Genomic DNA, 505,002 nt, shown 5'->3' with positions numbered 1-505,002 from the left:
GTGTGTGTGTGTGTGTGTGTGTGTGTGTGTGTGTGTGTGTGTGTGTGCTTTGTGTGCTCTGATAGGCCTTTTCTTGAGTAGCCATGTGGGTGAGTCTCTGATACTTAAGAGACAGCAAGGTTGCTTCAGTGAAGCGTCAAAAAACCTGAGAGTTTGCAAGCTCTGCAAAAACCAGACAGAATTTAGAAGTTCATGAAGAGATACCAGAGTGGCTGTGATGGGACTTCCTTCATGTGGAAGGGAGGAATTTGGCAACGAGCAGCAGTAGTAAGGACAGAGCTCTGTGAACCCTACATACCAGTGTTGCTAGCAGTAGTAACCTGTTCCTTTGAATCATTGCAAAATAAGAAACTAACAAATAGTACAGAATGATCTTAGCATGGAATGGTTTCTGTGCTCAGTGTGGAAAAAAAACCAAAACAAACAAAACCTGAACACCTGGGCAGTATCGTTTTCAAAGATCCTTTAAAAGGAAGGAGAAATGCCATTGTGACACTCATAGCACCAGGTGTGTTAGAAGGAAGTGGAGCTTACCTTTCTCATCTCTGGTCTGATGAAGAAGGATTTTGATTTTATTTACTAAGAGGGACTTTTTTCATGTAAAGGGGATAGATCTGCTAGTGTAAGTTTTTCCACAAGAACTCCTCAACTCAGGAATTTTCTGTGGTTTTTAACTCATGTATAGTATTCAAGAGAACTAATGTTTTAGCTATCTAGATATGGTAAACACTTCTCATTCCTTTCCCTTTCAATTAGTGTAAGATGGTAGAGAAAGGATTTGAAATAGTTATTTCTTAGAAGGGGAGAGGTGGATTTGGTGATCATTACTAAGATTGTGGTTTAATGGGATTTGGTGTTATTGGAGAGCTGGATATTTTGGAAAACATGCCCATACTTTGGATGGCCATTCTAGAGCCTGTTTTTAATATATTCCAAAATTAGGAATTAAAACCAGATGCAGCACAAGATTAATTAGTTTTCATGTACTTTCCCTTGTCATTATGTAGTCTTCCTATGAGAGCTGTATGCCAGAAAGCCAGGAAGAGGGCAGTCTCACCACAGGCAATTTAATTTTACAAGAACAAAACCTAATTCCCAAGTTTCTTCACAGATACAATCATGTTAAATAGAGGATCTTTTCAGGATTGCATAACTAATTCTGTAACAATTACTGAAAAACAGGGAAAAGCAACAGTAGGAAAGCATTTATGTTTCTAGCTTGTCTCTCTGTAAGGTTTCCTTTTCTGTTAATCTAATACAGATACAACTATACAATTCATTTTTCTCTTCACTACAGTTTTTTCTCATTTTCTCAATTGTTGTTTCTCTTCCTGAGTGAAATGAGTGGAGTCAACTTGACAGAGCTAGCCAGATTTCTGTGGATCGAGGGCATGTGATTTGTGGCCCATAGTTGGGAAACCACTGGTATTAAGTTGTTCATGAAATCTTTTCTCAGCAGCAAGATGACTATAGAAGGATGTCAGCCTTCAGAAGGGACCAGGCTGGATGCAGTGCTAAGGAGCAGGGGGGAGAAATCCTGTAGCTTGACTACAGGCCGCTTAAATCTCTCAAACTCTGGTTGAAACATTGATCTCCCTGGACATTTAATTATAGATGCTTTCTGATAACTCTTTGCCTTGCTCTCTGACTTACTGTGGCAAAAACAGGATCTCTATCCAGTTTATTGTTAAATAAACACCTGCTGGAACAGGTGATATGAACTTCATTTTGAACCAACATTTCTGTTTTCAGTAGCCTGGTAACTTGTTAGATTGAGATATTTAGATCTCTCAGTCAAGACGTTTCAATCAGCTGTTTTCTTAGAGGCAACTGCTCCTCACAGACCTTGCCTGTACCTTCTTTAAGGTGCAGGATGGGGCTGGGGCTGCTAGGACTCTCTGAGCCTCGCTGAAGGCAGAAATAGTGCTGGGCAGCACATAATGATAAATTCATGGAAAGGCTAGGATCAAAGAATTGTAGTATGGGAAGCAGCCAGCTGGGAAATAAAATCAGAAGCCAGTTCAGCAATCCACTTTTTCAAAAGAAAGCAAATGAGCCAACTGAGAGCTCTCTGAGGGAGCCAATGCAGAGGCCAAGGCAAGGAAAGGGAGGAAAAGTTGGTGGCAAACTGCTTCCTGCACGTAAGGTCCCAAGCTTTCTTCCCCACTGAGGCTGAAGGGGACACACCTAAATGGAGTTGGTGGTGTGAAAAGCCCTGTCCCTACATGAGCAAAAAGGGATCTAATGGAATACCCTTGTGACTGCTCGTGGTACAAGGTGAGGTAATGAGAGCTGTGTACTGAGTGTAAAGGGCCTCTGTACATTGATAGGGTAAGAGACTAAGACACCTGATGAGGTCCAGGTGTACAGCTGTATTTGTAGTGGAAGTTTTCCTTTTGTGTTCTCATTCCGAAAGGGGAAAGAAAGAGTTATTTGGCTGGAGGCCAGGCCATTTCACAAGGCCTGAAGAGACCAAAACATCCTGAATGAAAACTCGTATGTGTTGGCACTAGGTGTTGGAAAGTTACTTGCACACACGTTACATATATTGTAGTGTCTCTTGGAATTGCTGTTCAAGATAATTTGTTGTCTCTCTCATCTTTATTTTTGCAGTCATAACAACTACTCTAATTTTTACATCATATATATAGAGCTCCTAGAGCTATGTCAAAAGAAAAGATACCAAAACAATAACAATGACCAAAAAAACCCCAAACCTAAAGAAGCCTAGTTCTACTATCATTTAAAGTTAGCAGCTGCTTTTTAATTGAGGAACTTGCAAGTTTTTCTGAGAAGGAAGAGGTGGGACTCGCCTTGTTTTGCCCAGATGATGACTCACATGCCAGTTCAAAGGAGAATAAAAATTAATTGTCTGTCTTTCCTCCTATACAGAACGTTTTAATGTAACTTGATTTCGCAGAATATATTTTATAAAATAGAAGTTGAACAGTTCTTCCCAGTCCTTAGAGGCAGAGTCCTGAAGGTGTGCGAGGACACCGTGCTGCTCTCCCAGCCTCCGAATTCCTTAGGAGTAGAGTTCGGTTGAAGTCACGTCTCTTGACCAATCTGTTTACTGTCTCCCATTTTCAGCATTCTTCTCTTGACCTTCAGTGGTAGTTTATGAACTCCGTTACAAATTCCAGTACTGCAGGTCAGTAGGTGGCGTAAAGGTTTTAAGTAATTCCAGACTGGTTTAGTGTGGGGGTAGATGGGGGTGTGTGATTGAATCATACTCAAGTTAGGTGTAGTTTATCTTGATTTTACTCAATTGAAGTAAAACAAATGACGGGGAAATATCCTAACATAATTGTAATTGTGAGGTATGGACAGTCAGTGCCAAAGTTATGGTTACAGGAAGCTAAAACATTAATGAAATTGGGGTTGTAGCTGGATCAGTTTTCAACCTTTAAGTGAACAGTGATTTCCAAGATAGTTAGCATACATTTGTAAATAATTTTCATAACTCAGTGGTAAACAGTACCTGTGGCTTATTTCTAAAACTGTGAACGTTTTAAAGACAATCCTTTTTTACTGCACACTTTGTATTTTTAATGCTGCAGGTAGAGGTCTTCAGATCTACATTCATAAAGGACAGTTGAACCAAAAATCAATTCCACCCCATCCTGCCTTTTGCTGAAGACTGGGACAGCAAAACTTTTCTGTGCTGGGGAACTGAAAAAGGGCAGTGGCTCTTCATTTGAAATCCAGACTGTTCTGTTTCTTGGTTCTGTGTGAACATGAACCATTTGTGGATTGCCAGCTAGAAGGCAAGAGAGTCCTTCCCATCACATGTTCTCAAATTTGTAGGGGACTAAACCTGCTGTTTCTGCAGCACCAATTGTGATGTAAAATTAAATAAAAAATGTGACTTGCCGTCTGGTATTTGAAAATGGACAGATTATATTTGTTCAGAATGTCTTTACACAGATGACTGGCTGCTGCCTGCCTAGCGCTAACCACTGGGCAGAAAGGAATCCACACCTGTGTGTTGTTACTGCTCCATTTGTGATCCCAGTACTCAGTAAAGATTATGGATGGGTATAAGGAAATAGAAGTCATAAAAATCTACTAGAGTTGTAATGTATTGTAGCAAGAGCAAAAGGCAAAGAGTAGATAAGCACTGTAATCATAAATTTTAGGTGTACAATGTACTGAACTTGGTTCTCTTTTTAGTAATCAGTGTCTTTTCTTGAGCACCTTGAGTGGAATCTGCTGACGTAAAAGCTGCAACACAAACACAGTTTGCTCCATGTTTCTTGGATTCTAATGTATTGCATTAAAACCTTTTCAGTCGTTATGGAGTTTGTAATATCTAGTACACAAGTTTTAGCTTCAGGACATTGTTGTAGCACATACCAAAAAGATGCCATGCTTCATCCCAGAGTTGTGGGTGGGTTTGTGTGTGCGTGCCTGGGTATACCCAGGCCTGTGTGCAGGTATGTTAGTTTGAATCTACATTCAGGTCTCAGTGGAGTTGCTCTTCTGAAGTATTAAAAAAACTAGTAAGAGTTGATGAGAAACTTATTTTTACTTTTAATTTTGAGATACAGTAACATCAGAAATTATGGTTTCTACTTCTCCCAAATTTGCATTTTCCCTAAGTATGAAGTAATGACACAGTAGTAGCAATGACATCTGTGCCTGGCCAGTGCTTTTCACATGAGTGTTTATTTCTGTGGATTTGGCTTCCTCAGACATCTCCCCTGCTGCCCCCCACCCTGCTCATGGTCCATGCCTGACATCTTGTGGTTGCATTTCTGTACTGCACAGTAGCCTGTACAGCAATTATTGAGGAACATTATAGGGCCCTAGAGCTTAAAACCCCCCGTAACTACTTCTGTGAAATTGTCATACTAAGGTTTTTTTCATAACCATCAGAATCACTGTCATTGTGTTCTGCTTCATCCCCTTATTTATGTATGCAAAATCTCACACAAGTTCTGTATTTGCAGTTATTCCTCGAGGTTTCCTATGCAGAATTCTTGAGATTGATGACATTAAAAGACGGGGGGGGAAGGTGTGTATTTTTAAAAATAAGTATGAAATAGATAAGATGCATTGTAACTGTATTGTAAAGTCCAGTGAACTTCTAAAATGCATTCAGCATCTAACTTGCAGCTTTGGGACTTCTGTCATGTAACAGCAGAGCCTCATAACAGCACAGGCTTTAGACTCTCAAAAATTAAATTTCCTTAAGTAAAGCTTAAAGCAGTGGTTTTTTGATGCTAGACCACTGGATCTGATATTTATTGGGAATTTATTGGGCTTCTATGCATATATGCACAAAGCAGTGGGAAGATAGGTATGTGTTTAATTTAAAAGAAGCTGATGGTTTTGTTTACAGAAATTACATTCTAGTCCTTCATCTCCATTCCTCTCTGCATTCCTTTCATTCAGGAACTCAGACTGTTTACATGGTCCACTTCCCTGGCATTATGCTAAACCCTGGAAAGAAAGATGATTTCTCTAGAGAGGTCTGCATGGGAAACCCCCCTCCCAAATGAATGGAGAGTTGATGGGAATTTAAAACTCGAGACTGCCAGCATTAGCATGGGGTGTTTGGAAGCAGTCCTGAAACAAGGGTTGTTGCTCAGGCTCCAGATGACTGCTTGCTTCTTAATGTGGTTGAGAATATGGTGTCCTTGGGCCTGGGACACACCATAGCCACTTACTAGCTATATTCATTCCTTGAATTTCTTTAAAGTAAACAAAATATTTTAGAACACTTTCTCCTCCCAACTCGGACTTTTTGAGCAGGCAGTCCTAACCAGAACTTTGTGTGGTTCCCTGTTTCCATCAGTGCCTCTGCTGTCCTGCAGTACAAAGAAGCTTCAGGCCTTCTGGCACTGTCCTGCAAGAGCTTTCCTATGATTGTAAGTAAGTGAGGTATTCAACCTCATGTTCTTCCTTTGAGCCACCATTAATTTTTGAAATGTTCTCCCTGCATGTGTTAGCCCAAGCAGAGGGAGCTGCCTGTTGCACTGCTGCAAGGTGTCCCTCCCTTGATGTTATGTGTAGTGTAGTCTTCAGAGCTCCATACATAGTTGAAGTTGAAATGCCCTTTTCAGTACTTTCCATGTCATATAAAAAAATCTTGTTACTTTCTTCCCTTACTGTTTGCCTTCCTGAAAGTCCTCAAATGCCTTGTGAAGATTGTTCAGAACAAGTCTATCTTCTGCTCCTCACAGAAACCTGAGGCTTTCTCCTCAGACAAGGTCTTCCCTGAAATGAAATTAATTACTAAGGCAACAGAGTCATGGGTGAGCATTAAGAATAATTTTGGCTGCTTTCACTTTTTTTGTGCTGGGTCTGGTTTGAGTACAACCTAAAAAGCATTGAAAGCATTGGCCCTAAAATCCAAAGCTAAGATAATACCCTCACCTCGTAAAAGGATAATCCATCTCCTCTCTCTTTGTATTATTCTGATGCGGTTTTGATCAGATTAATGCGACCAGCACTTAGTGAGACTTTACAGCTCTTTCCACAGTCTGACATTACATGAACCTGAAATTGAGAGCATGCTGTGCTGAAGTGCAGAACACGGCAACAGTGAGAGGGGTTCCTAAACCCATTCACAGTCACTTTCGAGCTAAGTGCCAAAGTAATGTTTTGTCCTGTGCAGGGCCAACTTGTTGGAGGGCAGGTCTGAATGGTTTGGGAGAGATTAATTTCAAAACTGGCATTAAACTGAGGTCCCCACTTAAAAGTCTCTTGTGCCTGAACTCCAGTGTAGTCACTGGAGCTCATTTAGAGAATAGTGCTGCTCCCTAATGCACACACCTTGTGCATGGAATTGTCGTTTCATTGACCAAAATTCTACTTGGAATTAAGCAGCAGCTACATTTGTAGATAACTGTATGTGGATATCTGTAGTCAGATGTCTTAAGCCAAATCCCCATCCTCATTACAAAGTGATCTTCATTTTGCAGCATCCAGAAGTACCAGCATTTTCTAAAGAAATTCTGTTCCAAATCGCCTTCCTTGAAAAATCGTTTTAGTTCTGTGCAGTCAGTAGGTAGCCCTGTTGGAAATCCACCCCCCTTCCACTGTATGAAAAACAAATTTAAAAAAGAATTTGTAAATGTAATTGAAATATTTTTAATAATTATTTGCTACCTTTGAAACATTCATAACTGTAGCTTCTGGACACTCAAAGCCATGTCAGTTCAGCTCCAACTTGAACTGTAGGACTGGAGAATTTCCCGAGAGTTGTAGTACATTAATTTCTCTGAAAATACTCAACATCATCATGAACAGGTTGAAAGATTTTCCACCTTCTTTATGAAAAATGAATCTGTGATCAGGCAGTTTCCATGGCTGCGTATGTAGGTATACAGGAAATACATTTCCCTTCAGTTTTTTGCATGCTGTATTTTACAGTTGTTTTTGTATGTTTATACTAGGTAGGAGGAAGTAATACAGCAAGATGTTGATTTGAATGACTTTTGAACTGAATGAGAAATGCTGTTAGTCCTCACTAATCGTTATTGGCTGATCCTGAAGACCCACGTGTTTTGTATGCCTGCTAGTTTCAAAAAGTCTGCACCATTCTGTGGTTAACACACCTGGGTTGCTCTCTGCTTTCCTCATCTTCCACAAAGTGGAGCTACAGCTGCACTAAGAGAAGGGAATGTGGAAAAACAATTTAAGCATAAGGAAATAATATTCTGCAGTGAAAAAAAGTTGAAGCATGACAGCTGAAAGTGAAGGAGAGAGAATTCATCAGTCTAGCTTTGCAGTGCTCTAGATCCAGAAATCATAAAGGCTTTTCATCTTAATCCGTCTTGAGTGAGCAATGAAGTGCCCGTACAGCTTGCACATGGCATACCCTTTCTTTAATTTGGCACAAACCTTACTAGGGAGTGGTAGGATGTGTTTCTTGTGGAAGACAATGGTTAGTTTTCAAAACTTTCGTTTCATTTGCAGGTAGAAAGGTGTGGTGGCACGTACTGCAACACTGAGCAGTGGTGACTAGTTTCTACTGTAACTACCCTCAAGATCCTGTGCAAGCAGCCTTGTGAAATCTCTAAGAACTCCTCAGTGATGCTTTACAGCTGAGTGAGAGTGTCCAGATATTCTTGAGGTTTGAGCTGTGTCAGGACCAAAACTCTAATCATTGCTGCAGCCCTGTGTGGCCCTGATGACCTGAGGTCAGATAAATGGCATTCGGTATCTGCCTACAGAAGAAGTGTAATAATGCTTACCAACTCATTACTGAAATAATGCTTTAGATGTGATGGGCAAGATTTATACAGCAAATTGAAAATAAGTTCCTAATTAGGGAATTAATGGCATCGTTAATATATAACTCTGTTACATAGTATCTACAAAACTCTCTTCCTCAACTTTTCAAAGAGTGAAAGATTTTAGTTTCCTGGTTACATAAATGGGATCAGAGGGAGCAGACATGCAAAGTAAAATACATAAGATTCCTTGAAAAGAGGCCAATCAGAAGTAAAAACTGATCATCACAATGTAGCATTGTGCCAGTCAGGCCATCAAGTACGTAATTATCTCCTAGGCACACAAGAACTTCAATTAACTAGGATGGTAAACCTGACCAAAAACCAGCTGCAGCTGTGATTGGAATCAGAGAAGATTTGAGAAATGCAGCCATGGACTGAAAAGCAAAAGAGACAATACAGGGCACATCCAAATGTGGGGCACAGGCAAAGGCAGTGTTTCCCTCACTTTTCATTGGCAGAAATAAAACAGAAGATGGGTTGGCTATCTTGGTATGAATTGATGCTCATTGATTTGAAGGGAAGAAGCTTGGGGGGTGAAAGATGGTGGGTGATGGGATCATAGGACTGATGGGACTAATCACAGAATCCTAGAATAGATTGGATTGGAAGAGACCTTTAAAGGTCAGCTAACCTGACTGCCCCACAATGACCAGGAACATCTTCAACTAGATCAAGTCGCTTAGAGCCCCATCCAACTTGACCCTGAATGTTCGCAGGGATGGGATATTTACCATCTCCATGGACAACCAGTTCCAGTGTTTCACCACCCTCATAGTAAAAAATTTCTTTATATTTAGTCTGAATTTACCTTCTTTAAGTGTAAAACCACTGCCCTGTCCTATTGCAACAGGCCCTGCTAAGAGGTCTGTCCTCATCTTTCTTACAACCCCCTTAAATGTTGAGAAGTCACAACTAGGTCACCCTGTAGTGTTCTCTTTTCCAGGCAGAACAATCCCAATTTTCTCAACCTTTCCTCATAGGAGAGGTGCTGCATCCCTCTAATCTAATCATCGTCATGGCCATCCTCTGGACTCACTCCAACAGGTTGATGTCCTTTCTGTGCTGAGGACCTCAGAGCTGGATGCAGTACTCCAAGTGGGGTCTCTCACAAGAGTAGAGTGGAGGAGCAGAATCCTCTCCCTTGACCTGCTGGCCATGCTGCTTGTGATGCAGTCCAGGATGTGTTTGGCTTTCTGGGCTGTGAGCACACATTGCCAGCTCATGTCCAGCCTCTCATCCACCAGTATCCCCAATTCCTTCTTGGCAGGGCTGCTCTCAATCCCTCCATCCCTCAGCCTGTATTGATACTGGGAGTTGGTTACCCCAACCCAGGTGCAGGACCTTTTACTTGGCCTTGTTGAACCTCATGAGGTGCCCATAGGCCCACTCTTCAAGCTTGTCCAGATCCCTCTGGATAGCATCCCATCCCTTGGTTGTGTCAAGTGCATTGCTCAGCGTGTTGTCATCTGAACACTTGCTGAAGGTGCACTAAATCTGTCTGATATTAACCAGTGCTTGTCCCAGTATGGACCCCTGAGAGACACCATTTGTCACTGATCTCCATCTGGAGCCAGTTCCAGTAGACCACTACCGTCTGGATGCAACCATCCAACCAGTTCCTTATCCTCCTACCAGACAATCCATCAAATCTGTATCTCTTCAATTTAGAGAGAAGGATGCTGGATGTCCCTGCACTACAGATACCCTGGCTTCTTGCTGTTATGTTTACCAGTAAACTTCTGATCTCACTCTCTGATATGCCTTTTAGCCCAAGTAGGCAGGAATGGGATGCAAAGGGGGCTGGTGCAAAATCCAGTTCTGCACCAGCTGAAGTCAGCTGTTCCTCATCAGGACCTTCTGTGTTTCATTCTGCACTTCCGGTGAAGAGGAAGACCTGACCTTATGTCTTTGCTAAGCACTGGACTTTTTAAACATGGGAAATCTGCTTGCCTGTATCTGCAAACTGAGAAAATAGCTCACTGCTCCTTACAAAGTCCTTGGTTTCTGTTATTGTACACCTTGAGCTAAGTCTGGACAGTATTCTCCAGGCAGTTTGGGAGCCACGTGTTAGGAATCATTTATTTCATGGTATTATCCAGATCAGTAATTTCTAGTGCAGGGATTTTTTTCCCCCTCTTGATGAGTACCCTGTGGCTGTGTTACCAGACGGGTTGAATCATATTGCACGACAAGGAAGAGACTGTGTTTCTGCTAATAAGACCAAATACACTCTATGGATAACTGTTTTAGATAATTAACAGGATCAAATGTTTTCATTATGTTCCAAAGACTTCAGATGAAAAGGATATAATTCTTCCAAGATTTTAAAAATTATCTAGCTCTACAAAACATGTCACAGTAAGTTGCTGTTCTATATAGGAAACATATTGTTAATGAGATGATCAGGAAATGACATTAATCTTCTCTTTTTAAAAAAAAAAAATTAAGGAAGAGTACAGCAATCTCTAAGGATATGCAAATCCAGATACTTTTGAGTAACATGATTTGGTTGATGATAATATGATTGTTTATCAAATTACATCAATAGTAATTTCAGATTTGCAATGTTAAAAGCTATGGATCTTGAAGCCCTTTGCTATGGCTTTGGAATTTAAATAGCTGGTATTTGCAATGCAGTAGTGCCCAGATGCCCAAACTGTGGACCAGAAGTCTGTGTGCTACAAACATTAGGAAAAGCGAACATAGCAACAACGTGAGTATAAATGAAGTATGAATGTGGTATATATGCCGTGTAATACACTCATCAAGGAATAGTGTGTTACTGCTTGCATGTGGAGGAGACCCTATTTGAGATGCTGAGGAATACAGTGTGCCAGTGCATACTTGTGTTTAGCAGCCGCTAGTCAAGCAACATGCTGTGTAATTGTGTGGGGATGTGAAGTATTTTGTCGTGAAGAAGCTCCTCATCTATCCTTGAACATAGCAAGAGTCCGGGAGGATTTATGGAGCTGTCACCTGGGAGATAATGAATGCACACACATACAAAAGAGTGAAGACACTATAAAACCCTTAGCCTGGCTGGCAGGAAAATGAAGAACTTCCTCAATAGTGCTTTTAACTTGCTTATCTTTTCAATGCATTTTAAAATCTAGATTCACTTCCATGAAGTTCACTTCCATGTCACTTGTATTGACATTGTTTAATGTTTGCTGTCTACTCTGTATCATGTAAATTTTTCTTTAAGATAGCTGAGAGTGGGTACAGGATAGTGACCTGACCAAGTTTGCTCCTCATGAGATGCCTTAAAAAGAGAATGTAAGTCAGACCAGCCTAAGTCAGGTCAAGAGCAGAGACAATCTTAGCATGTGATTAGAGAAGTATTTGTGCTGCCAACCTCAAAAAAGGCTGGGAGGAGACTGGTGAGGCTCATGTGCAGTCCATATTGATTGTTCACCTGCCTTAGTTATAATGCAGTGGGCTTGCATTATGGTGCTAGGCAGGGAGAGTATTCTCTCTCTCAGGGAAGACGTTACAGGAGGTTTGATGAAGACACTTGAGATGATGAAAATCGTGGTGGGAACTGATTTAGAATTTCTGGTAAGGGGGGAAAAAAAAGCCCTTGGTTTTGCCCAGTCCATCACATTTCTTCTCCATTAAACGTGCTACTACACTTCTTTCAAGTGCTAGTGTGACTTATCCTTGCTAATAAGTTATGGAATAAGATCATGAAAAAAGTATACTTTACAAGGAATGTGTACAGAGTGGTATTATGCTGTGAGAACTGATTAAACACTGTAGCATCTTTGTAGTTTATGTTCTGAAACGAGTATTAACTGCTTGAAAAGGCTTCTGCAACTTGGTGTTTTTCCCCGAACCCATGTTCCCAAGAGATTATTAGGCACCAATTGTCGTAGAGCGGTTGAATAAAACTTTACAAAGTTGGCTTGGCAGAAGTGGAGCAAGGGAAGCATGAGAAGAATCAACAAGGGAACACCTTGTACTCAGCTGTATTAGGAAACATGGTAAATATAACATGAACAGTAGCAAATATGGGATCAGAAGAGATCTTTAGGCTCTTATTGACAGAACAGTGACATGGGGAAAGACAAAAACAGGTAATGACCATGGGCTGGGGCTATATGGCAAGAGATAGAGATTTGGCCCCCTGATCTGCAAGCAATTTCTTTTTCTTCCTGCATTTTTGCCACTTTATTCCTCTCTGTTATCTGTACTTCAAAAAATGTCAGTTGAAGAAGTTTGCCTGCTTTTCTTGCTTGCTGTTGTTGCATTACTAATTACTGCAGATTTAATTATGGTCACAGTGCTCAAACCTTTCAGGCAGCTATTTGTGTTAAATCCAAGGAATAAGAGCATTAACCAGTTCTCTTCATCACTGGGCTGGAGTGGGAGAGGTGATTCTTTGTGTTGGGAAAAAGGCTCTTTTTGGAAGCATGCAGGAAAGCAACAATAATAACCTGAATCTTCTCAGATTTTTATTCTGGAAACTTGGAAGGCTCAAGCACAAGGTAGGACTCATCTTTGCTCTGGTACAAATCTCTAGGTGCATACTTTTTCTGTAGTATAGTAGAAGTCTGTATAGCTAGGATACATATTTACTTCTTTGCCCTACTGTATCCCCTGTACCTCAGACACACTCCTACACCCTACATTTTTCTTGTTACTGTTCATTTATATAGTCTCTGTAAATGTCTTTGTTTCCCTCAAGATTGGCTTTTCTTAGATTTACTTTTCAGAACTTCCTGCTAAGGACTCCCTTAAATCCTTTTTATATACCCTGTGTTTCAACTACAAAGACTTACCTGATTCAGCTGCCATGGAAGCTTTTTACTCTATACCAGACCACATGACAGCTCTTAATGGGGCAGTATTTTTCAGCTTTTCCAATATGTATTTTCCAAGGTTTAGTTTCATCTTTGAAAAGTACTTTGAGACATTTGCATGGAGGGTGTTATGTCTCAGTGGCAGCAGGAACTGTAATGGACAAATGCCCATACTGAAGTCAAGAAACATCCTGGCATCTGTACATGTGCTGCACTGAGACACAGAGCATGTTCTCTGGATGTGTGAAGTGTGTCTACAAATAAACATATTCTAAATAACGTATATGAAGGCTATATATATATATATAAAACTATATATATGAGGATTGTAATTTGAACATCCTTTGTGTACTACCAGTTCATCATAAGCTTTCATTATGTCCTTAGAGACTACTGAGAAGACAAATCTATTTTTCTGTAAGCAATTCTTGTACATAAAAGAGGTTCTGCCTTCATTTTCCATAGCGGCTTAACTAGCTCTTACCTTGTCTTCTCATTTGAGATGACATTTTTTGTACATTTTTTGTTCACAAATCTCTTCACAATATTTGGTATCATTTGAGTTGAAGTACCTGTCTGGGTACTGGATTCTTAATTTATGAAATTAGAGATGACCTCATAATTTAGATCTGTTCCAGCTAAAACAATTTTACAGCACAGGTAGATTTTGTCACCTCATTCATCTGTTTTCTAGATCATTAATAAATGTTCATCTGCAACAATGAACATCTTTAGTAATACACTATGTTGAAATTTGACCATTTAATCTTCATTTAATCTATGAAAAGGGTTCTCTAAGTCACTCTGATTACTAAATTTCCTTGATAGGCTTCCATCAGAGCTTTTGTCTATTAATCAGTGTCAGATCATGGTGTGTGGCTGGAGAGGAGTGAGTGAAACTGAGGTTTGATAAAGCTGGGAGTTAAGGCCAATTAAACAATTCAGCCACTTACTTTCTTTGGTGAGTTGGCTTTAAAATTCTTAAAACTGAGTTAAACAATAGAGGCAGCCTTGTATTTGAAAGAAGAAAATATGTAAGTCTGAATGTCATGGACTTATCTTTAAAAAAAAAGTTTAATAATAATGCCAGTTTCATGAAGGAAAAAACCATCTTGAGCAGGATGCAAGTTACTGAGCTTCAGTCTGTCTTTCACCAGAACAAGTGGATGAGAACGTTTCTGACTAAGCGCGAAATAATTGACTTCAGCATTCCATTTTGGGTTCCAACCTGTCAGGCTTTCAATCAGGATGTTCAGCCAGGAATCCTCGTCCTTGTGATGACTGGTCCGAGGGAGAAGAAAAATATAACCTAAACTCTTCAATGACAGATCCATGTCAGGGTTTTGAAACAATTTCTTGATGCCAGTGCGCACTGCTCCTTCGTAGGAGAAATCTTCTAGGCTAAGGTACGCGTTCGTGAACACAATAGATAAAAGAACTGTCCCTAGGCTCAGGGAGAATGCAAGAAAATTAGGTCTGTGCAGGACTGTGGGATAATCTTGATTAGTGGAGCAGAGAATATTTTGCCACTTTTGTGCATTGGTCTTTTGTTTATGAGGAAAACTGATGTCAGCTCCATTTGGTGTATAACATCAGTGCATTATCGCCCACATTGTGCTTTCCTTGTTGTAAGTAATAAGACAGTGTACGAAGATATGAAATGGTTGACTGAAATTAAATGTGAGCTGTCAAACTGATGAGATTGATTCTGTCAGAAGATGAAACTCTTTGTTTGGTATGGTTGGGGATTTTTTTGTCTAAATGGCTGTTCAAAATCTCAGCATGTTATCACACAGTGCATGCATAGACCAAAAATACTGTACTAGCTGTACCCTCCACCTTTAGCCCAGAAGCCTGGAAGAACTGTCTTCACTTCCCCAAGCTATTTGGCCTCTATAGGCTCCCTTAAGGACATTTGTATCATCCCCTGCTTTGTAGAACTTTCTTTTTTATTTTGAATACAGCATAATCTTGATGTAGATCTCGTTGTGTGGCCCTTTTGTCTTAAAATGTTGCTGCAGGTATCAGTCACAAAGTACCACATAAAGTGTTCTCTGTACCAGTTTGTCACATGCTTTTGGAACTACTTTTTGATGCAGTATTAAAAGTATTCTCTGTATTCAATATAAAGATTTAATGCGTATAAAGTAAATGTCATGAAGGCTGCATAAAACCTTTTGTGGTATGTCAAGAAAAATCCTTTTCCATGCTTTAATGCTTGGATGAACAGCAGCACTTGAGCTGACACTGAAAATAGGGGCTGGACATGAATTTGGTAGGTTTAGGTTCTGAAAACAAGTCAGTAAGCGTACAACAAACTGAACTGGCAGCCTGGAGTGAAAATGTTAAAGTGTAAATAAATAAATAAGGGAACTGACTGTTAGAGTAATCAAAAAATATAATGTTTTAATTCTTGCTTTGCATAACTAACAGGCAATTAACTTTCATTGACTCATGATGTGAAAAGTGATGGAGAGACAGATACTTTGCTTGGGTAACAGTCTGACAGTTGGGAAGAATGTTTTTTTTGACAGCTGATTAGGGGTTAAATGAGCTGAATAAAATTGGTAATTTTTGCTGCTTTCCCCACTTAGTAACAGCTATTATATGAAGCGTTTTTAGCATTTTTCCTTACATTAGTTGTAATGACTGACTTCAACTGATTACTCTGTTGAAAGAACTGTTTTTGACTGACAAAGGTGTCTCTTTGGTATTCTCAAGATCTGCAAAAAATGTTGGTGCATACAGAACCTGCCTCAATGTATTTTTATTGATTGTCTTTGATAGATTTGGGTCTGCTCTTAAGCAAATTGCTCCTCTTATGGAAGTGTGTGCTTAGTCTGATCATGCAACAGCTTAGATGGTGAAGAAGGGAGCAGAAGCATCTCATACCTCCATAATGTGGTACCTGCCTGTATCTGTGGGGAATTACTGTGCTCCATAGGAGTGTTACCTCAGCTCCTGCAGAGCAAGCAGGCGTCATGGTGAGACCTTGGATTATTATATTAATTATTACCTTGGACCAACTCAAGTGCATGTGCATGTGGGGGGGAAGGGACAGGTCAAATTTCACGAAGGTGAGGTGGTGCCCTGCCCTACTCCAGCCCCTTGGAGCCTCCTTGGGCAGCCCTGGTGCAGCCATCAGTCACTGGACACCGGGAGCACTGCCCACACCCCACCCCCTGGAGCCCCAACCCAGCCCCGGATCGGCTGGAACACCCAAGTAGCACCTGGGGGGGGCAGTGGCCACAGGGGGCCAGAGCAGATAAAAACAGCATCATGCAGCCATTCTATGGCTCTGCCATCTCCCGGACTCCTGGTAGCTGGATCTACGCTGGATCGGCATGGTAGCTATAATTATCTCCTTTTCTCTCTCTCTCTTTACTTCTTCTCCTTATTTCCTCTCTTAATAGTCTGAGTAACTTAAAGCTGGATGAGTTGGATTTTGCCAAGTTGTATGTGTTAGCATGTGCTAAGTCAATACTTTGTGGAATGCTTTATTTTGGTTTAATGTTGCCCTTTAAACTTTTGCCAAGTTCCCTTATTTTTCAAAGTTTGCCATAAAAGTGTGTTATTTGACCTCCTGAGAAACATGTGCAGTGTCTTCTCCTGTGTGCTCTTTCATGGTATTAAAAGAACTGAAGGCTCTTTTAGTAGATCTGGCGAGCGGACTTTTGGAGCCTTGTGCATTTTAAAAGTAAAACCTCTTCGATGAGCTTGTAGCTCGAACCTGGGGTCTTACAATCAACCCCCAGCAGTTCTGTAAAGCCACAGAACATCAGGCATTCACGGTTTTGGAGGAGTAACTGCTCTTCACATCACCAGGCCCACTGTGAGCAGAGACACCTTCCACTAGATCAGGTTGCCCAGGGCCCATCCAACCTGGCCTTGAACACTTTCAGGGATGAGGCATCCACGACTTCTCTGGGCAACCTGTTCCAGTGCCTCACCACCCTCACAGTAAAGAATTTCTTCCTAATATCTAATCTAAACCTACCCTCCTTCAGTTTAAATACAATGCCCCCTTGTTCTATCACTACATGCTGTTGTAGAAGTCCCTTTCTATTCACTTCCTCCAACACCGTCTCCCCACTGCCCCTCCTCCCCAGTTTAAGGTTTTATTTAATGATCTTTAGTCTGTAAGAGGCCTGATTTTATGGTCAGCTTAGAAGTAGCGCTTGGATGTAGGTTAAAATATACCATCTGTCTCCAAATGAAAACTTCAACCACAGCTCTAACACAACTGTCTGGAAGAAAAGTGATGTGTAGGTAACTACTTGGCAGTTTTTGTCATGGTATAGAAACTAGTCCATGTTTGGATAGAGAGTGATGGGTTTGGAGGCAAATAATCAGGCTCTTGGGTAAACAAAGTAATAGTCCTTCATCTGCAATAGAGGTGAAGAATTCATCTACTGGAGCGCTGCTGGCTGTGACCATCTTACTGATGAAAGCAGCTTTTCACAGCCCCTCAAAAAGTGCTGTGCTATTTCACTTGTGATACTTCAAAGTGTATGATATTATGTGAAAGTCCTGGAGTGAAATGTCTTTTCAAAGTTTTAGATCAAAAGAGAAATGCCAGAACATCAACAGGAAATAAAACATTTTTATTGAATATCTGTGTAATATGTATGTTATTTTAACGACAATTGGAAAACTCTACTGTGGGAAGTCACTACACAAAGTGAAACAAAATATAAACCACCTCATCAAAAATGAAGGTAAAATACGGCTAAAGTTGTCAGCTCGCGGGCCACGAGCGATATGGCAGGATAAAACACCCCAAACATTTCTACAAGATACAGAGAAAACCCACACAGAGAAACACTCAAGCAGGCAGTAAATATACACAAAGGCAACTAGGATCTTTCTACAGCATCAGATTCTAATACTTCACACAGCTTTGTCAGAAAGGTACATGTGGCTTCTTTGAGGATGAAAATGTCATCTTGGTCACATGGCAGGTTCAGTCTCTGAGAATCATCGTACCTTACAAACCAGTTCTAGGGTGATGTTCAGTCTGGCAGTGTAGGAAGAGAAAGCATTAAGAATACCTTAACACAATGAGTCAGTCCTGGCATGTTGAACTTGCAGCTATCCTGAATGAACAACTGAAAGCTGGAGACCATGAAGCTCATAGGCTGGAAAGCTGACTGTCTACTTCTTCTCTTTGGTGGGGTTTGGTCCTTAAGGATAAGATTTTAAAATATTCCAGCTTGATGCTTTGCATGTATGTGCCTGTTTCTATCAGAAAATGTCTCGCTTGTGTTTTTTCTGTGTTTCATGTAAAAAAAGAAAGAAAATGCATCTTGCTATCTCACTTTTGGAGGTGGGGAGAGATCCAGGCTTTTATTCTCTTCCCACATCTTTGCTGCTGCTGCTTTTACCCTGAAAGTACTGAAAAACAGTGGTGCTTGGCCATCGCTGCACTGACCCCTCAGGCTGTCACACCTCTCCCAGAAGCAGAGCCTTGAGGGAGGCTGTGAATTTAGTTTTCAGTGCACAGTTCTCTGATTACATTCATCTTTGTTGTTTCAGTAGTTTCTGTTAGATGCAGCAGATTGGTAAGAACATTAATGGTTAATCCTCCTGCCTCCCTCCAAAAGCAATAGCATTTCCACATTTCTGGGGTAGTTTGCATTGCTGAAAATAATGGGCTCTTTGAAGAATTATAAATATATTCACAGCTTGGAAAGATAAGCGAGGGGCCTCAAAGGACGGTACATGAGATAGAAGTGATGCCCTAAATGACTTGATGAGATGGTACGAGCAGAGATGACATGCTGGGTAGCTATAAGATGACTGTCTACATAAAGCAGCAGGGGTTGAGGGCAGTTGAAATGTAGAGTATTGCACAGGGCTTGACAAAATGCTGCGTGGTCAACCCATTCACTATAGCATCCTTGTCCCCCGCATAGCTCTCCAGTTCTAAATTGGTCCATAATAACTAGAACTGCTTGTGCTACGCGTTCCTTCGGCAGTGCAGTAGAAGGGAATGGCAGTATTATTACAATATCACTACGGAATAAATTGATTGCTATCCACTGAGAAAACTACATTTCTAAGCACACACGGCAGTCACAGTGATACACAGAGCAGTCTTTCAAGACTCTTATGGAATGACTAATAGCTTCATAATAGTGCCATTTACTACATAATAACATTTAAAACATTTAAAAACTCCTCCTGAAACGAGCATCTAGTATACAGAAGAGGTTACTTCAGTTTTCTAGAACTTGTTCTTTGTTTTCACTTTTTTTTTAAAGGACAAATTAAAACTTAAGTATAAATAGTATATAAAAGGTCACTAGCTGTTCTCTTTTGGCTTACTTTGAAGTGCATTTAGAACTATGGCTAAATTTTGTCATCTTCTGATGGGATTACAATACTGTCTGTTTACCATGAAACTATTTTGTATAATAAACTCACACGGCTGTGTCTAAAAAATATTCTGCATTCCTTCTAATCTGAGTTAGTATAATAAAATATTTTGTTACAAATTCTAATGTGCAAACTCATTATAATGTGAAATCGTGGATGGAATTCACAGTATGCAAATTTTGTATAAAGGTGATAATGGAGAGCTACTCTTCAGGGCAGCATTTTGCTACTGCTGCATCTCCCTCCTCCCCCTCCCTGCACAACCTCTGCAATGGTCTTTTTATGTTAGATGAAATTGTTGCCTCCGATGGAACTGCTTCCTCAACTTTCAATCTAAAGCCATTTCAGTCTGTTATGTATTTGCTTTGGAATATATACAAAAAAATTGTATCCTGGCTTCTGGCTACGTCTCCTTGAGGTCAGCCACGGAACTGCTCAGATCATGCTAAGTTGCCTGTGAAAGATGTCTACCCAGTTGGATTTGCCCCTCCAAGATTCACTGTGGATGTGAAGTGTGTTATTAGGATGGTCCAGTTGAAAGCTCAGATTTAAGTTGTCCTTTAAGATGTCAGTGTAACACTACTAGTGCCTTACAAGTTGGATTTTTTTTTTTTCTGGAATGCAGACGATACAATAGTTACCCTATAATATATTATCAGCTCTCCTATATCTCAGTCAATTTACATAATTTAAAATAGAACATCTTATTAAAAACATCTAGATATACACAGATTAGGAAACGCTTACAACATACAAATACACAAACTAGAAATAAATTCTCAGCATACTGGTGTATATATACAACTGTGTGATACAATAAATAATTTCTGTCATGCTCTATCTACACATCATATTGCTTAAAAGAAGAGTTGATCGGGGGGCAGTGGTGAAATGAAGCGCCTTTAAAAGGCTCTCTACATTTAAATTTGTGCAAATTAAAATGGCAATTTAAAAGTACAACTGATCTGTGTCAGGAACACATGGCTGGAAATTAAAGGACCCATATTACTGAGGTATTTACAGATACTGGCTAAAGAGCACTATGTGGGCAAATGCAGAAAGGCTTCTTCTTCTTTTTCTTCTTCATGATTTAATTTAATTTAATTTACTTCTTGACTGCCAGCATGGCATCTACCTCCTCCTCAGGCTGTAAGGTGTGCCACTGTGCAATGGGCCGCCGGGGGTTGGCCAACATGTCTGACCAATGCCGCAGCTCCGCTCCAGTGCTGTTGTAGCCCACAAAGACTTTCCCGATGGCATCGTTCTTGCCAATCTTGTCATAGTCCAAAACAGTCACAACAATTTGCACTTTCTACAATGAGACAGAGAAAGAGCAGTGAGCGTGACCTTAAAGGGAAGGTGGGCAGGCATGAATGTGGGAAGAGACAACCACAGTGGAGAAGCCATGAGGGGTGTGTGTGACACCCTGAGCAGATTCCCCTAGTGAGAAGCAAATTCAAACTTTTGTCTTTGTAAGCCTTTCAAATCAAATTAAGTTTACAACCTCCCTGTTAACCTATAATTCGCCCCGTTGCATCAAAGAGCTTCATATGGACATTGGGGTTTGATTGTTTTTCCTTTAACAGATTAACAACTTACAGGTAAGGTAATTCAAAAGTTGTACAATTTAACATATCATTATTGTTTAAGTAAATAAGTTAACAGCTAAAGCTCAGAAATGGCTCTACCCCAAATTAATGTTTGCAATGTTGTGCTCCATTTTGTTAGTTGCCTTTCTGCTTCTAAACAACTCTTACCCATCCATCCAGCATGCTAGTCAGGTATTTGCAGATAAATTCAGAAGATAGCCCTTATGCTTACTAAACACACACACACACACACACACACACACACACACACACACACGTACCCCTCTCTTTGTGTGTGTGGGTGTGTGCATGTGCACGTGTAAGTATGTATGTATACCGTGTATATTCTGTATATTTATAAAGAAGTCTAGAAAATAGGCTGCATGCTCATGAAAGTTAGAAAAGATGTGAAAACTCCACTGTCTCGGGGCTCTGACATACTGGCAGTGCCTATGAGCTGATGCTGGAGTGCTACTTCTGCAGGAATGGTGATATCTGGCAAAGAGAGTTAAACTAGTCCCACAAAGTTTGTGCAAGCCCATCTGTCACAGCTCACAGACAAATTTCCATTCATTTAGACTGGGGCACAATGGGAGATATTCAAGCCAAGCTTTGGGTATGCATTTGTGTGCATTCCTCTCCTTCAGGTCTTTAATATTTGTCAAAAGAGCATATACAGCTATTCCTTCAGTGGAGTGGTGTTCTTCCCCAACAGCACCTAAGATGTTCACAGCCTTGGGCTGATTTTACTAAATTGTAAACACTTCTCCTTACAGAGCTTTATTTTTAAACATGGACATACAGTTCTTTTCCTGATTTCTTATTACAGTGTGAGCTTTCTGAATAGGAGCAAGAAAAGCCCTGAAAAACATTTCTTCTAGAAAAACGTTTTATTCTCAGGAATCAGTTTTTTAAACTTAAGGCTTTAAGTATATCTACAATCTGGACTTCTTACTAGAATGATTAATTTCAGTGCTTGTAATAGGATTATTTTTTAAAAGTAGCAAGACCAGGCTCATGAGGTTTATATTACAAAGTCCATTCCCTTACAGGATTGTACAAATCACTGAGCCAGAGAAAGAGATGATTCCAACAGGCACTAAAGTATTTATATAGTTGCTGGTGACAAAAGTGTACATCAAACTCAAGACTCTCTCTCCCCAGAGCACTCAGGATAAAGGCAATATCCTGAAGCAAGTATTTCTAGATGCCAAAATCATGTTTCAGTGTTGCTGTTTGCAATACACTCTCTTTTAATGGTACCTCCCCAAACGAACACTTATGTTTTAGATGCATAGTACAATTACAGATATAAAAAGTAAGCATGAGACTATTTATTTACAGTACAAAGAATGCTTGCCTGCTGTGCCTAGAAGCTTGGGGGCTAGTTACTGTTGGATTTTTGTTTTTAGTGTTAATTGTAAGACAAAAATGAGCACTGTAAATGAAAGACCCTTTTCCTTGCTCTATAAAAATGTAAGAACAGCTAGCTCAGATGATTAACTCCAAGATGATTCTCACCTCGTGGTGTCTGGCCTAAACCTACAGAGAAATGTGAGCATCTCTCTGCCTTTGTACCATATATTAAAGGAGCAGCTGTACTGCAAAACCCAAGAGGTGCTAGTAGAAAGCACTGCCTCTCCTAATAAACACTTGGATTAGCAGTTTCCCAGTGTGATTAAGCCCTTTGGACTGAAAGGGCCTGGAGACATTGCTGCCTACAGAGGCAGTCTGTTTTGCTGTGACAAAACACGTGCCTGATCTGCCTGTAGCAACAGGATTTGACTTCCCAGTAGTGTTCTCCCATTACCCTTAAAGACATCACTTTCTTTCCCTTAAGAGCCAGAATCCATAGTCTCTATTAAATTGTTGAAAATGTTAATGTTTGGCTCATTTAAAATTATATATATGTACTGCTACTGAGCTGCTTTCTCTTCATGACCTCCCTTCTCTTTGTTCTCCAACAATCAAGAAATTTGTATGTTTGCTTAATGACTTTTACTTGAATTTCCCAAAAGTCCCAGTGATCCTTACCATATTAAGTCTAAATATAATTTAAAAAGTGTTTTTCTAATGATGAAATCACTTCAGTATCCATAATGAAACTTCTAAATACAGTCTTTTATAACTAACTCCAAAATACATTGGCATATGACCAAAGTCTATAATTGCAGATTTAAAATTGGGGCTATATACTCAAGTAGGAGCTATAAAGTAGTTCTAATAAAATTATATATAAAAAAAGACAAAAATTTGAACATCTAAACCACAATACTTTTTAAAGGACCTATATCAACCTTACAAAAATGACTTAGGATTAGAAGGCAAAATGGTCAAGTACCTACAGAATGCCTCTAACCATGCCAAAGCTCTTATCTGGTTATTTGGAGGTGCCCATTCCAGTTCCTCAATCTTGTCCCTATTTGGAAATCAAAATATTCATTGCCTAGATTGCTAAAGAGACTTGATTTGATTCATCTTTTTTTTTTTGCCTCTGGGTCTCTGATGCTTGTTATGAGGTCTTTCACAAGCACATAAAATCAAGGGAAATAAGGCCCCACTGGATTTCTCACTTTTTGATTCCTAGAGTCCATAGACACCTGTTTATGCTGAAGGGCATGAGGAAACTGTAAACGGACTAGTCATGCATCCAAGTCACTGTTCCTACTGCCTCACCTTGTCTAATTTTATTACGTTTGTCAGTACCAAGTCAATAAAACGCAAGCACACAGTTTTACTTGAAATGTAGGCCTTGGCTCCTGACCTTCTCTCCAGTACAGTTACTATCAAAATCCAAGATACAGAGTGTGAAAACCCATACCATCCTCTCATCTAATCCAGAGGGGGCTCTCAATTTTGTCCAAGCCATTTAAACCCATTTAAACTTTTGGCACCTGACTCATACCTAACCCTCTCTTACAAGCCACAAAAGGATGTATTACCAGATATTTTAATTATGGTCATTCAAACTGGGAGACCCCTGAAAGGACATTTTTCCCACTCAGCTCCACCCAGAAAAGCTGTTGGATTGCTTAACATTTCCATGGTTCTGGGGCAACATGGGTGGGTTGCAAGCCACCATGAAGTTCTTTTCTCACATGCCTCCTGAGATGGTTAAGAAGAGCTGCTCTCTTACGATAAAAGATTAGTTAACATCTCCCTTATGAGAGATTACTTGCCTGCTAGTAGCCAAAAGGCAGGTCACAGTCCCTGAAAAGAATTACACAATGCCTTGTCCTGGTATTTCCCACTGCTAATGTAGGTGACTTCCAGCTCACTGTGCTGGTTTCTGAGACCCTTAATTTTAGGCTCTGGACAACTGCTGGAGCTCTCCTGAGGTGCCAAGAGAGCAGTACTGACCCCTGAGATTCTCAAATGCCTTTTTCCAAGGGCCGTAGGAATCACTGAAAAAGTTGTCAGTGTAGTGAATAACTGAAAAAAAAAGTTGTGGATGAATTAGGTGTTTTACTTAAGAGGTATGCTGCAGTGCTTTCAAAGAACAGGGCCAATAAATGCGTAAGGAACACAATTTAACAGAGGATGCCAATTTATTATTTCAAATAATTTGGGGAAAAAAATGCTATATATGCCTTTTCTTTTATCCCTATACCATTTTGCTGGCACATTCCTTCACTATCTCCCTGTGGATTTTTTTTTCCAAAATCCATTTCTGTTGACAGAAAATGTCAGTTATGCATTTCTCACTGATGAATCAAAACTTCATAAGTACTTTGCATTTTATCATTTCCCTCTTGAAGCAGTCACACTCAGCATAGGATTGGCACCTAGGTGCTAATGAAGGCATGCACACGTGATAATTAACAAGATTCCTGTTAAATATTTATAAGTGCTGAGAAATGGAATGGAGAGGGAAGACAAAACACTGTTTGATATTACCTGAATTTGCTCGAAGGGTACTTCAAAGCTGAAAGACTCGTTGTAGTAGGGATTCAGAGTGTTCTTTTTAATTGTAGTCTTTTTCTTCTTCAGCCTCTTACCGTTCTGCATCAGATGGATCTTCACATAGGGATCTAAGCATTCAAGAGAAGAAGTAGAGCTTAGAAGGATAGTTCTGTGTCTTTTCTATAAATTTTAATCCCACACATGTAAGAGTAGATTAAAAAAAAAGAAAACCCTTACAGCTTGTATTTAAACAAAGTCTTAATTTCTACTATAGAAAAAGTCCTGTATGATTGTGACACATTCCTGATGGAAAAAGGTACAAAATATTTATTGCATTATCTCCTTAACATGGCGAAGGAGAGGTAAATTCCATCTAACTTTGTTCCATAGCTCATTAACCATCCTGGAAATGTTTTTACTTTAACATTATTTATGTACTGCAAGCATTTCTTAGCAATGGGTTGTGGGGTGGTTTTCCCAAGACTGGTGAGTGCTGCCAAATGCACATACAATGGGTACAGGGCTGGGGTGTCTGGATGCTCTGCAACCTCCTGGAAGCTATTCCCATTGTTCCTTGGGCAGGTGCTGCACCATGGTTTTTCCGTCCTGTGAGCTCCTGGTGGTGAGCTGTGACACAGCGCAGGGTCCATGGGTCTGCACACGGCCAGATTGCTGTGCAGGAAGGGTCTCTGCCCCTTAAATACCAGCTCTCGACCTTAGTGCTGCATGCAACCAGAGTAAGGTGGAGGCCGTGGTATCAGTATAATTTACAAATGCGGTTTGCCACTCGCTATTGAATTTCCATTGTTATTTTGAACGACTTCTGGTGGTGAAGTAACAGAATTCATTTGGTACCTAATCAGGTATTTCTTGTGTAAGCAAAACTTTCATGGACATTACAGCAGTGAAGAAGTATCTTGGTGATTAGAATTTCAATGGAAATTTTGCCTGCTTTAAAGAATAGTGCTGTCAGTCCTTAATCTGTTACAAGAGCCATGTGGCTGTTTAGAGAATTAACTAGCATTCTTCCATGGTGGTGTTAATTAGCAGTACCTTCACTGAGCTCAGTTATTTTTCTGTTTAGGAGTACTACAAAGCACCATTTGAAACATCTCAAGCTCATCGTTTTTAACAACTTGTATGGTACTGTCAGAAAAATTTGGGTAGGTATCTCTTTGGCTTTAGACAGCTGAACTGTGCTGCAGATCAAGGCAAGCCTTCCCTCGAGTGACATGGTAAAGGCTATGTAAAGTGCCTGCCAGCCACAAGTCACCTGCAGCATAAAGAGCCTGAATGCAAACTATCAAAGGAGAGGGCTTCTCCTTTCCCTCTTGAGAAAAGGCTAGGGCTACAGAAGAAGCACAAATGAACACTGTACTTACTATGAGCAAACCATGCTTTGTGACTCTGAAATTTTGTGCAATGAAATTAACGTTTAGAAGAGTAATTGCACTCTTCTACAGTCAAAATATGCCTTTCCATGGAAGACCCAGATGTTTGGGATAGTTAAGTTACTGGAGTGACTTCATCCTCTGAAAGGAGCATAATTTTGGTAGTGGACTCTTCAATGAAGGTAGCAGACAAAGGTAAAATAAGATCTAATGGCTGTGAAAAGAAACTAGACAAATTCTAACTTAGAAATAGGCATATATTTTAGCAGTAAGATTGAAACAGCTGGAATAGCTTCTCAATGTCTGTGGTGAACTCTCTGTAACAGAGGGTTAAGACTCCTTCCCCCTCAAAAGACTCAAGTTTAAACAGAAATTAAATTTGAGTAGGTTTATGCTTGAGGCAAGACAGGGGATTGTAAGGGTTCCGTGTGGCTGCACAATGAATTAAGGAGTATCATGTGAAGAGCAAAATGCTAGCAAAAAGCCAACAGAGGTCTACTTTTTTTTAATACTGAGTTCAACATCACTACACACAGGGTTTTGAAGATCGAAAAATGGGCAATTCTGGACTCCTTCAACATTACTTGATACTTGAGAAAAGCTTATCACTTTTGCTGAGGCTCCATGCAGAATGCAAAATTGTGTTAACATGAAAATGATGGTTTAGGTGTAGGTAATACATATTAAGAAAGTTCAGTAGTCAAGGAATAAGTGGTAGAATGTTAAGATATGAAAATGAGATAAGATGCTGTCAAAATATAATTTAAGTAACTAGAATGAGCTGGAAGGCTAAACAGTACAGTAAGACATTATTATGAAGGGGATTAGAATGGAATAATTCTATTAAAATAAATGCAGGCAATATAAGCCAATCCTTTACTGATCTGTGCCTGTGCACAGACAATATACACAGATTTGATGATTATTCATATGTCCATTAGGAACTGTTGAAATCATCAAGGATAATGATCTTATCATCTGCTGGTACCTTTTGGGTAAGGCAGCGCAGGTCAGTGTAAAATTTATCTTTTTCAGCAGGGTCAGCTTGGAGAGCTGGGGCGTATATACTAAAGATGACAACGTGATGCTTGTTGTTTAGTGGAAGGCGTAGGGAGATAATGCGGTCAGAGTGACCTGTCGGCAGATTTTCGAGTTTAGGGACAATAGAGTTTTTGATCATGAAGCCGACGCCTGAGAGATGTTTTTCGGTTCTGGACTTACCTGACCAAAAGAGTGTGTAACCGGCACCATGTTCTCTGAGGCTGCCTTCCTCATGAAGGCGAACTTCACTGAGAGCAGCAATGTCAATGTTGAGACGGGCCAGTTCATGGGCAATTAGGGCAGAACGTCACTCAGGACGTCTGCTATTCGCAGAATCGAGCATGGTTCTGATGTTCCAACATGCTAGAGTTAATTTAGGTACACCTTTGGAGGCAGGTGCATGCCTTTGTCTTTTGCTCTTTGTGCGACCGCATTGGAAGAAGATGCCCGTTGGTCTGCGGTTAACCAACCGGGTGAAGGTGGAGATGAGCTTTGTTTAGGCCACCTTTTCTAGGCCCCTCTCTGAGTGGAGCAAGCAGTGCTGTCCTTGAAAAGGCTGCTTGGTCGTTCAGGGTGCTGCCCCAAGAGACTGTCATCTCCGTCAGTCTCAAATGACCAATATCCTGAACCGCCTGCATGCAGGGTTGAGTCTGCAGCTCCCAGTGCACCTTTCACCTGCCGTTTTGACCCTCGCCCGTCGCTACAGGACTTTTTGCATGTGGGTAAAGCCTTCAAGCCTGCGCAATGGATTTTTTAGGTGAGATGCAGTATGCGCGGAACTGAACCCACCCTTTAATCCTAAGGTTCATCTGCCAGGGCCGAGCAAGCTTGGACGGAGTCAGCTTAAAGAAGACAGAAGTTCTCCATCAGCCTGCACCTCAGGAAGCCTTCCATCATCCCCACATCACCATCGGCCAATCAGAACTCAAATCAGTCCAACAGTTTAATTACCTAGGCAGCCTCATCTCCTCAGATGGTAAGATTGATGGGGAGATAGACAATAGGTTAGCGAAGGCATATAGTGCTTTTGGAAAACTCCATAAACGAGTATGGCGTAATAAACACTTGAAGAAAAGTACCAAGATCAGTGTTTACAGAGCCATAGTGCTGTCTACTCTTTTATATGGTTCCGAATCATGGGTCATATACCGCCACCACCTGCGTCTCCTAGAACGCTTCCATCAACGCTGCCTCCGTACAATCCTTAACATCCACTGGTCAGACTATGTGACCAATACATCTGTTCTCGAACAGGCAGCAATCACAAGTATTGAGGCCATGTTACTGAGAACGCAACTGCGATGGGCAGGGCACGTCTCCAGGATGAAGGACCACCGCCTCCCTAAGATCCTGCTCTATGGTGAACTTGCCACTGGCTGCCGCAAGAGAGGAGCTCCGAAGAAAAGATACAAGGACTCCCTGAAGCAACATCTCAGCCTTGGCCATATTGATCACCATAACTGGTCTACTCTGGCCTCTAATCGGGAGGCCTGGAGACACACCATTTATAACGCTGCTGATGCTTTTGAGAAAGCACGCAGGTTCACCCTTGAGGAGAAAAGACAACACAGAAAGAATCGAGCCTTGCAGAATATACCCTCTAAGGAGTCTTTCTGCTGTGCCTTTTGCAACCGGACATGCCTTTCTCGTATTGGCCTTTTTAGCCACCAACGCGCTTGCAAGAAAAGTGGGTAGAGCCCTTCCCAAATCTTCGTTCGCGAAGCCTAGCCATGATTAGGAACTGTACAGTAATGATTTATAAAGTGATGCAGAAATATTCCTATCTTGATTAACAATCCATATTTTGGAGAAAAATATTTTTAACCTAGAAATCAGTATATGTGAGCGCTTGTACATCTACGTGTATGTTTACTTTAAATGATATGCTTTTAATTGACTTTCTATGGTTTCTGTCTTCATGCTGGTATTAGAGCAAAACCTGACCCCAGAGAACTCATGACCATGGGACAAGACCCAGAAGATAGGTTTCTGTGGTTTCTTTTTCATGTTCTGATCAGTTTCTTCTGTTTGTCACTCTGGGGATTTGAGTTAGGCTCAGTCAAATGCCAGTTGTTTAGTAGGAAAGATTCAAATGGTACCACCATAGTGCAGAACTGTAAGTGGCAGAGGTACCAAATGGAGCACAGAAGGGGGCATATGATAAAATATTCTAATATTTTTTCATCTGAGTGTAAAATTGTTGTGCCAATCCAAATACAAATTGGATGTCACTTAACTGAAACCATGTTTCTTCTTTTCTTGTTTCAGAAGAAAGTATTAAATAAGTTTACTTATCACAAACATTTAAAATCATAACAGGGTGTCCAGCTCAAGTAAATAGATGGGCTATTAGAGATTTTGGCTGAGTTTATCCTCAGATTGTATATCCACTTCCTATTTTTTGAAGTATCCTGGTCTTGGCTAATTCTCCCCTCTCCTCATTCTTCTGTGTTCTACATGTAAGCCCCTCTACCACTGCATTATCTTCAGTTACAGTCTCCTATATTCCATGACATTAACTCCCTCAACTCCCCAGTAATCTATTTGCTTGCACTCCATACAGAAAACCTGATACCTAAGCACAGACTTTCTTGTGATTTCATGAATAAATCTCTGAATAATTCTCTTCCACCAAATAACAGAAGCAGAACTGCTTGGAGTCAATTATTGGAAGAAGGGATGCTAATCAACAGAAAGCAGAACCTTTGGGAAGTGTCAGTCTACAGTGATTTTTGTGAGATGAGGTTTAGTGCAAATGGAAACATCTCTCCTCTCTACCTGCAACATAACCTCTGTGCTGACACCATTACTCATGCTGAGTAATACTTTAATATATAAATAGTCTCACTGAATAACTGAGACTAGTAAGGATGACAGAACTGATATTACAGCCCTGCAATGAAAAATTGTCTGTTAAGTGCCTAGCCTGGCACTTAAAGGGCAGAACTTTTTTGACCATGTAGAAATGTCTACATCTGATGCCAAAGAAAATAAATAAGCATTTCTTTATGTACTCTGGATGTTATCTTATTCCAGAGTAAATATCTATCTTTACTCAAATAAATTGTACCCCAAAATACTAATTTCTCCCCATGAGCGAACATCACTGTTTTTTCAAACAGTTTTATTCTTTTCAAGTAAACAGGGATTTAGAACCACATTACATCCACAAGTATCTGTGGCTGGACCTCACCCATCTATCTGAAGGAAAGGATGTTGCATCCAGATGTCCCTGTGCCGAAGGGGACAGAATAGCTGTGTGTCCTTTGCTTAATAATTCATTTTAACGAGTTTGTGGGATTAAATAAAATTGTGCTATTTATTCCCTCATTAACGGTCTACCCATGAATGCTAAAAAGATGTAAAATTCGTAACTAATTGTGCATTGTAGACTTTACAGTAATGTCTCAATGGAGGCTAGCTGAACAGCTTTTAAAGCACTGGGGAACCAGTTGACACATTTTGTTTTCCTGAAATTTGCAATCAGATGCCAATACATTATTTAAAAGATAATTGAAATGGTATGTTGTATCAAGACTTCTGGAGTCATTTGGACCATGAGGCATATATATATACACACAATTGGAACCCTCTTATAATAATGACTAGTTGCAGACATAGTGTAAACGAGATGGACTTCATTGTTAGAGATTTTACAAAAGCAAACTTTACAGTGGCAAAAAAATACTACAACTTGAGAAGAAAATTGTGGCAAATGACAATATGTGAGGAAAAGGTGGAACTTGAGAATAATTGATTCTCAGTGGGTTTTAAGACAAAAAGTTTGGTATAGGGATCAGTAATCAATGAAAAATCATTTTCTATATAGGTAGGAGAGAATTCAGCACAAAAATTTCCATTTTTATGGATCTTCAGCAAAAAAGCATCAACAACATACTTGGCTTGGGATGGTTTTAATACAACGGTTTATTCTGAATGCAAACAGAAGGACAGTGCCCATCTTTTTTTAAATAATCTTAAGGCTTCTATAATCTAATCAAAATATGAAAAGAAAACACCTAGAAGTTGATAAATTTGAAAAATGATATAGGAATAACACTAGCATTGATTGGGTGTGCAAATACAGTCCCGAGACTGTGTGTGTGGAGCTTAATGGTTTAAAGAAAAAAATGCCATGCAGCTCTGTGCAGTGGGATCATAGAAAACCCTCTACAAGCTTTGAGTAAGCCTAACATGATTAACAGGAAAAAAAATTGAGCCAGAACAAACTAGTCATAGATACAGCTGAATAGTCTCATATGACAAAACACTGTAATGAGATGTTCTCAACTAAAATGTAGAAACAGAGAAGAAATATGATGCCAGAAATGCCTCCAGCTGTATTTTTGTCTTCAAAATGTTTGAGATAACTGGGTGCTCATTAGCATGTTTTTTCCCCCATCAGAAGAAAATTTAGGCCCAACCCATGCCAAAGCACACATCACTGACATTTAGAGCAAAGGTGTCAGCAGACAGTAGAGTTTCCATTCCAGGAAGCAGAATGAATTCCCAAAGAGCTTGGAAATTGATCCAAGAAGTAAAGAAAATCTGGTTTGGAAATGCAGCTGTACAAATAGCTGTGAAAATGCATTTAGGACAGAGGTGACTTGCAGGATGGATCATTAGTTCCATGCTAAAGAGCCATAATCAGCTGAGGAAAGACCAAACCAGGGCCTTAGACCGGAGCTGGAGCAGGGCTGGATTCAATACTGCACCCTTCACCTGTTCCTATTTGGTACAAATAGGCTTCAGATAAAGCCTTCTTGGCGAGCAGCAGAGAGAACAGCCATTTAATACAGCAAAAGATTCAATTTTCTATAGAGACTCTGCCTGGGATGAAGGCTGACAGCATCAGCAATACCTGCATGCTTCTGGCTTTGTAACAGCAGCATATGCCAGAGCTGTGCTGTGGAAAGCAGCAGGGCTCTAAGAGCAAAGCAAAACAGGAAACACTTTCCAGGGAGTTCCCATAGATTTGCTGATTTTTCCCAAGAATCATGGGACATGCTTCCTCTGTGGGCATATAAATCCTTCCTCCTGAGAGAGAGGGATGATTCACATGATGCCTGTGGCGTCCAGGCCATGGATAATTTCCCCTGACATTTTTTTTTCTGTTTATTCCTGCTTGGATGAGAGGGGTTAATTAAAGTCTCTGAAATAATGAGTTTAGAGTGATATTGTGCCTGGATTGTCTGAACTAGTATTTTTCAGATGAATGGAAAGCTTTGAACAGGAAGAAAAGCCAGAGGGGGAAAGAAACAATCTGGGGAAGAAACAATATATGGTACAATGACTAAGAAGTAGTACAGGTGCTATGGTACCTTCTAGCCTGCATAGAAGTTATAGCTTATATTCATTGACACAAGCTCTTAGGCCTTCTACCTTCCTCCACAAATGAGCAAATTAAAGTTGGGACATTATTTTTATGGAGCAGCTGATGTCTCAAGAGAAATATTGGAAAACACTCTCATTAGAAACAATTCTTGTGGCATAAAATGTATGGTTTGTGAGTTTTTTTTCTAAACAGATTTCCTTAAAAACAGGATTGTTGTGATTATTTTTTTTTAAAGCTTATCTGCTACATAATGTCTAATTCTCAGCTAATGTTGGTATTTAGCTACTCTCATCATAGTTTCCATAACCCCACCAGGCTGCAGATTACTTGATGTTATGGGCCAAATCTTTAGCTGTAGCCAGTATTTGATCAATACAAGGGAGAGGTAGGTAGCAAGAAGTATTTGCTGTAGGTTTCTGTGCAGAATCTATGCCAGTCCTGACTCCAGCAAAACACATTTTAAAATCACGTTTATTATGGGGCTGAGGATTGAGTGGTGTGCCTGGGAGATTCTCCCAACACCACCCAGTAGGGTACTGGCCATGAATGGAGTTGATAAACTGCAAGCAGTCCAAATGGGCTGTCTGAATGGCCATGATAGCTGTGAACAGTTTAGCTTAAAAAGACTCATACTACAGTTGCTAATGCCTGTCTGTGCCCCATGGATGGACTGCTCCACATGCAGTGCACACACACACACATAAAGCACGCTCCCATCGGGCCCTTTTATGCTCATATTATATGTCATGGTGTAACAAGTTAGATGACTTTGGATTACTTATTTCCATCAGCATCTTCAAAAGAAGATGCTGTAAGACTGGGTAATTTATAAATGAAAACATTTGTAATTTCACATTCAATAACATTAGACATATCCTCATAGGAATAATGGAGTTTAGGAATCCTTTTATGATGGGGAATGCCTATAATGGAAAGAGTTAAATGGAGAGTGTAGCAAAGTAGTCTCAAAGTAACAACTCTGCACTGATGTACAGTTAGATGACTGTCAAGTTGCTATTGAAATGCTGAATTCAGAGAACAAGGGAGCTTTGAGAAGAAGGAGGTGCTATAAAACAGACAGACAGCTGATGATTCCCTCACCCAAAAATCCCAAACTGAGGTTGCTGAACACGTAGAGCTGATAGTGGAAACAGAAACATTCACAGTGGCCTAAGGGCTATTCAGCCAGCTCTCAAGTCTGAAATTCCACCCACAGCGCTTCCAACTGGAACATAACAAATGTTATAGTGCCAGATGGGGAAAGTAGCAGAAAATTGAAAAAAAAAAAAAGGAAGCCAAAACTCTTATTTAAAAACAGCACAAATTAGTGCTTATGAGCTTATGATTAAGTTTACTGCCAGAGCAAGGGCAGCTGATCTGTCTCTTGTATCCAAAGGGTTCATTTCAGCACAGCTACATACAGGTAATACAAATAGTTTTATAAGGTGCAACAAATGGGGTTGCACCAACAGGAAAATGCACCTTGAGTTTTGGCTGTGGGTAAACACAGAAAACTTGTGGAAAAGCAAAGCAACTCAACCAAGCATCTTGTGTGATTACATGGAAACTACATGCATCAAAGCAGTAAACCTTGTTCCCCTGCATTTGTACCAAATGGGAAGGAACTGACTGTTCACGAAGCTTGAACATAGTTAGGAATGGGGAGAGACAGTATGACATTTTAAAATGTTAACATACTGGAGAAGGACACCTGCAATCTTAGATAAGGAATAAAGAAATAAAAAAATCATATTGTAATGTAAAGCTTGTATACAAATAGAAAGAATACAATAGCAACTAAGATGAAGGAGGCATTTATATCAAATGGTGGGGAGGTATTAATTTGGGCTGCTGATATAGGCAGACTCTCCAGTATAGGAATCCAGACTGAAACCAAAGCAAACTGGCAATACCTCAGGCAGCAAATTCCAGCAGACTGCTGAGTTAGAATTTAGGTAATGCCTTTTGATGGTATAGAGTTAAAAAAAAATGAAATTTTTATTTATTACATTGGTGGCACTGAAAATACCAGAAGATAATACATAGAGGCTTAGAGAGATTCAAAAGACTGTCCTCAAGCGAACTTGGGAGGAGGGAAGGGGAATACATATGGACTGCAGAATAACAACAGGCAGGAGAATGAAGAGAGAAAGCAGAAGCACAGAATACAGAACATCCCAAACAACCCAAGGTTAAAGAGCAGACGTTGTGGGATGTTTTAGCAGAAAACAACAGCAGCTGGGTACATAATGATGTACTGCACTGGACTGTTAGTAAGTACCTTGAAGTCCCTCAGTCCTAGCTGGTTTGGGGGCAGAACTGCCCTGCCTCACTGAGGCATATGCTGCCAAGTGGAGGCTGCAATCCAAAAATCAGACTGAAAAAGTGAGCACATAGGGAGCATCAGGTGACAAAGGCTGGGATTTGGAAGGGCAGACACCTGGGTGGAGAGCTGCCTCAATACGCCTGAGTAAAGTATGATGTAGAGGAATTACACTTCATGTTTTCCAGTCTCCACTGTTTTCCTACAGCTATGCCAGCTTAGGTTTTTTTTTTGTTTATCTATTTTCTTTTAGAAAATTAAGCAGTTAAACACCGGCTTTTGCTTTCTACCCCTCTTTTGCTATTAGCCAAGAGGTTAAACTGCTTATTGCTGATTTAGGAAATGTTCTCCAGAGCTCTCTGTTGGCTGATGGAATCCAAATCTACATTTCCCACCTCTTGACAGAGCAAGATGAGGTTATAATATAGGTGAAATGGGTTCTCAGTCTGCTCTGCCGAGAATAACATTGTATTTTTTGTGCTCCTTTCAGCTACTCAGTGGAGTGAAGGCTGGTGCCAGGTCCAGGTTCATTAAGTGCCCTCATTCACCTTGCCTGTGTGATCAGCATCTTTAACCCTCTGCTCCTGAGGATATATACTGCATAGTACATATATACTGGAAAGGCATCAACTTTAGGAATCCCAGTAGGTGATGCTGCTGAGTGGTGATGTGAACATCAAGATTTTAGGGGACCTGAATGAAAGAAACTCAGGGGGATTTAAAAGGTTTGGTTAGTCAAGAATTTCTATTTGCATGACAATATTTCTCTGTGCTTCCGGGCTTATATAGCTAGGAATGAAAATTACTGTGCCACACAGAGACAAGGGTAAGGAAAGACACCCAAAAATAACTGGAAGAAAGCAAAAAACTAAACCAAAACAGGGCTTTCTTTCATGTCATGAAAGGTTGTGCCAATAGAAAGAACTGACTGAAAGGAAGTAATGCCAGTCAGAAAGAAGTGTAGATAACACCTATTCAAGAAGAGTATTTTGCCATGGCCGAGCACTGAGACACCTTTACTTAGGACAAATGTAATGGAGACTTAGTGCCCTAGAGAGTAACCTTCCATGTTCATTTCTTTCCTCTGAACACAGCTGACACATTTTTTTCCCTTTTATAAAGTTCTGACTGGTAACAAACATACTCCTCTTTTGGTTACTTCCCTGATCCCAAAAACCCACCCACCACAAAGGTCCCAAACCCCAAATCCAGCAGCTATGAGGCAAAACAAGTCCTAATCTCAAACTGCATTGAGGACAGATAGGTGTTCCAGTATTACTGGGTAATAAAGAAAACCACATGGGAGTGACTGGCAGTTTTCACTCAAAGGAATTACTCAAACCTGAAACACAGAGAAAGTCTATTAAAAACAAAAGCTGGTCTAACTAGTGTATTAGCAATTGACTCTAGCAAGAACATACATTTTGTGCTACTGACTCTCCATGTCAACATTGCCACAGTAAGATTTTATAGCTTGACTGCATGTCAGCATGGCACTACTGTGATTGTCTTTACATGGACAAAAGCGAATACACCCAGTTCAAGGGTAATCTGTATATTCTTCCACAGAGGCTTAGAAGGAACACGCTCAAAAACTAGCAAACTGAGTTATAAGGGCTGCATCAGATCAAACCCACCAAACTATCATATTTTTTACACATGAGAATTTGCTTCAAATGCAGCAAACTCAGTCATGACCCTGTATCCCATACCCTCACATCCAACATAACGTTAAGTGAGCTGGGAGGAGAAGCAGAGGATAGCAAAAAAAGAAAAGCAAAGCATGCAGGGTGTTTTATCTACATATGATAGAAAGGGTGGGAAACACCCAATTACCTTAGCTCATACAAATGAGTCACCAGAAAAATGCAAACCAATATACCACAAAATAATTCTGTTGTTTTTAATAAAAACCTAGTGCTTCTACTTTATAAACTGTTCTTCTCATTCAGGTAAGTTTTCAGTCTCAAACAACCTAAAGGAGACATGTTTTTTTAATTCAGATGATTTAACTAGAAATAGCACTGAGAGCTAATACTGCAAGAATGCTACAGTACAGAAGGAATAGAAAAAACAGTCTTACAACAGTCTTACTTACTGGTGTAAAGCAGCCTGATCTGAACTCTTCACTGCTGAAAAACCAATGCTAGTTATGCTTTATCCAGGTTGATATTTATTTTAAGAACATATCAAGACTTTCAAACTACATTTCATTTATCAGTGGCTGCGTGTATAAAGGGAGTCTATCAGCATCCAGTTCTCAGTTTCAATTTGAAATAATACTCAGTACTTTTTCTACCTGAGAAGTTTATATTTATATAAATCTTAGTTCTCATTCTGTTTTCATTATTTTCATCTAATGTTAGATTTAAGCTTTAAGGAAAAAATGTAAATGGAAGGAGGGAGATACATGGCTGTAGTGTTGCTTTTAGCTGACAAAAACATGCATTCAGAATTATTTAGAGAAAATACTTAACAGCTCTCTTTCTCTCCCTTTCTCCTGCCTTCCAATTCATCTAGTGTCTGTTAAGCAGGATTTTGGAAAGTAGTTTGGGAATTCATATAGGCTATTTGTGGCACCTAATTTTAGTATGACTTGGAGGATCAAACTCTTTACTGTCTCAACACACACCCCACCAATCCCATACATGAAACCTAAAGCAACCCATGTGTCATGGTTTCAGTAGGCTCAAAGTTCAATTCTGATTCCTAGCCCCCCACCCACATCTCAACTCCATGTGAGATGGGTTTTCCAGACAAAAACACGAGACTCAATATGGGGGGAAGGAATATATTACAAAGACTATACACGTGAATAAATACTATAATACATTACAAACAATCTTAACTCTATATCTATCTCTACCATGACAATAATATTTACAATGGGCCAAATCTCTTCTCCCTCCAAATAAAAGTCCAGGAGAGAAGAAGAAGAAAAGACCCCTTCCAGTCTGTGAGCAGCAGGTCTTCCTCTCTAGGCAGCAGGCTCTCTTCTTCTCTTCCACCAGAAACAGTTGCTGGCTCTCTGCCAGCACACACGAGGGAGGTTTCCAAGTCTCTCTCGGCCCCCGTCTCCAAACAAGGGGTCTTTCCATGGGCTGCGTAACCCCAGACACGGCCGCTACACCATGGTCATATCACGAAGCACCGGGGTCTCCGTGACGGTCTGGTATCCTCAGGGGAAATCAAGCCCCTGTGCAGAGCTCCCATGCTCTGCCTCAAAGATGGCTGCCAGCTTCTCTGAAGCTGGAGCAGGGGGGGCCAAGGTCACCCCCCACACACACACATTCCTTCGGCCGTCCTGGCTTATCTCTCAGGAGGCCATGAGCTTCCTAGCTCCTCTCAGCAGTGCATACTGCACTTTAGGACTCCTCTCAGTCCACCACCCCCTCCTCTTTCTCAGAGGGGTCTCTAGCGAGTTTGGGGGTTTTGGTTTGTCCAGTTCTTACCCTCCGAAACTCTCTTCCTGCTGCTGGCTCGGGTCTCTTGTCCTGCTTTTCTGCTGTTGGCTCTTCTCTTTTCCTTCTCTTTAGACAGCTCTCTGTCTGCCCTGGTTGCATACTGGCTTATGTTGTTCCTTTGGTCTTTATCAGTTGGCTCTTTGCCACTGTTCTTCGGACGCTGCTGTCCCTGCTGCTCCGTCACCCACTCGCAGTGGAGAAAACTCCTTCGGCATCTCAGACACAGGCACTTAGTTCAGTTCTGAGTCCCTGCAGCCCCCCAACCGGGGGCTGGGGGGGGGCAGAGGCCCCCAAGGGGCCGGAGCCCCTTCTCCTCGTGGCTCACCACAATATGGCCACCTCTTCTTCTCACAAGTACTACTGCTTCTTTTTTCGGTCTCCAGAGATATGTTTATATTTTGCAGGAGCACTGATTGGTCAAGCCCCAAGGGTCACCACCCCCTGGTGGTTACCATTTTCTTAGTTTCAGGGGGAAAACCTGGTTCAAACCACTACACCATGATACAGTTGTTTTTTTGTGCCTGTTTAACCACAGAGGCCACGTGAAACCTTTCACTATTCCCTGCTCAGAGCCAAGGCTAAAGACAAGCCTGGCTGATGTGCTTCCCGATGGTGAGAAGATTCTTGAAACACTGCAAGGCAAGAACTGCATCTGCTCAGGGAGTAGAAGGGGCCATTCCAGATGACCCAATTTTGTTAGGAAGACTGGTTTTGGTTTGGATTAAATTTAACCACAGTAAGGAAAAGAAGATCAAAAGTAGATTTTATTGGGATGGACAACACCTTCATCTCAATCTTGGAATGAGAAGTTACAATGTAGGCTAAATTTACCAGCAGTTTCAACTAAGTTCAGCTATGTTACATCTGTTTTTCAAAAATGACAGCTGAGTGAAAACCTATTTTTTACTATCACCAAAAACCCCAAGGTTTTAAAGCCTGAAGGTCAGATTTTTAACTTGGGCACTTGCAGAGGAAGGGCTGGGAGGCTGAAAGCCTGCTCGCATTCCTGTTGATTACACATAATGAGAAGCAGTGACCTGAAACTTAAGGCAAATTTTTACTTAGACAAGAGTAACATCGAGATTATGCCCACTGGAGAGTCATGGAAGTACTGAAGTCCTTGGGAGATCAAATGATTGACCTTGTTTTTTTACTCCAGACAAGTTACAAAAAACAAGACTAGGAGTTATTTAAGAGCTAAGATTCAAGGAAAAGAACAAGCATTCAAAGCCAACAGCATCTGCATTAAGAACGCTCTGCTGCCGAAAACATTAGTCCTGCTCTAAGACAAGAGGACAGATAATTTGAAAAATGGTGCCATTACGTGAAAGATGGAAGTATTTCTGATTACAAAACCAATAGCTCATGCCTCAAGGTACCCAAATTGTTCTTCAAATTGCCCCAGTCAGTTAATGGCACAAATGGACATTTGACTGGCAGATTCAACACTGACTGTACACCACTTTAGGTTAAAAGGCAGTCAAACATGACACAACCTGTCAGAAATCCAAAGGTACATGATAGTTTTCAGCTTGGATACCTGCTACAAATTTATACAGCAGATAGCCAATTTGGTACAAAAGTGGTGAAGCAATCTGATCTTGTGCTTCACTGACAAACCAGATCGAATCCGGGCAGCTCAGCATATTTCTGCGTGCTACTCTATTGAAACAAGATCTTCCTTGTAGTTTAGTCAAGGGATCATGATCTGTAATTAAATCAAATAACCCAGGAATCCATAAAGCACATATGAATTTCTGAAACCCTTTGGCTCTTCAGAATTGAAAGGAGGAATATTTGAAAAGACAAACCAGAGTGTGGTTATCAGATGAGGAGAGGAGAAAGAGGATTACAGAGGAGTGAAACTGATAAGTGTTTTTATTTGGAATCAATAGATTGAAACCACAGTAAAGGAAAGGTGGATGACACTGCTTTCAAACCAAGGCAGTATTTGTTGTATATAACACAGAATATAAATACTTTCAGTGAAATTAAGCTCGCAGAACAATACTCTTTCAAGCAATGTTCACCAAAATTAGAAAAGATTTTCAAAGGTATTAAGTATCTGGAGTATAGATGGGTTAATTTCCCTAACATCTGTTAAAAAGCACTGTTTACGTGAAGTAAACAATTTCCCTGGAGTCCCAGGCTTCAGCTTTCCTCTGGAAACTCCTATTGAACATTTTTCTGCATTAGTCAGTACCTAGGTGACAACAGACCTCTTTTATTTCTTTGTCTGAAAACAATCAAAGTCAAGACAATCACTCAACAGCAGTAAGAAAGAATTTAAATTCTGTTTACTGTACAAGTCAGCAATGGCAATCAGCAAGCAATGATATTAAATTTGTGGGCTTCAGAAAGACAAAATATTCCCCTGTTAAAAATGAAGATCACAAATGTTAAAAAGAATGTGGTAAAGAGAACTGAGGTTTCAAGTAAAAAAAAGACTTAGCAAACAATAAACTTGCTTTTCTGATACCCTCAGGAGAGAAAAAGAGAGAGGGAGAGTCTCTGGGTAGCTTGCCATTAGCGCAGAGGAAAACAATTGCAGGGCTTAGGGAGGATTTAGCTTTAACAAATGCTTATCACAAAGTCATGTCACTGCACACTATTGTTCTGTATTTGGAATGAAATTAATTTCCAACTCCACATTAACCTTTTAGAAACCCTGTTTGGTAGAGGAATTTAATCCTTTGGATTTTCATATGTCACCAGCAAAGGCCATTTCAAGATTTGGTGAGTTTGATAAGATCTGAAGAAGACTTTATTAAAAGGAAAAAAAGAATAAAATAAAAATCAGTTTACTGACAGCAGATATTTAAGAACAATAAAAAGTTGAGTGTTGAATCAAATAGGTAAGAAAAACAAAATAAAAGTGAAAATACTAAGTTTTTTTCAATTCCCATATTATTCCTCTGTTCTATAATTAATCCACTGATACTGCAACAGCATGCTCTCAAGCCATACACTAATATAAAAACATTTATTGTGATGAAGTAGATATTTTCTGAATTCTATGAAAAACAGGCCTTCTGATGTGACCCAGAAAGACCAGTCAGCTGGGTAATGGGAAACAATTCATAGCTTTACCATAAAGTAAGAGAAAAGCGGTGATTTAAATAGTAGTGAAAGCAGGAATTTCAGCACATGTGGGGAAGCCCATTTTCTGGTCCTTATTAGTCTTAATTCTACAACTGTCTTTGTTGGCCTCCGCAGGACTCTTTCCCTGCTGCATTCCAGGAGCTGAGAGGAGCCCTCTGGAAGTCAGACAAAATCTGCTGTTGCTACCATATTAGGAATCAAACCGAAAAGCGAAAGCCCCTGGCTGCGCGGAGATAAATCAACAGGGAACGCGTTTGCCTCCCAGCCAAATGACTAAAGCTAAGTGATTGAGGAAACAAAATAAATAATACTTAAATAACAAATCCTTAGCAATAGGAATGACTGCTTCTTTTTTACTTTTATCATGCTTTTTACTGAAGTGTAGCTCAAAAGCAGATTGGCAGATATGAGCACACCCTGTTCCTTACATGTCTTCATTGCTGCGGAGTGAAATAATCCCAAGATACATATCAATAATCAGCTTCAAATGTTTTTTACACATTCTTTTTGGCTGGAAAGGCATCATTATACTGCAGTGGAGCCAGTTTAAATTACTCTCTATTGACATAAATTTCAGTTTACAGTCACTCTGGTTTTTTCACCAAGATTTCCCCTAATCATAGACGTAGTCACTCTTTCACTAGTGATCAGCCTTGTAGACCATAGAAAATCTCACCTGAAATATGTTTGCTAATGATTCAGCTCTTTGTTTGTGGAGGCAGAACACAGGACTTGCTATTATACGTCCGTATATGTGCATAGATCTATTCTGAGCAGTCCTTATTAGAGAGGGTCTATAAGGTAACTAATCTATTATGGCATTGGCAGAGGCATTCAATTCCATGTAGATGTGATTAAAATCTATAGATTTTGTATCTTCCATGTGTGAATGAGGGCCAGAACTGCAAGGCATGTCAGTTCATAGACTGTAAAACGTGGGAAAGTCTTACTTCTGTTGCATGGCATTTGGGAGTCCAAACTCAGCATAATGAACTGTCCCATGAAAGATCTCTGGCTCTACTCTGTGCACTGCAGATGCTGTGAGATGATGGTTGCTCACAAGATGCAGACACTCCAGATGCCATCCCAAAAGAGAGGAAGGACCGCTGGTGGACTCACACACCAGCCCCACATATCTGGCGATGTGCCATATCCCCTCCTGCTCCTCAGTGGTCCACAGCACAATCATCCCACTTCCTCTCACTTGTTGCACAAGTACACACCCCACTGCATGGTAGCATGCTTAACAAAAGCATGGTATAGGTAAGGTTTGGGTTTCTATTCTCAAATCCAGAGAAGTTTGGGGTTTAGTATGTTATTTCACAGAAAGAAAACAGTCTGGAAAGTAACAAAAAATGAGGAGATGGATACATTGTTGAGCCATTGTTAACTGGTGTTAAGCAATACCAGTATTTCAACCTTAGTAACCTTGCATGTCACTTCTGATTGTTGTCTTTGCTTGCAATGGGTAGGGAACTGCCATATATACACATTTTTCTAATTCTCAGCCATCAGGCTCCCATGTCATCCCTTGTCTCACACAACCAAAATGAATGGGGTTTTCTCCCCACAGAATTTAGTGCAAAGCATTGTAAAAATAGTAGCAGAAATCATATTTTGCCCATGGAAATATTACCGCCTCTTCTGAGAGGAGAGGTGGTTTCTGGAAGGTGGTAGTCTAACAATAAAAAAAGAAGATTGCATGTACGTCTTGTATTTGTTCAGGGGAAGAAAATCAGTAAGATTCTGTCAACCAGCATGTTGTCTCAGAATGAAAATAAGCAACAGCTGAGGGAATGCAGAAATAGGATGGTAGTCATGGCTTTCTACAGCTTTTGAGACGAGAATAAAGCTGCAGATTCCTAATTATATAGTGCTTACCCTCTAGCATATTGGTTTCATTTTTATATTTTCTCCTTTCTTGATAAGGTATTGTTGCATGCTGTTGTCAGCTCCAACCGTGTTGCTTTTCTGAAAACCTGTCTTAACTATTCGAATCCACAAACTATATGAACATTAGCAAATAAAATACAGCTGAGGCTGTACCAAGATACCCTTATCCACCCTTCAAAAGCAAAGGAAGGTAAAACAGAACCTCACAAGTCATGACACCAACCAGTGGTGGAAGACCAGAAACATTCATAGGGCATCACACCTTCAAGTACTTATCACCAGTGGGAGCCTGGAAACTGGACTCTGGGGCCTGGGTGAGCCTTCTGGCTGTAGCTAAATTCAGACTGATTCACTCTGAAAGGCAATGAGTATGCCTAGAGGAACTGGGTAACTCAGCCTACAACCACTTTTCTCCTAATTTGAGTTAATTTTGTTTTTTTTTTTTAGCTGGAATCAACAAGGAGGTTGTATCCCATTTTCTCAGTTATGTTTGTGGCTGATTAGAAATGCTGGTGTACTCGATAGAAATTTAAGGGGAATAGGGAACAGTGGGGTTTGAAGCCCTGTTTGCTTCCATTTCAGGTTATGGAGCAGAGTATTTAACGAGGACCCAACTTTGCATTAAGTCCACTAGATTTTCCTTTGCAAGACAGTTACCACATATTTTGTCATAGATATTGCTCACCTTCACTGGATAAGTATTATTCAATTAAGAATTGGTGTCTAAGGAGTAATACCATATTTACAGAAAAAATTGCAGATTGCAAGAAGAACAGTAAAAGAGTGAAAAATAGATCTTTCATACTGCTACAATTTTCTGTCAATTAACTTTTCCTCGAATCAGGTAGAATATAAACTCTGAGTCACACATTTGGTATCTCAATTAGATTTTCACAAAAGAAAGGCTTAGAGTGCCTTTTAAGCTTTAAAGTGAGCTCTGTTATATAAATTTGCCTACAACATGTTATGCAGTGCACTGCAGCATTTCAGACTTATTTTTCATACCATCCCTCTCACTCTATCCATAGCGAATTCCAGACAGGGATCTAAGCAAAACCCACAGAAGCTTTTCAAAGGCTCTGTATTTTCCAGCTTCTCCTGGAATTATCAGTGTCTTTGTTTCATAAACTTTTGAACTTGCCATAAACATGTCTCAGTATGTTAAAGTATTGTTCTTCACCCAACCCCTAACTGTGAAAATACAGTAGACTACAAAAAGAATTGACACTTATTAAAAAAAAACAAACCCATATACTCCAATTTTATATGTTTTACTTTTTGTAAGCAAAGAGGTGACTTTGCCGACCATTTCTAAAGGATTAAAAAGCCTGCTGTGCCATCTCATATATCTTCATTCAGTTTCTCATGCAGCCAGAGAACACAAAGGCTGAGAGAAAACCTTTCATCATCTGCAGTTATCGACTAGGCCAGAATACTGTATTAGGAACCTCAGAAACTTTAAGCTAAAACTTCTTTGCTTTGAAAAATGGCTAATCTCCTAAGTGAAGGAAAGCAGTCTCATCTCAAAAAGGTTGTTATTATTATCCAGAAACATAACACATTTTAGGGAAAAATTGATGGGGGCACTTTAAATGACAACCTACTTTCTACCGAATTGCCACAACAGACAAAAAGTTTTTGGATTTCTAAATCCCTTTATACACCAGCATAAAAGCTGCTTTAGGAGAGTTTTAGCTGCCTTCAGGTCTTTTTTAAAAAGAAAATTATATCAGAAGGCAAGGGCAATTTAAAAAAATTGTTGCTTCAGTGAGAGCAAAAGTTAGTATTTTGTCCTGAGGCTCTTTATCCAAGATGCAGCTGATCTTAATGTTATGGACTTTCAGGAAAATGTAGGCAGAATCCTTTTCTTCTGACAACCTCTTGCTCATGCACCATGGCATGAACAAACCAGAAGGTAAGAGATAAAGGCTGATATTAAACACAAGAGTCCTGCCCCAAACTAGGTGCCAAGTACTCAGCAAAGTAATCATATGAAATTTTATACTTTTAACTTTGGAACTTTTATATATACGCATTTAAATATAGAAATGTATTTTTAAAATCTTTCTACTTGCTTACGATTCTTGGGATTAGGTTTGGTTTTGCATCCATCTTCCCTTTCAGTATGGATCAGAATTTTGACCTTGTTCTAAGGCATCCTGATCAGGCATAGCCCACTGAAGAACTCTGGTATTTGAAGTCAAGCCAGCAACCAGCTCCTGTAGGTACTGTATCAATTGAGAAGTAAGACTGAAAAATCATCTGTATGCAAACCTCTGCCAACTCTTGTGATTTTACCACAATCCCTGAGATATAGAGTACATTTCTTGAAGCCTTAGTTTCTCCGCATTATGCTGTCATCAGAGATTTGCAGCTTGTATTTCAAATAAAAAAAATAACTTCTCTAACCCTCATGGCTAGAAATAAAAGTCTGAAAGCATAGAATCCAAAGCTTCAAATCAAGAGTAATTTATTCATTATTACTTCAAGTATATTTAATTTTAAGTCAAGAGCAAAAATTTGGGAACCTGGGTTTAGCAACATCACTACTCTCCTCTCTTTACCAATGGCATGCTCTAAAACAGAGCTGCTGGTGACCTTTTTCTTTATGTATTATTTCCCATTTCAACCACTGTCACCTTGCAGTGATAAAAGCTTTAAAAGCATCATCGAGAAGGTCTTTTACTTGTGGTTTTGCCTGACGTTTTTCACAGGAAATTTTCAGAACTGAGTGAAGTCATAATCAATCAAAATAAAGTCTTCAGAAAATTCTTGGTGTCCTCTTCGGAGCTAGGATAGTGGCATCACTAACATACTGAACTGAGTAAACCATCAAAACAGACATGGAAACCCAACCAGAACTGTACCAGCTGACTGACTATCAGATCACTGTGAACTCATTTACACAGGTATAGTCACCATTTTGGTAGATATTTTTCTAGGTACTGCAATCTATGTTACACTGTTTTTACTGTTGGGAGAAGATTTATCACTAAATTTTCTGTAGCCCTCTTCCAGATTTAAGTGTGATAGAAAGCTCTTTTCTCCATTATTATTTAGGTTTCCTCCTGGGGAGAAAATAAAGCAATTTAGAAGACTAATCAGATGAAAGAAGAGTTTTGAAGTGCTGGACACAAAAATCCCTCTCTGCAGTTTCCACAGGAAAATAGCTGTGCCACGTAATTCTTTTACAGTGCTTGTTTATTTTGCTTTGGTTTTGTTGAAAATCAAACTTTGGGCTCAGGCAAGTGTGAAAGAAGGGTGGAAAGCAAGAAGAAGAGATACCAGACAGCACTGACTCATAGCACATGATTCCTCAGACAGCTGGTCTCACACCGTCATGAGGTGAGCAGGACCTGGGTTATGCTCTTCTTTTGGATCACTCAGAATGAGTCTGTCCTCTGCTGTTTACAAAGGGAGTAGGGAAGGAGCACGGGAAAGGCTCTGTCTATAGTTTAACTATTATCCCAAAGACTCCTGACTAGTCTGTACCCCTCATCCAGATGTGCAGCACCTGTGGGACCTCTGTATTTTATCATACTCAACTACAAACACCAGGTTTCTTGCCCTGGTTTGTTAACATGGATTAAAGACTTGGATCCCCTTAACCACATTTCTTCTGCTTTCTCTTTATGTCCTAAATGCTGAAGGTAACTATCTCATGTCTGTTTATATTGTGCTCTATAAAATTGGATCAATCTCTTTAAGAGAGACTTTGAGGGAGCAGTAAATACCCAGATCATCATTTTATTGCCTTGATTCATAGCACAGGACATTTGAATTCCATGGATGGTTGCCCATGGCTGCAACTTGAAGGAAGAAATTTCGTTCCAGAATTCAGTGGATAAGTTCCCTTGTTTTTTACTTTTCACTGAATATTATTTGTACATATAAAAGAAAAGGGGGAATACTGATCAGTCAGTCTGTTCTTTAGCATACATGTACTCTTTTACACCAAATGATTACTTCACCAAGATAGTATCTTCTGGACAAGCTGAAGAGGAACTTCTAGAAAGACAACAAACCAGATTTACAGACTTCAGCCTGCTCTATTAGCTCATATGCTCTGTCTTTGTTTTCATATTAAGTCTTGTGGGATGACTCTCTTATTACTTATATTATCAACCATCCTCACTGCTACAAGGGACTCTGATAGAATTTAAAGAAACCCAGCAAACTCAAAAACTTCTTAATAGTGATGAGTGTCTCTGAAAATAATAGTCTTTCTTTATGTAATTATTCTGGAAGTTTCAGCTTATGTGGCAGCATTCACTAATAACTTGGTTTTTGCCATTCAATGTTAAGAACTGAAAATAGCACAGTAATACAGCTATTGCAGAACACAAAAATTTGATTTAGTAATTGAGAAAAATTTTGTAGTTGAGCTACATTACATGAAGTAACACTTCACACAAGTATTCATAGCTATTACAAGCTACTCATGTCACCACAGATTCAGTTTGGTACAATGACAATACAGAATATACTCAGCTTTGTATAAAGAAGGTAACCTTTCTTACCTGTTGATTGCAGTAACTTTTTCAAAATAATAATCAGGAGAAGCACTGCAAAGGTTCTCTCTATCTTTGTGTTACTCTGTAGGTTTTCCAAAGGATTAGATGAAAACATGATTTAAGTCCTAGCAGAATTAATCAAATGCAATTGGAAGAACAGCAACCCATTCCTGTCCAGGCCCAGGGTCAATAAAATCAGTTGATTGGTTTCAAATGTGATGTTTCTTAAGAATTGCAAGAGGCCAGCTACCTAGTTTTTGCATCATATTTCTTTTTCATAATTTAAAGGGACTGTGGAGTTGCGTGCCACAACTTGTTGGGCCTTTTCTTAGCAAAAAAAAAAAGCAACCAAAACCCCTCACCAAACCAAACCAGAGTGAGAAACAGAAAGCTGAGTAAGGACCATTGAACCTAATGGCTAAGAAGTTTACCTGAAAGGAGGGTGAAAGGGGTTGAAGTTCCTCTTCCAACCAATATTTTGTTATTTCTAAGAGAGGAATAATTTGGGCATGGTTATGCTCTAGTAGCTAAAAACCTAGTGTAGAGAGGACTCCCCTGGGAAGGAAGAGATGCAGTTCCCTGCTCCAAATGGAGTTTACCCTCTCCAAACACAAAATTTGAAAATCCTTCTGTCTGTGCTCATTCTCAGGAGTAGAAATCTTAGGAGTGTGAAGTTTTGAGGAAGTCAAAGAGTTCTGAGGAACTCAAAGGAGCCTAAAACTAGCCCTTGTTCTAAACTGTTATCTTGATTCTTAAACACTTCTGTAAACATTATTTTCATGCCATTCTCTCCTATAATGGAAATAAAAATTTCTTTCCACAGTCAGTGTTAGACAGTTCTCCTCTGGCATGATAAAATAACTCTATGTTTTGCACAAACAAGGCATCCCAGATTGGATTTACTGCCAATTAAAAATGCTGCACACAAAATTTAGATAAACTGAGAAGTACGTATTGTCTGAATCTGTCGCAGGCTGTGTTGCGGCAGAACAGGCACACAGGCAGTGCGCACGAGGTGAGTCAGTGGGACTTTTGTTTGAGTAACAGCTCTGCGTGACACACATAAAGTAAAGGCAGGCACAATTCTAACATTTATGCTCATGGAAACACAATTCCCCAGCTAGTGCTCAAGAGACAAAGACCGCTGATCAGTGAAAATTATGTGGCACTCTCTTGCAAAAGAAGAATAAGGACCATGCTGTGTTACATATTTAGATGCTAGCCAACACCCTACTAGGTCCTGGTCCCAGGCTCAGTCCCCACGCCACAAAAACTAATTGTGCTGCCCAAAGCTGTCTTTGAAGCAAACTCAGTGAGAAAATGGTGAGAAACTGATTCTAACATGGCAAAGACAAGGAGGCACTTCAGACAGCATCAGATAATTTAAAACTGTACACAGTTCCCCACTAGAATAAATGGGCACATTGTCATCGCTGGTGAAATTTTATCTGTTCAGATAAGCAGAGAATTAGGCCAATAATTGCCTACCAGACTAAATTATGCAACTACTTATCTGTAAAGGTTACTTTTGTTATCTTTATAATGGAATTATCTCCATAAAACCAGTTATTTAGCCACTTAGTTATAAAATCATGTAGGAACACCTATTTCTCTCATCAGTTTAAGATTGTCTTTTGTTACTATTAATTCCAATCGTGCTCTATAGTGATAATGAATCACAACAGGGGCACTGCTTCAGATATTGTAGCAGAGTATATCCACCAGACCAGAACAACTACCTGCTGCATCAGGATAATTCTGACACTCTTAGTCTTTTTTCCTACTTTTTTTGTTTTGTTCCCTGTTTATTTTATCTGCTCTCAGCTTCCTAACATAAGAAAAAACAATGATAATATATTCCTCTTTGATAAAAGCCCTAGTGATATCTCAATTTATTTTTGAATCAGTCTACTTGTTTCTATTCAGATAAATAATCAGGTTCACTAGACATGCCAAGAGTAGCAAGTAGAAAGGCATACTTGCTTAAATTTGAAAAGTCAACCCTAAACATACTACCCAACATCTAAAATATCAGGAACACTCCTTGAACAAGTGATATGACATACTTCGTTGTTCCAAATAATGGGATTACTTTTGTTTTAGACCTGGTCACACTGCTTTGCATTTGGCTAAATTATTTACATTTTTGCTGAATTTATATAGAGCCATGCATTTACAGTCCGGTAGCACTCTTTCACACACATCTATATGACAAACAAGTCTTCTGTTGAACTAGAAAATCAGGTTCATGTTCATCCCTGGACCAATTCTCTAATAATGATTTTTCCATCTTGCAATCTGAAGTTCAATTTAAGGACTGAGGAGAGATGAAAACTGTATTTTTCCTCATGAGAATTTGTCTTGTTCAGATCTAAGCAACAAAATACATGTTAGGAATGTACTGTCTTAATTTATATGTGAGTAACTTTTTAATTATTCCTTCTTCCTCTCTTGAGGAAGTTAGTCCGTGTCCCCATCCAGCATCTAAAATCCTTACCTTATCTTGCACCAGGTAAGTCCTTTACTGTTGAGATTGTAACCTCTTTTTTGCAATCTACTTCTTATGCATATTAAGCATGACAGATGCTGCATACACTTTTCAGACCCTTACAGCATCAGCTTCAAGTCCATAAAAAGGCTGCTTAGGTCTAAAGTCAGCAGTGCTTTGTGAAACTATAGAACCTATGGATACATATCTCCTTCAATATGTAAAATATACTGCAAATGCTACTCTATCCATTGAAAAAGGATACTGTTTCAATGTACCTGTTGAATACTGTTGCAGGCATTTAAAAAAAATTATGGCACCATTTTCGTAAAGGAATCTGCTAATATATTACTGACTGGATTTTATACTAATGTAATTTTCTTGGCATGTCATCTGTCAGAATCAATGATCATACAACCATGATCATAAAATGTCAAATTAATAAAATATGTTCTTTGAACATAGTTTCATTTCTCTTTGAGTACTTAAGTAAGTACTTAAGGATGCTAAAACTGAACTTTATCAAAATATCTAGAAGAGCCCTTGTCTTCAGCAGAAACAAAAAAAATATTAGTGGTTGTTTTCTATACTTCCACAATACACTTGTTACAGCAAAATGAGCATTTTTATAGCCATTTAAAATGCTTAAGTGGGAGAGAGTATGGTAGTATTTTTGGAATGGTTAAAATACTCATTAGTTCATCAGCACTCTCAGTACCAGAGCATATTAGCCCAAAGACTGTTGTTATCTCAGTTGTTCTGGTGCTCTATGACCCTGCTCCTAGCTTCAGCTATCTGCCATACATAAGCTCAGGTTGTTGCCTTGCATTTTCTAACATATTTTGCCCTCCCAGGCAGGCAGTCTAGGATCTGCTTTGCACAACAAACAGAGTAGCCTGAACTAAAAGAATCTTCCGCTATTTCCTAATCTCATTTCTTTTAGTTACACAGTAATATGAAATTTTTATGCTCTATACTTGGAGGTTAAGTAAAGACTGTAATAATTCTTACAGAGGAAGTCTTTCTGTTCTGTTGGAAATCTTACCCATTTATAGAAATAAAAAGAAGAGTCCATTTTAGCTGTTGGCCATTTTCTTGATACATATTAGACCTAAAGACCTGTGGATTTTACCTTTTTCTGTTTTGCTGTTGTTTGTTTGTTTCTTTATTTTTCTTTTCAAATTACTGGCATCTCAAGTTTTCCCTACACTGGAAAAATGTTTTTCCCTAACTTTCAGGATTGTTCTTTTGTAGCATATGATTATCTGGAACAATGGTCTGTTCATACTGATGTTCAGATGTTTGGTTGGAGGCTCATTTTGAGACTGATACAATTTCAGAAAGGGATTGCATATACTTTAGCACTGGACAAAAGCAAACTGAAAAACTCATACTGCCTTTTTTATCTGATTGATACTTGTACTTGCATAGCAATATTTACATGACATAGAAGCCAGAATTTACTCACAGCTGGAGGCTAGTATTCACAACACTGCTAGTTTTCCATCATAAACTGTCTCTTTACACAGACTAACTGAGTTGGAGCCTGATCCATGACAAAGACTACTGTGCACAAATAAACAATAACATGATCGCTGTATGAAGAATCATTGGCTAAACTGTTAGGATAATGTCAACTACTATTGCATTGCAGAATTTGGTTTTTTGTATACAGAAGACGTTTTTATTTTGCACTTGAACAAAAGCATTCATTAGCAGCTCTCAGAGTTATGCTTAGTTTAATCCAAGTTGGGCATTCAATATCCGTATTCCAGTCTGTCCATGAATCACTATTTGAGGCTAAGAATCAGTTGGAAAAGGAGAACAGCCAAACAGTATTTCAGAATTTTGATATTAAACATCCTTTATCCAAATAAAATTATAAAAATATTGTCTGCATAAGCCAGGAGAATGTCATGTAAGTGTATCAGATAAAGTGACACACTTCTTTCACACATACCATAAAAACAGAACAAACGTGATAGACTGTTTTCTACTGTTCCAATTCTGTGATGGTACTGTAAATATGGTATATTAAACTAACATAATAAAAGGTGGACATAGAGTTCTTCAAAATAAAGGTATTTTTATGTAAAAAAATTGTTTTATTTCATTCACAAGGTAATTCATAAAGTGATAAAAGAAGGATTCAGCCAAAATAATTGAATTGCATATAAACTGGCATCATTACTGGAGAAGCCATAAAAATGAGAAAAGGAGGAAAACATGCAAAAAGCATTACAAAAATGGTTTGCCTGAATTTCCATAAAGCATGCACCTTGCCAAAATAGATGGGAAAGCATTTTCTGTTCCTGGTAATAGGCAGCAGTTTTCTTACTATGCTTAAAAATACCTGGAAATCAGCCATAGTGCAAGCTTCTACCAGATGCAAGTTCCTGTTGCTCAGAGAAGTGCAAGTTTCCACTATAAACTTAATAATATCCTGAGTCATGAGCAGTTTAATTTTCCCTACCTCCACCCCAATCCTGCTGTTGATCACACAAGAGACAACCATGTGGATCTACTTTTTAATGTTGGATAACAGTACTGTGTGATACCAAGTACAGGGGTAGAGATGTGATTTTTGGTACTGTTTGCCTCCAACTCATAAGCCCCAAGCACCCATGAACACGTAACATAATTTGGATTTCTGACCATTACTATAAAGCACGATATATAAATCTCACATAAACCTTATTTTGCTCTGGTAATATAGTCACAGTCTTGATTTTTTTAATCCCAAGTCAGAAATTTCCAGTTGTTCAGTTTAAATACCATCAATACTTCACAAACTAGAAGATTGTCACTTAGCAAAAAACTCTGCATCCATGTTTAATAATTTGATGTATACATATACCGATACCATACCATACCATGCAAATGTCTTGTAGGACTGGTCATATATGATGCAGAATGCTAATTTAATATTGTGCAGAGGGCATGTTTATTATTTTTTCCAGACTGTCTCGGTTATAAGAACTACGAATTATTCTGATTTAGGAGCAGCGTGGGAGTGAGCTAGGATGACACCTGTTCAGTACCACTCTTGCAGGAGCATTACTCCCCCACAAGGGATTTGCATTGTAATAGAAAAGCAGTATTTCCAGGGGTTTATTTACTACAGAAATAGTTGTATACTATAGAATTATTGACCAAAGCACTGAGCATAACAGACTGGAACCCACATCTCTGCTCATGCTTTCATGTGTCATAGCTATCAATCTTTTATGTTCACTTCCATTATTGCTACAACAGGTATGCTGCTATATACATATTCCAAAAAGTCTTACACATTGCGTGATTAGTCATATAAATCATGAAACACTAGCTTCACAATATTGTACCTATTACCTGTGTGATGTGTGTAATCTCAGGTACCCATGACAGACCAAAACACTGTCCTGGCAGTGCAAATTTCCTTAGATATACCTAGTGTGATTCAGTGACATTTAGCCAGCTGAAAAGTTTTTGAAAAATATTTTCTAATCGTTTGACAAAGTGCATGTTTGGCTGATGCCCTTCACCACTACTGGATGATTCATAGCCGCCTACCTCCGAGAAGCATTCACAGAAATTGCTGTTGCTTTTCTGTATCAAAGAGAAAGGGCTGAAACTGATTTCTCTGGAAAATGCAAACCAAATGCACACAATTTGAAAAAGTAGATGGCACTACCTACTCCTAAAATGATATAGTTATTTTAAACCTACGCTTATCCTAATGCAAAGCACTCCCTCTCCCAAATACATGGCCATCTTGCATACTCAGATCAATAGCAGCTCCAATGCTTCCAGCTCAACCAGCCAAGTCTTTAGTCAGGACTAAAGACTAAAGAATAAAAATCAGACTGATTTGCAGAATAAAAATCAACCTGAAAGCTAGAAAGCCATTCTGTGCTTTGGGGAGTGTGTGGATTGAACCCTTTAGGAAATCCACAGTTCAGCAGCCTGGACTGTAAGGTCTTCTCCACATCTCCTCTGGGAGGGAAGGGAGCGTGGCAAGAGCTGCAGGAAGAGCATGCTGTCCTTCTTGTTATTCACTTTCCTGCAGGCTTACAGAGCTCCTCTTATTGCCAGACAACAAGCACATTCATTGTATGACTGCAACATTTTCTGTCCACAGCATGTGAACAGACAGGCAGGGGACACCAGCTCTCTGGTTGTGTGGTGAGCATATTGCCAGTTCCGTGATAGGAGAAAGATTGGAGAATTTAAGCCCTGGTATGTTCCCATATAAGGTGAATAGTTCCTCATTGCTCCTCTAAATTATAGACTTCAAGCTTTTTGGGAGATCTGTGAACATGTGAAAGCTGCAATGCAGTTATTTTTCAGTTTCCTATCTATTTTTGCATTTCACTTTTTAAATTATCTTGTTACATAAAGTGAGCTTATCCCCACCCACTATTCAGCATCCTTAATTTCATATCTGTTCCCCCCCCACACACACTTACTACTAAATCTTCTCCCAACATAATTTTGTCTTTTTTTAAACTTTGAGTTATTTTATTTAGGGGGCCTTCAAATACATCATTAATCTCGTGACTGATCTCAGTTCTCGCTAAAGCTTTCCTATATTATTAATTTTACTCAGCTTAAATATTTTGTCTAATTTCAAAGAGTTAACAACTAACACCTCATACTGCTGTACAAAGTATTCTCTTCCATACATGCACATCAGTTGACTCCATGTTCCACATAACTAATAATACATATCTAAAAATATATGGATTTCAGATTAATCTGATATATTTCTGTAATAGAATCAATCCATTTGTCTTTAAATATCTTTGTATGTGGTTATGGCATTTGGGTACCTGCCGTGACTAAAATCTAACACTAAATTAATGATACCCATAGAGAATTGTCAGGCCCCAATTACTTGTATGCTGCTGTTGTCACTAAATTGAGTAAAAAGTCCGTGTTGCAATACAGAGAGTGGAGACAATGTATTGTAATGCAGATCCCAGTCGTGTGCATTAGCATAGCAGCCAAAAGTATGAAGGGTTTATAGTGTGCTAACTTAAAAGAACAGGCTGCATTCTCACGTAATACACAACTAATAATTACATTGAAAAGGCTGCAATTAAAGCACTGTCTGAAAGCTTTCCAGACCTATGGAATCGCAAAGAAGGAATGGTCAATGCCAAGTAAAAATAAAATTAAAAAGAATTTGATGAAAACCTTAATTAAAAGTGTGTCAGAACAAACACATCTCACTTTATGTCCTGAAGGCTATTAAATTTCAATATGACAAAGTGCCACTGGGTGTGAACGTCAGAGATTCAGTGCTGCTACAGACTCAGTGCTGGTTTCCCCAAAGCCCTTTTTGGACCTGTAAACTTCCTGTTTTGAATCTGATTGCAGGCAGCCTCTGGGATGTGGCAGCGAAGAGACTGGTATTACTGGTTCCCAGCCCCTGACATGCAGGAGCTGTGTGGGAGCTTCTGGGCAGCTGGTAAAGATAAACAGCAATACTATTCCAGCCTTTGGTCTTCTCTGCATTGAGATTCAACATGCACACGAGTGACCAACTGGAGCTGGCTAACCACTGAAATGGACCCTGGTTCTGCTCCTGTTTGGCAGGAGAGCAATATTAAATTGAACCAGCAGCAACCAGGACAAGTCCAAATTGTCTTGAGAAGAGTGGGTACTAACTCTCTCCTCTCAAAAGGAAAACAGAATAAATGCCTGAAAATTTCCCTAAAAATTTCCCCTACCAATAAGCATCTTACCTCATCCTACTCTCAGATGGGACATGCTTTTTCAGACCTATGTTTTGGCCACTGAGGAGGAAAACAGGGTTATCGTAGAACCTAAGTGCAAAATATATGCTGCAAAAATCTCAAGCACTGTTAGCCAGAAAGTACAAAAAAGCCCAATCCAACCAACCAAGATGTCAAAGAAAAGTAAAGCAGATAGGTTTTATTCAGTTGTTGTTTAAAATTAATAGACTAACACAATTGAAAATCACTGTCATTTCCATACCTTGGTATTTTTTTGCAAACACAGGGTGTATGTTGAAATTTTTTTGATAACAAAATGTTGAATAATTCATTTCCCTATTATAAAAATCTACCAGAACTGGAATCTCCAAACCAGTGGCAAAACCCACAGAGAAGAAACTCAAAAAGTCATTACAGCACTATATAATTACTTGATGATTTTACCACTGTGTGTGTCAGCAGGAGCAAGAAAGAGATTGCTCTTCACAGAGACAATTCTATCACAACAAGGCTTACAAAGATATTAATGTAAAAGTTTCTCATTGTCTGAAAATCCTTTGCCATGGCAACTTAAAATCAGCTGCTTCCAAGTGATTTTAGAGCTTAGCCATCCCTCCTAACCTTTGAGCTTCAGACCCGGTATTTCAACCACAACTAATAAATCTTCCAAAGAAGATTATCTCTACCAAGACCTGCATGATGAGCAGGTCCATTTACCCTACAGGGACAAGTAATCATTTTGGGTCTCATGTGTGGCAGAAATTGTTGTATCAGGAATCCTGTACTCAAATCACGCAAACTCTGCACGTGCATTCCCAGAATGGCTGGGGTGCTGAGATGTTTTTTGCATTACAATGAAGCTGTGTTACATCAAACTGTATTTTTGTGCTACTTTGCACTTGCTGACAGTATTGATCCTCTTATCATCTTCAAGGATATCTGATAAGAATTATCTGATTCAATAGGAGCTTAAGACAGTTTCAGCTACAGATGTACCAAAATTTGCTTTGAAATCCACGGACACTCCTCTGTTCAGCTGGTGAGACTGATTATGAAGATAAGCTGAAAAAAAACTGTTACAAATACAAACGGGAGAATTGTGTACCTCAATTTCTGTGAACATAAAAACCTGAATAGTACATTTTCAGCTGTGAGTTTTAAACTGTTGGCTAATGGTTTTCAGGCTTGCATCATACCACTAGCAGTGACTGTAAACAAGTTAACCCCCCTGAGAAAATACTTGACTCTACACATTGATAAGGAGTGCTTACCATCTCCTGTTCATCCTGATATTCCTGATTCATGCTCAGGTGACGGCATAGAAGAAAGAGTATTTAAAATTCTGCTATATGGCTTTTGTGAGAACATGTTTAAGGGCATGAGCATGATCAAACTGACTGGAGATCTTAATTAAGTACAGCCATGATATAAATAATATACTATAGTCTCAGGGAAGAAAGAAATCTGAGCACAGATGAAAGAAGGAGGGAAAAATAAGGAAATTCAAGACTTACTATCATTATTACTGCTACAGGAGCACTCAAGAAGTCCCCTTTAGTTGAACATTGGCTCTATATGATAAGGGGCAGTCCTGTCACACACTGGAGATGATATGAGTACAAAGAAAGGCACAAAGAAATACTCTCCAAGGTCAGACTTAGCCAAATACCTTTACATACGGCCAAAACCCAAGTTATTAGTAAATCTGGGAAGAGTCAACTTTAAGGCTCAAAGTACCATTTAGGTGCATACAGAACAACATTGGCACATCTTGGGTTCTGCAATGAGTAACTGTAAAAAGAGCTTACACATACACGTGAGAGGACATAGCCATCAGTGTTTTCTGGAGGAATATTTTTTTCTAAGTGTCCAACAACATACCACTGCATCTCCCACAGAATATGTTCACTTAGTCAGCCAATGTGTAAACATTTAGGGATATGGAAAAGTGCACACTTTAGATCCCTCTGGGATGCACTCTGGTTGGCTTAGCTCATCCTTAGCACAGAGACAAACTGAGCGGTTGCGACAGAGCTTTGCACAGAGCACAGCCTTTGCAACTTCGTTAAAAAAATGTAGCTGCCCCTGGAAACAGAGAAGGTGGTTCTGAGGACTAGGTTTTCATGAGCAGAACATGCACCAGGAAAGCAGGAACCCCAGTCCTGTTTCTATTCAATACGAGGTAATTTAATCCTCCACCTTCTCCAAGCATTTCCTGTCTTACCAGGGTATAGTCTTAGCTGGTGACTAGGAAATTAAACCCTCTTCTCAAATCTAGACACAAGGAAAGGAGAAGGCACCGGGACAAGGACACATGGTAGGAAATGTCTTGACTTTGCAAAGCACTGGATAGGACACTTAAGTGGATGAGGACAGATGAAGGTCTTTAGTCTATGAGATTTTAGTTCCCTGGGATCATGCAAGCATTTTATGTTAGAAAGTTATGAGTCAAAGCCCACCTACAATATATACACTAAAGTGGGAAGCAGAAAATAAGATTCAGAGCAGAAGCTCAGAAGTTAAATTAGTCAAATTCCCAAGCCACCATATCCCCACTGCCTCATGCAACTGCATTTGCAGAGCCATTTGGAATACTAACATTTAGAGACTCCCTGAAAAATGCTAGAGGTACCTCTCAGACAAATACAGTTGAATTTTTTTCTTTTGGTTTTGTTATGTTGCCTTAGAAAGTAAAGTGTACCTATCAGTCTAAGCTCTCCTTAAAACATTTTTATCATATGGTTCATTGTCATCCTGGAGTCAGCTCCTGGACAAAAGAGCTCAAGGGAATGCACATTTTTCTTCTGAGTGCTCCCTTTCAAATTTGGCTATTCAGGTCACCTGATAGATGCCTAAATTCACATGCCCTCTGTCATCTTCCTATTGACCACATATCTAAGAGACCAGGTAAGCATTAGCTTAAGACCTAAACTATCTATTAAGCTTACAGTATTAGAAAATATTTTTTGAATTTAAGTCCTCTAATTCACTGAAAAAAACATTAACAGCTTCTCTGTGCTGTCAGAGCTGTGTAAAAGACTTTTGATATAACTGAGACAACAACCTTCTGCTTTTCACTTTAGCAAGGCTTGGTTCTGAATTGCTGATTCAGTGAAAATTTGGTCTCTCTGACTGATAGAACCAGGAAAAGTTGATAAAAGTACAGTTTAAAATGTATTGAAAAGCCTCAGTATGGATGGGATTTTCAGCATCTTAAGCATCTTTCAGAGAACTACTGAAAATCCCATCTGACTTCTAATTCTGTTTCTCAAGACAGATAAACAACTTCTAAAATGCTAGCCAAATTTCTACACTCCTGGTTGTAAAAATCACAGTCAAATTCACTATTTTACTTGGTAATTTTCTTCCACAGTTAAGTGCAAAAATGTTTCTATATGGTTATTCATTCTATTAAAAATCATCTCCCTAATAAGAATGCCACTTTTTGGGTTTGCGAGAGGACAAATAAAGATGTACCAATGGTCTGTTTATGCTTGGAAGAGAAAAAAATCCAGAGCTCCTGTCACCCACTGGAGTTTAAATTCATGAATTGTCCTTATTTGAAATAAAAATGATAGCAAAGTTCCTGCTCATTTTAGTAAGGCTTGTCCTACCCTTCATTGCCTTTATCATTACATTATCTATTGAGCTTCATGGCTATAACAGAACTGGAGGTCTGATGTCAGCATATGCTGTCAAATCTGTTTATGTAAAGTTTGAAAATATGCAGTTAAACCAATTTTAATGCTTCAGCTTACCAGGACTTTGGAGCTGAAAAGGCAAGATGTACGTGGATTTAGTGTGGTTACTGAAAATCTAGTGCTATTCTACAGTGGTTTGTGTTCTATGTGACATTGTCAAAACTGTGATATGACTGTGTTAGCTTGCCCAGTCTTCAGTAATGCATAGATGGCAACTCTCTGCATCTTTTATGACCCAAAATTTTTGCCTTTCTGGCAGCTTGCATGCAATTTCTCTCAAAAACTTTTCACTGTAGTTATTCAGGGTTTTTCCCATCTTGCCAAGTATCTTTATCACCCTAACCTGATTAAGACATTAAGTGATATAATGTTTTTTATATGCCTTATTTCTTCCATTCTGATTAGTTTGTGAGACACTAATTGCTGCATTTTTTCTCTTTACAATGGCTTTCAGATCATTTAGGAATATGTGCTATTCAGACTAGTTTATTACTCCCATATAAAATTCACATAGAAGTTGTTGACAAGAAATAAAACCCTCAGACAGTGATAGTTGTTGTTTCCTAGGGGCAAAAAGGTGGCATTCATTTAGGCACAAGCAGACCAAACACCTAGCAGTAGACAAAGCCTTTACTAATTCTGTGGCCATGTAGATGCTTAAACAAAACAGCATTAGAACATCCAAAATCTGAGTTCTATCACTCTTTACATAATAAAACAGACACTTCACCTAACAGAAATCAGTTGGACAATCTGAAAATAAACCTTATTGGTATGTTGTGAAATGGCAAAATCTGTGCATTACAGCTGTTTTTCAGTTCTCCAGATATGTGTGCAATCTGAGAGACAAGGAGGAAAATAAACAGTCAGTGTATGTGGAAAGATAAAACTGGCAGATGGAGAAGCTGGCTTTTATGCTTCTGAGAATAAATAAAAATCAACAGAGAAAAACAAAGGTAAAAATAAAAAACTGAGCATGAACATTTTGCATCTGACCAGAACACCATCTTTCAATGAAACAACACTGGAATTAATACAGAACAGTATCGTACCATATGGATGCTTGGATCTTTGCCAGAAAAATTGCACCATCTGTCCCTTTACCAAAAAATGGACTGAAATGCTATGAGTTTCAGCAATGTCATCATTCTTTTCAATATGCCAGACATGATCTTGACTAGCAAAATACACTTGTCAGCCCAGTAAGACCAGCAATGGTCCCAAAACAGTGCCTGTAACCAAGACTGACCCAAAGAGACTGTAATTAATTACCATATCACACTTCAGAAACCCAGGTCAGTAACATAAAATTTGATCACTATTAATGAGGAATTGTCATGTATCGTATTCAGAAGCAACTTAGAGCTCTTCTCTTTAGTTACAATATAACTTTATTAATATTTTAGACAAGAAGTCCAAGCTCCTCCACCTTCATCATCAAGCTGAGCACAAGAATGCTATTTTGTCTATAGATGGCAGTGCTATCAATTGCTTCACTCCGTTATCAAACACAACATAAACAGCTATAAACCACATATAGAACATGCACTTATACAATGCATTTATCTCGTTTAGTATGCCTGATTGCTATAAGTCAAATGAACAAAAAAAGTCACAACATTCCCACAGGGTTCTTCACTTTTGAAGCCTATTTCATGGAAATTTAACGCAATTTCAGGAATATAATTGAACTAACAGTCTGTTGTCTCAGACAGGATGTCCCTGGCTTCATACTATGCAGGCTGGACAGATGCCAAAGCAGATTTGATTGTAACTCAAAGTATTGGTGAAAAATGACTGGGCTGTTCTGAAAGCAAGATGCATGTGCTGGATGGGTCAGGCACTAACTGGTTGATGCCCATCTTCTCTTCCATTTAACCTATCAGGATTCAAATATGCTGGAATTGTAAACAAAAAGAAAATACAGCAAACAGCAAGTAAACAAGAAAAGCCAAAGTGCTTATCCTCCGAATGCTCTGCATAAAGCAAACCGGTATAAAAAGGCACAGCAACAGAATGCTTGGGGAACCATGCTCTTTGCTGAAGAAAGATGCCAGCAGCCAACAGAGGCAAAACTTCATTTCTAAAATCAGGATATAGCTTAGGTAATTCAGATTCAGGAGAGGAAGTAATGGAATGATTTGGATTATTGGAATTATTGGAGTAGCTATCTAGATTAAAAAAAAATTAATTTCCTTTATCCAGAGATCAGAAAGAAAGAAAAAACCAGCACGTAGCAAGAAAATGAGAATAGATTTAAATACGAATCATCAAAGCATGTTTGTCACGCTTTTTTTTTTGTTTGAGTTCCCAAGGAAACACAGTGTAGGTTACTCTTCTGTCTTCTTTGTGTGCAAGTACCAGCCTGGTGACTGACTAGCCCCTTTCCATGCCTTTTTAGTATATTGGCCAGGATCAGAGGCATCTTAAGGACATTAAATTCCTAAAAGTTTTGTGAAAGTAGGCAGCCAGATGGAATACAGGAAGACTACTAGAGTATCCCTATATAAGCTGAAAGCTCCAACATGGTCTCAACTCTCATTACACATCAGAAAATACATTTGTGAAAGAGATACTATGGATGTTCAAACTGTGGAAAAAAGCTTCAATTGAAGCATGTATTTTATTAGATATAAGAATACCCAGTCACACTCCAAAATTTAAAGGAAATCATGCCTTATAATCCACTGTTCACAAAACTGTATTTTAAATTACCAAAGGACTACTGTTGGCCTTGGGCTTTTGCCAGCTCTTAATGCAATAGAACATTTAATCAGTGCAAAACCTACCTCAAGGCTGAAAAGTGATCAAGTCACATCCTCTGCTACCTCATGGAACCTGAAGATGAAGACCATAATACCTAGACTCCATAGCAATTGGTATTTTATAATATTACTGATATATTAGTTACACAAAGGAAAGTGTGCACTGGTGTATGTGAAAGACATGATTGTACAAATAATTTAATTTATAAGCAAATGATTGTCTGTGCTTTGTTGTGGATTCTCTTACACTACTCTATATTGTTGTGAGAAGAACTCAAACCTTGATCAAAGACATCAAAGCAATCAATGTTCATATTAGACAAAAGCAACATCTATCTCATACTTGAGCCTATTTCTTGACTAATTCATGTCAAAGAACTCAATCAGTAGGAATCATTCACTTGCTTTCCCACAGGGACTACCAGACACAAAAACTGAGCAGAGCAGCAGATGTAAAGATTATTTTTGTCAAGTGCTAGTTTCCTGACCAGAATCCAGACAGTAACTTCCTGAAGTAGATGTTCCTTAGCAATGGGGTGCTACATATAGTCTCCAGAAATGACTGAGCCAGTCCCTGACTTCCATCCTCCAGGAACCAGTTTGGTCCAATACTCTTTAAGCTTCTTAGCCCCAGTGAAAGTGACTTTGAATAATAACAGCAGAAATCTGCCCCAGAAACACCTTTGCTCACACAGCTTTCCAGATCCAGATCCCAAATACTTTATTTCTAAAGTAACATGCACTTTTTTTAAATTAAACATTTCCCCCCTTCTACTTTTTATCCATGAGGGAGCAGCCTGAATTAACTTAGCTTCCAACCAGCTGAAACAATTTGCAGCAGAAGACTTGCTTATGCTGTCATATCCTTACATAAGCATTTCTTCACATCCTACACAGTCAGGATTCCTGAACTTAAAAAACCCGTTATGTTGCATGCTCTCATAATCACTACTTTTAGCACCCCTCAGATGTTGACAAGCATGTGATGGTTTGCTGATGGGAATCAACCGATACAGCTGAGTATTTCAACTCAGCTTCCTGGAACTTACTGCAGGAATGTATTCCCTCACAACAGTGTTGTGATGAGACTGGCCCTGGAGCCAGTTGTACTGCAAAGATTTCTGGAGAGGCTCAAAGAGAATTTAAGATGCTTTTTTCTCATTAGGGTTCAATCAGGACATTATCATATTCTCTCCATTGGAAAGGTGGATTTAACCTGCAGACCCGTATATATAAATTGTTCTGTGATACCATTGGGAATCTGAAGAAAAAGAGATCCTAAGAATTGGCCTTGATAGCTCAGATTAAACAGAACCTGTTACTTCTCTGACCTGAAACAGTTCCTACAAAGATGCTGCTGAGCTGCAGAGATTATATTTGGATCCTGAAACCCTCATGTGACACTACTTACAGGACAGGAATTAAAATTTGTATTTGCCTACTATTAGATAATGCATAGCTTTTATTAGATCATGCATAGCTCTATAATGTATATCTCTATCATTATTTGATTTTTGACAAACTGAAATCTGACAGAGATTATATTGTGACATAGTTCACAAAACCAGATCTTAGAAATCCTCCTTTCTGCCTTCAAAAAAAGAGGTAGAAAACAATGGAGCTTTGCAGTGGGTGAGATTCTTTATGACAGATTTCTTTTTAGGCCTGTTTGGTTAGAAAATCTCTAAATGTTACCCATTTCACATTGGTCAATTGCGTTACATAACATTTGATCTTTGCAGTCAAATGAAGAAGTTTATGTCTGTCATTGCCCAGACTAGACAGATTCTATGTGATCTGAGCTTTATTAGTGGCTTTCCCTAACTAGAGTTTTACTGTTCAGTAATTATTTCATTAATATCTAATGTGATGGGATGCAGCAAGAAGCCCCTGCACAGAAATTACTTTGATTTAAATATAGTAAAAAATGTTGCTATTTGTAACTCGAAGACAGCTCAGCAGAAATGAAAAGAATTCATGTGGGGAATGAGCAATAGCATATTCATCAAGAAGACAGAAAAAAGATAGCTTAATAAACACAAGAGGACTACAGTTACCGCACTAACAATTATAAAACATCAGGAATTGTTCCCTCCATACTACCAGTTTTACTATTGTCTTATGTTGGTGATAGATGTATCAGTTGAGAGAAACACAGCTGGCTCCATCTTATCAACAAGACTGGTATAATGGAGGAAAAAAACACACAGTTTTTACTTTAAAACCAATCATATTGTTAAAGGAATGAAAAAAAAATACCAGATTAATCTTTAGCTTTCTAAAACAACTGTTTAGCACTTTAGCTATCTTAAAGAAATTAGATATCTAAATAAAGGTGTTCCTTGTGTAGATCCTTCCCTCATACCCATACTTATCTTCCCCTTCAACACATCTGAAAGTTTTACAGAAGTGACACAAACACGTTAGTGATTATAAAGAAGACCCTTATTAAGGCAGGACTGTGTTGACTTTCACAGCTAATAAATAGAAGCAAAAAACGATAGCCAGGAAGGAAACACAGATAATTCTCACATGAATTTCTTGACAGGGGAAAAGTGGCATTTCTGGGCTTTGCTTTTCTACCCTGTTGGCAGCTAATCTCCAATTAATCAATCTTGCCTCCTGTCCCATTACTGACTCAAATAGAACAAGATGGGACTAAGGCAGAGTGGCCTGTGCTGAAGGGGAAAGAACAGGGCTCAAATGCTGGCTTTTCTGTCTCATCGATAGCATCATGGAAGTAAAGTAAAAGTGAGGGATAAAGTATTTGGAAAGAGAATCCCACTGAGATTCATATCACTATACTGGGACAGACAAAAGTCACAATGAGAAAAACTCAATGTTGGCATCTCACAACTGAATGTTGGAATCTCAGTCAGCAACAAGATTATATTTCTCTTCTGTTACCTCAAGGAGGGTAATGGGGAACTGCATCAACAGAAGAGAGGGCAGGACTTGAGTTTCACCTTTAGTTAGAATGGTTTTGGAAAATTAACTTTGGAATTGACAAGGGGAAAACTTCTTTTTCATTTTTACTGAATAGCATCTTGCAGCTGCCAATGGAAAGCTTCACTTACAAAATGTGTGGACAGATTTGAACAACTGTCACCCATAAAGAATGTATGTAAAGTAATGATACCAAGAAAGAACTAGAAACAACTGTTTTCTTATCTGTCTCCTTACGCTGAAGTATGTGCTTTCTTTTTTGTCACAGACATTTTCAGCACAGTGTACTAGAGGAAATGTGCAATTCCCTTCTTAGCATACAACCCTTGCTCCTTTTAGGAATAATTCAGGATCAAGGGTCTAATTTCTGAAATGTTTCTTTCCACTGAGATGTGAACACAAAGGAGTTACACATTTGGAAACAGAGTCAGAAGGTCTATAACACACAAAGATCTAGCCAAAACTAATTATCTTTCTACCCAGATGAGATTAAACAAACAAAGGTGCATGTGGGATTTAAAGTAATGTAAAAACTTGATTTTAAAATTGTTTCTATTTCTTCAGACAGTCCCACAAATTTCATCAAACCTCAACTGCACTAACAGTGTAATAAAATGATCATCATGCTGTCTTAAAAACTGATTTTACAGTTGTGAAAAGGAAATAGCCTCATTTATACTTTCCTTACTTTCTGTGCACATTTAAGCACTTATCTAAACTGTATTTATAGAGATGAAAAAAGTACATTTTCTTTTTGAATCCACTTTTTTTTTTTCTTCAAGGCCATTAAAAAAATGATATAGGCTGCAATTTTCAGAGAGTAAAAATAAATTAAACTTACTTGTTAGAGAACTGACTAATTTCCCTAAGGACTCCAGACTATCTACAGTATTTCTACATCCATTTTACAGCCACTCACATTGCTATGGAATTCTTGAGGAACTTGAAAACCTAAAGCATTAATTACTTATAAGAAAATGAGATGGTTAACACATACATTTTCACATTTGCTTTGGGACTGCATGATCTAATAAAAACTTACTATAATTTAATCAGGGAGAAATATACATAAAAACACATGCAAAATTCATTATTTAGATGTGGCTCTTCAAATAAAAGAATAAGAATTCTTTCTGCTCTTTGTTTTGGGGAAGGAAAGGTGGGCGGATATCAATAGAAATGACAGAAAATGGTGACTTGGTGGGCAGAGTCCAACCAGCTGGGTGCTGACCACCTGGACCTTCGGTCAGTGTCTACAATTAAGGAGATGTACACATGAAATAACCTTTCCTTTCTCAAATCAAGAAGCTGTTCATATAGCTCTTGAGCCAAGGTACTTTTTCAGCACAGTGATTGTCCTAAGGTTTCTCAGAGCAATGCCTACAGGTTTTTTACAAATTAACTGGCAATCAGCAGGCATGGTCTCTTTTTCCTCATTTTAAGCACAGGAGAACAAAACCAGCAATTTGACTCTCTTTCCTTGTACGAATCATCAAATTTGATGGTTCATCTAATACAAAATATTGTTGTGTGCAATAGCCTGCAGCATATGATTCAGTGGAAACTGTGTATTCACTACAAAATGGACAATTACCTGACAATTTGCTCATAAGTCTTTCCAAAATGCCCTGGAATATGAGAGTCTATGTATCCTTTAACATGGCTTCTATGATGAATACACTGTAGTCTGGAATATATTCCCTAATACCTTATTTATCTATTGAAAGAGGACCATTTCAGACGACCCCCCACTTACTGCCCAGTCTTAAGGAAATTTCACCAACAGGGATGTTCTTTCAGGCAGGAGAGAAAGATTTTTAAGTGATGGAGATTTAGTGACTGATGTCCTCACCACTGTAGGAGCCCACAGTGAATTTACTGGAATGGTGTGAGACCACTTTGCAAGCATTAGAGAGATGTATTACTGCAGCCACCTACTGTTGGAAGTTCTGCCAGCACAGAAGTAAAGAGACTGAGATATTACATGATGTAGAAATCCTCAAAGTAAGTAGAGATTTTAAAATATTTGTTGATACTGATCTCTGTTGGATTCCTTAGGATCAGGCTAATTGCAAATGCAGCTATTGTGGTGGTGGTGTTTGTTTGGTTTTTTTTTTACTTTTGTCTTTTAATATGGCTGTTTTCTTTTCCCTTAATACTCACTGAGTTATGCTTACAATATGGCTTACAGCAAGACCATGGCATTAACGGTGTATTTCTCTTCCCGTAATATTGCATTTGTGTTAGCCAGCTTTTAAGTTTTCTTATGTTTTAATGAAGTTATTAAAGTGAATGCTCTGACTGCATAATTCATGAGCATTCACTCTGTCTTCAAAGAGCTGGTCTCTAAACAATTTTTATTTTTTCAATTCTTTTCTAAGACATCCAACCAAGCCTTTTGAATTTGAATGCAATATTTAAAATTGTAGAAAACTAGCTGTATTTCTGCTAGAGTACCATTTGGTTCCCAGAGATGGTTCTGACTTACAGTATTTGCTTGGCAGATACAAAGAGGTGCTGTGTGTTTTCTATTTATAACTCATAAATATTGAGATTAGCTTTCACACATAATGGGCCTGATTATGGCTGCTTTCTCTCCACAACTATATCTGCAGCTTTCTGTAAAAGGAAAAGCACATGGATCCAATGACAATCCTCTTCTTGCAGTTCTTCCTAAGCATTAATTTGAAATAAATAGTACAATTTAGGGTCTGCTGTAATATCTGTTACCTGGCAACAGTTCCTAAGGCAATACCTTAGCCCATGCCAGCTAGGGCATCTCCTCCCCATTGAAACTCTAGGTCTGATTGGGAGGAGTGATGAGAGGCAGCAGTGGGGAGGAGATAAGAGGAAGGTATATTGCTTGCTTCTATACAAATACAAAGAGAACAAAACCACATTAGCTTTCAAATATTTTTAGAAGAATAAACCATACTGAAATTAATCCTGAAAAGATGATGTGTTAAGGCTTACACTTATTGTCAGCTACTAAAAGATGACTTCTTGATACAAACCAGTCTTTCACCAGAAATACACAGAGCCACTGAAGTTCTTAAAAAAAACAAACCAAAACCAAAAAAGGCACTTAAGCTGAATGGCCTGAGTGGCTAAACACCCATAATAACAGTCTGTTCAAGAGCCAGCCTCAGCCTCTTCTGAAGGTTCAGAGGGAAAATGCTTTTCAATTTATTCAGGTAGTTTATTTCAAAGATTGGTTTAATCAAAGCAGGGAAAGTTGATGGAAGTTGAAATGAAAGTTTTTCTTTTATGTTAGGAACAAAACTGAATGGCTATGGCTAAATACACGGAAACCTATAGAACTGCCTGCACAAATGTATACATATATATTTGGAATTTTCCTTTGTAATAAAAAGAAGTACCATATTTATCACATAGGTCACATTTAGGTAACAGTGAGATGCGCTGAGGGTTGAACAACCAATTTTTCTTTGAAAAATAAGTTAATACAAAACAGGATTAAAATGAATTTAGATAGAAGTTTTATATTCATTTAAATCTGTATCTGAAATCAGTATCACTTTGATTTAAATTAATATCTCATAGAGGAGCTGCAGATAAATTGTGCTGTCTTTCTGGAGCAGAAGGGATTGTAAACCTGAATAAAGTACATAACAACAGACAACCTTTGCAAACTGAATGGTATTGGTAAGCTGCATTGTGCCCTCATTGATGAATTAGTTGGATTATGTCTCCATGGCCTGTTTGGAGAGATTAAACTGCAAACTGGTTTTGAAATATTCCAATTCTGCAAATGAAATAAATGAAATAAAAAACAAAATAAAACTAAGAGAGTAACTTAGGAGTCTCAGCTCCCTGTAAGACCTAAACTTCTAAGTCTTGTAGACATTTTGGGTGAACAATGCTTATAAAGCCACCCAAGATCACCACATTCAGATAAATAAAAATAATCTCTTTATAGCTTAAATTCCTACCTATCACCTGCCAGATGTCAGATTCATTAAAAATGCATTCAAATATAATTCAAATAATTAAAATGCCATTTTAGAATGTGCAAAATTACTTCCCAGAGGCCCTTGCTCACCAGAAGTAATAATTTTCACTTGTCATGGTGACTTGATGAGCTCAGGCTAAATAGTTCCAGTGTTTGAGCCAAGGTTTGCTTTAGTCACAGCCTGATGTTGCAATTAAGTTTAAGACCTGGGAGTATTTTGTTCAGATGAGTGGTGTGGTTTTGTTACAAGAAGTGTAATGAATTTGATGATCAGTTTGTTGTCTTTTATTGTCTGTTTCCACAGCAATTTATGCTTGGCTTTTGACTGCTAATAAAAATTATGGAAAAGTTAGAAATGATGGTGATAAAAGTTTTTATAGAGGTGTCTTCCCTCCCCCCCCTCCCCCCCGGCTCCAGTAACCATTAAATATCGTATAGATGCTGACTAGGAAGAAACCCTGTAGAAATGCTAGGAAAGGTAGTGCTCAAGCTACTTTGATCTTTCTCTTGCTCTGGATAACGTAATGCTTTTGTAATGGGGCTCTCTATCTGTACAACATAAATATACATGTTAAAAAAATCAAGCATGTATTTAAGCCCGATTGACCACAATTACAGAAATAATAAATTTCTAAATAGAGGTTCAGACGACTATGGAGCCTCAGTGACTGGTTCTTTCTGTTGGGACTAAAGATAACATAAACACTAAAACCTCCCACATCATCGAGGTGCAAAGGCATAGCAGATATTTACTAGCAACAGTAATACTCAAGATGCAGAGAGAAGCAGCCAGAAGGAAACCACAAAGTTGTCCACCACTGTGCTGTGAATGCTTGGCAGCACTATGTCAGACCTCCTGCAGGAGCCTGGGCCTTGCTCCTTCTCTCTGTGAGGCAGGGAAACTCCCCAGAGAGGCATAAAGGCTGGGAGCAAGAGAAAGCAGAGCCCTTACCTGCCTTCGGCTTTTCCAGCATCTTCTCAAAAGTAGGACAAAATAATAAAAACACATATTCCAAACTCAAAAAGATATTTTTTGCCTATTTTTGACAAACTTCTAAGATTTTTTCCCCCATCTCTGTCAACTACATGATTTCCACCTCTTGCTAATGGCTTTCCCTTGGTGACAGTAAGTGCTGTGGAATATATAGGTAACATTCAGTTTGAGATCACATTTGATTGTTACCATTTTCCCACCTCCACCGCCATGCAAAACTTTCAGTTTTGCAAAATGAAAAGCCATTTTATTATCTAGAGAAAATAACAAAACTAGTGGGAAAGTATTTGCTAATTGAGATGAAATCCTGTCACCTTCATTACTACTTAGAGAGTAGGTGTTATTTAGTGTGAATAATGGCAACAGAATCTCAGCTTGATTTCCAAAGTTGTTTCTGCATAATTTATTCAAAAGATAAATTCCCTAATGAAATATACTGGATCTACTTTAAACCAACATCATTTCATCTATAATTACTGCCTCAAGAATACTGTACTAACTGCCATTTATCACTGTCAGTGACTTCTGAATTCCTGCTACAACCATGGTATCCCATTGGGTTTGTTTGTCTCCAAGAGAACACAATGTTTCTAGTTTGGCATGGCCCTAAAAAGGAGAACAAAACCTGTCACTCCCCAGAAATATATTTAAATGTGCTCTCTGTGCATTCAGTAGAATGCATATAATGCATTGTATTGGAAATAACTATGAGGAAATGAATGAGGCTGAACCACATAGACAAGAGTAAGCCCCATTCATTTCCTCATAGTTATTTTCAATACAATGCATTATATTTTTTATCTGAAGTTTGTAGAAACTCTTCAGTTCATTAGTGCTTCCCCAGCCCTTCTCTTTTGTTTCTTGAAAGCTGAGTACCCATTATCCATCACATTTCTTGCAAAGTTTGGAAAAGAATATAGATGCTCTGGCTCTCAGAGCTATACTTCAGTCAAAACCCCCCAAATTTTTTCATTATGAGAATCTAATCTTTCGTTAGGAAACCATTAGGAAGTAAATGTGCTTAAGAACATTAATTTGCAATTTGTTCAGAATGAGTGTTAAGGAAACTATTAGTGGTGAGTCCTAATCCAGTGTCTGTTTTGGACAAGAGTTAGACTTTACTGAGGTAATGACTACAACAGCATTTGGATGTCTTTTACTTTACATCTGTTGCTCTGCAGTGGATGAATTTAGAAGCAAATAACACAAGAAGATAACTGGTTACTGATAAAACACTTTGTTTTCCCTCACTTTGTGAAGGTCCTCCAGTTATGGTTCATAAAAAATGGTAAATAAAACCTTCAGGCTTGCTTTTAGTAAGTTCCCATTTCTCCGTTTATTTTGCATATAACTCTTATCTTGGTCTAAGATTATAAGAAAAATAAAAGTAAACCACTTTTTTTCTTGTCACTCGCTAAATCAAAATCAGCAATTACATCATCTGTGTACTAGCGGCAGCAGTAAAAATTTTCAGTTCTAGAACTGCACTGGAAATAGCATCATTCTCAATGGTGGGCAGAAGCTGTTTCTTCTAAACAGAGGGTATACAAAGTAAGATTTTCTGGGAAAGACCTCACCTTATAAAGCATTTTGTTATTTAATTTGGTCTCAGTTAATCGGCAATTTAGACAGTAATTTATGTCCAAATTCTAGATGTACCAGAGAATAGAAACCTGCACGGGGGTCCACCAGGTCCCTGGGACACAGTCCTCATGCCACCTGCGCTGACTGCACCCTGTTCCTTACAGATAGCAAACATCATGTCACTCACGGTGTGTACAGCCTTACCACACGGAAAGAATATGAGGACTATTTGTAGGTACTGAGCGTGTTGGATATATCAGCCTCACTGACTACCCCACGTGCAAGACTGTCATTTTGATTTCTGATGTGCATGCAAATACAGTGCACTCCTAACTCAGAGCATGGAAACAATTGCAACGGAGCCCTTCAAATGTAGAAACAATTTTCCTAGCACCTAAAACAGCAGTCAGCATGGTAACCTGTGGCGACTTCCTTCATTATGCATTATCAGTAACATTGCAGGGAAATGCTCACATTTTGTGAGATTAAACAGACAATAGGAATTGTAGTCAGATTTTTTTCTCTTGCCTGAATAGTCCGTATTTATCTCCAGGTAACAGGAGAGAAGAAAAGTACAGAGAGCTTGCACTGTCATCTGATCATTTAACTTTCAGACCTTGTCTTGGAATGGAATGCAATGTATTCTGGTATTCTTTTTCTTTTTAAGCTAGAATGAGTTCTGATATACTCAACCATGCCCTAACTTTCAAGGAAACACAAACCACATTTTTCAGACAGGGAAAAAGAGTCCTTACCTTCTTAACCAATAGATCTCCAACAGAAAATGAGTTCATTTTCTGCCTTTACAAGCCTGCAAAATCTACAAGCGGATTTTCACACACATACCTGATAGTCCACCGACATCCATCTTCTTCAGGTTCTTTGCCTCCAGAATGACAACAGTCAGTTTGCCAGCAGTAGGCACATAACGGAGGGAGAAGCAGATATCACCCAGCTTTTCTTGCTGTGAAAGCAAACAAGACATGATGTAATATTTTATTCATTTTTTGTACCTTTTAAAAATGCAATTTTGAAAGCCCCATAGAAAACTAACAGGATTACATTTCCAACTCATACTGGTAAAGAAAACAATCAAATGAACAATATTGAGATGTCTACCACAGATTGTCCAGATTAAATCCTCGATAACCTCAAGTCTGTTGTAGCAACTATTCTGGATGGAAACAAAGGACAAGATAGGTGCTGGCTGCAAAGTGAGTAATACTGTTCAGCATTTCACCTCTAACAATCATGGTTCCACAAATACTGTTGTTCTTTAAACCAAGTCAGGATTGTTTTGCTTTCCCCAGGTTGTTTTTCAGTGGAAATCAATTAACACAACTACTAGGCTGTTTCCCATGAAACAGTAACATGGGTCTCTCATCCCACTTGGTCAAAAAAGCAAAAAGTATAAAAAACCACAAAGCACAAAATATTCAGTATAAAAAAAGACTTGTCTCCTATCTGTTATAAAAGAAAAAAAGGCAGATATAGACCACAAAAGGACACAGTACATCCCTCCTTTCATAAGGAATGGTTGGAAGGATTTGGTTTTGCCTTGTAGCCTGTCCTCTGGGGTCCTGCCAAATCCAGCCTTTTGCTATTTTATGTATTTTCATTGCTTAGTACCTTCCTAGCAGTCCTGGCAAAGAGAGAAGGGATAAAGTATATTCAGAATTACAGGAACTTTGTTTCAAAAGGAGGAATAAGATATATGAACTTGCAGATACGAGAAAGGGGGGGGGGTGGAGAGGAGGAGAATACTGCTTAGAAATTATCAATACCATGATCCAAGATGCTTTCCTCCTTCCCTTCAAGCCCAACTGTATCTCTACGGGGCTAACAAGGCTGCTTTTGAGACAAGAAGGATTAGATTACACTGAACAGTCCAATAAAGAATTTCAGACAGCAATGTTTCTCTTTCAAAGGCAGTAGTTCTTATGGCATGTCTACTTCCACAGTTTATTCTGACAGTGGAGTATAAAATACATTTCTATGACCATATGTCTTTGGTTCCAGTGTTTTCTTAGAATAAATTTGAAGGTTGTTTGTTGAAATTTCAGGGGGTATATTAAAGCTTTTCGTTAAGACACCAGGTAATTTTTTGCAGGAATTATGCACCATTTCCCTGTACGACAAATGCAAGAATAATATGGCTATTTACCTGGTTCAAAGAGCCAAGGGGAAAGAGGCAAAGTCAGCACCTTACCTAAAGAGCTGGAGGGACACTACGGAGAGCAAATGGCTCACAATGGATGTAGTGGGTATTTCCCAGGGAATAGACAGTCCATGTGCAAAGGACTTTACCTAAAAAGTGACAGACCCTAAACTGATTATTACAAGTTGGGACTGAAACCCAGGGATTGCAATAGATAGTTCCCTGTCAGACATCAGCTCAGTGATCACCAGGGGTGAGGAAACATACAGAAAAAACACAGTTATGTGTAGTTAAAAAATGCTCAGACAGGACATAACAAAATGGCTCATGATGTTAAACATGTCTATTGTATAAAAACGCTGTCAGAATGGATGTGTGCCAGTATTTTGAAAACTTACAGTGCCCTACCCACCTCAAAAAGGATACGGTAGAATTGGGAAAGATTACAAAAAAACCGTGTAGGAATGATCAAAGATATGACACAGTTTCTGCAAAAGGAATAGGTAAGTAGATTAGGACTCTTTAGGTTGTAAAGTGGGTAGCTGGGGAGCACTATCAAGCCCAGAAGGGCTAGAATGACATTATTGCCTTGCTCAAAAGAACTGATACAAATATCATAAAAATTACATTTTTAGCTCATATCTAGAATAACCTAAGATGTCTTTCACAACGTGGACTGCACTGCTATGGAATAATTTAGTATTCCTCCCTGACTTCATATACTGTTATAAATCCCAGCACAGATTCAGATTATGAAAATGCAGACTTCAGCCATGCAATCTGCATAGCTCATGCCTGGCTTGAACTGAGCCTGCAGTGGTATGGTGACAGCAAAACACTCTCCTGTTCACCTGACATTTGGTGAAGTTGATCTATCACTTGCAGGTTGCTCAGAATGGAAGAAATCAATTGTTTATTGATTTGTGTTATCACGATCACAGCTCACCAGCTGCCTGGTGTTTTCTGTGGTCGCTGCTTTATTACATGGTAGACTTGGTTTAAATTCACCTGGTTGATTCATGGGGCTCTGAGTAAGACTGAAACATGGTATATATGAAAGCTTATTTTAGTCACCCCATCTTGTAAGCCTTTGTACTCTCATATCACCCAATATTCAAGGGTTCTGTCCTTACCTGTAGATTCTCTAGGTAGAGCTTTAGTCGTAGCAGCACGGGAACTTGTATTCCCCTTCAAATCGATACCATGCTTCTAATTGTTTCTTTGAGTGGATATTTTAAAATTTTTCTTTTTAGTTTTTGTTTGTTTGTTAGATTGTGTTTAGTAGCATAAAATGATGTTAGGATTATTTTTTCTGATGTGAGGGCTTCAGCAGAGGCTGGAGAAGGTATTGCCACGGAGACCATCACCTCTCACCAGCCTTTCTCCATCTGTAATCATGTTATGCTTCTCTGCAAATAATGCAATTGTCTACACAGAAGAGTAATTTTAAGAGAGAGTTTAATGCCTTTTTAGTATCTTCTAATGGAATTTTAGCTGCAGGAAGCGCAGAGAAAAAGCCAGCCTCATGTAAACAGCCAGTTTTCCATAGATCACCAGCAAACCATGGGAAATGGCAGCAGATGATAGCCTCATTCCAGTGAATAATCTGAAGACAAAGCACAGGCACCTAATTAAGTGCCTCCAGAATCAATTCTAGTACCTTTCTTGTTAGTATTAAAATCTGTATTAACTGCAGTTCTCAATACTTCTTTTACTTGTAACCTTTTCTCTTTGTATGACTGCCACACTTTTTTTTTTTTTTTTTTTAATTTAAAAAGTATTTGTCAGGCGAAATACTGCAAGTGGCAGCATTGCAATGAAGCAACAAACAGCAAGCACTAGAGGTGTGGTTTGCAGGAGATAATTACAAACCCCTGCAGGGCTACACGCTACAGATGAGTGCTGCTGGTATGGTGATTATCCCATGGAGGTGCCTTATTGTTATTATTAATTTCTTTCAGCCCTATATATAAATAATTTATGTTAGTAAATTACTTTGATCTCTGATGGAAACTGTAAGTTAATGTTAGAAACTTCCAACTGGGAGGCTCATAGACATTAACCTATTCATGTATAATGCCTAAACACCAATCAAAAGATTCTCTCCAGCTAAGCACTTCATAACTTCATTACATTTAAAGAGGATCCAATGGAGCAGAACATAAATGACACAGACAGTGCTGTTAACACTTCTTCAGCTTAGGATAGGCTATTTGAAGTCCTGTTGAGAACCTGGACTTTTTAGAGATGATTCTTAAGTGGCTCCTATCTGTTCAATGTTTCTTCTATTTGTCAGTAGTCATTTTTGCCTTGACAGTATACTCTCCTAATGAGCTACAGAGAAAAATGCTATTATGTAGATTACTCTCGTTTGTACTGCAGAATGTCTAACAGAGATATCTATCTTATTAATATAAACATTCTCCAGATTTTTGTGGAAGATATTATGAGAAAGTTGATGCTTGCAGCTCTCTTGGTAAAACAATACCAAAAAACCAAGAAACAGCACCATATGCTTCTATGACTCCAAAACAATCAGTATAGGAAGGACACAAACAGAGTGAAGGGGGTTTCCAACTTTAGTACCCAGTTTTCATTGTGAATATTTGCATAAGCCTGAGAGAAACACAATATGATGTGGTTTATGGACAAAGACTCAAAATAATACCATCTTACCCTAATAAATATTTACAATGGAAGCTCATAATGTTCACTGTATGGTTTTCACAGCAACTAAAATGCTTTAAAACCTTGTAAAGAAAACAGGGACAGCATAAAGGTGGGTTATAAGTTAAATTCAGGAAGCCCACGTAAACTGTAATGACAGAATCTCTAATCCCAATTCCCACACTGACGGGCTTCAGACAGTTTTGAGGCCATCCCATTCTGTCTACACAGGGAGATCTCAAATCCCATAAATTCCTTTTCTTGGCATGTAAGGTATGAACACACTAAGCCTCAAAAAGGGCCAAAATAATACTAATTACAGAATCACATGGATGCAGTAATTGTGACATAAAATTGTGACATAGACTGGTCACAACTTCAATTAAGCCACGATAGCAAGTGGGCAGAATTAGAAACTCATACACATAGCTGGGATCTACAATTAGGAAAGTATTACTCCCCCATACCCCATAGAATAATTAGGGGACACACTGGGAAAAGGAAATACTGATTTGTTGGGCTCCCTTTATTTTTTTCTTTAAAACTGACATTTTATTTCTACCACAGCTGTTCAACAGTACCAGCTTCAAAGGCATAGCATTTTTGATAAATGCATGGTTAAAGAAGAAAGTAGAAAATTTTAAACTTGCAATAGGTATAATCAGTAAAGAAAGAATCTTTTTCTTCTATGCTGGCAAATCAGGGCACAGATGAGCCCACAATATGAAGATGATTCTGCCACAATTAGGCAAAGGAGTGGGAAGGGACCAAGAGGCTCTTAAAACTCAGTTTGCAGAAGCAGGCTAGAAATAGCAAGGAAAGATAAGGAAGAACTGGAAAGAGAAAGAAAAGCTGAAGCTAACGTGTCAGCCCATTATTACAGCACTTTTGGAGACTATCACATGAATATGTATACAGACCAAGTATCACTGTACCCCAAAGTCTTGGCACTACTTTTGGGATAAAGTACTGACACCAAATAGGAGAGGCAGAGCCCTCCTGACCTTTTCAGTCAAAAGGCTGATTGCAGAAGAAGCTATTAGAAGTTATTTAGAAGTCCAGTCAATATAAACTTAAGGCCTTTAACAACTAAACCATTAATCTGACAATCTTTTGCTGTCTAAAATGAATATAGAAGCCATGTTGGCAATAAATAGGTGCTAAAAGCTTCTGGAGAGAAGGCAGAACCTTCTTTCTGATTGTACCTACTGCACTTTTGAAGAAAATATTTTAAAACCATATGAAAATGTGAACAATCAGGTGCCCTACTGCATGGTTCCTTATTCAAGGATCAGTCTTTATTTCACGAATAACCCATTTGTCTTACAAAACAGAAGTACAGAATGCCTGTGATCAAAAGTCTCTCCTGTTTGCTTTTACTTTTTCTTTCAGTAGTGTCTTCATAATGATACCCTCTTCAAATATACAAAATTGGCCATAAAAGGAAGCTCCTGATAATGTAAACTGTTTGGTTACAAGCCATGTAACAAGTAAATTAAGCAGCAAAGTGAAATAGGTTACAGCAGGAGACCTCGGAAGAAACAGAGGGTTCTTGAGGCACGGTCTAGAGAGCTCATTTTGGATCCTGTAAAAAAGGAACTAGCAGGGAAAACAACTAAAGAAGAGATGTAAAGGAGACTGATACTAGGGGAACAGAGAACAGAAATAGAAGCAAAAGTCCATGATGCAAGTTTTAAAGGGAGAAGTTCTAGGGCAGACAGGGAATAATCTTTCAAATGAATTTCTTAAAGTTATTGGGCGGTGATATCTGTAGAGATACAGTCATGCTTTAAAGTAGGAGTGAGGAAAAGCCCAAAAAAATGGTTTAATTGCATATTTCTCTTGACAGATTTCCCTACTACAGTCCTACTCTCTGACTCTTTTGTGATACAACTTCTGTATGCTAGCACTACTGTTTACCCTTTCTTATAGGGAACAGAACTAGCAAGATCTTTCTTTGGAACAACAAAAAAAAAATCTACTTTTTTTTTTCCTTCTTCTCCCCCGGTCCCCCTCCAAACAGCACTATTTGACACAGAAATTCATGATAAATCTCTGTCCTCTTATTGCAATATATATATATATAAGTAATAGATTGCATTTCTTTAAACTGCCATAACTATGTAATATTCTCCAACAAAATGGTAAACTGGACTTGAAAGCAAGTGGGCAACAATCTGAACAAGCCAATGTTATTAAAAAATTAACGAGCTAAATTTTGTCAGCTTCCTCCTTTTAGTCCTCTCATTACATTTTTAACTGTTTAGAGAAAGTACTTCGATTACTGCTTTCTACAAAGCAGAGGAAATGGAAAGAGAAAACACTGTTATTAGTAGTAGAAAATGACACTTCACGGTCATCAATTTAAAAGCATTACAATCAGCTGCCTCTTGAAAATGAGAAATGCCATGGCCAAAGGCAGTTGAAATCAAAGATTAGCAGAAACACACTCTGATTTCCAGACAAAAGACCATGCTACCAAACATATCAAGTTCTTAAGTAAACAAGAAGAAAATTAATTTCTTAAATAAATGAGAAAGGGAGGAATGAATTAAAATAATCATACATGGCTGAACATCACAGTCTGGTTTCCTGTAACTCTTTGCCTACCCACAAATGCTTGCAGCTGGCTGTTCTGCTTTAGTGATTGCATCTCCCTCTATATTGCCACTTGGCTTCTCTGAGCTCCTGCCTGATTGTATTTCTAAACGTCGCTCATGTCTATGCAGGCCAGTGCACAAAACAAAATTAATTTAACTGAATGGCACATTAATATTATTACTTTTGACAGCATGGAAAACTTATTAAATACAGGATGTCATAAGGTTAGTCTTCTAGTGAGCGGTCTAAGTACAACATTGAAAGGAAATGTAATACATCTGAAAGATTTTTTTTTTGGCTTATCAGACATTGTGAGAAGTCAAATCATGATGCTTTCCCATAATTATTAGAATATTATATATACACTGCCGTCACTCTACAGAAAGTTGCTGTCCTCTTGTGATAGGGTATAGGAAGCCACAATACAGTACCCTTGCTTGACTTGAAAACATCTTCGGTAGTAAGTATGAGCATCTTAATGCTCAGTTAATGTAGTATCTACTATCAAGAGTGTTTTAGTTTCCAAAAGCGATTGAATTCATAGCTTTAGATTATGGATTGGAATTACAGCATACAGGATCAGTAGACAGCAGAGAACTGTAATTAAGAATCAAATCAATTAGCAATTTCTTACTTTTAAAACGTAGGGCTGGATGTGATACTGTACTAAAAAACTTGCTACGATGACCATAAATTATTGATTAATGAAATACAGAACAAAGAGATTTAAACAAACCAGTAGGTGGGAATGATCGGTATGATGGAACAAGTAATCACCTATGGCTGCTGGTAAATACTGTTGAAATTCAACAGCCCCAGGGAAAGACTATCAGGTAAAATCAGTGCTTCCATTACTGAAGCCATACAATATATTTCTATTTGTTCTGCAAGAACCACAAAGAATTCAGTGGAATTTATGGATTATCTTCACAGCCAGCCATCTTCTTCCCTTTCCTGAAACTGTAACAAACTACTAAGACATAAAGACCTTGCACCTCATACTAATTCCAGCTATGTTATAAATAAATGGTTCTTTTTGCAGTGTTCCTACAGATTGGTTCACTCAGCTCCTGTTGATTTATGTCCTGTTTTTTCTCATCTCCTGCTTGCCAGTTCAGCTTTCAAGTTCTTCCATAATAACTCCTAGTAGTACCTTCAGCTTCCTTCCATGATCTCAATCGCAAATCCCACAAAATACAGCAGCCTCCTGCAAAATCTCCTGAAGTTGCCAACTGGCCAAGAGACAGTATGTAAAGTCATTGTTTTAAAACTGGAAACTTTCAACCTAGTTAGAGGTAGGCCAAACAGACCATGTGATGACCTGCCATGTGCTCAAGAGTTTCCCTGAACAAGGCAAGAATCTGAGTATCTATCCTCTTTAAGGCATTCCATTCCTTTACATTTACAGGAACCTTCTTATCATGCTCTCCAGCTTCCAGGGCAGCATGCAACACAATTTTGTGCCAAAAGAAGCCTGTGCCTTTATTTTCACACAAAAACAACTCAGCCACACAGACAAACGATGATCCTCACTGTACTGCAGCCACAGCAGTGACCCGAAAGGGCTGCAAACCAGAGGACTGCACAGCAAGATGAAAAGGAACTGTATTTGCTAATGGGAAAACAATATACTAAAACAGCTGGTCTAAGTTAACAGCTGATAGGTGAAAACTTATAACAAGACAGTGCTCTGCCTGTAATTTATCAAGGTGAAGTAGATTTTTCTTCATGTATAATTTCACTCAAGTCAATGTCATCTTTTTTTTTTCCATTCATTGCTTCTGTGCTACAAGCACAGGAAGGATTTAAAGTCCTTTGATGTATCATTGATTTCCATTGCTCGTGTTGTCCTCTTCTACTAATTTTTGTACTGGAGATTTTTCCAGAGCATCAAAACTGCCTAAAAATATGAGATGGGGTAAATGATATGCAGCTGGAAAAGAGGCAAGCTGAAAACCTCAGAAAAGCTCAGAGAAAATCCTGTTCTAGTGCTCCCTAGTTTGAGGGAAATCAGAAATATGTAAAATACTCTCTCAGATAATTTCAGTATTTTTTTCTTGGGCTGAAATGAAGAAACTAATATATGCCTCCTTGTACAATGCCTTGCGTTATATGTCTTAAGTTCAGCACATTAAATATTTGTGCTCAGTTCAAGAATGAGGTCCTTTGAACTAGTGCTATATATTCAAATCTATTGACTTACCAGGCTCATATCCACTTCTTAAACTAAGCATTCAAATTTTTATGAAACTACTGAAAGATATTCAAGTTTTTGGATAAATACATAGTGGCAAACCCCTCTTTAATTACTCCACTTCTTCTGACTATTTCACTTTGACAAACTCTCTTAGCACATTCTTTAGGAGGACAAGGCAGCTCATCAAAGGTCATCATAGCAATCAGTACCACACAATTTCATTAATCTCTTCAGTAAAAAGAGGTCACTGTAGTCATCTATAAAATCTAGGAAAGAAGACTGCACTTATCATAAAATCTCTGGCTCAATGATGTTCATTTTAATAAATCTTAGACCACAAGGGAAATTTCAGAAGACTGAAACAGTGCTAAAGTTATGCCTCTCTTACTCAGAAAAAGGCCAAATGGGATGAAGGTGGTATCTATCAGCCATTTGCCTTTTATCAAACCCAGATGAAAACAAAGAAGAACTCATAAAAGTTTGTATTAATGCTGATTTAAAGGATATAAAATATAATGAATGTGAAGTCACATTGTTTTATGGAAAAAAGGTCTTTTCAACTAAAACCAGATTCACCTTTGATAACATTGTAAATTTGGTTGATGAAGGGAACATGCACATTTTTTTCTTTTTTCTCTTCAAGGTCTACTGCTGTTTTTATAGATGGGGAAGGACTTTTGCTGATAAAGTAAGCAGGTGATATAAGTACTGTCATAACAGTAAATAATAATGCAACAAGTTGGTCAGAGAGAAAGTGCTTAATCACTTAGCTGTAACCAGTCACATGGAGGACATTTTCATACAGCCAAAAGCAAAAATTCTACATTCTGAAATAAAGAACCCAAGACTCTTTCTAAGCATCTCCTGAATCAGAAAATGTATCTGTAATGGTTTGAGAGCCCCAAAATCCAATTCTTGAGTCCAAGCCCCCCTCCCACCTCTCAACCCAGTGTGAAATGGGTTTTCCAGACACCACACAAGACTCAATTTAGGGGAAAGGGTTATATTACAAACACTGTACAAATAAATATTACAATACATCATATACAATCATAACTATCTTTTCTATGATAAAGCAGTATTTACAATGGATCAAATCTCTTCTCCCTCCAAATAAAAGTCCAGGAGGGAAGAAGGAAGAGATCCTTTCCCCTCTCAGAGCAGCAGTCTCTCTAGGGCAGCAGTCTCTCTCCTTCCATGCAGCAGCTGTAGCTGGATCTCTGCCAGTACACACGAGGGGATGTCTCCAAGCCCCTCTTGGCCCTTCGACTCCAAGCGAGGGTCTTTCTCTTCCGTGGGCTGTGTTCACCAGGACAAAGGTCGCTTCACCGCGTCATACCACGAAGTGCAGAAGCCTTCGTGATGGTCCTTATCCTCAGGGGATTCAATCTCCCTTACAGAGCTCCCATGCTCTGATCTCAGGCTGCTAGCTTAGCAGCAACAGTGGGTGGGCACAGCCCTCCTCCGCATTTCTTTCGGCCGTCCCGGTCCAGCTCTGGGAAGCCTGAGCTTCTCAGCTCCTCTCTTTTCAGTGCTGTAGCACTCCAAGACTCCTCTCAAGTAAGAGTCCATCTCCTTCTCCTCTCTAGGAGGTCTCAGAGGGGTTTGGGGAGTTTGTTTCAGTTCTTACTCCAAACTCTGTCTCTGTAGGACTTAGTTCTGCTCTCTCTCTCTCTCCATCAGAGATCTCTGTGTCTTCCTGCTCGGCTGCATGTTTGTTTTGCTGCTCCTTCAGTTCTTATCTTCTTTGGCTCTTTGCCACTGTTCTCTGGTCAGTGCTGTTCTGCCGCTGCTCTGTCTGCTGCTCATGGTGGAGGAAAAAATTCCCAGCTTCTCAGCTACAGATACTTAGCCCAATCTAACACTGTTCCAAGTCCCCGTAGCCCCCCAGCCAGGGGATGAGGGGGGGCCCAGCCCCCAGTGGGGCTCCGGGCCCCTCAGCGCGTGGCTTAGAACATGGCCACCTCTTCTCCAACCACAACTACAACTACCTTCTTTTCCAGTCTGGGTGATATGTTCACATTTTGCAGAAGCAGTGGTTGGCTCAACCCCAAAGGTCACCACCTCCTTTTATAACTTTTTTATAACTCTAGGGGGAAAACTGTTTTTTCCCCCACCACAGTATCTTACAAGGCAATGTCTCCTGCTGAGGTTATAGGGTAATAAGCTACAGACCACAAACTGCTAGTGTAATCCTGTGCAAAACATTCAATAGTAGACATGATCAGAAGCAGATGTTGACTTTGCCTGCCTGGCAAAGAAATAAAGTATACTGCACACAGTTCTTGTGTACATTTTTTTCTTTTTTTTTTTTTTTTAGGATGCAGAAAACTACGAAGAAGGTAAAAAGTCACAATTCTTATTGGAAAAAAGTAGAAAAAGCCTGATTGCAAAAAACATAAAAGATTAAATTCTGCAGCTTTCTGAAAAGAGGATTGCAATGCATAAGTACTGTAGAGAAGAGGAAACATCATGTATTAAATAGCTTCAACCTGTTGAAGAAGGGTGCAACAAGAAACAACGACTTGGAGTAGAATCCAGTAACATCCAATAACAGATAAAGTACACATTTTTAAAGCAGTTAAAGTACTTGCTGAAGCTATAAGGGACATGTTATTTTCTTCATCTATTTATGTCTTAAAATTAGACACTTTCAAATTCTTTGAGTTTGAAGACCTTCTAAGAGTTTTCCAGTGCTGGTGCAAAGCTGCCTCTAAACAAATGTGGGTCTCCTGTCAGCAACCTTCTCTTTGTACCCTTTGCCAGTAAGGTCTCACTCAGAATTTTTGAATTTTTTTGGAAGTCAGGATGCCATGAGGAAATCTGAGCTTTCAGAATTTGCAGTCTATGGCCAGGCAGCCAGGACAAAATGCCAAGGGCTAAGAATCAGACACTTTCTAGATTTTTGCTCTAAAGCCAAGTAAGGTCTAACTTTCAAGCCTGTAAGGGGGTTTCCTTGTGCCCACTTCCTCCCAGCTTGGCACTGGGAGAACATTACTATCTCCAGGATGCTGCCTGTTTCCTAGACTGAGCTTGATTATAGGAAGTTCTTTAAAATGTTCCTTGAAGATCTAGGAGTCCTCCAGATTTAGGGCAGGTAACATCACCTAATTTAGACAAATGCCTGATTTGACAGAAAATAGCACTATTTCTAAGCAAAAGGTTTTTTTGGAATGGGATTTTTTTTTCAGAAACGAAACTTCAATGTTAGCTAGTCTAGGCCCAATGCAAATAAAGTATATCATATTTAAAGATATGTCATCCTCAGTGACTCATAAAAGCTCATATAGTGGTGCCTTCTGGCAACAAACCCAAGGAATCAATGAACAGGTGGGCTAAAAATCTAAGGAGCATGTCCCAGTGTTTATACACAAGATAGTCACAGTGATTATGCTTGAAGGGCTGACTAACAGCTATTTTTCATGACCAGGAACATATAAACAGAAAGAACTTTAAATTCTTATATAATGTGACTGGTATTGGTGCTTGCAGGAACATATGCCAGTTCTGGAACTCTACAGCTGAAATCCAAGCAGGAAGCCAATACTCTCAAGTCATTCTGGAGCATATGATTGCTGCAGAAAATGATATTAATTAAAATCTCTTCTCATTTACAATTATAATGTATCAGAAGATACTAATTTTTGGATTTTATGCTTTTAATAATAAAAGCTGCAACTTTCAATACACTATAAATGTGTATATTTTCCTTCAGGCTGATGAATTAAACTAAAAGCAGAGAGTTCTTCATTAAGAAATCAACTAATAGTTTAGTATTACTAACAGGCATTCTGAAGAAATAATCATGTCTTTTAAGAGATTTTAAATGATTTAATAATTTAAAGCTTATATAGAAAATTATGATTCTATATCTACAGAAACATTTGCTATATCAAATTGTAATGACAAATTGGTTCTCATTGTAAAAAAAAAAAAAGAGGATGTGAAAGCATGCACAAATTCGGATGGCTCATGAAGTTACAAGTGGGGTTTTTTTGAGAGCTTTGGTGTATTGTCATATACAATTGTACTATGACAAGAAAGAAATCACGGGTTACAGATACGTGCTGTGGAAGAACTGCAGCTCTTAGGTTGTGTCACAGACTTGTAATAGCTGTATCTATTTTCTGTACAACAAGTACAAGCAAAAAAATCAGAGTAATCAAAATTAATACAAATGACCCACATATCATTGAAAACTTGCCTGCTCTAAAACATCACAGAAAATTAATGTTAGGCCTGACTGATTAATGTGAAAGTCCGAATGAGTAAAAACATTTTCAACATAATCCACTGCTATCTAACTCTAGGCTGGGCATTTACAGACGGGATGTCAGCTACAGACCTTGGGGCACTCCCACAAAAATGAGCTGCTGCCAGTTTTGAAGCCCAGGCTCTACTCACCAACAAGAGATCCTCTGGGTAATTTTCACAGTTAATGAAGAAGATATGGAAAAACAAAGGTAAAATAACGAGATTCCAGACAACCAGAAATTACCAGAAGTAATTTCAGTAGCACCCAATATTAAGCACCGAATGATAAGATCAGATGCTGTCTGCCCATTGCCAGCCATACCATTGTGAAGCTGGAGTGGCATGTTCTATGCTGGTGGCATCAACAGCAAGTTATAAACCCCACATGATGGTAATTGTACAGGGAATTGCTTCAGTTAGAATTTTATGACAAGGTCTTTAGCTAAGAGAAAGAGATTTGAACTCAAGGTCAACCACAAGCAGAGAAAGGCAGAGTGAAGGGTTCCCAGATTTAGTTGCCTTTATCAGTGTCAGTGGAAATTGCAATACCTGCTAATTCTGTTCCGTTGTAGGCAAATGCATGCGGCCAATCAAGCAGCAATAACATACCACTTTCAACTCCCTCACTGCTAGTTAGGAAACTCCCATCTCTGGCATTATTTCTGTAATTGTAATTGTAGACATAATGCTCAAGGAAAAAGCCGTGGCCTCCATCTCCATGGATTCAGTTTCAGGTACATCTTTTTATCTTGCTTTGGCCAGCAAGAAGCACATACAGAATTTACCTGGGTCCAAAAGGAGATTGGAAATGGATTTCGTCTATGCACTGATGATTGTAGCTCAAAGTGAGTTGTGTTCTGCTCTAATGACACCATAGTAATTCTGTTGCAGTGACCATACTCAAGCCTTCCACAGAAAAAAATCATACTCTGGAAACTCTGCTAGTGGAAGGGACCAAACAACTACAGTACCCCTCCATTCATCTAGTGAGTAAGGTAGCCAGGCAACCAGGTGAAACAAAAAGCCCCAGTTAATGCAACTTAAGATTGTTCACGAAACTTTCATCCCCAAAGATGCATCCTAAAAGAGAGATGTATTTCTGCTTTATGCTCAGGTCTACATCTCATAAGCACAGATACACCAAAAGTGAAAGAATATATGCTGAGAAGTGAGGAGTGGAGTGATTCACAAAAGTTTCATCTCTGGTCAACTTAAATACTAAAAAGCAACAGCAAGTTTTGACTGGTGGCTACAAAATGCAAGTTAATTATTCACTGAATCACTCAGGTGTATAAAATGATGGTAGAAGTTAAAAAAAAAAAGAAAACTGAAAACAATAAGAAACTGAGAGAAGAATTAGCATTTTATTAATTTCTCCCCAAAATGTGGCCAGAAATATGGAAGTCTGGGGAGGTGGATGTGGGGGGCTAAGGGGAGACAGAGGGAGATGGAGGGGAGAGATAGAGGAGAAATGGTTTGATCTTTCGACAATGGTGTCGTTCTTGGAGTAAAATTCCTTGCTATTGGAATTTTAGATGACAGAGAGGTTAAAAACTTTGAACTGTAGAGCACCAATATTATAAATCATGCTCAGATAAGGTACAGAAAAGTATTTTTGTCAATCTTGTTAATCTCTTAAATATTATGTATGATGTAGAGTTACTGATGAGCATGAAAGAATAATAATATTTGCTATGATCTGTGAGATAGAAAATGAAAGACTGGCCATAGTCCTTCAAAAAGAACTGTATGCAAGTCGTAGATTGCAAGATATTAAAACTAGAAATGTCAGTTCTCCATTAACCTACAAGGGGAGAATGAATCAAATGCAGAAACGGAGATGTTCTACGAAAATGATTTTTTTTCAGCAACTTATGATTTTGTACAACAGCACCCTGCCCATAAAGAATTAGACATGAACAAGTGAAAAAGACTATGCTATTCCAAAGGTTTTTAGAATCTAATTTAAATCATCAAGTTCTGAGTGTTTCTCTAGTTATGACGGTAACAATCACAAAGTAAGCTGCAGAAGGCCATGGAAAAGAAGGAGGAGAGTAGTACAGGGTTGACTGCACTAAAATCACCCAGCTGCATCAACACACTAACAACACATCAGCCACTGTAAGGGATTTCTTTGGCCTTTGGTTTCTAGAAGGCTGAGTTATATGATACAATTGAACAGGTAACTGTAGGACTGAGTTATTGCTGTCTGTCATCCATTTAGCCTAGAAATAAAACCTGGTAATACTTCCTAAATTCATGTACTCTACCTCTTAAAACATTAGCATAAACTAAATAAAAGCCTAATACCACTGAACTTAAAATACAGTATTATGTTCTGGATTCTAACTGATTTGGGCATTTGGTGCTAATTCCTGTCACAGGTATAATGCAAAGTGCTTCAAATTCCAGTTAAGCTCATTGTTGAACTAAATGGAAACACAACAGGCTCTGAAAAGAGGTTAAATGGTTACTACGGTAATCTCTGACATGGTCTAAATCAGTGTTTAAAAGCTGACAGAGGAAAAAAAAAAGAAGAAAATGGCTAATAGCTTTCTTTCCTGGACCACTATTCCTAAATCTTTGACTTTTTCCTCTTCAAAAATACATTTTTCTCTGATGCTTCTGGAAGCAAAATCTTTTAGTTCTACATGAAGTGGACTCAACAAAGTGATTATAGTGGTATATTACTCCTCAACCTTCTAGTGAAAATGCTGTCATTGTCTTTTCGAGACTTGCTCTTCCCTCATGATTTCTATTAAAATCTTGGTCTCTTTCTGAAGGTTCTTCTAATGACACTTATGATGGAGTAATTTGATAGTGTTGTTTTGCAGCTTCCCTTAGCTCTTGATCCTGGTTTGTAACAGCAATCAGACAACCATTTTTGTCACTGTTGATTTGGAAATGTAAGAGAGAAAGGGAAGGAAAGTATTATCCCAGACTACTGCAAAGCTTCTGCCTAGAACCTAGTGAGGCAATTTCTGCCTCTGCATTATGCATTCACTTGATGCTGGTAGTCAGAAAAATAAGTAAGTACATGAAAGCTGAGCTGAAGACCAATGCTGAAAAATTTCAGATATAGCATGTTCTGTGACCCTTTCATTGGTTGATTCTGCAGGTCCATTTGCCATTCCTCTCAGACGACAAACCTTTATACCTGGGAGTACTCCACAATTATGTCTGGATTTCCTGGAATTCCTACTGCAGTTTCCATCCAAAACATCTCTTCATACTCTAGCTTCAGTACATTCCACTTGGAATATACTTCAACCCATGCAATGACTGATACATCAGCTATCTGAATAAAAATTCTGTTTAAATCTTTCTAAAAAGAACTCAAAGATGATTTTGATCCCTCTCAGTATCTTTCTCAAAACCCTGTAAAAACACTTTTCAGAACACTGCTTTCCAACTGCCATTGTATGAAGCAGTGCTTTACAACTTTAAAATATCCTATACTTGAGCAATACACTCCCGAACATTAAGAAGCGGAGGTTGGGAATTGTCCACTGTTCCTTTCTTTGGCCTTGTAATTTTCTATGAAGTTTTTAGGAATATACCTGGTCTAAAATGAATGAATGAATGAATAAATAAAATAATTATGATAATTATAAGTAATAAAATTAACTAGTATTTTTTAATAGACTTACTATTAAATTTTGTATGTTTATTATTAATTTGTGTATGTTTGTGTATTATTAAAATCTTGTGTATTTTTTATATGTGTATTATTATTTTGTGTGTTACATTATTTTCTATAATGTGTATATATTACATATATGATACATAACACATAAAATATATGTATTTTATGTACTATATTAGATGCTCAGCACCAAGTGTAGGATCTATTTTGTTAGCACAGTTTAACCTCAAGATGCTCTTCCACACTTGGAAGGAAAATGGTAATAATTACGTTTTTGACAAATAAGCAATACAAGTTTTTCTGATCTCAGAATGAATGCTGTCCAGAAACAGAGAGGGCCCAGAAGAGCCTGAATGTAACACTGTCACTGAACTTCTCCTTCTTTCTACTGTTCTATGTATTTGAATTTAATACCTGTAAAGCCAGACAGCCCGAGATGAATCAAGAAAAGTTCCTTTTTGATTTCAAGTATGCCAATTATATTCTTTTTATTATAACACAAGAATGCCTCTGACCTCCTATGGTGTCTTTTCTAGCCAGGGAGTTAAGAAAGAGAATACTCAATAAAAGTATATAGTGGGATTGTCAGCAGTTTGAGTATAAAAGGCAAGAAAAGAAATGCATAATTTTAATAGCCTGAAACAGTACTCTAACTGCTCTACTCAAATCATATTGTTTTCCCTTTAACATCACAACATTTTAACATCTTCAATTTCGAGATAAAAAACAACTAATTAACTGCAAAAGAATTTTAAACCAGGCTTGCTTATTCTCAAACTTGAGAACCTGTTTTGTTCCCTGTCTTACTATGATACTCAGTTCATTGGCAGGACAGATCCTGTACTTACAGTGTTGAACAGGCATTCAACACTGTGAGTTTACTCTATGGAACTCTCCACAAAACCTGAAAATTAAAACCCCCTTAGATTTTTAATTTTTAATTGGGTGCGATAAGAACTGAACTTGAGGATATGCGAACACTATGAAGAAAACATCATGATCCAATATGCAGCTAAATAAAGGAGACCTCACATTTTAAAATTTGTCTGACACTGACAGCATCTCCCTAGGGATAATGATACTTTCGTCTGCAAAGCACTGTGCTATCTGCAAAGCTGTAAAAGAACTAAGTGTTATTATCGAGATGGGAATGGCCTATTAGATCATCTGTCCATCTATCATACAACCATAACAGAAAGTAACAGTGAATTGCTGCTGTAATTTGACAGTGATTTTTGTAAAAATGTCCTTTAACTCTTAACTCTCTGCAAGTTTCAGTGCTAGAGTCAATAAGCTTGGCGGCTCACTAACTTCTATGAAGTATATGAAGGTATTAAATATATTCATTTCAGGTCCACTTTCCACCTCATTCCTTTAGCTTTTATTTTTTCATGAGGAAGCAAAGAACAATCCTCAGGTATTGCCCACATCAAGCTTCACAGAACTGGTCTTCCACTCTCCAGCTGCAGAATCCTTGCATCTCACCCATTTCCAAGGCAGTAGTGTAGCATTTCTCCTGCTTGCAATTGTGCATCATGTAGGAGAGTGAAGCTGGTGTTTTCCAGCAGACTTCCAACTCAGAAGTCATGTATAAAATATACCCATCACAATGCACTGTGACATGAGCAAGCATCCATCATGTAACCTATCCATGGTGGATGCCTGATCAGATAATGCAGAGTCTCATTTGAAGGTGTTATGATCAGGTTCTTAAAATTATTAGAGAGATGCCTCTGCATGAATTAAGGTGCAAATGAGACCATATGCCGAAGTCAATAGTTTTTATTTAACAGTAAATATGATGTAGAGAGACATAGAAAGAAACAGGAAAAGGAGAGAAAGGGGCAGAGAAGGATAGTGACAGAGAGACAGATTAAATAGAAAACAAATCACCATTCTGTGGATTCTGACAGCATCTCAAGCTCCTGCCACAGTCCTAATTAGTACCCATATTTGGGGTGGACTTCAGTGAGCAGCTGCTTCTTTGAACAGTTTGCTGCAGTGGAGAAAAGTCTTTCAGAGATTTTAACAATATTTAAGCCATTAACCAATATCGGTCTTTCATAGATGGCAGTCATAAAAGGTTTGCAGAATTCTTGGTGGTGGATATTGTCAGGTCAAGGATCCTTCTCCTTATGCTTCTCCACTGCTTCCAAGGGAAAGAATTGTTTCTGCTCCTCCTTATATTTTGTAAAATTTCTTGGCGTGTTTGCTACAACAGGTTTTCAATTTAAGTGCCAATATAACAAAATGTCTGGAGGGAAATCAGCTGAAGTATTCAGAAGATGACTCTCAGTATGATTCACACCACCGTGAGCAAAGAAGAGGTCTGTCTCGCCTTCTGTACTGGAGTGATAACAGATATTGGATGCAGTGTGTACTCAGATAAACTTAATGGCAGTGACATCTGGTACATGACAGAGACGAGCAAGCTCCTATGATCTGCTTTTTAACACTCTGTGCCCAAACCATTATATGTCAGACTTGGTAAAAGTGAATAACCTTTCAGTATTTACCACTCGTCCTTCCCATGCTCTCAGTCAAATGAGACTGAAGGACTACTGGTTAAGTCAACTCCATATATTCACAAGGAGACCACAGGTAAAAGCAGACAAGAAAAAAAAGATTCAAGGTATGAAGCTCATTAGTAGTGGTCTCCGCAATATTTAGCAGTCGTTGCACAGACTTTTACATTCCCAAAGCCCTGTCCCAGTCGTAACAAATGCTCATATATAGGCTTGTACCTTAAAAGTGCTTCACCAACATAAATATATTAATAAGACCTTTCCCAGAAGAGAAGGCAGTGTCAGAGAGATGCCATTCAAATGGCTGGGCTGTGAGAGGTAGAGCTTCAAATTAGTTCATTAAACCTTCATCCTCAGCCATCAATTTCAAGCCCATTTAGAAAAAAGTATGGAAAGTACAGTGGAGCTTTATGAGTAAAATTATTTTGCCCCCTATGATTGAAATGTTAATTAAATTGTAATTCTATGATGTGCATCAACTGAATTTGACATAAAGAAAACTGAAAAAAAAGATTTTTATACTCCGTTTGACTGAGGCCACCTAGATGGTTCTTTTAAAGTGACTGGTGACAACTGCCACTGATGTGCTTTGGTAAACATCTTGTTTAGGGGTCAAAATTAAAACATTAAGACATAAGTCTGACATCTGATACTTTATTTCAAAAATATTCAGAATTCTGATTATCACTAGGTTTCTAAGAATTGCCAAACTTACCTAACCTCTGCAAAGGCAAAAAAGGAAATAAAACCTATCTTTCTTCAAATATTGCAGGCCACATGCAGAAGTGCTTTTCAAGAATAAATTCATTACACAATTATACCATGTAGAATAGTCTGCAAAAGACTTTTTGGTAGCAATAAATTTACATTTGTAATAAATTTTTGCATGAAATCCAGTTGCTTAGGTTTCAATTTGCTTTTTTAGTAAGCTAGGCCACCATATCATGTTCATGATCACTACCAAGAGACAAGAATGCGTCTGTTGCTACATATCTGGCATAGGTAAATCATGTTAACCTTCATATGTGTGGTGATGTATTTACTAATACTGAAACCAGGGCACTTCTTGGTCACAGTTATATCTGCTGTGAATTCTGCAACATCTGCTGTCAGCTGATAACCCCTTTATGGAGATAGGATTTCTGTCCCCTATTTATTATCCCTTAACATATACTAGAATTTGCTTAGCATCTTTGCTGTGGAGCAGGGACTGGCACATCAAAGATGGTGAGGTAGTTGAGTCAAATATGGAATATGAATGACATTTTGTGTGAACATAACTCCCAAACCACTGACAGATGCAACTCTCTTGGTTCTTGGTAGAGATTTCTTTTTCAAATTGGGCTAAGCAATTCTTTGAATCAGGCTCAACATACATATGACAGAAGTAGAGGTTCCATAATGGAGCAGAAATAAGTGAAGACCTTGTGGATTAAATATACTTGGTGGGTGAGTAACAGGTTTCTGTGGGGTCACTTTTTATTTGTACAGTGAGCTAATGAGCTGGTGTAGAAAAGCTACACATAGTATATAGAAAACTAAGATTAAAAAGTCTCCATATAACCCAAGTTATGATATTTTTCCATATTGATTGGATACCTTGTATGCTTATAAACACTGAGATGCAAGAATAAAACAGAAGTTCTCCTGTAGTATGAAAAAATATTTAGGATGTTGGTGTAAGAACAGTTTTTCATGATGTTTCATAAGATCATATTACCTAGCTCCTTACAAATAAAATAGCCATGCTTGGTAGCAACTTCAAAAAGACCCTATCCAAAAGGTATAAAAATTACAATGGCTTTCCTGCATACATAGTACCTGACATATGCAGGAAGGTGAGAGCAACCTAGATTTTGTCTCCACTGCAAACTATTCAAAGCTTTTGTAATACTCTTCTAATATCCAAATACTTCCAGAATTATTAATTTTAATTACCTTCTTTTTTAATAAAAGATGTTTTCCAAATCAGAAAGCATTTATGCAAGTAGCTCACACTGCTCAATATCTGCTTCAAGTAACATTTTCACCATATTGCATTAGCAGAGTATGAACTTTCTGAAGCTGTTGCAGAAAAGTGACTGAGATTTAACTGTGGATGTTAGCTAGAAAACTTAAGAGGCAATGTTCTATGCCACAAGACAGGTGAAATCCCACACTAATCTATAACGTGTTATCTGTCAGCTGCATATGGGGATATAATTGTTTATTTTCTTAAAGCTTGAAGTTAAACTACAAGGGTTAAGTTTCAATTCCTCTTTGTGCAGTATTTGGTTTATTATATGTGTTTTGATACAGAAAAACATGAAATACTTTGAAATCATACATAATAGTGCAATAGAAGACCAATTTGCTGCTTAATAAAATTTGCTGCTTAATGAAATAGAAGACCAATTTGCTGCTTAATAAAATTTCATATTTTCAGCTTTCAGGTGGGCTGAGGCTTTAAAGGAACAGGGCCCTCAAACTACAAACTTCCTTTTTCTCTTTTTTTCATTTTCATATTTGGCTCTAAGAGTGAAAGAAAAATGTCCCATATAGCAAGGGTACCAATGTACCCTGTAAATGCTGTCATTATGAAAAAATGCCATCACTATGAAAAAATGCCATACAGAAAAGTTTCAATGTAGCAGTGGCTTTCAAATCAATAAGCAGTTGAAAAAAGCCATCTCAAAATACAGTCTTTAAAACAAACACTCAAAAAGGCACCACTGAAATCTACCATTTTTGGAAATCTGAGAAGCCTGCATGGCTCTGCATCTGCTGCATTTTTTGCAACTTTTAGTCTAAATCCAATATTCATGTTTTTTCACTAGTAAGAAGGAAAGATTTAATTCAGGTTGTCCCTTTAATTACAGAAATTAGGGTTTGAATCCAAAGCAGTTTATTATCTAAATTACACGATGAGAAACACAGACTCACGATTCCCTCTCCTTAAACAAGAGCATTGAAGTACACCATGCACTCTGACTATTATGAGTAGGCGAAGTACTATCTATCGATCAAAAGGAAAAATAATGTAAAAATGAATACAAAATGGTCTTATAATAAGCAGAGAGTCGGATGTATTAGTATGAACAACCACATAGGGTGCACAATTCGGTGATGAAATATTTCCAAGAAGTGTCTTGTGTACATATAGCACTATACCTACTAAATAATGAATCCATAGGATGTTGACATAGAGACAAAAATAAAAAAGATGATAAATATTTAAGTGAGATTCTATTCCAAGGTTTTTGTAAAATTCATAATTCTAATCAATGAATATTTTTGCATCAGCTCAATAAAACTATAAGATATTTCAATGAAAACCTACCATTATCATCATGCACAATAACATGTCTTGAGATGCAAACACTGAGAACCACAAACAAACCTAAATGCACACCACTCTTACAATGCAAATACAAATTCTACATACCCAAACTGCACCAATTCAAGAAAAAGTAAAATTCGTGAAAACTTTTTCAATATGTTGCACAAAGTATCATTGATCAGATTAGCAAAGGAGAATGTCCCACTCAATGAGTATTGAAAAAGATGCTTATCAAAAATGTATCAGGCAAACCAAGTCTGAGAAATGCTGATAACAGATGGGAGCTGTCTCGGCAAAAAAAAAATGTTGCTAGTTTGTCTGTTTCTCTAGCTAAGGATAAAAGTGTCCTGGGGGGAAAAAAGTCTGATTTTTCTTACCTCTTCTTTCTCTGCACTTTGCAAGTCCCTCCACTCCTCAGTGACATGACCGAAGTCCACGGTGTTCATTGCAACTTTATATTCCCCAATGATATCATGTTTGGAGAAACGATCAAAGTCATAAACTGCCATCACTAAAGTTTTTCCACCCAGTTCAGAGTATGGCACCTGCAAAGATGAGAAAATGACAAACTCCACATCTGAGACAATAAAGATTGGTCCACTACAATGCAAATCTATTTCTTTGGTTTGTCAGCTGTCATCTCAGGTATATTGAACTGCAGAGAAAATTATGAGGTGTATTTGTTTCAGAGTCACCAGACGCAGTATTTCTTGAGACAAGGCTCTGGCACTCGATAGAACAATGTGGCAGCTCACTCATCACTCCTAGGTTTTTCTCATTCTACTTCAAATCATTTTGTGGGTGATGAAACTAAAACAAGAAGCCCAATTATTTGCACTGAAGAGACATGAACTTTTCACACAATGGTGTCTTTTCCTCAATAATTCACCCATCATCACTCAGAGATGGGTAGCTCCCAGACTGATGTAAAAAACAGAACTGGCTTACTGTATCTGACACAAAGTAAGTAGACACTAAACAGTTCTCTTACAGTACCACTACCTATTACTTACCAAGGCATATTTTTCATTATTACACCTTTCACATGGTAGACACTAAGGTGCTTTCTAAGTCACAGTGTATAGCTAGAAACTGTGGTGGCAGAAGGCCAAGTTCTGACTAATTCTGCAGCTGTTCTGATGTGGTTCGGACAGATGCTGTGGGTTAGGATGTTTATAAGTCACATTTTTAATATTCAGATGGAGACAAGCAGTTCAGGTAAGCTACACTCGAGTGGCTGTCTGAAAAGGTCTGACTTAGGAACTGTTTGGATATATGTGAACACTTGGTCAATCTGAATATATTCTGCAAGTATAAACGGTTTCCATGGGCTTCATTAAACATTTATCTATTAATTGTCTATATATAAAGAGAAATGAAAGCATAGCATTATCATTGTCCTTGTTAACCTCTGCATGTTCTGGTCTGTTTAAACCCTAGGACTGTTGTGTTCTGTTACTGTTTGGCTTCCACTTGCTTCTTAAAATAACTTACTAATAATGTGAGTAGTTTTCCTTTTACGTAACATGTTATATAATGTTTAAAATAAGCTTATCAAACTGAGAGCCAGGTCTAGCTTCCATTATCAAGTAGAATAGTTTCAGTAGTACATGGTTTTGTATTTTAGTAAATACTACAGCAAAATCTATTTTCATTCTGTAACTTATTTGTAGCTTCTAAAAAGCTACAGAGGGCAATTATATGTGGAAGGAAAAATTCTAAATAATGTTAGTTCTATTTTTACATAGCCTCAAAAACAGGAGAAGAAAAATGTTCTAAAGTTTATTTTTCTGTTAGTTTATACTGGATCCTGGTCATTTGGAATGCATGCAAAGACTACATTCATCATTACTTACTTTTTGGTAATCACTAACTTGACCTCAGTAAAGCTCATTTAAGCTATCTGCCTTTTAAAATTCTTCCTTCATTCATTACCTCTCAAGTAGTTTCAGCCTCTGTCTTTGTTCTGGACTACCAAGGATGGCCTCTGCTTTTGTGAAGGATTGCTCCCTCTCCCTGCTTTCTGCTCAGACACAGTCTTTTGACTTAAAGCAGGTGAGACCATGGTAAAAGAATATGTTCTGGCACAGACAATGTCATTCCTCCAGACATGAACCCTCTTCCCACTTTGGACCTGAGGAGGAACACCTCCTGGTGTAGTCCAGCTAGGATTTCTTGGTTTCCTTTTGGTAGTGCAGTGTGGGGATACAATTCAGACAGCTGGAGCCTGGTAAACACTTGCACCCTGGAACAGCACCATGGATGTCTGGGAAAAAGAAATGAAAGAGGGACTACCACAGAGAATCACCCAAAGAAGGGAAGAAATAAAGTTCAGGGCTCAAGATGCAATACAGCAGAAACATAAGTCATCTCATTCCTATTAGCCCACTTTGGGAGGAAGGCAGGCAGCTCACAGCTGTGCCCTGGGAGAAGGCAGCAAAATGGGCCTGGGCTGCCTGGTGGGCAGTGCTGCCAGAGAGACGGGAAGGATGCCAACAGAAGATGTACACCACCTGAAGTGGGTCACAGGAATAAAGCTCTGCCCAAGTAAACACGATATTGTCAATAGTTCCATGGAAGTTATTATTACAGTTGCAGCACTAGTTAAATGGTCATTTGTGGTTTTCACAGTAGCCCTTAGAACAATGACAGTACTTGGCATCCTCTGTTGGTTTTCTCTCAAGTACAGACCACAGTGTGCAGGGGATAATCAGTACCACATTGGGATGTGCTTAAACACTCTGTCAGGTCCTGTGTGGAAAGCAAACTATTCTCTGGGGCACAGAATTTGAATATTAAAGATGAGACTTACAACAAGTAGACATTATAGCCCAGGAGTGGCTGATCTGATTTATAATTTGTGTTTTCATCTTAGATGACAGCATTATTGGTTCTTTGCTTTTGTGAGCTGCATGGGAATATGCAATTTAGAACTCTGTTTTCTTTTAAATACTCTCCTAGGAAAGCTCGAGAAAAAAATAACTTCCCACAAAAGATTACTTTTATGAACATCTTCAAGGAAAGAATAAGCTTATATATGCAGTAGCAGTTGTGTCCTCCAGGGATATCTTTCTCATTGAATGATTTCATAGCCTGAGTCTTTCACTGTTCCTGTTTTCAATCTGTAGCTGTCATTATAAGATTGGGCACAGAGAGAAAGGCCTAAAGTAACAGCAGAGGAACTAGGAACTGTGAAACATGCTGTATAGTATTCCTTTATTGTATTTAACTGGAGTTTAAATTTGGCTACAGTTTTAGAAAAACACTAATAATAGATATTATTGGAAAGACGTAAATACTGCAATGTGAGCCTTAGCTAGATTTATTTAGTTCATATGTTACTAAACCTGACACAGGATTTCTTTTCATATGTAAAGTAGCACAGCAAAGAACTGCTATGACAAAGTCTAGCAAGATTAATATGCCATATTATCCTCACCCATTTACCTTCCTCGAGTTTTAACTTATTTTTGAGGAAAAGAAATATTGTGCTGAATTTCATTAAACTGGACTACAAAGTTATTTAAAGAAAGTGCTTGCCTAGTGTAAGAATTGATATGCCCGCAGCTAAATCCAGATACCAAACCACAGGTAAGGTATTAAGGAAAAGTTTATTCCAAAGTCAGAAACCCTAAATACACTGATAAAATCATAGCAGGTGAAAGAGCAGCCCAGGAAACCCGTTTTGGTGCTTTTATAACAATGCCTTTCGCATCTGCATAACTTCAAGGCTGTATTCTCCCCTGCGCTTTTATGAACTCCATCTCCCCAAGCAGGAGCCTCAGGTATGTCTGTGAGTACTTTTAGCTCTTCTTGCAACAGGGGACATAACTTCTCAAAACAGGCAGGCAGAGAAATAGATAGCACTATTCATGGGAAAGAATTTTCTCCCACACTGGGTTTTTCCTAGGCCTAGTTCTCCTAGTAGTGAAAGCCTCCTCGAGTGAAAACTGTTTTTCCTCCTCAAATAAATTTTCTGTCTATGACTTTCTGTCCCTACATGTAGTAAAATTTACATGACATTTGTCCAAGTGTCACTGTTTTCTGAATTTCTTGTACATTTTATTTATTTACTACATTTATTTATCATTTTGCACATAAAATATGGATCAGATTGTCATATATCAGGTAAACCAAAGTGCCTAAAATCAAACTGTGCCTTTTAAACCTACTGAAGGCTGAGCCTATGTTATAAGAAGATTGAGTATCACAGGTTTCTACAACATAAAAAATCACTATATTGCAGTTACCAATTAACTAAGACATCTAAATTCATAGCCAAGCATGAGACACATAGTGGTTAAATTTGAAAGTTTCAATAATTATCAAGAACTACCTTGAAAGTAAATTGTTCATTGAAAACAGGGTTAAGGGTCTTTCTGTGGACTTTTGTTTCATATTTCTTCTTCTTATCAGGCAGCAGGAAGACTTTTACATAGGGATCAGATGTACCACCCATATCTAATGCAGGCAGCTCAGCTGCTTGAATAATCCCAACAAGAAGCTGGAAAGAGAGACAAACAGCACAATGAAATTTCAAATAGATATTTATAAAAAACCTGTAACAGAGATATACACATGCAAACGCTATTTTTGGTCTATGAGAAACTATTGCCCTGTTCCCCCCCGCACCCCCTTCCCGCTCCATTTTTCAAGGAAGGCAAATGAAGCAACACTATTGACTTTAGAAAACCAATTATGGCAGATTCAGACTGTACAAAGGCTGCTTTATAGCAGAAAAGAGGTTTTCAAAGGGCAGTTGATTACAGCTAAATACAGACTTCATCTTTTTAAAGACTGCAATCAAATAACTTTCAATTGCTCTCTCCTCTTGTGCATTATTTTTCTATGCTGAGCACCATGAATAGAAATCACATTATTAAACAATCAACAATGTCTAATTTTGACGACAAAATCTGTATTCTAAACCCCCAACACATAACCTTCCCCCCAACCAAACACAAAAAGGTGATAAAACCAAATGCAAATCCTCTGGAGGAGCTTTATTGAAAACAAATGCATCTTTCAGTCTTCCTTATATTTAAGTTCTCTTGCTATGTATTTAGATGGGATCAGTCAGTAATTTAAAGACAGCATTTTCAAAAATACTTCATAAAAACTAACCTTTGGTAACCTAATCCTAGTAACAATTTGTAATCTTATTGCAAAACAGAAAAATTAGTTTTTAAATCGCTTATACACTTTAAAAAATAAAATTGAAGCACAGATGAAACTTGTAAATGCCTTGGCCATTTTTTAAGTGTTATAAATGAAGGCTTATGTTACATGTAATGTCATGTAGTCTTGACATCCCAGCCTGTATTAGGCCTCATCAGCATAATGGAGCTGAGAAACAGAAAATACTTTTAATCTTGTTCCACAGATATAGAACTAAGGTAAACATTGAAATGACTCTTCAAGGTCATTCTGAAGACAACATATTAAGAAGTGGGAATGAAATCTGAGAATATTTTCTTCTAAATCAGTGCTTCAGTCACAATATATTTGCTTCTCTCATGAATGAATTGTTTAAAATTGGAAACAGAGGCTCTAACAATTGGAATGCAGAACAATATAGTCAATCTAGGAAAGAAGCTTCTGGCTTATGAGAGATTCCTGAAAGTTAGACTTACTTTTACTGGTTTTAAATTCACAGTATGGCCTGCATGCTTTCCCTCCTATAGGACTCTTAAGCTCAATGAAACATTTTCCTTTAGCTGCACAAAACATTTCTCCTTTTCTGCCTCATTCTTATTCTAGATGCATAACACTTCATAAATACATGGATAGGCTCAGGATCTACATCAAGTTTTTCACATCAAAGAGTGAAAAACAAGGCTATGATTTTTAGTTAACAGAGTGGAAAAGCAGTTCAATTCCCCTTTACAATTTCTCTCCCTAAAACTGAGGTACAGTGCTCTGGAGAGTACATCAGTCATCTTGTCTCCATTTTTAACCCTGTGCAATACATTAGCCAAATTTTGGGACTTTAGTTTCATGCCACTGCACTATACTAACCTAACTGAATCCCCTCTCCTACTCTTTTATATCATCTATCCTTCAACAAATTCTAAGCTGCAACATAGTTTAGAGCAGCAAAATAAAATAGGAATACATAACTCAAATAATTTATTATGTTAATGAAATACAACACATTTTACAGATTTGTGGTTTTTCCATCCTATTTCCCTTTGTAAAATATGGTTCACAAAATCAACATTTCCTTTAATAAAATTCACACAGAAAATTTGTTTTCATATTCTAAGGAAACTGAAATCCATTTGTCAGAACACATTTGCTGCTTTTCCTTTACCCCTCTTTAAATCTTCTGCTTCTGAAGGGTCTAACGTTTCATACTGATTTCATACTGATTTCAAGTGGGATCAATGTGACTCATCACATGGCCAGGGAATTTGCTCTGGGAGTTGAGGAAAAGCTCCTTTAACCACAGTTTCTTGAAAGGTTTCAAAACTCTTTAGCTCTTACATTGAAAACCAAGCACTGATAGTCAGAAGACAGTTGAAAATACAGGCAAATACTATTTATTATGCCAGGTCATAGCTATGTGTAAATACCCTCCTACTGACAGAGAAATTTTTCTTAATTTCTCTTATTTTGTCTTGCAACAATTAAAAGTACCAGATTCCATGAACAGCATCAAATAAATTATATGAATGTGGAAATAAATCACAACTACATGTGGAAGTCAGTTCAGGTGATTAACAAAAATTAACTGGGATTTAAGTTCAATAGTAATTTCTTTCCATAAACAGGAAAGAATTATGTGGTTCTGATTGAAATTGTCAAAAAATGAAATGCAGGATATGTGTTCTCAAGTTTACTGAAAGATATGCAGCAGAAGTGAAGAACTTAGAAGTGTTGGGGTACTTTGTGCCAAAGTTAAGCACTGTGAATTTTAATGTAAGGTTGTGAATTGGTATAATTGACAAAAGTCATCCCTGGCAAAGAGGCCAGGGAGGGGAATTAAGTATGAGCTAGTTCATGATGTGGTCAGACCTGTTAAGTAGGTCGATTTTAGGTCTACATCACATTACAGTATCTATTTATTCTGAAAACTTGGGTAAGTATGCCAAAGTTTGGTCTTACCAGCTTCAGAGTAGGGTACTGAATAATTATCAGTCCTTAACTTCTTGTTCAACTTTCCTGGGGTTTTTTTTGGGGTGCTGACCTGTTTATTTGAACTTTTATTCCAAACTAGAATTTTCTTGGCTATTAAGTGTACTTTCATGGAGAGCAACAGAACATGAGGCAGCTAGTTATTACAGCAAAGTGCACAGTTGATGAAGTGAGAGAAAGGAACTTCTGGCAATCTTACCAACTTGCTAAAAGGCCCACAGTGAACCAACTTACCTTCTCTTTTTCCTTCCATCTATGTTTGCTTACATTTTAAATACCTGAAGTCTGAAGCTACATTTTAGTTTCTGCATGCACACCCCATAATATAATGTGGGTGGACATTGATTGGTGATGTCTTAATATAAGTTATTAATAACCATGAGATAAAACTGTGTCTTCAGTTTTTGATTAAAGGTGTAATATAAACTCCAAGTACATTCAATACCAATTTAGTAGTACCTCTGTAATGAATATTCTGTCTTGCTTTCTCCTTTTACTCTGTGCAAGCAGCAAGGATTTCAGGAATATCTACTGCAACTAAATGTATTACTTCATTCTCCCCTTGCACACACAGAAATGAAATGCTACAAGTTGGTTATTTCAAACCTGATTGTTCTGGAAGTCATAATCCAAAGAATATTGGATTTTCCCTAGCTTCTCAACTTCTTTGGGTTCTTCCTTCTCTTCCCCATCAGTCAGCCCAGTCTCAGCATCATCATCCTTAAGAGCCTAGAGAAAAGGAATGTAATATTCATAAATGAGGCAAGCTGTTAAGTACAGTTTAAAATAGATACTGTGCTCAAATCTATTTTAAAGCCATTAAAAGCAAGCATGACAGCAGAAATTCAAATATGCAGTTTACATATATATTTATACTTTTTGGGTTGCTCAATAAGATGTTATAAATCAGCAAGCAAGCAATGGAAGTAGGAAGAATGCTCCTTGGGCTATAACAAGCAACGATTGTTATAAAACCTGAAAGTAGAAACAAAATATCATCTCAATGTAAAAAAAAAAGTTATTCTGGGCTCAAACTGGCTCTTAAAGAGGCACAAGGAGGCAAACATGCTATTAAATAAGCAAAGTCACGCATTCATTCAACTTAAGAATATCTTGGCAATGTCAACCCTGTTTGTGCATGCTGTGAATTGTTTGCATTTCGCAACATGTTTCTGTAAGACTACTATGATCAAGTGCATGTGCTGTGGATGAGCTCTTCCTACAATCATATGCCAAACATTTTTCATGTTTATTTAGAATGAATATGGAAGCAAAGTTTCTACCATGCCATTAGCAAACGCATGTTCCTCCTTTTCCCTCCCTCCCGAGACCAATTTCCTTTTTATTCATTCTCACTATAAAGCTCGGCTGAACCAAATTGATTGCAAGTTGATTTTAGTTTGCTTAGAAACAAACACAGAGAAATACAGAACTGCTTACATCTTTGTCTGTGGAATAAACCCTGTTTTCTTAAAGGATACCTCAGTTACCTTAGATTTTATATATAATTAAAATACTAAATGATATTTTTTTTCTGTACCAGAAAGCAGAAGTATTTGCACTGTGGAAAAGGGAATTCATACAATTATTAAACCATATGAACCATACCTAACTACGTAGATCTTATTTCAGCACATTCTTACCTGAGTAAGAACTGAAAATGGGCAAAAGTGAAAAAATGTGGAAAATGTGAAAGTAAAGTTGAGAATGTGAAAACACAGAATCAATACTGAGCATTCATTCAGAATTGCAGAATTGTTGTTTGCATGTTATAGTAAACAGTGTGCTTGTCTCTAAGACCCCTATCTGGATGAAAGTTCTTTCTATATGGAGCTTCTTGCACAAACAAGACTACTAAGTGCCAGAACAAGATTTATTCTCTCTTTTTCACAATGTGACGTAGTCTTAAGAAACATACAGCATTTCTAAACAACAGGTTGCAGCTGGGACTCTCTATCTGAAGAGATAGCAAGGCCAGAAGTAGCTATATATACACTAATAGTGGCTGAAGAAAGAATGAATGTGAAAGCACTAACATCCTCACTCAGCCCTGAACACAGTAGGGGCCATGTAACAGTTGTGTGGGGTTGGTAAGAAGAAAGATTGATCTCTGAAGTAGAAAATGCTACTTTTCAGAAGCCAGATCTAAATTCAAAAGGTCAGACTCAAAACTGTATGGTATTAAGCAATTATTTCTCTACTTTTTGAAACAAGTGAGAAATTCTGCTGGCATAGCTCAACTGAAATCAATGCAACAGCACTGATTTGTGCAAGTGGAGGAGCTGGGTCTCAGGTAAATATCTGAATGTTAGTGAGTGATGGACTTTTTACCAGGAACTTAAATTACAGTGTACCTGGATGACATTGGTGGGAAAGGTCGGTAGTGGATAAGAATCACCTGTGAGACTGGAAGAGTAATACCTTTTGAACTAAACCGTTTCTATCTGGAAGGGCTGAACTGCCTGAAATGAAATTTGGTTTGAGACATTTTAATCACTGAGCTGCTAGCAAGTTCCCTGACTGTAGTGCAATATTTTTGTTAGTTCAACAAGAAGCGTTCAAGAGACACTTGAAAACTGACAGGTTCTTTGACAGACCATATGCGGGACTGTCAGGATACCAAGTGATGTGATTATGCCAAACACCCTTGCTTTCTCTGGTAATAAAAATAAGCTTAAGGTTTTGTGATCATACAAAAAGATGTGACTCAATCCCACTGAAGCAACCAGATTTATCTAAGCCTGGAGACAACAGGAAGCTGTAAGTCAGTGTGGGATGCTAACTCTAAGATCCACTGCTCTGAATGATCCCAGGAATGTCCTAAAAGAAGACTCCATGATAAAAGACTAATATACAGCTTCAGTACATTATTGTTTCTGGGATAAGTACTGGATTTGCTGCTGTTCCATCTACTTTTGACCTGGATTTTGTTTGAGAGGAACTATCCTATGGCCATTCCTGAGGGATAAAAGTGAGAATGCAAAAAGAACCTTATATGTTAATTTCTAGGTATGCGGAATTTGTAACTGCTGCATCAAACCAATAGTTATATATCCACACTCTTCTCTAGGAGAGCTATATACTCTTCCGCAAAGCTGATCAGTCCAGGAGATAATGGACCTGTGGGTAAGTCAAAGTGTAAAAAGTTCTTACTGTGACTAAAGAATGTATAATGGAAAGCTAACATCCCACTTGCAAAGGAGTTTTGAAATGCAGGCAGAAGACACTGTATGGCTGAGAAACTCTTCTCCACAGGTTATGAGAAGCCTATTGGAAGGTGAAAGCTATTTCCAGAAGGGATGGAAAACATTGCACTTTACTGACATCAGCTGAGGAGCTACATGATTCTTCTTGACCTTGACTGAGAAACACTGAACTGCTAAGAAAAACACTAAGAAAGAAATAGTGTTTGGATATGGACAAGGTTGTGGCATGGGGGAAGACATGACAAATTATTATCTCTACAGCAGTATGTAAATAATAGTTTTTACTGTGAACAGAGAAATTTGCTTTCAGACTACAGGCCAATGCTTTAAGAAGTTGAGTCAAAGGAAGCACAAGAGTTTCTCATGTTTGATTCAGCTGCTGAGTTTCAAAGAGGAAGAAGAATTGGATTGCTTCAAAGTACTTGAAACACCCCAGAGGGATTTTAATTTTGTATTGAGATTCTCTGAAAGATCAATATTTAATGGAATAGTACTGCAACCCTCAATTTATAGCACACTGTAACACACTATATTGTGTCTTACTGATGTATTGCTGCAATCAAAATAAGCAGCTATATTTTATTTGTTTTAGAAACAATAAAATATTTTTAATTATAAACCAGCTTTTTCCTCAAGCCCTCTTCAACTGATAAACTGTAACCGGAAAGCCTGGACTTAGATGCAGAGAAACATAAGCCTTGCCTTTCCTAGTATTTCCTTTAACTTCATGACATTTTAAATGCTTTATCTGAGAAATATGCAACATGGAAATGCATTATTGTATTGTGCTGAAGACCAGGTTTATCTCTTCTAATTTAGGATGACTGCTGAACTTCATTCAAGTGGTTTCTTCATTTCTGCATAACACATGCAGAAACACACAACAGCGAAACATCTATATCCTTCCACATGTGTATAAGTATCGGAAAAATGTAGGCTTATATGTAAGCAGGTGTAGGAATGTACAAAAAAAAGGGTTAATCCAGTACAACCATTACAAGGCGATACATCTGCATCTAATGAAATCAGCAAGTGGGAAAAGTTACTTTGTGCCAGGGATCATAACAGAGCCACACAATATACAATAAATGCTTTCTTAGACCTGGAAGACAAAATTAATTTTTGAGCCACCTCTCAATCTACATTTGAATGAACTATGTGAACTAGATCTAACCGGGGTGCAGACATAAATCTACATATGGCATTAGGATTCTCTTTTCTGTGCCATGTTTAGTTAATTGTTTTCAAGCTCATCTACTCTGCAGTGATTCTTATAACAAAAAGGGCTAAATTACAGCAATCTGGGGATCCACTGTTCAGTCTGATGGTTGTTTCTTCTGCAACATAATTAAGAGTGGTTTTGCAGCCTCCTCTTTTCTTCTGAGTTGTTAAAGGAAATGCCTAATTTTAATTTTTTTTGAAGATGCATCTTTTGCATTAAAAAAGGAACGAAAACCCAAAGCTCCTTGTAATTGCAGCTCTGCAAACTCCACACCCTTCACTGGGTTTTTACATTCCTGGGTTTTGTCCCTCTCTTATTCCCCTTGCTGACAAAAGCCTCTCCAGTGATACTGCCTCCTGACACTGCAAACATTCCTTGCTTCCAGCTGAGTTCCATCACCTTGCCACTGGGTTTACCACATTACTATCCACCACAAACCAGAGAAGAGATTCTGGGGCTTAAATCAACTTTATGTATACTTTCATTTAATCCCTCCCCCAATTATAAGTAGAAAATGGGAGGGTCTGCAAGGGTTTTTGCACAGTTGCTCTTCTTGTTGCCTCCAGATTCCACATGTGTCCAAGCTTCAGGAAAGCAAAGTGGGAGGAGACTCGTAACAAAACTGCTGGGGGAGCAAGTGTACGTCCTTGCCTCCTGAAGAGAGAGGCAGAGGCCGCAAGCATGTCTGAGTCTCCAAGAGGATGCAAAGACCCACAGAGGTGTACTTTAGACTTTGATTCTGGTCTCAGTTATCATATTCATATCTAGTCAATGACTAATTCATGTCACAAATTATTTAAAATGCAAAGTGTCTTTCACTGTTATATGTAAAGAAATGCTTTCATTAACAGAGTTTTTAGTGTTCCTTCCATGCTTTTAAGGAAATAAGCTATCAGTAAGCAAGAAAAAGAGACACTGGGAAGGAAAACAAAACACTGACTGCAGCCTGTAAGTTTGTTTGTTGCATGGTGCATGTTGCTGTCCTGAGTTCCATCTCCACCTGTCCCATCCATCACTCCTTTTGTTCATATGGTGAAGGAGATATTTTTTTTAACGTGAATGATGCCCAGTCCTCAGGCTTGTGCAATGCCTGCTGAGTTGAAGGAAGAAAACAATATCATTTTGTAGCAAGAATGTTCTGTGCCATGTCCAACAATTAATTTATCAGAAAGACAATTTTTCCTCCACACCTAGGAATGACTGCATTTCCACTAATGGTGGTGCAGCTCATCAATTTCTTTCACATTCAAGAACACCACAATTCTCATCTGGCCAATTTTTATCCCGAGGGAAAATAAAAGCCTTTAAAAATTCCTGTCTGATGCCCTATCACAAAGCAGAAAAGCCTGCAATTTTAACATGTTCTCTATCAGAGTCCCCCAGAAGGAAAGGCAACATTTCATTCATTCAGCATCTGCTTTCTCTCCATGAATTAATTCAAGGAGCATGTTGTGCCTGGGTTTCCAGTGGCTGAGCCAGGCTTTGGTCATTGTGAAATCTACTTTGCCATTACTGCTGTAAGAATGTTGGCTTCACACACCAGCAGTGGGCCACACTGATGCACAGAATGAGTAAAAACCCTGCTGGGTTCAGCATGCAATGCCTTGACATTACTTCCTTGCTTGTTATACAGTTTTCAAATGGTCTGTTGGATTATTCAAAAGACTTTATTTCTTTAGGAGCCCTGTGACATAAGGTCATCATGTTCAGCTTAAAAGCTTACTGAATTACCGAATTACCAAAATACTAACTTATTCTGGTACAATAGAAGGATACAGAAAATTCTAGAGGTGTTCAATGTAAAATATGAATACACACATTTAAGTCAGAGATGTTAAGCTCACAAATCAACCTGTTTTTCTTATAGCCAGTGTTGTCTGAAAAAGACGAAGCTGATCTCAGTCTGGGAGCCTATTTTGGAAGTCAACCCTGCTTTGAATGCAGGGCCCATGTGTATGAACTAAAAGCAGTAAGCCTTTCTGCAAGCATGCTGCCATGCTCTGCCCCCACTTTCCATATGGCAGGCAGTGCTTGGTTGCTCTGAGCAGCAGGCTGTGAGTAGGAGGCAGCTTTAGGCTGCTTGGCCAGTGCATGCTGCTCCATCAATTGTTCTTCATCCTCCTCAAATGAATGGCAGCAGGCCAGATGGAAGCATGCTTTGGGACAGAGCTGGCTCCTTGACAGTGGAGGACCACTCAGAATACTACATTTATTTCTGTTTGAGAAATCTGTCATACTACATAACTAGGACTACATCTATTTAACAGTGAAAATTAAACCTAAATACAGCCAGACGTGATTTACTGAGTGCCACATTGATCTACGGAGAAAAAGTTGGCACAGACCTGTTTTTTTGGCTTAGTTCCTTAAAAAGAGATAATTCTCTAAATAGGATTTTATCAAGTAGCTGAAATTCTCATGCTTGAAAGTTATTTTGCTATTCATATTTGTAGTGGTTTGAACCACGTTTTCCCCCTGAAACTAAGAAAGTGGTAACCCCCAGGGGGTGGTGACCCTTGGGGTTTGACCCAATCAGTGCTCCTGCAAAATATAAACATATCTCTAGACCGGAAAAGAAGAAGTTGTTCTTGCTGTTAGAAGAAGTGGCCATGTTGTAGAGGCCATGAGGAAGGGGCTCGGAGCCCCTTGGGGCTCCGGCACTCCCCCCCTTTCAGCCCCCGGCTGGGGGGTTACGGGGACTCGGAACAGTGTTAAACTGGGCCGAGTGCCTGTAGCTAAGAGCTGGAGGAGTTTCTCTCCGGTAAACAGCAGTAGGAGACACTAAGAGCGGCAGAGCAGCAGTGGACAGAGAAAAGCGGCGGCACAGAGCCAAGAGATAAGAGAAGAAGCAAAACAAAACATGCAGCAAAGTTGATAGAAAAACTTCTGCGAGCCGAGAGAGAGAAAAGCAGCAGAGAGAACTAAAGTACTACAGAGTTTGTTGGGGTAAGAACTGCAAAACTCCCCCCAAACTTTCTTTGAGATCCCTCCAAAAAATGGAGGGGGGGAACTCCTATTAATTGGAAGTCCTAAATGTAGCGGTCCTGAGAGCTCAGCCAGGACGAAATGTATGAGAGAGGATCTTGGGTCCTCCCTTGCTGCAGCTTCAGAGAAGCTGGCAGCCATCTTGAGGCAGAGCACAGAGGCTCTGACAAGGGGCTTGGATCCCCTGAAGATACCAGACCGTCACGAAGGCTTCTGCACTTCGTTGATATGACCTTTGTCTGGGGTAACGCAGCCCACGGAAAGACCCTTTGTTTGGAGACGAGGGGCCAAGAGAGACTTGGAGACTCCCTCGTGTGCATTGGCAAAAATCCAGCTGCAACTGCTGCTTCATGAAAGACACAGAGAGCCTCCTGCTCTAGAGAGACCTGCTGCTCAGAGACTGGAAGGGGTCTTTTCTTCTTCTTCTCTCCTGGACTTTTATTTGGAGGGAGAAGAGATTTGGCCCATTGTAAATATTATTGTCCTGGTAGAGATAGAGTTAAGATTGTATGTAATGTATTATACTATTTATTTATGTGTACAGTCACTGTAATATAATTCCCTTCCCCCCACGTTGAGTCTTGTGTTTTTGTCTGGAAAACCCATCTCACATTGGGTTGAGATGTGGGAGGGGGCTAGGAATCAGGAATTGGATTTTGGGATTTAAAACCATGACAATATTTATTATTCATTTATTATTAAATATTCCCAAGTATTTAACTTTGAATTTTATTTTTTTAAATTTATACCTCATTAAAAAATGTGTACATATACATTTGAAATGTATTCCTCATTGATTTGAACTGCTGTTCCTGTTGTAGGTAATGCATACCCACTAACTTCAGACACTTAGCGTAGGAGTTTAGCTCTCCATGCAGCCTGTGGATATAGGAAAATGTCTCAAGAGCGGGATTCAAATCACTTAATTTAGGGACTAATTGCATATTTCCTAGACACTACTCATTAGGACCCCGAAGACCCTGGTCTTGAATAAAGAACTCAAAATTTGGGCTGTTAGAGAACACAAGAAACGTCCTTGACAATGGAAGCTTCCTTCAGACCTTCAGTATAGAAACAAGACATGTAAGAAAATAAGCAGGATCTGTTTCTTCATGTAATCCGAATAGTACAATAGGTTACAACAGAAGTAATAAATTAATTACTTTACAGAAAAAAAGAGTTAAATAAAGGAGGAAAAACAAACTCAGGAGGCACGCAAAGCAAGCTCCTGTGTTTTCTTGGAAGTGACTGAGAGGATGAGACAGGAATGCAAATAAGCCCAGCCTTGCATCTCACAGCTATTGCTTCCATATTTTCAGGTTTCTGAAGTCTAATATAAATCTAAGTTTCAAAAGAGTTTTAGAGAAAACCTGTTTACAGTACACAAATGCTCATCTATAACATTTTATATTCATAAACATGTTATTTTCACATTTTTCAGGAAGTTTTATGCATACTGCACAGTTGTCTTCTGAGTCAGGAGAAAAAGCAGGACAATTGGTCAAGCCTGAGATTGAATTAATGTAAAATGGGACTCAGTCAATTAATTTTGACTGCCACAGTATATATACTTGTCTCCATTGTTTCTAACTAACTTTCTATACTGTAGTGGCTCTGCAGCACACATTGTCTTTCTGAGTGTGAATTAGGATGTGTCATTGCATTGTGGACGAGCCACAGCGAGCATTAATGCCAGCATGGGCTGAAGATGCCAATAAATGGGAACGGGCATGCTGATACCAAGACAGGTGGTGCTGTGGAACAAATACACTCACTATTCTCTAGGCATTCAACTGGGAAAACAAACAAGCAGACAAGTAAATATTGCAGAAGAAAAGACCACTGCCAGCAACAGAGCTCCTGATCCTTAGAAAGATCCTCTTGGATTATTTCTGGCAATAAAGGCTTGAGTTCATTCAAGAGAAATCCAGGCTCTCTAGATGTCAGTGTGGATTCTACAGACTTAAGTTTGGCTATCATCTTCATGCTGGTGGGTAAATGCACACTACTTTGAAATATCTCAGGCACCTAACATTAACAAGTTTGTTCCTTCAGCGTTTTGTCTCCATGAGGGCAAGGGTGTTTGCGGATCAACAGCTAGAATCATAGGGTGAATTGGTCTTAGAAAATCATTATATGTTGAAGTTAGATTAGGTACAATTGCAGTTCTCATGGTCATATCACTTTATAACACCTGCTATTAATAGAGGAACATTAATCAGAATATTCTGATTAAGTTAGTACATAACTTTGATATAAAAAAAAGGCCTATGTAAAGGAAAAACAAACATACAGAGAAGTCATATTGCTGACTGAAGGCCACAGTAAGTCAGTAACAGAGCTAAGAATATACTCCTCATATTCCAGGCTGTAGTACATATACCTAATCCCAAATCTCCTATTTCCCCTAACAGATACACTCATTGTAAGCCAAAAATCTTGCACTAGTGACAGTGTTTTAGCCTGATGCAATGAGAAAGGGTCTGAGCTATTAAATCTCCTTTTCCACAAATGCTTTGTGACCTAATAAAATGTTCAGAGAACAACAATTATTCTTCAAGCAACAGGGCTAAATTTTAGTAAGTTCTCAGTGCGGCTGTTCATGACTAAAATCATTATGTCTATTCCTTTCCTTAGCCCAAAGGCTGAGCTAAAGCAAGAATTTTGCTGCACCAATGTATTAAATTCAGACCAAATAAATCAGCAGCTATTTTAGTGACTCTGGAGCTGAGTGTTCAGGGGCTTATTTTTTTTACCCCTAAAGAAAAGAATAGTGGGAGCCACCAGGGGCATTAGTAGAGATTGGAAAGTTCTAAAGATGAAAACTGTGATGGGAAGATCTCACAAAAACATTAGTGCCAGTTGTCATTAGGTTGCACCAACAGAAATCTGTAATAAGACCACTCAAAAGAGATTGGTATGGAACACTAAGAACTTACTGCGTGGGCACTGTACTGAGATGATGTGAGAACCCAGAGCAAGTTTTGTGAGATAGCAATTATTTTAGCAACACTTAGAAACTAAGACATTAAAAATGCACACTGCTTTTGTCTACTTTTGATATGGTGACATTTATACAAAAAGGAAATAAAATTAGCAAGTTATTTTTATGTGCCGATCAATTTTAAACTTGAGCTTTCTAGTACAGTTTGACTTAATATTTTGACCATAGTAAGAATGACAACCTCTTTTCTTTCACCCTCCTCTAGCCTTCCCCCAAATACATACCCCACCAAAAAATGCCCAATCAATTTAGTTCAGCCTTTTGATGTTTGTATCAAAGCTACTACATACACATCTCTGCTAAGGAGACAGAGCTGTCAGAAGACTATGAGAGCTTTAGACTAGGTGCGTCCAAATATCAAAATAAACCTACCGCAAGTGACAATCCAGAACAGTCATGAGACACAAACACAGACAAGGAGGACATAGGAGGAAGAAATAAAAATTAAAACATCCACACACAAACATTAGTAAAAAACATGGAGAAATGACCTTTTTATAGCAGTACATTCACTAACAATTTGCCTCCCCTAGAAGGAATCTAATCCTCCCATTGGCCCTTGGCGTAGTTATATACTCTACTTGAAAAAATTAGCCTTGCTTGGAATGGAAATGTGTCTCAAGACTGAAAACCTAACCCTATTTTAAACTCATCTCCCACTCTATGTCAGCTACATTTGTTCATAATCTTCACATGAAAACAATTTCTCATTTGAAGTTGTGTTCAGGGCAGTGGATGTTTTGAAGCACAAATATTCTAACAGAGACCAAATTTTTCCCCCCTTTCTGTAATATCTATCAATCATGTGTGACTTTTGAGCTGACTGAACCTGTATGTCAAAAAGATCATTAATTATGTCAAGCTACATGGGTCTATAATGATTTGGCATGGATGTGCAGGCCAGCATGTTCTCTTTGACAAACAAATCCAGATTAAGAAAAAAATTATATTTTCAGGATCTGATGCTTGCAATTTACCAAATGGCACTCCCTTTCAACTTTGTGTCCCAGGGGAACTAGGATCCTGCAAGATGCCAAGTGCTTATCAACTGTTATTATGCACTCTTAGCTGAAGGCAGAAGGTAATGAGCACTTCCAGGTTCAGGCCTAACAATGACTGAAGTAAGTTTTTTGGGTTTTGACAACATTTCAGATATTTGGTACTGTACACTGCCTTTTTTAATGGCATTAGATTTACATCCTGGTCTTCAATTACTTTTTTTAACAATTTGCTGCTTTGAATCGCTAAAAGACATTCTTAATATTCCACTTTCTATTTTATACCAGAGCCTTTAAAGTGCTTCAATTCTCTTAATTGAAATATGCTACATTTAGCATTGCATTGAGTTCAGCCAGGTATATTAAAACTTGCACTGATAAGTTAACTTAGAATAAAAAATCCATCATACAGACAAAAAATGACAGCCAAAATGTTGCTTTAAGAATTAAGTTGGTAAAAGTTACTGAACACCAAGGACTCAAAATATGTATACTGTCAGACTGCTAGGAATGAATTTGAGGTGTTAATTTAAGAAGTCTGGTTTTGAAATCTCAGACAATGAAGAGAGTTGGCTGGAGAGCTGGTGAACTACTTATTAAAAAGGTCTGACTTTTGCATCAACTGAGAATCTAACCTCCTCAAGTTTGACTGTTCAAAACAAATTATATTAGTTAAATCCCAAAATGTCTCAGCAGAAGTAGGTTTGAATAACTATACAGAGTATTTTGAATGGAATCATCTTAAAATACCTATCTGTGCAACACTGCAAAGTTTGAGCTCTCTTTGTAGACAAGAGACACAGAATTCAGCTTTTTATCAAATTTTCCCATGAAAAAAAGCAAATGGAACTCAGTATTAATTACATCATGTAATTTTCCATGTAAAATACTTATTTTCCAAGAGTCCATGGTCATTTATCCAGGTGCTAATGAATATAATTAAAAACACTTAATATATTATAACTACAACAATGACCTCACGATATGGAACAAATTCCACATATTCCAAATATCAATCAACAAATTACACATTATTTGTCCTATGAAAAAGTAGGTTTGTTATCATTAGCAGAACATAACGAAGTTCTCAAGTGATTTTTTCACAAGCATAATCGAAGCATTTCTTCCAAATTATTCTTGGTTCAATTGGAGGAGTTGGCTAACAGTAGAACCAACAAGTGGTGATCTGATTTTCCATGCATTGTTGAGGGGTAAATATCTCACAATTACTAAATATCTCAGAACAAAGTCTATAAATCAAATACAGGGAATCTATGAATGCTAAATTAAAGGGCTTTAAGATAAGGAATTCATTTCACGTTCATAATATGGAGAAAAGAATCCCAGCATAATACCTTCTTCAAAGGAGAACTCAAAATTTCTGCATGGTTTTTGAGCTCAGCCTTGCTAATCTTTTTAACTGTGGAATAGCTCCATCTACATTAGTGATTTTGTGTACTGAGGAGGTTGTTTTCAGGTGTGAATTTGTCTTGTGCTGATGTCACACACTCAAGTATACCCGTGTGGCACACGAAGCATCTTCTCTCCAGGAGGAACCAAGGTTGAAACTGCACACCAGGGCACTACCTGAAATACTTCACTTGCAATGAAGATGCAAGGGTCTCCATGTCTACTCTTTGTCCTCCTGTCTCATAACTGAACCTGGGAAGAGTTCTGATAGCTCTATACACCTTTGAAACTTATCCATTATTTTCCTCCCCTTATCTGAGATCCTTTCTGACTCTACTCGTGATTCAGCTGCAGCCAGTCATCAGGCTTGTAAGGCTTCCTCATCTACTCTCCTGATTTTGCTCTGCTCCTACTACATACTACATGCCTGGAGAATGCTAACCTGTTCCAGGACTCTTAAGACTGACTGATGAGCCACACTGGTGGCTGTTCCATCACTGAACATGGCATTTCACAACTTGTTGTAGACTGCTCCATGGGCCTCTTTAGCTACTGTGCTCTAAGCTTCTCTTCTTGGATCTTGTCCTTGATCAGCTGGCCCTAGTCCTCAAGTTCCCAGCTTTGACTTGTATGTCTAATCAACCTGCCTTCAGCCCAGCTTTCTTCTACAATAGATCCCAACTTGTGGATGGAACTGCTTATCTTATTCCTGACCACGCTTTTATCCTCTCTTTTTGGCTGGGTAATCGCTCCTGCACTGCTTTAGCTCAACTTCACCAGAAGTCCTGGGAGCACAGATTTGACCATGCAATATCTTTACAGTTATTGGCTCCTACTTACAAGGGTTTGCAAAGCAATTCTCTAAATTTCTTCAGCATTTCTTGTTTGAAAAATATAGCCCTTTGTCTTCTTAGCTTAGGAAATCTGTAAGCTGTGAGGACAAATATATACTTCACATTTATTTCCTTATTCTGCTACTTATTTCCAACAGTTTGCTCCGGGAAGGGCAATACTAAAACCCTGTCAAGAGAAAGCTTTATTTTCTTTCAGGAACATATTAGTCAAGTCTGCAACCCTCAGTATTAGGTCCTGCAACCTTCTGCTTCTCTTGAACGAAGTAGATCTGAAGGACAAGTTTTTCTGCCCTTATGAAAATGATGCTGTTCTCAAAGGGCATTATACTAATCTTCTTGTCCATGTTAGTCAGTTGACTTACAGATCTAAGCATGGCCTGTTTCCTTTACCTTACTCCTCTGTTTACTCGTCTCTAGTAAAAAATGAATTCTCCAAACATCACTCTGTTGAATGTCCCTGTGCTTTTCCTTCTTGGTTGTTTTCCCTTCCTTCTATGACTCTCATTTTTTTTTTCTATGGTATTGTTTCCTTCTCAGATGTAAAAAGATATTTAGAGTTCAAAGCTACTCATGTAAGCTCAGAAATACTGTTAGTAAGATATACAAACACTGTACTAGGTCCTGGGCAAAGTCACTGTAGTGAAAATTGCACACATTTGCTTCATTTTGCAGGATACCTTTGATAAACTTGCCCATTCCAGAAGAGTCATTATATGCCTGCTCATGTTTTTTTCAGCAGAGCAGGGAAATTTGCTCACTGCTTCATCAGAAATGCCACACCCAGGTTCATCTGTTGTGATACCACCAGGAAGATGCTGTCAGTCAGTCCCCTCTTCACAAAGCCACTACTTAGACAACAAGCACAACTTTTTCTAGACACATAAAACAGAAACTTTCAAATACAACCCAAAAGTTTGAGGAGAGGTACTTTACCTGGTCTTTCATGGTTTTCCCTAAATCTTTAACATCTTTCATGTTAATAGCATTCTTCCCTCCCTTCTCCTTTCCCTTCTTCTTGTTCTTCTTTTTGAACAAGCATTTCTTACAGAGACAAAAGCAGCAGGTGAGGATTAATAGGACTGCAACTATGGCTATGGCTATTAAGGCCCAAGGTGGCACTAGAAGAGAAGAAGACACACACACAAAAAGAAGGTGGAAAACTGTTAGTAGGGTTAAATTTAGAAAAAAACACATTTCTTTCACAGATAAGCCTTCTTCCAGGAAAATGCCTTGCAGAAATACCTGAGATCCTTTCTAAAACATCCTGCCATCATTTATATATTTCTCCCAGCTGAGCATTTGCACATAAAATGCCAATTTAACACATCTATCTATTTGCATGTCTGGTGACACATATCAAACTCGCAGCTATTTTGATTCATCAACCATCTGAAAACAGTATATCCAAAATATTTACACTGTGCAATCTGTAAAATGTTAGGTAATTACTTGTTTCTTTCTTTAATCATCTCCCCAACCCACCTGGCATTGTGTCTGAATTGGGTGGAACTCACTGGAAATCTCCTTTTTCTGGAATGAAATGGCATCTGATCCAAGCAGTCAGTTCTAATGAACAGCCTCTGCTCACTGCTGCACTTGACAGACTCGCAGACTCCTTGAAACAGCTGCAGGTCAAGTGAAGACTGACCAAGGACAAAGGACTGTCCAATACAAGGGTATTTGCCATATTCGTCATCATGCCCTTAATGCTAGCAAAGTTTCAGCACATAGCTATGTTCTCACCTACACTTTCCTATAAACAAAAGCCTGTGTTGTGTTTTTTCATCCAGTCCAGGATGCAGGCCATGGCTGAAGCATGAATAAATAACAGAGAACACTTACCAGGATAAAATGGTCTTGTTAAAGATCAGAATTTTTGGAAAAAAAGGAATTAAGATGACACTTAAACACAAGTACTCCAGAAGGTAATTATCTTCATACAAATCAGTTTTAATGACCACTGATACCCACATTTAACCAGAATACCTGACAAAACTTTAAATCCAGTAAATTATCATTTCCTAAAAATCTTGAAATGCACTCAGCCTATCAGGTCTGCAAGATATTCACTCAGTGCATTACCTAAAGGTCTCTAATATGATACAGAGCAAAGCTGAAGAGTGAATCGAATTTGACATGTTGACGTCAATGAATCACAAAAGGGAATGGACATTATAAATAGAGAAAATTAACTGCCTAAAGGAGCTAAGCAGAGTGCGAAGCATTGTCACTGGAATTTCCACTACAAATTACCAGTTCAGGAAGACAACAGAGCACCTACACCTTCCTTGCTCTATATTTAAGGACTTTTTTCTTTTATTGAAATGTCCTCAGTGACAGATACAAAAATAATGCAGGAGAATAGTTAAACAATAATTTCTGTAATACATTTGTGCCTCCAACTGTTCATTAAATGCAGCTGCTATAAAAGAGAAGCTCTACCATATGTAGAACAAATGAGAACTGATTACTAAACAAATGAATGTTGAGACAAACAGTGAACAGATTAACAACTGTTTATGGGATGTATTTTATGAACTCAGCAGTAGCAATTCTGCAGTTAAAGTTGCATCACATCTGCACTTATCACAACTTAAAATCTGTACTTCATGCATTAATATTTCACTTTGTCTTCAAATCTGATGTAGTAACACTTTTTAGCACAACTGACTCTTCCAATTTTTTTTTCATCCAGCATGTACAAATGTAAAATCATCACCTTTTACAGGCACTGTATGATCTACTCAAATTCTAAACTTTATGTGTGTACTTTGTCTGTTAGACACCCAGCATCTAAAACAGTATTTACATAACACTGTATCTAAGCTAATCCACAGGAGTTATGCCAATACGAAATGAATGATGTGCCCAAATTTATCAGCTTTTTGTTTCGCTTACTTGTCAGCAGTGCCTTAGGCATGAATATGGGGAGCAATAAGAGTATGGGATGGTGTTGTGTCAGCAGGATGGCACGGTGTGAGGAAAGAGAAGAGGGACACATCAAGTGTGGGTAAACTGTGAGAACCAATGGGTTGAGGAGACAGGGAATGTGGGCGTTAATAGGATATATACATATGCATCAAACAGATGAAAAAGCCTGTGTAGGCAGTGAAGTCAGGTGCCTTTATGCTGAAAGTCTTGTGTCAAGTTGTGTTCTGGCACTGCTGCCGTCATTTTCTGGAGCATGAACAATGTAGGGTGCCTTGGGGAGCATTTGAAACACTTGCAGATACCTCAGCTTCTTTTTTTATAATACATTGTCTGCTTTCATCTGTTTGTAATTTAATTTCACCCAATAGCTCTTGTGATGCAATTAAATGATCATCAAATTAATATCTGAAACACCAAGAATTATGCAGAAATCCCTACTTATCTCTTCAGAGGAAATATGCTTTCTTTTTTTATTAAACTAAGCATAAGCACTGAAGGAAAAAGAATGGGGTAACACAAAACATCAACATTTACAAAACCACTTCAAAATTCAAGTTTGAAAAAGCAAAAAGGAATGCACTGTTCTTCCCAATAAAAGTGTACTATTTGTGTCAGAAAACGGCTCATCTGAACATTGCCACTGGCAGGGATTGCCCAATCAATGGATGGAAATATTAGATTTAAGACAAGTGAAACACAGTTATGACTGGTTTTCGAATGATGTTTGTTTCCTTTTGAAAGCATGATATAAATACTTTTAAATGTTAATCATTTTACATAATATGGACAAGATTTTCCAAAATTACTAAAGACTTTGAGAGTTTTCATATCTGTGCTCCACAATTTATGACACTGCCAGATGAACTTGAACTCCGGAAAAAGCCAAGGTTTTAAAAGATATTTTTCTATGAAGTCATCTCAAGGTGGACAGACCAGAATGAAATGACTGAAACCACTAGCCACTTTGGAAGACTTGTTTGCAGACTTTAATTTTTAACCCTATTTCTCAACTGTGACTAGTATCTGCAAAAATCTTATCAACAGTATATGAACTTTCTTGTGTTATGCACAGTGGCTCATTTTGAAGATTCATATTGGTTAATTCCAGTTGGACTTTACCTATGCTTATACAAGATTTTCAAAGAATTTAATTTTTCCAGTGTTTAAATGAACAACAATGGAAACCTACAGTTTGAAGACTACCTCCAACTGTATTATACCAGTTTGATCAGGTTCAGTAGCGCAGTTTGAAACCTCAGGAGGTCTTTGGACATGAACTATTGAAGAAAAGGCCTCTGTGGCAGACAAAGCAGGGTGGGTGACATGGAAAATGCAGATCATGTCCCAGGGACCAAGGTGTCAGGGAGCCAGAGAAGCTTCTTGTACAACTTGTCTTACCTGGTGCTTGCACAAGGGGGTGCTTTGAAACAAGCAATACTTACCTATGCAACCAAGGAAAAGCTATTGGTTTAAGGATAATTAATATGTGTGTAAACTTACTGGTGTTCCAGTGCTATTTTCTTTGTTCTAATCCTGTGGGAAAATACAGAATACTTATTTTGAAGAATCTATCATGAATCGCTACATTATTTGGAGATTCTACAAAGCTCTTAAAGATAAATCCATAGGAGGGGATCTGCTCAGTAGCAGTTAGTAAATAAGGTCTTGAATTAGTCTTATTGATCCAATCCAGAGTATGCTCTAGGACTTTACTCTGAAATGCAGGAATGAAGCCTATTTGTAAAAGGAGTGCGTAGAAAAAACGAAGCACATGGCTTGCTCCTGAGCAATAGCAGGGCACTGAAGAGAGTAAGCTCTAGGACTGTGTTGATAATCGAGACATTTTGGGTACCAATTTTGCATAATTCACTCATGATGAACAACAGTCAAACATGGATGCAGCTAAAGGAGATGTGAGCTATCTCATCCCTCTCTGTTGCTTCCTTCCACTAATGCCAGCCAGAGTTGTGTGCATAATGTGGGTTATTTGATGCATTTCATACAGTTCACAAATACAGCAGCTGTGATGCACTTGGATTATAATTTTAGTTTGGGCGTGCATTTACAAGGCATATCTCCAGACCATACCCATACACTATGCTTGTACTCATGTTCTGCAGCAATCTGGGAGGGCAAAATGGAGTGAGTGGAAATATACGCTCCCAGAGCTCAGCTAACAGTGCTCCAACTGCAAAAGGAAACTGGCCCATGGCAGCAAACCTAAACCGAAGCACTGCCCCACAAACTTTGCAGTGTGGAGCCGGGTCCTCAGAACCAACTGCTTCATTTCACTGACTTGCTTCTACTGAGCTGTACTAAGTTTGGCTTGTGTCCCAACCTGTCATTAAATCTTGTTCCACTGAACATGCTAGATTCAAAGGAAAGGATGTGTTATTGAGTTATTCAATTTTAAAGCCACAAATTTTGTCCTTTATATAAAGCTATCCTTACTTGGCCTTACAAATGATACTTGGAGAGGTACACGCCTTGGGTCTAAAACTGGCATTCCCATTAGACGATCTAAAATTATCAAATGCCTTGGAGGCCATTTGACTGCAGAGGAAAGACTGTAAGGGGGAAGTCACAAAATAGTGTAACACCATCAAAGTGCTACAGTCTGTGAAACAGAACAGAGTCCTTAATCCTAATGATTTTCTTCCCTTTCTGTGTGCGATGCCAGAGGTATCTTTACTAACTTAGAACCCAAATAGAGGGAAGGTCAATGAAGAACTAAAAACCTGAATGAAAAAGTGAAGACTTCCATACCAAAAATACTGTTCACTGACACTCCCAATCAAGCAATTAAGCATTCCCATTTAAACTCTGACAGCAAAGGACTATCAGATGATGGCAGCTTCCATATTATTCTGCAAAGGAGTCACATGGCACTTAGGAATTGATAAATATTAATAATCTATATTTCAGAGAGAAGGCATGATGTTTAACAGAAAAATGCAACTGCCAAATAGCTGTATGTGAGGCGCATTGCCATAATCTAAAGTTCCGGTAGCCTGAACATGGGAGCATTGGCAGTTTTAATTTATTAAACCATAGTTTGATCTTAGCTTTTTTGCACTTTCAGCTTCTAATCAGGAAGCAAACTCCATATATAGCCATGTTAAAACAGTCTATACAGAAATTCCCCAGGGACCAAGTTCTGGGAATCAATTTGACATTCATTAGAAATTACTTAAAGAAAATGTATTGAGAGTAAGGACCCAGGTAATGGATACCACTATCAGAGCAGAAGGCATACAAAGATGATCAATGTAAAGAAAAGAAAAAGCTGATACATGGTAAAATAAGTTGTGAAAGAGGAAAAGAGAAACTGAAAATACATACTTACATATACTGATGATTTAAATACTAGCCTTCGGGCTTATACAGCTACATTTCCACCCCATACACTCTTATGTGTGACCTCTTGTTTCAATAGCATGTTTGCAAAATATTATTTTTACTTTCTTATATTTACTGCAAATTTTTTATGTGCTTAATGATGCTACCTTTGACCCATCACTAGAAAGAACCATTACTAAATAACTTAATGAATGCTCTCATGCTGACATCTCCTCCCCTTTATTTTTTTGAGCATGTGCAGTTGCATAAGGCTATCTCTATGAATAGTTTATGGAAGTTACTGAAGCCTTAACTGAGCTAAGAGATGTGTGTTCTGGCAGTGAAAGTTCCCCACATGCAAAACAGTCCGTGAAAGTGCACTGATCAGATGGGTTCACTTACTGAATATACTCCTGCCTATAGCTTCTTTCTTAGACATTATTATGCAAAATTATCAAAACTTCATATGCCTGAACATTCTACTCTTTGCAAGTCAACTGACACTGAATTTAGCAATAATCCTCGATATGGCTACAAATTTAGTCGAGGTGCTTGGGCTGTTTGAGAATATGATGCACCTATTGTATGCTCATAAAGCTGGAAGTCAAAATGCATAAAATGACTAAGATATTTACCTGAAAGCAAAACCACATCTACTATTGTAATTTGCAGGTCATTTATGTTTATTACTGCTGGTATTAATTAATCTTTTAGGGCATATGATATGTTCTCTGTTACAGTAAAACACAGCTACCCAACAACTTGCCTTGTTGGTCTCTCTCTCTCTCTCTCTCTCTCTCTCCCTCTCTCTCTCTCTCCTTCTTCCCAATGTGTTTCGCTCCCCCTCTCCTCCAGCTCCTCACTGCTCAGTATCATCAGCTCCTCTGCCCATTATCTCTTGAGACACATGGGGGAGAAAGCAAGAGAAAGCAAGACAGGGGAGTTTCCAGATGAGATAGGATGGTGATGCAGCCTGAAAGAGGAAGTGAAGCTGCTGAGTTGTCTCCTTGAAGGAATTACCTCAGAGAGATCGCAAAGGCCTTCAAGCTTAAATGTCAGGTTTCATCTGTATAAATACTAAAATGAAAATAGCTCCTCTGTTAACTTGCACATGCCCTCCCACTAATCAAAATTAAACAGAATACGAGCAAAGGAGTGTTAACACACCCCTAGCCTCTGATGGCTGTGTCACTGTTAGTTTGGGCTGCTCTCTTGGGCTCGTTATCAGCTCAACCATCAGTGCACAACTTCCTTGCTGGCCACAGGCTCCTCAGGAAGGTCCCTCCTGTGATCTCTGGCACCTGGTTGTCCTTCCCAGCAGTGCCATGCTTCTGCGGGGATGCCAGCTCTCCTTTCACCCTATCACAGCTCTCAGCCCTCCTGCCTGCTCCTGCCTCCCACTTCCTCTAGCAAATATACCCGTGGGGTATAGCATCTTTCACAGAGGCCAAAGGAAAAAAGCCTTTTCTTCCATTTCGCTCTGTGAAAAACAATATATCCCACTTGGCATGCAACTGCCCAGAGGAAGAACCAGAAGCCTAACTTCCTGATGCACAGCATATCCTTTGGGAATGACTGTAATGCTGGCCAGTGTGACAAATAAAACAGCTTTTCCTTTCCAGCAAAACCTCTAGGTCACTTAAGACAGAAAACAGGGTAGGGAAAGGACTGGCTTTGGTGAAAGATGATTTCTAATCCAGTAGATAATAATTTTAGACTAATGATTCTTATCAGTTCATATATCTGCTGCCATAAAGCTTTTAAAATAAAATAAGTGAATTCAGGATCTAGATAATTGCCAGAGACAGTGCTGGGCGCACTGAGCATCTGGGAAAGATGAAGAAAGCTGGAGCCTCCAACCAGACCTGGAAGCCAGACAGGTTTGCTGAAGACTTTCCAAAAACCCTATGTACCAACACCAGCTGAGGCCAAATACTTTCTAGAGAAGGGACAAAATAATCCATAAGGCTAATATTCAACTCTGACAAACAAATCTGTAGAAGTCTGAAATGACTGCTTTCTATCATGTGGAATTTTATTTTGTGGTTAAAACACCTTTCACTTTTCTTTTGGCATACACAATATATTGCATTTCAAACTTCAATTGATAGACTGTAGAAAAAAAAACAGTTAAAAATTGTCTGATATGGGACTGTAATTTTCAAAGGGACAAAATACTCAAGTCATATCAATTCCACAAATCAAGAGAATATGCCTCAAAAGTAATGAAATTGATGGGAAGAATCAATTATGCCTATATATGTTTGATTTTCTTGTGTATTCTTTCTTGCCTATATATCTTTGATTTCACTGTATGCAATGAACACTGGTCTTAAATTCTTTTTCAGTTTTTGAACATTTGGAGATGTTATTTGTGTCAGATTTTCAAGGTTCACCCTGCAATTATGAGAGTCAGGGTTGTATTTCAATTTTCAAAAGTGGAATCACATTTCTTGCATACTAGAATTAGTCATTCACAGTACATGTGAATGTTATAAATTCCCACACAAGGTACAAACTCCACTGCCTAGGAAGTAAGAGCTAATTTGACACATCTTTATGCAGGAATAAAATCCTTTAAAAAAGGACCCAGTTTGTGAATTCTGACAAGATGAACTTATAGAAACTCTATCTGTCTGTTTGCCAATGTTCTGTTAATATACACAATCTTAACACAGGATGCTATGACATGATGACTTAGGAATTAAAGGAGAACAGCTACTATTAAAAGATAACAACCATTGGAGTAATACACTAAGTTCCCACTGAAAGTAAGAACCAGTTTTATTTCTGTCTAAGATTTATTATTCATTTAAAAGGTCTCAAATAAAAATGGCTCATACATAGTAATTTTTATAGTAGACCACAAAGTGTCTTAGAAAGGAGGTAGGTAGTAATATCTGAACAGCACAGATGCAGATGTTCATATATACAGAATAAAATTACTTTGGTTAGAACTCAGAAAACACTGTGGGAGCATTGGAGCAGCAAAGTTCATGTCAACTGCAGCTCCTAGGCAAGCACACAAGTACAGGGAGCTAAGAGCTGGAGGATGCCATGTGCACAGTGCAAGCTAGGGCACCAGAGAGAAGCTTGGGTGCAGTGGCAACCTTGGATCTCACCAGACGAAGCACCTCAAGCACCACCTTGGTGCATGCACAGTGTGTGGGCCCTCATAGCACAGAGGCAATACAAACTCAAACCCAGAAGGAACCCCTCCAGCACATTAGCTTTGTGTGCCGTGAGTGGCACCAGAACCACACATTCATCAGAGGTGCCCTATATCCTTGCATCAAGCCCCTCAAGGCTGTAATCTTTCCGACACATCTCACTCGCACCTCAGCTGCTGCAGTGCCAGGAGCCTTGCTCAGCCCTTAGGGTACCTGCTTCACTCTGCTTCTTCCCAAGCAGCAAGGTCAGAGGACTACTTTCAGATTTTCTGCATAGATGTTTCATACAAAAGAGTGATGCTGTTGAAAAGGACTGCAACAGATCTGTAGCATAAACAAAGAGACTTCATTTGCCATGCTGTTTCATTTGCCATGCTGTGCTGCTGAGGTGCATTGATCCTGGCTAGATCCTAGGTGCCCACCAAAGCTGCTCTATCCCTCCTCTTCTCAGCTGGGCAGGGGAGAAAAAATAAAACCAAAGGCTCCTGGCTGAAGAAGGACATGGAGACATCACCCACCCATTACCATCATAAACCAGATTCAATTTGGGGAAATTAGCTTAATTTATTACCAATCAAGTAAGGTAATGAGAAATAAAACCAAATATTAAAATACCTTCCCCCTACTCTTCCCTTCTTCCTAGGCTCAATTTCACTCCAGATTTTCTCCATCTCCTTCCCCTCAGTGGTGCAGGGGGACAGGAATGGGGTTTGTGGTCAGGTCATCACACATTGTCTCTGCCACTCCTTCCCACTCCTGGAGGAGGACTCCTTACACCCTTCTGCTGCTTCAGTGTGGGGTTCCTCCATGGGAGACAGGCCTCCACACACTTCTCCAATGTGAGTCCTTTCCATGGGCTACAGTTCTTCACAAACTGCTTCAGTGTGGGTAACTCCCATGGGGTGCAGTCCTTCAGGATCAGAATGCTCCAGTGTGGGTCCCCCATGGGGTCACAAGTCCTGCCAGCAAACCTGCTCCAGTGTGGGCTTCACTCCCCATGGGGTCATGGTTTCTGCCAGGAGCCTGCTCCAGCCCATGGGGCCGCAGCCTCCGTCAGGTATCCACCTGCTCTGGTGTGGGCTCCTCCACAGGCTGCAGGTGGATCTCTGCTCCATCAGGGACCTCCATGGGCTGCAGGGCAATCTCTACTCAGGCACATGGAGCACCTCCTCCTCCTCCTTCTGTCCTGACCTCAGTGTCTGCTTCTTATTTAAAGCTTTAGAAACAATCTTTTTTCTTTTCTGATTCCTGATTGCCATTTTATTATCCAGACAGCAATACTGTAATCAGAATCCATACACTTGGATGAAACACTGAAGTATGGGATAGAACAGAATAAATAGAATTCCCTCTTCATACACACCAAATTGATAAACCTATTGAAACAGGTCTGCTGTTCCTCAGCTTTTTTGCCAGTTCAGATTTTAATTTCCCACCTCATTAAAAAAATCTGGTAAAATTCTCAGTGAAATTCACTTTCTCTCCATGTGAAATAAGGTCAAATGTAAAAATGTAAGTTACTTCTATTTTGTAAATAATCAAATTCTTTCTCTTTGCAAAGGTATGGCATAATTTCCCTTTAGGACTTGATCTTTTGCCTCTATCCGTTATACAACCCAGTAGAGCCATAGTATTAACTTTGAACGCTAAGCAGGTTCTTATTTCTGTTTTAATCCAGCTCTCAAAAAGGCCTGTGATGAACCTGGTTTCTTTTCCCTCCAATAGGTAAAGACAGATTAAAAAGATTCTTCTACAGCACAGAATGTAATATATATATGAATTATATGTGCCACCCACTCATTAAAGAAACAGATGTATTTTGCATTTAAGAATTTTGGGAATAGTTAATTTCTAAAATTGATTAATATTTTCAGACATAAAAGCCTTTGTTGGTGTTTTTCATTTTTTTAAATCAGCTCAACAGGAAGCATTTGCATACTTTAGTATAACAAACAGTGAGAAAAGCAAATTTTTCATAGGCTGGGGACCTTTTTCATATCTTCAGTGTCCAGAATGATTTAAAAAATTAATTGGATAGCCGTAGTAGTGATCAATCAATCAGTGATAATTAGCCGTAGTAGTGATAAAAACAATCAAGGAGCAAACCAAAACCAATCTCCTTCTTCCAGATAGAATTGTGTTAGGCCAACTGCAGTACCTAGGCAGCAGCTGCCCATATGAGAAGCCATATTTCTTTTTGTGACGGTAATGTATCTGTAAAAGTGTATTGCTTTTGCTGGGCAATAGTGTATGTTCAGTGAAACCAACCAAATATCTTGATCTCTTATTTTAAATGTACAGCTAAAACTCTGAACAAGATTATTTCATTAAATATTATCATTATTAATAGGCATTCATTTGTGAGTGGGTAGTGCCTACAGGCACTGGCTCAGAAGAAATGCCTCACCAGATCAGATGTTGCACACAGATGAAATGAAATGACAGCCTTGCCTGAGAGGCTTTTCAGTGAAAGGTCTCAAGCCTATGTGGTGGGCATGTGCCCATTTCAGTCTAACTGACTGCTCACAAGAACTATTCCCTTGTCTAACCATCAGCCTACCAGAATGTACCAGGCATATTATACACTACCAGGTCCAGCCTGTCCAAGCACATTGCCTAACATTCCCCTGTGCATGGCCCTTGCTAAATACCCCTTCTATCATTTCAACAAGATCCTCCTAGGATCCTTTCCACCTAGGACATGAATACCCTCTTTCTAGATGAAACACAGACACAGACTGACAGCTCCATATCTCACCAGTGGCCAAGATTATGGCTAAGACTAGGCCCTGAAACAAAGGACACAGAAAACCAAGTGACCTTCTTTGCCAGGACCCTCCAAAAGAAGTGCCCAAGCTGACTTTGTTATTGAGGCACTAGCAGTTTATCCCAGACAAACCATATCTCAACCATGGCTCACTCTGGTGTTTCAGGTGACAGCTTTTAGAAGGAATGCCCCAACTAAAAATGTGGTATATTCAATAATTCTTTGGGTTACATAGTCTTGCCTATTTTTTTTTTTGCATAAATGGTTGTATTGTAAGCACTTTCATGCTGAACCTTTCAGTGTGAGAATTAACTCCCTATCCCTAGTCACAATGACTGGAAGATCTCACATGGTTCATCATTTTTGTTTGTAGGGTGTCTGTAACACCAAGAATGGTCCTAAAATACTTATGTGCCATTGATGTAGGTAGAATTAGCATGAGCCATGCACATGTTGACAGAGACCAAAAATAGGATATACTTTGTTGGTCCAGTGTTCTCTCAAATCTGAATGCAAGCAGATGCTAAGATTGCCAGGTAATCCTGGTCTTCATGCACGGCCAGCAACGCTCGACCAGGTACACCATACACAGGCAAGGGTTCATACCATATATCAGTTATAGAAAGCAGCAGAGTAGGGTGCTGGAATTGTGACTGCGCTATTCCACCTCTGGCTGGCTCTGCTCACCACAGTGGGACTAAGCAAGGCTGGTTGTGATTGTATGTATGCATTTTTCCAAGGGACCTCAAATTGTATATCAGTAATGTTGTGCAGCGGTATGAGGGAAGAGAATTCCTGGCAGGCACCACTATCCTTGATGTCGCACTCTGCTCAGCTCAGGAAAGGGCGTGACACCAGTTCGTGAGACTTGGGGCATGATGGTGTGGGCTCTGCTGCACCTTTATATGACGCATGCCTGGTCGGCCAGGGCAGCAAGGTGATCTGTTCTGCAGAGAGCAGTCTGTCAGACTGCCTGGGGGGTGCCCACTGAAGGACCGAATGGTCCCGGGCCTACCCCAGGCATTCAAACTAAAATCTTTTCATGACCTCCATCTATTAAGCAGATATGCTGGTCAGGATATTCATAGCAGTTGTGCAAATTATGAGAGAGCAGATACTGGCAGCCCAGCTATACTAAGTCTCGTGGGATGAAAAGACAGACCCGTTCCTATGGCAAGCCTCACCTCTGCCTCAAAAAGCACCGCAAAAGACAGATCCCTTTGTTCCCTCCCTGCCAAGACACATTTGCCAAGAAAGCACCCCTGGTATAAATGTGCACAACAGCTTTTGCAGATGCCTCTTCTGTTCCATCAGCACACAGCTGTCACCATGGTGTGTATTAGAAGATACTATAAATCTGAATGTTATTAGACACACTGCTAATAAAGAAAAATGAAATTTGATTATTCACAGACTGTATACAACTCAGACAGAATGTTGTTTTCATCTGCTGTTTAATAAAATAGTAGGCTTTGACCTTTCTTTCTCTTTTTAAGCATTCAGTTTTATTTTAAAAGACTCAAGCAAAGAATCTAAATATAGGTTGGGCCCTTGCCTAGTATTTTGAAACTCCTTTATTCCGCAAGAAGCTACCAAGGCTGCAAGCCCATATCAGTAGTGGCCTTTGTAGTAAAAAATCTATTTTCAAGGTACAATTAAGTTTAATAGCCATGTTGCTCTTCTTTTTCAGAAGCTCATTTACCAGAACAATCATGATGAGGATGATGATGATTGATTACTAACTTCTGCCATTTTGCACAAAAAGCACCATTCCTGACTGGCTAACTATAAATGCTGTAATGATCATTAACGTTGTTGCAGGAACCACTGCCAAAGTGATAAATAGATTTGGTTTACATTAGCTACCAGTCTAAAAGCATCATTTGACCTCATTAATAGATATAATCAAATCTGGAGTCATGCTTCCTAAGAAGGAAGACTGTCCTTTTTAGAACAAGAACTCCATAGCTTTTTTCTTGTCTCCATAAATACAAAAGCTGAAATTTTGTTCCATTGAGGTAAGGTCAAAATTCTCTCCAAAATGCTTTGTGCAAATACTAAGCATAAGTTTGTCTTACTTCTTGTTCAGTCTGGAAGAAGTTAAAAGTGCTCGTCAAGCTAAAACTGCTGCTAGGAGGCATTAAAAGCTGCCCGTACAAGACCAGTGAAGCTGTGTTTCTTGGAAAAGTGGTCAGTTTCCTGAAGGAACCAAGAACACAACATTTATGTATTCAGGCCTGTAATTTCATGTTACTATGTTGAAATTAGTGTTATATGGTTGATGTATAGATGCAGCTCTTTAGGTCTGTCGAAAGACAAAGCTGCAGACTGCATTTGAAGCCTTAATCCACATTTCCTACATACTACTGTTTCTCGCTTCCTTCGTCTTTACTTCTGTAAGGCACATATATAGCACACTTCTCACTGTTGCTGTGCTTCTCAATTTGCCTACCTAGCAATGTTATAAGTTAATAATTCAGCATGCTGGAATATGTTTTCTTTTGTGTTGTGCTTCAGCCTCCTGCTAATTAGCCTGAATAATTAGTTTACATGAGCTCTAGTCAGGCCTTATATCCAGCTAGGCCATGAGTGTGTTACAGCTGTAATTCTAAGTTGATAGTTTTAGTTTAGGGAATGATGGGGATTTGAAAAAAAAGCCTGGAAAAGACTGTTTTGTAGTTCCATATCATCCTGAAGGACAGCACAAAATGTTCTTGTACGGTGTGTATTAATACAAGTAGTTTGTATCAATGCTTTTTTTGTTGACTTATCAAACAAAAGCAACTACTACCAGTTTGTCTCTTAAGACAGCAACTCTCCTTAAAAATTTTATCCAGTACTTTGATCACCCTTTAAAAAAATGACATAGAGCGTAAGGTGTGACTCTGCAAGGGACAAAGGAAGAACTATGACTAAGAAGACTTTTCATCAACTTCTATATTCTATTTGGTAATTGCTGCTGATTCTAAAATGTACCAGTGTTGATAATGGGAACCAGAAATCTGTTCTCCCCTCTCATTTTGTCCTATAGTTTGAATTATTTCCTACACAATGCCATGACTGCAGCATGAGTTAGAAGTGCTGTCATACATTAGAGCTTCTGGCTGAATGAAGGAATTTATTCTAAATCTCCATTTCCTGCAAGAGCACTCTAACTATCAGATTAATATATAAAGATTATATATATTATGAGTGGTGAGCTGTGCTACCAGTTTAGTATCAGAAGACCCAGCCTTGTTCTACCCCCCCATTCATCAAAAAGAAGGGCTGTAGGCATCTGTCCTTCAAAGGGGAATTTTCATTCCCCCATGTTAAGCGGACAGGTGAACCAGTATGCTGCTCTGAGACATGTGCTAAACTTCCATTTTAAATCCCTGTATCTGGCTTGCTGCTGGACAGCCAGCCTGGAGGCTTTTCATTGTTCTGAGACCCCTTGCCTCCCACCTGTGCTAAGTCTGAAAGCCAGCCATGTAATACTAAATGCAGGGTGCAAGGTTTTCTCAAATGATGTCAGTCATTTTTCCTGGATATGACAGAAGGAAATAAATCCCCTCTCTCAGTACCAGACTCCATCTTTGATTATCTGCAGTAGGTGTCAATTGTGCCTTATGCTGCCCAAATGAAAATCAGACGTTCTAGGCACTTTCATCCCTTATGGGATCTAATTGTCCAGGCTCAATTCACAGAAAGAGCATCCTTTCCTCCATCCTGTTGACACTGACTGTGCTCAGCACAGGTTGATCCTACAGGTACGTCCAGGTCAGACTTTTTGTACTAAGTCAAGCATTCCTGTAAGGCACAATGAAAACTCAATGTAGAAATGTCACAGTTGCTTCTGCTCACTGAGAAGAGGACAGGAAACAGAACCTTATGCCAGCTCTGAAAATCAATTACTAGACATTCTTGCTTGACTTTACTGCAGTAAACAGTCATCAGGGTCTGACTCTAAAGCTGTAGGCTTTGACCTACAGTCCTCTGGTTGACACCACTCCATGTTCATTGCTTCTTATATTTGAATTGCTTTCTGAAGGATGATTTGTCAATTGCATAGCCAGAGAAAAGTATTATTTTGCCTTTAAAAATGGGCAGCCAGCAGACTTAAGGATCGCAAAGAATGCCACTAAATCTTGAGAGCAATCAACCTAACCCCACACCCTGTGAGTTCCTCTCCTGAGACTGGTATACATTTTATTACCAAACAAATTTTTCACTTAGTAATATTTCGCTCCAGTATTTACAGCTAGCCTTAGCAGCTGCTCTTAATGAGCACATTTTCTTACTGCTATTTAACAACCACTGCATCCCCTCATTGTCAAAAGTGCATTGTCAAGAGTTATTAAAGTCATTTAATTAAACCCTATTTCTTCTTATTGGATTAATTTCACTGTCACTGATCAAAGAGGCTGAAAAAAATAATCAAATCTTAAAATTAGAAGTACATAGCAGAGTTCTTGCTGTGTTTCTATATAAATACAATTAGATTTGAAGTGACTAACCTCAAGTTTGGCCAGAAAGAGAAATTAAAGTTAAAAGGGAATGCCATAACTAAGCCTAAGAAAAATAACCACTTCTGGAATTACAAGTCAGTCTGCTGAAATCAATGGTCATGGTCCTGATAACTTCTGCCCAGTGAGGTTTCTGTCCTAGCTTTCCAATTGCTCTTGCAAGTAGTCTGCCATTAACTAAAGAAGCAGCTCTGCTCTCTCTTAATAAGAACTCTTCAACAGCTGACAAACAATTCTTTCAAACCTGTAGCATCACCAGTACTGAACAATTAATCCTCCACCTCCTCAGAACTGAGTTAAGCTTGGAACAGAAAGAGAGGGGCAACAAAAGAAAATGGGCTCTGTGAAGCATGAAGAAATAAAAACAAAAAGATCATAAAGAAAATAAACATTAATGGTAGATGAGCAATCAATAAAGTCCAAAGCTTGCAAAGATTGCCTTGGAAAGTAAGAGCTCTAAAGGAATTTAAATAAGTATAAATAGAACGTCAGAAAGATTTATTTAAGAGTGAATTAATTCTCCAGAGCACTTTCCTTTTTTCTTTCCTTGCATGATTGTCTCTTAGGCTACTTCACTTTCTGCATATGCTGCCACAGGACAATAACACATTAATCTTTAAGTTATACATGTTCTTCCATAGTGATTATTCCAGCAAGCAAAATGTTAACCCATTTAAATTAATGCAAATTAGATGGTGGTTTGTTATTGGCTGAAAGTGCCTCAAAAAAGGCTAATAGTGATTCACAGATGCAACTTTGCATCTGCAGTCTAATTAAAACTAATCTAATTAAATATGACGCATCTGTAAAGCTGCTTGAGCACTGCAAAGAACACACAGAATTCCTTTTATAGCTGGACAGAGCTTCCAAGAGCAACTGTGTCTGCCATTTCACTTCATTTGGAACCACTTTAATAACAGGTGAATAATCAGCAAATAAATTCTCCGTAGCTGCTTTGGAATTGTTCATTCACAAGGTATCCACAGATACAATACAACAGCAATGGAAACCACATTGACTGGGGGAGGTAATGTCCTTTCATTACACAAAATGATACCGTTGGAAAAAAGAAAAGAGCTTAAAGCTATAAATCATCCTTTAGCCTCACTTATTAAGGCAGAACTCTACAAAAAACACTTTTGCAAATGTGTTATGTTACTGACAGCACACAGCAAAATCAGGCATAATCAAAACCTTGTGATTTCTTCTAAAATATTATTATTTCAGATTTTTTTCCTGGCAAATAAACATTCCACAGACATTGTATTCAGTATGAAAACTTATTGCTCTCAATTGAAATTCTGCCATAACAGATTCTAGCACTGAGAACTAAAATGGCCACAAGGTAATAAAATAATGTCTTTTCTTTCCCTCTCAGAGATTCAGGTATGAAACTCCATGTTAGAAAACTGTCTTAAAATGTGTAAACCAGCTATACTCAGATGAAGGAAGGTCAAAGGAGGACAAATTTTGATAAAAAGAAAATATCATCACAACATACTTCCATGAGATATTCCAGTAGACAAAAATACTCTGTGCATTCCCACCTTAGAGAAGTAGTCTGAACTGTCTTGATCCTATTACAACCTAAAATAACTATGTTTATTGAAAGCCAAAGATAGAAATGTATGGTGCTTGGCAGGAATGTGAACCCATGCAGAGTAAAGAGGCTCTCCAGATCTCATTGTTTTTCTTCTTTTGCCCTTTCTCAAGGCTCACCAGATTGTCAAAATGGTGAATTTAGTAATATCCAGATTGATAAAATGGTGAATTCCAATATGTCCTAGACACTCTGGGACAGGCATGGCTCTGTATTCCTGGGCAATTCTCCACATTCAATACAAGACTTTGTATCAAAACAGATTAATGGAGTGAAAGCATGCCAGAACTGTAGTTATGACACTCTCCTAGAAGGCCAGCAAATTGACTTTTCCTAGCATTTTAGATGAAATAATCACTGCATGAAAAATTAAAATAGGCTTGAGAGCAGAGCTCTGAAGATTTCTCATTCCTTGGTTGGAACCCTAACCAGTGAGCTATTTACCCCACACAAGCCAGAAACTAAGCCACTTCTCCCACAGGACAATGTTTTCAACTCCCTGGGTATCCCATGCAGGATTTCTGCATCAGCCTCAGTGAGACAGAATGCATTCTCCATCCAGTTTAAAGAGCCATAGGCTCTTTCTCTTCTCTGTGGAGTGAGATACATGGGCTTAAACTTGTTAAGGGTGACTAAGATGCAAGCCATGTTCTTCATCTCATGACAGTGCCTTAGCAACTATCCCTACTACAAAATAAAATTAGGGACAACATTAATAGCATTTCTTTTTCCTCCTTTAGCCCTGCTGTAGCCTCACTAGCTCTAAGGATGAAAATACAGTCTCCAAGTAAAAGAACAGCAGACACGTGCCGGGTCCTCCACTTTGGCCACAACAACCCCATGCAGCACTACAGGCTGGGGACAGAGTGGCTGGAGAGCAGCCAGGCAGAAAGGGACCTGGGAGTTTGGATTGACAGGAAGCTGAACATGAGCCAGCAGTGTGCCCAGGTGGCCAAGAAGGCCAATGGCATCCTGGCCTGGATCAGGAACAGTGTGGACAGCAGGACCAGGGAAGTGATTCTGCCCCTGTACTCAGCGCTGGTGAGGCCACACCTGGAGTACTGTGTCCAGTTCTGGGCCCTTCAGTTCAGGAAGGATATTGAGGTGCTGGAGCAGGTCCAGAGAAAAGCAACAAGGCTGGTGAAGGGACTCAAGCACAAGTCCTATGAGGAGAGGCTGAGGGAGCTGGGCTTGTTTAGCCTGGAGAAGAGGAGGTTCAGGGGAGACCTCATCACTCTCTACAACTCCCTGAAAGCAAGTTGTAGCCAGGTGGGCGTCAGTCTCTTCTCCCAGGCAACCAGCAGTAGGACAAGAGGGCACAGTTTTAAGCTCTGCCAGGGGAGGTTTAGGTTAAATATTAGGAAAAAATTTGTTACGAAGAGAGTAATCAGGCATTGGAATGGGCTGCCCAGGGAGGTGGTGGATTCACTGTCCATGGAAATTTTTAAGATGAGACTGGATGTGGCACTTAGTGCCATGGTCTACTAACCACAGCAGTGTTGGATGAAGGGTTGGACTTGATGATCTCAGAGGTCTTTTCCAATGCAGTTGATTCTATGATTCTATGACAGATAAATCCCATAGGGAAAATTGGGTCTGCTGTTCAAAAAAATGTAGGTAGAGGGCTCTGTTATGAAAAAGAAATCATAAATGATGAAAAATCTCAAAATTATCCCATTAAAGTAATTTTCTTTGCTGCTGATAAGTAGAGCTCCAGTTTGAGTCCTTTCAGTTATAAATAGCTACATTAATTTCAGCAAAACTATGCTGGACAATGTTTGTAGGATTATGTCTTGAGGTGAACTTAGTAATACACAGGAAAAAAAAGGACTGTATGTTAGTGACTGCATTCCTTTCAACTAGGAAAGATAAGCATGGTGATTCACATAGAAGGGATATTTTGCTAAGTCATAACTAATTTTCAGTCTGAAATTGCTAAATGGTATTTCATGGTATTTTTCTATACTTTGGTGTGAAATTTACTCCATTGTAGAAGATTGAAAGAGGCATTTTTCACAATACTTGTATTAAGGTGGGGGTTATGTGTTGCACAGGGTGTCAGAGGCCCATGCAGCAGAATGAATATGTGAATATGTGCACCAATGGTTAACAGGACTATGCACTACCCTAAAAAGCCTCAGGGTAACAGACTTCTAAAAGAAGGTGTTTTCTTTCTCCTAAATATGTACACATGAAGGTCACAAGTTTTAACTTTATACAAGGGAAATTTTATTCAGACATAGATTTTCTTGATGTATTTATTGATGTATCTTGATATTGCACTGGTGAGGCCACACCTTGAGTACTGTGTCCAGTTTTGGGCCCCTCCCTTAAAGAAAGACACTGAGGTGCTGGAGTGTGCCAGAGAAGAACAACAAAGCTGGTGAAGGTTCCAAAGAGTAAGTCATAAGAGGAATGGCTGACAGAGCTGGAGATGTTTAGCCTGGAGAGAAGAAGGTTCAGGGAAGACCTTATCACTCTCTCCAACTGCCTGAAAGGAGGCTGTAGCCAGGTGGGGACTGGCCTCTTATCCCAGGCAACAAGCAACAGGAGAAGAAGAAATGGCCTCAAGTTGAACCAGAGGAGGTTCAGGTTGGACATCAGGAAGAATTTCTTCACTGAAAGGGTGGTTAAGCATTGGAACAGGATGCCCAGAGAGATGGTGGAGTCATCATTGCTGGAAGTGTTCAAGAAACAACTGGATATGGCACTTGGTGCTATGGTTTAGTTGACATGGCGGTGTTCAGTCAAAGGTTGGACTTCATGATCTTGGAGGTTATTTCCAACCTAAATGATTCTGTGATTCTCTGATTTCATCATGGTATCAAACATTTCCAAAGGAATGGAAAGGGGACTGTCAAATATATTATTATCATTAAATACATTATTATTTTTTACACCATATTTTGATTTCAGTGCAATTTGGAGCTTTTAGAGTGTGGTACAAACATCACGTTAAGGACATTATATTTACTTTCTTTACTCTTTTTATATATTATTAAATTTACTAATTAGTCATTATTTATTGCTAATTTTTATTTATCTTTACTTTTACTCTTGTATTACTTCGATCTCACATTTCTCCTGTGTTCACTCAACGTATAGTATTCATAGGACAACCTGCTTTTATAACATATGAAGGCTTTACTATGGCTCAGCCACCTGTTAATTGTCTTTAAATCAGCACAGAGATTTAAGCCACCACAAATACAGAATGGTAATTTTTATATGGTAAAAATCAGATAAGATACAAGATACAGTAAGATAGAAATTATTTTTAGAAACAACATAGGACATCTGATGCAAAGTTTCTAACTTCTTGAGTTCAAAGTCAACTGTATTAGTGAGCACAATGCTCAATAAAATTTGAATCTTAACCTTCTGCTGCCTTTTTAATAATTTCAATAATCAAGGGATGCAGAAAAATAATATTGGTTTGCCCAAATTATTTCAGAAAAAAGTCTACAAATATTTGCTTTACATTCTGATTGTTGACATTAGCATATTACTCTGCAGTACAGCAAAATTAAGGTTTGTTTGGTGAAATCTCAAAGATTTTTCCAGAAATCAGCAGAAAACTTCTGCTTATTTTGAGATGACGGTTTCTAATCTGACTTGTCACAAATTCCTGGATCGGCTAGGTGGTGAGGAGCCTGTCCTTGAGCTAAGGAAAAGGAAGACCTCATCAGTATTCCTTTTCAATGGAGCTTCACAGCCAAAGTTGTGGCTACATAAACGAACACTACAGTATACAAGAAGTGAAGCTGGCAGGTAAAAATGGGCCAATAAATTTTATTGTTATGGTGAAATAGCCCCTTAATAAGGATAAAGTTTTTGTCTCTGCTACCTGCAATATGTGGTAAGCTTGGAAGGTAATATTTTTTTGTGCTGTGACTAGTATTAAACCCATCTCAAATCATAAGTAATTTATGTTGGCAGTGTTGTCCCAGGATACTCCACTAATGTAAGTGATGCTAGTTATATTTATTTGGCACATCATGGTAGAGGTGACACTTAATGAAAGAAGAAATCCTTTGCTGGAGCAAAACTAAATGCCATTTACCACTGCTAATGGCTTAGAGATCCAGTATCTCTGCAGTGGATGCTACAGATTCAACCACTGAGGAGTTAAAAATAACAACCCAAAATAAACCTTATTAAACAACTCTCTAGTCATAGTATTTTAACTATGGCAAACATGAAGACCACATCTTTTGATCGATAGCCCTTTTATCCCTTCATGAAAGTGGTTTCTGAGACATACCCCCTGCAAGTGGCTCAGAGTTATTTAATTGGCCTCACATGCCTTCAAGTTGAGCCAGCTCATGCCGGGGAACAACCTCCTGGAAGCCAGCACTGCAACCAATTTTCCTTTGGCTTCTCTCTAAACTTGGCAATGCTGCAATTTATCCTGGCTTGTCTCAATTGTTGATCCTTATCTGAGGTCACACACAATTTTGCTGACTGCCACTGACATCGCAGGGTCATATGCAACATACTTTTCTATTCTCCTTCCAAAAATGTTTCTTGTCCAACTAGCAGTAATTAGCAGCAGTTAGAAAACACTTGAGCAGGGATATGAGATTTCTAGTTCATGGTTCAGTGCAGGAACATTCAACATATTCGTGGGATAAAGAACAACCACTAACAGGAGCCCTGTTAGTCTTGAGCAAAAGAACAGCTACCCTCATGACTTCTGCCACCGTGAGAAGAAAAAAATATGCATTTTACAGTACATTAGTCTTGAAGCTACTAAAAAAATACACATCAGTATTCAGTTTGCTTTGCTAAAATGTTAGCTGAAGGCTTTTCAGTCCTTCTTAGCAAGCTTTGTGTGAAGTAGAGGGAAAAGTAGACAAATATTGGTTTACATTTATTCATCAGAAGTATCCTATGGCGGACAGACAGCCTGGAAAACAGAGCAGAGACTAGCACTGTCGGGGAGCCTTAAGCCTCTCAGCCATATGTCAAAAACATTTCAAAGGCTTTAACTTTCCTCCTTCCTTCTGTGGTATTCTCCATGCAAGTCTTAGTATGGCAAAACTGAGTTTTTTTCTAGAGAGGCAGGAGCTGTAAATGAGAGGAAGAAGGTGTTGTGTGATGAGGGAACCAGGAAGAAGTAAGGATAAGAGAAAGTAGATGAAAGAGAGTGAAAAGAACTGGAGATGTAAGTTACAAATTGGTTATCACTTACTTTCAGTTCACAGACATGACCTCTAATGTTTACAAGTCACACATCCTGTCAACATGCTCTGTAATAGTAATTCTCAGAATATCAGACCTATTGACGTGATGATTGTGAAGACATATACTGACTGTCATTAATGGTCATCTATCTGTTGGAAGCAAATGCTGCATCTTCTAGAAGAAAGAATAACTGTTTTTTTTTTAAGAGAAGAGAATTTTATATTCACCCAGCATCAGGACAAGAACAGAGATATTTTACAGCTTTCAGTTCTCTACTCCCAAAATGTCATTACAGATCCTTTATTTTCCTTGCCTCATAAAATTGTGGGGAAGCAGGGAATATCAGCATTGCTGTGCTACATCAGGAATCCTCACTGACACTTCAGTCTGCTAATGGCTCCCATCTCTCATGATGACAATGCTGTATGAAGAACAAACTTCTGTAATAAAACATTCTCACAATACAGATGTTAATGAGGACTTACTAGAACTTGGTCTAGTAAGTTAAGTTTGTAAACTGGACGGTAAGTGCACACCCCAACAACATTTATTTATTTAAGTCCTATGTTGATATATTACAGCTTGTTTTTACCTCTCACAAAAAACAAACAGAAGTAAAATCAACTTTGAAACAAGAGAGACATAGTAGCATTTGTTAATCTAGTAAATGTGATCCATTTTAGCATACAGGACTGATACAATGTATGCTCCTAACACTTTATAATTCCCCTGATAGCAGGGGAAAGATCAAAGAAGACTGCCCAAACAGAGGCACTATCAGTAGCACTGGAGGCAATCCTATAATTTTGTCTGTAAGGATTAAAGCACTGCTGAGGTCCAGCCAATGAACTCTGTGACAGTCTGACGCAGACCTTGAGATGCTTTTCAGTGCCAATCAATGCTGAAAGGAGGGAGGAATTAGTGGGGCATCACATCTACTCCCTGCTCTTTGCTACAGCACTCCAGTACATCCATAGAAGAGCTGAACAAAAAGCTCATAGATGACCTAAGCCCAGAAGAAAGCTAAACAACATCATCTGCCAGTATCCTGGATTCCTGTCAGGCACAGAAAGCAGCACCATGGTGTCCTGCTTCCCCCTGAGCCAGTAATGCTAGGGAACAGCAGTGGAGACCCGCTGATGCAAGGGCTGCTGTACTTTGGGGGAAGCATAAAACCAACATCCTCAGCTTTTTCGGTGATGAAAGATCCCCCGAGACTTTCCCTAAAGGATTATAATGCCTTACAGCCCCATCCAACTCTCATTACACTAAATGGAAAGAACTTCAATCACATCTGTGGAAATTGGATGTTTGCAGGGTTGGCTAATGTCCAAAGTGAGGTAATTACATTCTTCCAATGGCTTCCATTTCCATTTCCATTTTCCAATGGAAAATTTCAGTGTGTGTCCCCCCATCCCAAATGATCTCAAAGTAGCACTCTACTGATCATTTAAACTTAACAACTGCCCTAAATGCTCTTTTTTTGACAATAATCATGAAAATGTGTGTTGTGATAATACACCACGTGACAAAAGCATACACAAGTCTCAGAAAGCAGCCTACTAAAATTAAATGGAAGGTAAAATAATTATACTGGTATTTATGAAGGTCTGAAAAGAATTTGGCTACTAGTACTACACGTGTGTGTGATACATGTCTCTAAAACTGTATCACTTGTAGAGTTACAAATTTTTAAAATAACCATAGGAAAAGTAAAATTAATTTACATTAAAATACGAATTAATGTAGCAGTTCATTGGTAAATTATAGGACATATTTAAAAGTGTTTACAGTTTTGATCCTCCAAACCACTTGTGTGTAGCAAATTTAATTCGATGCACTATTCAGGAGTTTAGAGTATTTAAATACTTTACCAGATTAAACCTTTTGAGATTCTAAAATCTGCTGTGTATCATTTCAGTACCTGGACTCAGCCTGCATACTCATGTCACTCCTGCATTGCTCTATCAAGTTAAGAATGTAATTCTGTTGCCTTTTGAGTTATTTACAGGAGTGGTATTGGTCAGTTAAGAAAAGAGATTTGAAAACAAGAAAACACTTGTTCACCAATTTGCAGTCATCCAACACTGCAAGGTTCAGCTAGTATTGCTATGCCTTTAGGGATTTGGTATCACAAACTATTTTATGTAATGGGGACACAATTTAGGGGTTTGGTTGTTTGTTTTAAAGCAGATATATTTTCTGTTCCTTTTCTAACAGGAATTATTCAGATAAATATTTGGTTCAACAGAATAAAAATGCTTTGTCATTATCATTATAAAATTTTAGCAGTTTTCTGAGACGTAGTAGTGATGTTGGACAGATCCATGCATTCTGCAGAATCAAAGTCAGCCCAGCTGTCAGCAGGTTCCTAACAAAAATGAGCTGATGCAAATCAAGAAAGAATGTTGCACAGTTTAAACACTTCAGTTAATGCATTAACTGAACAGAAAAAATATTGTTGTAAATGATTTTCCTTTTCATTTTGTCTCTTCCTGCATATCAAGAAAGGCAGTGTGCAGGAGTATTTTTGAACCATACAATAATTGTTAAATAAATGCATGGCTGTTTCAGAATTGTCAAGTCAACACTGACATTTCTTTATGCTATGTTATCATCGTTAATGCTATGCCCTGAGTTCAGGTAACATTTTTTTGTCCACTGGTCCTCTCCACCCAAAATACTACTTGCTGTCATCCTGGCCACCTCACTGTCCTAGGACTTAAAACTCATCAATAAATATTTCATGAGGCAAGAGACTTTAGAAATCGGTATTCTGGAACGGTTTCCCATAAAGTGATTGCTATCACCGAGTTGTAATCTAAAATGCTATGCTAGGCTGAAATTTATGAACAGTAAGCTTGCCTTATCTTTGTTCTCCTTCCCCTGCCCATGCTGCAAGTAAATATGCACCCACGGCATATTACAAATAATTGACTCTAGTGTTGAGACATGAAATGCAGCTTCTAATAGAGCATGTGTTTGCTGAAAATGGGGTACTGAGGTCTTAGGAAATATGTTAAAATAGCTGGTTTGGGAGGAAACATGAGATCGAAGCCCAAAGAATAACAAGTCTGATTGAGGGGTTAGTAAGTATATTGCTTGTGCCAATTTTTTCATGTGAGTTCTGGCTAGAAGAAAAGTGTTAATAAATACATAAATGAAACAACACAGAAGGAAAATAGAAAATTCAATGCAATCTGGTAAGGAAGGAAGGACCATAAAAGTATGTATAAGAAAGGAGTAAAAATTATTGTCAACATTGTTGACTATATAAAGACTGTATTGCCTCTCTGTAAACTGTTTCCAGTAAAGAAAAAATCTGATGCCTGTCCTAGTCCTGGAGGTTTCTTCCCCATTGGGGTACAGCCATATGGGTGATGACATAGGTCTAGGGGAAAGAAAGCTTCCCATGTGAAAATGGCTTTCAAACCAACTGGCAGCCCACCAGCTTTTGTATACTCCTTCTCCCTTCCTCTTCAAGGAACTGCCACCCCTATTCCACCCCTATGTCAAACGAATGGTTTGTGTGGCTGCTTCAAACTCACAATATAGGAGCTGCCAGCAAGGACTGCAGACTGAAATATCTGAGTCTCAGACATTTCTGAGACTGAAGGAAATCAAGAGATCAAGCTGGAAAATGAACTTGGATCTGCCTTTCCTGCAGGAACAGGTAGGAAAGAAACACAGGATTCATGTGGTCATATTCTGTAGCCTAGTGTGAGATAGAGACATTTGTTTAAGAGCAAGGAACTCTAAATACTCAGTCTTATTTACTCATTTTGTCCAATGGCATTTCACAGCAAAATGCAGATGCTGTCCCTTCAGCCAGGTCTCTGGTTCTGTGAGTTCCCTTGCTCTTCATCAGATTGTACATTGACAGAAGACAGAGAAACAATCATTCTCAAAGTGAGAGAAATCAGGTCTCAGAGCCCAGGGAAAAGTGTTTTCAGGCTGTGAATCTGCCTATTAAAAGGCCTTAACCTAGAGCTCTTCCTAGATATCAAAGTCTATGAGACCAGTGCCATTGAAGACACCAGTTTTTTCCTTCTGGATAAACCTGGGTCTCTTGTTTCTGTGTCATTCTGAAGAGGACCAATGCATTTAACTTAGATTCATAAATTCAACTTCTAGAGCCTGATTCCTTAAAGGTAAGTGTAGAAAGCCTGGTAATTTCTGGAGGTCCTTTTTAAGATGTGGGTTGACATGCCTTTCCCATTTAGAATGACAAACTTCATCTTTCATTTTGGTAGCTCTCACTGCAATAGGAAAACAGTGCCAGCTACCTTACTGAAACATGCCCCCAGATGATATAGGCTCTGTGAGCAAATTAGGGAGCTCTTGCTGAAGTTGATAATTAAGATTAGATTCAGAACTTTGCACAGGAGTAGGCAGATGGCTTGTTCAGCTACCAGCTGGAACTCAGCCTTCATGAGGCAGTTATTCAAGTTCAGCAGCACAGCTTCTTTCTATGGAGCCAGAGCAAAGTCTACGCATACCAAGTTCCTTCTGAAGATTTGAGGCCACCTCCACAGCTCTTGCAAAGTGGTTGCATGTTCTGGAAGCAGCACCAATGTTCAGATCTAGACCAATTCAAGATCTGGCTTGAAATACAAACTAAGACTAAAAAGATAAAAGGAATATATGAAAGGATGCTATGGACCTACAGCATTCCTGAAAGCTCCAGTTGGTGGTCAGTGGCTTAGTATTTCACCCACCTTGGCAATGTGGCAGATGACCAGATATTTTAAACAATTCATTTATCAGTAAAGGCATTCTTTTCTCTTTCAAAAAAGTTTAAACACATTAAGAAACATATGACAACCAAAATAAGGAAGGAATTATATATTTATGATCCCTCAGGGAAGGCTTTAGTTTGGATAATTCTCAGCAGCAAACTCATGCAGTTCTAAGCAGAACAGTTAACAATAACAACAAAGAATGATATTCTGTTCTTCAGCTGTGCCAACTGACAACAGTTGCTCAGAATAACAGAGCAGTCTACTCTTGGTTCTCACAAAAATATGAGAGAATATTTTCTAGTTTACCACAGTGCCTAGGCACAAGTAGCTGAGGTAAGGATGGAATATCCATCTTAACAGTAATTCCTATATTTTCACTGTCCGTTTAAACCATACTTTTAAAATGTAAATCTACTAACCATAGTCATAAGTGCTTTTAATCTTTTATGCAGTACACTGCTGAGAATCAATCTTTAAATTTATTCTCAGTTTAAAGTTCAGAACAATCATTTCATGAACTCTCATTTTTCAAGCAAGATTACAAACAACTATAACAGATAATGTGTAATTCCATAGACACTTCATATGCAGGTAAGTATGGAAAAGGTTAATAAAGATTGTGTTTCTTTTATGCATTTAAACACAATTTTAGTGCACTTTCCCTCACAAGAAGTAATGAAATTTTAAGATACATTCCCAAAACTCAAAAGAAGACAGCAACTATGTTCAGTTTTCTGCTTGTAAATTGAATTCTCTACTCAATTTATAAGGCACAGGCACAACTTGACATATCTATAGTGCAATAAAATACCTGCCAGAGTTGTTGTAACATATAAAATAATAATCACAGGGATGTGGTAGAGGACACCCTTGGGGGTACTCTGACATCCCTTGTTAAAATACCATCACCAAAACAAAGGTAGATGCTCACCCTTGTCTCTGCTACAAATGAATTTAATTCCCTTGGCTTTAAAAGTTAATATGAACACAGTTTTTTGTTTTATGTTTTGCTGAAATGTTTTTGGCATCATGTATTTTATAGGAGAACTTGCTTCTCCTTCCCTTCCTTTCAGATTATACAGCCCAAAACCAACTGCTGTTTCTGAAAACGGTGTTTCAGACACATACAATCAATAATGCATAATTCTGTTGGACACTGACGTTACCTTCCCAGTGTGCTTCTGGCTCAGAGACAGTATTTCCTTTCAGACAGGACAGTGCATTCTCAAGGGGATGCAGAAGAGGACATGAGTTTAGCCTGTGACAGGCTCTCCCTGTGCTGGGAATGGAGGGTGCTGCAGCTGGTGTTTCGGCTCAAGTTGTAGGAGTCTGCTTTTCTGATTTCTCTTTTCTTCCTCGGTTTATCCAAGGAGCAAGACACTAGCCAGTGTAGGAACAGGGTCCTCCCTCAGACCAAAGTGTGTCAGATGCATGAGTTTGCTTTGATTGAAGGAGATTATGGCCCTGCCCACAGTTGGGGCATTGGAACTAGATGATCTTTAAGGTCCTTTCCAACCCAAACCATTCTGATTTATGTAACCTCCTGGCAAGCAAATCTGTTTGCCAGTGCTTGATCCAGCTACAGTCTGCAGCAGCACTTCTAGGTCACGCTAGAGCATCTTGTACTTCCAACAGCCTGAGGTTCCTCGCTCAGTCCTATATGAGGATCAAACTGGCAGCTGTCATGGATCCAAAAGTTTAAGCACAGGACATGTTAAGGGGATCCTATCAGAAGGCATACAAAAATAACTCATGGATTGTAAAAATGTAACAACGTAAAAAAAATAAAATCTTCATGACAGAATCAATCATTAAAATATCGATGGTGTATAATTTGGTGGGATCTGAGACTACATGATATTCTTTCCAGACAAGGATATTCATCTGCTTCATGAGCTTTTCACTTCCATTCTTCCACCCCTCAGTATCTATTTAGACACTTGAGAATTAAAAACTGTATTTTCAGGATTCCTAATTTAAAGCAATCAAAATATTCTGAACCCCAAAAAATAATGTCAGCATTTTCATATTATGAGTTTCTTAAATAACAGAGTTGAATTGTTTTTGTCTTATGATATTTGTGGTATCTGGATGTGTGTGGGCAGTATTTTTAAGCTTTTCCCTACCAACAGGAGACACAGTAACTTCTACTGAATGAAAAAAATTATGACGTTCTCTTGTAATCACTGCACTCTGGGACTGGGGGATTCAGGGAGAAAAAAAAGTAGCCTGAGATTTGCATTTAAATAGTTATATTTAGAAATAATGGTTTTCCCTCCCTCTAATATTGTACTGCAATAGCTCTGTCTTGTACTTGTTCTGTGTTCCAAAATAAATCCGTATTTGTAATTTTCCCTGTTTCTTCCCCAGCGTAAAGCTGCATGAATTTGCTTGGCATGAGTAACTGCCAATGATTTGATGATAGGAAGGGCAACAAGAAGACTTGAATTTATGCTGTCCCACTTCCTCTAGTACTGTTGTTCAGACCTTCCTGAAGAACAAGAAACTTCTTTATTTTCTCCTAAATCTCTCCTTACAAATGTTCTTTGTCTTAATAGAGTTTGCCAATGTCAGAATGTTCCTAAGCTGAGAACTCTACTTACTGTTTTCACGAATTTATGTGTGCACATATATATATATATATGTGAACATATGTATATGTAGTTCTCATTTCTGCAGGTAGTTAGCTACTAATCAAGATGATATCTGAAGCAGAGACTCAATTTTTTTCCAGCTAACCTAAGATTTTAGACAATAACTAACACTAGTATGTTCTGTGGAAATATAAATTATAGCTATTGCTCCAAACTTTATTCTGACTTTATGGTATGTCTACTCTATTAATCCAGTTTTTAAATCTGAAATTATTCTATTATCAGCATTTTTTTTCTTTTTTATGAACTTAGAAAAGAATGTGCCCCCTCCTCCATGTTCCAGTGACACCTTGTACTCCAGGAACCATTAGGAGAAGCCTAATGAATTAATTTTCTGCAAATGAACAAGTTTCATAAAAATTCAGTTTCACAAAGACCCCATGCACAAATTCCTCAGTTTCTAATAACAGACATAATTTGGTACTATCTCCTTTATAATCTTGATGCTACCCAGGAATGAGAAATTAAGGAATTAACTTTATTGTCATTTATAGAGGGTAGTAACCACTCTTAATACAACCTCAGCCGATCAATCAAAAAAGGCAGAAGGGCAAAACAGTAGATGCCCGTAGGGAGGAAAAAATGATGAGGTGTGTCTAGGATGACTGCTGAATGCTGAAATTTTAACTTAAATGGCTAAATATATAAATCTAGAATTATTTTATTTGATAAATTACCCAAATATACCTACAACTCAGTACATCAGCTTACTAAGCTATTATTATTTAGTATTAAACCAGACCTGAGTCTTACAGTTATTTTTACCTTTTTTATTACAGTTCCCTCTACAGCCTTCAGTCCCATTTTGTTTTGACAGTTAGTCATGAAGCCAAGGAGAGTGAACAAAACCCTTTCTCTGTAAAAGAATGTGAAACAAGTCTGCATAGAGCATCGGGTTTTAGCCTGAATTATCACAGAGTTTTAAGCTCCTGGTTTGGGGGATTATTAGTCAACTGTACATGACGAATCAAATTTAGGGCTTTTGAGCACCAGCTACTGAGGCCAAATGGAGTTGCAAGCCAGCCATACATTTCAGAATATGGTTTGTATCGAAATTTAGGATTTTATCCAATTACAATATAAGACATCAAAGAGCACTGGAAATATGCAATATCTTCCTATTATACAGGTACTGATAGTATCCTGGATTCAATGCATTCAGCTATTACAGCTATTCCAGTACCCAATGCATTAATAGTATATCATTATTCAGTCAGACATATGCTGGAATTTTATTGCAGTTTTGCTGTCTTATTTACCTTGCTGGCAGAACGAGATCTCCTGTTCATACAGTAATGTGTTCTTAGAAAACACACCTGGATCACTTTGCTTTTACAAAGATGCTTATTAAGTAATCTAACATTGATTACCGTCAAGTTTTATTTGTATATGTTTAGTATCAGTATCTTGACATTTAAAGTCTCCACTCAAAAGCTACTGCTGCTATTCCCACAGTCTTGCTGCAACACGCTTACTGTAAATGTATGGTAGATATTTTCCTAGTCTGTAGACAAAGACCCAGAGCAGTGAGAGGGAGGAAGGAAACAACTGATATATCTCATAAAGTGTTTTCATGCAATTTTGTTTTCAGATGAGTAAGAGATGTTTTATCTGCTTTATTTTCCCCCTCTTTTCAGGAATAGGATTTACTACATTTAAGATGCAAAGTATAAAAGCAGTGATGGTACCTTTTTTCGCCTTCTGGTAAAAAGCTTAAAAATTCTGCAGATTAAAGATAAATAGGGGTAGAAAGTATAAGAACCAATTAAGTTAGAGTGACTTTTATACACAGTGCAGTTACGGAAAAACAACTGTACTGTGATTATGCAAATCAGACACAGCCAAAATGCAGAAATTCACACAGTAGAGAAAAAAATTCCTCACAGTTATGCCTCAGTAACTTACAGGATTCTTGTACTTTAATTGTACGACTCATTGTAATAAAAGTATCCCATTTGCTTTATCCAGAGTGAAATGTATGTTAGCACATAACTATTCTGAATGATTTGTGTGCTTTTGGAAGCCTACACTCTCCTGCTACAAAATATGGTGTATGTTCTATTTTAAAGAGATACAAATCAATGAAAAAAACAGATTTTCTGCTTGTATAATTGAAAATTTTAACCTGGCTTACATACTGCATCACTGTTCTTGAAACATATGTATACTAATACAAATAGGCCTTTTCTTTTTCTTGGAATTTTTATTTTCTTCTTCTATTCAATTCATCCTTTGTTTGTTGACAAAATAAGACTTCTCTTATGCATACATTACAGAAGGAAACATCAGTATAATTTAGATTGCACTGACCCTATCTTGTAGGTTTGCAAAGCAAACTCTTAATGGGACTCTTGATATTTTTAGTTAGTTAGTATGTCTAGACTATTCAACTTCTGACTTTGGTGTGTACTACAAAACATATTATTTTAGAAAAATGAATGTTCTATTATAAGTCACATGGAAGGAATAGTATTTATTCAGCCCTACTGTGGCCTGGTCTTTTTAGCACTCAAACCAAGTTGAATTGCAGGTGAGCTTTTTCACAACAAGGGTATGTTCTATCCTATTATACATCCATTAAATCATTATGGCTTATTTTCCATCTGCAGACATCTTAGGCAGAGGTAACTAAAACATTTAATTATTTATCTCTTGCACATAAACAACAGGGCACTGAAAAAAATCCTCTCACAGTAAGTACTGAGATTCAAAGCCTTCCTTCTCATGTGGGGATGAACGAGACCTTTGGAAATTTTAAATGATAAAAAGCACTTGAACTAGAAAACAGGCTTGACACTGATCTGCAAAGATCAGAGAATCTGTTGACCCTAATGGCATTCCTCTGCCATGTGTAAGTCTTAACAGTTTGAACCTACTAGAGGAAAAACCTGGTCCATGGTCTTGGAAGTGTTCTAAGACCCAAGCATCTGTGCTGTCCCAATGGGGCCCATGCACCATATTTCTTCTCTCTCACACAGCAAGAAATTCCCAGAAAGGCATTATAAAAATGATTTAGTTGGAACTAATTTACATTTTGCTGTTTTAAGAGAGATTCTCAAAAAAATTGCAGCCAGCTGTAAGAGGTAAGGTCTGACAACTTTTCTACCACAATTAAATCCTCAGCTTTGTAATAGGCTGAAGACACCTTGCTGACAACTCCCCACTGACATAAACGGACATATCATAAGGAAATGCCAGAATCTTCCAAAAGGGAAATGAGGTCTCCTCTCTTATACTGCCCCAATATTTTGTAGACAGCCTATTTAAACTTACTTGGTTTATCTTTATGTTAGCTTATAAATGAAAAATACGTACAGACCTGTATGTAATACAGTACATTCATGTAGGATTTATTATTGAGGAAAATGGGGAAAAGAAAAGTTATTTGGAATATAAAATGCTCCAACATGCCAGTGGAACTAATTAATATTTAATTTAAAAAAAAAACAAACACACAAGTCCTTTGCCCTTTGTAGTACAATGAACATTCAACTTTCTTCTTGAAATGGCAAAAAACCCTCAATATAGTCATGTTAAATAGTCCCAGTATTTGATGGAGATCCTGGGAAGATCCAATCACATCTGCAGCCTTTAGAATAAGAGCAGATGATTGGCATGGGATTTTTGACTACCTCAGGTTCATAACTCCACCGCAACATTCCTGCATGATCTTGTATAAGAGACCAGATTTCTGACATAGAGGCAATATGTTTTAGTCTCACTATAAGCATAAGGTACCACATTTTAGAGATAAAATATTATATTTCTTAAGAAATAAGACTTGTCTTATGGCCTAGTATACTTTTCTAAGTAATTATTTTCATTATGTAACAGTTTCGGGGTTTTTAATTGCATGAACAGAGAATAAAAGTTTGAGTCAGTCTGACTTGAAAAGATTATCCAGATTGAACTTTCTACTTGTTTTCATTGTTTTAAAAAATTATGCAGCATTGCATTTGAAGATCCTCTCTATCTACAGACCTTTTCCTAGACCTTAAAATTATAGAGTTCCTCTGAAACATACTGAAAACCTTTTTTTTTTCTTATTATTAAAGTTTTGTTTTCCCATGATATTATCAGGCAATTTCATTTCATTATGATCTGCACAGTCCAGTGCAGATCACCAAAATAATGACATATGGACTTCTTACCACTGTAACACCTCTATTCTTGCAAGTGAGAATTTCAAGTGACAGAGCTAAGCTGTTTGCTATCAATTTTGCAAAAACTGCATCTGCCATATTGCTAAGATCCATTTCAGAGATTAAAAAATCGATTAATATTCTAACTTGTTATTTGTCTTTATCAGTCACAGAACAATCTTTACAGAAATGATAACCTTCTAAAAATGAAAATTCTTACATAAGTTAAAATACTTCACTGAAAATATTTTATATTTACTTATTCTTCTGAAGCAAAAAAATTATTAAAGATCGAATGACTCTCTAATGCCTGCTATTAAAACAGACATACACACACAGCCTTCACCTTCACATCTACAAAAGTGCCAAAATTATCTAATTGAGGTATTAGGTAATTTTTCAGTCAGTAATGAAAAGGATTTTTTCTGTATTATGTGAAATGCCATTAACAATGTTGAAAAAGTTCCATATTTGATACCCGTGTATAGCATCAAATACATACCAGACATTCTAGAACCCTAGTCTTATCATAAACAACAGCTCAAAGCTAATGCTTGTATTTTTTTTACAAATGTGAACAAATTGAGGCCTCAACTTTGAATCTATACTTTCTAGCACAGACCAAAAGAACCTGCTGACTTTAGTTCTACTTCACAGAAATACATATTAGTACTTTCAAAGTATTCTGCATAGGTACATGGACTCATCCAAACAGCGTTCAGTGGCTGATCTAGAATTCCTGAGTGGGAAAAGCATGGCTATCTTCATACATTACTGATGTATTAACTATTTTCTTGTTAAAAAGCCAGTTTTCCATTTTTTTCTGCATCTTCTAATTCCCCAAAGATACAAAGTTCCCTTGTTTCTCAATAGTTACGAGCTCTGGCTAAATATTGCTTTAAGGCAGTATGTCCACACACATTTGTCATAAACATGAAACCTTAAGTATTACTGCTAGGAAATATTTTGCTTATTGGTCCCAGAGCCACTGTGAAGTTCTGCAGTTTCAGTTTTAATGATTCAGCAGTAATTAATCAGTAAAATTTACCAAGATAATCTGACATATCAAGAATAGACACAAATTTCATATGAGTTGGACTCTATTTTTTCTACTCTAATCAATTTTGAGGACCTTACAATACCAGGATTATCTTTTGATTTTTCTAGCTTTGACTAGAAAACATTTAGTATGCTGTCTAAATAAATGTCAAAGAAGAAAAATGTCAAGTTAAATCTAGTCTGCCAACAGAAGCTTTTTTAATCAATCAAGTTTTACTTACGTGGAATTTTGTTCAATTCATTCATGAACTTCTCTTTTAGCTTAGAAAATGCATCTTCTTTTCCTCCCCCTCCTCCGGGACTGGCTGGCTCGGTGACATTACTTGGAGGGGCTGCTGCTACTGTGGTTGCTGGTGGTGCTGCCAGGGCCTCATGATGACTTTCACTCACCATTTTAACCCCTGGAAAAGCTGTTCGAATAAAAAAAACACAACAGAAAACCAAAAGATAATATAATTGAAATGTATATCTCATCAATAAAGGGCTAAATGCGTGCTCATGCTTACTGGGTAAATATGATTGCATTTGCATATAGTTTCATGTTCTTCATAAAATATTTACTAGACAAGAGAGAAAAGTCTTTCGCAGGGTAAACTTCAGCCAGAACAATTTTATTGCTCAGAGCACTTCTCCAACGGTGTTGCATTTTGGAACTGCTAAATTTGAAACCTCATAATTCCTGTAAAACTCTCATGCAGATTTACCTTTTGGTCTTCGATTTGAAAGTATAAGCGAATTGGGTAATAAATGCTCCCTATGTGCAAATTTCAATATATTTACAGAATTATTTTTCTATGAGAGTTAGAAAGTCTAGAGAGTTAGAGGTGTGGATCATGGTCCAAGTTTCTGTATAAAAAATAAATGAAGGGATAAGGACATAATAACAGTTTGAGATTTCCTGTCAAAAGTAATAACCTACTGTTTCCTATTTAAGAGTTGCATATTAAATAAAAATTGATTTGCATCCATTTTAGTCTTCACTTAGTGAAGACAATTTTCCTTCCAATTATTTCATGTGACACGTGCTACTGAGAATATTCTCTTAAATATTCACGTCTCGGTGTATTCATGAAAATACAACATCTGCAGTGTCTAAATGCAGCCATTTTGAAGTACATTATGAGGCTGTCACAAGCATAATCCCACATCAGCATATTTTTAATTTCATATTGTTTAATGAGCATTAGGAAAACATTTATTTGAGCATACATTACTGTATTGGTTTTCCATTGGTGGGTTTTGACTGTGACAGTAATGGGTGAGTGATCTCTCCCTGTCTTTATCTTGATCCAGAGGCCTTTGCTTATATTTTCTCTTCCCTGCCCAGCTGAGAAAAGGAGGGATAGAGCAGTTTTGGTAGGCACTCTCTGTCCAGTCAGGGTCAATCTGCCACAGTTACAAAGCAAAGAATTTTGGGCCAATGGGATGAAGGTGAGAAGACACGCACAAAGAAATTTCAGCATCACAGGAAGGGTAACTGAAATGTTTACAAAGGTTCTGAAAACATTGTTCTGATTTTCTGCTGCATCCTAAATATCACTGATCTGAATAAACATTTTTCTTCAGAAAACCAGAGGGAGAAAGGACTTCAGAGATAACAAACATTCATTATTGCTCTGAGTGTACAATTGCTCTCAGCCCTGAAAGACATTTGGCCTTTGACCTTTTCCTGAGAAATTTAAACATCAACATAGGAATAAAAGGCAACACATCAAAATCAAAGGGCATAAGAGCATCTGACTGCATACAATATGATGAATCATGAGCTTTCTTGCCTTACGTGACTGTTTTCATGGATGTTGCTGAGAGTGCTCAAATCCCTAAATCAAGATGAGAATTGGCTTTTTGTCCTTTCACTTTAATTCTACAAGTCCGCAGTCACGAAGACATGCAGGTGCAGACCTGACTGCAGGCAGAATGAACCTTCTGAAATCATCCTCACCATTCTTGCCACTAAACAGGGGTTTGCACACAAGTATAGGCTGGAATACAAAGCCATTCTCCAATATTGCCATACGACGAAAAAGATTTTAACAAAATAAGAGGTTGGCCTTGTTCCGAAGAAGCAATTTGGTGGATATTTTGCAGCAATTTTATTGATGCAGCATTGAATGAAGTGGTTTTCCTAGCCTGCCCATCACTTCTGCCTTTGCCCTCACAGTCTCTAGCCTAATATAAAATCATGTTGATGTTGACACAGAATATGTATACGATCCAGCTCCATAAATATTTTATAAGCATGTGGTCTTAACTATTTCCCTGTAACAACATGGGAGCAGTTCTCTGTCAAAAGCAGACCGAAGTCGATGGAAAAATTCCAGTTAATATCCATGAACTTTGGCTCAAGCCCGATGTCTGCAATGATTTCCCCGCTTGCCTCACAAAATGACAATTGGGAAAAACATGTAGTACATAATTTGGGTAGTATGAAATAATGTGCCAGCTATTCCAGACTAGAAGACTTTTTCCATATGCTCTGATGAATGCCAAATACTATGAAGCAAAATACGCAGAATCATCAGCTGTAAACACTAGTGCTGTTTTATATTATAGTATTTTGTCAATGAATGTCACTTAAACCAGAAGAAAAGTTGTATGATATATCATAATTAAATCAAAATTAAATTGCTTAATTATAATATATTGCTTAATTATTTCAGGCCTGGCAGTTGACTATTTTATTTTGTAATAGAAGACACAATTTGCAGTGATGACTTTCAGCTAATTAAATATTAAGGCAAATGTAATTCATTTGCTTCCAGTTTTGGAACTATATTTTGAAAATATATTCGGAGAACAAGTTTGAAGCATTATACTTTCATTTACCCAAAAGAAGGAAACTCCAAGAAAACAGAGTATTCCTGTGATTTTCAGGAACAATCCTCAGTAGAGTCGCAGTGCAGTTAGAGGCCACTACATCTAATGCACAAATGGGTTTGAGACTTGCTACAGAACCTTTGACCTTTACACACCAATGACACTATCCTGATACTTTAAATAGGTGTGAAGGGTTTGAAAAAGAATCTTGATTCAGAAAAAGCTTTCTGCAGAAAAGAATTTTTTAAAGAGTACATGCCTACTTGCTTATAATATCTGATGGCTTCTGTTATTGTAATGCTGCAGTTTTCCACAATAATAGTATGAAGACTGTGGTTTTATTAGAGTCTGCAGAATAATTAGATTAAAACTGGCCTTTTACAATAAAAAAAGAAAAAAGGGTTTACTTGAATGCTGCAATGCATCTCTGAAGGTAAAGATCTACAAATCACTAGCAGATTACCTGCCATTTATGCAATGGTAGTTGCAAGCAAAAATTTCTTATAGGTTAAAAAATGAAATGTCATAGAATTCAACTATGATTTCCAGTTCAATGTTCATTACAATGCTTCAGTGCTATGCATGAAACATTATGTTTCATGTGCAACTTCCAGTCATAAATAAGAGTAGATTTGTAATCATAAATAAGAGTACAATTTAATTTAAATGCTTTTATAAAACACACCATAGACTATATTTCCTGAGCATGCCAATTCTTTGGTATACCACTGCCCATATATAGTGCCATATAATTATTATAAGACATGTAAGACAAAATAATGAACAAATACATCGAATACTTCAAGGTAATGCTTATCTCTATGGAGAAGTAGGTAAGTGTTCACTGAAAATGCAGAGTTGAACCCTTAAGGAGATCAGGCATTTAGAGCTTCACTGTTTCCTATGCAAGAACAACTCTGACAAACATGAATTATCAGCTCAAATTTCTACATAACTTCCTCTGTAAATGAAGGATTTGAGTAATACACATATGCACTCTGGAGATTTGTAAGAAGCAAGAGATTTTGTTAATGGAGGTACAAAGTATGTACCTTAGTATGGTGCTATGGATCCTGATGGTGAGAGTCCCATTAGAAAGCACCTCTTAAGAGCATAGTAAAGTAGCAACTACTCTTAAGAGAGAAATAAAGACAATAAGACTTCAGACATGGGTGATTATAGAGCATGGAGTGGACTCTGGAAATCAGAGTTGAAAGAATGTGTTCAAAGGGCAACAGTCTCTCTGCAAACATTCTGGGATATGCAAAGTAAGATGTGGACAGCTTGGGAAGACTAATCCCATGGAATATTTTTACTTGTTTTAATTTTAAAAAAACACAAACTGAATAGTCAGAAAGTTAGTGAGAACCCTGTGGGATGTTCACAGTGCTTCACATGAAAGTGGGATTTTTTTGGAAAGAGCAAAACTCAAGAGTAGTGTATCATCTTCTTGAAAATCATGAGGAGATTTATGATAGACTTACCAAAACCAGAAAAACAATAAAACCCCAAAGGGCAGCAAAGTTAATGTGTATGTTTCTACGTGGTAAATTACATCAGGTTTACCATAGCAGCTGCTATGGTGAATACATAATCTCATAGATATAAAATTGGTGACATTCTTTTTTCATGCTGGATTTCAGACAATTTATTTTTGCTCATTTCTTCTCTTATCTGCTGAATACAAACTGAGTGGAGTGAGACACCAAATAGGTCAGACACCCTATGCTGATCAAATAATTTCCTCCCAATGAGGAATTTTCCTGAATGTGTCCTTTTACCTTGCTGTCTCTCTTTTTTTGCCATACTAAAAATTAAAATTAATGAAAGTATTAAAAACATAGAAATATAGTGTTGCTATAGTAATTGTTTAGGTTTTCAGAAGTAATTGTCACCATTCCTTCAACATTTAGTGCTGGAACTATAGTAGAGCTAGTGACTGTACCTCAAGATGCCTGTAAATGGGATCTATACTGTTAAATGGTATTTCCTGGACAGCTTATCTTTCCAGCATCCAAAACATGTTCACCCCAGCAGTTACATCCAATGTAATAGAAGTAATATAATCACAAAACTTATCCAAGAAAGAAGAAACTATTGCCTTTCAGTGCTGGTATATCCAGGGTAAGTATGCAGTATTACCAGAGAAAGGTTTGGATCACACAGAAAATTTACCCTGTCTCATTTGACTGTTTTTGATGAAATTAATTCATCATTAGGAAGATGGAAACATTAGCAGAATGTCCAAAGATATCTTCAATAAATGATCTCTTCCTAAATGTAAGCATTCTGGGATGTTAATAATATATTTTTTACTCATTCATCTTCCTATTAATGAAATATGCTATCTTTCTAGTGTCAGTTATGGACAGTTATTTTAAAAAGACAAGCTCAGAAAAGAGACTTTCTTGGCTTTTTATAAAGATTGGTCTATAACTACATTTTCAGAAGAATGGAGGGTCATGGTAAAAGATTACATCAAAACAGCCTTTTCACAACTACCACAAAGGCTTACAGTGCAATCCAGATTTAGTAATGCTTTAGAGAAGGTACATAAAAGGCCCAACAGTTCATGGGGAAAAAGGTTCTGATGAAGAACGCTGGTGGGGAAATTCAGGTGTCCTCTCTGCTTCTACCAATGCACAAGAAATGTTCCAGCAACATCCCCACCCCACCCCACAGTCATCCCTGCACCTCTTTCAGTGGAGGAAAGACATTTCTTCTGTTGCCATATGTGAAACATGAACCGACACTTTCCAGACACCACCTGTACATCAGCTCTTTAAAACATCTTTCCAATGCTTGCTACTAACACCATACCAATAGTTACATTGGCTTGACTGAACGAACAAGATAAAGCAGCTAAATCTCTCCCCAAAAGCTAATGGCTACTCTACTATTGCTCAGTTTTAGAAATGTCCATGCCTGTGCGTCCTGCCAAAGGAGTATCCTGGAGCAGGCTGTAGGAGCATGGTGTTGCAGACAGGAAAAGCATCATGAGGTGGCGAGTCAGGAGGGACGAGGGGGACACGTCTGAGCTCAAGTTTAAGCAAGTGTGGGGGAAAACCAACATCACATACCAAGTCAGGCAGAAGTACTGCAACCCCAAGGCAGTAGAGAGGAGAGCTTGGTAGAAATATTTTGTGACAGTTAGTAAAAATTTTTAGTTTTGAGGGTGAACAGCAAGCTAGACTGAGTTATCTACAGCACAGTCCTGGACCAGGCAACAAATCTTCCCATCATTAGACATGAGCTCTGTATCAGTCTCCAGAATTTACTTAAAATAGGAACAAATATTTTTAGAAAAACAACTGAAAGACAATAACTTGATGGCCAAATATAAGTTAATTCTTATGAGAAAATGAAATGTTGTAAGATTTTCAGTCTAACATGCACATTGAAAATGTATTACTTGAGTATGAGTTATATCCAAATAATAGCCAAGTCTCTCTGTACTCTTCTTAGCCTAATTCACTTTTTTAGCATATCTGATAAACCTAGAAAATATGTAAAATTAGCACAGAATAGTTGACAGTTCTCTGTCATGATAAAAACATTTTATTTAATTGAAATCATTACAATGTATCATTTCATGACTAAGCATGTTTCAAAGCTAAGCATATAATGTCACAGAAAACAATCTGCCCAGGGGACAGCAAACTGACTATTTTGGGAAGGATATGGACACTGTGAACACTGGAGACAGACAAATTCTTCAGTCCATGGCACAATTCACATGCTTCTCTCTCAGTTTCCTGCTTGCCCATTTATTAAATATGGCACAACTGTTCAACATATAGGGCTCTGAAATATCTCACATTGCACTCTGTTAAAGAGAAACTTTGCCTCGAATTTCCAGAAAGAATCAGAGTCTGATATATAATTTATAAACAGCTAATCATCCTATCTTTTGCAGCACCAATCTATGCAAAATGATATCTTCAGACTCAGTCCTCAAGATATTGATAAGACTGTTGTTAATTTAAATCAGAACAGTGAAGCCAATACTATTTTCTTTAATCTAAAAGCCATAATTTTTTAACCACACTTCTGCTCCTGCAATGCAGAAGAGCACACAGGAGCCAGAGAAGTCACAGCAGCTTACAAACATCTCTGTTTAGGTAACATTGCAAAGAGTAGTGCTGTAAGTCAAGATTGGTGAGTTCCTTGCATAGTTTCACTATAAAAATGCTTGTTCTCCTGACCATGTTCTGAAACTTTTATTTCCCATCATTATATGATATTTCTTAGTCATGTATTTCTTTTGATATTTAGAGGTAATGGGGCTAGAGACAGTCCTGTGTCTCTGAATGTTGATGTTGTTGTCATGTTTCAGCAGCAGTGAGGTTACCTGTCAAAGCATCCCAATATGTATAATTTAAACCCTCTGTCTTCCTCTACTACTGCAAGCGCTGCTTCAAAGTGTCTGAGGTCCTTGATAATAGCTTGTTATTAATAGAAATAAGGGAAAGAAAGAAACTACAGTAATTTCCTCCCACATGAGCATTCTGTCATCTTTCACACTTGCATCTTGTTTCCTAAAGCTGCAATCTGCATTTCCACTCCCCTGGTACTTACTTTCAGATTTCCTTTATATAGCAGTGAAAGACAAAAGAATTCATATAAAAATTAGTGTTCAACTGACTTTAAGCATGTAATTCTAATACAGTCCACAGAGAGTTCTTGCTGTTCCAAAATAAGTGTAGAGTAATCCTACAAATAATGAAGCCCCTTATATCAATAAATTTCTTGTTGAGTACATTGCAAAAATCAATTTATATTCACATATTTGGCTCTTGTCCAATCAATGGTTCTAATAAAGCCTATAAACTAGTGAAGTACCACAGAGATTAACTACAATGATGTAAAATTCATACAGAACAACATAACAGAAATTGTAAAATAATGCAGAAAAATGCCATTAATATTCTTGCTTTGGCATAGCCCTAAATTCACTATTTGCCCTTTGGTATTTCTTCTATATCCCAGTTTCTGCAGTTAGTAACTATGAGGTTAGTAAAATTAATTAGGAACGAGCAGGATGGTACATGCACTAAGGAACCAAACACGGGGAGCTGAGATGTGCAATTCAGGGCTACCTCACAGATTAGTTCAGTCTTGGACTTAGCTTGTGAAATAATTGACACCTCAGAGTGTAATTCTACTCTGACAAGTGATTATATAAAAATGACACCTTCTTTCAGAACAGGATCTGGTCTCTAGATATATTCAGTCGTATATGCTGAATTTAATGAGGACCACATTTAACTTCATCACTGAGTGTTTTTACACCATTACATCTGCAGAATTAAGAAGTTAAGAAATCAAGGAGAACACAGTACAATTGTATTCCTCATCTGCATCATGAATGCAATTACAAACTAAACTTCAAACACCAACTGGTTATATGTTTGAAAACCTACTGCAGATTACAGAGTAAATACAGGAAATTTGGGCTGCATTACTTGGTGGTAGGTGGGAGAAGGAAACAGCTCAGCTAGTTTTTCAGATCCTGTGATAAACTGACATGGATGGCATTTAGAAAAATGTAAACAGTTGGTATTTGGCATTAAAGCTTTCAGATGCATCACCAAAGTGTGCTAATGGGAAAAATACTCACCTGTAAGTGAATTTTGTACATTAAGCTTTGCAAATTCTATGCAATCAAGATTCAGACTTTTCAGGTACATTCATTCTAGTTTTAAAAAATCTCAGTAGTCATCACACAGATATCAATCAGATACATGTAAAGTACCCATGTGTACACAAATATATCTTTCTCTATATATGTATCATAGGTATATTCCTACCAGGTGAGCATATGCTACTATACTTGCTATAAGGTGAATACACGATTATTATGACTTCACTGTCAATAAAGCAAACATTGACAGTTTGAGTCCAAGAATTTTCTTGTAAACAGATAGCAAGTTTGTGGGGAAATACAGTTTTCATAAATTGTGATGCTGTAAAAAGGAATTTTCAAGGTTTTCTTCAGCCATATCATATCAGTACTGAAATCAGAAACAATGATGCAAAATTATGAACATAAGCTGATTGATTGTGACAGGTTCTGTTAATTGCAGGTACATGAAAATTACCGTTTCATGACTGTTACTAGCGCAGGAAAGAAGAACATGGGGGCACAGGAAGCATCCACATTTAGATTATTTTTTTAAGTTAAAAATAATGTTTTTTAAAGTTTTTTTTTTTAAATTATTTGATATTTATGGTTAACTACTATACTTAGATTTTTAAGGAAATCTTAGCTTATGGAAGAAAAATAGTGGAAACTGGAACTAATTGTCCCATAATGACTGCTACTTTTTCCTCCCGTTAAGAACGATATGGCATCATCCAATAGCCTTCCGCACACAGCAGGAGGGAAAATTACTAATCAATTACATGGCAATTAATTCCCAACTAGGAACATTTTTCTACTTAAAAGAAAAAATCCTAATTTGAGATTAAGAACCATGCATTCCCTACAGTGTTTTGGAAAGACATCTTTTAAAAAGATGCCCTTACACATATCTGATTTTTTTTAACAACTGATAACCTTAAACTGAGGCAGTTTATAAAATATTAGTATAAGCACTTATTTCTGCTGTTAGTACAACTGTTGCTTGTTCTGCAATTATTTCTGTAGATGATCAATTTAGCAAGGATCCTATCCACAAGAATGTTGAATCCAGCTTATGCATGAGCAGTAGTAGAGAACACAACTTCAGCATAAAGATGAGGAAGTAACAAAACAAAACAAAAAAAGAAAACTACTTGGACTGAATGGCAATTTAGGGATTTTTCTAAGTTTAAAAATGTCAGGGTTTTTTGCACATGGAAGTGCTTGGTGTGGCAACATTCCCATCTCTTGTGTAGACCAGAGAAAGCTCACATGATGTAGCTTTGAATTCCTTTGGACACATGGCAGAGCTTAGCCTAAGGTATCTTCATTGAGTGAGTCTCCCACCACTTGAGTTTTGCATACACCAATGTTAATACCTCCAAGGGAAGAGTCATCACTGTTCAGCTTTTGCAAGGATTTGCATGCCTGCCTTCAGGAGAGGACAGAAACATCACTGGGTTGAAGGTGCTGGAGATAGTTCAGAGGAGGAGAAAGATTTATGAGTGACTTCTGTTTTTAGCATACCCTGTTGACTAAGCAGCTTCTCAGCATGCTGGCTGCTGAGCAACTCATTTTGAGGTACTCACATCTTCCAGATATTATACAGGAAGCTTGATCTAAAGCTGTGATAGAGTCCAAGGTTGTAGGGAGCAGGGGTATTTATAAGCACAGCATCAGGGATCCTCTAATCAAAATCCATAACCTCAATTTGCTCTGCTTATATAAACAAGATGACAAAAGCAGTCTGGTGTCTCTGATGGCACGAGCCTTCTGGGTCATGCAATATTCCCAACTTCCCTCTGGAAGTTCAGCACAGCTTTGAAAGAAACTTGGTGGACTGAGGCCAACTGAGATGCTTGGGCTGAATTCTGAAAGCAGTCCTCCTGAGTGCCTCTTCCAGGATGGCAGATAAATTCCCAGAGCATCATGCCCTTTTAGACTGAGGGATGAATCTACCCCAGATTTGGACAACAGTGTGCAGTAGCATTCTGACTGAGGTAGTGATTGATAGATCATTCTGCCTCATTAGCCACTTACTGCTGCAGGAGGGCAACTAAGGTTAGTGCCATTGCCAAAACAACCTGAGGGAAACAGAAATCCTACTTAATAGGCAAGGCTGATTTATTGCTATTGCTGGCTTTCCCAATTTTGTTCTGAGCACTTCTTTCTTCTGCCCAGTACAGTGCTCCTTGTTTTAAACCATTGATTCAGTGCTTGTTGAGGGGAAAGTGCTGTTCATCAAAAGCCTGTAAGAAGGACAATTTTGTTTTTCAAGTTTGTGGATGGAAACTTGAGCAAATTTTACTTAACCTACTGGTAATACACTTGGAATGCTCTGAACACCTCACTGGTTACAGGATGCTTACAGGAATGTTGTCTTTAACCCAGTGCAGTAGGTACTGCTACTGCAGTTAAATATCTGGTAGCTTAGAGAATGTTGTCACACAACCTAAGTCTTTCTGTAGATTTAGCTGATTGAGCTAATTGTACAACTGGGACAACAGAAGGGCTGAGCGTACCGTAAGTGTTATACAATTAACACACATACAGAAAAACAAGTTTCAAGAGAGCAAATGAACATGAGTGAACCTAAGAGTTCTAGCTTGTATAGACATCTTATTGATAAAAGTTAAAAAAAAATCTATTCTGTTTCAGATATTACTTGTTTTGATGATCATGTTGTCTAATTGAATGCTTCAATTCCTCTGATAATGCTTTGTTTGTTTGTTTAGTTTCGTTTTTTCTCCCCTATTTTGTTTATTGTAAAACTCTACATTCAGATATGGCATTATAACCATTTACTGGATACAAACCCTAACCTATAGCCATGATCCATTTAAAAAAGCAAACAAATAAACTTACTGATCATATTTGCATAGGCAATAGGATTATCTGTTGTCACAGAACACAGAGCAAAGACAATTAGTTATTTGTTCAGTTCCCACACTTTTTAGGTCACTATAGCTAGTGCACAGCTAGGGGATATTTATCAAACTTTTAACTGAAAACTGTAACTTTTGCTATTATGTGATCTCTGTCCTGCTGGGCACTGTGTGATATAGCAGACTTGCAGCTGGGGAGTTTCAATACTAAGGATACAAATCTTCTGAGGTCACATGCTATCCACTGTTTGGCTGGTAAACTGGGCCAACAAGAGGTTCATGCTTTCTGCTGCTCAAGAGGAAGGAGTGGCCAGGACAGACAAGTGATAATTTTAACTTAATTTAGAGTTTCTGGTAGCTGTTTTTTTGTCCTCTGCAATCTCTAAATTAAAGTGTATTGGTCTGGAGAAGGATGAGGATACTGAGCCAAACAGAAGCAGGATGTAGGGAGGCTAGAGTGACCTTTAAGCCCCTTTAAGTACATGCGTTTCTGCTTCGTGACATGGGCATTTTGTCTTCATGAAAGCATGTAAACATAGGACTGGAATCCAATGATAATGCCAGCACTACTTGCAAGAGCCTGGTCCTCTATAATGAATGCAGCACTAATTAAAGCAAGACTTGGCTTTCTCTAAACAAATTGAAGCTAAGACCTTTCCAGAGATTATACCTACATTATAAAAAGGGAGCACAAAAGGATTCAACATGATTGATGAATTTTTTTGCTTTATCTTCAGAAGAGAGTAATAAATAAGTTAGCATTTCAAAGTTCTGTGAAGAGAAAAGCTATTTGAGAGAAAGCACACGGATGCATTGTACTGTAGCATGAGCATTTGATGAGCTCCAAAAATCTCTTTGGAAGAGAAAAGATGTATTATAGTGAGAGAAAAGAAGAAATCTTCAGTATCACACTGTTATCTGGTTGCTAAGGGCTGGTTCCCAATGAAAACAGAGCAGAATAGAACAGATAGTTTAAGCACTGTGAGGTAAAAGCAGAAAATTGGACTTAGAGCACAAGGGACTTTCACAATGGAAGGAAAGTGGATGCAGTAAAATGTTAAGAATGTGACAAGAAAAAGATTATCATGAATATGAAGAGGCGAAAAATCAAAGTTTTGCCTTTACTTCAACAAAGCCCTAGGAGAATGCTGGAATGTACATTAGCAAAGAGAAAAGAAAGATGAAAAGCAGAATACCAATTCAAGGTCATTTTAAACCAAGTAGCAAATACTAAACCACTAATTATAAGCCTGCAATTCTTGTTTATTTATTAGCAATTGCTAGCAAAAAAAGAGATAAAAACTTGAAACAACATAGTTTTGAAGTTCATTCTGTTCATATTTTTGCTGCCAAAAAAACAAATAGGGTAATTTAAAATTGTTTAAACCTAGAAAAAAAGACATGTTTGTAAATAGAAAAGTGTATTATCTAATTCTTTTAAAACACTAAGTAGCACATTTTTCTTGTCTTCTGCTCTTTACAAAAATAACAGCTTTAACTTCACTGAACACCTAAAGAACAAAAGGCCAAGGCATCTCCTTGGAACTTACTAACAAGTGCAGCTTCCTTGCTGTACACACATGCAGTCTGTTTTCCCTTGAAGAATTCAGCAAATGTGGAGCCAGGTTGAGAAATCCCCACTGAAAGTCCCTTCCTACTGAGATCCCAGCAACTGTGTTTCAGCCATTATCAGCTGTCACAGTAGGAAAGAGAAGCAGCATTTATGGCAAGGAGTGATATTTGTTTTTAATCCACAGGCGCAAGCAATAACTGGAATTTTCATCACCTTTCCAACCATTTGAAAACAATAATTGTTAGCTCTGTTAAATACCTTCTCTTTCTAAACCAATAGTCTCAAAATGCAAATTGTAGTCACAGCTGCAAAGGAAATTTACTGCCAAAATACACCACTGTGAAAGAAGAAAATATAGTGGCAGCTGGCTGTCTCCAAAGTGGAGAGTGCCATCTCCCTGAAACACTGTTGGCTTTTGTAGAAGAAATGCTAAAGAGCAAAGAACTACAATATCATCCAGGCACTGTCTGACAGTGGATGTTGCTAATGGGAACAAATTGGAGGCTGTACCTTTAGTAGAAAAAGAAGGAACTTTCTTCTACTTATTCGGTGGGTTTAGCCTCTTCCCCTCACTCATGGTTGTTGTTTCACACTCCTTTTCCTTATCCTGGTGTGTGACTCACGTTGTCCTAACAATCACATTTCTCTGCTTCATTAACCGACTTTATTCTGTCTCCTTAAACCCCTTCTCCAGATGTTTTCCTGTTCTCTATTCTTCCCCTCTTTTTATATCTCTATCCCTATCCCCTCAGTCACTGTGCAATCTTAGTAAGAGATTTTCAGAAACAAAGGTGAAATTTAGATACTTGGCTATCATTCATGCCTTTGAAAAATCTCTTCCTATACCTTTATAATTCTCCTGCTATGCAGCAAAACCCTTTCTTACTTTTAACTCCCCTTCCTCTCATCAACTCTCCCTCCCTCTATTTATTCAGTTTTGCTTTAACTAACTGAGACTCTAGTTATGTCTGCAGATCTCTGCAGTTCATGTCAGCAGAACTTCTAAGGTATGTCATTATTCTAACAGAAACAGCTTTTGTCAACCCACGTTACCCAATTTCAGAAGACTATAACTCCACCAGCAAACGTGCCTCCTCTTTAGCACTTATTCTACCTACACATGTGGGAATGGGTCAGCATTTTACAGAACAGTCAGGCTGTTCAGCCACACTTGTCAGACAGTCCTTGATGCAGAGACTTTACTTTTAGAACAACAACAACAAAAAAAGCAACAAAGAATGGTAATTACAGTGCAGAAGAAATACTTGTTAGAATGGGTGTATAGATCCTCATATTCTGTCTATCTAATGGGCTAAGGAGGGGGTTCAGTTTGCAGAGTATAGCCTCAACTGGCTCAACACTTCAGTAGAAGCAAATAAATATATTCATTTAGCACAGTTGGAGTGAATAATAACCAATTATTCTCAGGTCTTCTTTCATAAGTTGCAACTGCTTAAGAGTGATGGAAATTTTAATTTTCAATGGCTCTCATTAGAACACAGGACTGTAAAAAGATTTGTGTAAGAAAATACATTATAATAGCATAGAAAATAAAGGACTGGATTTAGCAAACCTGTTCATCTCATTGTGTACTGCAGCCTAATGATGCTGTACAACAGTTAATTGACTATATTTTGAGGCCACCAGTTCCACTTCTAATGGAAACAAGTACTGAGAAGGTAAAAGGAAACTACATCTTGGGAACCTATCAGGAATGATTTTTAAATTTTGTTAATATACATCTCTGTAAACTCTTTCAGGTTTCTATTTCAAAAAGTTCCTTAGATTATGTTCTAAGCATACACAACCAAGACCCTCTCTATCCTGAGACATGTGAGCTAAACAGTCTTCTCCCACCCTCTTTTGAAACTACCTTCACAACCCTCATTCTCATTCTCAAAGTCTCATTCCTTGGTCCACTTATCAAACTGTCAACAGTAAAGGGTTGGAAGTAACTTCCCATATGAGAGATCACTACACAACAAGCTAGTTTAGGATTTCTTGCATGCCTGTTTGAAGCATCTCTTTCTAAAGACTGCAAGCCATTATATACTCCAATGGATGGGTACTAACCTATATTAAGCTAGATGGAATATAGGTTTTTATCTACTATGGCATATCTCTATATTTCTGTATAAACAGCACTTGGCCATATTCCAAGATCTACTACATTTCTATTGCATACTTTATACACAAACCATGAATCATGGTTAGGCCCTGTAAATATGGGAAAGTAATAGTCATCCAACTCATCTTCATTTAATTATACTAAAATGGCTATAATGTTCAAGAAGCTTGGAAGTTAACCCAATTCACTTCTGATGTTAGAATAATTGCTTGTTCCACCCTATAGTAATGTATTAAATATTTCTTTGAAGTAATTTTAAGCATCACCACCTCGTGACTGGTATATTCAAAGCTAATGACATGAGGGTTTTTGTCTGTTTCTGCCTATCATCCCTTCCTTTAAATGAAACTTCCAAATTTTATTGCCTGGTGTGGATTTTTTTGCTTTTTTTGTTTTGCTTTATTTGTATTGAGTAAGACAGATATAAAGCAGAAGAAAAAGGAAGCGCTAATGTTTGAAAATAACCTCTTCACATTAGCCACTAGATAATAATCACAAATCCTTGCTTGCAGTGCCTGAAGACAGTATTTTCTGAGTAAATCTCAAACTGCAGATTGTAGCAAATTTGTCATGCTTTGGGTAGACCTGATTAAAATGCTTAGCTGTTTAAAGAGAATAAACTGTAAATAGTTAAAAATGGGATGCTTATTCTATGCAGTAATATAACATTCCTTGTCTTGGGAGAACCCATGAGAACTGTGAGTAAGAACTAAGTAAATACTATAGTTAATATGCATATTTTGTAACTGAGCAGAGCTCTGGGCAGGCAAATATTATCTGTCCAATACAGAGAAGAACAGTTTCGAACAAAGAAAAACTTACTTTTAGTAAAAAGGGAAGCAAAATCTTTTTTGACATCTTTGTTCTGCTGCATGGCTTGTAAACTGCACAGTAATGGGTTTTTTTCTTGGTTCAGTTTCCCAGCACAGAAAAGAAAGACTTGCTCTGGTATACTACATAATCACTGAAAGAGCAAACTGGTGAAAATGAATTCCACAAGCTGTAAACATCGGACATAGTTCAAAGATCTTACAACTTTCACAAACTTAACAACCTTGAATTATCCCCTTGAAAACAGGAAAATAAAATACAAGACTTAAAGGTACCAAGACTAGGACTAAAACTGTTTGCAAATTTTACCTTTGGCTATGCAGTTCTGACATTTCTGTCTGTTCATATTACGATGCTTATGTTTCAAAATTTAAAATAATTTCTACTTAGTAATTTCTGGTTTTATACTAGCTCTAAGTAACCCATTATTTCATTTCAATAAGCATATAAACATAATAGGTTTCACAATAGAATCAGTTGGTGTTTTGTTTTTCTTTTTGAGAAGTCAGACAAAATATTTGTAATACAAAATACTGCAAAATTTAGTAAGTATAGATTAGCAATGGGCTGTGGTATTTAATTTACATTTTAAATTTCTAATTAAAGTAATTTAATTTGTAAAGACTTTAGATTTGTACATCTGTGGGAACTGAAAGTTAATAGAAAATTTCCAACTTTACAAAAACTCAATGTATTTTCACCTGTTAACAAAAAAAGTATTTCCAGTAAAGTATGTATAATAATGTAATATTATATATTAATAAAGCACTTCAATACTAAAATTTATTTATGTCAACATATAGTGCTTACAGAAATTTTAAATCATGACACTATCTCAGATTTTCTTTGTGTTTCAGTTAATTCTGATATATAGAGCACAGATTATTCCAGGACACTTCACATCTTTAGTGATGTAGCATGAAAGAAAAAATACATAATCATATTAAAGCTATCTCAAGTTACAAACTGTAGGCAGCACAATTGTCATTTTAGCTTATGTTTTGTATTTTTTGTCTCCCAAATACTAAGAAGAGTGCTTGGGATTTAGACAAGGTACTTTCTCTCTCTAAAGACACATTAATAGCACCTTTTTTATTGTCTACATTCTAGAGGTCTCACATGATTTCAATCCCAAAATATCTTATCAGAAATCTTCATTTCTAATTCATCTTTGAAGTTTGGATGCATTTTTCATAAGTTCTAAAAATAAGGAGTTCTGTCTTTGACAGAGGCATGTCATGCATATGTATGAAGGCACTGTGACAAAATTCCAAAGCATTTTAAGAAATGTAAATGGAAGGGAAAACATGTAGCAAATTATGATGCAGCATTTTAGTCTTTGAGTATATCAATACAATTATAGGCAGCCCAGTGACAACGGCAGACAAAATAGGGTCATGCACTGACATTACAGACTGGAGACTGTTAAAGGTACAGTCTAAAAGTGAATTACTCATTTTCTGGAACATAATATCTTATTGGAGTGTGTGGATAAGCTTAAACAATGCTAATCCCAACTACACCAAAAAACAAGCAAAGGGGAAAAAATAAAGCTTCTGAAAACTGCTATTATTGAGAATGACTGATCCATAGAGTTGTGCAAGCTTAGTTCGCTGTTTCTGTGTTAAAAGAACTCAGCCTGTGTCAGATGGGCAAGATCCTGTGAAGGAGCCAATATACACATATTTTATTTTTAGAAAACAAGTCTGCGCTGATTTCAGATGCAGATTTTCTTCTCCTCTTTGTAGGTGACGGAATCTCAGGACAGAATTAGCATCTGCCCACTCCCATTCCTCCTACTGCAGAGGGAATTCAGTACTACTGCTGATGCAGAGCAGACAAATCTGAAGGGAAAATGCTAGTCTAGAACTGCCTATGATGGGAAGGAAAGGAAATCCTGAAAGGGGCAAGTATCAAGGGATAAACTGCAAGATAAAGAACTTAAAAAGTGCTAGAGGTATTAAAATAGTCATGGAAAATGGTGACAGACAGAGAGGTGTGATTGTTGACTGTAATTCAGGAGAGAGAAAAGAAAAACAAAAGGAGAAGAACAAAGTGAAAGAACATTCTAAAAAAAAAGTTGAAATATGGAAGAAGGGAAAATGCAACAAAAGAACAAGTCAAAGTCCTACAAAAGGTCACAAGAAAGAACGTAAAAATTCCAAGGAATGAATGAATGAAAATTTCACAATGCTGAGGTTCTTTCATGTGGTCTAGATATTTTAATCACCATCCTTAGAACACAGTCTACACATCTTTCAGTTTAAAAAGTGAGAAGTCTTGTTTTGATCCCTCCTATTGCACAATACTGTTGAATATGGTGGCTTACATATTTAAATCATGAATGAAGGAGAGAGAAATAATAATCGACTTTTACTTTTTGCCATCTTCTGGCAAAGGTAAGAACCTTAGAACTGGGCACTTTAACACTTTGTGAAGTCACTGCACACACCACATCATGGATCTGGGGTGCTGGGTGGCTGATTTCCTATTGGAAAAGAAACATAGCCAGGGATGAGAGAGAAGTGAGGAGAAAGCAGGCTCCTGGTTGTCTAATGCCATGTACAAGGTGTCTACGTGAGGCATTCAAAGGACAGCAACAGATTCCTCCAGGGGCTTCTCTGAATCTTCGTGAGATAGAACATCTCTCAGTTTCCACTGACAGACTATTTGGCAGGGTGAACAGCCTTCCATAAGCCTGTATGAGAAGCCTTGCATCCCTCTGACTCCTTTTTCTTGCATGCAGCTATACAGACGTAGGAATGCAGTGGTCACAGGCACCCCAGTAGTGAACTGGTTTCAAGGAATTTCATTTTCAGCACCAACACCTGGTCCTTAGGGAGCAATATTCATTAGAAAGACAAACAAGGATAACAAGGCCCGTGCACAAGCAAGTTAGGTACAGAAACCACACAGGTGCTGGTTTGCAAGCAGGAGAAGCAGTAGAAGCAGTGAGAGTAGGACAGCTGTGAGGGATGGGTAGCTTTTTCATCCCCATTCAAGGCTTCTGCTCTGCCACAGCCACTGGAGGATTCTTGCTGGATTCTGCCCATTAGCTGGTATGATCCCTGGTGACCCACTTCTGGTCTGTGCCTCCTACCTACTAAGTAATCCTGCTCTAATCCATGTCTCTAGAAAACAAGGAGATTGGCTTATTTGGCACAAAGGTTCATTTAAAGTCATCAAGTTTTATGAAGCAGTTTTAAATGGGCTTTCATGTTCTATTTATAAATACAACTTCTTTATGGATTCTCTTTGCGTAATCTTCATTCATCCTTCACAGTTAGCCATTATCACATAATTCTAAGCAGTTTTTTCTGAAACCAGTACCCCAGTTTATAACAGCTAATAAAATACTCATGTTTGTAAATGCCACCCAGTTTGTAAGAGAGCTGTTTAAAAACTCGTAGATACAGCAAACAAGAGCGAGTTGTCCATCAAATACATTGCTACTGTGAGACCTTAAGTATTTTCTCCTCTATATCCTCTGTGAGTACCAGAAAATCTTCTGAATATAAATAATTTGACTAGAGAACATACACGATTTTATAAAACAAAGAAAACAACAATATAATCAGTTAAACAAATAAAATCTTCCCCCTATCTTCATTCTATTGCTTTTAAGTACTAAACCAATGGGGAAAAAAATCTCACTTGTGCCAGAACCCCAAAACTTCATGTTAACTACAGCAAATACCAGAAAATGTTTTAGCTTCACACAAAAAGTACTGTACATTTGTATAAAAAAAAGCTTTCTGCTTAGGAAAACTTCAGTATAGTAGAGTATCTTGGTAAAAATATATATAATTAAGATTTATATATGTAGATAGATAAGTTCTTTGTCAAACCTCAAAATAAATACATTCTCAATCTCTAAAAGAAAAGGTTCAATCAAACACAAAAAGAATGAAATGAGCAGTAAAGTCTACAGAAATTATCTTTGGGTCCACGGAATATAACTGAAAACAAGAAATCTGATCCTAGAGATTGCAAATACAGAGTTTTGGAACCACGACAGATATCACATAATATCGAATTACACGAACATTTGAATCCTTTAATAATTATACAGAAAAATAGTATATTCTAGGCAAATTGCAATCACATTGTAATTGTTGTAGTCAGCTTTATGCAAACTTGACTTAATTCACAGGCGCAGGAGACCTTAAGTTGTCAACCGAAGTTGACAGCTCCTACAAAGTGAAACCCAATGCAAGACTATCTGAGTTGCTATTTTGTACACACCTCTGAAACAGTACCATGACATTTTTAAAACAATATGTATCTTCCTTATATAGAGGTGGATTGAAAGCTATGAAAAAAAAAGTTGCAATGATCGCTATTATTCCACTATTCAACATGCTTACTGCTGAGACATACTGTCCACAAGATACATTTTAAATTTTAAAAGTAATTAGAAGTCAGATCTCAAGGGGTGAGAAACAAAAATGAATACAAAACGTTTTAATACAAATTTACATGTCTTTTTGACTTGTTCTCATCTATTACCGACTGCAATAAAAACAAACCAGATAAAAAAATCTGTAGTAAAATTGAGAATTGTAAGGAGATTATATGAGTTTTTAAATATCTACTACATAACACACTTAAGGGAAAGAATCACATGGAAGCAGTGGAAGATACCTTTTAAAATGTTAAATATTATATAATGACTTCAGGTTTGGATTTTTATTATAGATATTAGAATAAATTTAAAAGAGTAAGTAATTAGGCCACGGAAGGACTTTGGTCAAAATAAGAATTACTCTGATCTGATGTAGTTTGGCAAATGTTACTTCAAGTCAGGAATGAAGACTACTTGGTAGAATGTCATACAAATTTCATATAGTGGAATGAAAACAAATGTGGCACAGAAAGGTAAAATTATGTGAAAGTGGACCTTGTGAATGAATTCTATTTAATTGAACTTACTCTTTGAATTATAGTAGCTGTAGAAGATGATCAGAACAACATCAACTAAAAATACTGGATTCCATATAATAGTTCATATCCTATTACATTATGACACCTCCTTTATGATATTCCTCTTCCTTGTTTCCTCAAAATGACTGAAGGTCCTTTTGTCTGAAAAAGTGGATAATTTGTGAAAAGTTCCACAAAATTTTAAACTGCCTCTGTATTAAAGCTACAGAATGAAGCAGTGGTCCAGAGGCCATGAATAAAGGATGCAGGACCATTCTGGAATATGAGGGAATGTACAAAGTTGCTGCAAAGCTGCTGTTGCAGATGTGAGCTCTGGATATTTGATGTACAAAAAACTGACAGAGAATGATAAATAGTGATCCAGTGCTTTAATCCAGTCAGGATTTTGCTGGGTGAAAGGCACCATCTCTTTCTATGAAGCTGTCAAGCTCTACATGATCAGCAGGATTTTACCTCAGAAGTGGTAATATTTTAGCACACACAGAAGTGACACCAGTAAAAATGACACCACCCCACTTAAAAACATACTGAAGTACATTGTCTGCTTTAATGAGACTTTGATTTATAATTTGTCTAAAAAGAGCTGAGCACACTGATTTGCTTTACTGTGTAGAGGTGGCTATTCATTATTAGAGAGAATGTTCTCTGTTATTAACCTGACGAATGCTGATATCTCACAAGTAATCCACCTTGCTCAGTGAATGATTTTTAGCAGGAAATGTGGCACTAATTTCAAATGCAAATTTCTCTGCTTATTGGATCAAATTAATATATTTGTTAATATAGACACAGAAAAAGATATTTTAAATTAAGTGGTTATTTGTAGATATCATAAAGCAGAGACGTATCGAACACTGATCATGTCTTTAGATTGAGGTATCAAAAATAAAAAGCCCAGCCTTACCTCTGAGATGAAAACAATCATCTTTATAACTCACTTGGGTATAATTCATTGCAACAATGAATGGTCATGGAAAAGGGTAATTTTTTTTTCTGTTTTAAATGCCATACAGCAAATAAACTATCTTTAGCAAACCAGTATCAGCAAGGATTTTCAGAGATTCTGAGAAGATACAAATCACCCTGAAGACAATGGAAGAGAAGGTACTCAGCAATTGAAGAGAAGGTACTTAGCAATTTTAGTCAGGTTATTGAAAGGCTTTCTAACAACAGATTGTTTTAGCTTTCTTGCTGCAGAACAAGCTTAAGACAAATGAATCCTGATTTCTGAAGAATCTGGTTTAACTTCTCAAGCTCATCTTATATTTAATCAAAGAGATGTACATAATGTTCTGATTATTTTTAATGCTACCAGCCCTACAAGCTTCTTTAGAGGCTGACAATCCTGGTGGTGGCGTTATTTTAGTCAGTAGATGGCATTAGCTGCCTCAGTGTTAGTTATGCTGTGTGATTTATCAAGAAGTGGGTCAGATACAGCCTGTGGCTGTGTATGTGTTCCCAGTAGGCTGAGAAAAAAAAAAAAGATTTTGTTTTCTTTTGTTAATTACCCTTGCCATATTTCAGTTGTTTCACTGGAAAATATAATTAGACAATAAGGAGCAGATACAACAGCAGGTACACATCTTCAGAAAACAATGTAAGAAGTAGATAGGATAGCACAAGCGTTTGTATTCAGACAGCAAATCCTTCTGCTGTAGATATTGCTCAGGATTACAGCGGGCTGGCTCTGAGGACAGCAAAACTGTTCAAAGCCATGAGAGGAAAGACAGCTGACACAGCTCTAATGCTCTTTCTACCTCTGTGCTCTATCAGACTCCTCCTAGCTCCTTCTACTAATGAAGAAAGGGACACGTTAAATGTCAGAGCTAGATGTAAATTGATCAGCATGATTTATATTTTGCAGATATTTTAGATCTAGCTGTTCTCAGAAAGGATGCATTTCAGTTATTTCAATGATAAAACTTAGGCTGTAAAATACGACGTATATATACTATAGAAGCAATCTTAATCCTGTATTATTCAAATATCCAGTGGGAATGTTCAAATATTCCTCTGAAGTGATTCCAACCCAAACCTTGCAGTTAAACACCATGAAAGTGTGATTGTACATATTTGAGACCCACAATCTGAAATTGCCTAGTGCTGAGTGGAAAGCAATTCTCCCCTCATGTAAAAATAATTCAAACTGGTTTTTTTTCCCTTCCATACCAAGATGAATTTGACAAACTGCAAAGTCTTTTTTTGGAAATTTTTAAATACTTCACTCCCCACTTCCACAGCCAGGGATTAGAACACACACTGGGAATGGACGAGAAGCCAAAAAACATGTCAGTGGGTTTCCCACCCCCCTGTGTAATGCTCTGGCCACCCTGATGGGGCTGCAGCTATTTTGCAGCCTGGAAATCTCTGTTTCTTCCTCAGTCCTCTCAAAACAATGTACGCATTCCCACTGGCTCTTTTCAATCTGCAGATGCCAGCTGCAGAACTGAAAAAATACTTGCATTTTGTGGGAAGTGGTTGGGCTTTGGGAGGGCATGAGGAAGGTAAAATGGGTAGATGACAAAACTGGCTTTCACTGTGTTGCAGAACTGTCTGAAAACAATATTTTCTAGCATATTTCTCAATTTTTTTATTTGATATTTGATTTTCTTGCACAAATTTTGTGGTTTTTCTCACTTGTATTTTAAAGGTAATAACTTAGAAAAAGTATTTCTCATTTGCAGTTATTGTTTCCTCTTGAAATTCCAAGTGTTTATTTTGGTTGTAAATCAGAACTTGAGAAAACTTTCAGCAACAAATGTAATCATTTTTCTAATGAATATATTTTTTAAATTCACAATGAATTTGCATATTATATGTTTTACATTTTATGGCAAAAATAGTTTTCTCTCAGAAGTATAGCTCCAGTCTCTTATCTTACTTGCCAACTCGGATTACTGCTATATATGTCAGGTGAATTCTTATATAGTCAAATGGTTATATGCTTCAGCAAATCAAAAGTGACTGCACCAGTACCTTTAGTCCAGATATGCACAATAAGAGTCTCGCCTAAATTTGCCCTTGTAATATATCCACCCAAATGTCAAGCCAAACCATGCTAGTGTTTTTCTCAAACTGGCACTGCACCTAAGTGCAATGAATAAGTTATAAACAAGTAACAAATGTTCCCTTTTCTTAAAACTGTAGATTAGCAGGATTACCCTCTTCCAACCCTCTAAATAAAAATGTTTGGAATTCCCTTACCTAACTATTCAAAGTATCCTCTTGTTGTAGGGGGAGTGGAAGAATAGCATAGCTGGAAGCAGGGAAATATTATCTCAGGTTTGTATGTGGGCAACTGAAGCACAGAAAAATTAAAGAACTTTATCAGGCTTGTACACAGTATTATTGAAAAGCTTATTCCCATGTTCCCCATTCCAGTATCTTTAAAAAAAAATACTGCAAATATGCTGCCATCCATAGCTCTCTAAATGCCGGTATAAAACAGAAATGTTATACTGAAGATAAAGTCAGAACATAAAAACAAATAAGCAAAATCAGCATCACTGTCAAACAGACAAACCTTAAAATGCTGCTTGATGCATTTTCCTCGCAAGCACATTTCCTCTACTTCACATTTCAGCATCTCTGATATTTCAGCGTTCTATAATAACTAGCAGTGTACCACAGCATCTTCATAACTTGGGACGTAAACATGGGTTTAATGTTTAAATGAGACATTAATATAAAGTCAGCTAGCTAGAACTCAGGGGTGTGATGCTGCTTTTATTACTGTCAGTGCTCCAGACAGTAATGTGAAATGGTGAAAAATGAGTATAAAAAGTTCTTATACATACAGAAACGCAGGACACCATTTCACCAAGGGTAAAAGATTTTGCTTCCAGCCATTAAAAGAGTCAACACTGGAAGCATGAGCCCTGTTGCCACTCTAAATATGGCATCAGCGTACAGAGTTCATAACACACAAAGCTTGTTTCCCACAAGGAATTCTCAGTAAAAGACCAGAAAAAAATTATTGCTAAAATAAACCAAGAAAACAGAACTGGGATTCTTTAGGACTGTAACCCATCTTGCTCTGTTCTCACAAAATTTATGTCACATGTAAAAATGGCAAACTATGTCAGGAGAATTATTTATTCTCCAAAAAAAAGGACTTTGGTTTCAACTTTCGAACATCACATTTTTGTCAACAAAAAACAATGACAATTTTGGTCCCAAATCACTGACTTGGCAGAAGAGCTGCTGTTTGTAAATTCAATGACATTGAAAGCTCAGTAAAGTAACTTCACCTTGGAACTCACAAGACAGAGAGAACAAACGAAGAGACTCAGTTCTGAAGGGAAAAGAAGAATTTACAAAGATTCACAACAGTGACTGTTCTGGAAATATTTTTCAGGGTTGAAACTCATATTTGATATTTGATTTGATATTTTAGATAGAAAATTGGAAAATATCAAGCCATTTCAGATACAAATGCACGTCTAGATAAAGACAGATAACCATCCATATATACTTCATTCACTGAACAATGTGATTACGATAAAACCTCCACATACATTAGGCCAAGAATGATTAGATAAAACCAGTATCCCGAGCCTTTTCAGAACAGAAAAAATTCCTCCAGCAACTCTTCAAACATGAAATGGCAGTCATTATAAAAGATTAATTTATTTTTTAATTGGCAGTAATTTCAAAATTTGCAATTTTCAATGACTTCAACATCTCCTGAAAACTAAGTGCTCTGTCTGAATACCCTATTTTACATGATGTGCACGTTAACATTACTAGGCTATTAGATATGAATTTGTAGATATGAATATGTATCTTAACACACTTGAGCACTTCAGAAAGTGTAGTCCCTTTCCTATAGAGAAGCAGGGCAATAAGGTCAATTACCTGGGTGAAATTATTTATTTTTCTAGGTTTCCTTTGTCGCTTAACCAGCTGCATCTCCCCAGGAAGGCCAGTGGTTCAGTCTGATACAACCTTTTTATACCAGCTGAATTTCAATCTTCTCGCAGAAGTACTTGCCATTCTGGAAGACTTGGCTTGAGTTGTACAGATAAACATCACAAATATTGACTCATATCTGGCATTTCCAGAGCTTCATAATGTGATTCATAGAGAGCCTGTAGTCCTGGAGCAATCTTGAACAACAAATAATATGTAGGAGGCCCACTTCAATGTAAATATAAAAATAAATAAATTACTGGACTACATCTTCAAAATATGGCCCCAAATGTAGCAGTAGCCCAATGTTATTCTGAAATCTAATTATTTAGTAGAGAGGGTATTTTCCCAACAAGTTGTAATGCAGTTTTTCTCTTTTATCATTTAGCTAAGTGCTGTACTGGCCAGTCCCTTAAAAAATACTGAAATAATACTACTAGGCAATACAGTACTTAGAAAGGATATAATTGAACTCACAGGGATTTTCTACTGCTACCTTTTACTAATGAAGTAGCATAAATGCAATCAGGAAACAAATGTCAATCTTGTATTTCGGATTCAGTTCTGTCATAGAAAACTCATATGAACTTGATGGGTCAGTACTTTTAAGCATGTTTTAGCAGATGCTGAATATCTCGGTGTATCACACTGTGAAGATGTCCATTCCTTGATGCAAGCTACTAAAATGTCAAACCATGAAGATACTGCTTAATGACACACACCTACACAAAGTTTAATGTAGGGTTTATAAAAAATTCCTACAAACCTAAGATTAGGAAATTGCCAAAGCTGGCACCATATAATTTCTTATATGGAATACTAAGTAACATAGAAAACACAGGACAAGGATTTGAAAACTACATGAAAGTTATGTTTTCCATTTGAGATCTACTGGAATTAATTTTCCAGCCTGTTCTGACCTCCAGGATCCCTGTCCAAATCCTGGCTATTGGGACAACTGTGACAGACATCTGATCATTAACTGATTTTGCTTATGCAATGAGTTTCCCTCTTCCCTAATCATTTTATTAACCCTCCTCTTTGTCTGCTCTTATATGGATCTATCTCCATGAAACAGCGACGGCAAGAACTTCATATAGCATTCCACGTGGAATTTCACCTGTCTCTTTCTAAACTAACACATTTCTTGAATATCTTGTCGAGTAACTCCTAGAAATCTCTCAGTTTTCCATGATGGTATCTCTATTCACACACAAACTGATTCTTTTCCCCTTTTCTGTTGTTTTCAAGGGATGAGAACCAGATTCAGTAGAAATTTTTTATCACTGGTTACCTTTCATTCTGTACTTATACACTTTATTTCCAATTATCTTCTCCTCAATCTCTAGACATATCATTCCTTCTACAAGCTGCCAAAACCCTCCAGTAGGTATCAGAAGCAAATTTTCTAAGTTTTTTGAGTTTTAGAGGCCAGTTGTTAAATGAATAATATTGATTCAAGACCAATGTTCCTTGAGGAATCTCACTAATAACCAGTAACTTTAAATACAGAGCATGTTTACCCTTTCTGAGGTTTTTAGTCACCTTTTGTACACATTTACAACAAAACTAAGACCCTATTTTTAAATGTGCTTCCACATCAAATGCTAGAAAGACCATATAGATAAAATTTACTGAGCTTCGTTTCTTATCAAAGAACATGGTCATTTTAGTCTGGTATGGTCTATATTTGGCAATTCCATGTGGGCTTCCATTACTTCCATCCTCTAATTACTGCTTTGTTACAATATATTCTAAATCCTTGTATTTTACTGAGGTCAATAGTCTACTATTGCCTGCATCATCTTTTAACATGAAAATAAGAAAAAAATTTTTGTGCATTACATAGTGCCTTTTCTAGGCACACTTTAAATCATAGATTCTTAAAACACCATTTTCCAAATCTGAGACATCTCTAAATTATTTACAGTTTTTGAAAAAAACACTTTGAAACCAATATGAAACGAAAATAGGCACGATAAATCAAAAAACAAGTATGTTACAATTTCTGAAACTTATCAGTGCTCATTATTGAGATAATTTTAAAACAAATACGTATTTTAATTATTTTACTTTGCTTATTAAAATGGTTTTAAAGTAACAAACAATCAGGAAATACAAAATACCTTATCTTTAATCTTACTTTTCTGGAGAATTAATATTTTTTCAAATATAACTCTTCTCTCAGGCAAAAAACCTCAGATGTGGAATTTCTAGATTATAGTGTTTTACAACTCAGCTGAACTTTATGATTAAGCTGAGCTGAATCAGTTTATCATTTCATGATGTTTACTAAGAAGACTTCATTATGAAACACAAAGGTAACCGGTATCTTAAACTGGTAATCTGATATTTTAAACCGGTATCTTAAAACTGGTAAACTGGTATCTTAAAAATAATTTTCAAATTAATTTCCAAAGAACAACGGCGTAAGCGAACAATGTAATATTCAGAATTGCTGCATACACAGAGGGTTCACCATTGCTGCAAAGAAGGTCTCTCACTTGGGCAGCTTCTGTATCATTAGCTTTAAGAATTCAGAAAAGTTGTCTTTAAATAGCACACGATAAGTATAGAGAGTACAAATCAGCAATTCTTAATGCAGACATAATTTCCATAAAGTAAACAGTAACATGCTACTTGTAAAATGCTTTAGATGTGGTTCGAAGTGAAAACTGTATATACATATAAATAATACAGAATACATATAAATAATACAGAATAATACATCCTTGGCTATTAGTTGTATATAATCATGTCCACTCATAAAACACCTTATATAAATAATTTATACTTTTCTTTAGTGGCAGTCAGTGCTATTTTACACTTCTGTATGAAGGTTTGAAAGATGTTAGCTACACCCCTGTGAAGGGGTGTTAATGTCATATTAAAAACTGCCTATGGCTTTGTTTTCAGTAAATCTTTACAGGAGAACAACAAGAATATTACTTATATCTGTAGTTAAAGTACAAGTATATGGGTTATTGAAATGGAAAGCACAATAAATATACATGTGCTGTTTGTAGTGACAAGCTGCAAAATAGAGTGTTATTGACCCTCCCTATGACAAACACTGAAACAAGCTCACTCATGCCTCTAAAGACAAGAAATCTGCGCCTCAAAAATAGCTGGCATGGAACTACAGAATCTTTATTTAGAGCCATTGTGGAGGACTCAGATGCCATCTCATGTGCTTGTAGTAGTACAAAGAAAGTATCTGCAAAAAAAGGGGAGCTATAGGATGAGGATGTACAGGGTGAGGTAAAAGCAAAGTTCTTTAGTTCTTTAAAGCTGGATGCCTTCTTCTGAGACTCACTTGTATCATAAACTTCCTTATCTTTTCATTATAAAACTGTTTTACAAATCACTATTAGCACTTTTATGTCCAGCTCAACAACCTTTCATCCATAATATCATAATTTATATGCAAAAATAATGTGCTTGATTCAATATGCTTATCGCTCCTTGTACTAATTAATGCACACATATTTCCATCAGCAGTTGAGTTTATTAACAGTAATTTATAAAAATATACCAACTGTATTTCAAACTAATCACTAAGTCATCATGAACTCTTTTTTTATGAATGACAACATTCATACCCTTGCAAGTGTGCTTAGGATAGAATTCAGTAATTTTTAGCACAGTAATTTAAATCACAATGCTTTTGACAGGGAAATGGAAATATGACTACTACATATATTGGTCATCTCTGGAATCACATCAGCTAAAGTACAACAGATACATACTTTAGAATCCTTTGCCACAATAAATACAACAGAACAGACATTTACAGAAGAAGACTGCATCAGCTGTGAATAAAAGGATCTGAAATGTCAAGGATTTAAATTACCACCTTTGTCTGCCAGCAGGTGGCTGCACAAAGACAAATTTCATGAGTTGTAAGGACCCCCAGTTAAATGGCCCAATTTTGTCCAAATTCTTCATGTTATTTTATCTGTTTCTCTACAGCACAACCTAATGTGTTGAAGATAGTGGCTACAGCACTGCACCAAGACACAGACTTCCACTTGCCTACACAAATAATGTACTTGAAAGTTACTCTGGGGGGAATAATTTCTTTGAACGCCCTTCAGCTACAGAATCCCACCACAAGCAGTGTTTATTTTCATTGTTGTTGGTGGTGGCATGCAGGTTAAAAGCTGTACTTCTAAGATAAGGTGTACTTCTTGTCCCCTAAGCTGTGCTCAAGGATTGTTATTTAAAATGTTGCTCAGGCACCTTACAATGCTTTTGCAAAACACATTTCATTTTACTCGGAAATATTTTATTTAAACTTTTATGTATCCCATAAAATACTATGAACTTTTGCAATATATTTCATATACATGATAATGACATCATTAGTAATTAGCACTGTGTGCTGTCTCCTAATTTCACACAGTTTCAATAGTCCTTAGATAGATTAGTATTTTAAAAAGACCTCTTGGGGCACTGAGGACTTTAAAAGTGGGATTTGTCTCACTTGAGTGGGATTTGTCTCACTTGACTTCAGATACTAAGTCTGAGCTAAAAGCAGGCCAGGAGTAAAAGACACCTACAGAGGAAAATTTATAAAATTGTACCTGTTTTATTAATGTATTTATATGATGTCTGACTTCTATAGATCTAAAATGAGGTAAGATGAATCCAACTATAGCAAGTTTATGAGACGCCATACACTGAAGTAATGATTGCCCAAAAAGAAGAGGGTGGATGAGTTTTATGAGAATATTAAGTGAGGAAAGGGGAAAAGCATAGCACAGGTCAATATGAGTCTGTGAGAAGCTATTTTACAAACATATAAACAGAAAAAGTAAATTTCGCTTTGGCTTAAATTATTTTATGTATAGCTTTAGTATCAACTAAGAGGGAGAAAAATGGACCTGAAAAATATGAAGCAGTTTAAAGTTTTTTTATTTTATATATTGCATTTAGACTATGGCATACATATATATATATGCATGCATATATATATATATATACACATAAAAGATTTAAAGAATTCATTTTATTTGTTTAGAAGGATAATGAAAAGGAAGGTTTTTTCCATACATTTGGCTTTTGGAAGCATTCACTGTAATTGAATCCATGTCAAAAGGTGGGTTGCTATTTACAAGTTTCATTTATATGAAAATGACCAGCTGCTAAAGTAATAAAAAATCTGTAAGTTAAAACATGAAAAATATATTTTTATGAGCTATTCCTTCACCATCCTTACAAACATCACAGAATGGTAATAAAAGCTACTTTTCATGTTTTCTTCTTGAAGTTTGAAAATAAGATAAGAACCCTTAACATAAAACAATACTCTAGTAAGAATGGGAAAGAATGATTGCACCCCAGTATTCCATCACCTCCTCAAAACAAAACAAATAAAATACAATGAGTTTTTGGCTACTACTAAAGCAATTCCCCATTTTGTATTCAAGAGCTGTAATGCTTTCATATAGCTCCAGATAGGAGAAACTGAGAAATGGTCTAGAAATCTACCTCAATCCCTACTGCCACATAATCCTATGCAAGTGTATGAAATCCTTGGTTGAACAATATTGCCTTCATTATCAGTCTGTCATCTGTGAATTCTTTTCCACTTACCTATTACTTGCTATCAGAAGATAGATATGTTAATACCTGTTACAGCTAATATAGTCCTGTTCTGGCAAAAGGTATTTTACACTGGAGGTACTGTAGATGTCTGCACTTACAGGATTGCAATTATGGTTCAGTAGAAATAGTAAAACAACAGTCTTGACTTGGAGGAAAGGAAGCCAAGGGAATACTGGCAAGTATTTTACTTGCCTTTGGAATTCACTCTTCTCTCTAGTTTACAGGGAACCTGACTTACAAACTCCCAGGTAGACTAGAGCATGTGGCATTTCAAAACTTTGAATTTTGAAAATATTTATTTTTTTCCTTTTTTTTTTTAATTTTTTTAATTTTTTTTTTTATGTTGAATGTGCTTTTCACAATTTGGAACCCAAAAATTATGCAGAGGTTGGAAAATTCTATGAATTAAACAAAATAGGTATTTATCACAGCATTTCTAAAAAGACCAAACATAGACATACTAGCATTGGGTATTTTATTAAGTTATTCATTTGCTACCTGGAGATGGCCATAGCAGTAATACCCCTTAACAAGGAGATTTCAATACAGAATCTAAACAAATTTTGGAGATTTAGGGTTGAAGAAGCTTACAGCAGCAGAACTAAATCACTGGCATGTGTTTGACACATTAGCACTGAATCACAGTAATAAAAAAGTAACAAAAAAGAGGTATAGAAATGCTTAAAAAATAAACCCAAACAAATAATCCCCCAGAAAGCAAGGATGAAGGGTAGCTCTACCAGAATCTAGGGCTCACAGATATAGAAAATATGTGATGCTGTTCTTATACAATAAATCTGCTCAGATCTCATGCTGCTCTTATTAGAACCATTTAAGTTTCTCTACAGTTCAGTGGCTTATTATAAAAATGTGTATAATTTAAGCACTAAATCAAAGTTTGGCTTCTATTTTCCCTATGAGGACATGGAAATTTTAAATATCCTTTTGGTCCTGTCGTCATTTTGTAGAGCTTTTCTGTCTTCTCAAGAGTCATAGTTATATTCTCACTCTTTGGAGCACCTCCGTAATCTACTTCAGGTAGAAGATTATTCCACTAAAAGAATTACCTTTGGAAATTTGAACATCTTTCTGAAAGAGCTATCATTAGACTCAGTCCCTCTTCCAAGCACATGCCACTGAGGCACCAAAGCAATCATCAGCCACCAATCCAAGAAAGCAGGTTCAAAGCCCCAGAGGCATTTGTTACAGCAGATCTTTAGGAAATCTGAAGTCTAGACAAGGTGTATCATATTTTTAACAACCTGCCACTTCTACAACCTGTTCCCTAACCAGAATTTGCTGAAATAAACATAAAAGATTCCCATTGCCTTCAATTAACTTTTTATCAAGCTTTAGCTACTTCCTCTTATCCTCACCCTCCCGCTCACCTTCCCAATATATGTACCTCATCCTTCTGCTCTATTTTGCTGCTTCCAATTAGCCGTGGTCTATCCCACTGACTTTCCTCTGTTGGCTCTTCAGACTGATTTTTTTTATTCCTTTTTCTTTCTGGCAAACTTTACTTCTCTTACCCTTATGAGTCACACGCTAATCACAATCTCCTCTTACCACATCCATTAAACCCCTTGCTGTGATCATCTGAAAAAAAGCACCAGTGAGACCGCATCTGGAGCGCTGTGTCCAGTTCTGTGTTCCCCAGTTCAGGAGAGACATGGACATACCGCAGTGTGCCCAGAGAACAGACACAAAGATCATCAAAGGACTGAAGCATCTGTTATATGAGGAGAGCCTGTGAGAGCTGGGACTGTTCTCTGTAAGAGCTGCAGCTGCTCCATCCCAATAAGTGGAAACCAGACAAAAATGCCAGGAGGCTTGCATGGATGAAAAAGGAGCTTCCAGCTCAAACACAAAAATGAAGCATGCAGAAGTTGAAACAGAGAGGGCCATCATGAGAGAAGTACAGAGATACTAGCTGAACATGCAGAGATGCAGCTAGGAAGGTGAAAGCCCACCAGGAATTGAACGTGGTAAGGGATGTTAAAGACAACAAGAAGAACTTCCATAAGTACGCAGCTGACATAAGGAAGACTAGGGAAAATGTGAGCCTACTGCTGAATGTAGTAGGAGATCTAGTGACACAGGACACAGAAAAAGCTGAGGTACTGAATACTTTCTTCATTTCAGTCTCTACTAGCAAGACTGACCTTTAGGTCTCCCAGGTCCCGAAGACCAAAGGGAAAGTCTGAAATAAGAACACGTACCCTTGGTGGAAGATGAACAGGCCAGGAAATATTCAAGCAAACTGGACATATGTAAGACCATAGCCTCTGATGGTATGAACCCACAAGTGCTGAGGAAGCTGCCTGCTGCCATTTCTAGGCTACTCTTGATAATCTTTGAAGGACTGTGGCAACTGGGAGAAGTGTCCAAAGACTGGCGGAAAGGAAATGTCACTTCAGACTTTAACAAGGGCAGGAAGGAGGACTCAGGGAACTACAAGACTGTCAGTCTCACCTCCATCCCTGGGAAGGTCATGGACCATGTAATCCTGGAAATTATTTTCAGGCATATGAAGGACGACAAGAAGATGACCGAGAGTAGTCAGTATGGGGAAATCTTGCTTAACCAACCTGACAACCTCCTATGATGAAATGCCTGGCTCTGTAGATGAGGAGACAGCAGTGGCTATTGTCACCTTTGATTTCAATAATGCTTTTAGCGTTTCTCCTGTAAATGGCAGTGAGGTGGACTGAAACACTGTCCAAACAGCCAGGGACAGAGGTGGTGATCAGTGGTACACAGTCTAGTAACTAGCAGTTGTATGCTAGTCATACAACTAGGGGTCAAACCTGGGTCCAGTCATGTTTAACATCTCCATTAATGATCTGGATGATGGGGCAGAGTGTACCCTCAGCACATCTGCAGTCAGTTGAAAGCAAGTATCTCAAACAGAAAGTGGTAAAAGGACAGCAGGTAAACAATAACGTATTCTTCCAAAACTCCCACTCCTAGAGCCAACTGCTATCATCTGCTACCTCTTTTGTTGCTCTTTTGTCTAATTTTAGATTGTAGACACTTCAGGGCATGGATGACATTTTTTATTTGCCTAAGATGTGAACAACAGATACATGTTAACTATATAAATGATTAATAATGATAACAGCAGCACCGCAACAGAAAATACAGCACTGTCTGTACCCCCCATTTAATAATCAAATAATCCAAAATGGAAAATCAAATAGTCTATAAAGAGGTAAACATTTTTATTAATTTTACATTAGTTTTTCCAATACTCTTTATTTGGATATAATGGAGAGTATTTTCTACCTTAATAATGCTACAGAAAGTTAAAAAAAAAATAAAAGCAGATCCTACATTTCACAAATCCAAAGAAAACTTGACTTTTTCTGATGAATAAAAAGGTTCTCTAATTCAAAAGTTCAGACAGAAGATGTTAATGAAAACAGAACCCAGTCAAGTCAAATAAAATACGAAAATAAATGGGGATTTCGCTTCAGGCAGCTTGAACCTGATTGAAGCAGCACTCTTGGAAGAATCCAGCTGTTGTTTACTGAAATGTAAAATAGTGTACTTATTCTTTTATGTGACAGCATTCATGATCCTTCTAATCACGATGTAACATACTTCTCCTCATCAACAATAATCATTTTATGCACAGTTACTAATCTGACCAATTACCTGAAAGCTAATTACTCAGGCTTTACAGAATGGGATAGCTAACCCAATGTATTTTGATTTTAATTACTGATATTTAATAGGGAGCATTGCCAAATACATCCATAACATTAATGTTTTACAACAGATTTACAGATATTTTGATAGTGATTGAACCAGTCTACGATCATCTTTGTTTTATAGCCTCAGAGCTTAATCTAATTTTAGCTAGTGCAGAGCTGGACTACGCTTTGGCAATTACAGTGTATTATTCATATTAGCAATTTACCTCTTTTCTCTATATGTACACTGAATTTTCACACTGAGACATTATAATTCTGAAGACAGCAGGATAACCCAGAGGGTTCAAAATGATGCATTATTAAGATGAAGAAGACACAGCATTCCCCAGGAATATAACTTGGGTCAAGTTTAGACAGGGACTTACTGAGTCCAGAATAAGTCAGCCCTCACAATCACAAGCTGCAAAACCCATCTGTGCTTCTACCTAACAAATCTTTAAAAACAAGATGTAGCCCCATTTACAGTTCCTGATTTTTATAGAGAATTAATGAAAGCCTAGCGCTACTACAGAAAACAGTTTCCTTTCTATATCCCTGTGCTAAGCAATGTTCTATATAATTGCCTATATTATATATTCTATATTATCACACTAAACATTCAGTGCAATTCTGTGCTGCTTATAAAAGCTAAAAAAGGTCAACAGAGAGAGATACATTCCCACAATCCATGCTAAATCATTTATTTCAGTCTCATGGTTTCCAAGCTTTCACAAGTGCTTTAAGAGGAGATGGGAAAGAATTTGCTGCCCACTCATGATGATGTCTCATAAAAGGTTCTTCAAAAACGGATCAAAGGCTGTAATTTCCATGCCATTTCTGTCCAATTTCCTTTTCTCTTATGTTTTCATTTTTGAAATGGCTATGATTGTGATTCACTTTTGCCCACACAGCACTGCAGGTCTAAATGAACCATTTATCACAAACTTTTTGTCTTTTGTCTGCTTGGGATTTTATTTCCTTTGCAATTTTAAAATTTCATTTTTGGTACTACTTATACTGTAATTACCTTCTTAATTACACCTGCAGTGATTTATGGTTTTTTGCACCCAGATGCATCGTCAAGACTTCTGATCCAAACCAACTGCACTTTAATATTGATGTCAATTCCCCCCCCATCACCAAAAAGAATTTCATATGGATCTTTCCACAGGAAGAACTTTTCTTTTTGTCCTTCCCAAAGCACACACAGAATGTTGATATCTTGTATTGTTTTTGCTGAGTGGGACTGCCTTACTTTGTGAACTTCACGTCTTTTTTCTCCCCCCTAAATTTTCATGTATGAGAAAAAAATCTGAGATGATAAAGTTTAGCATATATTCCATTGATTCTCATTATCTCACAGAATGTCATCTTTTGAATAACAATTCTGTTGCTCTTCTTTAACATAAAATAGTCTCAGTCCTCAGTAGACAGGTTCTCCATCTTTTATCTAAATGTGTTCCATTTCCTTGCCTCCGATTTCCAAAAAATGTTAGATGTAAGCTCTTATGACTCAGTTTAGACAAAAATGGCCCTTCAAAAGAGATTCTAAAACCCCTTAATCTGTTGCCTTTTCAAAGTTAGGAAAGAAATTTCAGAATTCACATTCATCTAGCCATTTATAAAAAGGCCAAAGACCAATATATTTTACTTCAACATTTACTCTTTTTCTTCAGTTTTCCTCTCTGTTCCAATGTTTAACCTTTCATAATAATATTATGTATTATAGCTTATCAATACCAAAAGATTAAATATTATTTCAAGGATAAATTTTATTGCTATACTTTTCTTCAAATTTATCTTTCAATATAAAACAATATGGTGTAATACAAAATGCAAAATAAATTTGTTTCAGATTTAATGGTCTTTGAAGTGAGAAAAAAAAACTATATCTAATCATTAGAGAGACAATTAAATGATTAAATGAGACAGAAAATAAAGCAATAAATGGAGCAATACTAAGAAGTTCCTGCAGACTAGTGTAGAGTACCTAAATTTTTTGTTGCCACAAAAAAGTGTTCACATCACTGAGTCTCGTACCTCACAATATTTCAGCTACATAAGGATGTCTGGGAAGGCTAAATGAAACTGTGGCTGGAATTTTCATATTTGAAGGCAAAGGAATAAATAGATAAATAACTATATGTAAAACATATAAAAATAAAATAAAATCATACATATGTACCTATGTGCATATATGTATGTATATTTGTTTATTTTACATAGAATATATCTAACAAAATATATATCTAACAAAATCTCAGAATACATTTTAAAAAAACAGTGTTTACTACTGATGTTGTAAACAAAATAAAAGTTCCCCATAAACTTTCATGGATGGATCTGTTTTACAGTTGGCCAGACTGACACAGCTCAAAACCTGGTGTACCATTTGGTGAGGTGGTGGAAATCACTGGATGCCATGCTAAACTTCTGTAAAGATACACCCACTTCACACATAACTTATAACCAAAGTTATAAGCAAACAACAGTATACAACAAAAGTAAATTAGAATTCATACGGAAGTGAACGGGAAAGAACAGATATCAGATAAAATAAAATTTATTGTTGTTTTAATACAGACTTTTCCCATAAACAAGAATTCTTGTTGTTTCATAACAGAATGAACAAAAGTGATGGAAATTGATTGAGATACTTTGATTTGGAGATAGAAGTAGGAGACATATGGCACACAAGACATTAGGTGAAAGACTTCTCTGAGTTATTTAGCCTGGAGAAAAGGAGGCTCAGGGGGGACCTCATTGCTGTCTACAACTACCTGAAAGGAAGTTGTAGCCAGGTAGGGGTAAGTCTCTTCTCCCAGGTAACAAGTGGTAGGACAAGAGGAAGTTTCCTCAAGTTGTGCCAAGGGAGGTTTAGATTGCATATTAGAAAAAAAATTCTTCACTGAAAGGATGGTCTGGCATTGGAACAGGTTGCTCAGGGAAGAGGTGGAATCACCATCCCTGGAAGTGTTGAAAAAAATCTGAATGTGGCATTTGGGAGCATGATTTAGTGGTGAATGTGGTGATGCTACACTCATGGTGGGACTCAGTCTTTTCCAACCTATGATTCAGCAACAATGAACAGGCAAACAAAATTATTAGAATGAAGTAAAGTTTCAAATGAGAGAAACATTCTGTAGGACAAAAAAGAAAGACCTTCTGTAGAATTCCATACAGTACAGAAAGAAATAAACAAGCACTTTTACCGCATCTCAGTGCTTGCAAAATCAGCTTAACAGCAATGAAAATAGATACGTAAAGGAAACAACCCTTTCACTGTTTCTTTACTTAATTTAACCAAGTGAGCTTATGAGGGTGTAAATATTAGAAGTTGTTTCTAAAGTTTCCTTTTATATTTTTCATCTAAAAACATGCATGCCACTTTCTATTATCAGAAATACCACTAAAACACATAAACTGAAATATGACATTGATTTCAACAGTGCAAATCCAGATTTATACTTAAATAACTAAAAGAAAAGTCTATCACAGTATTTTATGCACTGTTTGATGGAGAATGAGAAATTAATCTATACATTAATTACTTTCTGCAACACTACATTCTTTTCTTTAAAGAGTAATTAAAATAAGTAATCAATGCAATAACACTAGACCAACATGAGAAGATGTCCCTATTTACCTTTAGAAAAAAACCTAGGGAAACAACAATTAATTCAAGATTGCAGTTTTGGATTCTTCTGGTGTCATGGAGACCAGCAATTGTTTCACAGCAATTGTCAGAACGTCTATTACTAGAAATGTGATTTTTTTGCTCGCAGATAATTATGACCCATACTGACATAGGCCATTCAGAATTACTAAAATCTACTGAATCTAGATTAGTATCAGTTTTCCCAGTTCTTACAATTCTTGTTCTTACCTTTTCGTGGACAAAGATAAGACTATGTGATGTTTTGCCCTCTTGACTTAGAAGACAAAATGGCCAAAATGGTGGCTGCAGTTTCAGCAATGACAACTGCTTTGATTTCTGTCCAAGCCTACTAATCACAAGCAGATTATAATGGTAGAGATGTTTTCTTCATTAAGAAAAGGAAACTTATAATCAATAAACAGTTACTGCAATACAGTAAGAAGAAAAAAAGAGTAAAATAAAATATTCTTATTTATTTTCAAGTTTTATCTAGTTTCAGCTCTTTCCCTGCCAGGTGTGATGCCAACTTTTAAACAGGAAAAAATACTAAAACGTGGCATACAGGACAGTGTAATATGTAACAAATGTAACAAAAGACAGTCAATTAATTTAACACACAGAAAAGCATATGTGCATATACTGCTGCTGTTTCTTACACAGGATATATAAAGCTCCTGGCAACATTCCTTACTACAAAATTCATGGAGCCAAACTTGTTTAGGATGTCATACATATGTAGATACAGCAACACATAGTTCAAATAACTTGTTCAACAATAATAGATCTTATCAATTGAGAAGTAAGTTTATAAACAAATTGTGTGATTGGCTTTTTGTTTTTTGTCTGTTGTACCCACATCTGTTGTCTTAGGCTGTGTTTACCTTAGGTGTAAAATGGCATACGTTCCTTGCAACCTTGCAGCATGTCATCTTTTATTACCAAGGTCAAAGAAAAATTTTATACTTCCTTCTATGTCTAACATGACTACCATAAGTAAATATATTAAAATACGTTACACTGTATGCAGATGCAGACATTTTTAAATTTAAATGATAGAAAAAAACACTGAAGAAAAAAAAAGCCCTCAAGTATGGATATTTCAATGGAATTCTAATTCTAACAATAGTCTTGATTAAAAGTGTGATGAGAATAAAACTTTAACCTCACAATGAGATTGTGCAAGAGCTGAATGATGAATAATGGGAGATTGTTACACAGTCATGTTCCTAGGTTTCTATGAGATTTTTCACCTAAGTTTCACTAATGTTACTGTATTTGATTGATTGCAATTTTCTCCATTTCTAAGCTTTGTTCCTGAAAGGAACATTTTGCTCCATTCATCTTAGCAAGTGACACTATGTTCCTTGGCATGTGATTTTATTAAAAAGTCATGTTGCTTGTCTCTCTTGGTTGATCACATCAAGGTTGATTTTTGGTAGGATTTAATATTCAATTAGATTGGCAATTAGATTTAAATATCCATATTTAAATTTGAAATAAACTTCTGAAAAATAAATACCACTATGGAAAAAAAGCCAAATTTAGATAATTTACATTTCACGTCTTCCCTCAGCACATCACATTTTGCCCTCACCCTCTGTACAGAAGTAATAGAAAGGCCTACAGTTTGCTTTTCATTCCTTACTGGTATCTACCTGGCCTCCCAAATGGACTCTGTTTGAAGTTCTACCAAAATGCTTTGTGAAGTGACCCAGCACTGACTTCCCAGATGACAAACCTGCCCATCACTGTTGCTTGCTATTCATTCTGACAGTCTGAAGATCTTCCCTGTGGTTTTAAAATAAGCACAGCAACACAGGATTACTTCATACCGTTTGAAACAGATTTTCACCCTTTCTGCAAGCAATGCTGCTCACGTCTCACACAAGACAGCTACTCAAGCACATTCAAGGGCATTCCCCAAGAAACAATATGCTAATTCTCTACCTCCAGCTAAGCTGGGTCCTGGTGCACATCCAAATACAACTAAAAAGGAAACTAAAACTGATGATATAGACTATATAATGAACATATAATGAATTATAGTGGCAACATAAAATATTATTACCATATGATAATATAACACATATACATATGCAAAACTATATTCACTGATGAGTAAGTAAAATTCTGTTGAAGAGCACAAACCTTTACTACAATATTGGATTAACTACAATATTAGTCCAGATCTGATTTCAGTCCACTCATTTCTTATGCACAACTTCTGTTTAAGTTATAGAACTTAGAGTTTTACCATTCTAATATAAAAAAAACATAAAAATTACACATTACCAATTTTATTATAGACTTGCAGCAAATTTGTAATTCCTCAGTATTTATACTAGGGTAAAGCATCAGCCTACTTTTGGCTGGTTTTATTCTCTTCTGAAGCTTGTCTCTATGTGCCATATTTAAGCTCACCTGAATTTTATATTAACACTTACTGAACACTCTTGCAGTGGTATGAATATGCACAAACACAAGGAACAGTAAAACAAGGTACTTTATAATGGAAAAAAGTCAACCAACTATTTTCTTCAGGAAGCTACACATTCCTGTGTTCAGGGATAAAAAATATAAGCTCTAGGACTAGCAAATCATAAAAGACAAAGGTAGAAAAGTACACTGCACTGTAAGGATGCAGTAGAGAACTTCCGGAAACTGAGCCTGTTCCTTCACTGATGCAGCACAGATCATTTGCATACAAAGCACTTACCCTGTGGGCAAACCTAAAAAATGTACTCTCTAACTAGCAATCCCACAGCTGACACCAGAACAAGGAACAATTATTTTCCTCTAGTAAAAACTACAGCTGTGTCTTCTTACTGACTTATATTATTTTCAAGACATCTGGTTACGAATGCCAAAAAAAATTAATTATTGCTAGAAGGAAATACGTTAAATCTACTGGGGTGCCTGTCTTGACCTCTACTGTTTAAAGGCGTAGTACGAAAGCTGTGGCTCTGTGGTTTAAGAAAATGGAAGGGGAGGCAAACACTGCTCTGAGAGGATATATATTTCAGGAGACAAGATGTGGTTTCAGAGAAAAGGGCGTGGTTTCAGAGAAAAGGGCATGGTTTCGGATATACAAGATCAAAATTGGGGAAGGGGGGCATGTAAGGAACTGACCTGATTTAAGGGCTTACTGATATAGAAAAGAGAATGTTTTGTCTTCATCCCTCCTTATTCTTTCCCAATTCCTGGCTATGTCATTTCACAAACTCTTTCCAGTCTTCTCTGTGTTCAGGGGCTCCTGCTATGAAATAATTGTACTTATTAGTACAGCTCTAAACTATCCACCTTCTTCTGCTACGTTATCTTTTTGCTAGATTAGTAAAACGTATTGGCTCACAGCAAGTCCTAGAGTTTTGAGAATCGGTGAGCACACAGATAGGGAAACTAGATTCTCCTGACTTTGGGGGCAGGGAACTGTTAGATTAGAGACAGAAACAATGAGGGACAAATAAATAGGCAAAAAACACTAAGTATCAACTAACATTAGTAACTTCTATATCTACTGGCAAACATTTGGCAGAGGGAAGGATGGGGAGATACTTCTTTCTTGTTCTGGTAACACTACACAGTGATGTAAAAGATGTCTTAGGATTTTGTATACTTTTGATTCATGCCCTGGCCCACGCCCATTACACCATGGATACCTGTGCGGAGTTAATCTGAGCCCTCTAGATGCATGTAATTCCAAGCAATTCCACATCACTTCTTTAGGAAAACTGCTAATGGCTTGGACCACCCTGTCAGACTACAAACATGAGATACAAACACAATGAAGTCTCTTTTCTCCCTTTTTATTCATACAGGAAGAAGAGTGAAATGCTAGGAGAAGCCAGATACAAAGTGGCACAGAGCCATGTATTCCCAGGGCTGGGCTGACACTTGGGTTACAGTGAGCTAAGATGTCATGACACTGCATTGGGACTTGCCACATGGTGATGAAATGTAGAAGGCAAACATGGCCATTTTACATGAGAGCAGCATGCTGCAGGTTGCTGTCTGCTGCTGCATTTGAAAGGAGAACTCTGTGTTTATTCTCACCGCTACTTTCACACCACAGCTGAAATTTTGTACCAATCGACACAGGCACACTACTTTCTTATCACTCAAGCAAAACATCTACCACTGTGAATCAAAGATGTAACTCAGATCATAGTTTCCAGTGTTCAACCTTTTCTGTTCTCTTTTTTACCTTTACTACTCACTCCCTTTTATTATTTTCAGTTAGCCTTTTCCCACAAATTCTCTCATTTTCAATAAAACTTAAAGTAAGCAGCTACTTACTACAGTAATTACTTTTTTACAACTAATTGATACAATGAAGCAATATGATGAAAAACTTCTTAATTATTTGAATAGAAAAGATACCACAAAAGTTGGGGGCTCTTTTCTGAAGTATACTGTAGTTCAAGTGAACAATGCAGTCTCTGTACCATGTATTTATAGATAAAACATACATTGTGGGGAGTCAGGAAGTCATTCAGTATCTCCTACAGATAGAAAAGCAGAGAAGAGTGGAGATGAAGTCACTTGACCACATTCGCCCCGTAACAAGAATAGACACAATTGAACTTGGCCCTCCATAGCTTTGTGATTCAGAGAGCTTCAGAAAAGGGATTTTTTTTTAGTTAGGGTGGTGATACAATAAGTTTGTTGTTAACCAAAACATTGTTTTGGCTTCATATTTGCTGTATAATAGATGGTTCAACCATTCCAGTAGCTTCAAATTATAGTCTATGGCAAAGATTTCAATATTTTATCAACAGTTATCACAAGATCATGAAAACTTACTGTTTTCTTCCATAGGGTTTTATACACCTAAGATATCCATTTATATCCTCTTAAATGCTTTGTCATAGGCTATATGCTCAGACAGAGCTTTTGTGAGCATCAATGAAAAAAACTAAAGTACCTGAAAAGAAAATGCAACAGATCCTACAGCTCCATGGGTTCTATTACAATTCATCATGGGTTTTTGTAGTTCCTGTGCCAGACCAGCAGTTCTGACTGGTGATGCTAAAAGTAAACCCCTACCCTTTTCTCTCTCAACTAGCAACACTAGGAAATGGAATCAGGACAAAACCATCAAAAGTAGTTACTTTACACTTTCTCTGTCTCCTTCTCAAAAGAAGCACCAATAAGAGCTAAAGAACCTGGAGGAAATCTTGCATGCTGAGGCAATAAGTATCAAATTCTGATTGCTACTCATATCATGGTATTTTGGCCCACAGAGAACTTGTTAGCTACTCAGAGGCTAGGTTAGGTGAAATTTTTACCATGCTACAAATATTTGTATATTGATTTGAATTCTTTTTTTTTTTAACCAGTCAGAGATCGTTGCTTGAAATGTTCATCTATACATATGTCTTCTGAACCTGAAATCAAGGAGAGAATATTCAGTAACAATAATGACAATAAAAAACTTCGGAGTTTGCAGAAATATCTCTTCTTAGACATTATCTTGTTGTTTACTGTTATTTTCAGGTTCTTCTTTACTTTAGTGCTCCTTCCTCATTAAGGATTCTGTTCAGTAAACAGAATACACAGGGTAGATAAAGATACCAGTGTTCTCACACATCTACATAAGCAATTTTTATAACTGATGCAGAAACTGCCCAATCATAATGTCTACCTTCTGGAGTAGTCTAAGAGAGTTGAAAACCAACCAGATGCAAACAAATGTGAATTCCCTTCACGTTCCTCATTCTCATGTTGCTCCCACCTGTCGGCATGACCAGAGTAGCCAAGCAAACTTCACACCAGCTTGCACATTTGTGATGGTGTTATGGCCAGGTGGCATGAATTTTTACAGTTCCCCTGACGTTTGGACCTAACCTTTGCTTCAGCATAGCTTCAGCATAGCTTCTGCCACCAGAGCCAGAACGCTGTCATTACATCAGTGACATGAGTAGAGCAAAGTCCTAACTGTGGCATGTTTTCACACAAAAAAAAGTTAACTCAGATAATAAAAAGTAAAATTCTATTAATGATAATAAAGTGTGCTCACCTGATAGATTTTATTGCCTCAAGGCCAACACTAATCTGATTAGTATGACACATTAATACTACCAGTCATTTAACTACTCTTTCTTACTTAAGAGCCAAGAAAGTGAGTAGAAAAATAAAGTACATACAAATTTGAAACATTCTTGAATATTTTCTTACTTCAGCGCATTTACTCACCACAGTCTTTTTGAGATCATGCTCGCTTAACCACTTGAAGAATTCTTACAAAGATTTAAAATGGGACAGGGGAAAAGAAAATCCCTAAAAAAATACTAACTCATACCTTGTAATATATTCTGATTCATTTAGAAGGTACTGCAATATAAACACACAGACACAATCAAGTATTACATTGTAAATATCTATTTTTCTCACAGGGTAAATTAAACTAAATAAATACTTGAGTAAAAGATTATTTTTAAACAGAGGAGATATATGTACTCTGTAGTTGAAGTCTCTAGCTTAAAGCAAATGGTTGCAAATCCCTGTACCATGAATGATCAAATGTAATTTGTTCTTAAGGCTGCTGTGAGTTCTCTATCTTTCTGTGTTTATGCATGTATTTTCAGAGATCTATGCAGATACTTGCAATGGTACTATTTAAAACTCATTTGTAAAGAAAAAGTATACTATTAGCCTAAAAAGGAAAAAACATTAAAATATTTCATTTCAACTAAAATATGCTTATTCTGAGAATCTAAAATATTTCTGTGAGAGATATAAAATGTGTTCAGTTTTGCTTTTCATAACACTTTCAACTTTATTTTTACACTGTGATCAGTAAGAACTCATAAAAACTTTTAACAATAACACCAGAAGTGATGTAAATAGTAATGACTGCAAATATCATACTATAATGCTGCAAGCTGGTAACTGTGCAGAGAAGCTAATATCAAATGGGTCTTGCAAAATGACCAAGTATTCCCCACACAGTACATGGAAAGGTTTGATGGGAGGTCACCTGCAAAGTTGGAGAGATATTCACCAATAGTTAACTAAACTTAATGGAACAAGCATTCTGTGAGGTGGTACTGATATTTGTAAAACCTTCTTCAAGAGTAAGCAGACCTTTTCACATTGTTACTTAGATTTAAATTTCTTACTTGTCTTATTCTTGGCTCTGAAAGTAAATTGCTGAAATTAAAATACTGTGTTTATTGTCAGTGCTAAAACACCACGATTTTTCAGTATTATTCTTGTGATCAAGACTCAGTTAGAAGGTATCACTACCCTGTGGGTCAGTGAGTATGTACAGAAGCCTATTCTAGCTCAACACCATGTGTTTAAAGACCTGATTACAGCCACACATTACTGTCAGTGCAACTCAAAGCCATACCTGCTTTGCCGACACACTGAGGCAGATTAGAAGGCCAGAAGGGATGATTGTTATAATGCAGTCTGTCCTGTTGTATAACAAAGAGCTTGGGAAATCCCTGAAAAAATTCCTATTTGTAGCAGAGATTTTGTCTTAGAAAATTATGATTTTGATTTATAAACTGTTTCAAAGAATTCACCATTTCTGTGTTCAGGTGCCACCATGGTTCTTTATTTATGATATGAATTCACCCACTTCCAATTGCTAATGTATTAACATCTTTGCTAGGTTTTAAGGCTCTTGTTTTCAGTTTTCTGTTCTCCATGTATACAATTATAGACTAATATCAAGACTTTCTGTAATGATTTTGGTTTCAAAGTGAATTGAATAAAACTCATCAAGATAATATGTCACTATCCAGAACATTTTCTAAGAAGTCTCGTAGCTCTTCAAGGCTTCAAGTTTCCAACCTCTTTCCTGAACGGTGGGAAATACAATTAGGTTTTGTATTCTCTAACTGCTCAGAGCAGAGAGATAAAATGATCTCCTTAGTTTTATTCTATATTGCCCCTTTTATACATTCCACTATTACATTAACTTTTGTTGGCTGCTGTTCTGGATGAAAAACTTCAGTTATATCCATTATTATTACTCATTAGAGCACCTAAATGTTTTTCCCGGGTAGCATCCCTCCTTCTGTAACTTGAGCTGCCTTTCCTGTTATATCTTAACAGCTGTGCTTATAAAACATATTGTTTGCCTCAGCAGAGTTCAATCCTTTATTATTCAAGTCCCACACCTGCATTTCCACTACTTTGCCTCAGACTGATGTCAGACTGACAGGCTTATAATTACCCAGGTTATCTCAGCCATTTTAAAAAAAATGTTAGCATGACCTTAATTCCCACAAGCTTTTGGAACATCATCCCCAGTGCTCCAGGCTATAATGAAAATCAATATTAAAAATCCAGAGTTCTTCTGCCAATCCTTTGAAAATATTTAGATATCTGTTACCTCAATGTACTGACTTAAGATTTCCGGCATTAGTAGCCTTAGTGACTGTTGGAGTAGAAAGAATTTCATAATGACAATACACTGTGAGTATGGCAACCTGCTTATCCTCACATATAGAACAGAAGTATTTATGAACACTCCTGGCTTCAGCTCCAATTTAACTGCTATAGATTCATTATTCACTCAATCAGAGCCATCAATTCTATAAAGCTTAGTGTCCTTTAGAAATGGGGCCAAAGCAGATCAAACTTAGAAAACTCTAAACATGTATGTGAACATGTATGTGTAAGTGATAACATGCAAGTGGCAGGGGTTAGCCACAGAAAAACATAATTAAAGATACTTTTAAGAGAGAAGGAAGACTATAATAAGAAGACTCATAGTGACAAAAATCAGTAACCAAGAAACTTTTCCTCAAAAACTCTGAAGTTCAGAGTGCTCATTCTTTACATCTGCAAAATATTACACTCTTCTTTCCCAAGAGCTAAACTCCTGCCTAATTACGTACAAAAGCAAAATGAGCTTTTGAGATTCTACCTAGTAGAATGGCAGTAAATTTATTGCAAAGTTACAAGTGAGTGAATTTCATAGAAGGTTCAAAATATCATATACTGGGCCTTTAACACTGAGAAATGGTAAGTAAACGGGTCTCAGAGGTACTTCTAAACTCAACAAACTCTTCGCAATACACAGCTGGAGAGGCTTTCTTAAAAATATAACTCTTTACATAAAAATCCATTCATCTTTCCTGTTTGTAAATTCAAAATGCATGAACAGTCAGGTTAAAGCTTTTATAGTAGAGATGTGGTGCCACTAACTACAAAGGAATTAACTGCCTTTGTAAGGAATTGGTGACATTCACAAGCGGTAGGGATGCTTAACAGGAAGATCTTTGGACTAATACCAGGCCCAGGATGTACAGCAAGAATAGAAAGATTATCAACTATGTATTTAATTTTTTTAATACAAATGGTAAATAATTCATTAAAATTGGGGGGCAAGTAATCATTTCACAGAAAAAGCAGTTGTAATAGGCTGATTCTATGGTGTTCAAAAATATTTGTAATGGAGCCTGAGATCCCTCAATTTTCACTGAAAGTGTCAACAAAAGAGATTCCTATCCTGGTTGCACCATTAGACCCACATATGCAATTGCAAAGCTGTATCTTTAAAAACAAAGCACTATTCTGTTACAGGTATTTTCAAGCACCTGACCTCAGCATTCCCTGAAAATCAAACACAGAGCATGTACAACCTCTATATATATACTCAGTCATATTCACTGACATTATTTTCTAACCTTTTGCTTGATACTATTCCATTTGAATACAAAAATATTTAAACTGCTTGAATTAACTATTTCTTTACTACTTGCAGTTCTGATAATATTAAAACATGATACTGCCTGCCTGCCTTTAAATTTTGTCCTCTCAGTTATTATGTAGTAACAGACTACTAACAACAGCAAACTTGCTAATATAATCACCGACAACAAACAAAAAGAATATAAGATTTAGAGAACTATTCCAGTTCCCAGTCTATTCATCTGATGATGCGTTCTTTTTGAACTTTAAGCTGCTAACCTTTTAATCTCACAGAGAGAGTGAGTGTTAACCGTGACTGATGAGGTAGACACATCAGTAAACACCTTTTCTAGGTGCACCTGCACGCACCTGGTTTTGACTGACACACTGTTACTTTGAAGGGATGTTCCACAGAAAGATGTTCCCAAATAAAAACACTCTCAGAAGATGCCACAGCTAGCAGTAGTTGAAACCAAACCAGGACAGATGGGGGGAGTATTTTACATTGACTAAGAATATCACGCAGAAAAAAAAAGTAAAAAAAGTGTTAACACCAGGAGATTAACACTCAAAAAGTTGACAGTTTGCTCTTTTCACATTTTATCTAGATTCGTCTTATACTAATATTCAAAACATATTTTTCTTTTTGCATAGGAAAAACCAGGAATTTATGAAAAATTAACTGTGTGTTACAAAGTCTTCAAGGAAATTATGTCCTTTCATTCATTTGAACGAAACAAGTAGAGAAACCCTAAATATTTTTTTTAAATGAAAGAACTTAAACTTTGAATTAGATACCATCAAATTTTCTTAAACCCAAAAACTTTTATGTGAATATTTACACTTGAATTATCAAATTGAAAAGCCATTTAGTTAATGTATCCATAGGAATGCACTAAGAGAATGGGTGAGTGAGTAGTGCAGTAAAAAACTAGGAGAGAGCTGGCCCACGTTGACTACAGTAAGATTATGGTAAGAACTGCTGGAGAAGAGAAATACCAGGATAAGACACAACCTAAAGAGGCGGGCAGGAGTGTGTATGTCAGTAAATAACTTGTGTGAACACACAGCTGCAAGTGAATACATGTTGGGAAGACAGTGAAGACCATGCTGCAGTAGAAACGTGGATGTGAGATCTAACTGTTCAATTAGATTGAAAGTGCTGCTACATACAATGTTGTTTTCCAGTGTCCTGAAAAATTAAAAGTATTTGTTCATTTTCCACTATTTTTAGTTTTCACTAACAGCAACAAAAAGGTTTTATCACTATTTATGCATATATTTCCTCTGAATAATTACTCCAACTTCATATAGGTTATACTGAGACTTACGTTTGCAACAAGAAATTCATCAATATTCAACATATAACACATGCACCCTGAATCTGTTTTTTAATCAGTTGACATTAGTTTTCATTCTGTGCTACATCAGCAGATTATATTTTTTCTAGTCACACTTGACTCTTTGATAGGATTATTTTTGTATGTAGATAAAATCTTAAAACATATCCTTTGTAGTATTTGAGCTAAATTTCATTGCTAGGTATTGGAAGCATAACTAAGCACACAAAAATAAAACAGTAGGTAAAGGAGGACAAGACATGGACAGGGAAAATCAAATCTCTTTCTTAAATTTTGCTGCACATGTCACACGAAAGAAGTCTATCTACATACTTTACTCCATATATATACTGTTTGAGAAATATTGATCCTGCTGACGTCACTGTCAAATGTCCTGATGAATTCAAGGCCATAATATCCAATACGTTGATGAATTTACAGAGAGAATTTAATAGTATCTGCAATGCTATTCTTTAGAAGAAGATGCTTCCTGTGACAGCCTCATGACAAAGGACTAAACATAGGTCAGACTCCCTGTTTAGCATTTCATGTTTTAAAAAGTATTCTCTAATCATTAATACCTTCAAAGCCAAACACCACTCAAAAGAGGGGTGTGTTTCCTCTCATGATCTGGAAAGAAAAGTAATTGCTTGCTATTAGATGTCAGCTAGACACACAGGAAGCAACAACAGTTAATGAAAGGTTTTTCACACTGGATAACCACCTAAAAATGATGAATAAGTGTATAAAACAACAACAGGATTTAGATGAAAAGAGAAGAGTTCATTACGGGATATTTTAGCTTGTCTACCATCTTTGTAAATTCTCTCTCTTCTCAAGTGCCAGAGTTCTTTAATAATCAAAAACATTTAAATAACTTTTCACACAAAAAAGACCCGCTTATCCATCACTTCAAAATTTCCTGTCTTACGCAGAAGATAAAGCCTTCTGCAAAGGTTTTGGATGAGTATGCCCTAGTTATTTATATACACACACATCTACCCAAGGAAGAACATAAATGTATTTTGCAAGTTACAATGTGATAAATGGTAGATTTATAGGAAGTGGTGCATTGCAAACTGGCTGAGTGCTCTGAACATAAAGTGAGAGACATAATTATTGTTGCTATAAATACTTTGCACCGTAAAATCATACTGTACTTTATGTGGCAATACAGAACAAATAATACCAAAATTGTCTCTCTTTCTGGTCCAACTTAAAATGTAATAACTTCTGAATGATCCCAACAGAAACTGAACTGAATAGGCACAAGCATCGCTTCCAGTTTTTACAGGACCCAAAATCCATTGCCTCATCACAGCTGCAACAGAGAAAACAGCATTATCTAATTTCCTAATTAAATCATCCAGATCTCTTTCTTGAAAAGTGAAATGTTTAAGGCTCAATTATAAGCCATATTCTTTCCTTCATTCATCAAACTCCACAAGATGCTTTGTACTTCATGCCTCAAAAGAAAAGTAGAGATGCAGCTCTTGTGTGCCTGACTTCTCTGGGACTTGAGAAAAACTATTTTTGTGAAGAATAAAAGGTGTCTGAAATATTCCAACGTCATAGCTAAGCATCTGAGGGTACCAGTACCCTCAGAAAAATTAGCTGGTAAGACAAATGTATACACCAGGGAGATAAAGACTTCCGGTGTATTAAGTTCATCTGTTCATTCCATAAATGTATGATTGTTCTCTACTTATCCTTTTTTACTGTTTCTTAGGCATGCTGAGTTCACACAGCTCTCAGCAGGTTCAGAGGGAGCTTTGAGGTAGTTACCTTGGTAAAGCTCAACTTAGAATTTGAGTGTCTAAAGGGCTCAGAACCCTACTTCAAAGGTATTTTTCAAAAACCATAGTTAAATGTATCTGTTCCACTTTTTCTATTATTTGTTGAACAATAATAATACTAACTCACATTTACAAATGCCTTTGGGATCTCTGCATGAAAGACGCTATTCAATTACTCTCATGAAATCATTGTTAAAAATGAGGTTCTCTATTATGCCCATTTTCTAATCAGCTGAAGAACACCAAGTTCAAAAGTTCACCTTGATTAATAATCTATTTAGGAAATTTAAAACAGAAGGCAGAAAAGAGGCAGGAGAAAGATGTCAAGAAAAAAATCCAGTGATAACTAAACAAAGGGAGAAGAGCAAGTAAAATTAAAGAGACTGTAAAATGACTGAGAAGGCAAGAGAAAAACAATCAAATTGTAAGTATGATTGATTTCACAGAATACTAGCAACGCTGGCTTTGTCTTTATTCCTACTATCATACATCATACACAATTCCTAATTTTTAAAAATTATTTAATGAACTTCCCTTATCAAAATTCCACAGAGAAGAAAAGGTTGAGAAACCAAATGATTTGTGAACCCTGGCTGCCCACAAAATACTTTGAAACGTTAATTTAAGAAATGCCATATTGTAGAAGGTTTTTTCTCTAATTATTATATTGATCTAATATAGATATAAAGCCATTCCCTCCGGCTCACAGCTTTGCAGTAACCAGTACAATCACTTCCCATGAAAAACAAGAGTAAAGTCATCTCGCACATAGCATAGAGCTGGACTTCTTGTTCATACCAAAATCCACATAGTTATGTTTTAAAGGTACTTTTAATTGTCCTTATTTGAAATTTCCACTACAAAACACATTAAATGGATATGATTTAAAGAAATTCTTAGGCACCAGTTTTTAGGAAGTAGATTACTGTGATCCAAGTACTAATCTTCATCAAACACCTAACGAAATTTTTAAAAACATTTGCTTCTAATATTTATTTTCTTAAAGTAACAACTTCACTTGGTTTGGCAAAAAAACCAAGGAGTTAATGTTTACACCAGATGAGGGAGTCATATGTCAGGATTTATACTTTTCAGATAGTTTCACATATTCTTTCTTCAAAACAACATACAACCATGGGGCAAAAGTGTGTCTGACCCATTCATGGAACCATCTGCTTAAGTGAAGACAAACATCTTCTTTTCCTCCTGATAAAACCCTATACACTGTTTATTGGGGAAAACCAGATAACTATAAAAATAAGATCTTAAAAAAATATATAAATCTTTAACTATAAATACAAATATAAACAGTTTCAATTCATTATCAATGCACATACAACTCCACCAAATTATTTCCTATTTCCATTTCTGTGAACTATTTGTGCGCTTTCCTTAAGCATTCTGAGTTTCAGATATGACTTATATTTCCAAGAGATGTACACAGCAAGCTGCATTGTAGGCTCATCTGCCCTAATTTAATTGACAGACACTATGTTCCTTCATAGTCAACAGCAAGAAACAGCTCCCTTAGAAGATGAGTCATCCTATCCTATAATAGAAGGTGAATTAAAATAAGATTAATTGCCTATCCGCTGGCTGCAAAAACAGCTCAGGTCTGTACGGTAAACTTACACACCCCACTAATAGGTATCTACAACTGGACAAAGCGAATCCCAGTCCTTAGTTCTCAAATCATTAAATTAAAAGGAGAGAGTTCAATAACTAAAAAAAAGTATACTGCAAATGATCAGTTTACCCTGCCCTAGTAATTTTTTTTTCCAGTTTCAGCAACAGTATTAATCTATTTTACTGACACTGCTGACTACAGTTTTCACCTTCACGCTTCACATATTAAAATATATCAAGCCAGCACTGCTGTCTGATCTCTTCCATATTTCAGAAGTGTTGTGTGGTGCAAGAGAAGCTAACCTATGGAAACGCAAAGGCTGAAAACACATTGCGAAAGCATTGTATAGGTGCATGAATGTTGTAGAAAGTGATGCTGTTGGAGAAGGGGCAGAATATTCTTGTAACATATTGCACTGACAATGTAGGTTTCAGATCTCTCAGAAATATACAGCAGTAAATAATACTACTTGTAAAAGAACTTATTCATATTGGGTAAGAATTTTTGAGGTGAGCTGACAGTACATCCAGGTAAGGTAAATAGAGAACACATAATACAAAGTCACACATCAACACGAGATGCTCACACTTGGCTATTTTACACATAACACATATTTGGGGAATTGACAACCACATGCAATCAAAGATGCAGATTTGGCAGACAAAGCATAATTATCTGTTCTATTAATCTGGTCCTGTGTGTGCTTTAAATCAGGAAGCGAAAAGTGAAAACTGCAACAAAACATATAGGAATTTTTTCTAAGGAAAGTGAAACAAAAACTTTAGAATTTGACCTTTACATGTTAGCCTTTAGCCTTCAAGCCTTTGCAATTATTTTTAATTGCTTACATTGTGCATTATTGCTTGCATTGTGCAATTGCACTTGCAGTGCAATTCAACAGGAAAGGAATTATGGTTCTTTTTTAAAATAAAACAGGTAAAAATATTTGGTATATAAACAGCCAATCTACCACTATACTGCAAGTATCTGGCAGGAAAAAAAGTGGCTTACTTCGGTGCAAGTTTAAAAGTTCTTCAGCAAAACTGATGCAATTGCCAATTCTTTTTATTTCGTTCTTCTTAGAAAGTAGTAGTTGCTTAGCAGTGTGATAATATTTAATCTTATCAGGCTGTTTTACATTTGCTCTGATGAAACAGCAGGTGAGAATACAAGAAGTATAATTTGATAATACAAATATAGAGTTAAATGGATTGATGGAACATTTTTTTCAACAAATTGTATTAATAGAAAAAGTCAGAACAAGACTTAACCATCATGTTGATTCCAAGCTTTTCACAGAAACTTTGGCTGATTTTTCTTTGAGGCTGTACTAACTTTTGAGTTTCCAAGATACAAGTTTAAGGCTAAAAATTGACTGAGGGATTGAAATTTGTCCAGTAAAGTTAATTGCTGAGACCTCTTCCACTGTCATCGGGCTGTGAAGTGGCAACAAACACACTTTTGAACCATTTCATCCACATTCTCAACTGGCAAAGGCAGTAATACAGTATGTTCAAGAACTACATTCCTTATTTCACTCTCAATGCCCTATCTGCATAATCCCCTATAACCTTGGGCATGGGCACCCCCTGACAAGCTCATCCAGAGCTGTGTGGGGAGGGATCTGCTCAGAGGCAAGTGCATGCACCTTAGATGTGCTGAGCTGTAAAAAGGCAGAACTAAGCCTACCCTGCTGCACACCTGGTGGAAAGAAATTACTTTCTTGCTTCAAGTCTGATGGTAGCAGAGACCAAAGAGTAACATGAAAATCAAAATGTGCCTGGAGACCACTACTCAGAATTAAAGTGAGGAAGAAACTGGCAGCAGGAGATTAAAGTGATAATTATTGGATATTTGATTCAGCAAACCATGACGTGCTTAGACCATGAGGTTGGTGATAGAAACACAGCATATGAAAGGAAATAATACATGCATGGGACCACGCAATATGTTAAAAATATAATCTTAAGACCCCAAAAGTAACAGCCTTCCAACAAGTGTTTGGAGGAACAGCCTCACAGGAGAAAACATGGAGACTCACTCGCTTATGAGATTAGGTCCATGACTTCCCTGATATGGCCATGATGTGGACTACAGATAGCACCCAACTGTAGCACACTCAGAGATGTCTGTCTGTGCGTTATATGTGTCACTATTTGTAATTCTTGTTGTTCAGGTAGAGTTTCTTTCAGCATTATTGCTTTACATTCTTTGCATCAGTCTTCACTTACAAGACCAGCCCTCAGGAGTCTTTGATCCAGTAGACCAGGGTAAAGGAATGTTGGGAAGAATCCTTTCTCTTGGTCAAGGAGGACTGGGTTAGAGAACACCTAGGCAAACTGGACATCCACAAGTCCATGGGCCTTGATGGGATGTATCCATGATTATTGAGAGAGCTGGCGGACACCACAGCTAGGTTGCTCACAATCATCTTTGAAAGATCATGGCAATTAGCCTGAGGACTAGAAGAAAGCAAATGTCACTTCAGTCATCAAAAAGGACAAGACAGAAGACCCAGAGAACTACTGAGCAGTCAGCCTCACCTCAATCCCTGGAAAAGTGATGGTGCACCTCATTCTATGAAAAGAAGGTGATCAGAATTAGTCAGCATGAATTCACTAAAGGTAAATCATGCTTCACCAACCTGATCATCTTTTGTACTGAAACAACTACCTGGATGGATGAAGGGACAGCAGTGGGTATTGTTTACGTCGACTTCATCAAGGTTCTCTGTCTCTCACAACCACTTCAGAAAGTTGGACTGTGTGAGTGGACAGTGAGGTGGATTGAGAACTGGCTGATCATCATATCCCAGAGGGTTACAATCAGTCTAGTTGGAGGCCTGTCACTAGTGGTGTCCTCCAAGATTCAATAGTGGGCTCAATATCGTTTAACTTATTCACCAATGACTTGGATGAAGGGGCAGAAGCCTCCTCAGCAAGTTCGCTGATGACATAAAGCTGGGAGGAGTGGTCGATACCCCAGAGTGCTGTGCAGCCCTTCAGAAGGACCTCGACAAGTTGGAGAGATGGGCAGAGAAGAACCTTCTGAAAATCAACAAAGGCAAGTGCAGGGTCCTGCACCTGGGAAGGAACAACCCCAAGCACCAGTACAGGCTGGGGGATGATCTGCTGGAAAGCAGCTCTGTAGAGAAGAGCTGGGGGTCCTGGTGGACAACAAGATGTCCATGAGCCAACAGTGTATCCTTGTGGCCAAGAAGGCCAATGGTATCCTGGATTGCATTATAAAAAGCATTTCCAGCAGGTCAAGGAAGGTGATCCCGCCCCTCTGCTCAGCCCTAGTGAGGCCAAATCTGGAGCACTGTGTCCAGTTCAGGGCTCCTCAGAGACATGGAGCTTCTGGAACAGGCCCAGTAGAGTGTAACAAAGATAAGGGACTGAAGCATCTCTCTTATAAGGAAAGGCTTGGAGAACTGGGCCTGTTCAGCCTCTAGAAGAGAAAACTGAGAGGGGACCTCATCAATATCTATAAGTATCTGAAGGGAGGTTGTCAAGAAGATGGATCTAGGCTCTTCTCAGTGGTGCCAAGCAATGGAGCAAGAGGCAACAGGTAGAAACTGATACACAGGAAGTTCCACCTGAATATGAGGAAGAACTTTACTGCGCAGGTGACTACACACTGGAACAGATTGCCCAGAGAGGTTGTGGAGTCTCCCTCACTGGAGATATTTAAAAATCATCTGGACACAATCTTGTGTCATGTGCTCTGGGATGACCCTGCCTGAGCAGGGAGGTTGGATGACCCACTGTGGTTCCTTCCAACCTTACCCATTCTGTGATTCAGTACTTTGAGATATCATTCTCTTATTAATATTAGTTAATAAAACAAATATTCTAATTAAGAGTGGCATGGTCTCACCCACATAGTTCACTATGACAACATAAGGTGTACCGTGTGTGGGTGGTAGACATTGAAGAAGGTCGAGAGCCGCAAAACAATGCCTGCGTGCCAGGTCCACAAGTGCCCCGTGAGGCAGTGACAGTGATGGCCAGCAGACTGTAGCTGCCCTGTGGGGGGCAGGCTACACGAGGCCACATCTCGTACTTCTCACCCTAGCGCTATTACTGTGAAACTTCCATCATCCTGTCCTCTATGAGGAGCAGTTACAATCCAAACTATCATTTTTAAGTACTACCACAACAAGTAAACAAACAAAGATATTTCTCCTTTTGTTTGGAAAAATACTTGCATTTGAGATAAGGGGGAAAGGGCAATACTGCAGAAAGGAAGAGAGTGGCTTCAACCTGTGATAAAATATCTCCTGTTTCACACTTGCAATGGAGACACTTTTCTGCTTTCTTGGAACAATTTCTTCCTTGTCTAGGTCTGATACATTGAAAAGCAAAACCTTTTCAGAAACTAGCAGTGGGCTAACTAGTGAGGTAAAGGAGATTGTCTACATATATACTAAGAATAGGGTAAAAAATATAACTGTATATGATAGATTCCTTTATAACCTCTTGCAGGATGCAGAAGAGTCAATCAGAAGAGAAGGGTCTTTGAAAATGTGACTACTGTACCAGTTCAGTACATGAAGATTGTGTGCCTTACCTAATACAAGTTAACAACAAGGTGAGGAAAAATCCTTCATTACAATGATGAAAATGAATGACAAAGCCATTGATTAGTTTGTACAAACCTATTTGTGCTCTAATGACACATTTGTATGAAAAGGTGTTTGTGCTACAGAAGCCTCATTTCAGTTATAATTAGGCAGTTCAAATAAAGCTGAAAATAGCACTGACGGTATGTAAATTAACCACTGCCCAGTTTTACTGAGTCCTCTACTGTTGCAGTCAAACACCCCTAAAGGTGCCAAGCAAATCTATCATGCAATGGCAAGAAGTAGTTCTTATTATTCAACGAATTTCTAACCTAATATTACTGAAAATTAAGGTGGCAGGAAATTCAAAGTTTTTTAGAATACCCCTAGAACTGAAAGATCCAGCCCACTAGGAAAAATGTTTCCCTCGAATTGGTTGTTAGTAATCTCATTCTTTTCAAAACGAGAAATGACTGTAACACGCACATGATATTAGAAGCTACGGCAAGTTTGTACAGATTTTCCTCGAATGTCATATTTGCTTTTGGACTTACTGCAGAACAAAGGTGCAAAACCACTTTTCTCGCCAGTACATTTTTTTTTCTTTTGGCATTGAAATATAGCTAGGTAAAGATGATGATGATGTTCATTCACAATCCCACTGAAGTTCATTCCTTTTCTTATTTCTGTTGATGCTTTTGAAAAAGTCTGAAGAAATTCTTTTTGTCTAATTTATATGCCCTTCCTATGCCTGCAAACTGCCAGTTTAGATACGTCACCTGTAATAACAATGAAAAATTGCTGTGTGCCTCATGCTCTGTTTTCTTCATCTTGCTCCAGCTACTGCAAGGGAGTTCACTTGTGAGTAGTAACAAATCTAATGTAGCCTTACTAAGTCACAGGTTTTTTCATCTTAATAGCTATTCTGCACAGCCCAGAAAACTCATTAATGGAAAGGCTCTCAAGTCTAGTTCATGTCTTTTATAGGAATGAACTAGATTACCAAAGCGAACACATTTCTTAAAAAGATAGACAGCTTAAAGACATCCTCAACTACAATCGTCAGTACTATACAATTATTGACACAAGCAGTACCTTTGTGCTGCTTCTTGTAGTATCCTGAAGAATCAAATGTGCTTAACAATGACACACAGAGAATTTAAACTGAAGACAAGTAGTAATGCTCAGTTTGGAGGGCATCTCAGGTACTCATATTAGAGAGGCAGCAGTATATTCTTTCATTTATCATTCTGACAACTGATACTAGCTAAACTGACATCCAGAAGGCATGAGCAACTTAACACGTCATCATTTAAATTCTAAGTTAACTAAGGAAGCAGCAGCTCCTGCTTCCTTCCATCCTGAGACAAAAATTGTGCTTCACTAATGTGAACCTGAGGATACTAACAGCAAAAGCTGAATAGCTAGGTCTAGCTTCTGAGGTCAAAGTTACCTGTGTATGCCAAAAATAACAACTGAATATCTGAAACCCTTTAATTGTAGATTCTTCTGAGAAAGGAAAAAAAAAATGAGAAGAGTATAGCCAGATGTGGAGGAAAGCAGGTGATTACCATAAGAAACATGTTTTCTGGGGGTGACTGAAGGGAATCAATGCTTTATACCTTTTTTTCCTCATCTTTGCTGAAGATGAAAAGTAGAAATATGCTCTGAATACACTAAGGAATGAGACAATTTATTTCACTATAATCTTCTGACACTTGTCCACTTCCAAAGCATATCCATTTCTGGTATGGTAGAAGCAAGGCTTTAAAAGCCAGTCAGTGCTGGACATAGCACGACAGCTTATGTTACTGAAGCAGCACCAAGACAAGCCAAAGCCAAAGTAAGCTTGGATAGAAGAGAGTTAGGACTATGGACATACAGAAATATATATAAACAGAAAAACTATACCCCACATTATGAACTATTGGTGGCTAATATAACCACAGAATTTTGTCATGGATGATGACAAATAAGTCAAATCCTATTCTTACAAAGCCTTACAGTAAATAAACTATTATTTTCAAAGAAGCCAAAAGGACTTAAATATACAATAGAAAAGTCTTTCTTAATCTTTCTTAACTTTGGATGCCTAGTCATCCCAAGGGATCTTTACAGTCAATGGACTACAAAGTTGGTACTGACTGTATTGGATGAACCTGTTGAGTTCTACAGCACAGCCTTCTCTTCTTAAAGTAGATATCAAAAGCAGACATGCTACTGAAGTGCCTGCTTCTCTCCACTGACTATGAAGAAACTATGGGTGACTAAATCATATATGTATACCATGTATTGAAAAATGTCTGCCTTACAGTCCACAATTGTGAACCCTCATGAAGTCCTACCCTGTTGCTTCTGTACAGACAGCGAGTTTTAGGATGGAGTAAAACCCTGTTTTCCACTCAATCCAAACTGAACAATGATAAGCTTGAACTTTTTAAAGATTTTAGATCCCTTAAGTTTTCATTTTCATGAAAACTTCCTGCATTCTGACCAAAATAAAAAAAAAGGAAAAGTAATAAGAGAATGATAATTCTGACTTTGTTTCAGGATTTTAAATGAAATTTGCCTTTCTGGTCAGAAATTGAGACTTTACCTAAGGAGAAGAGTTTATAGTTTTAGTTTGTGACAGAAACTTTTATTAAAGAGATGCCTCACAGCTGTAAAGGGAGAGGTATCATCTGTCAACCACAACTTTCAGTAGTGTAGTGTGGAAAAGCTTCCTAATGAGAGCTTTAAATCCTATCACCACATACTAACCAGTATTTTCATACCAGCACTGGTAGTAATTCACTAAGTGAACAATCAAGTAAACCAAGAAATGTTTCAGGTGCTGAATCCCTCCTTATAGATAGCCATAATCCTCCACAAGTAGCAATGGCTTACTGACTGTGATAAAAGTATTGTATTTGATTGCTATTCCATAGACAGAAGCACTACAATGATGAATACAGATCGTGGTCATATTTGCTTTGAGTAGCCAGCTTAACTATTAAAATACACAACACACAATAAGAAACCGTTTTATTGAAGAAGCTTCTTATGAGGATATGCTTAACAAGTAGTTTGAGTACTCTCCTGATTTCTGCTTAATCTGAGAATGATGAAATAATCATTAAGAATAGAAAAACTACTCTGTACCATTATCCTCATGTATTCAGAAGCTAAAAATCCAAAAATCATGAGACTGGTTTAATGACTTTTTTTTTTTAAAAAGGGTAACTATGTGATAATTTCCTACATATTAGGATTTTGACCTGTAAAAAAACAGACCTAAATTTTTATTTCCTTTTTTTCCCAGAAAGAATGAGAAAATTATATTAAAGAGAGAGCTGATTCTCATGTAAACAATTTAATTCCAGAAGCTGAAACTTTAAAAACCTTCTCACCCAAATATTGAGAGGTTTATACAAACCACATATGCTTGGTTTCTGCAAACAATGACCATTTTAAATTGCTCTGCATTTGATGAGAAATAGTATCTTCTCTATTTACTTGTGATTAAGACCTAGTTTTACCTTTTTCTCTTGTGTTAACTAAACTCCTAACTGCAAAAGTAACCATAATTCAATACAATACCTGGAGAAATGGGATGGGTTTTTTTTAGTATGTTTAGTTAAGTAAAGCAAAAAATCTCATAATTCTGCAGACAGAGGAAACTTCATTAGTTTTAAAAAAAAAAAAATCAAAACATGTATTTTGGTAATGAAACAAACAAAATCCCCCACAAATTTAATTTTAAAATTGCAATTTTTTACTTGATCCACATGCAAGTATAGGTTTTTTTGGTAAGCCTCCCAAACATTAGTCTATCAACAGAGAAATATCATCTTCTTTGCTTGTCAGAATCAACCTTGAACTCTCTGCAGATTTAATTCTGAATACAGCCATGGATAAATCCCTGCCTTGTATACCCAGACGTGCCACTTTGACTTTGACATAGAAGCAACACTTTTCATCGTAAACAGATGTCTAAGTGCTAATGTTAAGAAGTATCCATTTTAACTGAATTTCTCTTTCCCGCAGTTCTAGGTATATGCACTTTTTCCTGATTTTGTAGTCATTACTAACTACTTTCCACCAGAAGATTTGATTTCCATCAGAACAGCAGTAATAGTAGCCTCTGCTACTTTGAATGCTTAAGTTCTGATATTCAGGGCTGATGTTTAGATAGGAGAAGTCATATAAACAACTAAGATGCTGTATTATATTACAATAAATGTACAATGAAACAAATACATGTAGCATACACAATTTAAAAACACTTCTGCATTCATGTACGATAATACATATAACAATAAACCATAAGGTTGTTTCACAGGAATTATCTTGTATCGATAGCATGTCTGTATCAAGCTAAGGGGAACAAACAACTGCAGATTAAGACCCACGCTTCTCTTGATAGCTTGTTCCAGGAATCCTCAATAACTCAGTTAAATCTAGCTCTGATGTCTTTATACTACACTGCATCTATCAACATGGACTAACTATGCATGTTGATCCTGACTAAGGCTTTTAGGAGGTACAGTGAATAAAACAATAGTAGGAACATTCAATAGTATTACATGGCTAGCGGAGAGAGAGGCAAAAAATGTCATCCACAGTGTGTACCTTGGATCTGTCACTGGACTGCAAGAGTATTCATAATGGAAAGAAGAAGTTTCTCATTCTCCATGAGAGAACTCTGGCATTTCATTTTCATTACCAGAAATCATTTAGGCAGTATATTTCTGTTCTGAGTGTAATGCTATTTCCTTATTTGCCACACAGTTGAGAAACTTAACAAAATCTAATGAGAAACACAACCTAGAAAAGCTTAGAAAGAAAAATCAGAAAAAAAAGGTGTAAAAAGCAAAACACTCTCAAAAATTATCAGGGTAATATATGCTGAAGAATTTTGTATCACAGCTCTGTCTCAAGTTATACTGGTACCTACTTTGGTTTAAAGAATGCACTCAATATGCAAGGCTGCAGGCTTGTGTGTTCAGTTTTAATTGAAAGAAATCCCAGTAATTACTTATTAATCCAGTGCAGTGATTTTTCATATGCTTTGTTCATACAGAATAAAACCTGTGCCTTTAAAATTTTAATAGACGGAAGCTAGACTGAGAAGATTGGAGAATATAAACAGATCCTTTCACACTCAATCAGCAGTTCAAATCCATACTATGTTTCTGGGAACCAAGAGAAACCATCTGTTTAGAAGCCTACATGAAATGAGTTGATGATCTTAAATATAACCCTTAACAGGCGCATGTTCACCACCTGCTTGATTGACATACACACTGATAGACAGCAGAAAAAAAATGATCTATTTTCACATCAAGAACTGAATCTAGAGTGCAAAGATGAAGTATATTGCTATGACAATCAGCAGAAGCTTTTATTAGTACTGTTAATAGTGAAACTATTCTAGAGATAATAGATAATTTCAGTTGTCATCAGTTGTGGTTATGTACTAAATAACATAACAGAATTCGAATAAGGGACAGTCTGTTATTCTAAATGTCTGTGTACAGTTTTTCACAAATGTTTTTCAATCCATGTAACCAAAAATGTTTGTCTAGTTCAGAACAGTCAACTTCAAAATTTTATTACAGTGAGTGAAAGCTGGTTGAATTTTGACACAAGGTTTAAGTTAAAGTAGGCTGACCTAAATGCAAAGCATTCACTTTTCACATTGGATATGTTTCTTGTAGTCCAAGTCTTTTGCCTCCCCATTTACATTTTTCCCAACTCTCTTTCCCTTCTTTATAAGCAAATTTACTCTCTGAACAAACCAGATTTTACTTTTGCCAAAAAAGTAATTTGGAGTTAGTGCTTATATTTAATTTTCATTAATCCAGGCAGACAAAATCCCATTATGCAAATAGTTCTGAAAGTAATACAATAGCCAGAGAAAAACAGCTAACCTGGAAAAAAAGTTTCTGGAATCCACTGCATAAACATATTCTTCCTCTCTCACATTCTAACAGTATGTGTACTGTAGAGTTTGTGCACTCAAAAATGCTTTGCTACCACCACAACCCTTTGATGAGAAGTCATGCAGTCATAGAGAATGCTTTATAGATTTTTCCACTTCATCTATCTTCTCACCAAGGAAAGAAACTGTCTTTAGCAGCAAACAGGCATTGGAACAGTGATAAAGTCTAAGACATTCCACTTCACACCTTCACCTTGAAGCTGCCATAATCTGCAAAAGTGACTATGAAGTCTCCAGGCAATTTTTCGCCTGGACAGTTAAAACAAATAATTGCTAAAGGCAATGGTAGCCTGTGGCTTTCTTGTACTTGCTTCTGTTTTAATACAAAAAGGGAGATTTCAGTAATCTTAATAACTTTCCCCCGTGGCAATAGTCCTGTAAAAAAACCCTGTAACTAAGGTTTGATTGATTACGTGTATCCTAAAGTAACAATAAAATAACAGAGATCCTAAAGACAGACTGGCAACAAAGCAACCAAATTCTGTTACCTGTTAATTAAGTGTCTAGATCATGACATTACAAATCCACACTGGCACTATAGTCCCAGTTGCCAAAAGTGTCAGCAAGCCAGGTTTGATCCATACGATGTCCAGTTTTCTGTCCATGACTTTTACAAAGTGTTGCAGCAATGTGGTAGAACTGAATTTATCCTCCCTTTCATGGCTACTTCCTGCTATCTGGGAACCATCATGGAGGAATCAGTTCACTGTCTCCCTACACCCTCCTGGCAAGACTTAATACAGCACTTGTCTGGAACATGTGTACTTCACCACAAAATTATTTCAGAACGGGACAGCATTTCTTGTTTCAAGCTTCTAGAATGTTTGAAAAAGTTGATTCTTGATCTATCTTTGCTTCCTATTACAATAGTAAGCAAACTCCATTAGGCAGTAGCTGAGCTAAAATTCAGCTCAACTACTGAATTTATCCTGAAAGCAGAATGTTGTTTTTACAACAGGCTCAGCACAAAAAGAAAGCACAGCATTATCAGAAGAAACCTAATTCACTGTCACTTTAAATTTCAATAAGGAATGAAGACAAATACTTTTCCTTCAGGAGAAAACTCACCTATTCATAGGTAACAAAGAAAAGAATTCTGTATTCCTGTGACCTTGGAGCAATAAATGCATGAAATGTGAGGCCTCCAACTCAAAGCCTTGGTTGGAGCTCCAAAATGCAAATGATCTCCACTCAAAGGTGGCCTTGGTTTTCAACACTGATTGAAGAAAACTGCCAGCAGTGACTTCCTTCTACGTTCACTTTGTCCTTGACTTTTTGCTTTGCTTACAATGACGACGAGATGTTTACTTCCTTCTTCTGCTCATTCCTTAAAATATCACCATTATCTTATTGGCAAACATGATACAAAAATGCATTTTTTGCCCTGCCATCAACTGAGTTAAGATCAAGAATAAGATGAAGTCCACCTTTAAACTCTGAGTAAGGCAGTACCACAATGGTATATGAGTCATAGCAAAAGCATTCTCTTCATGCTGTTAACAAGCACAGTACCCTGCTTGGAGGCTGTTTTAATCTCAGAGGGTCTTTCTGATCACTTGACCATATCTACACTGGGAATACTCTGCTGGAATAAGTGTTTTCTCTGCCAGTGACTCCTGATTGGCCTTGACAGACAATCAAAGTCTCCCACCAGGTGATCCGTTACTTAGTTATCAACACACTAAAGTACAAACTTAAAAATATAGCTTTATGTGTGTGACTTCCACCTTTTTGTACTGCGGGTTCCAAGTAAATAAAGGAGCATCATGTTTAATGAGAGCTCAGTATCACACTCACCTGTAGCTCACTTCAAAAGGAAAGCACAAGAACAAACTGAGAGAGATCCCTGCTCCAAATGGATTTTACAATGTGAAAGATATACACAGAGCACTCTCAACATCAGTTACAGGAAGACTGCCACAGTATTGCGGATTACAGCAATGTATTAAAAAGTACCTTTTCCATTATACCTAGTATCTTGTTTAAATGTAGCAGGAGGAACTCAGGAGCAGTCCAACTATTGCCCTTGAATAATACAGGGACAGAGAAGCAGCTCTTTCAGTCTCCGACAAACTCAATTCTCTTCAGAATTGTAATTTTGGTATAGCACAATTTCATCTGAACTTCCCCAAAAGAGAAGTTGAGAAATGGAATATAATTTACGAAAGTAATAATGGTGAATATCATCACATGGCTTAAAATGGCTAGAGATTCTTCTAGACATAGTTTGTTTGCCAACTTTGCATTTGCTTCATATTAAATGTTAGATTGTTTTCTTCCACCAGAAATGTTCCAAACTCCTTTAATCACTATCTTATAATTACAATTTAATTTAAGTGGTATTTTATGGTATGCAATACCATCAGAAAATAACAGCATAAAAAAAATATATCCTGAGCAATTTATATCAAAGCAGTTTCCTGTAGTTCAATTCAATGAAAGAGTGTCTTAATCTTTAATATACACCCCCCCCAAGTCCTTTATTAGTGACTATCTAGTGTTTCTATAATAACCCTATAAACAGTTCCATTAGTACTTGATTTTTAAGTCTGGAAAACAAAAATTATTTTAAATTTGAATGGGATGCCTGAGCAATATGGCTATAAATATATGTACTGAAATATTAAATCAGTTCATGAAAACCAGGTTTAACCTAAGCAAAGTTGGTAAATTAATGATCTGGATAAGATGCTGCAATTTAGTGTTTATACATGTTTCAGGATTTAAATATCTTTAAATGATTAATTGATAGAGGATTTTATGAGTCAACTTGCTCTTAGTCTCTTTACAAATCCACCTACTGTCCAAACAGTGAAATTTCAATATTCTGTGGAGCTATTTTCTCTTCAGGCTGCTCATTTTTTTTCTCCAAGAAACTTCTAAGTCTAATCCTCACACAATGAGTACAAGGTATAGTGTAAAAGATTTCCAAATTAAAAAGAATTAGCCCTATAAAATCTGACTGCCTTTAACCCATTCTCTTGTCATCCATTCTTACTGTTGCTGATTCCGGTTCCCCTTTATAGTCCATTATAGGATGCAGTGCTGATTATGAGACAGGTAACAAACTAGATATATTTCCAGAAGAACATAACATTCTGAATCCACTTACTCCAGAACAACTTCCTGTCACAAAGGTATTTCCTTGGTGCTTCCAGACACCCAACACAATCCCAAAACCCATGAAGAGAATTAGGAACTGAAAAATGCAAGTGATAGAATCATCTGTTAATCACTAGAGAAGATAAATAGAATTATTTGAAAGGACATCACTAGTCACTCTGTCTTGTCTCAGAGCAATTCTGAGTTGTGGTCAAACAATAGGCTTCACACAAGTGAAGGCCTTACAAGCCAGCTAATCTTCTTAGAGTGATTTTTTCCGTTTTGTTTTTAAGGTTTACAAATTTTAATACAATTTTCAAACTATAGAGATGCACGCTCAGATCTTTAACACTAATCAATGTTCAGTTCTCTGATACACCCTTTTTAGGGATAAAAAAATCTTAAGGAATGTGAAAAGTTCCCCAATGAACATGTGAGAGGCTTCTGAAGTCCTCTAAGCCCTCCACCTGCCCAAGTTCATAGACCCTGAAGCAATGCAACTGCAGAAAACTCAGTGGCCTTTCCAGCACCCAAGTCCTCAACAGAAAGAATAAATAAGGTATTTTAACTTTTTCTTTTACAAAAAGAAGTGCATGCCTTCTTTTACAAAAATAAGTGCACTGATTTCCACACTGTTTCCACACTCATATACGTATTTCAATAGCAGCAAATACTAAATATTACCATAAGTCTAGTTCAGGTAGTTACATTGTACCTCTTACCTTTATTTCAGAGTAATGTATAAAAAGGGAAGTATAAGCTTGGACAATCCATGAAGAGATGTAAATTTTTGCAATATTCAGACATAATGAAGATGACCTATGCATTTAAAAATTCACAAATACTAAAATTAATTCAGTAGTCATATAAAAATAATGATCTTTACCCCATTTTGTTTGGTCTGAGTTATTATAGTGGATCTGAAATTTAATCAGAAAAATTCATTTCTGTCTAAAGTATTTCTACATTTATTATGTATTTCTCTAAGTACTAGAATCATAGCAAATTTGATGAATGAAATTAAATTGGAAAAAAAAAAGTCACTCCCAACTATTGTTCAGAAACCAGAAATTATTTACTATAATAAATATATCTATAGTCCAAAAAAGTGCAGTATTTGGAGAATGATTACTTAAGATTTCCAGGCACTTAAAAGGGCAAGACTACAAGGAGTTTCCAGACCTGAAAATCACACACTTAAGTTTTTTTCCTAAAAAAAGGAAAAAAAAGTCATTACCTCTGTATATTTTTTTAAGTCTCAAAATAGCACATTTCCAATGCTGTTGGGGTTTTTGGCAAATTTCCGATTTTCAGTTAATGTACATGCCAGGATTTGGATGTGAGGTAATATTTGAATGAGGTTGTAAAAAACTTTCCATTACATGTTGTCTAAGGTAAACTCTTTTCATGAAATTAAATAAAAAATGTTTACAATGTTAAAGCAAGCAATTTTCAAAACTATGGTCATATCTGACAGCCTGAAATTAATGGAATTTGCTGAAGAACCTGCTTTGCGTTGGACTGAATACTTACCCTGATTTAATCTTATTCATGTCTGGATATCAAACAACTACTAAACATAAGTAGACCCCTGCTAAGTAGTACACTTGCACTGACAGTGGGTGCTGGTTTTTGCTTCATAAGTTATTTCCACATTTATTCAGGGAATCTCAAAAGGACAAAAAAAATCAATACTAATATAGTGGACCAACTCAAAATGTTCTCCAGAATATCTTGTTTAGTGTGCTGCTCACATACTCTGAAATGGTATGTGGAAAGCCATCAGTTTGAGATCATGAAAAGTCTTGTTTTTCTTAAATTAGATTGATCTAAGGAAAGTGCGTACTAGCTCAGAAAAGAACAGAACTTAACAGAATTACAAAATCTTTAAGAAGCCACCAGTGACAAGTTGTAGTTCTCCACATGGATGACAACAAATGTCCTAAATCCACAACATTCTGAGGACTGTTAGCACCATTTAGCTCATGTAAAAGAATTGCTATTTAATATAGAACAATCTTCAGTGTGCAGTGACAATCAAGCTCCTTTAGACCCTCAGAAGTAAGATACTCAGACACCACTATATTTTCTGAACATGTTGGTAAGCATGCCTGACCCTGAAGTGGTTAGAAACTAAGAAAATGAAACCATCTCTTGGTAGAGACACAGCCATAATGGTTTGATGGCAAGTAGCTAAAGGGAAAAATGGAGTAGGGAGAGAAACTTTAAACTAAGAAAATAATGCCATACTTTTTTAAAAAGTACAGTTTCATAGAGTAACAGAAAGAGTGGTAGTTTATAAAAATTATGTCAATTTTCTTGCATAAGTGGACACTTACAAAAACAGTAAGAGAGTATGTCCAATTTCACTATTTTGGAAACCCAAAGAAAAGAAGTAGAATTTTGAAGCTTGAATTTAATGTGAAACAATCAATTTTAGAAGTCAAAAAGGTTAAATTATGAAAATAAAACGTATCACCTGGAAAAGGAAAAGTAACATCTAGTAAGAGGATGTATTTAAAAAAAAATGTTTTTCTGTTAAAATAAGAGTTGAAAAGAGCCATCATCCTTAGAATAAAGATTGCCTGGAAATCATGATATCTTCTGGAAGGGATAACGCACTGCCTCTTTAGAAAAACACTGTATGTAAAACTTAAGCAGTGTGGTTTGTATGTGCTCCCTTTAAACAATATTGAACCACAGTAAGTTCAAACTACAGAATAATTATTTCTATTTCAATACTTACCAGGATATAAAATGTTCTCAAGAGAACACTAAGTTCATGTTTGAAATATTTTTAACTCTAGAACTTATGTTCCAATATTGCTGGAAAAGATTGAAGGTTTCTTCTCTGGCTTCTGATCCAGTTGGATTATTTGGTGCAGTTGACAACAGCTGATGAATAGTTTCTATGCCATATACTATTCTTCTTCTACTCTTCCCTCCTCTCCTCCTCTTTTGCCTTTTTCATTCTTCATGGGAAGATAAGGTACACTGAAATAATGCTACTCAAGTAGCAGTGATATTCTTGAAACTACTTTAAAATAGAAATCATTATATTGGCAACATATTATATACTGATGGGGTACTTAGAATTACCAACTTGTAATTCAGTTGAACTAACAGGTGACAAGACGATTAATCCTAAATAGTCTGACAAGATGTCCTCATTAAACCTAATTTCTAGTTTGTAAAAAAATTTATTACAATATTTCTTTCTTTGGTATTTGATTTGGGAAGAATTAACACAAATAGTCCAAGCTATCATATGAGTTAAAAGTTAATGCAGAGGGTTTTTTTACCATCTTAACAACATAATTCAGAGGCTTTTATAAAACTGCAATTTCATAAACAGGGCTAAAAAAAACCCCCGTGTTTGCTGCTAGCAGCAAGCAGGAGGTATGGTGAACAAAATCTTACTAACAAGACAAGTCTACAGCAAAGAGCTGTGGGGTTTTGACCATTTTCTCCTCCTCTGTAGGGAGTTATCCCACACAAGACCAGACAGAGAGATCATTTTCACCCCCAAGTTGTTACTCAGTCATTACCGGGATAGTCCCTCCAGGTAGCAATCAATGAAACAGAAACGTTTCAATATGGATTGGCAGGTGTTTTTCGTCTCCATCTAAAGTGAACAGAAAAATAAAACCAGCAGAAGAGATGCCACAATTATTTAGTCCAGGCTAGTTGAAATTCAGCTACAATAGAAATACATGGCGAATTTGTCACACCTTTACTTGTGTGTTCTCATTGTCGACATCTATTCTTTACATCATTCACTGGGATAGGAGACTTGTACAAAAAGTAAAATATGAGAAGCAAACATCTATTTCATTTTAAATTTGCTCATCTAAGGCATCGAAGTTAATATACCTCTGAAATACTGCTTTTTGACTTCCAAAAGGAATATTCAAAAGAAGAATCCTAACAAGAAAGGAAAGTAAAATAAAAAAATGCTGTTAAAGCATCAGCTTGTTCAAAAATAGTGCTGCTTAGCTACACTAGCACTTCCCTATGATTTCTGTGTACATTTTGTTACATAATGGAGCTGGATTTCTATTTGCATTGAGGGCAGAGACAGCAAATGCCGTTTGTCTTCCCTCATAATGATAGCTAAGAGAAAGAGTTCGTTGCTTCATAAAAAAACCCCAAAACTTACAGGTCTGTAGGTATTTATGCAAGAAATAATTGGGGGGGGGGGAAATAACAAATCAAAAACCAAACCAAAACACACTTGTACAATTTAAAAGCTGCTCAATCACTAGTTTTAGGCCTTTTTTACTACTTCAGAAAACATATTTGCGACTGCTGTTAGTCACACAGTTAGATGAGATGCATTGGGAGTTATTTAACTCAAGAACACTATTTTGGGAATGATTTTTTCCAAGTGGCATATTAATATAAAATGAAAAAATTAAGTAGGGTAGGTGGAGGAATATTTTACAAATTCATGCAAATCACCCCGATGGATTATAAACGCAATGCATGTATGGGTGTGTATAAATATAAACATATAAAAATTATTTAACCGAGAGTCTGCTGTATGCAGCAAGTTATGGCCTAGGGAAAGAACCACATCAAATGCCATTTGATGCTGCTCAGCCAGGCACATATAAAGGCACATTGCACCAATAATATCTGACAACACTGGCTGTGCTTTTTCTGCTTCAGTGGCTAGCTTGTCTAAATTCCAGGCAAAGCAACACACAAATAGTTCATAAGCAGCTACACTGTCAGCATCATCCTTTCAAAGCAAGGACCATACTGGTTTCCTAATAAAAACTTAATATTTCAGGTTTGAACTGATAAAATAACAAGAAGGGGTAAAAGAGGAATTTACTAGCCTCAGGTCATCAAAAAGATGTCATTTGAAAACAAAGTTACCAGCAGTTGACATTCAACTTTAACTTTCAGTAAGCACTTATTTTTTTTCAATGGTGCTTCCAATACACATTTTTATTCCCCCAGCAACTACTGAGCACAGTTCCAATATCTGGACAGCAGGCTGAATTAAAATGTCTTACACTGGACAATCAAAAGTAGATATATTTCAAAGCACTGAGTTTAGTAGCTCCATTTTCCTAACTATTGGTAGGAATGAATATGCATTATGAGAATTATGTATGTGGAAGTCAAGAAGGGGCAGGCTTCTTCCACAACTTCCATAGCCAAAACCAAATAATTTTGGTTTCTTTTCTCAGGCTACAGCATCAGTTACAGTTTGGTTTCCACACCTTATTTCACATTTTCTCTCTTCTGGAGTCAATGGAGGAGCATGGAGACAGCTGATGTTTGACCAGAATTTCAGCCCAGCGGCACTGTCTCTCCCCATTCCAAACTGTTTGTCCTGAGCCATTAAACATTGTTTAGCCCAATCAGGAAAGGCAAGTCATCAGGACAGCACAATAATACTGCTCTTGGCAAAGACTGAGCTCCTTCTAAACTAGCAGATCACAGAAGCTGCAGTAGCTTCTGTGGTCCTCTGAGAAATAAGGGTTGAAGTTCTAAAAAGTTATCATGCCTCTGTCATTGTGTGGGGTTGTGATGATGTGTATGCTCTCCTATATGACTTCTGAGCAAATCAAAGAGAGCCGTAAACTGCTCTCAGTTCAGATATTTCTTCCAAGAGTATTTATCCATCTTCAGTCTGACGTCCACACTCATAAGCTGGGAAAGCCCCCACACTCACAAGCCTTTCTTCAGCTGTGCAGGAGCACTGACATGCAGCTCCAGGTGTGGCATGGAAGCCCTCGGTCTTGAATTTTAGTTAGCCCAGACTTAAATAGTAGACAAGCTCCAAGAATTCAGACGCAGCTCACGTGGTTTTTCATGTCCCTGACAACCAAAACCAATGGCAATGTTATGTGATCAACCATTCAGCTGAAGAAGTAAAGGATTCAAAAGCCTGTATGCGGTGTAAGCCATTCCACAAAACAGTCCACTGTGACCCACAATGTTCATGCAGTGCTCAAGGCTCTCCCTGTTCAGAAAGCACAATTTATTTCTAAATGTCCTACAAATCAATCCTTTCTTACCTCTGTTCTCTGTTCGCCTTTCTACTCTTAGCACTAACTATTATCCTCCTGAAGGGTGAGGGGAGAGAGAAGAAAGAATAAGCCTTTTTTATGACACATCATGATACAGATTCTCCCCAATCTTTCTGCTCCAACCTCCTGGGAATCCTACTCTGTTGCTCGCAACCTGCAACTCCACAGTAACAGTGGCTCCCAAATGCAACTAGGCTGAAGGAAACCACCCTGCTTATGCTAGATATGGTTAATACATGTCAAGTAGAAGAGGACCCAGCTATATTTTATGTCAAATTTCAAATTTGATCTCACTCCTCCTTCCTGCTCATCTTCACTCCTTCACACATGGACACAAAACAGCACTGTACTATGTGCAGTCCCTTCAAACCTGTGTGCTCATAACTAATAATCAACATTAAGCTACCACACTGAATACTTTCAAATTACCCCTGAGAAATTAAAATAAAAAATTATATTTACTTATAATCAAAATCATATCATGAAGTTATTACTATAACAAAATCACAAAAATTTAACAGTCACTTAGATTACATTATTTTTATGCAAGTGGAGTTGTTATTCATTCTAGGAAGGCTGAATCCTGCATGAGAAGCAGGACTACAGAAATTTGGGTCCAAAGTTTTCCTCCGAGAGCTATCCAACTTAACCACAATCAGTAGTCCAAAAGAATTACCTTTAGATTTTTGCTACCTACATTCATTGATGACAGAGACCAAAGGCTCACGGTACTTGTGAAGACAGATCTTTTGGTAAAATTCATCCAGCTATAGTGATGCATAGATTGACTAGGTGTGATTCCGCAATTGTTTAAGTTCATGGTAGGATAAGATTCTTTCTTTTGCACAGCTTCCCCTATTGAAATGGCATGCGAGGCTATATGGGAGAAGGGAGAGAGAAGGAGAGGGATGAGACCAAAAAGTGTACTTGGAAACTGAAAATATGTATTATTTGTGGTGGAAGAAGGAAAAGACATCTGACCTGTGTCCAGGTGATTTTGTTCTCCAATTTGTCTGAAATTATCCTGTCTCTAACTCAAAACTGTATCCTGACTGACAGCCCAGCCTCATTCAGTCTGCTGGCTGGGGACAGTCCGTACTTTCAGACACTCATTATGAGGACACTTTCACACAGTTCTCCCTCCCAGCTTCACTGTCACATATGGCAAACAGGATGTAGGGTTTAAATGAAAAGATAATGTGCAAATGAAAGCAAGGCACTGATAAACTGTTTGGATTTTCCTTCGTTTCAGAGCTCACCATCAATGATAACCTAAGACCACCACAGCAAATTGCTAAATCAGAGTTGTAGGTTTTCATTTGTTACAATTCTTTTGACAAGTCAAACAGCTCACAACATTTAATTTCTTTTCCCTCAGGAATTCAAGTACAAAAGAGAGCAGGAGGCGCCAGTGAAAGGTGGAAAATGTTGTCAGCTTTGTTCAAACTCTGATATCAAGTCTCTTAACTTCTAACCTCTCACTGTTCTGTAATACTGGGATCAGCAGTTTTTTCCCTTCCCACTATCCTACATCAAGCCTTTGTATTACTAGGATTTGAGTCAGTACATTACAAAAAGTATTTTTGCTAAATCAATCCCAAGCTCATTTCTGTTTACATTTACTCACACATCTCCTCTGACATTATACTGTCCAAGTCTTCAAAACAATTACCACTGTAGGATAACATATTGCACAAAACTTTCTAACCAGTATTGTGGCTTTATGTTTAAAAATTAACAAAGGAAAATATCTTTGTACCGCAATAGATTAATAATTTATAATTTTTATACATAAAGAGACCATAATAATATTTCCTTGAGACACTAAATAATTAACTACATATTTTATTTAACTTGTATTTTCAAAGGATAAAAAAAATTCACACACATGGACCCAAACACTTTTACTTCAGTTGAACAGACATTCTTAACCAAACACGAGGAAGGTGGGGGTGAAGAGAGAGAAAGTCTTCTACAACACAATTCTACAGAATGTTCAATTTTCAAGAGGAGATTTGGAGAACAAAGTGGAAAAAATAAAGATTTTTCTTAGAGAAAGTTGTTAGACCTGGTATCCAATCTTAAAAGTTTTTTTTCTAATTTCAGCCTTATCAAAATACCCATTACTCAGTGTTATAACCAGTATTAAATTACTATTCACTTGCTCTCATGATTTCCTAAAATATTCCTGTGATGTTCAGTGAATGGTACCATCTGTTGAGTCAATACTGGACTACAAGTGTTACATATTAGTTTGGTTGGTAATTTTTTTTCCAGTTCTGGACTGAATTACGTTGGCAGAGTTCTGTCAAAAAGTCTGCATGTCGCCCAAGTAAAGTGTTCCAACTCCAACTAATAACACTAAGCTATCATTTTCAACTCATTAAATTCATTCCTCTCTTTTAGAATTAAAAAATTATAAGTGTAAAAATAGGAACATTTGAGTAGATCATCTATCAGTATATTAAACACATTTTTGCATTAATTTGCAATTCTATGTTTGACCTTGATATTTTCCAAGGTTCTGACAATCAAAAAAGCAAAACAGCTTGCTGTAAACACATACTAACTAGATTTCTGAAGAAAGGAAGATGGCACAATATTAAATGAGTTTATTCAAATAAGCTTAAGTTCTCAATAGAAGTAAACTGTGACTTATTGACAGTCTAAAAAATACTTCACTTATCCTTTCATGACAGTCAGTTTATTCTCAACGCGATGCTCTATTAGACCTGGTAATTGAATTTTTTTCTTGCTTTGTCCTCCAGTTTAATAAGTATGATTTATATACCAATTTTAAGAAGTAAATTCAGCAGTTTACTGTAAAAGATGTCTAACTTCAATACACTTATGAATTTTGTCATATGGAGTAATATATAAGAAACTATTTTAAACACCATGTGATAGGCAAAAACCTCAGGCCTATTCTTATAAGCTGTCAATAGTTCTGACAATTTTCTAAGTTTTTTTACTGTCCCAAATTTGTTGGCCATTGAAATTCACACACTATGTATCTTCCTCAAATTGACTAAAAATATAACACTAGGGGAAAAAAGACATTTTGAGAAAAAAAATCTCACAAATATTCCAAGAAGAAGTTTTACTTCCCCACCTGTTTCCAGTCTGACAGAAGGTTCACCCTGGTACCAGAAAAGTGTTGATTTCTGTGAAGTATCTAAATCTGTCTAATCAACCGGCCTTCTGAAAAAAAATCCTCAGTTCATCTATTTGCTGTAGCGACTAAGTATCAGAAGTTATATCCCTATCACCAAATTTCCATCTGCAATCAACTTTTTCCAGTTAAGAACTTTAAGGGACAAGAATTTATACTAGCAGGTAGAAATGTAGAAATATTGCTACAGTGCTACATACAGAAATTCAGAATAAAAGAAGCACCTTTTCTTATGAAGCCTTACAGGCAACCAGATAGTATGAAAAAGCATGAAAGACAAAGACTTGACTAGCCTTCAATCACACAGAAAAGAATAGATGAACATAAGAACCATCTTCTAAGGGGATGGCTGATCAGGAGGTATAGGTTTGTATGCCCTGGGATGAACACTGGACAAGGAGACCGGATAGGGAGAGGAGATGGAAACTAGAGGCCAGCCCAACAGCCCAGGCAGGAATGCGAGCCAGAGAAGGGAGCAAAGAGACAGAGGGCAGGAAGGGACTTGGGACAGAAGCACAAAGGAGCAGATAGATGGACACAGTACACAAGCATGTGGCAAGCTAGCATGAAGAGCTCAGAGAAGACTCCATGTGTGAAGACAAGAACCATTATAGGTGGAAGAAATCCAGAGAAAAGCAGCTGTGGAAATAGAAGCAAAGAGCAATACCATAGAGAAGCGCTTCCCCACCAGTATCTGGCTTTGAACTCAGTTTCTCAGCACTTTTTTGTTCTCCACAAATAACTATGAAATCTGCTAACAGTGTGTCTCGCCTCCTTTCAACTTTAAGTCCCTCCAAGGGAGGCTTTTAATGCATTATGTGCTACAAAAATGTAGCATTCTGAAAGAATCAAGATGTTAAAGGTCTTGGGCTAATTGAACACACAAAATGAATGGATGCTCCTTGTGTATTATGTCCTTATTGGCCCATTTGTAAAATGGAACTAAAACCTCTTCTTCTTTTCACATCGGTGCTGCAAGTGTCTTAGTATTTAAGTACCATACCATTACCCTTACTAGATAATAATGTTAAATGTCACAGAAAAGCCCAGAGAAAAACAATAATAGAGAAAGATGCGAACACCACAAGTGAATATCCCACTAAACAATGATGAAGCAAAAGAATGAGCATCCGCTGTTTCCCTGAGCATTCTGCATTTTGCTTATATTCTGGAACCTTCTGCCTCAGTTACTTTCGGATATGATCATGCAACTAAAATTGCATATGCTGAAGCAATTCATATTTTCCAATGTTTGATTTAAACCCTGTAGTTCTAGTCTACCAAGATGTGGGGCTATCTACAGTTTATTTACAATTATACTACCATCATGGTTTAGGAATGGTATTCTCCAATTTAGCAGTCCCCTTAAAACATGTCACTGCTTGGTCCTCCTCCCCCCTGGAACTGAAAGCACAAAAGGCAAAGATCACTGGTTGAGATAAGAACAATTTACTGGAAACAGCAATGAGATAAGAAAACCTAACAGTAATAGCAACAGTATTAATAACAAAAGGTATAAGACAAAGAAAGGATTTACACAGAAAGCCCACGACAATAAAGAATACTGACTGGTTCTTCCCCACCACATTTTTTCCCCAGTGAAAGAAACACCCCTCACCTCCTAATCCAGAGTCCCTTACTCTGGTCCCTGGCAATCATGTGAGATTGTACAAAACAACCTCCCAACCACACCCCTTCAGCCATGCTCCCTCCCAGCTACTGCCAAAAAATTAAGTCTGTCCTGGCAGAACCAGGACAACTACATTATGATGAGATTGAACTAATTGTATGAAAATTACACGAAAACTTTGTTGGAGCCTTTTTCATGATAGATTATTTCCATTTTAGACTTTGATTTGTGGCCATTAAAAATAAAAAACTATTACTTTCAGCATTGTCACCATTGCCTAACTATAGCTTATTAATGTAGAGCTATGATGTCAAAATGGGAGAAAGTGTTCATTCTTACGGGCATGAACCTACATGTATCAATATCCATAGATTTAAAGATGCAGATGCATAATTTCATATATGTTTTCATAACAGAAAAAAAAATGTACAATGACTTCTCCCTCTGTCTCTCTCCCCTCCCCACTTCAATTTTATAATTTTATATAAATATATATATAAATATATCTCAATGGGAAAAAGACTACATTTGGTTGACAACCACAACCAAGAATCCAAATTTAATCTTTTTTTTTTTTTTTTGCACAGGACTGAAAATGTGTTTTGCTTCCTATGTTAAAAACACAATTGTCCTTTTCATTGAGAATACTTGTTGGATACACAATGAATAATGAAATATTATAATATGATGAATTTATAACACTTTGAACCATCTATAGAACATTACTTGATAATGCAGTCTGCTACGACACGTTAGACCCAGGCCCAGGCTCTCCTGTTTCTAATGTTGTTTCAAAATTCAGGATGGATATTTAAAAATCCAGCAACACAAAGAATATTTTGAAAAAAAAATATTTTCTTATCTGTACTAGTGACCTTTTCGTACTCATTATATCTTCACTAACATTACATTCTACTTTTATACTACTGTGCTTCCTCATGAACCTTTCGAAACTGAACTGGTCTTAGTCTGCAAATTTGAAAAGGAGAGTTGCAACCTTGCTTGGCCTTTCCTGATACATGCAAAGCATGTTTCAATGAAAAACCTAGGGGAAACCAATCATAGTGAGATACTCTTGTTTCCAAGGTAAAAACAGCAAGCAACAAATTATGTACAGAATGTAAGAATTTACAATGGAGCAACTGGTTAGCTGAACGAAGTCCGTGCTTTCAACATGCAGCAGCTTTTACAAAATTAGATCATTTGCATTTCAGCCTTAGGTTTGACATGAAGTTGTCAACCAAGACACAGAGCATTCTGGAGTATGGTTCTATTGTCCACTGTAGTGTATCATGTAATTTCATATAGCCAAACTGGGTTTGGCTGTTTCAGCCTTCTAGACCACAAGATTTTTCTGAGTCAGCTCTGTGGAATTCTGCAATCTAATTTTTTATGCTCAGGAAAAATCAAGTTCACAACATCTTGAGTGGCAAAATGGGTAAGTCCCTGTGCTCATGTTGTAGCTGCAATATGTAACTAGAGGGAGAAATGACAATAAGAAACTGGAACCAAGATAGGATGGAAGGAGAAAAACTGAGTATAGAAGTAAGATGAAAGTACAAAAAAAAAAAAAGGGAAAAATACAACCTTTCCTCAGTGAAAATCTGGTGTGGAGTGGACTGATGCAGAAAAATAAAGGCAGAATAGGTAAAGTGACTTGTTTTTCAGGAAGCTACCTTATACAACTTTTTGAATGTAATACTTATTGAGGAACTAGCTACTTCTAGTAACAGAAACACATGACAACTGATGACTTTTGACAAAGAAAGCATGGCATACCTCCCCCAAAACTGACTCTACATAGCTGTATGGTCACTCTTACTATTCCTGACTTGAAGAACTGACAAGATAGCAATGCTTATAATCCCCTTTCAAGTTCATTAACCTGATTAAAATCCAGATAAGCTTTGTATCTGTTTCTTCACTGTTTCAGAATGGAAGCTTTCCAGACTGATAAAGGATAAAGAATATATTGGTGATAAAGAACTTTCATTTTGCTTGAACGGCAAATCCAAATGTAATTTTCTTCATACAGCCCAGATGTTGTGATCTCATAAAGCAGTACCTCTGAAAAGCAGTGAGAGAAGCATCTTCCTGAGAATCTGTTTGTGTACATTTAGCTACGGAACTCTTCCATTGGAGATGGAAAAAGGATTTATTTGTGAAATTATATTGACTTTGATAAAACTATCCTAGTACAAAGAGATTTGCAAATGAAGTATGGAAAATTTAACATTAAAATACTATTCTTGAAAGTTTTATATTAAGAAAATTCATGGATTTTACCCTACAATCTGGTTTTAATTTTACACATCATACACTTCAATTTATACTTTTTGTATATGAATTCAGGTCAAAACATGACATGACAAACGATTTTGTTATTCTAACTGCATGTAATACTAACTTAAGTAAGCTGTATTTATGGAGAACGATGATTTTTATTTGTACATGAAGTGTTCTGTGGGAGAACAAGAGACAACAATAAATTGAAGCTTGGAAGTTCTAACTGAATGTGAGGAAAAACATTTCCACAAAACGACAATTAAGCATTGGTGCAGGTTGCCCAAAAGGGTTGCAGAAACTTCATCCTTGGAGGCTTTCAAGACTTGCCTGGAGAAAGTGCCAAGCAATCTGGTCTAAACTCAAATGCCGATCCTGCTTTGAGCAGGAAGCCAGACAGGAAGACCTCTCAAGATCCCTTCCAAAATGAATGATTATAAGATTCTAAGGCTTCAGAGCCAATCAGATTGTTCTCGTTTCCTTCACCAGATACCTTCTGATACCAACCTCCCCCTAAGAGGGCAAAATGAGGAACAAGTATTGTGACCACGTAGTATTTCCTCATCCTCATTGTTTTATGGTTTATCATCATCTTAAAAATACGATCACAACTCGTGCTAATGCGAAAGCACGATACTAAGATTCTGAATCAGAAAATAAAATAATCAAAGTGCTATGCAGTCAATTACTGTATTCCAGATCTCTGTGTTATGCTGAAAAAGAGCAGTTAATCTAATTAGAAACTGCTTATCATATTTTAAAAATAAAATTACATAAAAAGGTTAAATAGAATGTTATCATAGATATTAATTACAAAAATTTTGATTTATTGCCCAACTACCAAAACATCTTGATGAAAAAATGACAAGAAAGATAAAACAGGAAAAGTAGGGATGATATGAAATGACATACCTTGTTACGTCCATTTCTGACAAATCATAAAAATAATACTGCAAACATGAAAAAAATTCATACATATCTAAACAGGAAGAATTATCTGAATATTCTTTATACACAAGTGTCGAAATCTTTTCATGGTAGAAGTTCAGAATTGTGATCACTGTAAGTTTTAAGCTATCTGCTGTGCTTTCCTAACTCTGCAATGACACATACTGGGCAGTTCCAAGGCAGGCAATGTAGGGCAGCTACATAAACAAAACAGTAGCAGAGTGTTTGTTAATTTAGAAAAACTCGGACAGTTGAGCCTATTTGGTTTATTTTTCACATCATGGTAATATGGTATTACAAATATAATAATCATATTACTGCTATTATTAATAAGATAAAGTTAAGAAAAACTTATATTTTTTCTTAATGAAGTGCAAAAGAACAGCGGTCTCTTATAACCAACCTTCGTGGAAAGACGCATTTTCATCTTTGTGGTTTCCCTGGTAGGACTGGTTTTAATAAAATTAGGTGCACAATAAAAAAAGGCCCTAAGAGAAAAGAGCAAAACTCTTTTTAAAACAAAAGAAATGTTGTTTTAGAAATCAATAATTTTTCTCTAAAGACTTTCATAGCCTATTGCAAGACATGTGGAGATAAAAGAAACTATGATATTGACCTGATAAGATTATTCAAGCCACACAGAATTGCCTACCAATAGAAAAGCAGTGTGCACAGGTGTAATGTGTAGGCAAAGATGAATTTTGAAGATCAAGGCTGACAATTTACTTCTTATATAGTTAATTATAAGTAGCTGCTGGACACTTACCCGTCTGGAAGTAAGACTGAAAAAAGTTTTGCGTTTTTAAAACTGCATAATTATTTGCAAGTAACCATGGGAACCAGCATTAAGCAAAATGTCTTTTTCAGTGCAGTTTTCCATTATACATATAAACTTCATCTTTTCCCCCCCAGAGCCCTTTCTTTGTTCCTCAGGCTTTGACATAAAATATTAATTTAGTTTTAAAGAGTGAATTTAACTTTTACTGTCGAACTGAAAATAACAGCGTAGGCAATAAGAATTGATCATTTTCACAGCTGCCTGTTACCCTCACTGAAACTGGGATAATTATACACAGTCTTGGAAACAACTGCACTGGTGACTTTATATAGGGCTATTACATATTATTCCCAATCCTATTAAAGACCATCATTCACTCCCTTTTTTGTACTGAAGTTTCAAGAGAACCTGAACATGCCCTACAGAAAATAGACTTTTAAAAACAGACTCATAAATTAAAAAGTGTCAACTTGCAGAAGATTACAAAATCACAGAATTTAATTTGTATGGAAAAAATTGTAATTTTTTTGATTCTCATAGTCAGTAGCTAAAACATCATATTGGGACAAAATTCAAAGTTTCAGATATCCATGTATGAACTGTTCTATCTACATCACCCATATACAGAAATAAGGCTTAAAGAAACCAAGTATTTACTAAATGCCAGTAACCGACAGAATGGTGAACTATGGGGAGTTAATTAGTCAAAGACCTTTTGCTAGGTTACCTCAGATATGCATCTTTAATTAAAAAGCGAAAAAATTTACCTGTGTAGGGCTCTACTGGAATAAATGGGTGGCATTTTAGTAATTATATTTCAAAGGAATCACACAGTGTTTTGAATTGGATAGGCTCAGTCTCTGGGGAAGGGCCATCTAAGGAGCTTTCTTTAAGTAAGACTCAGCTGCTAGTTTAAAAAGTAGCATTATGGTAACCTGGGGGTGAACTGATTGCTTGTCCTGATAGCAAGTGCTCTCTACAAGCATGACAGAAAACACTGAGTTTCCACATCCAGGTATAAAGATAGATTGCCTAAGCGGGTAAGAGTGCACAGCTACACGCAGACAGACTTACGCCACGTTATCTGCCATTCTCCTCTGTATGTGACAGCTTTGGCAACTGCCCATCTTACAGTGGTGATTGACAAATGGAAAGACAACTTTCTGAAGCACAGGGTCTCCTGCTTCTGTAGCTATTTTCAAGATGTCAAGTTTCAAGGTTCATAAGGTTAAACAATGCTTACTGTAACTTATTTATTTACCAACAAATACTTACTAGCCAGCTGCACATCCAAATGCAATAAACAAACACTAAATATAAAGACATAAATGGAAAGATGCATAACACCAAGAAATAGCAAAAAGAAAAAAGGACCAAAACAACCACAGAGGAAAAAAAACAACAGATCAAAATAGAAGAGTGTAAGATCCTTTAGAACTGACTCATCTTTATTATCAAGGTTTACCTAGCTAGAAGTCACATCCTACCTAGCACCAACAATTAACTACAGTAGAAATGTGCTTTATTCTCCACTGAAGGAGAGAAACAATTTATCTTGGAAAATTAAATGAGGGTTTTGTAAAAATTGAATAGAATTTTAATGTTTCCTCACAAAACTTATCCTTACCAGCCTGAATTTTTTTCCAGTGCACTGTAAGCTACGCCAGCAGGTCTGTCCTGTGCAGGATCTCTCCCTTGCCACAGATCCCACGATTTTAATGGCAGGGCATCTGCTAGACACTCCTCCATACATGAGAAGTATAGCTGAGCACCACTCAAAGCACTTGTCATTTCTGTATGATATTGTACTTGATTAACTTTAAGAAATTGTAATGTGAAGACTACATTATTCTTATGGCTTAGTCACGGCTAGGCTTCGCGAACGAAGATTTGGGAAGGGCTCTACCCATGTTTCTTGCAAGCGTGTTGGTGGCTAAAAAGCCCAATACAAGAAAGGCATGTCTGGTTGCAAAAGACACAGCAGAAAGACTCCTTAGATGGTATATTCTGCAAGGCTCGATTCTTTCTGCGTTGTCTTTTCTCCTCATATGGCTTAGTAAGGCATTAGGGATACATGACCATGGAAAGTGAGTGAATCAAAGCAGATGACATCTTAAGTTTACAGTAACTATATAAATTCTTGTAAATTTTATTAGGACTGTACAGTATTTTATTGCTGATCTTATCAAAAGGTGATAAGACAATTAGCAGTATTGACATACAAAACTTCATCCAAAAGCAGAGCAACAAAACTCACTTCAAGTTCCTTCTGAGGAAAGTCTTGTATTGCAACTCATTGTTCCAGGGGGAAAAAGTGATGTCAGTAAATTTCACACAGCAGAGAAGCATCACTCCCCAACAGCATCAGAAAATGACAAGACAACCAAGCTCTTATCAAAAAAACTTTAAAAAGGGATAGAAGATTATGCTTACCAAGGAAGAGATGTTTGTCTAAAACAAATAGACAGTCAAGTCTTAACCCACAGAAATATATACACTCTCTTACGTAGTCAAGCTACTTCAGCACGCTCTCCAGAAAGGTACTGAAATTGAGTGATGTGCATGTACCATTATTAGTTCCCTAAAACCCAACTGAATTAAAATTGTTCATTAAGAGCGTACAAAACCTGTACCTTCAAAACACACTTGACACCATTTTAGTCTGTGAACAAGCATCAATATAAACCACAGATGCCTAACTGTGAAAACACCTGGGAACAGCATTCAATGTCATTTCAGAGTACAGTAACTGTTGCCTACAGATCAAGACACCATTTGTCACAGACAAATATTTCCACTTTATTTAACCAGGCAAAATCTCGAAGAAAAATGTAAATTTTCTGAATGGCTACTCATATTTTGGGTGAAAATGACAGAAGTTCTACAGAAAATATACTGAAGGTCTAGGCAACGACAAGAGAACCAACTAGTAGCAATTTTTCATCAGGGTATCTAGAGGAGCTTAATAGTATGTTGAGAAAATCTGTACCTTCTCTTCTAACTCTGAGTTGCCATTTCTCTTGTTTACCAATATATCTAAAGTACCAGTAAAAAATATCTTTTTCATTACATCTTTTAAGTGTAAATAAATAAATATTCAGCCTTCAGAATGCAATTCTTGGGCCTCTTCTTTTCTTACATATACTATTACCTCTTAACTTACCAAAGAACATCATCCTGCTCACCCTTATTTCTTTAATTTCAATCTATTGCCCTTTCTGAGATAAATCGATGGTACAAGTCAAATTCTAGGCAACCAAATAAATTTCACACAATCAGAGAAGTAAGAGAAGTATGAATTAATACATAATACATGTATTAAATATCTTAAATGAATGCCTATGTGGAATCCTTTTAAATCTAAATAATGTGATCTTTCATCTTTCCTGTTCTGTATTATCACTGCAAGTACATAATTCATTTTTTTTTCTGTTCAGTACAGCCTAGTATATTTTCTAACTATTTCTACATGTGGCCTAAGAAATATTCTGATGCCTTAAAAATAAATGAGCAAATCCTTTTTACTGGCACCACACCAAGTTCAAACATGATAACTGAACTTAAAAAGTCGTCACCGTGACAGTTGATGAGTGTTTCTATTTAGAAACATTCTGACATCTCCTGATGTCTAATTTTGGTGTTTTTTTTTCTTGGACTAGTCGAGTGTTTGATTGTTTGTGACATCTAAAATTGTGACTGAAAGCCAGTGTTCATCTGCTTCTCCTTCTTATTCCCATGAGAAGTGCTAACTATACTTCAATTACTTTAAGGAAGCTTATATATAAATATTATCTCCTTAAAAGTGTTTCTAAATCCCCAGATTGAGATAAGTTTCATAAGGCGGGTTGCACCATAGTAGAAAATAAACTGACACATCTCTGGCCATTCTAAATTGATGAGTTCCAAGCAGTTCCATGAATTGTCCAAAATTACCCTGCCATAACTTCCTGCTAAAGAAGATGTGACAGCCCTTACATTGTACTTCTAAGCTAAAAAAAACTGATGAAGCAACATTCTGGTAGCCAGAATACACATCCAGGAACAGGCAAGGCTAAACAGTCATGTATTGGTCTATGATGACTCATCTCCTGAAAGCCATACATTAAGTCTGGCAACACAGTGGGGTCGAGTGTTATGGAAATGCCTTTACTCATATCTCAATCATCAACTATTTAGAGAATCCTTAAAGAAGGCTTCAATGCATCTTCGTAGCCATGGTTTTTTTAAGAAGCAGCGATTCACAGTTGTCATACAGTTCTAGTGTTAACTGCTTTCCCTCTACCGTGCAATTCATGATAATCTATAGCTCATAACCTGTCTCTTTCTCTTTTACTGACCAAAAGATTAACTCACAAAACCAGTTCATCAGTCAGTATATAGACTGTTCAACAGTTTATTGAACCCTGTACACAATTTTTAAAGTCTCCTATTGATACTACATAGAAGTGGATGTGCTGTTTCTGAAAAACAACACCTTGCTTAATAATTCAAATTTATTTTCAGACTGTATCTGTAGCACAAGCTGACTGATGCTTGCATTTTGGTGATGTTCCTGCGAAGCTAATGTAAAAGAGATGCTGTAAATCCAATATAATATATTGCTAAAAATAAAGGGACAATTAGGATTGATAAAACAGAGCTTTATTTATTCTGTAGAAACAAGCTGATTATTCAAATAACCCCTCAAGGTTTCATAATCTTCTCACTACATTTCCTTTTTTATATGCTAAATATTAGAGATTCCTTTTCACAAGCCTAATACTGTATTTTTTAAATAATACACTTTTTTTTCCATTTAAGATTCATAAAATTCAGTTTCACTGCATAAATTAATAATTTTCCAGAGTTTCTGGTTTGATTTCTTTCAATTCAGTTTTGGAATTTCAGTTGAGAGAAAGCAATTTGACAACTGAGGACATAACGTTCCAGCAAAGCAGAGGAAAAAAACTGAGAGAGAGAGTGGAAGCGAGAAAGCACACACACATGCATCCAAGAGGGAAAGAAACACAAACATGGGGGTTTTTTGGTGCTCTTAGTAAAATATCTAATCAGCAGAAAACAGAGGCTCTTCAGACAGATCAGACATAGCGTGCTATACCCAGATAATTTGGAGAAAGCACTACATGCTAAAGCTAAGGGTTTAAAAACCAAAAAAAGGCACGGAGATAATGTATTCATATATCATTTATAAGTTAATTTACTGTGTCCAATCTGAAGTAATGTAGCATTATCCCATACCCACAGTAGACAGAAAAGGAAATAAAAATAGAAGCAAAGCTACAATGACAGCTTGCTGACTGGGATAAAGAGATACCCAAAGAGCTCTGAGCTTATGTTAAAGAAACAAACACAGAGGGAAAAGGTACAAACCTCAGGTTCACTCACTGTTCTATAATACAACAATAAGATATCTGAGCATGAGGAGGAAGGAACGTACATACAAAAACAAGTACTTTATGTCTAGACACATTGCTGATCCCATAAACAGGTACCAACTCAGCTTGAGCCCCTCTTTGCAAAGTCAGTCACAATCTACAGCACTCTAGGAGATATGTACGATGTATTTTATCTCTATTGTTATCTTTTTGAAAGCCCTATTATGAAGAAGATCAAGAACTATGGGAACTACAAGAAAACAAATTAAGTGACACTGTGTAATGAGGGGTCTTTTTCAGAAGAGTATGATCAAGGTAGCTCTAGAAGGGAAACTAAGATTTAATAGGCATATCCAGAGGAGGGCCACAAAGATGAGCAGAGGGCTGGAGCACCTCTCCTGTGAGGACAGGCTGATAGAATTGGGATTGGTCAGCCTGGAGAAGAGAAGGCTCTGGGGAGACCTTATAGCACCTTCCAGTACCTAAAGGGAGCCTACAAGAATGCTGGAGAGGGACTTTTTAAAAGGGCATGTTGTGATAGGATGAGGGGGAATGGCCTTAAGCTGAAAGAGTAGAGGTTTAGATTATGTATCAGGAAGAAATTCTTCAATGTGAGGGTGGTGAGACACTGGAACAGGTTGCCCAGAGAAGCTGTGGACTCCTCATTTAGAGTTCATCCTTGAAGAGTTCAAGGTCAGGTTAGATAGGGCTTTGGAGCAACCTGATCTAGTGAAAGGTGTCTCTGTCCATGACAGGGAGATTCAAACTAGATGATTTCAAGGTCCTTTCCAACCCAAATGATTCTGTGATAATATGACTTAGGTACAGCTGCCAATAAGACAACAGTAAGGGGAGAAACATGGGTATATGAATAAAAAATGAAAAGAGAAAGAAGAGTCAGAAACAGAAACAATATGGGGCTATATGTCATAAGAGTATGCAGCAGAGTAGTATAATCATTCCAGAGCTTTCCTCTTCCCTAACCCCATCTCATTATTCAGGCTTGTAAAGGCTGATTTTTTTCCCAGGAGAATGAATAGGGGAGGCAAGGAAAATTTATATTAGTAAAAAAGGCAGCAAGAAACTCTGTTTGATGTCTGTCGGATTTATTCACAGTCTTATACAGGTATTTTCAAGATTAGGAAAGACAGAGTAAGCTAATTTTTTTTTTTGAAGACAGTTCCTTAATAACAGATATAATTTCAGTTTAATTTTACATTTATCAAAAATAATTAGGTACTGATGAACACATTTCTCAAACACACTGGCACCATCTAAGAAGTATGACCTGCTGGAGGAATCAATATTTAGAATAATCTCAGAGTCTGCAAAATAACGAGTAACAGCAGTACATAGTTCTGTAGTTCTTCAAGGTCTTTGCAACACTGAGATGGTAAGAGCTTATTCTTTTCATGCCAGTAACAATACTATCAATCTCACCACAGGAGCAAATTTCAACCCCCCTGCAAAGTTACTATGTTCCACCATATCGATTTTTAAAAGGAAAGCTACTCAAGAGGGTTTAAGCAAGTCGCTTACGTCAACGAAAAAATCTTTGGAAAATTTCAGTATCAAAGCTACTGATTCTATTCTCCTTGAGAAATGTTTAAGCACAAAATTATAAATTCCCATTTTAAAACCTACCTAAGTGCATTTTTGCCCAATAGACCATAACTCTCCAAAAGGAATCACTACAGGATAAACAATTAATAGTTCAATAGCTAGTGGTTTATTAACCAATTGTTTAATGCAGTTTAGAGTTTTTAAAGTTATTCCCCCTGAAGTAAAATTAGAACTTTAAATAAAACCTGTCTGTGTTAATAATTCATTTAAACTAAAGAATCAAACACTGAGACATGTTTCTAAGAGCAAAATCCGATCACAAATGGTTAAAAGGTTGCACAGTCTAAATGACATTTATTTCTTTTTTTTCATCCTTCTTCCTAAAACCAATGTTCTCACTTGGCATCACAACTTATAAGGATGAGTGAAATAGGCTTATAGTATAAGAGCAGCCTGGGCACTATTTCTGTTAGAAATGAAAAGGTATTGGAAGACCTATTATGTGAAAGATCAAAGTGTACTGCTGTGCGGTACTAGCAGAGACCTCCAGGCTAAAATGCATTTTACACACTACAACCAGACTTTGCAATAAATGTTTGGAAGTTATCCTTCGAAGCCCCAGCTCCTGGATCCATGTGATTGAATGAAAATCTCACCTTTCAATAAAAAAATACACTTCTAAACCTTGAGATTTTGGAGGCACTGAAGCAGGTATGAAAATTGGGAAGTAATGAGAAAAACTCCCAAATACAAGGCTCATGGAACAAATAGAATCCTGGTATCTTTAATGGCTTAACTAAAGCATTTTAACTGGTGAGACTGGAAACCTGGCCTAATGTTATGCACTTTATGAACTCTGTGTTCGAAAACTTATGCCTTCGGCTCAAAGCATTGTTGTTCCATTAATTAGTATAGCTACAAGAGTCACAAGTATGAAATACGTCAATCAATATTGCTCTAAGAGCATTTGTTCAGAGGCTCCTCTCACAGCAAAACCACGTCTCTGCCTCTTCAGCTTGCAGTATAAACTGAAGGTAAAGCAGCGGCACACTGCAGATACTTGATATATTCCAGAGCACTCCTAATTACTCCTACTTTCTAGCTTTTCCAATGTATATACTCCCTGCCCAAAAATACAAGAAATCATGCTTTTACAAATATACTTAATTTGGAATTTTGTATTTTCAAGATTGTTTACTGCAAGAAAAATTCTACAGTGTCTGTTTTCACGTACTTCAGATATTAATATAAACACAGAAGATTAACATCAGAAAACACATTTTATGAGCTACCTTTGATAATGGCTTCACAAAACCTTTTTGTACACATGGGAAAATTACTAAATTTCCTTTTACTTTGCATTTTCAGAGGTAGATGTCAATATAGTTGTAACTTATAATTGTAAACAGGTCTAAGATGCATATTTTCTCATTTTTGAATAAACTCTCCTGAATGAATTTTGTTCACATAAGGAAAGCTGTCAAAATGTGATGTTTACGATGGCTGTATGTCTTTGAAATAAGACTTACAGTATGAAACATTGAAAGAAGGAAACAAAAAATCATCACTGAAGAGCAAAGTCATTCTCAGAGAGGATCCAAAACTGCCAAATAATGTCAGCTGTAATTGCCAACTCCATACTGTGGAGTTATCTAAACCTGTATGTACGTAATCACTTGTATCATATGAGTTATTTTTTGAGTTAACCTTCATGTACCATAAATGCAAAACAGTGGAGTTGACAAGAAAGTCTATCCTCTTAGTTCCTAATCAATGCATAAGTCACTACAAGAACAGTGACAGAACAGGCTGTCTCGAGTTCTGTACGTAAATGTGCGCTGGAAGTGACCTACCAGGGATTACTAAGATACATATCTGAAGCAAACCTGGTAGTCTTCAAAAGCAGATTGTGCAAAAAGATTAAGAATTACAAAAAAAAGAACACCAATTTACTCCCCAAAAGCCTGCAACACTGCAGATGTCTACTAATTTTGTTTGATTGTATTTAGACAATGGAGTACAACAGCAGATATCAAATCAGCAAAGCTGCATTATGATGATACTATAATTCTTCTTACTGAGAGATTTTAATCACAAATATTAAAGACAGTAACTAAAAGTAAAAAATCCCAAACAGAACAAAATATCAACATACCCATTCAAAAATATGCAGAGCCATAATAAAAACTGCAGTAGCAAAGAAAATGTGACATTAAAAGTTCCTTGATATGTGGATCATAGAAGTAGTTCGTTCATTATAGTAGCTTCTTGAGAGTTGCCCCAGTAATGGCATAAAACTGCTGCAATGTGTACACACAGTAAGACTTAACGCAAAAAAACCAACCCTTTTTTAAATGGAAACAATGTTACTCTGAAAGAGTCTGATTTAAAATCAGTCAAGTTGATATTCAATGTTATGTTTCAATATAGCAAATGACAGTACAGGAACACAGTACATGACACAAGAGAATAAGCACATTAACCATACTGACTGAAGCTGGCTTATGAAATTCCTACAAGCAAATAACACTAATAAATATTTTGCTTTTAAAACCTCATGTGCAAAGGTGGTTAAAAGCTACTGCAGCAGCAGCCCATGCATTTGGCTCCTACACTTACGAAAGGTGCTCATTTCTTTCACTGTTTTTTGGTGGGCAAATAATTAGTTGGTAAATACACTTGTATTTAAGAATAAATTTATATAATAACATTGAAAAATGAAAAATATAACACAGATTTCCAGTTTAAAATTTCCAAGTAATAGACAAACTATTACCCAATAATTTACGGAGACCATTAAATGGCTCAAATGGTTAAATTCCTAGCTGAGAAAAAAATGATTACATGACTTCTGGAGTACCTGGAAGTACCTCATTTGAAAATGTGTCTAGAAAAGCATGTGTTTACCAACTGAATAAAATGCTTAGAAGCTGCAGTAGATAAATTAAATAGTAGAGAGTAATCAATCACAGTCCTAAAATGATAGATGACAAACTGAAGCCCTGGGGAACTACAACCACTGAGCTACTTTGCAAAATCAGGTTGCATAACTAGCATACTTCAAAGCAGTACAGAATCTAAATCCATGTCAGAGATCTCACATTAAAAACCACAAAGCTGTGTTTGCAATACAGGAATGATTAAAAAAAAACACCAAAATGAAGTTTTGAGGCACAGAATTTTGTAAGCATAGGAGCCACAGAGAATATATTCCTCTCAATAATCTTAACATGATAACCAAAACAGAGTCAATATAAACAACCTTGATTTTCAATAAGGGCAAGAAAAGGACTCTGGAAACTACAGGCCTGTCAGTCTCACTTCAGTGCCTGGTAAAATTATGGACAAGATTATTCTGGGAAGTATTGAAAAACACCAGTAAGACAACGGTGTCATCCGTCACAGCCAGCATGGCTTCATGAGAGGAAAGTCCTGCTTATCAAACTCGATTTTCTTTTATGATGAGGTAACCCACCTAAATTGATCAAGGGAAGCCAGCTTATGTAATCTTTTGGATTTCAGTATAGCTTTTGATATTGTCTCTCACAGGATCCTTCTGGTAAAATGTCCAGCACACAGCTGCATAAACATATCATGCAGTGCCTCATGGGTCAAGCACAGAGGATAATAGTGAATGGGGTAACATCAGACTGGTGACCTGTCACTACTGCGGTTCCTTAGGGATGTGTCTTAGGCCCTGTGCTCTTCAACATCTTCATAAGTGACTTGGACACAGGACTGGAAGGGATACTAAGCAAGTTTGCAGATGACACAAAACTGGGAGGAGCTGTTGACTCCCTTGAAGGCAGGGAGGCCCTGCAGAGGGACCTCAGTAAATTAGAGGACTGGGTAATCACCAACCATATGAAGTTCAACAAGGGACAGTGCTGGATTCTGCACCTGGGATAGAACAACCCTAGTTATGTGTATGACTATGGAATGAGATGTTGGAAAGCAGTGCCATGGAAAGGGTCCTGAGGGTCCTGGTTGACAGCAAGTTGAATATGAGTCAGCAGTGCCCTGGCAGTCAGGAGGGCCAACCGTGTCCTTGGGGGCATCAGGAAAAGCATCACCAGGCAGTTGAGAGAGGGGATTGTCCTGCTCTGCTCTGCACTGGTGTTGTCTCACCTTGAATATTGTGTGCAGTTTTGGGCACTGCAATATAAGAAAGATATTAAGCTTTTAGAGAGTGTCCGAAGGAGGGCAACAAAGATGGGGAAGGGCCTTGAGAGGAAGCCGTACGAGGAGTGGCTGAAGTCATTTGGTCTGTTCAGCCTGAAGGAGACTGAGGGGAGTCCTCATTGCAGTCTACAACTTCCTTGTGAGAGGAAGGTGAGGGGGCAGACACGGATCTCTTCACTCTCGTGACCAGTGACAGAACCCAAGGGAATGGCCTGAAGTTGTGTCAGGGAAGGTTGATGTTGGATGTTAGAAAAATGTTCTTCACCCACAGAGTGGTTGGGCACTGGAACAGGCTCCCCAGGGAAGTGGTCACAGCACCAAGCCTGACAGAATTCAAGAAGCATTTGGACAATACTCTCAGGCATCTGGTGCGACTCTTGGAGATGGTCCTGTGAAGGGCTAAGGGTTGGACTTGATGATCCTTGTGTGTCCCTTTCAACTCGGTATATTCTGTGAACCTTTACATTATGGACATGGTATTATATAATTTACCAGAAGTTCATACTTCTACTCTGGGAGAAAAAAAAACAAACTTGAAACTAATTTAGGGGGAAACCTCATTAAAGAATTAAGGTAGTGGGAACACTCCAATGAACAATTTTATCCAAGCCTGCAGCATATTGACATGAATTTTAATTTTCAATGACAAAACCTGAGAGGGAATGGCAAAAACAAGGAAGGAGGACACTTCCATGCTGCATCTAGATTACTATATTGCAGGAAAGACTGAAATCATAATGTAAGGGAAGGTTACTGTATTAGTATAGAACACTGGGGATCAACAGGCTCATTTCTTTTTGAATGCTCATAAATTCAACTTTTACAAAGTTTTTGTAGAAAAAACAAAATTGACACTTCCAAAATCAGCAAATCCTTCATTTAGCGACTTTATCTCTGGTACATTACATACCCGTAGATATAATATGGTAAATGGCAAAATATAAAACATGGCAGCTTTTGAAACAGATATTAGAGCAAACAATGTAATACTGCATGCTCATGAGCTAATGGTAAGTCTAATATAAATTTAGTTATTCTACACAAAATGGGAGTCAAACTGCCCATACAGTAACTTTCAGCAGGCCAAGTCTCCTCTCATCTGCTCACAGTAGAGTGTGTTTTTTGGGTCATGCTTCTTCTGTATTAGCATTTTGCTTGTGCAGTCTCCTAATTTATGTCACATTACTTGAACTTGCCTTTATTAAACAAGAATAATTAAAAACGTGTTAATAACCAGCCACCAAAGATATCAATTATTTGATAAAGTTTGTGGCAGACGAAACGTGGTTGCTGCTGACTATCTGAGGACAATGGACACCTTTTTTGGAACACATGTTGCAATATTTTTTACCTGCTCCACAAAGGATAAGGTCAATCTTTTGCAATATCAAAGACAAATGACAAAGGCCCTTCATTTAAAACAAAGTTGAGAACAAATAAAACCCACAAATCATAGTATAAATTATGACTTTTATTTTTTTAAAAATAAAAACAATATTTTATTTTTTCCCTATATGTGGAATCCATATTTTTTTTGCCTCACATCACTGGATATTTTAAATTTTAGATTTTAATTCAGGTTGAGGGGGAAAAAAGGTGTTTTAAAACAAATCCACAATGCCAATTTATCAATCCTACTGTCAGAAGAGTGACTGGTTTCTTAGTGTACGAATAACATACAGTTCTCAAGAGTGTGGTAAGAAGACCCAAAGGTAGCATACATGAATTTCCACACATGGATGAATATATATAGCCTGATCAAGCAGGTAAAATTGCTCCTCACTGATGATGGATGAGAGGTAAGTGTAATTTTGTTTCCGTTTTATTATTCTAATTTCCCATGTATATTCCAAAGAGAGTGTTAAATAAATTACACATTACAAATGTTAAATAACGACTGTAGAGTTTCATTTTTTAAATTATATATTCATTGTTAGATTATTTGTACTTTATAATTATAATACCATGAGTGATAAAATTAACTGATAGATTCAATGAAAAAGTTCTGTCAACCTATTCTGCCAGTGGAAGAGAGAGAATTTGTATCTGAAGGAGCACCAATAATATCTGATTAATTTTTTCTCACTATACACACATAAATTCATGCTATTCTGAAACAGTCCTGGCCAGTTGACACAGGAATACAAGAGGGGAGAAGATTTTCAAGTGTCTGCAGTAGCAAAATTTACTTTCTACAAGCAGGTCTATACATATATCAGTTGAATTATACACATTGCTTGGAACTGCTAATTTTTATGCATGTAACATGCTGCCAAAACTTAAGATCCAGGGGGAGTAAAGCATAATTGATTAGGTTGAAGGTATCTCATGTATTAAATAACAACTCCCAAAGTTCTACCATATCTACACTATGTTGCAACTCTCTGTGAATTTCTCAGATACAGGTATATGGCATTATTCTGTGCGTTATTACCTGATAATACCAATAACACCCTTAGTCTATTCGGTCCTACAAATAGCAAACTCAAAACCTGCCCAAGATCAGAAACACTCTGCAATGCAGCTCTGCCAACAGGAAGAGGAGATAACCCTTTGTGGGAGATGTGAGCCGAAAATATGAAATTCAAGAAGACGGACTATGTGGCAAAAAAAATGGAAAGATAAAGGGTGACAAGAGGTGTGATAGCATGTAGGGAACATAAACAATGGGAATCAAAGGGGAAAGAAGAGAAAAGGAAAGGAAAGTATGACTGATAGAAGAAGCAATGGAAAATTAAAAGGGATAGATAAACAGGAGTTTTGAGAATTTTTTTAAAACTGTTTTTTTTTCCTAATGATTCTCTGGAACATATGTATCATTTGCCATATACCCAGAAGACGCCTACTGCTAGCACAGTTTAGTACACTGTACAAATAACCATACAGATTTTCAAATTTGTATTATGTTGTCCTTGGCTTCAGTGAAATGTAACACATTTCCTTTCATGTTAAAACTCATCATCAAACTTGGTTGCCCAGAGAGGTAATGGGCATTTTTTTGCTATTGAGGTTTACATGCATTCTTTTCCAACAAAGAGTGTTATTTTTACTACTTGTCAAAAATTAGTCAAAATTTATTTCTATGTAAAACTACTCTGTTCCATATGCCAGTTTGGCTAAATGAATAGAGGTTTTGTATATGACAATAAAATTCCTTAAACTGAATTGCATGATATGCTGTCAAATGTATATTCTATAAGTAGAATAGTGCTAACGAACACAAATTCTCTGCATGTTACTTATCATCCACAATCTTCTACCACAAAAAAGTCAGGTTCTATTGGCACCTAGCACAGAGGAACTGTTTTGTTGGAACCATTAATAGAAATGCCTGAATGCCTTAACACATATCCATTTGCTTCGGTTCTCAAAAGATACGCCACCTTTTAATACTCACCCATATATACACCCGTATAACCAGCTACATTTCCCAGGGCATATTACTTTGGATTGGCAATGAAAGCAGTGTCTCCTCTCTACTTTGTCACGACTGGTACTTCACCAGCAGCCTAAGATTTTTTTCTAGGACAATGCTAATAATATCATCCACAACACAAACACGGTTCATTTTCTTGTCTCAGCAGGTAGTCTTAATTTCTTCATGTTTTAAAAAGCTGTAGTTGTCAAATGCCAGTGCATTGAGATTGGCTGTACTGTCAAAAGAGCAGCACAGCTATGACCAGGGCAGTTCAGAACAATTAGTCAGTGATTATGTGGTTAACACAAACCCATAAAACTCTCTTGCTCCTGCACCGATCCAACAGGATCAGACTACAGGGATACATCCATTCTTCTCCAAAATTTCAAGTGTGAGTAAATATTAGTGTAATGCTATTTTTAGCTTCGTACTATCTATCACAGTTTCTATTACAATCACTTTTACTGAGAAGAAAAAGGCAATAATCTCAGTATGGGCAGAGATGACATATCCTGTGGATTATGGGCCTCTTACCTAAAATGATTACAGGAGTAATAAAAGTCTACTCCTGTGAAATGAAACCACATTGGATAAAATGAAGAAATGGTCACTGCACTAATTTCTTTCACTCGTTAAAAGAACTGCGAACAAGAAACAATGAAAAATTTTAAAAAAGGAAGTGCAAGTAGTGTTTAACTTTGTAGTATGTAACTTGGTCACTTACTGTTCACAACAGAGAATGTGTGCTTAACTCTCTCCTCTTTGTTTATTCAGGGCTCCACGCTTCTGTAAGAAAAACAAATACATGCATTTATCATCTATATAAAATTAATTACCTAGTTTCATTTGTACCATAGAAGTTTACCATTTTCGTATTTAGGTCTGGCTTACTCCAAGATTTAAAGCTCTGGGCTTTTGTGAAAGCATCCAGCAGAGAAAATTCACATTGCTTCTTTTCCTTAAAGGACAGTTTCCAGTCTAAGGTACTACAGCAGCAGCACAGAAGGGAAATCCACAGGTTAAGGAAACAAATCTCTCTTGAAACCTCAGACCAAATTCAGCTGCAGGTGCTGAATTTCATCTGGGCAGCCGCAGCTTTCCCCAGTTCCAGGAAGGTGACAGGCTTTCACATCTCCGAGGCTGGCAATCCTCTGGTCAAAATTAAATTCTCATGCTGTATTAGATCTTGACTGGATTACCCCATTACACTGAGGACTTAAGGAAGAAAGAACATGTACGTCCAATGACAGCCATAGCCTCCCCCATGGCTTTTGGAGTAGAGTGGGACATGCTGCAGAGGGGTGTTTGATGCCTCACTCCCACTGCTTCATGCAGGCAATTAGCATAATAAGCACTGAACACAGAACACCAGCTGCTTCAGGCTTTCTTGGGCACTTTACCAGCATCACAACAGAGGTAGTTTTAAGGCAGGATTTGAAGGAACACAGCACACTGGCTTTGCAGATTCTTATTTTTAACGATTTTCATGAATAAAGGCTGCATGAGAGAAGGGAGAAAATTGGGACTGACGGGCAATAAGGGTTGCAATAAGGGCATTACCGATGTGAAAGAGTAAGCAGGATCAACCTGTGAAAGCATTAAGTGAGAAGATGACCAATTTTGGTGTAGTTAAACAAGGAAGCCAAATACATAGTTACCAAGATAGACAAACACACCTTTAATTTCACATCAACTTTGTCAGAGGAAAATGAAATTGCTGTTATCTAAAACTGTCAAACTATAGCACACCAGCCCTTACTTTTGTCTTTAAAAAAGGCAAATCATGATTCCATCCACCATCTCACTCTAGCCAGGCTACCATCTTTCATGACTCAAATAATAAAGAATTCAGACCATAACTGATTAAAAAAACCTAATTTTACCTTCTTTTTTAGCAAAAAAAAAAATTGCTTTCTGCATAGTTCTGCCAATATCTATGACATCCCAGAAATCCCTCATCTGAATGTTAGCTTTCTGAAAAAACCTGTTAAGTAACAATTATAAGCTGTTTGGAGCTGATGGCTATATAATCTGTGAGTTGGAAGGATACAATATTATGTATTAAGTTTTAAACTTCTTTGAGCCCTAGGGATTAGCTCTTCTAACAGCCCATTTGGTTACATCCTAGACATCAGTGAGGTGCTGAGCACTTGAATGATGCAAGGTTAGCTGGACGACAATTTGAAATCTTATTCCAAAGGGTTTAGAATAACTCCCATGCTGGTGTAAAACATAGCTAATTTCATTCCCACAGTTTGTAATTAATCTGTCAATAGCCTTAGCAGGCCTTACCTAGCTTGGTGTTCCATATTTAGCTGTATAAAATGTCATGGTACAGGCCATGACAGACCTAATCTGAACTACTGTACTCAAATATCTCTTGAATGGATTCAACCAAAACTTTGCCTCTTGTTGTCATGTCAAGTTTTCCCACACTGAGGACTTTGGAATTCAGACACACTCAGAAAGAGGGTTCAGTAAAAAAACTCTAATCCCCACCTTCTCCTGGGGTTCAGAGCCAGGGTTTTAGTTCAGGTCCCTGGGTACAACTTGCATTTGAGCAGAGATAGCTGCAAGTGCCTTAGAGAAATTAACACCCAGAGTAACACCTCCTCTGTGGTACACTGTCTTAATCTTCCCCTGTTTCTCTAAGCTGTCTGTGTCAAGCTGTGCCATATTATTATTGAGCCTTTCAGAAGATTTGCTATTTCCTTCTGCTGCAAAGACAGAAAATGGAAATGAGGGATAAATGTTTACTTCAGCATTAATTGTAAATAACTGAATAAAAATACAGGTTACTGCTAGAGAAGCAAATTTAAGCAAAACCATGAGTAAGTGTGGTGCTTCATTAGGTACAAAAAGAGACAGCCCATGTGCTCCTTTGAAGCTGACAGTCTGAGTTCCAAAGGATACAAAAAATGTAATGCAGATCTGGAATAAATAAACAAAACCCCATCAATAAAAATCAACGTTTATCAAGGAGTCTAAATAGCATCACTCCTCGCAAGGACTTGCAGAGTTGAAATATATGGAGAGAAATAAACTGGAAAGACTTGCATTTCTAGAGAAAGATTAAAAATTTACCAGACAAATTCAAATGTGTTTCTATTGCTTACTATAAAACATAGGTTATTTTTGATTAGATGTTTTGAAAGATTAATTCATTCACCCTTGGTTATGGATTCCTGTGAGTCTTCAGTGCAGGAGATCCCTGCAGTGACAATTATATTTCTAGAGTTAGAAATAGCATCTGACATACCACTAGTGTCTTGCAAGGGTCCGTTTTCATTTCACAATGTTTGCAAGGGAAGATGTTTCCTAATGAAACCACTGGAAATATCAACAAAAACATATTTTGATATATGTGAATACATCTTGCAATATCCTTTTAAAGCATAATGTATATTTAACAAATGGTATCTACAGAAGATACTTTAAGGTGTTTAATTTTAGAGTAAGTACTCAGTTAGCATACAGATATGCAAAAGTATATATGCAAAAATCCTATTTTTGTTAATTCTAAACTCTCTATTCCCAGCTACTTTTATGGTACCCAATTATAGAAACAGTCCCAATAAACCGGGGCAGAACTGGACCTCTAAAATAAAAGCAGTTCAGTCAGTAACACTGAATTTAAGACTATAAATGCATATCTGCTCACAAAATGAAACCCTACTCCACTGCAAGGAAAGGATTTTTTGCAGTTTTTCTCAGGAAACTCTTGTTTAACTTATAGAGAAAGAGAGTGGATTTACATTTATTACAGGTGACAAAGAACATTTTTAGCATACAGAATCATGGCAAAAATAAGCTCCTTTTATTAGATGCTTCACTATTCATTGTGAACTGCGATACAAAAAACGAAAGAGAAGTTGCAGGGTAATTTAAAGATTTTTCAAGCTATCTTGGGCCATCTGCAGTTTCTTTATTCCATTACTATTTTTAAATCCATGAAGAACTATGTGAACATTTACAAACTCCATAAAGAAACACTTTTTGTGTATTTAGGATTATGGGCTAAACACTCATTAGTAGAGCATATGGCTGTTATTTGAGTATTCTTCTCTCCTTTCAAACATCGAGGAATAATTTTGCAAACTGAATCTCTATACTCTGGAGTAATAAAAAGCTGCTAATACATCATCATTATGGCTCAGTGACAGTTCCAGAGCACAACCGGACAACATTTTTGTTATGAAGGAATATGATGGAAATGAAGAGGGTTTTGGTTTTGACAGAGCTGAAACTTAGCCTTAGGTTTGCTCAGTTTATCGACCATCTATCAAACCTAAGGACATCCACTTATTTGGTATATTTGGGAGATTTTGAATAAACCGTTTTGAAATTTAGGGTGGCAAAACAAGAATATATAAATTAAACCTCAAACAAAAAGCAGCTGGTGTTTAGCATACTGAATTTAGCAGCACAGCCTAAAAATCCAAGCCCAGTAGTATTAGAAGTGAAAATGGGAATTTCAAATTTTATTCTTTGCTTTAGAATTATTTATAAGAGAAAAAAACACATTAATTGAAAGTGGAAGTTATACAGTGTTATGAACAGACTGATATCCTGCAAAACATAGAACTGACAACTGGGAAAATGAGGCTAGCATTTGATTATGAAGTTTAAATTAGCTAATAACCAGTACAGAGTCTGAATAATTTTTAGTTGCACCATGTGCAACAAATTAAATGTATTTTGAAAAAAAACGGAGTTGTGGGCATTTATTAATAATTTCACATATTGAAATAGAAATTGTTATACATTATGAACTTTACAGTCCTTAATCATATGTATATTCCAATATTTTATGGGCTTAATTTGCTCAGCATCAACTTTTACCGTGAGTAACATTGATTTTGTTGAAACGTCAAATAACTCACAGAACAGATCTGAGGATTAGTTTAGAAGGGATTTAAAGCACACACTGTGAATCTCTATACAACCATCACTTAAAACACTATCCGTTCAGGCCCAGATGGATTGCTATGGCAACAGAATCCCAAATACCAGGTTTGTAACTAACAAAAATGTAAATTATTGATGAATTCAGAGTTCTCTCTATTGGACACCCTCCTATTCAAATACAAAGCTGTATGGTTAGAGTACAGAGAAAAGGTTGATATGCAATTTCCCCAGCCCAGTGAGCACTAATCCCAAAGGATTTCATTAAATCTTTTGGCTTAAATTTTTATTCTTGGAACAGCAGTCAGCAAGCAGGGATTACATTAAAACAGGCACTATTGAGGTCATTACTCACTGAATTCAGGTTTGTAATATAACAAACACAAACTAATTGTAAATACATCTTCACATACCAAAAACCCCTCACAAAATAGCACTACTCTAAGTTACTGCATATTTGATGACAGCATTCTTCCTCTCACACCATCAGCCTGCCTCCTTGCCTGTATGAAATGATGGAGAATAGTAGAAAACAGTAAAAACAACAGACATTTGATAAAGAGGTACATATCCCATGGTAGAGGTGACTGTGCATAAACAATTGAGTTGCAGAACAATGAATGAAAGGAGGCTCAGTAGTCTTTGATATTTTGTAAATCAAAACCCAGAATAAAAACTTCTCTAGCAAGTAAGCAAACCAGAAAAAAAAGAGAAATACTTATTGACATTTTTATTGCCAATTTCGTGAACAATCTGATAAAGGAGCAAATAGCGGTAGGAAAGCCAAGCTTCTATGGACCTCTTTTCTGGAAAGCCTCTCAGACTTTACACAGGACATGATAACACAGTAAATGTCACACAAAAATAGTCCCATCAGTTCTCACATTTTGGCTTGCAACAGTCCAGCTGGTTTTAAAAGAAACTACAGCTTTAAAAAAATAATAAAACTCTCAGATGTGTGCCTGCCATTAGGTGTCAGTGTCCAGAGAAGAGAGATGGCAAGCTTCTGGCTGTAAGAACTTGTTAGATTCAATTCCACTCAAAACTGGAAGGAAAAACCAGGACAGGGAGTAAGCTTGTGAAGATGGGTAAATATGGATGGATGCTTTTGCTAATAGAAAGGAAACAACTATTGAAACAGGACATGAAAGAGATAAACCAAGACATGGAGCCATTTTCTAAAACAGGGAAGAAGTATGGAGCAACAGATGAAAAGGAAGATAGTGGCTGTACCACACATTTCCTGGTGGGACAGGAGAAATTCTTCCATCCTCATTCATATAGATTGAGCATTTATTCAGCACAGTATGTAAAGACAGAGCATCTATATAAGGGAGCTGCCATTTGGATAGCTATTTAAGTTTACAGATATTAACTAGATGGCAAGCTTTTTTTAGGTCTTGACATGCAATATTTAAATATTTCAGACTACAGTTTAGCAGAATACACGTACAGAGTCACTGTGGCCACTAGAGACAAAACTAGTAATTAGGCCCTGCCTTCTCTGCCCATTCAGTCTGTGGCTTGGCCATTCCTACCCTGTGACCCATGTATTTCAAAGCCAAACACAGTTTTCAGCTCTAGGGATTTCTCTGCCTAGCGAAGAACTCTGTTCATTGTAGAATTTGTCTCTGGGATACTTTTTACAACACTAGCAATGAAGCTGCTTTTTCAGCCTGTTTTCACTTGTATTGAGTTACCTTCTACTGAATGTTCAAAGATGCTGCTCACCTATAGCTTCCTCAAAATTTCAGTTCTTAGCATGAAGAGTCTCAACTCCATGAAGGCTCTATGGTCCTTTTTCCATAGGAATCTGACTAGTCCAACATCTGACATACTGTGTTTCTGTTACACACAACTCATACACAGGCAAGGGCATCTACTAACCCTCAGTAAGTGCTACCAGCTCTTCAAATGTCCCTTCTCTCTCCCAGTTGCATGATGCTTCTCACATTTACAGATTCTGTTTCTCCTACTAGCACTGCCCAGAATATATCTTGCTTATCTTGCTGCCCTTTTTGGTTCTTTTTGATCCTGGTGGATTCAAATCTCCTGTTGCCCAGTAATAGCCTTTTCCAGCTTCTGCTTTATCCTCATGCTTGGCTTGATGTTAAAAGAGCCATCCACTCTGATATTTCCATCAACCACACTTAGGTCAGCATCATAACTTCATGATCAATAAACAATCATATGAATCAGTAGGCACTAAAAGATTCTCTTTTCAAGAAAGAAAACCTATTAATGGTGATGATATGGCCAGTCAAAAATGGGTATCTGAATCATCTTGAGGTGTCAAGAATCTTATGTTCTTATGACTACTCTTGGCAATATACATGCCAAAGGCTTATCAGAATTAGGGGTAGCAAGAGCATTCCCCCCCTCCAGTATCTATCCAAGACAATATGTGTTTCTTCCTCCTCTTACACTCATTTCACAGTGAAAGTACTGTAGTCCTGTTGTATAAAGGGGCTGGCAGATGTACCAGAAATACAGATGTATACCAAATGTGGCACTGAATCCTAGGAAATCTTTGCATATGACAGACCATTAAAGTAGATAAGTTGGATGTATTCACACTATGTAGGGACACTTCAACCACTTTGCTACATCTGCCATGTAGTAACTGTGGAACTGCTCTTCACTGTTCAAGCTTGCCATTCTTGGTTTGTGATTGCTGGGTTTATAGCTATTTTTTTTGAAATTAGCAGAATGTTCAAACTTTACATGAAGCTTATATTTTTCCATTTGCAAATACGAACACATGAGACTACTACTAACATTTATTAGTAATAAAAAGCCCTAAAAACTTTATACATCAGAGTGAAACTTCATTTTCTTAAGCGAAAGTTTTCAAAACTTCAGCTGAAACAACCAGCACTCCTGACATGGCATTTCATCAAATTTAATTCCAAATGTTTTCAGGCTTTTCTAGACAATAAGGTATAGCGCTACCATTATTTTCTGAGTCAATATAGAAAAAAAGAAATCCAGTTCTCCATGAGTTGCTTCATAACATTACTTAGACTAGACACCTTGTATCACATGCAATGATAAGAAAATAGTTCCTAACAAAATTGGCTTCAGATGTCATATTTAGGTTGCTTGTTACAGCTACAGACCAAGACTTATTTAGAAGCATAATGAAGGTTTTTAATCAGTCTCCTAAACACTTCCTAGAAAGATAACAAAGATATTTACATTAGTAGATACACTCAGTTGCATTTCAGTGTTTGGAGATTCAAAATCTAATTGCTTTTATCAAAGGATGAAAGAACCTGCTGCAATATCCACTGCAGGAAGTGATTATATGTTACATAACACTGCTGATCTTTTTGTTCTGGAAGTCTGGTGTGAGGGGTTTTGTTTATTTATTTGTTTGTTTATCAATTCTGCTTTACAAAAATGTACTAATGTAGGCAAGCAGTTCACCCATAAAACCTCATAGTGAGTATCAGCACCTCAGCAGATTAAGTAGTGTAATCTATGGGTGAATTGTTCCAATAACCTTTCTACATTACTCTAGAGAGATGTACAGTGGCAAAAACTTTTAATATTTGGTGGCCATTTAAATGCATCCCTTCAAAGATAACTTCTTAGAGTAAGAAAAAATTCTAAGCAGACTTATTCAAGTAATAGGCAGTTGCCTACCCCCTCCTTTACTAATCCAAGAAGTAACGGCCTACATGCTGCCCAGATTTCTGGTAAGCAGCAAAACAAATCATATAAAAACAGATACATCCCTTTCCAAAGCTGGTACCCATGATCTCTCACATTCATTTCAACATTTCTTGCTCTGCACCCACCATGCAACCCACTTTGTTCTACAGCAGCTGCTGTCTGCTCCCTTTCACCTTTCTATAAGTATCTGGGGGCTTCATACCCCAAGACTACTATTTCAAACCTTCATGTGCAATTTCACTACTCTCATTGTCATAGCTGGCATTTCTTTTTTGTTGAACAACACTTTAATAAGAGAATGAAAAGACATCAACTGAAATGAAGATTTATTTTATGCAAGAAGAAATGATATTTTGTACCTTTTTGCAGTCAGCAGAAGCAAAGTGTTATACCATCATTGTTGGAAATACTTTACAACCTTATGGTTAGACAATTAGGATGACAAAATCATGAGCAATTAGTTAAAAATAAAAAAATGTTTTCAGCCTTCAAATTATTTATGTGAAAAAATTAACTGTGGTATTTCTGTCCTTGATACATTTATCACAGGAATGGATTGCTATTATGAGCCTCTTGTATAAACATCACAGTCTGTTTCTTCTTGTACCATGTTCTCTGTCTTCCTCAGTGTATAAGAATATTAGCCTTCTTTACAGTTAGTAAAAAAAAAAACCAAAAACAACAATTTGAGCAATTGTTAAAAATTAAATTTTGATAAGTTACAATCCTATAGTACAACAACAGGATTTGTGGAGATGTTGCTGAAATTAGAGACCTGAACAGATCAGTTTGTAAAACTGTCTGTTATACTCACATTTGTCACAGTCTACTCCTGACACTGTCAAGTGTATTTCTTATTTAGTACTATCCAGAACATTATTTTTTCAGTGACTGTCATTGTAGCAGACAGAGGTGTTTCCTGGAAAAGGCAGTATATTACACCACTACAGAACCCAAAAGAGACATGCTGATCAGTATCACTGCTCCTCAAAGACAAGTTGAGCAGTCAGTAGATCTTTCTGGTTCTTCAGCATTTTAACTTTGCCTACACACAGAGGCCAACTAATTATTAAACTAAACCACACAAAAAAAATAGCTGACAGATGTACTGCATAGGTATAAAACGTGAATGCCAAGAGCAATGCAAACTGGTGTTTATTGTCAGGCTACAACTTGATGAAGAAACATATAACCTAAATGACAAGAGTGAACCTTGAGTGACATATGACAAGAACCTGTGAAAAGTACTAGGTGGGTATGTAAGCGGCCACAGTTGCAAATGCCACCTTGATTCCCAGAAGCTGCAAAGCCAACTCAGCAGCAACTGCACAGTTCAGTAAGAATGTCTCATACCCCTGAAATAAAGGGTTGTCAGCCTGCTGGGATAGAATTTAGTAATCAGAGCTCTTATACAAGTGCAGGTGATGTTTCAGTGTAGTGTGTCTAAGTCATGCTACTTTTCATAGTTAGTGGCACATAGCTATATCCTACCTGGCCACCTTGGCTTTTTGTCCCGGTCAACTAACTGCATAGAACTGGTATTTACAGTAAATTTCATCTCCATGTATTTATGGAAGCACATAGAAGTTTTAACTAGCCTATAGCTGCCAGGATTTGGGTCTAAATTCATCATTATATAACATCATCAACAGATAATAACTTCAGTATCTTAAACCATTTCTTTACACAGTGTGTGCACATGCCTGACAAATGCATTTGATTTTGCAATACTAGAGATGAAACTTTGAAGCACCATGACTCTTTTCATCTTGAAACTACAAGAAGAAACCTAGAGACTGGGGAATTCAGGCAGACCTTTTAATTACAGGTGTCACTCTGGGCTGCGACAGAAGAGCTTAACTGCCAATCCTTGCAGATTACATGCAAAGATAGTATTACAAAAAGCAGGATAAAAGACAAGTGGTGGTTTTTCAAGTCTACATGAAAGGAAAGAAAGGAAGCATCGAGTCCACATTCAGCAAATCTGATAGCCCAATCAAAAAGTAGCACATCAGACATTGCAGAGCATTGAGGTACAGATGGCTAGGAACACTAAAAGAGGTAGTTATCATTATTGTTCCTTACATATTTGAGCAAAGAAAAGATAACATGATATTGTATTTGGCTATAAAATCAACTTCCTCAGCAAGATATTGCCATAAGGAATCAAATGGAAATGTCTATTTAGTGAAAATCAAATAATTACCTTGTAATTACCATCTCATGTGTCACATTTAATGTTAGCATCTCTGAATCAAGGAAAATTCAAGAAAGTCTATTTGAAATACTTAAAAAAAAACATATGGCAAATATTTTAATTGGGCTACTTTTGCTAATGAAGCTTAGTATTCCACACAGCAATATTTCTCCTCTTTGTAGAGCCAAATGTTAACATAAACCACCCTCTAATTTAATCTTCCTATCCATCTTGAGGAAACTTGCTTAATTTTTGATTATTAGATTCTCTGAAATATAACTTAGTCAGACCAAACTTTAGCCACTTCATAAAAACTACTGATTTGCACTCAAATACCAAACTGGAGCAGTCTGAACGGAAAAACCATTTGTTCTGTCTCTGCTGATGTATAGCGTAATTTTCTGAAATTCTTTCATTGCAATTTGCAAACACATTAGCTCAGACTATAAAACAAAAGCAATCTGTACTAACCATGGCCCAGAAGAGGCAGAAGCAGAAAGTTAGAAAACGTAACAAATGTCTGAATCATCTTGAGGCAGGGACACAGTCTACCTCAACAAAGAACATCATTATCCAAAATGTGCCTCATCTATTTTCCTGACAGGGCAAGCCTGGCCACTGAACACCTAATACTGAAATACAGTCTTAAAACAGGCTATATTAGAGATTTAAGGAGGGACCTAGAGAAGGTAAACTTAACCTAAAATAATTCAGGGGAGCAACATTGCAGTTAGGTTATGAGACTTTTAGTTCCTTTGTCCATTTCCTGCAGTTCCATCCTCAATTCTGTAGTCACTCTAGCTCTGGAGGAGGTTTTATCTCCCTTTCTTCTTTCTTTATCAAACTGCTTTAACACAACAGAACTCACAGCAATCCCAAAAGAAGGAAGCTGCTTAACACTGAAATGCTTAAGTTCTCTGCTGAATTATCCAATGCAGAATTCAGCAGGTGCCACTAAACATGTTTCAAGATTATTATTTTTTAAACAAAGCAGATGTAAGGGAATACATTGTGAGAAGAAAGGTGCATATAAATGCAGCTTTGATTAAGAGCTAGATGAGAGTATAACTGCATTCATGGATAGGAAGGGACAGCGTAACAGACACAGCTACACAGAATGATTGTTTCAGCATCTCTCAGCATGGATTTTAAATATATCAAGAAAACACCAAATGATGTATCTAAAATTTCATTTTAGCATCTGGCAAAAAGAAAATATCTGTTAAAGATCACCTTGTTCACAGAAGCCCTTAATATGAGTGTCTGTAAAAAGAGAACTTGAAATTGCCTGTCAACAAATCAGCAGATGCCCTTTCTGAAGCTGACAGGTGTTTTTTGGCATTAATGTAATGACGATAAATACTTTATTGCACAGGGCAGAATCAATCCCTTTAATCAATTTCTACTATCACCTGTAAAGTATGCAGACAATTTTCTAATCTATGCTTTACAATGACATTAAATATGCAAGTTCAAGATACTTAGGCAAAGCTGACTGTCAGTATATTTTCCTTCTGACAAAAATCACTATTTTGCCTATTAGGTTACAATCCTGTCTCAAGAATAACTGAAGCATGGGCTTTTACACAAAATTAATTCCCCTAAAATGCAGTAACACAGTCCACAGCAGTGTCAGTCTTCAGCCAAGCTCTGTGATACATGGAGATTTTAGGATGCAATGTGAAATGTTGCTCTATGAACAGAACAACCTTACAGCTCAAAACAGGAACATTAGGGGTACATTCAGATACATGGATATATATCAAGAAATCAAATGCCTCTGTGAACTATTTTCTTGAAGCTCGCTGTCCATATATCAGAAAATTCAAGAGATTAGAAAACAGTAAGAGTCAGAGAGAGGATAAAATACCAAAGAAATCAAATATCTCCTTCCCTGGCCCTGGTTTCATTGGTTCCTTCATGATATGCCTTCTCTCCTTCTTCTCCACCTTCTCCTTAAACTAAAATGGGCATCAAAGAGTTGATAGTTGCCATTCTTTGCACCTAAACAGTTCCTTTAAGCACACAGTAAGAAATTGTCTTGAGGTACTTTTAAGAACAGGTAAAAAAAAAGAAGCAGAGATCAAATTACGCTAACTGCAAAGCAATTCTGCTTGACATGAAATCCAGATCTTCTCTCTTGTAATTTATCCAGTGCTCTCTCATAAATGTGAGTTTGCAATGAGATATAACAACAGAAACAGACCAGTGTGATTTTTGGTCTTCCAATTGACATCTTCCATACCTATTAAAAATAATACCCTTATCTTGGCCTGTTTCATTTTTAGTTTTGCAAATAAGAATAGGAAATCTTTGGAAGAGATCACTGAAAATGTTAAGAAAAGAGGATCCTTAAAACGTAGATTTTGAAGAAATTAGGCATGTGGACATATTAAAAAAAAAAACAGCTGAAGAGAGAGGGAAGTATCCAAAAGATCAAAGATTGGACAGTATTTGGCACATGACTAGCACTGTAAGCAAGCATAACAGGATAGAATAGGGAAAGAAAGCACTGGTTGGATATGAAAAAAACCTTGTTTTGCTTTAAAATATTGTAAGGGAAACAGTAAAATTCAGCTATGCGTGAAATTCAAAGCTGAACCAGAAAAAGGACATTAAAGTAGGAGTTGAATTCTTTTTACATTAGTTAAACTGAGGACTAGCTGAACTAAATATTTATTTTCTTGTTTCCACCTTTCCCCTCAGTGAATACCAAGCTATTATTATGGAGGTGAGTGGAATTACCAGAGCTAATACAGGGTTAGAAGCCAACAAGCTGTAATCTGAAACTGGTCTCTGTCTTGCTCTGTTATGATGTTTACGTCACTATTCAGTTTCCCTACTAATAAAGCAGAGACAATAATATCCAACTCATGAAGGACCTTGCAGAAATAAGTATGCAGTCTTTTGCAAGAATGCTGCCAATTTTAAGTTTCCTGAAGTACTTATAAGGTTCAGACTATAGGACTGGGCCTTAGCTTATGTCTATAAAAATGCTGACTGCAGTAGGTAATAATCAAGGTAACCCTGAGTGTTTTTAAAAATTTCACCTTTGCGTTACTAAACTTTGCCAAGGGCACTGAATGTTTGCATCTCTGGGACTTTGCTGGATTTCCAGATTTAAATTACTGGACAGTCTAAGTTCTTGTTTGACCCTAACACCCTAAGATTTTTTTTTCCAAGGTATTATAAACAGAAAAGAATATCACTCTCTTCATTTCCTTCATCATTTTGTTTTAAAAAATTCTTTGAAGGTACAAGTGCTCTCACTATTCATCTGTAGAGGGCTCATCACATTTAACTCTCTGGGCAAGATGGTAGTACAAAGAAGCAACATATCTCCTAATACATTTAATGTGTTTCAGTTATCACTGCTAATAACACTATGTTTATCCTACTAAATCTCAAAGTATCATCTTTTCACCAGCACAGGAATTATTCAGCCAAAACTGAAATGTACTCTTAAATGGAGCCGTTTAAACAAAGATGAAGGGCCAAAGGACTGCAAGACTTAACTGCGTTGCTTAAAAGTAATAAAGTGAATTCAGCAATAATTCTAAATTCTTTAATGTTCTATGTTTCACTCTCATAATGAATCTCTTTTTGCTGTTTTTTTTCCTGTTGCGCTAGCAGTGTTACATATTTAAAATACTAAGATAAGGAATTTTTATGTTGTATAGCCCTATATGAAATCACACTACCTTATGTATAGACAAGTATCTGCATTTGCAGCCAAGCATGCTGTTGTCAAGCCATATCCACTCACATACACATCCCTCCTTTACTTACCCAGGTCTCGCAAAAATCAAGCTCCAACTCTGCTGTATATAGGTGTTCTGCATGTATTTGAGAATTTTTGGTTACAAACTACAGCACATCAACCAATAACTGGATAAAGTCCATACACATGCTTATGTCAGACATATATTATATTCCTTATATGATCAAAAGACTGCGACAGAAATATTTACTTTGGATAACAGGGTGCAGTCATACCAATAAGGGCATAAAACCTAATGTGTGAATAAACAACATATTATAAAAGTAATTGTTTTAGTTTCTGAATATGTACAAAAGTATAGCTTTTACAATACAATGTCATGTGATGTTACATTACAAAAATACGTATTATCTTATATTGGATTACCTATATCTAAGATACTGGGCTAGAGAGTCTTGAATTACGCAAGGGGAGACAGAAGATCATCCCAATTTAGATGCCTCCCCGGTAGCAGTTAAGAGATAACAGTTTGCAAAAGCAATGAGGCCTTTGGCACCTTGGCTGTGTAAAAACCTTCAGTTAGATCAGTACACCATTCTGAAATAACAACAAACACTATATAATTTATGGCACAAGAATAACGAAGGAAGGTGGTGTGCTCCATCCTGGATATACCACATGGAGACTGAATGAGAGACATTCTTAAACAAAGTAATGAAAATAGATACTGAAAGATACTGTAATTGATAGTGATAGGAAGCAAAAGGCTGTGCTGCAGCTGTACAGGAACACCTCTTTTGGAAATCTGCTAAGTATATTGATTTGGCATATTTGGCATATACTGTACTACAAGCCTGTTTATTAAAACCAGCACTTTACTTACACTAGTCTTCCAAAGATCAATAGAAAACTTTATGTCTGAGTCTTCTGATTTTACAGAATAAATAAAAATAATATCTTCCTATCTTTTTCTATCCAGAATGAAATAGCTAACTCATTTCATATAATTAGGGAGCCAGAAACAAATTAAATTATCAGCTGTCAGTTATTGACTAGGCATCAAAAGTATATCCAGGAGGCAATACTATGCAGAGAAACATGAATTAGATCTACTCAAACTTGGGACCACACAGCACAGTTTTCTGCCTGAAGGTAACTGGAAGCCCTGCACTGGAGATGACAGTCCCACTAAACCTATTACAAGTATTGGGACTTCCCCTTGAAACAGGGTGACCATGGGCATGTACCATCTTAAGACTGAAAAGGCAAGACAAAACAGAGTCAAGTTCAGCTAGGTCAAGAACCGTGCAGGAAGGATTTCAACCTCTGTGGGCTCCAGGGGTTGGCCTGATTGCTGGCCTTAGTGAGTCCTCAGTACTGAAGACAGACCTGGTCTGAAATTTTTGGTAAAGTATGGAAAACACTTCTCCTTGAGAACTAAAGTAATAGGATTACTACAAAAAAAAAGAGGATTTGACTTTTTTTTTGGCTGGGACAGTCTAATTCATCTTCCTGCTTAGTACAAGCTACCTTCTTTAAGGCAAAGCTAAAATTCTGTGTAATTTTACAATTTCCTACATAACCAACCCTAAGACATCAATACTGCTTTGAAATGACAAAGAATGAAATGAAGACACTCCCAGGACTTCCAATACTTATCAAGGAACTGTATCAGAAAAAGGAAATTAATTCCCCCAGACAATGGAAGGGATTGCCCTAGACACCAAGCACCGTCCTCTGCAATCACAGACAACCCTGGAAAAACCCTTAGGCTGGAATGGCCTTGAATATTCTGCACATTGCCAAGACAACAAGTTGCAGAACACACCCTACTACCCTGAAACATCCTGGCACTTTTCATGCAAGGAGCCAAAAGCTACATAAATCTCAAAGTCACTGAAAGTATGTAGGAGAGAGCTCAAGAACACTCAAATGTCATAAGGCTTCAAAATAACAAAAGAATTTGCTAGTTGAAAATACCCAGATGCTAGCATAGCAGGGCAGGATTTTCCTACTTTTTTCTAGTATTTGTGGGATGGAAGGGAAAATGGACCTGTTTGTATTAGCTTTGCCCTTCTACAGTGGTTGTGTGGCTTTTGTGCGTTTTTATACAGCTAAGTGGGAATTAGAGGGATCAGATCGCTTCACCAGATTCTACCATGGGTTAGTAAAACTAATCTGTGCAGCTTCATACAGCGAAGCTTCCTTCGTGCCTCACAATGGCTCTCTTTTTAACTTTCCCTAGGTAATATTGCTCCTCATTTTTAAGGAGTTAGTACACTAAAGGTTTGGTTTATTAGATTTAGGTTTGGCAGGTTAACTTCAATCACTACTCAGTTCTAAAAAATCATGCTTCTCTTCAGATCAAGAAACAGCTATTTACTTTATATTTAGCCAGTTTAACATGATCAGAAGGCTTTTTCCTTTGAGATGCCGAATTTCCTAAACAATAGATATAGTTTGTGGAGAGGTAAAGACACTCAGCAAGATGCTTAAGCACATACACAACTACTTTTAGTAGTCTGGAAACCCTTTGAGACTACTTCAGTACTTAAACATATGTTTGTGTAACTGAATCAATGAACAGTACTCAGGCTAGAAGACAGCCCTAATGGTAAATTTTGGTGGAAAAGGCCCAGATGGTTTCTGACAATCATCATCATCATCATCATGGCTAGGCTTCGCGAACGAAGATTTGGGAAGGGCTCTACCCATTTTTCATGCAAGCGCGTTGGTGGCTGAAAAGGCCAATACGAGAAAGGCAGGTCCGGTTGCAAAAGACACAGCAGAAAGACTCCTTAGAGGGTATATTCTGCAAGGTTCGATTCTTTCTGCATTGTCTTTTCTCCTCAAGAGTGATCCTGCGTGCTTTCTCAAAAGCATCAGCAACGTTATAAATGGTCTGTCTCCAGGCCTCCCGATTAGAGGCCAGAGTGGACCAGTTATGGTGATCAATATGCCCAAGGCTGAGTTGTTGCTTCAGGGAGTCCTTGTATCTTTTCTTTGGAGCTCCTCTCTTGCGGCAGCCAGTGGCAAGTTCACCATAGAGCAGGATCTTAGGGAGGCGGTGGTCCTTCATCCTAGAGACGTGCCCTGCCCATCGCAGTTGCGTTCTCAGCAACATGGCCTCAATACTCGTAATTGCTGCCTGTTCAAGAACAGATGTATTGGTCACATAGTCTGACCAATGGATGTTAAGGATTGTACGGAGGCAGCGTTGATGGAAGCGTTCTAGGAGACGCAGGTGGTGGCGGTAGATGACCCATGATTCGGAACCATATAAAAGAGTAGACAACACTATGGCTCTGTAAACACTGATCTTGGTGCTTTTCTTCAAGTGTTTATTACGCCATACTCGTTTATGGAGTTTTCCAAAAGCACTATATGCCTTCGCTAACCTATTGTCTATCTCCCCATCAATCTTACCATCTGAGGAGATGAGGCTGCCTAGGTAATTAAACTGTTGGACTGAATTGAGTTCTGACTGGCCGATGGTGATGTGGGGATGGTGGGGGACTTCCTGAGGTGCAGGCTGATGGAGAACTTCTGTCTTCTTTAAGCTGACTTCCAGCCCAAAGAGCTCAGCAGCCTCTGCAAAGCAGGATGTTAAACGCTGCAGAGCTGCTTCTGTGTGGGCAACAAGGGCGGCGTCATCAGCATAGAGTAGCTCCCGGACAAGATGGTTAAGGGTCTTAGTATGGGCCTTCAGTCGCCTTAGGTTGAATAGGCTTCCATCAGTACGATATCGTATGTAGATACCGTCCTGATCATCGAGGTCTGCCGTGGCCCTTTGGAGCATCATACTGAAAAAGACTGTGAATAGGGTAGGAGCGAGAACGCAGCCTTGTTTCACACCATTCTTTATTAGAAAGGGCTCAGAAAGTGTGTTGCCATATCTGACTTGGCCGTGCTGATCCTCATGAAGTGAGATGATCATTTTAAGGAACTTGGGGGGACAACCTAAACGTTCCAAAATCTGCCAAAGACCTTTTCTGCTCACAGTATCGAAAGCCTTGGTGAGGTCGACAAAGGTTACATAGAGACCTTTGTTCTGTTCCCTACACTTCTCTTGCAGTTGTCTGAGAACAAATATCATGTCTGTGGTGCTCCTGTTGGCTCTGAAGCCACACTGACTTTCAGGTAGAATTTCTTCTGCTATAGCGGGTATTAGTCTGTTCAGGAGTATTCTTGCCAAGATTTTGCCAGCAATGGAGAGCAGAGTAATACCACGGTAGTTTGAGCAGTCTGATTTAGTACCTTTCTTCTTATACAAGGTGATGATGACTGCATCACGAAGGTCTGATGGTAGTTCGCCTAGTTCCCAACAGCGCACCACAAGCTCATGAAATTTAGCATGGAGTGCAAGGCCCCCATGTTTCCAGACTTCAGGTGGGATTCCATCAACCCCAGCTGCCTTGCCGATTTTCACCTGCTGTATGGCCTTGAGGATTTCTCCTAGAGTGGGGGCAGTATCCAATTCGTATTTCACCGGTTGTTGTGTGATGGACTGAATTGCTGAGTCTTGTACTACACGGTTGGTACTGAAAAGAGTCTGAAAGTGTTCAGACCATCTATTCAGAATGGAGGTTTGATCTGTCAGAAGCGTTTGACCATCTGCACTGAGTAGTGGGCTTTGGACTTGGTATGTAGGCCCGTATGCTGTTTTCAGGGCCTCATAGAATCCTTTGTGATCCCCTGTATCTGCACATAGTTGAGTTTTTGCAGCTAGATCGGTCCACCATTTGTTCTGGATGTCACGGAGTTTCTGTTGGAGCTTGCTGCAAGCAAGACGAAAGGCTGTTTTTCTAGCGTGACAGGATGGCAGTGCAAGGTGTGCTTGGTGGGCAGTTCTCTTCTTCCTCAACAATTCCTGGATTTCTTGATTATTTTCATCAAACCAGTCCTTGTTCTTCTTGAGGGAGAACCCTAAGGATTCTTCAGAGGATTGGAGGATGCTACTTTTAATATGCTGCCAAATTGTTTCGGGAGAGGAAACTGCAGAATCTGTGGAATGGTTATCAAGCTTAGTTTGAAGGTTTGCCTGGAATCTTTCTCTTACTGTGGCTGATTGGGTTTCTGACAATAAATCTAACATAAAAATACAGAATTTTAATTAAGCTTTGTTGTTCTACTCAGGGATGCTTACAGTTTTGATTTTTGATGGCTGCATGATAATTTAATTCTGTTCATGGACCAAGCATACCCTGAGACAGGTGATCTATCTCAAGTATTATTATCTTACACCATCAGACATAGATTTCACACAAGCAAAACACATTAGTTTTGGCATGTTTTTGTCTCATCAGCTTGAAATTATTTCCACTCCTGGTATGTCAGTAGAAGATAAACAAACAAATGCTAAAATTCCCATAATACTAGCATGCAACAGAGGCTGGACCACCTCCTGGATCTTCTCTACAGACTCTGAGTACTTTTTTGTTCACTTGTTCAGTAGTTATGTACTTCTTAGACTTATCACGTAGTTTCGTTGTTAACTTTTGGCTACATTTCTTGATATCTCAAAATGAACAAAACGTCTTGCCATTAGTTCCTAATGATTATATAAAGAAGTGCTTTTAGATTACTTTACAGATTTGCTTTCTCTCTCTTCAAAATGTTAAAATTGTAAGAAGACACGCATCTCAACTATCATCTAACTCCAAAACTAAAAAACAGCATCATTTGAAATAAAAAAAAAACAATTGGGTTTTTCTTAAGAAGTCTTTTTCTTCCATTTTCTCAAGCCAATTATAATTAAATTTGGGTATATTTTAAAAAATAAAATAAATATTACAGAGCAGATTTCAATACCCTTAAATTACTTTGTGTGGTCCCTCACCTCTAAATTATCTTTATCCATTAGATATTACCTTATTCTTTGTCACTGAAATTCACACCAGCACAAGAAAAATATCTGATGTATTAATAGGAAAGTACTTGACTTATAGAAGGCCAATAAATAATACTTGGTGTATACACTTATATTTGAGTCTTATCTATCCCTAATCTTTTTATACGAGATATATCTTAAATCTTCTTTGACTTAAATTTGAGTCTTCAAGAAAATGAACCTACCTGGTAATCCCTTCTTCATGTAGAGATGAACTCTAGCTCTAGACTAGTAGCCAAATTTAAAGAAACCCTATAAAACTGTAGTAAATACCTTTTATCTCCCAAATGCTACTGCTTCACGTCTGTCTTGGTGATTTGTGAAAGAAATGAAAAGAAGTTAAAATGGTTCCTTTATTGTAAAATTAAAGAAGGAACCAGATATTCCAAATGTGAAAGAAGCTCACCTTATACCAGGGAAGCCAAGCAGAATACCAAAATTCATTAAAACTCATTTCAAGCTTAGCAGGTTCAGATTTGGAAAATCAGTTATTTTAGGAAAAAAAAGGTTAGGCTGGCTTTGCTATCAGGTCATTTCTCATTACCTTCAAAGTGCTCTATGCCACTTGCCACTGGCTGCCGCAAGAGAGGAGCCCCGAAGAGGAGATACAAGGACTCCCCGAAACAATATCTCAGCTTTGGCCATACTGATCATCATCATTGGTCTACTCTGGCCTCCAATTGGGAGACATGGAGACACACCACCTATAACGCTGCTGCTTCTTTTGAGAACGCATGCAGGATCACTCAAGGAGAAAAGATATCGCAGAAAAAATCGTGTCTTGCCGATACCACCTAAGGAGTCTTTCTGCTCGCCTTTTGCAACCAGACTTGTCTATCTCGCATTGGCCTTTTTAGCCACCAGCATGCTTGTAGCAAGCGTGGATAGAATCTTTTTTAAATCTTCGTTCGTGAAGCCTAGCCATGATGATGATGAAAAAGTACATTCTGTAATAAAAATTGTAAATATTCAAACACATGAAAAGCATTTCAAGTAACTGATTTTGATATCTGATGGGGTCTTTTGGTGAACTGTCCAAAATAAAAAATAGCAATCTTTGATGATTTAAAAATTACTGCATTGACAACTAGAACATCTATTAAGAAAAAAAATTATGTATTTAATATAAAATGGCTCCTTCATGCCATTCTTTCAGCATGCCTTTTCCTAAACCACGAAAGTACATTTGCAATGCTGACACTGATACCATGGGAATTTTTTTAAATGGAAATTTTACAAAATTTATTGCGATTTGAAAGCAGACGTTTTAGATAATCTTGCATGCTTTCATTGTTTAGCTACCCACTGTATTAGAAGCACCATAACTCTTAACAGCCTGAGGAATACCTTGCATTTAACCTATTACCTGAAAAGTTATTGAAAGTAAGGATTGTTTTTTTGGTTTTGGTTTGTACATTCCCCTTGTATGAGCAAGGTTGGTTCATAATGCTGACTCTTAGTCACTCCTATAGCAGGAATACATTCTATGAGATAATAATCATCCTCCTCACAGCTATCAATTGCCCAAAGACCTTCCATTTTCCCTAGATAGTTAGCCTTTCACATTTTACAGTTTCACGACAGAAAAAAATTGAAATATTTACGCTCTCTTTAGCTGTCAATTTTTAAGAAAATTGATATTTAAGAAATAGGAGTTTGTAACATTGTCATAAGAAAAAATTATTGTTTGTTTTTTGTTTAGGTAATTTTGCTGATTTTTTTGCCAAATGATTTCTATTTTGATTTTATTATTTGAAAATAAATGCTTTTAAATAGATGTGTTAATAACACTGACAACACTGCTCAGGGACTGAAGGGACACCTTGTATTCTGCAAAAAGTAAATTGCCTGCTAGGTCTGTTTTTACAAGAGATTTACGTTTTGAGGTCAGGACGAAGTTGATGAATTTCATGAAATATGAGACTCCTTTTAAAACAATATAGACCTATTTTCAGCTCAATGAACATATATTTTGCAATTCCTCCTCCTCCTCCATTCGTCTTCTGACCTATAACCTCCAAATTCCATTTCCTATTTTTGTTCAGTCTGAATGCCCTTGGGTGAAAAGCTGGGACTAAATCAACTTCTTTCACTACAAATCTGTTCTGTTCTCTTCCAGTTCAGTTCCTGTCCTGGCTAAGAAGCAATTCTTTCTTGGGCCTAATGAATTTCACACCTTCTACTTATATATGGTGTTCACCTCCACCTCTTCTGTTGCCATGTGAGATATCAACTTCTTCTATCAGGTCAACAGCTGTCATCCTTTCCTCTGGGTCTTTTCTATCTCCTTCCTATCTTTTCACTTTTCTTCTATTTGCCTTCTTCCTCCTGCTCCCAAGTCAGTTCTTAAACTCTCATTCCTTTATCTATTTGATAACACTTTGTCTCTAACTTTCATCCCCTGACAATGCTGCAAAATGTAGTTCTTTTTGACTCTTCTGTCCAGTTTCCAACCCCTCCCCCAATTATTTCCTTTAGCTTAATTCTCCTGTTGTTTTCCCCCTTGTTCTTTGACCTCCTGCTCTCTTCTGATTTTCTGACTCATTGTTTTCAAATACTAAGCAAGAATGAGGCAATTTCTAGTTCCAGTACCTTTTTCCTATGATTATACTATTGAAAATGTGTCTCAGCTACTGCACTGCAGAAGTGTGGATGCTTCAACATCCTAGTTGATAACTGAGAGACTTCTAGTCAGTGGTGTCAATCTACAAAACCAGAAGTGTTTTTAGTTCACACTTACTGCTATCCCTGCAAGTGGTTCAGTTCTCCATGCAGTAACCACAAGGGAAGACAACTGATTTTGAATTTCTCACAGTTTGGTAGAAATAGTTTTAAAATTACTAATTTCAGAATATTAAGCCCCCTTCTGCAACAGAAAAGAAAATGTTGGTTTATATTAGGACATGGAAAAGAACATCATTCTGAACCACTGGAAATTTTGAAAATCACAGTGTGTATATATTAATACATGAGGTTTTTTGGTTTCGTTTTTGTTTTTTTTTAAGTCAAGCCATAGATTTTAGTATGGATAACAAGTTTTTATCACCCTGATGGCACAACTATCTGAAAGCATGAAATTTCTTTAGCAGACATGGCACTTTGAGACTGACGTTGTTAGCTTCATGGAACTATTATCTATTTGGAAGCAAAGTTTATAACCAACCTGCAATTTTGCAGAGCAGGCCAATAAGCTGTAGAGGTATACTACAAGGGAACGTAGGAGGCAGAACTAACATGATGGAGCCTTTTTTTAGTGTGTGAACATACCCAGTTAGAGGTCATAGTCTCATTAATCTGATCCTCTGTAACAGTGACAATACAAACATTTCTCTCTCTTTTTTTGCCATACACACTATGTGGTAAGAAACTAAGTCAAACCCACCAAGATATATACCTGTTTTTTCTGGACCTTCAAAATGGCAAAGTGAACATCCCAAACCAGGCTACACATTAAGTAGTCGTTCACTGAGGGCCATGGCAGGATCATAATATTACGTTTTAAAATCAAGGACAGTTCATATTCATTAGTCTCAAGCCATCCTGAAGCATCACTCAATTTTCTTTGCTTGAGTTCAAGAGCACTTGCATTCATATTCTTTCTTTCCTTCCATCTAGGAGCCTTACAGTATTCTTTCTCAAGAATTTGCTTAATAAAAGGACATGCATCAAAAATGTATCCAAAACACATAAGTAAGAGTTTAGCCTATCTTTCAGATATTGATTTCCATTTCAAAGCTTGTTAAAAATGATGCACATTTTATTGAAAAGTTAGTGGACTTAAGAAGAAACTGTTCACTTCAGCATACAATTAAGAACGCAGATCTTGCAATACATAACTTCCAATTTTGGTAACGATGGATTACAAAAAAAAAAAGCAATTTTTTGCTAGGCATTTTTGTACCGGCTTAATATTTTGCTGTTATTTACATACTGTAGTGTACATAAAGAAAGCTTGACTTACAATGCCAAACACAGAAATTGTAATGTTTTTTGGGGCCCGAATTCCAGCTCAGTGCCATGAAAGATGGAACAGAACAAGGTAAAGACAAGAATAATCTTCCTAATTGAAAGCCTAAAAGCTCTTTAGAAGAAGTGCTGACTGCATTCCATCTCAGAATTACTGAATTCCTTTCAACTTGCTCTCTGTAGAGACAAGCAGCAAGAACAGATATCATAATTTGACTCTGTACTAGCTTCATGTAATTACGTTTCTTATTCTGTTGCCAATCAAAGAACAGTTCTTCATCTTGCCAAGTTTCATTTCTACAATTGCCTACATTTCATAATTTGGGTTACTCTTATTACAAAGTAGCACTATAGCAGAAACAAAGAATCTTTTGGGATTAAAGAATTATTGGAAGCAATTGTCCCAGTAGTTTTCAGTACAAAAAATGTCTACATCTCCATAAAATGAGATCTTTTTCATACACTGAATCCTGCACCTGGACATTAGCTGCTGCAGAAATTTTGTCAGGTGGAAACACCAGCACACAAATCTATCAGAATGTCTTCCTTTAGTAATGCTACCCACTAGCATAAAGCAAATGAGCCACGTCTCAGTCCCGTCCCTGTAAAACTGATTTAGGTAGACTGAAATTACACGTTTGAAAATAAGCAAAGTTCATAAATAGGTAAATTAAAAAGCTGTTAATTTATTTTGATGGAGAAGGACCTTGGAAATGTGCTTCATTTACATTCCAGGGCACAAAGACTAATATCAAGGTCAATAAAGAAGCAAGGTGACCTTCGAAGTAATCTGTTTTAGGTTTGAACTGTCCGATTTCATATGAGCTATGAATGTAGTATCCACTCTCTTGCCATGTAAAGTGACATGAGGTTTGTTTCACAAAATGAGGTTTTGCAGCAGCTCAGAGTGCAAGTGGCACTACGTAGTGAAGTGTGGCATTCTAAAGCAATTTGTAAGCTATGCATAAAAAATATTATTCTATTTATGCCAATGTGGAATGGCTGCTAGTAAAATGAGGCATAGAAAAGGAAAATATTTATACTGATGCCTTAAGCCCCTTAATGTTTTTTATTTTTCTAATTTTGTAAGCCTTATAAGTTTTATAGGTAATAGAAGTAGATTTTAGAAACAAACCCCTTTCTCCCTCCTCCCTGTAACACCCCTTAGTTTATACATTCCTTAATCCTCTCACCCCATTCCATACCCCCCATATCAACCCTATTCCCATATCCAGTAGAAGATGTTTTGTCTATTGTCAAGGCAAGCCTGTCTTGTTTGGAGAACGCTTATATCTTGGCCTAAACCGCAGGACAGAGTCAAAGAACTGGGTGACTCTGCTCTCTGTACCCCGAAGATGATGAAGAATGATGAAGAGGGGGTCCCAAAAAGCCCCCCGACCCAATTCCAGGAGGCGGGCCAGGGGGTGGACCAGGCCAAAAGTTATAGGGTGGACACACTTGGGATTGGCCAGATATTGTTATAAATGTAACATCCCGGGCACAGCCCAGCGCGCGTGTCGTTTACCATCTATTGCCTTGGCAAAATTAAACCCTTTCTTATCTCACCCCAGCTAATGGCTCCTAGATTTTTTTCGTAGCACCAGCTGAGCAGGCATCAATACAAATAAAGAGAGTCAAATAATCTTTTTGTATTCTTTAATACACTCTGTGTATTATTGCTGCAATCCAAGGAAAAAGTTGCTCTAAGGAAAGTTGTTTGAGGTAGACCTGGAGACAGCACTACAGCATGCCATAAGTATTCATCAAGTTGTTTATGCAGATGCAGTGCTTCTGTCAGACACTGGTAACATGCTTTCATTTGTAATGTTTGTGCTGATAAACTGTTACTGTAGGCTCCACTAAGTCTTTTGCCTATCCATCTAATGAACAATCTAATGGACTTGAGTTAGCTACTTGTTCAACGAAAGTAATTTATCATTTACCTTAAGGAGATTATATTTTGTAGATCAGTAAGAGCAAAGGAATTTCTTAGTCTAATATGTAGGTTACGCAATCAACATGCAAAATTGTTTACAGAATCACATGTACAGGTTAAACAAATATTCAGCAATAGCTTTGACGAAGAGGCAAAGTCAAGCAGCTAAAAGTTTAGAAATGTTGTACCCCTAGTTAATGCCCTAGAAGTGTTCTGCCCCCTATTTAACGCATGTGTCACACTAAATTATTAATACGGTAAATTTCATTGCCACAATCAAGAACATGAATGTTTAGGAGAATATGTTTGCATGGTAAAAGCAAGTTCATAAAACGTCATTCTCTTTTTTTTTAAAGCAGGAAGATAAATATGTATCACAAGCAGAGTTTGAAGTCTGAACTGATCAAAACCTACAGTGGAGATTTTTTTTTCCTGTACATTTGACCTGCTGCTGTGAGCTGTAGTTACCCAGCGGAGAGATAAAAGCTAGTATTTAAGCTGAGATGAGTTTGGGAAGAATTCTGTGTCCATCTGAAGATCCACTACATGATAGGAGAGAGGAGAACAAAAGCATATTTTTACAGAAGTCATGCAGAGGACACTAAGCAGAAAGGCAAAAAGACACCACAGAGAATCCACTTGACTGGACTGCTTCAGCAGCTCCTGGGCAGCCTCAATGTACTCTCACTGTATCGTTATCCAGCTCTTCTGTTTCAGAGCAGATGTTTCATGAAAGCTCTTAGAAAGGAATCTAACACCATGGAAATTTTATTGAAATGGAAGGGATGGAAATTCAAATTAGTCTGAGCTACAAAACCCCCCATTTCTATTACAGATACCCAAAACTTTTTTTAAAAAGTTCAAATATATATTGTGAAACTTTAGGCAAACAGAAAATTTAAAATTTTGCTTCCTAGATGTCTACAAGTTCTACATCAAATCTTACTTTTAGGGTAAATTTGAAGGTGTTATTCTAATGAATTCCAAGAATGTGATGTATATCAAAATACCTGAATGAAACTGAATGAAGTTCAATGAAAACTACTACTTAAAAATACTTAGACTTTCACTGCAACCATAGCATTCTGCCTGTGCTAGGTCTTTTTTGGGTCTACAGCAGAATACCAGTACTTAAAAAACAGAACACTGGGACAAATTGCGTGTTTGACATTAAATCTGATTTTATATAGAACTGGCATTCATCAAAGTCTTGAAACTGCTTTATATAGTAAGGCACTTGACTGCAACCACAGTGCAGCCAATCTTTGGCTGGGAATACTGAGCGAGTCTGGTGAACTTCCAATTCGTTCACTAGAAGAAAATAGCAAAAAGGTAATTTTAATAGACTTCATTTCAATCAAACTTGAGGAGCATTTCAAAGGACAAATGAAGAAGTTCTTCTCTTTTTAATATTAGTTTATGAAGAGAAGTACTAAAAGTCAAAATGCAGGAGAACAAGTGAAAGCTATTTGGGGAGCAGGAAGAAGCAGCTCAGCTCAGGAATTTAGTAGCTCATGAAAACACGACACTAAACTGTAGAAGAGAGAAAAGTGAAAAGGTAGAGATGTATTACAAAGGGGAAGGAAATTTTCTAAAAAGAGTAAGGGAGAGGTTGCATAGGAACTTTTTTACATTTTGTATTTCTGAGAAAGGAAAGTCATTCAGTGGTTTTAGTTTTCCTCAGTGGAATTAGTAAAAAATAAAATTATTAGCCAACAAGTTTGGCATCTTCTCAAATACTCAATTATTTTAGAAATGTATTTTTTACTTTAAATGTATGAGTTAGTCACAGGTCCATATTTCTGTTACTGCTATTGTTGGCTAATATTTAATTGATTCTGATTTTGAAAAACTTATTTACTTTAAAAATTAGCCTCATATATCACAAATTACAGTAAATAGAATTGCCATTTTGTACAGCATCGTGATTATAGATGGCACAAAAAATACTCAGCTGAAGATCACATCTGTTTAAATATTAAAGATCAGATGGATGTTCTGTGGAAAAACATAACAAAACAAACAAATCTAAAACCCTAAACCAAAGCCTAATACCATACTTTCAATCCCAGTTACAAGCCTACCTTAGTATCAGTAATATATAGGTTATGACCACAAATATTAGTACAGAGCTTGTACAGAGGTGCTTGATGAAATGCACTATGTGTTTGACACTGCTGTCAGTCAAACTTGTGCAGTAACAAAACCACTTAAAGACTAGCTGACATGTTGAAGGAAGAAGTTCACATTTCCTGATTTTATTTATGTGTTTTAAATAAAACATCCTAAGTATTAAAAAATAGGAAAAAATATATTAAAAATGCTGCTATTCCTACTGTTCAAATTGGTTTCCAATTGATGCCTCAGAGCTTTTTTTGATTTTTAAATTTTTGTAGATTTTTGAAGTAGATGTGTAGTAAATGTAGATTTTAATGTAGCTGTATTATATCCCTTACCCTGTAGCATAATGTTTACACATACCCAACCCTACTATGCCATTTCATATCAATCCCTCTAAAATTCTGTTGGCGTGTTTAGTCTTCTTTTCAAGGTACAATTGCAGAAAAACATGTTAAGGCCTGGACCAGAAGATATCACATAGACACAGAGACCTTCAAGCCCAGAACTTTGGAGGAACTCCAAGAACTGAACATGCTGTGAAGAAGATGAAGATGAGGAAGAAGGGGTCCCAAACGCCCCCAGATCCAATTCCCAAAGGGGCGTGTCAGGGGGCAGAACCGAGGGTGGACAAATCTGGGATTGGATGGACCTTATTATAAAATCACAGAACCATTGTTTGAGGGGGCGCGCGTGGTAAGTATTCCTCTAGGCCTTAGGCCTGAGATTAAAGGACCTCCTCCCTTTATCTTATCTTATACACTAAATTGGCCTGAGTCTTTTTCTCCACAGTCTTTTAGGCAACAACATAAAGTTATTAGCTGATAAAACCCCTTCTTTAGCATAGCCTTGGGTTTATAATACTCTAATGTAATATAATCATTTTACTTATCATTCGTATTAATACATTAAAAATTGGCTAAAATGTATTAAATAAACTTTGTGAACATGATCTCTAAATCAAAATAATTTAATAAAGAAAATATTGCCAGAATGAGGAAGACTGAGCAGAATAGAAGAATGTAGAGATGATAGTAGTCTGAAATTTAAGATAGGAAATATTTTCTGAAAGTGAACCAAGACCAATACAGATCTGTATATCACATTTTAGGTGAGAAGGCAAACAGCAGTAGTGGTAAGTTGTACAGAGTCATGTGCGAAAGCTATTTGAAAAGGCCACTATGGTCTAAAGGTATGTAAGCATTATTTATAAATCAAGAGAAACAAATCCTCATGTGAGAGGCCGTATGTAACTCCTCTAGGTTTTCATCACTGCAATACCTGTATATATGATTTTAAAGGGTTAGCCTCTGGGCTTCAGCTTTCCTTAATGCAAAGCAGAAAAAAATGACTTAGCCATTTATCCTTTCAACAGACAAAAATGTGACAAAGGCCACCTTCTAATAGACAGGACTCTAGAAAAGATCAAATTTAATAGACAAAACTTCCTTATTCTGCAAGGTGGAGAAATGTGTAAGTTGAAAGAACTGCAGAATAGAAAAGTATAGCAGTATTTCATAACAGAAATCTGATGAAGTCAACCAAAATTTCTCTCAGTAAGTTATGGGCCAACGTCTTTTCAAAAATTAAATATGCCTATTGCAAAGAAAATATCTTTTGACAAACTGAACTGTTCAACATTTGAAATACAGACTATTTTTCTCCATGCTAAAAACATTTCTTTTTCTGAAGACAAACTTTTCTAAAAGGCATATTCATTTAGCAGTTACAATGAATTCATGTATTAAAATTTTCAGTAACTGATGTTTAATCTCATGCTGTAAATATAAGCTAGTTAGGTTTTTTTAGTTAGTTTTTGCTAGTTTTTGTCCTGTCAGCTGTCAGAATGTTGCAGCCGTTTGTAAAAACAGATGACTTTGACTAGCAGTTGATTTTGGTACTTGAGTTAGTCAGAAAACACTGCTGTTGTGGTAAAGAAAACAGAAATAGCTGGTTACCTAAACCAAAACCAAGATGGTTGAACTTGTGTTTCTAAAAATAAAGACTAAACAGATCCAAAATGCAAGCTATAGACATATCTCAGACACCAGTCTTTAAATGTCACTAACAGTTCAGGACGCTAAAGTCAAGAATATACAAAATCTTTAGCAAGGAGGACCCGGAGAGCTTATCTGGAGATTAAAAGGTTATTTTATGATGAAAGGCTGCAAGACTTCTGAATCTGTTCAGTATTTAAAAGAAGAATAAAATGATCATAGCAGGTGCCAGTGAACACGAGATAGTACTGTACAGATTATAAATGCAGTGGAATTAAAAAAGGAAGATGGATAAGGAAGTAATACACCAGAGGAAAAAAAGATGATACTTCTCTATGTTGCATAGGAAGCAATGGAACTTAGGAAAGCAGTGAAAAGACTGTTAAGGGGATTCACAGTTGCTTGAATACTCAGTATCACTACTGGACAGCTTCTGTCCAAAGGCACCTGGATGCAGTTGGTGAATCTGTATTGTTTTTTAACTTCCACATTATTGCACCATCTCTTCTTGTAGCATGTTTGGGATCTCAGGCTTGTAAATGAAAGAAAATCAACGGGCTTACTTCTTCTTTCCTTTGCTTTTTGTCTCTTTATGCTTGCTCACTACAGCATTTTTGTCTTGCCCTACTATTTCTTGGTAATGACACTACCATATTTACGCTATCTGCTCCCATTCTATTCAGTTTATCAATAACGTGATTCTGCTTACTGGTCCATATAACATTCTAAACTAAAGGATCTTCAACTCCATCTGCCATTTTACTGTTAATCTCACAGTGCTATCTTCATCTCTTATCTTTCAGAAGCATTTTTAAACAGTTTTACAGCCTCCTTGTAAAATGTACGTCCTGTTCCTTCCTTACCAGTGTTTTCTACTACACTGATCAATTCTTACCCAAGTCTTAAATCCTGCCCCCTCAACACCTCTACAGACTTCCACACTACTCCTTTTCTTAAAATCTATTTCAGACTCTGTGGTCCTGTAGCTTAGTTTTCACTACTCCTGTTTTTGTCTTACAGTTTATTTTCTCCATTGTACTGGACTCTACTACCTTTTAATCTTATCTCTGGTGAATATTATGTGGATTTAGGTACAATCTGTGAGTCAATGACTCATCTCTTTCACAAAACCAGACAGTTCCCTGTTACGCATGTTTGACTTCCTTGTCAATGCATTATTCTAAATGGCCTGTTAGCAGCTCAGACTTAGTATGGCTAGTCCAGAACAACCTTGACTTCTCTAAATCCTTATCCATATTCTGGCTCTTCAGTGCTCAGCCTTATTAGTAAAAAAATTTCTGCAGCGGCTCAGGATATTTATTAACTCTTGCTCTTCACTTAAATTCTTCCTTCTTTACAGAAATCAAACAAAGACCACTTTATCTCTTCAAAGTGAAAAATACTATCCAGTCCTAAATTCTTTCTTTCTTGGTAATCATAACCTTCTTGTCTTCTCCTCAACTCTTGCTCACCTGTTGTTTCTCCTAATCTACTCCTCAGATCTTTTTCTTCATTATACATCCAGCAGTCTTATCAAAATCATAATTTCACTTTCTCTGCTTTGTTTGTAACTTCTTTGAAGCTGCTTCCAAACACTGTGACCTTTATTAGTCCCAGCATAACCATACTAATATAATTTCTAAAAAAAAAATAATTCATGGAATCACAGACACATTAGCTAAACTAATCTTCCCATCTCAATATCATATAGTAATGAAACAAATCAGATGATTTTGTAATAAAAGCATTTCCCACAGACTTCTAAGCATCTTGTTTGGATAAAAAACCCTAAATCAGAGACCAGTTTAAATTGTATCCTGTGTGAATCTATGTACATGGTATCTGGAAGGCTGATGCAACTGGAACCCAGTCTACAGGCAATCTCAATATGAAACGGCATTTGTAAGTTAAGGACACTCCAACATAAGCAACCTTCTAACACTGGCCTGAAGTAATCCGTGGACATTTTTGCATCTGCTTGTTCAGGAGTTTATTTGGTACTGCTCAAATACTCAGAGGTAAGGAAGGTGAGTGTTTACCATACAAAGAGAGAAGTTTTGTCTCTACAGGAAAAAAGCATGTGAAGGTTTTGAAATGCTTTCTCTTCAGACAAAGGCTAGTCTTTAATAACGCTCACAACAAAAGCTGCCAGATATTAACAAAGACAGAGGTGTTGGTACCTCAAATTAAAAATTAAATGCCATCAATTAAACTGGAATAAAAACAATACACAAAAGGAAGTGTAAAGAAAAACAAACTGTTTTAAGTTCAGATCATCAAGTAAGATTATTAATATAAATGAGAAGAAAAAACTAAACCAGAGAAGCACTGCTAGTAAGAAACATAATCTGCTAGAGAAAGAAATGAGAAAAAATGCTTCTAAAAGTGAGTGATGGTCAACTATGACAGTCAATATCACCAGGGATGTGTTGTTATCTGTGCATTAGTTAACACTTTGTTGCACCAATCCTATTCACAGTCTTTTTCAGCATGATGCTCCAAAGGGCCACGGCAGACCTCGATGATCAGGATGGTATCTACATTTTAACTAGTTGCACATTACTGGATTTGTGTATCTCATTCACCTCTTTATCAAATGAAAATTGAACGGCTGTTTGATAGCTAGACTGGATGCAGGCACCTCTTCACTTGAAACTTTTAAAAGGTAAGTATACTGTTTACACAGTCCAAAATTCAATGTCCATTGAACATTAGTGATAGCATACCACTATTTATTTAATGCTGTGAAGCCTATCCAAGAGAAAAATGAGGTCCTATAAAATGACATATTTTTATTTCACACTTATTTGAAGGGGATACTTACAACGCTGAACTAGTTTTGAAATCTACCAATAAGATTAAGAACTACCTGTTTTCTGTATTATTTACCCTATAAATATGGCATGAGATAAATTACAGCAGTAGTTCCAATATAGAAAAGTTCTAATCGGATCTCAGGAATGATCTCTGCAATCCTGTAAACCACATTTATTCCTATATAATCAACAGATTGCTAAATCAACTGCATTGCCACATGACTATGCATACATACATAAATATGAGGAAAAATGCAACTACAGAAGTATTCAATATATACACACACAAACACAAACATGATTTTAATTAACATATTAATGATTTAAAACAAACTTTAAATAATGTTACTCCTTTCCTCAGGTTTTGAAGGATGAGCAAAGAATAAGACATGCTTCTGAGTCTTCTATAAGAATTTAGGAGCAAAGAGAATGTAATCATCAAATAAACATAGTGATTAGCAAGGCACTACTCCATGGCACTGCTAATGCTGACATGGAATATAAATTGAATCAGCTGGAGGCAAGAGTTTAGGGCAAGTGAATAAATACAGAATCAGATTGTTTACAGTATAATCACTTGAATTTTGAAGCTGATGCACAAGAGCCACATAGTTTCATGATCAGCAAACAAAGACATTACTGAGAAAAAAATTTAAAGCGTAGTTTCAAAAACAGGCATAGACAGAAATCAGTCTTTGAGGGTTAGATGCAGCATTCTCAATCTTTCATTTTGAAGTTAGAAATATATTGCTACTCTGTCTCCAAAACTATACCTACGAGACAAAGCTACTCATAAAAGTAAATTATGAAAAATGAGTAGAAAGCATATGGCATGATGAGTTTTAATTTACTACTTCAACTAACCTACTGGCACACTGCTCTGACATGTTTTATTCCCCTATGAAACAGACTTTTTGCATACAACTTTTGATTTTAATTAAGCATTTTTGTAGCATAACAGATACTACATATAGTAGATTTAGAAAATAATAATTTGGAAATTTTCTGTTATGCCCTGCATCCTAAAAATATAAATTATTTTATTATGCAGATCATTCAAGGAGAATTTATATAAGAAAAATTACAAAACATCGAAATTTTCTAATGCCAACCTATGGTTAACTCTATCATTCATCTTAATTTACACAAATAACCATTCTCATGTTTTGAAAATGGAATAAAAGTCTCCCCCCTCAAAAAAAAAAAATCAAGAAAAAAACAAGCCAACCACATTTGGTTAAAAAAAACAAAACAAAATTAAACACCAAAACAACAACAACAAAAGAAATATAGCAATAAGGTAAGTTTCACTTAATGAGAGAAAAAAAAATATACTGGCATCTTAACATGGTTAAATTGTTTTTCATTTTTAATCTTAAAAAACACTCCCACACAATTCACAGTTAAGTATATTTTTTCATTAGTACCTATAAGTGAAGCAGACTAGGAATTGGTTGTCAGAAAGCACTGTCAACATGTAGAGGCACTGTCTAGAACCCATCTATATCTATCACATATATATATGTAAAAGCCTCAGGTACGAATAATGATCTGTTATTTATCTACTATAATTACCTACTTTTTCTTACCCCTCATTCATATCCCATTATGCCAAACTCTTTTGGCTGATTTTCTCTAAATTACTATGTTGGGTAGGGGCAAGATACCGTCAAATCAAGACAGGAATGTTCACAGACATAAGCAACCATTTGTGCTTAAAAATTAAGGAAGTCTTATCCAGTTTCATACACTCATGACGGCTGGGTAGAAAAACTGAAAGGTAGAAAGTATAATCACCTCCAGCCCTCCACCCTGCTCTTCAGATAGTTTTTCCTACCCTCAAGGCAAGGACAACTGATGTGCCCATCAGCCAGCTCCTGAAACACTGAACAGTTTTCAACACTAATGTATTGCGGTAAATCAAAAACAGGCCAAGTCAAATGAACAAGATGGACATAACGTACTCAGGGAAGATACCATCTATCCAAAGGTTGAAGACAGAACCCATCCCTCCTCAAGTCATCTCACTGCAGTTCACTGTTACATTACATATTAGCCAAAGTACAACTTCAGGAGCTGCTAAATTATACTTAAGATACATAACAAAAAAAATACAGCATGGAAAACTTGAAACAACTGAACTGAAAATGTTGGGAAAACAACTCTCAACATTGATGCTTCTGCTTTAAGTCTGAAATAGGCCATGATGTGGCTAAATGAAAAGTAAAGATAATGGATTTTTTTCTCAAATTGTATAAAATATTTTATACAACATTTAATCAAAAAGGCTGAGGAATGTCTCCATATCTGCATCCTTAACCATTGCACCTTATTCCCACACAATCCTGTGCAAGCAAATCCTATGAAGAAGTCAATCTTCTATATACTTAATATCGTATATAAGGGTGGTTTTGGAATAGTACAGTTTTGCTGTAATACTGGGAAACATTCATCATATAAATAAGTTAGTGGCAAACTTCAGTGTAAAGCTGAGACCCATTCGTATGCAATGTCAAGCACAATGAAGCCCTGAGGTATACCAGAATAAATAAGGTCACTCTTCAAAATGTCTGTAACATTTTGTGCCTCTTCATGTTTCCTAGAGTGCACACACTTGACCACGAGATTTCTTAGAACTATAAACCAGCATAAGAAATTTGGTACGTGACCCCTTTTGGGAATGTGAGTAATTTCCTACTGAGAAATTACCTATTGTTTAACGGAAAGCCATTGATCTCTGCCCACCATCTGCTTAGTCCAACTGCTTATTTAACATATTGGGTGATAGCAACACTTTATCTCAGAAATTACCCTTGCTGAAGCTAATGAACATCATGTTATAATTTTAACTAGATTCAGATTTATCTCCAGTCCTAGCCAAGCACTGAGTTCATTAGTTGCTGACAGTGACTAGTGTGTTTGGCTAGCATATTAAATCACAAATTGTTCCAGTAAAATCAACATAACCAAACATGCAAAAGTTAGCTTAACAATTCTCAGGTGGGATACAATGTGTATTTCAAGGTGTCATCCTTTCACAACATCTGTATACAACACCTGATTTTGATTAAGAAAATTTATTTTGAATGCTTTTATGCTACTGCTTTGTAGACACATATCCTTCTCTGTAGACCTCAGGGCAGATCAAAAGGGCTGGCTGTGATGTCTATGTGAAACACCATTCAACCACTGCTAACCTGTATTTGAAAAGAGAAGGGAACTCCTGGGTTTCATTGGAAATTACTAAAATACAAGTAAAACATCCCCCTGAGCTTGCAATCCAAAAAATACAGCATCGGGGAATTTACAGATTCAAACAAATACTCCCAGCATGAGTTATGTAGAAGATCCTCCACCGGACACCTGTACCTCTCAAAATGTGGTATGAAAGGCCAGGAAGGGCTGCTGAGTTCTGCTGCCACAACCCAACTGGGAGGAAGTGGTCCTCTAAGTGGCAGAATGTGGCCTTAATGGTTATACACCTTTATGCTTGAATTTTTTCAAATTTTCCACGGACAAAGTGTTTGAAGCACCTTTCATTTTATTGAAGTCAGTTTATTCACAGGGCCACTGCTACCATGCCACTGTTAACTTTGCTCTCAAAAAAATTAATTTTTTACAAAAGTTAGATTAATAGCATATCCTATGTCATTGTTGACAAAACAACATGAAAAGGTTTCCAAATGGTGTAAAATTGCGTATTGCTAATACACAATAGTAAGTAAAGTCTTATAAAGACACACAATAGGAGCTGGAAGCCATTGTGCAGCAGGAAAGCTATGATGTAGTCACCATCGTGGAAACGTGGTGGGATAACTTGCATGACTGGAGTGCTGCCATGGATGGCTACAAGCTCCTCAGAAGGGATAGGCAAGGTAGGAGAGGTGGAGGGGTGGCTCTATGTGTTGGAGAGTCTCTTGACTCTGTAGAACTTGAAGTCAGTAATGATAAGGTTGAGTGTCTGTGGATCAGAATCAGGGGGAAGGCCAACAAGGCCAACATCCTGGTGGGAGTCTGCTATAGACCACCCAACCAGGATGATGAGGGTGATGAATTATTCTACAGACAGTTGGCGGATGTCTCAAAATCGTCAGTGCTTGTTCTTGTGGACGACTTTAACCTGTCGGATGTCTGTTGAAAACTCAACACAGCAGAGAAGAGGCAGTCTAGGAGATTCCTAGAGTATATAGAGGATAATTTCCTGCTCCAGCTGGTAAATGAGCCTACCAGGGGTGGGACACTGCTAGACTTGCTGTTCACAAACAGAGAGGGGCTGGTGGGAGATGTGGTGGTCAGAGGCCATCTAGGGCACAGTGACCATGAAATAATAGAGTTTTCAATACTCAGGGATGCAAAGAGGGCCATCAATAAAACTTCTACCCTGGACTTCCAGAGGGTCGATTTTGGCCCACTCAGAAGACTGGTTCAGAGGGTACCTTGGGAAACAGCCCTTGAAAACAAAGGGGTCCAGGAGGGATGGACATGCTTCAAGAAGCAAGTCTTGAATGCACAGGAGCAGGCTGTCCCAGTGTGCCGAAAGGGGAGCCGGTGGGGAAGATGACCGGTCTGGCTGAACAGGGAGATTTTGAAGGAAATTAGGGGGAAAAAAGAGAGCTTACCGACTATGGAAAAAAGGGCTGGCTACTCATGAAGATTTTAGGAATATAGTTTGGTCATGTGGAAAGAAAATTAGAGAGAGAAAGGCACAATTTGAACTCAATATAGCCACTTCTGTTAGTGATAACAAGAAGTGCTTCTACAAATAGATCAATAGCAAAAGAAGGGGCAAGGAAAACCTCCATTCTTTGTTGGACATGGGGGGAACGTAGTCACTAAAGATGAAGAAAAGGCTGAGGTACTTAACACCTTCTTTGCCTCAGTGTTCAACAGGAAGACAGGTCATCCTCAGGACAACTGGCCTCTGGAGCTGGTAGACAGAGATGGGAAGCTGAACAGCCCCCCTATAATCCAGGAGGGAACAATCAGCGACCTGCTGAGCCACTTGGATCCTCACAAGTCTATGGGACCAGATGGATCCATCCTAGGGTGATGAGGGAGCTGGCAGAAGAGCTCACCAAGCCACTCTCCATCATTTACCAACAGTCCTGGCTCACTGGGGAGGTCCTGGATCATTGGAAGTTGGCGAATGTCATGCCAATCCACTAAAAGGGGCTGGAAGGAGGACCCAGGAAACTACAGGCCTGTCAGCCCGACTTCAGTGCCTGGCAAGGTTGTGGAGCAGATCATCCTAAGTGCAATCACACAACACCTACAGGATGGACAGGGGATCAGACCCAGCCAGCAGGGGTTTAGGAAGGGCAGGTCCTATCTGACCAACCTGATCTCCTTTTATGATCAAGTGACCTGCCTGGTGGAGGAGGGGAAGGCTGTGGGTGTGGTCTATCTGGACTTCAGCAAAGCCTTTGACACTGTCTCCCACAGCATATTCCTGAAAAAGCTGGCAGCCCACAGCTTGGACAGGGGCACTCTCTGCTGGGTTAGGAACTGGCTGGAGGGCCGGGCCCAGAGAGTGGTGGGGAACGGTGATGCATCCAGCTGGTGGCCGGTCACTAGTGGTGTCCCCCAGGGATCAGTGTTGGGCCCAGTTCTGTTTAATATCTTTACTGATGATCTGGATGAGGGGATTGAGCGTACCATTGGCAAATTTGCAGATGACACCAAGTTGGGGGGGAGTGTTGATCTGCTGGAAGGCAGGAGGGCTCTGCAGAGGGACCTGGACAGACTGGAGAGTTGGGCTGATTCCAACGGGATGAGGTTCAACAAGGCCAAGTGCTGGGTCCTGCACTTTGACCACAACAACCCCATGCAGCGCTACAGGCTGGGCACAGAGTGGCTGGAGAGCAGCCAGGCAGAAAGAGACCTGGGAGTTTGGATTGACAGGAAGCTGAACGTGAGCCAGCAGTGTGCCCAGGTGGCCAAGAAGACCAATGGCATCCTGGCCTGGATCAGGAACAGTGTGGACAGCAGGACCAGGGAAGTGATTCTGCCCCTGAACTCAGCACTGGTGAGGCCACACCTGGAGTACTGTGTCCAGTTCTGGTCCCCTCAGTTCAGGAAGGATATTGAGGTGCTGGAGCAGGTCCAGAGAGAAGCAACAAGGCTGGTGAAGGGACTCGAGCACAAGTCCTATGAGGAGAGGCTGAGGGAGCTGGGCTTGTTTAGCCTGGAGAAGAGGAGGCTTAGGGGAGACCTTAACACTCTCTACAACTCCCTGAAAGGAGGTTGTAGCCAGGTGGGGGTTGGTCTCTTCTCCCAGGCAACCAGACAAGAGGGCACAACCTTAAGCTGTGCAAGGGGAGGTTTAGGTTGGATATTAGGAAGAAATCTTTTACAGACAGAATAATAAGACATTGGAACGGGAGGCCCAGGGAGGTGGTGGATTCACTGTCCCTGGAGATTTTTAAGATGAGACTGGATGTGGCACTTAGTGTCATAGTCTAGTAACCACAGCACTATTGGATCAAGGGTTGGACTTAATGATCTCGGAGGTCTTTTCCAACCCAGCTGATTCTATGAATAGAGTAGGATGGGAAAGTTAATATAAAAATTACCCAACTCAAAATGTTTTTCATGTCCTTCCTATTTATGAACAATGTATCAGAAGCAGCTGACTCACAGACACCAAACTGACTGAATAACTGGCAGGTTACCATTATCTCTCAACTTCCTTGTGTCGCTCAAGAACAAACACACCTGAGCAGCCATAAGCATCGTACAGCTGCATGCATGAATATATTTCTCACATTTCTTATGTAATATTCTCCACATAAAGACACGAGATGAGACTTGCAAGGTTGGTTGCTTTCACGTCGTTTACAAAAAACAATAAAATGTATATTTCAAAACACTGTTCACTATAGCATGGTCTGAATCTATCCATCTTTTAGCAGCACATATGGGGAATGCATTAATCTGGAAATAACCATGTGGCTTCTAGTGGAAAAAGAAGCAGCAAAACACATAGCAGTAGAGAGAAATTGAAAAGATTTTTTATAAAACTTGTACATTACTGTGTTGTAAACAACCATTTATTTACAGAATTAGTTTGAGCTTAGAAGTACGTCTGGCCTACCCTTGTTTATGCATTACGTACAGTTTTGCAGCAGTGGAATGAAATTTTGCAGCCAACACCCTTCACATATAACCAGTTTGTGCTGAAACAATTTGTCAATCTTATTTAACTGCTGTTACTTGCTGCAGTACAAGGAAATTCTAACTGATGCAGGTTAGACTTCTGCTGTCAAATAAAAGTAGTAATAGCTGTCTTTCACAAAATTCGCTATAGCTAGCTTGCATCCTCCCTGCCAAAACTAATCACATATTCCATGGATGTCCATGTGCTGTCATCCATCCTCTGTCCCTGAAAAGTAGGGCTGCTTTCTCTACTTTTATGTGGGCCATTTCTTCACAAAAATGACATTTATTTTTCAAATGGCATTCAGGCTTACAGAATGGAAAGGGATCCCATTTCACTGTAGCCATTTGTTCCTAACACAGAGATGGAACCGCATGACAAGATGGAAGCTCTCTCTCCTGTCTCCACCTGCTCCCTCTAACTTTTTTACTACTATTCCAGTAGACTTCAAATTTTACTTACAAAAGCCAACATACCAGATGTCTTTAACTGTCCCACCTGCTGGCAGTGCTGACACTCTCCATAACTGATCCTCCTGTCCATCCTCATGTATGCATACATAAAAAAGGCACCAGGCAGTGTGCAAGACATGTTCTCTCTCGGACTTGTCTAGGGTATGTGAGGAGTGATAGTTATTTGTTTCAGAGCTTTTTATTTTACTTCTAGCTGCACAGCCTCGTGTGCTTTGCTCAGGAGGTTCCATGTTGACAATACTGTAACAGTGCCCTTGGAAGCCACCATATAAGCAAGATCTGGTCTGGGAACTGAAATACGACAGCCTTAGCTACACAAAATGAGCTTCCTCTGCCTAGGGCAAATATATATTGGTATATATGTTCATCAATTGGTATATATGTTCTTCACCTACGTTCTGATCATCGGGGTATGGTTTTCACATGGCTGTACCCACCTTGCTTTTTCTTTCATAGAAGCTTCTACAGAATTATATGACTAGTTCAGGAAATCTTGGCTTCTGTCTGTGCTTCTCCTAAGAAGCAGGTCAGACTCTTCCATGGCACACAGCATAGTTAAAACTTGTTTACTGCTATCAAAGCCTACTGACAACCTTTCAGAAAGCCAAAATCACTTTTAATTTTCCCACGATATAAAGCAGACTGCCACTGTTCTTCTCATCAAATCAGATACCCTGCCAAGGAAATACACAGGCTCCTCCACGCAATCTTCAGTCAGCAGTGAATCTGGCTGCTCAGACCATGAGTTACAAAATCAAAGCCTCATTACAGAATCATTGTGTACATACAGCAATGTACAATCAAGAAATATATGTTAAAAAAAGGTGTCTTGTGGACAAACATTGTACGAATAAACATCTATGTATGTTGAAACACAAAACCCATCACAATTTCCTATTTTTCTACAATAAATATTCCTAATATGTACATCTAAGTAGACCAGACTGTACTTGTCCATTTCATTATCCACAAGTACGTATCGGTCATGTATATAAACATGTTTGCATATAAATATCCATTATTTTCACTCATAAATTGGAAACTAAAAAGCAAGATTTATGTCTACAGTTGTACATATTTATATTCCTAGTTCTTTAATGACAGATTTCTTTTACAGATGAAATGAAGTTCTATGTGTTTGCAATGGTATACTATTTTCTAAATGACTACTCCTATCTGTATACAACAGATTATTAAGACTATTTTTCCACTTTTCAGTGACTTCCTATCCCACTCACAATCCCCAGAATTTGGGGAATGGACCCAAGATTCACATACGTTGAAGAGTCCAATTATAGTAGCTATGAAGAGACTATGGCAATTAGTAATTAACAATTTGTTCAGAAAACCACCTGGAAAAGGGAACAAAAACTCACTAATGAACAAGAAAGATCTGCCTTCATTCACTCCTTGTTTGGCAATGATTTATTTGGTTTTGTGGGCATGTTTGCCATGCTACCACTGCTTTTAGTCTCTGTTTCTTGAGATATCTGAAAAGCTACGTCTGATACAAAGATTTGATGGATGTCTGCCTAACTAATGTATGTAGCTATTACTTTGTATTTTTCTTCTTTATTACTTTTCAGGATCAAAAGGAGATAAGCATTACCACAAGCCGTTGTTATCAATATCAAGGAGACATACACACAAAAGATGTTTGAACAAAATCAAATTCTACATGTCAGTAGGAGACAAGCTGTTGTTGGAAAGTGCCAGAAAATCAAATTTTACAGAGAATCACAAATTTTGAACCTCTCACAGTGATGAGATCTGTCAGACACAGATAAGAATGTGTATGTTTAAAATATACAAGGTTTCGTATCACATCTTCTTTTAATGTGAGAACAAAACAAACCAGTTGTTTGTGCCAACAGTTCCAACCAGTCTGTCAAGCTGTAAAGGAAAAATTATGACTCTGGTTGGGTCACCAACCATTCTGACACTAACAGACAGAAGTTATAGATAATAAAGTGGGAACTGGTATTCACACAATTTACCGAGGAAACAGTGGGAGAACAGCAAAGGATGTATTTATCTCAGGACCATATCCTAACTAATTGTGCAGAAAACAGGCAACCCCAAAGCAGAGGTGGGCACTAGAAGGGATACAGCAGGTCTGCCTGACTGCAACTGGAGATCTGGATGCCCACTGGGAGCCTGCCCCACTTCGGGCCAGACCTGTTTTCTGGCACCCATTTCTCTCTTTTCCACATTTTGCTCATCCAGGATGTACAAATTTTGGATTCACAGTGATACAGAAGGCAAATATTTTTTAATATTTTAATGGAAGGAATATATTTTTTTTCTTTTCAATGCCGTATATGAAAGGTTACAGGTGAAACTCACTCAAAACCTGATCAGCGCAATGAATCTGCTGCACTGCATGATGGGCTACAAACTGCAGTGTGGGGAAAAAAAACACTACTATTTGTGGTTTTAGCAGAAATTGTCAGCTATACTTAACATCAATAATGGATAAATACAAAATAACATAGCAAACAACTTGGTATCTATCATAAGCACAGCCCTGATGAAAAGAAAAAATACTATTTCTCTAAAATACATGATGGGATTTATTCTGTTCATACTCACAGAGGCATGCATAAAGAAGAGTTCCTGTGCAACAACTGTTGGTCTGCTACTGGAAAACAGGTGTCTGTGAGATGAGGTTAGGAAAAAAGTTTTGCAGACTATCCTGAGAAAATTACCTTTGCTTTCACTGCCTGCTCAAACTGTTTGAGAGGTACCTTGGCAGCTGGGGCACCAGTGCCCCAGCATTAGCAGCTGGGGCTGCCCCAGGCTGGACACAGCATGTTCCAGATGGCTCCAAATGCACCCACCACAGAGCACAGCTGAGCTCACAGCTAAGGTGGGGGCAGCTCTGAGAAATGGATTTAAGATGGGGCAAGAACACTGCCCAGCAGTGAGAAGTGAAGGGGAAAAGTGTGAGAAACAGCCCTGTGTGCAGCATGGTGAGAGAAGGAAGAGGGGAAGGAGATGCCCTAGGGGCTGAAGCAGAGATTCCCCTACAGCCCCTGCAGTCTTTGGAGGACCCCATGTTGGAGAAGGGGAAAAGCATGAGGAGTAAGGAGTGACAGGGACCAGCTGTTGTGAACTCGCCGCAACCTTCATCCCTCACCTCCCTGCACTCTCATGGGGGGCAGGCAAAAGAGTTGGGAATAAAGGAGTGAAGTGAGTCTTGGAACAAGGGAAGTACGTGCTTTAGGTTTTGTCCTTGTTTTTCACTGTACAAACCTATTTTAATCGGCAATTAAGTCAGTCTTCCTCAAGTCAAGCCTGTTTTGCCTGTGAATGGTAACTGGTAAGTGACCTACCTGTCCTTATCTCAAGCCATGGGGAGTGCGATATGAAACTTTGTATATTTTAAAAATACAAATTCTTATCTATGTCTGACAGATCTCATCACTGTGAGAGCCTGGAAGCCAGCTGAGGTCAACGCACCACTCTTGGGGATCAAATTTGGAACTGACTTTTACTAATTTAGGTAGTTCGATTATACAAAGTGGCCAAAGTTCATTACAATGCTAAGCACACTTGCTAATAGTGAGGTGAACAATACCTGTACATAGAAAGTATATGGTGGCATCAGCACCCGCTGTCCCCAGCCACCTTCTGTGAAGATTCAAAGTTCTAGAGTGGTTTCGGAAGCTGCTTAAACTGATTTAAGGCTTTGCTGCTGCCAAAAGAGAAGAAATCCTGCCCTACTTTCCACATGCACATCACTGCACTATTTTCTTGTGTGGCAGCAATAAGGCTTATCTGGCTGAAAACTACTCTCTTCACTTTTAGTGCTGGAACAAAAAGGGAGCATAAGATCATCACTTCCAGCAAAAATGCTATCATGAAACTATATCCTTGGACTGTTTCAGGCTCACAGTTTCAATGTACCTTGTAAAATAACTGCATATGAGACTTGGATCACAGCTGTTCCCCTAACTTCACACTGTGGTTTCTTAAAATGTTCATCCAGATTTATTCAGATGTAAAGATGGTCAGAAATACCCTGTTGGTTTTTGAGCCAATTTGCCACAAAATTTATATTTCATTAACTGAGCAAATCTGTGACAGAACCAGAGGAGTTCTGAACCAATCTAAATCCATGGTCTGCCTAATCCTGTATCCTCTGTGACAAATAACAAGATCAATTATTTTAAAAATACGCATGACCTCCTGCAATAGTTATCTGGAACATAATTCATTTCATGAAAGAACATCCTACCCACTTATCCATTCATTTTGCCCTACATGTGGGGGTTTTTTTCTACCCCCTAAAATCTTGCAATAATTTACTTAGAGAATCATAGACTCTGCTGACTTGGAAGGGAACCATAACAACCATTGAGTCCAACTCCTGGCCCTATGCAGGACACCCAAAGAATCATGCCATGTGCCTGAGAACATTGTCTAAATGCTTCTTCAACTCTGTCAGGCTTGGTGCTGTGACCACTGCCCTGGGGAGCCTGTTCCACTGCCAAACCACCCTCTGGGTGAAAAACCTTTTCCTGATATCCTACCTTAACATTACCTGACTCAGCTTCATGTCATTTCCTCAGGTCCTGTCAGTGGTCACGAGAATGAAGAGATGGGTACCTGCCTCTCCATTTCCCTCAGTCAGGATGTTCAAGACCACAATGAGGTCTCCCCTCTTCTCCAGGCTGAATAGGCCAAGGGACTTCAGCTGCTTCCCCTCAAGGCCCTTCATCACCTTTGTTGCCCTCCTTTGGATGCTCTCAATAGCTTTATACCTTTCTTCTATTGTGGCACTCAAAACTGCACACAATATTCAAGATGAGGCTGCACCAGTGCAGAGCAGAGCAAGACAGTTGCCTCCCTTGACCGGCTGGCTTTCCTTGATGCCCCCCAGGACATGGTTGGCCCCCCTGGCTGCCAGGGCACTGCTGACTCATATTCAACTTGCTAGGACCCCCAGGTCCCTTTCTGCAGTGCTGATCTCTGGCCTCTCATTCCCCAGTGTGTGTACACAAAACCAGGGTTGCCCAGTCCCAGGTGCAGAATCCAGCACTTGCCCTTTGTTAAACTTCATATGGTTGGTGATTCTCCATCTCTCTAATTTGTCAAGGCCACTCTGCCTTCGAGGGAGTTGACAGCTCCTCCCAATTTAGTACCATCAGCAAACTTACTTATTATTTCTTTGAGTCCTGCATCCAAGTCATTAGTGAGGATGTTGAAGAAAACTGGGCTGAGGATGGAGCCCTGCAGAACCCCACTGTTACAATTCTCACTTCCGTATAAATCAAAAAATGTTTTGAATTTTGCCAGCTTCTTGGCTTCATCCTATAGAATCTAGTGGGGCTTTTATCCAGCCACTTAAAAACCACAATTCTCTTCCCAGGTATGGTGTGCACTTGTAAGTGCATACTTTCCCCATAAACCTACTATTTTCCCAAGCAATTTTAGTTTCTTTTTTGTCTGCCAAAAAGGAAAGAAAAGACATGTTCCCCTGCCATATAAACATATGCAGGAGAATGAGCATCTATTTTCTGACCATTACTGATGCTGAGATTGACTGGGAGAAACAGCAAGGGCTCCAAGTACCACCTCTGGCTCAGTGAGCCAACTGTTTGATTGTTCTCATGTTGTTTAACAGCTTATGTATAATTGCTGCTGGTTTAGACCGTAACACAATAAATGCAGCACTGTGGGAAGAAAGAGACCTTTTTTGCACCAGCAATTTTAGTCTCTTTCTTACAGGAAGAGTAATATCTGCACTTGACTGTATTACTTTGTGAAATTTTATTTTCCCCCAAAAAGCCTTCAGTATACCTGATTCATCCTGAATCATCAAACTCCATAAATCTCATTGCAGCCTATGCTGCCAGTATAAGATAGTTGAATTTACTTTCAGCTAAGGAGGTTATACAGAGTTTAATAAATTTCAACACATTAATTAAAGTAATTTTTGCATTTATTGTTCTTGTTATTTTTAATGGATGCACGCACCAGAGATCTATGCAACATTTCATTTTCACTGTTGCTTAATAGTTTACCTTTAAGACGACAATGATTAAAGCAGGCAAGATGTATCTATCTACAGCCTAGGGATGTTAATTTATCAGTGGATTGTAGGCTTCCCGAAGAGAAATTAGGGAGGGGTTAGTTCAGAAAAAAAGGAGGTAAAAACACAGGAAAAAGAAATTTTGCACATATTTATAATTTTAGAGACAGGTTTACATTCAGCCTTTGTTCACCTATAATTTTGGTGTTCATTGCAACAGTCCCAGGATTCCATGATTCCCTGTTTTTCATAACTGGGCTGCAAACAAAATACTTCTAAGGCAAGAAAAGGGGAAAGAACTCAAGTAAGTTTTGCTATCAGCTGGCACAGTATCTTGAATTAAAAGAGTTCACACTATTAGACTGGTTTATCTAGGGCCTCCTGATTATGGACCTGTACTATTCACAGCTTTCCTCAGTGCTCTGTGGAGATTTCCTCAGTGCTGACCTGAGCACCACTCTGCCTTTCTAGAATGTCCAAAGCAACTACAGTGGAAGTAATAGTTCCTGTAAGAGGAGAACTGCTTTCATCCTTGCTACTATCATCAAATACAAGCAAAATATACCACCAATATACATGCCATAGATATTTCTAAGTGAAAAGTAGTATTAAAGAGAAATTGCATCTAAAACACTTAGGAATATTTTTGCCAATACAATGGCATTTTTAAATAGGAAGACTCCTTGCAACACTTAACCATCTGCAATTATTTTGTATTTCAATAAGAACTTCCTAATACTCAAGAAGTCTCAGAAGGTATTTCTTACTGACTGTTTATTACAGAGTATCCCCTTTAACCCAATTTGTAATGTATTATGAAGACATCAGCACACTGAGGGACCTACCAAACAAATTCAGTGACTCGGGTGACACATTAAGAAGCATTTCTAGTTCAGATTTGTGCATCAGATCCTCAGGTTTTGTTGCATCCTTAAGTTACTGGAGTAGATTCTTTTACATTCTCCTGGATTCATTCCTATTTCATTTGTGCTTTAATTTGCTTTTCCATTTCATATTTACCTTACAGACAACTTTATTCTATTTCACATTCCTGTGAACCTTATTGTAGCTCATGGGTCTATGTGGATAATCTCTTTAGCAATCCACTTCAGGGCACAAGACAGTCAAATGTGCTTGCAAGTCCTTGAAGCTACTGTTCAAATGGAAATTCAACTTTCAAATCCCAAAACATTTGCTTTCATTTAAATTAGTTTGAGTTATAACATTGGTGACTTACTCTCAGACACATTCACAGATAGTATTTCATATTCTCAGAAGAAACTGCCTGTAACCGAGATACGCACGATAGTGAACAGAGATGGAAATTAATTTTATCAATGTGATGAACACACTACTACTTCAATCAAAATTAATTTGCAAGTTTCGGTGGAATAGGAACAGATACAGGGGAATTAGAAAACAAAATATTTTTCTTAGAATCATAGAATCTGCTGAGTTGGAAGGGAACCATAACAATCATTGAGTCCAATTCCTGGCCCTATGCAAGATGCCCCAAGAATAACACCATGTGCCTGAGAGCATTATCCAAACACTTCTTCAACTCTGTCAGGCTTGGTGCTTTGACCACTTTCCTGGACAGCCAGTTCCAGTGCTCAATCACCCTCTGGGTGAAAAACCTTCTCCTTATATCCAACCTTAAACTCCCTAACTCAGTTTCATGCCATTTCCTGTCACTGGTCACAAGAGTGAAGAGATCAGCGTCTGACCCTCCATTTCCCCTCATGAGGGGGTAATCTCTCTCTCACTCCCCCCTTTTTCCACATTCAGCACAGAACTGTTCCGGTTTTTATTACTGAAAATAAAAGGCAGGCTCTGGGTAGAATAACAGCCACTGCTGAACTCACTCATTCAGAGTTAGTCTCACAACAATCTGCTCTACAACACAAATAAAAAGCAGTATTCTTTCCAAGTGAGTTCCTTATTTGGGGACAATTTACTTTGAGGACATATTGTTTTACATTTTCATGTGGCTTTTCACTTGTTTTGTGAACTTTCACTGAGCAGTGTCTGTACATTTCATTTTCTTCATATGTTGCTGCTTTTCATTTGAACTGTGGATGATCTCCACTTCCACAAGTACTCTGTGAAAAATCTGCAAAATTAGGAAAAGCTTAAAAAGCTCTAACACAAATGAAGCTTTGAAACTCTTGCAAGCATGAGCAGTTAATTGCATGGGAACGGTGACATGCAAACAGAAACACCTTTCCTCTATTAGGAGTGAGTTTAGCACAATGTATCACTGACATTGCATCAAACCTGGAAATTATAAGGAATCTTAACAGAATAAGATTGTTTGTCTTCTCCTCATCCCTGGAGAAAATGTCAAAGTGACTGGATGAAGACAGTCTACTCAGGCTATAGCAAGCAATGCTAGGTATATTTAACATATTCAAAAAAGTATCCATGCAATTTCCTAAAAGCAGTTTCATTGATTAATTTAAAATAGCTATTGAGTCAAGAAGTACTAAAGCAAAACTAAAATGGGTAGTAATAAATTTTCACTACTGATTGCTGAAAAAATATTTTTAGATGAAGCAGTGACAACAGCACTGTAAAAAAACAATTTCCAAATGTTGTCTGAACAAAACAGTATAGTAATTACCTTAGAACATCCTTAAAAATACACATTCATTTTCCCCTTACAACTATAGCTAAACAGAGATGTAAATTAGAGGAAAGAAGGAGACTTTAATTTTCTAATGTCTATGAGTACTGTGCATTTTTACTAATTGTCTTTCAAAAAAAGAATAGTCTTGTTAATGTAACAACCTTACAAGAAATAAAGACTTCCATAGTAAATATATTTATAACTGGACATTATTACTCTATCAATACAATTGTGACATAAATTTCATTTTTGGCTCCTAAAATCAGAAAAGGATCTAGAATACAAGCCTGATACTATAATCACAGCTACTAGTTTCACTGTGCTGTCTACATCACTGATACAGGGTTTTACGAAATGACTACAGAAGCAATGGGACTGCTTGGTGGACTGTTATAGAGATTGAGGTATACAAGCATTAACTCAAATAGAACTTGTTAGCTAAAAAGGCACAGCTGACATTTTATCTGCAACCTCAAAAATCACAGTACTGTACTATATGCATCTAACATCATCTAAGATATTCACAAGCAAAAATATAAGGACACATGCTACTGAATGTATTAATCAAAGACAAGCCTTACTCAGAATTGATCTGTTTAGTGGTGCACAATGGCAGATGTCAGAGCATATTTTTTTGTGATGCAAGGCTGCTCAAGATCATCTATGGATAACGAACCATAACAGCTTGGGATTTGATAAAATGCAAGCTGATGGTGAGAGAAGGCAAAGAATACAACTATTATCTGAACAAAAAATACATATAAACTGGATATTTTTGATCTTTAGTATCAGAATGAAATTATCATGTATTGTTATAAAATTGTGTGTTCATTAATCTAATAGACTTTGCATCAGAAAAAGCTATTTTTTAAATTTATTTACTACTTCCATTTTATTTCTTGGAAACTGCTATGCATTAAAGTATTTAATAGGGTATGGAAGGTAACAAAATCTGTGTTTGTTCAAGATACCTTATATGATTGGCATCAACACAGTTTTCACAAGGAAATCTTGAATGAAGGCTCTATCAGTCACTTTCTAGTTTCTTCACGGTTCAGAAAAAAATCCTTTTTCTCCCTTTAAAAGAAAGACATTTCATGTAAACACTTGCCAGTTCTTGTACTGCTGTATTTTCCAACTTAGCCCGCACACAACTGCTGCTTAAAAACTGCCCTTCAGCTGACTGCCAATAGTTGATTATCATGAGAGTTAATCAGATAGTTAAGAGACCTAGAAAAAAAAGACATGAACAAGTTTCCTTCATCATGGACTGATCTGGGCTGTTTTCTTAGTGTGCTCTAATATTATACATTTCTGCAGATTTCATCAGTGAGCGAAGTGCAGTGAATTGTAGTGATCTCACATCATATTTTTCTACTGCAGTAACCCACAAGGTTCCTTAACTTAGCATGCTCAGTGAATTAATTTGATACCAAAAGGACATGGACTTATACTTGGACATTTATTAACTTCTATACACAAACAGACAATTTCAAAACAGTTTGGATTAAGGGGCAAAAGTGACATGAGTCAATTCAATCTTAGACGCAAACAATTTCCTAGAACTATTCAGATTATACTAGAGATTTTAATGTTTTTTCCTTCTCAGCTCTTCTATTTTTCTTCTATAGAGTCTCCTATTCTGGTAAATTAAAGGAATTCACATTGCTTTTCCGCCACAGCTGTGACTAGAAGCTCCAGTTAAGACTGAATGCTCACTGATCTGGACGTTGTTTGAACAAGACTGTTAGAGATCTTTAAGATTTTTATAAATCAAATCCCTGAAACAGGAAAGGATAGGAGTAAAGCTATATCAACATATTTGTTCTACAGATGAAAGCTGAGGTACACAAAAATTAAACACTATGCTGAATGTCACACAACAAGTCTGGTTTAAGGAACCTTCTCAGTCTTAAATGCCTTGAATCTTTGCCCACTATCTTAATCACACCTCAAAAAAGCTGTTCTCAGTCCCCATATCTTGTATGTAGCAGTTTTCATATTTTCCTTAGGAGGAAATACCACCAGTATTTAATTTTGTCAGTCTTGACAATATATAAAACAGCAAATCTTGTTAGAAATAAAGCTATTTTTTACACAACAAAAGTACTGCATAATTCAAAAGTTCATTTAAATTATTTTAAATACTTTGGAATCTCTCTTTTTTCAGTACTTAAGAATTAAGAAATCAGTATTGCAAAAATGATGGCATTTTTTGTAAATGTAGATACCTATTATTTGCCATCTAATTTTTATGGAATAAAGCCCATATCAGCATGGTGTATTGCACTGAATTTACAGTCACCAAAGTCGGGGGTACCACAGAATTTACAACACCACAGAATGCGTATTTTCCATCAGAAAAGAAAGACTAAATCCTTTCAATTACTCCAGGACCTAGGGTTTTAATGAAATAACTATCAGGAAAAACCGGTTAAAAATGTTCCAGCTTTCAGAGTCAACAATTATTTTGTAGCTTGTGGTTGTCTAGATAGAATGTATTTATTTATCAAAACAACAAAGTAAAATTAAACTTATTAGATGCAAACCACAACATTAATAAAAAAACATTGCTGCAAGGTCAAGCACTCAAAGTTTCATTCAGTCTTTTTCTGATGCTTTATGACAGTCTCTGAGTCACATATTTTTTGTGGGTAGCTATGCTTATCCAGTGCCTATGTTATTTTTAAAGGAATTTAAAGGGTTTATCCCTCCTACTCTGTGAGTGCTCTAGAATTTATATACCTTACAGAGCAGATTCTTAAAATTAAATTATTATTTTCATGATGGATTTTTTTTTCAAGATAATAAAATCCACTAATTTTATACACCCAATAATGGATCCTCATTTCTCTCCCACCCCAACTTCTTTTTATTTAGAGCACGTAGTATATATTTTAAGTTCCTGTATACCCAAGCACAACTCCCATTGTATTCCATTTTCCTGCCTTCCTGGCTCATTTCTCAACCATTCCTAGTTCTTTCTAGCTAGGATTACTGGTTGATGCTACTGGCAGTTATGCTGGCAGCTCTGCATCTGCTGTCCAGTTATCCAATTCCTTATAAAATCTGTCTTCCCTAGAGCTCCCTGCCAATTCTGACTCTTTTTGTCTAGTCAGTCCCAGTTTCCACTCTGTGTCCAATTTTTATCCAGGTTGATATTATCCAGGTTGACTATTAATCCACTGCCTTTGCCCATCAAGCCTCGGTCATTGCCTCCTTAGCTCAATGCTGACCAATTTTCTCCCATCCTGGTACTCTTTTGTCCACTGGGGTCCCGGAAGAGTTCCAGCTGGGATAACACACAGAGGAGTTATTAAAAGCCATCATGGAAAACTCTTTTTCTGTCTTTTTCATCTTGCAACACAAAGTCTGTTGAGTCACTTCTTGGGAATACTATGAGTTTATCACAGTCAGCCTCAGGAGTTTTGAGAAGCCAAAGCACACTCAGCAATGACCACAAATGTATTCTTTTTTATCTTTATTATTAACAAATCCCTCTTTCCTCTGCGAATTCTGCTCATTTTCAAAAGGCTTAGGATTTTGCTAATTCTAGCACATAGTCACAGGGATGACCACAAACACATTCTGTTCAGAACTGGTAATCTCACTGCTAGGCAGAAAACTTAACTCCACCAGAAAGAAAACTTTCAATTATGACGTGTAGTTCTCTGTTGAGATCGTAACTGTGTTGAAAAATCCTAGTTCGATGCAAATATTTCTAGGGAGACATGAATTAACCTTTGGGAGTCAGGAGAAGACAGATAAATCAGTAAATTAAGTTTTAGTATGTTTCAGTATAGGTAACAGTGAAACATGATCCATGTTTCAACAAGAATTTTCAGGTTTTCTTGGAGATTTAAACATTCTTTTTACAAGTCCCTTGGGGAGCAGAATGAACCTCTCTCACTTATTGGATGAACAGTGCATAATACTTTGCATAATGAAATTAAGCAGCCTGAAGTACATGTGAACATGACTAATGAGACCAAATGCAGCAGGAAAAGCAAGCAGATGGCTTGAGTGAGCTGGAACAGAGTAGCAAGGAGAAATCTGAATGTTTTGGGATTTTGCAGGGTATATAGAGACACAAAAATATAATCTTTGCATTTCTGCGTAACAGTGCATCTGTCAGCACTTTGATGGCCTTTATATGTTGTCTATGGGAGATACAAAATGCAAACAAAATGCAAACAAAATGGACGTGAGGGGGCAGGGGGTGTTTGTTTCACTTTGTGTCTTGCTTTTTTAATTTCATAAAAAAGATACTTAAGCTAGTGGTATATTTTTATTGAACTAGTCTTTCTCCAACAAAAGTCTGGTTCTCAGATACCTCCCCAGTAGTACAAATATCTGCGGGAAAATGCAGAAAGAGAGAGAGAGAGAAAGAAGGCAGTAGGTATTAAAAGGTGATGGGAAAAGGCTTTCTTATCAAGAAAGTTCAATGACCAACTTATGAAGGATGCTACAAGAAACACTGGAAGATGCAGAAAAATTCAGTTTGCTCTCCTTGCTTTCTGGGAAAAAACAAATCTGTCCATAGAAAAGATTAACTGTTCATTTCTATAATTCGAGCTAAATTGAGGGTTACCAGACAGCCTCTCCTTGGGAGGTATTTCTTGGGAGGTATAGCTCTACTCTGCATGAACTGGCTATTTACATCTGCAAACTTAAGGGATTGCTGGCAGTTATGTTATAAAAAACGAGCAGATTCAGGGAGAAAAAGTATAAAACTGAGCAAATTTACAATGTCATCCCGCCGTCATATCTATTACAAAGGACTGGGATAAAACACCTTTGGATCTGTGTTTTCCGACACCTGAGATTTATTTTTTTTTAACTAGAAAACTTTATTTGATGTTTTGAAAGAAAGCTGGGACACTACCTGGGATTGCAATATAAGGATATCATGTCAACGAAGTAATTTAAACTAATGCTCAGAAGAAAATGATTTAATTATTTTTTCTGCACCTATCAATAAGTATAGTATTCTGTTTCACTGTTAATAATGCTACAGCTTTAGCCCACCTACCAAATATTTGACTATTACATGCTCCTAGTATTCAGTGCTCACAGTGTAATCCAGTAGTGTGGAATATTTTTATTACCATACCACATATTTGACTATTACATGCTCCTAGTATTCAGTGCTCACAGTGCATGCCAGTAGTGTGGAATATTTTTATTACCAACAAAAACTGTAGAGGTACAAGATTAAGACATTCTTTAATCCCTTCAGCTAGTTTTCAAAATGTATCTCTTCACTGTGTATACTGGTCTCGGTTTTTTAAAAGTTTAGAATATTCAGAAAAATAGAAAGAGACAGAATAATTTCATGGAGCATCACTGTTTGGTTAAAAAAAAAAAAGAACCAAAAACCACAAAACCCCAAACTTCTTTTAGTTCTGGAAGACAGTAGTGATATTTCTTTACTATTTCTTCAGGACTTCTGACTGCATTTTCTATCTCCTGTACTAAACAAAAAACATTTTTTCAGGTTTAAGTATATTGAAGTTATTTCCACTCTGAAACAATCACAGGAGTCTCTAATAACCTGGAATCTCTAGACCAGCAAGACCTTTCAGTCAGTCTTGACCTACATTTATCAGGTGACATATGTAGAGATTTGGGTGATCTTTTTATTTTACTGCAAATGATTCTTAATTACACTGAAGCACAATATTTAAGCTTCACCCCAAGAAACACTATGAACTGTTTGTTACATGAAAAATGACCTTAAAAAAGAACTGCAATACCCAGACATTATTCCAGCCTGTATTACTTTTATCAGATCTCCCTCTGATCTTCTATTTTAAATACACACTGTTATTCAAATTATCAGCAAAATTCAGCTTATATCACTATCCTTGCAGTTTTCTAACATAACTTGCATTTTTTTAGGAGTACCTACCATGCTATTGATTAAAACATGGGGTTATTGATCTCAGTGCCTTTTATCATCCCCCCAGACCAGGTATGCAATAGTTTTGTGAGGAAAAGTATCAACTGACAATTTCTATATTGTCAATAGTTTAAAAATTATAATCTCCTTATGTAAAGCTGTTTGTCAACAACTTCAGTTGCTAAACTGAGTTTCTGTGATCTTCTGCAATAATTTGTATCAAAACAGAGGGCTCAAACGCACAGCCAGCATGGCTTCATGAGAGGAAAGTCCTGCTTCTCCAACCTGATTTCCTTCTAGGACAAGGTAACCCACCTAGTTGAGCAAGGGAAGCCACTTGATGTCATCTTTTTGGATTTCAGTAAAGTTTTCAATACTGTCTCTCACAGGATCCGTCTGGACAAGATGTCCAGCACACAGCTGGATAAACACATCGTGTGGTGGGTGAGCAATTGGCTCAGGGGTCAAGCATAGAGGGTGATAGTGAATGGTGTAACATCAGACTGGTGATCTGTCACTAGTGGGGTTCCACAGGGCTCCATCTTGGGCCCTGTGCTCTTCAACATCTTCATGAATGACTTGGATGCTAAAGCATGATGACTTGGTGGGTTAAAGCTGTAGCATTATTAACAGTGAAACAAAATACTATACTTAATGACAGGTGCAGAAAAATTAATTAAATCATTTTCTTCTGAACATTAGTTTAAATTACTTCGTTGACATGATATCCTAATATAGCAATCCCAGGTAGTGTCCCTAGAAGGGATGGATACCAAGCAAGTTTGCCAATGACACAAAACTGGGAGACTCCCTCAAAGGCACAGAGGCCCTGCAGAGAGACTTCGACAAATGAGAGAGATTGGGAATCACCAGCCATATGAAGTCCAGCAAAGGGAAGTGCCAGATTCTTCACCCAGGATGGGGCAACCCTGGATGTTCATACAGACTGGGGAATGAGATGCTGGAAAGCAGTGCCATGGAAAGGAACCTGAGGGTCCTGGTCAACGGCAAGTTGAATATGAGTCAGCAGTGCCCTGGCAGCCAGGAGGCCCAACCCCAACTGTGTTGCCAGCCAGGCGAGCGAGGGGATTGTCCTGCTCTGCTCACCTTGAACATTGTGTGCAGTTTTGGACACCACAACATAAGAAAGATATTAAGCTATTAGATAGAGAGTGTCCAAAGGAGGGTAATGAAGATGGTGAAGGACCTTGAGGGGAAGCCATATGAGGAGTGACTGAGGTCACTTGGTCTGTTTAGCCTGGAGAAGAGGAGACTGAGGGGAGATCTCACTGCAGTCTACAACTTCCTTGTGAGAAGAATGTAGTGGGGGCAGGCACTGATCTCTTCTCTGTGGTGACCAGTAACAGGACCCAAGGGAATGGCCTGAAGTTGTGTCAGAGGAGGTTTAACTTGGATATTAGGAAAAAGTTCTTCACCCAGAGCATGGTAGCATATTGGAAGAGGCTCCCCAGGGCTGTGGTCACAGCACTAACCCTGACAGAGCTGAAGAAGCACTTGTATGATACTCTCAGGGACATGATGTGACTTTTGGGGATGACCCTGTGTAGGGCCAGGGGTTGGACCTTGTGGGTCCTTTCCAGCTCAGCATATTCTGTGATTCTGCGATTTTAGGTTTGGTATATTGTTGTATATAGGAAGCTGGTAGGAGCAAAGTGCAAAACAAACAAAAGAAGGTGGTTCTTTGCGCAACAGGTGAAATATTTATGAAACTCTCAGAAACATATTAGGAGTTAAAAGAAAGTTTTAAAACGTTCTATAGGGAAACTTAACAAGAACTTAGAAAAGAGATTCATTGCTAGGGGGAGATATCACACCAGGTTCAGGAAATTCCTTGCGCTGAAAACAGTTAGAGGTTGGGAATTTTCAAGAGACGTGTGATGTGTTCTCACTCTATTCCTCTTTCCCCTGGAAATCTTCTATGGCTTGTTGGAGATAGGATGCTTAACACTGTAGGTCCAAGTCTATAAAAATCCCTCATCTGAATTCTTGGAATCATTCTTCCATTTCAATGAGATGCTCTGCATCTGCCTATATCTTTGCCTAAGCACTTATGTAAAGATGTTACTTTCTAACATTCTTTTTGCTTTTGCTACATCTCAGATCATTAACATTAACTTTTCTCCTGTGGCAAAAGCAGACTGTAACAGCTATAAACATTTTTCCTCCACGTGTATGCTGAAGCGTGCAATTAAAAGTAAGAATCGATAGTTCACTACAGAGCAAAAGCATCACATTTCCTTACATTGTGCCAACTTCTATCCTCAAAATCTCATTCTGACCTCTTGTATCAACCCAATTCCATACTGATCAATTCATTTACTTGCTCCTAAAGAACAATTTCCAGCTTAAACTACGAGCATGACCTTCAACTTATGAAAGACATCAAACACAAGATCAATCTGATGGTATAGAACTCTCTGCAGAAGGAAACTAAACAGTTGGTTTATTTCATGCCACAAGTGAAAATAACCCAAATACATAAAACTAAGAAGTTGACAAATAAAGAGCAAGTTTTTGAGGTTCTGTCTTCCAGATCTTGTTCAATTAGCAATTAGTAAAGTCAACTGAATTGGCCAGCTGACAACTTGTAATGCCAAAATAAGAGTGTTCTTGGCCAACATCAAGCTGATGTACAGTGTGTCACTGTACCTAGAAAACTCAGCATGTCCTTTCCAAGATGACAAAACAATTTTCACAAAGCTCTGGTAATAGGCGCTCACAGTTTATCAAGATTCTGTACATTATCTCAAGTTTGACTGTCTTCAAAACAATAGTTTATTAGTCAATTATGTTGGAAAGAAGCATTTTCCCTTACAAACAGCTTTGATGAGTTACCATTCTCCTCACACACATAAGGGAAAAAAAAAATCAAAATCCACTTGCCAAGCATTGTTTCCCAACTGCAACATTTAAACGGAAGGTTGCCGTTTCCTCTGGCAAAGACTTATGAACACAAAAAAAATGCTGTACCCATAAAATCAGGAAATAAATATACAATCAAATTAGAAATCTTAAACACCATGAACTTATCACGTGCACTCAGGCAGAGCTCTTTTGCAATTAGGGATCAGATAAAGATTTTAATTAGCTCCCTTGAAAATTGGTGTTTGCATTTACAACGTACAACAAGTTCATCACCGCTTCTTTGTCATCCATTTTCCAGGAAGCTTCTTAGTCAGAATATATCCTCTAACTCTACACCCAAACCATGAAGCAGTCAAATCATGGTAAATTACAACAAAGCATCATTTAAGAGTGGGAACGCTTTGCATTTAAGCTTGGTGTTCCTACTGTCCAGTCAGGCAACACACCATAGATAATGAGTTTTTACAGTTGCACTTATTCGGAAAACAGGAAAACATCCCAGACAACCCACAACAGTGAAACCAAGTTTTCAAGCAATGATATAAAAAAAGAATGATATAAATTACAAGATTTTAAAATTAGTTCAGACAAACAAATGCACAGCACAGATGTTTCTGCCTTGTCAGAGGAAACAGTGCAAGGCCCACATATTTTTCAATCTGCATCTTCTATTATTAACTTTTATATATATATATATATATATAAAATATATATATATAGTATGTATACTATTATATGCATACAGGTTAATGAACATAAATGTATTAATAACCAATCTGTAATTCCAGACTAACCAGGATGTTATAAAGATACATTTTTAATAATTTTTATTTGTCTTTGAAGTACTACTTTCTTAACTATAAGGAAATGCCTGTCAGTAGGAGAGGAAACTACTCTATATTGCGTCTGTGCAGGTGTGGATGACATGTAGTTTTACAGTCTTTTACTTTTCACCTTAACAAGGCATTCTGAAAAACATGACCTTATTGTAGATATTTTTATTTCTCTCAAGACTCAAAATAGAAAATAACCAGATACAAATTTTCTACTGCTTGATTTACTTGAGTATCAAAAGTAAGTTCCTCCTCATTGATATAGTCCCCATACGATGAGCAAAATGTCATGCCCAACAGCCTTTAAGCCACTACTTCAAAAATACCACTGAAAAAAACTCCAGAAGACTGTTAAAGCACATGGAAAGTCAACTTAGTTTTCTACAGATTTCATGAGGTTTGCCAATATTAGCTGATCAGGCCTAAAATGCGTGAAGTAATGTATCATAAAAACAAATGCTTTCTGAGAACCTCCAACAGAATAGTGATACAAATAATATCACTTATCAAAGAAGTAATAACACAATGCCATAAAAACTTCAAAAACCCTCATATGGCCATTGACATAATCAGTTCAAAATTATACAACATTTATACTAATATTACTCTTTTTTCTTCTTTTGTTTTCAGTTTTTCAACCAAGTATTTTTGTTTTAACTACAGATAAACCAACACTACCACTTCATTTCTAGTTGGCAGTTTTTGGGCTATCTCTAAACAGTGGTATTCAGAAGGATGTTCATATTTCAGATACTCTGGTGAGTTGACCCTGGCCATAAACTAAGCACCCACCAGCCACTCATTCACACCACTTCCAAGCATGGAAGGGAGAACATGAAGCACAGAAGGAAGAAAAAACTCAAGACAAAGCCAATTTAAAAAGTAAAGGAAAAAGAGAGGGAGAAAATATACAAGCGAAGTAAAGGCAATCTCTCCCTCCCACCAGCAGCCCAGTGTTTACATAGCCTCCACGCAACAACTACTTCAGAAAGACCACCCCCAGCTTCTATTGCTGAGCATGACATTGTAAGAATGCACAGAATACCCCTTTGGTCAATTTGGGTCAGCTGTCCCGGTTGTGTTCCCTCTCAAGCTCTTGCACATCCCCAGCCTACCTGCTATGAGCAGAGTTAGAGAAGGCCGCCTCGCTGTGCAAGCACTGCTCAGCAATAGATAAAATACTGGTGTGTTATCACCACTGGTTTAGTCACTGACCTAAAACAGCTGCATATCTCAGCTGTTTCTGAGATGCAGAAAGTTAGTTCCATCTGATCCAGACTCAATACAGATACTTACCATAGTTAATGTCTCAAGTTTGCCAGGATGATAACTGCACACAGTGACCTTTCCCCATTTTCTTTCTCCTATCATTTCCAACCTGGTTTCCAGGCCCTCTGATGAACAAGCAACCAGGATGCCAAAAAGCACTGGTCACACAGTCTAGGTCGAACTATTGAGGTCACAGTCCTCAAACTAGATGTCACCTCTGCTGCTACCAGTCTTATTTCGATCCATTTGGTGTTCCACTTTCCAAACTGCAGCACAAGAAAAATTACTTGACTGTCTCTGCTCCAGGTAGTATGTTATAAACTTTACGAACATGTCATGTAGGTAACTGCATCACCCCACTTCTGCTTCTTCTTTTTTTTTGGGGGGGGGGGCTTTCTACTTTCCCTAATTTCTTCCCCTTAATTTAAAGCCTGTCAAAACCTGCCCAGTTCTTGACAATCTCATTCCTGGTGTATTTCACATCTCTCAGTTTCCTTCTCTCAATACATTTCTTCGATTACTCAAAAAAAATCCAACTAGCATCCAGTCCACCAAGGAACTACTCCATCATATTCTCTGCTGCCGTTTCCAAGTTGGTGCTTCGTGCTTAAATGGGAGTTATGCAGGTAAGAACTTAATAGTGATCCTTACTGATATAAATACAACTTCTAAAGTTTGTGATAATACATATGGAAAAAGAAGTGGAAAGATGATTAAATAAATAATTCTGATTCTCAACACGATTCAAAGTTTACTTCAGGCTTATTATAACATGGACAAAATAATACTTGAGGCAAAACTTAATTTCCAGTATAAATGGTATATTGCATTGCATTCAAGAAAACAGAAGGTTGACTCACTGCCATGTTGTCAGCCTATACTGAACTGAAACAAATTGAAGAAGTAATTCATAATACAATAGTATTCTCAGCAGTTGCACATACTGCCCAGGCTATTTAAATATTCTATATATAGTTGCTCAGAAAGGCACAACTGACAGTGTGCACAGAGTGGATGATGAATCTTCAGGTAGTTTAAGTAAAATTTTGCTTGATTAACTGTTTTGTTTTTAAACCACCTGCACTGTATTGTCTGATGTACCAGGACAGATCAAATTGTTCTCAGTCTTTTTCTGAAAACCAGACAAGCTTACAAATGATAAGTTTTATTGTGTTATGGAACTGATGCCAAACTGAAGAACTGTGTATTGTGTGATTCCAGCTACCTATTTTTTGGCCAAGAATTTAATATCAGCCATTGTTATATATGAAACTAGCCCAGATATATCAGCCACTAATACCATTGTGTCATATGGAAGTAATTTTAGTTTTTGTGTCCCCATCTTCAAAGTAGATTTATTAGTCCTCTTGAAATGTAGTTTCTCACTTGAATTTTATTTGGGTCAGCTGGCAACCAAAGAGATTACAGCTAGAGTATTTTCAGATGGAGGCATTAATGAACAAAGCCCACTGATTTGAGTCAAAGCATACCTGACTTCCATCATTGTAAATGTTGCCAATGCATGCACTTCTTTGTTTAGACCAGCAGATGAGGTATTTACATGTCTAAAGATTGACAAAAGCATCTAATGCAGTTTATAAAAGCATTTAAATGAATAAGCACCTTCTTTCCATGGACTTTCATGGGAGTCATATCCTTAATAATGTCAATCAGAAATCTCTTTTTCCAAAAGGAAAACATCAAAATTTAACACTCCAAGCAATAAAGCGAAATTTAAACTAGGGTATGAAAAATTTATTAGCTCTATCTCTTGAAAAAAATAATCTTACATAACAGAATAAGCTTTATCTCCAGGTTCTGCAAGGTTATTCCTCCTGGTGTATATACAGTTTTAGATTACTATCTTTATACAATATATTACTATAGAATGTTTATGGTATTGCAAGGTTTTCCCTCACCTTCATGTGACTGAAGTTTTTGACTCACTCCTAAGGAAGAGTTACAAATTAATAGTATAGAAGACCATTTTTTGTAGACACAGTATTGTGTCATTGCTGACATAAAAACAACACTAATAAAATCACTAACCACTTGGTCTCACATGTGCACTTAAAGGACTTAAATCAATCTTTCTTAACTGTTCCACTAATTGTTGGTGGGTTGATTTTTGGGTGGAGAAGAGTGAGGAGGGAATTGCTTACTTCATCTTACATGTGTTTACTGGATCCCAAAACCTTCTCTGCCACATTTTCCCCAGATAATTAATACTCATTCCTTTTTCAGCTGAATCTCAAGATTGAGTTAAGATCAGAATCTTAGCATGCTGGGAACTGTGCAAATATGCAGTCAAAAGAAAGAAAAACATTACAGCAATAAACCAAAGAGTTTAAACATCTATTGTCATTGGAGAATCGGGACACAGTACTTGGTTACTTTCAGTAAATTCCCACATATAAGTAGAAGTCCCATTTCTGTTGGAAAATCTAACTCCTATCAAGCAGAGACAAAGCAGTAAAAATGTTACAATAGAGAATGTAAGCTATAAATTCTCATCCCAATGAAGGTATAAAGACAAAATATAAAGAACAGTTGAGAAAAAAATGCACTTGTTCTGAACTCTAGAAGAACTTAAGACTGTATTTTACACAGGCAGCAAAACATGAGTCCTTCGATAAGCACATACAACTTTTTCTTTATTAAGTCCTCAAAATGGTATTTCAAGAAATAACACTCATTGACAAGGACAATTAAAATTCTGTTTCTGGAAGACTAGCAGAAAAGAATAATATTACATATTTTGCTGTATGCTATTTAGAATTCCTTTTGGTGTTCTATTCCTATATATGCTACAGGAGCATGCAAAGCTATATTCAGTTCAAATGACACATCTGAACAACTCATTTCAGAGGCTATTTAAGGCATGCATGCTAGCACATCAAAGGGGATGAGCCTAGAACAAAGAGATGCAAGGCCAAGCTCCACTACTATTTCAGGGTGTCTCTTGTGTAGAATTTAGGTGTCAGTTATGAAGATCACATAAATGTTTTATGTTTTGCACAATCACTATTAATTATGACCTACATTAGCATTCAAAAAAACGTCAGCAGTAAGACCCTGCAAGACCATACAGTCATTTCAGGCGAATTACTGGTGTGATCCTATAGAATGTCAGTAAATAAGAGCATCTCACCACAATAATTATTGAGGCAGTAGAAAAACAGACAAAATGCACAGCAGTATCATGTTATCTAATCAAAACGTTGTGCTTGTGTAGAGCTTACTTTGAAATGTATCCATTTGAAAATACTAAACCCTTCTGACATGGCTGTTCTAATATATATTATTCAACTTGTGAAAATAAGGATTAATAATATTAAGGATTTATAATATAAGATACATCTGCTGTTTTGGATATACTAATAACCATCACTATTTTGGCATGGTTTTGTGTATTCTTTGAATACCCATGCTAAGAACAAAATTAATACTATGAGAATCTAAAATCTCAGGACAGGATATTCCACATTCATTTAAGTGGAATAGGATATGGATGTCCAGTGAGCTGTGCTAGAGAAGAGGCCAGTGTGCTGCCACAAAAGGTTTTTGCAGGAGTAAATACTGGAAGCTTTCATAGACCCGTGACTGAAACTAGAGTAAGCTTTACTCTGACTAACAAATTGCAGACAGTAACTAAAAATGACCCAATTATTTCTGGAAAAAATAGCTCTTTAAAATTTAAAGTTGAAATATATAAATGGAAGGAGAAAAAGAGTGTATGACAATTCAATAGCAGGAAAACTGAATACCAGGTTTTATTGTTTTTCAATGAAAGAACATAATAATACGAGCTATTGTAATTGGTTTTTTAGCAACAGGTTTTTCCATAAATAGCATTTATGTTTTAATTACACTGTTAAAGCTCTGTGAAAAGAATTTATTTTGTAGATACTGTTTCTTTACAACCATTCTGAGTATTACTCATTAAACTAGCATGCCACTGAGATAAATGAAGATTCTTATCCTATTCCTTTAAATCACTGAAACATCTGTATAATTCCTTAGCATGGATTTAACTATTGATATAGCTGAAAATATAATCAGCCAAGCATCTTCCTCCTTTTCACCATAATCTAATATCTCTGTTGAATTATGAGATCACAGACTTGCATAAGAGTCTCATATAGCTATAAACCTTTCTATTGTCATAACAGGGTTTCTTAGTTGCTGTTATTGTTCCTCTGGGAACTTATTTGTTAGTGAAAGGTTTTCCCCCATACAACTTAACTAACCCTTAAAAGGATTCTTCAAATATACTTAGAAACATGAAAACAACAAATCGCTTAGAGAGAATACATTCTCTTGATTAAAATAATACTAAATTTTTTCTAATAACAGATGCTGTGACACAGCCTTCATTAGTTACTTTTTGTTACAAATGAAACTTCCAAGGAAGAAAAAGTCAAGAAAGAAACCAAACTTTGCCAGGAATGGAGCTACATTTCTTAAGTCCTCTCAATGATGCAGAGGCCACTAAAATTAAAAAAAAAAATCCAAATAGTGGCTCCTGATTCTTTTTAGAGTCTCGACACATACTGTCTGCAAAGAACAGGTACGTATTAAAGCAGTCAGTAGTACTATTAACCTGGCTAAACCCTATTCAGCACAAAGACTGCAAAAATGAGCTGTGTAACTTTGGCTATGATCAAAACTGACCTTATAGTTATTATTTAAAATCTATTTTCTGGAACTTGTACCCCCTTTTACTGTTATGTCCATCTGCTGCCTCTTGTCTTAAACTGGACTCCTATGCCACTGACATCTTCGGTCATACATACACTGAACACCCCAATGACTACGTGTTAGAGCAATCCCATACCCGAAGTGCTGGGAGCTCCATGAGATGCTCCAACAAGGACAAATGTTAAGCTTCTGTTTTAAAGCTTTCATCCACTTACTTCTCAAAATGTAGAATGTTTGGCATTGTCTGTAAGATTAGACAATCAGTTTCATTAAAACTTACTGAACTGTTTTCTACCACTCAAGAAGACAGTGAAGTGTCTCACCTTGGTAATTGCCTGTAAGCTATATGTCTAGCACAGCTCCAACACTTTTTCTTGGAGTAATGAGCTGGTACTTCAAATGGGATGAAGAGTCACCATGATGGATTCCTTACAGTATGCAGTCCTGAGCAAGTTAAGGACTATTTTAAGCTACATCAGATTTTCAGCCACAACAAGGAGACAGTGAAGCTTTGTGAAAGCCTGGCCACCTCTGTTCTAAAACACATGCCAATATCCTGCTCTCTAGTATTAGGTGTTATTCAAAAGAAATGTGGCAAATGCGTGCACGCGCGCACACACACACACACACACACTCTCTCTCTCATGCATAGAAGCTCTCAGCAACCTAAATGACCCATGATACTTTCATGATCCTTTTCTTGGCCATGAAGATGTAATTAAAACACCACTGTTCCCCAAAATAATAGAAAATAAGTAATTAAAAAAAAAGGAAAAGGAAGGAAACCTCCAAAGAAACCCTACGATCTTTCAAGATAAGCAGTTCTGAACTTTGCGCTGTCCTACTAAATGAATATACTGAAGAATTTTACACTATGACTACAGCATCTACTATCAAAATCCATGCAAAAGGGGCCGGGATTTTTCTTAGTACTGAATTATCAGAATTAAAATAGTTTCTTTTGAAACACCAAGCTGAATCACATTAGTGGCCCAGCATCTGGTGAGTAATACAACACATTATGGAGTACCTGAATTATTCATTAGCTTGAAAGACACTGTACTCATTCCAAAAGGCAAAAAATATCCCCACTAATAATTATATCATACAGACAAAGGAGGTCAATGAAGTTAGAAGTAGTTTCCTAATGTTTGTATTGGGTAAACAAATAAAAAGTAAATAATAATTAAACTTTGACCTCTCACTTTTCTTTTCCTTTCAACCTTTTTCACTTAATCCAAAGTCGGCTAGAATCATTCACTGTCACTTTGTGGTCTCAGCTGAACAAATTATTACAGTGCATTAGTACACTTTATTACTTTTTATCAGTCTTCCATTTCACTGTATCATTGAAGCCATGGTTGCCTCCAACGAACATCTTTCTCCTCAAGGCTCAAAATCCTTTTCCTCTTCCTTTTCTCCCCTTATCTTTCACATTGCTTTAGGTGTGAAATTTCAGTCACCCTTCTTCTCATAGCAAGGAACTCAGTTCTACCCCACTAAAATACCTATATCCCGTTACCTGCCTGGCTTCTTGCTTCCTCTGTATTGTCTGTGACTGCCTAGCAATGGCCTGTCTTATTTTTTCTTCCTCTTCCTCTCCTCTTCTTGCATTTATCTCCACTCTTTGTGTTCAACTTCTAAGTTTTCACTTCTTCCTGATCGATCTCACACACTGAACTAGTCTTTGAAGAACAGTGTCCCAACAACCAATGAACTGATATTTTCCATTTCCTCCTTTTAGTCTTCCAAAACCCTGCTTAATCTGAACACTAGCTTGACTTAACACACAAAAGACAAGTTAATGTGTTCTTTCAACAAAGACTGTTTAAAATGTATTCTTTCATTTTATTTGCACAGGATAGGCTAGACTAAAACCTGAGCAAATAAATTATGCTGCTCCTTTGAATATCTGCCTAACCCTATGTATTATAAGTAAAAAGTTACTTCAGAGTTTTGTGTATGGATTTAAGATCTAGAGGGTCCTGCTGTTTGATTCAAATATGTTTTATTACTACAAAATATCTGTTCTTTGTAAACACCTATATATATACACACAGAGTGGGATTAGCAATAAATACACTAGTCTTGTTTCCATGGTGGTTGGAGTAGATGATGACAAAATGTGAAGATAAAAACTGTACATAAGTACAAATAATAAAAGATTCTTCACCTATATGAATAAAATACAAACAAGAAAAATGAGAAAGGGATCACAACGGAGTGAAGATGGTACAGAATTTAGGATTATGATGAAAATATTGAATGCAGGGATGAAGATAGGTAACAGGAGTAAAAATTAAAAATTATCAGTTAATTACAAAACTCAGAGAGAAGAGAGGCTCAAGAAGATTAAGCTGAAGGTGACAAGACAGTCTCCAGCCCAAAGTCTGAAAGAATAGGAAGAGGATATATGAAGTAGCAATATCATTATCTTGTCCTATAGGCATAGAAGAGTAGAATAGCACAGAGCAGCAAAGCAGGAGAGAGGAGAAAGCAATCACAGCAATAGATGCTTAGAAAGCTTTTTAATAATGTGTATTTTTTTTAGAGAAAGTTTTCAGAGAAAGTTTATTTAATTTTAAGACAAGCAGGTCAAGGGAGGATGAGCAGGTAGATTATACAACATCAATTCAGTAGCTTTCTTCAAGGTTCTGGGGTTTATTAGACATTGGAACTGTGTGAGACCTCACATATCTGAAGTTTAGAAAAGCCTTTTTCATATAAGGCCACACGGGAAATCATTACTCACCTGATGTAAAATTAGGATTACCAGCAGAAATATTAGGTCAATAGGTAACTAAAGGGAAAATGTTTCACAGAATATTCTGAGTTGGAAGGGACCCACAAGGATCATTGAGTCCAACTTTAAAGTGAACAGCCCATACAGGGATCAAACCCATAAACTTGGTGTTAACCTCACTGAAAATGAACACACTTAGTGATGGAAAATTTCAGGCTAGAGGGAAGCTATTAAGAGAATTCTTCAATGATCAGTCTTGGGAGAAATCTTGTTATTTTCATAATTACTTTGGCCAAAGTATCTGTACTATATTAGTGAACTATCATGATAATTCATTTTTGGGGAGATAATCAATACTGAGGGGCATTGGGATATCTTATGCAAAGAACTGCATGACCTTGAGAACATGAATAATACAAATGAAATAAAAATCCATCATATAAATGGCAAGGCCATCTCTCCTAAGGACTAATAAAAACATTTCTTCCATAAGTCAGAATTTCATCAGTTAAAAATGACTGAGGTGAAAAAGGATCGGTCATAGGATTTAAGTATGAGTTAGTGTTATATGGACAATGCAACTCTAAGCTGCATCAAACAAGACTTTTCAGGAGAGAAGGAAATACTGATATGGGGGAAATCTAATCATCGGTATCTCTAAATTGCCATAGAATCCTGTTCACTCATGTTAAAGAATGATAAGCTTAAATTGGAAGAGGTGCAGAAAGAGGTGCCAGCATGATCAGAGAAATGGAAAATCTATCTGACAAAAAAGAGATTAAAAATGCTTAAGCATATCTGGTCTGGTGAAATAAAAGTCAAGAGAAAATATGCCAGGGAACTGAATAGTGAAAGAGAAGGAAAAATTATTCAGTCTAGGGGCCACAGCTGGCATAAGAACAAATAAATATAAGGTGGCCATGAATAAAGCTAGGCTGTAAATGAAAAAAATAGAAGTCTAAACATTAAAACAATGAGAATGTGTAACAGCCTCATAATAGAAGAAACGGATGCGGCTCCCATCCTCTCCCTAGAATTACACCTAGTTTCACTGTGCTTTACAAGCCCATAAGGTGGATCAATATGAAGTGCTACTTGAAACAGTAAGGAGCTAGAGTTGGCAGCCAAGGTGATCCCTAACCGTCTTGTGTTTTTAAAATTCTTTAAACAGCAACTAGCATTTTTCAGGAGCAGCTATGTACAATAAAGAATAAATAGAAGACAACAGAACATAAGTCTTCTGTTTACAGAATCATACACTTTTTCTATAGACTAAATGTGCTAATTAAAACAATCTATTTAACTTTTTTCCTGGAACTCACTATTTCATGCCCCCGAGATATTTGTGATCTTTCCACTTCAACTACATTTTATTACTGAACTGTTAAATGACATTTTCATATACTTGAAGATCAACTCTGCCTTACATAAATACAGTAAAATACATAGCAAGAAGATTACCCAGTACCAGCCATGAAGAATTCAATTTCTGAGATAACAAATCTATAACTTATCCTCTTCTCAATATATCTACATTCCTAATTGTTTAAAGACAGAATAACTTTGCAGGTATAGTCATTTTTCTCTGTTTTTACATAACTATTCAGAAGCAGTATAAAAGATGCAGTTAGTTGATGCAGTCTGAATGAATAGAGGGGAAAAAAGAACTTCACAACACCACTGTATATGTGTGTCACTCTTTCATTAACAGCCACTTTCCAGAATAGGCTCACACATGAGATTTATTCTTGAGGAGGTAAGAACTCACAAAAGTTGAGTATTTTTTGTAGAGAAAGAGTCTAATCTAACTCTATACATGAATTTAGACAGTTCAATTATCATAGACCCTTGTGAAGGGATACTTAAAGAGCAGTAACCTTTTCATTTGTCTGAACAGAAATGACTGAGGAGTAAGGAGGAATAAGTGTCACTGAGACCCTGGCAGTCCTTTCTTTTACGATAAGGTCAGGACTTCTTATTCGATCAAAAGAAGAGCCAAGAACTGTCTGGAAAAGCCATGTAGGAGACGTTTGATAAGGAATTTTCAAAGCTAAGTTAGTGACACAGCTGTTGATTGAACAGCTTCCTGGTTAATTGTCCCCAGCTCAGCCTCTGGGCCGTGGTTTTCCCATCCCTTACATTTGTTATTGCCATATTGATAGAGCATTTACCAGCTTACAGTGCTCACAGCTCCAGGCACCTGACCGAAAGGGTTGTAAACTTTTCCCAAAGCTAATTTGCAAATTCATATACTTTCATTAAACAGCTTTCTTTTAAATCAACTGTGCACTTCCCAGAACAAGCTCATGCCTTAGATTCAGTTGCCTATTGCAATAGTTGCTTATTTTAAGTAAATTCATAAAAAAACACATATATCAAAAAACAAATAGATGCTGAGAAAATATACCATTACCAGTAGTGAAAAGTAGAACCTGTTTTGGCCCTGACATAACATAAATAAGGAAAGGCAACAGTAATAGCAACATCAGAGATCCACTATTTGTACACAAATACAAAAGAAAGAGTAAACAACCATGTACAAACAACTTCATTCAGAAAGCAATTATCTGTTTGACTACACACAAGTATACTGTCTCCAACACTGCCTTACAACAAATAGGTATTCACACTTGCGCCACTACTATTAGCACTACAGTTATTTCCCAATACTTCCTGACTGCAGTGAAGGTACAGAGCATTTATACGTGCTATGGGATAAAAGAATACAGCGCAGTGCCTTCAACTCAACCTGCTCTAAATAAAATGTTGCTTGCCCTCCTTTAACACAGAACTTGCAGAAAAACTCTTTGGACTTGCCTTACAGAGCCATCCATCCTAGAGAGCTTTATTTGGGTCTAGGATCAGTGCGTTGAGTTCAACAAAAGACGTTCTGCTCTAGCAGGGCTCAAGGATATGCATTAGCAGCTACACCGGTCACCACGGTGCCTGCGAAGGGAGAGCTATAAATACTCCTATTTACACTCAGCTGGCTTCATTTCTCCTACCCAAGATATGATCTGCCCTGCACCCACAGACATAAGTGGTGTCATGGGATGTGTGGCTGTACTTCCGTACACTCTAAGTGCAAAACCTATCATCATTCCCAATTTCTCTGCTGCCCTTGGGCTTTTCTGCACCAGTCTAGACAGAATCTGATAAATTATCGTTTTCCTGAGCTCATTTGAGAGCTGAAAAGTACAGACTGTATTTTTAAAACACGAAGTCCTCCAGAATCCACCTTCTGTTAATTTGTGCTTTTAGTATTTGTTCTAAATGCTACCTTCCAGGTAATCCACATCTCATCACTGGCCATCTTGAACAGCTGACTTGCAAGTGCAATAGATGACTTTGATCCAAGGTCCCTAGAAATGTAGAATGGTTTAAAAAAATCACTTTGATAACTGAACCTCAAATTTACATTTAAACGAGGTATTACTTGAAAAAAAACTATCTCATGTAATTGTAAAACTATTAAAATGTTCCGTTTAAGAGCTTGACTACTTTTATGTAGCTCTTGAGTACTGACTTTGATCAAAGCTCAGCTGTTCCATTTATTAAAATCTGCCATTTCATCTGCAGGATTTATATATGTTTAGTGTTGCAGCTTCATCAAGATCTCTTAAGTTATAAAAACAGGTTTCGGATAAATATAATCTTAGGCACAATACACTGCTCAGTGCTTTCCCTATAAATCCCTAGATCACTATTGCTGAGCAAAATGACTGGAGAACTGCATTTATTTCTGCTGTCACTTAAGTGTTCAATCTTATTTCTGGCACTTTCTAATCAGCTAATTGGTTTCAACCTTGTTGGGCTCTACAAATGCAGTCCACACAGCAAACTATACAAAGAGGGCAGCTGGTCCCATAATGTCATTGTACATTACTTCACCTCCCGAACGAGATTTATCTCCCTGATCCAGTCTGTTGTATGATCTGAGGAAAAAAATAATTTCTGGAGGGTTTTATACTAAAAAGAACGTGTGTAAATCATAAACACAGAACAATTTCCACTAAGTGTGAAAACACTGTGAATGTGTTGAGTATTCACATATTTCTTAGGACAGTAGGAAACTAATTTGTTTCTTTCCTAGGCCTTTTAAATAGATGATGTTGTTATCTCAGGTGACGTGTCTAGCAGAAAGCTAACATGCAGTAGAGGCAGCACACAATACTAATGAAACGCTCCAGAGGCAAATCTGGTACACACTGTCACTAATTCAAAGTTTATGGTAGGTTTTCTTATCAGTAAAGCCACCTTTTCCATTTTCTCTTTCTCTATTGGCTTTATCCATACTAAGCTCAAAGGAACAAGAAAGCTCTCGGACATGGCTTGCTGAATATTGGCATGATTAATACCTGCTCCCTGACAGCTGTTTGAATTAAGGCGTTCTCTCATTGTAAACAGCCTGGACCGTGTTTGTACTGAGGACTGGCTTTTGAGGAAGGTCTTCTCATACGCACAAGAGGGTGGCAGGAGAGAGGGGCTGCAAAACCATTCTCCATGCCTGCCCTACTTTCTACAATACCTGGTATCCCACAAAATAAGCCTGAGCAGTCATGGTCAGGATAACGACACTAGGGATTTTAAAGTAATGCCAATTCTGAACTAGTAACGGGTGCCAACAATTTATTCCATATTAAAAAAAGTGCTGTTTACACAGCATCACAAGGCAGTTCCATCTGCAACACAAATGGGGACCCACTGATTATGTTCGACACCACAAGGGCCAGTAATTTAAAGCTTTCAAAGAAAAAAATCTCTTCCACCAATTGCAGGCCTGTGGCCCCAGGGTCACCAAAGATTTCTTAGCAAATCTAAATTGTCTTTTTAATGCAATCATCACAGTATTTCCATGATAAAGGCAAGTATTGTTGCCATTTCCAGGAAAAACTGACAGGAAAAGATGATGACATGAAGTGATCCAATAATGTACAATAGCAATGCCTACTACTCATAAGCAAGGGTGCTTTTCTTCACACACCTCTCTGTTCAACCAGGATGTATCTTCTGCTAGTTCTGTTGCCTAAAGGCATATCAATTACCTGGGTGGATTCATGGGAAGCAGCCCTATGCCAAAAGCCATTGTTTTATCAGCCCTGTCCTCTCCTATTCCCTGTAAATGCAAAGGGGTTGCTGATCACAACCAACTGGAAGCATCTGCCACCATGGTTTCCCTGAAATTTAGCTGGAACCGATGAGTAGGTAGGGTAATGTTTGGGAAAAAAACCACAAGATCAAGGATAGCCTGTCTAGTAATCAATTTGATGTGCACTGTTTACACCCAAACTTGCAACAAACCTCAAGTTGAAATACCGGTGTTCCCCTCAAAGAGTATCTTCACATAACTGAAGGAATCAAACATTTTTAAGGAACACTTGTATCCATTATAGCAATTCACAGCAGAGGGCCCTAAAACATTGTCTCAGCCATGCAATTACACACTTGATTTCATTTTTTTCTTTTTTTTTTTTCCCCAAAAAGCTGCTGATGGGCTGCAGTGCCTGACTTTCCATGATACAAAGCAAGACTGATTTTCCGTGGCTCTGAAAAGCCAAATCTCTCTAGGGAGACAATGTTTCTTCCTATTGCATCTCCTTTTCCTCTCACGATATCACATGCACACTTCAGAAGCACAAGACACCTTCCTGTTTTGTGCTGAGTATCATTTTTTGCTCAATTTCTAATCAGCCATTTGTTAAGGGAGCTGCAAAAGCACACAAAGGCAGCAGCTGTTCCCTCGCTGCTGCGAACGTGCAGCTCTATGAGCAAATGCTGTTTGAGGCGCTGCCGAGAAGCAGCTGCTGATGCTCACTGAGGCCTCCCTCAACACCCCAAACTAAACACTTCTCCTCTGGAATAACCCTCACACCATGGCATGAACAACTGAATTACTATCAGCACTTTTTTTATATACCTCATGAAAACTCAAAACATTTTCCCAAGGTGTTACTTTATAAAGAGTATAATCAAAAGACAAAGAGGTTGCTTTAAAATTATGTAATAAATTTATTTTTAAAATAAAGCAGAGGTTATTTTACTGTTTGGTAATTTTCATAATAATAAAAGCACCAAACAAAACATAATTACAAAATTACATGTAATACCTAATTTAGATATATCCACCAAGGTAAGCAAAAATAGGGTGCATTCTAAACCACGAGTTAAAGGTACAGAAACATATTAAGTAATGGACAAAAACCCCAGAACAATTCAAAACTAAAATGAAACATCTTCAACAGTTTTTAAATAAGCAATACCTATTAAATCTGATTTCCTCAGCATTCTAAATTTAGTTTAAAAAAGGGGTAGGGAGGAGAATCAGGTTTTGATGAAAGTGCTCAAACTTACATGGATATAAATAAAAGTTCTAAATAGAAGTTATTGGTGTGCTGTTTCTTTAAATTAGCATCAGCTGAACACGCTAAAATACAAGATCCTACAAGACCTCAACAGAACTTTCAATACTTTAAGTAGCATTCCTAGGGGTTTTTGAAATAAAATAATTTATTCCTTCCCAAGAAAGAACCTACATTTTTGTGCTTTGTTCCAGTGAAGACCCCTAGTGTCAGCAGAGTTCTCTGACAGACCAAGACATATGACCATACAGATTAATTTAAGGTATCTTGGTCCAATCCTCTACTACTCAGGAAATGAAACATTGATACAGCTATTCAGTTCCCAAGGAAGACATATGATCCTCCATTTAAAAAAAAAAATAAATGTGGCAGATGAGATCAGTGTTCACATGAACAGCATTTTTTACTAGAGGGATACTATTTACCTGCATACCTTCATTTTTTGGCTTAGTACTTCAACTAGGCTTAAAATTAATACCACTGGTTTTGTTAATTAAAAAAAAAAATTATAGAGTATAGATAAAAGATAAATAATCATGTTACCATAGTGAAAACTGCCCAAGAAATTACCTAATAATGGACTTTAGTTTGTACTAATATGTAAAACAACAAGTAAAACAGACAGCTTTTAATGAGAATTTAAGCATTTCCACTGTATTTTCTGTAGGTTTTAACCTAGTCATCAAGCAAAATTATTTGACACTGTGTTGCTTTTTCCTAATTTATCTTATTTGATAGCAGTAGATCAAAATTATATATATTAAATATACATATGTAGAAAGCAGGATATTGAATAGTGAAATGTCTGAAATGCCAAATTAAATCACAATAAAAATTTGCTGTAGGACATGAATCCACGTGCATTTTGAATTTAATTAAGTAAACTTACATAAAAATGTACGTAATTGCTACGTAATCTTCAAAAAATGTACGTTATCTACGTAATTGGTGCTATTGATAATTCCAGTGAAATGTAAGTTAAAATAACCCATTTCACTGAGACAAGACAGACTTGAGATTGTTAAAAGGATATTTTGTATCTAGAAAAAAATATCAGTCATCTCTACAATTCTGTATCCCCAGACATCACAAAGAGAAAGCAGTTATGTTAATTGCTAGTATTTAGTGTAATGTTATGTATAGCAAACCTGTACTTAAATATCTATTTCTAGAGTAATTACATGCAAGAAGGCTGTAATTGCACATGTCTAGCACAGCGTGGTCGATGTCCCAGATGACAGTCTTCTCTACCATCCTCAGGTGGTGCCAGAATGGCAGACAGAAGAGTGAAGCCCAGTTTCTTGAACTGGTAGGGCCCCCTTTACAGGAACCCACCACACCAGTGCTCTGAGAGGCCCTGGGCAACACAACAAGAGCCGACCCCACTCAGAAAATGCCTCCTATACCTGGAAAGTTGTCCTGCCTCCCCTGGAAGGCCTCAGGTGATGCACTGGGAAGGAGTGTGGGGCAGCTGGAGCAGCTGGCAGGATACTCTTTTCTGCCACCTCCCCGGCAAAGGGGACTCCTACCCAATGTTTGCACCTCCGCTCCTTCCGCTGCACCCTCCTGATCAGCATGAGGTCACAAGTTCCTCATCTTTAGGCAGGAAATATCATTTTTATCTATGTACTAGAAAGCCTTGAGTGGCTCTGCATGAGACTAAAATAGCAATTTTTGCCATTTACACTAGCTGATATAATGAAGAAAAGAATCAGCCCCCTAAAGCAAATGATACTATGCCACCTTCAGCATGAGGAATATACATAAAATCTAAAATACATTCTATTTGAGTGAGAATATAAATAAAATTATGGAAAGGATGTGCTCGTGACACAAAGTAATTTTTTTGGTGGTAATTTCTGAGTGGGAATGTTGCCTAGGCAATAGCCTGTAGGGTAAGGTCACAATAGAACTAAAAAGCCTTCCCTTAAAAGGCAAAAAAAGTATGATAAATTACAGAGTTACACAAAGTTTATTGAGTTTCTGACACTGTTCCCATCAAGCCATAATCTGCTCTGGCTGTCATTCTTGCTCTAATACCCATTTTTGTACAGAAACTGAAAAATCAGCACTATGTTCACATCTTGTGTAACCTGTGTGCGTAAATCTCACCCAGATATCTCTGAAATCCACAGTTCTTTGCAATGCAAAAATCATGCTTGCTATCTGGAGTTTATTAACGAAAGATGCAAAAATAACCAAACAACAGCTGAAATAGTCTCCTCAGTCCTCATATACAACTCCCATCCCAAACCTGGTTACCTTGAATCTGTCTCTGAGGAGACTCACACCCATTTCTTGCATAACTCACCAGGCAAACAGCTCATCTGACACAGCATGAGCCAGGAGCATCCACACACACTAACAAGATGTAATGTCTTAAACAAACATCACACGTGTTAGAGAAACTGTGCATTGGGTCAAGTGATTCACCTTTTAGGGAAGTTGCAAAAGAGTTACTCTACTTTGACATCTACCTCTGTAACACTCCTGAAATAACCACTCGAGTTTAATGAAATATTTACACTGTTTAAAACATTTACGCCATTTCACTATTTTTGAAGACGGAAAATTACAGTTAAGAGAGCAGCTTTAAATCTGAGGAATATTATATACTGGGTCAAGCTCAATAATAGATGAAATTGTATATACTGTTACCAAATTTTCCTTACGAGTCTTAACAGACACACAAAGATATGATGAATTAAAATACTAATTTGTACATGCATTGTATTTAAACAAAGTACATTATGAATTAATATTAAATTCTTGACAGTCCAGTGACTCACGTTGAAAAGGTTGGCTTTTGCTGCTTCTGCTATTTATGCAATGAGTATTACATAAATTGGGGACCCCTGGTGGTCTAGTGGTTAGGATGCAGCGCTCTCACCGCCGCGGCCCGGGTTCGATTCCCGGTCAGGGATACTTCCCCGGGCAGATGGAGCTCGTCAGCCCTGTAAGGCCATCCATCTAAGAGAAGGTCACTCTAAACAAACCTACGTCCTGAGGACCTCACTGCCATTGTCCAAGCTCGCTTGGCCCCAGCAGATGAACCTTAGGATTAAAGGGTGGGCTCAGTTCAGCGCATGCTGTGTCTCACCTAAAAAATCCATTGTGCAGGCTTGAAAGGTAAAAGACCTTTCCCAAAAAATCTTTATTCGCAAAGACTGGCCATACTATTACATAAATTAAAAGACCAACATAAAATATTAGTCATTTAATGAAACTATTAAACAAAAAAAAGAGCTAAAATACTCCTTGAAAGTTTCATAAATAGGACTGAAGGGTGTTAGAGCAGGAAATAAAAAACGAACAATGTAGACATCTGCACTTCAGGTTCTCTGTACAGAGGAAGAATAAACAAATTCAGAGGATGATTCTTTTGGCTTAGTTCAGATATCTGCTTTAGGTTAACTGACTTTAGAAGTTAATGTTTCTCTTCTCTAAAAACAGATGTTAGATCACAATCTGATGGTCGTAATTGTAGATATTCCAAAGTTAAGATGAATTCCACCCACAGTTTCAAGGTGATGGCAAAAATCCCATCCCAAACACAACACTCCTTCTCTCCCCAAGAAATTGCAAAAAATATTATGGAAAAGGAGGATTTACTTAGTTTAAAGAGCAAGACTTGGGTACAAAAAGATTACACCATTACCTGCAAAAAGAAGAGAGATAAAAGGTCTTCTCCCTTCACCCAGGACAGCAGATCCAGAAGTGGGCTTAAACTGCAGCCATGCAGATTTAGACCTCCCATTAGGACTAACTTTCTAATGGTCAACTAATTGCTGTCTAAGCCTAAACAGACTTCATAAGAAGGCTGTGAAATCCCACCCCTCTGAATTTTGCTAAAAGAGTTGATAGCCCTTGGAAATAACTTCTGTTTAAAAGGTAGGGGACAGACAAGAGAATGCCCTTATAATTCCTCAGCCCTAAGAAAGATTCTTGGCTGATGGGTTCAGTGTCCATCTTCCACAACTGTCTATCACCAGTCACTTTCCAAAGTCCATCACAAATCACTGGTACTCCAGCTTAGCAGCACCATTCTAGCTTTCAAACCCAGCAGGGAAGTTGAGGGCCCACAAATGCAGAACACATACAACTTTTTTTAATGCTGTTCAGTGTCAGAAACAAAGGCAGCATGCCTAATTTCATTACAGTGTTGCAAATTAGCCTCCTTTAACCCAGCAACAGTCATTTGGCACAGTGGCTGCGTTTTCCATTAACTTTCTCTAATCATATTCCAAGACCCAGTAATGATTTAATACCTTGTGTTCATTGCCAGTTTTGCTGCTGCAAGCGTTTTACCTGCCGTTTCCTCCTCTCTCCCATCTGAATCATCAGCAAAGCCCTGGCAAGGCACAGTTAGGAGAGTGCTTATCCACCATTAATACTTGCTCCATGTCTCTCAGTCTTAAGGAAGCCATCAAGTCTCCTTGCATCAGTGAGCTTACACTCAATTAATTCCAAGAGCACTGAAATGCCTTATGGCCACAAGAGGCACTATTTTGTCTTTATTTCCTCCGTGCCAATAAATTTTCATAAACTAAATAAATTCACTTTTCTTACCCTCTACCAAAACATCATGTCTAACTAGAAAAATCCAAGTAGAAAAGTTCCATAAGCTAAAAAACCCTTCAATTTTATATGAGAAATTTTTGAAAAGTAATGTTCTCCCACAGAAAAAAGTGCTTTGCTCTCTGCTTATTAGTGCTTTCAGGGCAATTTTGCATTCCATTTTTGTCAAATCTAACTAAGTGCTCTCTTCTGCTTTTAAGTCTGTTGATCCTCAACAGTATCTTACTCATCCTTCTTAACCATCCTTGTTTTCTCCCTCTTTTCTTTTTCCATCCCTTCACTACACAAGGATATTTTTTGCTGCTTTACTTTTACACCCTTCTTTTTTCAGCATTCATGTTTGACATCATGTATACACATATTTCTTACACTACTACCAGTATTAGAACTGACTGAAGCTCTTCGTAAACAATTACAACAACAACAAAATTGAAGTATTTTGGAACTAATTGCACTTTTTGGGGAATTTGATTGAGCACAACAGTATCATCACACTCTTAGAGTACAGAGATTATACACAAATCACATGCTTTTTGTGACTGAGACTGGACATCAAAATCATGTTAAAAAACATGTTTTTTTTAAACTGAATTACTAACCTATACTGGTATTATGACTTGCAAGGGAGAGAGATACTGCCAAGATAATCTTTTTTTTTTTTGCAGTTTATACTTCTACAATTCAATCTGCCTCCTCAAACTCTTACTTTCTACAGTAGCTTCAGTGCCTTTGAAACAGAAGTAAAAAATGAATTTATTGGCTATCTCAGATTCTTTTTAACACCTGTATTAATTGAGTTTTGTAGCTGTTGTGTGTCTTGATGTATCTTTCTATTCAGAATTTTTATATGGTGTATATCACTATAGGAATGAGGCATTCATTTCTTCCTGCCCACTTAACATTAGCTGTGGTTGGTTTTCTGTAGGTCCCTGATGGTGGTGGAATGAACACTTAATAGTCCTTCTTCTGGCATTTGCACTGTTACATCCAAAATGGGATCAGTGTGCAATGAACTGACAGCAGAAATTTTCCTGTATTATGGTCAGAATTAGTCCCAGATGAAACTGAGTGACTTAAAATAAACTCTAACAACTAGTCTGGACCCATTTGAAGCAAACATTGGTAGTTATAACACTAATTTAGAGAAATTAACTATTACTCGTCACTCCATTAGTAGACTAAAACAAGCACAAAAAGAAATTCTAGTAGAAACTTTCTGCATCTACAGAGAATAACATAAATTGCAAATGTGTCAGAGAAATTGTGAACACTGCACATTTTATTAAATCTTGATAGGTTGAATCTGAAAGGGGAGCATGGTGAAGTCTGAAAGACTTTGCACCAACATTTGAGATCTTGTAAATAGGTATTTCCATCTTGCATTTAAGTTCTAATAAATCCCTATAGGAAAATAAAAACCCACACATTTTACTGTTTTTTAAAAAAATACAACAGAGTAAGACATGCTCTTGTTAAGTATCATTTTTGTACAGATACACTGCAGGGAAACCAAAGAGAATGGGACTACTTCTCTGGGAGGAAAAGAATATGGCTGCATCTTATTGACCATGCTCAAATATATAGCAGGGAAATAGCAGATCTCTAACCTGTTCTCACAAAGGTGAACATCAACAGTTCAACCCAGCTCGTGCCCAGCTGGGTTGCACATTTAAGATGCACAGGAAAGAGGAAGCAAATGAATGTATGCATATGTATAGAGCAGAGTGTTCCTGTGTTAAAGAATGAGTCTAGCCCAGACAGACTAGCCTGTTGTGTGAAAAATAATACAATCTGACAAAAATAAACACGCATTTTGGTTCATTTCACCTAAAAACTAGGAAGGCTTTTATATTTAATACTTCTTACTACACATAGCTGCCTGAGATCAAGATGCAGCCAGCTCCAACACAAAGTGGTTCAAATTTCCCTTTTTGAGGATTCTAACTTTAAGACTTTAAGCAATTCTGCATCATTATATACCTGTCTCCCTGAAAGACTACTCTAAAGATCAGGGAAGCTAGATCTGTTTTGCACAGTTGGGTGAATTTGTTTTCTCAGTCCCTTCAAAATGGAGACATGGTAAGTGATCTTTACGGAGCACTGTGTAAAACCAGTGGGAATTGACCAGTCAGGTTCTCATTTCCTTGTGGCACCTTTTGTGTTGACTCCGAGGTTGGAATAATAGGAAGCTAAGGTCACAGTCTCACACCTGTGAGATAAATTGCAGGGCTTTTTCTTCCTAGTGATACTCGTAAGGACTATAATGTTTACAAGCAAGTCATTGGCTTCCAAAAGCAGAAAGGAGGGTTGCTCCATAGGGGAGTTTTCCCTGGAGGACAAAAAGAAAAACATGAGATAGAGCCGTTCTAGCAGCATATGCTTAACAAGGGACCTTCAATAGATAGCTGATACAAAGAACGCTGCTGCAGTCTCACAGGTGATTTTACAGTGCATACTTCTATAATCCTTGTCAAGGAAAGATAATAGGAGAAGCTGGTGCTATTAAAAAAATATTGACTTAGACTTATATACAAGTCATAGTGAAGTCACACCTAAGAAATTTATATAAAAGCACAAGGTGACTGCTAAGTGGAAAGATTCATGCAACCGATATTTCTAGAGAAATGAACCACTAAAGAAGCAATTAAAAGCCTCAGTTTGAAAGAATATTATCAAACAAACATATTCATGGAAGTAATTAAAAGCATTTGATTGCTTCATAATAGGCAGAGTTAATCAAGCTTGTTCCTAATCAAAGTGTGTTCCGCTAATTTTAAATGTGAAAAATAGTGAAATTAATCAAGAACAGGCTACACTGCAGTGTAGTAGCTACAACCTAGGCAAAATCTGCCCAGGTACATCATATACTTTGCAAGGAACCAGTGTGGATGTTCATTGTATCAGAAGGATGAAAAAGCATCTGCTCATCAACAGCCCAGCTACCTACATTCCAGGGAGATTGCTTAAGTAGGTCAGGGACGTGGAGGAATGTGTGAATCCATATTTCTGTAATATTTGTACATCTACCTAAGGCAGCTGGCATTCCTGCCCATAAGCAATACAACAGACAGCACCCATCAAGGTAGGGGAGGGAAACTTCTCTGTTTCCTTATCGAACTGGATAGGGATCATTTCAGTCCTCATCAAAGGAAAATTGTTATTAACATGAATGAAAGCTAATCTGAGCCTTTTTGTTCTCTCTCTCTCTTCCTAATGCAAAATGAAAACTCATTTAATGATGGTGGGCAAGAAAAAAAAAGAAACTACCTAGATGATGCATAACAGAGCAATGCACCACTTTGATCAAAATTTACATGAGTACAGGCTTAATCCACCAGACTTTGTCTATCTTAATGCCAGTGCTATGTCACTGATTCTGTAATTTTACCTCAATAAAATTAGCGTCAAAATAGAAGAAAAAAACAAACAGGTACCTTTTTGAGGTAAGCCATTTGCTACTCTACCTACTAATCCTAAAAGGCAAGAACACACCTGTTGATTCATAACTAGCAGCAATTCACCCTCTAGTGACACTGATCAGTCAATCCCAAAGCATTTTACCAGGGTGAGCAGCATCACCTTCTTGGCAGCTCAGATGGAGATGATGAATAATTTGCCCAAGGTCAGCACAGGCCACTGGTAGAGCTCAGACTGTAATTCAATTCAGTACCAGTCGGGTACACTAACAGATCATAAAACTTGACCAAAAGAAGAACCAAGTGTTTTCTCTTATCAAAACCCATCTGAAAGTTATATACACATTGAATATACATGATGAATCATATTACAACGCCTAAAGATGTAACAGAATAGCAGTCATTTATTATTGACTTGATACTGTTGTTATAATCTGAATTTGAAACAATTAAATATGTCTTCTTACTTAAAACTATTCACAGAAGGGTCTCTCAGAAGAAGAATTCTAGTTTATTGCGATTTCTGATTATAAGTTCTCAGGGCAGCTAAGACATCTCACTTCTACTTAAACTAAAAATACTAGACCGCCATCATCTTTCAAAAAAAGCCCTTTCAACAGACTATGGAAAATAAAACAAGGCTAGGTCAACCTCTATTTTCAGCTACAACAGTATGAATGTTAATGCTTGCAAGTTGTTTTGCTGACATGAAGCAACATACTCTTCTTGTAAAACTTATCAACCATCCTTTTTTCCTTTTCTCATAGTCCCCTTCTCACAATACAACTGAAGTATAGTACAGAGAGTGGGCAGTCTCCTATGACAAATACAAGTCAGATTAAGTAATACACATAAATACCATATTGCCACCCATATTCTGGGAAATTGGAAGTATACTTAAAACATTTCACGAAGATGAATGAAAATATAGCCATGTTTAGTAAATTAAATAACCAGAGTTACTTGAAACAAAATTCTTACCTTACAAGCAGAGTAAGTGCAATATTTATTACAGCCTTCCTTTCATTTACTGGTTGTTGCTTATCTGGCATTGTTATGGAAATTAAAAGCACATCAGCCATGGACCAAATGACACTTTTCACTGATAGACAAGTAGGTATTTGTTCCACTCTAGACTTTTAAGCAGCAAGTTCTGGACCTGCTTAGCAAAGAACATTGCAGCTAATATAGGGAAGAACACGAGATATTTCACTTGCTCCTTTCTTTGCCTTTAACCCAGTGCTATGGTATCCTGTGAATGAAGGTCTAGGGTGCCTGTCATTGTAAATGCAGTGTAAGCCCAAAGCAGTTAATTATTGTCACACCTTCTCTCAATAAGAAACTATATGCATTTATTACTTCATTAAGTAAACTCACTAATTAAGCAGGTTGAACTAATTCTTGGTCAGTACCATTCCCATCCCAAGTTAAGCACTGGGAGCAGGAAAGAAAGAGAAAGCACAGACAATGAACAGAAACATTTCCTATTGCTTGCAATGAATTGTGTAGAATCCTGCCCTAAGTCTCCAAGAGGAGATATGGAGAGACTATTACCTCTCATCAAGTTGATGAATTGTTAACTGTTTAATCAATACAGAAAGCAATGCTGTGTCTTAACAAACAGACATTTACGTCTCTGAAAGAAGAGAAGGATCTTTATTGCAGTTAAGAAATACGCTGATTAAAGAAAAGGACAAGTTTTAGGGGAAAATATCAATCTGCATTGATCTCCTGAAGGATTTCAAGAAGGAAATTATTCAGGAAGATGGATGTAATCAAGGGTTACAGAAATACAGAATTCCTGGCCAGCCAAGAACCTCAGATGTACACAGCAAGTCTGATGGATAAAGGGGGAAGAGGGAGAAGGTGGGGAGAGAAGAAGACGAAGCCTTCCAATGTAATTTTAGTAACACAATTAGCATACCCTACCTTTAATTTCTTCTTTCATATCTTTTATAAATATTTTATAGACATCTTATAAGCATTTCACACCCATATACCCAGCTCATATTCTCCAGGTAGCCAAAGGATAAAGGGGCATACCCACATACCTGCTGCAAAGAATATGTGAAGAATTGGTATCCAACTGGTCCAGAAGAACTGTTGTGCTGTAACAGTGATAGGCTGCAAGGCTCCCTGGCATGCAGAATGCCAAACCTGTGAAGATCCCAAGGGAGATTTCCACACACTGTCTAGTTTCTCTGTGTTCTACAGGGTTCTCCCAAATACCTTTTATGCCTTTGAAAGTGACTGGATAGTACAGTAAAGGGATGCAGCTTGCAGAGTCTCATAGCCTACACAGGATCAGCAGAAGGAGCACAGACCAAGACTTGGTGAACTGTTACACCTCCAACCATGTCAGTTGTAAAATCATTCCTCTGATTGCATAAGAAGCTACTCAGCAGCTGCACTGTTAGGAGATGAAACAGCAAATTGAATAATAGCATAATATGTGCAAAAAAATTAAATGCTAAAACATCAGAATATAATTGTTGTATGTACTTGCTTCCTATTTGTAAGCTATCCATGGTACTGGTTGAGTATAACCAAATTAAAAAAAAAAGTAACTGGATGATGCTAATGCAGTCTGTTAAAGAAGCACAAACTGTCCTGAGGACCCTAAATACAGTAAATTGCCATTTAAACAAGAATAAAGCCAAAGAGGCAGTCACATCAACTAAACATCAGGGAATCCACCTTAATACAGCTTGTCTTTGCACAGGATAAACTGTATGCAGCATTATAGAACAAATTAGTACCGGTTTCTACTGTAATCCCACAAGCGTGAAAAAGAGATTACTAACTATGGATTTGTCAAGAGCACTAAAATAATTATTTTACATAAATAACATCCTCAAAAGTTCAGGCACTGGAAATTTTAGTTTCACCTGGACTTTGAAAAATTTAAATAACTGGACTTCTTAAAACCATTACTCTCTGGAATGACAAGTGGTTTATGTTATACTGTGTTCAGTCTGAATTCCAGATGAAAACTCAACAGCCTCCTACATAATATAACTGTCCTGGAATAAAAGGAGTTTTTTTCTTTCTTTCAGGCATAACATGCAGGAATGCTAGAAGCAGGCAACATGTCTCTAGTGCAGCATTTGGGCTCTATTAGTCAAAGTGTTGTATTCCTTAAGTATACATCAGAGAATAGATGTGCACATAAAATACCATATGTCAGTTTCAAAGCTATAATTTACACAGTTATTTAAACTTATGTAAATGAGGACATTAAAGTTGAGACACACACCAATAAAAGGAAATTATAAGTTAGAGCTGCCACATTGTCCTTAACTTCCTGCTGGTGACTAGGTATAGAAGAACATATGGCACCTACGCTCTCCCACTGTTCCCACAGCTCCTGAGAGAAGGCCATATGGGCTGCAGTATCTAGACACAACAGGGCGCGTCATGAACACATGGTAGCCTTACCTACCCATTTAACTCTTACAAAGCTCATGCCAACTACCTGGAAACAATCCTTAGGCCATGGCCATTTTTGTCCTATTACTTCTCCTCACAAAGCAATACGGACTAAAAGGAGGAGCTCACATCTCTTCCTTGACTTGAAGAATTCAAGATTTCCAAGCAAGATTCAAAGGATTTTCTATCCTGCAACATTCTCATGAAACAGCTTGGTCTAAGTCACCAAGATATCTCACCTGCAAATCGTGACTCCTTTGCCTGTTCCAGCTGGATGTAAGGGTCACAGAAGAGTTTATCTCCTTAAGCCTGGACTCAATCTCCTACAGTTTTCCCAAGAACAAAATACTGGATATAAAGTCTGAACAAGAGTCATGTGTGACAACTTCAGCAAAGTTTTAAAATCATAGTAAAATCATGATACTGAGAACCAAAGATGAGAGAATATATTAGTAATAAAGAAGGTTTGTTTTGCAAAAGTGGCAGAGACTCAATTTTGCCCAATTTTCCACAAAGTGTTTTTAATTAGGAAATTATTATAGTTATCTTTCCATCTTACAGTAAAAAAAAAATAATGGTTTTGTTTTTTTTCCACACAAAGCTCTTACCATTCCAGGTTTTATTTTGCTAATTGAAAAAAAGGACATTTTCAAATTTAGCATCTATAAAACGCCCTCCCTCAACACTGATCATGTACACATAATTTAAGAACTTTAAAGTGCTTATAAACATAAAAAATAAGGTAAACTACTCATGTAGGTCTCTAAATCACAGGAGTCATGCAATGAATTATAAAATCAGGGAGATTAGCCAAAAAATCTAGGTATCTGAGACAGATATCATTCTGCTAGGCTTCACCTTTTTATTCCACACTTTCAAACAGTAAAAAAACCCAAAAAGTCCATGGCTTCTTCCAAATGAGAGAACATAGCAGACGATCAGAAATACAGATCTCACCCATGCACTTTACCCTGTTACTCAAAATTTAGCATCACTTCACTAAACAGCTTTAGTGAATCTATCAATATGAACAGCAGAGCTTCTATTTTCTGAAAATCCCTGAAGTTTCCTGAGATTGTCTACTTATTCCTCTCAACATTAAATTGTCAAAACCATAAAGCTTTACAAAACATCTTAATTCAGACCTATGAATTTTACTTGAACATATTTGAAAATTAATAGGTTGACAACTGCTATTTGTTACTGTGACTGCCTGCTAGGAAGTTAAAGAGTTACAAGACAATGAAAATACTTGAGGTAGAAATGGGACATTTAAAATAATTAAAAAACACAATATACCTTTACTCGCACTAATTCTACCTAGCCACTTTTCCCTGAAGGTGGTCCTGGAAAACTGTGCACATCCTTTCATGAACCTTTCCCTTTCCTATACGGTGATGTGACATTCTACCAAAAGGCTCACCTTTCTCAGGGGAGGAAGCAGTCTGAGTGTACGTAGGATGTCTGCATCATGTGATATGTCTGCTACTGACACATGCCAGAAGCCACAGCTTACAGATGCTCATGCTGTAAAATGTTCTTCTGGGCTTAGAAAAATCTCTGCCATTCAGCTGGGAATGCGCAAAACTGTAGCTTTGCTGCAGTGAGGGGAGACAGGTTTGGATTAACTGAAGCTCTTCCTGACAGAGATTTGTGTCCCAGTACTTTATATTAAACAGTAGAAGAGTCCACAGGGCACGTGCACAATAAAAGAATGCAGAATAAAAAACCCCCAAACAGTTATTTACTCTGCATGTTTGAAAACACAGTTGTTGACGGTTCTCCAGAAAGTGTAGCCATGATGTAAATTACATCAGGGTCACTGACAACTCTGTGCAAGTTAATCAGACTTCAGACTACCATTATTTTAACTGAATTAGACCACGGCCATATCAGTTTATTTTATTAACAATAGTATGAAGTTCAACAAATGGAAGTGCCAGATTCTGCACCCAGGATGGGGCAACCCTAGTTATGTGTATAGACTACGGAACAAGAAGCTGGAAAGTAGTGCCATGGAAAGGGACATGGGGGTCCTGGTTAATGGCAAGTTGAATATGAGTCAGCAGTGCCCTGGCAGCCAGGAGGGCCAGCTGTGTCCTGGGGGGCATCAGGCAGCCGGTCGAGCGAGGGGATTGCCCCGCTCTGCTCTGGGGCAGCCTCACCTGGAATACTGGGACAGTTTTGGGCATCAAAACAGAAGAAAGACATTAAACTATTAGAGAGTGTCCAAAGGAAGGCAATGAGGATGGAGTAGGGCCTTGAGGGGAAGCCGTATGAGGAGTGGCTGAGGTCACTTGGTCTGTTCAGCCTGGAGAAGAGGAGATTGAGGGGAGATCTCACTGTGGTCTTCAATATCCTCACAAAGAAAAGTGAAGGGGCAGATACCAATCTCTTCACTCTCATGATCAGGGACAGTACTCGAGAAAATGGCCTGAAGCTGTGTCAGGGGAGGTTTAGGTTGGGTATTAGGAAAAAACTTCTTCACCCAGAGGGTGGTTGCATACTGGAACAGGCTCCCCAGGGCAGTGGTCACAGCACCAAGCCTGACAGAGTTGAAGAAGCATTTGGACAGTGCTCTCAGGGACATGGTGTGTGTGAATCTTAGGGTGTCCTGCACAGGGCCAGGAGTTGGACTCGATGATCCTGAGGGGTCCTCTCCAACCCAGCACATTCTGTAATCCTATGATTCTATTGACTTATGTGAAGCTTTTGTCACAAGAAAGAGACAAAATCTTTCTGGCTACAAGTCAAGAGGGACTAAAAAGTATTCCTTATCTTTCCTGTTTGCTATAGGCTTGAAAAATATCCTCTCAGTTTAAAAGTAAATAAATAAAAGGACGACATTTTACTAATAACTCAAAAACACACATTGCCTTGGGGATGTTCCCACAACACTACAAACTGCTAGCTGGCGGGGATAAAAAACGGCTCGAGTTCAATGTACATAACAGAATGATGCTACAGGTTAATCTCTAAAGATTTCATATAACTGTACTGAGGAAATCAAGTGGCATTACCGATACCACTGTGAGCTTCTCAACTTTAAAAAGGGCTTATAAATGCAGTAACTCAGAGTAATAATCAGTCCATGTAACTCATTCTGAGAAGCAAGAGAAATGACATGCAGTCTTTTTGCTACTGTTTTTTTCTGGAGGAGTAGTTCAGAGAGGCAGCACCCTTCCAGTGTATACAGCATACTGATCATATTTGATGTCAGCCTAAAATGCCCCAGCTAATATGTAAGGTTGTTTTAATGTTGCATTCTCTAAGTCAAGTATATTATGCCCAGGTTAAAAAGCTCTTAATCAAAGGACATAAAAGCACTATGCTTCACTGGATAGGTTAAGGGAATCAGGTCTTTGCAAACCCTATCAATTACGGAGTCAAAATATTGACCACAAACAAAAGAGACAAGGGCCAAAAAAATCTAACATATTTTCTTGATAAGTACTTCTGAATGAAGTACCTCTGTGAGGTCACAAGAGTGCAGAAAGGTCATGAGCCACTATTTGGGCCTTCCAAAACACCTTCTGGAGTCTGGAGACATGCTAGAGCACTGTGCCAGACAGAGATGGCCAGCAGTGCTGTGGTGGGCAGTTTTACTGGGGTCTTACACCATTTTCTCTTCTTGTCTGGAGTCACCAGCCTCTCTTGGCAATGCCAGTCAGTATTTGGATAAAGTGCTCTGACTGCTGGTGCCAGCCTTTCAAATGATGACGTGTGATGGTGGGAAGAGTTATCATAGGGAGGGATCCTGATGTGACAACTGGGGTCAATTAGTAAGAAAGTAAGAACAGAGTAGCTGCTGAACTCAAACAGAAAATGGAACACAAGGAGGAAGGCTATGCCAGAACGGTCATCCTTCAGTGACCCCTCTGCTGCTGCTGCTGCTCAGTCCTTTCCTCTTCCCTACTGTTGAAGTTAGCCACTCAGAAAAAAAAGAATCATGATGTATGGAGGAAAATTTTCCTCTCCTTCAAGATGTGAAACATCTTAACTGAGCAATACTTAAATGTCAACACCAATGTGTTATGGTCTATAAAAAAAAAGCATTATTATTAGAAATCACAGCTGCTGTTGCATTTCATAGTCAGGTGAATTATGTTGTCTAGAAATAGTTTTTGAGAACAGCTCTTTGAAGCCCCAGCTACACACTGTAACCAGTTTCATTTGCTCTATACATAACTGAAATGTACTAAGGTTTGAATTTCTAACCTGAAGATCAACTTTCCCAAAGTTCAGATACCTTGTGATTAGAGATAATGGTCTGAGATCAATTAATTTAGCTTAATTTTGCCTAGTTGGCCATAATAATTTAAAGGCTAGTCCAAGCTTCTTGGACTGCAGGGGTTTGTCACCACGGCAGGACTGTCTGTGTTGCCTCCCCCTTCAGCGTTTTTTGAGTGGTTTAGGTTTGTTGTTTTGGGTTTGTTTTTTCAGATAAACTTAACAGGTTTGGACTCACGTTTTAGTAGGAAGTTTCACAGCTTTCCAAATTTAGAAATAATCTAGGAAAAGCAACCTATGTGTTTCGACCACTGTAAGAGGGAGCCTAAGATTCAGCTAGTCTCTTTTCGAGACCCTGGCTCTGAAATCATCACCAAGAGCATTCCTCTGGAGAAACAGTTTTATTTATAAACAAAGGCAAACCTGTAGAGAAGTTTTGTTAATGTTGTTGTTTTGGGTTTTTCTTTTAAATAGTGTATTTCTGTATTTTTGTTCAACTGTGTAATCTCTGTCCCATTAAGATGCCTGAGTAAGGCCTGGCTTCTTCTCTCTTCTCTTCCTTTTTCTCTCCTGCATGCTTTTTATACCTGACAGGACTGCTCTTTGAGCTTTGTGGTTTATGCCTTTCTTTGTCAGGTTAAATTTGCAGATTGTCCAGAAACAAGACAACACTTGTCAGTGTTAATGTTCCTGGCACTGTCACTTCACAAGTCTTCGACATTTGCTATTTTGCTAATCTGGTGCTGTAAAGTTCAACTACGTTTTGCATCTAATTAAGAACCAGCTATCTAAAACTATTCTTCACCTTGCATCTCAAAAATGTATGTACTGGAGTTAAACTAATACATTCCTTTAAGAAATAACACCGCAATGGTTACACCCAAATTAAGTATTCCTCGAGTATTACAGATAGTTCCATATGTGTTATTGAAAAGTTTCCACTTTAGTGCACCATGAATCAGACCCTAAACACGGTGTGTTGAAACTAAATTACTATCGTTGGATCAATAAACACATTTACTGTTCTTGAGTCTCCTTGATTATTAAATGGCTTGTAAGGTCACATAAACAATTTTCCATGACTTCCAAAATAATCATACCTGGCATCTAATTTCCTTTTTCTCCTTAAGCAATATTATTTTAGGATTGGCTTAAATGGATGTATGATGTTCTCCTCCTTTTCACATTCATTCTTAGAAGAAACAGGTTCTTCAATGGGTATCCAGTTTTGCTGGTATCTAGCTGATTAATCATACTAAAGTATGGTTAATCTTATCACAGAGCTCATAACACCCACGTTACACTTAGCGAATGTTTTTTAATTAGACAGTTATTGTTTAGTTGCTTATAGCTCTGGCAGACTGAACAATGCGGCTAAAATAATCTATGCTTCATCTCCTACTCTGCCAGTCTTCAGAGGAGGGGGTGGGAGAGACACGATAAGCTTGTAGATTGAAATACTGCTTTTCAAAAACTAAGCTGAGGCATAAATATGTAATTTTCTACGTGCTAGCACTCTCTCACCTCCCTCCTCCACTTTCCTCACACTCTTTCTAGTCCACTTGTTTTGTTTAAAATACGAGGGGATATAAGAAAGGAGTCAAAAGTGCTGATCCATGAAAATTTGGTCAGGCTGAAGCTATTAAAAGTTACTAGCTGTGGCTGATCCTAAGTCTGACCTGTTATTCTTGCTAGAGAAAGCTGGTACAAAACTAATAACACCATGAACTCCACATCTATTTCCTCCAACATGCATATCAGTAATGTTTTGCATTTTACTGGTACCACATAGAGCAAGATACAACCTTAATTTAGCTTTCTCATGGGTCTTAATTATATATTACGCTTTCAGTCCTCCATCTCAGCTGGATAACGAAATGGGCAGTAAACAACACTGAGGACTGCAAGAAGACTGAGAATAATCTTTGGAGACTAGAGACACTGATCAAGAAACAAAAATTTATTTCTTCTATTCCTGTATGATTATGGGGAAAGAACCCTGTCCTACTGTATGAAGACAATGGAAATAAAGTTGCCTGGGTAACATAATAGTCAGCACTGCCTAGGTTTTACTGCTTGACTTCACAGCTTTTATATTAATCTTCTCTGTAATTTTATCCTGTATACGCATCCTAAATTGTGAGAAGAACTGAGTTACCATAGGTTTGTACCTTAATTCTGCATAATGGTCCTTAGCTTACCCACCATAGTAAAAGCTGAGCTGTACTTTAATACAGGAGCCCAGCTATTTGAAGAATGTATTTTCACTTACATTCAAATAAAGTGGTATGCTGATCCATATTCTCTCTTTCTGCTAAAACCAAATTTTATTTGCAAAGGAAAAGAATAGTACTTTCCCATTTTAATAAGAGACAAAGTTTAGCTTACAGAAATAACATATAAACAGGTTTTCAAAACTGCTTGTCACCATTTACCTGCAGAAGTTAAGCTTAAACTTGTGTATTGCATGTTCAAAAAAAGAAAACAGTGTCCTGTAAAAATTGGTATGTTGAAGCAAAAGGTTATAAAACAAAGCACTGCAAAAGCTGTCTCTCCCTTTCCCTATAAACTAAAACCTTACAATACAAGCTACACTTCTACCAGGCAGGGCTATATGAAATGGTAAACTCTCTTAAAGTCATCAGTAGCGTAACTATCATTCAGTAGTCCCACAGGTTGTCATTCCTGCAGCAGGTATGACTTCATCCATAATTCACACCAAACTAAGTTTTTACATAAGAAAATTGAAGAGTAATACTTGATAGATTACTTATGCTCCAACACCAACTTGAAGTCTCCCTTTCCTATTCTCTCAGAAAAAGGGGGAAGGTAGATTTATGCTTATCTATTAGAGCTCTTCAAGTAATTGGACTGTTCCTTGCAACACCAATTTCTTTCACAGAATATGCTGAGTTGGAAGGGACCCACAAGGATCATCGAGTCCAACCCTTAGCCCAAGACCATCCCCAAGAGCCACACCATGTGCCTGAGAGCACTGTCCAAATGCTTCTTCAACTCTGTCAGGCCTAGTGCTGTGACCACTTCCCTGGGGAGCCTCTTCTAGTGCCCAACCACCCTCTGGGTGAAGAACCTTTTTCTAATATCCAAGCTAAACCTCCCCTGATACAACTTCAGGCCATTCCCTTGGGTCCTGTCACTGGTCACCACAGAGAAGAGATCAGTGTCTGCCCCTCCACTTCCCTTCACAAAGAAGTTGTAGACTGCAATGAGGAGACTCCCCTCGGTCTCCTCTTCTCCAGGCTGAACAGACCAAGTGACCTCAGCCACTCCTCATATGGCTTCCCCTCAAGGCCCTTCCCCATCTTTGTTGCCCTCCTTTGGACACCCTCTAATAATATCTTTCTTATATTGTGGTGTCCAAAACTGCACACAATATTCAAGGTAAGGTCGCATCAGGTCAGAGCAGAGCAGGACAATCCTCCCCCCTCCACCAACTGGTGATGCTTTGCCTGATGCTCCCCAGGACACAGTTGGCCCTCCTGGATGCCAGGGCACTGCTGAGTCACATTCAACTTGCCGTTGACCAGGACCTCCAGGTGCCTTTCTGTGGCACTGCTTTCCATCTTCTCATTCCCCAGTCTGTTCGTACATCCAGGGTTGCCCTATCCCACGTGCAGAATCCAGCACTTTCCCTTGTTGAACTTCATAGGGTTGGTGATTGCCCAGTCCTATAATTTGTCGTGGTCTCGCTACAGGGCCTCCCTGCCTTTGAGGGAGTCAACAGCTCCTCCCAGTTTTGTGTCATCTGCAAACTTGCTTAGTATCCTTTCCAGTCCTGTGTCCAAGTTACGTATGAAGATGTTGAAGAGCACGGGGCCCAAGATGGAGCCCTGTGGAATCCCACTAGTGACAGATACATCACCAGTCTGATGTTACCTCACTCACTATCACCCTCTGTGCTTGACTCCTGAGCCAATTGCTCACCCACCACACGATGTGTTTATCCAGCTGTGTGCTGGACATCTTGTCCAGAAGGATCCTGTGAGAGACAGTATTGAAAATTTTACTGAAATCCAAAAAGATGACATCAAATGGCTTCCCTTGCTCAACTAGGTGGGTTACCTTGTCATGGAAGAAATCAGGTTGGAGAAGCAGAACTTTCCTCTCATGAAGCCATGCTGGCTGTGACCAGTGACTGCACTGTCTTTCTGGTGTTTTTCAATACTTCCCAGAGTAATCTTGTCCATTACTTTACCAGGCACTGAAGTGAGACTGACAGGCCTGTAGTTTCTGGGGCCCTCTTCTTGCCCTTCTTGAAAATTGGGACAATGTTCACCAGCTTCCAGTCAGCTGGGACCTCTCCGGATTCCCAATACTGCTCAGAAATCATCGAGAGAGGTTTTGCAATGACACCAGAAATCTCTCTCAGGATTCTGGGATGAATCCCATCAAGCTGCACAGATTTGTAGGGATCCAGCTGGAGCAATAGATCCCACACAAATATCAGGGTCAGCTGGGAGTTGAGCATTCTCAGTCATGGTCCTCCAGCTCAGAGCACTGAGACCCCCTTGGTCCATCATCGACACTGAAGACAGAGGCAAAGAAAGCATTAAACATTCCTGTCTTGTCTCTGTCCCTGTTTGTCCTGTAACGAGACAATGCTATTTCTATACTGCCATTAATGTATCTGAAAAAACTTTTTAATGTCCCCCACATTTCTGGACAGCTTCAACTCCAGCTGAGCTTTGACCGCACAAATTTTCTCCCTACAACGGCAAGTAGTATCTCTGAATTCTTCCCATGTCACTTGACCTTGCTTCCACTGGGCATACACCTTCTTTTCTTTGCCTTATTTCCAAGAGAAGATTCCCATTCAGCCAAGCCGGCCTCCTGCTTAGCCTGCTTGACTTCTGACATTTGGGAATTGACAACGCTAGTAATCATAACACCCATTTTTGTTGTTACATGATTCATTTTTGTAAGTTTAGTATATATTATATAATATCTGACTATTTTTCAGTTGTATGTTTTTCTATCAGAATGATTCATTTCAAGTTTGATCCATCTCTCTTTAAAAGCCAGGGAAAGATTCAAATCATCTCATATGAATACTTGCATTGGTCGTTAAAGTCTAAGAAGTGACTGCCTGATCCATCGTGCCCGTATATACAAATAAATAAGAGGGTTTGGATATTTTTAGCTCTGAAGTAAGGCGATAAAGGATTGTGTAGTTCTGCATTCAATGTGAGATAACAGTTAATAATCACACTAAAACCAAGCAACCTTGACAAAAAGGAAGATGACTCCAATAAGTGCACAGGCAGGTTAGTTTGCTTTGCCTTTTATTCAGGTATTACAATCCAAGAAAACATTACCTGAAAGGATGCAATTGTTTACCTTGCTAAGAGTATCTAGACACTAAAAACTGATTAAAATTACTCTTTATGTAGCGTACAATCTATTAAACTTCCAAGCCACATTGTTGCTGTTACTCAAGCTAGTATTACAAAGCAGCACCGCAGATTTCACAAAGAAAAAGGATTTCCTGAGAAGTGTTTAAACTTTAGCGTTGAACATGATAGGAATGTAATTCTCTGGTGAGAAGTGAATATAGCATTGAAAATGGCAACACTATGGTTCACCACTTTGTCCTGTTACTCTCCCTGAATATTTGTCCTAAGATAACATTTGGTTGAGAAAGAACAACAATTGAAAACAGTTTTTGTTTCCAAACATTTGTTCAAAATTTTGCATAGCAGCCCAAAAGTGGTTTTGGCATGGAAATTGTTGTCTTCTGCAATACCGCAATCATTTCTTCTGACGCCATGACTTTTAAAGACCCAATCACATATGGACAATGATTCATTGTCTGCCTGGGGGTGAATCAGGTGTCATAGCTGCTACTTCTTCGGAAAGAAGTGAACCTGCCCCAAGGAGTCAACAGACAGCCACATGGAAAACCTCTGAGCAGCAGGATGAGTTCACTGCCTTATTCATTCCTTTCATTTCAGTGTTTGCTCCTGTTGCAGGTATCTGACTTCTGATCTTAGCTTATCATTTGCTCCGATTTAACCTATGGATCTATTATCAAGGACTCTTGATCTTGATATATAATCAGTATTGGGGATTTTTTGCTTTGGCTCCCTGGCTTCTCTTTCTGATTCTGATGGTGAATTTGGCAGAGTGATGTTCACTTGCCTAATCAACAGGCCTTCCTACCCATCTGCAAGAAGTTCACAATAGAGAGAAAACAGGAATGCACAGCTTCTTTTTAAAATTCTCTTTTCTGTTTAAAAAAGAAGATAGTCTACACTTGATTAAAAGTTTCCAAAATGTTCAACATTTATCTAAACAATCTTTGCATTTATCACCTCCATATTTTAGCTTCTCCTTTGCCTTTTCAGTAGCCCTGTATTAGTATCTGTCCTTCTGCTGCACACTGTTACAGAAAAAAATCTATGAAGCTGATTTTTTTTGAATTTTAAAACTTTGTATCTGGCCACCTGTGTTACTCCCATATTTTTTGTAGTTGAGATATAATTGCAGGGGGCGTGAGGTTGACAATGCTGGTTCTGCTGTCAGTGATGACACAGAACCAGAAAAGAGAGAGAGTCATAAGCCAGACAACATGAATTCACACTAACCTCTTCATTACTAACACAAAAATCTTCAGGGTTTTTTTTGAAGCATATTCATCACCTAAAAAATGCCAAAGAGTTTGTAAAAGAAAAAAAATACAGTTAATCAAAGTCTTGAACTACTTGCAGTGATCTCATATAACAAGCTATGACAGCCACTACAGCAAAGCAAAGTGAAGAATACCCTTAGCTCATACTAACAGAGAATAATCATATATCACTGAAGTTTTACTAGCAAGATTTATAGATGATGCTTCAAAAGCAACCAAACCTTGGTGACTTCAGTGTTGGGAGATGGGGAAATTTAAGTTATTAATACATATAGTTAATTCCTTTAATTCGTAAAATCCGATGACAGAAAGAGTATTTACTTTTGGCTCACACGAATACCTAAAGATAATCCTGGCTCATCAATTGTATTCATACTGCAAAAAAATTAAAAGTATCAACGTTTTCAGCACAGCTAACAGAATAAAACCCTTGCAAATCATATTGAAATAAATGCATACATTTTAAAATCAAAGAATAGGATGCTGTTTGGAAAAACGTGCTTTCGGTAACAGATATTACAGTTACATGTGATCTGATTCATCATGGACATGTTTTGTTTGAATATACAGATAAAATAACCCATAGCTCAATATAAAAGGGAGCATGTGTATCTGGAAAGAAGGTGGGATAGCATGTTAGCCAATGGCAATTTAATTTTTCAAGCTTTACATACTAATTATCTGTGAATACTCTGGTTAGTTTAATCAGTAGCACGAAAAATTACCTAACACTTTCACTGATGACTGATTTTCCCACCTTGTTGGTAACTGATCAAATCTCTCTTGCTGCACATATGTTAAGCACATAGCTTCCAGAACGTCTGGCAAAACACTCAGTATTTTTCCTTCACTTGGATTCACAAAGTATGTTATGTCACTCTCTTGCTTGGGTTCCTTCCGCTTTTTCATCTTTCCATTCTGGTATAAATGTCTGTGCAAGGTAATTGAGAAAGAGGTTTATAACCTGTTAAGTGTCTTACAAGACTCAGAACACAACATCAGAGAGGGCCCAACAAGGCATGTGGTGCTGTCAAACATACCCTCGAGTCCACCAAGCATCTCCCAGAAGCAGGATACAGGTCTCTGATGGCTCTTGTGTAGCACCCACCAGCCCCACAGAGAAATACCACACCATCTATAAAATATCAGAAGAAAGCAAGTGCCTCTGTCCGTGTGGGTAAATCAATAAAGTTCAACATCTCTCCCTATGACACCAGGAAAAGATGACAAAAAAATCTCATAATAATTCAAGCTCAAGTTAGCAAAGGAAAGGTCTGACTCTGAACAAAAGAGGTCATGAGCTCCATCCTGAGTTCTCATCCTAATCATTACAACTACTGCTCAGAGAAGCTTCCTTAAAAGACTTCCCCCTTCCCATTTCTCCTCCATCACTTCTTGTCTGACTGGACACCTGGAAGTGTTCACCCATTTACTCATTTATTGGTAACTTGAGCCTCACAGCATCCTGCACTGTATCACTGTGCAAATGTTAGCACAGTCTAACAGCAAGTGTATCTCTGTGGAGAGTAAGAAACACTAGTTATAGTAACATTATATACACAACATATATCTTGGCTACATTTCCATATTTCATGGTATAGACATGCAATATATTTCTAAAGTATCAATATTCCTTCCTATTCTTTTCCCTCCATTATCCTTTTAAAATACAATATTGACTGGTCTTCTGAATCCCTCCAACTCTTTACATTCTCAAAATTCAAGAAATAGAAAATTCAAACAGCAAACTCAATTCCTTAAACATCCTGTAGTTGGGGGTGAGACCAAGACATAGACTCTTTTTTAGACAAGCAATACAACAGCCTGCAAAACACAACTACAAAAGCTGTGTGGTATTTTGAATTTCTTAAATACCAACCCACGGATCTCTGCTTCTGTATCTTCTTTAGGTAAGAAAAACAGTTCTCTACAGAAGCACACACAGTCAGTATTTGTATTTTTCTGAGGTTCAACATACACAGCTTGGAAAAATCTCCATAAGTAAAACTTTCTGCATCTCCAATAAAGCAGAGCTGCAGGCATAATATGACCTGAACTGATAAAGTAACTGTAAACTGGGCAGCATCCTGTGGAAAAACTGTGACGGGCAATATCTACTACCTTTTCTACTTAATTATAGGCACACCAGGAAAGTAACCTGGCATTTCTGTTGAAAGAGTCTGTGTTGGTATGCTAAAAATCTAAGTACAGAAAATCCAATTTATTCCTTGCTTAAAGTATTGCTAAGACACATGGAGTAAAAACACAGAATGTATTTCTATAATGCAGGAATGACTATTAACAACTTGAGCTGTCATCTAGCAAATGAAGTAATGGACTGAGGATATAACAGCTCTAGAGTTTCCAGAACTAGCTATGACAATATTCCCCCTTGTGGCCTTGGGCAAGTTACTTAACCTCTCCAGATGAGAGTCCCCATCTGTAAAAATGAGGATAATGATATTTACTTACCTCTCCCAGAGGAGATGTGAGAACTAATTACAATAATTTGTGTAAAGGGCTTTGAACCTGAAAAGCACTAGGTAAAGTGCTAAGGAAACTGTATAAGACTGAGAGGAAAAGAAGATTCAAGTTACACAGTAACACATCAGTTTAAGAAAGAAACATAACTTGTTTTACCTTTCTTCCATTTTTATGCCTAATCAAAACTATACATCTAATTTTCCTACTGTGAAATAGGTTTAGTTATAAAGCACAGGGGTATTGAGTTATTTTCATAGTACTGACCATTCATATTCCCCTTTTGTCTAAACTTTATCAAGGGGATGATTCAAGGATGTAGTTGCCAAAATTGCCCTTCAATATTCTAAAACATGCCATACAGATAGACTGTGATCAAATTTGTCAGGAATATTGATGTTTTCTTACCCCAAGCACTCTGACAATTGTTTTGGTCAAGGCCTGGATACTGTTTACCTACTTGTGGTGACTTTGGTGAAAGTCACTGTGTTCATAAAGGCCTCGCTATGTTATTCTACAACTGCAGAAAACTGGTGCAAACGCACTTGGGGAACCTGTCAGGTGCAGAGACACATTCTTCTTTACCCACACAACCTTGGGGCTGGATCTCAAGAGCAACTCACCATTTCATTCAGACTGCTTGCAAATACTGCAGTGCTGCTTGAGAACAGCATGTTACCTAGTGAGAGCAATGGGATGCTAAACCATACCACTACAATAACACAGCATCTGAAAACTCCTGGGAATGAGATATTTATCAAACAAAGCAATGCTTATAGGAAAAAATATGATGGTTTCTTAGGAGAAAAACAAGATTTCTTTTTAACAACCCAAACACCCAAGTCAAATTAATTGATAATCTTCTGGGCTGTGGTAAAGGAAAACTTAGAAATGTAAACAGAAAATAATATACCAAAGGTAGCAAAGACTCATCCTGGGCAAAAGTACTTCTTCATAATTAATGCCATGGCTAGATGTTCACCCCACTTAACTTCTAGAATGGTATTTAGTTATAGCTAAATAAATAGATCTTTATTGTCAGCTCAGAAAGCAGCACAAAATTCATTAAAAACCAGAGAAATAAATACAGCTTCATCAGAAATATGAATTCTAATGGATGTTTTTGATCACTGCTTATTAACGTGATGATAGTATCAACTGAGAAAACAAAGAAGAGTAGTTATTTTCACCAGAAGTAAATAAATTTATTCTCTATATATACTTTTTGCCAAGTCCAGCAACATATCAAAAAAGACTCGTTTCACCCTGCCCCCAGGTCAGAGAAGGCAGCCTTACTAAGAAGGGGAGAAACCAGCTGCAGGAAAGACCAAGGTGACCCAAACTGTGTATGTAAATGAGAAAAGACAAGGTTTAGGTTTGGGTTTGGTTTGTGGTTTACTTAGGTGGTTTTAGCTTTTGTTAGACAAAACCAATAAATGCAAAAAAACAAGAAACATGCTCACAAGACACCACTGTAGGACACTATTTCAGTGCTGATCACACAAGATGGAAGACTGGACACAGCAGCACAGAGAGACACCCTTATATGCCTAGATCATTTGAAACCTGGGCAAACCGATGTGCTCTTACATTTCTGATCAACCAGCCTAAGCCATACCAACTTCCTCTTGGCACACAATTTAACACAAGCCAGATTATGGAGTTCAATTACTTTTATTTACAATACAACTATGTTTTCTTCTTTGTTTATGATTAAAAATTACTAATCAGACAGATCGCAACTGTTGATTAAAGCTCTTCATAATTACAAACAATTCTGTAGATGGCATAATTGCTTTAAAATCCATTTCTTGATTAGTATAAATACATGAATAAAACTTTCTAACAAGGAAAAAAAAAGTGACCGCTCATGTAAGCAGCTAAACAGCTGCCTCAACATCACTATACCTGCTCTTGTATCCTATAACAAACCACACCATTAGCATTCTAAAGTCTACTGAAAAACTAGAATTATCTCTAATTCGATGTCTTTCTCATTGGATAATTCCATTATGATTTTCAGGGAGTATACTACATCTTCAGAATTGTTAGATACTATTTCAGGTTACTGATGTTGAAATTGGAACTACCGGAACTAATCTAGAATCCTGCATTGCTTCATCTTTTATACTGTAAGTTTTAATTAGTCTGTTACTTTATTATGTTTTCCAAATGAAAATCAGCCTTGGGTAGAAAGATTAGAAAATATGTTTATATCTTATATTTTGGGTAGCATTGTAGGGTGTGGATATCAAGTGTTTTGTTGGAGGGTTTCCTTCCCTGCCATAAAGGAGCTCTGTGATGCATTTGTTACTTCTCCAGGTTGATTGCTAATCATCCACAGACATTAATATCCTGCTGGTGGCTGTACTTTTGAAGAGTTTTCTTTGTTAGGCTTTTTTGGTGTGTGTTTTTGTTTGGTTTTGGGGCTTGGGGGTTTTTGTTGTTGTTGTTTTGTTTTTGTGGGTTGTTTTTCTGTTTAAACAAGTTGATTGTCATTTTCAAACACCTACCTAGAAGTAAAAGCAAGATGAATCAATATCTTCAAAAGGTTATTCTGATCAGTAACTTTATTAAAAATGCAATATTTCAAAAAGAAAGTTAAAATTATAAAAGAAGATGAATCCTAAAGCAGGTCACCCATCCTAGGTAAAGTGAGAAAACTGTGAAGGTGCTGACAAAATAACATGCCATGTGTTACTTTTCATAAAGAAACAAGCATATACTTTTGATCATTTTACACATGGCATAAAGTAATTCCCATTTTGGTAATTTTAATTACTTCAGCAAAACCTATAAGTAGCAACATATAAGTTTTGTATCAAAACTCCCATTGTGTTTCCTAAATGTTGATATAATACTTAAACTATAAGTTACACAATTATTTTGACACTGTAAATTACGTCACAGAACTTAAGAAAAGCCAATATAAGTTGCCACAAAAGCCTTCCGTTTCCTCAAATAAATCAGTCTTGCATTAAAATAAAAGTAATTATAAAGTATTTTATTTTGAATTTCTCTTTGTTAAAGCTTGAGTGATCATCAACAAGACCTTCTTGATAAACAATTTTCATTAAACAGTGTTTGATCATAAAGTTTCACTAGCTCTCTCCCATCTTACCACTCACATTACAATCTCAGAGATTACCTCTGAGGAGACTGTGTCGAGACATATCCTACTCTTTCCTTTCATGGGAAGGATATGCAAGGGGCTTCAAGCATAGCCCATAACTGCTATGATTCATATGACTTCAAGATGGAGTTAAACTCTATGTCAGCCTGAGGATTTATGAACTAGTAGACCATAACCGTTCCTTTGTTCTTCACGGCTGCACTTCAAACCTGAATGAAACTACAGTCCTATAATCATATACATATATAAACATACACATTTTATATTCCAAACAGCAGCCAGTTGCATTTTAACAACTTTCACGTTGAGGGGCATAGCAGTGTTGGAAAGAAGAGCAGCCACACTGAGCCTGGTATCTGCTGTCTGAACAGTAGGGTTGGTCTACCATTTTCCTTCAGTTAAGAGGGCTGATTTCATGGTCTCTGGTACCTGCTCTGGCACTCAGTCATTCGCTATTTGTACGGAAATGACAATATGAAATTCTGTAGTATTTTCTTCATTCAAAGAGAAGTTGGCTTTTGATGAAAACTGTTTCTCTTTTAACCTTGAACAATGCAGAACCTGCTTCTATTTGATCCAAAGGTGATTAATTTCTCATTTACAAAAAGCCCCAAAAGTTTCCAGTGGAGCTACAGACCTCCATAGCTGATTCTTTGTAATTCAAATCACAAATACACACACACGCTTAAACAACACTTGGCATCAAATGTTATAGTCACCACGAGTACATGTCACCAGCAGGCTAAATGGTATTGAGCTAAACCACTTAACGATTGTTTACTCCTTGAGCTTAAAAGCCACTCTCTGAACCCAACTATCAGCGTCCATAAATTACCTTTCAGTCAAGTTTAACATGTTGCAAGAGCTAATAATTGACATCAGGTATAACACCACCCATCTTTTCAGTGAATCTTGCAAACAGACCTCCTAGGACTTAAGAGGCAGCAAAGACATTATTATGTTTTGGCTTTCCATCTTCCTTGTGACGGAAGACATAAGTATGGACGGCGATTAGATGTTTCTAGTTAGTATCTCTTCCTACAACCTCTTTTGGCCCAGTGTCAGTGGATCAAAATGTTTTAACAAGCAGCATTAAAACCATCATTATTAACGATGCTTTAACAACTCCCTTTCACCAATGAACAAGATAGAAATGACATCATGAAAAGAAAAAAGGAAATAGAAGATATAAAAGAATTATGCTGTTTTCAAATCCCATGTATACTTCCAAATTTTAGAGTGTAGTCTCTCAGCCTGGTACTGCTGCAAAAATGAATAAAAGGAATAATAGGCTACAGACAGTGAGGGAGATTTTAGTTTAAGTAATTTCTGCATACAAAAGCATTCTTAAAAACATATCATCAATTTTAAAACATTAATGAAATAAAAGGTATTTAAAATAAATCACTAAGCTCAAGGCATAAGTTCTTGGAATAGCATTCATCCAGTATGTGGATGCCAGGTCTTCTGCTGGCTCTACATATTTCACTCTCAAGGTGAAGATGAATCAGCTTCCTGTGAAGGCATTCACAGACAGGTCAGTTGGTCTAATGAGGAGGTCTCCCTCCTGACCTGCAACTCACCATCATTTCATCACTGGATGAAAAATGGAGTTCTTGCACAAGAGCAACCCAAGCTCAGCTTGATTTACTGCACCTGTTTCCTCCCATATCTAAAGCAGGGAAACTTTGACAATGTCAATACTTTTTGTTTACCAAAATATGAAATAAAGAGGGATCCTAAGTCTTAAATCAATCACTGCCACCAGCCTACAGTTCTCATCAGTTTTCTGAGATTTGTTGTCCAAACAGTGCAAGATAAACATTCACCGTCTCCCATTAAGAGCCACTCTCAATGCGGACACTCAGTCAAATGTTCGGTGAGATAAAAGACACTATAATAGCAGCCAAACACCACAAGCTATACAGACAAAGCAAAACCACAAACAGTTTTCAATTCTTTCCCATGCCTTGGCCTACATGACATCACACAGATGCTTTTTAGTTTTGCAAAGACCAATTATCTTTTTTTTTTTTACCCCTCCAGGTTGAAGAAAAACAAACGCCAAAAATAACTCCACACCACACATGCTCAAGGCACATTCCTTCTTTCTCCTCTATCAGACTCTTAACATAAATCAGCACCTACTGCTTTAGTAAAACAAGAAAACAAACAATGCAAAAAAATAAGTAAGACTATGGCATACCTCAGATAGTTCTCCCTCAAAAGGTGCTCCTATTCCTATTTTTTGTTAGAAAAATTTTATTTAACATAGTTCTTTTACTGCCAGGCAGCCAGTAGCTCTGTCACAGTTTTTAGTGGGTAACATTATCAAAGTTTATTTTAGGGAGGACAAGGTGTTTGTCTAGATGAAAATAGCTACAGCTTAGTTTAATAAATTACTGGGAGATGGTTTTTTAAGATGGAGAAGTCTTCTTTGGGTTTGTCTGGGTTTTAAGTGTCAAGAAGGTCCAAAAAATAATTATAAAGATAATATATAAATCACTGCAGAAAAACTTTAACAGTTTTTATTCAGTAATTTGGGATTTTTTTTTATTTTATTGAATAGAGAAGCATCTCACTTTAATTTTAGTATGAATGTTGGACAACTGAACATCAGGGAGAAGATCAACAGTTAAACTATGGCTTCAGATGAACAGTTTTAGCAGACAGGGTTACTCAACACTAGCAAAGCTGCCTGTGGTGCTAGTAAAGAGGAAACAAGCACATATTCTAAGATTAGTCATCTGTTAAACCAGGGTTAATAGCACTTGCTTGCTCCACTCAGTATTTGCACAGTTTATTTCAGTGTATTTGTTAAATTGTCAACACTCAGATAAGTCTAAGCGGAAAAGATTTTGAAATGCAAAGTCTGTTTCCAACCCTGCAAGGAATTCAGCAGATGACCTTCAAAAAGCCAGTTAAATGAGGATTAAATAAGTAGCAATAGATCTTGAGTGCCTCACTTGAGCGAAAAACCAAATGCACCAGTGGATCTGACTCCCACAGGAGATGACATCTCATGATATGGATGAAATTAAGAGATCACACCTTGAAGTTGGGGTGTCAAGACTTCAGTGTTTATCAGGTTCTCAGATGTCATATAAGACTTAGAAAAAAAACTATAGCGCAAAGCATTATTATAAAGAATGCACATTTATTTTGAGATATCTGTGAGATCTATAAATTTCAGCTTTCCCTAGGTGAAGCAACAGCAGCTATGACGATCCAGTTCAGTAGTTCCAAAGCAATGACTTTTAGTGTCACCACATTAAAGAAAATTTCTGTATTCCCTCTCTCCAAAGAAAAAAAAAAAGAAGCAATATTACAGAGTAGTTTAGGATTACTTGATCCCATGTATCCCTGCTCAGGTCCACCTTCTGTGTCTTCTGTTTCTCAGTTATCTTGTTCCTTCTCTGTAATGGCAAGTCCCACAAAGATGGGGTCATTCATTAATACCATGGGAAAGGCAACTTTTCCAACATCCTGTTTAATAAAAAAAAGACCAGAACACAGAGATCCAACTGCAAAGGAAGTCCTGCTCACTCTGGTAAGGGGCACATGCAATATGAATGTAATGATAAGAAAGTGTTAACTGCTAAATTCTAAGGCTCTGATGCAAAAGTCCTTTAGTAACACGACTTCCATTGATTTTAGGCCTGTTCACTAACAATTATTCATGAGTCATATTTCAAGTCCAACTAAAACATGGATACAGTAGAGCTGCCACTAAGAAGGTCACTAGAAGTTGTCGATATTCCTAGAGGAGTAAACATTTAATATTTGCAGAACAAGGTAAAATAAAGGAATGTCCTACTCAAGGCTTTTTTCCTGAGAACAAAGACTGGAAACTGAAAATTTGTTGATAACAAGCTATTTATCCATTCTATTTCTTCTGTGGTGCTTTGGACCAAAGCCAAGAGTTCTACTTCTCAGCTGCTAACTACTGAAGAAAATGAATGACCAGCAGGCAGAAGTGATTTTGGCCTTTTATGCTGTCAGAACACACTCATTATCAGTCACCCAAAATCAAAACTTCTATGAAGTGACATTTGACACTAAAAAGGCTAGAACTTCCTCTTTTCCTCCTTCTTACTGATTATATAGTTGGGTTTACAAGGAACTGTATCAAGGCATAACAACTGAAACTCCCTTTGAAATTAGTGTTTTGCTAATCAAGTGCTGAGTTGCCTTTCCCCTATACTAATGCTTGAATCAATAACAGTCAGGATAGATTACAGAATGAAATACTAGATTTGCTTTACTTCTATGAACAAATGTACTGATGTAATAATTTATTTCTCTCCCTATATATTGCACTGGGAAGAATGACTAGCCTTAAAAAAGAAAAAAAAAAGTCAAGATTCTTTACAGATGCAGTAATGCAGGGGATGACATCTGGGAATGCCAAACTGGGAAAGCTTGACACCCCAAATGTAAAGCAAGGTACTTCCTTCAAGACAGGTGCCAAATCAACCTTTCTAACAGACAGGATTTAGCAATAAAAGAATAAGTGTACTCTGCTCTATGAGAAACAGTTAAATGTAGACTGGCAAGAAGGAGCAACAATCAATTCCCTTCCCTCCCCAGCTACCTAACACAGAAAATCATCCTGACTGCTATTAGTCCTTCAACTCATCTAGAAAGTTTCTACTTACTATACAACTCCCTAGAAGCATCTAAATGAAGACTTCTAGCGTTCTGCTCCTCTCCGTGCCCTTGGGCATGAAGTCATGCTTCTTCCTTTGCATTGGCACTCACGCTTAAATGAGCAGGCTATGAGCAAGTCCAGTGATCTGAGCCAGCCAAAATAATTACTATTTTTCCTCTCCTAGATCCACTTTCTGTTGGCTCAGTTCCTTGAACTGACTTACCATCTGGTCATACAAGAGCAAGAAATGGCATAAGAAGGGGCAGAACCACTAAGACGGCAAAAAGGGAGGAGGGAAGGTTCAACAGCAGCCCAAGCTGAGACACTTATGTTGGCATTCTATCTACTCTGGTGGAGGACATCTCCTAGATATCAAATCACAGAAAAACCATAGTATACCACACAGTTTATTACATTTAGGGAGACAAATTCTGCCACTGAACAAATACATACCAATCCTGGTATAAGTGGGGAAAGTCACTTCTAAAATATACACATTTCATAGATTTGGTGTGATGCCTATTAACAATCAAACCATATGATATCTGCCTGCTGTAATTATTTACAGTTGACTAAAGTCACACCAGAAAAAGATCATTCATTATTAGTATCTGGATAAAACAATGAATTCCTATAGATTTGTACCGTTTGGTAAAGTATTCCCAATGACACCAATTCAGAATTAACCTATGAAAAGTTTATTTTAAATATATGTCTGATTTCTTAGGTATAGCTAGTTATTCTAAATAGTCATCCAGGAAACAATACAGTACATTCTTCTTCTGTATTGCAAGTTCTTTCTGAAACATTTAGAAAACAGGAATTTTCTAGTACTAATATTTTAAAGAGTAAGTCTTATCTATGTAACAGCAATCAGCGTTGCTCAGTTTTTAGCAGATTGATAATAAATTTCCTTCTCCCTACTGCTGTTTTTGTGTTGATTGCTGTCTTGTTTGCCCTCACTCTTTCTTGAGGAAAGAGTTAACCCAGCCTCTAATTGTGAGCTTTCTTTAGCTAAAGAAAGATAAAGCAGGATTTAAAGACCATTTTCAACTAGCTTCATAATACACTGAGAGGTCATGTGCTTGTTCAACTAATTCTGACTTTAAGTTCGATGGCTATTTTAAAGACGTTGATCTTCAGACTAATTTTATTTATAGGATAAAGAAATTAGTCTCAGATTTTAAAACAAATCCCAACAAATGCCCTGTAAATTTCTAATTTACTATGTTCTTCAGTTAATGGTAGTAGTTCTGGTTCCCTAAAAATATATCAAGATATTTTAATTTTATGATTAAAAAAATTAGACTTTTCTAATCAATATAGAGATGGGTTATTCATATGGTAATAAAATAAGGGAACAAAAAATAAACAGCTAGATCTGATCTGAACATCATTTCTTTCTCAGTTCACATCAGTATTTCTTTTATTATCATTAGAGAGGGAAGCCAACTGTAATATTTCTATATATTTCCAGAAGAACTAAATAACAACTTCAAATTGTAAGCTGTGCATGTTGCCTCTGTAAATTAGCAGATTAATTTAACATTTCTTCAGTATTAAAAAATGCACAATAAAATTTGTTTAGGAAGTTCTGCCTACTTTCTGTTATTAATCTGGGAATACTATTAAGGCTTGCTTCAGAGGAAATTAATTTTGAAAGAATTAACTTCATTTTTCTTTTGGTTGCACTCCAGGCCTTTTAAGATCAACAAATTTATTTTCTCAATTTATATAAATTACCTATTGTTATTTGTTACCTATTGTTTATTGTTAGAGTTGTAGAAGAGAAAAAAGAAAACAATATGAAGTCTGCATCAATGCAGGAACCTGACATGCTGGCTTATGTAGTTTCACATTCTAGAAAAGAGTCAGGTTGCAGTGTCTCACGTTAATTATACACATTTAGAGGAGTTAATAATAGATAAATAAACACAGATATCAAAATCTTATACAATACTATTATGGCTATGCAGAGACTTCACATTCAAAACAGTATGTAAATGTGTCTAGTCAATATTTCTGACCTATTTTGTTGAGTATATTTTTACATATATAATTGGGTCATGTTCCACTAATATCATGCTTTCCTCTTCAACTCATTTTTATTCATTTATTTTATCACATTTGAACAGCTTCTGCTAATCCTATTCTCCGTCATATTTGGATTAGATATGTGTAGAACTTTAACATCATTTTAGCTGACAGATAGGATTTCTGGCAACCCTAAAGATGTGGGCGGAAAAGGCTGCAGTATGAAATGTTTTTCTTCACACGCATCTATTAGTTACAGTTCCAGGCTGCATTAAGAGACCTGCAAACAAAGCTTCATATTTAAAAACTGTTCTAGAGAAAATGCTTCAGTCCTCGTTATGACTAATATTTGTAATCCAACTACTAAATAAGTCACAAGGAGCCCTCACTTTCAGTCTGCTAGGTGGGTCAGCACATCTGGAAGCAATAGCTATTTACATAACACAGATGAGACCGTTGAAGAGATGCGCTATGATTTATAAATCATTTTCCTGGCAACTCTTAGCTATTTTGCAGGTAACTCCTTCTACAGCATCTTCTTTAAGAAACCTCTTCCCATATTTCTGTCTGTGAGTCTTCTCTTTCCATAGTATTTTGAAAATAAAAATGATTAAGTAGTAGGCAAATCGTCTCCTCAAATTAATGACACAATGAGGTCAGGAAGACTTGTACTTCCATGGAAATACAGCAGATTGAATGTTTCCTGCATACTCTGCAGTTGTGCATATAATTTGACTATATTTATCACAACCCTCTTCTTCCCCCAAACTCAGATGAAAATAATGCTATGGTTGCTAAGATAAGCACTCTGAAGCTAAGAGAAGCCAGAAGTGAGATTGCTGGTTGTTGCAAAATTAACTCATCCCTCTAGTGCAACACAGTCTTTAAGGCTCCACTATTTTTCTCTGCAGGATCCTGCTTGATTTAGTGCAGAGGATGCTCCGGGGATTAATTTAGGTTATGTAGTGAAGGAGACTGTCAGTAGAATTCCAGCTTCATTTACTGCAGTAATTGGAAACTGTATAGTAAATGAAGCAGAGGAGTGCCTCAGTCCCTTCCTTTCCATTGCTTGCTCCCAGATCTTTCTTCCTTCCTATTTCCCTAACTCACATTCGCTCTCTCCAAGTTGTAACACCTTTGACCAGGCATTTCACCTCTTCCCTCCAATCTCTTATCTCCAATAATGGCATCTGTCTCCAGGTTGGTGCCATCATTTGAAGAAGAAGGACAGCTTCCCTCTACACACTGTCTAGGCAGCTTCAGGGAAAGCACAAGTTCAGGAGATACGGGCTTTGCAGCTTCCGTACCCAGGGTTCACTGTTGTGCCAAGTTACCATCAGATCCTGAGATAACCAATACATGAAAAGACAGAGTGGCTATTACCTCTTTTGGTAGGACATAGCTCCCAAACTCTGGGCATGGTTCTGTTGCTTTGCCATTGAGTGGATGGAGAGAAGTAACTGAATTCAGCCTTCCTGGACACATTTATAAGAAATACTTCCAAGTTATTATTAACACTATACTAATTATTTTATTGAACTTATTCATATTAAAATACCTACTTTAAGTTTTATTCATTTACAGATCACTGCAAAGACTTCTGAATCCATAAATGCTAAGTAGCTAGAGCCCAGTGTCAGTTTTATACACAACCCCATCAGAACAACTGGATACAGTTTTTATTAAATAAGCAATTATTATACAAGTCATATATAAAGTGTTTAGGAGTTGTTATTCAATTAGAATCAGATAGAACCCTTTTTTATGTGCCCAGATGCAACACTGAGTTTGTCAGAGTGTAGGTGACAAAAAATATTAAGACATTACTGAGCAACAGAATCACAAACAGATTGATACGTAGTTGTGGGAGCAAACAGTGATTCCTACTAATTGAACACTCTTTAGCTGGAATTCTCATGCCATGTGTTTCAGTCATATAGCTTGGAGTTGTATGCCACCGGCATCATGAGCAGAAACAGCAGCTAGCTAGTCTGAAAACCCAATTTGTTCTTATTACTTGCACTTAGATTTTCGGTTAGCAAAAGCACGAATTATAACTCTACTCCTACATTTTAAAATGATCCTATTCTACAAATGCTTCACTATTTTAAAATTATAACTCTACTCCTACATTTTAAAATGATCCTATTCTACATATGCTTCAAACTACAGCATGGCAATTGTAGTATTTAGTTGGGGTCTTTTTTCCTTAAATACTTAAAACTCCATGAATCATGACTTATGTACATGACTTTTCACTATGTAATTGAATTTCTAGTTCCCAAATCAAAAACCAGATAAATATTTGAAGTAATCTGTAAAACAAAGTGTCCTGCCAGTTTCATATTTCAGGTCTAATTTATGATTGTTGAATACATAAGATAAATATTCTTAAAGTAGCTAAGGAACTCATGAAAAATCAGCTCAGCTTTCTTCATGATGCTCAACACATGCTAACTTGTAGAAACAAAGAGGAATACATCAATAATGACCAATGAATCAATAATTAAAATTTAAGAAAACAATGTCATGAACATAAGTATATTTCTATGCTTGTTATACAAGAATGTTATAAATTTTCTATAATTTATAAATTATAGAAAGTCCCAGCAAAACTACAAGCGCTGTTCGAGTTAGTCAGTTCAGGCTGTTCTTCCAAAAGATAAAACCAGAAAATGTAAAAGTTTCAAATCACCTTACAAATCTGTCCAGATCACAAAACTCGTAATTTAAGGCTACATTAGGATTTTTTATATTCAAATACAGATATTCATGCTGAAAAAATAAGCCTGCTTCAGTACAAACTTTATCACTTCCCTATATTTCGGCATAATAAGGCTTACAGCATTGCAGCTTTTACCCCCCTGTTGACTGGTATCCTTAGGGAATGATGCACTCCTGATTGCCACATCACATGCAGATTTCCTCACTCATTGTATCCTCTTCTCTAGACCTACATGTTCCCACAGTTGTGAGACGCTCCAGTGCTGGTTTAGATGCCACTCCAGAATACCTGCATTCTAAACTTGTGTACCTCAGGTTTGCTGGTCTTTTATTTATCTGCATATGTGTAATACTGGCTTTTACTCAGCTCAAAACTACAACACACTTTTGATCAGTGCCATCAACTAACAACATACTTAGTTAACATCTTCACTCCTCCCTCTTGCAATGTTTCAGGTTTGTCTCCAATAGCCACTTTTAGTTTTCATTTCTCCTATAGCATTTAAATAACATTTTTTCATTATCATAAAACAACGTACAGAATAAAAAGTTGGGAAAACTACATTTGCCTTGTTAGATGTTGTTATAAAAGTATCATTTTCTGGTAATACATTACTTCAAATCTTCCCAACTAGTTCTTAGAGAAATGAAGATCGACTTGTAAGCCTCACGTAAGTAGTTCACAAAGCCAAATGAAAATGCTATTCTTTTTTTGACCAAATGCATACCAACAACATTAGTTTGTAAATTCCTGAAATATTCACACTAACTCTATTCCCTATAGTAATCTGTTTTTATGAAGTTTTTCTAGAAAGAAACAGCACAGAAAAAATTCTTAATAGCAAAAATCTGAGGTAGGAAGTTAAAATCATTTATTTGTTAAACTGAATCTTTTAGAAAGCAATAGTCTTCTAGCAGCAATATATTCTGCCTTTATAATGCTAAATTTGTGAACTTGCATTCTAATAAGTGTATTCTAAACCATTTTTTTTACTTCTTTTATATAATGCGAGTCTTGGACACATTAAAAAGGCTTCTTTCTAGTGCATGGTCTAGAGAGATTCATTAAATATGTAACATTTGAGTAGCTCATAAAAACTAGACAGCAAAGCTAAATATCTAACATCTGAAATTACGAGCAACATGAGAAGAAACGACGTCACCTAACCTACTGACTGCTAAATTATGATACTCCACAGTTTTAACCACTTTTTTTTTCTCATACTACTTGGTAGAGTTACATTGGCTAAAGCTTTCAAGCTTTATTAAAATAAATGTAGACCTGTAATGCAATTTTTTTCTGAAGAGAAGGCAGGAAATATATTTACCTCAACCATTTCTTATTCACATTGCCATTCCAAAAGTTAAACTTAAATCACATTTCAGTTTAATTCAGCGTTCTTCAATAAGTTTCTGACAGCTGTCCTTTGATCTACATGCTGAAACTGTCAAGCCTTAGAGATGCTTCTACTGAGATTTATTCTTTACAAGAACAAACATGCAAACCAGATCGGTTTTTTGCTTGCTTGCTCTTCTAGACTAATGTCTTTTGGTTTCTTCATTAAAAGTGCTTCTATTTGCACTTTTGGGACACCTACACAAAGATTCACTTGTCTCCTGAGGGTATGCTAGGGGTAGGTTTTCAACATCTACAGTGCTCACCTGTAGATATCTAATCTAAAAACATGGTCAGATAAGAAAGTAAGAAGAATCTATTTCCCACTGTAATAAATAAATAAATAAATAATTTAAAATACCCCTGACCATTTATGTAATGTATTCAGTGTCTTAAAAACAGAAAAAATAAAGAAATAATCCTTTAACAACAAGACTGGAAAGCCAAATATCTTCATTCTGAACCCCTTCTGGGAGAAGACAGCTTTGAAGGAACCAATCACTGTATGAGGAATATTCACCACTATATTTTCCCTCCTAAGGAAAGGAAAGCAGACAAAGGTATCTTTATGGAAATGATACATACACACTTATTTTCAGAAGAGGGCTTGGGGCTGCTGATACCCAAGTCCTTAAGAATGCTTGCAGGCTGCTCAAAGATAAGAGCTAGATGGTAGCACCAAGCAAAAAATGTCTTTACAGCATCTTGCAGCATTGAAAATTACCATTCCAGCTCTTGAAAAATCTGCTGATGCCCACCTCGTACATGGAGTTAAGCCTAATTTTCTAAATTATTATAAATTAATTTGAATAATGGCAACCTAATTATGATTTTTCAGCATCACAGTTTTTAAGATTCTTTGAGCATGCTGGACTAAGTGTCCTAACCTGAGCACAAGGTTAAACAAACAACAACCCCCTCAACCATTAACTGTCCAAATATTTTGCTATTTGACTGCTTAAAATCAATGTCCTTTAGTAGCCATTGCTATGTACTTAGGGACCAGTGCCTGTTAGGGGAAATTTAAAAAAAAAAAAAAAAGTTGGCTCTCTGCTTGATTGGGGTGTTTTAATGTTTTCTTCAACTACCACGAGTTATTGCTTTAAAGTCTTTCACTATTACTGGAAGTTGTCCCTTAAATCTTTGGAACTGTTTTCTAAAATGTGATTGCTAGCACTAGGAACAAAAGCCTAAGTACCTACTTTTGTTTCAGGAACATGTGGGGAACAAGAGTTTGTTGATCAGCTATTCCTCAAATTTTATAGTACCCTCACCTCTGAAATCTGACCCTTCCCCCTCAAAGCTCCACTCACAGAATTGCCAAAAAAGATTTCAGCACGTGCTGCTGTCAAGAGCTTGGAAATCTGTGTTTGGGAAAAAAATAGCAGGTGATGGGATAACTCTTCATAGGCTTATTTGCCCTACTGGTTGGTGATTTACACTGGCATTACAATCATCAATTTGTAGGCTTTGTGGTTGCTTCTTTACATGTCATTTTTTTGCATTTTATCAAAGGAACACCTTATTGGCAAAAAAAAATAATAATTTAGCAGTTCTAAAGCCTTTGTTATTCCAGCCTTTTTATTCTGACTTACCTGACAGACAGCTAACATAAGTAACTTCAACAGAACAATTGCACACGTTCACACTATCCTTAAGGATACAAAATATCCAGTATTTCCACACATATTTGCATGCACATATTTCCATACTCACCCTCGAATCTGTACATTCACAAAAACTTTATAATCAAAGGTTCGACTCTGAAGAACTGGAGAGATTGCTTGCCATGCATAATGCTTAGATGCTTAGTGTAGCTACCCAAGACAATACTTCAAGGACACTCCTGAAGTAAGCTAGCTAAATGACACTTACTTAGCATCCCCAAGTTTTCTCCCACAAATACAGAATGACAGAGAATATGAAGGAAGATATGGGCTCCCAAGAATAGCAAAGACATGCTCAGGGCCAGAAAAAACACAGCCATGCCAGGCTAGAAACACCATAATTGGCAGATGAGTGCAAGTTATGCGATACAAATGTATACTGTACATAGACCTATATAGTGTGCATATTCAACTAAAGTAGTAACACCATTACTTAAACATGTGGGACTCACAGCACCATATATGCAGATGGAGTAAGAAAAGAAGCATGAGCAAGAGTTTCTACTGAGATTTTATACAATTTTCAGAAATCTGTTTTGATGCACCAGCAGATATCCTGCTTCTGAGACCTTAAGAAATAATGCTTAATGATTAGTCTCTCTGGATCCCATTAAGTGATCATGTAAACAGAAGGGCACTGAAGGGTACTCAACAGAAACCCGTTAGTAACATTTTAAGCTACCATGCAGTTTGCATTTTATTTGTTCCTAAGGAGACTTCAAAATTCATTCAGGTTTGCAGACTCAAAGTATCATATATGAGACTCTGTATTGAATACTAATTGGAGTACACATCAGCTACAAGTATGAAAAAAGACAAAATTACATGGACACAAGACATAGGCATTCTAATCACAAAGCATGTATTATGAACATGTTCTTCATCTTTATTCAACAGTGTTCTGTTACAGTGAATAAGTAAGAAAGTACTACTCAAAAAACCTGCTAAAAGCCATTGCACTGTGTGTTTTACCTAGTAATCAGACTACACAGTACAGCTATGCTCATCTCAAAGATCTTACACAGGATGCATTGACCAGTACCCAGAATATCCTGGATGAGGAAGACAGGCCTACAACACAGGATCAGGCTTTCCATCAGGCAGCTTTCTCTACAGGCTTATCAGTCATGTGGTCAAAGTGGCTCTATCTCATAGTTTCTCTAACAGATGAATAAAATTTGCCTTTGGGCCAAGCGAAGCCTGATTTTAGCAGCATGCATGCCCAGCACCTGCTGAAAACAAGGCACTTCCAAATGTGCTTCAAGCTGGGCACTGCTGGTAGAACTGGTCATTTACAAATCCTGACCTGCTTAAACAGTGATAATTTTGCCCTTCACCCCACAAACTAGGAGAGATCTTCTGTCAAGTATTGCCTCTCCTGTATGCTTAAGACGGACATGATTGTGCCCTGGCTTTGGCTGTGATTTTCTTCGTAGTAGCTGGGATAGTGCTGCATTTTGGATTTAGGATAATAATGTTGATAACACACTGATGTTTTAGTTATAGCTGAGCAGGGTTTACACTAAGAGAAGGACCTTTTCTGCTTCTAACATCACCTCACCAGCTAGGAGACTGGGGGGCACAAAAAGCTGGGAGGAGACACAGCTAGGACAGATGACCCCAGCTGAGCACTGGGATATGCCACACCATATGATGGCAAACTCAATATATAAACTGGGGGAAAGCTGGCCCCATTGCTTGGCCATTTGGACTGGGCATCAGTTGGTGGGTGGTAAGCAACTGCGTTGTGCATCATTTGCTTTGCATATTCTAATTCTTTCATCATTATTACGATTTTCCCTTCTGTTTTTGTACTACTAAACTGTCTTCATTTCAACCCATGAATTTTACTTACACCCCCTTCTTACCCCCCAATTCTCTCCCCATCCCACAGGGGGAAGGGAGTAAACAGGCGTCTGAGTGGTGTTTTGCTACTTGCCAGCTTAAGCCAGGTAATTGTTAACCATTTATAATCTTGACACTGTTACATACTTACCATATTAATCTTTTCAGCATCTATTGTAGTGAGTTTCAAGCTGTTTGTCACAGTAGCATCTGTCTTAGATAATTCTTTTTCTGGCAAAGAAAGCTTTTCAACAACGAAATAATTGTGGTAGCACATTGACCACATCTTGAGTTTGGGCATATGTCCCAAGCAGATCTATTTCAAAAGCAATGAAGCACAACCTAAAATTGAATGGAATAATATGTCACTATCTTCTACCATGGAAGGGAACCCCTGGTCAGTTTTTCTTCTATTCTTGGTGGGAAAGTAACCTTTGAACTCCTTACATGTAGTGTGATTATTGCTATTGTCAGCGTAATTGATTTTTTTTCTTACAAAAAACAATCTACTGAAAACTAAAACAGTATTGAAAACTTTCCAAGTAAAATTGGAGATACTATTTTGTGTCAGGTTTTTATATTGCCCCAAATTTCTCTTGCAGCTTGAAACTTTCTCCTCATCTCAACCCTAGCAATGAATGTTAAAATGAAATCTGCTCAGAAAATCAAAAATATAAAAAAGGCAGGAAAAAAAACAGTAAAAAGCCCAAACCTATCTTGACATTCTTAAAATATGAACTACTTATACTTTTAGTACACCCAGTTTTTGTAAATTTTCAACAGAAATTAAGACATTCTGTTCCACAATACAGATAGCATCTTAAGGTTCTATTACTTGCATAATTGGAATTTGGAAGTTCTAATGAACTCTAGTTTGTACAACAGTGTTCATCACAAGTATGGACAAGAACAATTTATAGAGTTATATGCTTTTTTACATTATGCAGAATTAAAAATGACTTCATTTTGACAAAGACTGATACATCTGAAGTGTTCATTGTCAAAAACTATTTGAGTAATTACTGGTTTTCTGCTGTTGAACAAAAAACTAAAGCTACTTATGCAATAGAAATTTATTTCTAGAGGCTTTATTTTATTAGTATTCAGCATTAAGGGGTCTCAAAAAAAATTGGCATTCTCTGAAGTGTTTAGATCATGTGGTCATGTTTTAGATGTGGGATTTCTACTTCTTTTTGCAAGCACCTGATGTGATAGCCATCTGAAGTTACACACTTAGTTATTTTTAAACACTGCTATAATACAGCAGAGGTAAAAAAACCTTTGATTTCCAAGTGATAGTTTCAGAAGAAACTTCAGAAAATTTGAACCACACAACAATCTCAAGACAAAATCTTGCTGCAATAATGACCAGGTTGTTAAGGTTTCAGAAGACCACACATTTGCTGAAAACCTATAATAAGAAGGGCCAGAGCTCAATAGCATTGCTTCATATAAAGCAGTGTCTCTGCAACTGTAATTGTTTATATGTTCAGAAGAGCCATGGAGAAGAATAAGAAAAAAAAACAAAACAAAACAAAACAAAAAACAAACCAGAAAATGATGCCCTTTTCATAAGCTATTTGAAATATTTCATAAAATTCTCTTTATCTCCCTGGTACACCTTCCCAACCTTTAATGGTTGGGATCAAAGATCTTAGAGGCCTTTTCCAACCTAAATGATTCTGCGATTCTGTTCTCAGCATACATATCAATAAAGTGTTGTCTGAAGAGATTCTCAGCTCAGATATAAAGCTATGTTTCTCTTACAAAAATAATTTGGTATGGTGAAAGGTTTTTCCAAGATCTCCTCCCACCAAAATTAAATCTATAAACAGTAGCCATTTTATAGCAGTATCTCATGCTTTTATTTCAGAAGTTTCTATTTTAACTAGACATACACTTCACTTGTACAGATCACTTCAATGTCAGAGGCATTTCCAGATGCTCAGCAATTCACATGCACAGAACCCTGCACAGAATGAGTGCCTTACTATGGGGACTTCAGGGCTTACCCAACCACCACCATCGTTTCTGAAAACCAGACTCCAATCCCTGACAACCGATTAACCCACTGAATCACTGATAGGGTGATACCTTATCACCTTGTCTATTGTATTAATGACAGTTACCTTTTGATTATATATAGGACACCTCTTGAGTCTTTACAGTTCATTAAGTTCATTTGTTTCCTAACCAGAGCTTATTGCAGTACCTGTGTTTAATTACATTTCCCGTCCTTCTCCCCTCATAGTTCTTTTTAAAGAAGTACGGAAGAAAAGGGCACATGTAAGGGAAGAAAACCGTGGGCAAACTGTCTGGTCAATTTAAATCCCAACACAGCCATAGGCAAAACTAATCCAAGAAATGTATTTGGGTGTTCCAAAAACAGAGCAAGTGTTGTTCAAGGCCTCTGCAAGATTGACATTGTACCCTTAAATACATGGTGCTGACTTCATATTTTCACACACCATCTCTTGTCTCTGGTGAATACTTTTGTCAAAAATGAAAAAAAATAATTGTTTACATACTTCACTTGACATACCTGATACTACACTAAGAACTCTGCTACAGCAGAATGGAAAAAAGAAATAGCTTAATGAAACCAACACCTGGAATAAAAAAGTTCAAAGTGCTTTGGTACAGCAGACACATTTAGAAACACTGATAAATTCAATTTCATTTGAAAGGTGATAGGTGGCTGCAGTTTTGCATTTCAGTTTCTGAACCTTGAAATCTCTTCTTCCCACAAAAGGATGCTGCTTCAAAGCCTTTCTGCCTGGAAATTAAAGCACCAGAATAACCGCTACAGGAGGGGCTGCCGAACTGCTCCAAATGAGCCAGCATGTCCAGCACCTTGGGCTGTTTGATGCGAGGCCGGCAGCTGAACAGATTGGGCCATGTGTGTCCCTGTCCCCGCATGCATAGGAGCCATCTGGAAACAAACAGCTCAATCATGAAAGAATAAAGATAACGAGGAAAACTGCAGCTTCCTGATTAAAAAAAAAAAAAAGAGAGATACTTGCTTACCTCATTATTACTTTTTTAAGACTCACAAAATATGCAGGCTTTCCCTTATTTCCTTCTGTAAGTATCCTTTTTAACAATCACATTAAGAGCATCACCATGGAAAACAAGGAGTCATCTATGAAAGGCAAGGGCTAGCACATCATTCATCTGCTGCTGACGCATCAGAGGTATTGCAGACCCACTAGCCACGCAGACGAGCAAGTTTCACTGAAGGCTGCTGTCAAGTCAGTGAGACCTTCCAAGTGGATGCCTAAATACAACTATATTTAAGGCCACACCAGCCTCTGCAATACTCAAGAGAAACAGCAGTTGGAGGAAAGAGACAAGAAATTAAATGAACTCAGTACATCATCTGAGATCACATTCTGACCATCTTCCAGAAGAGCAGGCCAACGACAAGCCACACTAACAATGTGCTATTTAGCTTGGCCAACTTCACGGCAACTCCAAGCCAGCCTGTGCCCCAGCACGCACCTGGGGTCCGGCTCTATCAAGAATCAGCCCCAGCTGCTCTAAAGTTTCGGACTCCACCTTTAATGAGCCTAATTAATTTACTTTCAAGGCAGTCTGACTCCAGATTGCACTGTGTTTTCCAAATGTTTACCATAAAGCCAAGGGGAAGAGATGCCCTCTCCCTATGAGCCTCGACATGGTCCTGGGGTATTCCTCCAGTTCAGCTGCTGCTCAGCACCAATCCCTGAGAAGGGGAAAGATCACTGCCTGCTCCCAAGAGGGCTTGGGGAAAAGTCAAAAGGGAAAATACTGCAGAACAAAATATTCTGATTGAAAATCGAACCAGGATTTTATTACTAAAAACAGTCCTTAGATGAAGAACTAAAAGATGAGGTTACTTTAAATACCTTTTTTAACATGAAGTGATAGAGAAACAGAGATCGTTACCCTCATTAAAAGGTGCTTTTATTTTCTTATGCAATCCCTCAGTCTTCTAACATAAATTTTCCTCTGCCACTGACAACTTCTGCATTATTTATACAACGGCCTCTTTCACACGGGTGAATATCAACACATGGGGGGGAAACAGGGCAAGGAGAAAATGCAGATAAGTGACAATTCCCATATTTGTAGAGAAAACAGTTGTATTCTGACAGCATGACAGATTTTAGATATACTGTTCTGCATTTATACATAGTTGATGTCTAGCTTATAAAGGTTCATTTAGCTATAAAAAGATCATGTTTAGATATTGAAACTCTTTGGACTCAGAAATTCTTACGATCTGTGTCAACAAGACAACTGTTTTGCTATGATATAATATTTCAGAGTACTTGATTTTTCTTTCTATACCATTCTAATTTAACTTAACTTTAGCTCTAACATGAAGATATAATTTCTACTGTACTGTGAAACCAATAGCCAATTCCCAATGTCTAGAGGCAGAAATTACATAAGCTTAAAATATACATCCTATTTTACTCTTCACATTGCCAGCTTCTGTTTTAGCTTAATATAGCACATTTTATTCCCTTACCATAGCAATTCATTAAAAAAACCCCAAACATTTACACCTTGAAGCTTTAATATCACAGTATATTCCCATGTAGAGATGTGATGCCATGAATTAAGAGGGTCATACTTCTAGGATGTTCTGGTTCACAGGAACCTGGAACAGAATCATCAGAACAGATTTTTACATATAAATGACACAAAGCCATTTGAACAGATTTTGCACTACAGCTCAGAAAACATGATTTCATCTCACTCACAAACTACACCAAACCATAGCTTTGAAGTAGGCTAAGGAGGAAGGGAGGTGTCAGGTGTGTGCAGGGAGGCAAGCAAGGAAGAACCACGCTAACCCCTAAAAGCACTGTGCTCATTCAGGTGCAAAACCTACTGCCCTTCAGAGGGGGAAAACACACACTCTAGCAACATCTGAGCTGCTGCTATTCTTGTCTCCTCCCAGAGCTTTGCTGACCAGAAGAGAGGCAATTCCTCCACTTTGCCAAGCGTCATACCGCTTCTGCAGACCTGCTTGTATCCCTGCACGCTTCGGGCAAGATCCAAAGCTGGAGCCAGTAGCACTCTCCATATCAGCTTTCATATTCCATTTTCAGAAAACATCGTATCTTTTAACTGTTGTAATATAAGCTGTCTCCCCTCACAGAAGCCCACTTTCATCAGCACAGAGTGGACAAGTCTGACTTCAAACTGCCCATAACTACATATAAAATATTGTCACTCCTGTGCAATGGACCTTTATTTACAGTTTTACTGACTAGACGTCCATCTTTCTGCAGAGCTGATAGTAAAGTTTTCATTATTTTCAAGATCTCTACTTTAAGATACAAAGTTTATCCTTTCCTGACAGCACTGTACAGATTCTGCAGAAAGATACATTTGCTTTTCTATTCAGCAAAAACATTTATCTCCAAATATTCTTTTTAAACTTAGACTCTTACACAAAGTTACTGTACTACTGAGGTTGATACATGGCAGTGCAAGTTTACTGACTGGACTCAATGATTTTACAGGTCGTTTCCAACCTAACTGATTCTGTGATTCTCTATTCCCCTGAATCAAATACAGCAACACTAACTGCAGTAAAATAAATAATTTAAGCCCAATTTTAATTAGGTATTTCCAAATACACCACCACCCTCCTTTTGATCAATTATTTTTTTATTTTTATTTTAAAGCAATTTTAAGCAGTCATCACACACTAGTTTTACACATAATGCTCTTTTTCATAGAAAAGATGGTATTGTGATTAGCTTGGCTCCAGAAAACCGGGGTTCACTTCTCAGCCTTGCCACAAACTCTCCATGAGGCCTTAGGCTCATCAGTTAGGGTTCAAGTGTCCCATGTCAGGTGTCTAAAAACTGGCTGATTAAGTCTCATCTAGTGATCCCAGACTTTTTACAGTCACTGGAAAGGAAGAGATAGCTTCAAGGAGCAGCCCATCTCATGTCCAGAGAGTAGTCCATCTCACACAAAGATAGATGCCTAAGGTAGGTCAAATGAATCACCTTCTGGAGGTATTTAAACTTAAATGACATGAATCCTATTCTTAATCTCCCTCTGCCATTGATCCCCATCTGTCATATGGGATTTATGTTTCAACATATCAACAGGACACTAGTTTGACTGGCTTCTGCTTAACATAAATGACTCTCTGTTATGTACAGATTTGCATGCTTCACAAAAAGCTAATCCTAAAATCTTTACCTGAAATCTTCATGTCTGTGTTCGAGACAGCCTACATGGGCAGCTATGGTTTTGGCTTTGTATTTGTTTCACCCATTAATGCTGTCACATACCAGAGCAGGACTAGATGTTCTCCTGTATCAGCCTCTCATTGAGAGGGGGAGCAGAAATCTCCAATAATTACATCAACCTCCAGACAGATGACCTGGCTTCTGTATTCGGGAAGCTGCTGTAGCAGAACTTTGCTAATTCTTTTATCATAAAAACTGCTTTCTGGTATGAAACAGCTAGTCTCTTAAGTATTACTGAGGCTGGAATTAGTTTATCTACTTTATGCCAGATAAATTCCGTCCTGGTCACAGAAGGCTAAAAGCCAGTCCCTTTGTACCATCCCACCTGTAAATAATTCAAATCCCAGTTGTGAGCATGGTTTTATACATGAAATAGCTTTTTCAGTAGCAAGCCAAACAGTTTACCCAGTTTTCAACTAGAAAATGGCAAATCAAATTACTGGAAAACAGGAAACTTTTTCGTATTTAAAAATGAAAAATTCCTAAGTTATACCACATTGAAGGTAAAGAGGTTGTAAAGAGTAATTCAGCATAGTTTCTAATTAGAGATCTAAACTGGATGTCCAAGTCCCCTAGTATGAACAGTACAGCCTCAATGACCAGCAAAATATATCTAGCAGAATGCCTAACAAATAAGTGTTCACCTTTTCAAGTATGAAGTTTCCATGATACAATTAAAATCCCTTTGAAGAAGGATGATATGGTTACAGCAATTAGTTGTTTATTGATCTCTGGGGGCCTTCTATAATGGCACTTTTTCCAACATTTGGGCTAAATTTTATTTTTATTTTTTGCACAACTGTTCATGTCCCCAGTCAAAGATCTGGATCCTATTATGTTAGGCACACTGTTAACACATTACAAGATTTGTCAGGCCCTGTTCTAAAGAGAGTGCAGAGCAAACACTGCTTCTCACAAACATGAAGCAGCTCTTTATGAAACAGCTGTCACCGGTTACAACCTACATTTGGAATTCACTGTGTTAACAGAGGATGTGGAGAGCTAAGCCATCACACCCAGATCTTTTCCCATGTGTCCAGGCAAGCAAACCAAAATAGGTTTAAAAGTCTGTTCTAAGTGATGGTGACAATAAACAACTTCCAGTATTCCAACTGAACCATAAGTGCTTTGAAGGGTAAAAAAAGTAATTCTGTATTTCTGGGACCTAATTCAGCTCATCTAAAAAAATATGATTCACTAGAAATACACTAACAAGAATTCTCGTCTAAGAATTGGAATTCTGAGCCAGAATTGGAAGCACAATATTAGACCAAGTCCAATGGAAAAAGTAACATGGCCTGAAGCAGTTGCTTTGTAACAGGAAACAAAATTTCAGCATACATTTGTTTCCGGCTCACTCTGTGTGCCTTATCTAGGGAAAAACCCATGTGTATTTACCACTGTTAAAACTGAGAGCAACTGCACATGCTGTGACTATATTCATATTTGCAAGGATACTGGCCCATATGGTGAATACGCTTATTGCATATTAGTCTTAGACACTAACTTGCTGCAACGAACCAGCTGAGGTTTAGTTCCATCTCTGCTAGGCTGTGTTTGTGTAGGTCATCATCTTTATCTCTGCAACAACAGGTGTAGAACTTTTGACCATCACTGACCAATATACAGCCCCTCCACTAACACGTTTTGCTGCTAAGCCTACTACTTTTAGTTCCTCCCAATCTTGTTACTCATGGGTACAGAAAACTCGTATGCCCAATAATAATGAGGCAAGAGTTTCAAACTACAATAAACTTGACTAACCACAATCAATGAACATGCTGATGGTCTTTAAGAGCGGGAAAGTTTCAGTACATTCCCTTACTCTTTTTTTTATAAGTACTACAGCATAAGATAAACACTAAGCACAGTTCTACACTCCATACGATACACCTCTTAAAACTTTTTAAAACCTAGAATTTATTCAATACAATTACATCTAAGTTTGACTGAAGTAACTATCTTTAAGTATCTGAACAGCACTACGGCTGTAAGCAGGACAGGCTGAGCTAATATTTTCCAGGTTTGAGGATAAATTTTTATATTACCTCATCAGCATAACCTCTACAGTATTAAGAATTATCAATATATTTATCCCAAAAGGACACACAAAATAGCCAATATTTGGCCCAATGCAGGACAAAACCTTGAACAGTTTCTTAACTTATAAAAATCTGAATATGTCTTCAACTAGGCTCCATACTCACTACCTCCACCTATGACTTTCTGTCTGCACTTGAGGTCATCCTTTCAAATTCACACATTCATCTACTTTACACACCTACAGCCAAACTATGCCAAGAGGTTAGGTTTTTACCTCTCCAGTAAAGATTCTTTTTCTTCATCACAAAAAAAGTCACAGAACTAAGTGGAAGAGGGCAGTAACACCACAGAGTATGGCATGCCAGGTGATAATACCTTCCAGCAAATAATTTAGCTTTATTCTATGAAATCAGTTAACATCACTGAATTCATACATTGTTTTAAAAGTAGTTGAAGTGAACAGACATTCTAAGAGCCAAATTTCAACACAAAGCAAATGAAATGCTCCCAGTATCATATTAGTACTAGAAGGAAATTCAAAAAAGCTATAACTAGAGTAATATTGACACGCTCCATTAAAATTATGCCAATTGTTTTTCCTTTCATTTATATGGAACACACACAATTTGGAATCCCATCGATCAGTACAGATATACATGAGTTATCTGGAAAGGTAGAAAAAGGGTTTGGCTTTTGGGATTAATTTGAATCCTTCAATAACAATGTAGACAGTCTCTACTATGCCTGCAAAGGACTGGTTCATCACCTTTAATGGACATTTGGCTGGTTGTTGCTTTAGAAGTTAATCAACACTACATGGATAAGCAGTGCTCAATTCAAATATCTGAGCAATAGCTGCTTGATATCAAGATAAAACATTTATTACTATTACTCTTCTTCTAAAATGCTGATTTCCATAGTGAGTTTTATGCCTTGCTCACTATAACACAGAACTTTCATATCAATATTTATAAAAAGAAATTGATTCTGAGTAAATAATTCACAATTATTACCCAGTGTATGATTTATAAAGCCAATATTTGCATATCAAATATTAAAGTAGGTCCAAGTCATTACTAAAAATGGACACATGTTTTGAAGATGACAAGTGCAAGAAAGCACTATAGCATGTGACTTCAGGTATTTTTGTCTCAGATTATTTTACTTTAAGTTTTCACTTTCAACATTTTTCAACAAGCTAAAAGAGTGGTAAATACATATTAATTTTTAAAAAAGCAATATTTCAATCCTACTATGTAGAATTTACAAAAATAAAGCAAATATACAAGATAAGAGCAGCAAAGGCCTTATGCAGCTGCAGGCCATCATGAAGAAGAAAGTGACCTCTGTCAAGGTCACATGGATATTGCCTGGTGTTTCTCTGCTCTAACCAGCAGCTGAGCAAGCTAACAAAGCATGAAGTAAGAAAGCCAAAACTGATGAGCAAGTGCAAGGTAGCAGCTTGTTGTTAGTATATGAAAAGAAACTATGAAGAAATGAAAACCGTGGGAAAAAAAAATTCACTGAGAGACTCCTCATAAGGAAATATTAGCATGATACAGTTATCAAATGCAACAGCGTAACAAACACATCTTTAAATATTTGGGTTGTTAGAAAATACATAAACTTTAATTTCAGGATCCAGAAATCCTGAAATTCAACCATCCACTAGCAGTTAAAAATGTGTTTGTCTTCCACCCTCATCTGGACTACTCAAGGACATCTCTTTGGCAATTCAGTGGGAAGACACTCTTAAAGCTAACTCTTACTTGCCTTTTCAGTAGAGTTGTATCCCTCTCCTAACAGACACCTGTTTTCTTACCAATGCCACCAATTAACCATTCATAGTCATGTAGTACACATGGAAAGAGGACATGAAAGATGCTCACCAAGACAAGTTTATCCCGGTGCAAAGCAGAATCATGACAAAGTTCCCTGGCTCAGATGCCAGGCACAAGGATTGACACCTCCACAGCCAGCTCCAAAACAGGTTTAGCAGAAAACTGTCCTTTGGGTAGCATCTCACTGATGGCATCTAGAAACTAAGGCCTATTTATGCAAGTCTAGGCTAGAATGATGGGACACGGGACATTGGTTCTCCCACATCTTAAAGAGTAACAGGCATACTCTTTTTAATCAAAGTTCCTACTAATAAGCTCAATTTATAGTTTTAGGACGTATTAGAGGAACAATATAAATGGAAGGAAGTGTCATCGACTTCAATAGGCTTTAAATCGGGTCTCAAAGATTAACACCAGTTAGATAAATAAACAAAAATTTCTTGTCAGTAACAGGGGACAAAATAGGATTATAACATACAAGGGCAGCTTAAGGGAAGTTCAGACAGAACCTCTTCACACTACACAAGTAACATGTCGCAACATCTTTTACAACAAATACTATTTAATCCAAGAGACACAGTAGGAGTCAATAGCAGCAAGTTCAATGGGTTGGTGATTTTAAGGTCAGAAGGACAGGTGATTACCTACTCCATTCTCATGGATTAACACAAATCAGAAATCCAGCAATTTCAGCATCAAATCTAGAACTTGTGCCTGGTCTAGTTGAAAGGAAAGAAAATACTGATCTACAGACTTCAAGTAAAGGTATCATCTCCTCAATAAGGTGGCTCATACACTTGCTACTCTGATGGAAAAACATCGATACCTCATTTCTAGTTTGGGGTCTTGTGGTTTGTGTGCCCAGCCAGGCTGCTGCATGACCTTTTACATACCAGAGCATAATTTAATACCGGTATGTTCACTGTGTGGGCATCAAGAAAGCTCTCAGCACATACAGCTTTCCAAAGAGAATGGTAAGCTTTTAGGAGTTCCACTAAGAAACAGATTGGGCACATCTCAAATCACACAACTGAAGTCCCTCCGCTAAACTAATTCTAGTCGTGTGGCATCCTTTCTGCGATGGGCACCTTTCCTACTCTCAGCAGTGTTTACAGATGCATATGGCTTCTTTGCTCTTCAAAATTAGGGCAGATGATGATCTCCAGATGTAATCCCCAATTCTTTTCTCAGAGCTAGTATTTAGGGGGACTCACGATTTTTTTTTATTGGAAGTAGGCAAAAGTATTACTGTTTTTCACTTTGTTAAAACACATATTCAGATATTGCAGGATGAGAAACCAAATTAAATCAGTTTATAATAGCACTTTTCCCAACTTTATTAAAATCAGCACAAAAAAACCAGAATTATATTCATGAATATGGATTTTGTATTTTATTCCAGATCATTGTCAAAGGTAATGAAAAGAGTTGGAATAATAGAGATGCCGATTCCTCATATACTATCTCTTCTGCAATCTAGTACATGAAAAAAAATCTGTTCACATGGACAATGATGCTGGTTTACACCATTATTTTTATAATTAGAACCTTACCCTAAACTAAATCAAATGCCTGACTAAATTCAAAACAAGCTTACAACTTCAACAAGAAACACAGTCCTTTCTTAATCACAAAAACAAAGTTTCAAAACTATTTTGATTGGGGTGTATGTATATCACACTATCCTTCTTTAACCCTCAACTATTCACCAATATATTGTATCTTCTATCAACACATCACACCATTAAGTTTTTCTTAAGTTACCACTTTTAGCCTTCGGAAAAAAAACAACAAAACAAAACAACACACTCTAACTGCATTGTCACATATTCTAAGAATTCCTCCCAATTCTAATATTTGTTTATAGAAATCCAATAGAAATTAATTATTATAAAGAAATACTGGAAAAAAAGGAAAAAAAAATTAAAATTACATGCTACAAGTGATCCTTAAGTGTTCCAAATAAGAGTTAGGTCTAGTGTCCACCTGTCAACGAAGTACATGTACAAATTTTCTAGGAAAAGCATGACTGAGACAACATCCTGAACCAAATAAACTATTTGTCATGGAATCTTTATTTCCAGACCCGAGGGAATGGCCTGTAGTTGTATCAGGGAAGGTTTATGCTGAACATTAGAAAAAGGTTCTTCACCCACAGGGTGGTTGGGCACTGGAATAGGCTCCCCAGGGAAGTGGTCACAGCACCAAGCCTGACGGAGTTCAAGAAGCATTTGGATGATACTCTCAGGCACGTGGTGTGACACTTGGGGATGGTCCTGTGCAGGGCCTAAGGGTTGGACTTGATGATCCTTGTGGGCCCCTTCCAACTCAGCGTATCCTATGATTCTATAGTGCCTCGTGCAAAAGCATTCCAATTATTTTCAACTGCACTATCCACGTGGTTATTCAAACACATACAGATGAATGAGTTCACAGGTAAACTCGCATCTCTGAGCCAAGCCAGGCAATTAATTGGTTACCAGCTTTCCCACATTGCAACTGTTACACTGATTTTTCAGCCACATATAGAAAAACAATACCCTTAAGATAAAGGTACAAAACAGAACTTGTAAGCAGATTTTTAACCAATTCATTAAAATAGTACTGGGCAACTTTGAGGCACATATCCTCATGTCTTTGTGGCACTCATGTACGTAGTCACTACAGACATGGCTAGAGTATTAAAGTTACTTCAATACATTTGGTTACTGTTAAAAATCCTGAATAGTGTCCAACAAACTTACAGACAGCAGCACTAAAATAACCAAATTGGTTTTAGCCACTCCTAAATAAAATTTTGTTTTCCTGAAAAATGGCTTATTACTATAATAATTGAATCAATGAATACTAAGTCACTTGGATAAGTTTTTGTGACATTTTTTAAAATTTGTAAATTTTCTCCATTTAGAAGAACCTTTTAAATATTAGTAGTTTATCAGATAACTACACTGCACCGGAGAAATTCCAGATTTATTTTGTGTTCCGATACATTTCTCCGAGCATCTTTAGGGATGGCTAGAAAAGAGAAATGGCATCCTGTGTTTGCAATTCTCTGAGAATTTAAAAGATGGCAACACCACTCCCTCTAGTATGGAGAAGGGGAAGTGTTCAGTGCCTGCTGTTCTGGGGAAAGACCTCCAGACTAGTAATGACAAGAAAACAGATCAAGAAAAATGCTCAGCTCTCTCATAACATATTCATGTGCTACTCCTTTAGTCACTTGGGGAAAACAATAGAAAAGTCAGCCTCTAAAACATACTGATTAACATTTGTCAAAGTAGTACTTAAGGAGACATTCTTATTATGGCTCCTATCCAGTTTTCAGTCACTACAGTCCTCAAGGGAAAAAAATACTTTCAACAAATATTTTTAAATATTTTATTTTTTTTTTATTCAAACAGAAAACTTTTTCCACACACTGCTTGCACAAATCGCTCAGCTGGTCTGTGTAGTCCCTGAAAGAGATTGCCTGTAGCCTGCTCTTAGCATCTCACCGGAAGAAATCATGAGAAGCCCTTGTCAGTTGTCCTCCTCCTACGCATTCTACTTTGGTATCCGGTATTTCTGTAAAAGATCTAACAGTAGAACCACCACTTCCTAATCCCCGTTTTTACTGAGGTATATTAGGGAGGAATAAAACCCACTTTAGCAAAGATGACATTTGTACATAACAATTCTGAAAACATGTTAACCTAACACTTTGTTTATTTAGTCTGGCAAATGCTTTTATTTAACCACAAGTATTTTTAGTAAATATCAGCAGTAAACACAAATTGATAGTTGGCTAATGAGCCTCCCTTATCTGTATTTCTAATTAAGGTTCTTCCTAGATACCAAGTTATGTTTAAAACAAACATTCTACAGAGAATCAAAGCAAAATCAAACGATGAAGTATTTCTCTTTGTGGAAATGCACATTTATATGGGCATCCCCAGCAGAGAGAAGGAGATCATGGAATCCATGTGTAATAATTCCTCCACACTTTTCTTCCAGATATGCAGAAATATTTTCTTGTCCTTTTTATTTGTATTGCAAACTTTAATGTCTCTTCCACAGCAGGTAAAAGAGGTTGTATGCACTCTTTATTCAGAACACAATTCCCAGTAAAGAGTTTATCTGTGTGTTTAGATGTGCATATAAATATAAACCCCCACACGAGTATTTTTAAAATTGTAATCAGACTGTTGAACTGAGAGGAAAAGATCATGATATGCTAAATAAGAGCTTCATTTTCATGTGAGGAAACATCAATTAACTGAGTTCTGTACAGCTGAGTGGCTTAAAAACTTCAGCCAAACACTGAACTGTTCCTTTTTACTTATTACAGCCAACCCTGCCAAAAGACCATAAAAATTGATTTTACGTTTCCGGTGTCTCTATGCTAGCTAGAAAAATATAGATTTTTTTTTCCTTTAGGTTTCTGACAAACAGAACCTTCCCTTATCTCACACCTTCTCAACTACTACACTAATCAACACTAAGCATCTTCTCAGTCAGCTCTTATATCTGATTTAAATTTTGATTAAGGTAAGAGAACATTTCAGATACACCGTTTTGTATCTATGGTTTTAAAGGGCTTCTTGCCCACCAGTGGTACAGAAAAGGCTATATCCCACTTGTGCTGCTATGGCATACGTGGTAACAGATTATTTTTCACATTTGTTTTGGAGAAGTGTTAGATTTGCTCTGTTAGTCTGTGAGCTACCTCTTTAAATTCCAGTATCAATCCTTAAAATGGATTTAGCATCTTTTGCATCAAACATTAATAAGGCTCACTTAGGCGCTCTTAACGTGAAGGAAAATTGGGCTTGTATGAAACGGCTACACTGGAACATTTCATGCTTTTGCAAGTGCAGGAGTATGATTATTTCCTACAGCATGTCATTATCTTATGCCCTGTGGTTCTTTTTTAAATTATCTCTTCTCACTCAAGCTGCCTACATTTTTAAGCTATATAGTTTCAATTTATGAATTGCATGGATGCAAATTTTGAGCAACTCTACCACATTAAAGTATATTCCCCTCAGACACTACTAATAAAACTACAAATACAAAAAGCTTGGAAGAAAAAAAGATACATATTTGACTCAAGACATAAAATCAGGTCATTTGTTTCCAAGACAGACAAGAAAATACTATTCTAGACACATGTGCAATCTCCTTACACTTCTTCTGAGCAGGTTTATTTAAGCTTGGCAGGAGATGTCTTTTCACATCCTCACAAAGCAAATTAGTTCACTGCCTACTTGTCCTTGTACCCAAAAGCTCCCCCTCCCTTTTTCAGGGACACTCCTATAACAACTGCTCATCTGTACCTCTAGATGTCAACTCACCAGGGAAAGGAGACTCCCCTTGGGTCTACGACTATCTACAACAAGAATCTTCCGCTTCTTAGGATGAAGTAACTCTCACGGACAATAAAGCAGTTTAAACAGCACATAATAGATTAACATGCAACATGGATGGCACACTGCACAGCAGCTCTGAGGATGAGTATCACCATTGCAGATTAGTAGTCTAGTTGTCTATAACATGTATGTGTATCTAAAATTACTCTACTGACCTTTGTACAGAAAATATTATTTCAGAGACATTGAAATATCATTGCACTACAACATTTTGCATTTAGTTTACAAGGCAATAAAGACAGAACTCCTTCTTCAACCACAAATGGCTATTAAAAAAGGAAAATAAAACTTGACATCCCCAGACAACCAAAAGAAATGATTTATTTGGATGCCAACATCTGTCTCGAGATTGTGGCCAAGTGCTTTTCTGTGCTCATTTAGGACTCAACTTGGAAAGCTTTTCAGTTACATTTGCCTAGAGATTTCTCTCTACCCCTTCCCATCTGACAGAAATCACTCAGCTGGGTCTGATGAATAATAGCAAAAGGCAGCTTGTATCAGAGATGATTGAATTACAGATTGTTGAAAGTACGACAAAGGCTCATTCCAATGACTACATTTAATTTATTTACTGCACTGACTACCAGAAGCTGGTAGTCGTTTGATATCTTTATTTCAGAAGACTGGAAACAAAAGAAATATCAATATTCTTTGCCACTTTCTTACTACTGTCCCTAGTAGAGTTTGATAGCCAAAATTAACTTTTAAACATACCCTGTGCGTCTGGGAACCAGACTAAAACGTACCCCAAATCAAAGCAGGGCAAGCAGTATTCCGTAAAATGAAGGAAATAATGTCAAAGAAAATGAAATTGCACAGAAAGAAAACGCGTTAGCCTGGCAGCCTTTCTAAGTAATGGGGGAAAGGGTTTTGTGAATTGATACACAAATGATGATTAGATGTCCTGCGGTCCAGAGGGAAGACCAGCGCCAGCGGGGGCACACCGCCGTGCCCCACCGCTCTCGGCAGGGGTGGCCGTCGGGACAGACCACCCTGCCGAGGGCGAGGGCACAGCGGCGGCAGGAGCGAGGTGATACCCGGAGAAACAAGTTGGCTCGGCGACCGTCTGGGCGCCGGCTCCGGGCAGCAGCGGGGAGGGATGGAGGGATGGAGGGATGCAGGGCGGACGGCTCCCCTCTCCTACAGCCAGGGCGGGGAGCGGCGACAGCGGAGCTCCGCGGGGGCGGCGGGGGGGGGGGGGCGGGCGCCCCCTTTGTCTGTGTCGCCCCTCCCGTAACCGCCCCCACCCCCGCCGGGAGTGCTCCGGGGGCGGGCCGCCGCCCCCCGGCAGCCGCGGGCAGAGCAACCGGCCGCCCCAGGAGCATGTGCTCTGCCCCCGCCCGCACAGCGGGCGCCCCCCCTGCCCGAGGCGACGCCGCCCGGGCGCGGCAGCAGGCAGCCCCGGAGCTCTGCCTTACCTGGCAACCGGGTCGGGCGCTCCCGGCTCGTCCTTCAGCCTCTCCCCGCGGCGACACCTCCCGGGGCGAGGCTGCGGTGCACGGCGGGGCGCGGGCGGAGCGCCCCCGGCACGGCGGGCAGGTTGCCCCGGTCCCCTGCGCTCGGCGGGCTGGCGGCGCGCCGGGCGTTAAGTTTGAGCGGCGGTGTCGGCCGCCGGCGGGCAGGGCAGTGCAGGGCGGGCAGGGCAGTGCAGGGCGGGCGGGGCGGCGGAGGCGGCACGGGGGCTGCGCGGCGCCCGGAGCGCCGCCACACTGCAGCGTCTCCAGGAATCCCTCCCGCGAGAGGCAGCCCATCACCCCCGGCCCAACGCCCTCATTGGCTGCGGGGCGGGGACACGCGCCCGGGCCGCCAATGGCGCGGCGCCCAGCATGGGTGGAGCCGCCGCGCCGGCCTCGCCCATCCCGCGGCTGCCCGGTCTCTGTCCGCCCCGTCGGGCGGGGCTGGGCGGTGGCGGGCGGGGGGAGGAGGAGGGGGGAGGAGGAGGAGGAGGAGGAGGGTGAGGACGGTGAGGATGAGGAGGATGAGGAGGATGAGGAGGGCGAGGAGGGCATCCCCGCGCATGGCGGGCGTGGCTGGCATTCTCGGGGCTGCCGCCTGGCAGCACGAGGCGCTGTGCCACAAGCACAGCGGCCGTCGGGTGAGCGGGGTGCCCCGGGCGCGGCGCGGCAGGAGCCCTCGCTGGTAGGTCGGTGAGAAGCGGAGGCGGCGGCGACCCCCGCCAGGCGTTGTTGGTACTTTTAGCGAGCCTGCGGTGCGCAGCCCTCCCTCTGTGGCGGCCCCTGGGCAGCTCGCACCGGGCAGTCGCGACTGAGCGGTGAGTCGTAATTGGCCTGTGGCTTAGGCGAGAGCAGACCGTGTCGCGTGTTCAGGTAAGGACGTGCAAGGGTTAACTTAATTCCCTTGATCTATCCACTCTGAACTGGAGCTTTGATTAACATTGGTCTGCAAAATGTAACTGTAGCAAATTCAATTAAGGGGAGCACATTTCTTCAACTTTTAATTAGATCTACCCTATTTGTCTAATGTTTAATATAACATAAAAAGCTGCTCAGGTTCCAAAGGGAAATGAAAATAGATTTAGATGTAAGCTTAGCTTTTAAAAATACAACAGACTAAAGTTCTTTGTTCCTCAGCATATATTATTACTGCATCTATACCCTCAAAGGCACAGGAGGAAAACAATTTTACCTGTAAAATTGCAAACATAACAGTGTGGTATTTACGTAAGAGTTTCCTGTAACCTTTAATTAGTCGCAGGGTACCGAACATACAGGTTGTAGCCCAGGTTTGATGCACTACTGTGCAGGCTACTGCTGGATTACCGTTGTTCTAAGAAAACTTGAGAAAGTAGTAACATGTCTCACAACTACTTAATTGATTTCAGTTAGTACATGAGAGTGAAACTTATCTACAATTTGTCTTAATATGATAAATAGCAGATGTTGGCAAAGAGAGAAGTCCAGCAAAGAGCGGAGCCTGTATGCCATCATTAGCAGGTAACTGAGAAAGTAATGAAGCTCCCAGGCACATCTCATAGGTGACTTACTATGTCTTCAAATGAACTTCATCCTGCCATTCCCCACCCATACTTTCATGGTGGGATTTGCCTCTAAAAGTCACAGCCCTTTTCCAGTTCAGTTCGAATACACATTTTCTGATCACATCAGTGCTAGACGTGTTCTTAGGTCTGTTAGGCAAAATATCAGTTTTTCTTTTATGGGCACATTAGATCATGAGAGGGGAAAGGACAACAAATGCAAAAGAAATTATGTTCTAAAAGTCTTGCTGAGCTATGGAAAGGAGAAACCACCATAATTTAAACTGCATGTGTAGAAGTGGTCTCCTGTGCCTAGATTACCCTGTCTGATGTCAAACTGTTGCTGTTTTCTCTGTCCCGATACATTAGAAATTGAGGACATTTTCTCTAGGATCGTTTATCTGGTCAGTTTAAAAAACCCACATGTTTCAGTACTAGTAATTATAAAGACTTGATGCTGAGTTCCTAACAGCCACACAGCCAGAAGAAGTCTGTAGGAGTCTGACATTCACAAGGCATGACACATCATACTCTGTCTTACTTTTTGAGCAAAGACAAGAAACATCGTTAAGCCCAATGGCCCCTCCTTAGTGTAGAGACAGTAAGGAACAGAAATGCTATCTACAGTAGCCCCGAAGAGAATACCATGACTTTCTCACTCTCTGACTGTGGTAGTCCATACATGATTATTCTGCTACATTTGGGAAAAAAAAAAAAAAAAGGAAAGCTGTGGTAGGGGCTGGGAGAGAAGTGGGAGAGATTTCACCTAATATTTTCTGAGCTTGGTTGTTTGCAATAAACAAATTGCTACAGATGCAGCACATGCACGCACGCTTCCTTCTAGCACACATGCTTCCTTCAGTTCCTTTCGGGTTCAAGGCTTATTGATAGAGAAAGAGGTTTTATTTCACTACTGAATTCTCAAGGAAATGGATGTTTGCTATCCAGTCATTATGTTAGTTATACCAAAGAAGCTGGGAGACTTGAGGAATGACATACATATACTGAATGGGCAAGGATGTTCTAGAAGAGCTTAGGAGCCATTTGATGAATGCTTGGGGTGCTAGCCAAATGCTAGCCACTAAACTCATGAGTCATAGATCACTGTATTTATTACTGTGAAGGTTTTTCTGAATTTTTTTTAATGTGCTCTGGTGCATCAGAAGAGAATTTTAAATAGTGTCTACCATTCGTAAGTTCCTACTAAGGAATCCTACTAAGTACAAATGAAGAACTAGATTTTATATTCTTCATATGCCTTGTTTTTAATTTAGACTTTGACTGAGCCAGAGGTACAGGAGCATCTGGAAAGAATTTAAATAAAAAAGCAAGACTAGAAATGATGCAATGTTTGCCATTTTCATTTTTTATGCTCTGTATACTATATTCTCAGGCCTATTCTGGCAAGTTTTGTGGCATATAAAGAGCAAATACTAGAATGACAGTCACTGAACTGAGGCTAATTCAGAAGCAGCAGCAGTTGTTACATGTAAAAAACCAGCAGTGAGGGCTCTAACTTTAGGCCCAAGCTGATATCAGTTTCCTTTTGTATGTGAGCCTTTGTGTGATCAAGCATCACAACTGCCACTATTAGGTGTACAAGATGAGAAGTCAGGTAAGTCATGAGAGCAAATCAGTGGCAGGTGAATGAGTAAATAATACTGGTGGCATGTTAATTTACTTTAACTGGTAGAGTCTAGATCTGGAAATTAGCTGTTTGAACTGTGACTGTCAGGATTCGCTGCCCTTGTGTTGCATGAGATCACACATACCTGTCTTTAACAGGAAGATGCTTTTGTTTTATTCTTCATTATCATGTAATTTACTCCTATTTTTACTTAGATTTGGCCTTTTCCATCCTCAAGTTTCTCATTTTGAGAGAGGTTCCTTTGCATGAAGTCAAAAGAATTGGCTTGTGCTTAGGGAAATGGAACAGCTTTTCAAATTAAGTTCTGATTGCATGAGTTCAAGCACATGTTTCTGAAACTTCTTTTAGCAAATTAAATGCATGCTCTTGATTGTTTGGGTTTTTTTTCTAGTTAACTGGAAATCCAAGGGCTGCTCTGTATAGCTGAAGATTAAACACTTGGAATCCCATTTTTAGTGCTCTGTTGTCACACCCTTGGTATCAGTAAAGTTTCCATAGTACATACTGGGTGACGATGTTGTATTTAGAAAGCATTCCCAGTCAGGCAGCCAAATCTGCATCAGAACATAAAAACAAGAAAGATAAGTTCCGAAAGTGAGAATTAACCTTCAGTAAAATTAATAAATACCAGAGTAACTGGTCAGCTGTACACAACTAACAAAAGTGTCATATGAAGTAAATCTTTGAAGATAATTTTTGAATTAATGTGTGTGTTTGCAACTTTGGTAGAGACTGGAGAACAAGTGTAGGGGGTTTGTGGTTTAAATTCTAGCTAAAAATCAAAGGGTGACATCAAAGAACTTGTAAGTGCGCTCACTGATGTTTGTCTGAGCGTGTCATTTGATTTCATTGTTTTCTTCTGTTTGATCTGTACACATCTGCTGCTGCTTCTAAGTTGTTTAGGCAGAGATGTTCTCTTTTAATCTGCATTTGTACAGCAGCTGACACTGAGAGCTCCTACTCTGTGCCCTGGGCGCCTGGACACTGTGGCAGCAGAAGTGAAAACGAGAACAAAAGTTCTCTCTTATGAGGGGATATTAAAAGTGTAGCCAAACCAACCTGCATAAGCTTTGCACAGGTGTCAGCTATGTAATGCAAGGACTGAGTCAGTGTCAGTCTGTTCCCCTGTAGATGGTGCCCCTAGTTCAGGGATTCTCTTTTGGGTTTTCAACTCTGCCTCCCTAATCCTGCTCCCCCCTTTGAAAGTCAGTTTTCACCAAAGTGGTGCTCAGGGTGGTACTCCAGAAAAAATGTGTTTTCAGTGTGGGTAAGATGAGCTGGACTGAAGTCCCAGTTCCCTTTCAGGTGGAATCTACTGTATAAAATGCCAACCACTGAACCCTTAGCTTCCAGAGCACCCAGATATTGCCAATTTCCTTACCTTATGGTGGTAGACATTATGGCTTCCCCATGCAGAATTTCTAATCTGTGGTGAGCATATGCATCACATGGATGACTGTGTAATAAAAAGAATGTGAAGTGGGATTTATAATTTAATTTTGAGGAGCCGACCTTGCAAAGCAGGTCAATAATGATAGTGTTACCTCCAAGGTGAGGGTCCAGACTGAAACAAAGTCTTTTCAAATGGATACAAATGATTATCACAATGTGCATAAGAGAGGACATTCCATTACCTCTAATAAAAAATAAGGATAACTCCGTTTGAGAGACTGGAATGAATTGCCTATTAAGTGCAAAATATGCTTATTTGTACACCAACCTGAGAGTGGAATGAAGGTGAATAGTATTAGAATATATATAGAAGTGAAATGGAGCTAAAACCTTATGGCTTCAGGCTTCCTAAATTTCATGTCTCTAATTTGAGATGTCCACAAAACTTTTCCCATGCAGCAGACATACAACCAAGATCCCTCAGAAAGCCAGCCCAGCCATGAAGCATGGCAAGTTCTACCACCTAACTATGCAGAGTAGGCCAAGAACTTCCATGTGAATTAAAAATGGGATAGGGTTACTAGGGTAAAGAACTAGTTAATGTATTTTAAATTTCAGAAAATTCTTTTGAATATCAGTAGCCTGATAAATAATTCTCAAGGGAGTTTGTTTTCATTTAGCTCACACTGTCATGTCATTCAAAGCCACAGTGAAATTACCCTAGTATTTATATTTAAAATACCAATCATGAAAGTGTCAGAATTTTTTTTACAGTAGTCATCATTTCATAATAATTTCTGTCCTTTTTAAAAAATTTATTTACTTCTCTTACAGAAATGCAGTCACTGTACAATTCTGATGTTTAAACTACTGTTGGGCTTAAAAGCTTGCAAACCACATGGATAAATGAACTGGAAATTATATATCATTAATATAATTATGAGAAAAGATTTTTGAGTTTTGCTTTCTTCGTAGCTATGTTTTAGCCAGTATGCAATATGGTAAACTAGTTACCTCTGGCAATTCTGTCTGTCAGCAACATCATTTTGTTTGCAAACAGATAGAATTGTTTTGTTTCTCTTATTGCTTTTTCTATAGGATATGTTGTAGTCTTCAAATTGCATGAGTATAAGAAGGGAATAGAGCTCTCCAACTGTAAGTGTTGTTAAGATGATAAGGTCAGTGGTAATGTCTCTTCTGCAAACCCTGATAGATATTAATCCATGTCAAAGCTGAATTTTTAGTCATTACAGTATGCTAATGAAAAGAAGACCTTTCTTGCTTTTTAAAAAATTTAGGCAAAGAAAAATAAATCCTACCCAGTGAACCTAACTCTCCTCACAGTTAGACAGGTATAAATCTGTAGTAAGACCTGCTGTCTTAAAAGCACAGTTTCCATTACTGTTATCTTCTATAAATCAAGTTATCTCAGGGAACTAAAGAAGTTAATGTACCAATGCGTAGTTTTAATTAAAGTGCTGAACTTAAATATGAAGTTTTAAGGGAACAGTGACTTGAGTTGCACACTGGGGGACATAGTTTCTTCCTTACTCAGTAGTTCCTACTTAGTCTGGGGCAAGATCATCTTTCCTAGCTGCTCATAAATCTGTGATTGAGAATCCCCTGTCACCTTCCTAGGTTTTTTGCTTTTGGCCTCTTCAGTTGCCAGTCCTTTTACCTTCCTTCTCAGTCCTTTCTATTAACCTTGGAGTATATTTTGAGATAACATTACCATTCCTAAGTGAGAAATGATCTGAACAGTCACAGTCATCCTCTTCAGCCTTAACATGAGACCTGTTTCTGCAAGAATCAGCATTGGTCCTTTTCTCTTAGGGATGGAAGTAAAATCTGCAGTACAAATTACGACTGATAAGGAGGTATGGTAATAAAATGGTTCCTGTTGAGGAATGGAAAAGTTACTAAGTCAATGGTTTGGTTTTTCCTTCTTGTTTTTATGTGAACAGAAGTAGCTAGTCAGGAATGTTACTTAATGGATAGAAGAAAAAAAAAGAATAAAAACAGACTAAAAAGCAATACAGGATGGAGATAATAAAGTATAAAGATTCTCGTCACTAGAAGCTCATCCTTGCCCACACTGAGATTGGACTAAGAGCTTGCTAGCTTAAGCTCAGTAATTTGATCCTAGGGAGAAGTTCAGCCCAAAGGAGTATTTGGTACTAATTAGTTTAAGGATTTTGGCCGATATCTCCTTGTCCTTAAGTGTGGATTTTCAAAGAAATGGTGATTTCATATGGTCTTTGATGTTGGAACTCTAAATTAAAATGTTCTTTCTAAAGATGAGAGCCTAGATTAAGTTATTCTGGGACTTACAGTGGAGTCCTTCATGCCTTAACTTTCTTCCTTCTGCTGGAATCTATGGCCTACGCTTTCCCCACCATAATCACAGAAAGGCATTATCATCATTATTCCCTCATAAATACAAAGGTATCTGCAGAATAACCTCTGGGATTTATTAGAGCAACAGTCATTCTTCGTAAGTTTAAAAAGACCTGTTCAATGCTAAGGTTTTTTATTAACTGACTCTTCAGTTTGGCTTTCCTTCTGTAAGTTATTAAGCTTTATCTCTGAAGAAATTGATTTTTTTTAAGGAAACTGGCCATGCCATTTTTGTCATACAGAGGTTCATAAAAATGTCTACATTTGACTTCTTCCGCAAGATTTATGTTAGTTTGCTTTCCCTTGTACTCTAATTTAAATAGAACTTATTTGATTTTTTTTTTTTTCCTGTGGTCACTTCTAAAAAATCCTTGGTGGTTTTCTTTGGAGGGAAATAGTTATTTGCAGAAATTATTTACAGTTTAATTGCTAGTTTAATTACAATCTAATGTCTCATTTACTGTGACACACTATATTCTGCAGGTTGAGCTGTGATAGATTATGGGAGTCACAATGGCAATAGATTCACTTGTGTCTGGAGCTGGACAGTTTTGCACTATTGTCAGCAGACCTGCCCTGAAAAACTGCACTGACCTTCTAGTGATGATCAGAAGGTGAAAAATGCTCTGACCAAACCTATTTTGGGTACTTCAGTATTGTGGTGTTTTTACACTCCCAGTTTTTGCTGCTGACGCTAGTCCACTGACTTTCTGTACTGCCTATATGTTGGTGAACACATAGAATCATAGAATCAGCCAGGTTGGAAAAGACCTCTGAGATCATCAAGTCCAACCCTTTATCCAACACCACCGTGGTTACTAGACCATGGCACTAAGTGCCACATCCAGTCTCATCTTAAAAACCTTCACTTCCCTGGGCAGCCCATTCCAATGCCTGATTACCCTCTCTGTAGAAAGTTTCTCCCTCATATCCAACCTAAACCTCCTCTGGCACAGCTTAAGACCATGCCCTCTTGTCTGACTGCTGGTTGCCTGGGAGAAGAGACCAACGCCCACCCGGCTACAACCTCCTTTCAGGGAGTTGTAGAGAGTGATGAGGTCTCCCCTGAGCCTCCTCTTCTCCAGGCTAAATAACCCCAACAACCCCAGCTCCCTCAGCCTCTCCTCATAGGACTTGTGCTTGAGTCCCTTTACCAGCCTTGTTGCTTCTCTGTGGACCTGCTCCAGCACCTCAATATCCTTCCTGAACTGAGGGGCCCAGACCTGGACACAGTACTCCAGGTATCGCCTCACCAGCGCTGAGTACAGGGGCAGAATCACTTCCCTGGTCCTGCTGGCCACACTGTTCCTGATCCAGGCCAGAATGCCATTGGCCTTCTTGGCCACCTGGGCACACTGCTGGCTCATGTTCAGCTTCCTGTCAATATTCAACGGCTGTCAACATTCCGGGGCTGTCCTAGAAAAAGCATCTCATAGCATGAGTACGGAGACTAGCTGATACTTTCAGCAGGTTTTGTCTCACTTCCATCACTGTGGATGCTATCATATCATGTGTGGCCAGCTTATAGTCCTCCACAAGGGTCCCAAAAGCTATGTACCCTTCTGGAAGGACCTCTAACCTTCACTGCCATACTACAAAGAACTGTATTTGTAGTATACAAAGGATCCATTTGAGGTTCTGTTCCTATTTCTGGTGCCAGTTAGAGAGCTATGTGAGGAAAAAAAAGATTTGATGCATCCATGTGCTAAATTTCATAGTCATGAAGATTAGCTTCTAATAACATTTAGACATGTATTTATAAAATAACTATGGTTGGGAGACACATTTAATCATCTGCTCAAAGCAGTTCCTGAAAGAACAGGTTCCTCAGGGCTTCACTCAGTCAAGTTCTCAGTGTCTCAAAGGATGAAGGTTCCACAGCCATCTAGGTTGTCTCCAGTGGCCTCAACTCCGGGGTGTCAGTGTCTTCCTTGTACTGCAATGCCCCAAACTGACATAACGCTCCAGATGTGGGCTTCCAAGTACTGTATAGAAGGGATGGATTTCTTGCCTTGACCTCCTGGCTCTTCTCTTGCTGATACAGCTGAGGATGTAGTTGGCCACTTTTGCTGCAGCAACATACTGCAGGTTCATGTTCGTGGCTTAGAGTCACAGCTATAAATTGAGAAACTGAAAGGCTGTGCATATACATGTGTGAGGGACTGAAAGAAATTCAGTGGATTGAAACAATCCGGGTGGGGGGCAGGGGAAGTTTTGTCAGGTTGGGATCGTGCACTGCCCAATCCTCTCCACCTGTCCCTGGAGCCTTTAGTCTAGCCCAGAATGGCTATTAGACATTGGCACCCCTGAAGCCCCACAACACACCCCCTGGAGCCCCTAACCCTGCCCCATATTGATGGCAGACAAGAAACCCCACATGGGGGGATTGGCCACGGAATCCAGAGCAAGTAAAACCAGCACCATGAGGCCACTGCATGGTTCATGGTCTACCGTTCCTGGGCTCCTGGTAGCTGGATCTATGCTGGACCTAGACGGGTAGCTATAATTCTCTTTTTTTTTTCCCCCTCTCTCTCTGCTTCTTCCCCTTCTTCTAATTTCATTTTATTGATATTTGGGTAATTTAAACCTGGATGGGTTGGAATTTTCTAAGTCGATGCTTTGTGAAATGCTTTATGTTGATTGAATATTTGCTTTAAATTTTTGCCAAGTTCACTTATTTTCCAAAGTTTGCCAGTAAATGTGTGTTATTTTGACCCTCTGAGAAGCGTTGTAACGTTTCTGCCACGTGCGGCCTTGAAGTATAAAAGAACTGAAGGCCCTTTTAATAAATCTGTCAGGCGGATTTTTGGAGCCCTGTGTATTTTTAGCGTTAAACCCCTTCAGTGAGCTCATGATAAGAGCCTGGTGTGTTACAGCATGTCCATCTTTGATCAGAACCAGCCAAAAATGGGTCAGCTTCCCACACCTCCTTCCCGAAACTGGTGTCAAGGAGGCCATGAACCAGTCTGTGCGAGGCCACCATCTCTCCTGTTACAGAGCTGTGATAGTCTGCTGGTGGTATGAACAGTGTTTATTGCTGTGCAATGCCTGGCACTGGAGGAGTATAGGAATTCTTCTGAAACTGTTCAGTTATGAATGATATGCAGGAGGTCTGTGAGCATCTTTATGATCTTGACAGTAGATTCTTTTAGCTCAAACTAATGACCAGAAATGAAGGGGTAATGATTTCCTTCTTAGATCTAGAGCTTCAGAGGAGTATACCAAACACTTGGCAGATGCAATTATTCTTGTCCTGAAATTCACTGGCATCCTGAAAATCTGTTTTCAACTGTTTCAGGCCTGGAGAGGGATGTTTCTCCACTATCAGAAATTAATTTCACGTGTCCAGAGTTTCCAGACAGCAGAGAACAGACGGCACTCAGATGCAGCTATGACTCAGTCTATCCTGGTAGGAGGTTAGGGCTTGCTTAGCAGATTTTGTCCTGGTTCTTCTGGTGGAGGAGTGGAAATGAATGACCATTCGTAGGCAGGATGTCAGCAGAGCGGATTTAGATTATTGTGATGCTCTGTGGGCTTTGGGAAGCAGAGGGCACCCCTATACATGGGACAGTCACAGCATGTGTTTGAAATGGAAATTGAGGGTGAATAAATGCAAAATAATGGTCTATAATTATCTATAACTACTAAGATTTTGCAGTGAGAGGAAACCAATGTGGGACACAATCTACAGACTGCAGTGATGTAGATGCAGCTGATGCACACACCTTGGATGGACACCTGAGCGTGCACCAATGTGCAGCTCCCAAATACAGTACAGACTTAGTCCATGAATCACCTTTATAAGGTATACTTTTTCAACACTTGATGTAGATCTAGGTTTATACTTAGGCTTTTCATGTGCATTCATATAATCCAACCTTGGAATAGATACCTCAGCACCTTTTCCTTGCTTACTTGTTCTGCCTTCTCATCATACATTGGAAACTTCTTCTCCAAGATGTCATGCACAGATACATACTGAGAGGACGGTACTCATATTTTCTACAATGAAGTGTTATGAGCTCTATGATGTCTGATATGCTTACATCTACTACAATAGTAAGAGGGCCTGTATAGTAGTAATAAATCTAGTATACAGTAGTAAAGCTAGTATAGCAGTGTTAAAATGAAATGAATATAAAAGTAACATAAATCAGTATATTTTGTAATATAAAACAGAAATAGCATATAAACTAAAATAAAATAGTAAATCAATTAGCAAAGCTAGTATAGCAGTAATAGTACAGTATAAAGGACATATACTATAGCAGCATAGTGTAAAGTAAATTTTGTAGTATGGCTACTATAGCAGTAGTAAAGCTAGTAGTAAAGCTAGTATAGCAATTAAGAGACTCTTCTCTTGGCATGGAGAACACTGTGAGTTTAAAGTCTGTTTTGGAATTGAGGTTTGTACTGTCTGGAAAAAGATGAAAAAGGCTCTTTTTGATACCATTCTTTTTAACTTCAAGGGGTTGCTGGGATACCCTGAAGCAACCTTAAAATATGCAAAAGTCTTTCACTTTCACAGTAAGAACTACATTTTTAATACGGTTTCAGTAACGGTTCCTTCTATCATACTTTTCCTGCAGAATATTGTGTATGTTTATTCTTCTAGTTAAAAAATATATCAAATGCATTTTTCCATGATAGAAAGTATAGCAGAGTAATCTTTGCCTTCAGGTCATAATACTTGAGCCAGAATTGGAGAGTCAACTGAACTAAAATTCTCCTAATAAGCCACTGAAAAGTGACTAATACAATGATAAACATAATCTCTGCTCTTGCTGGAACCATCAGCACTATCTGAGATCGAATATTATTAATATTCATCATCAGTATCCCTGGCCTCAGGATGTCATTTCTAAGGTGATTTTCTCATCACTATTTTTATTTTCATTTTTGGTTTCTTATCTTGTCTTCTTGTATTTATAATGTTCTACACAGGAACTGTAATTAAGCCTTTTCTTTGTTCTATGTCTTCAGTCTCTAATGCACTGTATAATGTTATAGTCCTAAAGTAGAACAGTAAGAATCTACTAATGTAAACTTTGGGGAAGGTTTTCAAAAGTACATTTTGATTTGAATCATGTAATAAGTTGCACTGACATACAGTTAAGCTTATAATGGTGTACCAAGATCCCTCCACAGATATCACAGGAATATGGGACCTTTGTGACTTAGAATTTCTAGAATCAAGTTCTTGGTGAAAGAACCCAGGTAATCTGAAGTCTGAGGATGCTTATGACAAATTCTCTTTTGACATCTTCAAAACTGAACACATCTCTATTTTTAATTGGTATCTAAATGTGGATTTAATAATTTAAATGAAGGTAATTCTGGTATTTTCTAGCCTTTTTTCTTTCTAATGTAAGAGAGATGTTTGGCAGTGGGAGTAAAAGGGTTCTATTTGCATTGGATTTTTTTTTTTAAATTTTCATTTCCATGTCTCAGTTGTATTTAGCTATATCATTTAACTCCAAGTTCTCTAAAGTTCTTCCTCTGTTTTTCCTTCCTTAACCCTGTGTGTAATATTTAAATAGCATTTGAACTAGACTTCCTATATCTGACTCTCTGTATACCAATTGCATTATTTAGCCTAAATTTTCTGTAATAAAACTCTCCAAAACTCTGTTACTTACAAGATGACTGACAGTTTTGGGATGTGTTCTTATTTGTTTCCATTTGGACATTTTAATACTCTCAATGCGGATTTAATAGAACCCACACTTCTCTGATTAGAACTAATTTACAAGAGTGAAGGTAATTTGGTCTTTGACTATCCTTTCTTCTCAAATTCAAACCTTTTAGTTAAATACCTTAATTGACTTCTGATTCTTTATATATTTACTTGATGGCATTGACCCCAAGAATACTGATCCTTCACTTGCATCCTAATCTAGCAGCCTAATTTAATGTCAGCCTTTATGGCTACTCACAAGCTGCTGAGTCACAGGTTTCTTTCTAGAAATTGCCTCCATATTTTTGGTGTCCCTTGACAGATACCTCTTTATGCATTGCTCAGCTTTAACCTAATACTTATAATAAAAATATAGATTTTATAAGTCTTTATTATTATAATTCACTTTAAATAAAATTTGCTGCTTTTTAAAAAAATCCAAAGAGACTCATGTAGAAAGGCACAAAACCACTGCTTGTAGCATCAAAAACCGTTTCTTAAAACAGTTTTGCTTGTTTTCACATCTCAAGGATTCAGGTTGGCCCGTACCTTGGCAGAACCCGTTTGCTGTTAAAACTAAGACAGAACTGGAACCTGTGTCCCAAAACCAGAGGTATGTCCTCAGAGAAAGGTCATCATGCAGTAGGAAACAGAGCCACAGTTTTACATGGGGTCAAATTTACCTAAGAATAGAGATCCACAGTGCTCTTACTGATGCTCAGTCACTAATTAATTGAAGAAAATTGCCGATCTGTAAGTGACGGATTCCCAACGGAACTGATCCGGAGTACAAGATGGTAGGGAGGTAGAGGAGGACTCGGAAGACTATAGATTCTGGTTGCCATATTATAGCTTTGTCTGTGCCAGGATGCCCTGACTAGCACAGATGTTTTAGAGGTTCTCTTTGTAGGGTGTAGGTAGGGCTCCAGGTGATAAACTGCCCTGCTGCTTTAGCCTTGAGAGGGTAAGCCTAACCCCACTCTCAGTCACCCAGGGTCTTGACTAAGAGGCTTAGAGATCATATCCACATCAGGGCCATGCCCACCTCAAACAGTATCTGCCATAGCAGATGTAACAGGAATACAAATCAGGAAAGATGCAGTTTTAAAAACTGATTTGCGTGAGCTTTTTCTAGCAGCTGTCAGTAGCTCCTAGGTTGGACTAGAACCACATAGCATCCTGCTCATAAACAAACTCTCAGATGTTTTCTGTTATTAAAATGCCAGTCATGTTATAGCACTTGAACACATTTAGCATAACTGTTTTGTATTGGCATCCATAAGTTTCCAATGTCTGTTCTGCATATCCCTACCTCTGATTTCACCATAATGGTCTTCTACCATTTTTGTTTTTTCAATAATTCATAGCTTGTAGTTTGAAAGTGCATCTGCTAATTTTAAAAGCAGATTTTTCTCTTTCCAATCAGAAGAAAAACCAGCAGAATCAACATAATGTAGCTGGAATTTAGGTAATTGGATATATATTTACAGAGTTCAGACACTTTCCACAGGCAAAATTTGCAAGCTAGTTTAAAAATGGCTATCCCCCAAAATGCACGTTATCATTGCAGGAAACAAGTTATGTGGAATGATGCAATCTGACATGAGTCACACAGTTTAAACTTCATTCCAAATTTATATGCCACATTTTACTTATTTGTTATATTTCAAATGCACAGTTTTTAAAAAACAGTAGACATTGGTATTGTAGTTTGCCCATAGTAAAACAACAAATAGAAACAAAAATTCTGCTTCAGACAACTCATTTTCTCTTGACATTGAGTGCTTTTCCCAGCTCCACTCCAAGCCTTGGGATTTCATGAATGTTTCAGATTTATTTTTCACTTATTTTACATTTGCAGCTTAAAAACATTATGCAGTAAAGCTTGAAAAAAACAGCACCCAAGTGTCAAATAACACAGGAGCAAGTATAATCCACAAATTCATGTCTTTTTCTAAATTTCATTTTCAAGCCAGCATTTTGATATTTTTTTTTAATAGTTGCAGTTGGCAGTACTAAAGATTCTCAAATCCTCTACAATCTAATCACTATACCGATATACAAGAATTAACATTCGCTGAACTTCTAATAAATCATTATCAGAAAAGAAAGATGAACAAAAAGTCATTTGACTTTATATGACCACTCCAAAGACACAGAATAGCTTTTACATACTGTCATATTAATTATTTTAAGGTAAACACTGAACAGCCAGTATTCTAAGATGCTTAGGAAAAGCTACAGCAACTTCTGAATGAAATAGAGAACTAGTAGAAAATAGTAGCATCTTCCTTGAAGAGTCAGAAAACTATTTCACTCTTCCCAAAATGTTTTCCTGTGCAGGTAAGACTAATAGTACAGAACAGGTATCTCAGATTGAATCCCTGTCTAAAAAAAAATAAGAGGATTTAATCTAACAATTATCAGGATGGTATTGTATATTCTGAAAACTTCCTAGGAGGCCTTTCATGGTGACTCGTTTTCCTCTATGGTAGCATCCTCATCTAACTAACTTGCGCTGGATTTGCTTAGGTGCAGCATCTTCTTTGTGTAATTTAGTAGTTTGGTGTGAAAGTGCCACATGTTCTGGCATATGCTGAACTGGCGGTACTGCTTTATATAAGGAGATAATTTTTTAAACTCAGCTGAATGGCAGAAGGCCCATTTTTATGCTTTTGTCAAGAAACAATATGTAAGATTTTCTTCTATACCTTTCCTGTATATTCCATACTTTTCCTCTATATATTCTATACCTTTCTTCTATGTATGCTGCATCCAGTTGGCAGCCAGTCACTAGTGGTGTCCCTCAGGGATCAGTGTTTGGCCCAGTTCTGTTTAATATCCTTACTGATGATATTGATGAGGGGATTGAGAGTACCATTAGCACATTTGCAGATGACACCAAGTTGGGGGGGAATGTTGATCTGCTGGAAGGCAGGAGGGCTCTTCAGAGGGACCTGGACAAGCTGGAGAGATGATCTGATTCCAATGGGATAAGGTTCAACAAGGCCAAGTACCAGGTCCTGCACTTTGGCCACAACAACCCCATGCAGCACTACAGGCTGGGGACAGAGTGGCTGGAGAGCAGCCAGGCAGAAAGGGACCTGGGAGTTTGGACTGACAGGAAGCTGAACGTGAGCCAGCAGTGTGCCCAGGTGGCCAAGAAGGCCAACGGCATCCTGGCCTGGATCAGGAACAGTGTGGCCAGCAGGACCAGGGAAGTGATTCTTCCCCTGTACTCAGCACTGGTGAGGCCATACCTGGAGTACTGTGTCCAGTTCTGGGCCCTTCAGTTCAGGAGGGATATTGAGGTGCTGGAGCAGGTCCAGAGAAAAGCAACAAGGCTGGTGAAGGGACTCAAGCACAAGTCCTATGAGGAGAGGCTGAGGGAGCTGGGCTTGTTTAGCCTGGAGAAGTGGAGGTTCAGGGGAGACCTCATCACTCTCTACAACTCCCTGAAAGGAGGTTGTAGCCGGGTGGGCGTCGGTCTCTTCTCCCAGGCAACCAGCAGTCAGACAAGAGGGCATGGTCTTGAACTGTGCCAGGGGAGGTTTAGGTTAGATATTAGGGTGAAATTTTTTACAGAGGGGGTAATCAGGCATTGGAATGAGCTGCCCAGGGAGATAGTGGATTCACCGTCCCTGGTGGTTTTTAAGATGAGACTGGATGTGGCACTTAGTGCCATGGTCTAGTAACCACGGCGGTGTTGGCTCATAGGTTGGACTTGATGATCTCAGAGGTCTTTTCCAACCTGGTTGGTTCTATTAATTCTATATTCTATACCTTTCCTTCTATGCCCTTCTCAGTAAATGCAACTGCTTTCTGGTGGTTTAGAACTCCAGAGCTTTTTCTGGTTTGAGGTTTTCTTCACCAGTTCCGTTACCTGTTCTTATGTTTCTGTTTGGGTTAAATTATGTTAATGTGGTCTAGAATTCATACATTCCTAAGGAGTCTGCACGGAATCTGTAAAATACAGTTGACAAGACTATAGGTGTTTTCATATCCTTGAGTTCGCACATATTTGTAATGGTTCTTAACCATTTACCTAATCTTTGTGATACCCATGCAATCGTTTTACTTTGCCGCAACTTACCTGGGAGTTGATCTAGACTCTGCCCATCTGCTAGTGATATAATAATCCTTCACACTTTTTCTATGATGCTCTTTTAGATCACATCACTATTTGCAATTGAAGTGGGACGTGCAGACTTTACAAGAAACCAGTTTAATACCAAACCCATGGGATATCAGAGCTGGAAAACAGGGAAGATTAGACATTTAGACTGCTTCATATCTGAATAAAGTGGGAGAGATGAAAAAAGCCCTTAATTCTTTCGGTATTGCCCTTCTTCGCTCTAACCAAATTGTATTATCTCATGGTTAACAAATTTAACCTCTTTCACTTGGAGACTACTGGAATCCAGATTTCTTCCCTCTAATCAGATGATTTGCTCAAAAGATTAAATCTGTTATTTTAAGGAAAGCAAATGCATCAGCTCAAATGCTTGAAGGATCAAAGCAGGAGGTATGTCTCCTTAATGAATGATTTTGAAACTTTTGGACAAAACAATGTCAGTGCAATAAAAAGGAATCCTGCTCTGCCTGAGGGCAGTATAGAAAACAAAACAGTGCTTATATAAATATACTTCAGAAAGTGTAATAGTAAAAAGATGAGGAAAAAGGTGGTAGAGAAAGCTTTGCTGGCTACAATAGACATCAAGGTCTTGATGGGGCTATGATGGATTTCTGTCTGCACATGCAGTTTTCTGGATTCAAACTGACTTCATAACTCAATGAATTAATAAACAGCTTCTTCTGTGTTCTGGTGCTCAGTGGTGAGCAGAAAGTCTATTGGCCTTGTAAGCAGAACAGGTAGCCAACCAGGAATGCTTTTGATGCCAAGATTTTGCCCCCAAAAAGGCACGAACAAAAAGAAACTGCTTAGAGACAAAGTTTGTAGCCTTTAAGCAGGAGGTACTTTATTTCACGGGCCTCCGGAGCGCCCGGGGAACACTCAGGTCATCCTGGAAGAACTGCTCCCCCTTTTTAGTAAAAGACAGGATTATATACAATTTCTACAAGTGATTACAACATTTTTACATGTATATTCATAGAATTGCAACATACATTTTCAATATTCATAACAGGTGGAGTTTAGGCGGAGTTAGAGGTGTGGTCTTCAATTTGGGGAGAATCTGGGAGGGAGTTCCGGCCTTCAGTCTCAGGGAATCCCCCTGCCCGCCTCCCATCATCATCATGAACTTTGTGAACTTTCTTACTTTGGCTGACTTCCTAGTGTATCTGGCAGAAGTTTCTGATGATTTTGCAGGGATACCCAGATCTTGGCTCATCTTCCTTCTTTATCAGGGTGTTCCTCTGAGTACATGAGTTCCTGTTCTGTTGTACCAGTATGTTCTGCACACTTTAATGAATTATTGCCTCTAATATTTCTAAGACTAAGCTTCTCTGCTCTTGCTTATACCTGTATTCTGAATTTAACTCTTTACTTTTCATATAGTTATATTTGCTTTCTGGGCCTTGTCTGGCTTCAGTCCGAGGCTGGAAAATATGAGGAGGCATTTGTGCCCAGATAGGAGGGGTAGCAGAACTTGCCTGAAGCAGTTTTTCTTTTCTTAAGGAAAAAGGCTGGTAAATGGAAATTTAGAAGTTTGACATCTATTTGAAGTATTAAACTCTTGTATTTTCTTCATTCTTTCCCTGGATTTACAAGTGTGGGCTATTTTCATCCAAACTTGAAGAAAAAGCACAGGCAAACTGGCACATGTAGTAGCCAGCTTCTATTTTATTATAAAGGCCTATATTAGGTTTCCTTTTTCGCACAAAAGAGATGTTAAACTCAGTTGTTAGGGGCTTTACAGTGTAATCAAATCAGCTCAGTACAGCAGGCATCTCCATCTTTTTCCCATATTATTACAAAATCTGCTTTCAAGTGTGTACCCCATTGCATTTTGGGAATTCTGGAGATTATAAATAAAAGCATCTTCTTTTCTTGAAAGAACCTCCCAGCAAGTTCTTTCAACAGGAGCTTCTCTGCACAGCTTTAGAGAATGCTGTGTAAAGTTCACTGTTATAGGAAAAATGTTCCTCTCATTTATCAAAGGATTATTTTAGGCACATTAGTTTAAGACGTACCTTTAAAAGGTTGAGCGTTTAGGAAGCTCAACAAAATCCTTTGTTTTCTTGATCTGTATGTTTGCTTTGCCACTTTCAGACTATAACTTCATTTTGTTCCGTGTTTGCTTATTGAACATGTTTTCTAAATGCACACAAATCTGCCTGGAAACACCATTTGTTCACATGTGGGTGTGACCTTATCTCAAAGTGCCAGGTGGACATAGGCAGGTAGCAAGAGAGCTATGTGAAAAGTAGAGTTTTTCATTTGCACTTTCCGACAAGTCTTTCTGGGAGATGGAGAGGTTTAGTCCTTCTCTAGTGGAAGTTGGATTCATTTTCTCAAACAAGTCCAATGGGAATTCCTGTTAGGTCTGCCAGCTTTGTATTCAAATAAAACCATTAGGATTTCAGAGGAAATCCTGGTGATTCAAAAAATTTAGTTAAAAGTTTTTTGGCTAACCCTGAGGTGGAGGGTTGGTTGTGACTTTGTGGAGAGTTGGTTATATAGCACTCAAGGAGTTCCAGAAAAAGGTCCACCCAAATGTAAGAGATAATGACATATTCAAAATGTCAGCTAAATGATTATACAAGCCACTTTTATCTGAAGTTTTAATGTATGACAGGTGTCTTCTCTCCCACATTCCCACAGCAGAATGAAGATCAGTACAGAAAATGGGAATTGATCATAATTGCTGCTGAAATGAAAAGATGATGACCAACGTCCTTCTTCATTGATGTGAACAATATGTTTTCCATGGATAAAATACATAGTTTCAGGATTGTGGCTCACAAACAGAAAATCAGTAAGGAGAAAGTTCAAACTCTGCTGCCTGTGTACTAAATGTTTACTGACCAAAATAAGAGCTTAATAGGCAGATCTGTGATCTGTTGAGTTTTATAATACTTTGCAGTTTGAAACTGTTGTAGAAGTAGCCTTCCTGAAATTGAGACTATGCACACCCACTGTGTATTTTCACAAACAAACAAGAGAAAAAGTGGTTTTTTTAAAGCTAATAGTAGTTTCTAAAAAGCACATTTCTTCCTCTGAAGAAGTGAGCTCTCAGTTATTTTCAGAGATTATTTCAGCAGGAAATTCAACACACTTCAGCTGGTAAGAAAAAATGTGACTATGCCTGTTTGTACAAAATGTTTATAAAGGACCCTTTCTTAAAGAATTTGACCCACAGGATCAAAATGTAAGATAGTTTTTAGATCAGCCACATCTTACTTCCATAAATATTTGTCTTTACTCCTGCCATATAAAAGCATGTGCATGTTGTAGCTCTTACCAAATGCCATTAAATGAAATTAAAAATACATCAACTGTTATTTTTCAGAATCTGTGATTTCACAGAGTATTACAACATGAACTCAAAGAACCCCTTGAGTTCTATTTTTATTTTATAATATTCTGGTTAATAATGTCTTTTAAAACATCCATTAAAAGACCATCGTGCTAATTTAACTGGGAACATATAATAGATGCTGTTTAATGCTTCCATTAAATTAATGCTAGATTAGTGTCTTTAATAGATGTTGTTATTATTAACAATATCTTACATAGATGCTGTTATTAAAAAGAGTAATGCAACATTAATTAAAAGCAAGCTGCAACTTCACTGGCAAAAGAAAAACTCCTTACCTAATGGACACCAAAATATTAGCAGTTACAAAACATTTTCTTGTTTGGTTCACTGTCTTCTGCCTTCCACCATTATTTTCCCTTTAGTGTAATGACCTCAACTGTACTATGTAATCAAATGGATATCAAATAAATGCTTCCACAGTGATGGAATGCTTCTTAGTTTCTTTCTCTCTTTTTTTTCCTTTAATTTTTATTTTTAAATTAGTAAATACAGAGCTTAAAAGAACCAGAAAAGTATTGATGTCCAAATTTTATTGGATGGTAATTTCTATGTTTATAGTCCATATTACATTACTGATAGATATTGTTGTTTTATATGTGTGTACATATATTTCTGTGTAATTTATTACATAAATGTATTGTTTTCAAGACTTTTTTTTAAAATTCAGTCAAATTCCTAAAGCCTAAAAGCCATAAAGCTAATGAAAGGCAAGAAATGGCTATGTTGGACTGATAATATTTGACTGCTGAGATAGAAACATAAAAGTAGGTCTCATCACACATGCCTATGATGGTGCTGAAGCAAGTGCAAAACAGTATGAAAGCCAAAAGCCATGGCTTATTGCAAATACCACATTATAACAAATCTTACAGATAATATCCTCGCTAATATGGCTTTTCTCCACCTTGAAATGCAAGCTAAAGTGCTCTCATCACCAGGGTCAGAATAGTAGATAACTTTGGTTTTTAGCTTGAAAGTCATTGCTTTGCTCTGTCATCACAGACTGGAAAAACGCTGAACAGAGAAATGCATGAGAAAGAAAATATCATGAAGATAATGCTCATAGTCACATCTCCGATAGAGAACAAGATTTACATCACTTTGTAGACTCATTTTTCCTGACATTTGTCCTAGCATATTATGATCAAGGCACTAAAGCAGTGGCTGGGAAACACCACAGGAAGGATTAAATTAAATGATTATGTAAACTTTCAAAGGAAGTCAACTTCCACTTGCATCCTGGCTGCTAGAAATCTTTTAGAGTTTTTTTAGACTGCCTCTTTTTCAATATAGCAAGCTCTTGTTTAGGGATCCCCTGATGATTTTAGCTTGTTTTACTGGGCATGCATTGCCCTACAGTTACCATTTCCTTGAACAGAACTGGCTGCCAAGCCAGCAGCTGCTGCCTGTGGCCTAATCACCAGCACCAGCCAGCAAGAGACCGCGACTGAACTGCAAAGAAGGATAATATCATACACAATACACTAAAGTAATATAAGATTGGTATGTGGTTAAAAATCTCAGAGGCAGTGCTGATGGGAACCTTTGTACTAAATCCTCATATTTCTAATGAAGAAGTATTCCAAGAAAGTAAGAGAGCTTTGCATTTAAAGGGAAAAAATAAAAATTTCTCCGCTCTTCTAACCCCAGTTGCCTAATATATTTCAAGCAGGGAATTCAATTCCACAAAAACTAAGTGAAGACTGAAAAGATTTTAAAAACAGATTGGACAGGTTTATAGCCTATGTAAAACAAATATAATCAAATCACATTCATGTGCTAAACTGATTACCTTTAGCTCCAGTACTGCAGAGCAGACCTGGTCATAAGGGAATGGAAGGAGAACTGCAAAGTTAGATGGATCACAGTTAGCCTGACACTGACTGGGATTTTTTCCTGATAGAGGAACAGGGAGAAAGCAGGATTGATGCTCACATTAATAGACCTTTCCTTCAAGAAGAGGGTTATCTGATGTTTGATATATTTTTTTAACTTTCAATTTTCAGTTTTTGCTTTATAGAATTAGTTACAACTCAGTTTTCATAAATGCATGTGAATTAATGCATAGAGTACTATTTGGTAGCTTATAAACCAGAAATGTCTCTAAGAACTCTTTGGTTTTTAACTTACAGGCTTTCCCTTCTGTTCACTCTCAGCAGAGGAAAAGATCCCTTTTTAACTCTTCCTGATCTCCTACAACCCGTTATCCAAGTCCTTCTGTCTTGTGAAATCAACTGTGCAGAAAGTGCAAACGGAATACTAAATGTTATCATGCTGATTTCAGGCTTTACATCTGTTTTGAACAGTTACACCAATGAAAGCGGTGAAGAATCAGACTTCAGTAACCTTTTACTGCAATCTATAGAGACCTTTTTTCAATAGGGAAAAAAATTGGTTTCATTTCCATAGAATTATCTCATACTGTTAATGATTAATTCATAACTTACCTATGCAGCCTGGATTATACAGGGAAGAGTAGGTAGATATTGTTTTAGTGAGAACCAGAAAGTAAAGTTAAATATCATTGAAGAATTAAATTATATTTTAAATTTGTCTCACCAAGATGGTCTGAGAGGACCATCTGAGAAGCACATTTTATATTTAGTTTAATCTGACCTTTTGAGGAAACACTTCTTGAGTGCTTCCTTACCCCTCGTTTACCACAAGTATTCATGACTTTAGAAACAAAGTCATAGATGTTGCAGGTATGTGAACTAGGGTTAACTGAAATTTTGTAGATTTGTGATATTCTCATAAAAATTTGCAAAAACAAATGAAGTATACATTTTCTGTCAATATTCTAAAGCATTTTGAACCGTGTATAACTAAAAGCGTGCTTTTATCAAGGATTTCAACCCTATTTTAGGAATATATTTTCCAGCCAAGTCACAAATAATAACAACAAATAAATTAATTGATTTTAATTAAATTTATGTCTCTCACAAAGAGAGGAAAGATTCCATTTTGAGTGTTGAAAAGCTAAAATAGTTATAAAACTCTGAAACCAGTCATTTTCAGCTTTGAAATTGGTGCAGATAGAAAACACCCAACACCTTATGCATTCTTTTTCAACAGCAAAGTGCCTCATCTGTGGTACACTATTAGAACTAAAAAGCTCCAGCAATAGCCTAGAGAATAGAGAAGTTCCTAAATCTCATGGCTGAGTCATTCCTCTTATTTTATGGTTCCCCTCAACATTGAAGCACATTGCTGATCTACTTGCAAGCCAGTGATTTGCAATGCCAAACTTTTCAGGACAAAGTTGATTGCTTCTTAAAGATTCCTTAGTTTTGTTGATCAAGCTGTTCCTGAATCACGAGGTGGTGCTTTGAGAGCTGGCACTGGTAATCAGCACAGCTGTTATGGAAAAACTGGCCATGGGAAATAATCTTGGGTTGTATGATAAAGACATAATTCATCTTGTACTCAGAGATGAAAAAAAATGCATTAAAAGATAAAGAAAATTTTATTACAAAATGTTTTCTCTTTCAAGAGGAGAAACTTGGATAAACTTTGATAAACTGAAGAAATTTCTCAGTTTTAAGAGTCAGGTTGAGGACACCAGGACATGAATGTGAAGGAAGATTTAAATTCCTTCCATGAACGTAAAACTGTTTAGAATTTATATTACAAACAACACAGGGGTTAAAAAACCTGCAGGATACAGATCTGCTGGTTGGCTGACTACTGCACAAAGGCACTTCACAACAAGGAGTATGCAGAAAGGAATAAGGATCTGATTAACAAAGAAACACTTGTTTAAGAGGTCAAAAAATGCAGGGACAAGAAAGGATTTGAGAAATATATTTAAATAATAAAAGGTTCTCCACCAATACAAGTAAAAAGAGAACAGAACTACCCAGGGTTCCCTACAGTAGAAGGAAAATATGAGCTTTGGCACCATGCCTTTGTTATCAGAAAGAATTTTTTACTTTTCAAAACTGAACTGTGATATAAACTGGCAGGGCAAAGCTAGAGGGTAATGCACAGAAAATGGGTATAGATACTTTCCACCAATATTGATAGAAGTGCCATTACAAACTTACAAAGTTGATACTGTGTATTTTTAGCATTTTTCAGTAAGAGCTGTTACTACATGGTTGGGGAATAGAGAAAGTAGCAGTTATATTTTCAATGGAGAATAAATGTGATTCGGACAAGTGCAAACTTGCTATTTTGTCTGCATATCAGAGATTAGAACAAATAGTGAAGCAGAGGTCATTAGAGACATTGGGATAAGAGAAAATTGGTGAAGTATGATGAGAAATGACCAAATGTAGACTGATAATGTATTTTCTAGACAAATTCAACAGAGGTGATCTTAATTACTTTAATTTGTGAAGCACCAGATAACTGTCTCTTATGTAAAATTGTGGGTGAAGTTGAGTAGACCAGCCATCAAAAGCTAAACTAAAAGTGAATAAAAAGACCTATCCGAGGCAGAAAGAGACAGGTAGTAATGAAGAACAGCAGTAGGCTGGAAAAGTTCATTAGCAATATGTTCAAGAGTCTGAATTTCTCTGAAGACTTCAATAGTGAGTGGCACCAGCAATATGTTAAAATTTGCTGCTGATAAAAAAGCCAAACAAATGTGAAATAGACTGGGAAGGATCTGGAACAGCCTTCCCAGGCTTTATGCACCATTCAGGACTAGAGAAAATGATTGCTATAGTGGCAGTGTTTGGATCTCTTGACAAAGAGATATCTGATATCTTTGCATTCACCAGGATGCTTCAGAACTAGAAGCCCATTTTCAAGCTTTTGATTTGCATTTCAAAAACCACATGCTAAACTGGCATAGATCTTACTTCTATTTGGATGCATAAGTAGTTTACGTGTTCTTTGAACAGTCTGCCCACAGTATACAGATGCTCTGGAGTCAGAAAGATAGTGCTTATGAATCTGATGGGATCCACTTGCCAGCTTTACAGTGCCAATAAAGCTTGTAATATATGCATCGAAACCCAATGTTCATATCAGATCAGTCTGAACAAGAAAAAGATTGGTTAGATGTTTTGGCAAGGCAATAAGGGCATTCATTGATGGAACCCATGACAACAGTACTTAAATCTTCAACATTTACTATGGAATTCTTAGGCTAGGTATAAATGTACTCCCTAGTTTTACTTCCACACTACCAAACTTTGTATGCTATAGCTATTTTACTGATAGAACCCTCCTCTTTAGGTCTCCTAGATGCTAAACTATTCAGCTGAAAAAGACCATTTTAATTAGCACACCTACAAGATTTCTTTTTGATAGCTTCAGACTGTCTGCACACAGAATTTCAACTGGTTGTTTCAGGTTGAGATATGAGCCCAGCTGCTCATCAAGGAAGTAATGTCTTATGTCACCAGGATCTTCTAGCTGGTGCTCCTGGAGCAGCACAAAGAGCTGGTGGAGTCCATGTGCAGTTCACAATATACCAGCTAGCACAAACAAGTGAAATCTGATGTTCTGCAGATAAAAAGGTTAGTGTAGGTTGACCCTTGCTTCTTTTTCACTCCAGATTGAGAGTTAAGTTGTAACTGAACTCAGGTCTGAGTGGAATTATATATAAAAACATTTTCTTGAAGCGATTTTTTAACTTGAGTTGGTTGCACAATCATTCTGTTTCTGCTGGAGGCATAGTGGTATGACCACTCTCTTGTGTCAGTTCTTCATGAAAACATAGCCTAAAAATCTATCTTTGCCGCAGAGTTAATTTCAGAGACAGGAATTCATTTGTTTAGAACTAAGTGGATTCTTGCCCTACTTATGGGTAGTGCACTTAGCAGGCATGCTTCATCCTCATCCTAGGTTATAAGTTTACAATGAAACCTCAGAAAACTAGATGGAAAGGCTGCCTTTCTGCTGCCCATGGCACAGATTCTCTTACTGTAGCTTTTAAACTGCATCACTGTTCATCTTTCTCTCCTTGATTATATATTCATACATAGAAGTAAGTGTGAAATAAGTGACTGCCTTATAATTGTGGTCTCTCAGAATGTAGAGCTGCTGTCTGCAGAGAACCTTTATTCATGGACAGCCTGCAAGGCCACTGTGTGAGCAGTAATGTAATCTGACTACGACTGCATGTAACTGAGGGCAGCTATGCCACCAAATCTTAGAGTTTCTGACCTTGGGAATGCTGTGTTTACAGCAAGTCACAGAAAGGCACCAGAACCAGAACAGGTGGCCTTGAGTTGTGCGAACAGCCTACAGGGTTTTAAACAGTTCTGATTTATTCAGTGTGACAGTCCCTGTATAATAAGGGTTGGACTTGGAGATTGCAAAATATGAAGTTTCCACATGTTTTTTTGTGAATATGATAAGGAAAATGGGTTATAGCTTTTCGTGTAAGTGATTGACATTCACTCCATCATCGCTTTTACAGTTGTGTTCAGCACTGCTCATGGACACACATTTTGTGTTCCCTGGTGTTGCCTGATTGCTCAGTGCTCAGGCAGAGCTTCCCATCTCTTGAACCCCAGTCATTCCTTCTTTATAATTTGCTACCTTCTACCATAGTGATCATGTCTGTAATAATCTGACACTAAGAAGGTAAGTATTACTGAAATGATTTATTGAATTTTCTAGTTTTTTCTGTTATACATATTTTCTGTTTTTCCCTGGCTTTTGGCAAATTTAGATTCTGATCCTTCAGAGAGGGAAATGAACTCAGTAGAGCTGTAAAACAGGCACGCAGGTGCACCCACAGAAATCAAAATACTTACCTGCTCTGCTCTCTTTAGCAAGAATCATTCAAACTTAGATTTGTCAGGCTACCACAGAGGTATATCTCACATCTCATTACAATATTCTTTTCCCTGGTCTTAAGGAAGTTAATTCTTGTCTCAAAACTGCCTCTTGTAATTAAATATTTAGCAAGTACAGTTTTCACTTTGGGTAAGTTAATATCTTTACACACTCAGTTGTATTGTCAGTATAATAAAAGACCTGGCTGAATATAAACAACAGTCTAACTCATTCAGTCTATTACAAATAGAATATTAGGACCTGTGTGATAAAAATACAAAATGTGTATATACAAAACTTTATCGACTTTGCAAAAGCATGTCCTTAAGAAACTGTTTTCTGATAGATGTTTCTTTCAGGGAAAGTCACCTGCACTGACCTGTAGATAAGGGTGTGACGCAATCATACTGGCACAGGCACTTCCATCTTCTGCTCTAAAAGGACTCTGTCAGAGCCTCTAAGTGCAGTTTTCAATCCAGTTATGAAGATGCCTGACCTTTTCTTTCAGCAGTAAATAAATTCTTGGTAGAACAAAAATTCTCTCCAATTCTTCATGTTTTGGTCTACATTAATTCCCATTTACATGTACCTTCACAGTAAGGGATTGAGTCAGAACTTCCTTTGAGGAGATCCTTCACAGTTCCAGTCCTGGGCCTTTCTAGATGAGCCATTCTGATAGCCTCTCTGAATTCTTCTCTCTCTGTTTTCTGACTGGTTTGTGGGTCTCTCTGACCTACAGTAGAAGTTTCCTGTAATACCCACCTTCACTTAGAATAATGCTGCTATTCCCCACAATGATGGCTGCAGGCTGTATCCTGTACTGGCCTTTTATTAGCCTTATGGTCAATGGCCAGCTACAGGGCCTTGGGAGACATAAGAAGGAGCCTTTCTTACTTTCTTGATAAGCAGCTGAGTTTATACCTCACCTGAAACAGTCAGCTGAAGCTTTCTCACTGTGCAGGTAGCCTGGAATCAAAAAGAGGTTTCACTGGTGTGTAAAGTGACCCCTTTCCAGACAAATTGTCAGATACCCTGGGAAGTGCTTGTAATTATTAGTAGCTAATGCACTTATATATAGTGATGCTCAGTAAGGCAATGCAATGATTTCACAAAGTGGAGGAAGATCATATTGCATCATCTGTGTCTTCTATGAAACCACATGCATATGGTGAGCACTTGCCAACCTCTGTCATTTGTCGACAAGATTTTATCTTAAAGAAGGCAGAAACTAAACTAGACAGAAACCCAATGGTTTTCCACGATATTTATTTTTCATTTTATATAAAGTCTCTGTTACATTGCCTCTTTTATCCTGTCTGTTTTTTATTCACTAGCCACACTGTCACCACCTTTTAGAATCACATCAGTATTAGCAGCACCATTAACATCCTTATTCAGCAAACCACGTTCCAAAGTTTCCCATGCCCCTGCAGCAAGAATAGTTATAGAATGATCTGTAAAAAAAAAACCAACTAATTTTTCTTGATATTCTGTCGGACAGTATTTTACATTTGCTGTTATTGAGGTTACAGTAGTAATATGGAAAATGTGTTTTGGCTGTTATAGTATTTTTTGCCTTGATAAAGTATCAGTAGGAGTTCTCTGTGCCAGATAAAGTGATGGAATCCCATTTATGTTTGAGATAAGACAGGTAGATGAAAGCAGACAGAAAAAAAAGTTATGTGGCTGAAGAGCAAAGCAATCTCTAAAAAGCCATGCGCATCTCCAGTCAAAAGATGGGGATAGAAAATGGGAATTGTAGCTGCACCATTTGCTTCAGAAGTATTGTCTCCACCTATCCTCTTCAACCATCTTCCTTTTCCATTTAACATGACTGGTGGGAGAATAGAAGTAAAAGGCAGTGAAGAAAGGTGGGCAGAGCATATTTGTTCCCTGGAAAATCGGTATCACTCTTCTACAAATCAGGATGCTGTAGTTGTCTGGGCTCATTCTGTGCATCAAACTAAACTGCCATGTAAATTTTCTTCCTCCATTTGCTTATTTTAAGCTCCGGCTAATTACAACTGTTTAACAGTCTTACTAAAATTAGCCTGTGGAAACATTAGAATAATACCCTTTTTCTTAGAATTGTGATTACAAGGTACTTTTAAGGTGCATGTCGAATCTTTAATGCTATGCAAGTGCCTGTAATGCACACACGAGCTTATGTTTCTCTGTGTGTGCATATGTGTGAGTGTATACCTAGCCACACAAGCTGATGGACATCTCTTGAGGAAAGAAATATAGGGCACTTTTCCTGACCTTTGGGTCAGGAACTTAAGGTTGACAAAAATAAACATCTTTGGCACAAATAAAAGATTCTTGAATGAGGCAGCTTTATTCAAGTGCGTTGATTCCTATCACTTTGTGGAAAAAAATTTCTGCCTGGTTTACAATACTCCCAAATGTCAATTACCTCCTTTCACAACTACTTTGTGTAGTTAATTTCTCTAAGCTATTGGTTATCTCTCCTTTTGCTATGGATTTATACAGTGCTTAGCATAATGCATCACTGGTGCCCAACTATTTCTACAAGTGAACACTGAAGAAGCTAAGGAACTGAGTAGATATTAACTGCTTTAAAGTAAATTAGGTAGTATTTGTCATTGACAGAAAATTTATGAAGTCCTGTGGGGAAGGAGTTTCTTTTTCCTCCTTTTTCTTTCCTTCAAATTTTCTCAACTCAGAGATTCATGAACTGCTTATTGAATTTCAACCTGCAGTTCATGAATCAGATGCTGGCCTGATTAAATAATAACAAGACCATTTCCATAGAAATGGACTCATTTGTACGTTTCTTTCATTTTTTTTTAGATGGCAGTTATGGAAAAAGACCCTCAAAAACACCTTTAGTATGGGTTAGAGTTTTGAAGTTTGAAGGGAAGCAGTGCTCCTGCACTGTACTTACAGTATTTCATCGTAGGAGATCCCTTGTCCTGAATTGGGTTGCTAATTTATAATTTTTTCTTGTCCAGGGTAAATGTTATTTTGCTTTTAGGCTAGATTTCCTGGCAGGTATGTATATTACTCAGAGTTAAGAAGTACTGTAGTGTACTAAACAGCTTTGGTAAAAGAGTGACCATGGTGATGTCAAACCTGAGTGACTGTGTTTTAGTAGTCACAGATAAGTTGCATGAGAATAATGAAGAAATGTTTTAGTTTAACAGAAATTTTAGACAAAATATCGTTTCAATTTGCATATTGTGCAGCTTTCTCTCAGCTGTGTATTTCTACTATGATTCAGTTGTCAAAAGCTTCAGGGTTTTTTTTGTTGCAAACTAATTATCAATTTCAATGCAATTCAGTACATCTTTGTTTTTCTACCTCAGTTCATAAAATTCTCCTGCTTGTATAATTGAAATTATTGCAGTTTGTTACCTGGCTTAAATGATTCAATGTTTAACAAATTTTTGCATCAGAAAGCTTTAGAATTTTAAGTTAGGGTTTTAAGTTTGAACATAAGTTATGAACCGTGTATACCTATGCTGTTGAATCTTTTAGAATGCAGCATTATTCAGAAAAAAAATATTTTCATATCACATCTCGGTTTCAATCTTTGAGTAATTTATGCAGTCATACAACTATAAAATAGTTTAGCATGGAAAGGACTTCTAGAGCTGTTTTGTCGGATGTCCCACCAAAGAAGGTCAACTTAAAAATTAAATTGGGTTAATCTGACCTTGTCCTCACTGAGTTCAAACATCTCCAAGGATACAGATTCTGTAGACTCTCTGGGCAATATCTCTCAGTGTTTAACTGCTCTTATGGTGAAAAGCTTTTTCCTTATATCTAACCATTGTTTCACTTATGCAATTTTCATCCATTCTTTCTCTCCCTTTCATCAAAAAAGTCTGCCCCAGTCTTATCTACACCCTCCCATTACCTAGTTCTATGCAGTCATAGTGTCTTTCCATAGCTGACTTCTCTTGGCTGAACAGACCCATCTTCTAAGCCCCTCCTTGTACATCATGTGCTCCAGCCTTCTGACCATCTTGGTGGCCTTCCACCAACCAGATGGCTTTATCATCGTGCTTTGTCACTGACTCATGCCATTGTAAATATTAATGACCATACAAATCCATGTCATAAGAAGCAGATTGTGAAAGCATATAATGAACACTGTTCACAAAAGTGTTCTTCTCTTTTCTGGTTTGTGTCACCCTTGGAAAACCCACAGTTGCACATGGACACGCATATGCTAATTCTAGAAGTCTAATGGTAGAAAGACCATTCCGGGTGCCACATGAAGACAGAGCTCTCTTTTGGGGACTCATCTCAAAATTTCCATGTATTCAAGAAGGTATTTTCCTCCTGAGATCTGTCAACTTATAAAGAAAAATGTCAGAGAAACTTTATAATTTTGAATATCATGTAACAAATATATCATATAAAATGTTCTCTAAATCATTTTTTGCTGTATATTTGATATATGAGCTGGGCATCAGCTGTAAACATTTTCCATTAATTTGTAAGCATAGCTTTTTTTAATATTAATCAGCAGCTGCACTGTCAAAGTGAAATTTTCTCGCCTTTTTAGTACTAGTTATACAATTTTTTCCTGTCTTAAAAATTAACAAGTAGAAAATGCTTTCAACTAAATATGTCTTTTCAGTGGCAAAGTAATTTCTGTTCACAGTTTTTAAGATAAAATAGCTCCTGTAATAGTAAATACCACAATAATGTAAAAATAATTATATGTAAAGATACTGCTGGGGTTTTTTTGCATTCTCTTTGAGGAGTGAATATTCATAATTTTCTTAGTCACTCTCAGTTCTTTGCCTTTTCTGGCTGTATTATTCTGTCTTCAAGTTGTTCATGTTCTTAATTCAGAGAAAACACATTTCTCTTCCCAACTGCACTAAATGATTCTCCCTAAACAGTCTCCTCAACTCAGTCTATACCAGCAGGATAAAACAGCAAAGCTTCATGAGGGATGAAGTACTGCTATTTTTATAGGATGCTAACTGGATTAAAATTCACAGAGTCCTGGTATGATCCCTACTTATAAACTTCCAGGGCCTGTCAGAAGAAAATGGCTTATTACTGTTTTTTCAAAGCTTTCACTTATGTGTAGTACACAGCCTAAAAAAGAAATACTAATTCCCCTGTGAATCATAAACAAGAAGCAAATTCTTCCAAATGAAGCTTCAGGAATGCTTTGTGTTCCAAGTTTTAAATTTAGTTCAATCTTAGGACAACACAAAAATATAATCACTTTTAGGCTTTTGTGGCTGGCTTTTGCTAAATGCATAGGTTTCCTTAGGATGAATTTTACACCAGGAAGAAAGTTTAATCAACAATTATGTTCCTTAATGATGCTTCACAAAGGTTTGTTTGATTGCTTGGCAAATTTCATTTTCCTTTGACTCTAGTGACAAATGAACCAAAGCAAGAGGTGGCCATCTCCACACTGACATTGCATCCAACCCCTTGGCTACCAAATTGAGCTTGCTGGTATAACCATGCATTTTGCCTCTTGTAAATGTGGTCAGCTTGAAAGAAATGGAGTATTTTGGGGGAAGGTAGAGCTGTCTGTTGACTGCCACAGAAGAGACAGGCACAGGTGTAATTTCATCTCGTTTATAATCTGCCTAGCGAATGCAACCTCATTAATTTATAGCCCTAATCCAATAAAGTAAGCAAATTGAAAACAAAAAAGTATTAGTCTTAAAATACCTGGCTGCTGACCATAAACTTTCCTCTTGGTGATGTTTCACCAGAAGTGCCCTCACACATTTTTCAGTGAAAGAAATATTAGCAATCAAAGATATGTGAGGCAGACTTGAGTTACCTGAAGAATCTTGCATTCAAACTACTTTATTGTTCCAGCAAGACTGCTGAAGTGGGAACTCTGGTCTTGGAGTATTACCACCTCTGTTTTCAATTTGCTGTAGTTCATAGCATTTTCAAACTGGGATATTAGAAGGGAGGAGGTTTTCTAAGGTACTGATTATGGCTGGGACAGAGTTTTTTATTTGCAATCATAATTTCTGTTGTGGCTGAATCCACGGTGGATTCATGCAGAAAGACAGGATGTTTACACCATAATCTAAATTATATAGTGTTTTTCTATCAAAGCACTGCTTTATTGTGAATCATACTTGTTGGATTCCACCTGTCGTCTAATCACTATGTTAGCAAATTGTACATTTAAGCCTCAGCATGACGGAGGGACAAAAATCAATCTTTCTTCACTGGCTTGTGTCATTATCTTGCTATTGACTGGTTTTGTATTTAATAATTTCCAGTTTAATTTCTACTTCTTTTCAGAGTTCATGTAAGTAAACACCATGTAGAAAAATCTTTTCCTTATCGCTTTGAAGGCTAGAAATGTCTTACCCTCCCTGTCCCCAGATATGACCCTTATGACCCAGTGTGCTTTTTCATTAAAAGCAACAGTGTCCATATATATTTCTCTTACAACTGTTATTCTTTTAACTACATGTGGACTTTTAAGAGAAAACCTTTGGTAGTGTGCAGTCGAAGATATGCTCTCAATACACTGAAGTCCCAGCCGTATTTTTAAAAGAGCCTTTAATGCCCTGGGAGGTGCCTGTAGGGCTCTAAATTAACATCTCCCACTGATAATTATGGAGGTGGCAAACTTAGCTAATGTTCATGTAGCAACAGCATGAAATTAAATATTTTTGTAACCTTCCACACCAAGGCTAGAAAAGAAGTCCCAGGAGAAAATCTTCTGCAATACATTTGAATCATGTAGGTTCCAGTAAACAAATAAGAGAGAAAAAATTACTTGTTTCAGGTACCATTGAAATTTCAAGAAGAAGAAGAAAAAAAAAGCTTTCATTTCTCAAAGGGCATAGTTAGTACTGCCCATGTAATGATTTTTAAAATTAGTAAACAACTTGGGGAATTTACTTGACATTTTTCTTGAATATTTAAGGTATTGCTATAAATTTTTATACCTGATGTGTTGCTTGTCTGCTTAGAGAATTTTTTGTTGTGTACCCTTCCAAATTGCAAGGCTATTTTGTTATTCCAGGCATAGTGAAAGCAAGACACCCTATGACTAAGCAAGAATAAATCAGCCCAATTTCTTTCTATCAATTCATTTTCTTTAGGCTAAAGACTCCTATCCTTTTGCTTGAAAGAAGCAATAGTGCTTGCCTGCTTCTTTTGACAACAAAGAAATATTATCTCAACAAGGGTCATCTACTCTGGTGTATTTTTATTGTCCACTGCAGTATTCTGTTTTTACATCATGAAGATATGATACTGTATAGAATCCTATTAGGAAGGACAAGTGTCATTTAATGATAAAAAGTGGTTTGATAAAAACAAGAAAACATGTAGATACTAAGAAAAAAAGGAAGACTAGAAGAGAAGGAGGGACCAAAGATAAGAGAGCATGATGAAAAAAAGCATAGCAACAACCCCTGCCGCCTAATTCGACATAGCATGCAAAAGGGCAGAATTCTCTTCAGTGAACCTTGACAGAATTTGAACCTGCTACCTCCTGGTTTTGCTGCGGGGGCCAGGAGAAACAATACCATTGGGAGACTTCCAAAAACTAGCAGCAGTTGTGGTTTGCTAGCATCACAGATAGCACAGAGCTAAAGCAGGGGGTGGGGAGGGGTACATACAAACATTGTGAGGAGGTCAAAGCCTCTGGAGACTTGACATGAGCAGAAAGTTTTTCTTTACTTTTAGAGGTAAAGTGTGGTTTCATGAAATAGGGAAAAAAAAGACTAAGGTTCCAGCTAGGTGCTATGCTAAAGTCTGAAGATCCTTTCCTGGCATCACTTGATCTCCAGAAAAGCTCCCATGGTTAGTCATAACACCATCTCCAAGCTCCCTGTCTCCAACTGTTGTTCCCTTGCTCTGTCTCCATGACTGACCCACCTTGGCCGGTGCTGCTGACAGTACAGCTGCCTGCCTGAAAATGATCATTCTTCACTTCTTTCAGCAATATAACTGAAACAGCCTGACCTGAAACCATTGTTATCCCTGAGAAGTAGGTCATATTTTGGCAGTATAATCAAAATAGTTATATGTGAAGTACGATTATATATATTCTTATTAGCACTGTTAATTAGAAAAGAGGACTTCCTTTGCTGAAAGGAATCCAAGTGTGTAGTAGTGTTTGAATTAAATACTGAGTACATTTTCAGTGGAAATATTCTTTTTGATTGCTGAAACTGAAGTGCGTCAGTGAATTATTCCCACAATGTTTTCTTGGAAAATATTTACTTCATGTGCAAAACAACGTGAACTGTACCTTTCCAAAAAATTAGGATACTTAGTCATACAACAGTTACATGCAAGAAGTAAGATAGTGACAAGACTAATGGAGAAAGTTTTATCAAAATGACTATTCTATTGCTTAAAAGGAAGGAAATTATACTGAGGGCTGCAAAGAAGAAAATTACATGTTGTCACCATTTATTTCACACAGGAGGAAAGCTGTGTTTTTCTGTGTTCAGTGTAGCAGCAAATTCGAAGTGCCCCATGTAAACATTGTATAACTGCAAATAAAATAAAGCCACATTCAAAGGTTCAAGAAAAAAATCCAAAATCCTGAACCACCATCTTGATCCTTTAATTCCTTGTGACTACCCAAGCAATCCTGCCTAAATCAGACACGGAACATGGCTGCTCTTATACAGGACCTGGGATACAGAATAACAATTCCTTAGGGCGTGAGGAAAGAGTCCATTCAAGCACCACAAACCTACCCAAAAACACTTGGGAGGGTACAGTGAGCTTCAAGAACTACATAGGGTCAAATAGTGCTACTGCATCTCTATCTCTGGAAAGTTACTGCTCGAAAAGCGGAGGGAATGCTTGCACATTCAGGTTAGATGTTTAGGAGACCTGTCATATGTCTTAAAAAAACCCTGTGTGCCAATGCCTTTACCATGTCTGCTTTTACATATTGAGCCAAGTAGGCCTTTTGTAAAGTCATAAATTACATTGGTTAATTGAAATATATTTTAAAATCAATTCTGTTAACTCAGTGCTTCTGAATTCACTGACGCAAATCGAACAGGAAAAAACAGGTTTAAGCTGATTAAAGAAACTGAACATAAAGCCTGAATACAACCCCTTTTTTCCTGTAGCCTGAGCAAATGCAGATAATCCGAATTTATTCATGAGAAATTTAAGGCTACCACTTAGAAGTTTGTTTTTCAGAAAAGGCATGATAACCAGAACTCACTGGGACAGTTTGCTTTGTCTTGCTTCTGTTTGCATCATGCCTCACTTAAGGTCACTTGCTCTCATGAGCCTTAAATTCAGAAACATTTTATTTTAAAATTCCATTTCGATGCATTGTGAATCACTTTCACTTAACAAGTGGCAGCTTAGAATCGCATGAAATTGCTTCCAAAAAAGAGCAGGATATCTTGGCAGATATTAACTAATTTAGAATCTCTTAAATCCTTGAAAAGAACCACTGAAATATCAGATTCTCTTCTGAGCATCATGTTCAGGAATTGGTATGAGTGTGAGACCAAAGACAGTCCTCTGATCTCATACAGCACAAGGGGAGGACTTCTCGCCTTCACTTCAGGTGTTCTGCCTCCAGCATTCATCGTGCATCAAAAACACCTACAAACTCCTACAAACAAGGCTCTTTATCCATAATCTTACACTCCCTGAAATTCAGTCAGAGCCTTAGGGTTTTTTTGTAGAGGTTTCTGTTGCAGTCAACAGGCTTGTACTGTGATTATATCGTTGGATTTTTAAATTTTTTTAGTCCTATCCTTAGTGTTTACCTTATCTCATTTATCATCAGCAAAATCCTGTGCAGCATTCTTTTATGATTATGACTGTTTTGCAAGTTTGGTCTCTCCAGGTAGGACAATATAGTTAATGATGCTTGTAGGACATTTCAGTACTGAAGGTATCAGGTACCTGTAGACCTTCCAATATCCCAACTTTTGCTCTCATATCCTCTATTTCCTCTAAGAAAAAAGGATGTATAAATAAGAAAAACATTTCCCCCGTAGTAGTTTCTTCTGTTAATGCATATAGGAAAAGAAAAATAATCAAAAGGTCTGAGTTCATACTTGGCTCCTTACCTGTTGTCATTCAAGTCCAATTGCTACAAAGCCGTCACTACAGCACCTTCTGGCTCTTTTAATTAATAGCAATTTTCTTGTTGACTTCAGCAGGAGAAAGGCAGGACTTTGATGAAGTAAATCATCTAGGTACGCATTGCATTTTTTAAAGTTTGGCAGCAATGAAGTTAAAAGCATACTTACTTTCATTGTTACCAGGTGAGTATAATTGGGGTTTTTTAAACCAAGCTCAGCAATGACAATCTAATGGACACAAAATTACTGGTAACATTTCTTCTGGTTCCTCCTTTCATATTTAACAGTGTTTCATTACACATCTTAGAGCTTCATTAGCATACAGGACAAAAGTTTTTGTCACACTCTGTTTTACTTTTCATTACTAAAACAAATTAATGACGGTTCTTGAAATTTGTGAAGGATTGCCACTTCTAGTGGTCTAAACATATTAAGCTGTCTTCTTGGGAGAAAACAATAAGGCCACATCAGCAAGATTGACATTTATTTCCAACTCCTACTCTAAAATCTGTAGTTAACAAGGTCAAAAAACGTTGGGTGAATTATGGCACAAGACTTCTTAAGATGATTTGCCGCAGAGATTTATTATGAAGCCAAAATTGTGTTGTCAGGAGGAAGCAGATATGTAGTGAATATGAGCAAAAAACAGTCCAGATACTTTACATGCTGTCAAGTGTTAAAGTAGGAATGATTCACAACTGTACAAATGTGCAATTCTAAAACTGTACCTCTCTAAGATAAGAAGGTATTACCCTCTGTTCAACTAAATATACTTTTCAATGAGTAACTGAGATACATAAGAAAAAATTTGCTGGAAGTAGATCAGACCATGCATTTTAAACTTGCCTACAAAGAGTTCCCTCACTGAGATTTCTTTTACTGTCTTCCAAGCAATGGAGGTTCCACAGGCCTTTTTTTTTCTTTCTTCTTACACTCTACAGGTGTAGGAGGTCTTGTGTGTAGCTACACATGCCACTTGAAAAGCTCTTGCAATATGCATCAGGAGTAAGAGAATGCTCCAAGAGGCCAGAGGACAGCATGGGAAAACAGGGTTGGATGGAAAGCACATCCCAAACTCTCCAAAAAGGAACACTGAAAAAGCTAGAAGGAGGCTTCTTTTACCTGTAGACTTTTCAAAGTCTTTGTTCTCATGCCATGTGTGTTGTTTGATGCTTATTGTACTTGCTGTTGCCAAGTAATCTAGTAATCATCTGAAATACTTTGCAGCATACAGCAAAGCAAATTCTCTGAAAGTCCTGCTTTGCCATTTCTCCAAAGCCCTGAAGAGAAAATCCAGAAAGAAGGATCCTAGGGTCCTGGTCCTGCCAGAACAGGTGTGGAGAGGCTGAGAAGTGGTTGAGTCACCCTGTTTGAGTGAATCCTTGTCAAAGCCCTGTAAGGTATATAAATATTCCTGGTGTATTTTACAGGAGTCTGGGATGGAAGGGAATAAATTCTGCTGTGCTATAAAAATGCTTTTAACCAGTTGAGTGAAGGCAAATTAAGCAGTAATATGCTGTGAATGTGCCTTATAAAGTACAACTTATGCCCCTGCTGGTTACAGTTCCAGTTAACCTTCTACAGAACCCTTATATTTACTGTTTCATCAGCGCTTTACAATTTTGTTAAATTTCACATCCATGAACCGCTCTTTTTCTTGGATGAGATATCCTCTGGAAAGATACTAACAGTTGGGTTGTTATCAGATCTCATACCAACCCGGGGAGGTTTGTGTTCAAGTTTGAATTCTAGGTTGGATGGGTCTTTGAGCAACCTGGTTTAGAGGAAGGTGTCCTGTCTATGTAGGAGGGGCGTTAGAACTAGATGATCTTTAAGATCCTTTCCAGCCCAGGCCGTTCTATGATTCTATGATTATCTTCTTATAAGAGAGTCTCTGACTTGCTGGTAAATAGATATTCACTGTTTCCTAACTCCTGATGTTAGGAAACAAATGATGCAAGATGAATGCCAACACATAAGCATCTGAACAGAGCAAACAGAATAAGTGAGGTACAAATATAGATTATCAAAAGATACATTGAATTATCTCTTCCCAGAACCCCATTCTTTTACACTAATAATGTATACTGGGTGAATGGGGAAAGGAAGGGAACTTGTAGAGCTCCTGTTAGAGCAGAAAATTTTAAAAAAAGTCAATAAAATTAGTAACAGTTTTGTCATCTGAATAAAACTGAACTCATTAGTCTCTGGGCTGATTGCATGTTTAGCTGATAAACTTACTGATTATGTAAAAATATATTCTTAGCAAGCAAAATAATGTTATATACAGGTGTACTTCTTTTGGGGATATCTGCTGAACGTGGGAATCAGATTCAATATCTGAGAATACCATGTGTTTCTTGTCACTGCTTAAAGCAAGCAGTCTAGAGTATATTATCTCTTTGCACTCTCCACTTTTATTAATTAGCAAAAAGAAACCTTTTTTTCCCCTCTGAGTGGATGTCACTTGAATATAACCGGAAGAGTCACAACTGATTCTGTACATCTTGAAGGAACCTATTACGCAAATAAAGTGCACTTTGGGACTTCCACATTGATGAGTTAAAAGAAATACACTTTCAAATTGATGCATGCTTGGGAATGCTAATGAGCAGTCTTGGACATACGACTAAACAACAGTGTTAGAATGCTGGTGAGTATCATCTTCTCCAGGCTGTGTCTGCCAAAAAATAGTTACCAATTTTATCTTCATTACAAAAGCTTCTTCTGTGTGTGGTATTCCTTCTTTCTTTTTTTTTTCTTTCCCTTACTTTTACTTTTCATTGTTATTTTAATTTCAATTTTTATTTTATTTTTTTTTCTTTCTTTTGTGTTAGCTGAATATTAAAAAAAAGTTCTATTAACAAAAAATTCCTGTTTATCATCAATCCTTTCATTAAAATATATCTTAATTGATTTTATTTATTTTTTTTTCTTTTTAGAAAAAGAAGCAGCAGCAAAAGTTCAGAAACATTCTATAGTTTCTTTCGTGTGGAATTGGGCAAGTTAATGGGGAAATAACTTCACTTTGATATGAAGTACTTCCTCCTTGAACAACTGATTTCTTAATTTTGTCTTCTAAACTATACAAAACTGTACAATCAAGATTGATTTCAGATGTAAGTATTACATCTATATTACAGATAATTCTCAACATTTCAGTAGTTCTGGCTGGAGTAGTACATAATATTCTGAATATTTGCACACTTACACATATTTCTGAAACCACTGAAATTTCCTCCTCTCTGTAAGGCCCAGTCTGGCATATCACTTTTAGCATACCCCTTTTAAGACCTGATGAGAGCTCAGCCTCAATAGCTACTCCCTGAGCCTTACCAGGGTGATGCCTGGGGTTGTCTTTTCAGGACATAATGGAACATAAATGTTCCTCATTTATGTTTACCTCCCTCATGAACACCTGAAGATGCCAACAATTGGAAAAGTTTAAAAGCTTACATGTAAAAGAGGTTATATGCCATAAAACATAGAAGCTTTTTGATGCATTTTGATCTCAATGGATATGAAAAATTAGGGGCCAAACATGAGACTACATTGCCAAATATGCTAGGTAGCACTAACAAATGAAAGTGTCAGTGATGGAAAAAAATTATAGGGAAATTTAAAGATATTTAAAAAACTAAAGAAAGAAATAACTAAGAGCATGGAAATTTTCCGTTTCCTTTATTAAAGGAGCTTATGCTGAGAAAACAGTGGGAAATATGTAAATGGACAAAGAAGAAGACAGGCATTAAAGACAAAACTGCTGGGAATGCAACCAAGTTATAATTTCTTGGTCCAGGGACCATCAAAAGGAAAAATCAGTATCATCCAAGGCTGAAAGTGACTTAAAAGTCCTAAGTGGCAATAACTGTCCAAACTGGAAGAAATGACAGAGTAGTTCCATTAAAGTGAAAATAAATTAAACACATCTGTCAATTAGTTGTAATTGCAAGATACAGTGACTTTTAGGTAGGTGAAGTTTCCTGAAGAAGCAACTTCTGCTATATATTGACTATAAGTCTGAATAACCTTTAAGTTAAAATTTATTTCAAAAGACAATGTCACCTTGCATTTTTCCTATGATGCAATAGAATCAGGCCCATCGGTTCTTCTAAAAATAAAATCCATATTTTGGTATCAACAAATGCTATCAACAAAGTGGTTCTTTAAATATATTATGTAGATATTTTCCAAATTTAGTTATTTGTATACAAATATATAAATAATTTATGTGACTGAATATGATTTTACAGGTCATTAAAAGTTTGCACAGCCAGCATTGCACTCCTGAAATCCACATTTTACTTACATAAAAAATCATCATGTAAACAGCCTGTTAAAAATGGTCATGCTGATGCATCTAACTTTATTGTAGTTGTCTTATGATGTCAGAACTATTTGGGCTAGTCTCTTCACAATCCAAAAGTCAAGTTCTCTCTGTCATCATAGCATTACTTTTTGAAAGAGATCTGATAGGCTTAAACATTCTGCTTATCTAACTGATTGAAAACTGAACTTTTGCACTGCCAGCTAACCACTTATCTTCAAGCACCATAGTATTCAAAAAATTTAACAGATTGTGGTTATTTATATTTGCGTCTGCTAAAGCTGTAGCCCACAAAATACACTGTATACACTGTGTCTTCTGGAAAGATTTTTTTGGGGGAGAAACTGCTGTGTCACTGTTGAGCTACAAGAGCATACAGGTACTGCATACACCTACAGCCATATCCAAGGCTTCCTATCTAACTACATTGCTTTTGTAGCGTGATTCAGCTGGTTGCTTGAGAAAGGAGAAGGTGAGCACAAAAAATGGTAAGGTAGGAAAGTGTTGCTCTTGAATTACTAAATACCATAGGAGTTCACTGGAATTATGATTTTAAAGTCCAGTTATCATAAGTTCTGTTGTCCAGTAACGTTAGGTCTAAATTATAGCTATTTCCTAGCCATCATTATTTTTAAAATGTCTGATTGTCAATTTCAAAACATTAGATGGGATGTTTTTGCTTTGACCATTAATGATGACTGATGCTAAAGCAAAGATACTAAAGGTTTTAAATCATAAGACCTAAAATGGTATTTAGGAACAGCAGAAAGTTCAGGTTTCACCCCTTTAAAAGGTCAGCTGGGAATGAAAAAATAAACAAAAGACAAGTCTCTGATCTTTTATGAAAGCAATAATATCATACTTTTCTATAGTGTCTTTTTTTTCTGAGCACTGTATAAACATTAATAACATTAAAAGTTCTGCAAGCTGTGGAGTCTCCATTTTACAGACAGAAGAAAATAAGGAATGGAAAAAGTTATGGTCTAAACTCCCAGCAGTGCCACTTAGATCAATCTTAGAAAGCCTTGCTTAGTTTATGGTATTACAGAATAGCCAAAATACCCAATAAATTTACAGAAAAGATTAATAATTCAGTACTAATGTAGCCAGATCCAGAGCTCCTGAACACGCACCATTAAAAATTAACTGTTTTGCCAACAGTCACATAGGCAGCAGGAATGACACTAGAAAGCTCCATTTGAATTTTTATCTCAGGGTTTACACATGGCAGCAGATAGCAACAAGTGGAATTGGTAATGTGCCCTTTGTATCTATAAAGACAAGATCAAATTACAGTTTGGGTTTAGTTTCTTTAGGGCAAAAATCAAGCTCACCATACTTGATTATGTATGGTCAGCCTCTTTGAAGCCAGGTCAGTTGAGACTGATCTAGACAGTGGGGAAGTCCAACAAGCCATATTTTGGCTTGTACTCTGTAAAATGTCAGTTCTTTAATTCTACTCTGTGACTGGTACACAGAACTCCCTTGCAAACATCTTTTAAATCTAGTTTATAGTTGTATTTTCTGTTGCTAGAAAAATCCCATATATCTGTACCATATGGCAGAACATTTTGTAGATACACTTCAGCTACACCAAAACGTGTATGTCCATTGGTGTTAGTATAAGAAACACTCTGTGCATCAGAACAGTGGTCTGTCTAGCCCTCTGTTCTGTCTGGCACTGGGAATAGTTATTTAGGAAAAGCATGCAATGCTGACCATTTCTCTTGGTTGTCTCCCAGAATCCACAATTACTGGATGTATACCGTTAGAGGATACACCCATGACTTTCTCCCTTTGGTATCTATAGATTTTTGACCATGAATTTATCTAATCCCTTCATGAACATGATGATGCCCTATTCTTCTACTGATTTTCTTTGAATTTCATTGGCTACTATCTAGTTTTTATAGTGCAGGATTTGTTGAATCATAGACTGCGTTCATCTCACTCAGCAGCACCCTCATGTTTTCATCATAACCCTGATGCTGGTTTTGGCTGGGATAGAATTGTCTTTGCAGTGACTAGTATGGGTCTATGTTTTGGATTTGTGCTGAACATAGTGTTAACACTATAGAGATATTCTTGTAATTACTGAGCAGTGATTGCACAGAGCCAAGGCCTTTTCTGCTTTTCGTGCTGCCACACGGGAGAGGAAGTTGGGGGTGCATGGAGGTTGGGAGGAGACACAGCGGGGACAAGTGACTCCAACTGACCAAAGGGATATTCCATACCGTATTACATTATGCACATTATAGAAAGCTGAGGGAAACAAGGAGGCAGTGGGGGGACATTTGGAGTGATGGCCTTTGTCTTCCCAAGTAACTGTTACGCATGATGGGGCCCTGCTGTCCTGGAGGTGGTTGAACACCTGCCTGCCCATGGGAAGCAGTGAATTAACTTCTTGTTTTTCTTTGCTTGTGTCAGCAGCTTTTGCTTTCCCTATTAAACTGTTCCTATCTCAACCTACAAGTTTTACTTTGATTCTTCTCCCCTTTCCACCAGGTTCATGGGGGGAGAGAGGGGTTGAACGAACTGCTGTGTCATGCTTAATTTCCAGCTGGGCTTAAACCACAACACTCGCTTCAATTTTTCCTTCTCCAAACTGAGATGTAGCTTTTTGTCTCTTTTATGTAGGGACCTGTTCCATCTTTAATCATTTTAGTTTCCCTTCTCTAGATCTGTAGCTTCTTACCAGCTCAATAAACATGCATTGCCAAGCTAAACTGCTCTGCTCAGCCTTGCTGGGTTGAGCATCCTTGCCCTGTTTTTCTCTGTGGTGTAGTCCTACCACAGAAGTGTGATTTTACATCCATTTACTGCAACAGTAAGACTGCCCTACATTCCCATCCCTTCGATTAAAATAGGAACAGTAGCTCCCATTGTATGTGGAAATTTTTTTCATTTTAATTGAAAGAATAGGAATAGAACAGGAAGCTATTTCATTCTGCTTTTAAAATGGATTTGGAGATGCTATCAATCTCCAGAAAAGCTTCTTTTTACCTCCTTTTGTGCCAAACTTCACAAAATTACTTTGGCTATGCACCGACCCCACACAATGCAGATTATGCATTGTGATTGCTTGGATAAAATCTAGTTTTAAAATATGACTTCCAAATAAAGTCCAAATTCTCAAGCTTTCATATAAAAGTAACAAGGTCTTTTAAAGATTTTAGTGTTCTTTAAAAACTGATGCTTCTAAAATGTGAGCAACTTCTATGTTTTTGAAGTAGGAAGAGACACAGCAGTTTTATTAAACAAAATTATTAACCTAAATGGTTCAGAGAAAGGAAAGATATGAGCTGGTTATTGACTTGTTTGACTAAATAGGTGCTGCAACTCCCTTATGGGACAACTGATTAGTGACCTGGTTCTGGTACAGCTTTTACAGCTGTGTTACCCAAGTGATAGGGATTCAAAAGTCACAAATTCCTTCTGTCCTCTGCCACTAACTGTTCTGTGAATACAAGCATGCTACTCAGGTCCCTGATTTTTCTAGCAAAATTTCATTTGAATGAAACCCTTAAATAAATTTTTTAAACTTATCCTTGTTTTCCCTAGGTTTCCAATCTGTGCCTATAATGGAAGAATAGTATTAACTATGTGTATCACCTCAAAGCATGGAAGACCCGGGTAGCTTCATGTCACACAATTTCAGAGGTAAAAAATGTAGTCATCTGATTGATCCAAATACCTTTCTGTCCCAACAGAATAGTAGAGTGCCTTCAGCCAGTGAGTTGTCCAACTTATTATGGAATATATTTATGATGTCGTGTAACCCAGTTTCCTGGTTAGTTTCTGGGTCCTGATCAACCACATTGCTGAAGAAGGGGTCCTCTGGCCTCCTGGGGTCTCCTTAGAGTGAAGCCTGAGTGTGGCTCTGATGGAGAGTGGCATGTTCACTCTCCATTGATTTGCAAACCACTCTAAACCTTGTCCTGCTGAATGTACTGTCTTTCTCTTAACCTCATGGCAGGCGTCAGAGCATCCAACATATCCTCCCACTGTCAGTCTATAAATACACTGCTCTGTGGGCCACTTCTTTTCAGACATTTCAAAGTGAAAGACACAAATGCATATATAGCTACAGACATATGCCTTGGGATTGCGATCAGGGTGCCAGAAGAGGTCTGGAATAAGTTGTCTGTGGTGTGTGAGGTTACTCAGAGGCACAGGGACACAGATCACTCCTCAATTCTGCCTACGTCAGATGATTCCCTCAGCACCCCCATACCCTCCATAGGCATACTTGTGTGCTTTATGTAGGAGATTTGGGGATACTTTAAAATTACAGGTAGGCCAAAATGCTGGTGGTATATATGTTCCTGGCTTTAATGCCATGCATCTGTTTGCCTAAGTCCTTTTCCCCATAACTGTTGAAAATACCACAAGGCTAAATGAGATCTTTACCTTAAAATAGACTCAAGCAGTTCCAAGACAAATATGGTTTAAATATGGAGCAGAAAAAGGTCTCTCTGGAAAAACCATCAGATCTCCGCTGAAGCCACTGCAGAGCTGCCGTTTCTCCATTATTTCAATATTAAAATGCTAGACCGAAAATTACTTGCTCTTCCTCACAAGGACTACTTAAAAATGGAAATTACTCTAGACTGCCAGGCAATAATTTCTCTCAGGGGGTCTGCTACATCTTAATCCTACTTCTCTCTTTTCTCCTATTTACACCATCCTTCAAATGTTCTATTTGCTTAAGGCTGTTTATCTTCCATCATGAAATTTCTGTGCTCTGCCAGACAAAAGTATTCAAAAGTAGGTGAATGCAAAAACCAGAAGGGATGCTTGTCTTAGCTGGCAAACCTGATGGCTACAGCATTTATACCAGGTCAGGTAAATTGACCTTAAATGGAAGTCCTACCACAGAATGAGTACAATAAAGATTTTTCATGATCAGGATAAATAGTTTATCATTTCTCAGCTCACAAGCTATATTTTACAACTTTTCTGAATGAAATACAGTCTGATTGAAGCAGTGAATTTTTAACAACCACTTAAGCCATGGAAAAAGCCTCTCTGGAGGCTTCCTCTCTGGAAAAAAACCAAACACAGGTGGGGAGAGCCTGCAGAACATGATATATTGAGAACTTTCCTCTTGAAATCCTCAAAGACTGTATTCCATACAGGCAAGTGGGTAAACCCCTTCATCTACATAAGTTCTACAGTTTTCCTTTCATTTTGGTCTGCTACTGAATTATCTACCTTTACACATATGCACAACACAAGTGAGCCAAATCCTGTTGAAATTTGTATGCCTTCAGGACCTGATACAAAAGTGCAAAACTTCAGTGGTTCCTTAAATCAAATGACTGACATGAAGCTATCTCTAACAGTTATATACTGGAATACTAAAATTGTTGAGAGTATACTAGAAAACTTCAAGAGAGACAAAGACATTTTCTATGAGGGAAGAGAGATCATCATTTCCTCCACTCCACAGGGAAAATTATCAGTGAGGCATTTATTCTGTACTGAACCACAACGTATTTTGCCACACATTCTGCAGTGCTTAAAACCCATAACCTGGAAACAGCCAAGTCCAGCAGAAGCATGTCCTTCATAGTACTGCATCTCTTTGCATCCTTTAGAGATTTTCTGTTTCACCTAGATTCACCTGAAGTCCAGAGAGTTTCTATGAGTTGTTGCTGAGGGGGATAAACCAAAAAGAGGAAAGGAGCACCAATTTTATGTGGAGCTCTAAGATATAAATCAATGTCCATCAATGTTCCATGCTTTGGAGATACCAATCAGTAAGAGGGACACTGTTGTCAAGAATGCCTTAGTTTTCATTAGCCTATGAAAAAAAAAGCAAAGGAGGAGAGGGTTTTCTTCTGGTTTTTGTTTATTTACTTAGGTCAGTATGATGCATTATCTCTCAGGGTGAAAAAAAAGTTGTAAATCACTATGCAGAGCCAGGCTGGGGTGGTCTGTTGTGCATTCTTTTCAGGGTCAGAACTATACTTATTTCCATTCCTTTCTTTTTCCTAAATGTCTGATTATTTAAAAACTGTACATGAAAATATTAGTAGGGATTATGTATAGGATGAAAAGGAGGGAGAAGAAGTAAAGCTCAATGTATACAAAGTACTGAGTTTTAGGAATACCAAGATCTGTATTTCTTTTCTGTTGTTACAGGTAACTACTTGGCAGTGGTCATCCCTGAGGGTTTACTAGGACTGGCCTCATTCTTTTCTTAGACACTACAGTTAGATAAACAGAAGGTAAAGACAGTGTGTCAATTTGCAATTAATGACATTAAAACAAGGTTGAGTCAGACATAAAAGTTGTGTTTAGGCTTGAATTTTTAAAAATTTGTCCAGATAATCTGACCTAAGCATTGCTATTAACACGGCTGAATTCACAAAGCATGTATTCAAAGCAGGCTTTGATATTGTTACTAGATTAAAATTGATTTTGTAATGGGAATATCTCATATTTCTTCCTTATTTAAAAATCTCAATTCAAACTAAGTGGCTTGCATTTGACAAGTCAAGGAAATCAAATAATTTATATATGATGGCAGGTAAGGTCATAATGAAGAACTATATTGACACAAAGGTAGCAATAACAATAAAAAACGTGTAGTACACACCATATACTGTTCTTTCTTTTGCAATTGTGTCATTGCTAGGCAACTGAAAATACATGAATAATAGATTTCAGATGTATATCTATATTCTTACATTAGCCTTCATCTGGAGGCTCATGACAGGGATTTGTGAAAAACTATCATTATCTTTCTGATCAGGGTCCAATATGTCTTTACTGCCAATAAAAACAAGAAAATACATTATTTCTAACAGGAACAACTTTTGTTGATAATCACCACAGTGTACATGTTTTTTTAAAATAATGCAGTCTTCTGTTTAGTAACTGAACTTGTTCTCAAATTTTCATGCTGCAATTTTTTAGTCACCATATTGACATTGTACAAGCTATGCATCCCATAGCCAGTTAAATCATCATTGGTGAGCAATCAGTAACTATATTTAAAACTATTAATAAAATTTCCTTCAATTGGGATTGTATGTAGCTCTAACAGATGGAAACTCTTTTTACTAAAGTAAATAATCTAATGACCTCTGTAATTTAAAATAGTTATTCAACTCTGACTGCATTTTCTATATGCTTTAGCAAGCGCTTAAATTCTTATTTTTAGGTGTGCTCAACAATAAGGAAGAGAGGCTACTTTAGGAATATTAGAAGTAGCTGAAAATTCACATCTTTTCTATAGACTGCTACTCCTTCAAAAGAGGGGAAAAAAGGAAAAAAAATCCAGTCTCTTGATAATTAGTACCCTTTGTCAAAGCTTCAGTTACAGTTTGATGAAAAAATATTCCTAAATGTCAAGAACCATGCAGTCTGATAAATATGGATGACATTTAAAAAGCAGAGGAGGCTGTTTCTAGAAAAGCAGAAGAGGCAAAAAGAAATGTAATGCGTTATTTATGTTGAGAAATAGTTTTTCTACCATGTATTCTCCTCATATATTGACTATTTTGTACTCCTAGTTCTGTTTTTCACCCTTTTGACCCCTTTGTCTTATATCAAATGCCTCATCTGCATTTTGCAGTGTTTCTTCAGTGGAAAATAGTACATTTGAATGACCCAGGCCTTTCCACTTGTAATCACTCAGTATAATTGATTGAAAAGACAGAGTCAGAGAACCCTCCAAATATTTTAATTTTTCAGCATTGCTTAAATTTAGCAAAAAAATGACACCCTGAGAAAATGAAATGGCATGTACTCATAAATTGCTAACTGTATGATACAGATCAATGACAGCCCTCAGTGATTACTCTTTAAACAAGTCTGTCTCACAAGCTTATTCAAAAGAGTTGACTTGCTGAATGTTAACAAACTGAAGGGGAAGATCTTTTGCTTCTAACAAGTTTGAAAACTTTCTTGTTGGAAAGTCCTTTTTCAGCAGGTTGAAGCAGAAAGCTAGGTTCTTCATATTGCCCATGCTGGATGTGTCAGTACATCCTACTACAGTCTTTGTCAGAACATCACTCAATTGTCAAGCTGTAACAGAATAGAAGATTGTCATGGAATAAATAACTAATTGAAAAGTAATGTACAATGAGAAAGAATTAAGTGACTGACCTTCTCAATGACAGGGTTAGAAACATATGTCAATGTGTCTGCAAAGAACAAGAGACAGAGACTGTAATGAATCGACAATCTTTATTTCCTGGTTTATCACTCTGCCAGAGCTGAGAGCATCAAGAATGTAAATGCGGTTAAACAGTAAGTCCCCATCTCATACAACCAGCAGTGGCAGGGTCCAGATACTATACCTCTTCTGACTTATTTTTCAAGAGATGGCAGTAGAAACAACCAGGTCCCACCCATACTGTTAGCAGTAGCACACCTGGACTACACTGCCTAGTGACCTGTCACGATAGCCCTTACAGCCTGAGGTACCCTGCTTCCTGTGAGCTGCTCAGACAAGTCTAGTTTTATCAAACTTCTGTAGCTACTAACAAAATCCTAACCTGCTATATTACAAATCTACCGGAAAATTTATTTCTGGACCTATTTTATGTTCAAAACTGTGTTTGACCTATTCATGAATGTCAAATATGTGTCTTTCCTATTTTATTGCAATATATGAGAATCTAAAAATAAATATCTCTCAAATTGTTTTAACAAGATCTGTCTTAACAGATTATTATAAAGAGGTGTTGAGATATCTTTCAGATTAAAGCATTAACATATAGCAAATTTATCTAGGATATCAAATATCAAATCACACTTTTCAGATATGAAGAAACTACCATGAATTTACTTAATAATCTGATTCATGTTGAACAGCTCATTAAAATTGCTGTCCTTTACCCAGCTCTAAGGCCTCCATCTGTTTGATGCATTATCTCAGGTGTGTCTCCAATGCTGACTACTTGGACTCTGTATTACTTTGCACTGCTGAACTACTATGATACCAAAACTACAGTAACAGCGACTGAGAGACCTGCACAAAAATTATGTGCAAGATCTGCTAAATGAGTTCTGTGTCCCATCCCTAAACCCATGAACAGCTCAATCTACTTAGTGCCAATATGCAGATTACAGAGATTCCCCTTTACTGAGCTTTTTGGGGTAAATGAATGGTTTTCAGTTTATTGCAAGACTGTATTTGCCCCCAGACTTCCCCACTGATGCATGCTGAAGGGAAAGAGGAGCTGTTGTCATAGTACTGTTGTCAAGTACTGTGGTACTTTGGACCATGACGGATGCATTCTGGCCTCAGACAGAAAAATGATACCCTATCAACAAATATCCTTTAAAAGAGGGATTAACGTATTGGCACTTTAAAAAGTGCACAAACCCCTGCAAAATAAAAGATACACATACAGATGTATTCTTTTTTTTAACTGATAAAAGAGGAGAAAGATGCAAGAAGAGAAAAAATATTGGCAGTATTGAGTTTGTGGAAAGACAAGAATCTTAAAACCCTCTCACAAGGCATGTATCCAATTGTGGCTCTGTGTTTCTGAGAAAACACAGATGTTCTGCCAGCAATCAATTGGCGTGCAGAGGTGTGACATTTTGCTGCAGTGCAAGGCGTTTCATCATCCACACTTTGAGAAGGTCCTGAAATAAGGACTTAAGCCACAGATTTCAGCTGTGCTCCTAATTACTATTCTCTTCTGTTTCTGGTGAAATCAGGGAGAGCATTGCCACTGTTTTCAGGGAGGCCAAAATTAGACCTTTTTTGACCCAAACTCTTGCAGTTGAACATCTATATATTCAGGTCATTTTGTTTTCAGGCCCATTCGCTGGATGGCTGATTTAAATGTCCTACAGACAAAATACTTTTAGGTTATCTATTAAAAGAAGCAGTGACATATATGCACTTATACACAGCTGCAGCAGTTGTTCAGAAGCTATATATTGCATTTTAAGTCATAACCTTGCTTATAAAAATTTGCTCTGCCCTTGTGTAGTCTGTTGTGTTGGTTGTGGGCTTTTGTTTTTCATTGTTGATTTCTCAAGTGAGCTTTCCTTGTTGCACTGGACTGTTTGATATGCACAGCACAGCAGTACCTTTAACCAGAATAGTAGTTATACACAGGGAAACGTGATGTTGTCGTCTCCCTTCCTTCTGGAAGTGCTTTGCAAAAATGGCTTTTTGTGAAAAAAAGGTGTTGAAATTCAAGTAGCAAAAGACTAGGCAGAAGCTTATTTAAAATGTAATCCCTTTGTTTAAATATTCACACCATCCCTTAAAAAAAAATTTATAAAAGAAATGCATGGTAAAAAATTAATAAACTATAACTCTTTCAGATGCCATAGGTACTGTTTCATAAAACCATGTATTTGAGAATGAAAGCTGATTTTTTTTTAGCATTGTCATCTTTTCCAAGGCAAATGTAAGAATGTCTTTGTCTTCAGGAATAGCACTTCAGCATGAACTTGGAATCCCAACCCCCAGCCATCAGCTTCTTCCTAGATTAGCTGAGTGCATGGGGTCTATTTAACCATTAGCTTTTATTGAAGGATAGATGAATATCAGTCCCTGAAGAATAGTGAATTAGCTACTGCCTTGTAGCAAAGCATTTTCTCTTTTCACTCTACAATAGGTCTGCTATAAGCACAGCTTTTCATAACACAGCTGGCAAGTAAAGTGGCAGGTCTGGAGAAGAAAATGGAAATCTTTTGGAAAAAAAGACTCTTAATGTGCAAGGGCTCTTGCTTTCATTTTAGTAATCTTAGAATAAGATGATCTTTCCAGAATAGACTTTTATGATAAAGGGATTTGACTGATGCTTAACAGGTCAAAAATATGTTCTAGTGACTTTTGAACACTTATGTTTAATAGCATATAGAAAAGTGATAACATTTCATAGGAAAAAAAAAGACTCCAAAATTGTTGAAATATGAAATATGGCCACATAAGCTCTAAACCAAAGAACATCAAAAACTTGATGAAGAATACTTATGATAAGTGAATTTATGAATTTCTGTTGCTGCATCTATGTTTATCCCACTTATTTTCCCTTATTCTTTCTCTCTACATAAGACCAACTGGAATTACATCAATTTAAGAAAAAAAGATGAGTCAGAATCAGTGACTTTTCCCTTTATTTAAAAATATCTCTGTTTACACTGAAAGAAAGATAGTAAGGCCATATTCTATTCCACATTAGCTTTCAGCTAAAGCTCACACAGATCTTGGATTTTTCTTTTAAATTTGAAAGGATATTCTTGCTAAGACAGCATAAATAGCTCTCCATGTTTTCTTCAACAGAGAACTAACAGAAAGAGGGAGGAAAGGAGCTACAGATGTTGATGGCCCAGTTACCTAATAACCACAGGACTAATAACCTTCAAGGAAGACAACGTGATGCTGTATAGGCCAAAAAAAACAGCTCTCTGGGCGCTACAATTTCTTTTCCCACATTTTAAGCATCATTGCCCTTCAAATTTAGTCACTTTGTATTTTAGTTAGAGAAAAAAACCCACATGATTGATAGCTTGCATTAGAAGCAGAAAAACATCAGACAGCCTCAGGAGTGTAGTGGAGTGCATATTCACAGACCCCAGCAATGATCAAGACAAGTGACCACATCTCAGTGGTGGAAAAATGGGGTTTAGAGGAAATGTTCAGGAAGAAAAAAAGACTGATGTTCTGGCTTTGTTTCTTCAGCAACTTGTCTTCACGCATGACAAACTGTGATTTTATATTTTGTTCACAATTAAAGTTACCAATGTACCAACTTCTTAAAAAACACTGTGAAGGCCTGAAAGAAAGAGGAAAGCAATGGTTCAGGTGACCTGTAATGTGCCCAGGGATGCTGGATGGGCTTTCACATACTCTGAGAACTCCCGTGGTCTTATATGAAATGCCAATTTCTGTCTCCCTTTATTTGCCTGTCCAACAACCACTGGCCAACACCTTTGCTGATCACTCCATCCTTTCCTTTATAATGAAAATGCTGAAAGTATAAATCCCTCAAAGAAATAAAGAAGACAAATTTACACATCTATACTGGGAAGGACATAGTCTCTCTCTGGATGTAAAGGGAGAATTCCTGCGGCATGCTAAGGGCTTGATCATTTCATGAAATCAACCTAAGCTCAAAGACCTGGGTCTAATCCACTTGGCCTTCATGACCTGGGAATCTAAGAACCCAGTCTAAGAGCCTAGTTGCCTTTTGAAAATGTTTCACTTTCTCTTTCTAGATAGAGACTTGAGAAACCAGAGGCTGCTGATATGATTTCATTGGTCGGTCCCCAATAGCAGACTGTCTTCCACTGGGTGGGTTATAAGACGCTCAATTCAAATGGGCAGAATCTGTCAATATATTAGAAATAAAAACTCAGGTTTACAATAATCTATTTACCCCAATTTCTGTGTAATCTTACCCTTTCCTTTTGTGCTGTAGATACAAAAAGAAAACAAAATTGCCAAACCCGCTTCTTGTTTACTGCACAAAAGTGAAAGTAACAAAACAGTTGCTTCTGTTCCGTTTGGCAGTTTAGGGAAATACAATTAACTTAACATTTGCCATTTCTTGCTTAGCTTTAGCTACGTCCATAGTTGAGGAAGTACAAAGTGCATCGTGTGTGGTAAATATTGGACTGTGATTAGGCAAGCCGGCATGTGGAGGGAAAACACACCACAATAATATTTCAAGCGGCAGAACAGAGAAATTTGTATCCATTTTGAAGATATTTATTTACATGTGTTACAGTGCTAAACTACATATGGAGCAAAAGCATAGCATGTCAGTGAAAGAGATGGAGACAAAAGGGGGTAACTATGTCCTGAGATGATTTTTTCGCCTATCAAGCAGTTGAGTCCTGCTCAGAAGCTGTGCTAGCTCACCCATCATATCTGACTTCTCACCTTACAGAGCATGGCAGCCCTCAGCCCAATCCTGAACAGGATCTCTGAAGGAAGCCGTGTTGGGAGGTGGAAAAATATCTCAGATTCAGGATGGGCTCAAACCTCTGTTTAACTGATAATGTAGAAATTTTTGTTGCTTCATTCACTGAATCTAACCCACGTGTGCATCAGAAGCACAAAAGCTTGTCAAAAACCAAGCCAGAATTACTATGCCCTATATCAATATATCAGCCTAGGCCTTAATCTGAACTGACATAGTTACTAATGTAACTAGAACTGACCTGCATTTCGCGTGAATGAAATTTGAGTTACTCTTATCTGTAGTGCCAGAGTGAAGGGTAACCCTTGAAAATATAAAGAAAATGTTACTGCCCATGGAATGAATATTACTGTATCCGAATGAGGCATTATTGATCAAAAGGAGTTCAGTGCCTTCCAGAATGTACTTGTGTTGTCTTGTGACTGATTAAAACCCAGACAGTGAATAAAGCAGACCTTCTTTGGACACCAACACTGTGACTTTGGATGTTTCCGAATGCCAAAAAGTTGTAGTAGAGTCATAACTTTATAAAGGCTGCAAGGTCTACTCGTTTAATCCTCATGGAAAATCAGAGTTACTAAGCCATGAGATCAGAACATACCCAAAATAGAAAGTTTCATTTAATAAAATCAGAATGGTTTGGATTGGAAGGGACCTTAAAAAACATCTAGTTCCACCCCCCTGCCATGGGCAGGGACACATTCCACTTGACCAGGTTGCTCAAAGACCCATCCAACCTGGCCTTAAACACTTCTGTTTTTAAACTATGACACTAAAGGCTGAGAATATACAGCAGCAGTGATCAATAATAAACAATAATTTGATTTCTTTTAACTCTAGAAGTTTCACTCTCTTGCGCACATAAACATGTTTTAACTTGGAAGAAAATACTAAGACATAAAAATATTTACTTTAAATGGCAAGAAAGTTGCAGTAGGTTGATGCAGAGACTGCTAGCCTCAGAAAAATAAGACAATACCCATTCCTTCTCATTTGGTGGCAGCCACAGGACTCAGCAGCTAGTGACAGAAACACTCCTAGTGACATCTGGCTCCTCTGGCAGATCTGGAGTCACCTCTAAGATTGAAACATAGCTAGTTTGTTAATGGGCTGCCTGCGACTCCAGATTACTTGATAAAAATCATTATAAATCATTGGAGATGTGGAATTTTTGGAAATATCATAATCGCTTTGTCCAATATAGCTGACATTTCTAAGATTGACTACGTTTGAAAACTTTGTTTGAGTACAGTATGTCCCAGATTTGTGATGAAACATGGGCAGATTTTTGTAAGTACCTTTCAGCTGTGTGTATCACTTTCCTCAGCCATGAATCGTTCTGAAGTCAATATTTTTGTCTAAGAGCTCTGCTGCACAAAATACAATCAAGAGAACATAATGCAAAAGCTTAAAGGGACTAGATTGCGGAGCAGCTAGAACAATTGACTGTCTGTGAAAAAACTAGCTACCATATTCATCTTCGAACTGCAAAAGGCATTGGGTTAATCAAAAAGCCAGGCACTGTGATTACCACCGTAAGTGAAGTTTACTCTTACCTCTGTTGTGTTCTCTGATGGACACAATTTTTGACTTTTCCATCAATTTAGTTACCAATACAAGTTATTTTCTCATGCAAGAGCCACGGGCCAGTTTTATCATCTTTTTCCTGAATTTTCATCCTCCTTTGCAATCTTTGATGAGTTTCATTCATTCCAGAGACTCAGGGGGAAGACAGTGGCCTTCTCAAAGCACTTGCTGGCAGCTTGTATGTCTGATATTCACTTCAAGCAGTTGCAAACAACTGCTTCAGCTTCCTTGGTGTTCTCTCAGTCAGTTGTTCAGAATTCTTGATCCTAGCCTTAGGACTGCAAAGATTAAACCTCTTTAGCTTAGAAGGAGCCAGGTAGGGATATTGGCTGGTTATCAGTGCCTCCCATACTAAGAAGCTTAATATTTTAATTTTTTTTCTTTTTCATTTTCTCCTTATTCTTCTCCCTAAAAAATCTTCATTTAATTATCCCTGTGCTGTGCAGCAAGATACCACCACACTGATAAACTCAATCTTTGGCGTAATATAATGAAGCCTCTGATGCCAGTGATTTGGAACAGGAATACCACTGTGGTCTATGCTGTACTCCTTGCTGCACCTTGGGTAGGTGCTGTTTTAATATTTATGATTGGAGATAATATTTCTTCTAAATGAACATTTGGGCAACACTCTCAGGCACATGGTGTGGTTCTTGGGGCTGTTCTGTGCAGGGCCAGGAGTTTGATGGTCCTTGTGGGTCCCTTCCAACACAGAATATTCTGTGATTCTGTGATTATCTTTCCAGGAAACTGATATAACTTTCATTTAGTGGATCTGCAAACTGCAAAGCCTGTATGCTTTTAAAATATGTAAGGAATTTTAAAATCTCCTGCTCAATGTAATTAGTTTCATCCTGCAGCCCAACATACAACAGGTGAAAACTTGAAAACAAACAGAGCAAGTTAGCTAAATGTAACACTGTGTCTGCTAAGGTAAGAATATTGACCTGCTGTTTCTATGGAGCAACATCCTGAGTCATTAGGGTACTCCTCACTGTAGAGTATTTGCAGGAAAATGGACACATTATGAACAATCCATATTTTTAAGAAGCACTAGGCCTCGCTTGACACAACTTTGGAGGTTGCAAGCTGTGTGAAAACTCTGTTTATACTTGCGAACTGTGTGAAACCATGCATGTTTATAGTTGTTAGCTGTGTGAATACTGTATGTTTATAGTTGTAAGGTATGAGAAAATCATGTGTTTATAGTTGAAAGTTTTGGGAAACTGGAGATAAAGGGACACCTGGAAAATCTCGGGAAAGTCCCTAAAGGCTGATCGATAGGAGGGACTTTGGGTGGCACGAATGATGTCAGGCCGCGTGGACAGAACATCGGAACCAATGAACCGAAAGCATGAGACGTGTGCACAGACTGAGCTATCCAATCACCCTGTTGTAATCACGTATCCGGAAAAAACTAAACTGTATAAAAATTAACTCAAATAATAAATTGAACATCGTCTGATCACATTGATCGTCTGTGTGTGTTCCTGAACTCCTACCGTCCATACCTCACAACAGCAATATGTATCTCCAGTTCCCTGCCCTGTTGGGAGGATGTCCTGCAGCATCATGTTTCACTCTGGCATGGACACTGAGGGTGGGAACCACTATGATGGCCCCCAGCAAAATATAGACTGGGAAACTCTTACTAGGCAAGATAGTTCCCATTCTGCCCAGTGAATTAAAGCCAGTAAAATGCTGCTCACCACTTAATTCACAGCACAATCATCCAACAGCAGCACCCAAGAGAGCAGTATTTGGGATTGTGCCCCAAAAATTTACTGATGCAAAGTAAATCCTTGCATATTTATTAGCTTTGATTAAACTGACATAGCTGCCAACTTTTTTAGAAGTAATAGTTCAAAACTGAGACTTTACTGTAGTTTAATTATGTTATATCCATTTCCTACTTATCTCCCAAATCTATGTGAAGAAGCATCATTAATTAGTCTGCCCACTGAGATTGGTAAAAAGGTCATTGATTGATACACGCCTTCTCAGTGTAAGCTGTGAAGTCTGAAACATCATTTCAGGTGAGATCAGATAGACTATGTCCCTCAATACTTTTCAGGCACTGCCAGTCACCGTTCTTTGCCAGTGTATTTATTCCTCCCACCAGAAAAGTTTAAGTAATCTAAGAGATTCAGAAATGTTTCAGTAATGTACAAGACCCAAATCACCTAGAACTGGAAAGCAGTTTAATGAACTCTTTTTCTAAAATGTAGATACTTTTTCATTTTACACAGTTCAGACTGATATGTTCTGGTCTTTAAATCAGCTTTTACTTTTTGAAAACATACTTTAAATTTTCATTCAATAAAATATAACTAAATAAACCCTAAAATATATTATAAATTTAAATTTTCAATTCTAATGTGTGAGAGTACATTTTACTCATAGAAAACATTGCTCTCACTTCAAAGTTTGTGAAAATTGACAATGGACTTTAATTAGGGACCTCGTCAGAATAAAGGAACAGAAGAAAGAAAGACCTATGGAAAAATGTCACTCTATCTCTTTGTATGAAAATGTGAGATGAGGATTCAGATTAGGACTAACATTAAAATCCTACCTTGATTTGCACTCCCTATTTCCCTGATCAAAGGAAAACACCCTCATTAAAGTGGCAGTAACCCTGGACATTTGCTCTATTTCCAGCTCCATGCTCTATATATTTCTGGCTTTGCAGTGACTAGAAGGCATAACAGCATGAAGGCTACTCTAATTTATATTCAACTACTCATAAGTAGTAAGAGAAGCTGTAATTTTAATTCAAATATTACTCTTATCAACAATCAGTATCATATATGCATAGACAACATCCATCCACCCATCAATCAATCAATCAATCACTTGTAATTGGTCTTATTCTCAGCTATTTGCTGTATAGTTCTCAATGTAAAAAACAAGTAGATTCACAAGAACATAGATGTTGCAGGATGCCAACTAATAAACTTCAAGGGAAATGATGAAAATGTTCAGATGAGCATACATACTTGTCAACACAAGTGGTTATGGACACAATAATCTGTGGAAAGAATTCCATTAAAATCAGTGGGACAAGAATTGAGCATTATCTGTATAGAAACATAGGTGGCTATTTAGCATTCCATTTTCATTGAGGCTTAACAGTGATGTCTGACAAAGAGGCTCAGAGTGTTACATTTCTGGTCGATCTTGACAATTTTTAAGGTATCTCTCTACCTTCCAAAGGTATCAATTTTATATTAGTTCTATTTAAGTCTTTTCTCCATTGATTGCAGTCTCACTGCAGGCTCATACTAAAGAAGTGGAGTGCTTTGCAATCAAAATATAGAACCATAAAAAGATCAAAATTAAAAATAATTACAATCATTTCCAAAATTACATTAAAACTTCAAATCCTGGTGTCATGTTCAGTGAAAAAACCCAACTGTAATACTAAATGTAAAATGCACAACAGGATTTCACTCTCTTGACAAGAGGCCACAGAAGATTTGCCAAAATGATCCAATAATTACAGAGTAAGATGTAGTACAGAGTTTTATGTAAGAGAAAATTAAAATAGGAAAGTTGGTCATTTAAAAGTAAAGAAATAGAGTTATGTTCCTGCATGTCCCTGGAGAAACACACTTTAGTTGACCCTTCCCTGAGCCTGGGGTTGGACTAGGTGACCTCCAGAGGTCTCTTCCAGCCTCATCCCTTTTGAGATTTTGCAATTCCTTCAAATATACCCCCTATGCTCAGGCATTATTTTCCACAAGAGCTCTGACCTGTTCAAGAGGCTAATCTAAAACTCAGTGAAGACCATGGTAGTTTTTCTAATGGACTTCAGTGTGCTTGAAACCCACAGTTCATATGATGGATTGTATCTCTCAAATGAGGGAAAAAGACTCACTTTTGCTTTGAAATAATAATCATCACAGCAGCACAGAGCAGACAGCAAGGAGTACAACTGTTGTTGTCAATGCAAATGTTATTTAACTTATCAACAGACAAAACATTAAACAAATCTAATTGGTAGTTAAACAATATATTAAATACCTATTTTATTCACTTCTCAGTGAGTGAAGCCCTGCATTATTTCTGTAGTCAATACAGGAAATTATCTGATCTCCCCACTGTGAATCAGGGCTTGTTCTGTATTGCTTTGGTATCAATTTAAAATAACTTCTTTACCTTCAACTGAACTGTTCCAAATTTATGCTGATCTGAATGCAACAGAAATGGGCCCATGATCAGGAAGGAATCAGCTGGGCTGTTATCTCTGTCATTATAGTTGAGTGCATAGTGAACATGGAAGCTAGTCCTGCACAGTGCTTTAGGCTGCCAACATAGCATTCAATGCTGAAAAAGCTTTGCCTCTGTGAAAGGCAAAAAGGAATTGCCTCTGTGAAAATAAGAATCAATAAATTTATTCTCTGATAGCTACTTATTTTTTTACTTTGCCTTTCAATTATTTTACTTACATGACAGTTCTTTCTCTCCCTTCTCTTCTAATGTGACATCTGTTCAGTCTTTTCAGATTCACTGGACTCTCTGTCCAGTGAGTGGCATTTCCTGAAATTATGGTTTCTCATCAGTTTGTGTTTCTATGAAACAACTAGTTTAAATAATATTCAGTCAAAAAAGCAAAACCAAAATCAAACTAACAAAACCCCCAAACAAACAACAAAAAAAACCAAACAAAACCAAACAAGAAATCCACACGAAACCCCCCAAACAAACAAACAAACAAAAACACAAAACAAAATGAAAAACCAAAACAAGGGATTGTTGCTCCTAGACTCCAGGAAACTGGCGAACCATTACTGAGTCTTTAAAAAAACATTTCTCACTGCAGAAACTACAGTATACTTTCTGGATTTGAGCCCAATTAACTTGCTTTTATCTTTTGGCTTTGTAGACATTTTTGTGGAAAGTCTGAGTGAAGTGTCAGAGGGTTGATAGAAGAAAGCACCTTAGCATTTTCCTGATTTGTCTCCTTCTGTATCCTACAATTTCTTACACTGACTGGTTCACCTCATTTCAGCTCAGGTATTAAGTTCTTGGCAGAAAGGCCATTGGTCGGCCCTGTAACTTTACAGTCAAAAGTAACAGACTCCTCACACCTTCATTGTGGTCTCTGGCAGGTACGTAGAGTGGATCTAAACAGATCTGTAGTAATGGGCGCAGCTACTACTGAGTGCTACTTTCACAAAAAGCTGGTATTTTCTAAGTTTATCAAGCAACAAATTGACCATTGCAAAAGCCTTCAGAAATATATTGAATGCTACATAGTGGCACCAAAAGTATATTAAAACCTCAACTAAAGCAATTTTTAAAATTTCAATACCATGAGGAAGCTGTGCATGCTTTGCTAGAGACTCACAGCTTTTTTTCTTGGAAAGGAATACAAGTTTTTATCTTCGGGATTTCATGAATGTGGAAGTAATGAAAGTTTTAAGGTTAGTGATCTTTTGTCTATAGGGAGTATATTTTAGTTCTGTCTTGTATAAACAACACTTATATGTCAGTATGTTATGTAACTGGAAATTTCTGACCAGAAGTGTATTGACTGTCACTAGTTTATCTCACTTTTTGGCAAAGAGGGAAAGATACTGAAATGGAATTCCCTGAGTAGCAATAAACTAAAATTGTACCACATTTTATTTTGATGACACATTGTATTATTACAGTTGCTTTTTCACCTTACCTTCCTAGTGGAACAATTGCCTTTGGAAGACTGAATCTTATAATGTAAAGCAAGAAACAGAGGAACTCAGCCAGAAGATAGTTCAGAGTCAGAAAAAACAAACAACGAGTTGAGTTTTTTATGAATTATACACAACAAGCTCTTGCTAATATTAAATAGTGTACAGTAAACTGAACCTTGAACATATACAAAATTCTAAAAGACTAAGAGGTAGAAAAACTGGAAAATGTATTCATACTAACTTTTGAATAAGTAGGTTCACAGGTACATTGCAGTATTTTAGCCTGCTGTCAAAACTGCAGCCAGAACCAGAGCTGTTAGCCCAGGAGCTACAGAAGCCTGCCAGCTCATCTTTTGATTTTGTTTCTAAATGAAATAACTTCTATTACTAGGATAATCTAAGTCAAATTTCTTAAACTAGGTACTGCATTGAGTCTAAAATAGGAAAAAATTATTAGCGGTTTTCAAAGCAGTGTATTAATAGGTTATATAGTGGCACTGTTGGGGTATGTATAATACTTGCTCTGTGCCTCATTTTGCATCATCCTGTCATAGCAACACTTTTGCATAGTCTTTCCATTGCTAAGAAGGAATAGGAGTGGAAATGGCTGGGTACTGATCTTCAGCACCTTCCAAAGGTTTAAAAAAGTTCAAAAGACCATCTTTACCTGTTTTTAATGTGATTGCAGCACATTCATCTGGTAGAACATCTTAAGTATAGCTATCCAAGAAAAACTATAATACATATATACTTATTTTTTATTTTCATTAGTTTAGTCCTTCCCAACAACTGTGACAGACCTCACTGATGTGGCATAAGTCAGATGAAAAGAAAGCAAATCCTGATCTGTGTTTGCACCATGGAAAGGAGCTAAGTAGCAGTCTTGGGTTAGTAAGGAAAAGAAGAAAACAAAAAGTTGGAGACAGTAAGGCATAGTACAATACTACTCTTCTCCAATCAACGAAGAGTTATGATGGCCAATGTAATTTAGTCATTGGTTTAGACAAGCACTGAACAGAATTTGTTTTACATGATCAGTGGTTCAGATAATGTTATTCTGCCATGTCTTCTCTTTTTTACTAACAGTCAAATCTGGATGTAAGGATAATTTGTAGGTTACTGGCTTCCCCCCAGGAAAGGCATGGTTTTCTGATGATCCAGGCTGCTTGAAATTCTCTTTTTCTTGCATGTTATGCTGGATAGATAAGGTCAAGACAAGTGTTTTTCCTATAGCAGGCTTCTGCATCTCATCCCTGAATGGGAAACATTGCATCAAACATAACTGGGAGACAAGGATCATAGCCTGCCACTGCACAGGACTACGTACCATGTCCCATCATTTCTACTCCACCACTTTTGCGTGTTGGAAATATGACAATCTTAGCAATATGGATCTCTTTCTCCAGTGAGGGATTTACATGCATTAGGTCTAGTTCTCCTTGATATGTGTTTGATAGTGCTGACTTTCATGAAGGAACAGTAGTAGTCATTAATTATCGTGTATGTTAGGCCCACTAACTGATGCTTGCTATGCATTCCTGACATTGGTTAAACTAGTAACAGTTTGTGTGGTGCTGCTGCCCAGAATCTGAAATTCTTTCCTATTCTCCATGTTTTCTCTTAAAAAATGTGTGGGAAAGTGGGAAGTCTTTAGCACCATTAAATCACGGATCACGATATCTCCAGCTAATATATTCTCTATAACTTTGCTTAATAGAATGTAGAAAGAAAGGCAGAATATGGCAAAAATAATTGTTTGCCAATACAGTCAGTTCATGCTTTTCTTCATTCTGCCTGTTCTAGGGGAACTTTGTTAACCAAGTAAAACTGGGAGACAAACTAAATGTTGATAGGTATGTTTCTCATTTCACCGTCCCATCATTAACGATTTCCTTATCAAAGGAAGGTAAAGCCAAATTGAATGTTTCCAACATGCTAAGCTGAACAACTTTAAAAGACGACAGAGAAGGGGAAAAAAAAGGAAAAAAAAGTGTGCTTCAAATGAGATATTTGTCTATGTTTGCTTGTTCAGTTGCTGAGTCATTTTCACTATTGCCTGCAGCAGGCACTGCCCACCCATTGCCTAATATGATATGCACATCTGAACTCCCCAGACCACTTTTGATTCTTTCACTGCATGTCACAGGAAGGCATGAACAGTTATTCCATTATCATTGCTTTGATTTCCAAAGCTCCCTTAATTTTCAAAATAGTAAACAGTAAATTAATTTCATACATAATGCATATACATTATATAAGACATATACTTATCATTAAGCATTCATTAAACTTAAAGGAGAATATTTCACTCATCTCTTCTGTTTACAGGTCCAATCTAATCCTAACTTCCATCAAGACAAAACTCACAAACGTATTCAAGATTGCTCCTGTTTGAACAAAAACTTACTAAATGAAGAAGAGTTTTCCAAGGAACAAATGATTGTAGGTCTGTGACATAAAGGTGGTGGCATGAATATGAATATATAGAATCTTTCTTGCTGTAGAATTCAGAGCAATCTTTCACCAGGAAAGATAATCGTATTTTGAACCTAGAATCTGAGAACTGACAATGATCATAGACAATACTTTGCTGTCATCTGTCATATGGCAGACTCTGAATTATGGAATCATTCAAGTTGGAAGGGACTTCCAGATGTCATGTAATTCAGGTCCTTCTGCTTTTTCAAAAGGAGGGACAATTTACCTCAACTTGCTTGGGGCAATGTCCTGTTGAGTTTTGAATATCTTTCGGGGTGCAGATCATGTAACATCTCTAGACAAGCTGTTCCAGTGGTTGATCACTTTCACTGTGAATTTTTTGTTCCTAGCATCTAATTGTAATTTCCCATGTTTCTTCTCTCTTTTTGTTTTGGTAACAAAGACATCTTAAATGAGAGTCAGACTTTTTCAATGTCAGTTCCTTCAAATAATAGTCTGCTACTACTCATTCTTGGGAAAATGTTTAACATTGGAGATATTTGGAATGCCCAAAGCTAACAAGCTAAAAAAAGGAAACAAGAATGCTATTAAATCCAGCTCTGTATATTCAGAAATGAAATGTACTGTGAAGAAGCAGTCTTGAACAATTTTTCAGCATCTGGACAGAAGGACAAAATATTCAAAATATAGAAGTTTTCATAATGAACCGACATAATATGTTTCACAAATGATAGTTCAGAACCAGACTGCATCAGGTACATGGCTTTGGTTTTTACCACAGTTGGGTGATTACTCAGCTTTGTCTGCCACAAACCAAATGTCAGCTAAGAGGAAAGTCGCTGATGGTGGTTCACAATTATTTTGGTTTGTCCAAGTAAATTAAGGGTTAACAGGCTTTTTTTTTTTCAAAGGAGTAAAATCCATTACAATTATTTTTGTAGTTCCAGTAGAGGAGGCTGACAGCAAATATACTTGATTTCTTCTATGTCTTATTAAAACATGGCTTTGATCCAGGTGACTCAACTGATATATGAGTTTACAACTCCACAGGCTTACAGATGCTGCAAAAAAAGTTATTTATTCATGTCTGGGCAAAAATAATTACAGCCTTTTCAGATTAGTAATTTATTCGAGTTCATTCAAATGCTTTAATAATGCAAATGTTTTAGTGACATGAATATGTTTACCCATACCTTAACAAAAGAGAAATAAATTACTTATTCTTTTCCAAACTCAGTGTTTATAGTTGTAAAATTAAAAATTGCAGTACCTGACCTTCATTCACATATGTCTGACAGAAATCAAGATTTAAGCTGGCTTTTCTAATGACTCTGCATAGCCTTAACTTTCCATTAGGTTTTTGTGTTTTAACACTGAGGTACCTGGGACAATAAAACTAAGAATTTAAGTAAGCAGATCCACTGTGTTATTAACTTCTTTCAAGAAATTAAATGGCCTTTGGGAGAATGTTTTGCAGGTTGAGAAGGACTACTTCTAAATTTCCCCACCACAGGATCTAAAGGTGAAAGTATGGCCATCTGCACATCATCCACATAACAGGAAGCTACTTGCTGAGAATAGAAGGAGAGCTCCCAACAAACAAGGAAGACTATGAACAGTTATTTTTGAGAGGGATGTAACATTAATCTCTTATTAATGCATGCTGAGAAGCCTTCTTTTGCAAAATTAGAATCTGAGCTGGAAATATATAAATCATAAATCAAAGCGTCCCATGCTGCATGCTGATTTTTTTAGTGAGTTGCCACCTGCTTTGAGGATCATGGTGGGTGTAGGTGGATGTAAGTGACATATGTACTACAACAGAAGCCAGAAATGCTAAAGTGGTCAATGGGACGTAATAATCCACAAAATTATTTGGATTGACCACTCAAAGCTTCTCAATCTTTTAAGCATGTTTGGAAATGCCTGCTCCAAACAACACTCTCCTAGTGTCCATTAATAGATTGCCTAGTCTAGCTTCAAGTATCCTACACATAACCGCATAATGTTTTCTGGGATATTTCCTATGGATCTGCATGCTATTTGCATACATGCTATATCTGCATGCATGATTGTCTGTTTCTCCATCTAAGATATTTGCCTTAGTCTGTAGACTTCTCCCAGGTTAAAAAAGGAAAGCTAAAGGGAAAGAGTGTCAAAGCACCACCCAGAGATGCAGTCACTGGTGCAGGGTATAGCTGAATTCCTGTCTAGGCTTCATCTTTGCCCTCATGGTAAGCTGTCTACAACGGTGGGTTAGAGACTAGAAATTCTCCACAGCCAGCTTCTCTATTTCTTTTTTTGGTTCTCTTCTTGTGTGGGAGCAACTCATCTGGGATAAGGCTTTCAAGCAAAGTTCATTTGAATTAAATAGTTGTCTGAACTCCTGAACTGCCAAGGCATCTCTCAGGAAAGGGCAAGGAGAAAAAGGCACCAATTTTTCTCTGTTTAGCCCACAGTGCAACTACCTTAACAAACCAGAAAAAAGAGATTTCCATTGTGAAAATTTCCCTCCAACAGATTGAAGACTAGTCTTGGGATATAGCTAGGAATTAGGCAATTTTTTTACCTGAACTGTTAATCTAATGGCTGAAGTTTAAAATTCAAAATTCTCAGAAAAGCACTGCAGATTGGGGAATTGGTGAACCTACTTCTTCCTGCCTGCTAGGAAGAAAAAAGCTGGTAGTATTCTTACAATGTACCAAATTTCCCTCCTGCATGTAGTGACTGTCTCATACTGCTTTCAGTCTACTAGTAGGCTAAAATACCACTACAATAAACCCAGAGGCCTTAACATGAGGGTAAAACAGGCAGATTCCAGCTGAGAAACTTGGATATAAGAACAACTTAGCAGATGCTACCCAAGTGCAAGTAGCTAGTCCTGTAATGATCTGCGAAATCTGTTTCAACTCCTGTGAGTTCTCTTTAATACTGCAGACTCTCATATGTCTCAGGTTCCAAACAGTAAACTAGTTGAAGCTTTAGTCTATCTGGATATCTTCTTCTATGTAGAGGTAGAAAGTGATAGAGGACTAGAAGAAGAAGGCTGCGAGTCCCTGGTAATCATTCCTTCATGTGGAAGCTCTGCTGGATGAAGTGAGTGGCAGCTCTGCAGAAGAGACAGGCTAGGCAAGGGTACCTGTAACTAATCCATCAGTCACCTGGCAAAGCAGAACAGGGGGTTGTTTATCAAGAGGAGCTGGAATTTATTTTTTTCAAGGATTTAAGGCTGGTTGCTCTAGACAGGAAAAATGATAGAAAAGGAACAAGATGTGGAAGAAAATTTTGCCCAGGTAAAACTTGGAGGATTTTGACCAGTTCCTTAAGAACACACCATAAGAAGCAAATAAAAACACCCTGGACCACTGAGGAAGGTAGGAGACTGAAACCGGGAAAGGCATATAGGCATTTTACTTTTCTGTCTCACCTACTGTGAGTTCGTTTCCAAGTTCACAGTTCATGAATAGGATAACGTCACTTGTTTCACATGGCTGTCTGCATTGAACTTGCAGACTAGTCAATATATATGATACCATAGACAGCAATTGCCAGGTGTTGCCAAGGCTTCAGCTATACAGTGCATGCATGCCCATTGCCCCTGAGAGCATTTGTCCCACTTGTCTTCACCATCCTAGAGTCCACACTATCATAGCACTGATAGTTTCTCTACATGCAAAAAAATTATTAGTGTCTTTTCAGGGCACTAAAAGTAGTGGTAAAGACTAGGCAAATCAATACTCTACTCCAGAAACGTATGCCTCTGTACACAAACGGTGAGGGTCAGCACCCTCTGTGGGTCACACACCAAGAACCAAGTATGCCACATATAGTATGATGAAGTCCTAACCAAGCTCCTTTCCATTCTTGACCAGTGGCAACAGCACAAATGAGTCAACAACTCTTCTGGAGAATGCACCACATCTCTCCCTACCTTCTTCCCAAGACAGTGAGGCTTTTCATTAGCCTGTTACAGCGTAGTGCCAGTAGCATGCGTGGTACCAAAGCCATCAAGTCGCAACAACAGATAGGAAAAAATCACCTCCTCACTCCCTCTCTGACATATCCATGCCTATATATTAAAGTGTCACAATTGGCTGTCTTGTGGGAAAATGAGAACCTGGAGGTTTTGTATTTCTCCCATAATCCATACAACTGGAATATGCACATCATCTCTATGTTGCTCCTTCTTTTACTTCAGAATCAATTTAGTCTCATTTGTGTCCTTTTCATAAATATGAAAGAGTGGGGGGAAGGTAAGCATATCAGTGAAAAACTTCTCAGCTGCAAACAACATGAAAAAAGGTTTAACTGAGGAAACCTCAACTTCCTTCTGGATTTACTGCACAAAAAAAAAAAAGTCAATGTGAAATGTGAAATGTAAAATATTTCTCTAAAATAAAGAGTTAATATAAGCTGTTTCAAACCCTGATACCATTCTGGGAAATGTGTGCAAGGTATAATATACATGTGTTGTATTTATACTATGTGCTACTTTCCTCACCTATTAAATATAAACCACAGCTCAATGCAGTTAATACAGTCTGAAATTTGGACAATCCACTTAATTGTTAGTGAATATATTTTAAAGATAGGTCTGCTTTCATTAAGACACTTCTTAGAGCCCCAAAGAAAGTCCAAAGTGTATCTGGGTTGGTAATGGGAGAGAATAATTTCCTCCTGGAGTACCAGTTCAAATCCAGCCCAGACTGGTAGTAACCTGAAATTTTCATCTTCTAGAAGTTACCTGATCACATTATTCCCAATAGACAAGTGTGTCCATTAGAAATATGCAACAGCTGGCACAAATCAGCTTCTTGCTGGCATTCACAAGAGCGAGGCTGGGGAAAGTGTGTGGTTGGAATCTAAATGATTCCTCCCTCAAGGTGGTCTGGCCAGCATGGATAGAGGCAGTTTAATTTGAAAGGGAAGCTTGAACTTTGTACTTAACAGGTGAATAAGTGGAAGGCTTCGGTCTGCAGGACTGTTAGACTGGTAGTTTTCACAAACACTTAAATTGCATACCACATCTGAGTGGATGAAATTAAGGTGTAAATATCCAGGAGCCAGTGCCAAGTCCAATGAAATCAGAAAACAGATTTGCACTATTTTGGTTCTGTGCATCAATATAAAAATACATCAAGATCTTGTTGCCTATAAATATGGTTTATCATGTTTTTTAAAAGGTACAAAGGACATCAAATCTTTGTCCTGTGATCTGCCAACAAACAGGAAAAAAAAGACACTTAAAAATGGTTTCTGTAAAAATTCAGATATTTATATAGAGAGGGGTTAATAAGACACTACCATTGTCATCAACAGCAATTTCTCTCTGCTGATCATGAGCACTTTCCTGAGAATTATAAGCAGCCCACTCCTGTATCTATTGTGTATACTTACTGATGAATCATGCCAGTAAGGCAATTTATAGAGCCCTCAGAGTGACCATTGGACAAGCCTCCAAGCAAATATTGGACATTCCATAAGTTTATCCCGAACTATTTTTAAATGCAATAGCCAAGGTATATTTATACCAGCATAATTTAAAAATGTGTTGAACCTCCTGAGCTGGGAAGGAAATGAGGCTATTGCTTTCTCGACTGGCTGTCCAGGGCAGAAGCTCTGACTCCAGCAGGGTCTGCTGCTAGCACCAGGCTTCACTGTCATCTAGGGCACCTCCTGGTTCAGGAAGGTGAGCTGCAATAGTCTACACCGTTGACAGGTGTTGTAGACTAATGCATGTAGTCTATACTCCTCGCTGTGAATATGGGAAGCACCAGTTGTAAGGAAACATAAATTGTTCAGTGGGTTTGGTTTTGCATATCAAATATATGCAGCATATTGTTCACAGATTACCTTAATTAATCCTGATGAAATCATAATGAAGAGAACATTAACACAATAGATTTGGAGGAGGTGAAATTTCAGACCTTCCTGACATTCGCATTTGTGACACATACCATAAGGAGAAACAACCAACAAGTGTTCCCCTTGCAATGCAAGCATTAGCTTACCCAAAACTAAAACAGGTCAGCTTAAAAGTCTGATTTTCTACGATGAACAGCAATGCTTTAAATGGCACAGAACAACATGCAAGTATTAGAGCTATTGTTTTCATAAAGCTATTCTGCTAGTGACTATTCATAGCCACCCTTTGGCACATGATTCCTTTCCCAAGCAGCTTTCCAGTTTAGGTTTCCATAGGCTACAGTTTGACAGACTAGCTAGAAGAATCCATGCATGTGTATTATGAAGCTTCATTATCCTTTCTTTCTTTCATGAATATCATTCTTTACGGGATATGTTCTGTGGCTGCTCTGTGCCAAGACAGCATTATTTGCACTTCTGGACTAACAAGGTTTCACCACAGAGATATCACAGGGTTGTGCAAAGTTACAACTTTTTTCAAAGGCTTGACAGAAGGCAACTTTTGAAGGCAAGCAGTTGGACCTTTGTGAAAGTCCCCCAGCAAGCAGTGTAATCTAGCACATCCCCTGGGCTTGTCCCAAGCTGGTTACTGACTGCCACGAAAGGCACCTGGGAGCTCACTGCAAGTCCCTACTCGCAAGGCTTGTGAGTAGCTGCCAATGCCAAACCCCAGGATTATACAAACAGAAAACATAATCCAGTGCAGAGTCAAGCTCATAAGACATATCTCTCAGCCAAATTGGAAACTATTGTGTAATTTCTCACCCAGAGTCTAATGACATTCATTTAATCAATCCTGTCCTTCGGAGTGGTGGAAACTGCTAAAGTTACCTTTTTTTATCTTCTTTCTCTCAAACAAGACCACGTATTTCTATTTAGAACGTGACAAAATCAAAATGTACCTCTAGCTTTTCATATCTGCAGTGCTGATTCTGCAACACCTCCAGCTGACTAGGTAAAGTGGCGAGGATGTCAGAAAAAATTTTTAGGGGAAAATGTAAAAGATGCAGTTTCATTATGCAGAAGTAATACACTGACTGCAGGAAGTTCTGCAGTCTTCTGGAAAGAAAAGAAAAGCAGCAAAGTAACCTTGGAATAAAATATCCACTTTTGACCACCATAGAAGACAGTCCCTTCAGGTAATTTTAAATGGCTATAAAAAGGTCTTCACTTTACACTTTCCTCAAGTATGCACAAACAGGAGACTTTTATAACAGTTTCATCTTTCGTTTTCTTGTATATTTGTACTCATGGCTTGTGAAGGCCAAAATGAGTATGTATCATGCCCAAGTTTATATCCATCTGTTACCAGCACTAGAGGCTGCTGCATTTTAAATTACTTCAGCATACTGCTTTCACAGTGACTCAGCTCTGACAGGGGCGTCCACCCTGAGGATGAGAAAATGATTCAGTATTCATTAGTCTACCTTAATGCAGTCTCTCCTCAGCAGGAGAACAGCCAATCGTTTGCCTTATCTGTGGCTGCTTCTGTGATTTATCCACTGAGGACTGACCTACAATCAAGTACTGTACTTAAAACCTTTTGACAGGCAGTTAGTTGCTGAGCTAAATACACCCACACTAATTTCAGACCTTGCTTTTTTTTCAATCTGAGAGCTCTCTATTAAGTATTTAAAAAAAATAAGTTAAAGATACTGCTTAGACATATATATTATTTTCATAAATCAGAGGTGTTCTGTTTTCTACAATTATCTTGTGTGAGGGTTTTTGGAAAAAATATTGAAAGACTGATAGTGCTCTTTGTATATCACTTCAAAGATGTGTGCCCCAACTTCTGAAGAATTTCAGGATGGTGTTGTAATATAAAATGAAACCATTAAAAACCCAGATCCTGCTGAACTTTTTCATTTGTGAAGGTGGAAAAACAGAGTCTGCTTAACTAAGGAACAGAGAGAGAGAGAGAGGTGTCTAATTCCAGCACACTCTTCTCAAATACACTCTCAGGCATACAGCGTGACTCTTGGGGATGGTCTAGTGCAGGGCTAAGGGTTGGACTTCATGTTCCTTGTGGGTCCCTTCCAACTCAGCATATTCTGTGAAATAAATCCGAAGTTGAAACATTTTGGATGTTGCCAGCATCGAGGCAATCTAAAATGTTTTCCAAGAGTGTCTGATTTTATAACAAGACACAAAGAGGGGGAATAGAGTGACAGACCTGTCAGTCTACCTATATAAAGAAGTCCTCTTTCTATTTCCCATGCTGATATTTCCTTGTCAATCTTTTTTTTATGTTTGCAGGTGGAAGGGCAGAAGAGAGAAGGCAATAAGCCGATTTTTGTTTTGCTTTGCTTTGCTTTCAAGACTCTCACAAATATGATCTTTTTTTCCTAGCCTGGATTATGCTGCAATTGTGGAAATAATATTCTCAACAAATATTCTGAATCTCAGTAGATTTTCTGCTGTATATTTACAGAGCCTTTAATTCAGTTAATATGGCACTTAATTCCAGTTTAGAGAAGGCAGGACAGAATGCATCAGCCCACAGTTAGGGGGAAAGGAGAAGGATGAACCCAGAAGAAAGCTAATTTTTAAAGTATTCTTTGGCCTTATGTAAATTTAAATTCAGAGATAGGAAAAAATATGACATTCTTTCTTGCCTAAGGATGAAATTATTGCACTCCTTATGAAGCTAGATAGATTTAAAAGATTCAGGTGCTTTTGAACACCTAGGCAATTTATAGATAGCAGTTTTTCATATAATCCCATGATTGAAGAGTAAATGAATCTGACAGCCAGCATCTTGGCAAGGTAGGAATCAGACTAATTTTTTTTCCAGTGTCAAGTCAGTGTCATTTTTGGGGAGTAAAAATAGCCCTATTCGAGATCAGTTTCCTGAGTTACTCCTGGCTTTAAGAGAAAAAGGAGAGGAAGCAGCTCATAATTAATAGAAGCATAAACATGTTTTGATTGGTTTTAATGTCTCTTCCTTCTGTCAACTCCAAGCACTATCAGATGGAGTTAGCATTAGCTGTTTATCAGATAATTCTCACAAAATTTTGTACATCTACAGACCATGTAAGTTGTGAGATATTTTTCAATAAACTTTTCTTAAATTTGGCAAAGTTTCCCCTATCTCAAGAGTAATAAGGGGTTTTGTTGTTTTTGTTTGGGCTTTGAGGTTCTTTGGTGCATAAGAGGAATCCATGAAATAAAACCCATGGCATTGAAGACTAATGATGGAATGTATGTGCACTCTACCAATTCTCTGTCTTTCATATCAATTTTATTAAATTGGTACTGTGTCATTAGGGTGTTTTCCTTTTAACTAATACAACTTATGTTTTAAGTAGCTCTTTTAATTTCTCTCTCTCTGCATGTGTGTGTGTGTGTGTGTGTGTGTGTAGAAAGTAATCTTCTGTATCGTATCAAGTGGAGAGCTGGTACTTCCCAATGTCTAGCAGTCATTATGCAATCTAGAACTCATGTAAAAAGATCTGCTGAGGTTTCTTGAGGCCCTGGTTCTGAAAGAGCTTTAAAAATCTTATTTAGTGAGAGTTTATTTCTCTGTATAAGCAATAGATGATTTGTATGCACCTGAATGTTACCATTTTTAAGACTGCCAGAAAAAGCCAGTAATAATGATTTGTATGTCTGGTATGTATTGGTATTTTTGAACCTTCTGCTTTTCAGATAAGCAGATGGGAAATGAACGAATGCTGTGAAGCTCTATAGAAGCATGTGAAACATAAAGACACGTAAATAAAGTGGTGTAAACCAATGTGTTTTGCTAGCCTCCAATTTTAACTCCTGCAAGCACTACAGCAAAGAGATTGATAACATATACTGACTAAGGCTATGTCGCAGTTTGAGAGCCCCAAAAATCCAATTTCCAATTTCCAAGCCTCTCCCCAGTTTACCTCAACACCAAAGAGAAGTTTTCAGGCAGGCACGACTCAGTATAGGGGAAGGGAATATATACAATTTATTACTATAAACAAATAAATACTATAGGAACTAAAAAGCAATTACATACACAATACTAACAATCCTACCATCCTTTGAGCCCTCCCACATCAGTTCAGGAGAAGCCCTCAGGCCGATAGTTAAAACAGTCTCTGTCTCATTGGGGTATCAGAGAAAATGGGCTCTTCTGACCACCCCCACCAGTCCTCAGCTCCTTGTTGAGGTCTCATCTTCATCACGAGGTCCAAGAAGATAGCTCTGAGTCCTTCCTCCTTGGTTCGTGAAGGTTTCCTCCCCAGAGAATAAGATGTTCAATTTCTCACTCTCCAGGGTTTGCAGGGTTCCTGGGCCTTGCTTAGTTCTCTTTACCCCAAATAATTTTCACCAAAAAGTTCTCACCCAGGAACCTCTACTGGTTGTTTGGCTCTCTCTCTGTTCTGTAGCTGCTGCAGTTCAGCTCGGCTTATCACGTGCACGCGTCCTGGGAATCATTCCTCCTCTGCCAGTTTTCGGCTGCCCCCCATCTAAACCACCACAGGGCCAACTCCCGAGCCTCTTGGCCTGTCTCCAGTTCTTGCCTGGAATTCTTCCAGCTCCTGCACACATTGCAGTCGCTGCTCCTGGCAACCGAGCCTCCTCTGGCCTATCTCCTGGCTTGGCTCCAATGCTGAGCCCTAAAAACCACCCCCCACAAGCCTCTCATATGCAGTGGGGGGGGGGAAGCCCCCCTAGCTTTGGCTACAGGCATTCAGTCCAGTTATAAACTGTCCCAAGCGCCCCGCAGCCTAGCTGGGGAGGGGAAGAGGGCCTGGCCCCCTCGCGAGGGGCCTGCCTCTCTCCCTCTTAACTCATGGTTGTGGGTTGATACCGTAAGGTCCACCTGTTTTTTTTCTTATTTTCCTAATTTTATAAGCTTTATAAGTAATTATATAAGTAGGAGCAGATTTTAGAAGCAGCAGCCCTTATTCCTCACCCTTTAGTTTACACATTCCTCAACCCTCTCACCCCATTCTATGTTCCCCATATCAATCCTACCCCTGAATTCCAACAGAAAATGTTTAGTCTTTTGTCAAGGCAGGCCTCTCCTGTTTGAAGACATCTAATCCTGGCCTGAACTGCAAGAGAACAGTCAAGAACTGGGTGACCACGTACCCTCTGTACTCTGAAGAAGATGAAGATGATGAAGAGGTGGTCCTGAAATACACCCCAGACCCAATTACCAGGGGGTGGGCAGGGGGGTGGACCAGGGCAAAAGCTACGGGATGGACAAAACTCGGATTGGACAGATATTATTATAAATTGTAACACCTGAGCACGGCCTGCGTCCGTCCTGTAATCTTATGCCTAGGCACAAATTAAACCCTTTTCTTATCTCACCCTCAATTAACTGCTCTGGAGTTTTTTTTTCTTTAGCACCATTAGGAATCAGGGTGTATCTCCCTCCCTCACAACACTCCATGCTGCCTTCAGCCCTGGCTTAGCCAGGGCTGTGGGGCCCAGGGACCCCCCTGAGTTTGGGGGTGGGGGGCCCCACCACCCCTTGGCTCTCTCGCACACACTCAGACGCAGACAGCCACACACTCTGACGCTCTGCCAACAACTTCCGGCTGTTGTGTATATCTAATTTTCACAGGAGTGAAAAGGAACAGCTGTGACTGGTCCCTCAGGGGGAACTTTCCTGGGACCAATCACCTCTAGGCCCCCCGGCTCCCAGAGGGAGTGGCTCAAATCAAGACAGGCTAAAAGGCAATAGTCAATCCATAAACTGAGATGTAAAACTGGGATTTTGATTTTACATTAAAAACATCTAATTGTCAGCAATTAAAGCTCTAGTAATATTTGAGTCAAAATCCCAAAGCTGAGAAACACCACGGTAGGTTTTTACATTGCTGTATCCCTTACCCTTGTTTGTATTTGAGTGCAAACAGTGCCATTGATTTTTAAGACTGGTCAAAAACTGAGACAATTAGGGTGTTTCTTATGCTTATTTCACCTTAGGATGACAGAAAGTTATGGATATTTGACTTTGTAACCCATGCAGTAGCAGAAATTCAGTTATGAAGTACCATTCACAAATACTTTCTATCCTTAATGTCATATGACTATTGCTCACACAACACTGCAGAAATATGTTGAAGCTGCTGGCACTGCAAGGTCAATCTGGAGCAAGAGAGGAAAACTACATTTTTCCTGCTTTACTTTCACTGGTTTGGAGATTTTTTCTTCTTTGCCTGGGATTTTGGTGTTTTATTTTGCTTTTTTAACCCAATAGAAGCAAATCAGATTGTGCTCATTCCACCAACATGTGAGTACTGGAATGGAAAAGGGAATTTCAGGAAGAGTTTTAAAGTGCCCTCAAACTGACCTTTACTTTTTTATGGGGGAATTAATTAAACACATGGGCTATTTCCCACTTTACAATTTTATATATATATATATATATATATATATATATGTGTGTATATATTTTTTTGTGTCCAGAGCTGGAAGTAATTCAGATTGTTATTTGAGTTTTTATGAATGCTTTCTGGACTTCATCTAATGTCCAGTCAAATTACCAGAATATCTGTGGATATTCATTCATGTCAATTAGCTTTGAGTCACATATTTTATCCACCAAACCAATGGAGTTGTGTGCAATATTTCTCCTTGCAAATTACTGTTAAGCCATTCAAAAAATCTGATTTTTTGGTGGGTTTGGTGCTTCTTGGAAAAAGAAGACATCACTTCAAAATCTACCAAGAAATAAAACACTGACTGATATGACATCTCCTCTCTTCTTGTGAACACACATATTTAAATCTATGACAATTTCCTTGCCATATTTTACTGAATTCTTCCACTCATCACCTGATTTTCTATCCTGTCTGTCTGTATAAAATATTAAGGTGGTTCACAATAACTTAGAAGATCATGCAATTTAGAATGCATTATAGAATCAATTTTCATGGGTACTAGTTTGCCAATATTCAGCTCTTTACTCTGAACACTTTCATTCCTGCTGCTTAGGAGGATGAGGTTTAATTCTGTCAGAGGCAGAAAATGTAAAGGGATTTTGTCATCAAAAAGCTGTGAAGGTCATAAGATGTGTCTGTATTCAGGTCAATATAAGAATATGATGTTCAAAATTTAAAAATAGTACAATGTTAAAACAAAACCAAAGATGTAGAAACAATGGTATTGTAGCCACTTCTCATAAGAGAAGGATAAAGAGAAATACTACTTGACCCAAACTCTTCTTTTAAAATAGCAAAATTGTAAATTAAAAAGAAAAAAAGACAAAACCTTAAAAAATATATACATTCAAAACAGATTGCAAGATATCCTGTGAGTCTTCTGATCTCATTTCATGAGTACTAGTAGTAGCAATTGTTGGCTTGCCATTCATGTGAAATACTTTCCTGTGTGAAATCACATCAGTCCTACCCAACAGCTTTCTGAAGGATACGCCTTCTAAAAGGGGAAAGGAGAAAACCACAGATGCACCATAACTGGAACTTTATATTACGAAGGACATTGTTTTCCCTATGGATGGGTTGGTCCTTGGAGTAGGAAGTTCTGCAATATACATTAATTTGCAGATTGAAAAAGACCAGTTTAGAGTATATTCAGCATTACTACATTTCCCATGGATCTAAAAATAAATATCGATAGCTGTCTGTGGCTTTCCTAGTTGCTTGTAACTTCCTCATGACTGTTGATAAAAAACTCTAGTATTCAGAATTTGAGAGGTACTTGATAAGCTTTTCCATTTCCTCTTTGCAATAGTTTAATTTCCTTTACTCATTTATTTCCTTGTATTTCCAAACTTTCAAAGTCATAGACTCTTAAAAAGAGGCTTCTATTAAAAAATGGATTTGCAAAAGCAAAGACAATCACTTCAGCAAACTTTACATTAACCTGGTGGAATGCAAATGTACATTTTTTCAAGAAAATAACAAAAAAGTCTTTGCCTATAGGTATTCTGTTTAATGTCTAAATATTAAGAATTCATCGGCACCTGTAGCTCAGACCAAACATTAGCAGCTGTTTGGTCTTCACAGGACAGGGAAAATTCACCTGATGCAACTTGACAAACCGCCATAATATCATACAAATAGGAGGAAACATCTCCTTTCAAGTAATAGCAGCCTTTGAGCACTATGAAAGCTGAAAAGTTTGGTTCCACTTGTCTGTGAAGAACAATTCTTTTGCAGCAATGCGGACTCTTTGCAGAGCAGTTGTGGTACCAACAGTTAAAAAAATCTTAACACAGTGGATGAGAGTGTTCTGAATACACATTGGTCTTCTGCATTTTTCAGTTACTAATTCTTTATGATAGTGAACAGAATATTTTAATAAATGTTAAGAAATCACATGGCTGCCATATAATGTAGTGGTAAACAGCACTTGATGTTCATACAAACATTGTGGCTCTCTTAATTTTCACTTGCTATGGCTATTATTGGTAAAATAACAGAAATGTAACCAAACCAATAATTTCATATAAATAGAGTCAGAACTAAGGTTATAATGTGTACTTTCGCTCACCATGGTAACCACGAATGGGATGTATAACTATTTTTTAAAATTAAATTAATTGAATTAAGAACCAGAATTAAGAATCAGAGGTAAAATTTATTGAAAAATTTATTGATATATCAGTACCTTCTGTGTCATAAGAATGAGTCTTTACTTCTGTGACTAGAGGAAAGGAAGATATGGTGTGTTTGTGGACACTCTATTTTATTAAATCTATTTTTGATATGTATCTCATATACTGAAGAGTCTGAGTGCCTTTTAAGGGGGATTTTCATCTCTTTGAATTCAGACCTTGTACAACCTAGATTATAGCCAGCAGACATCCAGAACAAAGGCAGTGATGTAAACACTTAAAATGAGTTTGAATTTGAGCCATGTTTACTGAACTACGGGATCCTTACTGACTTTTCTGCAGAATGCTTTTTTTTTTCTAATTTCAGTTTTGTTACATCTTTTCTATACCAAGAAGAATCAGACTTTCCATTTCCTCACAGCTCAGCTGGAGAACAAAAGACATGCCATCACACTCGTATCATTTTAATTAATGATATGTCTAAAACATGTAGGGATAAATAAGCCAAAAATTAATTACACTGTCTCCAATGCTCTCCTTTCTTTTGGCACATACATTTTTCCACAGTCGTCTTTCCACCTTTGACGCCCTTTTCATGATTTACATTCTGCTCTTTAGCTATTATGACTGGCTGTAAATAAACTAGATCACTATATTACTGTCAGAAAATAACACCTGTCTCGATGACTTATCACTCTCAATTTTTCCTTGCTATAGACATGTTGTACACTGATCTTGTACATGAAGGAAAACAGTTTGGAGGTGACAGCTAATGTTGGAGCCGCACCCACCACGTCAGAGAGCAGAGGGAACGTGGAATTAAACACCTGCTCATTTGACTGGGTTGGTTTGCATCTGTTTTCAGTTTGCTTTGAGTGCCAGTCGTCATCACCTAATCTTGCTATCATAGTTACTGATGGTATTCCCGCTCTCCTCTTAGGCTGCTGCTGTCTCGGTCTCAGCCAGGACTCAGCCTTCTAACAGGGATGGGAGACAACCAAGCCTACTTAGCTGCCCCACAGTGCCTGCAGGACCCAGATGAGGCAGGCAGGCAGGCACCCATTTCCAGCCCCTGTGTTAGCTGCAAGAGCTCTTACACACCTGTATGGGGTTCGTGTGACAAAGTTTTGGTAGCGAGAGAGCTACAGGGTTGACTCCTGTGAGAAGCCACCAGAAGTGTCCCCCATGTCCAAAACTGAAGTTAAGCCTGGGAAGAAAGTAGGAGTTGATGCTTTAAGATTTAGTTTTTATTTCTCATTACCCTACTCTGATTTGATTGGTAATAGGTTAAACTAATTTCCCCAAGTTGAGTCTGTTTTGCCTGTGACAGTAATTGCTGAGTGATTTCTCCCTGTCCTTATCTCTATCCAGGAGCCTTTCATTATATTTTCTCTCCCCTGCCCAGCTGAAGAGGGAAGTGATAGTGGCTTTGATAGGCACCTGACACCCAGCTGGAGTCAACCCACCACACACCACTGACATGGAAACCACCTTCAAGGCAGACTCCTTTCCACTGTTAGCAGCCAGCAAAACAAGGCAGACATTCCACTGTTGGATACACAACCAGATGCATAAACCTCTCACAGATATCCAGCACACTTGTTCCATTTCGCTGAGCTACCTAAATATATTCCAGTAAAAGGGGTGGTTTCCAGCTTGCTATTTTCAGAGAGGAATCCTGGCTTTTGTGTGTACCGGGGAGCCTACCTGTCCAGGGCACATTACCCTGTTGAAAACCCAGAGCTGCTGTAACAGTATGTAGGGATGGTTGGGAGTCGGTGGCTGCACAGCCAAATGTACTGGTACAATGCATGAGGGTGTGCTGGCTGCAGGGCTTGGCTATCACTCCAAGAAGAAGGGATTTCATGAGAGGACATAAACAGCACTCTTTTTCTTCTACAGTGCAAAAATAGCAACCGGCAGTGGTGCCAGCTATCTTGCTCTTCAACATTATTAACACTCTTCATTTTTCTCTGATAACAAGAGATCATACAAATGTAAATTTTCAATAGATTGTCTCACTAAGATTAAAGTTAAGAAACCTAGTTTTCTACCTCCCTATTACAGCCCTGCTACACAGACAATGATCTAGTCCTCCTTCTAGAAAGGGAATGTACCATGCTGTGCTTAAACTGTCTTTTAAAAGATAATACCTATTGTTTGTCTGAACTAACATAAAAGAAGAGGATTTATCCAACTGTGGTAGTTTTTTTCCCACAAGTTCACCTTTACCATTGTCCTAGTTCTTTCATTTGCTCTCACTAGGGATCTCAAGTTTGTTACATCAGAGTAAGAAAGGCCCACCAAAATCAGCGAGAAAAATAATGATTAAGAATACATTGTGTCCTCAATATTTAGAATTAAGTTTCTCCAAAAGCACATGACACCTTTTGCTCTTAAAGACCCTGATTATTTTCTTGAAATTTTAAACTTTGATTCTTTTATTGGCTGCATTTTTACTGCATTTTGCTCAAGGATAGAAGGGCAGCAGTATTCCTTAGAATGGTTTTGATGGCATTTTTTGTGTAATAACAAAGTCTTTATTTTTTTTCTGAAGGAAAAAGAAAAAAGCTTACACACTTTCTCTGCTCCAATTGGAATGTTATTTACATGTTTGCAAAACTTTTCTCTCATAATCTATGAAAATATTTCTCTGCTTCAATTCCCTATAGAAAGTATTATTTAATAGCATCCAGTAGATACAATTTACAGTGCCAGCTGAACATGAAATTATTAAAAATTTCAATTTTAGATTAGCTAGGAAAGAAAAGATGAAGTAATGCTTCTAAGGAAATCCTTAGGAGTTTAAAAGCCGATTTTGAAGCACCAGATTTTATTCCAAAACATAATATTCATATGTAGGTGAAATCAATATGCTAGGCTGGAGCCTCACATCATATTGCTATCCTCATCATCTGCTTGTATTACCTGAGAGCCCTGGAGTCTCCATTCTAGTTTAATCAGTGCGTAAAAACCAGATGTTCCCTGCCTCAAGAGGATGGATGCAGATAGGACACTAAAAAGACAGAAGAAAATAGTGTTCAGCAGGAGACATGACGGTATCAGCACACCACCACCAGATGAATGTCATATCAGTAAAAGAACTTGGAGGAGGACAGTAAATCAGAAATGGCTCTGCAGAACGTTCTCCAAAGTCAAGGGGGAAATACACGGACTAATCCACAGGTGGAAAGCATTGTGTGCGGAAGTTGTGTCAGATGTAAAGGAAAAACAGACTCTAGAAAAAAGTCAAAACATACTGTATTAAGTTTATGAGGCTTAGTAGAGATCCTATATAAATTTAGAATGGAGTTCAGCACTTCCTGTTTTACTCAAATCCTACCAATTCTGATAATCATCAATACTGCGATACTCAGTTATAGGAGATTACAGAATGACAGAATGGTTGAGGTTTGAAAGGACCTCTGGAGGTTATCTGGTCTGACATCCTTGCTCGAGCAAGTTTTATTTTCAAGTATACCAGAAATATATTATTGCATTCATCTCCTGAGAAAGGAACATAGAAGCATGTTGAAGGGTCAAGTGGATTATTCTTCCTGACACTTTTTTGAAGTAATAACTGCCTTTCACACCTCACTGGCCACAGATTTTTAAAGAAAAACTACTAGCTGTTAGGTCACATGAATTAATATGGATTGGTAGCTTTTATAGATTTTTATACATTTCCATATTTCTCCAAAATATTTCAAAATTTAACACATTCAGTTGTAAATGTTGATCCTCTGTTTAGTCAGGATGATTAAGTGATGGTCATTGTAGCATGACTCATTGCTTCTGAATAGGAACATTTACACAGTGTTATCTTTGTTATGAAGTGCAGTTATGATTCACATCATTCCAAGCCTTCTGCAAGTGAGGATAGCTATGATTACATTTGGAATACTTCATGCTACTTGGTGATTTACTGGTAAGTGAGCTCAGTACTTTTGCTGATATTTTGTAAAGGAGGAAAATAAAAGAAAGGTTGACTGCTTTCTTAAATACTGGTGCTGCCAAAACCATATGTTCTCATTAGATGAAAATGAACCTCCTTAAAAGAAAATTCTTCAAAATTTCTTTATTAGGACCTGTCCACAAAGAACAGGAGGTTGCTGACTCATTTGGTCTTGAACAAGGTACAGACAGAGACATAGGTTAAAGTCATAGGCAGAGCTTCACTCTTCAGTGAAGCTTTGATTGTACATATGCTACTAGCTCTGCAGGGAGATTGCAATAAAAGAGTTACTATAAAACATGTTCCTGTTAAGCTGAATTATCTGAGCTGGTGTTTGAAATAAAACAGCTGAGACCAGCTTGCGTACTAATATTGGTATTTGGGATTGAGCCCTTGCATCTGTGCATGACCTAATCTAGCCTTTTTCTATATAAACCTTGCACACTACATACAGTGTTTCAAAGGTGGCTCAGTATCTGACCAAACATGGCTATTTCTATCTCCTCAAAATGATGTTCTAATAGTAAAGAGAACTAAACTAAGTTATATGTTTTATATAAACCTAAATAGATTTGTTTTGATTAGTCTATTAAAGTAAGAGCTAAATGTAAAAAAGTTATCAGTTTTAAAGCATACAAATCTACATTCCTATTTTTTCTTGCAAACTAAGAATGTGTATCTTGAAACAGTCAAAACATTCCAGGTATGCTTGAAAAGGAAAGGGTTTGACCTTACCAAGAAGCAGCATTTCATCTTTTTCTTCCTCAAAACAAACAGACACATTGACAGGCATCAGAGAATCTGCTGAATTTTAAAGATGTCATATTCTCTGAGAGAAAAATAATGTTTGTGACTACAATTTTTTGACCACTTCACATCTCTTAATGTGAACTTCTAAAAGTGCTCGCCTTATGCAGGGCATGCCTAATATATGAGTTAGCTATGCATTAGTTCTGCCTTCCATATAATGAGTCAATCAAGAAGGAGTAGCATTTGTCATTTAAAAGTCTCAGAAGGTGTGAGCATGGACAGAACTATCTTTCACAGGATCATGTTCACCTTCTCTTCATTCCACTTTCATGTCGGATTGGCTGTAACAATTAATCTTTGCAAACTATTTCACACTGTGCACATCTTGCTTAACCTAAGTCAAGTAATAAGAAGGTACCTAATCAGCTTAGCTGCCTCAGACTTCTACGAGAGTGAAAAGATTATATTTCTTCAGTTGTTTCAATTAATTGAAAAAAAATAAAAATTAATACCTCACCCTGGAACGCACAGAAAGAGATCTAGTTGTAGTATTGAAGCAATCAAGAAATGCTATTGCAATGCACTTTGACAGCAGAAAGTCCATAGCTTTTTTAATAGCATTTAATCTACTGAAAGTATTTCATCTATGTAGGGCAATAAATACAACTGCACCTGCCGCAGCTCTGGACATCTCATTACAGGCTGACAGTGACAGATTGGAATAAATCCAGAGTGGCAAAACAGAAGTGATAATTCATTTGCAAAACAGACTTATGGAAATACTAGAAGACCTGAATACATACCTCTTAAGCCAAAGAGTAAGTAAATGGAGACAGAATTCCACTGCTACTCGAATAATGCAGAGAGAGGAGATGGAGACAGGTCTATTTTGTTTGCCTCGTCTTAACCTTGACATAACCACGTTGAGTTTATGGCCACAAACAAAATATTTAGAACAAAGCCAGGAAAATTCTTCAGCTGTATCAGTCAAAGTACCGGTCTGTACTAATCTGTGTATACCACATCTAGGTGTACAGCTACAAGAAAAATGCACTCCAAGATAACAAATAACTCCCTCCATCCTTCAAAAAACCACAACAACCCCAAAGAAACCAAAGAACAGACAGAGTACACCTGCTTAGCTGCACAACAGTGGCAATTTCTTGCTCACACAAATTAATTTCTAGCACCTAAGGTTTTAATGTAGCTATTCTCTTAATACATTGCTGCAAGGATAGTAAGACATGGTAGCGATCTTTTCTTCTATTGACTGAATAAAGCTCCTTTCTCAGGGGGGACAGACAATAAAAGAGCAAATAAGTTCTTGTTTTCGGGAGAGCCCTCAAACTCTCATGCACAAAGTGTTGGACTTCGCATACTGGGCAATGAAACGCTGGAAAGGAGTGCTGTGGAAATGGACCTGGGCATCCTGGTCAATGGCGAGTTGAATCTGAGTCAGCAGTGCCCTGGCAGCCAGGAGGGCCAACTGTGTCCTGGGGGGCATCAGGCAAAGCATCGCCAGCCGGGCAAGGGAGGGGATTGTCCCGCTCTGCTCTGCACAGGGGCGGCCTCATCTTGAATATTGTGTGTGGTTTTGGGAACCACAATATAACAAAGATGTAAAGCTATTAGGAAGTGTCCAAATGAGGGCAACGAAGATGGGGCAGTGCCTTGAGGGGAAGCCTGTGAGGAGTAGCTGATATCACTTTGTCTGTTCAGCCTGGAGAAAAAGAGACTCATTGCAGTCTACAGTTTTCTTGTGAGGGGAAGAGGAGGGACAGGTACCAATCTCTTCACTCTCGTGACCAGTGACAGGACCTGAGGAAATGGCCTGAAGTTGTGTCAGGGGAGGTTTATGTTGAATATTGGAAAAAGGTTCTTCACCCAGAGGGTGGTTGGGCACTGGAACAGGCTCCCCAGAGAAGTGGTCACAGCACCAAGCCTGCCAGAGTTCAAGAACCATTTGGATGATACTCTCAGGCACATGGTGTGACTCTTGGGGATGATCCAGTGCAGGGCCAGAAGCTGGGCTTGATGATCCTTGTGGGTCCCTTTCAACTCAGCATATTCTATTATTCTCTGATATTGGAAGGTTGGACTACAGAGGAAAAAAACCACATTGTTGGGACATATGGAAGTAACAGAGCAAATATCACTACATCCCTGAAAATTTATCCCTTCATGTCCAAAAGATTATTACCTCCAGTCCAAATGCTAACTGCACTGAAAAATTTGTCTTAGTACAGACATCCTGAGAAAAGTTTCGTAATAGGGAGATTATAAAGCTGCACACTACTCCCTATGCACAATTTATCTAGGAGTCTTTCTGGGTCCTGAGAGATCCAGAATCTTCTCCAGGTTCATCTCCAGAGTTCTGGAAAGGCGAAATTTTCAAAACTTTGTCATATAGAAAATGTTTTCTCAAGTATAGTCAGTACAACACCAATAAGAATACTTCTTTTCTAAAAGATGTTTTGAAATATTTTCTATTAACAATCCACTATTTGAAAAGAATTCTATTGTCATGAAGACATGATTAATTCCTTCTATGCTATCACTCAGGGAAGAGTTCATAATTTTATGTTTCTATTCAGGGAGTCAGAAAGAAAAAGAGCTAAATCCTTCAGATCTTTTTGCAGTCATGGGACCAGATGCACCAAGAGGATAACAATAATCTGATCAGTAATAGTGCTGATTTCTTTTTCTGGAAGTGCTCTCTCTTTCGAGAGATCTACCAAAGATAATGAATAAACATTACAGTGATCCTAGATTAGTTTTAATATGAATAATAATTAAAACAACACCCAAATCCAGCTTGCAGTGACATTTATTCAAAGTATACAGGAGTGTGACTCAGTTCTCCTTAATGGGAAGTCCTGCCATGATTATTAATGGTTACTACAATACAACAGGAAATTTAGCTTAAAGCAAACATATAAATTCACTCACTCACTCATGGCTGGGCTTCGTGAACGAAGATTTGGGAAGGGCTCTACCCACGTTTGTTACAAGCGTGTTGGTGGCTAAAAAGGCCAATACGAGATAGATATAAATTAAAGCCCAAATATTTAAGGAAGATAAGAATTTTCACTGCTTCTTTAAGAATACAAGATGCCAAAATGTAAGGCCAGAAAATGTTTTATCGAAAGACTCCAAAGAAACTTGTTAGTGGCCCATATATAAGGAAAGAGAGTGTTCAATTCAGAGATCTACATAACCCAGAAGGGGGAAATTAGTAAATTATAGCCCTTTGTCAGATAAGGAATTAGGCGTAATGGAATTAGACATAAATTAAGGTATTTGCTAGGTAATATCCTTGAAAGTTTTAAAAGGGATGTCATAAGATAAGAGAATTGCACTTAAAGGCAGGCAGATGGGAGAAGCTCAAGAGGGCTGTTCAGCAGGACAGCATACAAGCGAGTCCTGCTTGCACAAGCTGGACATCTCTGTCTGGCAGCTCAATTCTGTCTTTCCAGAAAGGAGGCCCTGAGCTAATGAAAACTGCTGCCAACAGCAGCCTACACAAACCCATTTGACTGCCAAACCACAGCAACATCAGACTGTGAAGTTGTTATTCCCTATTGTTGCCGGACTTATGAAGGAACCATCACCTTAATGCCTTTTTTATAATTTTGATTTTTTATAATGACAAATTAGCAAATATCTTCTTTTTTTTAAATTTACTGTGACAAGACCTGTGGAGTACCAGTGCCAACAACACATAGAGCTCTATATCTGCATTTTTATTTTACAGAGGAATAAAAAACCCAAACGAAAATAATAATCAGTGAATATATATTTTCCTGCTACTAGCTAGGTTGGCAGTGGTTTTCTTTTCTATGACAAGCCTTCATGAACAGGCAGGAGAGACAGCTGTGCTCAGAATTGTGCACCTGTAATGTCTCTCTTTTCCTGCTGATTGGGGGTTAAAAAGATTTAAGCAAGAAAAAAAAATATTGGCAAGGGTTTTTAATTCTGTAGAAAAATAATAGAAACATGAAACATGCTGAGCACTGTCTCACAGCTTATTAGAAAGAGTTATCAGCTTGAAAGCAATTTAGAGGTAAACACCTTATACAGTACACTCATTGACAACATGCTGCCTCAAGCTGAGAAATCATAGAAGTGAAGAAAATCAGTGGAGAAGTGAAGCTAGCTAGAGCCAGGGTGAGAAAGGAGGAGAGTTAAAGTCAATTTAGAACCCTCTTAGCTGAAAATTCAACATCTGCCTTCAGTTGTAAGATGCTTTAATGCACATGCCACAGGATGCTAGCTTAAATTGCTTTAGCATATAACTGTCAGTATTGAACCTGTTACTGAGGATCCTGAAGGTTTACAGTATCCAAAGAGGCACAAATGTGCCTCTATAGACCTAACTTTAAAATGGTCATTATCACTATGAGGAGACTGACGGGAGATGCATGTTAATTTTTTCCTGGAAGTTCTATTTTTGTGTATTTTTAAAGAAGTGTGTATTAAAAATTATCTTTCCCCTTTATAGGGCCCTAGTAAAGCTACCTGTAATCTTAGCTTTCTTGTGGAGTAGGTAACCTATTGAAAAAGAAATTTCTCTTTCTTCAATTAGTGGGCTGCTAACCTACAGAGTTTTCTTCATATCTCCTCAGAACTCAGATAATACTTTTAGTCTCTAGACTGCACCAGCCTGTCTTTTCTTAAGACTGCCTAAAATCTGGGCTTTCTGCATGCTGAATAACAGACAAGGTTCTTTCACTTTTTCCATGTGATGCTCATGTCCATCCCCTAGGTTGGCTGTGAGCCAGCCATGAGCAGAGCAAAGGCCAGGTGACTGTGCTAATGAAGTGCTGTCACCAGACTCACTCAGCCCACTCAGCAGCAGGGCTCTTGGCCTTTTCTTTGGTGCAGCCGCTTTTGTGAAAGGTTGGCAACGTGCGATGGCCCCACATGAAGAACCCTTATCAATGGCCTACGTGCTGACTGTGCAGCTTCTCAGACCCATGTGGTTCCAATGCCTATGACTGTTAAAGAGCTCCCCAGTACCCAAACCAGTTAAACCTATTGAAAAATTATAACTGTTTCTCATACTAGCTTGACAAGTCAGAATCCAACATGTTAGCTTTGATGCAGCAGAGATTCATGTTGCTCTGGTAATGCAAATTGTTGCTAATAGGCACAGCGGTACCCTGCAGCCTGTGTGCAATGAGAAGTGAATAAATTTATCTACATAATAAAATTTTTAACTGTTACTTCCTGTCATCAGAGTTTTTCTGAGGAGTAGTGTTGGAAAATCTTTACAGTGGAATCACACCTTCACAAGTTACTTTCAGCTGTGGCCACTGCATAGCTGTGCACCATCTGTCATGAAGGCGGCAGAGAGGAGCATTGGAATAGCAGCCCAGACTCATTTGGGAAACACTGGCATTGGCTACATGGCAGAGCAACCAGGAGCTTCATGAGGCAGACAACAACTTCTTATTGTAGCCTTTTCAGAAATGACAGGCAGAGCCATTGCATAAAAACAGATCTGGGCTCTCAAGAAGCTGAAACAGCAGGAAGCAGAACTAGCAAGAAATTGTGGCAGCCAATTTTCCACACTTCTTGTATGAGACCCCTAATCTGCTCTTACTAGTGAAGGCAGAGCCTATGCCTTGCAGGGCTTTTTCTCCCCACTCTCTCATACCCTACCATTAACAAAGATGACAATATGCTGGTAAAAAAGTGTTTTGGTACAGAGAGCATGTTTGTAAGCAACAGTAACACTCACAGCTGCTCTTATTGTTTATGGAATATGATAAAAATCAAGCGTGCATCAAAAAGATAAATGCAAAGGATTTGTGGTAGCTTTAAGCTCTATCTACTCTGAAATCAGAGAAAATAAACTGTGAATTTACAGCTAATGTCTCCCTTCATTTAGTATACTTTAGAAATCTGAGTTTGAACCTCATGTGCTGTGTTGGATGTGCACCAGGGTTCATTATCTATGCAATGCAAAATTAGCAGCAGTTACTTAGTGCCCAGCAGGAAATTTGGCAGCTGTTTGAATCAGAAGCTGATCATCAAGTTTAGAGACTTGACTAGAAAACAGGGAAGACTAGGAAAATCCTGTAGGGCCACAGTGCAAGTAGAAGGCTTAGTTCAGAGCCTTGTGAAATCAGAGAGAAACATTCAATTAATGTCACAGTGAGTTGTGCAGACCTTTAGTAAAGTATCATAAGATCTGAGTAGGAACTGACAAGGAAAGAGAAGTGGGTAGAACTCTATAGGGTTGGACAAAGGTCTTCTTTCAATAAAGAAGGAAATCAGCTGGAGAGGCTCTGGAGTTTTGTAGGGATTGGAGGAACAGCTGGAATCCTCTCAAGATATACCAGAGGACTACAACTTTACAAATAGGATTGATCTTAAAAGCTTCCTTTAGTGAAAGATAAAAAATGTACTGGCCAGTCATAGATTGTTGTCAAGGTTTTATCTATAGTCAATGGAGAGACATGAGCAGCCAGAAAACAATTCAGTCCCTCTACTTTCTACTGACAACAAAAGAAGATGGGAGGGCTATCTGATGCTGCAAATCTCAAAGGACTAAGTTTATGTACAAAGAATGCAACTCAGTTGTTACTGAGCAGTGTCACTTGAAAGACTGCTTTGAAAAACACAAAAGATAATCCTGGGTCTACTTCTTGGAACCTGTTGAACATTGTCTCTTTACAGATTGAATTGTGATTTGGTAATTGTATCTCTTTTAGAGAACAGTTTACTTAAAAGAACAAAATTACATTCAACCACACTTTTATTAGATAAAAGAAAAGCCATTTTCTGCAAAAGTGGCTATTTAGAAAACACTGACACTGTAATTGACTTTGTTTTCCCTGGCTGTGCAGAGCTTGACCAGGTGGAGGCTTCCTAATGTTAATAGCTGATGAGAATTGTTGAACATTTTAATCTAGGAATCCTCATACCTTGTCCCTGCTGCTCTGAGAAGATGTAGTAGGAAGAAAATCTCATAAAAGCAAGGCCTCAGGTTGGGGCATTTTGGGTTGGGTGGAAATTACCTGTAAGAAGAGGCAAGCAATGAAAGAGGCTTCTTAGGAAGTTTATTGAGCTGTCAGCATTGAAAATTTTTGGAAATTACATGTTATTTGCAGCTGATCTTAACTTTGGACAATGGATGGATCTTTAAGGGTCATGAATTTTCCACCAGAAAGGAGCACATTGAACTCAGAATGGTGACATGGCTTAGAGATGTACAGCCTTGATTAATTTTCCAACTGTCAGCCAAATGCATATTAGACAATTGAATATACAGATAAACCATTATGATGTATTACACACAGCACTTGTGTCATATCTAGAATTAGGCTGTTATAATTCTTGGATAAACTAAGGTTTACGTTGACTATGCAGTTTGAGACTTCTCTAGCATGCTGAGCAGGTGGTTACCTTGCTAGCCTCTGCTCAACTAGCTCAGGTTCTCAACTATATCTCAACAGTTCCTTAAGAATCACAACTGTTTTTTAATGTCACAGGCACAGATATATAAATGGGTTTGGTATTCTACTTGGAGAACAGGACAAAAATGGAAAAATCATTCATCTTGGCCAAGAATTATGTCATCAAAAATGGTGTATGCATTGACAGATATTTGATACTTCTTTCACATGATCTTCTAAGTATCTTCTTGCATTTATGGTCTTGAATATTCAGGACATATTGCAAACACTTGCTGTTAAAAAAACCTGTAACAGACATCAGTTCAAGGAGTAAAAAATTACCATGTGTAGCAGGTTGACCCTGGCTGGATGCCAGGTGCCCACTAAAGCCACTCTCTCATTCTCCTTTGCAACTGGACAGAGGAGTTGAGATAAGAGCTGGGAGAGGTCAGTGACTGATTACCTTCACAGGCAGAACAGACTCAAAGTGGAGTTATTACTTAAATTTATTACTAACAGGATCAGAGCACAAGAGTGAGAAGTAAAATAATTTTAAAAATGCCTTCCCCCCACCCCTCCTTCCGTCCATGTTCTCCCTCCTCCTCCTCAGCAGTGCAGGGGGGACGGGTAATGGGGGTTACGGTCAGTTGTTGTTTCTGTCACTGCTCAGGGAGAGGAGTCCTTCCCCTGCTCCCATGAGGTCCCTCCCACGGGAGACAGTCCTTGATGGACCTCTCTGCTGTGAGTCCATCCCATTCTTCATGAAACTGCTCTCCCATGGGTCACTCCTCCATGGGGTGCAGTCCTTGATGAATGAGCTGTACTGGTGTGGGGCCCCCACAGGGGCCACAAGTTCTACCCGGGGAAAAAAACCTGCTCCAGTGTGGGCTCCTCTCTCCAGGGGCTGCCAGTCTCTGGCAGGACCCTGCTCCATCCTGGGCCTCCCACAGGATCACAGCCTCCTTCAGATATCCACCTGCTCCAGCATGGGCTCCTCCATGGGCTGCAGCTGGTCTCTGCACCCCAATGGTCCTCCACAGGCTTCAGGGGCACAGCTGCTCCACCATGATCTGCACCACGGGCTGCAGGGGCCTCAGCTCTGGCAGCTGGAGCACCTCCTGCCCCTCCTTCTGCACTGACCTGGGTGTCTGCATTGTTGTTCCCATGTTCTTGCTCTGCTCTTCCCTGTCTGGAATTCTTTCTGTGCAATATCTTTCTGTTCTTAAATATGTTTTCACTGAGGCATTACTATTACTCCTGATTGGCTTGGCCTTGGCTGGCTGGCATTGGCTCCACTGGACAGGAGAAGCTTCTAGCAGCTTCTAACAGCAGATACCCCTGTAGCCCCCCCCACTACCAAAACCCAGCCACAGAAACCCACTACACCATATCATGTTAAAAGAGCTTTACTAATCTACATGGAGAAGAAAATGGAAAATATTATTTAAATGTAAAAAATAAAATGATGGTGTAGTGGTTAATAGTTAAATCATGTTTAAAAAATCATATGAAGTCAAAATGCCTTGTAAGGCTAAATGCAGAGTAGTTAAGCTACTAAGTGGTTAAATTACTAACATCAAGTAAAATGTGTCTGTAGCAATGAGAGAGGGCAAGGGTTAGGAAGTAAAAATAATCTCATAAAATAGAAGCTGTTTCCACATGATATAATGATATAAGGCTGTGTGAGATACAAGGTGTTCTGATAATCCTTGAGGAGTGATTCCACTTAATCCAACTTTATACCACCTCATTAATACATTTTCTTGCTTCATCTGCTTGTAACAAAAATTAATACTGATAAAAAAATATTTTTGTGATGCAGTGGATTATGATCAGAAAAAAAGAATGCTGTATAAAGTTCCATGATCAAAATGGCTTCTAGTAGATAGTACATTTTCTTTTTCCAACATGACCTGTAGCATACACTACACTTCTAAAATGCAAAAGTGTTGAAATATGCCTTCTTTGCATGTCTTTTTAAAGATATAGTCACTGGAATGGTAAGGTTCGCTTAAAGATAACATCTTCCAAGAGAAGTAAAAATGCTACATAAAATCAGCTTCAGAATTCTGAGCACAAAGTTTGACACAAGGAACAAAAATTAACAAATCAGCTTTCTTTTTACCTGTGTCTCTATTTTGGAAAAGAAGTCACGTTCTTTTCACCCACATAATAAATCTTCATGCAAGTACTTTAGTGTGACGATCAGAAAAGTGAGAGTAAATGTATCTGCTACAGTGAAAAGTGAAGAGCTAACTGGACTAAGCTACTGGAAAAGTGAACAACTGCCAGTTTCTGAGCATTATGCCTACACGTCCCTTCTCACCTTGCCTGCACTCTGCATCTTCAGTCTGTTTATTCCAGACAACTGAGGAGAAAACTCAAACTTGACTCCTACAAAGTGTTTCAGGCAGCTGAACATGGCTTACTGATATCACAAGGGAATAGAAAAATGATGTTTTTCAAACCTCTTTTGAAACAAGTAATTTATTTTCCTTCTTTATTCTGAAGTTTAATCATTGAGTCAAACCATATTAATGGATATATCTTTACCCGTTCAAAAATTGGACCTAGAGACAGGTGGTTTTCCTTGGAAGCATAATATCAAAATATATTATATTGCATATATTATATTGCAATATATTAGGTTGTATAGATCATGCACTGTGATTTAATCATTACATAAAGAAGTCTAAGACATTGTTACATTGTTGGGAAACGTTATAGAATTTATTAAACACATATCTCTTGCTAAAGCATAAATTTATTTCCAGCCATTTATTTTTGATAAAAATACCTCCTGAATCCTATCAGTTCTACATATAAGCTTTCCATATCTCTGCATAGATAAAATACGTAGTGATACAAACAGATTGAGCCTGCATGATTTTAGGCCAGGATTTACAACTCCAAGACAGGTCGTAACCTCATCTTGAACCATGTAGAAGCATAAGTGAGATAAGAGTACACAGTTTATCCTCCAGGTAATATTTTTGGTAATTTAAGACATAACATAGCCCAGAAACAAGGGTGAAGTGTATTAAAATCACAGTAACTAAATTGGTCTGTTTTCTTAAAAATCTTTACATTAAAGATCTGGTAGAAAGGACAGGTACTTTAACAGTGATACAGACCTCTCCCTCTAGGGAAATACTGATCTTTGCTTAACAGAATGTGTTACTGCAGGAACCATTAAGAAGTTAACTTGTAACATGGTAAAAATATACATGACTATGGAGTAAGTTTTTACTTAGTTTTTACTTACTCCATGGTAACTTATCATTAACTTTTCTCCTTTACTACCAGTTTGGAGCTTTTCAGTGTATAAACTGGCAATTACTGACATGTCGGTCTCATGATGTGTGTCGAAATCAGCTTAGTCTGCAGAGACTCCCGTCTCTGTGCATGTGCCAGGCACATACCGGCTGCTCTTTAAGTGCTAAAGAGAGTTGCACACATGATATTTAGGACAGTGATCTGTTTGCTATTTATATTTCAAATTGAGTCAAACTAAATGGATTTCTGAAAGCCTCTTAAGGAAGATTTAAAGGAAGAAACAAAATGCAAGAATAGAATAAACAATGCAGAAAGATTTTTTTTCACCTGAATAATAGTTATGTGCCACAGTTTACATATTTGGTATTACACTGGACAAAAGAACAAAATTTAAAGATGAAGAAAAGGAAGGAAAGGGAAACTATCTCACTTTCCCGATTCCAGTAAGGATAGCATGATCATTTTACCTTAGGCCTTGGGGTTTCCAGCAGTCTAGACATGAAAGACAGATGCTAAACAAAGGAAACTGTAAGAGACTTTCTAACAAAGCTCTAGCAGGTAAACACTATAGGAATAGTCTTACGGCCCCACATCAGAAACAGGATCTGAATTTTGCTAAACTTATCAACAACAGACAAGGAAAGAAGATCTGCAAACTCACATGGCCAGGGAGAGCATACACTTCTGTAGCCACTGCAATTCTTTTGACTGTCATACCTTCTTTCTGAATAGAATACATTTTCTGGTCACTAGGTAAATTGCTCCTATTTATCAGAAAGTAAAGTGATGGACAGCAGGGCTGAAACCTTAGTAAAGTGTTAACTCCTTTTGTCAGAAGAAAGGATGCACTGAAAGTCTGAAGGAGAGCAAGATATAGCAAAGTATCTTCCCTTGAAAAGGGCAAATACTAATTGTGAGTGTTTAAATATTTAATGTGGCCAGTTAACTACAAATTATCTGAGACTTGTTGAAAGGATGCACTGGCTGTCAATTTGAAGGAAAAGCTAGTGATATGCATATGTTTTCACAACCTGAGGCTTTATTTTCTCACTGCTTAAATAAATATCAAAGCAGCTTCTCTTGAAAAGCTTCTTGAAAAGAATGCTGAGAAGGAAAGTAACTTTGTTTCCAAGAATGATTGCTTGATATTGTCAAGAATCCTGAATGCTGTATCTGAAGATTTTCTTATGATAGAATCATAGAATCATAGCTGGGTTGGAAGGGACCTCTCAGATCATCAAGTTCGACTCTTGATCCAACACTGCCATGGTTACTAGACCATGGCACTAAGTGCCACATCCAGTCTCATCTTAAAAACCTCCAGGGATGGAGAATCCACCACTTCCCTGGGCAGCCCATTCCAATGCCTGATTACCCTCTCTGTAAAGAATTTCTTCCTAATATCCAACCTAAACCTCCCCTTGCACAGCTTAAGACCATGTCCTCTTGTCTGACTGATAGCTGCCTGGGAGAAAGAGACCAACCCCCACTTGGCTACAACCTCCTTTCAGGGAGTTGTAGAGAGTGATGAGGTCTTCCCTGAGCCTCCTCTTCTCCAGGCTAAACAACCCCAGCTCCCTCAGCCTCTCCTCATAGGACTTGTGCTCGAGTCCCTTCACTAGCCTTGTTGCTCTTCTCTGGACCTGCTCCAGCACCTCAATATCCTTCCTGAACTGAGGGGCCCAGAACTGGACACAGTACTCCAGGTGTGTACTTTATAGTAAATAATGTTCATATGCTGATAAATATATTCTTATTAAAACTGTGTGATATTTAATGTATCTTGGACTTTGTCCTGTTTTTACCTACATTTTTTCCTTGAGTGGATATATTTAATTGTCATTGTGAAGAAATTTCTGTAAGACATGAAAGAAAAAAATGATACTCAAGTAATTGACCTTAATGCACTTGAACCCTCAGGCAGAAATTCCCTAAAAATAAAGATATCACAAGGCCACAATACATTATCAATGAGATACAGCAATGCTGTCTTTTGTTGTCTTTAAGACTGCATATAACATTCAATTGCCAAGTCGGAAATGATCTTTTTTCATTACTTATTCCAGAAGAGTGTCTGTAAGCTTTGCTATAACCGTTGATTCCTCTGTGTCAATTCCATTTCTTAAAGAGATTCAAGTTGCCTCAGGACACTTAGCTTATTTATATGATGCTTAAATCTCATCCACCCACAAGTCACCTTTTTTCCTAAATCCTTAGGCAAGTGTGATTTTAAGGTTTTTTTGATGGTTTGTTTTTGTTTTTTCACTGCTCTTTTTATAGAAATGGGCAATATACATTTAACATTATTGTCACTTAGTCTAAGGTTTGTTGAAGAATAGCTTTTGCCTTCTGAAGCATACACAACCTTTAAAGTTCAACTACCAGCTTTTGGAGACTGATAAAGAGGGACCCTACTTAGCAACAGTTTTGCTTAACATCTCGTATTCTCGCTAATTCTTTCCCTGACACTCCTAATCCTGAATTTCATGAAAATAGTTCTGTATATCAGTTTTTAAGATGGAATTATAGCCACAGAACCAGTGTTACAGCTTCAGACAGAAAAGGCATGGGTGGCAACTTGCTTTCTTCTGTTAGGAAAACGTGAAAGTGTTGTGCATATTGTTCAACCAGTCACTTATGAATACAAAGTTGATTTCAAATAAAATAAAATCAACACTCAGCCATTTCACAAGATACACTGAAAATAAAATATTTCTACTGACACTTTAGCATTAAATTTGTCAGAAACATCTCACTAAAACACTAGTTCAGCAGCCACCAAACCCAATGGTCTGTCTTCCGACAGGTCAATGCCCTGTGACTGATCGTTGTGTTAGAGGGTATAAGAAATATCAAAGCATATGGAGGCCATTTACAAGACTCAGCATTGCTTGGTGAGCTAACATCAGCCTTTTCTTCCGGGGCTACTGTAAAGGTGTCATGGCTGCATAAGACTTGAAAAAGTTACTTAACCCTGAGAACTTTAGTTTTCTGCCAAATGTAGTTGAAACTGGCCAATAATAATAATAATAATAATAATAATAATAATAATAATAATTTTGAGATTTCTTTTTAGTAGAAGAACAGGTATGAAAGACAAAGCACTGTATCACATGCAGCTTCCCAAAGAAAATGTGATTTAATTCCCCCTTTTCCCATCTTCCCATCAATGGCTTAAACCCTGTCCTGTCTGCATGATATTACACTTAATGTCAGTGATTTTAGAGCTGTCAATGGGCATTAAGATTACAGCTACTTTCAACTCACACTGTTTGATTTCCATTAGCACACTTTATCATCAGACTGTACCAACAGAAGGTGCTAAGATCTCTGCCAGTAATTCCTCTTAATTTTGGCTCTTATGGAAATAAGAATGCATCTCCCAGTTGAAGCAGTGTATCCTTTTTCCCATGCATCCTGCTAAACATGGTATTAATTTTCAGATGGCCTAAATACTTCACCCCTTCAACTTAAATGCAATAATTTGCAAGTATGCTTGGCAAGCAAGTGCTGCAGACTTTTCTGTTTATTTCACTACATGGAATGTATTTCATCTTCACCTGCTCATATTAAAATATAATCTAACAAGGTATTTCCAGATCTCAAACTGACATTTCATTAATTTTTATAGACATCTGAGCATATATTAAATGCTAACTTTGTGCATAGTGAATAGGATTTTTCAGCAGTAATTTTTTTTATGTGTAGCATTCCTCTATTAGAGTGTGTAATGTCATGGAGGGCTGTGCTGCTGCAACGTCTTTAATTGTGAAGCGCTACTCTTCATATGTTGTAGTCTCTGCTGGTAGTACACAACACACAAAACATGTTAACCCATTGCTTCAGATCAAAACTTACATTTCTGCCAACAAGTACAGATCATATCTTTAAATAAGTCAGAAATGAAATGACACAGATTAGGGTCTCAGGACTCAAAAATGGAGGAAGAAAGACTCCTGGAAATGTACTTACACAGATCTCAAGGAAAAGAGCCAAAACATTTGTGCAAGGTCCTTTGAAGGCAGCAGGGTGGAAAAAGGATGAGGGGACAGGGCAGTGAGAAGCACCAGGCCAGAGACCAGACAGCCCTCTGGGGACAGTGAGTCAGAACACCCTGTGCTGGAGCTCTCTACTTGCTGCATAAAGTGCTGCTCTGGCCTTGCGCACACAGGCTGATTTCACACCTTGTCCAAAAGAAGGATCTGCAGAAATTACCAGTTGTGGCTTCTGAGGTGGCCCCAGATGTGGTTCGGAGTGGCAACAGTCTCTGTTTGAGAGAATAAATTCCCTGACAGGAGTAGATATTAGAAGGGATCAGATGTCTCCTTGTACCACTTCTCACTTTATCATCATTCATGTTCCCAGACTGGAAGCAAAAGTTTGTGCAGACATTGAGTGCATTTCCTGTGGACATGTACTGGCCATACTCTGATGGTTTCCTCCTGGCTAGGAGGAACAACTGAAGCCACCCAGTAAATGTCATGCCCAATTTGTTGGGTGGTAAAGGTGTGACTTCATGTTAGAAATCTACAGTGGAGCCAGTAGGACTGAAGCCTTTTGTAGACAATGACATATTTGTGGAAAGGCTTGAAAGCAAGCCAGGTGCATCCTATGTGAGGTGCTAAATGAGAGGTCAGAGGGGGAAGCTGGACACAGAGTGGAGCAGGGACTTTTTTCCCTGTGTCTCATATTGCTCCACTGGGAATTGCATAATCTAGCCAATACCATGTGTTTTGGTTTAAAAACTGGTTCAGCAAGAAAAGTGATGTTTGAGAATCTGGGATTCTCAGCCGTAATAGATCTTACATGAAAATCTCATCAACAAGCTCTGATTTATTTCTGACATTCTCTATTAAAAATTCTAAATTAGTTTTTCTAAAATTTGATAGCAATATTTTGGAAAAGATGCAATGTAAGAATGATAGTTTTCCAAAGCTGATGTTATGCTGCATACCTATTAAATTGAGGTGCTCTGCTCTATGATGGATCTCTTTAGAATGCAACATACCCATGAAGTTGAGAGAAGGAAGAAATTAAATAAAGCACACAATTCAATATCAATATTTCATTAGAGTATAGCACATTTTTATGTATGTTTATTACTAGTCTTTATCTAACTCATTCAAAGCTTGTTTCTGCAACAAATCAAGAATGAAAATATTTTCTATCATGCATCAGAAATTCATTGACTTACTAATTATAAGCTTGTCATGAAACAGTCCTTATGGGAGGGTCTTCAACATGCATTTCCTAGAAGTCAACAGCTTCAGACGGTAAAGGAAAAAGATATAGCATGCAGAACAAATGGCCAAAACATTCTGACACATTCACAAAGTTCTAGAGGAATATCTACCTCGTTTAAAAAAAAAAAGTCATAAATTGGTAAGTAGTTTACCTTCCCCTATTTTTTCAATCATCTCAAAAAAAAAAGAAATTAGAGATTAACTGTAAAATAAACATATTTTTTAAAGATAAAATAAATATTTTTAAGAGCTTCAGTAGCTGCATACCTGTGGTGTTTTACTGCTGCCTTTCATGACACATTCTACAAAGAACTTTTGAGCACCTATATTTTCAAGGGCAGAAAAACTATGTAAAGATCTATATCTATAAAAAAGTATGTAAAGTGATGTAAAGATCTATAATTATATAGCCAGATGGTCTACCACTAAACACACATATTTCGACTTAATACACCTAAAAAGTAATGTTACCTCATTCAGTCAAGGAAATTTGCAGTACTTTTTTTCTTCTATAGAGATCAGTAAGAGATATGAATACAAACTAGCATATGCATGGCTAGAAGTTCTAGGTGAAACATCTTGAAATAGGCATTTTTCTTCTGCCCCTTTGATTTTGATTTTATAATAATTATAAGAAACCTATCCAAACCTAAAAAAAGCCCAAAATAAAGAATTAATATTTTTCTTGGGTGCTCCTTCGCTGGATTGACCTACAGCTCTCCATAGGTAAGTCAATTGATCCCAAAGGCTTCCTTCTCACATCATAGAATCATTAAGATTGGGAAAGACCTCCAAGATTATCAAGTCCAACCTTTGACCAAACACCACCAAACCATAGCACTAGGTGCCATGTCCAGTTATTTCTTCAACAGTTCCAGGGATGGTGACTCCACCACCTTTCTAGGCAGCACAAGGACATGAGGACACCTCAAAGCCACAGCCTTTCACAATCACCCTCTGTGGACAGGCATATGTGTCAAAAAGGAAGATGTGCTCTGACATCCTTAGGCTGCAGCTTTCTGAGAGTCAGTTTGGTCCTTGGGTCAGCAAAATTCACCTACAAAAATCCTTCCCTTTGTTTAAGGAACTTTGAAAATATGCATGTAATCCTGCCAATGTTTTCCTGGTCTTCTGTAGTACAAAACAAAATGGGTCAACACAAACCACAACAGGAAACAGCTGGGACAAAAGGTATGCATGTGGCTCCATCAAATGAACATAGTCCTCCTGGAAAGGAGTATGAATGTGCACTAGAGATGGATTTAACTTATATATTTTCAGGAGAAGCTTTCTTTTCATCCTGTCCTACCTTATAATTAAAAAAAAATAATTCAGGAGGAGCATAAATACAAGTTGTTGCTCTCATTTCTGTTGATAGAAAGTTACTTAATTTCTTTTTTTGCTCTTTTCCCTTACAAATCCTGATAACTCACAGCCTTGGAGAAGAAGTAAAAACTGGTTCACTGCAAAAATAAAATATGGTCACAGTACTGCTCTGCCTCCTACACAATGACAAGAACAGGAGAAAGCTGCAAATCTATTTCCAAGGCAATGTGGATTCCAAGCAAGAGCAGGTGGGAATTAACAAAAAAAAATCATAATAGGAAGCTGTAAGACACATATTGCTTAAACTATAGCCTTTGATAAAGAAACTGTCAGTACAAAAGCTATTAATGACATTGCGTTGTCTGAAATCCTTGCAATACTTGACATTGAATTTAAATCTTAGCAAATACATTAAGGATGATTGTGTACTAGCTAGAAAAATCAAAGTGTTCCTTCTCAGCTCTTGATGAATCATGTGAATGATGCAGTAGAACAGATAGTGCACTAATGGTCAATACTTTATGGAAGGTTGCCTTGAGATGACAAATGTACTCCATAATGTGTGTATTACTGTTCAGAAGATTTTGGGGGAAAGTAAGGGATCTCCAGAAAAACAATCCCCAAACTTTACAGTGGGACCAAGCAGATATTTCTCAGTTCATTCCCCAACAACTGTGATTCTCAATCAGAGTCTCACAAATGCAGAAATCAAAACAGGTAAAATAAAAGGAGGAAATAATTGGATACATGAAGAAAAAAGCAGGTTAAAATCTAAGGAGATGAGGGTGCAAATAGGCTCACATAAGGAAATCAATATGGGTGTTTTGCAAGTGAACTAAATGAATGATAATGAATTTAGAGCAGTTATGCCTAAATATGGCTGATTTATCAAAGTAATATTTAAAATATTAAAGACAATGTAGTATTAGCAATTCTATATAGTACAATAGAGGACATAACACATAATGTTATACACTGTATGACTGTTAACTTACTGCTGAGGTTTGGTTCCATCTACTTTGGGTTACTCTTGTATATCTGAGCAATAATTTCTTTTTAAATGCATAATGTGAAATTTTACATTATCACATTCAAGAATATCTTATGGAGATTTCTGCTCACCAACTTGGATTAGCTGCTGCCTACCAGGATGAGAATATTTCAAATTGCATTTGTTGCTTCTATAATTATTTTAAGTGATTTCTAATCAGAATTTAAGGACCATGCCTATACTCTCATTTTTAATTACCAACTGAGGTTTGAAGGACTTTAAGTTGTCTCAAGTAGCCCTGATGTATGCAGCTCATGACTCATTCATACCAGCCCACCAATTATTCCATTGCAGTGAGGGAAGAGAAACCAACCTCTTTTTTTAAAGAGAAATTAGTCACAAAAATACAACAATCTCGAAATGGCAATATCTTGAAATCTTCATTATATAACGTTATTTTTTTGGAACAAGCCAAAACAACAAATAATTTCAACTATATCGGCAAGTCAATTCATCTGATAGAGACAAGTTTTCATTAATGAGGAAGGTTCTTCAGATTAAGAAAGATAATTTTAATCAAATTTCCAAGATAGGCTGCCTGTCAGAATTAGTCTTAAATTAAAGCTCTCCAGAAGATGCATGCTATTGACATTGAGTCTGAAAGTCATGAGACTGTGCAAGTTACATATTTTACAAGGATTAGGCCATGGGTAAGTGTAGGTGGAAGATGACTGCTTTTTAAATACAAAATATTTCTCTCTAATCTGGGTGCAGCGAGCCAGAGCCTGTCAGGCATGCCTGAAGGTTTGGTGTGGGGAGGCATGATCTGAAGGGAGGCCTGAGGAGGGCACAGCTTTGCCTCCTGAGCCCTTCCACGGCCACTGCCAGTCCTGAGTTCCCAGGCCCTTTGCCCAGACAGTGCATGCCACTTTCTCAGTGCTGGCAGAGGTATCTTGCCTGTCTAGGCAGAGCATGAATGAAGCACTTTTCCCACCAATCTTAAGGTCAAGATATTTAAAAGTGATCCCAGTTACTTTTAAAACAACATCTTGCACACAAGTCAGCTAATTAATTTCCAAAGTGATTTTAATTTTTCCATCCTCCAAATATACTTTTAAAGTTATACATTTTCTTACACAGTGATTAATCCAACAAGAAATTCTTGAGTTTGGGGGCAAACACGATAAAATTTGTGGAACCGACTCGAAGCCGTCACAAAAATGGAGTGATCTTGACTTTTCTCTCACCTCGTTATATAACAAACTGAATTAGAAAGTCCATATAAAGAAGACAGAATTGTTCCAGGACTTGTCTCCTTGCCTGTGAGTGATTAATATGTAAAGTCAGATTAAAAACATTTTTTTCCTGGCAGGTGAAAACAGAGATACCAGGACCAAATTCATCTCCAATGACAACTCATTAGACTCAATAGACTTACACTTGGACAGCTTTTAACATTGTTTCAAAAACAAGACATAGCAGAAATCTCTCTGCTTTTCAATGAATGAATATTGAACAGGTATTTCTGTCTTCATTTACCTAGAGAGACACTTTCTGTTCATTCATACAAAGAAAGCTTTTATCCTCACACAACTGTGTCTTCTAAGCTAGGAAATTAATCAGCTATGTGCTGCTAAAGATAAAGTAGTATGTTTTTAACTAATTATGCCGAACAATCCAGCAAAGTGTCTCTGAATAAGAGTGTAAAGCACTGTCCCATTTAATATGGTAATGAATAGAAGTGTCATTTACTGTCACTTGCTGCAGGAAGCCTCTGCAGGGCATAAGACTGGGGATCAGGACACTGGGCTTATTTTTTGAGTTCTTTGAAGAAACTCCTCACACATCCTGATCGGATAAAACTGTCTGCTTGAGCTGTTACAAAGCTTAACTTATAAGAACCTTACTTTTACAACCCAGTCTTCTCTGAGCAAATACAAAATGCTTAAAAATGTCATTTGAATGCTTACCACTGCTCTAAAATTAAAAATTCTTCGTTATTACTGTGTCTGTGAGTTATGTAGTTTCCCACTGGTTTAGCTTAGTTTTTCTTTGAGATGTGGGGAAGACAAAAGTCCTAACGGTGAGTTTCTTGGTGAAATTCCCAGCCCAGTGTCTTAAATAGAGACACACCATGGAGCCGACAAAAATCCGTCATTCTCAACAGCATCCAGTGCAGAGATTCTCTTCAGCCATAACAGAAAAACATCCCCACTAGTTCTATGCTCTCATGTAGGGTGAACACAGGATTTTATCTTTTTCTTTTAAGCAAACTGTTCAATAGTGCAAAGAAATCAATAGCAATTACAAGTCTCACTTTGTATAAGCCACCCTTTGCCATCTATAATGGCCCATCTTCGCGAACGAAGATTTGGGGAAAGGTCTTTTTACCTTTCCAGCCTGCGCAATGGATTTTTTAGGTGAGACACAGCCTGCGCTGAACTGAGCCCACCCTTTAATCCTAAGGTTCACCTGCCGGGGCCAAGCAAGCTTGGACAATGGCAGTGAGGTCCTCAGGACGTAGGTTTGTTTAGAGTGACCTTCTCATAGATGGATGGCCTCACAGGGCTAACGGGTTCCATCTGCCCGGGAGGGACTGGGAATCGAACCCGGGTCGCAGCGGTGAGAGTCCTGCATGCTAACCACTAGGCCACCAGGGGTCCCTCCTTTGCCATCTAGACACTCTAATAATACACTAAGAATTATGCAGTTTATGTTAATCTACAGTGAGGAATTATTAAGGAAATAGTATAGCATAAAACTCTAAAACTAGAAAACTCTAGCAAAACTATACCCCTATGGCAGGGGGATTGGAACTAGATGATCTTGAAGGTCCTTTCCAACACCAACCAGTCTATGATTCTATTGCATATGACAATCATACTGTCACTAGTTCATTTTCACTTTCTGATGAATTCTCCTTAATAACAGATGGAGATTTAGGGGGGGTTACATTCACAAAAACAGTTGACACTCTCATCCATTCTTAACTGTTATGAAGCAAAAAGTACTACCTATAAATTCCTCCTATTCTTACACATGGATGCAATTAATAGAAAAAATCTCAAGAGATTATTAGAGCCTCTTTTTTTAAATAGACTCTTCTCTGATGGTATGAGCAGGCAAGGAAAACTCAGATCTGAGGGGTGGCTGAGAAGGGACTTCTGCTGTATCCTTCCCTAGTCTCAGAGTCTTAGTGTTCTTTTAATAATAAAGAAGAATAATAAAGAGAGAGTTTTTATTGTTTTTTCCTTTTAAAGAGTATTTTGCATGTTTTAAATATGCCAGAAAAGTTGAAATATTAGAATTTCCCTAGTGAAGGTGCAGTTGTACAAGCATTCATGCCAATATATTAGCTCTGTGAAGCACAGCAAAAATGTTATAAAGAACCAGCACATTTCTGCACCTTGACTTTCACATGATTCAGCACACATATATATAGCCTACTAGAATGGTTGCCTTGATGAAACTTAGCATGCCTGAAAACTATAAGATATTTAAAACCAAAAGCATTGCTATGTGCTATGTGCACTTCTGTGGTGTTGTTGGGATACAGTAGGTCAATTCAAGAGTTCTAAGGATGAAGTAGGGGATGAAAATTCAACAGACCATGTGGCTGTATTTGTGCCAATCTTTTTGGCATAGTCAGTTTTCTTATTGCCACCACACTAGAATTAAAATTTTAAACCTATTTCTTTGCTAAGCTATGGATATTTCCCCCTCATTTTTAACAGTACTGGTCAAAACTGTGTTCTTATTTATATGCAGATGCTCCATTGCTGGGAAAGTGGGGAAGGCAGCAAGTAAACTTATTTTCTTATTTAACTTCTGAAAATATTGAGTGTTTTTGATGTTCATGTTATTATAAAACAAAAAAAGGTGCCTCTTAGAACTAGAAAAGAGAAATGAAATTTGAAACTGCTCCCAATTGTGTTAGTTGTAGAATATATGATTTTATTAGCAACTGCATCAGGCCCAGAGAGTAAATTCTGATCCTTTTCACTTCAGTCTGTAATTAGAAGCAGCGGTTTTTGTTGTTGTTGTTGCTGGTGGTAGTTTGATTGTTTTCCTGTCTGCTCTCACTTAGCTGAACAATTCCCCTTAGCAGTGAGATGAACTTCTCTGAGGTCATACCATCCACCAACTTCCTGAAGCTGAGATACAACAAGATGGATTTAACTGCATGATACTCTGTTCTGTTTCTTCTATTTTTTAGGGACACATCCCAGCTCAGAGCGACACTTTATTTCAATTAAGATTCTATACTAGGAACCTTGTTTAGAGCCCTTCCAGCAGCATTCCTTTATGAAAGCAATCTGTACCCCAAAGATAACTGCTTACCATGCAGAAATCAAGTTCTTAAGATAATTTATTTTTTTCAAAATTTTATGAGTGTGTGTATATATCTCAGTTATTTTTCTAGTGCTGTGGCCAGGAAGTGGGGAGAAAGACACAAATTATTCAGTTTCTTTGTCTGAATATGTATTCCCATTTTCAGTCATCTGAAAGACAAAAAAATGCCCCATGATTTTTATCACCAGTTATTTTTTTCCAGAGTTTTGTAGACTCTCTAATCTGAATAAGATACTCTTCCTATACCACACCAGACTCTAGAATTTGGTTTTGAGCACCACTTTCTTTGATGTGAGAATTTTAATGTCTTTGTATACAACTTGCTAATCCTTGGTATTTGTATTTCACCATTTTACTCCTCACTGTGACAGTCAGACCCCCTTCAAGCACTGTCCAGTACTTTTCCTGCTCTTCAAATACACATCTGTGGCATTAGTTAAACCTAAACATCTCTTAAGACCTGCCTAATTGGAGTTCTAAGACTCATATCATCATCAATAACCTTCTTTTCTCAAGTTATAAACAGAGTCTCTTGAAAAATTCAGAAAGTGAACTATTCTAGGGAAATTTCCCCAGTCAAAAGGATGGTCTTATTATACAGTTATGAGGAACTGCCACCATTTGTATAATTGATCTAGGCAAAAGGCAATGTCCATATGTATTAATTATCCCATAGTGGTTTTGGTCTGCACATTTCTAATTCCAAATCATGGACTTTGCCTTAATCATGCAATTAAACATAATTATTTATGTGTGTTCTCTGTTATGAATCAATAACATAAACAACACAAACCCAAAAAGAGTAAAGCTATCTGAAGACTACAACTTAAAAATAAGAGAAATGCAGAGCAGATATATTACAGAAAAATAATACAGCTACAGCTTTTCTGTATAGGTCCTAGCACAGTACTCCCTTCAGTGCCAAATCCTTCTGGAAGATCAGCAGCAGAAATGTAGTGAAACTCTTTCCCTTTAGGCATTTTCTGTTCTCTACATTCTTTCAGTTTCCCTCACTCCAAATCTTACAAATCTGCATCAATATTCATCTGTATTTATTGATACTGGTGCTGCTAACTGTTTCCATTTTAATAATTGGTTTGGTGTGTTTCAACACTGATTGACTCAAGTCCCAACTTCCATTAATCTTCCCTGTTTACCGTGACAAAAATCTCACAAATTCTGCCCCCCCCACAAATGGCAAATAATTTTTCAACTTCATTTCATGTTACTTGTGCAGGAGAAGCTTCTTGTTCCTTTGATCAAGGGTGGCGCTTGTTAAACAACAAGGCAGCATTTAAAAAGCAAGTGAGTGCTTTGGGTTTTGTTAGATCAGGTAGTCTCCAAAATAACTTGGTAGAGGGCAAGGCCTGAACTGACTGCCAAAAAGAATATAGTTTAGGAACAATTGCAGAACTGTGTTTCTCTCTTGCATAGATTTCTTTATTATTAGCTGCAATTCTAAAGCAAGTTTGTGGAGGGTTTGTAGACATTTGTCTTCCATACTGAAAACACAGTAGGCGATTCCAAAAAGAGTTCTTAGAGAGCCTGCCAGATGAATTCTCTGATAAACGTGATTTTGCAATAACATTACCTAACACTGTTTTGAGGCCTGCAGAACTGAGTGGTGTCACCCATGGTAAACACATTTTCTGCTAGTCCATTCAGAGGAAACGGTTTCCTCTCCTCCCTTCCAGCTTTAGGAAGTTTAAGAAAGAACAGAGCCGACATATGTATTCATCTCCATGGTAGAAAGGAGTCTGGAGGTAAAGGCCAGACAACTGTGTGCCTTGGGACGAAGGAACAGTGAAATCCACAAGGCAGCTTTTGGAAAAGAGTGTGGAGACTTTCTAGAATAGCAGACGGTATTTATTGCTTCATTAACTTCATCTTTGTAAAACTGCTTTTGTGTAGACAAGTTTTATGCTGTCATAAGAAGACAGAACGCAACAGTGGAGACATGGTTAGGACAATCAGACTCATGATCTGTCATTAGCCAAGATGTAGACACCTAGTCCTAATATGCAAGATATTTCTTCTTTAATAGAGAAAAGGATGAGAATAAATAGTCTGTTCCTATTAAATTAAGTATAAATGATCAAATTTCCAGCTCCACTTTTCTGCTCAAGTCACTCTTTTCCCCACAACACCAAATCCTTCTAGATGATTATCAGCAGAAGGTGTTGTGAAACTCTTTAGCTATCATTAGCTAAGCAGAGGATAGTTACTACTAACTGTATGCAGGATATTTCCTTTTTAATGATATGACAAGAATAAACAGCCTATGGCCATTATACTAGATAATAGCTTTCAACTTTCACTTTCTCCCTGGAAATTTTCACTCACTTCACACCCTGTAAAAGTCTAGACAGCTCTGGAGTAATCATCCTTTTGGGAAGCTGTATCATATCATAGGTGGAACAAACAATAGTGCTCAGGTTCACGTGGAACAGCATCACTATTTTATTATACAAAATAAACTTTTTCTGGCAGAATTAAAAAGGGAAAAATAGTTTTCTGTGGCATAGGAGGAATTTATTACTTAACCAGAAAGTTTAATTCAGGTGACAATGAAAATCTATCCAGTTTTCGGAAGTGATATGCTAATAAAACTTATATAGTTTTATTTTATTCCATTTTACCTTGTTGAAAAAATAACTTGTAGGGCAGCTTTCAGAAAAAGTTGAAGAATGAAATTTAGGTGCTTCAATAAAGCTACAAGCACCTGAAAACAGCATCAGAATGATAGTTGTTTTTCAAAACTTAACCGGAGTAGGCATTGCACACATTGCTGCAGTTTGAAAAAACATTATTTCTGAAACAGGTGATCAAAGAAATCATGCCCAATTTCACAATGCTAGTAGAAATTATTTTTGCCAAGATTATCCCTTACTACTTACCAGTTCATATAGCAACACCCTTTTCCTTCAGGCCAATCCATGCACATCAGGAGGACTGAGAGTAGTTCATGTGCCAGCAGTCCTGCCAACTAGACCAAAACCTGAATGTGCTGAGTTTACAGAGCGAAAAAGGGTCCAGACAGATTCTACAGGGAGACTGCAACTGAAGGGCTGTGTTGCATCTGAAGATGGAGAAAGAGAGAGGGAAGGGAAGGGAAGGGAGGGGAAGGGAAGGGAAGGGAAGGGAAGGGAAGGGAAGGGAAGGGAAGGGAAGGGAAGGGAAGGGAAGGGAAGGGAAGGGAAGGGAAGGGAAAGGAAAAGTCCAATCATACATCATCATACAAACTGAGATGCTCTCAATTTCATTGCTTAGCTCCAAAGACAGTGCTAGGCAGGGTCAAATTTTGGGAAGTCTAATTCTCTCTGACTAACCTGTTTTAGGGCACTATTTTTGGAATTAGGCAATGCATGCTAGCCAAAGGAGGATTTTGTTGTGTGACAATGTTCAGTGCCCTGGGAAGAAAATGCATTTCATTTCAGAAGACAAATGCTTTCCTTTTCCTTTCTCCACATCAGCTAGAGTTTAGAAGTTAATCCTTAAGCTTTTTACTAGGTGTTACCTTGTCTACACTGATAAAATGTTTCTCCACTCCCACTGATACAACCATTTTATTAAAAGCTGGATACTTTACTTCTCTTTAATGGTCAGATAGTATCTCCATAATCCCTAGTACCATCTCTATTGTATACAGTTGTGCTGATGGTAGCAGAGCTGACTGACTCTCTGCATCATATGCGTTTTGATCACACCACACAGGAACTTCAAATGTGATGACGGAAGAAAGGAAGACAGACGTAATCCAAATGAAAGTTAATTTATCCTGTCCAAGTCCAGTCTTTCCCTAAGGCAGAGCAGCAGTATAACACAGAGACAAGCTAACTCCCTTTCCCAGAACCACAAAAAGCACAAACAGAAAAAGCCCTATGAAGTCATACGGTCCCCTGACCTAGCACTACAGAATTGTCCTTTACAGTATATTGTATGCTGCAGTTTTAACTTATACAATCACTGAAACAACCGACATTTCCCGTAGGCATTTATTCTACAAACTACTGGGTCACATTCTGAGGAAATAAAGGGATAATAATTGCAAAAGCTTGCCATCTGTCAGATTTTAAAAGTCATATATAAAAAATTGAATAGAGATCTACATTAAAGGTCATGAAGTCTAACACTCCAAAGTCTAGAAATGCAGAAATTAATCCTGGAGTACTCAACATCATTTGCATCTACATGATGATGTAATATCCAATTAAACAATTATATATTTTGGGTTTTTTTCGCCTACCTCACTTAATGAGCTGACTGTGATTGCTTTTCCTTTTCCTCATTTTTCAGGTTTTGGATTCAGGAACTACACACAAACCAAATTGCTCTGAAGTTTAATCTCCTTAAAGGTTTTTCTGTTGTACTCTCTACAATACCATTTGGATGTTTCACTCATGCTGTGCTCAGGGCAACCACGAGAGCTGTCAAGAGCACTGTTAATTCCCTCTGGCAGCCAAAGAACTCAGGCATGGAGTGCTCCCAACATTTGGGTGCTCAGTCTGAAATGAGGCTAAATGTTGAAAGCACTCAGACTTAGGCACAACCATATCCACTCCAAGTGTAGCTGCTATTGCAACAATTATAGTGAAGCACATATGGTTCTCCTGGAATACAAAGTACATGACCCAGGTCAGGCTATGGAAGCCAAAGGATGAAAACACTGAGTATCAGTGCAAACCGCTGGCTTAACACTGGATAGATCAATACCTCAGATTCTATAGACTGATCCCAGTCCATTTATGGGGTTCTGTAGCCTCATGTTCCCTGCACAACACCTAAGAGCAAAATTCACAAACTCGTTGATTCAAAAACCCTCAATGGAACTATTGCCCATTGCATGAAATAAACACAAATTTATTGAACTAGAGAAACAGAAAAAGCTTCAAACTTAATAAATGGGCATTCATGGACATGCAGTTATGGGTAATAGAGGCAAAACCAGGAGATCTAAGTTCTGATGCTACTTCCACTGAATGTTTTAAGTATTTTAGTCAGAATGGAGAAAATTTAGCAGAAATCACTGAGCTTTTTCAGCCGAAGAATGCCCTTCATTAAATTCATTACAATACAGCACCTGGTTTAATAATTTAAGCTGTATTTCCCACACTTAGGTGCATATTCTAGAGGCTGGAATTAGGGAAAAGTACTGGTGGCAGTGCCTTTGCCAGTGTGTTGTGTAAAGCTTAATCTAATAAGTAGGCTCTGAAATAGCTACCTAAAAAAAAAAGACAGGCGAAAGAATGGCAATTTGTGAATCTTCACAACATTTAGTTGTAAGGTGCATAGGTAGTTATTCAACAGTGTCAAGATTTATGATACTTACCTAGAATAGGGAAATCACTGTCATGGGCGTAGGTGTCTGGGGGCTAAGGGTGAGGTCCACTATCAAGGTGTGGAAAAGAGTCAAAATTCAGTATAGTGTTATGGTTAACACTAGTCTGTCCCACCACATCTAGATTTATTGGACAGCATTCTCTTAATGGTTTGTTGCAACCAATAAATTTTTGTGTATGCCATCGTGGTGTTCCCTCTTTTCTTGGAATCAAATTCTCTTAACAATCCCAACTGCATATGTGAGAGTATGATCCAGATCATAACTGGACCAAACTTTTGACTTCTCATGTAGATATGATAACTTTTGGCCTGAGAACTGGTACTGCTATCAAACACAGCAAAAGCACAGAATATCAAACAGATATCAATGCAGAACACTGCGAGTGTTTATATACTCTAATATGTTGTAACACATGAGCTTTAATTTAATCCTAATGTGTATCTGGTGTCTGAGCTCTTGGTAGGAATCGAGATCTTCCTGGGTCTTTGATCAGGTGCAATCACATCTAAAGGAGATCATTCTGCCACATCCTCATTATTATTATCTTGTCTAAATAGAGAAAGCTGGCATGTGTAGCATATGTTGCAAAGTCATGGACACCTGGCCTATATTGGAAAGAATAGTACAGCAAAACGCCCTGGATCTGGGGTTCAGTGCCAGGCTCTATAGAATTACTGGGAACAGACTTTCGTGCTTTGTTCCCCACCTGTTCCAAGCTTGATTCAGTGTGCCCATGCTGCTCAACCTACCTCTGCCCTTCTCCTGGTTGCTCCTAAGACATATCTCCTCACTTCATTAGTCACTCTAATTTCTCATATTACTCCTGGTCATTTTGCACAACCAACTCTCCTCTACTTGTGTGCACTGCTGCTCACTGTCACGCTACCTTCTCTCTCTTTCAGTAGTCTTACTAACTAGTCTCATTTTCCTTTTCTAGTAGCTTGATTTAGGGACCCCTGGTGGCCTAGTGGTTAGCATGCCGGACTCTCACCACTGCGACCCAGGTTCGATTCCCCAGTCCCCCGGGCAGATGGAGCTTGTTAGCCCTGTGAGGCCATCCATCTATGAGAAGGTCACTCTAAACAAACCTACGTCCTGAGGACCTCACTGCCATTGTCCAAGCTCGCTTGGCCCCGGCAGATGAACCTTAGGATTAAAGGGTGGGCTCAGTTCAGCGCAGGCTGTGTCTCACCAAAAAAATCCATTGCGCAGGCTGGAAAGGTAAAAGACCTTTCCCAAAATCTTTGTTCGCAAAGACTGGCCATTATTATACACACAGCTTGATTTATTTTCCTTGTCTTCCACCCCAAATATCCAGTTGTATTCTAAACTCTGTATCAGTTTCAGTTGTCTCCTTCAGCTTCGCTCCCCACTATGACTGCCTAAGAAGTTGCTGCTCTCCTGCTGGCACTGAAGTTTCTTTTCAGACCCTTTTCTTCTTTTTTCCATAGATCAGTCTCCTAAATCACTCTCCAAGCTGCTTGGCAGATCAAGTACATTGATTGTCCTTAGGGATTCCTGGTCCTGCCTGGAAACATTTAAATGTCTGACAAAAGCTCCATGTCAAACTCCCAATTTTGTTCCCCAGTCTGACTCACAGCCTAAGTTCCTTACTCTGTTTGCCACCCACCTTTTCAGTGTCTCTGTCTCAGGTCTGCCTTGTCCCCTGTGCATAGGATCTGATTAGCTTAATCTTGCAAACTGCTAGATCAAGGGTCAGGAAGAGAACTGGAGAAACACACAACACATCCAGTATGGGGGTGTAGATCATGCACAATCACTGTAGCCCAGAGCTACAATGGCAGGAAGAATCCCCACCCCTCCTTCACATTCAGAGAAAATAACACTTTCAGGGCATTTATACTCTGGAATTTCAAGACGTGAGCTGTCTACATTGACTTATCAGTGTGTGTGTGGGGGGGGTTTCATGTATAAAGAAGTTGCTCTGCACTAAATGACACATTTGAATCCAAGCCAAGAACTGCTGGAGTTTCTAAGCAAAAAGGATAGTTCTGAAAATGTATATTCCTTCCAAACTTTCTCTATTCTGATCTCCTTCTTTAAAAAAGAGAAGTTAGTAGGTTATAAGAGCCTTGAACATTCTTCTAAGCATTCTACCAAAGTCATCTACAACAGAAAAAAATAAGTTACGGGGAAAAAAATTCCAGCAATCTGTTAATGCTTCCCACAGAGAGCAATTATCCAAGGATTAGAACTTAAAGATCAATCTAAATCCACAGAATGTTTATCCAGCATTTTTTCTACCTCTGCAAGGTATATACCAGACCATTTTAAAACGGTAATTTTGGTGGTTTCCCCTGTAACTGTTTTTTGGCTGGTTTTTTTTTTTTTCACAAGTTTTAATTAAATATAAAAAGAAAAATAGCAATTGGGCTAAATAACATGCTGTGAGAGTAAAGCTACCCCGTAGTCAAAGATAAATAATAATGTAAGACCAAAAATGCTAATGACATACTATGAATGTAGCGATCAGCTGATTAGCCATTTAATTTCTCATTTGAAATGAAATTTGCATACCTAACTTATCAATTCTGATGTGACAGTAACATTAAAATTAAATATGTGTTTTGGTATTTCAGTAAATGACAGCCATTGGTTAAATTGCAATAATACTAGCCTTTGGGACAAACATGTGGAGCACATTGCCTAATTCATTTCATTTTTAAATGAACAAAGCCTGACTCTGAATGCCCTGCTTTTCTACAAATATGCCTGGAAGGGTTTAACTTTGGTGGCTGCAAAAATAAGCCCCATTTGTAATGTCAAAATCCAACTTCTGAAGCAGAAGAGTACTGTTCAGAGAGCACAGTAGCTCCCCGGAGAGGATAGGTGTTTCAGATGTGGTTTGTACAGAGTTGCTAACAAGACATGTTAGGCCTCCATGCAAAGTCTTTCTAGCAATTAATATCTTGTAGCATTACACTCTCAAGAAGGAAATATGAGGTTTCTAAGGCTTTTTAAATGAAAAAAGAACAACCAAAAAACTTCCCTGACAATTAAGGGCTTATGTAATATTTAATTATTTACATTCAAAAAAATGACCACCATAGATCATAAATCCATGTAATTTGCTTTAATATCCACTTTACTGCTGAAGCTGTTGAATGACTTCAGGGACACCAAGAGTAAAATTTTGCTCAAAAAGAAAGACATCTCTTCTGATGCATTTTTCAGTACTGCTAATTAATGCATTGTTGATTAGGAACATATGTCTGAGATAATTATACTTTTAACAACTTTTTCATTATAAATTCCTATTTATAAATCTGAGAGCAGAAAGACATTACAATCCATCATGGATAGATTATCACTGCTTTTTAAATATGGTTGAAAAATAATAAGGAAAAATAAAAAAATTTTTTTCCTTTTTGCTCAACTGACTGGTATTGGACTTCCCCACTACGGGTTATCCTTTCTTACATTTTCTTTTGTGACAAAGATACTTGCCATTTGTGAAATGTTATTTCATAACATTCATAACATTCCTTGTGAATGTTATTTCACAAAGGATAGAGAAAAGAAAAAGAAGAACCTGGCAGATTGGAACACTATCTACTACTGCACATTTGGAATGATGGAAACACAGCCTAAGGAGATGTAGAAACAAACCATAGTGCAAGCTGCATGGCAAAACCTGCATGCAGAAATCACATAACTATAAAGATTGTCATATTGGGCTGTGGGTTAGAGCATGATTATCTTTGCTAGCAGCATGCACATATATATATATATATGCCCAGGTATACGCAAGGATGGAGAAAATATTCTTTGTCCTGTGATATTTAAGGCTTTTTGACACTTCTGTTGCTACTTATCATGGTTATTTGTTCCATCTGCACAGCAATATGCTGTGTGTCAATTTGTGAAAGCTATAGGATATCACCACCTACGTAAATGAGAACATAAATGAGAACATTTCATTTATGGATTGAAAAAAAGGGACTGAAATGCTGCATTAATTTTGCCTTTATTCCTTACTGATTTTCACGTACCCGTTTTCCCAGAATTTACAGTTTTTCAGCATAGAGCACTTTCTGTGTTGCCGGAAGCCTGCAGTTTCAGAGACAAGGTTTGTTATAAGTTTATTTACTTCACTTTTTAAGTTTTTGAAAAATCCCAACAACTTTTCTATTTGTCAAACATCGCCATGCCATAAAAATTAGTTTGGTGGATGTGGGCATTAAAGTGCTTCAATTTTTCTAACACGTTTATGTCAAAATGGTGTATATGCATTCCATTTGCAGTAAAAGAGAAAACTTGGCTTTGAACGGGCTTAGAGGATTAAAGAACACATTTCAGAATAGAGAGTGAGGATACTCAAAGCTCGCAGAGTACCCTGCCTTCTGGGCTCTTCGTCAGCCTTCTGTTAATAGCAGACCTCTGCTTTTGGCAGCAATTAGGAGGATAATTTAATAAAGAAAAGTGCTGTCAGAAAACTGTAAGACTGATGTGTTTTGAACTAGGTGTTGCTCTTGGAGAATATTACACAGGACATAGGTTGATCATCTTGACTCTCCCTCAGAACAAAGTATTGTGGAAAGAATTCATACTTTGACCATCAGCTCCTCAGCTAACAGCCCTTAAGGGCGTCAATTAGCAAATCTGAATATTATAGTGACAGAGTGAATGTTGGTGGCACATATTTCACGACAAAAGAGAGTTAAATTTGGCAGCTAGTCTGTCATTGAAGAGTAAAGGGAAAGAATGTGTTTTGTTTTTCAGGAATATTCAAATTTTGAAAGTTTGTGAACACTGGCCCTGTTGTTTAATCAAAACTCAGTAAGGGCATTCAAACTCTGACAGTCAGATAATGAGCCTCCGTTTCCAATTTTTACTGGCTTAATAAGCAACCAACCTGTTGCCGTGTCATAAAAGAGCCTGTGCCAACACTCCAAACCTAAGCTACCAGACGCTCCATTCATCTTCTCTCCAACAGCCCTAATAGCACTTCTGGAACAGGCAGGCAGCATGAGTGACAACAACCCTGAAGCTCCTTTAATGTGTTTCACAGACGCAGGCTGGCATTTGTTACCTGAGGTTCAGGGGTATGCTTCAGTGTCTAAATCCCTCTTCCTTCTACTTCAAATTTGCTTTAAGCACTGTTCTTCTATCCCAAAAAGTCAAGGCCAAACTGCAAGCTATTAGTTACTGCCTGGAGTAGGAGCTAGCCACAAGCAGTGCAGAAGGACGAGCTTAATCTTGGGATTATTTACCACAACTCTGTATTCAATTGATTTTTGCACTAAAAGGTTTTTTCCCCCCTCTATTTGTTAAGAGCCCTTGTTTGAAAACAAGTCCTGAGATAATTCTACCCACAGAAACTTGTGTTTCTTACAATGACAAAAAAAAGACATCTTCATATTTGTTACTAACCCCAGGTAACATCGTCATTCCCAGTCAATGCTATCAGATGATGTGCAGAGAGATAAACATAATTGTTGATGAATTCTCACAACAAACAAAGCATCCAGAACATGACCGATTTCTTTATGTTGCTGTAATGAATCAATGTCACTGCTTTGTTAGGTTTCTGGATCCCTGGTGGCCAGGCTTAGAATTGAGAAACACAACCACACTGTAATCATTACCTTTTATTCCACAGCAAGATAAGAAGTGCTGCAGTAAACTTGGGTTGAAGGACAGAACAATTTCTTAGTGTATTAACTGAGAAACAGAGGACAGTTACATTCTTTCACAATGCCCAGGATCTTCACACATCCTAGGACAGCCATATCTGTAACAGTTAAGGTCCTCATCAAAGTCATAGCAGTATCCAACCACCCATTGGTTTATTTATTGATGTCTTCATTCAACAGCAGGGAGGGTAATAATTTCTTTCTTGGTTATTGATTTTTTACCAACATATCTCTATGACCAAAACATTCATATGTTCATATTTCTTCTTCTAACCCTATTGCCTTTTATTTTGATAGCATTCAGCTGGCTGCTCAGTTTTTAATTTGTCATGGGGTTTTGGCAATTCTTGTCTGTCTTGTGTTGACACCTCTCATTGTTCATAACTCACTGATCACGGGTCAGGATGGAGGGAGAGGATGTCTCAGACTCAGTGCAAGTTGTCAGTGTTGCATTTCTTAAGTGAGATTATGGTACTGATAGAAATTACTTGCAAAGTGGTTTTCATGTTTTTTTGCAATGTAACTACATCTGCTGCAGGCTCACAGGAGAAGGAAGCAACTCAAGAGATAATGCTGATGGATTAGTGGAATGAGAAACTTGTTCCAAAGGCAGCTTTGCTGCTGATCCTGTTTGTCTCACTTGAATGAAAAGAAGGTAGGAAAACATCATCCTTCATCACAGCTGCTACAGGTGGGGAAATAATACACTAGGGGTGGGGGTTGTAATAAACTGGTCCCTAATCAAATTTCACTATAATTCTCTTATCATTATCAGTATGCTTCTCAGTTTCTGTTTCTTCATTTTGCCTAATCCATCTTATTTTTGTATTTTCTCCTAGTTCAACCCCAGCTCCTCTTTCTAATTTGCAGCCTTTCTCTTTACTGTTTAAATGGCATATCAAATTCAAGATTGCAGGAAGAGTGAGGAGCCAAAATGTGAGAGAACTACTGCTCTCCCCATGCCTGCAGCACTCTGCCACTCCCTGGGTTGGTGACAGTGCCTACAGTGCTTGCCTGTGACTCTTGATTTCTTTTGCAAAGGCACAATAAGCAACACTCACTCAGAACCATCAGTCAGTTTAGCAATGGCAGCAGCAAACAATATCTTTATTTCTTACCTATTGTTATAGTTTTGGGGAAAAAAGGAAACCAAAACAACTCAAAACCCCAAACCACTACCAGACACAGGCTTAATCATTCAGTGCTGTGTTTTCAAGGACTATTTAAGTTCATTTTTCTTATAAATTCTCTAACATAGCCCATTCGGGGGATAGGAAATATTGTTAGAGTTGGAAACCAATTTGATTTTAAGCAACTACTGAGAATTCACAGATTTTAGGGAATCAAATTTATTGTAACCTGTTAATGGCAGATTTATGCAGAATAAGAGTTAATGTCACAATTCCTAGATAACTACATCTCTTCTATGCCAAACCCTTCGCTGTCTTCCCTAGCATACATTAAACAACTATGATTGCTGGTTTGAAAACTCTTGTCTAGGTCTTTTGGTTTTCTAACTATAGGACGTATATGAAACTCTATTGCATAAAGACCATGAACTCTCACTGACCAAACTATTGTCTTTTAGAATTGGAGGAAGATATTTTCTTACTCTCTACTGAAGTTTCATATGTGAAAGCTAAAAGTCTAGGTCACAGTTTTGCGAACACATTGCTGTATGCCCTTGAAATCAGCACAGTAAGTAAAGAAGAACTTTATCTTCAGGAGTAGCTCAGATACATGGGGTAAAGTTAATGTATTTCCTCCTGCACCCATCACTTCACTTTGTTTAAACAGCCAGTTAAAGTAAAACGAAATTGACAATTTTTAAGAAATCAGATTTTGAATTATTTTTTTGCTATTTTCCTTTAACTTCTAAGCAACCTCTTGTAGAGAAGCAAAATTGCATGATAAAGCACCTAAAATATACCATAGACAGCATGCATTGCTCCACTTGACTATTTCTTTGAAAATAAAATCAATTTTCTTTTCTATTAAAAAAAACGATAATAATGAGATACATTTATTCCCTGGACTAACTGAGATACCAAAGGTTCCAGCTTAATTTACTTGATAATAAATTTTACCAGGGCCATAGTATGCATGCTCAAAAAGGAAATTAGCATGTCACTTACTGAACAAGATAATATTCATTAGATATGTGGGTATCTTTTGTATTCTTCTCATTTCTTGGCTTTTTGACCTTTATTCTCAGCCCTTTTTACCAAGAGAGAAACATAAAAACTTATCTGCAAACACACCTTTGTAGGTCTCATTTCCCATATAAATCAACAACTTACAACAAGTGACAAGAGCCAGAAATATTTTCATGATCCATGCTGTTAATTAACACCATTCCAGTGGCATCCATGCTAGAATGGATTTCTTCTTGTGTTTCTCTTAATTGCATCCAGTCACAAACCTGGGATGTACTAAGTATTGTAATGCCTCACCACAGCTTTCATTTGGTCTTTCAGCAACACTCTCCAAAAATCTCTTATTAGCATTTTGTGTTTGTTATCACTCATAGCAGTATCATCCAAGAGACAGAAGGAAGCTCTTAAGGTTGCGGTTTAGAAACAACTAAATCCATGGGGAGAATATTCCTGAATTTGTTCTGTCAGCATTCACAGTCTTGAAATGTAGCTTTTCCACAACCAGCCCACTGCTGCTGCTGCTGCTTGTGCTCTCTGTGTAGATATTCCCCATCCTGACACTGAAGTCAGAGGATCAAGGATGAGCAGTTCAGTGCCTGCAGTGCAGGAAGCCTCTTGTGGGCCAAAGCACTAGATGCAAAACTAAAGACCACTGAGGCACTTCCAAGTGCAACTACCTCTAAAACAACGATCTTCAAATACTTTCCTAAAAAAAAACTTTTAAAAGGCTCATTCAGTTTCAAAACTTTATGGCTCTGTGACTGTTTTCAAGTAGAGAGTTGATTATTTTGGATGAAATTTGAATGATCTTCTTTGAATTAATGTCCAGAAATAATTAGCAAAAGCATCCTTAGCATGTGACCTCACCTGTGGTAGGGTTTTGCTGGCTTGGTGATTGCTGTTCTCAATAGACAAAATATTTTTTCTTAAGAGAGCCTTAGCGCAGAGGTCATGTGCTGATCCACAGAGATGAGGGAACAGAATTATGTTCTTTCTTATTCCCAAGGACCTCCGAAACATTTTCAGACTAAACTAGCAATTAATTTGTGGAACTGAAATTCATTAAGTGCTCAAATTGCAAATATGCAGCTGAGTATTAACAGTACATGAATCATATTTTTATGTTTTATGCAACGAACTAAATTTCTAGTTGAACTCAGTAGAACGAGTCACACTGCCTAAGGGAGCAATTTCTTAACTCAGGGGACTGAGTCAGATTCCTTTACAACCAATATACCCCCAAGAGGGCAAAACACAGAATGAAGTTGAGCTAAAATGTTGATTAAACTGAGAGTTCTGGATAATTTACTGGAGGAATTATTATATATGTGATGACCTGTCCTCCTAATTCAGGTGTCTAAGTGAGAAGCCAAAAGCTGGTATGACTGCACACAAATTATGCAGTCAACTGGGATAAATACCTGTGCACATATAGGCATGGCTTGAAATGAAATTTACACTATCTCCTCCAAATCTTCAACAAGCAGCAAGAGTTCAATGTATGCTGCCGTGATCATGGCTTTCCCAGGTTCAGACCCTCTGTCAGGGCAAACCAGCTCCAGGATACCCCGCCCTTCACAGAGAAAACACTGGATGGTTTGCACAGTGGCGCTGGGTACCATTTCTAAAAAAGGCAAGAGAAAGGGTTCAGGGACTTACACATCAACCAGGCTCATCTCAGACCTTGGAAAAATCCTGCAGCCTGTCTTTTAGGGATGCACTGCCAAACATGTGAAGACCAAAATCTTTACAGTTGTAATCAGCACGGATTTACCAGGGACAAATGATGCTCAACAAACCCAAGTGCCTCCTACAACAAAATTGACAAGATGAGGCCTCTGGATGTCATATACCTCAGCTTTAGGAAAGCTTTTGACTCCATACCTCATCACATTTTCATCCGGCAGTTGAGGAAATGTAGACGGGAAGAAATGATGGTTAGATGGACCAAAAATTGGCCATACCTCAGGGCTTACAGTGTGGCAATGAACAGCTCAGCATCTGCTTGGTGGCCAGTAGTGAGCAGAGTACTCTAAGAACTGAACTCTTTCTCACTGTTTGATGTCTTCATCAATGATCTAGATGATGACCTAGGACGTAGCACATGCAAAATTTTTATTGATGCTAAATTAGAGGGAGTGAATTGCACAATTATGTCATAACTTGAATTCACAGGGACTTTGATAAACTCGATAACTGGTACAACAGAAAGTTTGTGATGTCCAACAAGGAGAAAACCAAACTTCTGCTCTTGGGACAGTGTAAGCACATATGTGACTAAAGATTAGTAGTAGTCCTGCTGAAGAGTAATGGTGGACTCTAGCTGAAATATTCTCTTACTGTGAATAAGGTAAACTGAAGATCAGGCTGTGTTGAGAGGAGGTGCCCAAAAGATATGGGGAACTTGTTTTCCCCATCTGCCTGGAACTCAGGAAGCTGCATATGAAAAAGTGAATCAAGTTTTGGACCGCCTACTGGGCCACAAGGAAACATTGAGAGATCCTTAGTCTGCTGAAGAGTCTTAGGCTTGGTCTAGTAGAGGCAATAATTACTTCAAGGTCAGTAAAAAAAAAAGAACCTGAGGAAAAACTTTTAACTAAGGGGAAAACCTTTGCAGTGCAGCCCTGTGTCAAGTTGTGCAGGTAAACTCTGAAATCTCCATCTTTGGAGGTTTTCAGGATTCAGCTACACACAGTCACAGCTGACCTGACCTAGTGTTGCCAACAGTCCTGCCTTTCTGGGGAAGAAGTTGAACTAAATGACCTCCAAAGGCCTTTATGAAATTCTTCTATGATGAGCAGTTTTATGTTTATCCTCAATTATTCTACACTGCTTAGGGATTTCTGCATCTACACAAGAAATCCTGGCTGCTCCACAGGATTTGAAGAGTAATAGCTTGGAAAATACCTTCTTCATGGTTATCTGGAAATCCTTAGCTCTGTCTCCTTCGCATGCAGAATGACCTGATACCAAGACCTAATTCCTGTGATGAAAGCTTTATAAACAGTAGCTGTCCATACAAATTTGTATGCAAATTAAGATTACACAGACAACCGAGTTACTGGAACATCCTATATTTTGGAAGTTTGGCCTTTCAATTGAAGTGTGGTGTACCTTTTAATAGCAAACTCAACATTTACTATCAGGAGTGTTTGGACTACAGACATCCAGAACAGACATCTTGCAGCATACTTGCTCATAAGCAGCTGATAAAGTAGAAGTCTGTTGCTTCAAGGGGTGGTGCAGAAAAATCAAGTCCAATAAACAGTCATTTTGAACTTTTCCCGCACTTAACAACCGTACACAGAGAAGAAGCAAGGAATGTAGAAACTCCCCATGATGACTTTCATCATCATCTCACCACAGCAGGGAGGCTGGTCCCAGCTGTAGTTCCAGAGAGCTTTGTATACTTTTCTCCACCTAGCAGATATGGGGGAGTCTGAGTGGTAACCCAGAGGAAATGAGACAGTGGCACTATTGATTTATTTTGAATCCAGAGAGATAGTGGAACACAGTAGGTGATGCAGCTGGTGCTAGTGATGCTAATCAAGTTAGTGAGCAAACCTCTGTAGAACATTTCTAGGTAGTCATTAATTTTAACACACTGCAGAATCTTCCCAGTCAACACAGATTACTGAAGGCAATTAGTTATTATAAATAATTCTCACATCAGTCAAAACTGAATGCAATTTTACTGTTAAAGAATAAAATATATCCCTACCTAAGGATTTCTTACTTTAAAGTTCTAAAAGCCCCAGAGAAGGAAAAAATCCTCAAATAAACAAACCCAAAAATTCCTTTCCTGATTCATGTTGTAAACTGATAAATGAAAACAACATATGTGAGAGAAAAATGCCTTACTCTTAGATGGTTTTATTTTTAAGACAAGAATTTGCAGATTTTTTAATTAGATGCAGTATTCCCTTTTTGTGTTAATGCCAGAAAAATTGCAGAATTTGGCACGAAACTAACATAAATATAGGCAAAGAGAAAATATGTTTTAATTATTGTGCCACCTTGAAAGCTGTATTTCTAAGCCACCTCAAGAAGATCTATTTACAGATTTGTTTGCTTTTCTTTCACTTGCCTTCACCCATTCTACTTGATTATTCCTGCTCTTTGGATGCACATCTAAGAAGTAGGAAATTACCTGCCTCCATGTTGGTGGGTGTTCACCCAAGGCCTATGCAACTC

The 505,002-nt window shown here is 37.8% G+C and overlaps 1 protein-coding gene across 3 annotated transcripts; it reads right to left on the bottom strand.

The window, feature by feature from the left end:
• Nucleotides 1-17,631: 17,631 nt before the first annotated feature.
• SYT1 (synaptotagmin 1) lies at nucleotides 17,632-382,235 on the bottom strand. Of its 3 annotated transcripts, none has more exons than XM_027679772.1 (11): nucleotides 381,987-382,235; nucleotides 299,059-299,164; nucleotides 249,293-249,354; nucleotides 152,653-152,841; nucleotides 117,269-117,453; nucleotides 103,263-103,376; nucleotides 99,856-100,023; nucleotides 95,897-96,064; nucleotides 72,999-73,116; nucleotides 24,913-25,046; nucleotides 17,632-20,738 (listed from the first exon to the last, which is right to left on the bottom strand). In XM_027679772.1, exons 4-11 carry the CDS (start codon nucleotides 152,822-152,824, stop codon nucleotides 20,532-20,534), a joined length of 1,266 nt encoding a protein of 421 aa, XP_027535573.1. In that variant the 5' UTR covers nucleotides 152,825-152,841; nucleotides 249,293-249,354; nucleotides 299,059-299,164; nucleotides 381,987-382,235; the 3' UTR covers nucleotides 17,632-20,531. The 3 variants fall into 3 exon arrangements, with proteins under 3 accessions (XP_027535573.1, XP_027535571.1, XP_027535572.1); XM_027679770.1 differs by having other exon boundaries at nucleotides 103,263-103,385; nucleotides 381,987-382,233; XM_027679771.1 differs by lacking the exon at nucleotides 299,059-299,164 and having other exon boundaries at nucleotides 103,263-103,385; nucleotides 381,987-382,233.
• Between the last annotated feature and the right edge of the window lie 122,767 nt (nucleotides 382,236-505,002).

The sequence above is a fragment of the Neopelma chrysocephalum genome, unplaced genomic scaffold, assembly GCF_003984885.1.
Source record: "Neopelma chrysocephalum unplaced genomic scaffold, ASM398488v2 Primary Assembly neopelma1_59, whole genome shotgun sequence".
NCBI lineage: Eukaryota > Metazoa > Chordata > Aves > Passeriformes > Pipridae > Neopelma > Neopelma chrysocephalum.
Note: the sequence above shows the minus strand (reverse complement) of the source record. Positions and strands in the feature narration are given on the sequence as shown.

Excerpts from the sequence above, each read along its gene's own strand:
- SYT1 (XM_027679770.1), bottom strand. The coding sequence starts at position 152,824 with ATGGTGAGTGAAAGTCATCATGAGGCCCTGGCAGCACCACCAGCAACC. Across the intron at positions 96,065-99,855 it reads ATGAACAATTTACTTTCAAG|GTGCCATACTCTGAACTGGG; the intron begins GTAGTTCTTGAT and ends TCATCTTTGCAG. Across the intron at positions 20,739-24,912 it reads TACCCTTCGAGCAAATTCAG|AAAGTGCAAATTGTTGTGAC; the intron begins GTAATATCAAAC and ends GTCTCATTGTAG.